Source organism: Panthera onca, chromosome B3, assembly GCF_046562875.1.
Source record: "Panthera onca isolate mPanOnc1 chromosome B3, mPanOnc1 haplotype 2, whole genome shotgun sequence".
Taxonomy (NCBI): Eukaryota; Metazoa; Chordata; class Mammalia; order Carnivora; family Felidae; genus Panthera; species Panthera onca.
Genome location: NC_138344.1, coordinates 108,426,517 through 108,968,227, shown reverse-complemented (window position 1 = coordinate 108,968,227; position 541,711 = coordinate 108,426,517). Strand labels below are relative to the sequence as shown.

At 37.5% G+C, this 541,711-nt stretch overlaps 1 protein-coding gene, 1 long non-coding RNA gene and 1 pseudogene across 2 annotated transcripts; 2 read left to right on the top strand and 1 right to left on the bottom strand.

Moving 5' to 3' along the window:
- The first annotated feature begins 88,523 nt into the window (after window positions 1–88,523).
- Window positions 88,524–383,916, top strand: KCNH5 (potassium voltage-gated channel subfamily H member 5). The gene is made up of 11 exons (XM_060620001.3): window positions 88,524–89,115; window positions 116,261–116,384; window positions 136,907–137,013; window positions 141,474–141,602; window positions 151,082–151,197; window positions 157,639–158,031; window positions 181,459–181,885; window positions 277,263–277,462; window positions 314,872–315,124; window positions 328,910–329,106; window positions 381,513–383,916. Exons 1-11 carry the CDS (start codon window positions 89,043–89,045, stop codon window positions 382,458–382,460), a joined length of 2,967 nt encoding a protein of 988 aa, XP_060475984.1. The 5' UTR covers window positions 88,524–89,042; the 3' UTR covers window positions 382,461–383,916.
- LOC132669967 (uncharacterized) lies at window positions 150,459–157,853 on the bottom strand. The gene is made up of 5 exons (XR_009606317.3): window positions 157,764–157,853; window positions 156,362–156,458; window positions 154,657–154,790; window positions 154,318–154,502; window positions 150,459–150,788 (listed from the first exon to the last, which is right to left on the bottom strand). It is a non-coding gene; the product is annotated as an uncharacterized LOC132669967 (long non-coding RNA).
- A 122,256-nt stretch (window positions 383,917–506,172) lies between the features above and the next one.
- LOC132669767 (protein tyrosine phosphatase type IVA 1 pseudogene) lies at window positions 506,173–541,322 on the top strand (annotated as a pseudogene).
- Window positions 541,323–541,711: the final 389 nt, after the last annotated feature.

Genomic DNA, 541,711 nt, shown 5'->3' with positions numbered 1-541,711 from the left:
ATCGTCACCTGAGCCAAATGCTTAACCGACTGAGCCATCCAGGCACCCCTATTGGATCAGATGTTCTGATTCTGGATTAGACTCTACGTAGGAGAATGTTTTGACTCCAGTCTCGGGAATGTGAGATGTGCTGTGGTTATGGTGATTCTGAGATGTCCAGCCCAGTCTCGAGTCACCCTCTGGTCCACAGGAAGCCCTCTCTAGGGCTAATGTGGAAATCAGGACTCTAGTGGTGGGCAGGTGGGAGACAGAAAGGGGCTGTGTAGTTCTTGGAGTTCTGACCCAAATCTCCCACAGGACCTAACCCTTAACATCAGTTGGAGCACTGCTAAAACTTAACAGATTGTCCTAGGACTGACCTGGACTGGAACAGCTGCTCCCAAGGAAGGTGAGTCATTATTATCAGGAACCCTCATGTAACTGTGCCTTTTTTTTTTTTTTTTGTCAGACCACCTGTACTCAGCCTCTGGCTATTGCCCGTTTTATAATCATATATCGTGTGATATGATATCATAATCATTTATCAGCCACATTTTCTTGGATATGATCTTTTTAGAGTTCTAGAAATGGCTTTCTTTTTTCTTGCTTGGAGGATTTTTATTTTTTTGCCAAATCTCTTAATTCTGATAGAAGTAGTTACTTGTGAATCTCAGGCAGGTAGAGACTTCTTTCTGTCCCAGAAGAGGCTGATTTGGCCAGTAACGGTATAGGTGTGTGTGTGTGTGTGTGTGTGTGTGTGTGTGTGTTCTGTATTTCAGTATTGCATACCCTAATTCTGAATACAAAGCTTTGTTCCAGGCTTATGGATGCTCTGATTATTAGAAAAAAAATTTGGCCTCCCTCCACGGAAGCCCAGAGGTTAGGAATCTTTCAAATTCCTACTAACTGGAAAATCTAGAGACAGTTAAGTTTGGAAAGAAATTTCCTTTTTGATTCCTGCTTTTCCAGATTGAAGAGTTATGTTTTGGAAGGTAGACAAGTTTAAGGTTGAGGTGGTGCTGAGTTGTCTCTCTGTTAAGGCTATGGAGCAGGAATAGCTTGTAGAAATAGCCATCTTGGAGCCAAACAAAGATCTTTTTTTTTTTAATTTCAATTAATTATTTTTTATTTATTTATTTTTTAATTTTTTTTAACGTTTATTTATTTTTGAGACAGAGAGAGACAGAGCATGAATAGGGGAGGGGCAGAGAGAGAGGGAGACACAGAATCTGAAACAGGCTCCAGGCTCTGAGCTGTCAGCACAGAGCCCAACGCGGGGCTCGAACTCACGGACTGTGAGATCATGACCTGAGCCGAAGTTGGATGCTTAACTCACTGAGCCACCCAGATGCCCCTCAATTAATTATTTTTTAAAATTTTTACTTAAATTCAAAGTAGTTAATATGTAGTGAAATAATAGTTTCAGGAATAGAATTCAGTGATTCATCACTTACATATAACACCTACTACTCATCCTAACAGGTGCCCTCCTTAATGCCCATCACCCACTTAGCCCATCCTCCCACCCAACACCCCTCTAGAAGCTCTCAATTTGTTCTCTGTATTTAAGAGTCTTTTATGGTTTGCCTCCCTCTGTGTTTTTCTTATTTTTCCTTCTCTTCCCCTATGTTCATCTGTTTTGTTTCTTAAATTCCACATGAGTGAAATCATATAATATTTATCTTTTTCTGACTGACTTATTTCACTTACCATAATACACTCTAGTTCCAACCTCACTGTTGCAAATGGCAAGATTTCATTCTTTTTGATCACCAAGTAATATTCCTTGTAAATATAGATACCACATCTTTATGCATTCATCAGTCGATGGACATTTGGGCTCTTTCCACAGTTTGGCTATTGTTGATAGCACTGCCATAAACATTGGGGTACACGTGCCCCTTTGGATCAGCATTTTTGTATCCTTTGGATAAATAACTAGTAGTGCAATTTCTGGGTCATAGGGTAGTTCTAGTTTTAATTTTTTGAGAACCTCCATACTGTTTTCCAGAGTGGCTGCACCAGCTCGCATTCCCACCAACAGTGCAAGAGGGTTCCCCTTTCTCTGCATCCTCACCAACATCTGTCGTTGCCTGAGTTGCTAATTTCAGCCATTCTGACATGTGTGAGGTGGTATCTCATTGTGGTTTTGATTTGGATTTCCTTGATGATGAGTGATGTTGAGCATTTTTTCATGTGTCTGTTAGCCATCTGGATGTCTTCTTTGAAAAAGTGGCTGTTTATGTCTTCTGCCCATTTCTTCACTGGATTATTTGTTTTTTGGGTGTTGAATTTGGTAAGTTCTTTATAGATTTTGGATACTAACCCATTGTCTGATATGTCATTTATAAATATCTTCTCTCATTCCGTCGTTTGCCTTTTAGTTTTGTTGAATGCTTCCTTTGCTGTGCAGAAGCTTTTTATCTTGATGAGGTTCCAATAGTTCATTTTTGCTTTTGTTCCCCTTGCCTGCGGAGACGCATTGAGTAAGAGCTGCTGCGGCCGAGGTGGAAGAGGTTGTTGCCTGTTTTCTCCTCTAGGATTTTGATGGTTTCCTGTCTCACAGTTAGGTCTTTCATCCATTTTGAGTTTATTTTTGTGCATGATGTAAGAAAGTGGTCCAGGTTCATTCTTCTGCATGTTGCTGTCCAGTTTTCTCAACACCATTTGCTGAAGAGACTGTCTTTTTTCCTTTGGATATTCCTTCCTGCTTTGTCAAAGATTAATTGGCCATACATTTGTGGGTCCATTTCTGGGCTCTCTATTCTGTTCCATTGATCTATGTGTCCATTTTTGTGCCAGTACCATCCTGTCTTGATGATTACAGCTTTGTAATACAGCTTGAAGTCTGGGATTGTGATGCCTCTGGCTTTGGTTTTCTTTTTTCTGGATTGCTTTTGCTATTTGGGGTCTTTTATGGTTTCATTCAAATTTTAGAATTGTTTGTTCTAGCTCTGTGAAGAATGCTGGTGTTATTTTGATAGGCATTGCACTGAATGTGTAGATTGTTCTGGGTAACGTTGACATTTTAAGAACACTTGTTCTTCCAATCCAGGAGCATGGAATGTTTTTCCATTTCTTTGTGTTTTCTTCAATTTCTTTCATAAGCTTTCTATAGTTTTCAAGCATACAGATCTTCTACCTCTTCAAAGATCTTTGAAGATTATTTCAATTTGTTAGTGATACAGGCCCAAGATGCCCAAGGTCATTGGATTGGTCATTGTCTGAGTGGGAAAGCATCGGTGTCACTGCCACAGGCTGAACTTTTGTGTGCTTAGGGCCCTGCCACATCTTATTGCCCTTTTACATGTGGGATCTATTGGGAAAAGTGAGAAAGATTCGTGTAAATCTTCACCCCTGCTAGAAAAACAACTCCAAATCCTCCTGAGAGCCTGCAGGTTACCGATCAACTCCTTGTGGATGAGACACTAAATGCAGAGGGAAATGTGATTCTACTCTGTGTATTTAATGTGTCTGATCACACTTCCTGAACAGCTCCTTTGCTAATTAATTTGCATCTAGAAATCACCTGCATCAATAAAGAGAGACAGAAAGACTACCAGTGCTTAAATGAGACCTCAGCTCAGATCTCAGATTTGGTGTTTGTGCATGATAGGGCCTGGGAGGAAAGATCTGGAAACCAAATCCCAGTAGGATAAGTGGAAGAGAGAGGAGAAAGAAGACAGCTTCAAACAAATCTGTGAAAACCCCCAGGACCAAGGAAGGAAGACAATGTCTTCTGTGATTGTTACCCCAGCAACCAGGGGCAGAAGAAGGTAGGCACAGTCATTATGTGAGAAGACACAGGGCTTTCAGGTTGAGTGCCCTGGAAAAGACTCCCTTCTTATTGTCAAGATGGAGAATTCTTGCAAAGTGTTTATCTTCTGGACAATTTTATGAAATTTTCTTTTTGTGAATTTTCTATTCACTATTGTGCTGACTTTATTAAAAGCACTGTGGGTATTTTCAACAATGTTAGTGGGTTTTAATTTGCTTCAATTGTTTTCGATCATATTATGTTTGGAAATTATTTTGTACTTTACCTCACTTTTGGGAAAATTAAAAAATTTTTAATCCATTTTGTGAGATGTATATCTCTTTTGTCTACTCTGAAAGTCTAAAGGTAACTTCTTTATACTGCAATTTTGATGATAAAATAATATAATCTTGACTGACTTTATAATGAGAAAATCGGTAATATGCTTAAAATGGTTTTGTTTTTGTAAATTTCACATATGCAAGCTTTTATCCAACCTTATTTTGTTCTTTTATATTGAAAAGAAGGTGATCCTTCAAAACTGCCCACATCTCTAAAGCATTCATGGCTAATTCCAATTAAAGCAAACGCTCAATACCGTCCTTTATTTGTTATCTCAAAAGTGGAGATTTTGTGATAATTGCTGCCCGTTCTGTAGATGCCTGAAGATTTATTTCTGTCTTACTTTTATTTTTTATTATGTCTCAAAATCTTTCAAGACCTCAATCTCGAGCCTGGAAGGGGCTTTTTATCATTATCAAATCCAACTTTTTCAACAATAAAGGAATTTTCTTCACAACATGGCTCAGAGGCTGTGCCCTTTTCATGAATGCTATTGTTCACTGTGTAAAACAGCAACTACTATTATTTACTATTTGAATACTTAGGGTGTAGCTGGCATTGTAGTGGACATTTGTTCCTTTTGCCAATCTAATGTCTCTTTCCTTTTTTGGTAATGGCACTCCAATTTTCCTTCTACCTTCTACCTTCAGTCCAAGTTGTTCAGCTCAGGCTAACCCCACCATCTAGTGTAGGAGTGGGTACACGATCCAGGTGTGGCAAATAAGAATGATCTCTGGGGCTTTCACTGATGGATGCTTTCTGGAAATAGGTGCTTTTCTCCTCTGGAATTTCTCTCACTAATCATCGCATAAGGATCACCAGGTGGAAAGATCCCACCTGATGCTGACAATAATGATGATGATAAAGTAGTTTATATTTTTAACTCATTTAATCCTCCTCCCAAATCTATGAGGTGAATATTATTATTTTCTCCATTTTTATTATAAAAAAGCAGAGGCAAAGTGAACTCAGCTGATTTGGTTAGTGGTGGATCCAGGATTCTAAATATGGCAGCCTGCTTCTAGAGCTCATGCTTTTTGCCATTATACTAAAGAAAAATATGGGCGAAAGAGAGAAAAACAGATTCCTGATCACATAACTTGAGCTCTTGGATGTAAACTATTCCTAGCATAGCTCTGAATTTCCCTTTTGAATGAGCCATTGCATTATCTTTTTGGTTTAAATTGACTTGGGATGGATTTCTATTACTTGCACTTGCAAGAGCCCTGACTAGGGCCTGAAAGCAGTGGGGAAGTCTTGGATAAACTGTCACATGATATTTCAGACAATGCATGTAGAGAAGACTTGTTTAACAAAGCTGTGAAATGCTGGAGTAGCATTCGGGGCACATGTGATTGTAATCTGAGTTAAAGTTGCTCTTCAAATTTGTGCCTTTTTACACGTTTACATTAAATACGGACTGAGTGTTTATTACCGACCCCCCCACCCCCAATTTACAGGTAGAAACTCAATGTGATGGTATTAAGAAGTGGGGCCTTTAAGAGGTGATTAGGTCATGAGGGTGGAGCCCTCATAAGTGAGATTAGCACCTTATAAAAGAGGCCCCGCAGAGTTCCCTTGACCCTTCTACCTTGTGAAGAGAGAAGACAGCAGTTCATGAACCAGGAAGCAGGTTTCCACCAGATACCAAATCTGCCGGTGCCTAAATCTTGGACTTCCCAATCTCCAGGACTGTGAGGAATACATTTCTGTTGTCCGTAACAGTCTATGGTATCCTGTAATAGCAGCCCAAATGGACTAAGATATATGGTTAAGAACTAGATGCAAGTCACGAAGCCCCCATTTGTGTAGACTCTGAGAGAATCCTCATCAAATAATAGCTCTTTGTCTTTTAAATGTCCCCCCTCCCCTCCCCAGAGAGACAGAGACAGAGCATGAGCAGGGGAGGGCAGAGAGAGAGGAAGACATAGAATCGGAAGCAGGCTCCAGACATTGAGCATGTCTGCACAGAGCCCGATGCAGGGCTTGAACCCACGGACCATGAGATCATGACCCGAGCCGAAGTCGGACGCTTAACCAACTGAGCCACCCAGGCGCCCCTAAATAAAGATGTATTAATAACATCTCTATAAATTTAATCATAGGTATATACAAGATCTAAGAAACAAAATGAGATCCAAATTAGTGTATGCTACAAAAGATTTACAGTTATGTAACCCAATATTCTAGGGAAGCTGGTTTTGGGTTTGGTTGACCTAGCACTTAGTGTTGCCACTAGGATTCATTCTTGGCTTCCTACTTCTGGTGGGCTCTATCCTCAGGGCCTGTAAGTTGGCCTCTAGCATCTCCAGGACACTCTCCAGCCACAAGGGATATGAATTTGACTTCTTCAGCTACCTAGCCTGGTAGGGAAGAGAGTGTATACCTTGGTATTTCCTATACAAGGGGCCAAGCTTCTCTCTGACTTGGGTTAAGTGAGGTATGATGATGGGCTTAAGCCAGTTGGGCTCCATACCTGGTTAGGAAGGAGAGTAAAAAAAATAGTAATAATAATATTACTACTTATAGTTGTAATGACAATAATCATAATGGCTAATAATCCAGTACATATTATATATTGGCATATGTTAGCATATTCCATCCTTAGCACAACTGTATGAGATAAGTACCATTAAATTCTCATCTTGCAGATGAGGCCACCAAGACACAGAGAGATAAAGTTGGCACAGCTGAGAAGTGACAGAACTGTGATTCACACTGGCACTCTGGCCATAGAACCCACACTGTTTACCTGGATGTGTTTAGAATCATGGTGAGTCACAAACAAGGAGTGTCCTACGCCCGATTTCCAACCTCCAGTGATAATCTCTGGCTTTTCATTTAAGAGCTTGTAAAGCCGTAGCGATGTTCAGTGCTCTGCCCTCCAATCCAAGCCTCCTTTAGGTTGTTTGTGGTGATCCTGTAAACCACGTGGAGTAGCCTATCAGTCTCTGAACTCTCGCACTTTAGGTCATTATCAATACTTCCTTGTTCTTACTGAAGGTATTGATAAAGCACCATACCTCTTGGTGTATCATCTCTGCAGCTGTTTTCAATGATTCCTGAATCCAGATGACTGTTAAATACCCTTCTCTCCTGTATGTGTTCATGCCTATTGTTTGTATAACCACAGCAGGACCGGGACTGTGGGTAAAACTGGAAAACCACTTGGGTGTTGTGATGATATCTTTAGCTACATGTTTCATGATTTGATATAGAACAGGAGCCATGTAACACTTTGTTTGGCTTAATTTTCGTTTTCTTTTTTCCAGTAGATAAATTTGGCACATAATAGGAAACATTTATTTCCTTCTACTCTGGATATAAAAGCTTATTGTCAGATAAGTTGCTGCCTTTGATACCAACTTAAAAAAAAAAAAAGAACTATGTACCGTTTTCCCCCTCTTTCTTTCCTCCAAAATATATTTTGGGCATAATACATATTTTAAAAAATTTAGATATCACATTCTCTATGCCATGAAAATGTAAGATACTGTTACTAGGCCAAGTCAACTTGATGAATAACCTAGTATCTTGGGAGAATAATTATATTCATTTCTAATGTTCTTTTCTTCAGTTAACATCTGTCTCCTGCACTTTTCTTAGTATTTCTTTTACCCAACTGGAACCAATACAATGCTTAATCCTAAATTATTCTGGATTGAAGATCTTTTTTAAAAAATGTTGAAATTTTCTCTATGTTGTTGGGAAAAGCTCCCTTAGAGTAAATGTAGGCCTTCAAAATCTGCTTGAGGAGATGGTATTTGTGAAGCCTGATTAGCTAACCTTCCATGGTTTTAGACCCTGAATATACTGAAATATGCTGAAAGAGGCAGACTCCATAAAATGGAGTGACAGCTCAATTGTCTTGATAAGCCTTTGTAGAAATATAGGTTTTCTGCTGTCTTTCCTTATGTCTTTCCTTAAGCTCAGAAATAATTCTACAATTGATGCTGGTATAACATAGCTCCTCTCACAGTTATGCTAGAAAAATCACACAAGCATTTTGAGAAATAGAGGGTTCTTCCATGAGGCAGTAGAGTAAGCCATTGAAACCAAGAAGGTAGGTTCTGCTCAGACACCACCATCCCCACCCAATGCCAGGGTAGATGTCATCATGGTGCAAGTTCTAGCTGACAACATGGCCATCAAAACCTTCTCAACCCAGTGCTCCAGCCATCTACCACAAACTGAGCAGCATGTGAAGTAAAATCCTTTTCCAGCCCTGCTCAACCTTTACCAGATTGAGCAAGTAACTCTTCCTGTGATCAAGGAGGAAGAAGAAAAGAGACATTGATCTTTTTATATGTTAGGCGCTGTGCTGAGAAATTTTGCACACTTGGAAGTGCCTGGGTGGCTCACAGTTGGTTAAACGTCCAACTTCAGCTCAGGTCATGATCTCGAGGTTTGCGGAGTTTGAGCCCCGCATTGGGCTCAGTGCTGACAGCTCAGAGCCTGGAGCCTGCTTTGGATTCTGTGTCTCCTTCTCTCTTTACCCCTCCCCTGCTCATTCTCTCTCTCTCTCTCTCTCTCTCTCTCTCTCTCTCTCTCTCTCTCAAAAGTAAATAAACATTACTGGACCTGACTGGAGAGGTTTCAAAGAGAAATCAGATTTTTGTCTTTGAAAGGAAGGAATACCAGCATAGTTTTTATGCTAATGTGAATGACCTAATAAAAAGGAGGAAAATGATACAGGAGATAGAGGGAGAATTGTTGGTGAGAAGGAAGGTGTTCACAAGCATTTGCAATGAGGGAAGAGATAAAAATATTTCTTCATGATGATCTGATAATGACAGCTTTATGTCATTGACATAAGTTTTCAAGTGGTTTGCTCAAATGGTACATATTACTGATAACAGAATCTTAAACAGTCTGATCCATTATTTGAAAGCTGGCATATCAAGATTTTAAATGTTGAAGGTAAAATGACAGAGTTTGCTCTAAGACTGACCTACAGTGAAAAGAGCTCTGTTGCTGAGAATTTGAATTTTTTCCCAGCACATGATAATATTCTTCACTAATCCCAGGAAAAACTAATTATGTATTATAGGGGTATATCTGAAAACCATATCTAAATGCTACCTGAAGAAATGCTGTTAGAATTGGATGCTGTCAGAGTTAGTTGAGAGAACTGGATCAAGTTGCTAACCTTTCTGCTTTTGCGTGTGCTGTGTTCCTTGACTCAGCATCTGACAGAGCTTTAAAGGAATCTTTGGTGAAAAATTCAGTTATGAGCCATCTGAAGATCCATCCTAGATTGCCATTCCTGATGTTTACACTTGTATTTTGGAATTTTAAAATTTATTAGAAATAGAAAATAGGAAAAAAAAACCCTCTTATTTCCATGTGGATAGAAACTGATGTAAGTTGACATAGAGCTAGATGCTTTGGTGAAAAATTGCAAACAATTATACTACCTCTTGCTTACGTGTAACCACTTTCATTTTTATTTTTAAACTGTATTTTTGTTTTTTAATATTGGATTGAGTCTTTGTTTTTTTATTTTTAATTTTTAAAAAATTTTAAATTTTTTTAATTTTAGAGAAAGAGCATGAGCAGGGGAGAGGGGCATAGGGAGAAAGGGACAGAATCTGAAGTAGACTCCATGCACAGCACAGAGCCCGATGCGGGGCTTGATCCCATGGGGATCATGACTAGGATCATGACCTGAGCTGAAATCAAGAGTCAGACCCTCAACCAACTGAACCAACCAGGTGCCCTCACTTCTTCTTCTTCTTCTTCTTTTTTTTTTTTTTGACCTAAAATTTGTAGCACTGTGTCAGCTGACTGCCCATTATGTGGTCTTCAGCTGTCAAAGGTTGGAGAAACCTTAGGCTATGTCATGCAGAAACATGTAGGCTTTGGAAAAATGTTTGAATTGTCTTCAAGGGCAATGGGAAGCTACTGGAACACATTAAACGGAGGAGTGAGATACTTACAAGTGTTTTTAATAAAGATCACCTAGTTCTTGTATTGGTTAGAGAGGTACAAATGTGGAATTAGGGAGATCGACAAAAGGCTGGTCTATGTGAGTGGTGATGGTGATTTAGACTGGAGTGGTGGCAAAGGAGACAGTAATACTTAATATTTATCGAGTACTTACTATAAGAATCATATGGAGTAGATACTATTATTTGTCGCAATTTTATAGATGAGGAAACTGAGGCACAATGAGGCAACGTAACGTGTTCAAGGCTATACAGTTATGAGTTTGGAACTTGGATTTCAATCCAAGTATTCTGATTCCATCATTCATGATCTTAATTAGTAAGCTAACTTGCCTCTCTTGGATAGACATGAGGAAGTAGATGAAGATATTTAGAGGTGAGAGCTAGCAGGACTTGATAACTGATTGGCTGTTGGTAGAAGGTGGAAGATAAGATGGAAGATGCAGAGGTGACAACCATGTTTCTCCCTGAGCCAACTGGAAGATTCAACATTTATTAAAATGGAGAAAGAATGGAGGATACATAGATTTGGAGGAGAATGTCAAGTGTGCTGTTTGGCAGGTACAGGTTAAGATGTCTGTGAGACATCCAAGTGAAGATGCACAGTAGGCTGTGCTCCATGTGGAATGGCAGCTCAGGGGAGGTCCGGGCTGGAGATATCCGAGGACTGGTGGTTCATTGGAAACTATGGTTGTGCTCTGAGTTGACCCACAAGCAACACAGTATCTGATGCATAACATGGGCCAGCAATGCTGAAGGAATGGATTTGTAGAGCAGCCATGGATCTTTGGATTTTGAACATACCATACATAGTACTGACTCACGAAGTCTGCTTTCTGGCTGTTAGATGGTTAAGAGTGTTCACTCAAAACATTCTCAGGTATTTCCCGTGAAGTGAGTGGGAAAGAAGGGGGCTCTGAAAAAATATCTTTTTGAACTTGTACATGAATACTTAAAACTATCTGTTTAATGAATAGCTCTAATGATCTACATTCTTAGTTTGTTAAGAGATAAACTTTTCTTTTTTAGTTCTAGAACTCACCAGCATGATTAACCAAGCTGGTGTGTATTGAAAACAATGACAAGTTTTCTCATCTTTCAAGTCTTAATAACCTCATATTTTAAGAGTTAAGTTTAAACATTCTAACATTTAAAATAACTATAAATTTAAAGAGAAGTTGCAAGAATAGTACAAAGATCTCCCACAAATCCTTAATCCAGAATCACCAATTAGTAACATTTTTGCCACATTTGCTTTATCATGACTTCTCCCTTTATACATATATAGTCTTTCCTGAATCTTTGAGACTATAGTGCAGACATCATACTCCTTTACTTCTAAATATTTAAACGTGTTTCCTGAGACTGAGCTCATTCTCATCGATAGCCACAGTATAATTATCAAATCCAGGAAATATATCATCTTTGTAATACCATTTTGTTATTTGCAGTCTGTATTCAAAGTTCTTCATAGCAATTTTCCCTCCAATAGAAGATCCAACCGAAGATCATGCATTTCTTTTAGTCATTATGTCTCTTTAAGTCTTCTTTAGTTTGGACAGTTACTCAGCCTTTGTCTTTCAAGATGGGATTTTTGAAGAATATACACTGATGTTTTGTAAAATACTCCTCACTTTGTGTTAATCTGATGTTCCCTAAGGATCAGATTCAGGTTATGTGTTTTTGGTAGGGATACTATAAAAGTTAGGGTTGTGTTCTGTGTACCATGTCAGGAGGCAAATGATGCCAGTTTACCTGATTATTGGTGGTGTTAACTTTGGTCTCTTGGTTAAAGTGGTATTTAACCACTTTAAAATTCCCTCATAATAAAATTATCAGTTGTTCCTTTATAATATCAAGTAATCTGAAAGAATTAAATGTTAAGGTGATAGTTACTAAATCCACAACTCAAAACTTGGTTTTCTAATTGCCACATCCCTAGGAGGGAGGTGCCTTTAGGAATCTGGGAGCCAGCTAACTGAATCTGCCATGGGGATCCGTGTGAATTTGTTTAGTTTCTAACATGCAGCTTCTAATATTGTTAGAAATTAGCCCTCCTAATCACACCATAGGGCTAAGTTAGAAAGGGGTTGGTATGTGATCATATTCGTCATGTGGTTCCAGCCCATTCTGGTAGATAGAAGAAAACATCTGGTCTCCTACCTCCTCCCTACTGTGAGGCAAAGTAAGTACTACTCTACTACCCAAAGTAGTACCTACTTTGCCTCACAACCCAGCACTAAAGAGAGGTTGCCAGACGATTATTCAAAATATACATCCGAATTATTTTACATAAACTACCATTGGATTATCTTCCCTCTTAAGGATTTCAATATTCCTAAATCCTGGAATTGGGTATTGGCTTTTTTCCTTGTCTTTTGTTTCCTGCACTTATCAACTTTAGGATGCCAAAACGAACCTTAAAACACTAAGAATCTACTCATATAAATATGAAGAAATGTACACTGAAATTATTTTCATTTTATTCTTAAATGGTTATTCTCTCAAGCCTGCAATCATTAGTTTTAACACAAATTCTGTAACAACCATGAAAACATGAAAAAACTACATACTTGTGTAAGGCTTTATGCACATTTTATCCATTTTTATTTTATAAACTTCTAATGAGTCATCCAGTATGAATTTTGGCAGACTAGTGTAAAATAGTACAATTCCGTGATTTTTCAGACCCTGGTAACATTGGGCCACATTTTGCCTTTGTTCCACATCTGCTCAAAGCTTGTAACAAATTTATCAAAATTCCTGCTGTATAAGGACTGTTCTAACTGAAAGAGATTTTAGAGAATAATTCCTTTCAATCATGAATATTTAAATAAGACATTTGTCTTTAATACCCTCCCATGAAAATTGGCTTCTTAGCCTTGTTTCCACTTATTTAACACACCAATAAGTTCCACTGGGTTAAAAACAATAAGGAAAAATTGGTTCTGTTCAATCATGTTGTTTCCATGATTGACCCCCTAGGTAATGGAGTGGACCACAAAATAGAAAGGAAAGCATGTCTCATGCTGTTAAGTAGTGTATCAAATCTGGTAAAAATCAATTTCCTCATTTACCATTAATAAATTTAAAACTATGAAAATCCAAGTTGAAACAGGAATCTCTCCTCATTTGGTCAGGTATTGAGATTGGATACTTCAAAAATATGCATTGCTAACATGAGCAACCTGTCTTAGCCCAATAAGAGACTGAATACTTTGAATGCACTCAGAATACTTTTCAACTAAAGTCAAAATTGCCAGAAAAGTTTTTTGTAGCCTTCAGTACATTGTGCTTTATAATAAGTCATAAGAAATTTTATTGAATAGCATTTTTCAGACTGTCTTACAGTGTATTCAATTGCAGCAAGACACTTTTCCTGTAAAGGAATATTGAAAGACCCTAATAATTTTATTATGACATTCCTATCATCTTTTCTCCATGAAAATAATACCAAACAATTTCAAATTGACCTCAAGCATTATTTAAAGCTAAGGCACAGAGGGTATATTAGGATAAAAGCTAAGATGCTATAATAAAGAAAGTGAAGAATACTGTAGCTTATAAGAGCATAGAAGCTTACTTCTCTTGTGCCGTAGTCTAATGAGTCTAGGCAGGGGGGCAGTGGGCTCCATGGAGTGATTCAGGGAACCACATTCCTTTCATCTTGTTTCTCCTCTACTTTCTCAGATGTTGTCTTTGTCTAGAAGTTAAAGCTAGGTTGTGGGCTAAGTCATGAAGCTAGGTTGCATTGGATCGAGGGGCGGGCAGTGGGGGAGAGGGAAAATGGGTGATGGGCATTGAGGAGGGCACTTGTTGGGATGAGCACTGGGTGTTGCATGTAAGCCAATTTGACAATAAGTTATATTTTTTTTAAAAAAAGGCAATGTTGTCTTTTGTTGAAGCTTGGTTGTGGGCACATGCATCTTCTGGTTCCTCAGGAAGGGAAGGGAGCATGTAGAAGTGCATTTCCAATGTCTTAAGATGAAGAAATGATATACAAATAGTTCATGTTCCTTAGTCACATGGTTACTAAGTGTAGGGGAGGCTGGGAAATGTAACCTAGCTGAGCAGTCATGTACCCAGTGAATATTGTGTTACTATGGAAGAACGGGTTGATAGTTAGCTCCACCAAGAGGCTGGATAATTTGCCGAGGGCCACATAGCTAGTAAGTGGAAGAGTAAGTGGGAGCCATACCCAGGCAATCTTGTTCTATAAATATTGCCCTTGAATATTATTTTAGTTTTTGTTGCCATCCCAAGCGTAGTTATTTTTTATGCTTCTGTGGGTTGGCTGAGTGGTTCTTCTGTTGCCTGGAGTCACTCATGTGAATACATTCAGCTGGCAGATTGGCTCAAGACTGGTTTCAACTGGAGCTGCAAGTGGGGCACCTTGCTTCTTCTTCTTGTAGCTTTTCCACATGACTAGCTTGGGCTTCCTGACAACACTGCATTCTCAAGGCAGCATTCCAACAGGGATTGTTCTAGGAACATAGAAATAGAAGCTACAAGGTCCCTGAAAGCCTAGCGTTAGAAACCACACATCCTTACTTCTACTGCATTCTTTTGGTAAAATCAAGTCAGAGGGCCAGTGTAGATTTAAGGAGAACCTCCATAGCTTTATGAAAATAGTGGGAAACTCTAACTGCAACGGGTGTATGGGATGAGAACTGTTGTGTCCATCTTTCTAAACAATTTACCACAAATACTAGGCAATTCTACTTCTAATAATCTAGATTGAAGAGCACCTGGGGAAATCTGAGAGATCCTCTGATCCAGGTCTGAAATTCATGTAAGAGATATAGATATACGGAATTTGTGGTCTCCTATTTTCATTCTTCCCTAAGGGACAATCAGGATAGGAAGCATACTAGGATGGAACTAAGAGATTATGAAAATATGTCTGGTTCTGAATGGGTGATACACATCATTAGCTTTCTATGGTGTAATGTATTACATTTTGGGGTGTGTTCAAGGAACTAGGAGGCTTGATGTGTGGATATACACAGAAGGCACTTGAGGTTGGGAATGACTTCATCTGGGGTAAAATCAGGAGATGTTCTCTGAATGAAAAGACCTGGATCCTGGGGCTATAATGTCTCTGAATTTAGAGGGACAGTCTGTGAGAAGTAGGGTATCTAAGCTCTGTAGGGCAAAGTAAAGGGGCCAGAGTTGCTTCAAGTAGGAGTCGGGGATCTATAAGGCAGTCGATAGTGGGAAATAAAGTTCACTGGGATGATGGGTGAGGGGATTAATTAGGGTTGGGAACATGGAAAAGAAGGAGATTGAACCAAACTAAAACTTCAGATGGAAACCTGAGATAATTAGTCCTGAAATCTTCAAGGGTAGTAAGTGCATCCCATTCATCCTCATATCCCTAGCCGGACTTGGTGTTAAACACGTGGTAGATACTCTTAAATGTATGTTTATTTATTTATTTATTTATTTATTTATTTAAAAAAAATTTTTTTTTAACGTTTATTTATTTTTGAGACCGAGAGAGACAGAGCATGAACGGGGGAGGGTCACAGAAAGAGGGAGACACAGAATCTGAAACAGGCTCCAGGCTCTGAGCTGTCAGCACAGAGCCCGACACGGGGCTCGAACCCACGGACCGTGAGATCATGACCTGAGCCGAAGTCGGCCGCTTAACTAACCGAGCCACCCAGGCGCCCCTTAAATGTATATTTAAATGAAAAAATTTTAGACCCAAGCAGAAGTGAGAAAATTCCTAATAAAGTCAAGCAGTAGTGGATGCCAACAAAAAGGCCAGTAGTAGATGCTCAGAATTTGTGATTTTGAAAATCGACATGGGATTTGTCTCTGCCCATTTTGTGGGAAGGTGTTCTTAAAAAAGCCATGGTACTTTTGTGCTCTGGCCTCTGATTTGATGGGAAATACAATCCCTATATGCCTATAGTTGTAGGACATACTTTGACTTGCAATAAAAAACAAATTCATGAAATAGTGGAGAATTTTAAAGAGGTTTTCCTAAATTGTACAGCTAAATTCCCAAATCTTGAAGATGGATGATCCTAATTGTGCTAAATTGTTGATTTCCAACTAGTTCAACATTTTAAAGTCTCTTTCATTATGGCAATATTAAAAAGGCTTTTTCTTAACATTAATTCCGTAGTTCTTTTCTGTCCTTGGTTTCAAGCATGAAATCAAATCTAACTTGTAAATTTCTTTTTTTTTGTCACTGAGGTTTATCATTCTAGGCAAAGTAAAAATTTCCATGGGTTTTAGTCAGTAGCAATGCCAGCAACTGTTAGTTGTCTCTTAACTATAATTGTTAGTGTTTAAGATTTGTTGATTATATCCAAAATTTCTGTATGTTTGAGCTGAATTTGGACACATAGCCAAGAATGCAGCTCCTGAGTTTTTGAAGAAAATATTTTTGGAGTTCCTATATGCTATCTTACAAGGGCATATGTCCAAATAAGAGTGAAAAACTTTCTACTTTTGGTTATGATATAGAAGACTAGGAAAAATATTTATTTATTCCCTTGATAACAACTAAAAACTCAGATACATTAAAATTATTCTTTTGTATGGGGCTAGGGAAGAAAGGTGAACACAGGAAGCCTTGAAGAACCTAATTCTATGTAAAAAGAAAGACATAGAGAAAGAAAGAATGAAAGTAAGCCAGCAGACAGCCTTTTGTGGGTAACAGAGAAGTGTGGCAGCTTCCATACGTGAGGCAGGTCCCCACGCCAGGTTTGGGCAGATGGAGTTGCAGACCTGGCGTAGATGTAGAAATCTTGTAGGATGAGGAGAAATTGGCCAAGCTTTGGACGACTGTGTGGGCTGGTGGGATGGACTGAAATCTGGAAAAGCTCTAGAGACAAAAGCAAATTGCATGATCCAAAAATCCTCCCTTTCCCACTCTCCTTGAAGATTGTTGAGAAAACTACATTGTGCAAGGAGCTAAAAAGCATAGAGAAATCATATTGTTTCACGTATTCTTATAGGAGTGGGTTCCATGGTTCTACGAGAGTTAAATACGAGATCTGTGCATTTCACTGTATGTAAATGATAATTCAGTTGAAGAACCCAGAATCATGATAAGGAATTGAATGTTCCAGAGAAAAAGGAAACGGCATTGTAGCCCATGTTCTATAATGCCATGGATAAAATTTCTTCAAAATTAACCTGGGCTGGTAATTATTTCATTCAATGAAACTGTATCGAGTACCTGCTGTGTATGAGGCATGTCCTGGGAATTGGTGAACAGGGCAAAGATGAGCCTGGCTTGCATATGCTTTACATTTTATGCAGGGTAAAAGGATGTGTTTGTGTGCAGGAGGGAGAAGAAAACTATAAATAAATGATTTAACGGATACAATTATTTCAGATATATGCCACAAGGAAAACTGGCTGGGAGAAGGGATAAGAGGAGAAATAGATCAGATCAGGGGGTGAAGGATGCCCTCCAAGTAGGTGATATTTGAGCTGAAAATTGAAATCACTATTTCCATGTCACTTAATACGTGTTATAGTATTATCTGGAAGGTTACATAGTAAACTGTTGCAATATTATAATCGTGTAATCTTGAATATTTAGGTTGTTTTCTATTCATCGTGATAAACAATTGTGCATCTTTGTACTTATCCCTAATTATTTTTAGGATAGATTTTTGGAATTGTTCCTTCTGATATACACTAATTGGCATTCCCAGTGTCAGTAACAATACAATAAACTACCTCAGTGTAACTTTTTCCTTTACAAAATCTACCTGGAAAAAATGATAGTCTTTCTATTGTTTTGTAGGCACATTCTGAACCAGGAAATGTGCTGTTTTCGTTTTTAGAAAATCAAATCCAAGACAAAAGTTTTTTTTTTGAAAAAAAAGAAGAAAGGTTATGGTCCAGTGGAAAAATCGTGGCTCACAGGTTGACCCATTATGCTTCCTTCTTCCTGTTTGGCCTATGTGTTACTGGAATCATTACGCGGTTGTATTATGAGGGGAAAGAATGAGAGTGAGGTGATGGGTAATAAGATGAAGGGAATAGATAAAGACAGAATCTAGGAACAGGGCAGGGGAGATAGAATGAGCCTGATATAGGAGGCAGAATAGCTCCCAAAAGACATCCACATCCTAATTCCCTAATAGGTGTGGCAAAGGGGACTTTGCAGATGTGATTAAGTTATGGGACTTGAGGTAGAGATTATCCTGGATTATCCAGTGGGTTTAAAATAATCATAGGGACCTTTATATGAAAGAAGAAGGCAGGAGAATCAGAGTCAGAGAAGAAGTGACAACAGAATTAGAAGTCAGATTGGTGTAGTTGCAGACCAGAAGGGGGGTAGCCCCTAGAAACTGGAAGAGGCAAGGAAACCGAGTCTCCCTTGGGGCCTCCAAACAGAATGCAGCACCTCCAACTCTCTGGTTTTAGCCAGGGGGGGATCCATTTTGAATTTCTTACCTCCAGAACTTTAAGGTAATAAATTATTTTAAGTCACAATTTTAAGATTGTGGTAATTAGTTACAGCAGCACTAGGAAAGTTAGGCAGGTGCTGAATGTAAGGGTGGAGTTAGAAAAATGAGTTTGATGTTTGGGTGGAGAGATGCTGATGGAGAAAGGTATGATATGTGAGAACTGCAGGGAGGGGCAGAGCAGAAAGAGAGTGACTCCAAGATGAGGTCATGGCCCCATACTAGGTTTTCTCAGCACTTTGTAATTTTCCGTCCTAGCACGGATTCATATATATGTGCAATTATTCATTTGATCCTGATCTTTCCCTCTAGAACGCAGACTGTATGAGGGCAAAAACTGCCTGTTTTGACCATCATAATCTCCTGAGCAGGGCTGCAATAACTAATAAGGAACAAATGAACATCATAAAGATTAACCTCCACGAGTGGATTGGGAGAAAGAGCCGCTGGGCAAATAGAAAATAGAAAATCCGATAAGGAGGGAGGCCTAACCGATAGTCAACTTCTTGTAGATGTAAACGGCATACTGACTGATGCAGATCTCCAGGCATACTGATTGATTAAGAGCAGGTGGGAAGGGGCCCCTGGGTGGCTTAGTTGGTTAAATGTCTGACTTTGGCTTAGGTCATGATCTCACGGTTTGTGAATTTGAGCCCACCCCCTCCCCCCCATCAGGCTCTGTGCTGACAGCTTGGAGCCTGGAACCTGCTGTGGATTCTGTCTCCTGCTCTCTCTGCCCCTCCCCCACTCACACTCTGTCTCTTTCAAAAATAAACATTAAAAGAAATTAAAAAGAGCAGGTGGGAAACTAGATTTCTTTGATTCAAATCCATGTAGCTATGCATACTGTCCCTAGCATATTTAAGTATGTCCCTAGGGTATTTAAATGTGATACTTGTTAGATAAGCTGGGCTAAATACAGCAAAAGACTCCATCTATGCATGTATTTATCCATGATCCATCTAACCATCCATCCATCCACCTGGTCCAGGTCAGTGGTTAGAAACACAAGTGGTGGAACCAGGGTTCAGTCTCAGCTCTGCCAGTTACTATATGACCTTGAGCAAGTTACTTAAAACTCAGTTTTTTGATCTGTAAAGTAGGGTCCCTAATAGGGTTATTGTGAGGATGAGATGTAAATCGATTAGAGTAATTGCTGGTACATGGTCACTGATAATATTATCTATTATTATTTGTTGAATAAGATAAATTTTGCTTTAATGGAAAGAAGCAGAGACCAGGTCTGCCACTATTTAGCTGTGTGACTGTGGACAAACTTTGCATCTCTGGTCAGGAAAAAGAATTGTCCTAAACCAGTGATTCTCCGTCTTTAATGTGCATATGAACTTCTTGTAAATCCTTTGAAAATGCTGACTGATTTCTTAGGTCTGGAGTGGAGGATGAGATTCTGCATTCCAACAGGCTCTCAGGAAATGCTGACTCAGGTGGTTCACGGACCACACTTCCAGTAGGAAGGAACCACACAACCTGTAAGCCTCCTTCTAGTTTCAGTATCTCTGCTGTTTCTATTACCAACCTTCTAGTTTCCCAGGCTCTCTATATATCTTGCAGTTCCCTTTAACTTTTTCTTCCTTCTCATTGCCTAGTCCAATCTTTTTTTTTACTGATTCTGTTCATCTTTTAAAATGTCTCTTCTGTGTTCACTGAGCCTAAATTAGGATAGAATGATTTAGAAAATTGATGTAACTATGTGATTAATGTAGCCACTAAAATTGTTAAGAATATTAACATGGCAAAATTTATATAATTTAATATTATGAATATAAAAACATACATCATGCATGATTAAATCTATCCCCCCCCCCCCACCGTGCCCCCAGCATTCTACATACAGAGGAAAAAGGGCACGAAGGAAATAACCCAAATGGGCTGAGTTTGGATGGTAGAAATATGGTTCTCTCTAGGTATGCATTATTTTTTTTCTATAGTTCCTTTAATGAACATGTAGTATTTGGAAAATGAAAACATTATTTTCAAAGAATTGCTGGACCAGAGCCCTTCCAATTCAAAGGTATTTCTGGAACCTTTAGGGACTACAACAATCCCTTTATAGCTTTTCTTTCTCCTCATTCTTTATCTTTGGGCTTCACTGACAGAAAAGGCCGCACCCTCCCCACTCTTCATTTCAGCTCCTCTGTGAGTGGAAATCCATCCCTCCTACTACCCCTACCCTCCACCCCAGGTTCTGCCGGAAGGAAGAGATTAGCCTCTTTCCTAAACCATAACATGGTACAGAGCACCAGTCCCCACACTGGGGCGTGAGCCAGGTCTCACTTCCAATGGCTACCAGGGCCCAGGGCCAGAGTGCAGACACCATCCAGAATCTCTTGCCCTGACTCCTTTGGCCTCTGCTCCACGTAAAAGGACAGGGGAGGACGTGGAAGGACAAAGCCACGTGTTGCCCATCTGTAGCCGATGTCAGAAGTGACTTGGGATGCAGTGCCACAGCTGTGAAGCAAGTCAAGCAGCCAGCCACGTCCACAGTCACTGAGTCTCCAAGGGGAAAAGAGCCATAGAGCCAGATGTTATTTCTAGAAAAAAAAATTGCTATGGAACTTGGCCCCTGAATGGTGCATCTGTCCAACTTATCTCCATTGGTCATAGATGATGAAAACTCTGCTAGGGAGCCTGGAAAAAAACAAGGAAGAAGCATAACTTGACTATGAAAAGAAAGTCATGAAATATGTTTTTGCCAAAACACTTATTTTGGAGTTTCTCCTATTTCTTAGCTTGAATTCATATTGAAATGTCCTCTCTGGCAGAAAAAAAGTCTGTCAATCAGTCGCTGATACACATTCTGCTTGATTCTACCTTTTATGTCCCAAGGGGTATGAGGAGGAGGCTTGGTTATACCTTAGAGGAGAGAAGGAAACCACTTGCATTGCCCTTGATTCTAGACTTTCTGGAAGAAACCTTCTATATTAAGCCACTGTGCTTTCCAGAACTGCTGGGTCTGGTTGGATGGGTTGTTTACTGCCCAAGGATGCCTGATTGAGGAACAAGCAGAGGCTAGAATGTAGCCTGTGCTCCACACACTAGGCTGTGCCCTGCACAGATCTGTGTCCAACTGGGAGGGGTATATTTTTATAGATAACACAAAGATGCTGTGCACTTCCCAAGCACTGTATCCGCATATTTACCTCTGCGCGGACAGGATACTGTTTCCTAGTTAGCATAAAGCGTTACATGGGCATAGAGCCCAACCTGACGCCACCTCAGACCTTCAAACTGAGACCACCACCCTCTCAGTTGCTGAGCCAGCAACATCCACATCTCTATCCTGACTGCAAACCAGAGAGCTTATAGGACTCTGCCCAGGAATCTGAATTTGTTTCTCCATTCTGGTCAGGGAGATTTTGTGCTGAGATCAAGGCTCTCCACTTAAGAGAAAGATTCTTGTCTTATTTTCTGAGCCAAGTTGATATCTCAGAGACATGCCTGGTGTCTTGGTTCCTTTGGAGTTAAGGAGCTGTTTTGGTCTGGCCATTCATAGGCCAGGGATTTGAGCAGAGCTCTGCTCCCCAGCCTGCTTGCTGCTCCCAGTTTCCCCAGGGGTCCTTTCTCCTTAGATCTTAGAATATGACCTGTTCCAGAGTGAATCTCTTTATTGTTCCACTTGCCTGTATGGATGCTTCTGCCACATTGTGTTATGTTCCTATAGTTGACAGCTTGCCTGGACCATTTCATTCCTCTTTTGCCCTCAATCTTCTGGATATCGTATTCTGTTTCTTGGGCTGAACTTGTCCTTGAGGCCTGGCTCTCTCTATTGGGTGGGTCTGGTCGAATGTCTATTCTTTCCTAAGCTACCTCATCCTGTTTCAGGATACTTAGCCACTCTGAGATGTGGTACTTAGCTCCCATGCAGGGCCAACAATGTATGAGCAAATAATCACTTAAATGTTAAAATGAATACAACTTCCTACCAGGTGTGCCTGTCTAAAGTTCTACTGAAAGCATTTTCCTCTCCAGGAGGGACAGGGTGAGGGACGGTGACCAGTCAGTCACAAATACTTATGGCCATTAGTTAGTAATATCACTATCTTTCTTAACTATAGGAATCCAGGGTAGCAGGCAGGCACTGGAGGTCCAAGGAGAGCAGAACAGGATATAGTGACACAGATAACAAGTCAGGGAGGCACTGAGGATAATTCTTCCCGTTTTTCTGCCCTTACCCGGTTCCAGTCCTGGGCTAGCAGATTACATCACTTTAGACTTTGATATAGTTTGGATGCTGAGAGAATATTGGGCAAAAATACTGTCCTTTAGCGTCAGTAGGAGAAAGAAACAGAAACAGGATTTGGCTATTATTTGGAAGTGGGAGGAAAAGCTAAGGAATGAGCCATAACTGCACCACGCGGCAATAGATTCTAATGTAAAATAAGGACCAGAAGTGATTAGTGTCAGAAATGAGTTAGGAATAAAGGTCAGGGAAAGGGTGCAGGATCACAGGTAAGACAAAGAGCAGTTAGACCTCTCATTGCTAACATTAAACTTTGAATGTAATGCACACAGATGCTCACGTGAACACTCACCTCTCTGAGACATGCTGGAGTACCTTACTTCCTCCATGTGAATAAGGGCAGTACAGGCTGATGGAAAGAGCCTAATATATAATTGATAGGTCACTAAGTGGGAATTGAACTTCTTGTGACTTTCTTAAAGCATATGGTTGCTTCATCGAAATTAACCACTCCTGGGAGGTGGTGATCCAGATGGCTGGAACGTAGCTTTGGTGTCAGCCAGAACGAGGCTTTCTCTAGTCCTAGTTCAATCATTTGCTAGTTGTCTATGCTTGAGCACTTAACCTAAGCCTCACTTTCCTCATCTGTGAAGTGGGTACAATAATAGTACCTGTGTTAGAAGGTACTGTGAAGATTGCATGGGATCATATGTTATTAAAAAGCATGATAGCTCCATCTAGAATGTCCATCAGGGAGTGTTTATGAATAGTACCTTCGTTTTGGAGGAATAGGAACTCCCTATTTCTCCATAAAACAATCTGCTATTCCTGTCAGCAGAGTTCTCAGATGTCTAAAGATGTCAGAGCACTTTTATTTTTGAATCTTCTGGTATATGAAGAGGTGAAATATAACAGTAGGTTTATAGTTTACATAACTGCATTTAACAAATCAATGCTGTTACACACACACACACACACGCACACGCACACACACACACACCCCGCATTATGCAACATGATTGTTTTTTTCATATGATCCTTGTGGGTCTAGAAGTAACCCAAGTTTAAAGTTATGTGGGGAATGTCTTTCAGTTCTGTTTGGATCTTTCTTTCTTTTCTTTCTTTTCTTCTCTTTCTTCTCTTTCTTTTCTTCTTTCTTCTCTTCTCTTTTCTTTCTTTCTTCTTATTTATTATTTTTTCACTATTTTATTTTATTATTATTATTTTTTAATATATAATTTATTGTCAAGTTGGCTAACATACAGTGTGCTCTTGGTTTTGTGGGTAGGTTCCTATGATTCATCGCTTACATACAACACCCAGCGCTCATCCCAACAAGTGCCCTCCTCAATGCCCATCACCCATTTTCCCTCTCCCCAATCACCCACTCATCAACCGTCAGTTTGTTCTCTGTATTTAAGAGCCTTTTATAAGTTTGCTTCCTTCTCTGAAACTATTTTTTCCCCTTCTTTTTTCCCATGGACTTCTGTTAAGCTTCTCAAGTTCCACATAGGAGCAAAAACATATGATATCTGTCTTTCTCTGCCTGACTTATTTCACTTAGCATAATACCCTCCAGTTTCATCCACATTTTTGCAAATGGCATGATTTCATTCTTTCTCATTGCCAAGTAGTATTCCATTGTATATATAAACCACATCTTCTTTATCCATTCATCAGTTGATGGACATTTCAGCTCTTTCCATGACTTGGCTATTGTTGAAAGCACTGCTATAAACATTGGGGTACATGTGCTCTTATGAATCAGCACTCCTGTACCCTTTGGATAAATTCCTAGTAGTGCTATTGCTGGGTCATAGGGTAGTTCTATTTTTAATTCTTTGAGGAACCTCCACACTGTTTTCCAGAGCGGCTGCACCAATTTGCATTTGTTTGGGTCTTTCTATACCTGAATGTTTAACCTTACTGGAGGATAAGGTGAAAAGTCTAAATTTGGGGCTCAGGCTAATGGCCCTCCTAATCCCTTATGTGATAAGCCCCAGTGAAAGAGAAATCTGAGCTATACAGACCACTGTTCTGTTTGTTTCTGCTGGTAGAAATCAGAGCGTCTGCTGTTCTCTATCAATTCAACAAATACATGCGTGGTTTAGGCTCAACTTGTCTTTATTTCAGGAAAATCATAATGTGGGCCAACCACTGGACCAGGGATGAGCAGAATCGTCTTAAGGTTTGAATCCATCTACCAGTATCAGGAGACGTGGAGGAAGGTGTTTCTCTTCTCCAGGCTCTGGTGCCCTGTCATTCAAATGACAGGGCTGGGATTCCATCTTCCAAGGGTCTAGGCTCTAAGTTTCTGCGATACTGTGTGTGCATGGAGTTTGCACATGTGCATGGGGCTCACTTTCTTAAAGGCTGAAAGAATCAGAGTAAAAGATTTGACCTCGTAATTTTCAGACCAAGTTAATTATACAAGGCGATGTTAGTAGTTAATTGCTAAGTTAATTATACTGATTTCTCCTTCAAATAATAAAAGTTAATGGTTATTTTTAGACCTATTGGTATCTTTACAAGATTTAACATCAGGAAAAACAGTGAATCTGAAGATGAGAGGAATAAGGCATCACAACCGAAAGGGACAATTCTAGGGTAAAAACCACCAGATGGCTAACAGACACATGAAAAGATGCTCAACATCACTCATCATCAGGGAAATACAAATCAAAACCATAATGAGATACCACCTCACACACGTCAGAATGTCTAAAATTAACAACTCAAGAGACAACAACTGTTGGCAAGGATGCGGAGAAAGGGGAACCCTCTTGTACTGTTGGTGGGAATGCAAACTGGAGCAGCCACTCTGGAGAACAGTATGGAGGTTCCTCAAAAAGTTAAAAATAGAACTACCCTATAATACAGTAATTGCACTACTAGGAATTTACCCAAAGTTTACAAAAATACAGATTCGAAGGCGTACCTGTACCCCGATGTTTATAGCAGCACTATCAACAATAGCCAAACTATGGAAAGAATCCAAGTGCCTATCAACTGATGAATGGATAAAGAAGATGTGGTATATATACAATAGAATATCAGAAAGAATGAAATCTTGTCATTTGCAATGCTGTGGATGGAGCTAGAGTATATTATCCTAAGTGAAATAAGTCAACCAGAGAAAGACAAATACCATATGATTTCACTCATATGTGGAATTAAGAAACCAAACAGATGAACATGTGGGAAGGGGGAAAAAGAGAGGGGAAACAAACCATAAGAGACCCTTAACTATAGAGAACAAACTGAGGATTGGTGGAGGGAAGTGGGTGGGGGATGGGCTAAATGGGTGATGGGTATTAAGGAGGGCACTTGTCATGTTGAGCACTGGGTGTTGTATGTAAACGAAGAATCATTAAATTCTACTCCTGAAAACAATATTACACTGTATGTTAGATAACTAGAATTTAAATAAAAATTTGAAAAACAAAAAACAAACATAAAAAAAAACAAAACAAAACAAAACCCCAACACCGTGTTCGTCAGATACAACTCCAGGACCCCATCAGATATTTTTTCATTCAGTTCTTACCTCATACATTTTCTCATTGGATTTCCTTTTACTTTATTATCTCCCTCTATAAGTATCTCTTGTCTGTCTACACTATTCCACTTTTATCTTTTAATTTTTTAAAATAAGTCCAGGCATTATGCTGTATACCTAAACTTACATACCACAATAAGTTTACTTAATATCCATCACCTCACCTCATACAGAGAAAAAAACATTTTTTCCTTGTGGTTGGAACTCCCAGGATCTACTCCTTTACATTAAAAAATTTTATAATGTAAGGTTTAAAGTAGCAGATGCTCGGGGCGCCTGGGTGGCGCAGTCGGTTAAGCGTCCGACTTCAGCCAGGTCACGATCTCGCGCTCCGTGAGTTCGAGCCCCGCGTCAGGCTCTGGGCTGATGGCTCGGAGCCTGGAGCCTGTTTCCGATTCTGTGTCTCCCTCTCTCTCTGCCCCTCCCCCGTTCATGCTATGTCTCTCTCTGTCCCAAAAATAAATTAAAAAAAAAAAAAAAAAATAAAGTAGCAGATGCTCAAATATTCTTGGGCAAAAAGAAAATCATATCTGTGAAGCAACTACGACTTCTTATTTTTTCTCTCTGCCAACAGTGATCAGTTGGAAAGTAGGAAAATATTTTCCAGTAAATAACTCACATATTTGGACATGCCTAACTGTTTAGATGAGGGATGAGAAAATAAATGTGTAACTTTATTTGAAGAGAAAGTTAAAAAATCTCTATCAGGTCTTTTGTGAAAGTGATTAAAGCATTTACAAATAGGAAAGATGTGTACTCAGAAGAAAACATAAAGAAAAAGAACAAAAATTTTGCTGTGATTTTAAAAGTTTGAGAGATAAAAGATATAGCAAAAGGCATTTAACAGAGTTCATTTACTTACTCGAATAAAAATATCTTTTGACTGGAGAAACAGATTTCTTTATAAAGTACTATTCACATAAGTTATTCAAAGACAATGGGAAATTTACTATAATTCCAGATCAAGACAGATCTTAGGGTGGGTTTTGGGTGTGCCAGTCATGGTTTTCAAATTTCACTCTTAAGAGTTATTCCTTTGGACTCTGAAGATCTTCTGTCCCTCCAAGTCCCCGAGGAAAAATACAAGTATTTCTGGAGGGTATGATTATTGTCCTTTATGTTGTTTTTGAAAGCAAGAGTAGTATCTGAGACTGGAGGAAGAGACGGAGGGGCTTAATATCTTCTATTTCACAGATAGAGCAAGGCTGTGTTACCCAGAGCTGTGTGGAAAGTTAAAGGCTGAGAATCAGAACAATGACTTGTTAATTCACATTCTGAGGATTATCTTGATCAGAAGGGCAGGGAACTCATTCTTGGAAAGTGAATGCATAGATTCCAGGGGAAAGAGTAATGACCTCTAAATGCGTGGAATACTTGGCATCACCATTCATAGAGATTGCTTTTGTTCACAACAGAATCCAACCTACTGTCTCGAGAAGTCACTAAATGAATCTCAGGAACTAAAAACTCAGTTGGTGCCTTTGTCTAGGGGGGTCACTGGGTATCTTTCTCCACCTAGTGGCCAGTGCCTCCGGACCACAAAACTAAAAGACAATTGGTTATTGTGGCAATGAAATAAGTGAGGTTTCTTGTTTTGCAAGAAAACAAGGCTATCAAATCCTAGAACGAAGAAGATATTTAAGCATATGTTTGGAAAAGCCAGTGGGCGTATTAATGATTAGGTTGGCTTGCGTCAGGTTGGCTCCCATTGTTCAGATGACGTGCTTTGCATTCCAATGGAGAAAGAGCAGTTGGGAAAAGTTGCTGATCAAATAATGCACCCAAGTGGAGTTAAAGCTTGAGGCCAATTTTATAATATGCAATGTTCACATTATAAAGCCCACTTTCCAAGGATAGAAAAAGATGAGATTTAAAGACTCTTTGATTGTTAATGTTATGTGACTTTTGGATACTCTGTCTCAGTTATGCTCTGGGCGTAGATAGGTACTCAGTAAAAGTCTTTTGTATCTAATTGAAATTGATAGATCCCTCTGTGCCTCAATTCTTAAATTGTTCTTGTCTCTACTTCTCCCACCTAAAATCATATTCCATTAAAAATAAATACATCTTTTAAAATATGCAACTAAGGAGCGTGTTTCAGTCGTTTTCATGTTGGTCTCTGCAGAATTTGACACTGTTGAGTGCTCCCTCCTGGAAACTTTGGTCTTCCTCTCTGCTCTGGTTTCCATGACAGCATCCTCTCCTGCTTGCCTCCTACTTCCCTGGCAGGATTATTTTTTTTTTGTTTGCTCTCCAGCATTACCCTCCTTTTGTGGTCTCTTAAATACTACTGTGGCCGAGGTTCTATTTTTAGCTCTCTTTTCTCCATCCCACTTGTCTGCCTCTGTGGTCACTCACCACTGTGTGAACTCTGATGCAGATGCTGGTGGTCTCCAGTCTCCATCTTCAGCTCCCCCCCTTCTCTCCTGAGCTCCGGACCAAAGTTCCTGTCTATCTGTTAGATATTTCCATCACCAAGTCCTGCAGGCACCTGGAAACCCTGGGAAGTCCTAACTGACCTCATTATTTTGTGCCCTTCTGCTATTTGCACTCTTGCCTACATTTTCCATCTGGATATATAACATTGCTATTTCAGTAGTCAGGATCCAGAGGGTGAATGGTGTTGTCTTCCTGACATCAAGCACTGACTTGATTCTGATTAAGAAAATTAATGTTAATAAAAAGAACTATAATTTATTAAGCAGTTAAGAATTTCTATACCCTGTTTAGTGTTTCATATATTGTACCAGATAAATTCTGAACCCACGACATATTGCCTATATCAGCTTTATTTTATTTATATATATATATATTTTAATTTTTTAAATGTTTATTTATTTTTGAGACACACAGAGAGAGAGACAGAGCATGAGTGGGGAGGGGCAGAGAGAGAGGGAGACACAGAATCTGAAGCAGACTCCAGGCTCTGAGCTGTCAGCACAGAGCCCGACACAGGGCTCAAACTCACAGAACGGTGAGATCATAACCTGAGCTGAAATCAGACGCTTAATCGACTGAGCCACCCAGGCACCCCTATATTACCTTGATGTTAGCGTGGCTATGGTGAAAAGTTCTGTGCTGGTTGCCATCACCCCACCTTAAGGACTTGCTCTAACTTTCCTGCCTCAGGGCTTCCTCTGAGACTGGGGAAGACTGTTAAGCCAGTGAATAAGACAGCCAGGATGTGAGGGGAAGATAAAGCTCCTTAGCAAGTGAGGAGTGGGAGTTAGTGGAGAAATTTCTCAGCTTCCTATCCTTCAGAAGCACAATTTTGAGGGCCATTCTGTAAGATTCCTCCAAAGGAATCTTGCAGGATTCCTCCAAAGACCCCTTGTAGGATTAAGCCCAGGTTGCCCAGAATGGGAACCAGTCCAACAATATATTCTTAGTTGGCTTGACATTCCTCCTTTTCTTGCCCCACTCTCCCTGCTCCCTGGGGAGCACCTCTTAAACAAGCTCTCTGAACCTAGGTCTTGTCTTAGGCTCCACTTTTGGGAGAACTCAAATTGAAACACACACATTTAATCCTCACAATAGGTCTTCCTGTGAGATAATGCTATCCTTAGCCCCATTGTATAGATGAGGAAACTGACACATAGAGGTTAGTCAATTTACCCGGGGTTAGTCAGCCTGTTAGTCGAACAGCTGGGATTTGAACATAGGCGCTCTGACTCCCAAACCTTCTGTCTGCCAAAACAACGATCTGATGGGCAAGTGGGAGAATACCTGAGCAATTATACTTGATTGGCTCTGATATCCATATGTCATTGTCCCTTCAATGTCAAGAGATTTTTTTTTTTTTCCTCAGCCTTTTCCAGTTTCGTGATGAGAATTCTCAGGAGATTTTTGGTTTGATGTTGAGTAGAATGGAAAGATTTGCAGTTAAAGACCTGTACATCTAAAAAGAAAACAAAGTAGACTTGTATTTTTGGATAACTCTGAAGGACATTAATGTTTTACAAGGGAACTATGTGTGATTTCTGAAACTTTTGACACTTTGTTCACTGGAGGTTAATGCTTGGATGTTCTTTTGAATCTCTTTGCTTTTTGTTTCCATAAAATGAGTATGCAGCTTCACTGATAAAAGGCATTTTTAAATGTAGATAAAAATGTGATAATTTATACTAATACATGGTAAGAATTTTGGAAACATTAGTGGCTTCTCAAATAATCTTACTGACTCAGACAAAAGGAGAAATAAAATGTGAGAATTCGCTTTAATTTAGAGTAGCAGATGGATTTTGAAACATTTTTTGAAATTGCGAATAGGACAAGGGAAAGGAACCGTGTGTTTCCCTACATGCCTTAGATACGTGATCTCCTTTCACTTGCCATGAACCCTGCCAATATTCTTGTCATTTTTCTTGTTTTACAGATGAGGGATTAAGTTCAAAGGATCTGACAAACTCCCTTCAAGTCACACAGTTATGAAGTGGGAAAGCTGGGATTTACACCCGGTCTGAGTAGCTCTCCAAACCACACTCTTATTACCTTGCCTGGGCAATAGAATATAAGTCCAGGATGCAAGGATTTTGTAGTTGCACATTTAAAAAATGCATGTCTTTCCAGGTTACATGACATGTCACCTATAGGCAGATGGTATGGTATACAGAATATGCACAAGTACTGTGGACCTTAGATCAATGTAATGACTTCCCTTGGAATAGCTACCTCCAAATTTCCTCAGTGTTCCCAGGAGCAATCGAGAATTTTACATATAATATAAACTCAAAAGTATTCTAATTTATAAAACTACAAGACTCGGCTAAATCACAACACCAAAAGGAATTAACTTGCATTGCTCTTTTACCAGAAAAATGTCCGACACGGAATGTTATCTTTTATACCAGGGATGGGCACACTGGCCAAATCCAGCCTGCCACCTGTTTTTGGTGTCTGTGAACTAAGAGTTTTTACATTATTAGATTTTTTTTTAAGTTTATTTATTTTGAGAGAAAAGAGACAGTACAAGTGGGGGAGGGACAGAGAGAGAGGGAGAGAGAGAGAGAATCCCAAGCAGGCTTCATGCTGCCAGCACAGAGCCTGACGTGGGGCTCGAACCCACGAAGCCATGAGATCATGACCTGAGCTGAAACCAAGAGTTGAACGCTTAAACTGACTGAGCCACCTAGGCACCCACATTATTAAATATTTTTTTTTAAAAAGTAAAGGGAAAAAAATACTCCATAACATAAAAGTTATATGAAATTTAAGATTTAGTGTGTATAAAATTTTATCAGAAAACAGCCATACTCATTCATTTGCATATTGTTTATAGCTGCTTTTGCACAACATCTGCGTTGAACAGTTGTGACAAAGACTATATGTCTCTCAAAGCCTAAAATATTTACTATCTGGTATTTTACAGAAAAAGTTTGCTGCCCCTTATTCTATACTATTTGGTGGCTAGAGGTGAAACTTTGAGCATTGGTTTTCTTTGGCTTTGTTTTTAAAAAATCATTAAAATCCAATGCAAATACAATATATGCTCAAATACTAATGTGCATGTATGCTTTGTTTATACATGCTAGATTTTCTTTGTTACTTTCAAGATAATGCTGTCATGAAACATTTATCTTCCAGTGTTGGTTCTAATAATAAAGAGACACAGGGATGTGAGAAGCAAATTCATACTGGGACTGAGCCATTCCTTAAAAAGCAATTTTGCTGGTAGGAGTCATATTACCAGTAGTAATAATGGTGACCTAGGGGCTGACAGTTTAGAAATCACTTTTGGACACCAACTCACATTTAATATTGATTTAACTTAATTTTGTGAGATATTATTACTTCTTCTTTTGTTTACACATAAGGAAAATGTGAGATTAGTTGACTTGTCCAAGATCCACAAATCAGTAAGTGTCAGAATCCACACCCAAACACAATGGTTACTTCTTTTTTGGGGGGGGGGGAAAGGAGGAGTAGCTTCATTATTAAAAGGAAATATTTATGATTTTACATCCATGAGCAATAAGAATATTTTGGTATCAGAAAAACGATGGGGCACTTGGGTGGCTCAGTTGGTTAAGCGTCAGACTCTTGAATTCAGCTCAGGTCAAGGTCCCAGGATTGTGGGATCGAGCTCTGAGCTGAGACTGGAGCCTGCTTAGGATTCTCTCTCTCTCTCTCTCTCTCTGCTCCCCCCACCCCCACTCATGCATGCCTGCTCTCTCTCTTTCCCTCAAATAAAAAAAAAAGTGATGAGAATTTACTTAAAATAACAGATTTTGGAATTTTGATTTTATTTTTGGATGGTTTTACTATTTACAGTGTTCTTTGAAGCAACATCCTTTTATCACCATAATTGCCCATATTTCTTTTATGCCAGTTAAATTGTCAGCACCGAAATAGATTTTGCAAGTAGTGACATATGTGAGTGCATACTGAAATTATTTTTACTTACATGAGGAAAATATGCTCATTTGATTATAGAAAAATGCCATTTCAGTATTTTTCTGAATGAAAACCAATATTTTAAATGAAAAAAATATATTAAAAAGAAAAAAAATCAAGTTCCCAAGACATACGATTGAATTTAACAGGGTCCTAATAAAATGGCTTATTTGGATTTGTAGTTTACATAAACTCATTTTATTTATTTTTTGCATATTCAGAAATATTAATACAGAACAGATGCAAGCACTATGTCAGGTTTTGGTGATGGGAGGTTATCCTATACCTTTATTAAGTTCATGATCTATGGAAAGATTAGCACATGAAGCGATAATTACGATGTAACTCAGTGTGATAGGTGCCATCATGGAAATCTGTATAAAAGTACTATGGGTACTAATTAATTCTTATTGGAAAATGGGAATATTGTCAGAGAGTAGGTGGAAGGATTGGGTGAATGGATGGTTCCATCTAAATAGAGAATATAGAAGAGAATATAGAAGGGAAGTTTGGGGTAATAGAAAGTGAAAGACTGGATGAGAGGATTGGGGTGAGGAGACGTAAGTGACTTTGGTTTGGATATGTTGAACCACTAACAGTTTAGTGAGAGCTAATATAAGAATACAAATGGTTGCAATATTTTGTGAAAAGGGCTGTGATCAACAGCATGGGGTACCAAAGGAGAACCAAAGATGGGCACTGATTTTGACCAAATGAGGAAGTACAGAAGAGCTTCCTGAAGGAAGTCACCTTTAAGCAGATACTTAAAGAGCAAGAATTATCTGGATAAGATTGGCAGGTCAGGGCCACCATAGGTGGCTGTGTAAATACTACACTACTCCAGGGGATGCTGGTCACATCGATTCAGATGTGAGTGGATTTCCCTGGAGTTTTTCAGTGCACAACCCATGCAACCATATATGCTGGTCCTATATAGCAATAGGTTTTGGATGTTCTAGGTAGAAAGGGATGAAAGAGGGACAGTGTTCTAGGAAGAGTAGGCCACAAGAGCTCTGAAGTAGGAGAAAACATGATATGGTCAAGGAGTAAAAAATGGATTTTAGTTTCTGTTGTAGACTGAAAGAATGGGGTGGAAAGGTAGGGGAGAAATGACCAGAAATAAAGTTACAGTGCTAAGTATGGACTAATCATCCAGATAGTTGAAATCAGATAGGATGTTGGCACTAGAGATGGAGAGAAATGAATATCTCAGGAACAGATTTAAGAAACAAGCTTGAAATGCTTATAGGAAATTCTAGAAAATGATGCCTAATAATAAAATAAGAATAGCAAACACATTGTGTTTATTATATTTCAGGTACTATTCTAAAAACTTTACATATATCACATATAAAAAACAAGCTTTACATATAATCTGAACAATAATCCTATGAAGTAGACATTATGATTTCTCCCCGACCCCCAATATTATAGCTAAAACTGTAGCAAAGAGAGACGTTAGGTGACTTCCCCAAGACCACACAGCCCAGGCATTCTGGCTCAAGTCCATACGCTTAACCGCCACACTCCTCTGCCATTCAATAAAAAGTGAAAATAATGGAATTGACTGGAAGTCAGACATGAGAGGGCAGTAGATGTACATTTGGAAATCATCAGCAGAGAGAAAGGGAAGACTCAGAGAGAGTGGTGCCCTGCAACTCAAGGGAAAAGTTTCACAGACAAGGACCAGTGGACAATGTCAAGGGCAGCAGAATGTTCTACTGAAGAAGTTACCAGTCTTCACAGGCTTTAGTAATAGAGGGTCATGAATGACCCCGGTAGAAGCAATTTTAGAAGAATGATAGGGGTAGAAGCTAGAAGATTCCAGGTTGAAAAGTGGATGGGTACTAGAAATAATGGAGGGAGCCACGACAGATGTTGATGGAAGTGGAGAGGGGGTATTAAGTAGAGGAAGAAGTTTGATCAAGGTGTGTGTGTGGGAATCTATTATCTATCAGTCATCTCTGTCTATCTATCATCTCTATCTATCTCTCTATCTATCTCTCTATCATCATCATCTATCTATCATCATCATCCACCAATCTATCAATCAACTATCTCATGTTAGGTTATTGGAAAGTAGGAACTTTTTCCCCATGAGTAGTCACTGATTTTTAGGAAATCTGTGTTTTTAGGAAAATGCTTTTGTTCCACAAATTTTAACTGTTGACATACGAAGAAAAGAGATTTATAAAACTAGAGCTGGTGATTCTGTTAGTCTAGAAAGGTCTATGTTAAGGTTTTAAAAATTCCCTCAATCTTTCCCAGTGACAATCAAAACCAAAGAGATACCTTCTGTGGCTGTGAAAGTGTTCAGTTGTGAAGTATCAATATTGAATATTTGTAAAAGTATCTATGAAGAAGAATTTACTTAGCAAAACTCCCTGAAGTCTTATTTATTTTTTAAATATATACTTTTAATGTGGCCCTTTCCTTCCTAGTTTGCATTTTATTTGATGCTCTTATTTCTATCCTCCGCATCCTTACTGTGCTCTTTATGGGGCCTGTTCTTCCCTGCGTTCCTTGTAATTTAGTCTTCATTTTTAAATGCCTTCGTCTTTTCTTTTCTTTCTTTATTTTCCTGTGTGCTGTCAGTTCCTGTTGCACATCCTCCTGTTATCTATTATCATTTCCTCTTGTCCGGCCACCATCTGTTCTCTGAGTTTTGGTATTTCTCCTTTAGAGTTTCAATTGCTGCATAGAAGTTTAAAACCCTCAGTTGGAATGTTAGATTGCACTTTTCATCTGCTTTGTGCCAGTATTTTCCTGGTGTTTTCAGGGTCTTACAGTGTCTCTAAGAAAGCTATTTTACTCTTTTTCATCTTTTAATTTTTCTCGTAGGACCTTGTGTGAATGTAGAGCATAGTACTTTGTTGTTACTCAGATTTCAATTTTTTTTTAAGTTTATGTATTTATACTGAGAGAGAGAGTGCAGGAGAGGGGCAGAGAGAGGGGGAGAGAACGAGTTCCAGACAGGCTGTGTAATGCCAGCCAGCACAGAGCCCGATGTGGGGCTCAAACTCACCAACTGAGAGATCATGACCTGAGCCGAAATCAAGAGTCGGCCATTTAACGGAGCCACACAGGGGCCCCTGTTACTTATATTTTAATGAGACATATTTTTGTGATGTTTATAGGAGGTTCTTATGGAGGCATATGGCCAGGTTAGGTCTCTGGGCTTCATGGCTCAAGGGCATCCTCTTCCACTCCCCTAGCGGAAAAACTTAAAGTATGGCCTTCCAGTGTGGTTCCCTCAATTAAAATTATTATTATTTTACTCAAGTGTAATTAACATTTATTTAGGTCTTTGACTTAATTTTTACTTCTTTGATCAGTGCACATATTTTGTTAATGTCGTACCTATTATAAATAGTTCCGTTTTTAGTTCGATTTCCAGGGGTGCCTGGGTGGCTCAGTTGGTTAAGCCTCTGACTCTTGATTTCTGCTCAGGTCATGATCTCACAGTTTGTGAGTTGGAGCCCCATTTCCAGCTCTGTGCTGACAGTGTGGAGCCTGCCTGGGATTCTCTTTCTCTCCCTCTCTCTGCCCCTCCCCTGCTTGCTCTCTATCTCTCACTCAAAATAAAGATAAACTTAAAAATTATTAAAAATTCAATTTCCAATTTTTAATTGTGAAGAGTGTGTTCAAATACAATTGACTTTTGAATATGGACCTTGTATCTTAAGATCTTGCTAAACTCACTCATTAGTTTTAGGCTTTTTTTTTTTTTTTTTTTTTTTGCAGATTCAGTGGGATTTTCCACAATGACTGTCACATTGTCTGAGAATAGACACAATCTGTATAGCTTTATTGCTTTCTTGCCTTATTGAATTGATTAGGAATTACTTCTTTTGTGTTCACACTTTGCATGTGAAGTTTAGGTGTTGATCCACACTTGAGGGGGATTTATATGCAGATCACGGGCTTCCTTTCCTCAAGGCTCCCTTCTCTTTGTGATTTTAATGTTAAAGTTTTAGCTCCTGTAGTGCCCAGACTCCAAACTCTTTTCTCCATAGTCCATTAAGACCCATATATTTCTTGTACGGGTCTAATCCTCTGCTTATGGGAAACTGAAAAGCAATCTCAGGAAAAGAGCTGGGTGAATTCGATAAAGCTCACTACCTGTACCTTCTTTCCCACATGCATCAAAACATGGCCTGTGCTTATTCCCCCTCAATCCCTGCAGTTACTTTAAAATATCTTGTCCAGGTTTTTTAATTTTTTTCGGTGGGATGATTAGTTTGATATCAGCTACTCCATTGTGACTGATATTGGAAGCTTTTAAGTGTACTTTTAAGTGAAAGAAAAAAAGGAAAATAGAAAAGCTGATATTAAGGATTTGTTTATACAGATGAATTGCAGCCTTTTCTCTTTCTATATGACTCGGGTTCATGTATAATTATTTAAAAGGGCTTGGGAATGCAGCCAGGTTGAGGAGTGGCTGCTTTGGTATCTGCAGCCTTGATATTGTTTGTTGCCATTGTGCAGTGGTTACCATTTCCAAAATGGAAACCCATAGTATGAATATGCACGTGAGATGCACCGAATGTTCCAACCTTCTCTTGCCATTTCCACTGTGCCAGCAAGTGTTTTCCTTCACCCTAACCAAGCTCCTTGAAATATGGATCCAGGCATATATAACACTTGCTGATTTGTTTCACACCTTCCTTTGATAGACTCAGCATTCACCCTCTCAATTTGATTTCAAACTAGTTTATACCTTTCTTTACTAAATTATAGTGTTACCTCCCATGCTCTGGGCCCCATGTGGACTATACATTTCTTAAAAAAAAAGGACTTTGTCATCTATATATTTTGTGCCGACCTCAGATCATGACAGAATCTGTTGGTTCACAGCTGTTCCATAAATATGCTTACCGGCTAAATTACAGTTTTATATAACATTATCTTTTAGTTGCTATAACTAGAGTTTCCCAAGGTTATTTTTTCAGATGTTATTGGTGTTCAATCTAAAATTAACTCCTTCAGTAAACAATATGAAGCATAAGAGCTGCTCCAAGGAAACCACAAATATCATCGATATCTATCGCCTATGTAGTGCTACAGAAGAGACATTACCAACATTTTTCTATGACCCTTAACTTCAAGGATTTATACAAAAGTGAAATAGGATGTACATTAAATTTCAGGAACTCACAATGCTAAGCTCTCTCAGAAACAGAGTTAGTGAAGGGTGCCTGGGTGGGTCAGTCGGTTAAGCATCCAACTTCAGCTCAGGTCATGATCTCACAGATGGTAGGTTTGAGCCCCATGTCAGGTTCTGTGCTGACAGCCTAGAGCCTGGAGCCAGTTTCGAATTCTATGTCTCCCTCTCTCTCTGCCCTTCACCTGCTCACACTCTGTCTCTGTCTGTCTGAAAAATAAATAAATATTAAAAAATTAAAACAACAAGAACAACAAAATGGTACAGTATGTGTGCTGTAAGTTCTTGCAGAATTGCTGGGCACTTGGGTTATGTTGTGTCATGGCTGAAAGAATGCGAGCGGTCATTCTGCTATGCCCAGGAGTCCTCATTTGTGATCCATTAATCTTTTGCCATCGGCCCTCTTGTGAGCAGATTAATTGTAGTAGAAAAGTATGGACATTTTATAACGAGACTCAATTTGTTCTAAAAATGAAGACCATGAATGAATGTTTCTCTTCTTGTGTTTCCTGATAGGACTTCAAATTGAGAGACAAAAATAAATGTTAGAAATATCTAGACGTTGGCCTTAGAAATTGAAAATGATCACAAGCTCTTTGAATTACATCTGTTAGCACCGAGGCCTGTTCCTTATTCTCACCACGCTGAGACTTCCTTTTTTGTCAGAGATTAATGTTCTCTCCTTATTCATACAAAAGATTAAAGAGGACATATAAATATGAAACATATGCTTTTCATTAATCAAAGTTTTAATTCATCTTCTTGATAGACATCAAAAGATATAAATTGCTGTGTGAGAGGTAGAATTATACAATGCAACTAATATGAAGTGGGTAGTTTTATTCGAATTATGTAAAAGTATTTAATGTATTTCTTTCTTCTCATGGTAGATGAGGACTTGAGTGATGGCTGATGATACTTGGCCAATAAGAATCATTTGCTTTCTTTTCATAGAAGCCTAACCTTTCCTTCTCTTGGGAACAAGGGTGTTTGGCTGGGAGTAAACAAGGGTGTTTAGCTGCGGGAGGGGAAGAAGGTATGCCAGGGGAAGGAAAATGGAGCTAATTGATTGTGATAATACAGTTAGAATTGCAGTGCTGGAAATGATATTAGAGATGATCTATTCACGATCCTTGTGTTACAGGTGAGAAAAACTGATATTTCAAGCAGAAGAGGACTTGCATGAGGTTGGCTGAACAGGAACATAGCCAGGAAAGGTGCTCTTTATCACGCCATAATGCTCACGACCCACACTCAGTACTCACACCGCTCTTCAAGAGTGGGGAGTCCCCCAGTCCCACAGAATATAAAGGATGGGTTAAAGGGGGTAATTCCTGCCTAGGGTGTTCCATGAGCCAGGGAAACAAGAACATTCATATTTAGTTTTTAAAGATCTTTATGACAAAGTAAAGTAGGGTCAAATGAGCACTGTAAAGGAGCTTCATTCTCACGCAGGCTGTCTGCAAGCTCCCTTCTTGCTCCCTGTTCTCACACCCGGTGAGCCAGATCCCTTCTGCTAAACCAGCAGCACAGCTCAGGGGAGACTGCTCAGAAGGGAAAGTGAAGGGAAATGCAACACCAGGTCTAACACTGCTGAATTTTGCTGACTAGCGTCGGGTGGTTTTGACCTTGTAAATAAAGGCAAAGTGGTTTAAATGTCGAAATGTCTCATATTTAAAAAATCTGTGGAAATTATAACAATGACACCAGGTCAAACCAGAAATGGTTGAAAAATATTTAAATAACACCAAAGAAATCTGTTCTTACTCCATCCTTCCTTTTTTGCCCCATGGTACCACTGGCATCCGATTAATGAGATTCCAACTCTTTTCTATGTGTATGCAAACAAAAGAATTAGGACTTTACTTTGTTTTTATAAACATGAAGCTGCATTTTGCACACCCGATTTTTTTTTTTAAGTAGGCTCCATGCCCACCGTAGGACTTGAACTCACGACTCTGAGATCAAGACCTGAGATGAGACAGTCAGTCACTTAACCAACTGAACCACTTAGGTGCCCCTGAACACTTGATTTTTAACCTCAGTAATATTTCTTGGATTGTACCACATATCAGTACCTAGTTACATACTATTCCGTAGTATGGTTATTCTATTATTCATTATAACATTTCTGTGTTGAAGAACGTAAAAGTCTATCAACCGATGAATGGATAAAGGAGATGTGGTATATGTATATAATTGAATATCACTCAGCCATCAAAAAGAATGAAATCTTGCCATTTGCAACAATGTGGATAGAGCCAGAATGTATTATGCTAAGCAAAAAAAAAAAAAAAAAAAAAAAAAAAAAATCAGAGAGAGACAGATACCATATGATTTCACTCCTATGTGGAATTTAAGAAACAAAACAGATGAACACATGGGAAGGGAGGGCAAGAGGAGAGAGGGAAACAAACCACAAAAGACTATTGACTATAGAGAACAAGCTGAGGGTTGATGGAGGGAAGTGGGTGGGAGATGGGCTTAATGGCTGATGGGTACTAGGGAGGGCACGTGTTGTGATGAGCACTGGGTGTTGAATGTAAGTGACGAATCACTGAGTTTTACTCCTGAAACCAATATTGCACTGTATGTTGACTAACTAAAATGAAAACAAAACAAAACATAAAAGTTGCCTCTGGTGTTTTACTTACCAGTAATACTGGAATGAATATTTTACACCCATCCATGTGAACATGTGTGATCATTGCCTTATGCCAAATCTATACAGGTTGTATTTTTTGTTAATGAATTTAGGCATTGAAAATTTTTTTAGGTTTAGTCAGTTCATCTTGAGGATTTAATATAGAGGTGAGAACCAAGGCAAAAGGATAGATCTATGTAGAAGTCCTGAGTGTTCTCAGTAGCAAAAATCTACAGGGATAAAGAAACTAAAGTAATTAGCTTCTCTTGCTCATTTTGGTGTTCACTCAAAGTGGCTCTGAACCAGAGGCATTCAAGATCACATTCAGACTTGCTGATCTGCTAGAAGGACTTACAGGATTCAGAAAAAGCTACTATGCTCACAGTTATGGTTTGTTTCAGTGAAAGGATACAGATTAAAATCAACAAAGGCAAAAGGTGACTGGGTGAAGTCCAGGAGAAACCAGATGTAAGCTTGCAGGTGTCCTCTCCAGTCGGGTCACATGGGTATGCCTAACTCTCCCAGCAATGATGTGTGACAACATGTATGAAGTGTTGCCAACCAGAGGGGCTTACCTGAGCCTTGGTGTCCAGGGTTTTTAGCTTTATAATGTTTCATATTGGTTTTATAGGCATGCAGCACCCATGTGATTAAACTTAGCTACCTAGTTCCAACTCCCCAGAGGTCAAACTGGCACAAATGGCTCAGGATCTCAGGCATACAAAAACAGGCATTTACTGTGAGTCACATCATTAGCTAGCATAAACCATCTGGTCAAACTGACACAGCCTGGCCCACGGCCTTGGGAATATAGGACACTTTTATCGAGCAGGGTATTCCAAGGGCTCAGAAGTTGTCTCCTAGGAGCTGGCTAAAGGCCAGTTCTCCTAGATCAGGCCTTTCTTTGGAATGTGCAGGGCTTGAGCAACCAGGCCTGAGTTAACCCTTTCCTGCATGGTCTCCTTGTACTTTATTGGGGGTGATTCTGTGGTCATATGTCTTGAGCCACTCAAAGAGAAGGAGGTATCAGGGCTACTTGGAATATATTTGATCATTTATGTGAGGACTGAGCAATTTCTCTTGCTTCATAAAATGGAGCCATAATGCATGTAGTGGAACCAGTATCTGACTAGGCTGACATGACTTGATTTGAGTCCTAGTCTAAGCAAGTCCTGAATTTGAGTCTGAGAGATTCATCATTCCAATAAAGATTAGGGGTTTATGTATGGAAGCAAAGTAAGAGATGAAATGGCAGTGATGGAAGTTTGAAAAAAAGATGTGCTTTGGGGGTATTAGTCTTGGTCTGGAGACAGAGAAATGACATTAACAAATGTTCAATGTCCGACACCAATAAATATTTATTCAAAAAACACAAACATTCGCTCTATACCCACTATACGCAGGTACCATGGTGTTCAAGTTAGGGACAAGACTAATAACTGGCAGAGTTTCAAGGGACCAGATATTTACCATTATAAAACTTTGGCAACTTTATCAGTGACCCAGTTCTGAAGAGAGTGAAGCCCAGGGATAAGAATACAATTTGTAGGTTACGTTGAGATAGCAGGCAGAGAATTCAGAAACTGTAAATCCTACTCTTAAAGGAAAAAAAAAAAAAAGAATCTAGCCATGAGGTGGTACACCATAAAGTAGGAACTTAGATAAGGAATAATAAGAAGACAGGGTAAGGATTCGATGACAGGGACCCTGGGTCACAAGTCATGAAATAAATTACTGGCAAACTGAAGTTTTCTGTTAGTATGGAACCAGAAGTAAAGCTTGAGGCCCCACTCTTATATTCCCTGTATAGGAAACAGATTGGTCTCAGAGTCTGGGAGGGACAGTGACTCCATTTGTAGATTGGAGCTATTCAGTGGCCAGATGTGAAGAGCTTTATACCACTCTGACATCCGTGGGTAGTGACTTTGCTTTTGTTTTATGAAAAAGAAACTAATGCTTTATTTATTAAGTGACTAAAAATTAAATGGTAGACAGGAAGATAAAGATTCGGTTGACTTATGGAAGAAAGGAGGCGGGTGATGTGAGCTGAGGGGTGATCAAACAAACCAACAGGAGGAGTTTCCTTAAGTGTGGTAATTTTGTTAAAGAGAGTACCATCACTCAGCAGACGGCAGGCACTGCCAATTCTATTCTGGTCCGTTCTCAGAAAGAGCCATTCCTTCTGTTACGGGTTGAGGTATGTCCCTCCTTCCCCCCACCGCCCCACCCCCATTGAAAAATGAAGAAAGATGTATTAGAGTCCTAACCCCTAGTGTCACAGAATGTGACCTTATTTGGAAATAGTGTCTTCACAGAGGTAATCAAGTTAAAATGAGGTCATTAGGGTGGGCCCTAACCCAATGTGACTGGTGTCCTTATACAAAGGGGAAATTTGACACAGAGCCAGACATGCACAGAAGATGAGGTGAAGACAGAGGGAGAAGACAGCCTTCCACAAGCCTTTGGATCCTTTCGGCCTGGAGTGGATCTGCCCTCACAGCCCTCAGAAGGAACCAACATTTCTGACACCTTGATTTTGAACTTCGGGATTCCAGAAATGTGAGACAATACACTTCTGCCCAGTCTTTGGTAGTTGTTTTGACAACCCTCCCAAACTAGTGTACCTCCCATATCTGCCTCTTACTGAATTTCTTGTCCTTGACCTCTAACTCCAAGGGGACAGATCTTTCTATCTTTAATCTTTTTCTTATCTATCAGGCCCCTTTAAAATAAATGTATTGCAATGGGTCAACAAGATGTCATATTAACTAAACAATTGGATAGGTGGCAGGTAGAATATAGCCTAGGGGTCAGTGAAGAAGAAAAATAAAGAATACATTAAGTAGACCAGAGACCATCACGAAAACACAGAACCATTCAAGCCTCTTCAATTTCAAGTAGATTGGTGGTGGGGATAATAACAAAGAGGGAGAGAGAGAAGTGATTTTAAAATCTTTGTCCTGGGGTAGTTTGTTCCTTCATTGAATAAATGACTAAAACAATCCTCTATTATATTAACACTACGTTACTGATAAGTTTTGACATGTAGTGATTTTATTTTTGTTGTCAATCTGAAATAATATTCATGAATAGTTTTCCTTCTTATTTACAGTAGTTATTGCTTTATATAGTTCACTTATAAAAATTTATGGTGGTTTGTTCTTTTTGTCAACATAATTCTCTCTCTTTGTGCTACTTAAGTCTTTGTGTGTAATTGGTATGGGTCCCTTGGTTACTTTTTGTTTCTGTATACCTGATAAATATACATCATTCTCTTGTTTTTGACATGAAGTGCTCCCAGTTCGATCTCTATAGAGTCTGGTAGGCGTTCATGTCTTGTGGCACTGCCTGGCTGACACAAGATCTCATTGTTTTCCCACTGCCTCTGGCTCTATGAATCATTGTGGCACATGAAAAATTATAATCACCAGCCTTGACTTCATCCAATGTTCTTCCTTCCTTCAAGGTTTTACACCGAGGACGGTACCTCTCCAGATGAAATACACTGTCTCAGGCTCCTTCCTCTACCTTCTTAGTTTGTTGTTCCCTTGAAGTTACGGCCTCCTGATATGTGTGGGTAGAAATGTAGTAGTGTTTGAGCAATCTGGGAAGTGATGGCTTAGAATGGATTACTGACAGAGGAGAGGGATTGTGGCTAGTTTTCCGTGAGCGTGGACTCTGAATTTCACACTTGATCTTAGCCAAAAGGCCGAGAAGCGATTGACTCTGAATTTCAGACCTGAGGGTAACAAAGGTACAATGGAGGTGATTTTTGCGCCCCCTCTATGCATTTTTCCTTTTCCAGGTATCCAATTCAATTTTTTTCCCCCGAAAAATATTCCTTCTCTAGTTGCCCAGAGCTGATATGGGGGTGGGGATAGGGAAGCAATTGGTTTACTGGAGCATATTTCCCCAAGGTGATGCCTTCTCAGAAACTTGAGAAAGTTTCCATTGAGAAAGTGGCTAAGGTGTAGCTTTGTATGTCCTTACTCTCCCTGCTGGTAGAACCTGGCAATAAGGGATGCTGTTTCGAAAAGGCTATGGTTTTGAAAAGGCTCCTGACCTAGTCCTAGTCCTGGCATGGCAAATCAGAGGATTGCATGCTCCCCCGGTAACAGTGATTCATTTAAGGATGGGAGGTGACCCAGGCAGAGCCAATGAGCCATAATGGTCCCAGACTGAGAAACATAAGAATGTTCTTTTGCCTTTGAACTCAGGGGAATATGACCCTGGAGCTGCTAGGGACTGTGCCATGAAGCCTGCGAGGTATTCAATTTAGCCAACATAAGAAAGGACAGACAAAACATGAAGGGGAGCTGAGTCTTAATCATAGTATACAAACTTCTACGTTAATCTCTGCCTGAACTTTTATGCTAATTTGAGTTGGACTTCTATCATTTGGAAACAATTAAGCATTGGCCAGTATGGTGGGAGAGATATGTATTGTCCCTCTACCTTCTTTTTGCTCTTGTTACCTATGCCTCTGGTAGCAAAGGGTAACCCACAGGCCAACAATCACTTCTCATTTCTACTTTTAACAGCTGGACAGTTAATTGAAATTCCTTCTTGATTCTTAGAATACATTCACAGTAAGCTCTGGTTTTCTCTTTCTGGTCCTTATAAATGTTTAGTGGGAGACTGAGAGAGAGTTAATGAAGGACTCTTAGATATACTTTCAACCAGAATGGTGATGCTGATGACTGAGGCCTATCATATTCTCATTTGGCACTCTTTCCCAATCGTCTCATGCTCATCCCTTTTTAATTAGGCTTTTTAAGTCTGGCTTCATGCAGCAGAGAATCCAGGTGAGAATAGTTTAATGTAATTTTATGTCTTAAAATTTTTCCTCATGAAATGAGGATTAGAGGTAGGCAGTGTAGAGATGGAAGGGTACTCTATGATGTCATCAGGGAACTGACTTCTATCTTTCCGTTCCAATATCTCAGGTATGGATCTCTAGTCTTAAGATCTCAGGGCCTTGACACGGAATTCCAGATCGGGAGTAAAAAGATGAAGGAACAAACATGTGCAGTTGAATGAATCCTTTAGGAAAGCCTTCTTGGAAGCCCTACCAAGTAACTTCCACCCACTTCTCATTGGCTAAAACTGCCACATGGCCACCTGTAGCTGCAAAGGAAGCTGGAAAGTATAAGTTTTTAACTGGGGACATAGGTGCTCCAAATCATAATGGCATTCTTTTAGTAAGAAGAAAGAGAAGAATGGGTATAGGGTAGATAGCTTTATAAGTTTCCTTTATAAGAATAGATATTGATTGGATAGTTACTGAAAGTCTCATCTATGGAACCCTTAAGGCAACAATCCTTTTCTTATATACTCACTGCTTTGTATCTCTTCCTGTAGTTTTTGGTTATTATAAATATTCTCTTTTTGTTGTTTTTGACAGCCTTGTGTCTCTTTCCTACAGTGCTCTGTTCTTTGAGGTCTCTGAGGCCACCAGTACTCATATGTTGAAGGACACTAGTAGATTGCATATTACTCTTGTTCAGGATAGTGTTTTACATATTTAAGCCATGGCTGGACCAGGGGTGTGCCGATCTATCTCTGGTGTCCCCAGGATGTTGAATTTTCAGGAATTTTCTAAGCCAGCTATTAAATACAGTCATCATTAAAAAGTAAATTATGAAAATTTACACTGAAATAAATTTTATTAAAATCAAAGGAAAAAGTACCCATACTCATCACTTCTTAATTATTTCACTCTGTAGTTATTATCTATGCTCTGAAGTTATTTATGTTTATTTTATCTGCATGGTAATTTAGATAAGAGTGTGCTACTGTGCATCTCTTCCCAATTCTGTAGCCGATGACATCATGTTGGTAGCTGGAAGGGGCCCTGGTGTAAGTATTTATACCATGGAAATCAGCAAACACTACAGCTTAGGGCTTGAGTTATTGTTTTGTTGCTTGTCTATCTAGACCTAAGAAAGGGATAGAGAAAATAATGCAGATTAGACCCAAGTGTGCAGTTTCTGGTTGTTTCATTATGAATGGCACAAAAAAGTGAGGAAATATCCTTCCGGTATTAGAAAATTATTATCTGATTCAGCAAAGAAGTTGTTCACATAAATGACAAACTAGTGAAGTTTCAAATATCTTAACTGTTTCACATCTGTCATACTCACTAAAAGTAACCAAAACATCAACCAACTTTCAAGCCAGAACTATACCCAGAGAGTCAGTTGCTAAACATTTACCAGCATATCCTGGCTGGAACCCAATGGGGAAGAAAGTCATGTTCTTGGTCTCTAGGCTAGAGTTGGTTTATGTTGGAAAGAAACACCCAAGAATTTGGTTTTCTTTCTTGTGGTGCAGGAGTCAACACAGCATCAGAAGAACCCATTCTCTAGCTTCTGCCTGCCTCTGGTGCTCGAATTGCCTAGGTTCACAGACTCACTTCAATAATATTCCTTACTTGGTGAGTGGTTTTCTTAAATCTAGTTATCCTTACTTACTGCTTTATATAATATATGCATGGCCAATTGCATATGACCTCCCATGCACTGTGCTGCAGGCTTTTTGGACAATCCCTAGTGCCCACACACTGTCCTGGGAGGAGGCTGGGACCTGCAGAACTTCTCCTCACTAAATTTAGAGATGCCCTAGAGAGCAAGCATGCAAATTTGTTTCACATTCACCATATCAAGCCGTATCCTTATTGCAGTGTACCTGGGTGCTCCAGCTTCTCCAAGATTTATCACTCTAGGGAAACGTATTCAAAATAAGCTGAAATTTGTAGTTAACTATTTTGAAGATAAGAGAGGCAACGGGAATCTTTAGAATACTGGGTAGAAAAAAACTGGACGTGGTCCATCAGCTCAGTAAAATAATTTTAATGAATCACTTTTTCTTGCCAGCCATGACATTGTTGGCTACTAAGCTGGCGATATTTTTCAAATAAGTAGAGAAAAATCTCATTAATTTACATGCTACTGGTGTGTAATTTGAACAAAGGCTGGTTTGGAGTTTTTCTTTATACTCTTTGTGATCAATAAAGACTACTAAATGGATAGTCAAACAAGAAGAGAGAAACAAGAGTACAAAAATTTTCAAGTACTTTCACAGAACACTTGTAAATGGTTTTGTTTGCTAGTGTTGCTAATTAACTAACCATTAATGCAGATCTTGTAGGATTTCACTTGGCAGAGCTCTGTCAGTCATCAGATATGTTCAACTTACTCAAAAAGAATGTAATTACATAAACTTAAAAATCACCCATGATTAGAATTTTTCACTGGTGCAGATTGACATTTTTTTTCAAGTAGACTCAATTAGATATCATGGTATAGATGTAGGCACAATTCTAAAATATTACACAATAACTTGCATATATGCCCATTGAAATATATTTCTTACTATTATCAAAATATTAGTATTTTTCTTCCTTTGAGAGTCATCATCCTCTCATATCTTTGTGTAGTTGTGAGTGTGTGCATGTGTGTATGTATGTATGTATGCTAGAAATCCTTGGATCTCCTCCTCTTTCCTTTGCTAGATCACTGCTTTTCTGGGTTTTGTCTTCCTACCTACCACTCTTCACTCTTCCCTGGACTGGCTGTCTTTGCTAAAAGTTACATACAGCAACAAATAGTCCACAGTTCCTTCGAGACAAATATTGTTTCTGTGTCAAGAGCCATCATGGAGAGGGTTGGTGGAGAACACAGCAGAGGTAGTAAACACATGGCAGCGTTCACTTCTCTTCTTTGTGCTTTTCCTCATTTTTCAGGACTTCACTAAGCAAAGTTGTCTAAACAACAAGAAATTAATTAAAGGAAGACTTTTACAACTTTCTTCAATGTGTTACCTTTCTCATGGCTCAATAGAAATGGATCCATGAAATTAAACCTTTGTCAAATAGGCACTTTGTGAGTCATCATCATTCCCCTATAACATTTTGTAACTTTATTCTTGGCTTCTCAGGTTTACCTTCTCTTCCTTTTTATGTTTATTTATCTATTTTGAGAAAAAGAGAAAAAGCATGAGTGGTGGAAGGGCAGAGGGAGGGAGAGAGAATCCCAAGCAGGCTCTGTGCTATCAGTGCAAAGCCTGACATGGGGCTCGACCTCATGGACTGCAAGATCATGACCTGAGCCAAAATCAAGAGTCTGACACTGAACCGACTGAGCCACCTAGGCACCCCTACCTTCTCTTCTAATTTCCTTGAGGTGAATCTCTATTCATCTTTTGGAAAACCTCTCCACAGGGCCAGGTACAGCCTCAGGATCCATTTCTTGGACCCAATAGTACATTTCTCAAAGTTTGAGCAATGTAGTCTAGAAATATGCCTTAAGGGTTCTGGGAGGACAGTGTAGGATGGCCTTTGAAAGTACTCCAGTCGTGGTGTGGGGGGGGGGGGGGGGACTTGAGTCCTCAGGGGTTTTTTCCCTTCAAATTTCTCCCCTAACATAAGCTGCAGATATGCCCTTTATGCTATTCTTTCTCTCACTGTCCACCCCCTTCCCACACACATATACTGCAACACATACCTTCTAAAGATACATATAAATTCTCGGATCAGAGCTGTATAGTGTAGTGTAGTGTAGTATAAACTCACAAGAGGGAAGAGTATTCCCAACTACATTGTAATTTGTGAGGCTACTTATCTCAAAGTATAGATTTCACCCTATTAGGCAGACATCATTCATTCATCTTCATACAGTCCTCTCCATTCCCTCTAAAGTGTGCCCTGTCAGTCCCACTGAGGATAAAAGACAACCAAATGATATATACTTCTTAAAAGAAAGCATTCAGTGACACAGAGCCCCAACTTGTAAGAGCTTCATTAAACTTTTGGATGACTTATCAACCACTTCTTTAGATTCTGGCTGTGCTGGAGAAGTTTAGTTTTTCCATTTGCCCCCTTCTTACCAATCAAGAAATTTCCTACTCATTCTTTGTGCCCACATCCTGGAAACTTCTCCCCAATTCCAAAAACAATTGGTCACTCACTCCTTTGCTCACATGTGACTTTATACATATGTCATCCACAGTCCTGGTCACCTGATAATTATTTCTTTATATATTGGTCTAGATTGTGCTGTCCAATATGGTAGTCACTAACCACATGTGGCTGTTTAAATTTAAATTGAGTCAAACTAAATACAATTAAATATTTATTTCATCAGTTGCAGGAATAATATTCCAAGTGCTCCATAGCCATATCTAGCCAAATGCTACAATATTGGTCAATGAAGGTATAGAGCACTTGCATAATCACAGAAAGTTCTATTGGATAGTGCTGGTCTGTGAACTTTCATATCACTGACCACTATATTCCCTGTCCTAGAGTAGTGCCTATAGTAGGTGCTCATCAAATGCTCTCTAGATGGATGAATGGATGGTTAAGAATTCCTTTATGTTGGCTCTGCAGTTTTAAACACATTCTTTTGCAAATCTTCAATTTCCTTTTTTCTTTATTGAAATGGAGAGTTAAGAGTTTGATTCTGAAGTTTTTTTTTTTTTTTAATTTTTTAACATTTATTTATTTTTGAGACAGAGAGAGACAGAGCATGAACGGGGGAGGGTCAGAGAGAGGGAGACACAGAATCCGAAACAGGCTCTGGGCTCTGAGCTGTCAGCACAGAGCCCGACTCAGGGCTCGAACTCACGGACCGTGAGATCATGACCTGAGCTGAAGTCGGCCGCTTAACCAACTGAGCCACCCAGGCGCCCCTGATTCTGAAGTTGTAAGAGTCCAGTATAAGTGACTTTTCAACGGGGAAGGTGATTTAAGGAAGATACATAGAAACAGGAACAAAAACATTAGGTTCAAAGAAGTCTGGAGTGGCTGGTACATGAGATAGTAACTACTATTGGGCACACACTTTACATACATTACCTCCATTAATTTTCAGGGAATATTATTATCTCCATTTTATGAATGGGAAAACAGAGGCACAGAGAGGTTAAATAACTTGATAAAGTAACTCAGTGAAAGACAGAGCCAAGATTCAAGCTCAGGCAGTCTGACTTCAAAGCCTGGGCTTTAAGTCAATAAGTAAGACCACCTCTTCTCACAAGTAGGAAAGGCTCAGGAATTAGATTGGAGAGGAAGGGAGCCAAATCATGACGGGGTTTTCAGGGCCCCCTGAGGAGTTAAACTTTATCCTGTAGCTCTGGAAAAAAAAATGTTAAGAAAGAAAATTGTTTCGGATGTTTGTTTTAGAAATATCATTGTAGTTAATAGGAGGGAGGATGGACTTAGGGGGAATATGTACCACCAAAAGACTTACTACAAAAAACTGGAAAAGAAACAGTGAGGGTAGTATGCAAGGGGGAGGGTGAAAAGGAGTTCGTTTGAAAGAGGTGTAGGAGTTAGAAGTGACAATATTGGAAATTTTTGATATGAGGCTGAGGAAAAGAAAGGGTTGGGCATGACTGGCCAGCTTTCTGGCCTGGTTCTTTTTTAAAGTTTATTTATGTATTTTGAGAGGGGTGGGGGCAAAGCGAGAGCACAAGCAGGGGCGGGGTGAAAGAAAGAGAGAGAATCCCAAGCAGGCTCTGTGCTGTCAGCACAGGACTCAAATGCATGAACCGTGAGATCATGATCTGACCTGAAAACAAGAGCCAGATGCTTAACTGATGGAGCCACCCACGTGTCCCCTGGCCTGGTTCTTCATGCATGGGGAGACATTTTATGGGCATTAGCAACACTTGAGGAAGAGCAAGTATGGGTGGGGAGTGAAGAGACATGAGGTGTTGGGTATAATTTTTAAATGCGTAGATTTGGAGGTGTTTGTGGGATATTTAGTCGGGGATGACCAGTGAGTGGTTGCAAATTCATATCTGGAGCTTGGGAGAGAAGTGTTCAGAAGAGAAATTGCTGTTTATCAGAGAAAACTTGGTAGTTGAAACTGAAGGAAAAACAACCTCGTGAGGCAAAAAAAAAAAAAAAAATATGGAAAGAGGAGTACGTGGTACATTAAGTTTTAAGGAGCATGTAGAAGAGATGGGGAAGGGATGTTAGAGAGAGGAGGAAAACCAAGAGTTGTAGGACAACTGGTGCGCGTCTCAACCCCCAAACACTCCCTCTGATAAGGTGTTACCTGTGCCTGGAAGCCCAGCACCATATCCAGTCTGTGACTTAAACAAATCATATAATCTCTCTGGAACTTAACTGCATGTTTGGAAAACATCAGATCAGTAATTCTCAAATTCCTTTTGTGGGCCACAGGACCCTTTTCTCAAATAAAATAGTTTGTGTAGCTTCACTCTCTTAAGCAGAAAGTAGGTATAGCTGCTTTGGTTGAAGTCAGGTCATACATCACCAGATCCTGTGCTCTCACATAGCATGGTCTCTACCTCAACAGCTGTTTGTAATTAAGCTTAAGTCTTTGCTTAGAGACCCAAGTCCTGAAAACTCACTTAAATAGAGGAAAAGAAATGTATTTTGGCCAACAGTATTGGTCAACTTTGATGATAGTGATGTTCTTCTGTGGCAGGCACTTTTGGTTGCCCATCTAATAGGCTTTTCCTTGCGAATTCCATTTCTTATTTCGCTCTGGCCCTCAACTTTTCATTGTTGATAGAGCTCTGATTTTGTGTTACTGTTTTCTTTGGATTGCTTACGAAAAGTAAACTGTATTCCAGCTCCAAGGGAAATTGATAATTGGTCTAATTGTGACGGTGTTATTCCCTTTTCCAGTGATTTGGTTAGAAATGGGTAGGGTGTGTATCTCAGTCTCAGCCTGTAGAACTGAGGGTGATTGAGCTGAGCACTTTCTTGGAAAGGTTTTTCTCATTAATAAAAAGAGCTGAATGAAGAAAACACCCCTATTGTTAGCTGGATGTTGTTACCTACCTGTGATGTCTGAAATGCTCTAGCCATCTTATGACCATAAGGGGATGGTCTGTTCATGCAGACTGAGCATGCAGAACAGAGAGGAGGAAAGAACCTGGAGGCTTAAAATATTCTAAGAGGATCTGGGGTGGCTCAGTCGGTTGAGCATTGGGCTCTTGATTTTGGCTCAGGCCATGATCTCACAGTTTGTGAGATCGAGTCCTGTATGGGGCTCTGTGCTAATAGCATGGAACTTGCTTAGGATTCTCTCCCTCTCTCTCTCTCTCTCTCTCTGCCCAACACCCTCTTGTACTCTCTTCATCTCTCTCTCTCTCTCTCAATATAAAAATAAATAAACATTTGAAAAAAATATTCTGAAACTGAGGTAATTGACCCAAAGCTGCCCAGTCCATGGTCTTCTAACTGTATGATATAATAAAAATTTTTATTGTTTACCTCCATTAGTTGGATCTTCCATTACTTGCAGCTAAAAGGATTATAATGGGTTCACTGGCCCTTCTGGCATAAAGGTGATAATCTTCAAAACGTATTCATTCTTTTACACATTCAATAAATATTAATTGAACAGACATATGCAAAGCATTGCTTAGGTGCTGAAGATACAGTAGAGAAGAGCACAGATATGGAACTGACATCATGGAAAGCTGTAAAAACAAAGAGAAACTTAGTGTGGCTGGAGCATAGTGACCAAATTATGCATGGTGTTATAAGCCAGGTTGAGGATTTATCATCTTATTCTAAGAGGGGTAGAAAGCATGAAAGAATTGAAAATGAAGGAAACATAATCAGATTTGCATTTTAAAAAGACATGCTGGCTTCTGTGTAGAAATTGCACTGAAGAAAGTCTAGAGTAGAAGCAGGAAGGATGGTTATTTGCAGAAGTCCCGTGAGAGATGAAGTTCACTTGAACTAGGGTTATAGCCTTAGAAATGGAGTTACATATGTGATTTCAGGAAATAACTTTTTGGTGGAATCATGAGGATGTGCTGATCAATTGGATCTGGGTAATAAGGAAGAGATCATTGCCAAAGTTGTCTCCCAAGTTTCTGTCATTGCCTGGATAATGGTACAACTTTTTGAGATGGGAACACTGGAGAAGGAAGAGACTGAGGTAGCATAAGAGATAAAAGTTCAATTAAAAAAAATGTTTATTTATTTTGAGAGAGAGAGAGAGAGCAGGAGAGGGACAGAGAGAGAGGAGAGAGGGCATCCCAAGCAGACTCTGCACTGTCAGTGCAGAGCCCGACATGACATGGGCAGGGCTCCAACTCACAAACCATGAGATCATGAGCTGAGCCAAAATCAAGAGCAAGACGCTTCACTGATTGAGCCACCCCGGTGCCCCAGGAGTTCAGTTTTGGACGTGTTGAGTATGAGACAGCTGTGAGACATTCAAGTGGAATTTTCAAGAAGGAAAGTGGAGATGTAAACCTGCATCCTCAAAAAGGTTGTGTCTCAGGAGAGAAAGAATGTAAATCATCTGATATTCCATTAGTCGTGATAGATTTGTGTAATCACACTCTCTGTGCCTGACAACCGAGCACATGCAACTACAACGTGTCTGCTCAAGGGGTCTTGAACCAGACGATCGTTAACCATAAAGAGGAGCAAAGTTAACAGGGAATTGAGTCCATGCTCTCAGTGTTATCGTGTTAGTCTTCTAATAATGTGAACTGACCTGCATTTGTATGTCACACACTCCTATTGACACAACTCCCAAAATATGTCCCAAACCGTTTCTTTTGCCCGCCTTCACCGATACAGACCTGATCTGGACCCCTATGGGTTATAGTGTTTCATCCGGACCAATGCCATAGGCTTCTAATATCTCCTTGTGAAGATAGATGTTCACAAGGCAGTTGGGTGGGTGGTTCTGGGGTCAGGAAAGAATCTGGGATTGATGATATAAATTTAGAGTCCTTGGAACGAGGTAGGAATCAGTAGACAAGCAATCAAGGCAGGGACTATTCTAAGGATGAAGAGAATATGCAAAAGTGCAAAAGCATAAGATAGTATTGGTTTAGGGAACTAAAAGTTAAAAAAAGGAAAGTAATGTGAATCAAGTATAATTAGTCACTGAGATAAACACTTATACTGTAGAGAGAATTAGTAATCTGTTTAAGGTTACTTAATTTGTTCCTTTAAAAGACTATGGTACATTGTTATTTAATCAGTGTGGCTTAAAATACATATGGCTTTGTCACATAGTTTGGGTGGATGGGAAAGATTCATGCTTAGAAGTGAGGCTGTTCTAGGGCAAGTATATGGTCAGTCTTGCGTGCTACACAAGGTATTGAGATTCAGTGCTGTAACTCAGTTTGGTCGAACTCAGGGCAGAGGAGGCTTGGATGATGATGAGAAAAGCACATTAGTTCAAATTCAACAAATAGTTATTCAGAACCTGTTGTATACGTTCTGGGTGATACAGAATGAGGTCAGACTTGGCTCTGACCTTTGAGACGATCATCTGGGAGAGAAATGAGATATACAAGCGAATAACTACATCACAAGGTAGAATGTGACACTAGAGGGCTTTAAAGTCAGGGAATGCAAAAGTCAGGGAATGGGGGGAGGGTGAGGGGGAAATGAGGGAGTTCCAGGGAAGGGGGGGGGAATGAAAGACAAAGCTTTTGCAAATTTGCAACTGAATTTGTTGCCTATACAAAAGTAGAGAAAAAGGCTGGTGCCACATGGCACGTGGTGAGATCAGGAATGGATGAGTGAGTGAGTCACTCCAAGAAATCCAACAAATAAAGATCCGGATTTAAAAACAGATAAATTAGAGTAAGGTTAACTATGTTACCAAATAGTATTTGGCCTTATAAAAGAATTCACCCTAGAAGACATAAGCAGCACTGTCCCCAAAGACAAGGGAGGGTTTTCTTTAAAACATTTTCTTTCTAGGGGTTCCTGGGGGTGCCTGGGTGGCTCAGTTGGTTAAGTGTCTGGCTTTGGCTCAGGTCAAGATGTCATAGTTTGTGAGTTCCAGCCTCGCGTCAGGCTCTGTGCTGACAGCTCAGAGCCTGGAGCCTGCTTTGGAGTCTGGGTCTCCCTGTCTCTCTGCCCCTCCCCACCTGTGCTTTGTCTCTCTCTTTGTCTCAAAAGTAAATAAACATTAAAAAAATTTTTTAAGACATTTTCTTTCTACAACTCTCCACTTTCTCCAGCTCTCCAGCTCTCACACAAAGCAAGGTTCTCCTGTTAACTCCACACTCAGCATACACCCACCAGCAAGTTTTCTTCTTTGGTGCACAGGGCTATGCTCCTATAGCTCATTTCCTGAACTTGTAACTGTATCAACCCAAAGGCAACTAGGGCGCACATAGAGCAGAATAAAATTGTAGGTAATAAAAAGAGATTAATAGCCTGAGCAGGTAGTTGGGCGGCTGCTTTGAGGGAAGCTGATCACTTTGCCTTATAGGATAAGGTCATTGTGATAATGTTGGTCAAAATCTGCCCTGGGGGAAGCAAACTGCTTTCATCTGCACTGCTGTTGGTTGGCAAACCATTAGACTGATTTTTGTGTTTGTTTGTCTGTTAATTCTCCATTAAATCTGGATAATACTATAAGCATAAAGCAGCAAGCTTAAAATTATAAAAAAAATTTGAATTTTGTCTGAAATCATGGTAATATAGTGCACAGGAGGAAAAAAAAAGCCAAATTGAGTTCGTCAAAGCTAGCCATTTTTGCTAGAAAAAATTTGGGAGATTCATCAGGTACAACAAAAAAGTTATATTTTGATAGTCTGAGATTCAGAACAAATGAGGGGAAAAGAAAGTCTAAAGATCTTAATACTCATTTAATAATCAGTTCAGTGTCTATTTAAAACATTTGCAGAATTAAGACTTCCATTGTGAAGTTGTGTGGTTTTGGGGAATATAGATTTCTGTCTCCTCCTGGCCCCTGTTCGCCGTGAACTTCCTTGATTGCAGGTACATTGTATGGTGTGTGGGTCTGTGTTTAAAGCTTTTGCTAAATTGGATTTTTTCGTACCAATCTTACAGGAGGATTTGTGGAATCCTTTCCAGATATGATATTACATTATTGTAAAAGCTTTATTCCTCTTATCTTTGTGGGCAGAAGGTCAGAATGGACTGCACATGAGGATTAAAATCAGCCTGCGCCAGAGCAGAATAAACCAGGATGGATTACCCAAAACACTTTAACAAATGCTGGAGGTCCTGGCTTGCCTTTATCTTTCACCTCTGAGATTTCAGAAAATGTTTCAAGAACATCATTTGGAGGAAAGCAGAAGTCAGAAGTATAAAATTCTAGCAGCAACGAAGGCTGAACTTAGGTAAAACATTGATTTCAGTTTTAGGAACCACTTAAATGCTTACAAAATAATAGTAGAAATAATCTTAGCTCTTTCTGCACTGAGGAGAGAGGGCACCCCAAGACTCTGCCTTATGCTCCTCTCCCCCACTCCTTAAAGGGGCTGATTTCCCTTCTCGAGTTTCCTTTGAAACCTGCAAGTGAGGGTCCGGGAAGTGTCCAGCTGCACTTGTGAACTTACCTCACATCCTGGGGCGGTCTGCCTGCCCGCCACGCTCTAATTGGAAGTTCTAGAACTGTCTCTCATCCCATGTGGCTGAAATATAGATCAATCCCTTTGTTACAAAATTGTTAATGCTAAAGCTCTTGTGGGAAAGTATTAACTTATTAACTCAAGAGTATATTAATAGCGTGGCCTAGGGTTAATATAATACCTTTTCCTCTGCAATATTACAACTTAAGAACTGTATTGGCCTGCCAGTGACCCTGGAGAATTAGCAAGAGCACCTCTTGCCACTTCCATTGGAAGAGACAGATGTTTTCTGTGCAATTAAAGTTATAATTAATTAAGGTGCTAGTTAGAGACTTTAAAAAAATGAAGCTGAAGTTACAATGAGCCGCGTCTTTAAAAAAATTTTTTTTAATCTTTATTTTTGAGAGAGAGAGAGAGAGAGAGACAGGCAGAACAGGAGTAGGGGAGGGGCAGAGAGAGAGGGAGACAGAAGCTGAAGCAGCCTCCAGGCTCTGAACTGTCAACACAGAGCCCAATGCGGGGCTTGAACCCACCACCCCTGAGGTCATGACCTGAGCTGAAGTTGGACGCTTAACCGTCTGAGTCACCCAGGCACCCCTAAACGCATCTTTTTAAAAATGTTTATTTTTTTATTTTGAGAGAGAGAGAGAGCGGGTGTGTGAGAGTGAGTGTGAGTGGGGGAGGAGTGGAGGGACAGGGAGAGAAAGAATCTTAAGCAGGCTCCACTCTCAGCATGGACCTGGGGCTCCATCTCACGGGCTATGAGATCGTGACTGTGAGATCATGACCTGAGCCAATACCAAGAGTTCAATGCTTAACCCACTGAGCCACCCAGGTGCCTTGAACAGCATCTGACTTTTACTGTGGTTAGAATAATTTACATAGGTGAGAGAAATAAACCTCTATGTGAGAGCTGTTGGGGGAGAGGGAAAGAAAAGAGAAGAAAATGGACATCTGTCCTGTTCTTCTGGACACATAAATCAGGAAAGCCAGAGAAACCGGTCCATTATTGAGCAAAGAACATTAACGAATCTTAGAACATCAATGAAAGGCCCAAGCCAAGCCACAGGGAGGAGAGAGCTAAAGTGTTCTGCAAATTAAAGATGGGATTGAATTTCCAGAGGATTCCAGAGGGAGGGGGCCTTGGGAAGCAGAGATGCATGAAGTCTTCAGGGAATATCTAATGTTCAAGATTTTTTTACTTTTTTTTGGTCATGCAATACATGCTATTATTCAACTTAATGCCTTGTGCTTTGGGTAGAAATCAAAGTGGCAAAGGGGTGGTGGTCTTTCTCTGACACAGAACTGGGAAGACAGAGTAAGTGTGACTAGAAGGGACAAAGGTAGCTTCTTTTCCATTTCCCCTCTCTCAGTCATGCCTCTTGTCAGGGGGAAGCCCCTGGGAGGATGGGTAAAGTGGCCTACTTCTCCCTGCATTGGGGATGGTGGTCGGAAAGCATCTTCCTAACTTCAGAGGGGATCTGCCTTACACCCAGCTGTAGCTGACTGCTTGCTAGGCATTTTCAAAGGGAATTCTAGAAATGGTAGGGAAGAACATTCTTAGAGAATAATCTTTGGAGCCAACCTGACCTGGATTTGACTATATATAAAATCTGATGAATATGGACAAATTTTAAGACTTTTTAAAAACGTTTGACTCCTCACCTATGAATTAGTGTTGTACTGAATTACATAATACTTGCCAAGCAAGTGACACTGAGCCTGGTACATGACAGATATGCAATACATGGTACGTTATATTCAGGTCAGCAGTTTGAGTTTCTATAATGAAACCTCAGGATGCATTAAAGCTGAGGCCAGAGGACTCACGGAGGAGGCTCACCTATTTCTCCTCTCCTCTCTTTTTTACCTTCCTTCTTGGAACGATCATCTATTCTGTGCTGAGATGGTGTAAGAATTAAGTCAGGAGGTAGTTCTAGGTGGGTAAGGAATTACCAGCAGAGAGAAAAGAGGAAAGAAAATGCAAAGGTGAGTGCTTAGCAGCAGAGAAGAATTTCCTTGGTTTTCCGGTCAAGGCAACACTTCCTGTGCTCACTTGGCTGACAGGGATGCTCTCCTCCTCTCCTCTACCTGACTGCATCCCAATCCCTCCGTACCCTCAGGGCACTTCTGGATAACTTTGTCTCCTGCATGGTGCTTTTCAAACAGATGTTTCCCATAGTTGTCATTACCAAGCTTTAGGGTTGGATGGAGGTGGGATGAGGGCCTGGCCCATCCTGGTTGTTGGGTCCCACTGCAGCTGGCTGATTATAGGTTGGCCTGGAATTTAATATACAGATCGTATCAGGAGGGAAAATGGCTTCCCATAGTCTTTTCTGTCTATGGTGCCTGGCTCTCTTCTGCTCTCAGCTGCCTTTTTTTTTTTTTTAACCACCTGTAGGTCCTGACTTCTATCTTCACAGGGGTTTCTCATGGATTTTGGTCTTCTGAGTTCTGTTAATTTCTTCCAGTGCATCTCCAAGGCTCAGTTCAAGGGTAAGAAAGACAACATCTTACATGTGTCATTCTTTCCCCTAACTCTTTTTGGAAATGTCTTTTTTTTACATTTTTAATTTTGCTCGGGTGTTAGCCTATTAGAAAATTTAATTTTGTAATAGGCCTTTTGAATCTGAATAAGTCTACTCAGTATTGTAGAACCTTGGTTATACTGATTAGGTAGGAAGGGAGGGTGACTTTGAATTCAGATAAGGAGAAACTCCATTAGGTGGTCATTCCATACTTTGGAGAGATATATTTTAACTTGTTAAATGAATAATTTAAAAAATGGTTGCAAATTGTCCCACAATCCAATTTGAGAAAATGGAAGTGTCCGGCTTATCACTAAACTCTGTAGGATGGGTATTATCAAAATCATACAATAGAGGTATTATGTCTTTTTATCCTAAGACCACAACAAAATATTCTAGACTCAAGATAGAATGAGAGCGAATTTGCAACATGCAAATAAGCTGTCTTGAGTAGTGGCAGAGGTGAAGAATGTTGGACATTTGGTTGATTTCCCTTCCTTTCTTGAAGGGAAGATTTGATCATCTGAAGGCACTGTGTGAAGGAAAACCTCGTAACCGCAAATCATGTCTTTACGAGAAACAATGAAAAACCTATTCAAACTGGCTTACTTGCTACATCAGCTTCTCTGGGCTGTGGAACTTCAAAATGTAATTACTGGCCAAGCAAAGACAATGAATTAAAAAAAAAATCCATACCACCAAGACAAGCACACTCCCCAGTGTTTCTTTGGTTGTGTGTAATCCCCATCACCGTCTCACTAGAAACAATCCTTTGGGTTTTCTAAAGCTTTATTAATATTATAGTAAATAAAATATCCCCAGGGAAGGATTATTTTCCCTTAATGAGTAATAATAATTGTTCTGTACTGACCTTTTGTGGCCACATTTCTCCAAAGAATTGATGATCCCTGTACTTCCGTCATACTTTTTTTGTTTATATTTGTGATTTTATTCTGAGTCTGGGATATTTTCAATTGAGATTATTACATATGCCATATCTATACCATTCCAGTGAATCTGTGAGACTAGAGAAAATAACATTAAATGTTAGCCTGGCAATAGCTGTGTTGTCTTGGTCAGGTTGATTGTATTTCCATTTCTTCATCTGTATAATGGGAATAATAACACTTAATGCATGGAGTTTTTAGAAGGCACAAAAGAGACTATAAATATAGAAGTAGTTTTTATAGCATGATGGAAAATATAGTTATAAGTTGCTTCAATTATTCATGAAAGGATAATCATTATCATTTGAGGAACATGTTACTATCATCTACTGAAAACTCTCAGTTTTAGAGCATTTCTGCCTGGACTCAATGGAATCATTGTATCAAAATACATATTGGTAAAAGTCCTTGTTTCTACTTTGAACTTCCAAGTCAGATTCCTTTTCATTGCTCAGAGGTATATCCCACCAATGCAGGGTCTGATTGAAGAGAAACTCTGATACCACCCCACATACCCCACATGCATCATTGTTATATCAGTCCTTTAGTATGTACAGATATGAGAAGATTTTTTGTCATAAGTACCAAAATTCATGCCAACAGTTTATTTACTTTTGTGAGATTTATCCAATCTAGTTGATTGATTAGTCATCAAGACTCCAACTTGGGCCTTAGATTTATGTCCACTAACCATTTGGTAAACTGTTATTTTATCACATCCTTGGGTTCTGCATTCATGGTTTGTGTGGTTCAAGTGGTCCCCTCATGTAGCATATTTGCCCTTATCTGTGGTCACTATATGAAGAAAGCACACCAAAGACTCAAGATAGTCATCTGCCTAGAAGGTTAAATTTGCTTCATTCCTTGAATTTGTTTTCAGGACAAATGGCCTTTCAAAGATGCCTATGCCAGTACCATTTGCTTTATTTTGTTTGATTGACCTCCCCCAAGTTCAAACAACTTTCAAGAAGTTTGTTTAATGAATTTTATTGCTATTACTTAGGTTTGTGAACCTCTAGAACTTATAACAATGCTCTTTTAAGGTTTATTTATTTATTTTGAGGGAGAGAGACAGATGGTGAGTGGGGGAAGGCAGAGGGAGGGAGAGAGAATCCCAAGGAGGGATTGCTGTCAGCGTGGAGTCCAACACCCGACTTGGTCTCATGAACCTTGAGATCATGACCTGAGCCAGAGTCAAGAAGCAGACACTTAACCAATTTGAGCCACCCAGGCACCCCAACAATGCTCTTTTAAAATGATATAGGACCCATCTTTCTGACATGGTGTAAGTCACTCTATACCTGAGTGCTGCAAGATTCACAATATCCTAGACATACTGCCTGGCCTAATAGTTATATGAACCTCTAAAGAAAGTCATAATTAACTGGAAAATGAGATATTTCATGGTGCCTTCATACCCTTCCATAGTTTTCTTTCTTCAGCATTGCAACTTTATACAACAGCTTCTCTCTTCGACCTACCTGTAGAAAGTGTTTACAGATAAATTCCATGTCTTCCCATTTGAATTAAACTTCAAGTTTCAAGTTGGTGAAGTATGAATGTTTAAAGTCTATTCCTTAAAGCAAAATATCTCAAAGAGATAATTTCCTAGAAAAGATACACCTCAAACAGACACTTACCATTCATTTTCATGTGAAGAGAGCCAGGAATTATTTCAATTTTAGGTAATCTTATTCTGAATCCCTAGAATTACATACGATTTTCCAGGCTCTTGTTATATGTTTTTGCCTCCACAGATTCTTCAGGATCATTTCAAATGTAAGTTGGTGGCCCACTTACCTTTGTGAAACCACACCTTTGTAAACTTAATATTTCCCTCCAGTCTTCTTAGACAAGAGAGCCTAACATTTGTTGAGTACTAGGTGCTAGGTACTGTGCTAGGTGCATTACCTACATTATCTAATTTAATCTGTAAAGAAATATTATGAGGAAATGCATTATTGTCTTTTTTATACAAATGAAAAACACACAGAAAAGGGAGGCTTAGCAACTTGTCCCAGAAGAGTAATAAACAAAATAGTATATGGCAGAACTTGGATTTGTATTTAGATATTTGACTCTGAAGTTTGTGATTTTTCTCTATACCAGGGAGTGGTAAGAATGTTTTAAAGAAATCATCAAGTTATAGTAAATTACTTCAGAGTCCATAAATCTAATATGTATGTTTGCATGTTTAATTATAGCCTGCCAGCTAGCAAGTAAAGATTTGAGGTATCTCAGAATCCCAGTGCATCTAGTGACCACAGCTGTAGAACCCAAACATGGACATAGTCTACCATTTGTCTATACTGCTTAGTCAACATGGATATGATCCCCTCACATGACTTTGGGAGCAAAGATCTCGCCCTGGGATTTTTCCCTCTGCTAACATCTAGTGCAAGGGTATCATTGCTAACAAATGCAAAATGAATTTGAAAAACTCTAAGTTACCATGAAATTCAGTGCTGTCCTGCTGGTATGACTTTAAATCCCCATGTGACCTAAACATATAATCGTGTAATCAGCATGAGATGAAGCCAGTGGTCTAGTTATAGACAGCTTTAGCAAGCAGCACCCAGGGCTGGATATTGGCAATGGCCCAGCCTTCCTTTCTCTTGGAAGGAATAAGAATCATGAAGGCTGAACAATGACAGGATTGGGTCTTTTCATGCTGACTCAGATTTTACCCAGAAGAGGATTTTAATTCCTCAGATGAACTGAGACTTGGGAAATGGAAGCTTTTCTTGTGGCTCTAAGTTAGTAAGATGGAATATAGATAAAATAACCCGGATAATATGTGGCTCTATAAATACTTCTACCTTTGCTTGAATGTGGAGGAAGTGGTCACATAAAGTGTAGTAACTTCTTTTATGCAGGGGAAATTGTATATGTGTATAGCTGGCAAAGAGGGAGATGCATCAATCCATAGATCCATTGATCCATCATTTATTCACTGATCAATTAATCGATTGACCCATCCATCCATCCATCTGTCCTTCTATGTGTAAAGTAGATAATGAGATTTAAGTTATTTTTCTTCTGTGGTCAATGTAACAACTATAATAGTAAAATGGAATCAGTGCTACTAATATCTGGGTTAAGACCTCAATACTTGCAATGACTCCAATAAGGAATTCTCCTGGTCTCAGTTTCTTTTGGGCTTATATATCTTCATCAGAGAATAATGGTATCTGTGTCCTCACAACTCTCAAAGAGTCAGGAATCAGAGTTTCTCTTTTAACTTTTATTATTTTTCCCACACGTAAAACCAAAGGGTGAATTGGATGGTTGTAATCCTTATAAACAGCAGAGGATCCTTGTAAACAGCAGAGGATAAGTGGAAAGAACTGAGTTTTATTTTTTAATTTTTCTTAACATTCGTTTATTTTTGAGACAGAGACAGAGCACGAGGAGGGTAGGGGCAGAAAGAGAGGGAGACACAGAATCAGAAGCAGGCTTCAGGCTCTCAGCTGTCAGCACAGAGCCTGACGCGGGGCTCGAACACACGAGCTGTGAGATCAAGACCTGAGCTGAAGTGGGACACTCAACTGACTGAGCCACCCAGGCGCCCCATGAAAGCACTGATTTTTAAATTTGACCTATGTTTGAATCCTGGCTTCATTCCTTTCTAGTTATGTAATTTCTCTGTGCCTTAGGGTTTTTTCCTGTAAAATGAGAGTGTAATATTATTTCATCTGGTTGATGGGAATATTAAATTAGAATAACAAAAGAGCTTAGCACATTGTAGATAAACAAGGGATTTTTTTTTGTTCTCTTTCTATGACTATAGGGACTAATTGAGATACTAAAAGTTAGCTATTATTCTTGCTCTTGATTTTAATGGTTCAGCTGAAACTGTTAAAGTTGTATAATATTACATGAACCAATAGACAATTGCACTGCAATAAGCCATGGTTAGGAGAGAAATATCTCACATAGCTGCTGTGGAAATTAAGTAAATTAAGACATTTTAAAGTGATTTGTTGATTCTTCTATTCAAAATATATTTCCTAAGAGGGGATATGCAAACTGGGTGTGCAAACCCAGATGAGTCTCCTATCCTCAGGAAGCTTACAGTCCAGAGTGGGGAGACCATTATTATTCAAAGAAACACACTGAAGAAAGAATTTTCTAGCCTTTTCCCTTGGGAGAATTTATCCACATTGGTTCCTAAGAGATACTGAATATGGTAGGCTGGGTGGTGAATTGGGGGTAGTCCATGTGAAGTGAAGTGCTTTTGATACAGGAAATTGAAGTTCAGTCAAGATCTTTAAAAAAAAAAATTTTTTTTAATGTTTATTTCTTTTTGAGACAGAGAGAGACAGAGTGTGAGTAGGGGAGGGGCAGAGAGAGAGGGAGACACAGAATCTGAAGCAGGCTTCAGGCTCTGAGCACATAGCCCGACGTGGGGCTTGAACCCACAAACCAGGAGACTGTGACCCGAGCTGAAGTCAGACGCTTAGCTGACTGAGCCAGCCAGGCGACCCTGAAGTTCAGTCAAGATCTTGTTCGCTCCAGTTTATCATGAAGGTAGATGCCTCTGAGCTGATAAAAGAAAGCAGCCAAGAACTGAGGCCACTTTACAGGCTTGAGGAGACTCTGCCTCCTTATCAGCTGCCATGGTCTCTTTGCTTATAGTGTCTTGCTTCTCTCTATGGGATTTTTGCCTTATAACATTTGCGTTCCATGACCTACCATGGTCCTGACAAGATATCACGGCCTGGTTCCAGCTTCTGCTCACTAGCCACCTCATTATCTTCATAACACCTAATTACAATTTCTAAGAGCAGCAACTTGGGTTATCTCTATTTTTTGGTCCAAGTCACCCCAGAGTCCCTGACCAGCATGTGGGTGCTGCTTTCAAGTCAGGTGCACATTTTTCGTCTTATCAGTTGTGGCCAGGGCTACTGGACTGACCCCCAGCAGGACTGGTGAGTAGGGGAGGCCCTGGGGTGTCCATTGTGCTTCATCAAGACTCACCATAAAGCCTGGGTTAAATATTTGTCCAGACTATCTGATCTGTATCCTCACTAAACAACCTTCTGTTAACTTACATGTCTTTTCAGGTACCTGGCCTTGGGAATACAAAGCTGTGAGTGAGTTATGAATGGAATGGTGGCTGGAATGTAATGGTCACTCCACTGGCAATCAGCACGTGGATATTTGATCTGTAGTTTCATCTCTTGATGGTCAGTGACCGCCAATCTGACCAGCTTTATGTGTAATGACAAAACTGAAGGTGTAACACCTGTTAAAATGGCTCGAATAAAAAATACAAGAAATAACAAGTGCTGGCAAGGATGTGGAGCAAAAGGAACCCTAGTGCACTGTTGGTGGAAATGCAAATTGGTGCAGCCACTCTGGAAAACAGTATGGGGGTTCAAAAAGGTAAATGCACCCCTATGTTTATTGCAGCTTTATTTGCAATTGCCAAGATGTGGAAGCAGCCCAAATGTGCACCGACAGATGAATGGATAGAGAAGATGTGGTGTGTCACACACACACACACACACACACACACACACACACACACGCACACACACACCCATCCACAATGGAATACTATTCAGCCATCAAAAAGAATGAAATCTTGCCATTTGTAACACATGGATGGACCTAGAGGGTGTCATGCTAAGTGAAATAAGTCAGAGAAAGACAAACACCATATGGCTTCACTCATATGTGGAATTTGAGAAACCAAACAAACTGAAAAAGAGACAAACAGACTTGTAAATACAGAGAGCAAACTGGTGGTTCCCAGAGGGGAGGTGGGAGAGGGGATGGATGAAGTAGGTGAGGGGGATTAAGAGTGCACTTATCTCGATGAGCACTGAGAAATGTATAGAAGTGTTGAATCACTATATTGTATACTTGAAACTATATCACACTGTATGTTAATTTTACCTGAATAAAATTTTTTTAAAAAGAAACACTTGAATGTATAAAGTGGAAGACAATGCATTGGGTGGTAACTTCTCCCAGAACCACATTTGTTGCTGGAATAGTAACTCTTAAACCTCACAGTATTGGAGTATGGTCACACAATTTCAGTTCAGATTTGAGAATTAATTCGTTGGGGTGTAATGTTTGAAATTACTTCTTTATAAATGGATAAAATATAGAAAATAAAAATAGTTATACCCCTGATGAGAAATAGCCAATATTTACATTTTATGTACATCCCTCCCAAAAGGGGATAAGAAAGTGTGCAACAGATATGTACTGCTACATTTGTAAAAATGGGATTATGCCGTTCATACTTTTGTAGTCTGTTCATGTTACAGTATTTCTCAAATTTATTTCTGTTTCTTTAAATGGTCTTCTCTATCTTTAATGGCTAATAGCATCCTTCTGTAGGAACAAAGCTTGTACCACCTAAGTTGTTGGAAAATTAAATGTAATTCTTGTTGTTACAAACAATATTGGAATGAACTATTTTATCTCAATATTTGACAGTTTCCACAAGGACTCCTTTGGGGTACCGAGTACATTTGGTTGATGCCCTGCCCAGACTCCCTTTACTAGACTAGTGCATCTTCCCCCCAGCTGCTGCATTTTGGCTGCTAATGACTCACAGCTGCTCCCTTTCACCAGCTAGGTAACAGCTCTCAGCTAACGGGAACCTGCTTGTCAAAAGGTTACAACTCCAGGGTTGGGAGCAGCTGCAGCCAAAACCTGACTAATATGAGGATCCGTAAGACCAGCCTTCTTGATTCAAAGTATGGGGCAATTTAGGTTCCAGAGCTAGACTTGATTCTTGCTTGACTCTTTTCTCTTCCAGAACTGCACTCCTCACTTCCTTAAGTGTTTCCCTGAAGAGTTCTTCCTCAATACATTATATGCGCTTGCATCTAAAACTCTGGCTCTGTTCCCAGGGAACATGACCTGAGAAAATGATGAATACCTACATGATGTGTATAAGAAAGAGGGCATACATAAAGGAGCACTGATTTTTAAAATTTTTTTTTCATGTTTATTTATATTTGAAAGAGAGAGAGAGAGACAGAGAGCGAGTTGGGGAGGGGCAGAGAGAGAGAGGGAGAGGGAGACAGAATTCCAAGCAGGCTCCATGCTGTCAGCACAGAGCCCTATGTGGGGCTCAAACTCATGAAATGTGAGATCATGACCTGAGCCCTAATTGAGAGTCAGACACTTAAACATCTGAGTCACCAAGGCTCCCCAAGGAGCACTGGTTTTTTAAATGACATCTTTATTGAGAATAAAATTCATACACACACACACACACACACACACACACACACACACACCATACAATCCATCCTTTTAAAAGGACCAAAGCAGGGATACCTGGGTGGCTTAGCTGGTTAAGTGTCTGACTCTTGATTTTGGCTCCAACACTTCCCAAGATGGAACCCTGAGTCAGACTCTGTGCTGAACATGGAGCCTCCTTGAGATTCTGTCTCCCTCCCCCGCTTGCATGCACACTTTCTCTAAAACAACAACAGCAACAACAAAATTATAAGGAAAAAAGGAACAAAGCAAGAGTGCACAAGTAGTCACAGATGTCTGTGCACATCAGCACAATTGGAGATTTCATCACCTCAGAAAGAAACCTCTTATACTTTAGCTGCACCCTCTACCCAATCGTCCTCTTCAGCCCCAAGCGAGCACTAATCTACTTTCAGCTCTGCAGATTTTCCGGATTTGGGTAGTTCATATAAATGGAATAATATGATAGGTGGTCTTCCGTGGCCAGCTTCTATCGCTTAACTTCATGTTTTCTGTTTTCAACGTTCGTCCATGTTCATATTAAAGTTTCATCAATTGCCCAGTATTGATCTTCATAGCTATGCTTTCCTCATTCTAATCCAGATTCATGCAGTGCATTTACACATTTGGGGTTGCTATGGCTTCTTGGCAAATCTGTTTTACATTATGGAATGCTCCTCAAAGTTATGTGTTTTTTAAAACAAATTTAAAAAAAAAATTTTAAATGTTTATTCTTGAGGAGGGGGAGCTGAGAGAGAGAGAGAGAGAGAGAGAAAGAGACAGAGAGAATCCAAAGCAGGCTCCAGGCTCTGAGCTGTCAGCACAGAGCCCGACGCAGGGCTCGAACTCACAAACAGGGAGATCATGACCTGAGCCGAAGTTGGATGCTTAACCAACTGAGCCACCCAGATGCCCCTCAGATTTACATACTTTAAAAGTTATGATATATTATTATTGAATTTAAAAGCTCTTATGTGTTCTGTGTATGTATTGCAAATATTGTTTTCTGGTATCTGGCTTGTCTATTTCATTTTCTTGATAATATCTTATTTTTAAAGTTTTTGTTTTAATTCCAGTTAACATACTTGATAGTATCTTTTGATGAGAAGTTTTAATATGATCAAGAAAAAGACTTTTGCTTGATCATATATATATTTTAGAAAGAGTTCATGAGTTTCTACAAAACACTTGCTGGGGTTATAAGTGAAATTGTGTTGCATTGCTATAATGGATATAATTGACATCTTAACGTTATTTCCAACACCTGCATATGATACATTGCTCCATTTATTTAGGTATTCTTTAATCTCAGCATTATTTTAAGTTCTCATTATAGTCCTCTCCTATGTCTTTTGTTAAATAGATTTTTAATTTCTTTTTTTGATGCCATTGTAAGTGATATTAAAACTTTTTTCCCCAATGGTTTGCTGCTAGTATATTCATCTTATTTTTGTGTATTGACTTTCAACCCAGAGAGCTTACTGAGTTTATTTAGGATTTTAGGACTTCCTACCTAAGCCGTCATATAATCTGTGAATAGAGACTGCTTTACTTCTTTCTTCCCAAACTTTATGATTTGTATTTACTATTTATGCCTTTTTGCTCTGGTTAGGACCTCCAGAAAATGTTGAATAGATGTGGTGAGAGTGGACATTCTTGTCTTGTTCTTGATCTTGGGAGAAACTATTCAATATTTCACAATTACACATGATGTTAGCTACTTTAGATTCCCTTTATTAAGTTAAAAAGACTCCTTTCTGTTTCTAGTTGCAGAAACTACACACATTTATTACACACATGGATGTTAAATGCTTTTTTTCTGATTGATTTAAATGGTCAAGTGGTTTTCCTCCTTATTCTTTTAGCATAATGAATCACATCAGTTGATTTTGAAACTTTAAAACAAACTTACATTTCTAGGGTAAATTTCACTTGGTCATGCAATATTTTCCTTTCTATGTTTTGCTGAATTTCATTTGCTAGTATTGTCTTATGGAGTTTTGTCATTGTGTTCCTAAAGAATTTTGGTATTGATAAAGCTTAAAAAAGACAAATTTGAGGTCACAAATATGTAATGCCTACAACTAATGATTTGAAAAGCCATGAGGAAAGTGTTGTAAGTTTTGAAAATTTGTATGTGTTTATACAAAACAAAGGCTACACATCCTCTATTGCAAATTGTCACATAGATTAAATTCACAAAGAATAAAACTAGTATTTGATGGTTTTTTTCTTTCTTTTATGTAGCAAAGTCATTCTCTGCCCAGATAACAGATTTCTTTTATTAATAAGTTGTTCTTACTCTGTGCTTTTTGAATATTCTTAAATTACTTTGAAAAAAGGATTACTTTTTTTAAGTTAAAAATAATAATAGTTATGTTTACTTATTTAAAAATATTGCATGTAACTATTTCTTGTCTTTGGGTAATAATGACTTATATGTTCTTATCTTTTCTGACAGGTCTGATTTTACCTTTCTCAAAATCAACCCTCAAATATGTAATAAAATTATTAGGATGGCCTTTATGTTCAAATAATCTTTGAGTTTCTTGGAGAGACCACTAGGAAACTCGAAGAGATCCTTCCCCTTTATCCATATAAAAGAAAGTGTATAGAAATAATTATTTCTTAGCTCTAAGTTTTAATTAATTAAAAATTGTTTTGAAAGAGGTTAGAGTGGGAGAGAGCCAAAGCATTAGAGACTGTTAAAAACTGAGAACAAACTGAGGGTTGATGGGGGGTGGGAGGGAGGGCAGGGTGGGAGGGAGGGCAGGGTGGGTGATGGGTATTGAGGAGGGCACTTTTTGGGATGAGCACTGGGTGTTGTATGGAAACCAATTTGACAGTAAATTTCATATATTAAAAAATAAAAAAAATAAAAAAAAAAAAATTGTTTTGAGAGTTCTTTTGTTTAGCAAACATAGGATAAAAGAATGATACATGGAATCAACTCCAAAGAGAATTTCAGCTTTCCTAGGGTATTTATGTTGATATAAATAGACTGTGTATCTTTCATACTAAAATAAACATCATCATGTTCATGTACAAAGGGTGACAATATCTACAGAAATATTTTGTTTCTAGGTTTTTAAAACTTTTTTTTAACGTTTATTTATTTTTCAGAGACAGAGTGTGAGTGGGGAAGGGGAGAGAGAAGGAGACATGGAATCCAAAGCAGGCTCCAGGCTCTGAGCTGTCAGCACAGAGCCTGATGCGGGGCTTAAACTCACGAACCACGAGATGAGCTGAAGTCAGACGCTTAACCGACTGAGCCACCCAGGTGCCCTTTTTCTAGGTTTTAATACTCTTGTCAATCAGAGACAGTCATAATACAGTTTTATGAGATAAATTAAAGACCGAAGGGGTTGTCAATTTTCACTTTTCTTAATATATAATCTTTCTCCCAGCACAATCAGTGACTAAATCTTTATAAAAACGATTATGTATTTTAGCTTAGTAGAAGGTCCCATTCACCTCCATTCTGATATTGTTGGTTATTATAATAAATTAACAGACCATTTGGTTTCATCCACAGGGGCTTCTACCGCTTCTTTATATTCACCTAACTGCCTCTGATATGGCTAAGAACTGGAAGGTGTCTTCTGGAAGGAACACTAAAAGAATCTGAGTAAGCCACTGTGTTCTTTCTCTCTCTCCTTCCCTTTCTCCCTCCCTGTGAGGATACTCGCTCTTGGAAAACTGTACCCATGTTGTGAGGAAGCTGGGCCATTGTATAGGTGTCCTGGCCAACATCTTCAGCTAAGATCTCAGGGCCTGGCCCACATTAACCATTGGGCAAGTGAATGAGCAAGCTTTCAGATGGTTCCAATCCCCCCTCCTTCAAGTTGTCCCAGTTAATGCCGGTAATGTGGAGATGAGCTGTCTTCACCAAGTCCTACTCAGATTTCAGATTCATGAGAAAACTAGATGTCATTCTGAAATTTGGGAATAATTTTTATGCTATCATAGTAACTGGAATTGATTATACAACTCGGTAATAGGAACAGATAAAATAGGGAATACATTTGTAGGTATCACTGAAATCACCACCACCGACAGGTAACCGAGTCAAGATTTCCAGAACTATTTGGGTTCAGAAACAGAAAACAACATAAACAGGTCGCTTCCCTCCCAGATCGTTGGCATAAGACTCCCAGATTCCAAGAGCCACTGCTTGCCATTAGTTTTTTTGAACATTTTTATTTTTTATCCTCTTTTTTAATTATCACACCTTTGTAGGAAACTCTCTTCTTTAGTTACAGTACTTCAAAACTTGTTACCCTTGACAATTGTCAGATATGTGAGCACTTCTTCAAATACTGCAGAGTTATCCTGGGATTGGCTATTTGCTACTGGGAATCCATAAAGTGAATCATCTATAAGTTGATTGCAAAATTGAACATCTAGGAGAAGAGGTGGGAATTAGAACTTCTGGATAGGTTTACCCTAATTATATCTTGTGGAGGAAATAGTGGGGAGGGGGTTCCTCTTGTTCACCAGTGTTTGAATATAGCATACACCTGCAATGCTGATTGACCTAAGCCAAGTAGACTCCTCTCCGGGAATTAGTGCATTGAGGTTAAGGCTATCTACACTATTTGATGGAGACTGAGAGATGGAGGCTGTCAAAGGAATTTTGGGTGCAATTGAGAAAAGAGAGGGAGCTCCAGGGGAATACATTTCAGAGAAGAAGCAAACAAATGTCCACTCTGTATCTACTGAGTATTTACCCTGTATCCGGCACTGTGGTGATAAATGCTGCTGTTCATTTGGCAGCCCTACTGGCTCTCTTCCTGTTTTATAGGTAGAATCTAGCACAAAAAAGAATGCAGGCAGGGTAGGAAGGGAATATTCTTTTTTTTTTTTTTCCTCCGAGTGTGCTGAAGAGGACATGTTGCCAGCATTATCCTGAATATTGAGAAGAAATAAGCTTGTTTGTAATTTAGAATAGAGTCTTTCACTTGATTTTTTGTTTCCATGGGCAGCTACCTTATGTTAGGTGTTTGTCCCTTGGGAAGCCACCTCTCCTCTAATTAAGCAGTGCTTTCTGTTTCCTTCCATATGGAATACAGTTTAAAGGAGAATGGGTTTTGAGCATTCCTGAACAAAGTGAGAGTTTTTGAACACGACATATAGAAAAATATTTTTTAAAACTTGTAGGTGATTCCAGCTTTTTAATCCCTGATTTTATTTGAGCCTGATTCACCTCACTGCACATAAGACAAAGTGATTTGAAAAGTTATTAATAGATTACAAGGCTCTATTGTATTAATAAATATAATCTCACTTCTCTGGAAAATTTATTTTAAATACTCTTTTCTAGGTTGCATAGGTCCTAAAATGAAAATATCGTAATTTCTTCGTTTTGGCCAATTTATCCGTATTTTGAATGTAAAGCATAAAAGTAAATGTCATATGGTATCTAATCATTTATAAGAAGAGTAATTTTCTTTACATGATTCTTATTAAGTATTTTGTAAGATACTTTCGAATACCTGCTGCATAGTTTACACAGAAAATTTAAGAGGCATCTATAGCAAATCACAAAATAAATAGGAATCTTACCACTGAAGTTTTAATTTTGTGGACCTTGTTACGGGCTGAATTGTGCCCCCTCAAAATGGGTATGTTGAAATCATAACATCCAGGACCTAAGACTATGACTGTATTTAGAGATAGGGCCTTGAAAAAGGTGATGAAGTTCAAGTGGGGTTTTTAAGGTGGGCTCTAACCCAGTCTGACTAGTATCTACACAGAGACACAAGGCACACAGGGCAAAAACCATGTGAAGATACAACAAGAAAATGGCCGTCTGCCAGCCAAGCATAGGGGCCTCAGAAGAAACCGAACCTGTTGACTGACACCTTGATCTTGGACTTCCAGCCTCCAGAATTATGAGCCAATAAAGTTCTGTTATGTAAGCCATTCAGTCTGTGGCATTTTATTATGACAGCCTGATCCAAGGAATATACTCTTCTATGAATGTGTATCTAGAGTCAGGTTACTTTCTTGTGAATTTACTGAGGTCAGGGAATAAGCTGGATTCATCTATGCTTCTTTATCATCTAACTAGACTCTGGCCCAGAGTAGCTGCATGAGGAGTGCTTGTTGAGTTGAATTGAATCGAATAAACACAAACTGTTTTGATCGTGGCAGTGGCAGAGCAGCTGGCTGCCAGCCTGGCTCTTTCTGGCCTCCACCTGAAGTCTTCCGACTGTTGTTTGCTTCTTCCTAAGTGAGAATGGCTGTTTTTGTTCTTTCTGATTATAAAGACAGGTGTAAAAACATATGCATATAGAAGTGTGTGTTCAGTGTAAAAATAGCCTGGTAATGCATTAAAGTATAAAAAAGAAAGTGAAATTCACTCAGAATTCCCCCTACCCAAAGCAACCACTAATTTAAACTTTGATGAATATATATTTCTCAAGGCTTTTTTTTTCCCTCAGGGGTAGGGATCATACCAATATGGTTATCAATTGATCTCTAACAAATAAATGATATGATTATATAGCACTTGTTGTTTTGCAAAATACTTTTTCCATATAATTTGAATATCTTTCATACTGGGAAATAAATATAGATTTAGAGCAGCAATTTCAAGTGGCTGACTTATATTTCACTTAAGGAATATGTAATAACGTAGTTAAGCCTAGTCCCTACTACGGAGAGTTAGAGTGTTTTAAGTGTTTTCCTCATATGAATAGTGCTGTAAGGCTTTAGTCTTTTTGTTGTGCCTCTTATCTCATTATCCCTCTTCCTACTTGCTGAAGATGGGAAAGATACAAAAGAGCATAGTCTGTAACCCATGTGGGCAATATAGACACAGAGGTAATGGAGATGACTTAAGAGGAAATCCTTGCAGAATTCCCTTGGTTGGGATGTCTCCATCTGCTCTCAGGAACCAAAGCCTCTCCTGTGAACTCCAGACTCAATGCATCAAATTGCCTCCCTGACATCTCCACTTTGGATATAACAACCTCAAAATGTCCACAACACAACTCTCGATTTTTCTCCTGGAATGTATCTTTCACTGACAGACCTTCCCCATTCCAGGCAATAGCACCATTGTTCACCAAGTTGCTGATGTCAGGAAGAGAGAAGTTAGTCCTGATTCCTCCCTTGGTCTTTACTTTCCACATCCATATCATCAATGAGTCTCTGTTGACTTTGTCTCCCAACTCCCCTCCATCCTGCCCTCTTCCTGTCTCCACTGTTCATTTTTTGGCACACTCTCACCTCTTGCCTGGATTATGAAAACAGCCTTCTTGCTGGTCTCATGCTCTTCTCTCCTGCTTCTTCCTGACACAGAATGATATTACCACACACCACGTATAAATGTCTCAGTGGCTATCCTTTATACTTTGTGATGAGAAGTTCTAACTCCGTGCCTTGGTCTACAAACTGAATGCAATTGCATTTATTTATGTCCAACTTCACTTTTCATTCCTCTCCTCCTTATCACTCCTTTCCAGCCCCACTTTCTTATGGTTTCTGTAAAGCCTCCAACTTGTCCTCACCTGAGGCCTGATACAAGGGTCATTCCTTCTGCATGGACTGCTCTTTCTTCTACCTTGTTGGGCTTAGCTCCTTTCTATCCCCTAATCTGCAGTTTAAATGTGATCTCTACAGACTTCTTCTGGGCATTTAATCTAAAGTGTGTTCCCCCTCCCCTTGACTTTTTTGTCTGGTTTCAGTCTCTTGCTTTTTCTTTTCTTAGATTTTTTTTTTGTTTGGCTTGCAAACAGTTTTTCTTGCTTGTTGTTTGTCTCCTCTACTGAAAGCCATGCTTGGGCACCAGTGCTAAAGACATTTGACCTGTAGGCTTAAGTCTACTCAGAGGTGGACACAGTCTTAGGACATAAGAATATAAGTATGTTCCCACCAGATGCGGTCCTGCTGCCCTAAGCCCAGTTGCAGTGAATCTGGAATGAGTAGTAGGGGCTTGCAGCCTAGAGAGCTGTAACTTTCATCCCATCCTCTGTCCCCCAGTGCCTATTCCAGCCTATTCCATATGATGGGGCTTCGGCTTCCAGTTTGGGTTTGAATTTTAGTTGCCAGCTCAGACTGATGGTACCTTGACGATAGCCATACCAGCCCCTCTCCCCGAAACTGGACTTGTTTCCAAATTCATCCCAAGCTATTGGCTGAGATGCTGCCTCTGATCAGTCAGAGTGTCCTTCTCTACTAGTCTTTCTACCACTCCCTCTTTGTTTCACCCACCTGACTAAAAATATTGCTACTGTCTAGAGCTTTTCCCAAGTTTCACTCCCAGGTATAAATGACAGCCTACACTGGAATCAAGCTCACCCCTGCCCCTTTAGATGTTGGGACTTGGACTGATTACTGTTCAGTTTCATTGAAGCCAACATATGGGGGATAAAGTTTTGGAGCCAAATAGCTCTGAGCTTTAATTCTGGTTCTGACACTTATTAACTGTGTGATGCGAGGCAAGTTATTGATTTCTCTGAGTGTCAGTTTCACCATCTTTAATGTGGGGATAAATAATATCTATCTTTAAAAGTTTTGAGGATTAGTGATTACCTATGACAAATAGCTGATGTAGAACCTAATATACAGTTGGCACTCAAGCCCATCCTGCCCTTTCCTAGTTTCTTCCTCCCATCCTCCTAGACCATGATGCAGATTGTGGCCTAGAGTTGCATGGCTATTTCAGGCTGTTCTTTCTCTCCTGATCTGAGCTGAGCTGACTTCTTTAACTTCCTGAGTTTCTGTTTTCTTTTTGGCCCATATCCTTTAAACAAAAAACTCTCTTTTAACTGTCTCTGGTTTACACATCTGAGCCACTTTGATCTATTTCTTTCTAGAATAAGGGACATTTGTTCACTTTGTAAGTAAGATGCATGCTATATATATATATATATATATATTTTTTTTTTTTTTTTTTTCCCCCCAAAGACTCCTATAGTCCTTTCCAGAGAAGATGCTGGCCTGATCTCCCCAAAGATGGTGTACAGGGTGGATGGCTTTTTATTACAGTCACATGCAAGGGATGTTCTTATAATAAGCGACATTTCTTGCCCAATTTTAAGGCTCTAACATTGCTTTATACTGCAAATGGAATATAATATAATGGCCCTCTATGATAAGAATCTTTTTTTGCAATGACTTTTTAAATGCACAGTCTATTTTTTCAAGGTTACAATTAGAATTACATGTCCATAGGACTTTTCTGGAAGGCATAAAGCTGTTCTCTGGAGCCCAGCCCCCTCAGACACCTTGGCATGAATAATTTGAAGAATGGCTGGGATCCCATATGTTTCTTCATTCCTTCTAGACAGCGCTGACATTTGGGAATGTATTCTTAGGGTTTGCTTCTTTGAACATGTTTGGTTCAATTAGCCTACTGGAGCTGAGGTGGCATAAACTGTTTTTTAAAGAAGTGATGCCATATTCAGAGCAGGATGTTTGAGACACAACAGATGGGCTTGTGATCAGGCTAGATTGCCATTTATCAAATTTAGAGTAAACTTAGTGGATCTACAGCACCTGACCCAGTTCCTTAAGAAGCAGAAGCTCAAGAAATGGTGATTAGAAGAAAGGACGAATGCTAAACAACTAATGGCTGGAACTCTATTGACGCCTTGGGGAAAGGAGAACATTTAAATGAGTTGGAGATTATTTAACCTTAGAATGTCAGATGTACTGCAGAGTGAGTAAACTGTCGCTAATTTTCTTTCCTGAGATTAAAAGGTCAGAACTGCTTTATGTGATAGTAACTGCCATTTACTGAGGACTTACTAAAATGGGTATCTATTTGTGCTTGTTTCTCCAGCATCTGTATTTCTTTTAAGGTACTGCGTCTGTCTCGATAGTCAGCGAGATGACCAAACATGGTCTTGCCCAGTGCACACCCCAGGCTGAGCCAGTTCCTATACTACATCGCCTCTGCAACCTTTCCTGGTGCGGGCACAGACATGTAGACAGGTGACACAGGTAGGGCCCGTTTAGGGGCTTCCTCTGGACTGGTATGTAGATATTGAGAAGAAAGGTTTCTGTTTGAACTGGGATTGCTAAACTCAGAATTGATGAATTTAGACACTAGCATGTGGGTAAATGTTTATGGCTGACTCTGGTTAACTTTAAAAAATGCATATATATATATATATATATATATATATGTATCCATATCCATATATATATGCACACATACTTAAATTTATTATACATCCTGTTGATGTAAAATGTGTGTAGCATGTAATTTGCAAGTAATATTAAAATATTCAGCACCAGCCCATTGATTCTTACAGGATACTCTCAAGGATTTTTGCCTAACTCTTGACTCTGTGGATGACCTGTAATGGTCATTGATGATAATGTAGTTCCAACATGAATATTGGTTGGTATTCTCATTTATCTTGATGATAAAGAAAAAAATAGATATAAGCTAGAATTTACATATTTGCCAATGATGCGAATGGCTATTTTGTGGAGGGTGGAGGAAGCCAATGGATACATTTTTTCCTGTTCTTTAGGTCAAAAGCTTAGTCACGTTATAGATACTGATCTATTTACTGCTAAGTAACCCTACATTTGCTGAGGATGCAGGCTGAGGAAGCAGCCTCACAGTCAGACAGAACTGGACTTGACTCCCACCTTGGAGCAAGAGCCTTTTAACATCCCACAGTTTATCAGAAAAATGAGAACAAAGAAAAACAGGCATCCAGACATCTTATGGATTATTCTGATGATTAAATGAGACAGCATTTAATAACCAAAATACTTCACCTGTAAAACAGAGGCGATACCCTCTGGGTGCAGCTATTTTAAGAAATGGAAGTAATAAAGCCCTGTAAATAAACAGGGCCTTTCACATTTCATAACTGTTTGGTGGCAACAAAAACTCAGCTCCATCTAGCTGGAGCAAAAAAAGAAAATTGAGAAAAATCCCTGGGCAGAATCCTTTCTGTTGGTCCCTCCCCGCAGGGCTTCCCCTGGGGAGTAACCTTCATTCTGTAGGCTGGCCTTCTCTATCCAGTCAGGGAAATGTCCAACCAGCGGCAGCCCTGTGTTCTGTGGGGCTGCTGGAACCAGCTTGCACCTGCTAGTGCAACTTTAAAATTTTCAAGGGTCTGGTGAGTGGGTTGTGAAACACAGTCAGTAATAAAGATTCAATTATATTAATTTGCAATGAAATAAATTACATTAAAAATGAGCACAATACACCAAATTCATCACTTCCTAAATTATGTTACTACATTTTACTGTTATCTGTATTCTTGACATTATTTATGACTGTAATATCTATAAGGTGGAAATTCTGTATCATGGTGTGCTATGCGCATCAATTTCCAACCTCGTGTTTGGTGATGTCACATTGGAAACTTGAAGTCAGCTATGGAAATCAGCTAATGCACAAATCAGGGTTTGATTTATCGTTTTGTTGATTATAGAAACTTAATAAAGTGATGGAGAAAGTGCAGATTATAAATAATTCAGATTAAACTTAAAAGTGTTTATGTCTGTAGCTATCACATTATAAATAGCAACAAAACATTTGAGGAATTATTCTTCTTGTAGTCATAATCACATGAATTATGAATAATTTTCCCCATTCCTTCAAATTCCTCTTCATCTACATTATGCTTTTTGTGTGTGTGCAGGTGATAGGTTTTTGATGTAATCAAACCTGCTTTACCTTGTTATTTATAATTCCCTGCGCTTCCAAAATAATTTAGAAGCCTATTTTGCATAATTGTTACATGCTTATCTTAGTAGCATATTTGGAATTTATGGTGGTGTATGGTGTGAAGTGTGGGTAGAAATTAAAATGTTTAATTCTACACTAAAATGTTCCCAACAACATTGAATAATTAACGAATCAATTTGTTCTGTAGCCTGCATGTTCTAGGCACTGAATCAGAGCTAAAGAAACATATATGCAGAAGACTTGATCTCTGACCTTAAGGAGTTCACGGTGTAGTGAGGGAGACAGGTAGATAAAACCAATAATATAAAGTGATTTAATTTCACTGAGTTTCACTTTCTCTGTTTCCTTGTGGACCTCTAGGGCATGTGAGAATCATTTCACTGTGTTCAAGTGCACACGCCCACCAAGGTCTGGGGAATTTCTCTATGCTAATTAAGATCACAGTTCTCTAGTCACTCAACTCAGCAATCTCTTCCCTAGGGTCCTGTTGCCTCCCTGGAATTCTACCCAGGAAATGGAGCAGATCTTCTCTGTCTGGACTCCCGTAAACTTATCGTTTATTTTTTAATTTTTTATTTCCCTTGGAAATCCAGGGCTCTGTCCACATTGTAGTAGAGAAAGGACTGTCTTACTCTTTGGTTTCTCTCCAGCTTGTTTCACTTCTCTTAGCACAGAGGAATTTTTCTCTTCTAGGCTGGAAGTGAGAATATATAAGAAAACTGATTCTTGTTAGTTATTTCCCAAATCTTTTGGGAGTCATATAGTACAGTGGATCAACAGAAGGGTTAAGAATTTGGGCTTTGAAAACAGAATACCTGGGTACATAATCCTGGCTGTATCACCTATCAGTTTTGAGACCTTGTGCAAGTGACTTAACTCCTCCGTGCCTCGGTTTCATTTTCGGTTCAATGGGAACAATGTAGACACCTACTGTAGTGCTTGGTACATAAATGCTCAACAAATATTCATTGGAGTCAATGAAATTCTAATTTATTCTATTAGAATTAAAGGAGATTAAATGAAAACTAAATACATGTACTTAGAACGGTACCTAGCACCTGGTAAGAATACACATAGCCTTATTTATAATGTTTTGCTTATTGCATTTCTGTTTTTCCAATGCCTACACTTTTGAAATTCAAAAGCCAGAACAGGTGAGCTGTTGTGAGGAGTGACAGTGTAATGGCAGCAAGAGACTATCGGTAAATATGGAGATTTGGGAAGAGAGCCCTTATTAATGTTTCAAAAATATGTCCTCATATGCAGGGGTTCCTCATCTGGTTTCTCCAATCCTGGTCTTGTTTTCTCTCCAGAGCATCTTTTTCAAAACAACTGCAGTATAACTGACATATAACATTATATTAGTTTCTGTTCATACAACATAACGATTCGAATTTGCGCATGTTGTGAAATGATCACCATAAGTCGTCTAGTTAACATCCAGCACCATATGGAGTTATAGACATTTTCTTTGGTGATGAGTGTCCAAAGCATCTTGCACACCCATTAAATACAGTTTCCTTTTCCTAGAATACCATGTCCCTTATTTACTCAAAACATGTCTTTTCTAGCTACAGAATAAGCCCAAGCTCCTTAAGCTGGTCCAGTGAGTCCCTAACTGTGCCTCCAATCCTATCTCCCATTTCTCTTTAAGTCTGAATTATCTACTTTTTGTCACACATCATAAGCTTTGCTATTATTATGCTTTTCCTTTTTTCTAGTTCTCTCTCCTAGAAAGCCTACCTCTTCTTTCCACCAAGGGACCCATCAAGGATGAAATCCAGCCCATAATCATCTCACCAACTGGTGTCCCCGCTTTAGTTCTGTGACTGTCCACAGGAGACATCTTTTCCTAATTCTCACCAAGATGCCAAAGTAGCTAGTAGCAGCCCTGGTGAGGACGTATCTAGGGTTTCAACTGTATTTGTAATCTTTTCTTTCCAACAGCGAGACATCCGCTGCAGTAAAGAAAGCATATGGTGGCATGAGGAGAAGACACAGAAAGGGCTCTTTTTCAAGTCTTGGAAGTCAAAGACACTTTTTGGAGGAAATGATGTCTAATCTGTGATCTGAAGGAATATGCCTGGTGACACAGGACATAGGTGAAGGAGGTAAGTACAAGGAATAGAAGGGGCTCTAGGGAACCAAGATGGATGAGGATGTGGGGTCGCAATAGGAAGTGATAAGTCGAGAATAACTATGCAAGCAGGAGTCAGACAGGGATGGCTAGAAAAAGTCCAGCTAAGGGCTTTGGACTTTCACCTGAGGGTAGAGGGGAACTTTGAAGGGTGACACAAATAGATTTATGCTTTAAGAAGTACAGGGTGAAAAATGGACTGGCGTAGAGTTCAGAGATGGATCTGGAGAGGCGTAGGACAGGAAAAGACCGGAAGAAGCGGGGCAAGTTCAGAGGACTGTCGTAGCAGTGCAATTGCAAGATGAATTCTGGCACCGTCTGTAACTGCACCATCACCTAGGCTTTCCTGACTAATGCACATTAGGAACTTGCTTTAGGTACAAGAAATTAAGGGTACAATAACTCTCAACCCTGGCTGCACCCTGACCTTAAGGAGTACCAGCAGTGATAATGGGTGCTGGATACTTTTTTTTTTTTTTTTTTTTTTTTATTTTATTTTATTTTTTTTTTTATTTTTGGGACAGAGAGAGACAGAGCATGAACGGGGGAGGAGCAGAGAGAGAGGGAGACACAGAATCGGAAGCAGGCTCCAGGCTCCGAGCCATCAGCCCAGAGCCTGACGCGGGGCTCGAACCCACGGACCGCGAGATCGTGACCTGGCTGAAGTCGGACGCTTAACCGACTGCGCCACCCAGGCGCCCCTGCTGGATACTTTTAAGAGATGCACAGGAGGAGAATGAGCAGCACTGAAGGTGGGGGATAAGGATAAAGAAGAATTCAAGTTAGTAACTTGGACAACTCGGGAGGGGTGGGGGAGGAGCTGGAGGTGGTATTCCTGAGACAGGAAACACTGGAGGGGGGGGGGGGGGACATTTTGGATATGTTGAATTAGGGATCCCTGTGGAATTGCCATGCAGAGAGAGTTAGCACATAGGTATACGTGTCTAGAGTTGCAGGAACGATATCTGTGTCTTGGAATTCAGAAATTTGTGGATTTCTATATATTTGTAGCTCCCTGATCAGAGTTAGGGGTGGCGATCCTTGTGATCAAACACATTAATATCTATGCAGCAAAACTTGTCAATATTCACAGTAAGTGGGATAGAGGAAGAATACAGATAGCCTCATGATAATTCATGTCAGGCTTTTCTGGCAAATACATTTGTGACAAGTTTGTGGGAAAAAAAAAGTCCAGGATTTCAAAGTTTTCAGTTTCAGAAATGTGGATACAAGACTATCCACCTCTACGATCTCATTTAATTCTTGAATCAACCAGATGAAGTAGGCCCTATTACTATTCTATTTTTACAGATAAAGAAATTCAGGCACAGATAGGTTAATTAAAATGCTGAGGTCACAAAATCAGTATTCAAACCAGTCAGTCTAAGGTAAGAGAATGTTTCAAGAACAGAGGAGTGGTAACAGGACCAAATGTTATAGGCAGGTACAGTAAAATTAAAAACAACATTGCCTCACTGGATTTGGCAATGTTAAAGATGGCCTTTGGGAAAGCAGTGTGAGGGAAATAGTGGGGTGGAGGCCAACCCACGGTGGGTAAAGGCGTGGAAAGGAGGCAAGGACGTGGAGACACTTATTACAGACCACTCTTCTGAGATACTGACATGAAGGGATGGGAGAGACAGAACAAAAGCTAGAGGGAACAGCAAGTTAAGAAAGCATTCTTAAAAATTTTTTAATGTTTATTTTTGAGAGAGACAGAGGCGGGGGGGGGGGGGTAGAGTGTGAGTGGGGGAGGGGCAGAGAGAGAAGGAGACACAGAATCCAAAGTAGGCTCCAGGCTCTGAGCTGTCAGCACAGAATCCTATGTGGGGCTCCATCTTATGGACCGTGAGATCATGGCCTGAGCTGAAGTCAGATGCTTAACGGACTAAGGCACCCACGTGCCCCAAGAAAGCATTCTTAAAGCATATGAAATATTGAAGAGCAAGGAATAAGAAGGCAATTAGTAACATGAGATCCTCCAGAGGCACTAGTGAGTAGGACGCAGAGCACTGGTAGAGGGATGGTGCAGGAAATCACTTCCTATTCACCTCGAAGAAAGAAGAAAAGGAAGAGAGAGAGGCAAAGCAGGAAGTCTAAGGATTGACAGCATGATATGTTCTTTGAGTCATCTGAGACTGTGAGGTGAGAGGGTGACATCTTAGGTGTGAAGACAGAGGAGAAGCTTTGAAAAAGCTACCGCAGAGAATGGAAGGGACGGTTGACAAGGAATGTGTAGAAGGACTGGGCTGCATTGAGAAAGTAAGGGGTTCGGAGGCCTTGAATTTATGATGCATCCGTTTTGGAGATTTTGAAATTGTCTCCTGAGACGTTCAGTAGGTACAAGTATGGAGAAACTCAAAGTTGGATATAGTAGAGCTGGGTCTTGGCTGGGTAGGTGTAACTGAAGGTCTGATCTTTGCGAGTTGACAATCTTGGCTTGACATCTAAATCCCAGAGATCCCTGCAGAGTGCAGCGTTGCTCTAGGACAGTGGTTCTCAACCTTGATGCACAGTGAAATCACCTCAGGAACTTTGAAACTGCTGATGTCTGAGCCTCATGCTCAGAAATTCTGATTTACTTGGTCTAAGGGCTGTGTCCTGAAAGTTGGGAATGTTTATAAACTCGCAGGTGATTCTAATTTGTAGTCAAGGAATTATTGTTTCCCTAATTTCCTGTACCTAAAGCAAGTTCATAACCTGTATCAGTCAGGATAGACTAGGTTAGGGTACAGTAACAAACAATGCCAGAATCTGTGGGTTTTAATTAACGAAAGCTTAAATTCCTGTTTGTAGGATGTCACCAAGGGTCTAAGTGACTCTTTTGGGCAGCTGTTTTCCTTGTGTTGCTTGGCATTCCATTGTTAGTGAGTCAGGGGAAGAGGAGCATTGAGGACTGAGTTCTGGCTCTTACTTGCTTTTACCAGGAAGTAACACACATCACCTCCATTCACATCTCATTGACCAGAAGTAGTTTATGGCCACAACAAACTTCAAGAAGGTGGCAAAGGCAACTGGATATTGGTGAACATTAGTAATGATCACCACCTAGAACTTTTACTATAAATGAAAGCAGAAGGAGAGAAAAACATTTATTTACTTTATAAACCCGATATGGCACTCGTTCCACGCTGGATATCATTTTAGTGGCTTTCAAATAGGAACTCATCTCACCCTTATAACAGCCCTATTAAGTAGATCAGTTTTATCCCCATTTTATAGAAGGGGAGATTGAGCCTACATAACTTTCCCAAGGTCATATAGCTAGCATGAGGCAAGATTAAATTCCAGGTAGTCTGGGTCCAGAGTCTAAGCAATGTCTCTCTATACAATATTCTGCTGTCTATTCTGCTTTATCTCAACTTAGATTGGGGAGGGGGCGGGAGAAAAGGAGAAGGAGGGAGGTTATAAGTGTAAGCACTTTGTGAATGCAAAGGAATCGAGTAGTAATGTGTGAATATTTAGAGCTGGAGCAGGGCTCTGAGGGCAAGCAGAGAGTGACGCTTGGGAAATGGGTCTGGGAGGAGGAAACAGTTCTGACAGATAACTCCTGATAATGAGACCAACCCTGGAGGCCAAGGTGGAAAGCAGGGTCTGGCCCCTTTCTTTCTTCTTTGCTCCTGTTCATCCATCAGAGGTACCCCTTCAGCATCCTCAGATTTCACCTTAAACCCATGCTGGGGTTATCTCGGAAACAAAAATTGGAGATGGGGAGAAAAATCATTCCCCTAGAGAGTAGTGGGTAGGTTATTTTCACATAAGGGATCCAACATTAAGTCAGACTGGACCTATTTCTAACACATTTCTGAGAGTTTACATGTAATTACACTACTGTGAAACTACATTAAAAAATCTTAAAGGAGGGGTGCTTGATCAAAGAATCCTTCAGTGAGCCAGTAGTAATTACAAACCATCACCTCCTAATACATCAGATTTCTAAGTCTTCACTTTCATGTTGGATGCTGTTACACTAGAATACACCTGCAGCTCAGCTGGCGTCCACTCGCTTCAGAGCTGTGACTTAGGTGTCAGCACACACCGCTGGGTATTGGAACCCCTGGTTCTCACAGACAACACCACTCTAATAACAGGGCCTCAAGAAAGAAGGACACATGATTCCCCTTGAAGATGGGATCTTTGCGATGAAACAAACAAAAAGAAGCCCTTTGTGTGACATTGAAGACTTTTGGTTCCTATTGCTCACCTGTTAAATCCTGCAGTTTGGTTACAACATATGGACGGTGTCTGCAAAACACTTTTAAAATGCTGTATTGGCACCTTGCTGCAATCTGCTGGCACATTCCTTAGGGCTAGTCAGTCCATACGGCGCCACTCCGCTTTGCTCAACTGTATTTTGATTAGGAGCTGTTGCAAGTTGTTGCCAGGGGTTTCTTCTCTCTCCAGTGTTGTGAAATCAGTGGTGGCAAGAGAGATCACTGGAAGTTGCCTGTTGTTACAGCTCTTAGCCAACACCAGATTATTTTCCATTATTTACAAGGAGCTCTTGCTATAGGGTCAGAAGGCTTGATTCTAGGCTCAGCGCAGCCTCTAAAGCACTGTGTCACCTTGGACCAGGCATTTCATCTCTCTGGGTCGTGGTTTCTTCCTCTGTAAAATAAAAACTTAAACTAGAAGATTAAGACAAGTGTGGAAACCAGAGGCTTGACACTTTCCCGAATTTTTTGTACAATGATTAAAATAATCCAGAAGTTATAATGCTATACACTTAAGGACAAAGAAGAAAAGATAAATGTCACTTTAATTAAGTCTGCAGATGGAAATAAACGGGGAAGTTCTACCAGTAATTGTGTGACTGCGTCTTAATGGAGTCCAAAAGAGTTTCCTCTTTGGGAAGTGTGAGCTAATACACCCACAGAGGAGTAATTAGGAACAGAGATATTTATACTAGATGGGAAATGCTGGGAAACAGAGATTTATATCAATACCCAGAGGCGAGATGTGGGCAGCTGATGATGTGCAAAAGAACATATAGATCTGAAGTCTTGAAGTATTTCCTGTTAATGATGTTGACGGATTTATCATATCATGTTAGAGTCTAGGATTGCAGTCTATGAATTATATATATAAAACATATATAAACTCTATATCTATATCTATATCTATATCTATATCTATATCTATATCTATATCTATATCTATATCTATATCTTAGCCTGTCTATTACCACCCCAGTCTGTGAATGGCTCATTAGTCTAGGACCATGCTGTGTCCCTACACCAGCTTAGCTTCCACAAACACGGGTTATGTAAGACCCATCAGGGGGGGAATCCAATTGTGTGTTTAAAAATGCCTTTCCACTTCTCCGCTCTTACACACTCCCAGTCAACTGCAGGGAGGGAGCTGTAACCTCAACCACAAATCTGAACCCTGCCGGTGGCAGGCGGATTAGAGGGATCCAGCGTGTGCCTGAGTTCCTTGCTATTTAACTAAATACACCCTAATGCATTTAGAAGACGTTCTAACTGTAGGGGAATTAACTTGCACCACCAGCAGTACTTGAGTAGAAAGCTAAAATAGCCCTGTGTTATTCCACAGAGTCTCTTGATTTTTTGCAGAAGGAATCCTAGCAGAGCAAACTGCTCTTTGCTTTGCGTCAACCTTCTGCGTTTGCTCAGCTGCCCCGCCCAAGCTTTGGGACATGGGTGAAAATTTCAGAGAGGACAGGGAAGAAAGGACCCGAGGCTAAAACCTGGATTCTGATTGTGTGTTTCTGCGTCTCTTGGCCAAAGGCAAAGGCCCTACACCGGGGTGCTCTGGAGAGAGAGTGGTCGTAACTCGAGGCCAGTGATTAACAATCTAGGGGTTTTCAAACAAAGTCAGACACCTTCCCTCTGTCCTCCCTGACCCAAGCCGAAGCTAAGCAGATCTCCCGGACCTCAGCCTGAGGATTCCTGCTGCTTCCGGGCAACTTAGCCTCCATCATTTCTAACAGCGGTTCTCTAACATACCATGACCCCAGCAAAAAGGGACGCCCCCACACAACTGTCCTTTTGCTGTCACTACTCAACGCTTCGCCTGGACACCAACTTCTCAGCGTGCTGCAGCCGCATTTTTGTCCCGTGTCCTTGACCCTGCTTAGCAATCTCCCTTTCTAGACAGGCCAGTGGAGCCTCTGGAAGGGAAGCCTTAGTGCTTCTGAAACTTGAGCGAGCGTGCATCACCTTACCCGGAGGGCTTGTTAAAACGGGTTGTTGGCCCCAAGTGTGCCTAGTTACCTAGCTTTGAGGTAGAGCCCGGTAATTTGCATTTCTAACGAGTTCTTAGGAGATGCTGCTAGTCTAGGACTCCTGTGAGAACCACTGCTTTAAATAAAAGAAGGTGCCACGGCGTGAGCTCCCCCTTTCCTTTCCATCCCTCCGCGCTCCATTCGCACTTATGCCATTTTCCCTTCTCCGTGGTAGCTTCCGGCTTTGGGACTGTGTATGCTAACGGTTCCACTTCTGTCCCCGGTTCTGAGCTGATGGGGGGTTGTTAAAAAAGATTCCTGCCTGCCTCTCCTGCACCCCCGCCCCCCGCGCTGTTTCCTTCCACCACCTTCATTGTTTTTCCACCACAAATCCTGTCCGCTGCGCTCCCCCTCTCTCGCGTGTGAATTTATCCACCCCCGTTTCCCACTCCTTGAATTAAGTGTAACCTTTCCCGCAACTTAGCCCTGGTGGCGGGCTCGCCGCTCGCCTCCTGCGCTCTGGGGCTCCCCGGCACGGAGGCTCCTCCGCGCGCCAGGTGCGGTGGGAGGCGCAGGGGCCATTCCCGCGCCCGCTCTGCGCTCAGACCCTGGCTGGCCCCGGCTCCTGGGCGTGGGGCAGGGCGGGTGCTGACAGCTCCTCCGCTGAGCTTCGGGCGCGGAAGCCCGGAGGGGGGCGGTAGCAGCGTCAGGTGGCTGCTCTGCGTCCCCGCGCGCCGCCCTGTCAGTCCCTGCTCCGCGCTCAGCCTCAGCTGGAGCGGGAGCTGATCTACACCTTCGCCCCGACAGCTGCGTCCTCGGGAGCAGCCGGGGCTCGGGACCCCGGCGGGAGAAGCTGAGATGTGACCCCCTCCGACTGCCCATTGCTCCTCTGGCATCCTGCCTGCTTCTTCCTTTCGCGCTCCACGGCCCCATTGGACAGCGAACGTGTGTCTGGATCTCTGGGGAGAGAGGAGCGGCTACCGGGCGCACAGCCCGGCAGAAGTTGGGCTCAGCTGGGCAGCCTTGATCCAGCTGCGCGCGAGGGGTGGGCCAGGGCGGGAGGAGAGGAAGGCTCAGTAAAGGGGTCCGCATCTGGGCTGAGAGGGACTGGGAGCCAGAGCTAGGGGTGACTCTTCCCGCTCCCCGGCCTCGGGGCGCGGGGCAGCGGGAGAAATGCTGAGTCCGCGCCCAGGCGACCGCCGCCGCGGCAGCAGCAGCCTCAGCAGCAGCTTCAGCATCAGCACCGGCGGGACAGCGACAGCGGGGGCGGCGCAGGCGCACTGTGCCCCGCGGAGCCTGCAGTTCCCGAGCCCCGTGTGCGGCACCGCCACAGTCTGGGCAGCGGCGGCCGGGGGAGCGCTACTACCATGAACTGCCTGGTCCTCCTCCCCAGAGCTGCTCATCCAGGTCGGGCTGGAGACACAGTCAGGGGACCCTGTCGCCGCCGCCGCGCCCCCTCTTCTTTCGGCTCGATCTTCTCCTCCACCTTTACCTCCTCTTCCTCCACCTTCTCTTCCTGCATCCCCCCCTCCCCCGCCGCGGATCCTGGCCGCTGCTCTCCAGACCCAGGATGCCGGGGGGCAAGAGAGGGCTGGTGGCACCGCAGAACACATTTTTGGAGAACATCGTCAGGCGCTCCAGTGGTAAGAAGAGTTGCAGTTCAGAACTCCCCCACCTCCATCCTGCCCACGCGCGCCCCCCATCCTCCCCATCCCATCCCTCTCCCAAGGGGGAGGGGGATGCAGACAGCCCTACCTGGTGGCTTCAGTTACTAGTTGGACCTGATTTGGGGTCGGGAGGGGAATAAGGCAGTGAAGGAAAGTTAGTTGCATCCCCTCCCCACGACAGACTCTCCTCCCTCCCACCTGTCCAGAGCCCAGAAGGGAAGGGGGAGCTGGGAGATTGTAGGTTCATCTGGAGAATAAAGTTGAGTTTTCCTTTGATGAGGGATATCTTTCTTGTTCATCCTTTCCCCACATTTTCTCCCCCTCAAGGAGGCTTCAGGGACTGATCAAATTCTTAGAGTTAATCTCAGTGGGAAGGTTTCCCTCGAGTTGGGAATGGCTGTGAAAGTGGCTACTTAATGAGGTTTAAGTCTCTGGAATGGCTTTTGGGTCCAATGAGCACTGCTGAAAGGAACCTTGTGCTAGGGAGAGGAGTTGGAGTTGAACCTAACAGAGTCAGTACTTGAAAAATGGGAAGCCAATTACTATGGTTAAGTTTGTGTTGAAAGTTTCTTTATTTTAATTTTTTTTTCCATTGTGCATTGCTCTTTATTAATCTATTTGATATATTTCACTTGACTTAAACAGGGGAAATGTGAAAGGGAAGCAATAGCTACTGTGCTTTTAAAGAACTGGAGTAAGAATCTTAAAAAATGCCATTCTACTTTGCTACTGATTGTAAGGTTTTCTTGCCTTAAAGTGTCTTTAAAATGCCATCCATTTATAAAGTCATTTCCTTCAAGATATTCTGAATGGAGATCAATATATAGTTCACATTTTAAGACCTTATAAACTTTGCATGTTACTGAAATATACATCTTTCATGTTGTTTTAATTCTTTTATATAATTTCCAATTTTATAAGCAAGATATGTAAAGTGTCCTTCAAAGTTTTTGTCCTTCGGAGGCTTGTTATTTTATTTTGAGATCATTTATTGGGAGACTTATGAGAAAGATATTGCTGCATATTGATTACAGTAGAGCTTGGGCCAAAGCAATGGAAATACTCTATGCAGTTCCAAAATTCATTGTTTATTCATTCATTGAAACAATATTTACTTGGGTGCCATATACAACAGACACTCTGTGGGGTCCTTTGGATAAAAGAAATGATTAAGACACTTCTGCTCCTAAGAAGCTCTCTGCCTAGTGTGTAAGACAGAGTCACACTAAAATAATAATAAATAATTAAATACAATTATGCTTTCCCTGAATTGGTTGACTAGATTATACTAATTCATAGATTAGGATCTCTTCAAAAACGAAGCTTGCAAATAGTTCCCCTGATTTTTGGGACCGTGTATATTTAAGTGTCCCGAGGTATTTTTCATAAATCTCTGATGTGGTATTTGGTTTTAATTTGAAGCTTGTGACTTTATTTCTTCCACATTGGTCAACATCTGATATTATACAAGTCTAGAGCAGACTTTTTGGGTTGAAAAAAAATAGCTAACAGTCTTGGTCTAATTTTTAAAAAAATCTATAATATTTTTGGCCATTCCAGTGTGATTTGAAATATGTTTTTTATTTTTTATGATAATATAAAATACAAATTCATAATGGTAGGCAACTTCCACGTTTATACATACCTTCATGTATTCCTGTTAAATGCAGACCTAGAATACAAGGGGATGTCACTATTAAAACAACCAGTTTGGGAACTTTAAAGTCTATTGGGATCAACTATTTCAGATACATACATTTTATTTCAGCTTTCTCATCCTCTTGGATTATTTCAATTCCATGCAATCTGGTCCGTGAGGGGACTTGTCAGAGAATGCCTGAAAAAATAAAACCCATAGGCTCTCTGTTCCTCTGCACGATGACCTGAAAGAAGATGAGAATTCCTTGACTGCAGTTTACTAGTATAGCATCTTTGGTTGAAAGTTCTTCTACAGAGTGGAGCGATGAGCCAGCTTTGAGAATATGTTTGATTTCAGATATAGTAGGAAATTAAGGCTTACCTTAATGTGGCTTGGAAATATCTGCTTCTGCCACCTCTATTTTATATCTACCATCCAAATCGATGAGTGTTTGATTGTTTTGACACTTTGTGTTCATAATTGCTTCATTGGCTTAATGTTTCTTTCAGTGGATAACAACCCCAAGCGCAAATGAAAATTTATCTGTTCTGGCATTTAAAATGCCACTTCTAATTGCTTATGGCTAGCTTTTAATACCACTGCTTGAAACCGCTGAGCTTTGTTTGCAATGTATTGGACTGGTGAGGTAGATATGTGCATGTGCAGGTAGTAAAAACTAGAAAGTCTCAGTACTACTTTTACAGGAAGAGCCCCAGAAATTGAGAATTACAGTATTCAATTGGTCTGCACATTCATGTGGGAGTAACCCACAGTTGTTGTCATTTCTATATGATTTGGCAGAGAAATAGAAAAATTCATTCTGAGAAATTGTTTAATTGAAACTAACAGAGGAAATTCCCTTCAGGATTCTCACAGATGGATGAAGTTTGTCACAGTGAAGATTTCATTATTCACTAACTTTTAACAACATTGAAAGTGAAGTGTTGGCAGAGCTTTAGTGGAACAGACAGAAATCGAAGAGAGTTGCCTACTTACCCTTACCCCACGAAATGCTTCTCTTTCTGATACATCACCATTTTCTTCTTATGAAAAGATCAGGTCTTTTACTGAGAGTTGGATGAGATAGACACGTATACAGAGAGATGTACACAGATACACCACAGACAGGCATCCATCCAGATACGAAGATGGATGTACAGGAAAAAAAACCCCAACCTCTCTCTCTTACACACAAAGAGCAAAAGAGAGATATACAGAAAGAGAGACACAGAGAGGGGGAATATCAGATTTGGAAGAGTAATGGACACAAAGAGAAAACATCAGGCACTAATTTGTCCACGGATATAACTAATGAACTGAAATTGCAGCCAATTAGACATCCATCAGAGAACTTCATGTTGTGGAACAAAAGAGCACAAAGTGTGGTCTATTTGGATGTAGCTTTTAAACCAGAGGACTTCCTAATAAAGTTCCTAAGTTCTCATTTGCAATTTCCCACAATAACAGTGCTTCATTCTGTGTCTTAGAGTAGCACTATCTCCTATTTGCTGTTACTTTACACCTCTTGAGATTGGATTTTTATTTTCCTTCTTTGGTTGACTCAGTCTGTTATGGGGAAGCATTTCAAAGTGTTACTGGTGATTCAAAGTCTATAAAATAAAATAATGAGGGCCACTGAGTAGGATGGATACAAACATGCTTTATGGCCAAATCCCACAATAGTAGAAGTAGGAAATTCCTCTTTTTAATTTTAAGATAAAAGACAAGATAAGTTTTAGATAAATAAAAGGAATTATAATAATAATTCTTAACATTTGATTCTAGCAGATATAGAGAACACATTATTAGTAGTCTGAGAAGTTGCAAAGGTCAGAAGTATAAGTGTAATAGCAAGGTTTAGATACAGTTTTGGCTAGGAGGTTCAAAATAAGTTGCTAGGAATGGAAAGTTTGGGAACTATGGGATGAGTTCATTACATGTATGACAGGTCTTGTAGACAGCCCCGGCCCAAAGTGCTTCTTGACTGAACTCGTGTCTGGCACATTATTAGGCTGTCTTTCCTTGTTTAAATTGTAATTATTTGTGCAAACTCTTCATCAGTATACATTGGGCTGTAGGGAGCAGAAAACTTGTGGGTAGGGGGTAAATACCTGAAAGAAAACAAGAGTATCTTAAGAATTATAGGTGAAATTTTAGATTCAAATGAAACAAAACATTTCCAAGACCTTCAATCTGATTATGTCTTTGGGCAGCACATTTTATTCATATGTTGTCTTTGGTTCCTTAGCAAATAGGCAGAAATGATTAGTTTCCATGACTGTGAACTAGGTTGCCATTTTGATATATTATATATACCAAATTTAATGTCTTTTTATTAGAATCTAATTATTGTTCTTTAATATTTTAAACATTATTAAAATCTATGAATGTTTTTCTCTTTAGAGGAAAAAAAAGGGGCTCAGGAAAGAAGAAAACAGGAAAGGTAGTATTTTATCAACCACTTCAATATACTCGATTTTCCATTATTGCTTGAGATATCAATGTTGTACAAGCACTTTCTTGGCTTAGTCATCTCATAGGAAAATCCAAAATTATTTTTTTTTTTGCTATAATTAATATTTGTGAAAACTGAGATCTTAAAGGAGAACCTATAGGAGAAAAAATAGAGAACTAGTGATTTAAAAATAAAACAGAAAAAGACATCATACCTTTTTAGTAGCATCCAATGTAAAATAAATGATGAAAAACATGATTTTTTGGGGGGGCATAAAGTTCCTGATATTTTTTCTTGAACGATTTTCTTTGACATCTAAACCGCTATTGAGGAAATACTGATAGAACTGTGTTGTCTTTGGTTTCCTCAGGTATTACAGTGTATCATTTTTACTTTGAAAATATCACTGAGGTTGAAATTATACTGACCACTCCCTAAATTATATTTATAAGTAAGCCAGTGGATTTGTCTCTTGCTCTAGAGCCCACAGTGTGTTATGTAATGAGTAGCAATGCTTTGCTGACCAGAACTTTGCTTATGCTAGGTCACTCTTGTCTTCACTAGAAATCGCCCTCTTTGTCTGTCTTTTGGGTGGTTCCAGAAGTAGGGTGTGTGAGAACTCCATGTACCTGGCCATCCTTTAACTGCCCTCCTGAAAGAACAATGTAAGACACTATTTTTTAATAAAAGACAGCAGCTAGGAATATTTTAATTGACGGTGACTGAGTTGACTTCCAACAAGAAATCCTTTAGCTTAGTCAATATTTGTCTTTTACTTTCATTGTTAATAACGGCTGTTTGCAAGCATGGAGGAAGAGTGCTTCTGTGTTCTCCAGTGTCCGACCTAGGAAAAAGGTTGTATTGTTCTCCAAAGCTCTGTAGATAGTATTTACCACAAGAGGTCACTATCGGTTCTGTCACAGGTGAACCAAGTAGTACATATCTTCCTTTTTCCATTTTTGTGATTTTTCCCTCCAGTTGGATTGGAGGTTAAAATCAACATAATTAATTGTTACTCTTGGAAGAAAAAAATCTAAAATATTAGACATATAGGGAAGCAAAATGAAGAAAGATACTCATTTCTTTTAATTATTGCAGTCTTATTTTAGTTGCTAAAATTAATTTATTTTATGACTAGATAAATTGGATATTAATAAAGAGTTTACGTAAAGAAATACATTTAAATACATTTGAGACTAATATAATACTTCAGCAGATGAACTAAATTTTATTGTAATAAACCATTTCACCATGGTGGTAATATATATGAGATACAAAGTTTTGCAGAAAAATGCCATATAAATAATGTCCATATATATTTCTATTTCAACAACATTTTTCCTCTGTGAGATATCTTGATATAATTCATATTAAATCAGTGAAGTAAGATCAGTTCTTGACAGCGCTTTGATTTTATTGAAAGGTAGTTCACAGATTTACAGTTATTTTCTTAGGATATTATATGATTCTAATATTTTCATGTTATCCAAACTTTTAAAATAAAACACAGAGCTAAAACAAACATTCTCTGAAATTTTCCAAACTTATTGAATTTTCCTCAGAATAGGGTTGGAGATAATATTACTTTAAGAGGTTTTGTTTCTTGTCAATCAGGAAGTCTGAATCTTGGTTTCAGGAATTTCTTTTTCTTTTTCATAGGATTAGAAACCAAATATTGGGAGATGCTTCAAAATGTCCCAAACAAAATTAGTTTTAAATGGAAAAATTAAAGATAGTAGTTTTGAGATACATTATGTTTTCATATGGAAAAGGTAGAAAAATTAATTAAAGAGCAATAAAAAAATTAGAAAGGAAGAGTGGTTGAAAGCTGTTTGAAATTTTATTGAAATGGATTTCTTTCTCGGGGTCTGTTCCCATTAGAGAAATATACATACTAAATATGAAGTCCTATTACTTGAGATATGAGCTTAGGTGCACAGTTATAGCAGTCCCTGGAGGTAATGACATATAACTAGAAAGTCATGAACATGTTGCTATATGAACTAAGCTCCTTAAAGATATGGGTCATACCTCACTCGTATTTCTATATCTTCCACTATGAAGAGTACATAGCACCAAGTACTAGTTGAATAAATGTCTTTTGATTTTGTCTCCTAAATTAAACAAGTCCATAATTGTTTTTCCCCCAAAAGAATGCTGATTAAATCTATTAAGTAAGCTTGTATAAGTAATTGCATAGTTTCAAGTGTCTAGTCAATGGGTAGATCTGAAAGCAGAAATGGCATCGTACAGGGCAACTCACACGGGACTCGTGCAAGCACAAGAGGCAAACATATAAGTGTTCTCATGCTCATCTCCTATTCCAGATAAAAATTTTTCTACTGCTCTTGTTCTACCCTCTAAGAGTTTAAAAGCTAGACTCTTTTATATAAGAAAGAACCATAGAGAAATTTGTAGATTCTGATTAATTTTGTTAAGAAACAATTTTGCAGTTAGGAGATGGCAAGTTTTATCCTTGGGAACCCATCCTTACCAGTTTAAGTATCTTCTGAGTGAGTTTTGCCCTGTGGTTCTGTGTAGTATCCCACAGAAGAGAGGAAATGGATTTTGGCTTTTTAGAGATGGCAGGGCCAGCCTCAGATCACCAAGTTTAACTGAAAATCAGACAACTCACTTGGATTGAGGGGAGGAGTTAACTTTTATCCTGATCTTTTCTGTAAGCCTTTTCTGTCTGCTGGCATATTTTTTATTTGGGGCAATTAAAGCACAATGAGTTTATTTTCATATATTTACAGCATTGAGAGAATAGAAGAATTCTTCAACCAGGGTTAAGTGGCTCCAGAATAAAGTCCCCTACAAACAGTTCCCATCCTTTTGCTTGACATTCATATTCTTTTTGGTTAATAATTCATTACTGAAACAAAAATTTATTGATTGTCTCCTACGTGCTAGGCATGGATCTAAGTTCTGGGGATACATAATACGCACAATGATAGAAATAATGATTCTTTTTTTTTTTTTTTTTTCTGTGAGGGGCTAGCATTATAACTTGCTTATTCTTCCCTAGTTTTCTCCTCTGTAACATACAATAATAAGAGTACCTAGCTCATGGTATTGGAGTGAGAATTAAATGAGGTAATATATACAAAGTACTGAGAACAGTATCTGGCACACAACAAATACTATGTCAGTATCCGTGCGTTTAGTTACTACTATCATTTGGATGTTTGAATCTTTGAATGCACCATCTGTAGTTGATGTCTTTAATTCTAGGTCACCATTTTCCTTTGCACTTCTTTCAAGTGATTTCTGTCTGTAATGTTGAAATGTCCTAGAAGATTACAAATGAGTCTTCTTGTGAATCCAAAGCCCTTTTATTTTTCTGTATTTTTCTGACTTTGCAGGGTTCGACACTATGCTCCGGTACCCTCTCTGACACTTGTTTCACTTTTGTCTTTCATGACTTTGCACTTTCTCCTGCCCTTTTTCCTGGATTCTCTTCCTAGTCCCTTTCTATTGCTTTCCTGTTCCCTCTCTCCTCTTTTCCCTGCCCTGTCCCTTGTCTTTCCCTCCCCTCTCCTGAAGACTGAAGAGTCTTCCAGGTTCAAACTTCAACCATCTTTCTTACACACATGCACCCTCCTTTTCAGAGCAAGCTTGTCCTCTGTCATAATTTAAACTTTATCCTCCCTGTGCCCCAGTCTTGTGTTTCTAGTGGCCTCTTCTTATACTTCTTGTACTTCTCACAAGTAATCTAAACCTCAAATGTCGCCAGAATTGAATTTATCATCAGTTTTAGCTTCAAACAGACTTACGTGCTTTGCTGTTTCCCCATCTCTGTCAAAGGTGTCTCTAATATTTTAGTCTTTAGGCAGGATCAGACCTATAAATTAATACAGAACAAACTGATGGTGGTCAGAGGGAAGGAGGATAGAAGGATGGTCAGAATGGGTAAAGGTGAGTGGGAGATACAGGCTTCTACTTATGGAATGAGTAAATCATGGGAATAAAAGTTACAACATAGGGAATATAGTCAATGACATTGTAATAGCATTACATGGTGACAGAATGTGGCCACACTTGTGATCATAGCATAACTTATAGAGAGGTTGAATCACTATGTTGTACACCTGAAACTAACACAACATTGTGTGTTGCAGCTAGACTCAAATAAAAACTTTTTTTTGTTGTTGTTAATTTTAGTCTTTTAGTCTAGAAACCCGAGGGTCTTCTTTGACTTCCAGGTCAGTATAATATTAGTCTTGCTTTCTAACCAGATTAGTTATTGTTTTTAGTTATTACTACTAAATTACTAAATATTGTTTTTAGTTATTATTACTACACAGCACTTGTGTGCAAAGTACGTAAATTCATGCCAGTTAACTATACTGATTTATCTCAGGGCATGAAACATGTCCACAACTGACATCATATGAAGCCAATGTATGTAGATATGATGAACCAAAGAAAGACTTACAGGTGGAAAGAAGAGTTGCTTCATTAACTGCGCTCAGGAACAAAATGTCTTATCTCTGTGTGAGGAATGAAAGGTATGATACATTCTCCTCATTCATTTCTAAAGCAGTCCTTCTCTCTACTAGAGCAACCATAATCAAAGTAACATGCAATCTTTCTGAGACTCTGTGGGGGTCTTTCTTTCTTTCTTTCTTTCTTTCTTTCTTTCTTTCTTTTCTTAATGTTTATTTTTGAGAGAGAGACAGAGCGCAAGTGAGGGAGGGGCAGAGAGGGAGGGAGACACAGAATCCGAAGCAGGCTCTAGGCTATGAGCTGTCAGCACAGAGCCCCGACGCGGGGCTCGAACTGACAGGCTATGAGATCATAACCTGAGCTGAAGTTGGAAGCTTAACCGACTGAGCCACCCAGGCATTATGGGGACATTTCTAAGGCTCAGGGAACAGTGCTTTCCACAGAGCAAAGGCATTCCATCTTGATGACAGAGACTCTTGTCCTGGTAACAGGAGCCCTTACCCATGGTGAAACACTGGGCCTCTCTAGGATTAGAAGTCTTACCTGGCAAGTTGGTGGAAAGACTCAGCAAAGCCATAAATGTAGCAGCTCTTGTACTGTACCTTGTCATGGTAAGGGCTTAATAAATATTCACCTTTTCCTATTTTCTTTAAATAAGGTAAGGCAGGGAAGATTTTCTTCCTTCCTTTTTTAACCTGAAGAAAACAAAATATTAAGTAGTTGAGATTTTAAGTCATAAATTGATGAGTCTAAGCTTAAAGCATTTGGACTCACTTGACCAAGGGCCTACTTCTTTGGGGGGAAAAAAAACCCAAAACCCCAAACAAACACTACTCTTCCCTCCAACAAAAACTACTATTGAGAGCCAAAAAAACATCAGTACTTTTTAGCTCAGTAACTGGCAGTGCTTGCAGAGGCCAAAGAAGAAGGCAGAAATGTCAGGCTTTTTGTAACTGGCCCAGTGAAATCTGGCCAAAGGAGAGAATTGAATTGAATTTGTGATCTGTATCTTTTCCTTGCACAATTAGCTCCTATTGCATAGATAGTAGGAAAGAAAATAGAATAAAGCTTTAGAAAATTAATTAGATTGTAAATGCATTCAGAAAAGCCTTGCTTCTGTATTTCTACCAGGTGTGCAGGTTACACTCATCTTTTAATTGGAATTCTTCATTAGTTATCTAGCCATTAGTGTTGATTGCCTTAAAAGGTTAACTTCAAAGAAAATATATAATCCCTTTAGAACAGATGCAGTTCGTTTGCAAAAACAAGGTTTGTTTATTTGCAGGATTTAAAAGTGATGCTTAACCATTAAATATGTAACACTTTTCCCCCCTGATAAATACATTTTGACTGATTTAGCTTTTGTCCAAGATTATGTAACTAGTGACTGTCTTATGGCTTTAGCTATTTTAAGAAATTTCATTGTAATAAACTTCCGTAAAAATTCATCATTATTTATATCAGGGTTAAGGTTTTCTGTTGTATTCTGAAATATGAGTCATACAGGTCATTACTGCAGTTACCTTTTGCTTCTAATAATTCTGACCAGTATACTTTTTAGAAACCCACCTTCTCATGAACAAAATACTGACTATTAAAAGTAGAAATTTTGAATTGTTGGGAATTCTTTCGTGTGTCAGTGTGTAGAAATATTTTCTATAACAAAATTGCTATTATTCCTGCCATTAAAATTTTAGAAATATGTGTTAAACAATCTCAAGTATTCTGAGCCACTTTGGCTAGATGGAAAAATGATGAAGTTAATGCCATCAAAGAAACATAGAAACCTAAAAATGTACCTTTGATCTTGAAGGAGATGAAAAGTGGAGGCATATTTTTATCTTTGATGACAGCTGAACAAGTTTGAATAAATTAACAGATATTTTTTGCATCTTTCAAACTCTCACAGTGATGGTCTGCTTAATGTTGCCAATATTATTATATAATAATTAGTCTCATTGTGGAAGGTACAAAGTGTATGTGTCTACACACACACATATGCACGCATTCCCTTGCTATAGAGCTGTAGGGTAAAGGTGTATTTGTAAGAACAGGAAAGAGACCAGCTTTATATTCTGTTATTACATAGTGGAAGTGAGCAATGCATCTCCCAGAAATCAATGTTGTGGATATGGATATGACATATAAGTTATTTATGCTTTTGTTTAGCCATCTGTGCCAGGATGGTATTTAATCCAAATAACATGTGCTGTATGTGCTTTGGGGATTGTTCTGCTGTTACTGTTCTATGAAACTTAAATGTATCTATAGATATCACTCATCCAGAAGACAAGTTTAAAAAGTAATATACACTCCATGATTTAAATTTTCAAGTTTCCAGGGTGCAGGGAAATCTGCTAGGAACCTCTGATTTTTTTTTTTTTTTTTTTTTTTCAGAATTGTCAGTTCTTTGAAGAAAAATACCCAGCACGGTCCTTATCTATATTCATGACAATGTCCAGCCTTGCTCTAATTATTGTTTGTTGATTATATGACTTAAAATTTTTTTAATGTTAATTTTTGAAAAAGAGAGAGAGAGAGACAGAGTGCAAGTGGGGGAGGGGCAGAGAGAGAGGGAGACACAGGATCCAAAGCAGGCTCCAGGCTCTGAGCGGTCAGCACAGACCCTGATATGTGTCTCGAACTCACAAACCATGAGATCTTGACCTGAGCCGAAGTAGGATGCTTAACTGACTGAGCCACCCAGGCGCTCCTGATTATATGACTTTAAATAGAAATCAGAATTTTTATATTTGATTTGATCATTCAACAAACACTTGTGGGGATTCAGTGATGAACAAACAGACATGGTCTCTGACTTCAGGGGACTTGAAGTCTGGTAGGGGAGAAAGGTGTTCGACAAACCCATGTCAAATATATAATTACAAATTGTGGTAAGCACTGTGAAGAAAAGGAAAGGATGCTGTGACTAAGTATACAGGGATTCATTTCAATTGGGAGACAGTGTCAGGGAAGGCCTTTCTAAGACAGTAGTGTAAAGTGGAGACCAAAGTAAGTGATAGCTAGATGATAAGTGGGCAGAAAAAATATTTCAGGTGAAGAGAAAACAGGTGAACAGTCCTAAGGAGAGACAGAGAAAATGTGGGGCCAAGTTTGTGAAGTTCAAAGGCTAGTGTGGTTGGATTGCAGTGAGCACAAAAAGCTCAAGTCAGGGCTTAGCTCTTCAGGGCAAGGTGTTTGCATTGTATTCCAACTGCAGTGGACAGATCTCCACTCAGGTCATAAGGATTATTTTTGTAACAACAAGTTAGGTCAGAAGGAGGAGGAGTCATAGGGGCGCCTGGGTGGCTCAGTCGGTTGTTAAGCATCCGACTTCAGGCTCAGGTCACGATCTCGCGATATGTGAGTTCGAGCCCCGCATCGGGCTCTGTGCTGACTGCTCAGAGCCTGGAGCCCGTTTCAGATTCTGTGTCTCCCTCTCTCTCTGACCCTCCCCCGTTCATGCTCTGTCTCTCTCTGTTTCAAAAATAAATAAATGTTAAAAAAAAAAAAATTAAAAAAAAAAAAAAGAAGAAGGAGGAGGAGTCATAGTAGGGGACCAGCTAGGAGACTGTTGGACTAGACCAGGCAAGAGATAATGGTGGCTTGGGCTGGTCTGGGAGCAGTAGAGACGGAGAGAAGTAGATGCATCGGACATGCATGTTTCACTGGTAGAATTATTAGGGTTTAGTGGTCAATTGGATGGCATAAATGAAGAGGTGTGAAGGATGCCTTTCTGGGTTTTGCCTTGAGCATGTGAGTATAGATAGAGGTAGGGAAGGTTTCCCTGAGAGCCAGCTTCGGAGTGAAACTCTGGACATCACCTGCATCATGGCTTTATCTAGCTCCCTTTCATTCCCTTGAAGTGAAGACAAATGAAGGCAAGGGGGGCTTAGTTCAGTGTGACCGTGTACGGAGGGGACTTCTGTACTCTACTTACAGAAGTTCAGAAAAGAATATCACAGGCTGGATAATTAGCTTGGTTGGTCTGGTTGTCCTTGTGGATTAGAAACAGGTAGCTTCAGATTTTCATAAGAGGCTGATTTAGACCAGAAACCAAGTACATTTTTGAATAAAACCAAAATCCCAAACTAAAACTTACATTTATAGTGAACATTTGACAAGAAGCATTGTTGAAATGCCCTCTTTAGCCAATCTCTTTTGGAAAACGTTAGCAATTACTACGTGGATTTTATTGTGTTGCTTTTAAGCTTCAAATTACCCTCTTTGGTCATTGATTTTCAGAATGTGCATTCTTTAGCTCTTTGATTCAGAAGATTTGGAGGGTGGAGTGGAAGTTGAAGCTATGAGCAGCTGTGATCAAGCCCTTCTCCACAGAGGCCCCTGGGATCTGGAGAGCAGCTTGAAATAGCTCTCAGCTAGCTTTCTGGGCTTCCACCTGCACAGAACCTCTGTCGGAGGGGTTCTGTCCTGGGTAGTAAGGCTTTCAGGATAACAGCCCCAGTTTCTGGATGGTGTGCTTCTCCAAAGTAAGGACTAAATGAATACAGTCAGAGGGAAAATCCTGTCGGTTGCCTTCAGAGGCAACCCTATACCTTGGAAAAACTATACCTTAGTGAAAGTGTTTTCTTCACTGTTTGTGGATTATTTTTGTGAAGTGCTTTTCCTTTCTCAGCCCCACTTGATGTCTTCGCTCTTCCTCAGTACTCTGGAATTCGTGTGTCTCCTCACTTCCTAAAATGTATGAAAACTTCTCAGTGCTAGGGCTCTGAGGGTCATCTTGCAAAGAAAGTTGAGGGGACGAGGAGGGAGGGAGAGAGAAACAGAAAGAGAGAGACCAAGAGGGAGAGATATTTAACCCCCCAAAAGGTTACACTTTTTGTAACACCCAAAAGGTGTTTCACTTTGTTAATGTCTGTGGAATTTGTGGACCACAGAAGGGTATAGTTTTCTTAAAAACAAAACAAACAAACAAACAAACAAACACCTGTATTATCATGTCAGATACAGGTAGTGATGGAGCAGCTCATAGGAAAACACTGCTTTTCTGGAATTGCTACAATTCTGGAATTGTAGAAAGGGAAGGAATATCTCCCATACTTTTATATTGTTGTTATTGATCAAATATAACTTCTTTTCTTTGGGAAATTTCTATCGGCCAAGACTGTTGACCTCATAGTTTGTATATGATCTCCTTTAGAAATGGCATTAATATGCAGTAACATAGAATGTGGTTATTTTCCTATTATCCGAAGAAATGGTGCTGTAACAAGGAAGTGCGTCCTTTATGTTCAAACAAAGCAAAACAAAAGCTTAGATAGCAGTTCAAAGATACACTGTGATAGGATAGAAAGCCTTAGTCAGCGAGGCCTGGCTGTGCGTTTGTCCCCCACCAGACACTTTTTTCCTGTGTGCACTGGGTCCTTTCACTTTCCTGGTCTGCTTTCCCACCCATGAAAGGAAGGAAAGCAAGTGTAAGATGAGTGTATTCGTGGGCTTGAAGATCACCTGATGATCTGGTTAGAATGCAGGTTCTGATTCATCAGATCTGTGGTGGGTCCTGGAGTCTGCATTGCTAGCAAACTTCCAGGTGGTTCTGGTCCACACTTTGAGTAGCAAAGTACTAGGTCAGTTTCCCAAAGCTAGCTGCGCATGGGACTTGCCTTCAGTGGCTGTATTTTTGTGTTTCATCTTTAGGGAGTCTATTCAGTGTGTCCACATTAGAACTTAGCAATCTTTATTTTTGATATTTTTGACACTCATGACAGGATTCTATGGTAGCCGCCAGTATTTGGGAATTATTGCAGTAGCCATTCTGGCTCCATTAGAACCACCTCAGAAGATTTAAAAACAAATACCAGTGCCTGGATCGCACCCAGACCTATTAAAACAGAATCTTTGAGGGGTGAGGCCTGGAAGGAGTAACTCCTGGGGCCCCTTCCAATTCTCCTCAATCTTCATCCCCACTAAATATGGAATCAAAATTGAGAGCAACTCATAATGATTCCTACTGGGCCATTGTGAATCAGGGTCTTGTGATTTATTTTTTGACCTCCTTCTAACCCTTCAGGGAAGAGTGCTTGTTTTATTTCATGTCTATCTCTGAGAAAACACTGAATGGTCTTTAAAAGAATAGGAGATGTTTCAAGGCTTAGCCTCTTGCAGAGATTCTCTTGAGAATCTGCTCATGTGTAGAATTACAGCTTCTGAAATGCTGTACGAGACTGCTACCACCCAGTAGAGATAATGACCTGATTCTTAGGCCCCTCATGCAGGAACATAGTGCGTATTTGAATCATTTGGACAAGAAATGCATGCAAACATCTTCAAGGACTGAAACAGTCCAGATCCCAAGAAGGTTGAATTTTCCAGAATTCATGGCTCTTGGTGTGCCAAGAGTTGTGAGGACAAATCAGAACTGGTTTCCCTAGCAAGATTGGTTGATAAATATCTTAATCTGTTTGAGCTACTCTAACAAGATGTCATAAATCTGCTGGCTTCTGAACAACAGAAATTTATTTCTCACAGTTCTGGAGGCTGGAAGTCCGAGATCAAGCATGGCTGGGTTCTAGTGAGAACTCTCTTCCTGGTGGCAGACAGCTGGCTTCTTATTGTATCCTCACAATGTGGAGAACAGCAGAGAAGGCAGACTATCTTGTGTCTCTTACAAGGGCACTAATCCCATTCATCAGAGACTTCACCCTCATGACCTTCTTGAATCCTAACCACATCCCTAGGGTTCTACCTCCTAATGCCTTCACATGAGGGCTAAGGTTTCGACATATGAATTGTGGAAGGACGCAAACATTCAGTCCAGAACAATGAGGATGGTGGTGGTCACCAAGAATTCTGGGCAATTAACTTAATAGCTTTGTGTTTCCAAAACTTCTTAACTGGTCTCACTTTCAAGATTTGCAACTCATCTCCTTTGCAGAGAAGTTATCTCTTGGTTGCCAGGTTGCTTTCCCCACCATTTAAAAAAAAAAAAAAAAATATATATATATATATATATTTTTTAATTTTTTTTAATGTTTATTTATTTTTGAGAGAGAGGGACAGAGACAGAATGTGAGCAGGGGAGGGGCGGAGAGAGAGGGAGACACAGAATCGGGAGCAGGCTCCAGGCTCCAAGCTGTCAGTGTGGAGCCCGACGCAGGGCTAGACCTCACAGACTGTGAGGTCATGACCTGAGCTGAAGTCGGACGCTCAACCGACTGAGCCACCCAGGCGCCTCCTAAAATATATATTTTTAAATGTTTATTTATTTTGAGGGAGAGAGAAACAGAGCATGAATGGGAGAGGAGCAGAGAAAGAGAGAGACAAAGCAGGTTCCAGGCTTTGAGCTGTCAACACAGAGCCTGATGCAGGGCTTGAACCCACAAACCGTGAGATCATGACCTGAGCCAAAGTCAGACGCTTAACCAACTGAGTCACCCAGGCACCCCACTCCACCGTGTTTTAAAGCCAAAAGAAATTAAAAATTTTCAGGAAACAATTTTAATTAATTTGCTATCCTGTTATTAATATTTGTTAATAATACTGGATTTCACATTCACTAAAACAATAATTTTTATGAGTATAGGAAATGGAACAGTTGTGTGAATGTTTCAGATTCACAAATTATATTTCAATTAACAAATAGACAAATATCCCAAGGAAGATCCTGGACAGTCTATTTAGTATTTATCAGTTTTCATCTAATTTAACCTTTGACATGAAAAGGAAATCTGTTTCCCCTTCTTTTGTCCCCACCCCTCTCCTCCTAATATTTTATTTTGTAGTTTAGTGTATTTAGTGTATTTCAGTGATAAATACAATTTTATAGGTTCTGGTTTGCAGGGTCACTATTTAAATATCTGTGTCCTTTTTCTAGTTCATTGCTTGTACACACATATGCAGAACTCACACATAGGATGCTCTGTCTGCATATATGACACAATTGTACAAGAATCTTGTACATAATAAATAATAACAATTATTAGTTAATAAAGACTTTTTGCTCCAATAGTTGGTTTATAAAGATTTTTCTTTCATTACTCTATTTCATCTCCATAAACTACCCAGAGTGGTAGGTATTGCTGTCTCCAGCTTGTGTGTGAGGAAACCAATAACCTAATAAAAACTCCCCAGGTTTTCTAGAGTAGCTCCCTTGGGAGTATTGAGAAGGGATCCGAGTGTTGGCAGAAAGTTTGGGAACAGGGCTCTTTGTGGTAATTTGATTGTTATGAATATTTACCAGTTGATAACCTGTTATATGAAGTACCTAGCACTGTGGCTATTTTCTCAATTACAGTTTTATAAAACATTCAGAAATGAGAAAAGCAGTTCTTATGCTTGTCCTCCATAAACCCAGAGCACATATCGCTAATGTGCAATTGTTAAGACCTTGGGGTAAGGGCTAGTGAACACAGAGTTACTTCACGCTCTGATGGTCTAAATGGATAATATCAAACTTGAAGCATAAAGATGAATGGACGCCATATTTCCTAGACTATTTGTTAATCTTTAAGTTGTTTAAAAAAACTCTTCTGAGTTGTTAGGTCTGATTGAATCTGTAAGTGAATACTCAAATGTGTAGCTGGTAAATATCTGAATAGTCCATATTCTATGTTTATTGGTTAAAATCAAGTATATATTATAAAAAATGGGATCGAATCCAATTTCTGTGGAGTTTTGTTTTTCCTCTGAACAACTCTGCTTTCAAGCTAATATGACAATTAATCCTCCCTCCTGTGAGTTGATTTAGGACTTCATTCTTAGACTTCCTACTTTTCTATTCCAGCAAAAGAAAAAAAAAGACACAATTCTACCTAAAAAAGTTTGAATCTGCAAATATCTCAGTCAAGAATTAGAATGTAGAGAACCTCTGTTGTAGTCGCTGCTCCTGAAGAATCTGGTCTTGATGAGTCTCTGACTCATCACAGAAAGGAGTTGTTTTCCAGATTAGAGAAAATGGGTACGATAATCTGTAGATAACAGGTTGATGATCTGTCCCAATGCCTAGCACAGAGTTTGGGCTCTGCTAAAGGTTGCTTTGATTTTGTTATTCCGTGGAGTTACTAGAGTATAAGTGAAGTAATATATCAACAATAAATGAATGATCATAGCTAGGCCATTCTGAGCTGGAGTCTTAATTTTCTCATTATTGAAAATGGTATGATGGGAGCAGTTTAATATTTTTAATAGCAGAGTTAACTAGGAACAGTTAGAGCTCCTAATCCAAAGCCTAACAAATGTCTTGAAAACAAGTCTGTTTATGACAGAGGGAGGTCTGCAAGACTTTGGGGCTGTTTAGGGTGTTGTGAAATAGAACTCTTACTTCAGGGTATAAAATTGATTTAATGGGCCCTGACTAGCACACCAAAAAATTGAGATAGAGTTAAAAAAGAGGACCTCTCGTGGTAAGTGTTTTCTGAGAAATTATTTTTTAGTTATGTGTTTGTGTAGGTGCATGTGTGCACCTGTGTAAACATGTTTTGAGATACTATGTAAAATTAATTCCTTACTATGAGCTTCAACTTAAAAAAAGTTTGAAAAACACTGGTTTGATTAGTTTCTTGGGGAGAGAAAGCCTCCCTCAGCAGGACTTTTCATGTTTATGGTAGTTCGTTTTTAGAACCTTTGGTTTCTGTTTCCTGGGATACAGGCAATTATTTCAATCAATAAATAATTACTATACTGAAACTTTTGTGGGCACAGTGGGCACAAAATTTAGAATCCTGAGGACTACATTATCCAAGAAGTTAAAAAGTAGCATATGTAAAGTATTTAGAGAGGCAGTGCATACTGAATTTCATGATATCAATTATATAAAGAGATCTCACATGAATACATTAATTCCTGTGTTTATTGATATAGTCAACCAACAAGCAAACATCTACTATGTGCCAGGCACCATGTTAGGTACAGGGGGATAAAATGGGACCAAAATGGATATAGGCTTTGTCCTTATAGAGCTTACAGCCCAACAGGCAGATATGCATTCATCGTATCATAACACAAATAGGTATAAAATTGTAACTGTGATAAGGGCTGTGAGGAAGAGGTGCATTATGTCTGCACTATTAGGGATGACGTGGTCAGAAGGTCAGGGAAAGATTTACTGAGGTCATGACAGTTGAATTAAGATCTAACTAACTGCAGGTATCAATCATATAAGTAAGGAAAAGACTGGTGTTTAGGCAAAGAGAATGACAAGTTAAAAGACCCTATGATGGGAGAGAACTTGAAGCTTACAAAAACATAAGAAAAATCAGTGTAGAGGACATGAATCAATTTGAATTTTGGAAAGACCTCTTTGGCTTCAGTATGGACAATCCATTGAAAAAATCTCAGAGAGGGTTGGTGTAAAACAATTAGGTAGCTGTTGGAGTGATCTAGGGGAGAGATAATGGAAGCTTGGATTTGGGAGATGATAGCGAGGATCCAGAGAAATGGAGAGATTTGAAAATTTGAAGACATAAAATTAATAGGATTTGGTCATGGATTAAGTACAAGGATAATGAGAAGGATGTTGAAAGATGGCTCCAAGATTTCTGGCTTACATAATTGCATGGATGGTGATCCCATTGTCTAAGATAGGAAACACTGGAAAAGCACCTGATTTGGGGGAATGAAAGGTCATGGACCTATTATATTGAGGTCCACTAAAGATATCTAAGAGGATATCTATGTCAACTTGGATATCAAGATCTAGAATTTATATAAAAGAGGTCTGGTTTGAAGATATAAACTAATGAGTTATGGAATCTATGGAGACAGGTGAAGTATAAGAGGAACTGATGTGGAGAAACTCTAGTATCTACTTACTGGATAAAGAATGTTGAGCCTGCAAAGGAAATGGAGGACTATTCAGAGAACCAGGGGACAGTCATTTTATGAAAGCTAAAGATTGAAAAATTTTAAGGAGTGAGTGGTTACCAGGGCTTCTGAATTGTCAAGTGAGATGAATAAAAAGCATCCTTTGGATTTGGTAACATGTAGAGGCTGTTGGTGATCTTGTTTGTCCTGAAGTGGTAAGGAAAGAACTAGATAGGAGTGAGTTGTATGAATAGGAGCTGAGAAGATGGAACCAATGGGAACACACAACTTTTTTGGGAAGTTTGTCCAGTGAGGGGTTGGAGACAGATATGGTGGTAGTCAGAGGGGGATGTAGGCTAAGTGGTACTCATAGAATTTGTCTGGTTCTGAAAGGTTTTGGTAGGTAAAGGGATGGGGGAAAAGTGTTTCAAGTGGAAAATAGGCATCATGAGTGAGTATATTTTGGGGCCATAATGAGAAAACTGACTTAATTGTAATAGTATAGACTTTAGGAGTAATGATAAATATGTTTGTATAGGTAGGGAGGGTATAGCTGGATTTTAGAAGGGTTTCTAAATCTGAGAGGCAATTTGATGATGTAAGCACTTGGGAGTCTATATTTGGATGAGGAGTAGTAGGATGATGGAGTCAGGAATTCAGGGGGGAGAGTGAACATTAGTGTGAAAAGTAAAATCGGTTGAGTCAGGGAGACCATGTAGCTGAATGGACTGCCACTGTTGCCTCATCATGAAGTGGACAGCATATGGATTAGCGAGAGTAAACTGATTAGACCCCAGCCTGGGCTAAGAGGAGAAAAGTTAATTTTTGGTGATCATATTGTATTTATTTATACTTGATGCTATACATAAATGAAAATGTCATATATTTATAGAAGAATTTATTTATACTTTATGAAGCATTTTTGTAGGAATAAGCTCATTTTAATCTCTACTATAACCACCCTATGTATCAAGGAAAGGTATTACGATTCTCATAGCTAAGGTTCATTTCAAATGCCACAGTTTCCCTAAAACTTCTGAATCTTTGGTCCTTCTTCTTCCATGTGTTTTCTTTTAAATTTTAGGGAATTAATTTATTAGTGGTAACACACACAAATTTTAAGTGTACAGTTCAATTAGTTTTGACAAATGTGTATACTTGTGTAGCTTATACCTCTATGAAGATAGAGAACAATGACCTCCCCCAGAAAGTTCTTTTTGACTCTTTCCTATCAGTCTCCTTCCCATCCCCTTTAGCAATCATTGTGCTGATCCCTATCACCATAGATTAGCCTTGCCTGTATTAAACTTCATATGAATGAAATGATAGCTTCTAGCTATCATTATAATGTTTATCAGACTCACCCATGCTGTTGCATGTGTGAGTAGTTTGTTCCATTTTAGACCTGAGTGGCTTTTCTTGTAGGACTATGTCACAATTTTTAATCCATTCTCTTGCTGATGGACATTTACCTTGTTTTCAATTTTTGACTGCTATGAATAAATCTGATGTGAACATTTTCCTTACAAGTCTTTTTGTTAACATATGTTTTTGTTTCACTTGAGGAAATACCTAAGAATGAAATTTCTTGGTCATGGTTAAATATTTAACTCTACAAGAAACTATTTTTCAAAGTGATTGTTCTATTTTCTATTCTCATTAGTATTTTATAAAGAGTTCCAGTTGTTTCACACTCTCATCAACATTTTGTCCTATTAGCCTTTACAGCCACTCTAGTGGTTGAGTGATGCATCATTGTGCTTTTAATTTGTATTTCCCTGCTGCCTGATGATGGTGAGCATCTTATTCTTGTGGTTATTGGTCATTGTTTATCTTCTTTAGTGAAATGTCTGTTCGAGCTATGTGCCCATGTTGTTCACTGGGTCATTTGTCCTTTTGTAGGATTTTTTTTGGTATGTCCTGGATAGGAGTTCTTTCTCAGATATCTGTATTGTAAATATTTTTTTTTTATTTTTATTTTTATTTTTGGGACAGAGAGAGTCAGAGCATGAACAGGGGAGGGGCAGAGAGAGAGGGAGACACAGAATCGGAAACAGGCTCCAGGCTCGTAAATATTTTCTTAGTCTATGGATTTCCTTTCCTTTTTTTTTTTTTTTTGAAAATGTCCTTGAATGAGCACTTGATTTTAATTTGATGGTGTCTAATGTATTTATTAACACTTTCTTTTACAGTGATTGCTATAGGAGTCTTATCTGAGAAATTCTTGTCTTCCTTAAAGTTGCAAATATTTTTTTCCTGTGTTTTCCTTTTAGTTTTCACCTTTGTATTTACGTCTATCACCCACCTTAAATTGGTGTGTGTGTGTGTGTGTGTGTGTGTGTGTGTGTGTGGTGTGACGTAGCAGTGATGGTTCAACTTTTGTTCATGTGGACATACAGTTGTTTTAGCCGAGTTCATTGAAGAGACTTTTCTTTACCCATTAAACTGCTTTGGCATCTATGCAAAAAACCAGTGGACCATTTTTGTGAGGGTCTATCTCTGAACTTTTTAATTTGCTTTATTGGTTGTATGTTTTCCCAGCTTGGTTCTTCCTTTTCAGATTTTATTTTGGATTATTTTTGGTAATTCATATTTTCATAATATTTTATGATTACTTTGTCAACTACTGTTTTCACTGGGATTATATTGAATCTATAGATCAATTTGCAGAGAGTTGATGTCTGAAAAAATATCCAGTCTTTCAATTCATGAACATGGCGTAGCTCTCCATTTGTTTAAGTGTCCTTTAATTTAGCTAAGGAGAATTTTTTTAGTGTTCATTCTAGAGGCCTTGCACATCTTTCGTTAAATTTATTTCTAAGTATTTGATATCCTTCTAAGTGAAATTGTTTTTCACTTTGCAATTGTCTAATACTAGTATATAGAAACAAAATTAACTGTTATATTAACTTGATTTCCTGCAACCTTACTAAATACACTTATTACTATTTTTTTAATGTTTATTTCTGAGGGGGGGTGGAGAGAGAGAATGAGAGCACAAGCAGAGAAGGGGCAGAGAGAGAGGAAGATACAGAATCCAAAGCAGGGTCCAGGCTCTGAGCTGTTAGCACAGAACCTGATACCAAGCTCGAACTCACAAACTATGAAATCATGACCTGAACTGAAGTTGGATGCTTAACCGACGAGCCACCCAGGAGCCTCACTGAATTCACTTATTAATTTTAGATGTTCCTTTAAATATTCCTTAGGACTTTCTCTAAACAATCATGCCACCTGCAAATAGTCATTATATCTTCCTTTCCAATATTTGTATCTTTTGTGTTTTTTCCCTTTTACTTTTTTTTTTTTTTTTTGCCTTATTTCACTAGTTGGGCCACCAATAAAATGTTGAGTGTAAGCATTGAGAATATACATCCCTGACATTTTCCTGATCTTAAGGGGGGAGTTATTCAGTATTCCACCCTTAAGAATAATGTTAGCTCTAGATTTTTTAGTAGGTATCATCTGTCAGTTTGAGGAAGTTTCCTTCTTTTCCAAGGTTGCTCAGAGATTTTAATCATGAATGAGTGTGAGTTTTGTCAAATGCTTTTTTTTTGCATCTATTGAGAAACAATCATATGATTGTTTCTTTTATTCTATTGATGTGATGGATTACATTGATTGATTTCATAATGATAAATCAGCCTTACATTCATGAGACAAACCCTACTTGGTTATTATATATATATTGCTGAATTCTATTTGCCAATATTTTCTTCTGGAGTTTTGCAACCACATTCCTAAGATCTGTTTGTCAGTAATCTTTTTTTAACAGCCATTGTCAGATTTTGGTGTTATGATAATGCTGACCTCATAAAACAAGTTAAGATACAGGATACAAGAGTGTTGATTCATAGGAGCACTTGTACCCCAATGTTTATAGCAGCACTTTCAACAATAGCCAAATTATGGAAAGAGCCTAAATGTCCACCAACTGACAAATGGATAAAGAGGATGTGGTTTGTATATACAATGGAATACTACTTGGCAATGAGAAAGAATGAAATCTGGCCATTTGTAGCAACGTGGGTGAAACTGGAGGGTGTTATGCTAAGTGAAATAAGTCAGGCAGAGAAAGACAGATACCATATATTTTTACTCATATGTGGATCCTGAGAAACTTAACAGAAGACCAGGGGGAGGTGAAGGGGAGAAAAAAGTTACAGAGAGACGGAGGCAAACCATAAGAGACTCTTAAATACTGAGAACAAACTGAAGGTTGATGGGAGGTGGGGGAGAGGGGAAAGTGGGTGATGGGCATTGAGGAGGGCACCTGTTGGGATGAGCACTGGGTGTTGTATGGAAACCAATTTGACAATAAACTATATTTAATAAAAAAATAAATTAAAAAAGTTAAGAAATATTTCCTCATATACTTTCTGACAGAGTGTGTAATATTTGTATTATGTCTTATTTAAATATTTGAAGGGGGCCCCTGTGGGGCTCAGTCAGTTAAACGTCCGACTTAAGCTCAGGTCATTGTCTCCCCGTTTGTGAGTTCGAGCCACACGTTGGGCTCTGTGCTGACAGCTCAAAGCCTCGAGCCTGCTTTAAATTCTGTGTCTCCTCTCTCTCTCTGCCCCTCCCCTGCTCACACTCTGTCTCTCTCTCAAAAATAAATAAAAAAATTAAATATTTGAAGGATTTCACTGAGTCTGGAGCCTTCTGGGCTAGTTTGTTTTTTTTTTAATAGCAAGTATTAAGATTTTCCATTTCTTTTTGTGCTTTTTAAGGTGTTTTTCTTATTCAGAAATTTTGTTCATCAAAGTTTTAAAATTAATTGGCAAAAAATTGTTTGCACTATACCTTTATTATCATTTCTATCTGTAATATATCCAGTGATGTCTTCTCTTTTATTCTTAATGTTGGTAACTTGTGTTTTCACTCTCTCGTTCTCTTTTTTTTTTAATTATCAGACTTGTTAGGGGCTTATCATTTTTACTAATGTTTCCAAAGAATTAATTTTGACTTTGTCAAGGTTCACTTTTCTTTTTAAAAAAATTTTTTTTTAACGTTTATTTATTTTTGAGACAGAGAGAGACAGAGCATGAACGGGGGAGGGTCAGAGAGAGAGGGAGACACGGAATCTGAAACAGGCCCCGGGCTCCGAGCTGTCAGCACAGAGCCCGACGTGGGGCTCGAACTCACAGACTGTGAGGTCATGGCCCGAGCTGAAGTCGGACGCTCAACCAACTGAGCCACCCAGGTGCCTCAAGTTTCACTTTTCTTTGAATACTTTCTATTTTATTGATCTGCATTCTGATCTTTGTTTCCTCATACTTAATTTGGGTGTAATAGCTTTTCTAATTTCTTCATATAAAAGTTTAGATAACTGATTTTAAAACTTTCATCTGTTAAAAATATAAACGTTTAAAATGAGAAATTTCTCCCTAAGTATTGCTTTAAGTGTATCCCACAAACTTTGATGTGTTGTTACTTCATTAACGTCCAGTTAAAAATATCCTCTAAATTTCTTTTGATTTCTTCTTTGACCCATTTCTTCTTCTAGACCCAGTCTAGAAAGGAATTGGGTAATATCCAATAGTGTAGATTTTTTTAGATAATTAAAAAAAACCCACCTCATTCCTAATTTAATTGCTTTGAGGTGAGACTATATACTCTGTGATTTCCATATTTTGAAATTTATTGACTTCATTTTTGTGACTCAAAATCAGATCTGTCTGGGTAAAAGTTACACGTGCACTAGAGAAAAATGTGTATTCTGTAGCATTCTGTAGAGTATTCTATGAATGTCAGTTAGCTAGAGTTAGTTGATAGTGTTTAAATATTCTATATCCTCAATCATTTTTACATCTGGTTGTTCTGCCAGTTGATGTGGGAGAGAGTAAACATTCCATTTTTATTGTGAAATTGTTGAATTCTCCTTTTTTGTTATGTCATTTTTATCCTTCATGTATTTTGAAGCTCTTTCATTACTTTTATATACATACTTTTATATACAATTGAGACTGTTATGTCTTCCTAATGAGTTGACCCTTTTGCTATTATTAATTGTTCCTTTTAATCTCTATTATTCTTGTCTTTTGCATTAATATAGCCACATTGGGTTTCTTATGCTTAGTGTTTGTGTAGTGTATGTTCCCCACACTTTCACTTTCAACTTGTCTATGTCTTTATTATTTATTTTTTTAAGTTTATTTTTTTTTTTTTGTTTTGAGAGAGAGCAAGAGAGAGAGAGAGATAGAGAGAGAGAGAGAGAGAGAGTGCATGTGGGGGAGGGACAGAGAGAGAGGGAGAAGAGAGAGAATCCCAAGCAGGCTCTGCACTGTCAGTGGGGAGCTCAGTGCAGGGCTTAAACACATACACTGTGAGATCATGTCCCAAGCTGAAGTCAATGTTTAACTGAGCCACCCAGGTGCCCCTAAGCTTAAAGTCTTAAAATCATAAGTTAATTTCTCTTTTTAGTATGCTATTTTGAATATGAGTTTGAAAGAGATTTCTTTGGTAGATATTTTGAATTTTTGAATTATAGTATTCCCTTAAAAATGTACTCTTTTTATTTTATTTATTTATTTTTAAATATTTATTTTTGAGAGAGAGAGAGAGAGAGAGAGAGAGAGCGTGAGCATGAGCTGGGGGGTGGGGAGGCAGAGAGAGAGAGGGAGAGAGAGACATAGAGAATCCCAAGCAGGCTCCACACAGTCAGCATAGAGACCAACGCAGGGCTCGATCTCACAAACCCTGAGATCATGACCTGAGCTGAAATCCAGAGTCAGATGCCTAACTGCCTGAGCCACCCACATGCCCCTAAAATTTACTCTTTTAAAATATTTATTTTAAAAATAATATTTTAGGGGTGCCTGGGTGGCTCAGTCGGTGAAGCATCCGACTTCAGCTCAGGTCATGATCTCACGGTTTGTGAGTTCTAGTTCCGTGTCAGTCTCTATGCTGACAGCTCGGAGCCTGGAGCTGCTTCGGATTCTGTGTTTCCCTCTCTCTCTCTGCTGCTCCCCTACTCTCACTCTGTGTCTTTCTCTCAAAAATGAATAATAAACATTAAAAAGTATTTTATTTCTATATTTTAATATTATTCTAATTTTGTTTCACTATAATGTTAACATATTTATCATCTGATTTACAAAATTGCTAAAGGTGCTGCCTAAAACTGTTAGATTTTCAATCAAGGTTGATACCAAAAGATATTATTTTTGTATTAATTTTTATACCTAATGCAAAACCACTTCTCTATGTAAAATAGATCAGAGATGTTCCTTTTATTTAGAATAATGATAGTTTCCAAATTCTGTGTAAAATGTGGTTGAAAAGAATATCTTTGAATAATTTTATTTAAAAAAAGACTCTTCTCTTATTTTAAATTAGACTTCTCAAGATCAATCTCATGGACAAAATTATATGTCAAAATTATAATAGAATTTTTGGAGGAGTCATACAAGTTTGCTTCAATATTATCAAGTTCATTTTCTTTGTCTGTGGAGAAGTGACTGTAGCCCTTGTCTTAAATTAATCTGTGTAATTATTATAGTCACTAACTTTTATTTAATATTAATCATACTTGTTCTTCATAGCTTAGAATATACTTGAATGCAAAGAGGTATTATAAACTGGCTTCTCTTCAATGGGGTTTTTGTTTGTATGCAAATCTTGTACTTATTGCAGATCTCATTTGATAATCACGCTGAACTGACTATGTCAATCTCCAGAATAGGTTTTGTTATTTGTACCATAACAAACCATTGTTGCGTTGGTCTATCTATGAATTTGTCTTTTCATTTCCTTGAAAGAAGTACATTGTTAAATGCAGATAAAAAACTTCCTTTTCCTTCTTTCTTCTTTAGAATCGAGTTTCTTACTGGGAAACGCCCAGATTGTGGATTGGCCAGTAGTTTATAGTAATGACGGTTTTTGCAAACTCTCTGGCTATCATCGAGCTGACGTCATGCAGAAAAGCAGCACTTGCAGGTAGGTCCTAGAAGAGCTCAGGAATCTTCTCTGAAGTGTAACTAAATGTTGACTGTGATTCATGGCTACACTTGCAGGAGTCCCCCGCTTGTCCCTGGTTTTCGTTCCTGAGGTTTTGTTTCCCGTGGTTTCGTGCTTCGCATGGTGTATTACCCCCAGTTAACTACTTTCAGAAGCAGATGCTCCTCCTTCTGATGCAATGTCACGTCCAGAGTAGCCTAACACTACCTCCAGATGCCAATGTCATTCTCCTCACTTCATCTCATTATATAGGCATTTTCTCATCTCACATCATCACAAGAAGGGTGAGTACAATATAATAAGGTGGTTTGGGAGAGAGATAGACCACGTTCACATAACTTTTATTACAGTATATTGTTATAATCATTCTATTCTATTATTACTGTTGTTGATCTCTCCCTGTGCCTAATTTATAAGTTAAACTTTATCATAGGTATGTATGTCTAGGGAAAAAACACTTTATACAGTGTTAGGTACTATCTGCAATTCCAGGCATCCACAGGGGTTGGGGGAGGGGTTTGGGAGAGGGTCTTGGAACATATCCTCCCCAGATAAGGGGAAGCTCCTGTCTTAGACTCACTGTGATGTTGTGGTTTATAATAGGAAATATATATTTGGTATCTGACACAGTTCCTGGCACAGGTCTCTTAAAACTCTTGGAATTTTCTGTGATCAGAGAAATAAAAGTGTCTTTTGTTATGTTAATGGCGACTTTCGGAAGGCCCTTAAGTAACCTTAGTGTGGAGGCTGTTGCCATGGGAACCATCTAGGTGCTAGGAGGGTGGAAACTTTCAGTACTCCTGCTCCTCAATTCTCAGCCTCTAGGGAAGGGATGGCCCGGAGGCTGAATTAATTGCCAATGGCCAGGGATGTAATCAGTCTGGACTGTGTAGTGTAGCAGCCACAAGCACACAAAAGGACAGGGTTGGTGAGCGTGTGGAGGGCCTGGGAGAGCATCGCACCTGGATGGCACTCTGTTTTTCCACCATACCTTGCCTGTGCATCTATCTCTTTGGTCCGGCTGTTCCTGAGTTATATCCTTTTATAGTAAACCAGTGATCTAGTAAAGAAAAGATTTCTCTGAGCTCTGTGTGGTGCTCTAGCAAATTAAACAAACCCACGAAGTTTGCGGAAACGTCCAGTCTGTAGCCGGTAGGTCAGAAATACAGGTACCAACCTGTGCTTTCAATTGGTGTCTGGAGTTGGGGGGTGGGGGGTGGTCTTGTAGAACTGAATCTTATGCTGTATCTCCAGGTAGTGTCGGAATTGAGTTGAATTGTGGGACAGCTGTAACTGAACCAACATGAGTTTGCTCCTTGGTGAGTCAGAAACTACCTGATGGAGTTGTCATGCAAACAAAACTTTATTCGCAGCAAATAAGGAGATACAGGGGAATGGCTTCCAAAGCCTCCCCAGAACAAGGGTGAATGGATTCCTTTTATTTAGGATTAGGATGAGTATTTAGACAGGGAAGCCTTGTCATTGTATGTAGGAGCGGGCATAACGTTGTGCATGCGTCTTAAGGAAACATGCCTGTCCACGCGTTGTATGTTATGTAGATGAGCCTTGTGGTCCTCCTTGGGTGGAGATTTTATACTATAATGAGCTAAATGTAGTTGTCGGACATTCTAGAGGTCACTTCATGGTCCATCTGTGCAGGTGTGAGTCTGAGGTTAAGCTCAAATGCTCTAGGCTGTCCCGGCTGTTGGAGGTCTTGTCAGGGCAGTGGCTGTCACTAGTAGGGTGGTTTCACTTTCCATTTGCCAGAGTTAAGAGATAAGCTGGAAAGAAAAGCTTAAGGAAAAATGGGGGACAAAGTTCGGTGCATATAAGCAGGTGGGCAGTAAAGGTCAGGTCTTGGTGTCCCAAGAATTGTTTGTTGGTGTGGAGACTTGTTGCCACCCATCCTCCCCCATTGGTGCTAGAATCTGTCTACACTCACAAACAAAAACTGTAGGACAGTACAAAAGCAGGAAACTGTATTAGAATATTAAGGAGACTAAATTGTTATTGCAAATATATAATTTAAGAGCCACTGGGGAGAACTTGTGCAAAGAAAAAGATGTTCCCATATCTGTAAATCTACTAATTCTTTCAAGAAATAGTTTTTGAATACTTACAATGAGCCATGAATTATTCTCAGGTGCTGAGTGATCAAAGGAGCGTCCTGTATCAGGCAACCACTGATGGCATCAGCACTTCTTGAGCTGCTAAAACTGTCTTGAACAGAGTAGAGTAAACGGCCCCCAACCCAGTAGGACAAAATTCAGGAACATTTAAAGAACATCGAGGGGCACCGAGCCTGGAACCCGCTTCGGATTCTGCGTCTCCCTCTTTCTCTGCCCTGCTCACTCTCTGTCTCTCAAAAATAAGTAAACATGAAAAAAAAATTAAAGAACGTCAAAATGAAGTTTTTACATCTTGAGTAAATCACATCTGCTTGGTAATGTTGATACATTGTAACTTGTTATTTTGTTTGGCTTATGTAAAACAGAATCTGGCATTTATATTATTTATTACAATTCTTTCTAAAACATGCCATATTTGTGAGTTTAAAGAGAGTATTATGAAAAAAAAAAGGTCGTATAAAAGAAAGGAAATTCTATAAAGGGAACCAATTTAGATCCTAAAACTTTTTCACAGTATTTCAGTAAGGCCAGATGGGATGTTTTTTACTGGAGATAATTTCTCTTCAAAGTTCTCACTTAACTAAGCACCGAAATCATGTTACTTTGGAACTGTAAGGGATTTGAATTATTGTCTACTCCACATCCTTTGTTTTTCACAAAAGAAAACTGAGGGAGGGTTATGTTAAGGGACTGGCCCCGGGGAAATACAGGGATTTCTTTATCTTTTTTTCCTGTATATTTGTGCTAAAAACATATACAATACACTATATATCTATCTATATCTATCTATCTATCTATCTATCTATCTATCTATCTATCTATCTATATTCTGCATCTTCAAGGAAGCCAGGGATTCATCTTATACCAGTGAGTGTAAACCTGACTGCATGTAGGAATCATTTGGAGGGATTTTGTGTAACATAGATTCCCAGACCTCACCTCTGGGAATCACCTACTGAATCAGCATCACCTGAGGTGGGAGGTAGGAACAGGTACCAGTACCTTTAACCATCGGCTCAGATGATTCTGAGTTTAGCCAGGTTTGAGAAATAATCTGTTCAAACTTCTTCCTTCACTTATCTTGTCCCTACAATCTTTTTTCTCTCTAAAGTTATTTTCACATTCGGTCTTCACTCCCAGGTCTGAAATTGGTAAGCAAGAGTGATGGAAAACTGTGCTCCCCTTCCCCCCCACTGAGAGACTGCCTTTGGTAGCACTGATGTCTTCATGCCTTTTTCATCCACTGGATGAGTATGAGCTCCTAGGCTGCCATTGCACTAAGGTGTGTGTTTTAAGTTCTGGGAGGTTGAGGTCTGTATTGAGCTTCTCTGTTCCCTTATGTCTCAGCAGGCTTGTTAGGAAAAGGTTAGTTTTATGGTAGACGTTACTTGTGGAACAGGCTCTATAGAGAGTTCCAGGGACTGTAGATGCTCTCATGCCCATTTCCTCTTTTTGGACTGTGGACATCCCATCATTATGTCATGCCTGTTTCAGATGCCATTTTCTACCTGAAGTTATTTATGATTCCCTCAGTGAGATGTGGTTTTGCTCCTCTGACTCCCTTTTGGTTCATTATTTGGCATCATCATCTGGCCTTCAACTAGCTTTCCTTATCCCTCGGGGTTTCATCGCTATTGCTTTTGTCATTTTAGAGACATATTGCTCTTCGTATCTGAATATATTGTAAAGTCCTGTACCCATCTGTCTTTGATTCCACGTATCTGCCTCCACTTTTATCCTGTTTTCTTTGGTATGTGAGGTCTGTCCTACAAAAGGGTTTATGAAAACAAATGCTTGCAGCATATTCTCTCCCGTAGAAGAATAGCTTTTTAACTCCTGCCACCAGTGTCAGATTATAAGTGCCTTTAAGGTAGGCATTTCATCTCCTTCACTTTTGTACGCACTAAGGACACAGCTCAGTGTTTTGCATTTGTCTTTGCTGAATTAGATAGCTCACTTTGCAATAAACCCTAACCCAGGTCTCATGTGCTTCTGTGCTCCCAAGAGTTATGGTATTCGAGGTGGTAAGAGAGCAGAGGGCTTTGGATTGGGTTATGCTTTTTCACTGTGGGAAGAAGTATGCAAACCTTCCCCCAGCTCTTCTTTCTTCACTGTTGTTAGAGATGGCATTTTCAAAATGATAATATTCTCTTTTAGAAAAGAACTTAAAAAAATTTTTTTTAATGTTTATTCACTTTTTTTTGAGAGAGAGAGAAAGGGAGAGCAACAGACACCCAGGCACCCCTTAAATAAATTTCTTTTTTAAAAAAAATTTGTTTTGAGAGATAGAGACCAAGCAGGGGACGGGCAGAGAGAGAATCCCAATCAGTCTTGTGCTGTCAGTGCAGAGCCTCAGGTGGGGCTCGATCCCACGAACCCTGAGATCATGACCTGAGCCGAGATTAAGACACGGATGCTTAATGGACTGAACCACCCAGGGGCCCCTCAAAGTAATATTCTTATGTAAACAATTATTACTTGATTGCATGAAACACCCCGTGTGTTTTGCTAACCTAGAAATCGCAACCAGTTTAATGCCTTCGTGGAACAATGAAGACTAGCATCTGATATATGAGCAGATGATATTTGAGCCTTATCAGGTTTTCTTATAGGCATAGTTGATTTTAATGTACTCTGCTTCTAAACCTCTTTGTCCCTTTAAAAAATTAAACTCTACTTTTTTTATGTTTACTGCAGCATTTTTTAGAAGAATGAAGTCCTGGAAATAGTTAAAATGTCCAGTCGTAGGTTTGTTAAAAAATATTATGGCAAAGCCAAACTTTCTAAATCATATGTTGGAAGGATAAGACACTGAAAGAAGCTAACAACATATTTTTTAAGTAAAAAAAAATGAACTGACCAGCCAATCAACCAACAACAACAACAAAAATGTTACAGAACAGTATCTGTATTATGACTCTGATTTTTTTTACATATGGCTTTTTTCTATTTCCAGTATAAATCTATAAAAGCCTTTGAATATTACACACAAGGACACAAGAAGGAAAGACAAAAATTATATACACATTTAGAAACACATTGTTAACGCTAAAAGTTATTATAGAGTTTGGAATCACTGAATTCCAGTTGGAGATAACTAACTTGATACTGAGGATAGCCTTGCAAATATTTCAAAGAATTTTACTGAGTTTCATAATGACAAATGTTAGGCAAATGTAACAGAATAAGAAACTACAAGTCCGTGGGCATCCGTTTGTGAAGAAAATATACGTCATTTTATATGCTGAAACAATAAATCATCTTTTTATACAGCTTTCATTAGATGGATTAAAGTATTTTAAAATAATCAAACATGAATTGTTTGAGAAAATAAAAAACTGTTCATTGTGATTTTGCAATATCAAGAAGCTAATATTTAGTTCTTCTGCTTTCTTGTTTCTCTTTGTCCTTCTCAGTCTCCCATTAGACCAGGTGCAACAAATTAACTACTAAACTAAACATACTCCTCAGTTTCTTCCCATAGTATTGTGATCCTTCTGGGCAAAGTCTCCCTTTTATTTTATTTCTTTTTCTTGTCTTTGATTTCCTTTCCCCTTCATTCCACCCCCTTCCTTTTCCATAGCTATTCATTGTAGCATGTTTATTGTGTGTCTTTCGGATCCATCTTCTGTTTGTTTATTAAATAAGTATGTTCTTGAAGTGATGTTACTTTGTGTGTGTTTGTTTTTAAAATCTACATAAGTCAGAGGCGCCTGGGTGGCTCAGTCGGTAAAGCGGCCGACTTCGGCTCAGGTCATGGCCGACTTCGGCTCAGGTCATGATCTCGCGGTCCGTGAGTTCGAGCCCCGCGTCGGGCTCTGTGCTGACAGCTCAGAGCCTGGAGCCTGTTTCAGATGCTGTGTCTCCCTCTCTCTGACCCTCCCCCGTTCATACTCTGTCTCTCTCTGTCTCAAAAATAAATAAACGTTAAAAAAAAATTAAAAAAAATCTACATAAGTCATACCATGCAGTAAGATTGATAGTTTCTTACTGTTTCACTCAACCTTTTGTTATTGAGAGGTTTTTATGTTGCCATATGACAATCTCTTTCATTATGTCTGATGCTGTATAGTGCCCAAATGTCTTCACAGCCTCCTGTTTTATTATCTATTCTAGCAGTCGTGAACTCGAACTTCTGACATTTTGCTACATTCAACAACAAATATCTTCCTACACATCTTCTTGTGGCCCCATGTGAGAAATTGTCTCCACACCCAGAAGTAGTGTTGCCGGAGAGTAGAATGTATGCTGAATTTGTAAATTAACTGCTGCCAGGTGGCTGTCCAGAGTACCTTTCTGTTTCCTCTCTCAGCAGCCATGAAGGAGTATTACCATTTTCCTAAATCCTTGTACTTCACAGTAGCATCTACATTTCTATTTTTAAACATGTGATGTGTGGTGGGGCGCCTGGATGGCTCAGTCTGTTAAGCGTCCAACTCTTGATTTCAACTCAGGTCATGATCTCACTGTTTGGGAGTTCGAGCCCCGAGTAGGGCTCCGCACTGACAGAGCAGAGCCTGCTTGGGATTCTCTCTTTCTCTCTCTCTCTGCCCCTCACCTGCTCACATTCTCTCTCTCTCTCTCTTTCTCTCAAAGTAAATAAATAAACTTTAAAAAAATGTGATATGTCCTATGTACCATCTCATTTTGTTTTGGCTAAAATTTCAAAAAACATTCTTATGATACTTGAGGATTACCAGGAATTTCAAATCTAGTCCATTTCATTGTCTAATAATTGCATTTCCAAGCCTTTGGGCTATTTTGCTATTTATTGAAGGACACAAAACATACTGCATATTTAAAGGTGATTGTAGGTTTTGGGGGAATGGCATTTAGTAGCTTCTGATCTTATCTCATGACCCCCAGGAAGCCCTGACATTGGTTGAAGGCATCAAAACATACTATCATAAGTAGGGTAGAAATCACTTTAGCATTTTACCTTTGATTAACTTGAGATTTTTTAAAAAAATCCCTCTGTTCTTGTTTGTTTTTATTTTTATTTTTTAAATGTTTATTTGAGTCGGGGGAGGGGGTGAGAGGGACAGAGAAGGAGAATGAGAATCCCAAGGGGGCTCTGCACTGTCAGCACAGAGCTTAATGTGGGGCTCAGACTTCCCAACCATGAGATCATGACCTGAGCTGAAATCAAGAGTCAGATGCTTAAGCGACGGAGCCACCCAGGCGCCCCAGAGCTGTGCTGTTTTTAGAGAGGTGAGAAGAGCAATCATACAGGTACGAAGGATTGGAGTAGATAGATACTTTCAAATACATTTTTTTTCTGGAAGGCTCATTAATAATCCATTACCCAAGCCATCAAATTAGACAATGAAACAATTAAGAGGCACTTTATTGGATGTACTTCACAAGGAGTTTCATTAGCACAGGGTTCTTTCAGCCAGCCAGAGCACAGTACGCATGAGGGATGCCACTCGGTGTGGTGACATTTGGCTGAGGGCTCTGATTCACACGGTGGCACTGAGGGAAAGTGTTGGAGAGCAGAGGTGCCTCAGGGACGTCACACTCCAAAGGTTAGATGTCCAGTGCCATCCCTAGTTTCCATTAGTTACACACCATGGATCTACCACTATGACTCTATCTAAATCTTCTTAAACTCCTATAAATTAATGGGTTGTGAAAACTTTTGGTTATGATTCACTGTATAAAGTAGCTCCTTGATTTATTTTAAAATTACCTCTTTCAGATTTTGAAAGCTGTGTTATTTGTTTCTAAAATTTCCTCCTTACTCCCTCTCTCTCAGGCTTCTTTTTGATTCTTTGACTATTTGAGCTCATTCTCCCATTAACTTTTGTGATAATTTTATTCTTGTGGCTGATTCCGAGCTAGAGACCACATTTACCCACTGCATTAAGTCAATCTGTGTGGTTTCTGTGATGAAGCTACCCTAGGTTGTGAATTACAGGCTATAAATAATATTATCCTTTTTGTGGTGACTGAATATGGCATTTTAGTCCAGGAACATCGTTGACCATTAGCAGATTAAGATAGATTGGCAGAACTCATGAATAGGTTATATATATTTTTTGTTTGTGAGGTTCCTGTCTCTCCTGGAAATTTGTCTTATAAGACATAAGGCTTAAAAGGCTTGTTGTGAACTTTTGCTGGTAGAATAAAGGACCCAAGAATAAGTAAATCCTGCTGTAAAGCAAACCTACCTGACCTTAGAAATTTGCTAGGGCAGGAAAGACATGAAAGGTATACTGCTGAATGCTCAGGCCTGCTGGATATAGCCTAGGCCAGACCTCAGGAAAACTTCTCCCTATCCTAAGACCAAATTTTATCACCGGTTTATCGTGTGGCAAGAAAAGTGGCAAGATTATTCAGGAGCAGGTCCTGAATGGATTTATATTTCACCCTCATCGGCTCACAAAGAAAGAAGACACACAAAATGATGTATGTATCCCTTTAAGATACAGTGACACTGCCCATTAGCAAGCATGGCCCAACCCCTGTTCTACAATTATAGAGGAGCTAGAGAGTAGTGGGGTTGGGGCTAGGGCTGGAGGAGCTTTCTTCTAACCCCACCCATAGGGAGCATTTCCAGTAATAATTCAGGCAGTGTATAGCACATTATAATTTGCAACTGCATGTGCATTATCCTTTTAAAGCCCTCACCCTCTGAGGTATATGAACATTATCATCATTTTACTGATGAGGAAACTGAGAGTCCAAGCAATTATATGATTTGCCCATGAATTATGCAGTTTGTAAATGGTGCAGTGGTCTTGTTATATCGTGATCACTCAATATTATAACGGAGACAGATAGCATCTGTGCATCTAATTTTCTTTTCAATAAGATAACAGTGCACTTGTAGTAGTCATGTATAATTACTGTAAGGGAAGCTTGGCATTCTGTCTGAGAGAGCAGCTTGAAGTTCTGAAATGTTTTTCTGTATTCCCATTATATATTCCTGGAGGATATACGCAAGAAATGTGTAAAATTATGATATAGGTATATAGTTTCAAAAGCCTGAGGATTACCATTTCTGAATCTTGGTTTCCTTCAGATTCCATTAACCATTCAAAGACTGCATTGAGCTTTAGTCATCCGGAGTCAGGCTGCTGGAAACCTTGATAAAGACACTCAACATTTACGTGTAAAATAGCCAAGCAAATAAACAAATGTGCCATATTCCTGTAGACTTTGTGGAAGCACTGATTTAGTCAGTTTGGGCAACTTCAGATGGAAATATGTCCTTTCATTGGAAGAATGGATAATACATTTCAGACATTCCTTATAGTTTGTTTTGAAATATTTTTTATTAGTTAATTGCTGAATTTTACCACTTCAAATATGTGTTCTGTCACTGGAAATATGTGGTTTAATAAACATAAAATGAAAAATGTGAGTGAAACAATATAACAAAATAGAAGACTAACTTTAAGAAAGTATTCAGAATGTAATAATCTAGGATTTTTTTTCTTCAAGTGCCTTTATTATGACAGGCAATTTTACCACTAAAAGGGCTAAATTAGTGAAGAATACATTATAGAGTTTTCTGACTTTATTTAGAAAGTTGTGGAGCGCCTGGGTGGCTCAGTTGGTTAAGCGTCCGACTTCGGCTCAGGTCATGATCTCGCGGTCCGTGGGTTCGAGCCCCACATCAGGCTCTGTGCTGACAGCTCAGAGCCTGGAGCCTGTTTCAGATTCTGTGTCTCCCTCTTTCTCTGACCCTCCCCTGTTCATGCTCTCTCTCTCTCTGTCTCAAAAATAAATAAATGTTAAAAAGTTGCTTGTTTTCATCTTTAGAATTTTCACTGAATCAGACTTGTGTTGTATTTGTTATTACGTGGTATTATCACATCAATTTCCAAGAATTTTGGAATTTTGAGTTGTCACTTATTTTTAAATCCTATTAGAGTTGATTTTTCAAAATTTTTATCTTAATTGCTTGTTATATTATAGACACTTTCTTTTTTAAATGTTTTTCTGTTGGCCAATTGCGGATATTGTGTTTTATTTTATTGAACCATAGAGCTCTGACATTTACTAACAAGAGTTAAATGGTTTTTCTTTCTTTATAAGACCATAAACATTTAGTTACCTTAATTATCTTAACTTTTTTTCTGTTTTTTAAATGTTTTCTTTCATTCTTTTTTTTAATGTTTATCTATTTATTTTGCATGTGCGTGTGCATAAGTGGGGGAGGGGCAGAAAGAAGGGGAGAGAGAGATTCCCAAGCAGGATCCCCAAGCCTGATGTAGGGCTTGATCTCATGACTGTGAGATCATGATATGAACCAAAGTCAGGAGTCAGACACTTAACTGACTGATCCACTCAGGCAACCCAATGTTGTTGTTGTTGTTGTTGTTGTTTTTTCTCTATTAAGGAGTTTTTAGATTAAAAATCACAGTCAATTAAAAAAAATCTGGTTGATTTAAAAAGTTCACCCTATAAAAAATATTAACAGTATTAAACTAGTGTCTTAATTTCTGGAGGGGAAGGAGGGTGTCTTTGTGCTCTTTAATTCTAGTTTCACAGTAATGCCTTCAAGAGATTTTCACAAAATTCTCATGAGGCAGAGTTTAGTCTTTGGTGGAAGCAATGGCTTTTCAATGCTGTCTTACAGGTAGGCTCTGAGAGCTTTCTATGTGAGTCTGACATCGAGATTATGGAGTTAGAATCTGCCATTTTATTCTGAGATTCTCTTGCTTAACTTACTTTTATGATGACAATGAAAATTCTTTTTTGAAAATGTAGAATGCAGACTGGGCAGTCTTTGGTAAACCTCATCCATTTCCTTTCATTTCTTAGTTTCTAGAATTCTAGTTGCCTAGGTTAGTATTATCATGAGATGGGCCATCACTCTGTAATTTCTGGTTCTGATACGGCATTCCTATAGGATCTTCTAGTTTTTCTGGATCTTGCTATCCAACTATGCTTTTCATGTTATAAATTTTCTAGATTGATACATTCAGGGCCAGATTTCCCATGAAGATCATGAATCTTAACCTTCAGGGGCCCTCACTTGAGTGGAAGTCTTTCAAAGCTCTGTACCTAATTTTGTTTTATAATTTTATGTTATTTTTTCTTTAAAGAGGGTCCCTAAAATTGTATAAGCTTTAGTCTCTATCACACTTGGATCAGCCTCTGGCCAATATGCTAAGTCATTGAAAATGGATGAAAAACAATAACAAAGATATACATGGACCTTCAAAAAACTTATTCAAGGTATCTGGAAGTGCCACATATTCTTTCCTGGTGGACTAAATGATCTGGACAACTATGCTAACTAGTAGGACTGTGTATCTAGAACCAGATGCACAGCTAAAGATCGTGAAAGCATCAGAGTAGAGTTTTAGAGGCTTGTAGTCCTTGACTGAGTTCTATTTTGTAGATTTTCAGACTTTTGGTGAAATTCGCTTAGAAAAGTGGATAATTTCAAACATTAGGAAATTTTTGTGGCATGTAAAATCTCACTTTTTAATTTATGTTTTGTATGTTCCCCATAACCATGGCAACAGTGTGTCTTCTTCAATTTCTCACCATTATTTTCCTCCCATGAGCCATACCTGCACCTATCTTTAAATTTTAACGTTTATTCATTTTTTGAGAGACAGAGAGAGACAGAGCGTGAGTGGGGGTGGAGCAGAGACAGAGGGAGACACAGAATCTAAAGCAATCTCCAGGCTCTGAACTGACAGCACAGAACCCGATGCAGGGTTCAAACTCCGTAAGATCATGACCTGAGCCAAAGTTGGACACTTAACTGACTGAGCCCCCAGGGGCCCCCATACCTGCACCTATCTTTTTTTTTTAATTAAATATAATTTATTGTCAGATTGGTTTCCATACAAAACCCAGTGCTCATCCCAACAGGTGCCCTCCTCAATGCACATCACCCACTTTCCCCTCTCCCCCACCTCCCATCAACCCTCAGTTTGTTCTCAGTACCTAAGAGTCTCTTATGGTTTGCCTCCCTCCCTCTCTGTAACTTTTTTTTCCCCTTTCCCTCCCCCCTGGTCTTCTGTTAAGTTTCTCAGGATCCACATATGAGTAAAAACATATGGTATCTGTCTTTCTCTGCCTGACTTATTTCACTTAGCATAATACCTTCCAGTTCCATCCATGTTGCTACAAATGACCAGATTTCATTCTTTCTCATTGCCAAGTAGTATTCCATTGTATATACAAGCCACATCTTTATCCATTTGTCAGTTGGTGGACATTTAGGCTCTTTCCATAATTTGGCTATTGTTGAAAGTGCTGCTATAAACATTGGGGTACATGTGCCCCTATGCATCAGCACTCCTGTATCCCTTGGGTAAATTCCTAGCAGTGCTATTGCTGGGTCATAGGGTAGATCTATTTTTAGTTTTTTGAGGAACCTCCACGCTTCTCCAGAGTGGCTTTACCAGTTTGCATTCCCACCAACATTGCAAGAGGGTTCCCGTTTCTCCACATCCTTGCCAGCATCTATGGTCTCCTGATTTGTTCATTTTATCCACTCTGACCAGCATGAGGTGGTATCTCAGTGTGGTTTTGATTTGGATTTCCCCAATGAGGAGTGATGTTGAGCATCTTTTCATGTGTCTGTTGACCATCTGGATGTTTTCTTTAGAAAAGTGTCTATTCATGTCTTCTGCCCATTTCTTCACTGGATTATTTGTTTTTTGGGTGTGGAGTTTGGTGAGTTCTTTATAGATTTTGGATACTAACCCTTTGTCTGTTATGTCATTTGCAAATATCTTTTCCCATTCCATCAGTTGCCTTTTAGTTTTGTTGATTGTTTCCTTTGCAGTGCAAAAAGTTTTTATCTTGATGAGGTCCCAACAGTTCATTTTTGCTTTTAATTCCCTTGCCTTTGGAGATGTGTTGAGTAAGAAATTGCTGTGCTGAGGTCAAAGGGTTTTTTTCCTGCTTTCTCCTCTAGGGTTTTGATGGTTTCCTGTCTTACATTCAGGTCCTTCATCCATTTAGAGTTTTATTTTTGTGTATGGTGTAAGAAAGTGTCTAGTTTAATTCTTCTGCATGTTGCCGTCCAGTTCGCTGAGCACCATTTGTTAAAGAGACTGTCTTTTTTCCATTGGATATTCTTTCCTGCTTTGTCAAAGATTAGTTGGCCATACATTTGTGGGTCCAATTCTGGGTTCTCTATTCTATTCCATTGGTCTATGTGTCTGTTTTTGTGCCAATACCATACTGTCTTGATGATTATAGCTTTGTAGTAGAGGCTAAAGTCTGGGATTGTGATGCCTCCCGCTTTGGTTTTCTTCTTCAATATTACTTTGGCTATTCGGGGTCTTTTTGTGGTTCCATAAAAATTTTAGGATTGTTTGTTCTATCTTTGAGAAGAATGCTGGTGCAATTTTGATTGGGATTGCATTGAATGTGTAGATTGCTTTGGGTAGTATTGACATTTTAACAATATTTATTCTTCCAATCCATGAGCAAGGAATGTTTTTCCATTTCTTTGTTTCTTCTTCAGTTTCCTTCATAAGCTTTCTATAGTTTTCAGCATACAGATCTTTTACATCTTTGGTTAGGTTTATGCCTAGGTATTTTATGATTCTTGGTGCAATTGTGAATAGGATCAGTTTCTTTATTTCTCTTTCTGTTGCTTCATTATTGGTATATAAAAATGCAACTAATTTCTGTACATTAATTTTGTATCCTGAGACTTTGCTGAAGTCATGTAACAGTTCTAGCAGACTTTTGGTGGAGTCTGTCAGGTTTTCCATGTAGAGTATCATGTCGTCTGTGAAAAGTGTAAGTTTGACTTCATCTTTGCCAATTTTAATGCCTTTAATTTCATTTTGTTGTTTGATTGCTGATGCTAGGACTTCCAACACTATGTTAAACAACAGCAGTGAAAGTGGACATTCCTGTCGTGTTCCTGATCTCAAGGGGAAAGCTCTCAGTTTCTCCCCATTGAGAATGATATTAGCTGTGTGCTTTTCATAAATGGCTTTTACGATGTTTAAGTATGTTCCGTCTATCCCAACTTTCTTGAAGGTTTTTATTAAGACAGGATGCTGTATTTTGTCAAATGTGTTTTCTGCATCTATTGACAGGATCATACGGTTCTTATCTTTTCTTTTATTAATGTGATGTATCACATTGATTGATTTGTGAATATCGAATCCACCCTGCAGCCCAGGAATGAATCCCACTTGATCATGGTGAATAATTCTTTTTATATGCTGATGAATTTGATTTGCTAGTATCGTGTTGAGAATTTTTACATCCATATTCATCAGGGACATTGGCCTGTAGTTTTCTTTTTTTGCTGGGTCTCTGTCCGGTTTGGGTATCAAAGTAATGCTGGCTCCATAGAATGCGTCTGGAAGGTTTCCTTCCCTTTCTATTTTTTGGAACAGCTTGAGAAGGATAGATATTAACTCTGTTTTAAATGTCTGGTAGAATTCCCCAGGGAAGCCATCTGGTCCTGGACTCTTATTTTTAATAACTGATTCAATTTCTTCACTAGTTATGGGTGTGTTCAAATTTTCTATTTCTTACTGTTTGAGTTTTGGTAGTGTGTGGGTGTTTAGGAATTTGTCCACTTCTTCCAGGTTGTCCAGTTTGTTGGCATATAATTTTTCATAGTATTCTCTGATAATTGCCTGTATTTCTGAGGGATTGGTTGTAATAATTCCATTTTTATTTGTGATTTTATCTATTTAGGTCCTCTCTCTTTCCTTTTTGAGAAGCCTGGTTAGTGGTTTATCAATTTTGTTTATTTTTTCAAAAAACCAACTCTTGGTTTCATTTATCTGTTTTACTGGTGTTTTTTTTTTTGGATTCTATATTTATTTCTGCTCTATTCTTTATTATTTCTCTTCTTCTGCTGGGTTTGGGGTATCTTTGCTGTTCTGTTTCTAGTTCCTTTAGGTGTGCTGTTAGATTGTATATTTGGGATTTTTCTTGTTTCTTGAGATAGGCCTGGATTGCAATGTATTTTCCTCTTAGGACATCCCAAAGGGTTTGCTGCATCCCAAAGGGTTTAGGTTGTTGTATGTTCATTTTCATTTGTTTCCATATATTTTTAAATTTCTTCTCTAATTGTCTGATTGACCCATTCATTCTTTAGCAGGATGTTCTTTAACCTCCATGCTTTCCTGTGGTTGATTTCAAGTTTCATAGCATTGTGATCTGAAAGTGTGCATGGTATGATCTCAATTCTTTTATATTTATTGAGGGCTGTTTTGTGATCCTGTATGTGATCTATCTTGGAGAATGTTACATGTGTATTTGAGAAGAAAGTATACTCTCTTGCATAATTCTAAATATATCTGTCAAGTCCATCTGGTCCAATGTATTGTTCAGGGCCATTGTTTCTTTACTGATTCTGTCTAGATGATCTATCCAGTTGTTGTAAGTGGAGTATTAAAGTGCCCTACAATTACCACATTCTTATCAGTAACGTTGCTTATGTTTGTGATTGTTTTATATATTTGAGTGCTTTCAAATTCAATGCATAGACATTTATAATTGTTAGCTCTTCCTGATGGATAGACCCTGTAATTATTATATAATTCCCTTTTTTATCTCTTGTTACAGCCTTTAATTTAAAGCCTAATTTGTCTGATATAAGTATGGCTACTCTAGCTTTCTTTTTACTTGCAGTAACATGATAGGTAGTTCTCCATCTCCTCACTTTCAATCTGAAGGTGTCCTCAGGTCTAAAGTGAGTCTCTTGTAGACAGCAAATAGATGAATCTTGTTTTTTGTTTTTTTTTTTTTGTTTTTGTTTTTGTCTTTGTTTTTTTTTTTTTTTTTTTTTTTTTTTTTTTTTTTTTTTTCCATTCTGATAACCTATGTCTTTTGGTTGGAGCATTTAGTCCATTTACATTCAGTGTTATTGTCAAAAGATATGGGTTTAGAGTCATTCTGTTATCTGTAGGTTTCATGCTTGTAGTGATGTCTCTGATACTTTGTGGTCCTTGCAACATTTCACTCACAGAGTCCCCCTTAGGATCTCTTGTAGGGTTGGTTTAGTGGTGATGAATTCCTTCAGTTTTTGTTTGTTTGGGAAAACCTTTATCTCTCCTTCTATTCTGAATGACAGACTTGCTGGATAAAGGATTCTTGGCTGCATATTTTTTCTGCTAATCATATTGAAGATTTCCTGCCATTCCTTTCTGGCCTGCCAAGTTTCAGTAGATAGGTCTGCTACTATCCTTATGTTTCTACCTTTGTATTAGTTAAGGCCCATTTATCCCTAGCTACTTTCAGAATTCCTCTTTATCCTTGTATTTTGCCAGTTTCACTATGATATGTTGTGCAGAAGATCAATTCAAATTATGTCTGAAAGGGGTTCTCTGTGCCTCTTGGATTTCAATGCCTGTTTACTTCCCCAGATCGGGGAAGTTCTCAGCTATGATTTGTTCAACTACACCTTCAGCCCCTTTCTCTCTCTCTTCTGGAATTCCTATGATGTGGATACTGTTCCGTTTGCATCACTTAGTTCTCTAATTTTCCCCTTCTAATCCTGGATTTTTGTATCTCTCTTTTTCTCAGCTTCCTCTTTTTCCATAATTTTATCCTTTAATTTACCTATTCACCTCTCTGCCTCTTCAATTCATGCTGTGACCCCCTCCATTTTATTTTGCACCTCATTTATAGCATTTTTTTTTAGCTCCTCATGACTATTTCTTAGTCCCTTGATCTCTGTAGCAATAGATTTTCTGCTGTCCTCTATGCTTTTTTCAAGCCCGGCGATTAATTTTATGACTATTATTCTAAATTCTTGTTCCATTATATTGCTTAAATCTGTTTTGATCAATTCTTTAGCTGTCACTTCTTCCTGGAATTTCTTTTGAGGAGAATTCTTCTGTTTCATCATTTTGGTTAGTTTTCTGTCCCTTAAGAGTTTTAAAAGTTTGTTGTGTGCTCTGCACCTGCGAGCACTGCTATATTAAAGGAGGGTCATACACCGTCCAGGGCCTGGCCCTTCAGGAGGTGTTTTTTGGAGAGTGTTACTTGCTCGCTGTTGTTGTGACTTTGGTTATTTTATTTCCCTACTCGTAGTGATGTTTTGGACCCTCCACCAGATGTGCTTTGATTTGTTCCTTGGAATAGCCCCGTAAAAGAAAACAGATAGACAAACAGGAAACAAAAGCATGCAAACACACAAACATAAAACAAATAAACAAAAATAAAAAAAAGCAAAAAACTAAAAACAATCAAAAGCAAAAAACCAGAAACACCGGCCACAAGTAAAGAACAGGGTGGAAGCGGTGCTGATGGAAGAACACATACAAAGAGAGAAATGGGGGGGGGGGGGGGGGAGGAAAAATAAACATTGGCCAGGCAGAGAGGCTAAAAGGCTTAATCCTGAGAGAGAGAAAGGAAAATGAGGAAGGAGGCGGGGGAAAAGAAATGAAGATAGAGTTATCCAGACAGAGAAACTATATGGCTTCATTATTCCAGAGAGAGAAAGGAAAGTAAAGAAGGAGGTGTAGAGCATGTATCAAGAGAATGGATGAAATATGTCTGTTTAGACAAACCAATAACCAGAGTAACCAGCCTAGAGGAGGGAAGAGATAAGGAGGAGAAATGGGGGGGGGGGGGGGTAGACTATATCTATATATCCAGAGTTGACCTAGAATTAATCCAGGCAATGCTGCAGCGCTCCTCTAGAGGAGCTGTCCGTCTGATTAAACAGGGTCCCTCTGGCTCCAGTGGATACTCAGTTACCCAGTGGTGAGGGGCGTGGTTTGGTGTAGGCTGGTCCCGCCTCACTGAGGGGCGTGGTTTGGTGTAGGCTGGTCCCGCCTCACTGAGGGGCGTGGTTTGGTGTAAGCTGGTCCCGCCTCACTGGGGGGCGTGGTTTGGTGTAGGCTGGTCCCGCCTCCATGGTGGGCCCCTGCAGACCCATCCCTGAGGCCCCGCCCTGGTGGTGGCGTTGGAGGGAAAATGGCGGTGGGCCCCCATTCTCTTCTCCACAGACCCGCTGGACTCCACTTGAGTCGTCCTCACTGTGCCGCGGGTACAGACGGCGCGGTCCTTTTCGCTCTGCCAACTCCCCTGACCCTGCGCTTGGCTAGGATTCAAAAGACCGGCTCCACGCACTCTGGCGCTGGGGAAACGCCTCTCAGCGTGGCGGAAGTGTGGCCCTGGCTCGTTTTGTCTGTGCCACCGCGCTTCAGGGAGGACCGCCTCTTCCTCTGCAGACTGTGCCACCGACCCCCTGGGGTGGCGGATGCAGGCCAGCTTTGTCTTTTCCCACAGCACTCCAGGAAGGGGGTTGCTCTTTCCTGCTGTGGACTGCGCCCTCGAGGCCACTGAGCCTGGGGGTGGCAGACGCAGGCAGACTTTGTCCTACGGCGCCGCCCTCCAGGGAGGGGACCGCTTTCTCCTACGGCAGACAGTGCCCCTGATCTACCACCAGCCCAGGGCTGGCTCCCCTCCTCCCCAGGTGCGTGAACAGGGAGCCGGCCCCAGTCTGAAGAAATCCCTGCAGTTAGAGATGGGCTCCCTCTCGGTCCCAGTCCGAGGTTTTTCTCTTGTCCAGATACAGTTCTGAACTTCCCAAGCCGCTCTTTCTCTTCGTCTCTGCAGAAGGGGACTCGCCCCCCCAGCCCCCCCTCCCCCCCCCTTCGTGCCTACGCGGCCGTTTTATCTCCCCCAGTTAGCAATCGCCTACCTATGGTCTCTCAAGTTGTGCTGGCTTCTTCCTGGTAGATTCAGTCTCTTTTCCTCCCAGACTCTTGGGGTTCAAAGTCCTTTGGCTTCAGCACTTCTTTGTTTTAGAGACGTGGGAAGTATGGATCCCCCTACTTCTCGGCCATGTTGGCCCCCTCCTACCTGCACCTGTCTTAACTGATGAGAAGAACTGATGAGAATGCTCGTGCATTATATTGTCACACGGAGTCTTCACGTTTCCTTGTTGTATGGGAGGATAAAAAAGACCATGCAAGTTGAAACTGGGTGATACGATCTTAAGACTCAGGGGAAAAATTTGTGATTATTCTGTGACCTTTAACAACGTCTGTCAAAACATTAAAAACTCTCTTACTGTTGATCATAAATGGAGGGAAATGCAAATAATAGTAAAACTAATATTTAGCACACTGATTTAGAATGTAAGAAACACTGAGAATTAAAGTGTTTCATTTCTTTGTAAAAAACGATCACAAGTCACTTGAATAATACTTACCTTCTCGTAATATAGCATGACATGAAGAGAGCTTTTTTTTTTCTCTCTCTTAGTAAAGGCTCATGCTCCTTTGTAAATCTATATCAGTCTCGACTATTTTATCCTTATACTCTCACTGTTGTGCACTCTCTCCTAGACCTCTTTTAATGTGATTTTTTTTTTTTTTTTTTTTTTTACTGGCATCACTTCCTCTGGGAAGCTTTGATCCTTTGTGTCACAACCACTGTCCTGACTTATGTTGATAAGTTCTCCCTCCCTCAATTCCTCTGTTTGCATATCTAGAGTCTCTCTCCATTTTTTTTAAAGTTTATTTATTTTGAGAGAGAGCAAGCATCAGTTGGGGAGGGGCAGAGAGAGGAGGAGAGAGAGAATCCCAAGCAGGCTCCATGCTGTTAGTGCAGGGCCTAATTGCAGGGCTTGATGTCACGTGCTATGAGATCATGACCTGAGCTGAAATCAAGAGTCAGATACTTAACTGACTGAGCCACCCAGGTGCCCTAGAATCTCTCAAGTGACAGCAGTGTCAACATTCCCACAGCTGTGTTTCATCTATACCTTCATGTGTGTTCAATTTGAATGTCACTTCCAGCATTATCATTTGCTGGTCAATCTGTGATAGCTAATTCCTGCTTTTGATGATCCATATTTGTAAAATGTCATGTGGGTTCATTGCTGAGAACCAAGGAGGCAACACAACTACATGCTTTGTGGGCATGAACTTAATAACAAATGCACCATGACCAATATTGAGGGGCTTGGAAAGAAGTAATGGGATTGGTTACTGATTATGATGTGTATCTTTCATTTACCAGTCATTTGTAGGCTGGGGAGCTAGCAGAAAAGTTTATATTTTATGCAGATGTTTACAGTTATTATAGTATGATAACTGAAATTTGAACCATGCTGTTTGATTTATTTAACTCAACTGTAGTAACTGAAATTTGTGCCTATAGAAACTATGTAAATTGATAACTCTCTTTCTCTCTCTCTGTACGTTTGAAATAACTTCTAAACCTAGCTGTTAGCAAGAAGTTTAAGTCATGATTAAAACATTGTTTCAGTAATTTATTTCCTCTTGTGAGAGCAACATTTTATTTTGTAACTAAATGTGAATACTTAACCCAAAAAGACAGCTATGTAATTTTATATAGCATTTGAAAAGCAAAAAAAACAAAAAAACAAAAAACAAAAACAAAAACAAAAAAAACCCAAAAAACCCCAAAACTGAAATGGATTGTTTTTTCCAGTTTTATGTATGGAGAATTGACTGACAAGAAGACCATTGAGAAAGTGAGGCAGACTTTTGACAACTACGAGTCAAATTGCTTTGAAGTTCTTCTGTACAAGAAAAACAGTATGTATCTAAATTATCAATAAGATGTGTCAACTCTGTTGAACGTTATGTTTTGGTTACTGGTAATTGAGCTGTAGTGTAGGGAGAATATAAAACTTTGTTTCTTTTCTTGGCAAAGGCAGGGGGTGCTGATAAAATTAGATAGCAAAACTAATAAATGATTCTACCTATGAAAAGCAACCTTTTGAGGAATAACAGAAAAATACGGTGCATTAATGTGATTTTGTGTGTGTGTGTGTGTGTGTGTGTCAGATGGCAAAATGTTTTATAATATTTATGGTAAAGATCCTGTAGTTATATGACAGCAACTAAAGATGACAGACAAATTCATTCATTTCTTCTTATGGTTAAAGGAAAAGGTGATTAGTATCACAGTATGTGTGATTACTTTTCTACATGTGCATCAATGACGTGTGATATCTCTTTGAGGTCAGTCTTTACCAATATGGCCTTTTGCTAGACTCTGACTCTTTTGTGTGGAAGGCTTACAAAAGTATTCATTACTTTCAGAATAGGCCATTCCCAGCTGGTAAATTTGTGTTGGTTATGGTGAGGTCTTCTCTGGGACAGAATTTGTGACTGAGAAATTGTGCATTGTATAATAAATTATATTATAAACATGAGACCCCATGATCTGGACTCTTTCAGAGTTTGAGGGAAAAGCCAGCCAAACAACAACCAACTAGTATACTCCACAACCAAGTTTTCTTTTTTTCTTTCTTTTCTTTCTTTCTTTCATGTTTATTCATTTTTGAGAGAGAAAGAGAATGAGCAGAGAGAAGTAGAGAGAGCAGGAGACACAGAATCCAAAGCCGGCTCCAGGCTCTGAGCTGTCAGCACAGAGCCCAACATGGGCCTTCAACTCACAAACTGCGAGATCATGACCTGAGTTGAAGTCAGATGCTTAACTGACTGAGCCACCCAGGCGCCCCCACCAACTTTCCTTTCTAATTTGTTTTCTTTGAGTAGTCTGGTTACTTTTATTTCTTTTTCCCAAATTGATCTTTTTTTTTTTTTTTAAGTGAATAGTCACTTCATACAATGCTTCAATTTATTTAGTGTTAATGATAAATGATAGCAAAACCAATTGTTACCTTAGTGGAAACTGATGGTCACTAAATCCTTCCCCAGTTTGGGAAGCATTTTAGCTTCAACAGGAAACACTTGTTCCATGTTCAGAGTGGGTTGGAGTGTTTGCAGCATAGTTCATTCTCTCCATCTTGCCTCAAACATTTATTCACTATAAGTTATTTAGAATTGAACTTAGGGGGCGCCTGGGTGGCTCAGTCGGTTAAGTGGCTGACTTCGGCTCAGGTCATGATCTCGCGGTCCGTGAGTTCGAGCCCCGCGTCGGGCTCTGGGCTGACAGCTCGGAGCCTGGAGCCTGTTTCAGATTCTGTGTCTCCCTCTCTCTGACCCTCCCCCGTTCATGCTCTGTCTCTCTCTGTCTCAAAAATAAATAAATGTTAAAAAAAATTAAAAAAAAAAAGAATTGAACTTAGTTTTCTCTTTTTATTAATGGGTCATCAAAGGGATAACAACAACCACGGGCATTGCTTTAAGATTAGTGTGCTTGGTAATGGGAATGTTGGTTTTTAATGGTTTTACCCATGGAATGTCTTATCATTTTATCTTTCATTTTAGAATCAAGGCCAGAGAGGTATTTCTCTTTAGTCATAGCCAAATGTCTGTTGGCTTGTCACCTAGAAAACAATCCATTCTGAATGATCTGCTCTGTCATCTACCAGAGAAAAGTCAAGCTCGAGGTGTTTTCTGGGTCTTTTTCACCGGGTCCTTATCTGTGTTGATAATTTGTAGTAGACCCATATGCCCCGTGCAATCATTTTCATATAGGGTTGTTTTCCTTTCAATGACTTAGATATATGCCCCAAGTTTAGCAAGTAATTCAAGGGTACTCCATATTACTAAAATCATTTCACTCTGACACTAAGAAGAGTAAACGAATCTTTGCCTGATTTTAAAGCATGAACGCCAAGTTCATAGTTTCTGAGTTTCTCAAAAATACCTTTGTGGAGATTCTGTTTTCCTTATATCCTTTAAATCATGTTAGAAACAACTTGAATTTTACATTCCCAAACGTTTCCTTCCAAGGTAGTATTTTGCTTTCTTTTAATGGTTTGAAATTCTTTGATCTTCATTGAGTTTTTTTTTCTTTAATATGAAGGATAGATATCATTTATGTATTTGAATAGAGTTCTCTTACACTTAAAGCAACTTTTAAAAAATCTTGCAAATTGTTACCTGAAGGATTGTGACCATCAACTGAAAAAAGTATGTTCTTGTAATTTAAAAAATGTTAGATAGCAAAATTCACATGTCTGTGGATAAATGTTTTGGGAATGCCTGAATGCCAAGTCTTCCCAATACTTCCATTAAGTAATTAGGTTAAACAGCATTTTGCAAATGAGGGGATTGAGGTATCTGATTTAACATGTGTCATCACTGACATTTCAGTTTGTAGGCTCTATTTTTAAAGCCCATTGCTCTGATCAGCAGGGGGCTGCTTCTACTGTTGAGAAGAAAACAGTAGCTCTGGGATGATGATTTAAAGGGGTCTGTCTGCACCAAGGCAGACCTGTGATAGCCTGGGCTACTCCAGATAATCAGTGCCAAGGCACTGCCCTGAGTTTCCGTCTACAACTGTCCTCTCTGTCTCACCCTCTTAGACTTCCTGCTCCCTTGAACCCCAAAACCAGAATATGGATATTTCACCAGCCACTCAGCAAATCTTCTGTCTACTTGGGCAGTCTGACCCTGTAGCTCAACTTGACAAAGAAAAAAATCTGCCTTCATATCTGAAAGCAATTTTAAAAACAGCCCTGACTCTATGCTAAAATTTGAAGAGTTGCTGTTTTTATAGGAAGATGGGAAATGTAACATCATCTCTTTCTGTTCAAATTTTTAACAGACCTTGGAAAATGACTTATTTTTAATGCCCTTTTCTCTCTGTTTATAACCCTGCTGTCTCAAGTTGACTGTGTTGGAACAGCCATAGGCCATGTATCTGTGAGCATGTGTGTCTGGTGATTTGTAAAACTGCGTACATCACTCACAGTTGTTGGGTACACAGTGTAGAATAAGAAGCAGAAAATAAAGAACAAGCCTGTCTGGGAGATGGTGTGATGGCTTTTGAGATCCCTGTGTCACCCGGTGATCATTTTGGAAAGGGCCATGTTTTTCAATAGGCCCCAGGTTGCAAGGACCCGAACTGAATATTCCATAAAAATTTCCTCTAATTCTCTGATTTCTTGAACCCGGTAGTTAAGCTGTCTCTTCTTGTCTAGATGACAAATTCCCCTTTGCGGTGACATTATTATGTGACATTTTTTGGCCAAAGGTATGAAGGTTTTTCCTATTTGGTTTTCATTGCAAGCCACTAATAGGCTATCAACTCTCACGTAGAGACTATTAATAGCTGCATATTTCATTCCCCAAATCCCAAAGCTAACAAAAGCCTCTATGTCTTTAAGATAGGAAATTTGGAGAGGCTTTGCTGCACGATGGCTTGGAAAGAATATGATGCAAACTGTGTCTTTGATTTTGATGGAACATTCCTTCAGTGTTTTATCGCTTAATGGATAATTACTCCTTTGAAGGCATTTCTTGTGTCTTCAAATATTTATTATTTGAACTAATGCCAGTTCCTGGTTTGTCCAAATCCTAAGCCTTAAGTGCTCTGAAACTCTTTGCTTCGTGGAGGTTGCAGGAGCCACTGTTTAAAGAACATAGCAGCAGAGTCAAGCCTCATTCTTTGAGTGAAGGAGATAGGAAGCAGTGGCTCATAAAGACACCTGAAGAATCTCAAGGGTTGGGGACACTTTTTTTTTTTTTTTTAAGATTGCCTTACAAGCTTCAGGTAGAGCTCTGTGTACAACGGGCATCAAGTATTTCTGACATCCTCTTTCTCTGATGTAGGGGTGCTGTCAAAGGCATAGAGCCATCGTATAACTCTGACTGATGAGAGAAGCTTGAGATAGGAATAGTGTTTCAAATGTTCCTCCGAGAGGACTGCTTATCAGAGCATCAGGGATTGCTGTTGAAGTCAATTGGAAACACTTCTCAAAGTGACAAGGAGAAGCATGGAGGAGTGGTCATGCATGGGGAAACTATGAAAAGGAATTTGGTGAGCGAAGCAGGGGTGTAGGGACCCAGACCTCAAGGGAATGCTGGTGTTACTTAAGTGGTGAGACTGCCATTGGGCTCCTGCATTGTGAAATGACACCCTCTGCTCTCCTTTCAAATTCTGGTATTTTGGGTTGAAAAATGTTTATTAATATTTGAGCAACTGGTAGTTGCTTGATTTGGAAAGCAATGAAAATATTGTTGTTTTGGTGCTGGTTCCTGGCATAGCAGTTGGCAGCTGAAGGCAGAGGGAAGGCAGGAGACCAAACCACTGCTGTGGATCTGTCACACTCTATTGTCCTTTCTCTCTCTTACAGGAACCCCTGTTTGGTTTTATATGCAAATTGCACCAATAAGAAATGAACATGAAAAGGTGGTATTGTTCCTATGTACTTTCAAGGATATTACATTGTTCAAACAGCCAATAGAGGATGATTCAACAAAAGGTAATTTCCAAAGGGATGGCCACACTTAAGAATTAGGCCATCAATTATTTATATTGTTATTATTATTATTGTTTAGAAAAATACATTGGTTGAACTGGAAAACACAATTTTACTATTAGTACTTCTTTTGCTTTACGTTCATGCAAGCAATTATCCAAAATCAGTTTTATCCAGTCATATCATTTGAATGGAAATAGCACGGCTATCCAAAGTTGAAATGAGAATTGGTTAACTTGAATTATAATAAGAGGAATTTAGATAAGATATAAGGAAGAAATTTCACAGGTCATTATTAATTTAGAATCAATATAATGGGAGTTTCAACAACTTCTACCAGGATGAGCTTTAGAAACACAAAATTTAACAACCTGTGAGATGGTTTAGGTGAAGTCCTTTTACAGCACAGTTGATCGGTTGATTGAATTTGGTTGAACTAATAAGTGATTGATTAGCTGATTTTTTTCAGGTTACTTTTCACCCTTTACCCATTCAGCTGTTGCAGATGGTCTTGGGTAGATGCTGTTAGCTTATGTGAAGAATAATTTTGTTATCAAGTGAGTGGCTGGCAAAATACAAACATCCTGACAATAGTCATACTGACTATAATATTCAGGGGGATGGCTATAGAAATCAGTAGTCAGTGGTGTGCATGTATCCCCCTTTCTAGGTAATATATTCTCATTTTATTCCCTCCAATTATGTTTAAATTAAAAACTGGTGTCATATAAATGAAGAATTTCAAATACTCTTAGAAGATTTTATGAAATGTTATTTTTAATAATCCCTCCAGAGACTAAAAAATGAGATCTTCCTCTTTGTATTTGGCAAACATTGTCTTCCTTTTCTTACCTCTCAAAAAAAAAAAAAAAAAAACTGGTACAGAAATTTAATCTTTCCATCCGTAATCCTAATTATAGAAAAATTTTGTAGTTTTATTCCTTGCATATGGATTCACATATATTATGTTATACGTGGTCGGTTTCTGGTTAGTATCAAATTGCAAGAGGAAAATTTTACAATGTGCAAACCATTTAAAGTATAACATAGGACAATTTATGTGCAAATGTTTCTGAAAATGTGTATATCAAATCATCTTCTGGACTATTGAATATTCACTTTTGGACTCATACTACCTATTCCTTTACTTTTACTCAGAGACTCAGTGTCTAAGAGGTTTAGGATAAATTTAAACATTATTTTTAAAAATAGAATAGTCTTCTAATAGTATTTAGGTTTAATGCTTATTTGTTTTAAAATTCGAAGGTGCTCCATCCAATAGCGATAGAATATGTGTTCTCAAGCTTACATGGAACATTCACTGGATAGATCACATTCTGGTCATAAAACACACCTTGACAAATTTAAAAGAATAGAAAGCTTAAAAAAGGCAGTTTCTTAGACCACAATGGAATTAAGCCAGAAATCCATAACAGAGAGAGCTAAGAAATCTCCAAAAATTAATACATTTGTAAATAGCCCACGGGTCAACGAAGAAGGCTTAAAGTAAGCTAGAAAAATATTTTGACTAAATGAAAATGAAAATACAACTTATCAAATTTATGGGATGCAGCAAAAGTAGTGGTTAGAAGGAAATGTATGTGACATTAAATGCATATATTAGAAAAGAAGAAAGACGTAAAATTAATAACCTAAGCTTCCACCTTGGGGAGACAAAAAAGAGCAATTTAAACCAAAGCAAACTGAAGACAAGAAATAAGGAACCTTGGAGCAGAAATCAATGAAGTAGAAAATAGGAAAACAGAGGAAATCACCACAACTCAAAGCTGGTTCTTTGAAAAGATCATCAAAGTTAATAAACCTCTAGCCAGGCTAAGTGAGAACAAAGGGAGAAGATGCAGGTGACCAGTATCAGAAATTAAAGAAGGGCCATCACAACTCATCCGAAGGACATTAAAGCATTACAAAAGAATACTTTGATCAACTGTGTAGCCACTGAATTGATACTTTAGGGGAAATGGACCATGTCTTTGAAAAACAAACTGCCAGAACTCACACTGGGAGAAACAGCTAACCTAAATCATTCTATATCTATTAAATAAATTTAATCAATAGTTAATAAACTGACAAAACAAAGGATGTTTTTGTTTTTTATCTTTTGTTTTTGGCAAATCTACAGTCTTTTCTAGAAAATGGAAGCAGAGAGAGCTCCCCTAACTCATTCTGTGAGGCCAGCACTACCCTCATACCAGAGCCAGAAAAAGACACTGCGAAAACAGAACATTACAGACCAATATTTCTCATGAATATAGATATAAAAACCCTCAATAAAAATTGAACCCACATGACAACCAAGTGGGATCTATTCCACATATGCAAAGCTGGTTCGACATGAAAAAAAATCAATCCCTGTAATCTTCGCTTCAACAGGCTGAAAAAGAAAGATTATACCATCATATCATTCAACATAGAACAAACATGACAAAACCCAGCACCCATTCATGGTAAAAACTCTTAGTAAAGTAGGAATAGAGAGGAACTTCCTCAACTTAATAAGGAACATTTATGGAAAACCTATAGCTAATAGCTGACTATATCTTAAAGTAATATGTTTTAAAATAAAAGATAAATAATTGGTATACGATTTGTGACCTAACATATTCTTCAGATGAACTTCTCTTGCCTTTGCACTGAATGACGATAATACAGAGTAAGAAGCCTTCATGTCACAGTCTTTTCCCTTAAATAATATTTATATTTATATTTATGTTTATATTCAATGAATATTATTTTCTCTCACTTTTTTTTAAAGTGATTTCATGACACAGCTGAAGTTAGGGAGAATATGGTACATTTGCAGTTTTGGCCTGCTGAACGTTGATGGTGTCAGTATATTTAGTCTATTTATAGAAACTGAAAGTTGACAGCATTCAAAGTGAGATTGGGGAAAAGGTGCTAATATTGAGAGTTGACTTTTCTCAAATTAATGCCCTTCCGTTTATCTACCTACTTCCATCTCTGTATCCTTACATCAGAATCGCAGAGTTCTTCCTGTGGCAGAATCTCTTAACTGCATCACGCATTCTTATAAAAAAAAATGGTATTTGAATAAATGCCAAACGACTTAGACCTTTTGATTTTGAACTATTTGCTGGATAGATATGTAAATTAGAATTTAGAGGGGAAATCAGACCCCACTGTGAAAAGCATTAGGGAAGACTGTCTCTTTCCAGGGCCTGAATTTGTAGAGGAAGAGCTTATTTTAAACAGACTTTTATTTTGAGACTCGTCCATACCTGTCAAATACATAACAGATTATTGAACAAGTAATGCACAATGTAACCATGAAGGCTGTATATGAGCTACTTTCCATTATTCATATGAGCTGTAAAATTAATATGAAAAATTCAATAGAAATAAAATATTTATGCCATTAAGTAATCATCCTGCTATCTCTATGAAGGTAGAAGCATAGGAAAGTATGTTTGGAAATCTTGGCGGAAAAATATGTCTCTCCAATTCTTAAGTTGAGTAAAAGGGTCAAAGGGAGTGTGGAACTTTTAAGAAAGTGCAGATAAGATTTCGTGATAACACCATAATATCAAAATGATTTGGGTGTAGAGCATTAAACGGGGAGATGGTAGATTTACTTTAATTCGGGCTTGGGCACCGGAAATACTTAACATGAGACTTTTGCATGACTCTTCTAGGAAAATTTTGTTCCCCTTGTTTATCTATTTTACCAATTTTTCCCCTTAACCAAAAATGTTGATTAAGCACACAGAATGGTGCAGGCCATTCTGCACCTGTGTCCTGAAGGTACATAGTTCCTTCCCTCATATGATAATGGGGGAGGGGAAGACAAACAAGTAAATATAGATTGGAAATTTTCTTCTGATTGCTCTTATTTTCTCAGTAATATAAAAAACATGGTTCTCACCTGAGAGTAAGCATGGTGCAGGAGATGAGGTATTGAAGGTTTGGGGAGAGAGGAGTAGGCATGAAATGGTGATCTAAGAGGGTGGAAAAGTGAGTGGGCAAGGGGAATTCAGCAGGTTTGCTGAACACGAAGGTCTGCTTGGGGCTAGTGATCATGAATTCACCAGCATCTATGAGCATGATTATATATTTTACTCTACCTATGTTTAGTCGGAGGTGTATAGATGCAGAAGTAATGAAGAGTTGGATTTATCCAGAGTTGGGATTTGATAAGGTGAGTAAGATGAAAAGAATCAGAGAGAAGGATCAGGGAGTTGTGGCTGTTGCAAGGGAGGACATGGAGGGTGTTTGCAAAATTCTGAGGAAGTACTTAGGTAGTAGAGTTCTACCTAGGACATAGGAAATAGTGTTTAAGATGCAGAATAGACAAGTGAGTCCATACATTAACAGGCCAGAATGTAACTTTTAATCCCAGAGCAAGGGCATTTTACCTTCTTAATGCGAAATGTCGAAAGTCCTTTGAAGATTTGCCAAGGTTGGGATTAACATTAATCTCCTACATGATTTGGTATTTTTACCAAGAAACCCAGACACATAGTTGAAAGACTTGAGTAAACTAATTCTGAATAAATACAATTGTTTCTAAATTGTATCTGGGATAGTAACTATAATGTGATAGCAATTTACGTGCACCTCTTCCTCATAATGAATCTCACGATATCAAAACTTCAATCTAGTTGATTTTTGCCTTTAAAATGAATGGCACTTACTGATGTCAATGATAACTTTGATGTACATCATGATGGATGGTAGTAAAAACCATTGAAGGGAAGGAAACCTGTTTTGATGGAGTAGTTATTATATGTCAGGAACTTTATATTCTTTATTGCTCTTACCTATAATTCTGAAAATTAGTATTGCTATCTCTGCTTTACTGTTGAAGATCCTGACATGCAAAGTGTGACTGATTTTCAATCCCATATTCTCTCTATTGCATCATGCTGTCTCATCCTTTCTAGTGGAAACTTACTATTGCATTTTTGTCACCTTAATCCCCTGCTCTCCTTTTTTCCTGCAACAATTGAGAACACTCTGATTCTGACAGTATTGTACTGTGTTAAACCAATGAAATTTACTGATAATAATCAAGGGGGCAAAGCATTTTTGTTATCTTTTGTTCCTGGTACTGAGGTCTTGGAACTGTTGCTCAGCTAATCAGTCAATGGTACCTGATTCATCATTTGTAATAATGCAAAGGGGAAAAATTACAGCCAAGAAATCCATTCTGTTGATTATCCATATGTGTTCTAAAAGAGATGACCAAAATCTCTGCCCATTTAGCTGTGCGGTATTTTCAAACAGATTCCAAAACTGCCAAGACACTCACAGTGTGAAATATCCTGTGCCAAATAGTTATGGCATCTTCATGCCAATAATTGAAGCAAAAAATTCCTATAGAATGAAACTAACAGCAAAAATAGCAACCTTCCCCTTGTGGGAAGCCAATGGTTTTCTTTAGAGAGGAAACAACAGATGAAATATGAGTAATTATACCGTGTAGTCTCTTTGGCCAAGTGTATAATTGTTTACCTAAGCTTTTTTCTTATAGATTAGAATCTTGTGTTGCAGTCTAGTAAGATTGATTTAACTGCCTCTGTGACTTCCTCTTATTTTTAAGATTAGGCAGTCCATGACAAAGAGGTTAATTGCAACCCAATAGAGCTAAACTAATGTTTTATTAAGAAGGAGTTGGCATCCTGAGCTTTTAGGAGAACAAATGTTCTCATAATTCCATGAACAACTCATAGAACAAGTTTTAGGCTCTTCATATTCAGCTGTCTGTTCACATTACCCCATATCGACCACATCTAAGTAACATCAGCGAACTGTGCTGAATAATCAGTTGTACCAGTTAGGTCTCTGTAAAGGTGAGACCAGTAAATGTATCGCTGGAAAAAGTTAGAACTGCTGATGTGCCTTTTTTCTGACCTAGACAGTATGGCTGCTCAATTTTTTCAAAGTTTGACTGTATAGTGGGAGTTGGTGACAGAGCAAATGAACTAATTTAGTTAATAACATAGGCAATTCCAGATGTGTCCAAGGGCACAAAAGGATAGGCATAGGAAATTCGCTGTCGTGTTGTTAATGATAGAGAAAAATCTAGAAACCACTTAAATGCCCATAAATAGAACATATGTATGATCAGAAAAGAGCAAATACCTACTTCTCTGAGATGATAAAGAGGCAGGCAAGATTCAGTGCCATGTGGGTGGGTCTAGAGATGGAGGGGACAGAAAGGAAATTGAAGGCTATCATGTTTCTTATGGCCTCTGCTTATTCAATAACATTTGACGAGGTAATTGGTTGAGAGTGAGGAGAGAGGGGTAGTATAAGGGTTTTGAGAAAAATGCTAATTGTTGAGAACTGAGAATTATAAGAAAGCCCTAACCCTAGCCATGGCTGTAGGAAATGAGAGAACGCATGCCATTTGATGATTTGTATTCTTCCATGTGTCAATGAATTTATTCTTTCAATATCTCTTTTAATTTTTTTCAAAATATTTTCTGGATAAACCTTATTACATTCTGGGAATAAAAATTGGCTTCTTTGTTAATCCAATCCTTAGATGTACTAAATGTGTAACATTACTTGTCTTAGAAATATGAAGCTTCAATTAGTATAACATTGCCTTGGAAGTTTCTAGAAATATTCAATGCAATTATAATATCAAGTTGAAGTAAGAAAGAAAACGATCACCTGAAATATTGTAATGTATCTATTGCCAACATGTCATCTGAAGACACCCTTGCCACTTTTACCGAACAAAGCAAAACCAAACCCAACCCCTGATGATAAAACAAAATGGGACTTATTTTAAATTTGATTTTTAAGTTACAAATAAGTCAATTAATTAATTAATGGCCTGTTTTATGCCAGGCCCTTATCAAGTGCTTGAATATGGAGAGATGAACAGTAGTTCAGTGGGAGTGACTAACATGTTAATCAACAACTGCCATTAGTGTTGCAAGTGCCATGTGAGGTATTTATCCTATGATGTGCAAACACAGAGGAGGATACCTCTCTTATGAGTGGATCTAAGAAGGTTCCAGAAGGACATAATGCTTTAACTGAGTCTAGAGGTTCCAGTCAGTGTTAGCCAGACATAAGGGGATGGGGGGAAGCATTTCAGGCAGGCAGAATGATTATAATGCTTGAAAACCTGGACACAATGAATATCATGGGGTGTACAGAGAATTCCTAGGAGATTTAATTTTAGTTTTGAATTTATTCTTCTTTTAATTTGCTGTTAATTTTGGTAGAGTTGTTGTACAGAGTATGTATAAAGAAGTAGAAGGAGATGAATGCAGAGCAGATCTTTGGGGCCAGAAACTAAATGACCTATATACCAAGAAAATGCAATGTTATTCTGAAGGCCTCCGGGGATCTTAAAGAGTTTGAAATAGGGAAAGGGGAAGCACTTTGGCAGCAATGTAGAGTTGCTTGGGAGTATATGGTCAGAGAGCAGATAGAGAGTATCGTGTTCAAGATACTGCCAACCTAACTCAGGTGGAAGATTGTCTGACATATAGGGATGGAGAGACGAGATTCAACTTGAGTGAATTTATTAATAAGTTATAGTCTATAAGTCTTGAAAGTGATTGGATATGTGGGTGTGGAGGTAATAGTGAAGGAGGATGGTAAATTTCAAGTTTCTGATTGGACAACTGGAAATATCATGGGACCATTCACCAAGTCCAGGAATACATGAAAGGTGAAGAGTTGGAGATGGAGGGAGACGATGATGAGATCAGTTTTGGATGTGCTGAGTGTCAGATGCCTATAGAACATCTTAGTAAAAGGTGGCTAATGGCTGATTAGATACAAGATAGGTCTAATGCTGAGAAGAAGAGTCTAGACTGGTGATACAGATTGCATGTTGGTCTTTTACATTGATGTTAAGTTCTTAGAGAGCTGGTGGCATATCTGGTGATGGTTGTTGTTGTTGTTGTTGTTGTTGTTGTTGTTCTTCTCCTTTTAGCACATTGCACAGGGTTAGCCTTAGGGTTGCATACAATCCCCAAAGCCTAACATTTTTGTTGTTGTTGTTGTTGTTGTTGTTGTTGTTGTTGTTGTTCTAGTCACTAGGGTAAAGTCCATTAGTGAAGAATTAAGGACATTCTATCAACTGATGCCAGATTACTTTTTTTTCTAAACCACTTATTGGATACCATAAAGGGAGCTGAACAGTTGGGGAAATACAAAGCTTAAATGAAGTCAGAATTGGCCTAAAAATGGTAGTAAAACATGATGTCATCTACCTAGTATAATTTGAAAGGCATTTGACGGGTGTCTGCTGAGGGTTTTTTCCTTCATCTTTTGTCACATTGTCTGAAATTTCATCCTTGCTGTTACCATCATTCCTTGAGACCATCAGAAGTTTTCCTTTTTTAAGGAGTTATTTGGCAAATAACCTAGTGAAGTGCAATATCATAGAAGTTATCAAATGGTCTTATTGGAATCTTTAATAAATTAGAGCTTTTGGAATATCCAGAAAAGGATAGAGACAGACTCAGAGTATGGTTAGTTTTGCTCTACTTACTCATGTCTCATTGATGTTTCCTTGAAATTAATTATTTAATAATGGGAATTTGAGGCGTTGGGAAGAAATTTCTTTCTCATTAAATTCACATCCCCTTCCCCACCAAAGTTAAAATTACTACTCTTTCAGAAAACAATGTTAGAGATTCTAGATATTTAAAGAATGATATTTAGATACCACTGTAATTAACAAGAGAGAAATAACATTTTGCTGTTACAAGAAAGATGGAAGTGTGATATGAACCATAATATGTGAGATTTGTTGAAATTGGGTTTCATTTTCTTATGTGTATATATCTACACACAAATGCACAGTAAAATTGTTTTTTATTAGGCTATAATAAATACCCCTCCCCCCCCATCTTCCAGCAGCTTAACACAGCAGAAGCATATTTCTTGCTCACGTTACAGTCGAAGGCAGGTGATCCTTGGCATATGGCAGCCTTCCGTGCACGGATTCAGTGCTTTACTATTCCCTAGGGGCTTGTTGTCACTTGTATCCAGCTGGCAGAAGGAGGGAGAACGTGTAGAGAAGTCTCACCTGCTTCATAAGTTGTGGCATGTGTGAGAGTGACACACATCATTTCTGCTTTCATTCCATTGATGAGAACTGGGAACATGGGGAGAGCTGGATGCAAGGAGTGCTGGGAAATACATTCCTGGCTGGACAGTTGTTTTCCAGTAACAAATCTATATAATGCAAGGGGGAACACAGAATTTTGTGGACAGGTGTACCTTGGGTACTGGGACTATGTAATAGATATGAGCAAAACACAAAGATCACACATAAAAATTAGTCATTACTTTATAGCTACACTTGAAATATGTGGTGATGTTTATGTAGAAATTAAGTGCTTTAGATTGATACTTTTTATTAGTTCTGTATGTTATGCTATTTCTGAGATCCCCTGAATATTAGCAAGAATGTTGCATTCCATATTCATTATATGTGAAAAACTGAGACTTTCTCTCCTTATTTTAAGGTTGGACAAAATTTGCCCGATTGACACGGGCTTTGACAAATAGCCGAAGTGTTTTGCAGCAGCTCACGCCAATGAATAAAACAGAGGTGGTCCACAAACATTCAAGATTAGCTGAAGTAAGTGGGAGACTAACTTTCCTTCCCAAGATGGTGGTGGTAGCACATTTTTCCCCCTGAAATGATTCAATATAGGTATCTGTGGTTATTATAAGTACTCATCCTCTAATTATTTTTCCTGTGTAGATTTATAGAAATTTCAAATATATCTTTTTATTCTCTTGTATTTTTGAAATGGGAAACAAGTTCATGATATCCCGTCATATCTGTAGATGTCTGTAGATGGTGAGATTTTCTTCGAGTAAGTGAGATAGGAAGTTCACTTATTTCATCCATAACCTGAGGGTTTTCTCTGTGCTTGGTACTCTATCAAGGATGGAAAGATGAATATGCAATGGGCTCTACCATCAAGGAACTGAAGATCCTTGCAAAAAAACCTGACAATAGAATGTGACAAGTAGGATGACACACATGCAAAAGCATTACCTAGACTTGGGGCTCTAGGGAAGCTTACCTGGGGTGAGTGAATCTTGAAGGAAAAATATGAGAAATTGGTAAAGAAGGGATGCAGGTCATTCCTACCAAGGAGACCAGCAGGTGCAAAGGCACAGAGGTGAGACAGTATGATGACTTTGAGTATGAATTCAGTGTGGGTGAGGTCAGGGGAAGGAAAGTTAAAGTGATGTGTAGTAAAACAGTGGTGGTTTGTGTCCCATGTGTTAGGGAAAAGATATGATCACATTTGTACTTCAGAGAAACCTCTCAAAGGGAGATTAGTCCCTACGGTTTTCTTTGCGATGCTATGTTTTTCTTGTATTAATTTAAAAACATGATTCTGAGAAGGGATCCATAGATTTCACCAGATTGTCAAAAGGGATCCATTGTACAAAAATGATTAAGACCCCCTGCTTGACCTAGTGGCTCTGTGTTGAATGGGAGGATAGGGAAACCAGTTAAGAGACTTAATGGTAAATCAGTTAGGTTGACCATGGCTTTAAGCAAGGAAACCAGAAGCAGAAGTGGGCAGAATGCAGACACGCCAAGATTAGAGTCAACACATTTGTTGACTAGTACTGTTGGCTAATAAAATAGCAAATATAAGAACAGGAAGAGAAGGTTTAGGGGCAATGGTTATGAGTTCAGTTTGGGGCATGTTAAGTTTGAAGTGCCTGACAGAAAAATCCAAGAGGGGATGCCTCAAAGGCAGAGGAATTTATGGGTCTGGCTCTGGAGGGATTTCTGGGTCTGAGTTGCAGACCTTGGTGCCATAGGATGAGATGATGTTGCCCAGAGAAAGTATAGTGACCCAGAGAGAAAAGGAATTGAGGACAGAACTCCAGGTAGAAGCTTTGGTGTTCACGTGTCTTCTATAATCATCACTTGTCTTCCCAGTGTTGCCAAAAGTTAATGAAGCTACCAAAGCTCTGCAGAGCAGTTAGTGGGCACTCAGAAAATGTTCTGAGGTGGCCTACCAAAGCAGAGAGAGATAAAATTAAATGTATATGTTCATCAGTTTGCTCTGCTGGAGAAAAGTGAGTTGAAGCACTCTAGAGTATCTTTCTGAACTGGTTGCAGATATTAAATTTGGCTTGGAGAGGGTTAGAAAGTAAAGTATGTTCCTTGAATTTGGAGTGTTCTGGAGTTTTTCTTGGACCATAGCTAACTGGGGGACTTGGAAGGCTTTCTGCTTTAAATGGCACTGTTATCTTGGGGAGAAACTAAAACTTTGATGTGCAAACACATTTTTAAAAGCCAAGGTAAGATCATGATTACAACTAAATATTAATAATAATGATAATCGCAATATTTTAAAAGACAATATGCAATTAGTACAGGATTTAATGTTCTTTTAAAAAAATTTAAGTGTTTATTTTTGGGAGAGAGACAGAGAGACAGAGACAGAGCATGAGCAAGGGAGGGGCAGAGAGAGATAGAGGGAGACACAGAATCCGAAGCAGGCTCCAGGCTCTAAGCTGTCAGCACAGAGCCCAACGCAGGGCTTGAACTCACGAACCGCAAGACCTGAGCTGAAGCTGGAAGGTTAACCAGCTGAGCCACCCAGGCGCCCCTCAACTAGCACAAGACTTAAAGCAGACTGTTAGATACAACTTTCTTTGTCAATAATTCTTGTTATGAAGTACTACTTGATTTTACAACTTTCTTTTCTGCCTTAATTGTCCATTTCCTTTTACAAAGCAAACTGGAGTGGAAGAGCTTGTTTCTGTGACTGCTGACTTTCATAGCTATGATTCCTTTCTGGTCTTAATGATATCTTATTCAGAATTTTTCTTTTCTCTGTTATACCACTGGGAAAGAACAAGAAGAAAGGGATCATAGAGAGGAAATTTTTTACCTTAGCACCTTGAATCATTCGTTGGTTTTTTCTTCTGCATCAACTGGGGAAGCTTCCCCTCAATGGCTCATGATTTTCTTTTACTTTTATTTTTTAGGAAATTTCATTCCTGTTTCTTCCCATCTGATTTTATTTTATTTTTATTTTTTTGCTTTGCCTTTTGATTATTGTTAGTTTCTTTGTTGACCATCCCTAATTCACAAACCTGACTCAGACACAAAATTGTTTTCTGTCAGGTTGTAGGTTTGATTTCGGAGAACATGAAGAGATAACAAGATTCTCGAAAGATATTTTGTTTGCATGTGCTCTGAATCCAAAGGCTGACCCACAAGAAGCATCAATTTAGCAAAGGGATATCATTTCAAAAATTTTACTCTGAGTCTTATAATGTGTTCAACCTGAGTATATGGATTTGCTGGTAAATTTCAGACTTTCACTTTTTCCAAGATAAAGTATAAATTTCCAAGATAAAAATATAAATTTTATCTCAGTTCCATCAGGACACCTACATTTGGAGCCGATTCCCAGTTTCAGAGATCCTGGTCTCTGTGTAGGCAGTTCACCTATTGTCCACGTGAACCCATATCCTGCTGACTGGCTTCAGCTTCTCACTTTTATACTGGTGGAGAGATAAACTTCCGTAATAATGCCATGTCCATGGTCCTGATTCTATTAGCGTCAATGCTCTCAGATATTCAGAGAGAAAGAATGTGTCTGTATTGGGATAAAAATACATCGGAAAATGTGTTTTCACCCCCTCCACCTCAGGCTCATCACTTATGAAAGTACAAGTGGAATAGCAATGAAAGTGAAGAATTGTTACTCACTGCTTTATAAAAGCGCCGGCGTCAGAGTGAAGATCAAAGTAGTGCTCTGCATCTGAGAGACATCAAAGCACAAGCATGTGTGTTCCTTTGTTGTTCATGCGTGCTCCTGCTCCTTGTCTTCTTGTAGCATTTCTGGATCCTTTTACATATGCAAGTCACTGTCTGAAGAACTAGGTCCTGGATGGCTAAAGAAATAAAAGACAAGGGTTTTACCTTGGACTGTGCATTATAATCACCCAAGAAAGGTTTTGAAAATATGGGCCTGAGAAAGAGTATACCATAGTTTAAAAAATTTCTCCACATGATTCTAGATTGTAACCAGATTTAAGGGATACTGACCTTAGGAGTGATCCCATTCCATCTCTAGAGAAGACATCTCATGTTCTGCTGAGGTGCTGAGCAGGGCAGGCTTGTCTATAAACACAGTGTGTGGGGCTACAGTGCTTTTAGGGGTCCATGGGATGTTTGAATTTCTATTAACAGTAAAAGGAAAAATTAAACTTTTAGGTTAAAAAATTGAATATATAATATTAATTTATTTTTTGCAACAATGCAGTTGTAAAATGCAATTTTTATCTATCTATCTATCTATTTATTTTTAATTTTTTTTTTTTTCAACGTTTTTTTATTTATTTGTGGGACAGAGAGAGACAGAGCATGAACGGGGGAGGGACAGAGAGAGAGGGAGACACAGAATCGGAAACAGGCTCTAGGCTCTGAGCCATCGGCCCAGAGCCTGACGCGGGGCTCGAACTCACGGACCGTGAGATCGTGACCTGGCTGAAGTCGGACGCTTAACCGACTGCGCCACCCAGGCGCCCCAACCTATCTATTTATTTTTAAATGTTTATTTTGAGAGAGAGAGGGAGAGTGAGAGAGAGAGCAGGGATGGGCAGAGAGAGAGAGAATACTAAGTAGCCTCCATGTCGTTAGTGCAGAGCCCAACACAGGACTTGATCCCATGAACCGTGAGATCAGGACCTGACCTGAAATCAAGAGTTGGATGCTTAACCAACTGAGCCACCCAGGTGTTCCTAGTTTATTTTATATTTTTTGGAGGAAGGGTCCAGGAAAGCAAAAATGCTCAGGGCCCATGAAGGTCATAATACACCCTGGCACTGAGTTTATTTTCTAAGTATACTTTCTTTGTGCTCAGTCTATGGTCTGTGTAGATATAGATGGTAAAATATTAACATTGACTTTGAAGAAAGTTTTCATGTCTAACACAGTGAAGTTGGAATGGATAGACCATTGGTTGTAAAGTGAGAGAGAAACCATGATTATATATATAAAGCTCTATCCCCAAATGAAGCTTTCATTCCTGGTAAGAAAATTTGCTGCCAAGTAATTTAAGACCTTATGGGACAAATATGGCTGGGCACTGATAATGAGGATAAATACATAAAAATCTTTAGAAATAGTTCTTATAGCCCCCAAATAATAACAATAATTTTAATACACAACTAAAGAGAATACAATTGATGTTTTTTATGTTTCAAAATATTAATGATGGGTATTATATACATAGTTTTCAGTTATGTAAGTTCTATGCATGAGAGAAACTTTTCAGGATAATTCTCTCTCAAGTTTCAAGAAGTGCTAGTATATTTGCTTTGCTTTGTGGCTTATGAGTTACATGCTAGTAGGTATTTTTGTTTATATCTATTTTTACATTCAAATATTGATGCATTTAGGGGCGCCTGGTTGGCTCAGTCGGTTAAGCATCTGACTTCGGCTCAGGTCGTGATCTCCTGCTCTGTGAGTTCCAGCCCCGCGTCGGGCTCTGTGCTGACAGCTCAGAGCCTGGAGCCTGCTTCAGATTCTGTGTCTCCCTCTCTCTCTGGCCCTCCCCCATTCATGCTCTGTCTCTCTCTGTCTCAAATAAACGTTAAAAAAACAAATATTGATGCACTTATGATTTTATGGTAACCCTTTGACTCCTACTGGACCCCATTAGCCCTGGAGACACTGAATAATTGGATATATAATATGACAAAGCTGCTGGAAATACTATTTATGAAAGTCACATTTATAAACTCCTTACATATAGGTTCACTCAGCCTTAGCTTCATTGATGGCATGGAGCAGAGCTCTCAGATCTATTCTTTCAACTCCTTTTCACAATTTCCAGGTTCCATGTTCTGCAAAACAATGCTAAGTCAGTGTTTGTTACTTTTGCCCAGTGCTGCCCAGCCTTCTGCTCTTGCTCTGTCATCTGCTTTTTGTTTTTGCCTCTTTAATTAGACCTGCTTAGAGTAAGTCAAGGTTCATATAACCTTGCAGTGAAAATTTTCCACTTGTCCAAAAAGGTATAGAGAAGCAAACCTGAATATTTAGCACTTTTTCCCGAAAGAGAACATTCATATGGGCAGAAAACACAGTTCTTCAAGTCCTGGTTGAAGGGAGAAAAGGAAAAAGTAGGCTAAATATTTACAACCCTGATATCACTATGCCAATCATTAGGGCCCTTGCTGAGTCCCACTCAACAGCAAGATCGCCAACAGTGTGGTCCTGGGGTTCAGCGAGGCCATCAGAATCGAAGTTATGCTCTCTGAGGTGCTAAATATGTGTGAAGAATGGATAACAGTGAGTCACCCAAATAAGTGCTGGATAATCAGTTAGAGATGTGATTTTAGGCAGGCTTGCAAGTGAGTGTACAGAATGCAGTCTCAGAAGTGGATTCCAGCAGTGCTGTGGATCAATGTTGGTGTTGGAGGAAGTCATCAAGAGGATGTGACTGCTGGTTGACTCTTGAGCTGAACCCAGGCAATTGAAGGCTTCTCATTCCTGTCCTTCGAATGTACATTCTACCCACCGTTCCCATTGTGGGAACCATTTTCAAGCACATAGCGCTGAAAGAGTAGGATGTTTTGGGGACCATTTGGATGATATATGTAACTGGACCAGGGCATCTCTTTAATCTTTTAAGATTCTGGTGGGTGGGTGGTAGTTATCTACTAGTCTCATGGCTTCCTGCCACAAGCCTCATAGGTATGTTCCCTAGCTTATTAAACCTTCCACCTAACAGTATGGTGTGGTCTGCCTTTTTCTTTGGTTTCTTCTTGCCCTTGGTGTTTGGGGGCCAGTTTGTGAACCAATATTTGGCCCCTGGAGAGAAAGCCAGGTGGAACAGCAGATTAACTTCCTTTGAACAAACTTTGGTACAACTCAGAAGTGGGAGACAGAACTATGGGGTGTGATTAGTCTGGAAACCAGGAGTCGTGAAAACTATGCTGTGGTTTGGGTTTTGGTGAGTTTGAATTCATTACTAACTGTACAGACATGTCCAAGTCACTTATATGCACATTGTCTCTCTTTTAGGTTCTTCAGCTGGGATCAGATATCCTTCCTCAGTATAAGCAAGAAGCGCCAAAGACGCCACCACACATTATTTTACACTATTGTGCTTTTAAAACTACTTGGGACTGGGTGATTTTAATTCTTACCTTCTACACCGCCATTATGGTTCCCTATAACGTTTCCTTCAAAACGAAGCAGAACAACATAGCCTGGCTGGTGCTGGACAGTGTGGTGGACGTTATATTTTTGGTTGACATTGTTTTAAATTTTCACACGACTTTTGTGGGACCTGGTGGAGAGGTCATTTCTGACCCCAAGCTGATAAGGATGAATTATCTGAAAACTTGGTTTGTGATCGATCTGTTGTCTTGTTTACCTTATGACATCATCAATGCCTTTGAAAATGTGGATGAGGTAAGTTTCTTTTTTTTTTTTTCTGAGTACTGTGGTTCATATGTTTTGAGAAAATTAAGATAAAAGTTTACAGATAATTGAAACTTCTTTTTAGCCACATGTTCAGCCTTCACCCTACTTGCCATAAATTGTAATATTCAATTACTTTATGTTAATTTTCATCTGCTTCCTTTTCTTGCTTTCTGGTTGATAATAGCAATTACTGGGACAGTGGTTGTGGTTGGAAATTGTGGTTTGAAAAGTGGAGGTTGTGGTTGGAGAAGGTGGAACAGAAGAAAAGTCGTAGCATTTGGGGCAAAACAGTTTATGAACTAGGTAATTGACTAAAAGATATGAAACAGATATATTTTCTTTGGAAAACTGTATTTTAGGGGCGCCTGGGTGGCTCAGTCGGTTGGGCGTCCGACTTCGGCTCAGGTCACGATCTCGCAGTCTGTGAGTTCGAGCCCCGCGTCGGGCTCTGGGCTGATGGCTCAGAGCCTGGAGCCTGCTTCCGATTCTGTGTCTCCCTCTCTCTCTGCCCCTCCCCCGTTCATGCTCTGTCTCTCTCTGTCTCAAAAATAAATAAAACGTTAAAAAAAAAAAATTAAAAAAAAAAAAAAAAAAAAAAAAAAAAAAAGAAAACTGTATTTTAAAATGCATTTTAAAATGCTATGCATCCATAGATCTTTTGTCTCCTCCTCTCCAGATATATATGGTAGCAGTGCTTGATTGAGATAATATAAAAAAAAGTTTATGGAAAAGTCTTAAATTTTTGCCTTTTTGGTTGCCTTTTTGCTTTAAATTTTGTCTAAGCACATTTGTGGCTAGAGACTATATTGGATGATTTCTGATGTCTGGTCTAGTTCAAGGTTCTGCTCATTCAGTGTGTTATCTATACAATTACAAATACTTAAAATATGTAATGTCTTAAAAGACCACTTTATCCAGAGCTTCCTAACTTCTAACTTAATAGTGGGTGATTTTCAACTTGCTACATCAAGCTAATAGGATGCAACCAATAATCTCAACTAATAACATAAAAATGAGTCAATATAGAATGCATCTATTATTAAAATATGTTCATAATGATAACATTACAAACTTAATTTCCCTAAAGATTCTACTCTGTCCTTGTCGGCTGCTCAGATGGAAAATTCTCCACTACATTGTTGTTGTTATTCTATGTATGTTGGGAGGTAGATAGAAACTATTCGGTGACTTTTTTCCATACAATTTCTATGCTCACTTAACTTTAATATTATTAAAAAAAACCCTATTTCCCTGAAAGTTAAGTGCATACATTGTGTTTTGATGCCATACACATTAGTTTAAAAATTACAGAAAAAAGAGCAATGATAGTAAATTATTTTATAATTTTAGATTCCATTTACATCAAGCTTTTAAAGGTACATTTATTTCTTTCCTATTTACCCTCTGGAAAGGGTTGAGAGGAGTTTATTTTGAAAATGTGAAATATGATAAGGAGATGATAGAAGTTATATTTCACTTACTATATGAATTTATATATTAAGATTTCAGTCATTTAGAACATAGACACCAATATTTTAATAACAAGAATCAAAAGATTGGCTCAGCTCATAAAGGGGAAGATACATTAAATGTGTTACAAAATAATAAATGTATTTGACATAATATATAAATATATCAAGAGATCCTCAGCCTCATGCATATTAAGTAAAATGCAAAGTAAAACTATACACTGACACACCATTTTCAGGTTGTTACAAACAAAGCTTAGTTTGGGTACCTGGGTGGCTCAGTTGGTTGAGTGTTGGACTCTTGATTTCTGCTCAGGTCATGATCTCATGGTCATGGGATCAAGCCCCACATCAGGCTACCTGCTGAGCTCAGAGCCTGCTTAAGATTCTCTCTCTCCTTTTGTCCTTCCCCCACATGCGATAGTTCTCTCTCTCTCTCTCTCTCTCTCTCTCTCACAAAAAACACAAAACAAAAGAAAACACCAAAAAAAAAACCCCCAAACAAAACCAAAAACCAAAAACCAAACAAGAACTTTGCTAACACACCAGGATGGTGAGTATGGTGGCTAAGAAGGTGCACTGCTCAGATCTTCCTTCATGAAAACCTGCCACCCAGAGCACAATTCATGGCTTCCTGGAACCAGCTCTTGGTTTGGGAAAGACAACTGTTAGCATGTTTTTCAAACTCAGCATTCATTTAGTGAGTTATCATACTGTCACACTAGTAGCTTGAAACTGGCCATGGCCGCAGTGGGAGTATTTACACTCAGAAAGACACAAATGGTATGAATAAAGGCTTTTTTTTTTTTTGACTGACAGCTGCTGCATTTTCTGGTCTGTTGCATTTCATACACTGACGCCATATTTCCCCAAGGCTACTCTTAGCCAATAATTAAGAATGGTGGTAAACAGTCTAGTTAGTCGACTCCTGCTCAATGGAGAACTCCTCTATTGAGTAGCATTTGCTCTGGGGCTCCCCATTTACCTGTACTGTGGTCTGAGACTGTTCTACCCAATACCTCTTCAGACATGTCAGACCTGCATTGTGGTCTGAAGCCTCCTCCCTCTTCCCTTTATCTTTCCCAGGTATTCATCTCAGTAAAACTCTTGCACATGTAACCCTGACTTGGCAGCACTCTGTAGCGGACGTGAACTAATAAAGTGAAGGTGTGGGTATTCTCATACATTGCCCAAGGGGAAGGTAAATTGGTAAAACTTCTATGCAGAATGATTGACATTACCTCATTTTGGAAAACAAAAAACAAAACACAACAACCCTAGAGCCAACCACTTTCGCATTGTTTAGGAGATTCTTTTATTATTGCTTGCATGTCAGCAAACAACAAGATCACCTACCTACCTCTTGGTTTTTCTTTTCTTTTTCTTTTTTTAATTTTTAATTGTTCTTTAAAGTATCGGAGCTTGAACTCATGACCCTGAGATCGAGACCCGAGCTGAGATCAAGAGTCAGATGTTTAACTGACTGAGCTCCCCCAGGCATCCCTGATTTTTCAGTTTGAGGCCTTGTCTTTGACTTCGCAAATGGCATTTTCTCCCTACTCTTACTATGTCCATGCACTTTTCCCATCACCTAGTTCTCACAATACAGGTATATCATCCTTTTGGTTCAATAAATATTAGGTGTTCACAACATTATTACTACAGATATGGAACCTTAAACATGCTATGATTGTTTTCCTGCACTTTGCATTTTCCCGAGCATTAATAAATGTCTGGGTTTATTGTTTGCTTGGTTTTATGTACTTACCACTAATTCAAACACTAAGCTCTCTGCCAATTGTTTAAATCTTCTCTCATTACATCGATGCAAGCAATATTCTATCAACATCATTTAAAAAAATTTTTTTTAATGTTTTATGTATTCTTGAGAGAGAGAGAGAGACAGAGCATGAATGAGGGAGGGGCACAGTGAGAGAGGGAGATACAGAATCTGAAGCAAACTCCAGGCTCTGAGCTGTCAGCACAGAGCCCGACGTGGGGCTTGAACTCACGAACTGTGAGATCATGACCTGAGCCGAAGTCAGAAGCTCAACCGACTGAGCCACCCAGGTGCCCCTATCAACATCATTTTCTTAAATCTTTTTGCTCCCACCTCCCACATGATCGACCATTTGGCTACTTATAACATTCTAGGCTAGAGAAAATTTCTCCTCAGAATTTTGAAAGACATAATGTCATTGTAGTCCATCTTCTAAAAACTGTTAAGAAACTTGTAACCACTAGGATTTTGGCCCTTTTACATGGCACCTGTTCTCTCTTTCTGGAAGTTTGGTGTGCTCTCTTTGTCTCTGGATTTTGAAACTTTCTGATGATATGCCTTAGTGTGGGGTCCATTTTCATCAGTTTTATTGGGCACTGATGGTGGCCCTTTTCAATTTGGAAAAGTGTGTCTTATGTCTTAATTTCTTTTTCCTGAAATTATTTTCTCCACCCTTCTCCTCACTTTTCTCTTGTTGGTATTCCTTTTATTCAGACATTATGTGGATTGGACTGGCCTTCTAGTTTTCTTTTTTTCTTCTCTCCAATTTTCCAACACTTTCTATTTTTGCTATACTGTCTGGGAGATTTCCTCAACATTATTGTCTAACTTTCTTTGTCCTTAATGATTGTTTTTGTTCAAGATCTATTTAACTTGATATCAATAAAGCTAAATTAGCTTTCATTTAGTATTGGCATATATAGATATATCTTTTAAATTTTATTATTATAGATTATTAAACTCTAGCTGTATCTTTATCTTATATAGATTCTGAGAGGCTTTTTAAAAAATGTATATTATTTTTTTGAGAGAGAGAGAGAGACAGAGACAGAGAGCAAGCAGGGGAGGGCAGACAGAGAGGGAGACACAGAATTGGAAGCAGTAAATTCTGAGAGTCTTAACTGACAAGCTTAATCTATGCATATATTTTGAGATTAATTGCATTTTTATTTACATAAAGCATTTTATTCTCTACTTTAAAATACCTTTGTTCTTTTCTCTCTGTTTTTATTCCTTTTTTCTTTTTTCTTCTATTTTTTGGATTGATTTTTTTCTCTCACCTACTGGATATCTTCCATTAGTTTGGAAGTTTTTCTGTTAATTGATTACTCTTAACATTTCTTTTTAAAAATATTTAAAAATTTTACTTATTTATTTTTAAATGTTTACTTTTGAGAGAGAGAAAGGGAGAGAGAGAGAGGGAGAGAGAATGAGTGGGGAAGGGGCAGAAGGAAAGGGGATAGAGGATCTGATGCAGGCTTTGCACTGACAGCAGACAGCCTAATATGGGGCTCGAAGTCCCGAACCATGAGATTATAATCTGAGCCAATGTTGGATGCTCAACCCACTGAGCCACCCAGGTGCCCCTGATTACTCTTAACATTTCTAGCATCACTATGTGGCTTATTAGTATCTTTACTCTTTTCCTAATTAATTCAAGGACCTTTGTTCATCTCATCTTTGAAATTACTGTCTTGTATTTTGGATCTATATTTTTTAACTTTCCCTTTTAATTATTATATTGTAGTTTTATTTATTTATTGAAAGTTTGTTTCTTAGAGAGAGATCGAGAGCAAGACAGCGAGAGCGAGAGCGAGAGCGAGAGAGAGAGAGAGAGAGAGAGAGCGTGAGCCGGGGAGGGGCAGAAAGAGAATCCCAAGCAGTCTCCGCATTGTCAGTGTGGAGCCCAATGCAGGACTCAAACTCATGAACCATGAGATCATGACCCGAATGGAAACCAAGAATTGGTTGCTTAATTGACTGAGCTACCCAGGTGCCCCAATTGTTGTCTTATTTAATTTCAATACTTATTTAGATGTACCCACATGTCCATCAGTTTCTTTGCTCACATTATTTTATCCATTTTTGGCTTCTTTCTGGTTTAGTTCCTGTGGATCAACTCTGTATTATCTATTATATGACATCCAACTTTCTGGAACATACTTCTTCAGGGAAACCTTATGTTAAAAAGCAAAATTCAGCCGAGTAAATTTTAAAGGCCATACTGGCTTTATTCAATGATTCATGAGTTGGGCAACTTCCCATCTAGCAAATAGAAAGGAGCTCTGAGGAGCTGTACAACACAGAAGACTTTTATAGGCAGAAGGGGGCAAGACAAGGACATATTAGCAAAGAATGGGTTATTTCAGGCAACGTCACCTTCATTTAGGGGAAGGCCAGGGGTCTAACAGGAAGGTTACTTCATTAGTGCTGACCAGGTAATTCCAGGTGGACTGGTTAAGATTACATTCCTGGGAGAGGCTGAAACTGCAATCAAGTTGATGTTAAGTCTCGGTTCCGTGACACGGGCGGGCTTAGCACAAGTGACTCCCATTTTGGGCCTTTTTTAAAAAAGTAATTATTCCAAAGCAACTCTAATGAATATCTTCATCGTATTTCATCTTCATTTATGTACATGAGTGCACATTAATGTAATTGAAGTTATTTTTCTTTTGTTGCTTTGTATGTGCTCATGAACACGTACCGTTTGTTGTGGGACCTGGGGTCTTATTCCTTCCTTAGGATATGTTTGTTGTGAGCCTTTGGGATGGTTACTCTGGCTCTCAGTTTCTGTGTCTGTAAGAAAAAGGAAGGAATACCTAATTACTTACACCACAGGGTGGTTATAAGGAATAAATGGGAATAGAGACATGAGTGAATTTTACTTGTAGAATTTTGCCTATCTGAGAGGATATTATTATTTCCTTTGTGTGTTTTTTTTCCCCTCAGCTTGATTCTAAGACCTGTGATAGGGAAGAATGTGGCCCATCTCCTTGGTAATCCTTTATTATTCTTCGTGCGTATCAGTGACTCACTGACCTGAAGCAATGACGTATTAGCAAGGTTTTAGTAAATTGTACAATGACGTAAAACTTATGATGAAGTGAGCTGGTGGTGGCTTGGGAATAGGAGAGTATGAATCTGAAAATAGCAGTTTAATCCTTTAATGTGATGCGGGTGCAGGACTTAATAACTCTTTATTTTCAACATTGTTTCAGTTGATATGCACTCTGAAGGTAATTTGATTTACTAGGAATTCACAAACTGAATATGTGATTCTGTAAGAGAGTTGTGAAGCATGGAAGACAGCGTCCATTAGAGGAAAATGTTCTGTTTGAGAAGACGTAATGCAGATTTCCTAGAAACCATAACCCAGGGTAAAAATGTAACGAGGAATCCAAGGAATAGAATCAAGCACTTTTTTTTTATTATTCTTTTTTAAGGGAGAAAGCGTGAGCAGGGGAAGGGCAGAGGGAGAGGGAGACAGGATTTCTGAGCTGAGGATGCAGGCGGGAACTCAGGAGCTCATGACCTGAGCTGAAGTCAGTTGCTCAACAGACTGTGCCCTCAGGTGCCCCAGAATCAAGCTCTTTTTGTCTTTTCTTTTTTTCTTTAAATTCAAGTTAATTAACATACCATATAGTCTCGGCTTCAAGAGTAGAACCCAGTGCTTTATCTTTTTTATATAGGACACCTAGTGCTTGTCCTGAAGAAAAGTGCCCACCTTAATGCCCATCACCCACTTAACCCATCTCTCCACCCACCTCCCCTCCAGCAACCCTTAGTTTATTTTCTGTATTTATGAATCTCTTAAGGTTTGCCTCCCTCTCTGTTTTTATCTTTATTTCAAGCTCTTTTGTATGTGTGTTTGAATGCCACTCTGGGTGGTCCACGGAACCTGATTTCTGGGAGGCCTGGAAATGAATTACAGGGCATTAGGGGAAAGATATGGCAGCTGCAGGTAACACCATTTGATAGTGTAAGTGGACATAGGAAACCTGATATACACAGGACAGAGAGTGGTATTAGTAAGTGCTAAACATGATAAACTAGGTCGTGACACATTGAAATTGGGAAAAAGATCACTAATGTATTGTTTCAGGGGGCAAAATGGATCGGTCAGCTACTGCTAAGTGGAAGTATATAAATATTTTAAATTTTCTGAAAAGCTTATGGAAAAACATTTCTACACTGTTATTATTATTATTATTATTATTGTTATTATTTGCAGTTTATGCTTATGAAGCTGTCACATGCATTATTATGTTTTGGCATACATATTTACATTGCATATTTTTTGCTTCTTATCTAGCCATCAAAACAAGAATTGGAAATTAAAGAGGCTAATTTTACTTATAGATTTTGGTGACTTTTTCAGCCTCTGATTTCTTTTTCTCACTTCTGTTGAATTTCAGACCCTCAACTAAATAGAGCATGTTAGAAATTGTTATTTAATACAATTTGGTTGCCATTACTTTTTCATTAAAGCCTACAGATAATTTGCAATAATGTTTGAGTGGTATAGGTAGAGATTACATAATCTTTTTTTTTTTTTTTTTTTTTTTTTAGTTTTCCTACATTTAATCTAATTAGATCCTTAGAAACACTGGCCAGTCCACCTTGGAATTTATTGATTTTTCTTATCAGTGTGTTTGCACAGATGATAATAGACTTTATTTTTAAGAGCAGTTTTAAATTCACAGCAAAATTGAGAGGACGGTACAGAGATTTTCCATGCAGAGATTGCCCCCACATACACTTAGCCTCTCCATTACCAACATCCCCCACCAGAGCGGTACATTTATTACCACTGATGAACCTACATTGACACACTATTATCAAAACCCATAGCTGTATGTTCTTTGGGTTTGGACAAATATATAATGACATGTATCCACCATTACAGTATCATACAGAATACTTTCACTGCCTTAAAAATCCTCTGTGCTCTGCCTATTTATCCCTTCCTCCCCTTCCCCTCTAGCAATCACTGATCCCTTTACTGTCTATATAGTTTTGCATTTTCCAGAATGTCATGTGGTTGGAGTCACACAGTAGATAGTCTTTTCAGATTGGCTTCTTTCAGGTTTTCATATGTATTTAAGGTTCCTTCATGTCTTTTTGTGGCTGATGGCTCATTTCTTTTTGGAGCTCAATAATGTTACATTGTCTAGATGTACCAGTTTATTATCTGTTCATCAGTTGAAGGGCATCTTGGTTGCTTCCAAGTTTTGGCAATTATCAATAAAGCTGCTGCAAACTTTGTGTGCAGGTTTTTGTGTAGGAGTAAGTTATCAACTCATTTGGGTTAATTCCAAGAAGCACAATTGCTGGATCATCTGGGGAGATTATGTTCAATTTTGCAAGAAATTGCTGAACTAGCTTCCAAAGTGGCTGTACCATTTTGCATTTTCATCAGCAATTAATGACAGTTCCTGTTGATCCACATCCTCACAAGCATTTGGTGTTGTCAGTGTTTTGGATTTGAGCCATCCTAATAGATGTGTAGTGGTAACTCGTTGTTTTAATTTGTAATTCCCTAATAACATAAGATGTTGAACAGCCTTTCATATGCTTATTTTCCATCTGAATGTCTCCCTTGGTTAGGTGTCTATTCAGGTCTTTTGCTCATGTTTTAAACAAGTTGTTTATTTTCTCCTTGTTGAAATTTAAGATTTCTTTGTATATTTTATATAATAGTCCTTTATCAGATATGTGTTTTGCAAATATTTTCTCTTCTCAGTCTGTGGCTTGTCTTCTTATTCTCTTGATAGTATCTTTCACAGAGCAGAGTTTTAATTTTACTGAAGTTCATTTTATTAATTATTTCTTTTATGGATCATGCCTTTGGTGTACCTAAAAAATTACCACCATACACAAGGTCACCTAGATTTTCTCCCATATTATCTTCTAGAAGTTTTATAGTTTTGCATTTTAAATTTAGGTCTATTATCCATTTTGAGTGAATTTTTGTGAAGGGTTTAAGGCCTGTGTCTAGATTCATTGTTTTTGCATTTGGATGTCTAGTTATAACATTTGTTGAAAAGAGAATCTTTGCTCCATTGTACTGCCTTTGCTCCTTTGTTAAGGATCAGTTGACTGTATTTATTTGGGTCTATTTCTGGCCTCTCTGTTTTGTCCCATGGACTTATGTGTCTCTACTTTCACCACACTGTCTTGATTACTAGAGACTCATAGCAGATGTTGAAGTTGAGTAGCATCTGCCCTCTGACTTTATTCTTCTTAATTGTGTTGGCTATTTTGCACAATTTTTGCCTCTACATACAAACTTTAGGATCAGCTTATTGATATCCACAAAATAACTTGGTGGGATTTTGATTGGGAATGTGTTGTAACTATAGATCTAATTGAGAAGAACTGACATCTTGACAATATTGAGTATCCCTGTTTATGAACATGGGATAGCACTCCATTTATTTAGTTCTTCTTTGATTTCTTTCATCAAAGTTTTGTGGTTTTCCTCATATATATACATCTTGTATGTATGTGATTATAATGTTAGCTGTAGGTTTTTTGTAAATGTTCTTTATCAAGTTGAAGAAGTTCTGTTCCCTGTTTTCTGGGAGGTTTCTTTTTCTTTTTTTATATCATGAGTGGCTATTATATTTTATTAAATGGTTTTTCTGCATCTATTCATGTAATCATGCGATTTTTATTGTTTAGTCTGTAATGTTATGTCTTACCTTAATTGATTTTTTAGTGTTGAACCAGCCGTGCATACTTAAGAAAAATCTTACTTGGTCATATTGTGTAATTATTTTATAGATTGCTTGATGTGATTTATAATATTTTGTTGCGGACTCTTTCATCTATGTTCATGAGAAATGTTGGTATGTAGTTTTCTTTTCTCATAATGTCTTTGTCTGATTTTGGCATTATGGTAATCCTGTATTACAAAAGATAATTTAGGAAGTATCATATCTAGTTCTATCTTCCAGAAAAGACTGTATAAAATTGTTATATTTCTTTCTGAAATATTTGGTAGAATTCACCCATGAACTTATCTGGGCCTTGTGCTGTCTTGGAAGGCTATTGTCTAATCAGTTTGTTTAGTAGACACAGTTCTCTTCAAATAGTCTATTTTTTCTTGTGTGAGTTTTGGCAGATTGAGTCTTTCAAGGAATTGGTCCTTTTCTTCTAGATTTATTCATAGTATTCTCTTATTATTGTTGTTATTAGCCTCTTAATGTCTATGATACCTATAGTGATGTTCTCTCTTTCATTTCTCATATTAGTAATTTGTGTTCTCTTTGTTTTTTCTTCTTAGTAAGTGTGGCTGGAATCTTAATAATTTTATCTATATTTTCAAAGAATAAGCTTTTGGTTTTGTTGATTTTCCCTTATGATTTCTTATTTTCAATTTCATTGATTTTTTTCGTTCTAATTTTCATTATGTCTTTTCTTTTTGTTTACTTTGTACTTAATTCTCTTTTCTTTTTTTCAGTTTACTAAGGTAGAAGTTTAGATTATTGATTTTAGATCTTTCTTCTTTTCTATTATTTGCATTCAAAGCTATACATTTCCCTCTAAGCACTACTTTCCTGTGCCACACAAATTTTGATATGTTGCATTTGCATTTTCATTTAGTTCAAAAACTTTTAAAATTTTTCTTGAGATTTATTTGTGACCATTTCTTATTAAAAAAAAATAACATTTATTTATTTCTGAGAGACAGAGAGAGACAGAGCATGAGCAGGGAAGGGGCAGAGAGAGAGAGGAAGACACAGAATCCAAAGCAGGCTCCAGGCTCTGAACTGTCAGCACAGAGTCCGATGTGGGGCTTGAACTCACAAGTGGTGAGATCATGACCTGAGCCAAAGTCAGACACTTAACTGACTGAGCCACCCAGACACCCCTAACCATTTCTTATTTAGAAGTGTGTTGTTGGGGCACCTGGGTGGCTCAGTTGGTTAAGTGTCCAACTTCAGCTCAGGTCATGATCTTACAGTGTGGGTTCAAGCCCCGTGTCAGGCTCTGTGACAGCTCAGAGCCTGGACCCTGCTTTGGATTCTGTGTCTCCCTCTTGCTCTGCTCCTCCTCCACTCATGCTCTCTCTCTCTCTCTCTCTCTCTCTCTCTCTCTCTGTCAAAAATAAATAAATATTAAAAAAAATAAAAAAAAGAAGTGTGTTATTTAGTCTTCAAGTATTTTGGGATTTTCTAACTCTTTCTGTTGATTTCTAGCTTAATTCCATTGTGATCTAAAAGTGAATACTGTATGATTTCTATTCTTTTGCATTTGTTAAGGTGTGTGTTAGTCTAGAATATGTTCTATCTTGGTAATGTTTTATGTGAGCTTAAGAAGAATGTGTTTTACTTGCTGTTTTTGTATAAAGTAGTTGACTGATGTCAATTATATCCAGTTGATTCATGGTACTGTTGAATTCTACTATGTCTTTACTGATGTTCTGCCTGGTAGATCTGACCATTTATGACAGAGAGGTGTTGAAGACTTCAACTATAACAGTGGATTTATCTATTTCTCCTAGAAGTTCTACTTGCTTTTGCCTCACATATTTTGATGTTCTTGTTATGTTCATATACATTAAGGCTTATTACATCTTGGAGAATTTACTTTTTCATCATTATGCAATGCCCCTCTTTATCCTGATAATTTTCTTTCCTCTGAAGAGCTTGAGACTCTTACTGTGATGAAATTTTCATGTATTACCTGTGGGGTGATTCTACCTTGTATTCAGGACTTAGGTTTTTTAGTAGCCTGCTTTAAAAAAATCTTAGCTACAGTTTTAAGACCTATATACCTCCCAGTCCTTCTCTGAGTGAGAAAGCACCTTTACAACCTAGTGATTCTAATAACAATAAAAAAATATCCATGTATATGTATATGTATATGTATATGTATATGTATATGTATATCTATATCTATATCTATATCTATATCTATATCTATATCTATATATACACTTTTTAAAGTTTATTATTTTGAGACAGAAAGAGAGCACAAGTGGGGAGGGGAGGAGAGAGAGGGAGAGACAATCCCAAGCAGACTCCGCACTGTCAGTGTGGATCCTGCTGCGGGGCTTGAACTCATTAGCCATGAGGTCATGACTTGAACTGAAGTCAAGAGATGGACACTCAACCAACTGAGCCACTCAAGTGCCCCAAAACATTTATTGAGGATTAGATTGGTAGTTTACTCACACTTGACTTTCACCTATCCACTCAGGGGTAAGTGTATGGATAACCGTATTTGGCATCCTTTAAAGCCTTTAAATCTTTCAAGTCAAGAATCAGGATTGAGTAAAGTTCAAGTATCAAGATATAATAATCCAGGATTTCTGGAGACAGCAAGATGAGGATTTTGAGGCAAAGAATTCAAAGAACCTTAGGGCATAAACTATTTATGCTTTCTGTTGAAGAGTTAATGGGTCTTTGGGAAGTTCCTATGGTGAAAAATCAAACCATTTGATTTTCTGGAGTCCTGGAAAAATAAAGTCATGCTAAGGAAGATAGAGGAATTACGTAAAAGTCATGTTAACATGGTTTCAGCTCTGAGTCTCCAGGCTGAGTGTGGGGTTATGCAGGGTCAGTTCTCTAGTTTTTAAGTCAGGATGGTTGTCTCCTTGGGAGAGGGTACAAAGCATAGTTTTCTGGACTGCTACATAGACTGCTATGAGGTCAAATCTATGGAAGAGGATGCCTGTTGCTGCCCTACTCATAACCAGTGATTTCTTCCCTGTATCCCTCTGAGATATCTAATGAGAACAAGCATGGCTTATGACAGTCTTGTGAGCGTGAATGCTTACTTGGTCAGCATTGCAGACAAAAATATGGACTTTACAATCAGATGCCTGGTGTGCATTTTTCCAGAAGATGCTAGTTTTCACTGTGATTTGTTTGTGCTTAGGTCATTGTGTTAGGCAAAATCAGCCATCTTAAGTTATATTCACATTTATACACAGGCTTATACTGAGTTGTGAATGGCCATACTCAAAATTTTTTGTTTGAGCTTTTGCAGATGTTGTAATTGTTTTGGCCACAATGAGTGAAGAAGCGTAGATGATAGAAGCTTGCGCAACAGTTATTTTATGATAGTTACAAATTGTTAGACTAGCAGAATTTTTAACTCAAATATAGTCCTGCTAGAATTTTAGAACCACTTGAACTTTTTGTGTTCAGTATTAAAATATAACTAAAGTTTAATAATAGCACATATGTTTAATGCCATTTTCACCTTTACTGACAAAGAAAGTAATCATATTTAGGGAATACAATTTCCACGTGTAGAAGCCTGTCAGTGTGTGTAATAAAGTTATATCACTAAGATTGATAATTTCTTCTCCTTAGTGTGATTAGTAAGCCATGTACTTAGATTGAATTTTGAGATGTGGCAGTATATTCAGAAATATAAAGGAATAGCCAAGAGGGATTTATTTTTCTCTCAAAGTTATCCTTTAAATGCAAAAAAAAAAATACCTTTTGTGATTTCATTCCTCCATTCATTCAACAGATATATATTGAGCTACTTCTTTATTCTAAATATTGGGAACCTCAACAGTGAACAAGCACACAAATCCTCCTTATCTTCATGGAACTGTCAAAGAGAAATTGTACTGAACACTTGTTAAAAATGGCAAGAAAGACTTCATTCAAGACTATTGTAATAGGAAAGAGAGATTGAACTCAACCATGCTGAAACAGAAGGCAGAGAAGTTGGTCAATGTGATTAAGCCATCTATGTTTGCTAATTGCTGTCATCAAAGTTAAACTCCTACCTGCCCACAGATGCTGAGAGATAGGGGTACTATTTTTCTTGATTATGTTTCAAAAGGGTGGCTCCCAAGTCCTTGAGAAAGACATTCCTGGCTTGTACAACTGTCAAAAGTCTGGGAGAAGATTTATATCTCAAAGGGGCAGAGAAAGAATTTATAATTGAAAGTTTTCTAAAGTAAAGTCTCTAATAAAACGGAGGTCAGGGCCTAGAGTCAGGAAAAAAGCCCGTCTAAAGTTTAATCAAGGTGCATTAAGGTTGTCTTGGTCAGAGTTTTTATTCTGGTGGATAAAAACAGCAAACATGTATGGAAAATTTAAGAAGTATATATGTAATTTCAGATAGTGATATGATCTATATACAGACATAATATAGGGCAATAAGATACAGCTAATAACTGGGATGATCAGGAGTTGAACCATGTGGGAAAACATGTACTGGGCTAAATGTAACTGTTAGGTTAAGGTTTTGTTGCTGTTGTTGTTGCAAAGAAAAGGGACTCAAGTAACCTGAAGTGATGGGAGATATAAGAGCAGGCATTTTTTAGAAAATTGGAAAAGAAACATGGGACCTTAGGAACTAATGTATGGTCCTGGACTATCAGAGCTGTGGAAGCCGTGGTCCAAGGCAGCCAAGTTGTAATATTAGGGGAGTGAGCCTGGAAGTGGATGTTGGGCCAAAGAATTGGGTAGGGAGGAAAAAGTTTACAAAAGGGGAGCTACTACTCTTTGACCACCTTCTTTGCCTGTCTCCCAGGTTTGCTTTGAGATTGCATCATCTTTTTAGAATAGCCTTAAAAACCACATTGTCACATATTATCATTACAATTGTTGGAAAAGGACCACTTTTAGAAAATGGTTTTGGAGGACATGACTGTTCACCCTCCTCTTCTATTTTTCCAGAATTTGTAGATCTGAGCGTTCTACTATTAGTAAGATTCACTTAGTCCTGTCAGTATCCTCTCCTGCCTTTTCTCTACTGACTGAATTTTTACCTTCTCTTCTCCTTTTCTTTATCTCTTGGATCTCATCCCTGAATCTTCTTAACTTTTACTACCTGGTCCATCATGGCCACTTCAGCCTTCCTTTGTTTCAACTCTCACTGCCTCCTCCATTATTCCCTCAGCATTTCCTGGACCAGGTACTTATGCTTTAAAACAAGGGCCTTAATCTATTTGAAGATGGGGATAGTTAAGGGAAGTCTCTGAAGAAGTGATAGACATTTAAGCCCAGACCTGAGAGATGAGTAGACGTTAACCAGGCACAAGGGGTGATTTGTAGGTTCAGGAGAGTGCTTTAAACATCATGTTTAGACACTCCCAGGTGAGAGAATATGACATTTTTGAAGAAAAGAATTAAGTTTTCTATGACTGGAGTACAGAGAGCAGAAGACAGAGATGCACAAGGCAAAACTATAGAGTTAGGCAGGTTGCATTAAGGCGTTTGGATTATTGTAAAGGCAGCAACAAGTTATTGAAGAATTTAAAGCATCCTTCAACTTAGTTTGCTTGTACATGTATCATAATGTGTGAAAAAAAATTGAAGCTTCAGGCAATATACCTCTTTTTAGGGTGTGTATTTTGGTCCTGCTTTATATTTATTATGATCCAATTAAAGAGAAAGTCTTTTCCACAACAAGAAGCACTTAAAAAATTAGTACATTATGGATATTACTGAAGATAGATGTCTGCTCTTCATCTATCTATCTATCTATCTATCTATCTATGCCACTGTGTTTTGATAAGAATATAAATTGGCTAAAACAGGTAGTATGTACAAGTTATCTAAATTGAGAACCTTCTCTGAAGCATGTTAACTAATGTATGGAGTAATTAGGATTATTTCCCCATGGATCTCTTGGTAGCAGGAATTGGACAAGTGAATTTTGAATAGAAAGGAGGCAATAGAATTTGTTATCTGGGTTAAAGGTTCAGATAATAAATGTACTTTGCAATTTTCTTTCAGTCTTTAGATTGTGTTCTACAATAGAAAATGGAAATGCACTATGTAGTCATTCATGTATATAATCTATTTAGAATAAGGACCCAATGCTTATGAAATGGAGCTTATTACTGTTTTGTGGTTTCTATTCAGTTGCTTGCTATGGTGCTATCCATGAAGATGAAATAACTATTAATTATTAATACAATATCAGTGGTGGAGGAGTCAGAAATTATTATGAGAGACTTATGTATTGGTTAGTTTATTCTTTAAATAACGTATTCATTCTTTCAATAAGTATTTGGCGCTTACTATTTGCAAGGGAGTGCTAAATAAAAGGATTAACAGAACATATACACTCACAACTAAGGCACATGTCCTGAAGGGAATGTACATGGTCCTTTGAGACTATATAATGGAACGACCTGATCTAGACTGGAGAAGAGTTTTCCTGGAGAAGCAGTGACTGAGCTGAGATCTGAAGTATGAAAAAAGCTAGCTAAGCTAAGGATAGAGAGCATGAAAGACTAGCAAGTGCCTAGGCCCTGTGTCGGAGGGAGCATGGCATATCCAAAACCTGAAATTTGGATGAAGAGTGAGCTGAAGAATGTTGAAGGATGAGGTTAGAGCGGTAGGCATGGGCCACACCATGCAAGTCTGTGTGAACCAAAACAGATTTAAGAACAATGGGAAGCCATCATATGATTTTAAACTGGGAGTGATTTTGTAAAGTAACTCTTTTTCTCATTAAAATTTTTTAATGTTTATTTATTTTTGAGAGAGAGAGAGAGAGAGAGAAAGAGAGAGAGAGAGAGATACACACAGCATGAGTGGGGAGGGACAGAGAGAGAGGGAGACATAGAATCTGAAACAGGCTCCAGGCTCTGAGCCGTCAGACACCCGGCTCAAACTCATAAGCCGTGAGATCATGACCTGAGCTGAAGTCGGATTCTTAACCAACTGAGCCACCCAGGTGCCCTGAAAAGTATAAGAGTTACATAGTGTTCAGAGCAAATTGGATGGGGACAAATAAAGGACTTGAAACTTATTAGGAAACATCTATAGATCCAGGAGACAGATGCTAGTAGCGTGGCCTTAGGTAGTGACAGTAGAGATGGAGAGAAATGGATACATCTGAGAGATACTTAGGAGCCGAAATTAACAGGGTTTTGAGATAGATTGGGTGTGAGGAATTTCAGAATACTTCTGACAAGAATACTTCTCAGTTTCTGGTTTGCTTAATCAAATGGCCAATGCTGACATTTGCTTAGATATTAAAAGAGGACCAGAGATATAGTATGGAATGGGAGAAGGGGGGAGGAGTTTCTTGTAAACTACCTTTCTTTACTTCTTTCTCTTTCTTTCTTTCTTTCTTTCTTTCTTTCTTTCTTTCTTTCTTTCTTTCTTTTCTGTCTTTCTTTCTTTCTTTTGAGTTTTCTATTCTCGTGGTATATTCATTGGCATGGATCTATTCAAAGCAGAATAGGGACACATTTCCAAATATAAAAGATAAATAATGTCTAACATTTATATGTTAAATTTTATTTTACATACCCATATCTTACCTATATTGGACAGTCTTATTAAAATGAGACCTTTGTATCTAGTGGCAATCTATATAGTCCCTAGTATTAAGTCATACCAAGTATGAAATTCTATGCACATAAACACATAACAGATATATTTTCCCCACATTTGTATCAGTTTTTTTTTAAGTTTATTTATTTTGAGGGAGAGGGTGGGGAGGGGTAGAGGGATGGAGGGAGGGAGAATCCCAAGTAGTCTCTGCCCTGTAAGTGCAAAGCTCAACGCAGGGCTTGAACCCAGGAACCTTGAGATCATGACGTGAGCCAAAGTCAAATGCTTAACCAACTGAGCCACCCAGGTGGCCCATTATCAGTTACCTTTTTTCCCTGCATCACAAACTACTCTAGAACTTGATGGATAGTAACAATCACCATTTCTTTAACTCACAAGTTTGGCTAAATTAGGTGGTTCTGCTAAGTTGGGCTAGGTTTAACTTATCTTGATAAGCTTGCCCATGCATTTGTGGTAAACTGCTGAGTTGCTTGGTAGCTGACTGATCTGGGATGGCTCAAATGGATGATTCAGAGGGTTGCTTCTGTGGTCTCTCATCATTCAAAAACCTCATAGGTATTTACATGGCAACTAAGCTGGGTTCCTAGACCTTGAGTGGAGGTGCTATGCCTCTTGAGGTGTAGGCTTAGCACGGGCACAGAGTCATTTACACCACATGCTGTTGGCCAAAGCAAACCATAGGGCCAGCTTGGATTCAAGGGTTGGAGAAATGACCTTATTTCCTGGAGGGAGGAGCTGCAAAGTCACACAGCCAAGCAGTGTGGATATAAGAAGGAAAATAACCACAGCTAAATTTTTTTTCCTTGCAAAAAATCTACCACAACATCCTGTGTGTGGGAATGTAAGATGTAGGTGAAACACCATGCACTGGATTTTACAAACCTGCATTCCTCCTCTGTCACTCCCACTTATTTGTCACGTATCTTTGTATAAAAAAGTTCTTGGAGCATCCCTTTTCTCTTTATAAAGCAAGAAGGGAAGAAGGTAGGAAAATATATTAGCTGATAGTAGCCATTTGCCTACTATCATTAGTTATGGTCCAATGAGAGCATTGATTTGTGTTTTAGGTGGCTTTATCATTGAAATATATGATTTTTATGCCAATAACATCCCACATCTCTTTAGTGTGGGAATCCATAAAAATATTGAGGAGTTAATACCTCAGCGATATGTGCTGGATATTGTTTGCTGTGCTCCTGTGGCCTGAGGGGCTTGTCAAGTAAGGAAATAAGCTGGAAAGGCAGAAGACTGATGACTGAAAGTTCTCCATTAACCCTGCTGTGTTCTATTATGCATTTCATGTGTTTGAAATTCTCTTCCACCTGTGGAACCCCAGGGATTTGTGTGCTAAGAGCTCAGAGGTTGGGATAGAGGCAGAAATCCTCTGGACTTCAGAGGAGGGCACAGAAGGTCTGGAAAATGTGGAGTGAAATGAAGCAGAAAATAAATGAGCACATAAAACTGGTGGAAAGTACAGAATCAAGAAATTGTTATTAAAAAGGTGTTGGTACAGAAGGAGGGCATTTTTGAGGACTGGTCTAAACAAGGAATTAAATACTATTTGTGGCCCAATCTAAAGGTTGTGAGAGTGAATCATAAGTAAGGAAAGTCTCTTATTTTAATACAATATTGAATATGACCCTCCCTCAAAAAAGTCACATGATGCTGAAGAAATCACGAATTTGAGTTGTGTACTATGGTGAGATATTAACAACACAGCAGTGACTGCTGGATTTTCCTTAACGTTATTTTTTATGTTTAAATATAACATGCTTAAAGAAAATTACAGTTTTAAGTGTAGAACTCAAAGAATTTTCACTAAGTGAGCACATGTAATGATTAGTAGCCATATTAAGAAACAGAATGTTGCCAGAATCCCACAATCCTCCTCATGCCCATCATAGTCACTACCCTTCCCCACCAACAAAGGGAGCCAGTATCTTGACTTCTAATTCCACAGAGGAATTACACCTGTTTTTACACTTTTTGTACATGAAAGCATGCAGTATACACTCTTTTGTATTTGGTCTTTTTGCTCAACATGATGTTTTTTAGATTTATTCTTGTTATTGTATATAGATAGTCTGTTCATGTTTATTTTTGGATAGTATTCCACTAAATGTATGAATGTTTATTTACCCATTATACTGGTGATGAACGTTTGCATGATTTCAAGTTTTAAGTATTTAATCGCATTTTATGTATTTATTTTTTTAATGTTTATTTGAGAGATAGAAAGGAGAGAGAGAGAGCACACGCGCATGTGCGTGCATGTGCGCACAAGTGGAGAGAGGCAGGGAGAGGGGGAGAGAGAGAATCCCAAGTAGTCTCTGTGCTGTCACACAGAGCCTGACGTGAGGCTCGAACCCACGAACATGAGGTCATGACCTGAGCTGAAATCAAGAGTCAGATGATTAACCAGCTAAGCCACCCAGGCACCCTTTCATCACATTTTAAAAGCAAGTTGTTTCAGTTTGAGTTTTGAGGATGATTGCATTAAATTCTCTTTAATACAAAACGATAGAGAATGAGAAAGTTAAAACAGCTTTCCAAATAAAGCAAGCTTGCTTATTTGCATATTAATACTTTTGAATAACAGTTCCTGATTTTACAAGTCCTTGAAGGGTACACTCCGGACAAACTCAAAGTGAACCTTGGGGATTATGTTTGGGAGCAAACAGGAGTTTGGTTTGATGGGAGCACTACTGAGACGCACAGGCATAGTGGAGATGACCTGGCGGTCCAGACAGAGGTGGGGCTGGGCACCTTGAAGGCCTGCCCTGAGATTGTGGTTGATGTAATGTCTGTGATGAGTCCCTGGAGGGTACTGTGTATTAGAAAGATGAATCTTGCAGGGTTCGTTGGGGGTAAGGACGGGAAGACTGCACAGTGGTTGGCTGTTGTGGAACAGGCACTAAGAATCTGAGGGACTAGGAGTATCAGGAGCTAATACTTAATCCTGTAGGTATGAAGTAACAGTGAAGGTTGGAGAGGTACATGAATAGATAGATGTGATTTAAGTATATACCAGACCGGTGGGCTGTATAGTGTCTGAATTAAAGGGAGTAGGAACAGAGCTAGGGTGGCTGATAGGCTCTTCCGGTGACACAAGGAAGAAAAAATATGAAGTCATGACCAAGACAAGGCCTTGGGAATAGGAGAGAAGGGAAATTTTTGAGAGGTTTATTAAGTAGATGTATTTTGAGCACTTGCTCGTGTCCTGTGATAACATTTGATAACCAGCTGGGGGTGGCAGGAAGCTCAGCCTCAGGTCTGAGGGACAGGGCAGGTAATGATGTCACTCATGACAGTTGGTGATGGAGAACTCATTCAAGTGGAACAAGGGATTCCCTGTGGGACCAATTACCTTGTGAACACCCATGACACATTTAAATGCAGATGTATAGTGAGTATTTGGCCTCTGTCAGGAACTCAGGAGACAGGACCAGTGAATCATCCATATAGAGAAGTCAGTAGAATCATGCATATGCAGTAGATCAGCCAGGAGAGGGCTGAGGAAAATCATGATGAGAACCCTAACACATCACAGAAGCATGGAGAGGGGTAGCCCTAGAAAACGATTTTGAAAGAGATATCGGTTGGGGAGTTGGCAAAACCCAGGAGAAAGTGGTGTCATAGAACCTGTGGCAGAGTTTGCATGCTTGCAAAATATGTTGTAATGTTTAAGTAGTGTTAATCATGGCCATAGAAAATGGTGCTTTTTGATTAAGTGGGGTCCAGAGCAGGTATCCTTTGGGGTGGACCATCTCCTTTTGGAGAGCTCTGCCTATGTCAGAGATCAGGAGGGTTTGCTCTGCCACTGTTTGGACCTAATTCTAGTAGGCCCTGATTTTCACATTCTGGTTGAGAGTTGTGACTTTTTTAGTTCGAATGAGGATAACGATTTCCTCTCTGTTTTTTCTTCTCTTCATTTTTAGAGAAAAAAACTCAGGTAGAAATACCTTTTCTGTGCAGTATTTTCACAGCAGTATCATAGTTCCTTTAAAATTTTAAGCTAGCTAGAGAAGTACGTCCATAGCAGCACTGTTTTAATTTTTTAATTTAATGCTGTTTTGAGTTTGTCATGCATTTGGACTATGGGTTTCTTCAGAGCAGAAGCAAGGCATATTTATGTTCATGTCCCCAGGGCCTAACTCAGAGGTTGGCCCATGGAAGTGCTTAAGAACTGCTTATTTTTGTCTTCATTGTTCGTGATTACACGGCTCCATTTCTGAAAGCCTCCAAGCTCTCTTGAATCTTCTTGCCTTTCTTTTTCTTTTTCTTTTTCTTTTTCTTTTTCTTCTTCTTTTTCTTTTTCTTTTCTCTTTTATTTTATTTTATTATTTATTTTTTAATATAATTTATTGTCAAATTGGTTTCCATACAACACCCAATGCTCTTGCCTTTCAGTATCTGTTGTCAGTAAATTATGCCAATTCATCTTTTGAATTTTCATAATTCTGCTTTTTTTTTAACTGCCTAAAGTTTGGTATCTGTTTTCCCCCCTCAAGTGTTCAAGCAAAATGAGAATTTATTTTAAGGCTGTACTGATACCACAGCATTTGAGAATAGGAACTGAAATAGAGCCCAAGGTATTGAGGTTGAGACAGAAAACTGTCAAAATGCTCCTGCTACTCTTTCATTTGTACAAGTTCTCTTGTTTCTACTTCTCTTTGTTCTCTCTATTTCAAATATTTATCTTGAAAAATTTAAATCATATGCTACCTACCATATGGGGTAGAACATAACCAAATACATTAGTAATCCTTTTACCTTAACTGTCAAGAACTTTACAATGCCCAAATTAGTCTTATTGCTGTCACATCTGTTCCACTATACCAACCAATTCTTCTGTGTTGGTCAGAAGGAAGCTCAGGGTAAGTTATGCTAGACTCCTTGTCTCCTCTCTGGGAGAAAAAATTAGCAATAAGGGAGTCATGGTCTTCATGAGTCTTGGAGGTGAGGGTCAGATGAGAGGCTTCCAGATCACAGCTCTATATTCCCTACCTGCATCAGGAGTGAATTTATCGTCTTTCCTCACATGGCTTATTATGTGCTTCCAAAAAGAATAATTATGGGGCTTTCATTGATTGAAGACAGTAGATGCTGTATTTCCATTTGGATAATGCTGTATTTGGATTTTAAGCTTCTGAGCAAAATATGAATTACCTTGTTGCTGTTCCCTTACGGTATTCTTTTCTGTAACTATTGCTAAAGGATGATCGGATTTTGTAGATTATGTACCCATTCTACGTTCAACTCTTAACTTTTTCAGAGCTCTACAAATTTAGTGCTTATCATGACTGTGACAGGAGGTAGTGGAAGCAACAATGGCATTTGCTCATTGTCCCCGTATGCACAGAAGTATTTCCTGTTTGCTTGCCAGTAAGATTGGGATTCCTTTTTCAGAAGTTTTACTGCTCATAGCTATTACAAAATGGGAAGTAAAAATAAATGTTTTTGAGTAGAGGAAAAGTTTTATAGGAAAGAAGTAATAAAAGGTCTGATTTCATCATCCCATTTCTATGCTCTGTATATATTGCATTTGAGCAATTTTCTCCTTTGTTTTTTTTTTCCTCTGTGCTATTTATACTTCACTTATGAAGATAAATTGGATCCTCCTCAGCTAATGAAAAGTTGTCTTATTTAATAATTCAGAAATATCTTATTTCTTGGTGGAAAAATAAATCTGCTTTTGAAAAAAGTTTCCTTAGCATTTTAGCTTTTTTGTGGACTTGAAGTCATAGCTATATTATGTGTATGTTCTTAGCATATAAATGGGCAATCAAGTTCATGAAGGTAAACCATTGAATTGTTTCCCAGCCTTTTCTTTTCTGAAAGTGTCCTGTCATTTCTTTTCTTTTATTTTCTTTAGGGAATCAGCAGTCTCTTCAGTTCTTTAAAAGTGGTGCGTCTCTTGCGACTGGGCCGTGTTGCTAGGAAATTGGACCATTACCTAGAGTATGGAGCCGCAGTCCTCGTGCTCCTGGTATGTGTGTTTGGACTAGTTGCCCACTGGCTGGCCTGCATATGGTACAGCATTGGGGACTATGAGGTCATCGATGAAGTGACGAACACGATCCAAATAGACAGTTGGCTCTACCAGCTGGCCTTGAGCATTGGGACTCCGTATCGATATAATACCAGTGCAGGGATATGGGAAGGAGGACCCAGCAAGGATTCTCTGTACGTGTCCTCTCTCTACTTTACCATGACAAGCCTTACAACCATAGGATTTGGAAACATAGCTCCTACCACCGATGTGGAGAAGATGTTTTCAGTGGCCATGATGATGGTTGGCTGTAAGTATCTCGTTTTTCTTTTTTAATTACCAAAAAATTATTGTTGGTGGTGGTTTTCCAGGCTCCAGTCTCTAACAAGATTAAAATGAAACTACTTTGTCTTCAGAAAGGTGTTTATTCCATATTATTTGCATTGGTTTAATTTTTATTCAGCCTTAGAAAATAAAATGCAAAATAATACATTTTACTTTTCAGAATGTATTGAGCACATGAAAAACAGTGTTGATAGAGTGGTACGAAAATCGGAATGGGAACTCTTTGATTTAATTCTGTTCACAGCCTTGTAACCAGCAGAGCTCTTTCCAAGGGAAACCAGCATCTAGAAAGGCAGCATCTGGCACATCCCATAGGTTTTGTTGGCAGTGTATTAAATTCCAAAAAAAGCAGCCAGGATATGATGGGTGATACATAGTTTAGAAAATACTTTAGTTAGTAATTGAATTCTTGACTAACGTTGATCTCAGGATAGTTTTCTGCAGGTTTTTACAATTAAGAAGAATAAAAGTTCCATAAATTTAGTCTCCGTAGCAAACACTCTAGGTTAATAAACACTCTAGTTTTAATATATGCTCCTTTGAGAGAATTAAAGGATTAGTAAATACGAGCTCATTTGGCAATGACAAAAGTATATGGGAATTAGCAGGCTTCCTGAGTACTAAATGCCTGGATGGTGTTCCTGGGACTAGAATGTTCTCTAAAGGAGTTGAGAGACCATGTGTTCTACACTCAGACTGAGACTGGATTGTGTCAGATCAGAAATTAAGGAAATATGTATCAAAGAAGCTATTTTAAAAGAAGATTATGGGGGAGACTTCACCATTATCTACCCCTTCAAGTTGACTTAGATGATTTATCCAAGCCTAATTCTAACCCCCCAGAGTAACCTTAAGATCATTGTACTGGAGGTATGATTAGTGTTATTAGTACTTGTTAAGCCTTTAGGTCATGGTCATTGGTTTGTGGTATAAGACCTCCTTTCTGAGATTCCACACTGGGGAGGTTTCCATTTTTTTAAAAGTTTATTTATTTTGAGAGAGAGAAAAAAAGCATGAGTGGGGCAGGGGCAGAGAGAGAGGCAGAGAGAATCACAAGCAGGCTCTGCACTGATAGTACAGAGCCCAACGCAGGACTTGAACTCATGACCTGAGAGATCAAGAGTCGGCCACTTAACTGACTGAGCCACCCAGGCACCTCTATATTTTGTGAATGATGGGAAAGATGTTAAGAGTCCAGGAGTATCAAGAGGCCTATGAAAAGTCAATGTCTTAGGTCAAAGTAAGGCAGTTTTCACATTTTCAGAGGTGAGAATATTTGATAGCTATCGGAGCACCAATGTTGGCAGTTTAGCTTCCGTCTCTGTGCTCCTCTGTGCAGGTACAGAAACAAGAAGGCACAGGTTCCACTCGCTGTTTAAAGAGGTAGACTGAGAATTCCAGGTGCTGTCTTCTTCAGAGGCTTGTAGGAAGAAATATGTTCCTTCATACAAAAAGATCCTGATGATTTCTTAAACTGTTGTCTATATACCCAACTTGGTAAGATGTATCAGTGCTTTATAAATTCAGAAGACATTTTGTCAGATGTGGTATTTATTACTATACTACTTTTTGTATTATATAATGCATTTTGCCTTACACTTGAGCGTAGTTAGATTAAAAAAATTTATTTTGAAGCAATTATTGATTCACTGGAAGTGGCAAAAATAGTACAGAGAGGGCCTTTGTGCCTTTTACCTGGTTTCCTCTAATAATGACATCCTGTGTAATCCAGCACAAGATCAACATTGGCACTGATACAACATGCGTGTATAGGTCTGTTTTTTTTTAATCACATGTGTAGCTTCCTGTAACTACCACTGAAATCAAGATACAGAATTGTCCCATCACCACAAAAACCTTTCTCATGTTACCCCTTTATAATCATACCCACCCCTTCTCCTAAAGCATCCCTAAACCCTGGCAACTACTGATTTGCTCTTCACCTATATAATATTGTGATTTTGAGAATGTTATGTAAGTGGAATCATGAAAAATGTGACCTTTTGAAATTGGCTTTTTTCAGTCATCATAACCCCTTGAAATCCAACAATACTTTATTCGGTTCACTTGGGCCCATCCTTTCTCTACTTCATGTGTGGCCAATTATATTGCTGTATCTAAATGTCTTTCTCCTTCTTTTCTTTCTCTTTAGTTCTTGTCTTGATTTCAAGATGAACACCTAGTCTCAAACTTTGTCCTTTTCTTTTCTGAGTTTCTGCTATTTCCTTTTAACACCTGAGCAGTAGTTTTCTGTTCATAAACTAGCTTCTGACATTTTTTTTGTCTGTTGACTTTAGCTTTTTGTTTGTTTGTTTGTTTTTGGTTTTGTTTTTGTTCTTTTTTTATGCCTCAAAGTCCAGTTTCTATTGCCAAGATCATCCCAGGGAGATGCCTTTTAATTTCCTTCTTAGTCCTTGGGTCCTTAGTAATTTAATGATATGTTTCCTTTGAAACAACCCAAGAAGTTGATAGAAAACTGTCAAGACCCATGAAGTATAACAGTAACTTCTCACAATTCCAAAATTTATTAGACACACAAGCTCAAAATATCAACCAAATGTACCTACTGAAGCTATTTGTAGTCTTAGTATCACTTTTTCCCCCTACAATAACACCAAGGAAAACAAAACAAACTACTACTGTTCCCAATATGTGTTATCAGCCATAGATACAGCCAGGGATTTAGCGTCCATCCCATTCTCTCTCTCTCTCTCTCTCTCTCTCTCTCTCTCTCTCTCTCTCTTTCTCTCTCTCTCTCTCTCTCTCTCTGTGTGTGTGTGTGTGTGTGTGTGTGTGTGTGTGTATGTGTGTGTGATGGGGAAGGAGAGTAGGAGAGTAAGAGAAGAGGGAGATAGAAAACAGAAAGGTTCATGCTTTTAGTTGTGTTAAGATTCTAGTCAATCCATGCTGGCTGTTTGAGAAGCACCACTTACAACCTTTTAACACAGTAACTAAGAAAAGTATTTTATCAAAACGTTGATGGAGATACCAGCTGCCTATATTCTGTTGTGAAAAATGCCTATATTCTGTGGAAGAAGTAATCACTACTTGTAAATCATAGCTTCTTTTTCTGGAGAAAGTCATCTGAAATTTCCATGCCTTCTAGCAAAATTGAGAAATTTTAATGGCAACAGTTCCAGTTCCTAGGTCCTTTCTGAGCCCTCTTCTTTCTTTAATGGGCTTTCCTCTCTGACCTGTAGGTCCTTCCCCCCCCGATGCTGAATTGCATGCGGACTTCATCCAGGAACACAGTCCCAAGGTTCTCCTTGTTGCTATCAGACAAATCTTCAGACAAAATTTATGACTGTGGCCTCCCTTCAATTCCAGTCACTCTGTGTTCCCTTTTTATCCCTTCTGCATCAGCCGGATCCCAGGGTATTTCTTCTTCCTGCTACCCGGAGATTTACTAGACTTAAATCCTTTGTTCCATCATTTGCCCAAGATGGAGAATCACCTTGCTCAGATTATAGAACTGGAAAAGTTTTTTTGGATCTTCTCAACATATATCTACCACCATGCATTCTTTATCTCAATTTTGTCTCTTCTCAGCTTTGGCATGCTCTATGCCTTGGGTAGAACTCCATGGCTCTGGTAGCAGCCATTACACTACCGCAGGGTAGTTAACTCTCTCTCATTCCTCTGCATTTGTCCATTCATGAATGAACCTGACAGCTCTGCTGACATTCATCAAATTCACTGCCAGAGGACATTTGCGAAAAGATATTTTTGTGTTGAGTTCTACAGCAGTTGTGGAAAATAGCATACTTTAAAAAAATGTTATATTTATTTATTTTTGAGAGAGAGAGAGAGTGAGCAAGGGAGGGACAGAGACAGGGAGGAGACAGGAGACCGAAAATTGCAAGCAAGCCCTGCACTGTCAGTGCAGAACTTGATGCAGGGCTTAAACTCACAAACACCGAGATCATGACCTGAGCCGAAATTAAGACTCGGAAGTTCAACTGCATACTGCATACCCTGCATACTTTTTTTTTTAAAGATCAAGATGTGGGTAATGTCTTTGCTTATTTGCAGAGTAAATATGTCATGATGCCTTCATGAAATGTTCTCTAATCCATTTCATTTGTATAATCTTATTGAGCCCCTAATTATTTTCTTTTTTACAAAGATTAGCAGACTGACTAATTTTGCTTCTATTCAGAAAGCACCTTAGTGCACTGATGATTTGTTTTGGTGACTATAAAACAAAGCAATATGAGAATGGAATGTTTCTGATATGATTATCCTTTTGTCTTAATGTATTTTTATGAATCCACTTTTAAAGATTTATCAGAGAAGCAATTGCTTACTTAGTTTCTTCTTCATTACTAAATGATCATATAAATTATATTTTTCTTTAATCCAACCATTATAAAAATATATACACTTACATCTTTCACTATAATTTTTTTTAAGAAAGAAACATATAAAATAAAATATAAGTTATAAATAACTTTATGCCATGAATAATCTATGTCCAACCATAAATTTTCTCTTTCTCTTTTTCTCTCTCACTTTTTCTCTATTTTTTGTTCATATGCTTGCTTTATTTTGTTTAAAATTTTCTTTTTTAATTTTGTTTTAATGTTTACTTATTTTTGACAGAGACAGAGCATGAGCCGGGGAGGGGCAGAGAGAGAGGGAGACACAGAATCCGAAGCAGGCTCCAGTATCTGAGCTGTCAGCACAGAGCCTGACGCAGAGCTGGAACTCACAAACCGCAAGATCATGACCTGAGCCGAAGTAGAACGCTCAACTGACTGAGCCACCCAGGCTCCCCTATTTTGTTTTAATACACTGTTAAATACATTAGTAAACATGTACACAGCATATTTCAAAGGACTATAAGATTTGACTTTGCAGGGGTGCGCCTGGGTGGCTCAGTCGGTTAAGCATCCGACTCTTGATTTTTGGCTCAGGTCATGATCTCAAGGTCATTGAATGGAGCCCTGTTGGGCTCCATGCTGGAAGTGGAGCCTGCTTAAGGTTATTTCTCTCTCTTTCTCTCTCCCTCTGCCCCTCCCCTGCTTGCACTCTCTTTCTCTCTCTCTCTCTCTCAAAAATAAGTAAGTAAATAAATAAATAAAAATGAAAATAAATTAAAATAAGATTAGACTTGGGGTACTTATTGTATTTAAAAGCATTTTTTTCCCTATTTTTGCCTGCTTAGTTGCTAGATGGAAGCAGCCTGACTCATGTGGTATATGGCAATCAGAATCTGTCCTGGTGGGATGTCATGCAAATTAAATCTTTAAAAGTAAAACAAAGAAAGACTAAAAACTATAAATATGAAAACTGCTGAGATTAATTGGTAGGCAGGTAGTCATAAAAACGCTAATCTGCAATTTTCAAACAGGGTGTAATAGATGATAGCCCAAACAGTCTAAGAACTCTTGTGTAATTGACTGATACGGTTTACAATGCATCAGGCAAATGGTTTAGCATATTTAGAAGTACAGCAGGACCATCTGCTAGTGAGATGTGCATGAAGAGAAATTCGAATCTTCATGTGGGTGGTTAAGCCACCAGGGAGCCCTTGGTTACACACTGGTCACTCAACATCACGCAGAGGAGGCTGATGCCATGCACCATATTCTCCAGTTGATGATCTAATTTAGCATTCTCTGTGGAGTTCAGATAAAAGCCAAGCTGAGATTATAGGCATTGCTTTTATCTCTCTCCATAGGAAAAGGAAATAAATAGAAAATGGTGAGACCCAGAGATTGGGAGAATATAGAATAAGGTGAGGGTGAAGGCCTGTGTGACCTTAGAGAGTCTTTGAATCTCTCTGGTTTTAGTTTTTCATTTGTGTAATGCAGGAGTTGAAATAAATGACTTTTAATATTCCTGTCTGTGCTAACAAATATTTCAGATTCTGTTAGTGCAGTTATGCCACTGTTCTTAGAGTTGGGTTGGCTGTTGGTAATGAGGTTAATAATGAAATGGAAGATGTTCCACTTACCAGTTTTAGGGTTTTTCATGTATATTACATATCTTGCCAATTTTATTGAGAGTAAGGTGCATCTTTTATGGAATATATTCAGTAATGAGGGGACACTGTCAGGAAATCTTGTAGAGAAAAGAAAATATTGGTTTTGGAAAGAAGAGTGTTTTTTGAATAGAAATTAGGCAGCTAGATAGACTGAAAGACATTTGCTTCAGGACATAAGAGTAGGGAGAAGCGTGTACACCAGACCAGTGGGAACTCTGAAGGATATTTGGCCTACACGGATGTCCAGGCAGGTTTCAAAGTGGACTGGAATTTAAATAAAAACTTGGAAGAAAAAAAGCATAAGAGACTGTTAAAAACTGAGAACAAACTGAGGGTTGATGGGGGGTGGGAGGGAGGAGAGGGTGGGTGATGGGTATTGAGGAGGGCACCTTTTGGGATGAGCACTGGGTGTTGTATGGAAACCAATTTGACAATAAATTTCATATATTAAAAAAAAAACTTGGAAGAAAAAAAGTAGAATGAAATAAAATAAATATTAAAGAAATGCTGCTTTAAAAAAATAAAAGTGAACTGTTGCCCTTTTCCAATATTAAAAAACTATTCTTCAGATCTTAACATGAGATTTTAGATAACTGAGATACAATCCTAAGTTACATGTTGAATTTTTTCTTGCCCTTGCTGTTGTGGTGTAGGTAGGAAGTGGAGTGTGAACATGCTGATTTTAATTTCTGGTTTTAGATTCAGCCAGATGGAGAGACTTTTAAGCTTAATGTTTATTTTGGAAACTGGGTCAATTCTTTGTGTCTGCTTTACTTCTGCTTGTAAAAAAGATTTTCTTTCTTTCTTTTTTTTTAAATCTCTTTTCTTTAATAAGCTGAGTATCCTATGAGGAAAAACATTTTGTGGAACACAAAGTTCAGGGTTATAAGTACCTTTATTCATGGTTTAGTAGTTGCAGATGTATAGCCTGGTAGTTAGGAAAAGGCTATGTGGTGTGTTCTTTATTCCATTTCTTAATCACAATAGAACTTGTATCTTTTGCAGGAATGTTCTTTTATACTCATGTTTCTTTTTATGCCTAGTCACATTTTCACAAAGCCTCTCAGATTCTATAAAGATTGAGTTTTCCCAGAAAACAGGAAATTTTCTCAGTGGCTCAGTAATTAGTCTGGTCTCTTTGAAAGAGCTGGTCTCTGGAACTACCTTGTGTCTCAGTATCACTCAAAATTATTTAATTCATTCATCATTGTCCCAGACAGTTATTAAGCAGACAACCTGGATACTTTGTGGCTCTCAGTAAGTTAGTAGTATGGTGAGTGTCAGACAAGAGAATCACTGAATCATCTTTCTTTCTCTCCCATTCCCTCCATCTCTATCCCCGTCCCCATGTCCATGTCCATGTCCATGTCCATCCGCCTTCTCTCTCCATCTCCATCCTCATTTCTATTCCCATCTCTATCCCCATCCCAGTCTCCAGCCCCATCTCCATCATCATGCCCATCCCTGTTTCCATGTCCATATCCATCTGCATGTCCATCCCCCTTTCATCCCATTCCTATCCTCATCTCTATCCCCTTCTCCAACCTCATCCCCATCCCATATCCATCCCTTCCCCATCCCCATCTCTGTTCCCATTTCCACATGCAACTATTTCCCCATCCCCATCCGCATCCCCATCTCCATCCCCATCTCCATCCCCATCCCTATCCCCATCCCCATCCCCATCTCCATCCCATCCCCATCCCCATCTCCATCCCATCCCCATCTCCATCCCATCCCTATCTCCATCCCCATCTCTGTCCCCATTTTCACATGCAACTGTTTCCCCATTCCCATCCCCATCTGCATCCCCATCCCCATCTCCATCTCTGTGCCTATTTCCATGTGCAACTCTTTCCCCATCTTCATTACTTCTCCATCGTCATCTCCTTCTTATTTGTCTTTATACGGTGAGCTAAAAGCTAAGACTTTGAACAGATGAACAAAGAAGTTGGGCTGAACTACAGAGCAGGTAAGAACAGGGTCTGTGTTTGTCCTATTTGTCATTACATATTTAGCACAAAGTATTGTGCCTAGTTGAAAGTTATGCTCATTAAACATGTTGAATGAATGAAAAAAGTTTACCTAACTTATCCTGAGGAATGCAGGAAGATTTCTGGGAGGAAGTGACTCATGAGATTAGAATAGAAAAACATACTGGACTTCGGTACTTTTTGAAATAAAGAGAACATATGTGAAAAAAACAGGAATGAAATGGCTTGGCCCTTTTGTAGAACTCCATGTATTTCACTTGCATAGCTTGGCAAGGAGTTTATCATTTATCCTAAAGGTTGTGAGATAAAGAAGAATTTCATTCTTCTGTGTGGAGGATGAATTGGAGCAGAGAAAAGCTGCAGGTAGAGAAACCAGTTTGGAGGCTGTTGCAATGATTCAGGAAGTCATAAATTGAGGTGGTAGGGATATGGAAGGTGGCAGTTTCAGAACCAGCAAATTGTTTTTTCTGTAAAAGGACAGTTAACAACTATCTTAGGCTTCATGGTCAAGTCTCTGTTGCAACCACTCATGTCTGGTATTGTAGTGTTTTTTTTTTTAATGTTTATTTATTTTGAGAGAGAGAGATAGAGGAGAGAGAGCATGGGCAGAGGAGGGGCAGAGAGAGAAAGGGAGAGAGAGAATCCCAAGCAGGCTCTGCACTATCAGTACAGAGCTTGATGCAGGGCTCAAACCCACGAAATGTGAGATCATGACCTGAGCCAAAACCAAGAGTTAGATGCTTAACTGACTGAGCCACCCAGGTGCCCCTCTGCTGTTGCAGTGTTAGAAGAGGCAAAGACATAAATAAATGGGCATGCCTATGTTCCAATAAAACTTTAAGCAGGTGGCAGGCCAGGTGCGGCATATTCATACTTTCCCACAGTCTAGGGAGACAACATGGTTTATGAAAAGACCATGGACTTTAGAGTCAGACAAACCTATGTTCAATTATTAAGAATTTACACCAGTTATCTAGACTTTCATCTGTAAAATGGAGATCACTACATTGCAGAGTTTTTTTGGAATACTCAAAAATAGATTGTATATAAAATTCCTGAAATGCTTTTTTAAGTTGTTATTGGTGAGTGGACAAATGTGTCAAATATGATAGAGAGAATAATCCAAAAGGACTGGAAGGTTTCTGGCTAATTCAGCTGTGTGAATGACCACGTTCTTTTCTGAGATAGGAAAAAAGAAGCAACTATTCCTGGGGGAAGAGAATGGTTCTATTTTGAACGTGTTTGAGTGTGAGGTGCCTGAGGTCATTTAGGTGGTAATGTACATTAGGTTAGACAGTTAAAAGTGTGATTTTGGGGTTCCAGAGATGTAAAACATGGTGAGATCTCTTTGTGAATCACAGGGTAGAGAAAGTAACCGATGTCAAGAGAGTGGCAGGGTAGATTCAGAATGAAGCTGGTGAAGGATGACACGAGGGAGGAGAGCCACAGAAGGATAAAGAAGAGAGCCCAGAAGGATAAAAAGAAAGCATGGCTCCAGAAGAAGTTTCTTGCAACTTCAAGAAGGAAGGGAGAACAACAAGAGAAATGGGACAGTGACTCAGGAGGTCTGGTTAGCATTATGAGGTCATTGGTGACCTTCTATGAGTAGCTTCATTAGATAGTTGAGGGGAGAGAATCACATGGGGGAATTTGCCTTTTTGGGATCTAAACCTTTTTTTTTTTCTTTTTTTTTTTTTTTAATTTTTTTTTCAACGTTTATTTATTTTTGGGACAGAGAGAGACAGAGCATGAACGGGGGAGGGACAGAGAGAGAGGGAGACACAGAATCGGAAACAGGCTCCAGGCTCTGAGCCATCAGCCCAGAGCCTGACGCGGGGCTCGAACTCACGGACCGTGAGATCGTGACCTGGCTGAAGTCGGACGCTTAACCGACTGCGCCACCCAGGCGCCCCTTTTTTTTTCTAATATGAAGGAAAATATGAAGAAAAATTTAACTTAATGCAGACAGATAACGCTTACACAATATTTTTCACTGCCAATGTTGCCTTTTTTTTTTTTCTAAATCACCATTCAAGTTCAATAAAATATATATACATTAGACTATTAGGTAGGGACATACACTTGGAGTTTTCTTTCCATGTTACAAGATAGAAAAGGAAATTGACTTGCAAAGACGTTTTTATGAAATCCCATATTCTAAGAACAGGGATTTCAGCCAGGGAAAATTTTACTTATGAAATTATATGGTAACCTTCTAATAAATTTGTGTTGATTCCTATGAACGTGTCTATTGCCCAAGGCGGGTGGTTGCCTGGTGGGTGAAATTGTGCTCTGCTAGAGAGAAAGCACTGGGGACTTACAGGATCCCTATGTATGTGGCATCAAGGGTCAACTGGTTTATACTTTTAATTTTGCTGGAAACAAAATACTTACAAAATTTTTCAAAGGTTGAAAGACTAACAAGTCCACATATGAATATATTTAGAATTTGCTAAAATAAATGTTATACCCAGAAGGCTTTATGTATGGATTTAAGAATTGCTTTGGTATGCTCAGACAGGGGATTTTCTTTGGAGCAATTTCTAAGCCAGTTCCTAAGTGACTGCTTCTTACATCTTTACATAATATTTACATAAATTGCAATGACTGCATCAGGCCTCCCTGGGAGTAGAGGTGCCAGGTACATGGTTGTAGTTTTGGGCTTTGTGTGTGTAGATAGGAAGATTTTTATGGGATGAGAGTTATGTTCTGGTTGACTGTCAGGAAATACTGGAGGCTTTAAAAGATTCTCTCTGAAGCTAGTTCTGAGCTAGCCCTTTAGACACTCTCTTCTTTAAAGCTGAATTTATGTTTAACAACCCCCCAAAAGTCTTAATCTGTGAAAATCTAATTTGGGAGCCTTACTGATTTAAAATGAATGTAAGGGAAGGACACTTAAACTCCTACCTCTAGTTAAGACTTGGCAAAAGAGATGGGTGTTGATTTTTCTTTTTAAAAAAATTTTTTTTACATTTATTTATTTTTTGAGAGACATAGAGAGACAGAACACAAGTTGGGGAGGGGCAGAGAGAAAAGGAGACACAGAATTCGCAGCAGGCTCCAGGCTGTCAGCACAGAGCCCAACGCGGGGCTTGAACTCACAAACCATGAAATCGTGACCTCAGCCGAAGTCAGATGCTTAACTGACTGAGTCACCCAGGCACTCCAGGCGACTCTTCTAATGAGACTTTGGGATGGGTGGTGTTGATCTCAGGAGTTTTTCTTATGCTAAGCTGCCTATGACTTTGCCTTTTCAGTTTTCTTAGAAAAGGCCTCAAAAGAACCCCATAGTAGGTGTATTTTCTAACTCTCTTCTCTTAGGGGGAGCTAGCCAGAGAGCACTCTTCCTTCCCCCCATCCCCGCCCCCCCCCAATCCCAGACACACACCAGAATTCTAGATTCCATCATCCCTTGTCCTGTCACTGCACTGTGTCCTAAAAAATTCCAATCTGGATCTACCTACCTGCCTCTTTTGCTCCTGTTTCGGGATTGCTGAGAACTGGCTGGAGTAAACCACAGCTATGTGAACAGGTGCCACTACAATACATTGTTCATAATCTTACAAATCTTTGCTTATTTTAGGTCATCTCCCTCTCACATTTTGCTGAGTAGCTATTCTTGTGCAATTCTAATGTTTTCTTCTCAGCTCTCCTGAATCTCTGACTGCCCTTTCCTATTTCAGCAGATGGCCTTTCTTTTATTTCTCTGAAAAGGAAAGGGTGGCTGTAGCAGACATGCGTCCCTGTACCTTCTTGACCCTCTTACAAAGACTGGCTGGAAGAGGGAAGCAGGTTGGGAGTGAGGGGGCAGCCAAACCACACAGGACCTGATAGGTCAAATTAGTGACTTTTTTTCCAAGTCAGATGGGAAGGCTTTTGAGGGTTTGGGGCCAAAGAGTGGCATGATTTGTCTTATGTTTTATAAAGATCAATCTGATGGCTGTGTGGAAAACAGACTGCAAGAGATAAAGGATGGAAGAGGGCAGATAGGGTAATAGTCAAGGTGCAAGATGATGGCAGTGGTAGTTAGAATCGGTTAGACTCTGGACAAATGTTAAGACCCACAACATATGAGAGAAAGCAAGAGTCTGGATTTAATTTAAGGCTTTTGGTGCAAGCAACTGCTAAATTGCTCAAAGGACCATTTGTGCTTTTGTGATGTTGAGTGAGCAGTTAATGTATATGAGTCTAGAATTGTGTGGATGGTCCAGGGTATGGTCATGTTATCTGTTTCATCCTTTAATGTTTATTTCCTCCAGTTATTTGCTCTTGTTTCTGCTGTGTTTTCCATCTCTCTAGCTCTCTACTGGCTTTATCATCAGCCAGTAAACGTGCTCATTGTTTCTTCAACCCCCAAAAAATACACATATGTGAATAGAACACTCGAGTTCACACTCTCTTTGCCTGTGATCTAACTACCAGTTCTTTTTTTTTTTTTTTTTAAGCAAGCTTCCAGAAGTATGAGTCTTTACTTTCTTATCTTATTTTACTACCTAAAAAGTGGACTTCTTTCCCCTACCACCACTTGAAATACATTTGCTAAATTTCATAGATACTTTTTCATCCATGCAGAAACATCTCTGGCTTCTTGATGTTTATCTCTCCCTGGTTTCTCTCCCATTTCTCTTGCTATTTCTTCTATTTCTTTTGCTGGATCATTATATTCTGTCTCTTAAATATTGGAAAGTGTGATTTTGGGAACAGATTTTTGAAAGATTGAGGGCAGCTCTTGATCTGAGGCTGAGAACTGTCCCCCACCAAGGAGTGATTTAGGGGAGCTAGACAACTTCTAGATATCTCCCTGATCATTTTGTCTGATGGTCCCTATTTTGTGTATCTTTCCCTCCAAAAGTCCCCTGTACAACTGCCACTTTGTTCTCTGAAAGATGTAAGTCTCTTGTCAGCACACCAGCATGGACTGAGCTTCAAACTAGCTCACTGTCACAGTGAAGAAGAAAGAGAGGCTGAGATTTCAGAGCAGAGTATAGAAAACATTTGGAGCGTGGGGAGCTGCTTGGTAGGCCGGGGTGGGAAGGGGCTAAGGTGATGATGCCATGAGGGAAGAGACTCTTCAAGATAAACTCTTATTCTTCCTAGCTCTGTGGTGGGAAAAGTAATCAGAGATTAATAAGATACGCCCCTTTTCTCAGATTTCTTGCCATGAGAAGTTTCCTCCCTAATCTGTCTAAAGTGTCTCTGTCCTCCGTATCATTATCTTTCTATTATGGGCTATAATTATGTTCTTTAATTCTTTCTTTACATATTTGCTGCTTGTCTTCCCAGCTCAAGTGGGAGCCGTGAAGGCAGGGAACTTGTCTGTCTGATTCACCTCTATATATCTGGTATAATGAGAGCATAGTAGGTGCTCAGTAAATTCTTTTTGAACAAGTGACTGGGTTTTGATACTCCATATTCAAAAGGTTGTGTATTCAGAGCAAAGCAAAACTATACCAGCTCTCCAGATCTAAGTATTTTAATGGGGAGTTTAAATTTTTATACAGTAGAACTTAGATACGTGAATATGTGGCTGACTTCATTTTTCTATACAGAGCTCAATTAGTTTGTGACCTACCACCTCACTCTTTTCCATATTTCAAAAGGTATCTTTCTTTTTTTTTTTTAAATATTTTTTAAAGTTTATTAATTTATTTTGAGAGACAGAGCAGGCTCTGCACCAGCAGCGCTGAGCTTGATGCCGGGCTGGAACTCACGAACCATGAAATTATGATCTGAGTCAAAACCAAGAGTCAGACACTTAACCAACTGAGCCACCCCGGTGCCCTTCAGAAGGTGTCTTTCATGCTGTATCTGTCCTATGGTTGCACTCCTTACTCTTTGCCATGTACCAGAGAGTTCTGGATGGGAAGCAGGATACACTTCTCTGTTGCTCTTGGATTTCCCCTTACCCTATTTCAAGTTTCTTTTTTCATCTATATTTCTTGCTATTCTGCCCACTTATGTTTCATTGCCTTTCCCCCTGCCTCCAATATTTTCTGGGAAAAGAGCTAAGATTTTAACAGTAAAAATAAAACACAACAAGAACAACAATAACAAAAAAGCCATTTGCTGTCTCAAGGGCCTGGCACTTGCAAAGGAAATCTATGCTTTCAAGATTATTGTTTTGGCTAAGGGCTTAAAAAAAGGTCTAATTTGAAACTCAAAGCTATGCTGCTTTCTTTGTTCCTAGCTATGTGCATACTCCCCTTGATAAGTGACTGACACTGTTTCAGTGGGAGGGCAGCAGAGCGGCCATTAGGAAGAACCAGGGGTTAAAGGCACTGAAAATACTTCTGTGTGTGTTCCTCACCCACAATCATGGGTAGGTCCTGGAATAAAGGGATTCACTGCAACCTCCCAATCCCTTTTTGTTCATTGGGTATAGAAGAGAACCAAATGGGATTCAAATGGTTTGGAAGTAACTGTACCACATGTAGAATTTAATGATAAAGTTTGGATATTCTATTCTTAGAGGCCAGACAAGGTTAGAACTACTTCAGCCTAAATCAGAAGTATAAATATCCATGTCATTGCTGTTATTACTGTTTACTAAAGAAACAAAATCATATACCTGTATTTTGGAGAAATTTGCATCTTGAAACAAGTGTGTTCAAGTAAGTCCATTTACCCAAAGGGAACTTTCATTGGCTGCTGATGTTTGGTGAAAGACTTTCTATAGCTATGTGACTTTAACTGCTAATTTAGTCATTGGAGAGATTCCCAGAGATAGGAAGGTGATTTGGTTAGAAAAGAATGGGATTTGGTTAATATGACAACCCCAGTGATGACAGAGCTGAAATAAACAGGAAAGGACCCAGGACCCACAAAGACAAGGAAGGAAATCAAGAATTTTCCAGACCTCTGGTTTTCCTGACTTGTTTTTAATTTATTCTGTGTGCCAATTCAGATTGTCTGCCTATTTTTTTAATTTAATTTTTAGATCAAAGTAATATATGTACATAAAGAACTAAATAGTGCTATAAGGTTTATTTTTGAAAAATAGAAGTTTTCTAATCCCTATGCACTTTTCCATTTCCCAGCAATCACTTTAAAATTGTTTCAGTTTCTTGAAAATATCTATCTTTTTATCTATAAATAGCATGATTATTGGAGAGGATTTTCAATTTTAGTCATTATAAATTGACTTCCATCTTTGGAAGATTAAAATATAATTCTCTTTTAATTATATTTGGCTCTGTCCCCATCCCTTACCCACCACTACGTACCCATATATACATTTTTCAATTTTCTAGCCTCTAAAAATATATAGATCACAAATTTGATGAAATCAATAGTGTGTTTTCATAATCATGACTACACAAACGCTGTTTGTAATTGAATTATGTGGTTTACTATGATTATTTTCCTGTATAACTTTTGGTTTTATGTCATTTTCCTTTTTAGTTTTTTTTTTTTTTTTACTGTTTATATATTTTCGAGAGAGAGTTTGGAAACAGGGGAAGTGCAGAGGGAGGAGGAGGACAGAGGATCCAAAGCAGGCTCTGTACTGACAGCAGAGAGCCTGGTGGGGGGCTTGAACTCACGAACTGAGATCATGACCTGAGCCAAAGTTGGATGCTCAACTGGATGAGCTACCCAGGTGCCCCTCCTTCTTAGTTTTCCATGTACTTCTCCTCTATCATATAACACTCATCTAAATATGCTTTTATTAGGTAGTTACCAACTTCCTGTCTTTGGAGGCTATTTCCTTGGAATCTTCTGAATTTCCCCAGTCTGGTCTGGTCTCTATAGACTTGACCAACAGCTCTCACTCAGCCTGATTTTTCCCTTCATCTTTGAACCTCAGAGTTTCCTTTTCCTTTCTCTTTTGTGGACCTTCTGTTTACTACATCTGTTTTGATAGAACAACTCTTACAATAGTTTACAGAGAAAGGATGCATAGAAGGTAATATTTTGAGGTTGTGTATGTCTTAAAATGTCTTTCATTTACCCTTTTGCTTAACTGATAGCTCATCTGGGTAAAGATATGAAGGTTAGAAATAATTTTATGACAGAATTTTTAGATATCCTTCCTTTGTTTTTGAGTTTTCAGTGGAATTATTTAAAAGACTGATTCTAGGGGCGCCTGGGTGCCTTAGTTGGTTAAGCGTCGGACTCTGGCTCGGGTCATGATCTCGCAGTTTGTGAGTTCAAGCTCCCGGTCAGGCTCTGTGCTGACAGCTCAGAGCCTGCAGCCTGCTTCAGATTCTGTATCTCCATCTCTTTCAGTACCCTCCCGCCCCGCACACACACAGTCTCACCCCTGTCCGTGTCTCTCTCTCTCTCTGTCAAAAAATAAACAAACATTAAAAAAATTTTTTTTAAAAGACTGATTCTATTCAAGTCTTGATTCTTATAAATATGTTTTCTTCTCTCTTTATTTCTGCAAAACTTTAGAATCTTCTTTAGGTACCCAGTATTATGAAATACTATGGCAAAAGTCTCTTTTTATGGGTCTGTTGTCATCTACTCTTTTAGATTCTACAATCTCTTCTAGATTCTCAGTGGGTCTGCTTCGTCATTTGGAAATATTTATTCTTCACTTCTGGGACATTTTCTTGAGTTATTTTTTTGATAAATTCCTTTTTCCCCCTTTATTAAAATGCCGATTATTTGGATATTGGATCTCCTGGATTGATTTTCTAATTTTCTTATTCTCTTTCTATAATTTTCTGGGTTTTTTCGTCTGCAGTCTGGAAGTTTCTGCCAAGCTCATCTTCTTTTTTCTTTTCTTTTTTTTAATGTTTATTTATTTATTTAGAGAGAGAGCATGCACGAGCAGGGAGTAGGGTGGTGGCAGAGAGAGAGGGACAGAGAGAATCCCAGTCAGGCTCTGAACTCTCAGCACAAAGCCTGACAGGGTGTGGGAAGGAAGGCTAGACTTGGTCAGGGGGCTTGATCCCAGGAAATGTGAGATCATGGCCTGAGCTGAAGTCAAGAGTTGGATGCTCAACAGATGAGCCACTCAGGTGCTCCTGTCCAGCTCATTTTCTATCCTTTCTATCCTTCTACTAAGTTTTCATTTCTGCTAATTTCTAAGAGCTCTAGAGTTTTCTCTGTGTTCCTTCTTATAACATCCTGTTTTTGCTTTATCAGTTCAAAAATCTTCTCTATTGTCTCTGAGGATGTAGGATAGTTTAGGTACAGTTTTCAGATTCCCACATAGTCTTTGTGTCCTTCAAATTGATTTTTGGTTTGTTGGCTTTGGTCTCTGTTGCTTATGTTGGAGGCTTTATGCAGATGATGTGGGAATTGTGGTTGTTTTATTATGGCTGGACTTATGACCATGGCCTTGATGTAGAGAGATCTGTTGGCTTATTTTGTGGAGAATAATCAACATCAATATTTTTACATCATTTCTGTTCAATTTCCCCAGAGAAAATTTTTTCCAAATTCCAGGATGCAGAATATAAGCCTTGCTCCAGATTTTGGGAAGCTGAATGGAGAATAGAGCTGAGAGTGTGATGTTTAGAGCATAAACTTTCACACAATCCCCTTGGTTTCAATATGGTATTTTTATTTGCTCTTCCCTCAGTCCAGAGACCCTCTTCAGTCTGCAATGGGTGGAAAGGGAACTGCCTGATTTTGGAATTAGACAGGGCATATAGGAGATGGATATCTATCTGCTTCTTAAATATTTTCTATTTTTTATTTATTGAAATTTTTTTAATGTTAATTTTATTTTTATTTTTGAGAGAGAGAGAGAGAGAGAGATAGGGAGAGGGGTCAGAGAGGGAGGGAGACCCAGAATCCAAAGCAGGTTCCAGGCTCTGAGCTGTCAGCACAGAGCCTGACGCAGGGCTTGAACTCACAAACCATGAGATCATGACCTTGAGCCAAAGTCGGATGCCTAACTGACTAAGCCACCCAGGCACCCCTTAAATAGATTTGCAATAAATCCTCCAGTTTCAACTCCACCGTTGCCCCCGCACTTCGGGGGTAGTAGCAGCAGCCATTCCCGGGATATATGCCGGTTCTATAGTGCACACCAGCGTGAACCTTGGCTTTCTCTTTTGCTGACTTGAGATTCAGCTTTCTTGAATCTGCTAAGTCAGCTAGTACCTGTTCTATTTTTTCCAGATTTCAAAATTTTGTTGTTTCTGTATGTTCTCCCATTTTCTGCATCCCTATGGTTTTACGGCTTTAAACCCATTTACTGTTATTTTATGGAGTTTTGAGAGAAAGCAGAGGCACCTACATGTGGTCAATCCTCTATCTTTCGTTGAGCCTCTCTTTCCCTTTGGCCTGGTTCTGTCAGTTCTCCTGGTTCTTGTTTCTCTTTCATTTGTTTATTATCCAGTTTTATATAACTCTTGATCTAAAAGTTCCCCCTGCTATTTATCATTTGTCTGAAGCTACTAGGTTAGTCTCAAGTTTAATATATCAATCTTGCTAACTCCACACTGCTATAATATCTGTCTACTGAATCTATACATCTCTTCCACTGTCTGCTTGCCTTCTCAGCTATGCTGCATGGTCCCTGTTCCTTGGAAGTCCTGTGCTATTATTACAACCTCTGCTCAATCATTCTCTGTGATATTCTTCCCTCTGTATTCATGAGAGTCAGGCTCTCTCTGATACCACATTCATCCTCAAGCCCAATCTCCAGTAGAGCATCTGTCCCCAATCCCTTAAATATACAGACTAACCTTGTATAAATAGTCTATTTTGTTAGCCAGATTGAGTCGGAAGTTTAACTTTTCACATAGGCTTCCACTTTAAAATTAAAGGAAAGCATGCAATTTACAAGCATCATGGGTTCATGGGTGAAGCCGGGATTAGGTATCTTGAATTTCTTAAAGTCGAGATTCTGTTGTAGTCTTAGGACTAGACATGGTCAACAATGAAGGGGTGAGAGGAAAAACCACTCTCAGTACTATGGGCGAAATTTAAAGCAGTGGCTAAAATTCCTCTTCTGTCAGCCTTAAATAAATAGCATTCTATAGTCCACAGTGAGTCAGCACAGTGATGCTTGGATTTTGTTGATAAACCTGTTATAGGTGTTTCTCAGTTTGTGTTTCAGCTGGAATACTGTCAGCTGGAACACTTCACTGAGGCAGTCAGTGTAGGAGGGGAACATATGTGCCTTTGATGAAAGCTGCTTTGCAGTGAAAATCACAGGGATTCCTGTGAAGCTCTATTATGAACATTGTTATATAAGCACTGCCTTTAAAATCTTTGGCTTGGGTCTCAAGTAAATGGGTTTATACAGGATGGCCCTACTGGCTCTGCAGGAGTGAAAATAAAATGTCTCACTATTGTGGTATTTGGGACTTTTCTGTTGTCAGATAGAACTTTGCCTATGTAAATTTAAAGCAAGGGAAGAGCAACTAATAAAAATTCGTGATTAGTGGCTAAAAGGCAGGCTTAAAAGTATCATGATTAAAGGCTCTGTCCCCATTATAAATTGAGTAACCATAGAGTTTAGGAGAGAGTGAAGTAGGGAGAAAATGGTGTGGGATGAGGCCAGAAAGGTAATGGGCACCAGATCCTGCAGGGCCCTAGAGATCATGTTAGTCTGAGGATGGGAATTTCTGGAGGATTCTGAGCAGAAAACAACATGATATGGCATTTTAACAGGGTCACTCTGAGTAACAGGGGAAGGAAAGACAACTGAAGGAGGCTTTGGAATAATATTCCTAAGGGATAATGGTAGCTTGGACTTAGGTAGCAATAGAGGAAAAGGTGCACAGTGGTTAGATTCTACTTATATTTTGAAGCTGGAACCAACAGGATTTGCTGACAGATCAGATGTGGGTGCTAAAGGAAGGGAGAAATTAAGCATGATTCAAAGTTGTTTTGGTTTGGTCTATGCATCTCTAGGAATGGAAATGATTATGGAGAAGGCAGAGGGATTTTTTAGGGGGAAGATGTCATAGAATTAGGAGTTAAATTCTGATGGGTCATGTTAAGTTGGATATGCTCATTGGACATACAAGTGCAGATATCTAATGGGCAGTTGGGTAGAGAGGATTCCAGGGCAGAGATTTTGGCTAAAAGCGTACGTTTGGGAATTGTTGGTATAGAGCTGATATTTAAAATGTGGCTGAGACTGGTTGAACCCTCCATAGGATTGAGATGGGGAAGATGTCTAAGAATAAAGCCTTGGGCATTCCAATATTGAATGGTCAGTAAGACAAGGCAAAACCAGCAAAGAGACTGAGAAAAGGCACTTAGCGAGGTAGGAAGAAGTCTAGGAGTGAAGTGTCCTGTAGGCCAGGTGAGGAAAGTGTTTTTAAGGAGGAGTGAGTGAAGCCATGGGAGGTGCCACTTATAGATCAAGCAGAATGGGACCTGGAAACTGGCTGTTGGATTTTTTCAGTCAGGGTGATCCGATTATCTTGAGAAGATTTGATGGAATCTTGGGAAGAGAAGCTCTTACTCTAGCCCTCTAAGCCTCAGTTTCTCATCTGTAAAATGGTATAACATTACCCATTTCAGAGAGTTGTGAGAACAAAATCAATGGACTCATATAAAGTACTCAGAACAGTGCCTGGCACATTGTATATGCTAAATAACTAGTTTTGTTCTTACTGGAAACCTCTGTTAATTGTCCGTCACCGTCTCGTGGAGAGGTCATGCAACGAATCCACCTATCTGAATGAGCACTCAATCCATACAACTCCCTTCCAGGCTATCATAGAAAACCTTGTTTACTGTCTCACTAAAGTATAGGTAAATATTCAAGGCACAGTGGCTGTGAGGCAAGAAGTGAGGCTATCTTGTGACTACTGCAGGATCACTGATGGGTCTTAGAGACCATTCCTCTCATTTCAGGGTTCTTATTCATTCCAAACATTGTCAAAGGATAATACCTTGTACACCAGTTTGCTCTTAGAACCCAGGATATTTTGTTATTCTTATTTGAAAACTACAATCGGGTTTGCCTTATTTCTAGTGTTTTGCTGATTAAATTCCTCATACATGGGTGGCAGGGGCACAGCTATCTCTTGGGCAGACTCTCCAGTGTCTTGGGATGAATTCTGATGGGCCCAGAACACATAAACCCTTTTACAGCTATTCATGTTTTGCTTTCTTTTTAAATCAGTTTGTCTTCTGTTGGGTTTATTTCCTCTCACACAAGTGCTCATTATAATCTATGCTCTGGCCTGAGTAGTATTCTGCTTGAAGTAGAGAACAGGCAGAACAGGAGTCAAAGACTTGTATTTCCTTTGGGTCATCCATAAACATTGACTCACAGCTCAAGAAGCAGGTGCTATGGACTGAGTTGTGTTTCCTCCAAATATTTCTGAGCGCTACTACCCCCTGCCATGTGACTGTGTCAGAGATAGGGCCTCTATTATGTATTTATTTATGTATTTATGTATGTATGTATGTATGTATTTATTTATTTATTTACTTATTTATTTCTTAATGTTTATTAGTTTTGAGAGAGAGAGAGACAGAGAGAGCATGTGCTTGAGTTGGGGAGGGGCAGAGAAAGAGAGGGAGGGAGAGAATTCCAAGAAGGCTCTGTGTTATCAGTGCAGAGCCTGGCCTGGAGCTCGAGCTCACAAACCATGAGATCATGACCTGAGCTGAAATCAAGAGTCCAACGCTTAACCACTTAACCAACTGAGCCACTCAGGTACCCTGGGCTGGGGCCTTTAAGGAGATGATTAAGGATAAGTGAAGTCATAAGAGTGAAGCCCTGATCTGATAGAACTGGTGCTCTAAGAAAGTGATAAAAGCAAGTGATAAGAGAAAGTGATAAAAGGGTTCTCTCTCCACCATGTGAAAACATGGCAAGAAGGCAGCTTTCAGCAAGCCAAGAAGAGAGCTCTCAGCAGCACTCGACCATGTAGGAACTCTAGTTCCAGCATCCAGACTTGTGAGCAAATAAAATAAACTTTTATTGTGTAAGTCACCCAGTCTGTGGCATTTTGTTCAGGCAATCTGGATGGACTAAAACAGTGGAGGCTCTTCTTTCTACTATTTGTTGTCCTAGCATTTTTTCAAACATTAGTTCTTTGGGGACTTTAGATTTCCTGATAATCTAGATAACCATCTGCATTAAAAAAATTCCTATTTAAGCTTTGAAATACCGGCAGCTTCTTTAATCATGTCCAACATAGTGCTTTATGTTGTAGACCATCTAAAATTTTCATGAACTTCTCACAGTGACTATAAACATGCACCTCTAGTTTATCTCAGGCTCCTTAGCATTAAATAAACTTTGATTTCTTGGAATTAAAGAGCAAGGTAGCTGATGCAAGCCTACCCTCCTTACCTTCTTTGCATCCTTTTCTTTCCTCTCCCCCCTCACTCCCCGGATATTCCTCCTGTATTAACCACCTGCAATATTTTCTGCCTGAAACATTTAGAAATGTTTACTATACGGTATTTCAAGATACATGAGCATTCATCTGGCATTGATCAGTAGGTAGCTGTTGTCATTTTTAACGCCTGTGCAAGCCTATAGTGGCGAGAAGAAACACTTACCTATTTTCCTGCTTTCTACATTAACAACAAAAATGCCAGTACCTGCAAGGTCTTCTCTCTGAATGTTCCAGATCTTATTTTTCTTAATGTAGGCACTTCTTTCTTCTTTAATATCATGTCAGAAAGCACTAAAACATTACACTATTATTTGTAGTCTCTGGAAATCCATAATTGGAAATCTAACTTCCGATTCCAGAATTGAGCCTACATGAGCTGATTAGAAGCTGCCTTGTGGCCACAAGATCCAGACTTTGGACCATCCTGAAAGAGGATGGCTACTTTTTGGGAATTTAAGGCTTTAAAGACACCAGGTATATGTGCCAAGGGCAGTGGGAAGGAGTTGGTTGATACTAGAATTTTCTAACTTCTACCTGTGAGATGCAGAATGAATATGTATCTGTACGTTACCTGTATATATGCCTATATCTCTATATAACATTGTATATCTTATTATATATACAAATGTATATTTTAGGCTGGCACAAATCTGATGTTGAAGAATATTCATTATGGTACTCAAGGAGAAAAATATAACAGTGTACTTTTGGAGAATTTTCAAGGAGGAGGAGGAAACATTTAGAAGAGCAGTTAAGTAGGCAAGCTGCAGTTGCACAAAAGAAAGCCCATATGGTTTAATGCCATACATTAGTTTGTTTTAAACCTTTGTGGTTTATTTTCAATTTAAAATGAATATGTGCTTTAATTAGTTCTGGAGTGCGATAGGGAGGCATATGTCTTTTAGTTAAACACAGAGTAATTTACATGGTATTCTCTCCCTTGTTTTTCATGATAGATCTGAGTTCCAGTTAGCCAACAAAATGTGGTCCATAGAGACACAGGGCAGACAATCCTTAATGTGTTTGGAATCTGTTATTTTTTCTTTTTCCTTATCACACTTTGCTTAACTGAAAAGAAAGAACGTTTAAATCTTTATTCATTTATTAATAAAACACTTAACTGACATATTTCATATGTATAGCCACTTTATGATACAAATTTATGTGCATGTACATACTTATGTCCTCAGTGCTTTTATATCTTTCTCTGTCTCTGAAAGGTAGAGAGAGATATAGATACAGGTATAGATATAAATATAGGTATTGAAACCTAGGGATTCAAGTAAAATCTTTTCCCTGGTCTCAAAACTTCAGGGATACTGAAGGAAAACTACCTTATATAGTTGAATCTGGAAGTACAATTTCGATACCTAAATGCACTCTACAAAGTGAAACCCAGAATATATATCCTCTGCATCACTCTGTCCTGGAATAAGCCAATATAAGAGTGTTGGTCATAGATACCATCGGGCAGTCTTATGTATGTCACAGGGTTGCTACAAGGCCAGATAAAAGAAAGCATAAGGAGCATGTTTTAAGCTTTTAAGCATAAAAAATGGTGGTTGGTATTCTCAGAATATTCAAAATTCAGCCACCAATGTGTCTGTCACTGTCAAAAGGGGCAAAATAAGATGTATTTTATTCATTATATCTTGGCCTTTAAGGCTGGCAGGTGAAAGGACCTGTCCTTGTCCGTTCTGAAATCAGGTCATAACTGGTGGGCCCTGAGAGACAGGTCAGTCTTGATTCATCCGAGGCCTTGAGCACAGCCAGGGGGGATGTGTGGAAAGCTACACAAGTGTACTTCTCTGGTGTGATGCTTTTCCCCAGGATGATTGTCTGCTCTTCCCAGGTCCAGAGGTGTGGACCTCTAGCCAGTCATTTATGGTCATGAGAAATTGTACGACTTATTTGAGATTTCCCAGAATGTTGATGACTCAAAACTAGATCACACCAGGCTGGCGTTGTCTCCAAACCTTTTCTCCATCATGCTCAATTTCTAGGCATTTTCTTCTCATCACAAATGGCCTATTAGACACTTCATATTCAATTAGGGTTTTGAGATTCTACCCACAAAGTCATGAAAACACAAACCACTTCCCTGTATTTTAAAGAACAAGCATAATTTATCTTCTTTTTATTTAGAGAAGTGATAGGTTTTGAGCTCCTATTTTTACTTGGCGGTAGGTTTTTTGTAGCAGGAGAATGAAAATGGAGCCTGTGTCCCTGCAACTGTGTTTAATTAGAGAACATGCTGAGCCACATTTGGCCATTTTTTGTTTCTGAACTAATGTCAGCTTCTCCAGTCTGCCATGGAACATGTTTTGCAGCTCTGCAACAAAGGATTAAAATAAAATAAATGTTTGGAAAAGTGCTTTGAAATAGCTAAAGATAGAGAACCATACAAAAGCTCACGGGCTTTGGTAGGAATGACAAATTAATTATGCCGTCTTTAAGTGATAACACAGAACAATTAATGCACTTAATTGCTTAATTGAAACAAAAAGCTCTTTTGCAGTTTGCATAATTTCTTTGTGTAAGAAGAAGTTTTCATAAATTTATAAATTGATGCATGACCTCTGATTTAGGGAATTTTGGTAACATATCTCTTTCTGTACTTTTTACTTGGTTTTTATTTTCAGACAGTATTTTTCTTTCTTATTGTGTAAATCCAGAACTGAGTTCATAATGAGATAAATTATTAGTAGTAGTTAGGGAAGGGAAGGAAAACAAAATCATTTTAGAATATCTAGCATCTTTGAATAATTTATTGGTATTTCTTTCTTTCTTGCTTATTATTTTTTGCCTAAGTATAGTTGACACACATTGTTACATTAGATCCAGGTGTACAACTTAGTGAATTGACAAGTTTATACATTATGCTATTCTCACCATAAGTGTACCTAACATCTGTCCCATTATATCACTATTACAATACCATTGGCAGTATTCCTTATGCTCTGCTTTTTATTCCCTTGACTCACTCTTTCCATTTAATGAATCTTATTTTCAAGATTATATATATATTTTTTTTGCTTGATGGGAACACACCCTAAGTTTATTTTGAGGATTTCTTTTCAACATAGAACAAACCCAAGTTCAGTGGTTTTTAAGTTGCCCTGGAGGGCTGAAGATTTGTGAAGGGTCACCTTGGAACTGGTAAGGTGGGTGAGCAGATAGGGTACCACACTGTGAGCTACATGAGGGTTTTTGTACCTAATTGTATATCTAGCCCTTAGCACACTCAGTACATTGGAGTGAATGAATAAACAAACTGACCCTATCCCTCCACCCTGCTTTAACTAGAGAAGTTCTGTTTTTCCTGTTTTCTTTGTTGCACTCAGAATGAGTTTTCAGGGGGAGCCTGGGTGGCTCAGTTGGCTAAGTGTCTGACTTTTGATTTCGGCTCAGGTCATGATCTCATGGTTGTGAGATTCAGCCCTTATTGGAGTCCTCTGTGCTGAGGGTGGAGCCTACTTAAGTTTCTCTCTCTCCCTCTTCCTCTGCCCTTTCCCCCACCTCAAGAAAAAAAAAAAAAAAAGGAACAAGTTTTCAGCATCCTGGCTCCTCTCCCTATCATCTGCCTTCTCTTCCGCATTTCTCTCCACCAGTCTTCCTAGGCCTCCAGCTCCCCTGTATCACTTGCCCCAGTGGGAGTCGGTATCTTAAAGTGATGGCCAAACACCAGTCTCCATTCACCATTGGACCGTCACAGTGATCAGAAACACTGCCAACCTGTTATGGAGATGGGCAAGCTCCCTGAAAACTGTCATGCACTGTATAAATGTAAGGCATTAGTAATAGTTTTATATAGGAGTTTATTGATTTGTCAAAGTAATTGATATCACCTTGCTGAGATTGGACAACCTCAGATATCCTGGGACTTGGGCTGTTTGGCATGCCTTCCAAGCCTTCATTGACCTCTCTTTCTACCCTTGGTTTGGAAATGCTATATATTTATTCATGTTCCATAGACTGTTTGACCCTCCTTATTCTGAGACAGAGAAAATGATTCATCTTCTCAGTGTCCTTAGGTGACATTTGATGAGCAGGTAGGTTATAAAAATAGTAAATATTTATTGTACTTCCATGCTGGGCAAGGATGATTCTATACATGATCTCATTTTACAATGAACAGCTAGCATTTTTTCTAGGATGTCAGGTATGAATGGAAGTGCTTTACATAAAATTGACTCATGTCATCCTCATTGTAACTTTATGAGTTAAATGATATTATTGCTCACATTTTACAAAAGAGAGAAAATTGAGCACAGAGAGATTCAGTAACTTACGCCCAGCTAGTAAGACGGGAAACTTGGTGAGGTAGTATTACTCTAGGCCAGAATGTGTGATGCTCACTGCCTTATCATCTCAACAATGCTGTAATTTCCTTTTATGTTTTTCTTTTTATCCCTGTGGACCCTAGAATGCTCTTCTAACTTTATAAAACATATTAAAAAAAAGACCTGAGGCACTTATATCATTATTAAAATATCATCTCTAGGGAAGTAGCTATGGTATTTGTTTTCTAATATGAAAATAGCTTCAGTTTTTATCTGATTATAAAAATAATTCATACTTGTGAAGATAAATGAAACAATCCAGAAAATACAAATGAGAAATCATAACTACCTACCGGTACTTGGGTGGATATGCTTTCTGACATATCTCTATGCACATGCATGTATGTGTATATAGCATTTTTACAAATGTGACTATATTATACCTGTTGTTTTTTAACCTATTCCTAGGCTCACAGTGCAGAGGAATTGGGGATGTCTTTTCTGTGGCAGTGACTATAAGTATATGCCATGCTTTTGAATATGGTGCTGCTCTGTATGGCTGCGACAGACTTCATTTAAGCATATTCATGAACATCTAAACCACTTCCAATATTTACATGATAAGAAAATTTATGGTAAACATGATTTCTACAAATATTTTGGTTCATGGACATTTTATTACTTGGGAGCAAATTCCTGAAGGTGGGATTGTTGGCACAAAGGACATTCACATTTTTTATTGGGTATATAGTGCCAAACAAGAAAGACTGTAACAACTTCATCCTCTACGAATATATTTCGAGTGTGCCCACCTCTTTTACTTCTTGCCATTGCTGATTTTGTCAATGTAAAGATGTCTGATAGTTGAAAAAATGTTTAATTTTTATTTCTGACACTCAACATTTAGTGGGGTTGAATATATATATTTATTATGATCATTGGCCATTTGTATATGCTTTGCAAATTACCTTGGAATATGCTATATCCACTATTTTTGTTAGTGACAGTTTATTTTATACTGATTTTTTATTATCTTTTTCTTTTCTTACTTTTTTTTGCATATTAAGGATATGAGTCTTGTTTATTTTATGTGTTGCAGATATTTTTCCCAGATGGTAGTTAGTTCTTCAGCCTTGTTTTAGTAGTTTATTTACTTCTTTATCTATTTATTATTTGCCACATAGGGTTTTTGAATTTTTATGTGGTCAAACAAACCTCTTCTCTAATAGTTTCTTCTGGCTTATGAGCCATTTTTAATAAAACTGTCTTTACCCCAACATTGTGGAAATGGCTTCATCTTAATAGGACACGGAACCAGACCATGTAACTGTCATTTATGTGTCTATCACTTTAAAGTTTACTGAGTTTTCAAAAACACTTCCTCATTTAATTCAGTTCACAATATAATATTATTATTAATATTTCTCAGATGAAAATGAGACAAAGAGAATAAATACTCCAAATCACACATCTACTAAAGATTAGACTATAGGTTGGTCTGATGCCAAAGCCATGCTTTTAGCCCTGGAGTACACTATGATCCCTTAGGTAGATGGGAAAGCAGAGGAATAGAAAGGTTAAATGGCCTGTCTCATGCTGAAAATTATCCCCCCCCTTTTTGATAGAAAGATTAGGAATGGAATCCTTAACTGTTAATATGTGTAATCGAGTTCCAGTTCAGACTTTTGAAAGGAGTTTCAGTGCAAAAGCAATCAGATGTTGAAAGGAAAAAAGACATAGGAACGTTAAGGTATTAAATAATATGGGGTGTGCTTCGGATTTTAAGAATTAAGAGGATGATGTTCAAGTAGTTAAATGAATTTGTAAAAATGGGTCAGTGAGAGAGCACTATATCAGAATGCTTGGTCCATTTTCAGGCAGGCATATTGAGCAAATTCTTCCCTCATCTCATTTCCAGTAAGTAGTCAGAGCAAATATTAAGCAGGATTTTACATGTACAATTAGAAAGGATTTCATGCCTGGTATTATACTGGATTTTGATGCAGATAAATTTCTCATTCGCAGAACACTTCCAGTCTTCAGGGCAGAATTTACCATTAGAATAAAAAGGCATATAGATTTCAGTTGATATCACTTCATTAATTATCAGCACTTGCGTGAATGCACTATTTTTGGTAAGCACTGTATTTGAGACAACACAAAAAGTAAAAGGTGTTTTGTGGGTTTTTTTGCCCTTTTTTCCCACTGTAAGGGTAAATCTGAGTAAGGAGCAGAAAGTGCTTGACTCCTGGTCTTGCAGTGAAATGAACAGAGCTCAGTCTCATCAAAAATAATTAGGAAATTCAATACAGAGCAAGAGAAACTATATAACAACGCAAAGCTATATAACAGGAGTAACGCAACGCACGTTTTGCACAGACTGGAGCAAAACATGGGTCATCGCTTTCTAATTTACCATATTTCGTAAAAGTTAAACATAATTTAAACTGTAGTGTAAGCTCCAATTTTTATGTTAGTTTGTATTCCTATTTCATTGGTGTGGATCCTCAAACCCTAATTTCTTGCATTTCTAGAAAACAAACCACTGTACCTCCCACATGAATTGCTTCTGGATCTTTAAGGACTCTTCCTGGTGATCAAGTTAATAGAAAATGGCCTAGATGTACCCTGTGAGCTCTGCTATTCTTACCTTACTTAGCCTTGACCTCTCCTCTTACAGTTGAATTAAAGTTTATTTTATTTATTTTTGAGGGCGTGGGCAGAGACAGAGGGAGAGAGAATCCCAAGCAAGTCTTGCACCGGCAGTGTGGAGCCAGACATGGGGCTCAAACCCACGAACTAGGAGATCATGACCTGAGCCAAAATCGAGAGTTGAAGAGTCAGACACTTAACTGACTGAGACACCCAGGTGCGCCCCCCCATCCCCCCATCCCACCCTTAGAGTTTAGTTAAATCAATCATTTGTTAGGATTCAGAGCTGGAAAGAATAAGACCGTGTCCTGAGTCTCAGCGTTTCTTTGCCCGTGTCGCACTGTGCAGCATACTGACACCACTCTCTGTTGAGTCATGCTTCTCTCCTCTCCAAGCAAACCTTTCGTTTCCAGAGCTTCTCTGTGTTCTCAAATCCTATCAGTAGTGTTTTCTGGCCTGCAGGTTTTCAGAACAGAATCCAGGGTTTCTATGGCAGTGGGGAAAGATTTTTTTCTCATCAGAAAATCAGAAAAGGCACCTCAGTGATACAGCAAACTTAATCGTTTCGGTGTTCTAACTTAAATCTTTTCCCCAAAGTTAATTACTTCTCACATCAGGGTTGTTCTTTCTAATAAAATGAAGTAATGACCATAAGAAGAAGCCGATATTTTTTTGACACGTTATAAGGAATAACGTTCAGGAATTTGGATGCTCAAGAAATTAATTGACCTTTATAGCAGTGTGTTCTCCAATCCACCAATTATTCTGGATATGGTTGTTAAGAATATGAACATCAGCCACACTTGGATTCAAATCCTGGCTGTGCCATGTACTGTGTGGGTGTCTCTGGGCAAGTCGCTTATTTTTAAACCACAGTTTACTCATATGTCAAATGGGAATTAATGCCTTTCTCTCCTCAAATTTACATTGAAGGCTAAATTAGGTAAGGCACATAAAATGCTTTCACAGTACCTGCCATCAAGTGAGTTCAATAAAAAGAATTCAGTTGTATCATTTAGCACTGTTACCAAACGGTTGGTACTTCCATAAACAGCTGACCTTTAGAAAAGCTTTTTTGGAATAACATTTTCCCCCACTTCCTTATACCTTCGCTTCATCGTAAACGAGGGCCAATGTGTTCAAGATTGGGATACTAAGAAAAAATAACTCTATGGCTCTTGTTCCAAAGGACTTCAGGAGATAAACAATTCCACTTTCACTTTTACTGCCTTCACTTGTTTAAATATCATGTGTGCATTTTCATGGCATTTGCAATCCTAGAAAAGTCTACAGGCAAGAAAATAAGTGTACCACCCATAAGTATTCCACTTTTTGCTCTGGTATTTATTCATCAGATTTCTTCTACAAGTGACAGTAGTTTGGGAAACTTGCAAGCCTTAAATATTGTATTCAATGTGATGCATGCCAAACATATGGTCTCCTCTTTCAAGAAATAGAGAAGGAAGGACTTGGAAGAATATACAAATTTATACAGTGGGTTGATGACATTAACTGCATGCAGAAAAGATAACAAAAAAGCACAATTAGTTCTACCCACATAATTAGTATGAACCTCACAAGACTTTTGGCTGGTTGTAAAGTCAGATAGCCAATTAAATAAAAAGATTGCCACTTCTCATATATTGTTTAATTGGAGCAGGTGATCTCTGGCTGAGACCTGTGGTGTATTGATCTGATTCCATAAACATTTATTGAATGTCTGTTCTGTGCCAGGCACTGGCTCAGCTTTGAAATTACAAAGGTGAATAAGACAAAGACCCTGTTTTCAAGGAAGGTAGAATGCAAAATTCATAATTTATGCTTGAGGATTTACTTCCTGACTATTCTCACTGCTCAAATGGCAAGGCATGCACATTTGAAATGTGAATATCCTCATGAGTAATTTATCAAATATGTTCCCTTTTCGTAATATCTCATATGGCAGTATTGCATAGAGTTAATTGCCAGATTACAAGGGGCCCTTGTGTATTTCTGCATATAAACACTTCTACATTTAGTGGTAGTGTATTCATGTGTGGCTGGGTATGAAATATAATTTAACCTTGTTCCTGATTCCTTAAGTAGTAAGAGAAGGGAATGCACAGGAAATATCAAAAAACCTAGCTTCATGATAATTTCTAATAAACACTTTTTCTAGGGCAATGATACTTTATACTCAAGCTGAAAAATGACATAAAGAAAGTTTGAGTAAATTCATGGCATTGGTTTCTAGACTGTCATACTTTAAAAGTGTTATTTTATTAATTTCAAGTCAGTTTCTAGACTAGTACAGACTGGAATAAGAATGTAAGATATCATTCTTCTAAAGAAAAATTAAGGGAACTGGGAATGTGTAGGCTCTTAGGACAGGTGAGTTCTACTTGACTTTCTTAAGGATGTTGGGGCCAGAAAATGGACAATTAATTTGCATTGCCGTTTTCCCCTGTATAGCTTGTTTTCTGAAAATTGGAACTGCTAATGATACATGATGATTATGACCTCTTCCTCCTTCCCTTCCCTCTTATGTTTATTGAGCATCCAAACTCCTTAATGTTATTCTTTATAACACGTCAAAAAACAGATTCTTAGGGTCACTGCTTCATTTTATTAGAGTACTCCTGTGTTTATTGAACACAAGACACTGTGCTGGTCAGGAAAATGAGGCCCTGCATAGAACTAATGTCACTTTTGAGGTCAAAGTAGTAGATCCAATAATGTAGGTGCTCTAGAGCAGTGCAGTAGTCATTCTGCTCCTATTTTCTGGTTGTGTCACTTTGGACCATTTACTGATCTCTTTAAGTTTTTGTTTCTTATTTTAAATGAAAAGTATTACCTGTCTAATGGGTTGATGTGAGGTTTAGAGACAGGTGTTCATTTGTTCAATCATCAAATATTTGTTGAACACCTACTATTCTGCCTGATACTGTTCTGAATTCTTGGAAAACAATGGTGAACTAAAAAAGATTCCTGGGTGGCTGGATGGGCTCAGTCGGTTAATCATTCAACCCTTGGTTTCAGCTCAGGTCATGACCTCACTGTTTTGTGAGTTCAAGCCCTGCATTGGGCTCTGGTCTGGCAGTGCAGAGGCTGCTTGGGATTCTCTGTCTCCCTCTCTCTCTGCTCCTCCCCCACTCATGCTGTATCTGTCTCTCTCAAAATAAACACACTTAAAGAAATTTTTTAAAAGATGGGATTGTGCCTGCAATGTTAACATCTGAGGAATAGTAAGAAGGAAGCCAATGTGGCTACAACACTGTGAAGAAGGGTGAGGGAAAATTATATATATTAACATACGCTGGAAGTGTCTGACCAATAACAGGTACTATTGAATTATATGATTACAGCAGGAGAAGATGAATGGGCTGAGGTAGGCATCAAACTGTTTTTGTGGAACCCATGGTATTTGAGGTGTGCCTTAAGGGGCAGGTAAGAAATAGACAGTGCCTGCTAGCTAGCCCAAATTTTGTTATTTTGTCTTTGTACTATAAAGAGGCTAGAACCCAAACTGTTTTGCCATCATAGTGACCTGATCTAACCAAGCCTCTTGTTTTATTGCCAAAGACTGAATGTTGTAATATCCTTCCCCCACCAATATTCTGCACATCCCTTACATATCGCCAAAGAAACATGCATATGTAGCATGTGTAAATGTACATACAATATGTTGTATGTACAGGTAAGATGTATGTAAACGTGAGAAGAGAGAAACGATGAGATTTCCTTTTCTTCCAATGGAAAATTCCTAGGAAATGAACAGTTTGGGTCACTTACAAAGCTACATTGTAATGCCCATTTTAAAATGAAATTTAATATAAAATCATGATTTTAATGATCTGTTTTCAACCATCTTTCTGTTAGTGGCCAGTTATACTTAATTTATTCAGCAATTGGAGTTCCTTGGTGGTACAGAATCCCTGTGGCATTTTCTACCTCTATTTCCTTATTGTTGCTCTCTTTTTTGTATCTCTTTCAATTTAAAGGGGTTGTTTGGGGGCCTTCTGAAAATATAAACATGAGTGAGACTTTCCCAGACCACATTAGGCCAACATAAATGATGACTCACCATGAGTAACTCAATTGAGATGGTGATTAACAATTTCTATTTTTGTGGAAGAAATACGGTTAACATCTTAGAGTTCTTTATATATCATTAGCAAATCTAATTTTTTTACAATAATCTTTGATATATTTTCCTATTTTAAGAAAACACATTAGAGTGGTGTTTACACCTAAAAATCCAGCCTTTTTCACTCGGCTTATATCTTATTACTGGAATTTCTGTGAATGTGTTTCATTATTGATATTCTCTCAGACTTGAAGATGAAGTGACAAATAATCTTTGACTTTTGTACACAAGGTAGAGTTTTTAGTTGGGGAGGTTTGAGGCTAAAATTGTTGCTCCTCTCTCCAAGACTCCAAGAGCATATTACGGGAAGAAAGCCAAGAGAAAAATTTTCTTTTAAACCTCAGGGATGTATTACTGCTTTACAATTACTTGAAAGATGAATAAAATTCTTTGACAAACTATGTTATTTTAGGTGATGATTATGAATCATTAAGAAACCGAAGCTTCTTCTAGTATGCATTAAAAACCATTTTGCCTTGGATTTTATAGTGTTATTACTCTTCAACTTCTCCTGAGCACTATAATTATTCTAGGTGGTTATATAAATTGAATTTAGAAAGTCCCTATTAATTAGACAAACCATTGCTATCTTGTCTGCAATTCTGAATCACTTGCCCACCACTGCTCTCCAAATAAAGAAATTTCAAATTTATTTTAACGTGTGGTCTGTTCTTGATTTATGTGACTATTGATTATTCATGGCTCATTTTATATCCTAAGCCAAGAAGATGCATTAGATTTATCCTGTGGCTTCATTTGTCTTGACAAATCGCTGCCCCAACCTCTCCTTAGGAATGAAATTTTAACTTAGTACCAGTTCAGAAGCCATTTTCAAGTAGATGTTATTAGAAAAAATAATATATAATAAATATGTATTTTTTAGGTAATTTTTTACAATTAAACAAAGAAAATGACTTTTTTCTTTACGTAGCAATTTAAGTAGACAGATACACCAATCCATGAAACTTGAAGGGAAAGACACCTTGCTATGTGTAAATTACTTCAGTGTTAAAAAATGTAGTTGGGGCACCTGGGTGGCTCAGTCGTTTGGGCGTCCGACTTTGATTTTGGCTCGGATCATGATCTGGTTGGTAAGATGGAGTCCTGCCTCAGGCTCTGCACTGACAGCACAGACCCTGCTTGGGATTTTCTCTCTCCCTCTCTTTCTGCCTCTCCACCGCTCATGTTTTCTCTTTCAAAAATAAATAAATATGCTTTAAAAAATGTAGCTGAGGGGTGCCTGGGTGGCTCAGTCAGTTAAATGTCTGACTTCGGCTCAGGTCATGATCTTGCGGTTCATGAGTTCAAGCCATGTGTCGGGCTCTGTGCTGACAGCTCAGAGCCTGGAGCCTGCTTCACGTTCTGTGTCTGCCTCTCTCTCTGCCCCTCCCCTGTTCACGCTCTGTCTCTCAATAATAAATAAACGTTAAAAAATTTAAAAAAAATGTAGTTGAGGCTTTCTGTTCCATCTCATTTTTACACTCAAAATGGCTTATAAAGATGATTAATTGTATATTTAATTATGTTGTACTTGTGCATGGCAGATTGCTCCTTGAGGCAATGATTAAAACACAATAAGATCTAAGGGAAACTAAGAGCTAATAGGGCAAGGCAAGGCAATGGAAGACTAGAATCTGGTATGACTCAGCAAACATTTAAGGGCTAAAAGATAAAGAAGATTGAGATTTGATTGCTGTCATCAGTTAATTTTCAATTTATTATTATAAAGTGGTAACATAATTATTCATGAGAAATTATTCATGATAAACATATTGTTATGTTAGGGCATTTTAATACATTTTATTGTTCTTTAACATGTACCAGCCCCTTTAATCCTCAAGACAAACCTGAGATAGGCAGCCTTAGGTAAAAGTAATCTTTGGTCATAATATATATATTTTTCAGTATCTTCCCTCCCCCAGCTTTATTGAGATATAACTGACATATAATATTGTGTAAGTTTAAGGTGTACAATGTCATGAATTGAAATATAAATATCATGTGAAACAGAGGAGTATGTAAAGCACTTTATATTTCTTGAGCTTTCAAAAGTTACACTTGTTGAGATGAGCACTGGGTGTTTTCTGGAGACCAACTTGACAATAAATTATATTTTTAAAAAATTAAAAGAGAAAAAGGATGGGGAAAAAAAAGAGAAAAAGGATGGGGAAAAAAAGTTAACTAGTTAAAAGCCTTATTCCACCAACTTGAAATGCTGATTCTCATTTACAAAATGTTCATATGCTATGGGCTCAGTTCTTCTTCTATTCTATTTTATTGATCAAGATGTCTATTTGTGAACCAATGTCATGTTTTATTAATTTATACATCTTTGTAATATATTTTGATATCTTATGGGACCCAATTCTAGGCTTTAGCTATTCCTGAGCATTGTGTCTTCTATATGAATTTCATAATTATCTTGTCAAGTTCCATGAAAACATTCTATTGGACTCTTGACTAATATTGCATTGAATTTATAGGCTAACTTTAGATCATTAGCTTATTTATAGCTTTCCCTTCGTGCACATGCATATCTCCATTTATTCGGGTATTCTTCACTCAACAAATATGTCCTTCACTCAACAAATATGTTTTAAACACATACTATTCTTAGGTCACTGTTATACGTGTTGGGGATAGAACATTGATTAAAATGTCCCTACTTTTAAGTAGCTTATATTTTAGTGGGGGGAAAAGAGAAAAATAGGATTCAAATATATAATATACAGTTGTCTCCATAAAGATCTTGAGTATTTCTTGTTAGGTTTATTTATGGGTATTTCACAGTCTTTCCTATGGTTATCTTTTTTATGTTCTTTCTAAAATTATCCTTTTATTTGGTTATTGCTGGTATATAGGAGAATTACTGATGCTTGTATGTTGATTTTATATCCTGTTACACTATGAACTTAGTCCTAGTATTTTAACAGTTGATTCCATTTGGTTTTCTATTAAGTAACAATCCTGCATAATGACTATTTATCTCCTCAATCCTAGCCTACATGTTTTATTTCATTTTTCCTTGTCTTACTACATTTCTAGGATGATTAGTAAAATATGTAATAGTAGCTATGAAAGTGAACATCTTTTTTCCTCTATCTACTTTTAATGGAATACTTCTCATTTCATAATAAAGCATGATGTTTACTATTTCTTTCTTCAATGGAGCAGGGCAATTTTTCTCCTATTTATAATTTTTAAAGTACTTTTTTAAAGTAAAAAAATTTTCAACATTTATTAAGAAGTTCATGTGTGTGTGTGTGTGTGTGTGTGTGTGTGTGTGTAAAACGTGTTAATGTAGTGAATTGTGTTGATCTCTCTCCCTATTTTTCAATTCTCAGATATATAGTGATTATAAAAGTATTAAGTGTCTACAGGTACAGGCAATGTTCTAGGCACTTGAGTTGCATCAGTGAACAAACACTCCAAAATTCCTGACTTCAAGAAGCTTACATTCTAATAATGGAAGGCATAAAATACTAAATATGGCAAATGAGAAAATTATATTTTTATTTTTTATTTAGTTTTAAATATTTATTTATTTTGAGAGGGAGAGTGTGAGTGGGGAGGTGTGGAGAGAGAAGGAGAGAGAAAATCCTAAGCAGGCTCCATGCTGTCAGTGTAGAAACGTGAGCCGAAATCAAGGGTTGGATGCTTAACCAAAGAGCCACCCAGGCGCCCAGAAAATGGTATTTTTAGTAGGAAGGGATAAGTGTAATGTAAAACAGAGACAGCAGAGCTGGTAAGGGGAATCGGGTGTAGGGAGGGAGTTTGTAATGGATTTGGATGGGCTGACATTGCTGATTCTGAGCGGGGGAGCGGCCTGGCCTGCCTTGTGGCTGTGCGGATTCACTCTGCACTAACAGACATATGGGAGGGACGAGAAAGAGAGGAAGGAGATGTGTATAAAAGCTCCTTATAGTAAAACAGGAGGGAGTTGATAGAGACAGAACAGACCTGTGAGTGGTAGTGGAAGTGATGAAAATCTACTTCTAATTTAAGTAGAGCTAACAGAGTTTTCTGGATTTTTTATTGCATTTAGGTTATGAGAGGAAGAGAGGGGTTAAATTTTTTGGCCTCAGCAACCTGATCATGATGCTTTTTTTCTTTTAGTAAATGGCTAGATTTGATTTGCTAACAATTTGTTCAGGACTTTTGCAATGGTATTCTAAAGTTGTGCTAGGTTTGCTAGGTTTGTCTGTTCTTCCATAAGCCATGCCTTTGAAAATACATAGGGTAGCTTTTTGTATGTTTAAGAGCAGTTTGTAGAAAATGAATGTTCTCTTACTTAAAAGTTTGGTTAGGCTTGCTCAAAAAGTCATTTAGACCTTTACTTTTTTTTTTTTTTTTGGATAGTGAAGGGATATGTCGGGGGTCTCTAAAGACCAAGTTTGGTGATTTGCTAGAAGGACTCACAGGATTCAGTGTTTAGTTTAACTCATGGCTAAGATTTATTACAGCAAAAGGGTACAAGGCAAAATTAAGAAAGGGCAAAGTTTCATGGGACAAAGTCTGGAGGAAACCAGGTGGAAGCTTCCAAGAGTCCTTGCCCAGTGTGATCTTGTGGGGTATGCTTAATTCTACTAGCAACAAGATGAACACGTGAAGTGAAGTGCACCAAAGAAGCACATTGGAGACTCAGCACCCACAGTTTTTTATCAGGGGCTGGTTACATAAGCACCCTCTGTATAATAAGCACCCAAATTCCAGACTCCCAGAAGGAATGCAGGTTTTTAGCATAAACCATATTTTTGTTTTGTTTTTTTGTTTTTGTTTTTTTTTAAGTTTTTTTTTTAATGTTTATTTATTTTTGAGACAGAGAGAGACAGAGCATGAATGGGGGAGGGGCAGAGAGAGAGGGAGACACAGAATCGGAAGCAGGCTCCAGGCTCTGAGCCATCAGCCCAGAGCCCGACGCGGGGCTCGAATCCACGGACCGTGAGATGGTGACCTGAGCTGAAGTCGGACGCTTAACCGACTGAGCCACCCAGGCGCCCCAAACCATATTCTTTGTACAATTTAGGCACAGTGAGCCACTCGTTTAGAGAAAGTTTTATTTTATTATTATTTTTTAAGCTTATTTACTTATTTTGAGAGAGACAGAGAGTGAATGTGAGTGGGGCAGAGACAGAGAGAGAGAGAGGTGAGAAAGAGAATCCCAGACAGGCTCCATGCTCTCAGTGCAAGCCCAGTAAGGGGCTGGAATCGATGAACCATGAGACCATGACCTGAGCTGAAACCAAGAGTCGGATGCTCAACCGACTGAGCTATCCAGGCGCCCCTAAGAAAGTTTTATATTAATGTAAGGAAGCATTTGCTGGTCACTAGCCAAGAGCCAGCTTGGAAAACTGACCTAATGATAGCAGTCTCAGTTCTGTTATAACTTTTTTGCATGGAGGAATTGGGTGTCATAGAGATAGGAGGTAGATTGGATTGATTGCTGTTTGAATCTCTTCTGTATTATTGATTCATTCAGACTTTTAACTTTGTCATGAGATAATTTACTTTTTCCTAGAAAACTTGTCATTTTAACTAGGTTTCATATTTATTGACAGTTGTTCATACTATTGCCTTATAATACTATTTTTCAGTTTTTTTTCTTTTTTTTATTGTTGACTTATGCCTTGTCTCAGATTATACTTGCCAAAAGTTTGTCTCTGTTAATTTTTAAAATCTTGATAATTATAGGTTAACATGAAGTCATATGAAATAATACAAAGAGATCCCATATGTCCTTTACTCAGCTTCTCCGATGGTTGTACTATTTTGCAAAGCTTGAGTATAATACCACAACCAGTATTCTGACATTGATGCAATCCACTCATCTTACTCAAGTTTCCTCAGTTTTGCTTGTACTCATTTGTGTGTGTGTGTGTGTGTGTGTGTGTGTGTGTGTATTCTATACAATTTTATCACATGGCCAGATTTGTGTTTACAATGCCGCAGTCAAGATACTGAAGAGTTCCATCACCACAGTAATCTCTCCTATTGCCCTTTCATATGTACACGTGCCTCCCTCCAACTCCCTCCTATACACACACACTTCCCCATTCTAATCCACTGGAAATCACTAATCTGCTTTCCATTTCTAAGAATTTTTCATTTCAAAAAGGTGTATAAATGGAAACATACACTATATAATCTTTTGGCATTGACATTTCATGGAGCGTAATTTCCTGGAGATTCACCCAAATTGTTGTGTGTGTCAATAATCCCTTCCTTTTAATTGCTGAGCAGTAGTAAATAGTATGTATATAAACAGACATCTGGAATGTTTTCAGTTTTTTGGCAAATGTGAATAAACTGCTATGAACACTTGTTGACAACGTTTTGTGTGAACATACATTTTCATTTCTTTAGGATAAATGCACCAGAGTGCAGTTTCTGGGTCTTATGGTAATTGTGTGTTTAGTTTTATAAGAAACTACCAAACTATTTTCTGGAGAGGTGTATGATTTTATTTTATTTATTTGTATATTAAAACAATTTTTTTAAAGTTTATTTATTTATTTGAGAGAGAGACAGAGAGATGGAGCAGGGGAGGAGCAGATAGAGAGGGAGAGAGAGAATTCCAAGCGGGTTCTGTGCTGTCAGTGCAGAGCTCAATGTGGGCTCAATCCCACAAACCATGAGATCATGCCCTGAGCCAAAATCAAGTGTTGGATGCTTAACCGACTGAGTCACCCAGGCACCCCCTGACATCAAACTTTTCATTTAGTTTATTATTTAATTTCACTTATTAATTTAGTTTATTAATTTAAAATTTTACTCTTTGCCTTTTCTTTGAATTTTTTTTGTTTTTATCTTTTATGGAAAATTGAGATTGGAGGTAGATCATACTGATTACTATTTCAGTTTAATTTAATTTATTTTAATATTTTTATTTTCTATTAAACATACCTGTTGCTGAAAATTCCCTCTGAGAATATCCTTGGGCATCCCCCACAGATTTTGATATTCAGTACTTTCATTATTGTTATATTTCCTGTTTCCAATTTGTCTGGAAATTTATTCCTTAATGTGTGAGTTATTTAAAATTGTTTTATTTCCCAGTTAAAATTTTTGCTTTGCTTTTTGAACTTAATATAGTTATATTTAATTTGAATTTTGCTTTGTAGGAATTAATGTATGTTTACCATGCTTCTTCTCTTTCCCCACCTCCTTTTCTGCCTCTCATGGAATTGACTATCTTGTTGTGTTCAGTGGTATTGTTATAGTTGTTTATTTACTTCCCCTTTAATGATTTGGAAGTGAAACAATCCTTCGGTTGGCATTCTAAATCTTAATGCACATACTTGACCCTTTACAAATGGTTTTATTGAACATTGGCACACCATAAATTACGTACATTTTAAATCTAAAATTTTGTATTTTGAAAGAGTACATTTCAAATATATATATATATATATATATATATATATATATATATATATGTTTGATACACATATTTTAATATATATGTATATTTTTTTTAACATGGCTAAAAATTACTGTTATTCCATCTTGTCCAAGGAAAGAACTCCAGAATTCTTTCACTTTTCTCTTTTTCTTCCCTGCCCTGTCGATTATCATGTTGTCATCATCTAGAATTTGTCTCATGCTGTTGTTGCCATTATTAGCAATCACTTCTTATTTATAGCTGTTGAGTTCCAATCCATTTGTCTGGATGTTAGAGCTTTGTTTTCCTTCTTTGTATATATGCTGTGTCCCATCTTGCAGAGTTCCTAAGAATTTCCTTGAATCTAGGGTTTGCTGAGGGTTCCTCATTTAAGTTTCAGTAAGCCATTTTGTAATTTCTAGGAATTTGGAGTGAGAAGGAGAGACCACAGCATGTTCTAAGGCCACCATCTTGACCAGGAACTCAGGAGACAGGTGTGTGAACAGGAGGCAGGCAGATAATTTGGAGGTGAAACTTGTCTGTTAAATCTCTGTTTATCTCTGCTCCCCTAACTACTAACTGAGTAGTTGACCTCACTGAGCTTCAGTTTCGTAACCTGTGAAATGGATGTCATAGCAGTCTTGTGAAGGTGAAATGAACTGAAGACTGACAAACAACCCTGTATTACTACATACTTGATGCTTATGGTTTCTTTTCTCTTTTTAGGTCAGACAAAATGAAATACGATACTTTTATATAAACTAAGTTACGAACATATTGAATATATTACCCCCAAGAGTTTGTTTAGTTTGTATACATAACTATGTTTGAAAATTGTTTATATAAAGGTCTTGGGTGATATTTTCATAATGGAGTATTGAGAATATCCTTGGGATTTCTAAGAACATATCTCCAGTACTTTGAAGATAGCATTGTGGTAGACGACTTCCATCTTGCACAATGCCCTCATGGAAATTTAATAGCAGGAGAGCATTGATTATGAGTTGATTGCTGAGTTATTTATGTGCTATTAAGTAGGGCACGGGCCCAGAGCAAGTTTCAGATGCCTCTACTTTGTGCCTGTCATTTGACACTCCAGCCAGGAAACCCAAGCTTGGGAACCGCTCCCTGTTTTACAGAAAATAAACAAATGATCAGGAAATGACAAAAAGATGTCCCTTAGTATTAAGGTTCTATTTGCTTTTAATTTCTGATAATTGTTACTCAAACTCTTAGTTTAGGTATGGTTCCCAGTTTTTCAACCCTGCAGGTGTTCCCGGATTGCAGCTTCTTGATTTCGTGTCCTGGATATGAATCCCCTTGGACTCCAGGCCCCTTTTTATATAACCTTGGGAGTTGCCCTTTCCTTAAGACTGGCACGAAACTGTCAACGAGACTATCATGTGGGAGTGAATAAAAAATGTATGATAAACTAGGAAACAGTCAGCCTGGCACTGTGAAGACAAATCATGGCAGACTTATTTCATTTTCTTCTCTGATAGAATGACAGGCCTCATAAACAAGGGGGAGTAATGGACAAGATCTATGTTGCTTCCCTATAATCACTCCTGAAACACTCCAGGTATGACTGGGCCATATTTTATGTTTTCATATAGATGAGAAACATAGGATCTTTGTCACTAAGCCTGATTAATCTTCCCAGTTTCCCTGAGACAGTGTATCCAAACCAACATGCTGGAGGTTATGCTAACAAAAAGCAGGGCAGCAGAATTAAATAATTAAAGAGAAAACTCTTTTTATCCAGGATGACCCTGAGAGGCTTTATACATGTGGGAAATTGTAGTCAGAATTACAGGAAGGGGTTTGGATTGTAAGATTAAGAAAAAACATTGGGGCTTGAAGATGCCAAGCAGTATCTTCACAAAATATCCAGGAAGAATTGAGATGATATTGTAAGTTGTCCAATGAAGGACATAGTTTTTGTTTTTGAGACCCCTTAGGTAAGGCGTTAGAAAATAATTTGAACTGAGTTGGATTCTCATTCCCTGTTCAATCCAGTAAACTGTCTTTGCAAACATGTACCTTTCATGTGCTTTCATGGGGAAAATGGAATGAGAAACTACATGGATGTCACAGAAAATGAGACCAGAAAAAGAAGTCTTGTCATTAAAGAAAAAAAACCCCAGACTTTCTCATTTGTATCCTACAAATTAGATGGTGGGTGAACAACATGCCTTTGCCATTTTTTTTTTTTGAGAGAGAGAGAGAGAGCACAAACAGGGGAGGGGCAGAGAGAGAGAGAGAGAGAGAGAGCAAGACACAGAATCTGAAGCAGGCTCCAGGCTCTGAGGTGTCAGCACAAGCCCAATGCAGGGCTCGAACCCATGAACTGTGAGATCATGACCTCAGCTGAAGTCAGCTGCTTAATTGACTGAGACACCCAGGTGCCCCAAAACATGACTTTTATATGTGAATGGTGGTCTGTTTATTTAAACTTTATGAGTTTAACAATTTCAATTGGAAAGCAAAGGGGAAAAGACTAGCGGTGTTCTGTTAATTATTCAACAGAGAGCTAGACACGTCTTATATTTTCAGTATCCAATCTTTTCTTTAAAAGAGAGGATGGGGGAGCCTGGGTGGCTCAGCTGGTTAAGTGTCTCACTTCAGCTTAGGTCATGATCTCACAGTTGGTGGGTTCGAGCCCTGCATCAGGCTCTGTGCTGACAGCTCAGAGCCTGGAGCCTGCTTCGGATTCTGTGTCTCCTTCTCTCTCTGCCCCTCCCCCGCTCATGCTTGTGCGCGCTCTCTCTCTCTCTCTCAAAAATAAATAAAACATTATTCTCATTCTTAATAGAAATTATGAACAATGTTGACTCAAGTGAAATATATATTTGTGTAAAAGAGAAGAAAGTGGCTTTGTTATAGAATGAGCTTCTCTGTTTCCTCTACATTGCAGCTTGATCACTGTTTCACTAGAAGTCTTCTCTGACCTTCCAATGTAGGTAATCTCAGCCTTTAATAAACTCCCAACACCAAGTATGTGTCTGTCTGTCTGTCTGTGTGACACACCTCCCCATACAAAGGCCGTTTGTAATTTTTTAATTTAATCTTTTCCACTAGATAGACTGTAAGCTTCCCTGAACACAGGGAATGTGCACATTTGCTCCCCGTTTCCTAACAAGAACCAGTATGATGTCTGACACTTATTAGATACTCAGTAAATGAATGAGACAATGAATGAATGAATGAATGAATGTCGTCAAGATATTAAAATACTGGGAAAAATTTGGAAAAAAAAAAGCAAACACACCGTGAAGTTGAATAAAACTGTAGCTGTTGTCTGTGAAGGGATTTTTCACGTAGAAGTTTTATAGTAGGTGTGTTACCTTTTTGAGTAAGGAAGGCAACCTTCCAACCATATGGAAGAGGCAGAACAATGGGTAGGTGGCAACACCATCACATTCTGGGTGGGTGGCAGATGGATGAGAAATGGGCCTGGCTCCAGCCTTGGTTTAGGCCCATCTCAGTGACTGTTAGTGAACACATTTCTCTTTTAGTACGCCATTGAAAGCCTATTTAAAAGCACTCTGAAAAAAAAAGAAAGGAAGGAAGAAAGAAAGGCATTCTGTGGGGGCCTTGTGATATGGCGAGTGGGTATGAGGTGAAAGACCTAAGGGAACTAGATGTCTTGGCTCACCCTGGAGGGTGTGCTGGCTGCACAACACTTCTTCACTCCCCTCCGTGGACATTGGGTTCGCTGAGGAAGTTGGCATTCATTTACTGGAGAGCAGTAAGGGTGATGGGGATTTTCACAGCCCATGAACACACATCACAGAATAATTTTCTATCCTTTGGCAACTTCATGATTTCACGACTTCCTCTTTGTTGGGAAAATCCAGGACTCTTACCTAACATCTGTCATCTTTTGTTTTTCCTCCAAAATGCAGGGGAAGGGAGGAAAAGAGATCTTAGCAAGGAAGGGGAAAATAAGATAGAAAGATTCAAACTTTCATTGTGCAGTCATTGTGAAATCAAGTCCAGGATGGTGGGGACTTTCACGGCAGACGTTTGTAATTCTTACCTTCTATAGACTTATTCTCTATACCTCTTTATTTTCTATATTCATGAATAATTTTTGGTACTAGGGTTATTATGCAAATGTTACCAAAGCTAAAACAAAACAAAAGAGACTTAATTGTATCCAGAAAGATCTGAGAAACGGGTGAGGTTTTGAGATTTGATGATAGGGTAATTGGAAGTTGTGGTTACTTATTGGGACCTCACCAGAAAGGAGATAGATTTTTTTTTTTCTTAACCTAGTTTGGGTACAGTTCCATCTGAACCCCACTGATTGGCTTGATGACTTCTCAGTGACTCCTCCAGCTCTTTGATTCTGTGAACGAAGAAATATACTGATACTCAGAAACACATCTAGATCAGTGGTGGGGTAAACCTTAAACTTTATAAATGAATGTTCTTTACATCACAATCTAAGCTCTGTTTTCTTTGGACCTTCTTTTTCTTTTTTCCTGGAAAGCAAAGCTTGAACATGTCAGCTGATGATTACTATTGATGGTAGGCTTGGTGGAAGTCAATCAAATTTCAGATGTAAGACCTCCATTTGGCTTGTGGTGGGAGAAAATGAATTGAGAAGTATATCCAAGTTGGAATTCAGCACTTTTAATTTTATCAAAGGCTGGTGGTTATCTTTAGCAACCACTTAAGCTTCAGGATATCATTGGTGAAAACTATGAGAAGTTATAAACATGTCTAAAAGAAAAAATGATTTTGCACCTTTGATGAGGGCTTAATTTCTGTGAAGTATGTATGTATATGTGTGTATACGTGTGTGTGTGAAGTGACCCAAGGCAGCATCTCTAGATCAGAGAAGGTGTGGTTTATGAGGAAACCATGGAGGACCATGGGGGTTAGGGGTGGGGATATATGTGTGAATGACATTTTGCTGAAGATGTGAGGATCTCTCTGGTTGGATGGGAAGAATCAAACATAATACACCCTCCAGATGAATTAAGTAGGCTGCTTCTAAGTTGGTTTCATCTGCTTTTGTGTCTATAATAATAGCATAAGAGTGAGGTAATATGACTGAATTCAGTGTGGAGACCCTTCAGTTGTATAAAACAGCAGATTCATGCCAATGAAGGAAAAACATATATAGCAATTAAGAGAAAATATTCTGGTAATTTCACTCTTGATGTATAAAGAGATTACTTAGACTAAAATTATTTGGATGCCAATGTGGAAATAATTACTTTTTGATTTACTTGCATTATTGATGAATACGATGTGCATTTCTGAGGGAGTTGTATTTGTAATGAACTCATCAGGGAGCAGTCTTGGGGCACTTTTGTAGGGATGCCCTCGTTTCTGACATGTTGCAAAACCATGCTCTATGCCCTCTTAATTTCACAAAACTGTGTTCTTGTTCATTAAGAAACTGATAAAAGAATGATATTTTTCATTTGATCTATGATCTCACAATCAACATTTTCTGAAAAATAAACAAACATGATTGATAACATAATGAAATTATTTACATATGATATCAGATCAACTTTTAGTATTAAAGTATTTACAATAGCATTAGTAATCAGACATTCTGTGTAACTTTGGTAGCCTCAACAATGAAGCCAACCATCCATCAATTTATTCATTATTTTTCTAGCTGCTTCCTCGGGCCATTTGAATGATGCAGTCTAGTTTCATCTTTGTCATTGTGGAATAATCTTCTTATTTATTTATCACTGAACCCCTGGCACAATCCCTACCACTTCCTTTTTTTTTTTTTTTCCTAAGCTTGCTGTGACACATCATCCTACACGGGCTGATAGAGTGCTAGCACTGAATAGGACCATACGTGTTGTCTGACCCAACTTTTTTTCAATGAAACTGAGGTCTAGAGATACTAAGTAACAAGCTTGATGGTACCCAGACTTCCATATTCACTTTAACTGTCTGCCTTTCAGCCCATCTTTTCCCCAATTTTAGAAGAGTGCTCCCTCCTCATTTCTAAAGGGACAGACTCTGAGTTGGGTCCCCTTCCTTCCCCCTCCAGGAGAAACCTAATCTTTATAATAAATACTTGCCACATTCTCATCCTGACAAGAGTTTTAGCAGAATGGAGACCAGGGTCTGCCTAAGCTCTGGTAGTGTAGGAGTGTGTGGGTGTGGGAGGTGCTGGTGGTGGTTCGAGGACTCCATCTTTCAACAGGAACACGAGGGTGGTATGAAGAAGAAGAAGGGAGGTCTATTCGTTCATTAGGAATATAATCAGAGGACTACAATATCCTGCTCTTACCCACAACTATTTATTATGCCCTAATTATGGGTCTGACACTGTTTGTAATTTTCAAAATTTATGAAAAATCATACAATTTTCATAAATGTATTTATAACAGTCTTATGAGATAGATATTATTACCCACAATTTTTCAGATGAGAAAATTGGAGCAAGGACAAAATGACATGATTTGTCTGAAGTCCTACAGCTAAATGGTGGCAGAGTCAGGATTTAAAGCCAGATTTCTCTGACTACAAAATTGGTGGATTTTTTTTTTAAAATTTAAGGCTGAATTTTATTTCCTGGACATGAGAAAGATTGGTTTTGTTTAATCATAGCATCTATAAAATAATATGTTTAAAAATGAAGACTACCATAATATGTATAGAAATACACACACACACACATATATACATACACATATGTATATATATGTGTATATATATGAAGAGAGAGACCAAAATATACCAACTTATAGAGACAAATGTTTTTATTTATATCATGAATCTTGCCTGAAAAATATTTATTGAAGTAAGATAAAACTAATGGGAATGAGAGACTTAATGTGGTTTTAGTTTTTACGTGGCTGGAGCTCTAGACTTAGACTATTATTTATACATACATATTTATGCATATATATGCATACAAAATTGAGTTCTGAAAAAACATACCATACTCCCTCTGTCAGAGCCAACCTACTTTGCTGCTAAGTCAAAGTTTCCAAGAGTGGGGAGATAAATGTGCAAGTAAAAAAAGTGTCATGAAACTTTATACCCATTTTGTTGGGCAAGATTCAGTTACGCAAAATGAACATTCTGTAGATATGCTGCACAGCTTTGTGCTAAAGATGACAGTACTATGTTTTATACTTAAAAATCTGTCAAGAGCGGGGCGCCTGGGTGGCTCAGTCGGTTGAACGTCCGACTTCGGCTCAGGTCATGATCTCGCGGTCCATGAGTTCAAAACCCGCGTCGGGCTCTGTGCTGACAGCTCAGAGCCTGGATCCTGCTTCGGATTCTGTCTCCCTCTCTTTCTGCCCCTCCCCCACTCATGCTCTGTCTCTCTGTCAAAAATAAATAAACATTAAAAAAAATTTTTTTTAATCTGTCAAGAGGGTAGATTGTGTGTTAAGTGTTCTTCCCACAATAAAAAAAAGTTGCATGTGGATTATAAAATAAACACCTATTTATATATATTTCAAAAGTATACATTTTGATGAGGGCAGGAATTACAAGTATCTTTTATTTGTTAAAATTGTTTTTGTCATGTGATACATCATACATGTAAAGAGCGTCTATCAAATATATGTACAGTTTCAATACAGCAAAATATACATACCACTCAGTTTAAAGAAAAAAAGGAAAAATTCTACCAATACTTGAGATATCACCGTGGTCCTTTACAATCCAAAACTCTTACTGAGAATTTTGCATCTATACTCATAAGTGAGATGGCAGTGGGTATCACGATAAACTAGCTTCAGAAGGAATAGCACTTTTCTGAATTTTTCCGAATTCTGAAGGAGTTGATGTAAGACTGAATCAATCTTTCTTGACTGTTTCATAGAACATCCCTGGAAAACCATCTATACTTAGTGATACTGTGCGAAGGTTTTAATTCTGATTCTATTTTTCAATATTTACAGTGTCATTTATAATATTTATAGTATCAAGAGAAAAGTTTCCTTTTTTCTTTTTGAGTCGGTTTTGATACATTGGTAAGTTTTGTTAAATTACATTTTGTAGAAATTTGTTCATCTCACATAAATTATCAAATTTATTAGCATACATTTTTCATCTCTGACACAAAGTTGTTAACGTCTGCTGTGCCATCATTTATGTTTATTCTTTATTATTATTTATTTCTGCTTTTTTCTTTGATCAATGTTGCTAGGCACTTTTATACTTGTTTTTTAAAACAGAACCAATTTTTGTTTTTTTTGACCCTCTCCATCATATTTTTGTTTCCTTCTTTATTATTTTTGCTCTTAGCTGTTTCCTTCATTTAAATTTTTTTTCTTTTATTTTCTTAAACATCTTTACTTGGATGCTGAGCTCATTTATTTTCAGGCTTTCATCTTTTTTATTGTAATTATTCAATACTTTCTCTTAGCTTTATCACACAATTGTCACTTGTGGTACCATAGTTCATCGTTTATTCTAAACATTATTTTATATAACACTTAAAAAAATACAATTGTAGCATAATGGTTTCTCATCATTTTTAATTTTTATTTATACTTGCAGATGATTCTGTAAACTTTTGAAAACATATAATTATGCCATGTTGCTCTTGTGCATATATATGAAAGAATATATAAAACTAGATTGGTTAAGATAGTTATTAAACTCTTTCACATTCAGAATCCAGCTCTTCTGAATCATTCATTGGTTCAGTCATAGACTTTTATTTTTGTCTGTATTATGTCATCCTCTGTGCCATCAAAGGCATTCCTTAAAGAGTGATTTACTATTTTCCCTGAGATCTTCCTCCAAAATGTTGACAGCTATTACGTGGGTTTTGATATTGGTGCTTTCCTGATGTTACCATAAATATGTCACTGGATCATTTTTGGTGAACAGACAAAATTTGTATTTTTTTCCTCAAATGATCCTCAATGTTTTGTGCACTGAAAGATGAAGGATGCAATTTTCTTGTTAAATCACCAGGAATAATAATCCATTATGTGCAGGTAATGTCAATTATGTCATCTAGCGAAGTATAATGGAAAGTCATCATTGATCATAAGATACATTCTAATTTCAGAGATATTAAAATTTGAAAAACTGCATGCTTTAGATTAGATACAAGATGGTGTTCAGTTCTAAATATTTTCTAATTTCGATTTCAATATCTCCTTTCTCCTCTAACCTATAGGTTATTTAAAAGCTTACTTTAACATTTCTAAATGCATGAGTGTTTCTGTTTTCTTTTTGCTATTGACTGCAACATTTTTTTCTATTTTTATTTATTAATTAAAAAATTAAATTTCAGTATAGTTGACACACAATGTTACATTAGTTTCAGGTGTACAACATAGTGACTCAACCTCTCTATACATGATGTTGTGCTCACCACAAGTGTAGCTACCATCTGTCACCCTGCAACACTATTACAGTATCATTGATTATATTCTCTATGCTGTACCTTTTACTCTCATGACTTCTTCACTCAATAACTGGAAGCCTGTATCTCCCACTCCCCTTCACCCATTCTGTCCCATTCCCCCTTCTCCCTCCCTTCCAGCAACCCTCAGTTTGTTCTCTGTATTTATAGATATTGAGTGCTAACTGCTGTGTTTTTAGTTGGAAAATATATTCTGCATTGTACCAGTGTTTTTGAAATTTGTCAAGACTTGTTTTACTGTCTTGATATGGTTGATTTTTGTTCATCTCCTTTTAATGTCTGAGAAGAATTAAATCTCCAGTGTTTGTGGCTCATGAATTGTGTTGTTCAACATCTTGAATGATTTTTTCATCTGCTTGATGAATCAGTTTTTAAGAGAGATGTGTTAAATCTCCATTCATCTTTGTGAATTTTTCTAACTCCAGTCTATTGGCAATTTCTGCTTTATATATTTTGAAACTATGTTACGAGGTATATTCAAGTTTAAAATTATATCTTCCTGGGTAGTTGAAATTTTGACCAATACGTAGTTATTCTACAAATCACTGTTATGCATCTAATGTCTATTATATAACTATTATATTTTGTATCTCTGTTTCTTTTTTAAATTTAATTTAATTTTAAATTCAAGTATAGTTAACATTATTATATAACTAGTATATCTCTAGCAATAACTTAGAATATCTCTAGTGATAATTTTCATATTATTTGATCTTTAGTAGTATTTGTATTTATCTCTAACAATGATTTTTGAATGGGGCCTATTGTCTATTATTAATATCAGATTTATTTTGATTAATATTTGCCTGATTTATAATTTTTAGCCTTTAACTTTCAACCGTATAGTGTTCTAATTCTCTTTTGAATCTCATATAAATAGTTCATAGTTGTATTTTTTAAAAATCCACTTTGGCATTCTTAACTAAAAATTTTAGTCCATTTACATTTGGTTTAGTTACCAGTACTTTAAAATTCCTATCTATAATCTTACTTTGTGCTTTCAATTTCTAATTTTTCTACTTCTTTTTCTTTCTCTTTTTTTTTCTGTTTCTTTTGGATTGAATTTTCCCCCATCAGCTATTTTGGAAGTTATAATCTCCGTGTCTACTCTTCTAGTGATTTCTCTAGAAATCTTAATATGTATGTTTAACAAAGTCTACTATTGATGAGTAGCTTTTCCTTCTTTTAGTGCAATAGAAAGGATTTTAAATCAAATCCACTAATTCCCCTCTGTACTTTTTACTATTGTCATTGTTTCTTAGTTCTATTTTTAATACCAGAAATTAGATATCATAGTGACTAAAACATACATTATACAATTTTTCTCTTACTTTCTAAAATGTAATCTTAGAAATTAACCCCTTATTAAATTATATAATATAATATCTTACATAATATTCTCTAGTCTGTGTCCCTAACATATTCTATGCTCTTGAGGATGAAGCATCTGGTTTTATTTATTTTTTAATTAATCCGCAGTGTCTGCGACAATGCTGTGTACTTTGCAGGTGCTTAATAAATACTTGCTGGCTCATTGACTCGGCATCCAATTATTCTCATGAGTTTTCATTAAATGAGAAAATTCAACACCCAAGTTAAAATGTTTAGAGATTTTTTTTTTTTTCTGTTGTAGTTAGTTTTGGTTTTCTATGCTCCATTTCCATGGGACTGATTCAACTGGAAGTTTCAGTTACTAGGCCAAGTTGGCATGGGAAGTGGTGGGTGGGAAGGGAGATGAAGAGAAACAATTGGGAATGTAAAAAGTGTTACTACATTTTGTGACTATGTGAAAAGCAGGAAAACTACTATGGTTTAATTTCTCTTTTCTTTCTTCCTTTTTTTGAGAGAGAGAGAAAGAGAGAGAGTGTACGCAAGTGAGGGAGGGGCAGAGGGAGAGGGAGAGAGAGAGAGAATCTTAAGCAGGCTCCAGGCCCAGTGTGGAGCCCATTGCAGGGCTCAGTCTCACGACCGTGAGATACTGACCTGAGCCAAAATTAAGAGTCGGACTCTTAACTGACTGCCATTTTTCATATGCTGCTCTTCTACCTAACTAGATTCTTTCTTTTTTTTATGTACTGACATCTATCAGTACTCATAATAGTCCCATGCTAGATGGGATAGTGATTCATTTTATTCCTGGGCTTCATTCTGTGTCAGGTAAGGCCATTGTATATCCAAGACAAAATTTACATCTCTTTTATTGTTAGCCAGGCTGTTTTTTCCCAATATTTCAGTGTCTTTAAGATAAAAAGAAAAGAAAAGAAAAAACCCTCTTTCTTTAGTATGTGATGAAGATAACGCCTTTCTTAATTTTTTAGTCTTATCTTTTCCACTTGGTTCATCTAGAAAAACATTTCTTTCCCACTAATAAAAACACTTTTCTTGCCTTATAGTATCTGATCCAAGAGAGCTTAAAAATAAACCTGAATTTCACTTAAGATAATGTAATAAAAGGACTCTGGATCAGACATCTGTTACTCATTATTTATAACCTCTGGTTAAAAGTCATGCTAATCTAGAGTTACTGCTATTTATTTCTCGGACTGTTTTCTCAAAAGACTCATGTGTTGTCTTTAGTCATTTTCACTTTGATTGTGATGTCAGTGAGGCAGAGGTAAAATTTGAAACACTGGGTGTTATTAGGGAACAAAGGACCACCACCATAAAGCAAGTTAGTGATCAAAATTTGTCAGTTCTGACCACTGTCTCACAATGACTTGTCACCATACTCAATTGCTGAAGAATAATTTGGAATTTTTAGCTTTCAATGATTGTTTTTTGGTGTACAATATAGTAATTTAACACTACATGTTGTACACCTGAAACTAATATAACACTGTATGTTAACTAATTAGAATTAAAATAAAAATGCAAAATAAATAAAGGTTATTTTACCAGCAGAAAAATAATAATAATTTTCTTCTAAAGAAAGGCAAGGTGTTTTTTATGTATATTCTTCATATGTGGCCATGTGATATTATTTATATGATCTTCAACAATTTTTAAATCTTTCACTGAGATTATTTACTGTGTTTACATACAGTTGCTGGGATCCAAAAGGATCAAGAGAGGGCTTCCTATAACCTCATGAAAATCTTTGTTTCTGAAAATCTTTGAATTCTGATCAGAATGCATTTAAAGAAACAAGAATTCACTTCATAGTCTGTAATGAGTTAAATAGCAGTTTATTGTGTAAATTCTGTTGATGGCTAGACAACACATGCTATATTAATCATAAAATTGAACTCTGAATCTACCTCGGAAAGACTTTTGAAGCATATGGATCAACATACCTTCTGCTTTTCCTTTGAGGACACTCCCCATCACAAGAGAAAGGTGGTGGGAGATTTTCTCTCAATTCTCAATATTCATTGGCTGAATAAAATGAAGAATTGAAGCAGCTATACCAATAGTAGGTCTCCATCTTGCACTCTAAAGCATTTTTATCCAAGTTTTCTGCTAGTGGCTGACACAAGTGAATCAAACCGTTTCACTGTATTACTATAGATGCCCTTATGCAGTTGAACAGAATGTAATTCTGGTTGATTCATAGCATGTAGCTTCAGTGACCTAACTGACAATTCAGATGGAAAGGATTTACTTGGAGTTACTGGTAAATATTGCTTATACCCTTCCTCTCCTCATCTAAGAGTATTGCCATTAGTGAAAGCAGTATTCTTGGGACTGTGCTGTAGGATCCTTGTTTCTGGACATACCTATGGATTATTGGGTTGAAGATGCAGCATAGATTTCCATCATTTCTGCCCACTGGAAGGGCTTATGGGGTGAAAGCAATTTCTTCCTTCTACGCACCCACCCTTGGTCATTATTTTCCCTACGTAAGAGTAAATTAAGTATTTACACAAATGGAGTTAGGGTTATACCTCCTAAAGGAATTCATAGAAAGGAGGGTTTAATGTAGGGTATCCATGAATACCAAAAAGAGGTATTCCTCAGTAGTGCTGAGGAACCTTTACAAGATATCTCTTTGGAGTAAAAGTTTTATGAGAAAAGGACATAAATCCTCTTGTTGTCTTACATTTCAATATCATATCTCTGAACTAAAAGATTGTGATGGTAGATGCTGTATATGGAGCATTTCAATTTGTCCTTTGCCCCCCTCCTGACTCAGAAAGTGATTGCTTTATTCAAATCATGATGCTGAATGAATTATTATTGACTAATGAGTTCCTTAATCTATATGGGTAGGACAGGGGATAAATTTGTGGGGAACCAGGTTATCAGAATCTTTCTGCAATTTCCTAGGAGCCTGAAGAAAATAGAACAATAAAGGATATTATAATTAATATTCATACTCTAAAATATCTCAAAATAGATGTAGGAAAAACCCCCATCTCACATTTCCAAAGCCTAACCACTTATTTTTTTATTTTTTATTTTTTTATTATTTTTTAAAATATAATTTACTGTCAAATTGGTTTCCATACAACACCCAGTGCTCATCCCAACAAGTGCCCTCCTCCATGCCCATCACCCACTTTCCCCTCTCTCCCACCCACCATCAACCCTCAGTTTGTTCTCAGTATTTAAGAGTCTCTTATGGTTTTCCTCCCTCCCTCTCTGCAACTTTTTTTCCCCCCTTCCCTTCCCGCATGGTCTTCTGGCCTAAACACTTATTTAAGAGTTAATTGAGCACATGGGAATTGTATATTTTTTAAAATAATTTATTAACTGAGTCTAAAACTAAAGAAAAGCTGAAAGTCAAGTTTTCTTCCATTACTGAGTTCAGTGTTATGGATTTAAGGCCTTTTACTCTCTTTCTGAGTTATCATTAGAGTAGATTATAGGCTTGGTTATCTACAGATTCCCAGCTTTAGAAAAGAGGGGAACATATTCACTCAAAGTTTTAGAAATTAAATTAAGAGGAGTTATCTTTGAAATGTCTAAAAAATTTATTGAGCTTTGGTGAGTTTAATTTCAGTGTGTTTAATAAATATCAAAAGTGGATTCATTTAGTTAAGGCCATCAGATGAAGGAAGGTGTTCTTCCATGCAGACACTCAAGTAAGAGTGGAGGGTGACTTACACTTCACCTTTGGCCTCTGATTTAGCAAATAGTCAAGCAAAAGCTATCTAGAATTGGTTGGATGTTAACTAATGTTAGGTCATTTTTATTCTGGTATAGTGGAAATCGTCAGTAACCTTGACTTCCAGGTATTCTAAGGGATGAAGTTTGAAGATAGTGATAAAAGTGAAGACAAAATAACTTGATGGAATAAGAAACTTGGATTAGTTCAGTATTGTTGCCGCTTGAGAGGGAGGAAATCTATATGAAGTGCTTGAACACAAATGGAATTACCAAATACATAAGAGGACAAAAAAGGGAAACACTCATATCTCTTAGTTGATGGCAGATTTTATTACTTACCCCATGAACTCTTCTCTTCCCACTGCCACCCTCACCCCCACCCCAGGAAATAGACCCTTTCTCTTTAATACTTAGATTCTGTGTGCATGTGTATTTTGTAGTGTTTGTATGTATATATGTGTCCTCAGTATAGGGTTATTGGATTAGGGGCATATTGTTTATGTTTAGTTTCAAGTCCTGATGACTCATATTGATTTGATGACTAGTTGATCCATGGCATCTTCATGACCTTCAATTTCTAATTTTTCTACTTAGCCTAATGCCTTTCTGAGCAACTGTCTTCCATACTCTTGGATTCCTCGCTTATCTCTTATGTAGTTACGTATTCATTTGAAATACACAGACACCATGTAGGATAATTTATTACCACACAGAATTGTTATTGTGTGCAGAATTTCATACTTAATGAGCCAGTTTTGTCTCATATCCAAAACATGGCAGGTACTAAAATAGTCTGGGTGTTAGAATCTGCCCTGGCTCCCTGCCTAGTAGAGATTTGCTTCTCAAGAATCAGAGTGGCAAAGCAATGGGAACTAGGCCAGCACTAAAAACCTAGCCAGGCCCTAAAAGTTGATGTGATCACTGGCTGTTCTCTAGACTACTGTATCACTTTTCTCCTTGATTCTGGGCATCTGACTCTTAGTTCTTGACTTTCCCTTTGTTTCCTGCCACTGGGCTATGCTATTCTTGATATTCTCCCCTGCAGTTGAGCATCTTTTGGTACAGTGGGCTTCTGAGTGATGTTCTACTAGAATTTGAGCTGTCAAGGGGAGGATATCTGTTTATTTTGTTCAATGCTATGCCTTGGTGACTAGAACAATGCTTGGTGGGTGTCAAATCCTCAATTAATAAATACATGTTGAATAAAATTTATTGACTTGTTTCTAGCATTTTGTTTTCCTCTAACTCTCTTATCTTTGCACTTCCATGAGTAGTATTTGTCAGTGGGTATTTAACTTGTGTTACCAACAGGGTGATAGAGGAACTCCAGAAAGAGCATTCTTTTCCTCAGTGCTCATGCACATCTAGCCACATCTAGCCCATGGCAGTCCACTGGATGGTATGCTCAAGGATGTTAATATTATAAGGTGTTACCACCTATATCAGGTTTTTTTAAACATTTATTTTTGAGAGAGAGAGAGAGAGCAAGAAGGGGAGGGACAGAGAGAGAAAGAGGGAGACACAGAATCTGAAGCGGGCTCCAGGCTCCATGCTGTCAGCACAGAGCCCTACATAGGCTCAAACTCATGAACCATGAGATCATGACCTGAGCCAAAGTTGGAGGCTTAACTGATTGTGCCCTCCCAGGCACCCCTGACCTATATTAGTGTATAAACCATCTGGCAGTAAGGATAAATGAGAGTCTCCATGTGACTTTTGTCTCTCCCAAATTAGATATTTTTATGACTAAAAAGTTCTTAGGTTTTAGCAGAGAATAATTTCAGGAAATTCTTAGATAAACAGACCAATTTCTCTATATTGTCTAACTGGGTTAGGGTCAGTGATCTTTTCTGCAGCATGACAAATATTCTTTGGGGAGAAGGACATAGTTCCAAATGGATTAATGCAGATGGGTGACAGGCATTCTGCATTCTTAGGAAGTCTACAAGTAATAATGATACTACTGTGTAGGTGAAGATGTACACACTTACCTGCTTCTAATGTCTAGCAGCACTATTTGTGCTATTGAGAATTAATCTAATACATTTCTCTGAGGGAAGTCTTAAAATTCTATAAGACTGAGTTTTATAGGAATGTATTTCAAATTAGTTTCCCATTTAAAGCCACAGAAATATAGATTGTAGAGCTCAAGACACCTTGAGAGATCATCTGTTTCAGACACCTACCTATGGGCAGGTTATGTATAATTCGAATTTCACGCAAAGCATCCATCTGAGACCCAAAGAGGTTGGATGGCTTTCCTGCCAAGGGTGACATAGCACAGCTTTTGAAGAAAATAAATTTCATCTTTTGAGATACAGTACAAAAGGGAATACCTGTTCTCATAATTTTTGTTTAAATTTTTCTTTCATAGAAAGCTTCTACAAATAATTGGCAGTGTCCTAAGTGCATCTTCTTATAACATGTGTAGAGTTCGGTCTGTAGTTTCAACTGAATAGGATTACAGGCTAAAATCAGAAGCTTTTCCCTTTCTTTAAGGCAGAGGGTTTATGCTCTTGGTAAGACAAATCACAGTACATCTAATAAAATATAGCAGGCCCATAAGTCATCTTCAGAGCCTCAGACTCTTGATTGAGAATCAGCATACCATCATTTTTCACCATTCTTAGGTAAAAGAACTGTAAAATGCTCTTAGAAATACATGCATTAGAATTAACTGAAAGATTCATAAGACTTTAGAATTAGCTGAGGCTAAAAATCATTTCAACTGCCATTTTCATTTTAAAGAAAAAGTGGGTCCTAAAAATTGATGATATTATGTATTTGACCACAATTAAAGAAAAAGTGATGGGGCTCCAAAGTTTCATGTTAGACTACTCAATAGCAAAGCCGACTCTAGAACACTCTTGTTTTGACCCCAAGGCCACGGCTTTTTCCATTTTAATGAAGTGAGTCTCCATCTATGAACCTCAAACCTTCTATCATGCTCAGTAATATTCTATCTGATGTGTTCAGCACTGTGGTTCAAATTGAAAGTTTATTCACATACTTCTTTTTTTAAAAAAATATACTCAAATAATTTTTGTAACATTGATAAGAAACAGATTTTGTCTTGCTCTTTTCTTATACTTTTGTATTTTTCTCTTCCTGCTTCTGGAAATATTCACTATATAGCCTCCAAATAATGATGTTGAATTGGGACGTGAAATCTTGGGCAGTCCTTACAGTTTGTGGTAGCACCAGAGTATCTAACTAATGCTATTTTGCCCCATCCTCAACCAAGAGCTTGCATTTGGGTTACATTTCTTTCCTCCTGTGGCCAAGGCATCATATAAGCAGAGTGGTATAGTTCTCAAGTTTACCTGATGAGTAGACCTGTATTTTGTCAAATTTATGCAGTGATAATAGTAAAATTAACATTTTATTTAAAATAAGATAGCATAATAATTTATATAAGGGAAACCAGGAGGGAATTTATAACATATATAATATATGTGTTATATATAAAATATAATTTATACAAGGAAAATTTATATAAAGGGGCTAATCATGTACTCTCTCTTGAAATGCCCTTTCGGCCATTGTCAGAGATACAGGATTAGGTAAACCAAATGTGGCATTTTGTGCAGTATTTTATTTCTTTTTTTTTGTTAAATGTTTGCTTATTTATTTGGAGAGAGAGAGAGAGCAAGGAGGGGCAAAGATAGAATGAGGGAGAGAATCCCAAGCAGACTCCATGCTCAGCATGAAACCCAATGCGGGACTCAATCTCATGACTGCGAGATCACAAATTGAGCTAATATCAAGAGTTGGACCCTTAATTGACTGAGCCACCCAGGTGCCCCACGTTTGGTATTTTCTTATGTCTAGAAATATTATTTTAACACTCCCAAAAAGTACAACTTTCCCTATCCTCATCCTACCAATTCTACTCATATCTAACATTCTTTTCAACTGTCTCAACTGACGGTCTTAACTGGTATTATTCCTTAGTTTATCATTATTATTGTTCATACAGAGTTGTAGTAATTTCACACATTTTGTGCCTGTTTCAAAATGCTCCCCATAAGTGCAAACCTATTCTGTTTCATGGCCACGTGTGTGGAAGGAAATACACATCCAACCATGTGTGTATATTAGCACAATGCTCATGTTGACAAGAACCATATTTTTCCTGAAAAGCATGATTGATAAAGCCAGTTTTGCAGACAGAGAGCTTATGACCAATTTCTTTCAAGGTTCAGTTCAAGTTTGACTTCATGAAGAATTTCATGTAGGAAATGAGAAAATACTCTTAAAATTTTCAACTAACTTCACAATCATTATGGGCCCAGTCCTGGTTAAAGCCATGGGTAGCTCTCTTGTGCCACAGCTTTGGTGCAGCACAGCCATTGAAGACAGCGTGTGGCTGGTTGTGTTCTTGAAAATATGCACCCTGCAGGATTCCACTTTCTGTTAGTTTTAAGTGCAGACCATATGGCATAATACAAAAATGAAAGCAGAAATTTTTGCATGCTTCAAGTATTGTAGTCTTTGACCAAACAGCCAAGCGACTTGGCTGTTATCTTTTGAGTTGATAGGTTCCAGAGGAAGTCAGCTGTGCAATTAGAGATGTTTTGGCACATCTGTACCAAAGTTGCAACCTGAACATGCCCAGAAGAGTGATATTCTTGTGTGTGTGTGTGTGTGTTTTCTCTGCAGGTGCTAAATTTTCAAGGAGAGAAATGTTCAGCTTGAGCAAACATGACTACTAATTGTGAGATGTTTATTTGCAAACAGACAAGCGTTGGCAGCACAGAATCCAAAGCAGAAATTATTACCTTAGAGAAGTGCTATGGGATTTGGGGCTTCATAATTTCCTTACAGGTCTAGCCCTTTCTTCTGAGGTTCATTGTTTGGAATTTCAACATTTTGTTTATCTGTAAAAAAAAGAAAAAAGCACTACATTCATATGCTACCATAGTGATGTTTTGGAAGGCTCTACACAAATCGGCTTTGGAGGGAAAGAGAAAATTCCTTGTGTTTCTTACAGGAACTGACAGAATTCAAGTAAAAGGTTTAAAAAACATGAAAATAACACTTTGCTGTCCTGAAAATGTGAATGAAAAAGATCCCATAAGAGCACAGACATGTAATAGTGTCCTCTATTTTTCTAAATATTCTATGATGGAAAGAGTGGAAGAAGCATTTCAAGTAGTCATCAACCACAGCAGGGGATTTGCCGGACTCCGCCTCACATTCTGTACCCCTTTTTGGAAATACTTTCAAAAGTAAAATTAAGAACTCAAAAATTAACATAAAAACACTATGTAACTTAGTGTTTCTGTCTAACTTTGTATTTAATTGTGCTTCTTCAGTCTACTTTGAGTCGATAAATAACTCTGAAACATAAAAGGGTGTTTAGGGAATGGTCTTCACCATTGTTTCAAATTTCTCTCCTTATAACCATAATATTTTTAAAGCATTTTTTTAGTTTATTCATTTATTTTGAGAGAGAGCGAGCAAGCAGGGTAAGGAGCAGAGAGAGAGGGAGAGAGAGAATCCCAAGCAGGCTCTGTGTTCAGTGCAGAGCCTGATGCAGGGCTTGATCCCACCAACCATGAGATCATGACCTGAGCCGAAACCGAGTTAGACACTTAACCGACAGCCACCCAGGTGCCCCATACCCATAATATTTTTGAATACTTACTTGTTTAACTGTCTGCTACTTCTACTGGAGTCCAACTCTCCTGAAGGAAGGCACAGGCTGTGTTATTTTGTCATTGTCTCCCCACTGTCTGACATAGTACTAGGCACATAATAGATGTTTGGAAAATGTATAATGAATGAATTATTCTATCATTTTTAGTACTTGCTCAATATATTTTTGTTCTTTAAATATTTGAAAGTTTTGTTTTCGAGTGTGCTATGTAGGATAATTCTCCATTAGCCCATCCTCACCTTAACCAATCATGCAGAAAACATGTTTTCCTATAAGAATATTTTTCACTATAATTTTTTAATGCTTATTTACAAGAATGGTCATTAGTGAAAATTAATAATCTTAGTTATAAACCTTTATCTTTTCGTCATAGTTTTGGAAAATACTTTTTTCCTTTTATAACATTTTATACTTACTATAGTCTCAGAAAATGGGATATAATAATAATTACAACTAACGTAATTGTCTTAGAGCTAAAAAGAACTTTAGATATCATGTAATCCAAAGGAAATATAATTAAGTTAGGATTCAGAGAGATGACATGGCTTGTCTAGTACCATATTGGTACATCAATTTTGGGTTGTTTTTGGTTATATATGGTATTTAGAGAATTTTTTCCTGAGCCCTAAGATCAAACATAGATTATAATTACTATCATTATCCAACCCATTCTTCGAGAACTGGCCTTTATTTTCATTTATTAAAGTAGGATACTTGTTTTTTAGGGATTTGAGATCATCTTTGTTTTTTGTATACTGGCATCCTATAAAGTTCTACAAATAATTCGTAAGTTGGTTACGTGACTTTGTTTTCAATGCATTTTTAAAAAGCGTCTAGTTTGTATCTGAATTCATTTTTCATATTGGAAGTGATATAACTTTGTATCACAGAATTCAGGTGAAAATTTTCTGGATTGAGGTTTAGATTTGTAATGTTTTCATCATCAGTACTTTATATTTACTAACATCATCTAGTTTCCTTCCTTTGTGTTTGTTATTTGCCTTTTTAAAAAGCTGGCATATGCATGGATCCTTATATCCCCTACACATACATGCCTCAAAGCTGTGTAAATGGCGTGCCAAGTGTAGTAATTTTTCATTTCTAACTCCGTTGCTTGGAATGCAAATCACAGACCTAGGGAAATCAGGTTAGAAATGTGGGCTGTCTACATACCGAAAGCTATTAGTATCACATCAGAGGTACATTACACATTAAATGGAGTTCTGTGTTGTTTTCCAGTTTTATTATAATTTCAACTAGAAAAATATTTTTAATTCTAATACAAATCTTGAACAAAATATGCTCTTTCTGCAGAACTAAGGATTCTCTAAGTTGCAAAAAGGGCTTTGGCTATCAGGTTAGATACTTCTGGGTTTAGAATGTTAAATTTCCATATCTTAATAAGAGAAAGCAACTGGCTATGTTTCTGTATCCAGATATACCAAATTGGGAGCAAAGGACATTTGTCTCTATGTCTTAAAGATTCTTAACTCACACTCCTCCAACTTTCCTCTTTCTACTTACTATGAGCCATTAATCATGATTATTTATTATTATTATATCATTGTTATTATTATTGCTGTAATACATATCCATGGTGGAAAACAAGAACAGTGGTATTAAAGTGAAAAGTTTATCTTCCTTCATCCTAACGACCCCATTATTCCACCAGAGGTGATTAGTGTTATGAATAGTGTCTTATGTATTCTAACAAAAATTTTATGTATCTGTAGGTATATGTTTTATTTAGACTCTCAATCTCAGTTTTCCTCTTTGTATATTTCATTTACAAGTCTAAACTTAATGCACATTGGATCACCAGCATCCCAGATTTAATGTGCCCTAGAATTTTAATTTACATTAAATTTAATTTACATTGCATAAGCAGTAGCAGAGGTATCACTGTCCAGAACTTAGAAGCAGTCCCTGGTTAGTCATAATTACTCTAGATTGAGAAAAAAAAAATTTATTTTTCAGGTGAAATCATTGCATTTCTTGAGTACCTAAGGTACAAATTCATTTACTAGCTTTCAAAACAGGGCAGCCAATTTTTTTTACACACATCTTAGGTAATTGAATTCTACTGAGCTTGCAGATTCATCCAATTCTTACTCACAGAGTTGTCCCAATTGGATCAAAGAGTTAAATGGACAGTAAGGGCATGGGAAAAGAATGATACTTCAGAGAGCAGAAAGCAAGCATCTGCTGTGTATCTCCCAGATTAATGAGTGCAGTTCTGTTGGAAGAGTGAGTACTAATTAACTCATTAAACTGTTCCCACTGTGATTCCTCTATGTAATTTCAGGCTAAACTCATGTTTAGAGACTCAACACCTAACTGCAGAAGATTATCATTATAAGCCATTGATAGAGCTTTCAAGGATATTAGAAAATTTCTTGGGCCATACTGTAGAAAGGAAGTAATACAAAGCTAAAGGCTCTTGTACAGAAAATACTTTAAGGGGCGCCTGGGGGGCTCAGTCAGTTGAGCAGCTGACTTCGGCTCAGGTCATGATCTCGCTGTTCCTGGGTTCCAGCCTCATGTCGGGCTCTGTGCTGACAGCTCAGAACCTGGAGCCTGCTTCAGATTCTGTGTCTCCCTCTCTTTCTCTGTCCCTCCCCTGCCCACACTCTGTCTCTCTCAAAAAATAAATAAACATTAAAAGAATTAAAAAAAAAAAAAAAGAAAATACTTTACAACTTTTTTTTAGCTTAGTTTTCCAAATGGTAATGATGTTGGTTGACCAAGATGAGCTAAAGTCGTATGCTTTATTAATAAGAACTTTGGTTGTGAATTTGCATCTGTGTCTAATTCTGGAATCATGCTGCTCAATTAACACCCACCCAGGAAGCATGTTCATCAGGTATTGTAATGCTAAAACAAATTTAGTCAACTGCATTAAAAAAGAAAAGGTGAGAAAATGAACAATTCCAAACTTAGTTTTTAAATGACCATTGTGGGACTCAGAATGGTGGCATTATTACTCCAGGACACATGTTCCATCTAGTTTAGAACCACAAAGGCGTGCAGTCCTACTCTACATTAGCACTGTGGACACTGTCAAGTTGTAAGTGTCATGTATTATTAATTGTGAGTCTGATTACTGAGTGTGTAGCACATTGCTTGTGAGACCTGGCTAAAGTTCCATGGTTGTGCATGTTACAGAGCATAGAAATTACAGCATGCAGCTCAGTACCGATTCTATAATTCACATTCTCTCTTCCTAGAGAGAATTAGTATTTTCCTGAGAAAGACTCTTAACCTGTCGTCCTCCCCCAGTGACCAGGAGGAGAACGACATTGAAAAGTTTTCAGCAGATTCCAGAAAGACCCTAAAAGATCATTAAATGTTTTAAATAAAAGGTTTCCAAGAATGATAGAAATGGAGTGGACTATCAAAGTTATTTTAGGAGACAGTGTATATATCTGATCAGGAGGTGGGGCTTTGAAAGTAGATAGTCTGAAATGAGAACCTAGACCTCATCACTCACCAGCATCCAATAACTTTGGGAAATTATTTAACCTACTGAATCTTCATCTAGATCTATAAAATATGGATACTTATATCAATCTCAAAGAGTATTGTGATAGAAAGTGGTCATTAAATGGCACCTATTACTAGTAATATACACAGTAATAATTAACTATTTTCCATTTATTACAGCATTAGGGATTTCAGGGATCTCAGATGAGAGACATTCTTGTGATAGGGGTTTATAAATGGTGGAATTAATGGAATCTTCCATGGAAATCTTTATGCAAGTGACATGCATTTGTTTTCTTTCTGTTCTTATGTACCTCGAAGTTCCTTATTTTAGAATCTAAGCTCTTGGAAGTTAGAGTATCATTGACTACCTGTAATGCCAAATAGGGGTAGAAAAATGTTATCTATTATGTACCTAAATGTTCCCTAATGCATATACATTTTACTGAAGGCTTAAAGGTGTTTCTATACAATGTCAGTACAACTGATTGAAAAGTGACACATTTAGATAAATTCCGCTCTTACAAAATGGCTGCAGCTTTGCACCAATTTTTTTCTCTCTGTGTCAATGAAAGGAAGGACTTAGCCATATATCAGTGGCTGGCTGGCACTGTATGTGGAAGCTTAGTTAGTTCCAAGTTCAGCTTGGCAACAAACACATACAAGACTTACTTTTCATCTTTTCTAAAAATAGTCCATGTTTCTGAGATGTTTTCAAATGAATACATCCTATACTAAATTTATACTCACTGTTCATTATTTTAAAAAGAGAAAAATGTAAAAATTTGGCACAGTTTTTAAAGTTGCCACTAATGATGAAATTCTTCACAATCTTCTCTGCTCCCCTACAATCTATTTCTTTTATCTCTTACTCTTGTCCCCAAAGCATCTACGTGTCCTAATATCAGTATTTTAATATCATCAGAAAAATTTACGATCACATGTACTTTCTTGAACATAGTTGGTAGGCAATACTGTTTCTTGTGTGAGGCTCTCCTTTTGGCTCTTGAATGTCCTAACTGAGTGCCTAATGAGATCAAATTGTTCTTCCCCCAGCATTGGCCATCAGGTCCTGCTTTCTATCTTTTTTACATTGTAACAGGATTTTTGAAACTCAGTGCTGGGTTTGCTTTTTGGACAATTTTTTCTCCTAGTTTCTTTTGAGATTTTTTTCCCTTTAATTTTGATAATTTTGAGTGGTATGCATAACTGCATGAGTGTGAATGTGTATGCATTTTAAAAAGGATGTTTATAGCTCTAATATATATTCTCACCACTAATGAACTGTTTTCCAGGTGCTATAGTCTATTCCAAAGAAAACAGAATTACATGTGGGATGATCTCCTTATAAAGAATCTGTTGTAATGCCTTGATTGTGAAAGCATGAGTAGAAATTGAGATGATACATTTTAGTTCAGTGTGTCTCACACAAATTGCTACCAAAATTTCACTGAACACAAATCTTGATCAGTAAATTTCTGATAGAAAAATATAAAATGCAGCTTGTTGTGAAGCAGCTATGTAATAAACACATTGCTTAGTATGCTTAATGAAATATTCTGTAAAAAAGATGTTCTTATGTAGCAGAAAGTGGACACAAAGTTCTGTCCTGGCTCTGTGAATTTAAAAAGTATTATATGGGCTCTATTATGATTAAAAGACATGGGAGGCATTTGCTTTTGAATAGCACTAAAAGCAAAACTATAAAAAGAAGACTTTTTAGAATATACGAAGGAGAAGCACAAATACATTTAATGGAAGAAGATCAACACTTCTGATAATTAATGAAATGCAGACTAAAAAAAAAGTAAATTCCAAATTAGATTGGCAAAGGTGCAGTACATTTTAATGCCTGACACTGGGTTGAGAGTAGAATTCGGAAACTGTAGCACCTTACAGGCAGGAATATTAATTGCTGCAAGTTTTCTGGAGAGTATTTGGGAATGTGCTTCAGGACGCTTAAGATGTGCCTAAGCTCCCAGAGATGTGGTTGAAAGTTTACCTTTATATTGGAAATAGGCTAAATGTGAAATACTAATGGCCTGGTTAAAGAAATCCATTCATGAATTTGATATTTTGTCTATGCTCATTACATACCACACACTGTTTCAGGCTCTGGGGATAAGGCTGGGAGCAGATGACATGTACATGATTTGATACATATTATAGATTACATCATTAGAGTATAATCATGGAGATTACATGGGGTTTTGGTCATATGGTTAAGTATAAGTAATTTTGTAAAACGAACCATTTTCCAAAGTGGTTGTACCACTCTGTATTCCCACTGGCTATGTACAAGAGTTTGGGTTGTTCTATGTCCTTTCTAGCATATTCTATGATTAGTCTGTATAACTTTATTCTGGTGGATGTGTAGTAGTATCTCCTTGTGATCTTAATTTGCATTAACATATTATTAATGGTTTTGAGAATTGTTTTTGCTCTTGATGATCTTTTTTCCTTCCTCCCTTCCTCCCTTCCTTCTTCCTCTTGCCCTCCCCCTCTTTCTTTTTCTTTCCTCCCTTTTCTCTCTCTCTCCCTTTTTCTTTCTTTCTTTCTTTCTTTCTTTCTTTCTTTCTTTCTCTCTCTTTTCTTTCCAGTTCACCTATTCCCCATCCCCTTGCCCCCTGCTGCCTCCTTGCTTCTGGAAACCACCAATTTTTTTTTTTTTTAAAGATTCCACATATAAGAGAGACCATATGGTATTTCTCTTTCTCTATCTGACTTACTTCACTTAGTGAGATGCCCTTGAGGTCCCATGTTGTTGCAAATGGAAAGATTCCATACGTATTTATGGCTGAATAATATTCCATCACATATATATCGTAATTTCTTTATCCATTCATTCTCAATGGATACTTAGGATGTTTCCATATCTTGGCTATTGTAAATAATGCTGCAATGAACATAGGGGTGCATATTATCTTTTTGCATTAGTTTTTTTCATTTTCTTCAGATAAAACCCAGAAGTGGAATTGATGCATCAAATGGTAGTTCTATTTTAATTTTTTGAGAAACCCCCATATCGTTTTCCACAGTGGCTGTACCAATTTATATTCCCACCAACAGTGCAGGAGGGTTTTCTTTTCTCTACGTTCTCATCCACTCTTATTACTTGTCTTTTTGATAATAACTATTCTGACAGATGTAAGGTGATATCTCATTGTAGTTTTGATTTGCATTTTCTTGATGATGAGTAATGTTAAGCATCTTTTCATGTACCTCTTGGCCATCTGTACATCGTCTTTGGAAAAATGTTTATTTAGATCAAAATTTTTAATTTGAGTGTTTGTTTTTTGCTATTGAATTGTATGAGTTCTTTATATATTTTGAATATTAGCCCCTTATCAGATATAAGATAGGCAAATATTTTCTCCAATTCTATAGGTGGCTTTTTGTTTTGTGGCTTGTTTCCTTTGCTGTGCAGAAGCTTTTTAATTTGATGTAGTCCCACTTGTTTGTTTTTGCTTTTGTTGCTTTTGCTTTTGGTGTAAGATGAAAAAAATAATCACCAAGACCTATGTCAAAGAGCTTACCATCTATGTTTTCTTCTAGGAGTTTCATGGTTTCAGGTCTTACCTCCATGTCTTTAATCCATTTTGAGTTATTTCCTGTGTATGGTGTGAAATAGCAGTTGAATTTTATTCCTTTGGATGTTGCTGTCAGTTTTCCCAGCATCATTTATCAAAGAGACTGTCCTTTGCCCATTATATATTTTTGTCCCCTTTGTCATAAATTAACTGACCACATATGCATGGGTTTCTTTCTGGGCTCACTATTCTGTTCCACTGATTAATGTTTCTGGTTTTTTAATGCCAATACCATTATGTTTTAATAACCAAAGGGGTTATGGGATGAATTGTGTCTTCAAAATTAAAATTAGTATGTTGAAGTCCTTAGTACCTCAGAATGTAACTTTATTTGAATATAAGGTCTTTATTTAAAGAAATAATTTAAAGAAATAATTAATTTAAGATCAGATCATTATGGTAGGCTCTTATTCAGCATGACTGGTGTCCTTATAAGAATAGGAAATTTAGACACAGGCATGCACAGAGGGAAACCCATGTGAAGATAAGTCTAGAACAACCATCTACACACCAAGAAGAGAGACCTCAGAAGGCAGACCTTCCATCTCAGACCTCTAGTTTCCAGAATTGTGAGACAATAAATTTCTGTTATTTAAACCACCTAGTTTGTGGCACTTGGTTGTGCATGTGTGTATAATTATAATATAATATAATATAATATAATATAATATAATATAATATAAATAATATCACTAATTTTACTAATTTAACTTTTTTGTATATTTTGAATTTTTAAAAAATATGTGATGTAAGGTAAGAATCAAGGTTCATTTTGTTTCATGTGGAGATACTGTTGTTGTTCCTCCATTTATTGTGGACTACTACATTTTCTCCCATTTCTCCCGAGCAGACATCAGTTAACCAAATGTGTGGTTTTATTTCTGGACTCTTTATTATGTTTCAGAATATTCTTCCCTATCTTACATATCTTACCCTCATGGCAATACCATATTAACTTGATGAAGATCACTATAGAATATGTAGTATATAGTATGTTCCCTGGATTTTATTGTTCAGAGTTTATAAATATCTAAATTTATCCTTAAGTATTTCATGGTATTTGACTTTTAAAATGTCATTGTTTTTCTAGTAACTTTTAAAATTATTAGTTGGTAGTATATAGAAATAAAATTACATTTTTGTTTATTCTCTTTGTGTCTTGTAACATGACTATATTCACTTTTTTGTTCTAATAGTATTGGTGATTTCTTAAGATTTTCTGTTTGTACAATCATGTCATTTGCAAATCCACCCTACTTCACTTTTCAAATTTCTTTTCCCTTCATTTATTCAGCTGGTTAGGATCTTACCATAATATAAAATAGAAGTGGTGAGAGTGAGTTTGTTTTACTTCCCATCTTAGGGGAAATTCTTAAGTTTTTCACTATTAATATGGTATCACTTATTCACTTTAAAGATATTTCCATCAATTTCTAGTACCTGAGAATTTTTTAAAATTTAAATTCAAGTCAATTAACATACAGTGCAGTCTTGGTTTCAGGAGTAGGTAGAACCCAGTGATTCATCACTTACATGTAACACCAAGTGCTCATCCCAACAAGTGTCCTCCTTAATGCCCATCACCCATTTTCTCCACCCCCATCAACCCATAGTTTGTTCTGTGTATTTAAAAGTCTCTTATGGTTTGCCTTCCTCTCTGTTTTTATTTTATTTTTCCTTCCCTTATCCTATGTTCATCTGTTGTGGATGTTTCCGAAATTCCACATGAGTGAAATCATACAATATTTGTCTTTCTCTGACTGACTTATTTAGCTTATTATAAAACCCTCTAGTTCCACCCACATTGTTGTAAATGGCAAGATTTCATTCTTTTTCATTGCCCAGTATTCCATTGTATATATATTCTGCTTCTTCTTTATCCATTCATCAGTTGGTAGACATCTGGGCTCTTTCCATAATTTGGATATTGTTGATTTTGCTGCTATAAACAATTGGGGTACATGTGCCCCTTTGATTCAACATTTTTTTATTCTTTGGATAAATAGCTAGTAGTGCAATTGCTGGGTCATAGGGTAGTTCTAATTTAAATATTTTGAGGAACCTCCATACTCTTCTCCAGAGTGGCTACACCAGTTTGCATTCCCAATCACAGTACAAAAGGGTTTCCTTTCTCTGCATCCTTGCCAACATCTGTTGTTTCCTGAGTTGTTAATTTTAGCCATTCTGACAGGTGTGAGGTGGTATCTCATTGTGGTTTTGAATTGTGTTTCCCTGATGATGAGTGATGTTGAGCATCTTTTCATGTGTCTGTTAGTTATCTGGATAACTTCTTTGGAAAAGTGTCTGTTCATGTCTTCTGCCCATTTCGTCACTGGACTGTTTGTTTTTGGGTGTTGAGTTTGATAAGTTCTTTATAGACTGTGGATACTAACCCTTTATCCGATATGTCATTTGCAAATATCTGTCCCCATTCAGTCGGTTGCCTTTTAGTTTTGTTGTTTCCTTCAGTGTGCAGAATTACCTTGATTCTAAAACCAGAGAAAGACCCCACTAAAAAGGGAAATTACAGACCAATATCCCTGATGAAGCTGGATACAAAAATTCTCAATAATACACTAGCAAATCAAATTTGACAGTACATTAAAAGAATTATTCACCATGATCAAGTGGGATTTATTCCTGGGCTGCAGGGCTGGTTCAATATTTGCAAATCAATCAATGTGATACACCACATTAATAAAAGAAAAGATAAGAACCATATGATCCTTTCAATAGATTCAGAAAGAGCATTTAACAAAATACAGCATCAGGAAATTGGGGATAGAAAGAACATACTTTAACATCATAAAAACCATATATGATAGGCTGACAACTAATATCATCCTCAAAGAGGAAAAGCTGAGAGCTTTCCCCCTGAGGTCAAAAACATGACAGGGCTGTCTACTCTCACCACTGTTGTTCAACATCGTATTGGAAGTGCTAGCCTCAGCAATCACACAGCAAAAATAAATAAAAGGCATCCAAATTAGCAAGGAAGAAGTCAAACTTTCACTCTTCACAGATGACATGATACTCTACATGGAAAACCAGAAAGACTCCACCAAAAAACTGCTAGAGCTGATACATGAATTCAGCAAAGTTGCAGGATATAAAATCAGCATATAGAAACTGGTTGCATTTTTATACACCAATAACGAAGGAACAGAAACAGATATCAACAAATCGATCTCATTTACAATTTCACAAAAAAAGATACCTTGGAGTAAACCCAACAAACGAGGTAAAAGATCTACATGCTGAAAACTATAGAAAGCTTATGAAAGAAATTGAAGAAGACACAAAGAAATGGAAAAACATTCCATGCTCATGGATTAGAGGAACAAATATTGTTAAAATGTCAATACCAGCCAAAGCAATCTACACATTCAAAGCAATCCTTATGAAAATAACACCAGCATTCCTCACAGAGCTAGAACATAGAATCCTAAAATCTGTATGGAAACAGAAATGACCCCAAATAGACAAAGTAATGTTGAAAAAAGAAAACTGAAGTTGGAGGCATCACAATTCTGGACTTTAAGCTGTATTACAAAGCTGTAAACATCAAGACAGTATGGTACTGGCACAAAAACAGATACATAGATCAGTAGAATAGAATAGAGAACCCAGAAATGGACCCACAAGTGTCTGGCCTACTAATTTTTGACAAAGCAGGGAAAAAGTATCCAATGGAAAAAAAGATAAGTCTCTTCAGCAAACAGTGTGGGGAAAACTGGACAGAGACAGGCAGAAGAATGAAACTGGTCCACTTTCTTACACCACACAAAAATAAATTCAAAATGGATGAAAGGTCTAAATATGAGACAGGAGACCATCAAAATCCTAAAGGAGAAAGCAAGTAGCAACCTTTTTGACATTGGCCGCAGCAACTTCTTACTTTACATGTCTACAGGGCAAAGGAAATAAAAGCAAAAATGAACTATTGGGACCTCATCAAGATAAAAAATCTGCACAGCAAAGGGAACAATCAATAAAACCAAAAGTACCTGAGAATTTTTATCATTAATGGGCATTAAATTTTGTAAAGCTCTTTCTTGGATTTTATTGAGATGATTTTATGATATTTCTGTCTTAGTCTGTCATTTTAGTAAATTACATTGATTTTCCAAATGTTAAACCAACCATACATTCCTAGGATGTATCACACTTGGTCATGATATTTATTGTCTTTAAATATTACTGAATTTGGTTTACTAATATTTTAAAGCATTTTTGTGTTAACGTTTATGAGAATTATTGGTTTCTAATATTCTTGTGTACATTTGACTAGTTTTTGCATAAGAGTAATGCTACCTTCTTCAAATGACTTGAGAATTGTTTCCTTTTTATCTATTTTCTGAAAACTTGCTTAACATTGCTATATTTTTATCCTTAAATATTTGAGAGATTCCCTATTAAAGCCATCTGAGTGTAGAGTTTCATTTGTGGGAGGATTTTTAATTGCAAATTTCATGTCTTTAATAAATATTGTGCTATTCAACTTTTCTGTTTATTCTCGTGGCAGTTTGGCAAACTGTGTCATTCAAGACTTGATCCATTTTACCTAAATCATTGAAATTATTGACATAGAGATTTTTATATTATTTCTTTATTATTAATGAAAGTATCCACTTCCATTCCCGATATTGATAATTTTTGTCTTTTATCTTTTATTCTTGATCAATCTAGTTAGAGATTTGTTAATTTTGTTGCTTATATTCAAATAACCGTCTTTCAGGGCTCCTGGATGGCTCCATCAGTAAAGTGTTCGACTCTTGATTTCTGCCAGGTCATGGTCTTGTGGTTTGCAGGATGAGCCCTGGATGTAGGGCTCTGTGCTGCCAGCACAGAGCCTGCTTGGGATTCTCTCTCTCCCTCTCTCTTTCTGCTCCTCCTCTGCTCATGTGCACCTGCACTGGCTCTCTCTCAAATAAATAAACAAGCATTAAAAAAATTAAAAATTAACAACCATGTTTGTGTTTCACTGCTTTTTCTTTTTTTTCTTTTTAAATTTTGTTGTCTTCTACTTTTACCTCTTTATTCCCTTCCTTCTACTTACTTGGGTTTTAATTTAGACGTCTTTTTCTAAATTCTTGAGGTGCATCTTTTCCTTTATAATATAAATATTTAAAATGATAGATTTCCAATCAAATACTGCTTTCATTTCATATAAAAATTTTGTTATTTTTCATTTTCTCATTCAGCTTAAGCTATTTTCTAGTTTTCTTTGATTTCTTCTGTAACCTATAGACATTTAAAAGCATGTTATTTAATTTCAAATATTTGAAGATGTTTTTCCAGATATTAGTATCTGTTGTTTATTCCTGGTTTAAGTTTCTTTCTTTCTTTCTTTCTTTTTCTTTCTTTCTTTCTTTCTTTCTTTCTTTCTTTCTTTCTTTCTCCATAGACCTTCAATCCTTTTTTAAATTCAGTGACACCTGTTTCATTGTATGGCATATGGTCTATCCAAGTGAATGTTCCATGTACATCTGAAAATAATGTGTATTCTACCATTGTTAGGAGTAATTTTCTATAGTCAGTTAGTTAACATTGGTTGATATAGTCAATTAGGTAACATTGGTTGATAATTGAGTTCAGATTTTATATGTTCTTTTTGATTTTCTGGTAGTGTTCAACTTATTCCTGAGGAAAGAGAATTAAAGTCTTCAACTCTGTTTGTGAAATTGAGTATTTCCACTTTTGGTTCTTTCAATTTTTACTTTTTATTTTGAGCATTTTTAATTAGGTGGATATCATTTAGGATTTTTGTGTGTTCTTATTGAATTCACTAACTTATTATCATGAAATATTCCTTTTATTTTCTGGTAGTATTCCTTATATTGAAGCACACTTTGATAAATGTACCCCATTCACCTTTCTTATGTTTCCTGTATGTATGACCATTTTTAAATTTCAAACTATTCATATCCTTATACTAAAAGTATATAGCTTATAGTTAGATCTTGTGTTTTTATCCAATATGACATTCTCTACTTTTTAATTGGAATGTTTAGGCTATTTACTTTTAATGTATTGTTGCTATGGTTGGATCTATGTCCACTATTTTGCTATTTGTTTTTGTTGTTTTTCTTTTTCCCCTTATTTCTGTTTTGATATTTAGTGAATACTTTTCACATTCAATTTTATTGCCTCTATTGATTTATTCACTACACTTCTTTGTTCTAATTTTTAATAGTTGTTCTAGGGCCTTAAATATATACCTTTAGTTTATCATCATATTTTACTTTCACACAATGCTGTACCACTTCACATATAATGTAAAAACCTTATAGGGGTGCCTGGGTGGCTCAGTCAGTTAAGCATCTGACTTCAGTTCAGGTCATGATCTCACGGTTCATGAGTTCGAGCCCTGCCTCAGGCTCTGTGCTGACAACTCAGAACCTGGAGCACACTTTGGATTCTGTGTCTCCCTCTCTCCCTGTCCATCCCCAACTTGTGCTATATCTCTGTCTCTCAAAAATAAATAAATGTTAAAAAAATTTTAAAAAAACCTTGCAAAGCATGTGTTTATATGCTATCCTGTTTGTGCTATAGCTAATCATATACTTTATTTTTATGTATGTTATGTACTCTACAATATAAAATTGTTTTTACTTTAAGGCAAATTTCCTTTTAAATAAATTTAAAAATGGGAAAATATCCTTTATATTTACTCATATTTTTTTTCTTTCCAGTGTTCTTCATTCTTATACAATCTAATCTGCTATAAATCTTATTCAGTAAATTTTTTATTCTAGATTTTATATATTTCATCTCTATAAATTTCATCTGGTTATTTATGTACCTTCTCTTTCTGTCCACTGTATAATCATATTTTTATTTAAATCCTTAAGCATATTTATAAAAGCTGTTTTAAGTCCGTGTATGCTAATTTTATCCCTGTTAATTCTTGATCTGTTTATTTTGACTAATTATTTTTATGTCTATGGTCACATTTTCTTCCTCACGTATCTAATAATTTTTTATCAGATGTTGGATATTGTCAGTGTTATATTGTTGATGGATTTCATTCAAAGGGTTTTGAATATTCTTTTGATATATGGCTCAGTAATTTGCATATAAACTTATTCTCTTAAGGCTTGTTTTTAAAACTTTGTTAGTAGAGTCTAAAATAGCCTTTACTCTTTTACTAGTTTAGCCCTACTCCTAAGACATGACTTCCGGGTTTTCTAGTGAATATCTTATATATTCAACGAGGTCTCTTCACTCTGGCTGGTTGGAAGATATATATGTAGAATAGCCTGCTGGCTATTTCTAGCTTGGCCTCAAGGAGTTCACCCTATCTATACATTGTAGTATGCAGAAAAAGACTCAAGGGGACCTATGTAGGTTTTTAGAACCTCTTTCTTTGCTTATCGTATTTGTTTATGATACTTTGTCGCAAAAACTTTAGCCTCCATAGCTTTCCCAAATTCCAGTCTCAGTCTCACCAGGTCAGCATGATCACCTTGATCAACCTGATTTCCCTCCCATCCTTGTTCTGTGGCCTCCAGAAAGATAGCCAGGGCATTTGCTGGGCTTATTTCCTGCCTCTCAGGAAAACACGGTTATGTCCTGTTTGCTTCCCAACTTTAAAAAAGTTCTTGTTTCATATATTTTGTCCAGTTTTCTCATTATTTATAATGGAAGGATATGGCTCTTATCAGTTACTACATTGCTGTTGGAAGCAGAAGCCCCGATATCGTTTTTGGGAAGACACTTGATGTTCCCTAAATATATGTACCATAATTTCAAGTTGTTCGAAGATGAACTTAGTGGGAAATAAGAATTACAGAAAATAAACCTTTCTAGTCTAAATTAGCCTTTTTCTTTTTTTTGGCCTTTCATCTAGCAATAAGTTAAAAAGCATATTTGATACTTTGTCATCTTAGGGTTACTTGCTTTATAAAGTTTTTTTATAGTCTATTTTTAAGAATGGTGCATCCAAAATGCATTTCAGATAGAAGGAAATCTTGCTAAAGTTTTAGAATTTGAGATTTGGCCGATCACCTGCAGCCATGTTCTTGCCATAAAAAATGCTTACAAAGTATTTTTCTGACTTCCAAAACCTTTATAGAAGACGATATAATATTGAAGTCAGATTTAAGTTTTCACATATGACAACGTATGGACAACTGGCAAGATTTCAATATTGATTATAGAACTATATATCTTACTTTAATTTTTTTAAGTTGAAGTATAGTTGATGTACAATGTTATATTAGTTTCAGGTATACCACACAGGGATTCAGCAATTCTATACCTTATGCTATGTTCAACATGATAAATATAGTCACCATCTGCCAGCATACAACATGGTTACAAACATTATTAACTGTAGTCTCTCTGCTGTCCTTTTTGTCTGCATGACTTATTTATTTAATAACTGGAAATTTGTATCTCTTTATCCTATTCACTTATTTTCCCTCTCTCCCCTCTAGCAACCATCAGTGTGTTCTCTGTATTTACAGGTCCGTTTCTATTTGTTTATTCATTTGTTCTGGTTTTTTTAGATTCCATGTATAAGTGAAATCATATGGTATTTGTATTTCTCTGTCTGACTTACTCTACTTAGGATAATACACTCTAGGTCCATCCCTGTTGTGGCAAATGGCAAGATTGTGTTCTTTCTTATGACTACTTTTCCATTCCATATATATGTTTATATACACACGTGATCTTTATGCATTCATCTATGGATGCACATTTAAGAACATATCCATATCCATATCTTGGCCATAGCTTCCTTTTATTGAGTGCTTTGTATGTGGCAAACTCCGTGTAAACCATTTTATATGACTCATGTCATTTAATTACTCCAAAAACCATATAGGCCAAGGTTTATTATTATTATTATTATTATTATTATTATAGATTTTTTTTTATTTAGCTGAGAAGACAGAAACTCAGAAGGATTAAAAACGGTTCCAAAGTTACAGGCTATGGTGTGGGTGCTTTTGGGATTTGAATTCAGATTCTGAATGCAGAAATCCCATGCTGTTAATCTTACCAGCCATTTAAAAGGAAAAAGCACATTTATACACACAAAACTCAGTTGCTTTTATCATGAGCTTTCTTGTGAAGTTCGAATCTTCTGTGGTAACAGACACACAAGCACAGTCTCTAGCAAAAACCTCACTTCTTCAGGAATAAAGTTCTAGGAGATAAACTTTAGTCTATGCTTTGTTCTTTATTCTATGGGAGGATTTTTAAGTTTGTTTTATTTTATTTATTTTTTGTTTATTTATTTGTTTTTGAGAGAGAGAGAGAGAGAGAGAGAGAATACCAAGCAGGCTCCGAGCTACCAGCAGGTAGGCCAATGCAGGGCTCGATCTCACGAACTGTGAGTGAAATCATGACCTGAGCCAAAATTAATAGTTGGACATCCAACTGACTGAGCCACCAAGGGGCCCCTTAAGTTTGTTTTAAATACAAATTTGTTTTAGGACACCTGCATGACTTATTAGTTCATTAAATGTTTGACTCTTGATTTTGGCTCAGGTCATGATCTCATGGTTTGGTTTGTGGGATCTAACCCTGCATCAGGCTCTGCACTGACAGTGTGGAGCCTGCTTGGGATGCTCTCTCCCTCTCTCTCTGCCCCTGCCCCATTTGTGCACAGGCACTTTTTCTCTCAAAATAAATAATCTTAAAAACATAAGTAAAAACTAAATACAAATTTGTCTTAAATACAAATTATTTTCAGGCCTCCTGCATGCTTAAGGGTTGGTGGGCATTAAACCTCCTAAAATACATTGTTATGTTAGAAGTCTGGGTTCCTAATTAAAAATAAAAAGCTAGGACCAGATCAGCCCTTGGAACATGAACCATCACTATGCATACACAGAAATCATTTTCTGTCTGTCAGCAGCAGACTGGTGATAGTCCCTCCATGTGACTTGCAAAGTCTAAGTACTGCTCTCATTTCCAGCTTCTTTTATACCCTACTACCTGATTATTTCATTTGGAGAAAATATTGAGGAGTGTTATTTTCCTTTACTCCAGACCTTTTCAGAAAAGTAAAAATAAGTGACTGATTTCTTAGGTGCCTGCAAACAATAATTAACGCAATTCAAAGCACTAGATCATTAAACAATCATCTTCCCAAATGGACAGTTAGTTGTTACAACTCACTTTTACTGAGTGCCCAAGGGTGTATGACATATTGACATGTGCTTGAATCTCTGATTTGTGTATAGTTCTCATTTTCAGATAAACCATATGAGTTTTCCTAATGACTACAACAATTGCAAAAATCATTTATTTCACTCATCAAGAGTCACATTATAGATCTATAAATTAGTGACAACCTAATGACCTGTGTAATCCACATCCACCCTACAGTTGTGAACTGCAAGAAAAAAGTGGTTACTGTTAAGCAACTGAGTTTTCAGGTTCATCTGTTCCCCCGGAAACTCAGTTCTTATAGTTGGAAAATGCTCATTGGCAAGGTTTTCAGCCAGGAGGCTACTGCAGTAATTCAGCTGAGAGATGATGAGCACCTAAATCAGGGCAGTGGTGCTATGGATGGGGAGAAGAGACATATTTCTTACCCGTAAGTGGGGAATAATGCCCAACTCCATGTTTGTTACAAGGATTAAATGGGAATGTGAAAGCACCTGTAAACTGTGAAAGCTGGGAAATCTTAGGTGGCATACTTCTGTTTCTTCACACTGTTAATGACAGCTGTCAGGCTCAGTCACCCAGCCTCTTCATGTAAATGTTCAATTTTAACCCGCTGTCAGGTTATGTACTACCTGACAGGAGCCCTGAAGATCTTTTTCATCACATGCTTATTATAGTCGACATTTCTGCCACAGTGATGTGCCCAGTAAAGTGAACTTGGTATGGCTTTATTCCATATACGTCAGACCTTGGCAGTAATGATTTATTGAAAAGGTGAACATTTGGTACCGAGTGTTATTAGAAAAGAATGAAGCCTAGTAATGTGGGAGATAGAGAAGACATTTAGTAATATATCATGCTGTGTTTCATAGGATACACAGTCTTGCAAATTAGAAAGATGAGAATAATTTTATCAAATCAAGAATTAAAGCCTTTGAAACTACTAAACCAGTGTCATTTCTGCTGACCTACTGGGTTGGCATTGGCTCCGTTCCTTTAGGCAATTTAGTAAGTTTTGCTTTTCAGCCAGCAACTAATGAATAGGCTGACAGTGGAAAGTTTCTGTAACCAGAATACTCAGAGTTTCTACAAATCATTGCTCCCAAGAATTGTAAGTGGAGTAATATATTCTGCTATTTCATGATGGATTATTTTCATGTCTTCATATTTCATCACATGGATTTTTTCCTTTAACTGGATGATTATATGATTGTCTTATACATCATTGTCCCCTGGTGATTAATCTTTAAATAATCTTGTTTAAACACAGGATGGGAACTTATCTTTAAAAGAAGTCAGTGAGGTGCTTTACTGTATATAAAATGCATGTTTACAATGCATGCTTAACATCAGTTATCCTTTTACATCGTTTAATTTATTGTTCCAAGCAATGCACAAGATTCTCCTAGGAAATGCACAATTCATGGAAAATATGGTATGTTTTTCTTTGTCTATAATAAAATTTACGCTTTATATAGAGAAGCTAAAGAGACACAAGTAGAACAATTTATAAAAAAATACTTGAGAAGGTACAGTTTGACATAAAGGAAGATTGTACACACTGAATATACAGAGTGCCACGGTGTGGGAGACTTTTCCCAGACCCTCCAAGACTGCAAGAATATAAATGTGTTTGAGTCCATTGGCTTAAGTTAAGTTACCCTGTCTTGCTGATTCTTCCTTATGTCTTTGGTTGGTTTATTTCTCTCCTCATATGCTAGCCCCTGCTTTATTTCAGATCCTCATAATTTCCTTCTTCACAGAGATGGCTACCAATGTGGTAGCTTGTTCACCTGTCTTTAGTCTCTTTCATGCTGCAGTGTAAGCTGTCCAAACCTACAAGAGTAAGCTTTTTCATATTTGAAAAAATATGAAAAATTTCATTCATTCATTTTTCATATTTGAAAAAAATACTATTGTATTTTACTCTTTATTTATCAAACATTGACTTCAGACTCAATTAGAGGGGCACCTGGGTGGCTTAGTTGGTTAAGCGTCTGACTTCAGCTCAGGTCATGATCTTGTGGTTTGTGAGTTTGAGCCCCGCATCAGGCTCTGTGCTGACAACTCAGAGCCTGGAGCCTGCTTCAGATTCTGTCTGTCTGTCTGTCTTTTTCTTTCTTTCTCTCGGCTCCTCCCTCTCTACCTTGTACTCTGTCTCTCCCTCTCTAAGATAAACAAACATTAACAAAATTTAAGGAGAAAGACTCAGACAACTCCACTTTAATACCCACAAAACAGTGGCAGGGGAACACAGTGTCTGCCTAAAAATCCAGCAAACTCTGCCAACTCACATATACAGCCCCTCACCTTGCTCTCTGCCACTGCCTGGTTTATTTTTTGATCAAATTCAAGTTTGGTCTCACCTAGCACTCCTTCTCTTGCTTTTCCTATAGGTAGGCATTACCTTTCATAACTAGTTCCTTCTCTATGTCCATCTGTGACACTGGTTGATGTAGCACCACCAGTTTTGAGATTTGCTAAAATGGGTTCCTCACTGGTGGCCTGCATTAGCATCCTGGGACTGTGGCAACAGTCTCTCATATGCTCCAGTGCCTGTACCTGCTCCCTCCTGCCTGCTGCAGTGATTGTAAAAGGATTTTCCATGGAGATCTGCAAAATGTTTGTAAGGTTTTAATGAATAAAAAGGGTTCCAAGAACAAACAACTATGAAAAATGGTGTCTTTACTGCAAGGCTTCTCAGAGCTTTTGATATGTTAATAAGCATTGTGATATGCTAATGTGAATTGGGACTCTCAGAGAGAGAGAGCTAATGGAAAACTTATTTGATCCAGAAACTTTTTTTTTTTTTTAGACCAACATCTGTTAAAGTCATAGAGAAGTATAGTGTTTGAAAAGATGACAGTTTGCAAATTCTGGACTGCTCCATCAAATCAAATTCCTTACAACTTATAAGTCATTTTGCCTTCTCTAGACATAGTTTTCTCATTTCACTTATATCTTTTCCAACATTTACTGTTCCTTCTAAGCTCTCAGGGTCAGCTAAATTAGTTCATATACAGTCCCAGCAAAAGAAGAATGTAGGGGTTTCACCTTCTAGAGCATTGGTTTTATACTTTATACCCATTCCAATGACTATAAAAAGAGATTTGGGGAATATGCTAGGCTGGGAGGGAATGACATGATTCCTTTTAGGCACCACATGAGGCAGCTTATGAGGTACAGTCATCCAAATAAAGGCACTTGCAACATGAGATGGTAGGGTATGTAAGCAAAGTAGTTTTCAGGGCCAGATACTAGTTGATCCCATGAATGGCCAGTCTTCCTCCAGGAGTGAGTTCTGATGCAAATGGCAATCAGAAGCCCATAAACCACATCTCTTACAATGAGGGACAGGATCCTAGGAAGAGGAATTGGAATAAGGTGGGATGACCCATGGTGTCCCTGATTTACCTGAAACAGATCAACTAATTCCTGTTGTCCCGACGTAACCATTAAGAATGCCCTCTTTTCCTCTCAGAAAGGTGTTGGTTTGAACGATTAATTGGACAGCCACCTTAGATAAGAGAGGAGACAAGAGCCAGGAGAGGAACAGTGTGTCCTAAAAGTGAAGGAGATTGCACTGTTTAAAAGGAAGAGGGAAATGAGAGTTGTCAAGGGCAGTGTTAAGTCAGTGATGATGAGGCTAACCTTAATGTAGAACAGTCTCAGTAGGAAAGTAAAGTCAACCTGTTCGGTTTTGACCTTATTCACTCTTCCAGTGCGTTTTGCAAATGTACAATTATTTAATGATCAGGATTCATACTGTGTTGATATTTTGTCAGATTTCTGACACATTATTTAGCACAGTTTTAAGGAAGATGAGAAAGTTCATAATCATTCCTAAGCCTAGAGTTTTATAACCAAATTAAAAATTTTAAATATGTATATAAAATTGCACATCTCCATATCTCCCACAGGGCCTACCATTGTGTTTACACACAGTAAGCACTTGATACATGTGTGCTTCATGTGATCACAAGCCCTGACTATTGGCCAATGCAAAGGGGGCCCATTATATTTATAAAATGGCTAAAATACCATTTTTTAAAGTGTCAAATTGTGCATAAAATTTAATGTCTCTATGCTCACACAAACTAGCTTTATAATTTCACCAAACAAGGGACAGAGTCCCTATCACTGTTGTAATTGTTTCATTTTTGCCAGCAACTTTTGTCAGTGACACACTTTGTTGAAGAATATCTAGTTATTCTTGAGGATTATGAAGGAGATAGATAATACTGGCCCTGGCTTAAAAAGCTTAAAGAATACATTCATTCAATGATATAATGCCTTTCCTTTGATGAAGTGTTTGCTATGCATTACATGAAATTCTAATAGGTAGTAAGATTGTTCATACCCTGTATAGGCAGCTGGAGAGATACAGTCATGCTAATGTTGTTATACTCAGAGTCAGAGAAAGCCTCACATCCCTTTATTTATAGAAAGCTGAATTAACTTTGATTCCCTGGGCAAAACTCTGACTTGGTTTAAAAAAAAGAGTCAAGAATATAGTTACTTACTCATAGTAGCTCAGAATAAAAGTGGGGAAGTGATAAAATAACTTATGGGGGGAAAATGTACTGAATCAGGCAGATAGATACATTTTACCATTGTATACATCCTATAGTTTCTTTCAGAATGCCTTTACCTTATAGGCTATGTGCATATACTGAATATTTTTAAAAAATGTTTATTTATCTTGAGAGAGAGAGAGAGCATATGTGCTCAAGTAGGAAAGGGAGAGAGAGAGAGAGAGAGAGAGAGAGAGAGAGAGAGAGAATACCAAGCAGGTTCTGTGCTGTTAGCACAGAGCCCAACAAGGGGCTTGATCTCACAAGCCATGAGATCATGACCTGAGCCAAAATCAAGAGCCAGACGCTCAACTGACTGAGACACCCAGGTGCCTCTATACTCAAGGAGAAGAATAAAATCATAAAATTTTAGTATTTTAGGAAATTTTGCCTAGTGTCATGTGCACATTGCATTATAATGGAGAATGGAAATAAAGGGAACAGCTGGGAAGTTGTTATGGTCACACTAGCCATGGGATGATAAGACGAGATTCCGAGATGTTAATAGAAAGGAAGCTGTAAGAGTTCATCTGAAGGCAGAATGAAAAACTCTTAGTAAACCATTTCATAAAGGGGTCTTACAGAGAGAGAGAGCCAGCAATGGACCAGAGAACAGCAGCCATGCTCTTGATCAAAATGTTTCCTTGATCAAAATATTTCCTTCATAAAATTGTTCGGTTTTGCCTTTGGAAGTTGTTACTTTGTCTGCATCTCCACCACATAAAGGATCTCTAGATAATGTATGTTGAGACAATGGTCACAGAAAGAAATGCACAGTATCTCATCTCCCTTCCCAGCACCAGACTGAAAGGCTTCCCCCCCCCCCCCCCCGCCCCCACCACCCAAAATGCTGTTTATCTGGTTTGGAAACTTGGTGTTTAGTGTATTTCCAGATAGAAGGGAAACAGGAGAATACTGACAAGCAGATAGATCTCTAGACTGGACAAGATACTCTGCCCAGTTATTTAAAGAAAGGATTCAGAGATGGCTGAGAACATATTTATTTGTTGCTGAGTTCAGTGGGTTGATCCTAATAATTGAGAAAAATAGAAGGAGGAGCCCAAGTGAAGGCCATTACAATCATTTCAAAGTGATGACACGGCATCTAAACTAGATTATAATGGGGAGTCACAGGACGCAGCAATAATTTAAGAATGTACAATGTAAGGAGGGGGATGGGGAGACTATAAATGTTAGATTTGTATTTCTCATGTCCCCTGGATATTTTGCCTTCTAAGATTCAAAAATTAGGAATTCCATTCCATCAGTTAAGTACATATCCAAATTTTTGAATTTTTAAGTCAGTCAAAATAATGATTAATGCTTGATTAGTATTGACATGTATCATAGTATATAATAGTGTATCATAGTGACTAAGCTGTTAACAAAGTGAACTAGAATTTTCTTTTTGTGTTACAAAGATATTAACAAATTTTATTTTCTACTGCATTAAATGACATTTGAGTAATGTGGCATAGCAGATTTAAGGACTTCTCATCTGTATTCATGTAAGCACATCCTAGTTTAGTGATGGGGCCATAAAACAGTTCTTGGCACCTTTCACTTAAGGGGTGTATCCTGTTTCTATTTGACCTATAATCTAGGCCCTGAGAGTATTTGATTCTTTGGGATCCACTGTTGATACTTAAGAACATTTGGTCAGATCAACGTTTAGTAAACAGCTAACATTGGCTATAAGAGGTCTTCTATGGGACAGGATGATTATTATTTGCAATATCAATCTTAAAGTTGATAATGGTGTTAAGCTGAGTAGTTACTGAGACTGAAGCTCTGACCTGACTTTGGGCAGATTAATTTCCTGAATTTGTTTTCTTATGTTTACAATAAGGATAAAATAGTAACTTAGAGTGATTTTGTGAGTTTGATGAGATAACATATGTAAGGCTCATAATAAGCACTAAGTAAAGTTTACAATTACCATTAATATCTTGGATTTTTTTTAAGTTTTACTTATTTTTGAGAGAAAGAGGAAACAGAGCATGAGTGGGAGAAGAGCAGAGAAAGAGGGAGACACAGAGTCAGAAGCAGGCTCCAGGCTCTGAGCTGTCAGCACAGAGCCCGACGTGGGGCTCAAACCCGCAAACCATGAGATCATGACCTGGCCAAAGTCGGATGCTTAACTGACTGAGTAACCCAGACGCCCCAATGTCTTCGATTTTTAATGGCCTTTCATGAATATCTCACCTGGGAACTGACCTAATTGTCCTTTAAGGAGATTTATAGCTTCTTCCTTTCTAAAAATGCAAATAACTTATGCTTTTTCTAAAAAGGTACATGCTTATTGTAAAAATTTAAATACAGACTAGCTTAAGCAACACAAAAATCCCCACAAATTCCATTTTCCAAATATAGCCAACTAACATTTTATAAACATCCTTGTAGCCCTGTTTCTGTATATATCTATAAATCAAAAGCAAACTTGCTTAATATCATCTCTGCCACATTCTGTTGGAGGTCATGAATTCAGCCCAGATGGAAAGAAATAGATTCCACCTATGGTAGGAAAAGCAATGATGTCTCAATGCAAAGACATGTGCATACCAACATGGAAAAAAAATTGTGGCCATATTTTGAAATCCACGATGAGGAAATTACACAAAGATTCAGAAGTCAGAATGAATTGTACTGAAGATGAGCAGGAAGTTAGGCTGCAGAGGACACAGGAAGCTCTTGGCTGTATGCTCCACAGGTACTGTTCTTGGAAGGCTTCAGGTTGTTGGAAGTTCCACTGCAGTCCTTGGATCTTGGATCAGTAATACTTGTGTTTTGGCAAAAAGGTATCTTATTTCAAATATTATATCTGGTGCTTCCATAATTAAGCACAATAGTAACACTTTTGTAATAGTACAAAATAAACAGAAAAGAACCATAAACAAAAGAAATTTTATTTTCACCTTAATTATACCATTCTGGACTCACTTTATTTTCTCTTTTTTTTCCTGCAGCTGATAAAGCTGGACTTTTAAGTAGGTAGAGCAGGTTGATTTGCATTTTATAACTTGAGCAGAGGAAAATCCCTGTATCAAAAATCATTGTACTGTTGTATTCTGAATCTCACCATTATAGTTTCCTTGTTTTGTTTTTAAAGTTTTTTAAATAAAAAGATACAATATAAGAATTTATAAATATCCTGAAAAGTACAACTTATATATATCATTATCATCTGTTCATCAGATTAGATCATAATTGAACTCTGTGTGTGTGTGTGTGTGTGTGTGTGTGTGTGTGTGTGTCAGAGAGAGAGAGAGAGAGAGAGAGAGAGAGAGAGAGAGAGAGAAAACTAGCCTTTGTATCAGCTGGGCAATGCATCAACCAGGAGGTTGTGATATCCTGAGCAATGAGGTAGGCCCCGGTAAGAAGGGGGCTCAGGGTAATGGTAGGTATATTAAAGAAAGGGAAGATGTAGCACTAAAAGGAGCTGGGGGCCTCTCAAGATAACACACCATTTTAATCTTTGATTATCTTTGGTTACCTGATATATTTTGATGCACTTTAGGAAACATTGTTTGATTTATAATAAATGAATTAGAAATGATGAGGTCAGTATTCATTGGGTGTCTATTGTTATTGATCTATTATCATTCCTCTTATTTCAGGATCATTGTTCTATATTTTGCAGCTAGTCTTTATTAAAGTTACAAAAACTTCTTTAGCTATATAATCAAAGTAAGTATGCTAATTTTACTAGAAGTCTGAATGAACTGTGCTGGATTAGAAAGAAAAGAAGAAAATAGATTTACTTAGCATAAAAAAATAGAATAACTGTCACAGAAGGATCATGTGAAGATCAAGCTATTTTGATCCTTTGACTGTTTTTTTATATTAAATATAATTTATTGTCAAATTTGTTTCCATTGATTCTTTGTTCTTACTTTAATTTCTTGGAGTTCTTTTGAATGAACAAAACTTTTACATCTTTTCAGTCATCTCCTTCCCTCCCTTTCCTTCCATCTTTGATGTTACATTAGTAACTTATTAACATTGGATTATGTTTTTTATTATATGTATTAATTTGTATTATTATATATATTAATTTTATAAAATTAAGTGATTCTTTAGGACACATAAGAAATAATATCAATAATCACTGCCATTCAATTATTGAGACAATTTTGATATAGTCAGTTGTTATGGCATTCATGGATTGTCCATAAGCTGATGCAATCTGTCCAATATTATGCTATAACTCGCTAAATTCTGAAAATTGTCCCTCTGTGTCCCAACTCATCTCACTAGTTGACACTTAATTCAAATAATGATTTAATTAACTTGGAATTCCCCCATTCAAAATTCTTACATCCCTTAGAGAGAGTATATTAAATAGTTTTCAGTATTTAATATAAAGTAGTAAGATTCATCTCTAACTGGATAATTGGCACATTTCACATACTAGCTGAAATGGGGCACAGATTGAGTGAGGTTGGGAAAGAGAAAATATCTGCTCATAAATGGATACCTGGAGGGTGCCTACATATATGGGTCATTGCAAAAAAGGAGCATCCAGGAAAGCCAGGAGCCATTATGAGAGAGCTGGAAAGAGACTAAGACTTTGAAACTGCAGGTTCCTGAAGATCAGCTTCTTCACTTTGTTCTAAGACCAACAGGAATCATTTCATGTGTCTTAACAGGCTGGGAGCTACACATATAATCACAGATTGATGGAACATTTTCCTTCTATATCTTAAATATCATTGTTAAAGGTGGATGTTAGTGAATATAAATAGAAAGGGAAATGATGGTTAAACCACCTGCAAGGCTGTAAGGTTACCAGAAATTCATTCTCATAGCAACATTTTAAATCGCTCAGTCTACAGCCAATGTTTACTTGCCAAGGTTTATAAGAAGATAATTAGGAAAAGTAAATGTTGGATGTCATCATGAATGGGCACAAAAAGTCTAAAAAGTAAAAAATCATTAACGAAATGAATAGATGCAGCTTGACCTAAGGAGCAAACAAAATGAAGTGACTAGAGAACATAATTCCTTCAGAGACCCAGGTAGCATCATCTTCTCTGTTTTTTGTGAGCAACTCATAAGAGTGGAAGCTGAGTTACAATTAATTCGCTGAACATAGATTTTTTTGTTTGACTCTGCAAATTATTTAACCATGAGAAATAAACCATATTTAGTTTTTATGTTTGGGCTGGCTATAAGTTTATTTGTGAATTTCTATAAACCATGAAAAGGAAAAAATCATTAACCTTCTTTCAAAGAATGTGTTTGGGAGAATTAAAGACTATATTTTCTAGAGAAAGTAGTGGCCACTACTTGAGAGCAGGAATTCTATCTCTCTTTTTATCATCATATCCCTAGTGGCTAGGGTAGTGGCTGGTATAAAATAGATGTTCAATAAATATCTACTGATATCTACAATGTTGAATGAATAAGGAAATCTATGACTCGTTATAATGGCATTATTCAATCTTTTAATCTATGCCTCCTTTTAAATACATTAAACATTCATGACCTTAATGTTTATATTATAAAAAAATAGGTGTTTTGGATTTGAAAATATAAAGTATATTAAATATTTTAAAAGTATTTCCTAAAATATACTCTTGGGCTCTGATGTACATCATGAGGAGCTCACTCCCCTCCTCCCCCAGTTCTCTCTCCTGTTGAGAATCCATTTATTTTATTAGGGTTTAAATTATTTTAGTTGTATAACTAATCAAACTTAGCAGCTTAAAATAAGAACAGCCATTTATTTTTGCCTTGAGTCTAATTTATGTATAGATAAGAATGCATGACTTATTTCTGGTCCATGTGGTATCAGCTTGGGTGGCTAGAATGGGTCTGTAAGATCCACTTCTTAGTTGGCTCAGCTACCAACATGGCTTGTTAGCTTATGTTGTCAAGCCATGTACTGCACACATAGTTATAGATTGATGGAACATTTTCCATCATATCTTAACTATCAGTATTAAATATAAATATGAATGGAAAGAAACGTTTTATTGAACCACCTGTATAGCCTTAAGTGTTACCAGAATATTCTTCTCATATCAACATTTCAAGTTGTTCAATTTAAGGCCGGTGATTAGTTGGGAGCTTAGCTAAGCTATTGGCTAGGTGCCTTGATTCCCCTTCATGTGGGTCTTTCTAGAAGAATGCATGGGCTTCCTTACAACATGGAAACTACATTCCAAGGGCAGATGTTGAAAAAGCAAGAAATCAGAGGTTTCCAGTTTCCTAAGGCCTGGGCCCAGCTAATGGCATATGAGTACAGTAACCATATTCGATACCTAGATTCAAAGGGAAGGGATATAGACCCTGTCTGTGAATGGAAGAGGTGTCAGAGGTTTGTGGCTATCTTTAATCTACCATCATTATCTTCAAAATAATCCCTTTGTGTGAATTAGAAAATAAAAGACTTTTAGGTAAGGCATTTACAGATCTGTATGCCAGAATTACCAAGACTTTAAATATGATAAGCTTGCAAAAGTAGCTTGTCTAAAGTTGTCCTAAGCCTAAAAGGCTACAGGAGTGCATGTAAAAAGAGGTTTATCAAATGTTAATAAATTAGCCTAATTATTATTAGTAAAGTAGGTGAGTTGATTATATCGCATTGCATTCAAAGGGTAAAATTATATAACAGGCCTCTATAAAACTAGCCAGGCCAACCATGGGCATTCATGTTTGGTGAATGATAATGGGTCTTCCCGATTTATTTATTATCTTAATATAGCCAAAGCATACGTCACCTTAACTTCTAAACATTTTATTCTTCTACTCACATTAATGATGTGTATTCCTTCCATGTTTTTGTATCACCAATAATAAGACTTTGATTAGAAAGAAGGATGTTTCTGAAAAATTGCTTCTTAGGTTTTTGGTGTGTGAAAATACTAGAAAAAATATTTGAATACTCAGGATGTTCCAGAATCTGGTGTGTGTTCTAGAAATATAGTAGGGAGTACAAAGAACAAGGTCTGAAATGTAGCAGTAAGCAAAAAGGACAAGACCTATGCCTGTACTCATGGAATTTGCATTTCTAATGGGGAAGATAGAGAAGTAAGTAGATAAGCAAGTAAGTAAATAAATAAAAATAAAGTGGTGATAAATAAAATTAAGATCTCAGGTGTAGAAAGTTAATGGAGAGTGGTCTTGGAGAAAGGCGATGTTTAGAAAGGTGATCACAGAAGCCCTCTGTGGTGAGCTGGGCTTTGAACAGAGACCTGAATGAGGAGAGAAAATGGATCAGGTAAAGATCTTGGAGAAGAGTGTTCTAGGTAGAAGGAACAGTTAGTGAAAGGGTGCTGATGCATTAATGACTGGATATTAGAGTAGCAGCAAGAGGGGTAGTATGACTGGAACAGAAGGAATGAGGGAAGGCTGGTAGAAGTTAGGATTAGGGAGGGAGGCAGTGCTCTGATTATAGTGTCCTTGGGACATCACCAGGTTGGATTTAAGTCTAAGAGTGATAGGAAAGGGTTGAGGTAGAGAGGCCCAAGATAATTTCATTCTTTTTTTAAAAAAAGATTATTCTTTCTGCTGTGTGAAAAATTGTTTGCTAGCTATTTCAATGACGATGATGATGAAGACGATGATGATGATAGTGGTGGTGATGATGGTGGAATAGAACATTTCATGGAGGCTTACTCCCTATTGGATTCTCTTTTTAAAACTGTTTTATTTGAATCATCTCATTTAACATGATTAAACCCCTTTGTGAAGATTCTATTGTAATTTTAAAGCTGTAAGTGAAGAAATAGAAGCTCAGAAAGTAATTGGCCCATGGAAACACAGCTAGCTAGTGGAAAAGCACAAAGAGTATGCAAGGGTGCTGGTAAAGGTGGCGAGCTGTGACTGAACTGAGGCTATATTCTGAAGGTAGAGCCAACAGGAATTGCTGATGCATTAGGGATAGGAAACGAACCAAAGAGTGAATTGAAGGATGACTTTGTAGCTTTTGGTCCGAGCTACTAGCTGTGGTTTTACAAATTTCTGAGATAAAGGTACATGTGGTTGTTGGAGAGAGGGTGTTGTAAATTAAGAGTTCTTTTTTGGGTATGTTTAACTTGAATGGCTATTAGATATCCAACAAGGTAAGCATGTCTATAATTCGGGAGACAGGTCTTACTTTGGGAATTAGCAGCAGAAAGATAGTTTTTACTGAGATCTGTTTACCTCATTATTGTGTGTTATGCCTCAGGGCCTCTCTCCTTAGACGTGTGCCCATTTACTGGAATGAAAAAGACAAGAAATAACAAGTGTTGGAAAGGATGTAGAGAAAAAGGAACTCTTGTGCACTGTTGGTGGGAATTGGTATAGCCACTGTGGAAAAAAGTACGGAGGTTCCTCAAAAAATTAAAAACAGAATTACCCTATGACTATAATTCCACTACTGAGTGTTTACCCAAAGAAAGTGAAAACACTAATTCAAAAAGTATATGCTCCCCTATGTTTATTGCATTATTTACAATAGCCAAGATATGGAAGCAACCCAACTGTCCATCTGTAGATGAATGTATAAAGATGATGTGTATTGGGGCCCCTTGGTGGCCCAGTCGGTTAAGTGTCCAACTTCAGCTCAGGTCATGATCTTGTGGTTTGTGGGTTCAAGCCCTGCATTGAACTCTGTGCTGACAGTTCAGAGCCTGGAGCCTGCTTCAGATTCTGTGTCTCCCCTCTCTCTGCCCCTCCCCTGCTCCCCAAAAATGAATACACATTACAAAATTTGAAAAAAAAGATGATGTGTATGTATATATAATGAAAAATGACTCAGCCCTAAGAAAGGATAAGATCTTACCATTTGTGGTAGCACAGATGGATTTAGAAGATATTATGCTAAGTGAAATAAGTCAGAGAAAGATAGATACCATATGGTTTTACTTATATGTGGAATCTCAGAAAACAAAACAAATGAACAAACAAACAAACAAACAGCAGAAACAGACCCATAAATACGAAGAGCAAATTGATGATTGCCAGAGGGGACGGGGTAGAGGGACAGGCAAAATGGGTGAAGGGGAATGGGAGATATAGGCTTCCTGTTTAGGAATGAATAAGTCATGGGGATAAAAGGCACAGCATAGGAAATATAGTCAATGGTATTGTAATGGCATTGAATGCTGACAGATGGAGTGAAGCATAACTTATAGACTTGTAGAATCACTGCGTTGTACACCTGAAACTAATGTAACATGTGTCAACTATACTTCAATTTATAAAAAAGAAAATTAGGGGAAATCCATAGAAGCAGAAATGGTATTCCCACTGGTATTAAATTCTGCTCCACCTCCCCCCCTCCAACCCAGTTAAGACCCAAACAGATTTTGAAGTTTCAGAGTTATTAAAACTTTTTGGAGTGATCTGTTGTGTCCTAATCAAGGGAGAATGAGAGGGAGGACCAAAAGTTCTCCAAGGGACTGGAAAAGTACTAATGAATAAAAAAGATATTGGGGTGCTTTGGTGGCTCAGTCAGTTAAGTTGAGCTGCTGACTTTGGCTCATGCCATGATCTCACGGTTCTGAGTTCAAGCCCCACCTGGGGCTCTGTGCTGACAGCCTAGAGCCTGGAGACTGCTTTGGATTCTCTGTCTCCCTCTCTCTCTCTGCCTCTCCCCCACTTGTGCTCTCTCTCTTAAAAATAAACATTAAAAAAATAAAAAAAGATAAGATTAGTTGATGATGGCCACATTGCTGCCAAATATAAATGCTATTAAAAATGGACATTTTGGCGAACACACACAAAGATGTGCCCCTTTATCCTGGGAACACAGACTGTGGTGGGAAGTGGTGTTATTGCTTGCTATGAAATATCGTACTTGTTGTTACTCTAGTTTTGAAATGTATGCTAGTGCTAAACACTGAAAATATTTTTAAGGAAGAGGACCTGCACATGTGATAAAATTTTATAAAATTATACACCAAAAAATGAGTGCATGTAAAACAATAGTGAAACATGGATAAGGTCTACAGTCTTGTTAATTGTTTTGTACCATTTTCAATTCCTGGTTTTGATAAAATTACTTTAGTTGTGTAAGATGTCATCAAGAGAATCTGCATGTGGGTACATGTGAACTCTCTGCATGATTTTTACAACTTATGTCAAAGTAAAAAAAATTTTAATATAAGTACATATAATTGAATAGGTCTTACCTTTAATTATGACCTTGTTTAGTCCTACCCACCACACTCACATGAAAATGGGGGGCAGAAGTGGATATATTTGTAATATGCTTAACTTAATGGGACGTTGATTATATCCTTCATTTATTAATGCTGTACACTTTTAATACTTTGGCAGTTTTATTCATGCTTTAGTGCTTAAAATGTTTATATGAGCAGAATGTGTGCATATTTAGTGTACCCAAAAGGATGAAATGTGTGGTAATTTGTTAAACTAAAAGGCAGTAGAAAGACACTTTGGCAAATATAGCATATTGCAAGCATTCTAGGGAGCCAAACAAGCTAAACATGTCAAAATAATAGGTAGTCCTCTGATATTTATTGACAACTTATAATAGCAAAACACTATTCAAAAAAATGATTGTAGAATTATTTTATTAACCTCTGAAATGCTCATTATTTTAAAAATATAAATTCTCTTTATTTCTCTTTTCTGAAAATGAAAAACTTCCATATTTGTTACATGACTCATCTACTCTAATTTGTTCACATTATTTCTGTATTTGTCTTTCCTAATACCAACAACGACAAAATACAGATGTTAAATCTTTGATAACCTATTTTTTGTTTTGGTTTTTAAATATATATATTCAAAGATTTAAAGACCATCTTGCCATTGGCAACAACATGGATAGAGCTAGATAATATAATGCTGAATGAAATAAGTCAGTTGGAGAAAGACAAATACCATATGATCTCACTCATATGTGGAATTTAAGAAACAAAACAAACAAGTAAAGGGACGGGGGAGAGAGAGGTAACCGAAGAAACAGACTCTTAACTATAGTGAACAAGATGATGGTTACCAGAGGTTACCAGAGGTGGGTGCGAGGATGGATGAAATGGGTGAAGGGGATGAAGTACACTTATGATGAGTACTGAGTAATATATAGAATTGTCAAATCACTATACTGTATACCTGAAACAAATGTAACACTGTATGTTAACTCTACTGGGAATGAATGAATGAATGAACAAGTAAATTAATAAATAAACACCCAGTTGAGACATGTCAGCACTATATTGTTTCTATTAAGTTTTAACAAAACATCTTCTGCCTTAAAAATTGTTTTGTACTGGGGCGCCTGGGTGGCTCAGTCAGTAAAGCGTCCAACTTGAGCTCAGGTCATGATCTCTCACTCCATGAGTTCAAGCCCTGCGTCTTGCTCTGTACTGACAGCTTGGAGCTTGGACCCTGCTTCAGATTCTGTGTCTCCCTCTCTCTGCTCCTCCCCCGCTCATGCTCTGTCTCTCTCACTCTCAAAAATGAATAAATGTTAAAAAAATTAAAAAAAAAATTGTTCTGTCCTGGTATCAAAATCTCTAAATGACAGAAAAGAAAGAAACAACTGAGTAAATGCTTATAAAATCATGGCTTTCTGTTGTAAAATTGTAATTTGTTGTACTCAAACAACTGTTCTTAAAAAACCAAATGATTTTCTGAAAATAGATTAAGGTTTTGAAGTTGCTTCACTAGCTTGATTTTATACCACTTTCTTCAGATGGGATTTGGCTGATGAAATTGCAAAATGAAACAGACCATACTTTGTTTGGAGGAGTCATTTTTCAGATGGTTTTGAGGATATAGAATGGAAGTGACCATTGTCTGAAACTCCACTTATTTGTGAATTGCTTATGGAACATATGTGGTTGCTAAACATTGTGTTTATGAATATCAAGGGGAATAAAGTACTGCCCCTTTTCAAAAGAGTGTACTGTCAATCAAGGGCTGGAACCAAAGAGACAGGATAGGGTAGGGTAGGGTTAGATTGGAGGTATGTTGAATTTGGGCTGACTTCAACTGCTTTTAAAGATGAGGTTAATATTAGTAGCCTGACCACATCTGGAGAGAGAAGAGTTGGTGAATTATGGGTTGAGGGAGGGCATAGCAGTCAGGGGAATTAAAAAACTGTATTGCATTCATAGGGCCCTACAGGTAAATAACAGTGGTTTGCAAGTTGGCCTTTCTCTTAATTAAAACGATGGAATAAAAAAACTTGCAATGCTAGGATTAAACATGAGTTTAATAACTGGAATTTTCAGGCAATTCCAAAATTTTAATTTAGCTGTTAATTCTAATCCTGTTTCTCTCCAGAACCTCCTTTAAAAAGTAGAATTCTTTAATTTGTCTTCACTCCTTATATTTCTGATGTTCTGTTAAAAATATTTACAAGCAGGGAAGTATTACAGAAGCTGAAAGAAGCAAGCAATGATAAAGAGCATACATTTCTAAACTGGATCATCAATCCCTGGAAAACTTAAATTGATTAGGCTTCATTCAGGAGGACAAGGCTGCCAGATATCTTTAGTCATAAGGCTAGAATTCCTTAGGCAAATTTTAACGTTGGATCATCTAATTCTTTACAAAATTCATTAGCCACTCTCATGTTTTGCCATGTTAACTAGGATAGCACATGCTCATAAAGCCATGTTTGTCATACTGAAGAACATTTCCTGAATGAATACCTAATTCCAGGTACTCTTCTCAGGGCTTAACATGAGTTAATCTCAAAAAGTTTGTAAAGACATCGCTGTCAAATGATTCATTGACTTGGCCAATATTCATATTTATTTTTACTTGGGATATTTGTTTTATTTTCATTATTTCTTCTCTTTCAGCTCTTCTTTATGCAACCATTTTTGGAAACGTTACCACAATTTTCCAGCAAATGTATGCCAACACCAACCGATACCATGAGATGCTGAATAATGTACGGGACTTTCTGAAACTGTATCAGGTCCCCAAAGGGCTTAGTGAACGAGTCATGGATTATATCGTCTCAACATGGTCCATGTCAAAAGGCATTGACACAGAGAAGGTATGCGTTATTATTGTTGTTATTTATTTTCCATTTCAATGGGATCTTCTGATGCCTATAGCTTTCCCACTGTATACTGCTTCCTAAGTGACATATCAGTCAATCATAGTATCTATTGAGTGCTGAGAAGGTGAAAAGCACTCAACCATTAATCATCAGTGTAGAAATTATGGTTTCTGTAAACAACTGATTACTCCATTTCCCTAAAACACTTGTTACGACTCAGAGTAATTTGCTGCATTCCTCTAGAATTAACAGTGCTGCCGTCTCTTTGGGTTGATTTTATTTTTAATTTCTCCTTTGACTTTTTGCCCATCTAAAATTTAGAAAGAAATGGTTTTGCTTATAAACTAAAAAGTTCTATGTCTTCTATGCTGTCCTCTACTTAAATCTCTCCCCTTTCTCACACATATTTACAAAGCAACTTACAATTATTTATTTTCCTCTTCTCCTTACACAAATCTGTAAAGTGGATACCACCTCATTCATCTGACATCTCTATTTTCTTATTTCTCACTTGTCTCTTCATGAAACCTCTTCTAATTCTTCCCATCTATTTCCTACCAGGGGCAAAGAAGGACCCAAAGTCCTCCTTAAAAAAAAACAAATAAAAAAAAATAAATTCTGATTTCCTACACCCAGCTGATTCACATCAAATATGGGGAATGGATAGTAGGGCTTGAACACGAGTTTTAGAAAAAACTGATCTTGAACTGTTTTACTTTATAAGAATCAGTGGAGACCATTATTTTTAGGTACTGAATTTTTGACATGCTAATCAGATAGTACATTACCTTCCTTGCCATTTCCCACAAATTTGATTTGTTCTTTTCATCATATGATGTTGACTTGGAGTTTTTCTTTAAGATCTGCTCAGTAAGCACCTTTCAATGTCAAAGGGAAAGAGCAAATGAACCAAGCAATGTTCAGTCAGAGGAGTTTCATTTAGGTAGTTCTAAGTCAGAGCAGCTGTTGTTAGGAGCAGATGGTTGAGGGAATATTTAGGGACCAGACATGGAAGTGTTGAGGGAGGGAAGCCTTCAGAGGGAGTAGAGATGAGATACTTGGGGGTAATTATGTGAGGAATCATGAAAGAGGGTGAGATTTCCCCCTTCCAACAAGATGCAGTATTAATTTTCTAGTTAAACAGCCATTAAAGTGGAAGGTATGACCACAAACAGGAAAAAGACAAACCACCTTCTGTGGAATTTGATTAATGTATGTCCAAGCCAGACAATATGTGGTTAAAAGGAGGGTGTCCAAAAAAAGGAAGAAAATCTTTCTCAGGGACACAGGTGAGGGTCAGTGTTTAGGACATCAGAAGCATGATGTCCTTGGAGGTCCACATTCAGTGAAACTGAGATCAAGAGACAACTGTCTACCTTGTCAATCACCATCTCAGTCAGAAGCTTTTCTTTTCAGAAAATTCAGTGGAGTCACATGGCAGCTGGCAGAAAACATCAGTAAGATGATGGAATAATGGCCTTTTACATTTGAAAAGAGACTGACCTATACTTTAAGCCCAGATCTAGTAAGGGGCAGATTTTTGAGTCCCAGATGCTGGGGTAGTTCAGGAAGGGAGCTGAATAGATTCTCACAAACTTTAAGGACCTGCTCACCTGTCTGCTTCTTGATGGAGTTGGGGTATAGTGCAATGGCATGGGGAATGTCTGAAAGTGGACGTACCATGCAGGAGGAAACAATTTCTGGGTTCCTATTATTTACCACTTTCTTTTTGTTTGGTTTGCCTGTTCATCATTTGTGGCAACAGAAATGTACTTCTGATTAGTAGAGTATCCAAAGAGAGTAGAATAATAGGGAAAAAAAGATTGGGAAGCTAATATTAAAGGTAAAATAAACCTTTAGTTCAAATGAAAAGATTCTTAAAGAAATAAGTCAAAGTATTAAAGTGGGTTAGCTTTTGGATAAGAAAAAATCATGGGGGCGCCTGGGTGGCTCAGTTGGTTAAGCATCTGATTCTTGACTTTGGCTCATGGTTTGTGGGATCTAGCCCTGTGTCAGGCTCTGTGCTGACAGTGCAGAGCCTTCTTGAGATTCTCTTTCTCCCTCTCCTCCCCCACTTGTGTGAGCGCACTATCTCTCTCAACATAAATAAACATTAAAAAAAAAAAAAAAGAAAAAAGAAAAAATCATGCCTCTAACTGAATGGGAAGCCAGAAAGAGTAGTTTTTGACTAATGGGAGAAGCAGAGTTAAATAACTGTGGCAAATACGAAAGCTTTGTTATGCATGTATAAAACATATCTAAAGTTTAATTTGATGTGGCAGCGAACTCTCCATGCCTGTATTGATTTCTCCCAGCCTATTAAGAAAATCCCCGCCCAAAGACATGAGAGGTAAGCCGTGACAGAACTATAAATAAAGGGATATATGCTAAAGTCTGGGCCTGGGAAGGAGGTATATGAGATTCTCACTAATTTCAGAGTCAATGAGGCTGAATTTTAAAATGTATCCTTACAGAAACAGACTCTTAACCCTGAGAACAAACTGATGGTTACCAAAGGGGATGGGTGAAACAGGTGGTGGGGATGAAGGAGGGCACTTGTGATGAGCATCAGGTGTTGCATGGAAGTGATGAATCACTATCTTGTACATCTGAAACTAATGTTATACTGCATGGGAACTAACTGGAATTTAAATAAAGACTTTAAAACAATGTATTCCTGGGGCTCCTGGGTGGCTCAGTCGGTTGGGCGTCTGACTTCGGCTCGGGTCATGGTCTTGCAGTTCATGGGTTCGGGCCCCACGTTGGGCTCTGTGCTGAATGCTTGCTTGGAGCCTGGAGCTCGGATTCTGTGTCCCTTTCTCTCTCTGCCCCTCCCCCTGCTTGTGCTCTGTCTCACTCTGTCTCTCAAAAATAAATAAATGTAAAAATAAATAAATAAATAAGTACATACATAAATAATGCATTCTTACCACACCATAGCCTATACTGAACCAAAAGAAAAAAAAATTGTCATTCTACTTTGGTTTAGTAGAGAAACTCACAACCACAGCAGAAAACCCACATGCCTGTTAGGTAGGCATTCAGTAATTTGACAAATAAATAGTATATATAACATATAATTTTAAAATATGATAATAAAATATCCACATATAGACACAAGAATTAGTAGCCAAAGCAAAAAATGGGAATAAATATCTCAGAACTAGAGTTTACTATGGATAAGAACTGAATGTAAGTTAAAGGACATATCACAAAGAAGGAATTGATATATTATTTAGTGTAATTATAAAATGAGCTAAAGATCTAAGAAAATATTTAATGAGGGTTTCCCATATGGCCTAACATAAATATCAGATGGACTGAGTTAAATGCAAAAAATAAGAAACCATAAACTAGTAAAAAGAAACTATGTGAACATGTTTAATTTATCTTTGTACATATTAAAGCAATGGAATACATAACAAAGTAACTGGTGAATAGATTTGGCTAGAAAATATAAAATCTTTCACACCAAAGACTATGAAAATGAAAATAAGATAGAATATTTGGAACAAATATCACAAATGAAAGGTTAATTACCTTAATATGTAAAATGATTTTGTAAATCAATAAGAATTAAGATGCCTGAGGAGAAAAATTAGCTGAGTACATAGTTTATATAAATATACAAAAATACAAATTATTAATAAACACACAAAAATACTATTTTAACTTGTAATAAATACTGAAACAGCAAGAGACCATTTTTAGTATTTCAAATTGCCAAAGATAATGGCCACTCTTGGCAAATGCTGTAGTGACTGACACTATCATATAATTCTGGTTTATATGTAATTTGGTATAGCATTTCCTTTTTTGTTTATTTTTGAGAGAGAGAGAGAAAGAGAGAGCCTGAGTGAGGGTGGGGGATGGGCAGAGAGAGGGAGAGAGAGCATGCCAAGCAGGCTCCATGCTGTCATCTCAGAGCCCAATGTGGTTCAAACCCACAAATCATGAGATTATGATCTGAGCTGAAATCAAGAGTCAGTCACTTAACTGACTGACCCACCCAGGTGCTCTGGTATGGTATGGTATTTCTTGAAAGCAGTTTGATTAAAATAATATCTTAAGTTAGGGGGATATTCTAGAGCTCAGTCCTTGTGCCTCTTCTCTTTCCTATCCATATTCTCTTCTTCAGTGATATCTTGCAATCTTATGACTTTAAAATGTGTGTTAACCCTTCCCAAATCTATATACTCGTCTTGGACCTGTTCTGGAACTGTGGACTCTCCTATCCAACTGCCTACTCACATCCGGTGAGACGATCCAGAACTGAACTTCTCATCATCTCCCATAAACCTGCTCCACTGAACATTCTTCCCTAATGCAATTAATGGAAACTCCACTCATCAGTTGCTTAGACAAACGTCCCCGTATTAAAACCTCCACCAAATCCTGCTAGCTCCACCTCTAGTTCTAACCCCCTTCATCTCTGGTCCAAGTCACCATTATGCCCTACCTGGGTTATTGTATAGGATACAGTAAATATTGTATTGCAGATATTGTATTGCAGATAACAGTAGATATTGTATTGCAGTATACTTTCAGCAGAGCAGCCAGTGAGTTTATATGGCTTTCATAATAAAGCTTTCTTCCTATCTATCTACCTATCTATCTTCTATTAATCACATATTCATCTCTATTGCAGGATCTTTTGATAATAATGAAGTTGACTGAGCTTGTTAAAATACAAGGGTGAAAAAAAAGGAAATGAAAGATTGATGATAGTAATCAAATAAATTCTGTAATTCACAATCTCAGAACTATGAACATAGTTGAGGTTGTAGCTTTAGTAAACAGCATCTGAGTTTTAACAATTATCCCGTATTTGACATGAGAGACCTCCATTCAACTTTCTGTTCCTCAGTGAGCCAAATACTTTGTCTTACTATATGTTTCTTGTCTCACGTTTTTTTGATGGTCTCTTTCAGATATTTTATTAATGTTGGTTGTTATCAGATTTAACTATGAGTATATACTGGAAAAGACTGAAATGTATGAAGTTAAATGTCTTTGTTCCAATGCTTCTCTTCTCTCATTTGTTCTAAAACAGCGATGTTTTTTTTTCAGTTGCTAGTACAATAGAACTTAATGATGCATTGCAGCTAATTAGAGACGAACCTTCGCCCCAATTACTGAGATTTCCTTCTATCGTTTCCACATATGTAGTTTTATAGATTTTTTTGAAGTCAGCTTTACCCCCACAAGCAAATTAATCACTGTGATTTAACCCAGTCTTGCCTTATGTGAATAATGTTTTCTCTAATACAAATTGTGGCATTCAAGTCAGGACTTACATGGAGATTGTAGTATTTCTATCAGGAAAGGTTGCCTTAGGCAAGATATTCTATATGGAACAGTACCTAGATTAATTTTATTTGGTTGAAAATATTTTGTTGACACCTAATTGTTACAATTGCTTTAGATTCTTTTTAATTTTAATAACCAAAATCCATCCTCTGGGCTGTGCTACTCGCTAACATTCTGTGCACTTAAAAGACTGAGAAATGGGTGGAATAAGTGAGGATTTAAAAAGGAAAAAGGAGATTATGGGAAAAAATAGAAAGGATGATGAAGCTTAAAACCTTATCATTTTTTATTTCTCACTGTCTCACTTTTTTTTCTAACATGCAATTTGAAAAAGAACAGTAGAAAAAAGCTCTTTGGTCTTCATTTCTTGTTTCATGTGTTTTATAATAAGCATAAAGTATCAGTAGGAAGATATCATTATATGAAAAGTTCTGGCAGAATTATGCAAAACATTCAGGCAGAAATATGCCTTTAGAATTTAAAACAATTGAGATTTGAATATTTTCATATCTTGGATCATTTTTTTAACCAAATCTATCAAAGAAGTACTCTACCTCTTCCAAATATGGTGGGCAATATATTTTTTCCTATAAGTTAAAATAATGTCCTTTTTAGTCAATTTACTTCTATATGTTATTTTTTAATTTAGAAAAGCACGTCTACATATTTTTCTTTGTATTCCTAAATGTGAAAAACAGCAATGACATTTTCATACCTGGCATCATTTCCTTGGTTCAATATTCAAATACTCCCAGAGGTTCCTATGACAATGGCACAGTTGGTTAAGCATCTGACTCTTGATCTCAGCTCAGGTCTTGATCTCAGAGTCTTGAGTTCAAGCCCTGTGTTGGGCTGTGTGCCGGACGTGGAGCCTACTTCAAAAAAAGATTTAAAAAAAAAGGGAGAGAAGACATCAGCCTTCCAAGAAAATTTCTGCAGACAAATGTGCTATGTTAAACATATCATGTAGGGGCGCCTGGGTGGCGCAGTCGGTTAAGCGTCCGACTTCAGCCAGGTCACGATCTCGCGGTCCGTGAGTTCGAGCCCCGCGTCAGGCTCTGGGCTGATGGCTCGGAGCCTGGAGCCTGTTTCCGATTCTGTGTCTCCCTCTCTCTCTGTCCCTCCCCCGTTCATGCTCTGTCTCTCTCTGTCCCAAAAATAAAAAAAAAAGTTGAAAAAAAAAATTAAAAAAAAAAACATATCATGTAAATACATACATGTGAACATATTAAAATGAAACTGAATTGATCTTAACATGCATTACAAAAGCACTCTTGTCTTTACTAGAGAGGTAATAATCATTCCAGTCCATATTAATCAGATCATAGATAAAATATTATGCTAGTAATTCTAGCTGGATATTTTATTTTATTTTTTAAAATTTATTTTTTAAATATATGAAATTTATTGTCAAATTGGTTTCCGTACAACACCCAGTTCTCCTCCCAACAGGTGCCCTCCTCAATACCCATCACCCACCCACCCCTCCCTCCCACCCCCCATCAACCCTCAGTTTGTTCTCAGTTTTTAAGTGTCTCTTATGCTTTGGCTCTCCCACTCTAACCTCTTTTTTTTTTTTTTCCCTTCCCCTCCCTCATGGGTTCCTGTTAAGTTTCTCAGGATCCACATAAGAGTGAACACATATGGTATCTGTCTTTCTCTGTATGGCTTATTTCACTTAGCATAACATCTAGCTGGATATTTTAAAAGAAATACTATCAAATGACAGCACTCTTACCAGAAAGTAACCATGACAGCATGAAGTTCTGGGAATCTTGTTATGTGGTGGATAATTAAAGGAAATATGAATATTTAGTTTGGCTAATTGAAGGCTTGGGGAGAGGTATGACAGGTGACTTAAAGTATTTTAAATTGCAGTGATCTAACTGCTTCAGGAAAAAATTAACTCCCTGCTGGTAAAGGATACAGGCAGAATGTAGTACACAATGAACTTGCAGGTCCTGACACTAATTTAATAATATTAAATATATTACATGATAATTGTGTCTGAATGATTTGGAGTACCATTACGTATCATATCTTATTTAAAATTCAGACACATATATTCAAGATATCCTATACCAAAAATGATAGAATAAGATTCTATAAGTCAGTAATTATTTCCCAACAATTTTTTTATTAGTAGAGCTATGTACTCTGGTTTCACAAATGCAACTAATTGTTTTTTTTTTTTTCCTATGGCTATAGAACAAATGCCATTTTTAAAAAATTCTGAGGAACACAAAATCCCTGATCGGGATAAGCTAGGCCTTGCCCAAGAAACAAGTGACATATTATTTTTCTGTGGTTGTTAAGTAATCTGTTTGTTGAAAGGGACTGCGTAGTCTATCCTTGTAAGGAACTATTCTATAGCCTGTTGTGGGAAAGCATCATGCCTCGAATTTCTGAAAACTCTGACTTTCTACCTATATATAAACATGGTCAGGGAACTTGACTATTGTCATGGCCACATGTCTGGCTCATTTGTTACCCACAAAAATATTTTGAAGTATTCAGAATTATTATTAACATTTCTCCTTTCTAGCTGGCCTACAGGCTTTCTCTGAAAATGTGGACTTTATCTGAAGCTTCGATTTTATTTTTCCTTCCATTTATCAGAAATTAAAATAATACTCAAGGGTTTATTAGAAACATTACAAATAAGGAGAACTTTTTAATATTTCTCTGATCATATTTCAGAACATTCAAGTGCATATGTAGTTTGTCAGGGCTTTTGGCATAGTTTAAGAGTGCTCCAATGCAAGATTTATATTATTGTCAGCTGATATGATTATTCATAAACTTCCTGCGTGTCAGGTAGCAGGTGGTATTATTTTTCTATAATAATGATAGGGAGGCATTGTATGACTAAAATAAATCCTGAGTGACCCACGCCTCTTGCTAGGAATATTAAATGTGTTCTTTTTATGTACCATGTTGAAATTACTTCAGTGTATTTCATTTTCTTACCAATATGCCACTGGTCTCTGAGGTAGGGACTAAGCAATTATTTGATAGTGTAGTCTAGGAATGAGAAGAAGGACTTGTTTATATAGGGCAATGGGTGAGTTGCCCAGTAGCATGACTTTATACAGACCATGAGAACTGGGTTTCATTCTCCTGTGTTCACATCCACATTGGAGATAACCACCCTACTTATTTGGCTGGAAGATGAAAAGTACCCATGTAGTGCCTGCGTACGAGAAGCAGCCACAAGTGCTAACAAATAATTTAGTCTGTTGTGCTTATAATTTATTTCTTCCTTTACCAGTTATAAATTATGAGAACTTGCTCATGTTTGGCATCATTTTTAATCTTCGTCTTTGCTGGTATTCTGTGTCATCTTTAAATTATAGATGAAAATAGAACCTCAATTGGAGAGACAGTTGGATGAATAAAATATTTCTATATGCACACCCACTGAACACAAATACAAAACATATTTTAGACTTAGAGGAAAAGTTAAATCATGAATGAATCCACATACTGCAGACAGTTTGATAGTATGAGTAGGTGTGTGTATCCAACCTGCTATTTTGTTCTGAGCTGCCTTGATTGATCTGTTTTCAAACTCTCACTAGAGGAAATCTTCAGAAATGTCTATTGAAAAACCCATTTTTGAATGAGATCATAGTGTTACCTACAACTTTTGCGGTTTACTAGACAAAAGTAGAATTATGCAGATGGTTGGATTTTATAAACTGAACTTTTTAAAAAAGATGTCTCCATTCCTGTGATTTCTGTCTTTGTTACTCTTTGACCGTGTTTGTTATATTTGATTTTTCTTCCAGGGCTCTGTGGCTTTCTATTCCTTACTCATTTTCCCATTTCTTTCCTGGTTCTTTTGATAATGCCTAAAAGATGCCTGTATTTTGGCTTAGGCTGATTGCTTTTTTTGATTTTGGATTCATTTATAGTCTATGAAGTACCGAAAAGCTACTTTTAGCTCCTTTACTAGTTGCCAAATAACCATAGGCATCTCTGTCTGGCACAGCAGAAGGCAGCAAGAGGCGGAGAAAATAAATACATTTAAAGAAAAAGAAAAATTGTTATGTATGAAAGATATTCCTCTAGTTGTTCACGGCCAATTTCCTGAGGTGCCACTTCATGCCCTCCTCCTGGGCATGGTCCTGGACAAGGAGAGGAACACATGGCTATGCAATCTGGTGGCATGAGTGTTGACCTGTCTTGAGACTGAGACCTTCAGGCATCTCTTGGCACATTAGCATTCTTTTTGATTTCTTTATTTCTGGAATTTTCTTGAGAAAGTCTTCACTTCCTTCATTTCTGAGATACAGGGTATTGCTGAGATACAGGAGACATCAGTTAAAGAAGGATCTATACGATGGTAGAATTTATAAATAGGAAAACAGCCGTCCTTTAAAATTTACATCCACGTCAAAGGGAACCTTGGTTTTGTAGGATATTGTAGTAATTGCTATGGAGTGGAAAATAAAGATAAACACAATCTCTGCTCTTGTGTTGCTCAGAGTCTAATGGGGGAGGAGACGTAAATAATCATAGAGATAAATGTGTAATTCCAAATTGTGATGATGCTTGAAATACAATAAATGGAGCTATATAAGATTTTTTTAAAAGGAGAGGGCGTGAATCTTATTTAGATGTGGGTCGAAGAAGGCAATAGAGAAAGCAATAGAGTTTGGACATAAAATCTTATTAGAAACTGAAACTCTTCATGCATCTTATAATAACACACAAATTCCCTATGAGCTAATCATTAAGTAACTGGTTTGAAGGTGGAAAAGAGTAGAAAGGAAAAATCTAGTTCGTCCATTAGGTACTAATAAATTATCAATTAACCAGCATTAAGCAACTGTGAATTGCCTGTACTTTCCACATGTCATAGAATAACTTCAACTGCTCATTCACATTGGTTAAAAATCTTACTGTAAAGCCAGTAACAATATATAAATTGACACAGGGCACGTGGATTCCATTGGTACCTTCATTTGATTAAACCAATCAGCATGTATCTGTTTCGAAGCAGTTCTGCTCCCTTTGTGGGCAAGTGTCAGAGAATAATACATTTATCACCAGAGTATAGCTTTCTGCATTCTGTTATTATCACCTCTACCAAGGATGAATAAATGTTAGAAGAATATTTTATAATCATCTTGTTTCTAAAATTTTTACTTAATAGAAATATGTAACTGTTACGTACAATTAGAAATATGACAGAAAAAGAAGAAAAGAGAATAAATCGTCCACAATCCCACCACTCACAGAAATATAGCTTGCCACACTGATTCTGTGGTTTTGTGAACATATATTTATGCCATAAATATATACCACATAAACATTTATGTTATATTTAAAGGATATAGTATATATTTTAAATCTTCTATTATTAGATATTGAGATGTCTCAATATTGAGATGTCTTTATATTAAGATAGACACTGAGCATCTGGTTTGCCAGATCAAAGGGTACGTACATTTTATAGTTTATATTATTTATATAGTTTATTTCTTCTAAAAGATCAAATGAGCTATCACCAACATAGGTTCACATGTATCCTTTTTCAGAATAGCATTGTTAATATTGGGCATTAATCTTCTTTTAATTTTTATGAATTTAATAGGCCATTAATTTTAGTGTTTAATTTTTACTCTTTCCAACACGTAAGTACTATGATGATTTTTATTTACTAGTATAGAAATAGTTTGAGAGAGATGAAATGACTTATTTTATGTCACATATGATGAAATTGGGTTTGGACTAGGTCTGCATTATAGAGGAACATTCTGTTACTTGTTGCATATTATTATCAACTAATATGCTATGTATTAGTAGACAAATATCTCCTTATCACACCTTAATTTTTCCTGTTTTTTAAAAAAGTTTATTTATTTATTTATTTATTTATTTATTTATTTATTTAGAGCATGCACAGAAGTGGGGGGAGGGCAAAGAGAGAGAAGGAGAGAGAAAATCCCAAGCAGACACTGCACTGACAGCATGACTCAGGGCTCGAACTCAGGAGCCGTGAGAGCATGACCTGCGCCGAAACCAAGAGTCAGATGCTTAAGTGATTGAGTGCCCCAAGTTTTTCCAGTTTTTTTCCCTATGTGTTTATTTTTCCAAATAAAGTTTCTCTACTCTCCCTACTTATCATTTTCCTATACCCCCAAAAGGAATCCATGAACATTTGACTGGAATTGTATTGTTATCATCTCAGAGTTAAGCCACACAGGAGAGACCATCTGAAAACTTGTGCAGGTTGGTCAGGATTAGATATGGTGGGCTCATGAGAAGGAATTATAGAGCTTGGGCATAGCTCTTCTAATGCAGAGTTAGAAGTTCCACTTGTAGAAGTCAAGGTGAAGATCAAAGGATTGCACAGTTTGGATTGGAGGTAGTGTAGGTAGGGTATGATGGGCAAAATGCTAGACCAGCAATAAGGAGACTTGAGTTCTAGTTAGCTAGTCTTCCAGTCTAGTTGTCACGTGCCAGCAGGATGGATGAACAGTCACTTAAACTCACACAGATTCAGGATATATATTCTTTAATGATATTTCCATTTCTAGGATTAAAATTTAAACATATAATCTGGGAAGTTTTTGTTAGAAATAGTATTTTCCTTTTAGCACCCAGGAAAAATCAGAAGACCGTCTAGATTAAAGAGTTTAATATTGTAACCTTGTATCAAACTTTATCTTGGGACACTGAATGAGAAATTAATGGGAAACAGCCTTTTTAGGGGAAACCAGTCACCATTAGAAGAGAAACAACCCAATCCAACCACCCAGTTGTTTCAGTTAAGATTCCTCTTGTCTAGGGCACAATTTAAAATGCTAGTACATCCAAGGGTGGGGGGGCGCTTGGGTAGCTCAGTTGGTTAAGTGTTCGACTTTGGCTCAGGTCGTGATCTAACAGGTCATGAGTTCAAGCCCCACTTCAGGCTCTCTGCTGTCAGCACAGAGACCTTTTCAGATCCTGTGTCCCCCTCTCTTTCTGCCTCTGCCCTGCTCACACGCTCCCTCTGTCTGTCTCTCAAAAATAAATAAACATTAAAAAAAAATGCTAGTACCTCCAAAGAGAATTTCCCCCATTTAATCTGACAGTTAGTACTTGGCTTCAGAGTGTATTGTAAAAGTAATAAAATCAATGGTCACATAATTTTACATGTGTTTAATGATTCATACACTTCAATAAATAACAGAGCACAATATGATTAGAAGCAATTCATTTATCCAACCATTCTCAAGACAGTTGAGAACCATCCTTCCATATAGTAAGAACACAAACAAAACCTAAACCCCAAACCCCAAATCCTCTTTATTGTTAATGGTAACACTTCATTATCATCTTAATTTTCTGTTACAAGGACTTTGATTTAATAATGGCTTATTAACTTTGTAATAAAGTTTTGTATGGTTAGAAGGAAGATGAAAAATTTTTTCTAAAAGAAAGTAAAATTCCCTATGCTGGGAGCTGAAGCTTGACAAGAAGTGTTGTCAAGAATTCATAAATATTTAGGTAAATATTGATGCATAGGTTGATGTTTACTTTAAAGATCTGTTTCCTATTCCAATCTTGAATATCACGTGTTGATTAAGCCTCTGTTTAGACTCAAGACATTGTTCCAGCCTCTACAATGCACGAGTGAATGAGACAGCCCTGCCACCTTGGGCTTGCATTCTCACAGGGCTGATCAAATCATTCTGCTTTCATTGACCTACTGATACTATTTTATGGTTACACCAAGAGGTACTTGGCCTCTGGGCCTGGGACACCTGGAAGAATGTAAACCAAGGATCAGAGGTAATGGAATACACATTTAGTGAATGTAATGGCAGAGAAAATGTTTGCTTCTAATTCCTAGGGTTCTGACTCTAAAGTCAATGCTTTTTGCCCTACATCAGTCAGTTATTCCATACATACTGTGTTCTAGATGCTATGCTACACACTGGAGATGAAACTGAGCAAGATAGGCGGGGTCTTTGACACATGAAACTTACAGTTTAGGGGGCAGACAGAGAAGACTAATTATGTGAATAATTAACATTTTCTAATTCCTTAATAAAAATTTAAATGATTGTGAAGTGTTAGCATTCAAGGTAAATAAATATATATATATACATATACATATATATTTATATATATTTATAGATGCTTATATATAAATGCTTTAATATATAGGTATATATTAAATATATATATTAAATCTATCTATGTATAGATATATTAAATACACACACACACACACACACACACACATATATATATTTAACTTTGGTTTTCTTCTTTAATATAGAGAAGGATGGTTCTCACCTGCATCGAGAATGGTGGAGTAAATTCACTATTCCTAAACATAATGTACTCTGTGATATATCAAAATCTCTGAATCTTTATAGACATATTACAATTATGTGATCTTTGTTACTCTGTAATAATAGCCAGATGATAACAGGATTGTGACAATTCTTGCTTCTGTTTTTATTAATCAGTAAGAGGTATATAATTTTACTAAACTGCATTGGTATAATTATAATCAGGAACAATGAAACTTGGAATTTTAATGAGCTTGTGCTGCCTAACTTGGTGTGAATATTAGATTAATGTTAAGGTTTTCCAATATTGGAAAAATGTTCTTGTATTCTTAATGGTGTTGGGGTTGGGAAAACTGCTTTCATTTGTACAGTCATTTACTATGTAACATTGCAAAAATGTACACAAATTTTATTTTCTTAAGTCCCTTGTAAGAACCCAAGTTCCCTTAAGAGCTCAATATTTTAATGAACAGATATCAGAAAGCCATCAAACTAATTACTTACATAAGACACATATACAACAGAAATGCCTGGTTGTATAGTCTAAACTTGGTGGGTGCTAGAGCTAATATTCTTGATATTCAATTTACCTGTAATTGGTTTTAAGAAAATTCTTATATTGAAATCTTTCTACACATGCACAGAATTTCATTTATTTGGCTTTTTGAGGGCTGTTGTAAAAATTTCAAAAATAAGACAAAAGATTCAAAAACAAAACAAAACAAACAAGCAAATAAAACCAACAGTCTGATTTTCTTTCTTCACACTTCATTTTTAAAGTATTTTATATAAGATTCGAAAAGAGTTGAGAGAAAAGTTGTTATGACCTTTACTTTCTAACTAATGAAACATGTGACATGAGATCGTCACTTTATCTTAATATACCTCACTGTTGGCAACAGTGCATAAGAATGTTAGTGGCAAAGCATGAATTGGGTCACAGAAGTAAATTTTCCAGTTGACTGGGACTTGTACTTTCCTGCACAGTTATTTAAGGATCTCGAAAAAAAGCCTTTCAAATATTAGTATTTTCCTCGAGTTATATATGAAAATATTACATATTCCATAAGTTAGGGCCATATTTTTGTCACAGGGAACACTATAACTTCTCACAAATTTAGACATGTGCTTGTTTCATTCCATAATTCCAAATCCTGTAACAGAGAAAGACAGTTTGGTCATTATGATTTCATGGATAACCTCTTAAAATAGCTATACCAAACACAACTTATCCTTATGTTTGTTCATATTTGTATTGGCTTTCACACAAAATTATATACTTCTCATAAATTAAAATCAAGAGAGAACAAGACCATACATCAACCTACATAAACATATACACATACACATGTAGGTAAAGGATTAAACACAATAGAGGTGTCTGGCCACCTGGAGTGTCATTGTTACTGAAGTTGGTCATACTGAGCTTTTGGTTTTCCTGGCAGCTGAATTAAAAGAGATATGTTTTTTTCTATTAAAGGAAGCAAACACATTTGTCTAAAGACTTACATATTTTCTTCTGGCATTGAATCCAAAGAGAACTTTGCCATGTGAGACTTTTTGTTTGCAAGCAATAGAGCATATTGATCAAGTTCAGGGATCCACAAACTTTTTGTATAAAGGACCAGATAGTACATATGTAGTTTAGGCTTTGTGGGCCATGTGGTCTCTGTCTCATCTCCTTAACTTTGCCCTTGGAGCATGAAAAGAGCCATAGATAATAAGAAGTAAATACATGAATATTTCTGTGTGCCAATGAAACGTTGTTTATGGACACATTAATTTGAACTTCATATATTTTCAAATGTAATGGAATGTATTTTTCTTTTGATTTTTTTCAATCATTTAAAAAAGTAAAAACCATTCTGTGGGGTGCCTGGGTGGCTCAGTCAGTTGAGTGTCTGACTTCAGCTCAGGTCATGATCTCGTGGTCCGTGAGTTCAACCCCTGCATCAGGCTCTGTGCTGACAGCTCAAAGCCTGGGTCCTGCTTTGGATTCTGTGTCACTGGCTCTCTCTGCCCCTCACCTGCTTGCACTCTGTCATCCTCAAAAATAAATAAACATTAAAAATGTAAAAACCATTCTGAACTCAGTGGCTGTACAAATGCAGGTAGTGGGCCAGATTTGGCCTTCAGGCTGTACTTTGTTAACCTCTGCTTAAGATCTCTAGGGGTGCCTGGGTGGCTCAGTCGGTTAAGCATCCAACTCTTGATTTTGGCTCAGATCCAGATCATGATCCCAGGGTTGTGGGATGGAGCCCTGCATCCAGCTCCACATTGGGCATGCAGCATGCTTGAGATTCTCTCTCTCTCTCTCTCTCTCTCTCTCCACACCCCCTCTCCCTCTGCCCCCTCCCCCACTCACACACACACTCTCTCTCTTAAAAGTATAAATAAATAAATAAGATTATTGGATCTCTAGTCCGATTTCTATCATAGTCAAAATTGCAGCATCTCCATTGCTGAAGTCTTTAGGTATCTTCCTTGATTTAGGTTTCTTCACAGAAGTTAATACAACCTGAAGTATTATATATATAGTTCACTCCTTTGTTAAAGAATTAGAATAATTCTTAGAATTATTAGAATAAACATTTCATGCAGACAGGCAATTTTGCCTCTTTTATTCTTAATAATTAGCATTTTGATAGTGATTGGTACATGGTGGATGCTCAATAAATATTTTATCAATGGATATAATTCTGGGGTCATAAGGGCATATAAATTTGGAAGCCATTAATATATAAAAGACCATCAACACCTAGCTGTGATCATGCAAAATGACATTATGGCTAAGAAAGAGAAAAGGGTATAAGATCAAGCTTTGAGAAACCTCCTGCAGTTAGATGTCAAGCAGACAAGAAAGGTCTAGAAAGAACACTGAGCAGTAGCTGCTCACATTATAGGAAAAATGGAAATATTTGATTTTATGTAAGCCAAGAGAGAAAATGAACAAACGTCTTGAAGTCTTCTAAAAGACGCATAAAATAAAATGTGAAAAATTCCACTTATATTTTGCAACATGGAGCTTACTGGTGGACTTGATGAAAACAGATTTACTAGAGTATTGGAGACAGATGCAACATTGGAGTGAAGAGGAGTAATGTGTAATAATTAAGACCGTGTGATTTTGGCATAGGGACAGGCAAATTGACATATGGTAATGGCATAAGATAATGACCCTAATTATTGTCCCAGACATATGGGGAGATTTTATATAATTCAGAGAGAGGCAAATGTGGATCTGTGGGTAAGGTAGGACCATTCAATAATTATGTCATTGGTATTAAAGGTTACCTGTATGGGAAAAAAAATCCAATTTAATTGCTCCATACCACACCAATCAATTCTAACTTTAAAGATTTAAATATTAAAAACTGTGATTTTTTACAGAAGTAGGAAAAAAAATCCTAAAATTCATATGGAACCACAGAGGACCCCCAATAGCCCAAACAGTCTTCAGAAAGAACACGCCCAGAAGTATCACACTTCCTTATTATAAAATATATTATAAATCTATAGTGATTAAACCGGGATTGTACTGACATAAAGACTTATAGACCATACAGAGCCCAGAAATAAACCCAAGCATATATGGTTGACCAACTTGACAAGGGCACCAAAGAATACACAATAGGGAAAGGATAGTCTTGTCAACAAATGGGGCTGGGAAAACTGGCTATTAACCTGCAAAAGAATTAAATTGGATCTTTATCTCACACCATACACAAAAATCAACTCAAAATTGAAGACTTAAACTTAAGACCTGAAGTTATAAAACTCCTAGAAGAAAATATAGGGGAAGCTTCATGACATTGGTCTTGGCAATGATTTCTTGAATATGACACCAAAAAAATGGGCAACAAAATTGGTAACAGACAAGTGTAACTATATCAAACTAAAAAGCCTCTGCATAACAAAGGAAAGCACTAAAAAAGTAAAATGCTGCCCATGAATGGGAAAAAATATTTGTAAGCACTACATTTGATAATGGGTTAATATCCAAAATATATAAGGAACTCATACAACTCAATAGTGAAAATACACCAATTCAATTAAAAAATTGGCCAAGGACTTGAATTAGACATTCTTCGTAGAAGACATACAAATGACCAGCAGGTATATGAAAAGATGCCCAGCATCCCCAATCATCAGGGAAATACAAATCAAAATTACACTGAGATGTCACCTTACATTTATTAAAATTACTACTACCAAAAAACCCCCCAAAAAACCACCACCAACAAAAAAACAATATGAGAGAGAGAGAGAGAGAGAGAGAGAGAGACAACTGTCAGCAAAGATGTGAAGAAAATGGAACTCTTGTACGTTATTGGTGGGAATGTAAAATAGCACACCTGCTATAGGAAACAGAATGGAAGTTTTTAAAAAATTAAAAATAGAACTACCAGATGATAGAGCAATTCCAATTCAAAATAATTGAAATTGGTGTATCAAACAGATATTTGCCCTCCCATGTTCACTACAGCATTATTCACAATAGCCAAGATGTGCAAATAATTTAAATCTATCAGTGAACAAATGGATAAGGAAAATGTGCTGTACACATACAATAGGGTATTATTCAGCCATAAAAAGAGGGGAATCCTGCTATATGAAACGATATGTATGAAATGAGAGGACATTATGCTAAGTGAAATAAACCAGTCACAGAAGGATAAATACTGCATGATCCTGTTTATGTAAGTTATTTAAATAGTTGACTCCTAGAAACAGAAAATAGTGTTTGAATGGTGGTTCCCAGAGTCTGAGAGAAGGGACAATGGGGAGTTGCTTTCAATGGGTATAAAGTTTCAGTTTTGCAAGATAAATAAGTTCTAGAGATCTGCTGTGCAACATCACACCTAAGGTCAACAGTACTATATTTCACACTTAAACATTTGTTAAGAGGGTAAATCTCATGTTAAGTGTTCCTACCACAATAAAAAAAATAATATATAGAAAATCTTTCTGATTAAATATATGTTTAAATTCTTAATCTCTTAAACATGACATATTTTGACTTAATAACAAAGATACTAAAAATTTGACTTTAGCAATATTAGCACTTTCTGTACATCAAAATACACCACAGGAAAAGTGAAAAAATAATCTATGAATTAGGAGAAAATGTTGAAATATAAGTAATCAGTAAAAGATTAACTTCCAGAATATATAAAGAGTTCCTATAAATTAATAAAAAAAGATAACTCAATAGAAAGAGAACAGACACAAATAGGCATTTCTCAAAAGAGGAAATACAAATTAAAAACATAATGCTGACCTCTGGATTCCCATAATATAATCGTGGCGGCCAAACTTTGCTCACAAATGTTCTCCCCAAATCTCTAGACTAAAACGGAGAGCAAATGAAGTCACCTTAAGAGTATGCCTAAAGCTCAGGTAAGAGACAGAGAATATTGTAAATTTTTATACTGAATTGAACAGTGGGAAATAAATCACGAAACCAACAGAGTTGACTCTGGGACCCGCAACAGAGCTGAGAGTCAGAAGGGATATATACAGAACAGAGGAAGAGGCAAGTGGTCTTAGTCATGATGGAGGACAGACAACAGTGATCAGGGTTCACCATCCACAACGCAAAATACTGAGGACAGGGGCACCTGGGTGGCTCAGTTGGTTAGCGTCCCACTTTGGCTCAGGTCATGATCTCACAGTTTGTGAGTTCCAGCCCCACATTGGGCTCTGTGCTGACAGCTTGGAACTTAGAGCCTGCTTTGTATTCTCCCTCCCTCTCTGCCCCTCCCCTACTCATGCTCTGTCTCTCTGTCTCTGTCTCTCTCTGTCTCTGTCTCTCTCTCTGTCTCAAAAATAAATAAACATTAAAAGAAATTCTAAGTTTGAGGGCATGAGTGAGACATAGTGAACCAGAGTACATGCTTATGTGGAGTCAGGAAGCTTGGAGCGTGCTTAGGATGAGAAGAAATAGTTTAGGGAAGGCCATACTTCTATGGGAAAGGAAAGCCTTGGAAGACTGCTATTTTTCTTGGAAGCTTAGTGGTAAAGGGATGAAAGGAAGTGTCTTAAGATAAGAGGACTAAGAACAGGATATAAGAAGTTAAAACCAAATTATTTATGGATATATATATATATATATATATATAGTATATAATAAAATATGTATATTTTAATGTTATTTATTTATTTATTGAGAGAGAGAGAGAGAGAGAGAGAGAGAGAAAGAGAAAGAGAGAGGGGAAAGGGCAGAGAGAGAGAATCCCAAGCAAGCTTCATGCTATCAGCACAGAGCGTAATGTGGGGCTCGATCCCACAAACCATGAGATTATGACCTGAGCCGAAATCAAGAGTTGGATGCTTAACCAACTGAGCTACCCAGGTGCCTCCAAAATTGTATTATTTATGAAACAAAAAGACAACCTACAGACTGGGAGAAGATATCTGCAAATGACATATCTGATAAAAGATAAGTATCCACAATCTATAAAGAACTTGTCAAACTCAGCACCCCCAAAATAAATAATCCAGTAAAGAAATGGGCAGAAGACATGAACATTTTTTCAAAGAAGACACACGTACGGATGGCCAACAGACACTTGAAAAGATGCTCAACCTCACTCATCATCAAGGAAATGCAAATCAAAACCACAATGAGATACCACTTCATGCCTGTCAGGATAATTAACAACTGAGGAAACAACAGGTATTGATGAGGATATGGAGATAGAAGAACCCTCTTGCACTGTTGGTGGGAATGCAAACTGGTGCAGCCACTCTGGAGAACAATATGGAGGTTCCTCGAAAAACTAAAATTGGAACTACTCAATGATACAGCAATCACAGTACTGAGTATTTACCCAAACAATACAAAAACAATAATTCGAAGATATATGCACCCCTCATGTTCATTGCGGCATTATTTACAATAGCCAAGATATGGTAGCAGCCATATGAACTACCCTATGACCCAGCAATTGTATTACTAGGTATTTACCCAAAGGACACAAAACTACGGATTCAAAGGGGCACAGGTACCCCGATGTTTATAGCAGCATTATCAACAATAGCCAAATTATGGAAAAAGCCCAATGTCCATTAACTGATGAATGGATAAAGAAGATGTGGTTTACATATATACAATGGAATATTATTCAGCCATCAAAAAATGAAATCTTGCCATTTGTGATGACGTGGCAAATGTGTATTATGCTAAGCAAAATAAGTCAGTCAGAGAAAGACAAATACCATACGATTTCACTCATATGTGGAATTGAGGAAACAAAACAGATGACCATATGGGAAGGGGGGGGAGCGGAAAGAAAGAGAAAGGGAGACAAACCATAAGAGACTCTTAACTATAGAGAACAAACTGAGGGTTGCCAGAGGGGTGTTGGGTGAGTTGATGGGCTAAATGGGTGATGGGTATTAAGGAGGGCACTTGTGATGAGCCCTGGGTGTTATATGTAAGTCATGAATCACTAAATTCTACAGCTGAAACCAATTTATGTTATTGGTTGTTAACTAACTAGAATTTAAATAAAAAATTGAAAAAAAACCACAGAGAAAAACAAAAAGCAAATTGTATAGTTTACAAAGAAATTGCACTTAACTGCTGTAACAGTAAAGGGTACCTTTGAACTAAGGAATCTGGTAAGATACAGAAGAAAACCTGCCCCCCACACTCTTCCCTTACCTCCTCCTTCCCTTATACACACAAGACTGCCTACTTTTGCTGGTTAGGAAAAATACAACACAAATAATAATAAGCAGGAAAAAAAAAGATAATTTATATATAGATATATAAAGACACTGGAAAAGAAATAAGAAAATAAAACTTCAACATGAAAACACACTTTTACAAAAAGCCATGGTACAGAAGAAAATTGATACAACTAAACTAAATTAAATGTAGTGAACAACAAACTTAAGAAAGAAGTTCGTAAGTCATAAATAAAAAAAAATGGATATAGAAAAAGAAATATAGGGAGCTGATCAAAGTCAGAAAATAAATGAAAGCAAAGAGATAAAATAATATTACAAGTGAAGACTAAATTGCAAGGTGCCCACATTCTATCTTTTATTATGTAATAATAGTTACAAGAATATATAATTAAAGAGAATTAAATAAAAAGAGCAAAAAAAATTAATGAAACTAAAATAAAGAGGTACATGTATGCAAACATGTAATAGAGAACACAGGCATAAAGACCCAGTATACATATAATTCATGCCTACCAAAACATGAAATCAAACAAAAAGAACAGAACTGATGTTTAAACCATAATTTAGGAAAGCATCCTGAAACAAACAAAAAAAACCTAAACCACATGCCTGGCCTACTTCATACTGGGGAATATGGACCCTGTTATCATAAACTTCAGGTATATCCTACATGCTTTATAAATGTCAGAGAACTGTAGTTGACATGGTAGGTATGGACGAGTGCCCATTTTAAGTGTGTTCATTGTTTTAAAATAAAAGCATTCATCAGAATTGTGTGATGTAGCTAGCCAAGGTGAAATAAATCAGGATGGGGTTTTCATAGGTGATATCATGGGGAAGAGTAATACAAAATGTTTGTAATAAGAAACAGTAGTAATCTATGCTAGACATTTAAAAGGTGAAAACAGAAGGGGTCAAATTTGTAGGGAAGGTCAATGACGTGGAGATCTTAATACAGTTAATGAACTGTGGCTGACTGTGTGTCCGAATCTGCCTGTTGGGTGTTTAGAGGCATGTACTCCCACAGTGACTGAATGGTCCACACCCCCAGTCTCTAAATGTGCTAATAAGGTGCTTCATGATAGTCTGTACCCTAGATCAGGGATATGTGTGAGCTCTCTGAGTCAGTCACTCTGAAATGGAGAAACTTTTGAGAGGATGTGAGCTAAACGCAGATGGTTACATTTACTGTGGGAGCAAGTGGCATAAGAGTAAGGGTCAGTTTGAGAAGGAGCGAGAATATAAAAAAGATTAGGAAAGTCCGAGCAGGGGACAGATGGTCATGTTGCTAGCAGTTGATGGGAGTGTTGTCAGGTAGTTGGGCTCCACATAAGGCACCGGAGTCCTAATCCAAGGATCTTTCAGGAAATGTTTCCAAAAGGGCCACATGTTGTCATGAGAGCCATAATAGATAGCATTCAAATCAGGCTTAGATTGTATAGTCAAATGTGCCTCCAACTGTTACAAGTTGACCTGGGATAAATTTCTGTTGATTATCTCTGTATCCAGTAGCAATTCTGTGTTATAGATAGAGCAAAAGGGCTTTAAAATCATCCAAACTATGGATCTGTTAATAACTATTGTAATATGGAAATAATAATACCTGCACTGTATAGTTTTGGTAAGGATTAAATGGTTGGTGTCATTTTCTCTTTCAAAGTCTGAACCAATTGAATCTAAGAAAACAATATTGAAATCTCTGCTAAGCTGTGTTTAAGCCTTAGGAGAGAGATTCGGCTTGCCACTCTGTTAAAATATTAGACACTGTGATTTCACAAAAAGGCATAAATCTGTTCACCATCCTAGGAAGGATATCTTTTAAGTCATTTCATGCTTTCCCAGAATGTCACTCACATCTCATTGATAAAATAGTATCGGCTTTTTGTTTGTTTGTTTTTTGGTTAAAATATCTCACTCAACCACCATATTAGAAGCTTCTGAAGATAATGGCTGCGTGTTGTGGCTGTTGTTTGCGTATATCCAAAGACATAGCATGTTTCCAACATTCATTGGTGACCATCAATCAGTGAGCAAATGAAATAGCAAACAATGGCAGAACAGTGTTAGAGTGCTTTGAAAACCTCCATGAACTTCGGGAAGGAATGATTCCCTTTCCTTTGACACTGCTTCCTCAGTGTATTAGATTAGATAAAATTTGCAAACCTAATATAAATAAAGGATTCCTTAAAGGGAAAATAATAGTGTAAAGATTTTGTTCAGGTATAAACATCACCAAGGGCCAAACAAACTCTTTGTCTAAATGAAATTTTCAGGACATTTTTGAAGTGTTTTGGGCATTTAAGAGGATGAAGCTAGAATATTTTACAGAGAGCTCTGTTATAAAATGCAAGGTTGCACACTGATTCCCAAAGCAAACGTGTCTTTTGTTTTTGTTTTGTTTGTTTCTTTCTGGGGTGGGGGGGGGCAGGTAAAACCCTTGGTTTTGTGCTAGAGGCTAATGCCCTCAGGTCAGAAGTTTGGTATTCGGTCTACTACCCTGGAGCTGAAGGACAAACTAAAATTGTCCCTGGTGAGATTCAGGTCATCTTCTTGCCAGGCTGGGACATGTAAACTCAAGGCTACAGACACTTCTCCTACTGAGGGGCTTCCTCAAGTATTTTTGGCTTTATGAAAAGTCGCACTTGATAAAAGCGTGTTAATGGAGATGACTGCTATGCCCTATTATTAGTTGGTATTCCAGGGGTTCTGGTTTATGGGAGGGCTGTTTGTCTCTTTGTCAAAAGAGAGGGACAAAACTTTTATCTTTTCAAAAACACTTTTTATTTTGAGATAATTGTAGATTCACATGCTTGTAGGAAATCATAGAGATTCTATATACCCTTCACCCAGTTTCCCTCATAACCAGAAAGTTGACATTGGTACCATTCATCAACCTTATTCAGATTTCATCTCTTTTACACACACGAATGTGTGTGCTGTGTGTGTGTGCATGTGTGTGCGTGTGCGTGTGTGTGTGTGTGTGTGTGTGTGGTCTTATGCCAAACAATTTTATCACAAGTGTAGTTTCATGCAATCACTACCATTGTCAGGATGGAAGAGTTCCATCACCGGGATCTCTTGTGCTACCCTTTACGGCAACAGTCACCTGTCTCCCCACCACTTTCCTGAATCCTGGCAATGGCCAATCTAGTCTCTCTTTAATATGGTCATTTCAAGAATGTTGTATAAGTAGAATCATGTAGACGTTTGAGATTAGCTTTATTTCATTGAGCATAATTTCCTTGAGATCCATCCAAATTATTGCATGTATCAATAGTTTGTTCCTTTTTATTGCTGAGTAGGATGCACAACAGTTTGTCCAGCTATTCACCTGCTGAAGGAAATCTGTAGTGTTTTTAGTTTGGGGCTATTGCAAAATAGAGTTCCTGTGAACAGTCATGTACAGGTTTTTGTGTGAATTTAAAATTTCATTTCTTTGGGATAAACACCCAAGACTGTAATTACAGGTCATGTGGTGAGCACATGTGTAGTTTTGTATGAAACCATTCTCCTTTACAGAGTAGATGCACAATTTTGTATACCTAGAAGTATAAGTACAATCTAGCTTCTTTGTATCCTCACATCATTTGGGACTATCACTATTTTATTTTAGATAGGTAATGCTATCACATTGAATTTACTATGTTGGGTCTTCTAATTCTTCAACACGATTTCTCTCTCCATTGACTTAGGGATTTTTTTTGTTGTTGTTGTTCATTCATCAGTATTTTGTAATTTTCAGAATATACATCCTGCTCATGTTTTGTTAACTTTGTACCTAAATAATTCATTTTATAAGTTACAAGTGGTGTTATGTTTTTAATTTTGGTTTCCATATATTCATCCTTATGTTTTACTTTTTTGGAATATTTGTTTGGCATTAGCCTCTCTATTGTTTTTCCTTATAGTCAATACATTTACCTCTCAGTCTGCTCTCTTTGATCTGCCCTGGGCTGAAATCAGATCACGTCTGCGGTATCTGGGACTCTGGTGGTTTCCTTGAGGCATTAAGTGACGTTCAAGGGCATCTAGTACATGTACATCCTACACACTCTGTGGCTGTCTTTTCTCCTATTTGTGGACATTTTTACTTACTCTGGCTATTTTACTTATTCATGGCTATTTTCTGGATGATGAGAATTGTAATAAGTTTGATTACTGACATGTCTTGTTTCCCAGCAATGAAGGTATTGGTGACAAATATCAGTATAAGTAATACATAAACCAACATTCATTTAGGGCCTATTTCCCCAAAGTCCTTTTCATAATGTCAACATAACATGCTGTATCAAAAAGATGATAATTTGGTTTCTAGCGTATGTAGAATACTAATTAAGTTTTAAAGGAATTTCTTAAACTTAAAAAACACATACATTCCCCCTGTGCTACTAAATAGGCTCATGCAAATAAGAAAAGTCTGTTTAATTAACGTTGTAAAATTTTAGTCACCATGACAACATACATACTATTAAGTAAATAAATAACTAGCAATGTTCACTGTCGTGTTTTCAACTCTTATCAATAGCACTGATACAAACTTAATTAAGATAGTAGAGACTACATTTAGTGATAGAATTCACTATGATGTACCAATCATTTAAGAAAAGCTGCTTCTGTTATATGAAATGAAAATAGAGGTTGATTAGCTCTAATCACAAAGTTGATTAGCTGTAAAATGGCCAACATTTCACTTTGCCTGTGCCTATGGCAACTTTTCCCCAAACATTCCTTACTTATACCCTCCTCTGACCTGCTGCATATTATTTCCTCCAAAGTTGGCTTCCTTTTGCAACAGGGTAGCCTTTCCCTCTAGCTTTGACTGACCTAGTAAATTTGTCTTGTCTTCCTGATAAGATTGGCAAGCAAACTGCATGCAGGAACTGTTTGGAACTGTTTTTAATGCCACCTTCTATATGTGTTTCACATATAATAGACACCATATACCAGTACTATGTAATTATTGAACATAAGTAGGTAGTCCTGTGCCTTGCAGTGGTTTATCCCATAGATATTGCAACTTAATTTTTACCAAATTTGCCTATTGCCAATATTTTTAGTGGTTGGGAATGGTGACAGTTATGATTTTCCATATTGCATTTTATCATATAAAGGCGCATACACACATACATCCACACATAACATATACAAATGTTAGGCAAGCAGATGGATAGATTTCCATATATGTAAATACCATGTAATGGCTACTCAGATGAAGATAAAATTTTTATCACCCTAGAATGCTATCCCATTCTAATTTTGTCAAAGCAATTACTGTGCCCTTCTGAAGTAACCACTATTTAAAAAATTGAGATATAATTCACGTTATCATAAACTTCATCATTTAAAATCGTATAGTTCAGTGGTTTTTAGTGAATTCACAATGTTGTGAAACCATCATCACTATCCAGAACATCATCATCACCTCAAAAAAAAAAAAAAAAAAACACCATTCCATCAGCAATTACTTTCTATTCTCCCCTTCCTCTAAGCCCTTGGAAAGGACTAATCTACTTTCTGTCTCTATAGATTTGCTAATTCTGGGCATTTCATATAAGTGGAGTCATAAGATATGATGTGGTCTTTTGTGACTGGCTTCCTTCACTTAGCATGCTTTCAAGATTCCTCCTGTTGTAGTGTATATTGGTACTTCATTTCTTTTTATGACTGCATAGTATTCTTTTGTATGGATTTACCACATTTTCTTTTTTCCATTCATTAGTTGATGTGCATTGGGCTGTTTCCTGTAACTGGTATTTTGATGCCGAACTTCATAGAAGTGGAATTATACAGTATATATAAAGTATTCAATTTCATGGATATTGTTCATTCTATAGCTAATGGGCATTAACTTAGGGTTTGTTCTAAGTTTTGGCTATTATGAATAAAGATATAAAATTCTTGTACATGTCTTTTTATGAATATCTTTATACATTTCTCTAGTGTATATACATAAGAGTGAAATTGATGGGTTATGGTATTGATAGCAGTTTAGTTTTATTAGAAGTTGTCAAGGAGTTTAGAAAAGTGGTGACAACTCCACTAGAATATGTGAGAGTTCCAACTGCTCCACACGTTCTCCGAGTCTTGGCATGTTGTTGGCCTTTTACATTTAGCCATTATGGTGCAGGTGTAGTTGTATCTAATTGTGGTTCCAATTGACATTTTCCCATACTTAATGGTTTTGAGCACCTTTTAAAATCAGTGGCCATTTAGATAATCTATCTTGTAAATTGTTCACATCTTGTTAGTATTTTATAAAAAATTGGGTTTCTACCTTTATCCTATTGACTTGTGGGAGTTTTTCATATATCTTGGATAGGACTCCTTTGTAGGATATATGTATTATAAATATTTTCTTTCAATCTAAGGCCAATCTTTTCATTTTCTTAACTTTTAAAATTGTATTTATTATACATGTTATGTTTTTATTATATTTATTATAGTCTGTACATTGTTTCTTACCTTTTGCTTGTGTATGAATTACTGCCATAAAAAACTCTAGAAAGCATACTTGTGCATATAAATATTCAAATAACTGTACCCTTTTATCTATTCCAGTGGTCCCAGAGAGCTAAATTCCTGAGGCACTTTACTTACAGTGAAGGACTTAATTTACCAGAAAGCTTAGTCTGATATTGCTATCCTATTTCAACTACATATAATAACATAACAGGATTTATTCAATAAGAACACATTGATCGAGGTCTAGTCTGATGAATGTCAGCATATTGGGAGAGTGACTGGAAGAGCTTAGTGTTCTCTGAAAGATTCCTGATTTTATAGTAAAGCTATTTTACATATAAATACACCAATAGCTATATCTAGGCACCACATCTGTAATCTATATATGAGTGTTAGAGCTGTGAAAAAATGTTGCAGTGTGATCCCAATTGTTCAAACATTGATACTCTGTCTTACTTTACTGTTTTTCTTCCAGTTAATAATCTCCCAACCTTTTTAAGCAACGTAAATTTTTAGCTATTATTTTATATATAATTGATTTAATCTATCTGTATATACACATCTATATATAGACATAAATGTGTATTGGCACTTATATATTCTTTTATACAATCAAATAATCAGATCTCAAATTCTTTTTAGAATTAAATGCAATATAAATGACCGACCCACATATCTTTTGCTTTATTTACTACTCTGACTTCTTTGGACTACCTTTACTTTCTATAGTTGGTATAAGTATATATATGTACACACACATATATGGGTAGATATATTAAATTGCATAAGTAATTTGAAAGAATACTGATGCACATCTTCTGGAATTTTAGTTTGCTCTATTGGAAGAAAAGTAGGTTGAGACACAAGCTTTCACAATCATAATCATTCTAGAAATAGCTGTCACTATTGGTTTAACAGCTCGATTTTTGTTTCATTCATTCTCTTTAGACAATACCTATTTGTTTAAAAATAACTTTTTAAAAATAAAAATGTATATATTTAAAGTGTAAAACATGATTTGATTACATATACATAGTGAAATTATTTACTACAATCAAACTAATTAACATATCTATCTTCACATTATTAACGTGTGTGTGTGTGTGTGTGTGTGTGTGTGTGTGTGTGATTTTTTAAGTAATCTTTTAAAATTAAAATATAATACTAGGGCATCTGTTGGTTAAGTGCCTGACTTTTTGATCTTGGCTCGGATCATGATCTCATGGTTCATGGGATTGAGCCCCACATGGGGTTCAGCGCTGACAGTGTGGAGCCTGCTTGAGATTCTCTCTCTCTCTCTCTCTCTCTCTCTCTCTCTCTCTCCCTCCCTCTCCCTCTCCCTCTCCCTCTCCCTCTCCCTCTCCCTCTCCCCATCTCACACATGCACATATGCACATGCTCTCTCTCAAAAATAAATAAATGTTAAAAAAATTAAAATATATTACTGAAGTGTGGGAAAATTATATTATAAATGAACAGCTTAATAAATTTTCACAAAGTGAACAAATGTGTTTAGCCAGCACCCCAACACCTCATTACTGGAAGTCCTTCCATGTTTTCTCCAGACATTAGCCAGCTTTGCCCCTCCACAGTAACCCATGTCTTGACTTCTACAACCATATATTGATTTTGCCAGTTGTTGAACTTTATATAAGTGGAATTATGTAGAATATACTCTTTTGTGTTAGGCTCTTTTCAATCAACATTGTGTTGTTGAAATTGATCTATGTTATGTGTAGTTCTTTCTTTTTCCATTTTTTTTTTTTTTGCTGATAACAGTCCATTGTGTGAATATATCACAATGTATTTATTTATTCTAATATTTATGGATCTTTGTTTAATTTTCTTTTTTAAAAATATTTTTTAAATTTTATTTATTTTTGAGAGACAGAGAAAGACAGAGCATGAATGGGGGAGGAGCAGAAAGAAAGGGAGACACAGAATCCAAAGCAGGCTCCAGGATCTGAGCTATTAGCACAGAGCCTGACACGGGCTTTAACCCACCAACCATGAGATCATGACCTGAACCAAAGTCGGACACCTAACCAACTGAGCCACCCAGGGGCCCCTTTTTGTTTAATTTTCAACTTGGAGCTATTATGAATAGTGCTCCTACAAATGCTCTTATGTGGTTTGGTGCATATATACAGACATTTCTGTTAGGCATATACCCAAAGTGGAATGGAATTGTTGGGTCTTAAGGTATATATATAAACTTTTGTCAGTATAGTCAGGTAATGGAACTACAAATTCACTTCTACCACAGTATATGAGTGGGCCATTCTTTTAAAGAAGCTGGAACATTATTTATCATAGGTGACTTTAAAAGGATCACTGCCAGATTGTTTCCAGAATTGTTTCCATTCTTCTGGATAATTCAGTCAAATATATTTTAAAATATATTTCTAAGTTTAGAAAATACTTTAACATGTGGAAAAGCATTCTCTTTTTCACTTTTTAAAAATTTTGAATATAGTTGACATACAATGTAGAATATATTTTCAGGTATACAGGTTAGTGATTTGACAGGTTTATACATTATGCTATATTCACCACAAGTATAGCTACCAATCTGTCCCATTACATTGCCATTACAATATTGTTGACTGTATTCCTTATGCTCTGCTTTTTATTCCCATGACTTACTCATTCCATAACTGGAGATCTGTATCCCTCTCTCCCTTTCATCCTTTTTGCCCAACTCCCCACCCTCCTTCCCTCTGACAACCATCAGTTTGTTCTCTGCATTTATAGTTCTGATTCTGCTTTTTGTTTATTTCTTTAGATTCCACTTGTGAGTGGAGTCATATATTTGTCTTTATCAGGTTGACCTATTTCACTTAGCATAATACCCTCCATGTCCATCCATGTTGTGACAAATAGCATGACCTCATCCTTCTCATGGCTGTGTAATATTCCATTGTGTGTGTGTGTGTGTGTGTGTGTGTGTGTGCATGTGCGCATGCCATATTTTCCTTATCTATTCATTTATTGATGGACACTTGGGTTGCTTCCATGTCTTGGCTACTGCGAATAATGCTGCAGTAAACACAGGGATGAATATGTCTTTTTGAATTAGTGTTTTCATTTACCCTGGGTAAATACCCAATAGTAGAATTATTGAATCATATGCTATTTCTATTTTTAATTTTTTGAGGAATCTCCATAATGTTTTCCACAGTGGCTATACCAACTTACATTCCTAGCAACACTGTACAAAGTTTCCTTTTTCTCCCCATCCTCATCAACACATATTGTTTCTTGTCTTCTTCATTTTAGCCATTCTCAGAGGTGTGAGGTGGTATCTCATCGTGGTTTTGATTTGCATTTCCCTGATGATGAGTGATGTTGAGCATCTTTTCACATGTCTGTTGACCATCTGTATGTCTTCTTTGGAAAAATGTCTATTCAAAAGTATTCTTATTTAGTCAAATACATGCACATGAAAAAGTACACACATGAGATTAAGAATAGAGAACAATAGAAAATCTAAATTTTATCAGAGCCCTAAATTTGGAAAGTTAGTGGTCTAGAACATTGCACCTTTAACAAGCTAAAAAATCGTAACAATTGCTATTTGTTTCTTTTTATTGCTCACTTTACTGCAGAACCAAAACTATGAAGAATTTGGTAGAATGGGTTCACTACATTTTTTAAACAAAATCTTAAGTCTCACTTTTGTATATGTGGTCTATTTGCAGAAAATTTGTCTCTAAAGTGAAACCTATGAATTTTAACCTATAATCTCTCACTGATCATATCAGTCTTCTGTTGCTAAATATGACCTTTTACTTTTGAATAATGGAAGTTAATTTGCTTTGGTTTTATTTCATTACATTGTTCCTGAGTTAATTCCTTGGAGGTTTGGATACCCCAGAAATTGGCAGACTAACCTCCAGACAGCTGCTCTGCCTTGGTCCTCATGGCTGCCTGGTTATACTTGAAAAAAAAAATAAGGTGAACCTTTTTTCTTCCCATAAAATGAATGAGAATTGAATTTCTGTAGCGAACTTTACTTCATTTGTTGGCAGTCTTAAAGCTCCTCATTCCCAAGAAGGATTGTAAAAATGTTTTATGTGCAAATGTCACTTGCCTTACTCTCTCCACTGGTTTTCTCTAATTTAATACCAATTCGGTTGGATCCGTGAGGGGAGATTAATTAGCAATGCATAACTTAATTGCATCAAAGGAAGCAGGGATTTTGAAGAATGTCAGTGGTAACTTCATTGCCTATCAAAATGTCATTAATGCATTTATTCCTTTGTCCTAAGAAAGAGAACGGTGGTGGGGGGGATCATCTTCACTTATCAATTATTATTAAAAATAGCCGTCACTATATTACCCCGATATAAGATTTTGTAGATAATAAAAAAAAACAATTTATTTTAGAGCAGTGAGAAATGTCAAAAGGGGCCCTTGTTTTGTTCACTACTTTCAGAAGCTTAAAATGGAAGTATCACGATTATCCTCATTTTCACATTAGAAATTTGTTGTAGATTGAATAAAAGCAGTCAGTCTGTTGTCACTAAACTAGGGAGTAGTGGTAGGAGACCACCTTCACTAAGATTAAATAAAGCTCAACATTCTGTCTCATTACAGTTCCATATACAATTCCATACAAGCCATGTACAATTCCATTTTTTGTTTCAGGTAAAATTGCCTTTTCTTTTTCAAATGCAAATGAATGAAAAATTGAGGGGAGGGTGATTATTAAAAAGATGTAAGATAGTCTCATACACTTCTGGCTTAAAGAGTAATTTACTCTGCCTTTTCTGGGAAATAAGTTGGCAAGATCCTTGAAAATGTTTTTATATTTTGCCCACTGACTTTTCTTCTAAAAGAATCTGTCCTCAGACAATCTGACAAAAGTACAGAGTATTTGTTGTACCTTGATTTATGAAAGGGAAAACTACAAATCTTGATATCCAATAATAATGCAGTGGTTAATTGTGTTATAATTGTATGATGGAGTATTATGCAATGATTCAAATTATGTTTTTAAATCAGTATTTCATGGCATGGGAAGTGATTATAATGAGATATAAACACAGCAAGAAATAAAGGTTTGCAGAGTCAGGTTTCACGAAAATGGTATGTATGTATATAGATATGTAAGTAATGGAGAAATCTTATTTTCTTCTTTATAGGTTTGATTTACTACATTTTATATAAGGATTGTTAAAATGCATGTTTAAGTGTATTCAAAGAATTAATAATAGAGAGGATAAAACCTTGTTCTTTGGGCTTTGTATAGTCAACCATTTCCTTAGAGAATCTTGATTTAACTCTTTGGCTTCTAATTCAAGTTTTTAGGCTTGCTTTTCTAAGCTTTTGCAACATTACTAGTATCATAATGGATAAAAGTGATGGGGAAAATGACATTTATCAAATATGTTTACTCCATGCTAATATATAGCTCATGTCCTTTTCATCTATACACTGAAACTTATATTTCAAATAAGATTACTTCCTTTTGGCAAATAGTAATGAGATAAATAATTTGTCAGTGCATCCTTATGTCTTCACCCACACACTAAAATATGGCAATACATTTATCTGAAGCTGAAATTAAAGTGTTTAGAAATGGAAGCAAATCTGCAAGGAAATCTAGGCTGCTCTTTGGTGGTGGTGGTGGTATGCACATCAGTGATTTCTTAATAAAAAAAGGTATATTTTGATTAATTGGACATTAAATGATTTTCAGAAATCAGCATCTATATTTTTGTAGTATTCAAAGACCCAGCAAACATAAAAGAGTGCCAGATGTCACATTTTGTTCCTGGTTGAGCTTCGTTGAGGAGCATGGCTTAAAAACTGGAACCCAAAGAGTTTTGGGTTTTGCTAGTAACTTATTGAGAGGCCTTGAGCAAATCACATAAACTTTATGTTATACATTTGCCTTATCTGTAAAATGGGGCACTGGACTAAGAATAGTCATTTTTTAAGCTATTCGTGACTGGAAGCTCTAGGGATACAGGCACTGAAAGTTTTGCTCTTGGATCTGGAGGGCGTGCATAGTAGCCCACATGTTAACAAGTGTATAACCAATTCTTACTAACTACGAGTTAAATGAATGACTATATGTGTCCTTGGTATCATAAGTCAATGAATTTCAAAAAGTTTCCTCCTTCAGACCATGGCATTTTTTTTTCTTTTTCCAGGGTTGGTTGCAGAATTCTAAGAATGACTCCTTGTATATGGCTATAGCTCTTCCAAAGAGAAAATTTATCCATTGTCCTAATTAAGAATCTAATTTATAACTATCCTGACATGAAGAGGGGATACTCATTTTAATATGAATATTTTCTACTGAAATGTAATTTCATTTGTTTATAACTATAAGATACCCAGTAAGGACCTTATCCACAAGAGATTGCATATGACATTCAAGGCAGAGTACATTGAAATTAGGACTAATGGACCAGGTGTTAGAGTCATCTTGAATGATAATTTTATCACTTAAAACTAAGTTTTGTCTTGCCTAAGACACTTGTCAGTGCCTTCATTTACAGAAAAAATAATCTATACTCATATTTCAATGACAGACACAGCATGTAAGGCACATGCTCTATCTAAGGATAGGGAATGAGCTTGCCACTGGGTGTGACTTTGGTCTATTTTAACTTAGTTTTAACTTGTCACTTTATGACATTTGAACTTTAGTATATGGCACCTATAAAAATAATAAATGAATTAGTGTCATAAGTGAAGTGAAACAAAAAAGGGAAGATGCAATTAATATGTAATAAAAATCCTCTTTTGATATGCCACTGAACAGAGAATATTGCTTACATTGGAGGATTTCATTTGAAGCATGCATCCTGAAAGACATAATTAAAAGGACATAAAATGACTGCTAACCAAAATGAATCCAAAACATTAAAAATCCTGTAAGGTAAATGGAATAGAAACAGAATGGTTCATTTTCCCATTAAGCCATTCAGTATAATGTTTATGCATGTGTGTATATATTTTAAAATTATTTTTACTTTTTGGCTTTTCTAGCACTAATTTCATTTTCAACTTGAGAAAAATATTAATATTAGCTAGTGCTTGAAATATCTTCAGGGTCATGCTGAGATATTTCCTTAATTTTGCCTAGAATCTCAACAGCCAAGATACAGAATTCAGAACAGGGTGGAAAATAAAAAAAAGAAAAAGAAAAAAAGTATATTGTTTTTCCAGAGTGCTAAAGCAACAATAAACTTTGTAAGAATATTCATGTTCAAGGGGCGCCTGGGTGGCTCAGTTGGTTAAGCATCTGACTTCGGCTCAGGTCATGATCTCATGGTTCATGAGTTTGAGCCCCACATTGGCTGTCTGCTCTCAGCACGGAGCTCTCTTTGGATCCTCTATCCCCCTTTCTCTCTGCTCCTCTCCCACTTGAGCTCTCTCTGTCTCTCTTAAAATAAGTAAAGTTGAAAAAAAAAGTACTCATGTTTGATAGGGGTAATAAAAGCCAACATTTCTTTAGTCCTGGCCATGTGCAAGGCTAAACTGTGCTAAACTCAAGCCCTTTCATTTAATTCCTGCAATAGGACTATGAAATGAGTGCCATTATCCCATTTCACAGGTGAGGTTTCTAGAGATAAGACAACTTAGGCTACAGAGGTAGTAAGTGATAGATATGCACCCAGATCTAAGTGTTCTCGAGCCTTATCTTTTTCCTACCTCTAAGCCATAAGTAATGACTCCTAGGCAACATGGGCTCCCATGTCACCCTGTCCATGTCCTGTCCTAGCACTTTTCTCATTGTATTTTAACTTTTTGTACATGTCTTCCTCCTGCTACTTTGTGGCTAGCTCCTCCAAGGCAAAGACAGTGTCTTATTAATCCTTCTAGTTCCAGGGGCTTACTGCAGGGGTGCACCCCATCATTGGAGTTGAATAAGTGCCTATTGAACCAGTAATATCAGAAGTCATTAAAGATTAATATAATAAAGAAAACATTACATTACTATGGAAAACAACTGATGTGGAAGGGAAAGTGCTAATTGCTTCTAAAGCTGTGTTAGGCATTCCTTTCTTCAAAGATGAGATTTTTCAGGATAGGTGAGTTGATCCCTACTCCCTTAGGAATTATAAGGAGCATTAAAAAAGCCACAGAGTTGCTTAAGTGGTACAAAATAATATGTACGGTATTAGGAAAGATTAAGGGAAAGGATACTGGAAGTATAATTTAATTAATGGTCTTTACATTTATGATGGACTCATCTTCTACACAGGGAGGCAACCAACTTTTCATTGATCATGAGTCCCGAGTGAAAGGAATATCCAGGATATTTCAAGCCTTAGGTAATTTTTTTAAAGGTTAAAATGTATGTAGTACAGGAAAGACACACATTTCATATTAAAACTTTATTCAGTATAATTTAATGGGGAAAGGTCAGCTTAAGACTTCTATTTGAAGGGCTGAAAGCCTATCAGAGAAAAAAATTTCTGACAAGGAAACTTACCCAAGGGGGCTGGGAGAGGATTCTAAGTGAGTTTTTACACACATCTTTCAAATAGGTGGTACTGACTTCTGTAATTACATCTTGCTTTATGATGCTCTGATTAGATGTGGTGATGGTGTCCATTTTATTCTGGGTCATTAATTGCCCTGTCTGAAAGCTACAGGCAATAAGAACCTTCTAACCCTTTGGTAGAGAGCTATCTAAGCATGTTTCTGCCAGTTGTGCCCTCTTCTGAAGGCTGCCTGTAGCTTGAATTTTCCTGTTTCCCTTGGCAGTCTGGAGTCAAAGACCAGTACAAGCAAGGTTGCCAGGCAGTAATGTGCTCACCTTGTGGGCGCCGCCACTCCCAATTGCATAAACCCTACAGAAGGCTAGTGAATACCTTTTTCACTCCTTGAGCATAAAGCTATTTGTAAAATGAAAATTTTTAGGAGTGAAAATAGACACATCAAGGGTAGAGTTTTATCAGCCAGTGCCCGCATGTCAAGTTACAAGGGTACTTTTGTTGATTTTGTTTTCTTATAATTGATTAATATGAATCCACTTCCCATGTGGAGTAAAGTACATCAGACTAAATTTGGTTTTAGTTATGAAAAAATTCTAAAACAGAGACTAGACTAAGATGAAAGGTAATACCCTATTTTAGTTGGCTCTTTGATGAAATTATATTAAGGTTTTTTTCTGAGACTCTTCCTAACCACCTAAGACTCTGTTCTTTCTTAATGTTTTATTTATTTTTGAGAGAGAGAGAGAGAGCACAAGCCAGGGAGGGGAAGAGAAAGAGTGGGACAGAGGATCTGAAGTGGGCTCTGTGCTGACAGCAGTGAGCCCCATGTGGGGCTTGAACCCATGAACTGTGAGACCATGACCTGAACCGAAGTCAGATGCTCAACCAACTGAGCCACCCAGGCGCTCCAAGACTCTGTTCTTTCTATGGAGAGATCCATACCACTCTCAAAGTTTTACTGTGTGATGCTGCATTGTAACACTCCATATGCTCATCAGCCCATCTCCCTGGATAATTAGGTCCTTGAGAACAGAGGTGTGACTTTTAACTTTGCATTCCCAGCATCTAGTACAGTATGTTGCCGACTTTGTCGCAGCTAAACATTTGTTGGATGACTTTTTTACTGAAATAGCCTTTTTTCTTTTCTTCTCACTTCTTCATTTCTCACTTTCTTCAGGTTCTCTCCATCTGTCCCAAGGACATGAGAGCTGATATCTGTGTTCATCTAAATCGGAAGGTTTTCAATGAACACCCTGCTTTTCGATTGGCCAGTGATGGGTGTCTGCGCGCCTTGGCGGTAGAGTTCCAAACGATTCACTGTGCTCCTGGGGACCTCATTTACCATGCTGGAGAAAGTGTGGATGCCCTCTGCTTTGTGGTGTCAGGATCCTTGGAAGTCATCCAGGATGATGAGGTGGTGGCTATTTTAGGTACTGTGAACTTTCCTAATGTAGTAGCAAATTTGTAACAGTTTTAGAGATTTTGCTTCTCAGGTTTCTTAAGAGAAATTTCCTCTGCTTGGTGACTTTGGAAATTGGGTCACTAATGAGACAATGAATCTTAGTAAAAACTAGTAATGCTCTTTCAGCAAAGAACATTCGTATTGGTCACAGCTTAATGGGCTGCACAAGGGTTTGATTAAACTTTCTTTGGCAATAGTAGGACAATACCTTTTAGACTAGAGTTGGTCATAGCCTAAGGTGTCTGTACCTCCATGTTGGTAAGTGTGAAAATGGCTTGTGGAACTATTTTCAGGTTGCTAACCTAGAATGATAGTCTCAGAGGGGCAACAGAACCTGTCTAACTCAATACTTTCTTTTAGATATGAGCAAAATGAGGACCAGAAAAGTTTAGTGACTTTCCCAGCTAGTTAGTAAATGAGTTAGGACTTGAGTACAGATCATCTTATTCTAAATATTTATGCCTCATTCATCCACAGCAGACCTAAGTAATGAGCTGAAAGTGATGAGGAGGTAAATGAATTTAACCCATTATGTTAGAGTAATCATAGTGCAAGTAAATTTCGGTTTATAAAGCTTGTTCCATCCATTCGTGAACCAAGAAAAAATATTTGGCTAATAATAAAATTAAATAAAAAATTCAGAGACCCAGTAGATTGTTATACTAACAAAAAGGAGTCAGAGATAGAGTATGTAAATAACAACATTTTAAGAAATTACATGTTTGGGGCATTGTAATGTGTATATTGGTTAAAATATGCTAAATGATATTTTATTTTATTTTATTTGATCTTATTTTATTTTATTTTTTTTGAGAGAGAGAAAGAGAGCATGCACATGTGCAGGGGAGAGGCAGAAGGAGAGAGAGAGAATCCTCAACAGGCTCCACTCCTAGTGTGGAGCCTGATATGGGGCTCAATCTCAGGACCTCATGACCTGAGCCGAAATCAAGAGTTGGTCGCTTAACCGACTGAGCCACCCAGTGCCCCTAAATATTTTAGATTATTTCTACTCATAAATCTGTAGCAGTTTCATGAAGTCCACATAGGTATAAAAAGAAGCCGTAATGAGGTCAGAGAGAATCAGCCCTTGTTTTTCTCTCAAGTAAAATAAGTTAAAATTGCAGGATGTCAACTCCATTTTCATATTTTTCATGGCTTGTGTCTCATGAAAAACGAGCTCAATTTTTAAACTATTGGATTTTTTTTTTTTTTTTTTAGCTACTGAGGTCAATCTACCATAGCTTGAATGCCACTTACTCTTCTAAGTAAAAGATTGGACTTTTGTGTTTTAGAAGCTACAAAAGTAAAGTCCAGCACAAAAATGAATAACTGATTTCAAAAAGCACAATTACCTGAAATAAGACAGAATTTAGTATTGAGAAGCAGTGAGCCTTCATAGGAAAATAGGTTCAGTAAAATTAGTAAGAGTTAGAGAAAATGGTTCCGGGTTGCAAATGACGGAACACTATTGAGAAATAGCATTACAGTTAAGGTGAGATTTCTTTTAGGAAATATTTTTATTTTTTATTTTTGCAAGAGAAATTCGTATAGCACTTTAGAGTCAGCACCGTGTTTAATGCTACTTAGTGGTTGTTCTGCTTTGTTCCCCGGAGTATAAAGGCGTTCTATGTAATCCTTCATAAAAAGTGTGTATTTTGCCAGAACAATCCTTTGTGGTAAAATGAAGCATATACACACCACATCCATTCTTGTTTGCTTAAAGAAGAGGATAAAACAGGTGTATTTTCTTTTCCTGCATGTTCATGTCAATGGTGGGTGGGAGAACAGGCATCGGATATATTACAGTGAAGCGTGTGCCTTGTGATAAGTTACCTCAGCTGTGTACTCATTGTCATTTACTTTGCCCCATTTTCTTCATTACAGCTTCACCTTGGTAACTTATTTTCTAAAAAGAAGGGTGGAGAAAGCCCTGGGTGCAGTGCCGCTGGGTTGGGTTTGTTAAGCTGGAATCATTTGCTCAGTGAGACAGACAAAATGCATTTTCTTTTCATTTTAAAATAAAATGGTAGCTGGTTTTGCACAGTGACACAGTGAAAATGAACACAGGGCCCCTGAGTATTGGACCAGTCTCATTATATATCTGTCACATTTTATTTCTTTGTGTGCTTTTGTTTATCTTCTTCAAAAAAGTCTTGGGATTCAGAGACTTTTCATCTTTTGGTTTAATGAGTCAAATTATATGTACATCCCTCTTCCCTGGAAACTTTTCTTTCCTTTTTTTCCATGGGCCTCTCACAAAGATTAATTCAGCCAAAGGGCAGTAAGAGGATTTTTATTTAAAAAAACAAAAACAAAAAACAAAGTTTGACCCGGAAGTGATCTCTCAGGGTGGAAGTAGGTGGGCCAGGCTGGGAAGTGCCATAGTGGCAGAGGCTACATGGGCTGGCCAGCTGCCTTGGCACCATGGGGCCAGACAAAAATACTGTCTTACAGGAGTCTGTGGTTTGGATCAGTGATGACAGGACAGATGTGGTGATTAGCTTTGGGAACTCTGTCCTGGTACCTTCTGCCAATCTGGGTTTATTGGAGAGACAGTCTGAAGACATTGTGGACTGGGAAGGTGGACTCCTAGAGAACTTCTGCAGGAGAGGGAGCACGAGGGCATTGTCGGATTGCCCTTGTATTCACACCATGTGCAGGTTCCACCCTGGAGGCCTCTGAAGCCCTGCCTGGAAACTACCCTGGAACCTGCCAGGAAGGTTTTTCCTAATAGCCAGCCTCTTGATTTGTAGATCCCCACTCTGGCTCCATTTTGTGACTTCTTAGTGTGGTTTCCATTGAGTACGCATGTTTTTAGACTTTTCTAAAGTATTTTTATGATTAAAAGAAGGGTGGCGGGCGCCTGGTGCCTCAGTCAGTTAAGTGTCCCACTCTTGGTTTCGGTTCAGGTCATGATATCATGGTTGGTAGGTTGGAGCCCCATGTGGGGGTCTGCATGGGTTTGGGATACTCTCTCTCCCTCTGTTCCTCCCCCTTCCCCCTCTCTCCCAAAAATAAATAAATAAACTTAAAAAAAAAGGAAGGGTGGGAGGGTTATTTAACACTCAACATACCTTAACAATGTTTTTTTTTTTTTTTAATGTTTATTTATTTTTGAGACACAGAGAGACAGAGCATGAATGGGGGAGGGTCAGAGAGAGAGGGAGACACAGAATCTGAAACAGGCTCCAGGCCCTGAGCTGTCAGCACAGAGCCCAACGTGGGGCTTGAACTCATGGACCGTGAGATCATGACCTGAGCCGAAGTCAGATGCCCAACCAACTGAGCCACCCAAGCGCCCCGCCTTAACAATGTTTTAAGAGAGGGAGAGGAAAAGAGAAACTCAATAGTGTCACTCCTAACATTTTGGTGACTATCCTTTCCTTTTCTGCTCTTTCTGTTTCTCTTCTCCTTCTTCTCATTTTTTGATAGCTTAATTTTGACATAATTACAAACTTAGTGAAAAGTTGCAAAAATTATCAGGGAGTGAAGTTTGATAAATATCTTTGGGTTTTCTGCCTTTTTAGTAAGTTGGTTAGGTCTTCTGCTGGCATACTTGGGTAGTTATTACAGGTTTGGTCTCAGACCACCACAAAAAATCAAGTATCTCAATAAAGTGAGTCAAGTGAATTTTCTGGTTTACCAGTTCATATAAAATTTATGTTTACACTATACTGTAATCCATAAAGTGTGCAACATTATGTCTAAGAAAAAAGTATATATCTCAGTTGAAAGGTATTTTATTGCTAAAAAAATTGCTAACCATCATCTGAGCTTTCAGTGGGTCGCAATCACTGGTAGCAAGTCACTATAACATATAATAATAAGGAAAAAGTTTGAAGTATTGTGAGAATTATTAACGTTTGAGTCAGAGAAACAGAGTGAGCAAATAGGGGTGCCTGGGTGGCTCAGTCAGTTAAGCATCAGACTCTTGGTTTCGGCTCAGGTCATAATCTCATGGTTTGTGAGTTTGAGCCTGGCATTGGGCTCTGTGCAGACAGCGCAGAGCCTGACTGGGATACTCTCTCTTCCTCTCTCTCTGCCCCTCTCCCACTTGCATATTCTCTCTCTCTCTCTGTCTCTCTCAAAAAATAGATAAATAGATACAACCTAAAAAAAACCACAAAGTGAGTAAATGCTGTTGGAAAAATGATGGTAAATAGATCTGCTTAACATGGTGTTGGCACAAATCTAAATTTGTGAAAAACACGATATATGCATGTTAAAGTGTCTTATTATTAATGTGTTTTATCTGTGCCTTCTTGTATCTCCTGTAGTTTGTGCTGTCTCATGGTTGCTGCTGTGTTATTTGGTGCACAGATATTCATAACTGTTGTATCTTCATTGTGAATTGTGGCTTTTAGCATTGAAATGTGTCCTTTTTCATCAGGTCTAATGACTTTTTGCCTTATGTAAGAGACAGAAAGAAAAAAACATGTCTCACATCCGAGCATAGCTCAGAAAAATGAAGATTTACCTCAGTTGGTCTGATAGGAGAAATAAACAGGATTTTCTCTCTTTTACATTGATTCGTTTGCCAGTTGAAAGGTAGAGAAGGGAGGTCATTTTAAAATTAATTAAAATTGCTGAATCCAAAGAACAGGTGCAGTTTCATTCTTTTGGATCTTTGCCTCTCAACAGTCCCTTGGTAGGTACATAATTCTTTAGTGTGTCAAAAATGCTAAGTGTTTAATGAATACGTTCTGAACCATAACTAATTAGTGGAAAGATTAAAAATGTAGTCAACAAAGTGCTTTCTTTTTTTAACGTTGAAGGATGGCTTCAAGATGTTTTTCTAAATAGGGCAGGTGAAGATAATTGCTTTTCATGTCTTTTTCCAAGTTGAAGCTCTTTCAGTTCTTACACCTCCACCTTTTTCTTTTTGACCTTCCCACTTTTTATGAGACACAAAAAATTCCAAATTAAGTTCATGATGCATATGTAATATTTTATATTCTTTAGTATCTTCTTGCTTTTTAGTTCCTACCCTATAATTACCTAATGTGAACAGATTTACTGGTGTGGCCAAAACAGCCAGGTTACTTTTAAGTGTCTCAGCGAGGTATATTGCATCTTTAAGGGCTATATAAATGACATTTCCCTGTGAACGATAGACCTGGCTCCCAAGATATTTGTTTTGCTGCATTCACATTTTGTCTTTTCTGGGTCTGTTGATGATGAGAATCATAGAGCTGGAGTTCTTAATCTAAAACAATCTGTATCTAAGTCTTCTAATTGTAAATTCAAATTCCCGAGAGAGTTATGCTTATTTATGTAGTTTGGATGGAGGGGTTAGATATTGTTATGGGGTTAGGGCAGAGAGCAGAAGTGAGGCAGAGAATGACAGTATTAAATAACCTTAATAATAAAAAAATAATTTCTAGTACCTGAGTTAAGAGTTTTGTGTTATCAAATAAAACTTACAAATTATGGTGCTCAAAATTCAAAATCTGCTTATTTTTACTCCAAAAAGAAAAAAAATTCTAAGATGTGAATGAATAATATTTTGCTATTTTGAGAACCTGCGAAAATGTGACTTTCATGCTACAGTTAAGATTTCTTCCCGTACTTGCTATTAGAAGTCAAGTGTTTCACACTTTAAATCCTTAAAAGGGCTTTTCCTAAGCCCCCAAAGTTATTTTCTTTTGCATCCATGTTTCTGTTTCGAGATGTTGAACTATGAACCAGGTAGGTTTGCTATACATTATTATGATGATGAACATGGTGAATTCAGACATTTTTATAAAGGTCAAGCCAGTTATTTGCTTTAAAAAAATTACATGCTTGTCTTGTTTTAAACTTTCAAAGTAGTGATTCCGACATCATTTGTATGGTTCAAATTATATACTTAGAGTTCTTCAGCCTGTAGATTTTTTGGATAAAATGCAAGTCTTTACAGTCTAGTAGTTTAGACTCAATTTCAAATTCTTTCCCAATCATCCTTCAAAACTAAGTCTTGTTGATTCTATCACCTTGTTATCTCTTTATCTTATCCTTAATACCCCTTCACATGGTGACTGCTTTTAAAAGCTTGGTCCTGGGCTGTGACTGCCATCTGAAAGGCCTGGAGAGCTCACAATCTGTCATCAGCTTCAACCTCCAATTCTTTGTTATGTGGCCACCAAAATATTCATTCTAAAACATAATTTACCATGTGGTCTTCTCATTAAGATTGACTTTTTAGCAACTTGAGGATAAAATGTAACTTTTAGCATGGCCTCTGAGGCCATTTTGTTCTTGTTTCCTTTCCAGCCTGACTTGAGCCATTACTTTGCCCTACTGTGTTTTCACACCATGTTGAATTGCAGGAAGTTTCCTACCATTTGGGCATTTTGAACAAGGAGAATACAGCAGGCCAAATGTTAAATATCTCAGGTCACTTAAAACTCTTTAATAAAACACTCCTTCCTTGTTATACATCAGGAATTCCCAGTATCAAGAAAGAATCTAATTTATACCATGGTGATTGGCCATGGTAGGAAAAGTTGAAATTATTTCTTTGGAAGGGGACTTAGCTTTGATTCCTAAAAGTAGCATTACTTTCCCTATCAACTGGAATAAATAGTCTGCAAGTCAGAATTAATTTTACTGAAAATAAACACTTAAGGAGCACCTGGGTGGCTCAGTTGGTTAAGCATCCGACTTTGTCTCAGGTCATGATCTCACAGTTCATGAGTTCGAGTCCCACATTGGGCTCTGTGCTGACAGCTTGGAGCCTGGCACCTGCTTAGGATTCTGTGTCTCCTTCTCTCTCTGCCCCTCCCCCACTCATGCTCTGTCTCTCTGTCTCTCTCTCTCTTTCAAAAATAAGTAAACATTAAAACAAAATTTTAAGAAAATGAACACTCAAGAGTTAAAAGGGGCTTAAAGAAATAAAAACCATATTTGTGGTTAGTAAATAAGAAACCCCTCCCCATGCTTAAGTAAAATTTAAAATCTACACATACATTTTGCTTTTAATATTTCTTATCAAAAGTATATTTTTGAAAAATGCACTTCAGCCCCTTTGAGAGGCTGATACAAATACCAATAGTCATTGAGTACTCATTATTTTATATGCATTATTATATCAAATCATTTAATCGACTCTGTGAATCAAGTATTTACTATAGTCATTTTAAAGATGAAGAAACAGAGGCTGTGCAGTATGGTATCAGGTGATTCACCCCAGGTCATACCTATTTTTTTTATTTTTTATTTTTTATTTATTTTTTATTTTTTAAAATTTATTTAACTTCAAATAAGTTTTTTTTCAATATATGAAATTTATTGTCAAATTGGTTTCCATACAACACCCAGTGCTCCTCCCAACAGGTGCCCTCCTCAATGCCCATCAGCCACCCTCCCCTCCCTCCCACCCCCCATCAGCCCTCAGTTTGTTCTCAGTTTTTAAGAGTCTCTTATGCCTTTGGCTCTCTCCCACTCTAACCTTTTTGTTTTTCCCTTCCCCTCCCCCATGGGTTCCTGTTAACTATTCTTAAATAGAATTTTGAAATTATACAATTATTTGGTTTAATATTGACAGAAAATATAGTGCTTATGTTATTGTCACCAATTTGTTTCCTTTTATTAAAAAAAGATTTTTCTAACAACACTGTTAAATACCACACCAGTGTAACAAAAATCCTGCACCAAATATGACATGACTATGAGGTGGTTAATCATCTACTTATCTAAAAATATGGTCCTCATAGTGACTGGTTCACCGCCAGGCAGGTGTTTAGGACCAGGGATAACTGGCTCAGGGTGTCTCTCGGGAGCCCTCAGAACACAAGATGGGGATCTTAAATGCTGCTTGCCAGTCTTTCCTCTGGGCCCTGGAAGAGTTCAGAGTCTACCTAGTTGGGAGGTATGAAATTGGAAACGAAGCTTTCAAGAATGCCTCAGGATTGCAAGAATGGCCACAAATCTTTGCAGTTCCTTCCTAGAAGAGGTAGAGTTTACTTCTCCATCCCTGACTCTGTTCTGACCTTGGGACTTGTCTCAGTTCTTAGGCTGAATCCTCTACCCTTCCCTTAAGTGCTGCTGTTCTCTTGACAGGGTGGGGCCATGAAGCCTCCTTTCTTACTGCTCTTTTCTTTTCCTGAGGTTGAGACATCCACTTACAGAAAGCTTCATCTGCATTTTCCCAGCTTTCTTACACCCACCTATACATCACTGTCTTGTTCCCACTCTCCTTCCCTGCCTTCATTGCTTATTGATACGGGATACTCTAGTTTTACATCTGCGTAACAGGAGCTATTTGACTCTTTCTTTGTATAAATAAAAATTTACAAGCTACATCAGTGGGTTTTTTTTAGTATATAAGAATTATTTGCTTCTCTAAAAGTGTCTTCAGGTTTTTATCCATTATAATTTTTGAACAGAATGACCTTGGGCATCAATCACCAAAGATTGGCAGGCATCAATTCTAAATGTTTTAAAAGATTCTATTCTACTACACCTATATAATTTCTTAATTTTAACACTCATCATCTTGTTGTTTCTGTTCTATGCCTTTAAAACATTAGTGGATGACACTAGGTGTTGTTATAGTCAAAGTCCATTAAAAATCACATAATTCTAAAACTCCTAGTGTTGTTCATGTATAAATGAATATTTTTATGCATATGTATTCATAATAAAGTTTATGAGCCTACTGCAATAATCAGAGTGAAGGGCTGACTAATGATAAAAGTGAATACAGGGATTAGGTCCATTCTATAGAAGAATCATCATATAGAGCCATGACTACACCAGACAGGGAATGACCTACGTTTCAAATGCTGTATTTTTAGGGATTCATTGGCTATATTAGATAGCTATACTCACTGATGAATAACTGAAATAACTTTAATGCATTTGTTTTATCCATTTCATTAACCCACCAAATAATGTGTTTCAAATTTTTTAAAAAGCTCTGACTATAAAACCAGCACCTCAGGGGATCATACTCCCTAAATATACCATGGTCTGTACTACTCCTTTAATTATATTGTTACTTGTCATCTCTGTTTTGTCTTTACATTTTCCAGTTTCATAGTCTCTGAATCTTTAATTCGCTCCTGTTTTACTGTCCTGTTTCCTGTGGTTTAGAAGTGAAATACTTCATAAGACTTGATGCAAAGAACTGAGAATATATAAATAGGCCAAACAACAACTTTCATGTTGAGTGTGAGCTTTTCTACTAATTTTAGGGCTTTGGGGGAAGGTTAGTTTTCTCAAGCCCTGAAATGTTTATAGCTGAGACTACTTGCACCCAGTGAGAGCTGACCTAAAAACTAGCATCAAATATCCTATAGCCACGAAGACGAACAGAAGGACCCAGATCTGAACTTGTGCAGCTACTGGATATTCCATGCACGATCCCATGTCTCTACAATCTGTGATTTCTGATTACTCAGTGTAGATATGCATAATATTCCTTGGAGAAGAACGTTAGTCAGCTCTACTGTGAATGGTAAATTAATTAATTGATTTACAAGACACATCTTCCAGAAGTGCCATAAAAGTTTATTGTGAATTAAGTGACTATAAATTGGTATAGATAACTGGATAAAGCAAACACACTTTAAAATGATTGATTATATCAATGTGTATCCTAATGGAAATTCTATGTTATACAGCAATTAGTATTGCTTATTATGCAATGTGAGTTCCAATGCTGAGGGCTGAATTATCCACATTTATTAACTTTGCTATGCTTCTCTAAACTTCTTTTAAGAGGAGGAGCAGGGGTAAATTTTACTTTGCTTGAATCAGTTGGGATTCAAGTTGAGGATTTGGAGTTGAGGCCCTAGATTTTAGTCTTTTTTTTTTTTTTTTGGCCAATTTGACATAGAAAAAATATTATCTTGAAAATACAAATTGATGATTTTTAGTTGAATTACCATAGAGTTATAGATGTAGAGACACCTTAAACATTAGTTTTTGTTCATCTTGTTCGCTTTAGGGTCAAAGCAACAGGTGTTGATTCAGGTAGTTGAATAACTTGATCTAGGCCACACTATTACAGGTAGAGCCTCACATCTAACTTGAACGTCTTATTTCCCAATTTGTTCTTCTGTGTCTTTCTTCTCTCCCCTTTTTTCATTCACATTTTTCTTTCCAAAAAATATCTGTTTAGCTCTTGCTTGAACTGTTCTAGGAATTGGGGAATAACAAGAGTGGATGAACCAGAGAAAATTCCCTGCCCTTATGAGTTCATGTTCTAGCTTAATGCTATTCTTTCCACATCACAGGCTTTTTATTTATCCATGATATGAAAAAAATAAATAATTTAAAATTTTTGATAGAAATATGTATCAGACATATTTAACTTCAGCAGTTAGGTAAAATATGTAACAGACATTTGAGTGCCTCCATAATTAAAAATGGTCTGGGGGCACCTGGGTGGCTTAAGTCAGTTAAGTGTCCGACTTCAGCTAGGTCATGATCTCACGGTTGGTGAGTTTGAGCCCTGTATCAGGCTTTGTGCTGTCAGCACAGAGCCCACTTCAGATACTCTGTCTCCCTCTCTTTCTGCCCCTACCTCACTCTCTGTCTCAAAAATAAATAAAAATATTTAAAAAATGGTCTATGTTGGCAATGGGAAATTCATTTATATATGGGGTATATTTTACTCATTGATGATACACTAATCAATCAATGAATATTCATCTATTATTCTGTAGATCTATTTACATATTTTATTAATTCAGTTTTATTAAAATAGGTAAGGAAATACATCTGTGAAAGGAGCTTGCTATTTTTAAATGAAAATTAGGCAGATTCATTACAGAAAAATTTGGAAAACATAAAGTAGAAAGAAGAAAAAATAAACACATTACCTGAAGCCAGTTGCTATAATTATTTAAATGCACTTTCTTCTAGTCTTGTATCCCTTTGGCTTTATTTTAATGTTTATTTATATTTATTTTTGAGAGAGACAGAGAGAGTATAAGTGGAGAAGGGGCAGAGAGAGAGAGAGGGAGAGAGAGAATCCCAAGCAGACACTGAGCTGTCAGTGCAGAGCCCGATGTGGGGTTCATTCTCACGAACCATGAGATCATGACCTGAGCCAAAATCAAGAGTCAGACGTTTAACTGACTGAGCCACCCAGGCACTCCCCCTTTGGCTTTTAACACAATTTTAATTTCAGCAGTTAATTAATTTATCAATTAATAATAACATGTCCTCTATAGAATAACATAGAATAATGAAATACAGTATATTTGGTTTTGTCATGAATATTTTATTTTAAGAAAATAAGAAAAAGTACTTTTAATTGATAATTACTTTAGTCTGGGAGTTTTGGTTTCATTTTTATGTACTTTATTGTAGTTGTAACCAAAATTATATTATACTTTGTATCTTTATTTTTTCATTTAGTATTATAAGGTAAGCATTTTTGCACATTATTCCAAAAGACAGTTTTAATTCTATGTGAACTGATGCTTGATATGTAGATAGCTTTCCATAGTTGGATATTTTATTCATTTATTTGTTTGTTTGTCTTACCAATCTGGGGTTGTGACTGAATATTCCATGTATTGGTCCTAAATCTTGATTGATTCCTGGAAGTGAAATTACTTAGTCAAAAACATTGATTATCATTGTAGTTACTGCACATGAAAATCAGATAGCTGAAGTGTACTGAGCACTTATAAATAGGTCAGAGGCTGTATTATAAGTGATAGTTTGAGAAACGGTCACAGAAATGAATCAGAAAGAAGTAGAATCCTTCTTCTGTCTTTTCAAGGAAAAACCTAGTATAGAGAGTATAGCAGTGACGATAGAGTAAAAGGAACAAGAGGTACATGAAAGCAGCCCTTTAGAAGCCCTGTTACTTTCATAGCACCAGGGACTATGATAATATAACAGTTGTTGATGTCTTCTGATTAAAAAATAATAAATGGAAATAATAAGACCATAAAACCCATCCAGAATCCATAAGGCAGAGAGAACCTACCATTTTGGTGCACTTGCTTTGTAGAGTGCATAAAATGAGATCATACTATGTGTATGATTTGATATTCTGCCTTTGTTATTTTACATAATGTGAACATCTTTTTGTCACTATTTTCCAATTTATGATACTTGGGTGCTGCATAATATTCTTTCATTTATTTATTTTAAATTGAAGTATAATTAACATACAGCATTATATTAATTTCAAGTGTACGAGATAATGATTCCACATTTCCATACATTACTCAGTGCTCAGTCAATGAACATTTTTATAATTAAATGTGGTACTTCTGATCATGCAATTAGAATAAATATGTGTTTCTTTACAATTGGAATTACTTGTTTAAAATTTAGATAATGCCACTTACAGATATCTAAAATTCATCTGTGTAAGTGGAGGTAGGGCTTATTTTTAAAATTTCTATACCTAAAGTCTCCCTTAGGTTATCTATGATGCTGTATAACCCCAGAGACTTACCTTGGGTCACAGGTCTCTAATTAACCTTCCTTGGACAAATGTAAGACTATCAGACCGTTGAATTGTCACTGTCACTAACTAAAAGAAGATTTTGGAGTGTCTGGAAACAAATGCTCAAGATTAATTAAATATCCATTATGGTTACCTTATGCTGATCATATGATCACATGGTAGTTTTAACCACTTTCTCAATATATGCATGTTTTCTCTTTCTATCCTGGAGTGCCTCATGGTTCTTTAAGGATTTCCAAACTGTCTATGTGGGCAAGAATGTGTAATCTCACTCAACCTCAATCTCTGTCTCTCTGTCTCTCTCTCTCTCTCTCCCTCGTTTCTCTGGTTACATGTTGCCTTTTCTCTCTGATAATCTTGCTGGCCTGAAGTGTTATAAGATGTTCCCTTCTTCTTCTTCCTTTTTTCTTGTCCCTTCTGACTTCAATCTTTGTGATGAAAGCAGATATTTACTCATTTCTGTGGTTAGAGTATAGAAAGCATGTCTTTGGCACAGTGCCTTAATTTCTGAGTCTTCCTTATCCCCATCTTGTTTGGGCAACTGAGTACTCTTGGTTTGGAATGAACTGTGGAGTTCAGCTCACCAGTGGATGCTGCTCTGAAGTGAAGAGTTGATTTCTGTGTGATTTCCAGAATTTCAAAAAGATATCCACATTTCACTACAGTATAGCACTCTTTAGGGAACTGTTGATAGCATAACAAATCTGAGTCTCCATGTTTTCCCCAACTCAGCTTCTTAGGCTCTGTAGTTGTGGATGGGGAGCCCCCGGGGCTGGGCCCTGAGGCCTTGCATAAAGGTTGGCTCAGGAGAGATGGAAAGGCATCCCTGGGGAATAAGTCATGGCCAGTATTAGTCTGCCTGGAGCATAAGACTTAGTTGCTGAATAATGTATGTTTAATATATGTGCAATCAGTTCCAGATTTATAAATACTGTAACAGCAGATCCTTCTATATTGCATTCTACTGTCATCTCTACAGAAGAAGCAGAAGAGAGGATGAAACTAAAAAGTCACCTTTGCTCCTTCTAGTCAGATGGAAAAAGTGATGATGGCAGAAGATAATGAAACTATTTGTTAAAATACGATTTTTGTCTTTGTTGTATTTCATTTATTCATACCACTCCAGATTTTCCATCAAGAACTGCATTCAGGGTGATGTTACTTTACATATTATATGACAGTGTTGTACATTGTTATATGTATCTGGATGGGGTTATATACTCAGGCTCTAAATTATGCTAGTATATCAATACCATATATGAAACTGAATAAAAATAGTGATTAGGATAAGAACTAGTATAGGTACTTGAATACATATCTTATACCATTTTCCAGGGAAAGGTGACGTATTTGGAGACATCTTCTGGAAGGAAACCACCCTCGCTCACGCATGTGCCAATGTCCGAGCACTAACATACTGTGACCTCCACATCATCAAGCGAGAAGCCTTGCTCAAAGTCCTGGACTTTTATACAGCTTTTGCAAACTCATTCTCAAGGAATCTCACTCTTACTTGTAATCTAAGGAAACGGGTATGTTGCATGTATCCACTTCCCCTTATTAGTATCAATAGAGTTAATATGTCATGCTCTATTAGCTGAGGTGTGAAAGGTATTTCATTTTGCACTCATACATTCTCATTGATTTGAAGTGACATAATTCTTTTCCTTTCTTTATATTTTGTTTCCTTTTTAAGAGGGGGGAAGAAGCCCTGAGTATGTGGTTAAAGACTTGAATCTTTATAATTTAAAAGTAAAATGAAAGGCAGAGTTGAGAAACAAGCATACTGTACTATAATATAATTAGTTCTTGGGGTTTATGATAACTGCCGTAAAAATAACATCAGCGTCCCTTACTTTATTATGTGGATTTTTTAAGTTGGTAAGGTTAATCAGACTGAATGTTTATTTTATATTCCTGACTCTATTTAAATATCCTTTCTCATTTAATGATCAATTCATAAAGCCTATTACCTGTGAATTCTTTCAAAGCATACTATCTTAAAAAATAATTAGCCACACTGACATGTCCTACAAATTGGTATAGCAATCCTTAACTTTGCACTGCTGTTGCAAATACAATCTTTGTGGACGTTTTCTTTTTTTATTGATGACTATGACACAAATTTAATTTGCATAAAGACATCCCCTAGCTATGATTTATGGGTCATTGGACATTGGCTAGGGCCCTTTTATTGCCAAGAATGAAATACACATTTGGACAACTGCACTTAAGGAATTTCATCTAAAATAATTGCCTGTCTATGGTGAAGTATTTTGAAATAGCAAGCTTCATTCCCATTGCCCCCTTAAATAGAACTTTCCCTTTAGTTAACATGGAGGAGAAAAATCAAGCCATGAGACAAATCAGCATCTCTACTGCAGCAGCAGAGAAATGAACATAAGCAAATCAATATAGCTCCCTACTTGGGGTTCTAAGAGAGGATAGGACCGCAGGAGTCATATTCCTCCCAGCTGTGTCACAACATTGGATCTACATTTGAGTAACATTTTCAGGTTATATTTTTGTTAACAAATGTTTATTGAGCACTCACAACCTGCATGACAAAACGTAAGGAGTTGTTGCGAGCACGAGGACTAGAGCCGCAATGCTTAAGGAGCTTACAGCCAAGTGTGACTGGTATATGAAACACAAATATGTGAAACATAGATTTGGACATGTAATTGAAAGTGAAGATAGTGATGAATGGGGAAGAGGGGTACCGAATATGAACTAAACGTGGAATTTTCTTGTTTATTCATCAGTGAGTGTAGAGTCCCTTTTAAGCAGAAATAAGTCTCCTTTAGTCCATGCTCTACTTTCCCCAGTGCCAAATTCCTCTTCTGCAAGGCAGCCCGTTAGATATTTGAAACTCTTACATCTTATTAAGTCTTCTCCAGTATAAATTTTGCCAGTTTTGGAGTCTTCCCACACACCGCGAGATCACCGAAACCCCTATCCATCATCGTTACGGTCCTCAGGACAGATCCTATTTATCACTGTCCTCCTCAAAGCATGTTGTTTACACAGTACCTCATCTGATGTTTGTAATATTCCTGTGGGAAAAAAAGGACAGTTATTTTCCCTTCAAAACACATGGGGAAACTCAGGCCCAGAGGGATTAATATCAAATAACCAACTGATATATTTGCAGTGCAAGGTCTCAAAGAGGGATAATTACCAGTAGAAAATAAATTCTGGTTCTTCAGAATGAGTCCATCACAGAGCTCTATTGCCTCTTTTTTTTTTTTCTCTTTCACACATCTGAGCATATGTACACCACACCCACCCACCCACACACTGTTGTGAATGCTGAGTGCACACACCTGCATGATTACCTCTGCTAGGAAGAGAGCTAGAGACAGGAAACTGTGTGTTTTTTAATGGAACCCGGGGGTGGTGCACCCACGTCTACAGGTACTGGTGCCCAAGTTACATCAAATGGCTTCTTCCCTATATATACTCTGTTCCCTGTTACAACCTGTGTCCGTTTTTTAAAATTTTTTTAAATAAATTCCAGCCCTTCTTCAATTGATGGATGGTCTCAATAACTTGGCAAAATGTGGGGACAGGTGTGCTGTCGGTCAGTGTCACTTTGTTCTCAGAAAAAAAAAATTCTCTGGCTGGGTGGCTCAGTCGGTCAAGTATTCGACTCTTGATTTTAGCTCAGGTCATGATCTCACGATTTGGTTCTTGGGGTCCAGTCCCGCGATGGGCTCTGTGCTTACAGGGTGGAGGCTGTTTGGGATTCTCTCATTCCCTCTGTCTCTGCCCCTCCTTGCCTTGTGCTCTCTCTCTGAAATAAATAACCATTAAAAAAATTTTAAGGGGCGCCTGGGTGGCTTGGTCAGTTAAGCATCTGACTTCAGCTCAGGTCATGATCTCACACTCCGTGAGTTCGAGCCCCGCGTCGGGCTCTGTGCTGACAGCTCAGAGCCTGGAGCCTGTTTCAGATTCTGTGTCTCCCTCTCTCTCTGCCCCTCCCCTGTTCATGCTCTGTCTCTCTCCATCTCAAAAATAAATAAACGTTAAAAAAAATTTAAAAAAAAATTTTTTAAAGTATTCTCATAAAAATAACAGAAAATATCCTCTAGTGACTCATGAGAATATCATTTTCAGAGCCTATTTTAAAACTGTGCACTTCAACACATTTTTTATTTAATAAGTGATCTTATGAAATTTTAATAACCCACAGATGAGGCACTATGATTTCCACTTCATTGAAGAAAAAGCTGAGGTTCTGGGAAGGGGACAGCTAGTTACCAAATCAATTATGGGTCAGGGTCTGCCTTCGAATCCATCCCTGTCTGATTCTAAAACCTAACTCTTTAGGTGATACCATGTTGCTTTGGCTTGTCACATACTTGATATATTTTTTTCCACAACAATATTCCACAGACACATAAGTTTCTCATTCCCTCAGTCACTTTCACTTCATGCCCCACAGAGCTATTAATAAAAGGATATATATTTTTAAGTAGGCTCCACACCCAGCTTGGAGCCCAACGTGGGGTTTGAACTCACAACCCTGAGATCAAGACCCGAGCTGAGATCAAGAGTCAAAGCTTAACTGACTGAGCCACTCAGGTGAACCTAATAAAAGGATATTTTGTTCTTATTGCTATTATTGCAAGCATTCTTGCATTGAATATTTTTTGTGAATTGCACATTTGTTGTGAATTGCATAATCAAAACTACATCCGTAGTATGCTATTGATATCCATAGCTATCATAACCATCATTTAAGGGCATGTCCCTAGTGAGTTGGGGGGAGTGGATTTGGAACCCAGATTTTCAGCCATCACGGATTACAGCTCTGGTTTCATGAGCGCATGAGGTGGCTCAGTGGAGAGGTCTGTAAAGTGTGTGGTTCCTGGTGGTCACAATAATGGGGGGTGTGTCAGTGCTTTAGCTGCTTGCCCCATCTCCATTACGGGAAGATAAGATATTTGTTATGCCAACATAGATCCCGCTAACCATCCTTAAGTTCCTCTCTATACAAATTCTAGAACTAGAACTGGTAATTCCATCCATCAACTAGAGCAGGGGTTGGCAAACTTTCTCTGATAAGGATCAGTCAGTAGATATTTTAGGATTTGAAGGCCACAGAATCTCTGTGTCAATGACTCAGGCTTGCCACTGTAGTGTGAAAGCAGCTGTCTTAGCTCAGGGAGCCATAACAAAATACTGTACACTTAAACAACAGGAATTTACTTCACACAGCTCTGGAGGCCAAGAAGTTCAAGATCAAGGTGCGGGACCCAGCTGGGTACCCCAGTAAGGGCTCTTTTCTTCCTGGCTTGTAGACCTCTGCCTTTTCTCTATGTCCCCACATGGCTGTGAATAAGGGAGACAGAAAGAGAGGAAGGGAGAAAGAGAGAGAAAAAGAGAGAGAGAGAAAGTTCTCTCTCTAGTGCCTCTTTTTAGGGCAGAATTCTTATCACAAGGACCTCACCTTCATGACCTCATCTAAACCGAATTAGCTCCCCAAAACCTCTTTGTCAAATATCATATTAGGGGATTAGGACTTCAAGATCCGAAGTTTGGGGAGATACAGTTCAGTTCACAGCAGCAGCCAAAGATAATATGTAAATAAGTGAGCATAGTTGTGCTTTAGCAAAATTTTATCTACACAAACAGGTAGCTTCCATGGGCCTTAGTGTGTCAATTACTGGGAAGGACAATGAGGATGCAAATACAATTCTCTTCCCCTTATATTAGAAAACATCTCTATTACTTGCCGCTCAGGGGTTATCATGCAATGGAAAATACCATACACGAGAGGTGGCTGCAGAAATAGGTCAATGAAATGCATGAGTGAGGCAAGGCTCCCGTGGCTGTTGAAGACCAGCGTTCACACCATACATAAGAGGGGCAGGGGCTCCTTGGTCTAGTTGCACACTGCCTTGGAATGCCAGCCCAGTGTTGCTTGGTCTGCATATTTTTTCCCCCAGAGAATCCAGAGGTGCAAATTTTTACACAAAACCACACTAGTTTTGTAACTAATTTGCTTTGGCTTTTTTAAAGATAACATGGTCAAACAATGCAAGTTTGATGAATGCCAGACTGATGAATCCAAGTGTGCTTGCTCTTGGTCCAAATGTTTGTGAACTAAATGGAATGAGTTTATGAACTCTTGATCTCATGATAGTAGAAGCCTGAAATTTTTACCTAAAGCCTGTAAATTTGGATAAGAAAAATTATTACATCTTAATTTTCTTTATTTTCTAAGTGAAATTTAGCTTTTCCTTCAATCATGAAGGTTGCTAACATACTACAGTATTATTAGTATTATTAAATAGTATTATTTATAATTATTAGTATATATTAGTATTATTAAATAGTATTATTTACAGTTATTAGTATATATTAGTATTATTAAATAGTATTATTTCTTTACCAAAAGAACTCATAGATATTTTCTTATTATATTGTACTTGTTGAAGTGTTTAGGCTCATCACTGCTTAATAATTATGGAAATTATTATAGACCTGCTACTAAGATGAGGTTATTGCATTAAAAAAGCGCAGATGACTATTTTTTGTGAATTCTTTTTAAATATTTTGATAACTGGACTTCAACATAATGGTTTTTTTTTTCCATTTGCAATACTATATATTTTATTTTGTGCATTTAAAGCAACACAGGCTTCCCTAGACTGCTGGAGATCAAGAACCCCCACACGACAGTCAGAAGCTGAACTAAGTTGAACAAAAGGACGGGTTGGTGTATTTTTCTCAATAATAGGAACACAATTCCATAGTTTTCAGTAAGTTTAAACACATTCAGAAAAGGCATGGAGAGCAACAGCGGAAGGTTGGCTCACTCGCTGACTTGGGTTATGTATTTATGTACTTAATTAAGTGAAGCTACAATTTCCTGGAATGGCAGAATGGTGTTTATTAATTTCTTTTTTAATGTTTATTTATTTTTGAGAGAGAGAGAGAGAGAGCGCACAAGTGAGACAGGGGCAGGAAGAGGGGGACAGAGGATCCAAAGTGAGCTCCGTGCTGACAGCAGCGAGTCTGATGTAGGGCTCGAACTCGCGAACTGATGACCTGAGCTAAAGTCGGATGCTCAACTGACTGAGCCACCCAGGTGCCCCAGACAAAATGGTGCTTATTAACTTGAGGACCAACCCTCAGGTCCAGGTCTGAAAAGGCAAGCGGCACAGCCAGCACAGGTGATCTCTAAACTGTAAAGGATTTTAATCAGACTGTTGAAGCAATTCGTGCACTTCTGCTCATTCTGCCTAATTGTGATGCAATGAAGTTTACTGTCTGTGTAAAAAGAGTTAACGAGCAGGTGTGACTGCTGTGCTTTAAAAGACCTGCTTCTAGAGCAGGCTCTTGGCTGGCATCTGGGAACTCGGTTTCAGGAGGGTTCCCGTCAGGTTAATGGGTGAGAGTGGCTCACTGTGCCTACTCTGTTTATTCAAACAGTGTGGTCTCTGCTAAACATTTACTTATGGCCACATTAAGTGTGGTTGGGATTTTGAGTTGTTTCTAAATATTTCCTTCACTTTCAAGCTAGCATGAACATATTTTCCTCCAGACTGACTATTTGGATGAGTGAGGAGTTTTATTTGCTATTTTTGGTACCTTTTCTGACAAGACCCTTTGACAAAGTGTGGCACAGAGAGTATTGGCTGGCTCAGTGTATATCAGTATGCATCCATCACAGCCCTACTACATACCTAGGTGGTCATGGAGATAAAAGGCCCAGTGCCTGCTCTCTAGGGGCCTGCCGTCTAGCAAGAGTCAAATAAATCCTAACAGAGCCCGATAAATGCTATGAGAGGATTACATTCAGGGTAGAGAGTGTAGGTGGGGGTCATAGAGGAGATGAATCCAACTCATCCCAGAGGAAGACACAGGGAGGGATTCCAGGAGGTGATGATGACATGACTGGCATTAGGATTTTATTTTATTTTATTTTATTTTATTTTATTTTATTTTATTTTATTTTATTTTATTTTATTTTATTTTATTTTATTTCATTTCATTATTTTATATTTTATTTTAATTGTGACTGTTCATTTCTATTTATTTGTATATTTATTTAGAGAGCATGAGCAGGGGAGGGGCAGAAGAGAATCTCAAGTAGGCTCCATAGCTCAGCACAGAGCCCGACTTGGGGGCTCAGTCTCACCACCGTGAGATCATGATCTGAGCCAAAATCAAGAGTTGGATGCTTACTGACTGAGCCACCCAGGCACCCCAGGATTTCATTTTAAACAGAATAATATTCAAGAGGAAGGAATGATCTTGCAGACCCCCTAGTCCAATTTATTTTCTTTATAGATGAGAAAACTGAGACCCAGTGAATTAAGTGACTTGCTCAGGTTTGCTTAGCAAATAAGCATCAGGGCTGGGATGGGAATCCAAGTCCTTTGAATTCCATGCTGGTGGTATTTTTACTAGCTAGCCTAGTTTAAAAGCCTTGTGTCGAAGACTGTGAGTAAGATGCAATACTTGGCTGTGTTCATTTTTAACAGGGAAAAAGGAAGGTAGATGGCATGAGTTTGCCTGTGATTCATAGACTGATTTTAGTGTTTTTTACATCATGATTAGGGATAAAACTAACAGCAGAGCAGAAAAACCAGGCTATCGACAGTGCTCAGAGTTGTGAACAGGATTCCCAGTCTCAGTGCGAGCCAATGTGTGTGGTGTGGCCGTGCCACTTGTGTTGTGAAGGGTCTCATTTTTAGTAAAAGCATGGAACTTCCGACATATCAGTGTGGTTCAAGAAGTGTTACTGAACACGGTAAAATACTGCTTTGCTGATAATACTATGTTTCTAATATACTGTCTGCTATCTTGTCAATACTTTTAAGAACTATACTGGCTGCCACCCCGTTAGTATAAACATGTGTAAAAAAGGAAATTTCTCACATTAAACAAAACTCCTATTTTTTACACCTTTGTATTTTAAGTTACTTTCTTAAGAATTGAGTACTTTCACATTAGAAGTTATGAAAAAAAAATACTGACAAGTTTCCTGCCAGAAGTGACATTTATTAGTACTAAAAATGTTTGTTGATTAAAAAGGGGGAAGAGGGGGAGGAAGGAAGAAAGATTGGAAGAAAGAAATAAAAGGAAAATAAGTATTTTCATACAGAATTGGGAAAATCTGAGACCTGACTGACAGCAGGAAACAGACAGGGAATGAGCTGATACCGAGAACGATTCTTTGTTAGGAATGAGAACTAAGAAAACCATGTGGTCAGTTCCAAAAAAACCAACTGGGAAGAGATCGCTAACTGAAATTTGAAAAGAAAGAAAAATAGTTAAGACCGAACAGTGTGAATATAGTCCTAAAATTGTGCAGTAAACTGGGCTTCCCTTTTAAAGGCCATGTCTATGGGACATCTGGGTGGTTCAGTGGTTAAGCAACCAACTCTCGATTTTGGCTCAGGTCATGATCTCACGATTCGTGAGCTTGAGCCCCACATCGGGCTCCACACTGTAACAGTGTGGAGTCTGCTTGAGGTTCTTTCTCTCTCTCTGCTCCTCCCATGTGCTCTCTCTCAAAATAAATAAATAAACTTAATAAAATAATGTTTTTAAATACCATATCTATTATGTTAATGAGTAGAAACCCCTCTTGTGGTTCCAGATTGAGTGGTCATGGACAGAGAACTAATGTGTCTTTTCATTCCATGGCTCTGCTGACTTTATTGCTGGTGTCATGAAAATTTCTAAGCCAAACGATTCTAGAGAAATGTTTCCAGTATATCTACTATTATGATGGAGTGGATCTCCTTGGACCTTGATCAAAAGTGATGCCAAATTGGGGCGCCTGGGTGGCTCAGTTGGTTAAGCCACTCTGTCCCTCCCTTGCTTGCTCTGTCTCTCTCTCAAAAATAGATAAATAAACTTTAAAAAACTTAAAAAAAAAAGTGATGCCAAACTGACACTTGCCCTTAGTTGTGGTCTCAAAGAAACACCTCTATGGTTGCCTTGGAGACCCACCTTGCTCCTAGTTTATGCTCCTTTTTACTGAACATCTGTATACCCCTTAGTTCAGACACAAGCTAATCCAAGACCTATTAACAGTATTAATTTATCCCTTGTATTAATCTGTTCAGAATGCCATAACAAAATAACACAGACTGGATGGTTAAACTGAAAGGTATTGTCTGACAGCCTTCAGGCTAGAAGTTCAAGACCAAAGTGCCAGCGAGGTTGGTGTCTGCTGAGAGTTCTGTCCTTGGGTTGTAGATGGCTGCCTTCTGGCTGTGTGCTCATATGGTCTTTCCTCTGTGAAGGAAGTCTCTGGTGTCTCTTCTTAATCCTGTTGGATCAGAGCCCCAACCTTATGACTTCATTTAACTATGTTTCTTTAGAGGCCCCATCTTCAGAGACAGCCACACTGGCGGTTAGAGCTTAGACATATAATTTGGGAGGAGGACACAACAACCCCTTTTTTTTTTTAAATTAAATGTGAAGGAGTAACTTTGAGAAGTTTTCTAAAATCAAAACTTACAACTGAAATAGGTCTGGATTACTGGGGATATGCATCAGCATCAACATTCAGTACTGGCTGCTGTAACTTCTCGGCAATGCATAATTATCATTACTAGCAAAACGTTCTTGCCCTCCTACAGTGATTTAAGAAAGGATCCCATTTAAACTTAGAAAAATTTCCCCCCAAGAATGATGAATGCAAATTGTAAATTGGAAAAACAGAACATAAAAGTAGTTATCCCTTTCCTCCCATAAAACCAGGATCCTTTTCCTCAAATGGCAGTATTCTTAAGTAGAGAGTAACAGAAGCCAGCTGGCCATTTATGGGTGGCTAAAGCACCAATCCTGTATTTTAATATCACAGTGGAAAGAAATCGTGGGTTAGGGTCACTCATGCATTAGCACAGGCTCAGAACTCAGTAACTGTTTTTCTTTCCAAAAAGCATTCTTATCCTGGTGAATCCAGTGACACGGAATGTATTTTTTTTCTTTGAGCAGTGAAGCATCTCTATAACAATTACCTTTTATAGATGGAAGACAGACTGGAATTGGATACTGAACAGGTTTTGAGTACTTGCTTGGTGTACATGTGTTGCAGCCTACATGTATTTCAGGGGTCAGTACTGGCATCTTTGAAGAAGTAGTCTAGGATTCTGATAAGGGGAGTTCCAACTCCACTATTTCCCCCGCTTTCTCCCACCCTGGTACATCAGCTGAACAAAATACAGGAGTATATTCATTCCATATCCCTGCAAGCTCGTATCCAATTAAAAAGACATCACTAAAACACTGTCCACACTTGGAACAAAAGCTAATATGGTCTCCATAAAACTATGAAGTATTCCAGAGAATCTGTGCTTCTCTCATAGCACTGACTGTGGTACTTGGGTTTCCTATTTGCATGTTTGTTTTTTCAATTAAACAACGAGCTCCTTAAAGTAGGTATTTTTCTGTAATCTCTTTGCCATTGCCAATGACCAGAATAGTGCCTGCTGTGTAACTGAATGAATGAATCAGTGAATGAATGCAAAGTGAATCTGACATACTGGCCAGCATAGTTTTTATCATCACTGACTACAATAATCACTGTCATCCAGAAAAACAAATGATGCCCTTGACGATTTTGGCAGAGAGCCTTATGAAATAGGATTATGAAAAGGACCATTACGAATTAGTGTTAAATCACAATTAGAGCTAACTTCCAGCTGCAGTTTCTAACCATTTCTGCCTGCGGAGTCCACACAATGCCCGTCTCTCTAGCACTTTCAGAAGACAGCAACGTTGACATCACTATTGCGTGAATTTAGATCACCTGATGCCAGGGGCTGTGCTTGTCAGAACAGTGTTTTCATCTCATTCGAAAGGACTTTAAAGAACAAACTTTTTTTCTCATCGTTTCCCTTGTAGAATCTGCATACACCCTTGAGTGTGAGCAGAGAGCTACTATCTTAGCTGATCATCAGGATCACAAAGGCATGTGAACTACTAGAAACACTGGCCATAGCCTGTACCCTGCGGCTTGTAGAAGTTTCACCTCCAAACTCATGTAGCTCTGTACCTTGCAGTTCACACACCGCGGGCCTTGTCTCATTTGGGCTTCAAATCAACACTGGAGGGAAGTGAGCCAAGAGAGGTGAGGCGACTTGCTCGAGGCCACACAGCCAATCGCTGTTCTGAAGTTCCAGCCTCCAGTGTCTCAGCTTCAGGCTGGCGCTCACCCCGCTGATGGTGGTTGAAAGAGGCAGACTTTCAGCAATTCCAGAAGTTTATCATGTGCATTTAGAGGAAGCAGAGACTTAATTATGCAGTCTTTTGATTCCTTAAGGTGGTTCTATTTAGGGCTGTCTTGATCTGCTTCCAGACAGAATAAAAACTTTTCCACATTTAGCTTTCAGGACATAGGTTCACAGATCCCTCACTCTTCAGTAATACCTCCAAAGCAGCTATATAAGGACAGTGTTTCTCAAGTTTCAGAGTGGGGCTGAATTCTGTAAGTTACCAACATACTTGAAGGGAGATCATACTGTTTGATAGCTCCCCTTTTCAAAACTAGAGTTTATTTTTATTGCAAGAAAATATGTCTTCTAGTAATAAATGAGGGAATAAGCATTTAGTATAGTCAGAAGAGTATTTAACCTAAGAAATGATAAAATTATAATTTTATAAATTATTTTTCTTGGGAATCCTCAAAGTAGCCAACAGTCCACTTGAAACATTTGATTTTATTTTAGGGCTGAATCCTGCCTTACAATAGTGCCTTTTTAGGGGTGTCATAGCTGGATACCAGACTATTCATTTCCATGTGTCAACAACCACTTCTTAATTCTCAATAATTAATATTTGATGAAGGGGCCTCTGGAAGTACAGTGCTATATCACGCCATCTTCATTTGTAGGAAACCCCTCCTTTTGAATGAAAAAAAGCAAGGGTTTCTATTAAGACCGAGGGGCGCCTGGGTGGCTCAGTTGGTTAAGTGTCCCACTTCAGCTCAAGTAATGGTCTCACAGCTCTTGGGTTCGAGTCTCATGTCAAGCTCTGTGCTGACAGCTCAGAGCCCAGAGCCTGTTTCAGATTCTGTGTCTCCCTCCCTGCCCCTCCCCTGCTCACATTCTGTCTCTGCCTCTCTCTCTCTCTCTCAAAAATAAACATTAAAACAAATTTAAAAAATATATTAAAACAGAAATGTACATAATATTTGCTTCCCTAATTTCTTTAGGTATTGATTTGAATTTTGAATATACACAATTTTTCCTATATTTGTTTCTTATGTATCTTTTTCCTTCTCTGTTATGGAAAAAGAAGTCAATGGATCACCTATGATTGTACCTATAATATGTATATAATATAAAATATATACTATATAATAACAGGTATTTTTTTACGTGTGTGTGTGTATATATATATATATATTTTACATGTGTGTGTGTGTATATATATATATATTTACGTGTGTGTGTGTATATATATATATATATATATATATATATTGTTAACTTTGGATCTATTCGTGGATCAGTACTTTAGTATATTTTTAGGTAGAGCTCTTTGGGGGGGGGGGGTTCCTCCCATCTAACCTCCAAGTTAACATCTAAATTTGATGATATAGTTTGTCCTTGTAGGAATTTCTTCCCATCAGTTTTTGAGCTTAATCCACTGACTCAGCTTCTTCTATTCTCTGAGGAACCTCAGAAAATATCGAGATCAATAGACGTGTATTCAAAAGGTTTCTGTGTTGATTCTAAGTAGTTTGTAACACTTTACAACAGATTTTGAAAGGCTTTTGGTTATTCAAAGGGGCGTTTTCAAGATGTTTACAGTGCCAAAAAAGTGAAATAAATATTATATTTAAAACATATCAATGTATGTAGAATAGGAAGCATTTTAGAGCATTATATACATTTTGCAAACAAACAAAAAAATAGAGATCTGCTCTGTGGTCAGATTGAATTCTTAATAGTTAACGATTATGACCAAAATAGTATCTGTCTTCCTGGAATGTCCATTTTTTTCCCCATTTGAAAGGTGCATTTAATAGATTTTGACATTCTAATCAAGTGATCTTTCCCCCAAGGAGTCAAATCAAGTCATTCTACTAAATAATCAGAGACACTCAGATGACCCAGCGAGGCTACAGTAATTTCTCCCAGAGAAAGTCACTCATTTTCTGCCTCTTCTTTCTGAATCAGGTTATACTTGATTTAACCCAACACTTTCAGAAGTTGACATTTGATGTCACTGGGGTTTGCGCTGTGTCCACAGTTTCATCCTTTAGAGAGCGTTGTCAATCTGCAGCGGTTCAGCAGAGGCTCCATCCCTCAGGAAACTCACAATCTGGAATGCAAATTGCAGGCTAAACATGGGAACTGCTCATTTTGCGTGCAGGAAGCAGCCAGGTTCCCCTAACAGCAGGGCACAGAGGTGATGCTGGGCACTGGACCCTGGCCAGGGATTTGCTTCCCTCTCTTACAGGTATTTTAGCAACTACTTTAAAGGTGGCTGTGAATGGCATCATAATCCCAGCATGTGAAATGGGTAATATGTAACACAGGTCCTTTGAAAGTTAGTTTCCTGTGGCAGGAAGATACATACCTCCTCCTGAGTGAGAAAATTAGTGTTTCCTAATGTTCGGAAATTCGGAGACTGGATGTCAGATGGCCTACTTAGCCATTATAGAGTGCACTGTTGCGTGGGGAAGGGTCTGTTGCACCAGAAAAAAGCAAGCACGAGAGATCAGATCCAGCCTTCTGGATTTATGATTCCATAAAGTGAGGCTGACTGCCGGCTTATGAATAGTAACATTTTCACACCTGATGGTCACCAAGTGGCTTGTTAGAGAAATCCACTGGGAAGACTTTCTCCACAGACTGTTTGGGAGTGGGAGTGGTGGTGTGGAGCAAAGAACAATGGCTGGCAGGCCCTCATTCCCTTTACTCTAAGGCAGCTGACTTCTCCCAAGAAGTCCGCAAAGAAGGTCTTAACATGGATGTTCGCCCTGGTGAGAAAACTAGGAAAGCAGATTTGGATTTGGTAGCTTTGCCAGTCCGAAAAATCTGTCTTGTGGGGCTCCTAGGCCATTCTACTTGGTACATTCCTTTTAGAAGGGTGTTTTTAATTGTGAACGAGCAACTCTATGGAGGTTGACAACATTAATGAAGCTCAAACAATGAAAAAGAGACAGAGAGAGAGAGAGAGAGAGAGAGAAATCTTTAAAAATTCAAAGACCCATCAAGACAAGTCTGTCAGAAGAAAAGATTTGCAACACATGTAATTATATGAAAATGTATCGATGCTCGAGGGTAAGCTGGCTTTTACTATATACCAAACAGCATATAAGACATTTGAATTTAGAGTTTTGGAGTATATTTTATTTTATTTTATTTTTTTAATTTTTTTTTCAACGTTTTTTATTTATTTTTGGGACAGAGAGAAACAGAGCATGAACGGGGGAGGGGCAGAGAGAGAGGGAGACACAGAATCGGAAACAGGCTCCAGGCTCCGAGCCATCAGCCCAGAGCCCGACGCGGGGCTCGAACTCACAGACCGCGAGATCGTGACCTGGCTGAAGTCGGACGCTTAACCGACTGCGCCACCCAGGCGCCCCTGGAGTATATTTTATAAAACAAACATATCAATCTCCTTCTGGAAGCACAGGTGCCTCATGGTCTAATATCCATAGCCCAGAAATAAATTTGCCATTGATGCCATAGAACTTCAAACTATCCAAGCATTTTTTTCATTTTTTCCAAACTCTTTTCAGGAAAATGTGAGCAACTTAGAAAACTGCTGCTTTCGATTTCAGAGAGTGGCAGGATTCAATAGCCAGGTGTGCTCCAGTGTGTCAAAGATGTAGCTGCTTAATTTTGGTTAAAGAAGATCAGAGATGTATTTAAAATCTCACCAAAATAAAATCTATCTACTGTGAGTGACCTGGACTAGAATAAAGAAAAACTCTAACCATTTGTAGAGCAACAAAAGTGGTTATTTTAAATGGAGAGCAAGGGCAAAGATACTCCTTTGGTGAGATATAAAAAGACTCCTGGTCTCCAAACATTGTGAAAATATAGCACAGAAAAATCATCAAGATTTGGACAAATGGAAGACAAGTTGGGAAAAACTATATTATGAAACTTGAATTGCTATTTTATAAAAGAAACCAATCAATCACCTTATCCTGTGACTTCAGCTCCTTCCTCAAGGATCAGCTTTGCCCCTACTTTCTCCATTCACCTCCTGCTCTCCAGCTGTATGGGATCGCTACTTTCCCTGTATCATTTTTTCAATTTTACCGTATGTTGCTTTGCAGGGTTACATGTACTGAATAGACGCCCTGTCTTCACACATTGACTGTTAAGCTGTTAAAGATAGAGAAATGGCTACTATCCCATATTTCCACCTGCTCTTTGTACTCTAGCACTCCAGTGACATTTTGTTGATTGAATAAGTAACAATATTGCAGAGTTCACTGATTTAAAGCAAGGTGTGCTGCTTCCCTTTCTAGTAGTAGAGCCTGACACCCATGGAGGAGTATGTCTGGAGAGGAAAGTAGCAGGAAAAGAGGTATTGGCTTTATATATTTTTTTAATTCTGATAACTACTGGGCTCCTTTTGAATGTAGATTTCATAAGAATTTGCAAAAGTTACACTTTAGAGACATTAGAAAATTCTTTGGGGCATTAAACATAAAACATGTAGACTTGCCATTGGGTTACTGTGAGCAAATACATCTTAATTGGTTAAAATTTGTCCCAAAATAGTAAAGAGAAATGGCAATGTTTGGGATTCTCCAGGAGGTACTTGAATTACTTCTTTGCTAGAAGTAGATGTTCAACTTAGAATAAATCTTTAGTTGTTTTGGTGAAGGAAAAAGGGGAAAGCATGTCCTAAACACATGGCTCCTTTGCTCTTAAACAACTGGAGGTGGGAGAAGTGGGCCATAGCTTTCACCCAATTCAGAAATAAAAGTGATCTTATTGACACCCATAGGCAAAGGGCATCTATATTCTTTCCCAGGGAATGTTCTGACATCTCTCTTTGTAAGGACTAGAAAGCCAGCTTTGGGTTCAAGTGTATGATCTTGTGCACTCGGGTTTACTCACTATGCCTCTGTTTATGCATCTGTAAAATGAGATTAATGGTAGCCAATGAAGAGCCATGGAGTGCTTAAGTGCTAGGCACTTTTCTAAATGCAGAATATCTAGGAGTGAATAAACCAGATATGTTCCCTGTCCTCATGGGGTTCAGGATCTAGTGCCTGCCTCACAGAGTTGTTGGACTAAATGCATACAGACTATCCCACATGAGGTTTTAGTGGAAGTTAGCAGTGATGATGGCAGTGGTAACGGTGATGAAGACAGTGATAAGGATGCGTTTCATAAATGGCAATGCCAGACTGGTGCCCAAGATTCTCTCCCAAAATTCTAATGGGAAGAGAAGTTCAGTTTTGTCTCAGTATTGGGTCTGTCACTGGTGCTAAGAAAGTAAGAGAGATGATAACAAAGTACCTGGATCTAATCATCTCTGTAGAAGATAGAACCCTCCTCTTATAAACAAAATCCAATAGGTAACGACAAGGAATTCCATATGCAACAGTGAAATAGGCTGAGAATTGCAGAAATAAACATTTCTACACTTGCCCAGAATAATGTTGATTTTTCCCAAAGGAAAGGCCTACTTTCTTCTGTTAACACAAAACAATATCTCCCTCCACCTCTTTCTAAACTCCACACATTCAGCATAACTTCTGTTACAAGTAAACTCCCCACTGTGGTCTCTAACATTTGATGAAATTATTTGGTGAACGATACATATTAAGAAAACAGACAGGGGTTGAATGTCAAGTCCAGATCTTGCCACTTTTTGCTCATGGATTGCATTTCTCTAACCTAGGTTAATAAGCAGCGTCCATGCTCCCCTTTGTTGTGCATGCTAAGATTAGCGTTAGCCAATTTAATTTGATCTAAAAACTTGCACTTTAACTATAGGTTCTAAACTTATCCTAAATGACATCTATCGAGTTTGTCTGAGTATTCTGCTTTCCATTGAAATAGTCCTCCCCATCTTGCCCCCCGTGGCTATAGAAACAGTTATTTACATAAATGTGTTTGCCTTAATGGGTGACACTCAGGGGACGCATTGGGGAAAATGGAAAAAAAAGCTTTCCAATCTGTGCCTACTATTAACCCAGTAGTTTTGTAAACCAAGAGCTCGGTTCATTCTTCTATTTAGAATCTGAAGCTAAATTTGCATTGAACTTTTAGAAGTGAAAGGCAACTACATTTCCTTTCATAAAATTTTCATTTCACCTGCTCTTAACATTAGGACATCTCTGAAGGACTGACTTAAAAAACAATACTAGTTGTATCCATTCATCTGCTCAGGAGAGAACACAATAAAGAAAGGCCACTGGTAATGTGAAGAAAGAGAAATATTGCTTGAACAAGCTCATTCCACTAGTCAAATTTGTCAAAGAAAAGGTGAGCTAATATCATTCCTTTTTATAATATTCTCTGCAAGAAAAAGTTGCTCATTTTATTCATGCTTGACATTTCATAGTAAAGGTAACATTCATTTTTAATGAAAAATATTCCACAGGATTATTAATTAAAGGGAATGCAGGAAGAGAGATCTGTCATTTAAAAAGAGAGCAACTCATGAACGAGAGAAAGTCTCCAGTCAAAAATGCAGCTCAGTGAACTTCTCTCAGGATTGCTGCCTGGCTGGGCACCAGTGTGACCCTCACCCTCTATCCTGGATGGCACCCATGTCATCTGGGCATGGGTTCTTTTGCATCAGAGCTTTGGTAAACTTGGAGTTCTAGCCCCTTTAGCTTATTGCTTGAATCTTTGATTATACTTCTTATTTTGGGCCCATTGTTCTCACCAAATTATAAACTACTTGAGGTCAAAGATTGTGAATAATGTAATCATAGCACTTAGAGGAGAATTTTGTGCTGTACAGTTCAAAAAACGTTTGGCAGGAGAGTGCATCAATATTTGAGTGCCTCCTATTTACAAGAGGACTGAATATAGTTATTATTACATGGATTTATGTTCCCCTGGCATAAATAATATCTGTAAGAAGGGGTTAAAGAGGTTGGAGTTGTTTAATTTGTTGAAGAGAAGTTAATGCTATAAAAAAAATCTGGAACATAGCAAGGTCGTGAGAAATTGTAACACATATTTTCCCTTTGATGAGGTCATACTTCCTTCCCACCTCCTGAAACTTCCAGTCTTTCTTCTCTCCCCACTCCCTACACCTTCTTCTCCACACAGCTCTCTGGAGCTTAGAAATAGCCACTCTTTGGCCAAGTCTGATATCTCTCTTTTGAGGCATTGTGGAAGTGCAAGGGATCATAGAGAGTATCCTTATATTCAGCCCATATTTGGAACCAACTGAGAGATCAAAATATGACGATTATTACTAAGGAAGCTGATGGGAGGATATGGGTTTAGGGCTTTATCAAGTGGATTTTATGCCATGTTAGCCCTGAGCCAGGCATATTTACTGTCTAGGCACTGGTCTGGTTGGGAAACCAAAGCTCTTTCCTAACCAGGGAACCTGCTCTGATACACTCATGCCTCTGTCCATAGGCCAAAATGCCCCCACTTTGCAGGAAGGACTCCTTAAAAGGGGAGAGGAAATGGACAGGCTCCACTTCTTTTTCCAACCTCACGAAGCAGAGACATCACTCCTTTTCTGGGGAGAAGGAAGTGAAAGATGGAGGAAAATGTTAGGAATATTTGCCTTGTAGAAGTCCCTTCATTTGGATACATACCTATTCTCCCCTAGTGAGTGCAAGTGGAATCACAGTACTTATGAATCATTTATAACATACAGGCATAACATACAAATGCATAAAATGTATAACATTTGTAACATGTATGACATTTATATATGTTTGTAACATATAAAATTTATAGCAGATACATATAAATATAAAAATCATGTATGGGTATATAACAAGTATTTTATAGTATAATACATATATTACATATTACATATGTGTATTTACACTCTAAAAGATCATTCAATTTCTACCAGTGGAATTTCAGGCAAAGGGATTATGACATGAAGGATTGCAGGTAACGCGGAGGAGATGCCACGGGGGCATGATCATTTTGGGGGATGATTTAGATCAGACCATACAGGAAAGTGAGGATTGTGGATTAAGTACACCAGAATCACTTGGATGTTTAATCAAGTTGCAGGTTCTTGGGTCCCACTTCAGACACTAAACCATAGTTAGCAGGTTTGGGGGTTAAGGATTCACTCCAGGTGATTCATGTGGACAGCAGGATTGGGAAGCTATTGCCAAAGCAGAAACTGTCTGACCTTAAAGTGTGTAGGGGATTGAGATCCGCTTTTGTGGTCACCTATTCTCCCCTGAAGGAGAGAATGCCTCAGCTACAAGCAGAATTATTTAGATTATGGATGAAGCTATCTTGGCAATAAGGGTGACCAAGGAAATAGCTGCTCTGTATGGAAATTGTGAATAGTCTGAGACGTGTAGCATTTTCTACCTAGAGATTCCCGACATTTACATCCATGCTGTGACATATGATCCATATAGGAGGCAGGGCTGGTATTATCCAGCCAGCCTGTCTTCTTATGGACCTCCGTAATGAATATCCTCGCCCCTCACCAACATTCAACTCCCAATCAGCCTTTATTCTGAGGGTCTCTCTGGCCCCTTGCCTCTAATCAAAGTCTCTCTTCCAAGGATTGTTTAAATAAAAATAAATAAAATATATGTGATTGGTTCTCTGAATGTTTTAAACCATATATCACATAAATATTGAATTTATACTTGTTTAGAGAGCTGATGAACTCGGTACTTTTGAACACCCCATACGGTGTTAGATATTCTAAGGAAATACTGCTTTTGTTGGAAAGCCAGTTTCAACTTAACATTGATTATAGGTTAAAGTTCCCTTTACTAGGATGACAACCTCTTGTAATGTGAGGACAGCATGTTATTCTTTAGAAGTAATGTGGCTGCTGTTCTGTCTGGGACCAGACCGGCCTGAAGATGGGGGGACAGGTGACATTTTGAGAGTTTCCACTTCATGAGCTTGTGATCTACATAGACAAGGTGAATAACCTGCCACTGACTTCATTTGCTGCACAAGATAACGTCTGTGCATTAAAAGCCTGGAGCTTTGACCTTCACTCTTGCGGGCAACTTGTGTGATGTCAGTGTCTTACAGGGCAGCGAAATGGTGAAGAACTCCCTCTGCTAGACTCCAGTCAAAACAACATGTAGAGGCAAAGCCTAAATTGTAGAAGGCTGCGGATATGTTCTTAGAAGGACATATCCTTTACATTCTCCCTGGTTTCTCTTCCCACTTTCCTTCTTTGTCCCTTTCTTATACCTTTTGGATTAGAGGGTGTTCTGAAAGTTATGTTTTACTTGAAGTTTTTCAAAGCTTCTGATTCTCCAGCTCATGGAAATAAGCATATGGTGTGGAATGAAAGTTCCTGCTGTTTTAGCCATTTCAAATCAGAGAAGCTTTTCTCAGAGGCCTCTGAATGATTGATTTGGTGAGTGATTGGCCATGGTTCCTGACCATAGTGTGAAGCTTGGTGCCAATTGTCAAGAAGTGAGTTTTTGTTTCGCTATTCTTAACTTGTTATTTCAGAGTATATTAACTCATGTGGTTATGCGTCCTTTCCCAAAGATCTGGTCAAGATATGAAAAGCTCTTTTTGTCATTATTTAATATCTCAAACCATAATAAGTACCCCCCCACTCTTTCTTTCTCTCATTTTTTAAAATTGATTTGATGTCTGGAAGCCCACTGGCAGTATTCTGAACCTATTTGTGATAATATGGGAAAAATTATTGAGTAGGAATTAGAAAATCTAGATGTAAGTAACATTTCTTACTTCTTTCCTTGGGTGACCACCTTAATCTCTTGTGCCTCAATTTGATTATCTTTAAAATTGGAATAATTATAACCTCTGACACTTCCACAATTACAGGTTAGGAAACTATTGAAAATACAGTTTCGTACATTACTTCTTCAGGAAACATATCATTGTCTGCATCTTATAGACGAGGAAACCAAGTCCTGGAGGAGCAAGTAACCTGCTAAGATCCCTCAATGTTAAATGGTAAAATAATAGTCTTGGAAACCAAACCCAAATATTCAGAAAGTTACTAATTTTGCTTTAACAAATATGTCCCTTACAGAGCTCATGGCATTATTGGGAGTAGTAAGGATAGTAATAGCAAAGGGCTTTTTAAAAAAATTAATACAAATGTGTATTAATATGTAATAAAGGAGAATTCTCTTTACCAAAGAAATCCTTCACTATTCTTACTTTTCTCTTTAGTTCCTTGAAGTTAGAGAGTTTAAAGTTGATACAGAATAAATAAATTAATATCGAGGCAAACCTTTGGATGGCAGTTCAAGAAGTTAACTTAATTCCTTATTGCTTTAGTGTCTAGCCATTCCAAACCAGGTCAGGGCTGTTTCTTTCCTCTTACATGGCGGGGGGAAGATTGCACCGACAACTCCTGATTATACATGGTACTATGCAAACAGCTTTCTCTATCTGGGTAAGAGAGCTTTCTTTCAAAACCTACACCATTCAGCAAATCTCTAGTGACTTCCACAGCTGTGCTCAGGAGAAACATTATTGTTAAAATAAACAAATACCTGTTATTGTTCACCATGAAGCCACCAAGAATTATCCATGTGAGGAAACAATTTCTTTGCAGATCGAGCCCTGCTGTTCACAGCTTCTGTCCTTGTGATTTTTGATGACGGCCTCATATTTGAGCCACTCTGTTTTCTTTGACTGCAATGTCCCAATGCATATATCCTATTCCTCCTGAGTGGCAATCACTCAAGCTTTTCATTGCATCTTATCTACTGTGGAGGATGGCTGCTTAGCTCCTCAAGATGCTCCCCAATATGTGAATTTCATGTATATCAGATATACATGAAGTATACCCTCCAAATCTGTTGGGGATTAGCATGTTTTTGCATGATGTGGTGGTAGATGGAAACAGATACGTTGATTTATATAAAGTAAAAAAAGAACTGCAAGTTTGGATGTTGTAAGTTCTATGTTCAGCTTGGGTGGTGTTGTGCTCCTGCTACCAGCATGGTGTTGCAATGGAATATAGAGCTTTCTGAAGACAAAGAGACTGCTATAGATTAAATGTTTGTGTCCGCCAGCCCCTAAAATTCATATGTTGAAATCCCAACCCTAAGGTGATGGTATGAGGAGGTAGGTCTTTGGGGAGGTAAACAGGTTATAAGAACACAGCCGTAATGAACAGGATTAGTGCCCTTATAAAAGAGGCCTGGAAAGATCCCTTTGCCTTGTGCTTTGTGAGGGCATAGAGAGAAGGCACCCTCTATGAACTGGAAAACAGCTCTTCACCAGACACTGAATCTGCTGTGCATGGTTTTGGTCTCCTCAGCCTCCAGAATGGGGAGAAATAAATTTCTGCTACTGAGAAGCCACTCAGTTGATAATATTTTTGTCATACCAGTCGCAGCAGACTAAGAGATCCACATCTAACCAACAGATATGTATTGAGTGACTGCTAGGTGACAAAAAGTTGAAATAGAATAAAAAAAAAAACAATAATGAAGTGAAAACCCTGTTCTTGGCATCAGTTTCATTCTGCGAATTAAATTGCCGAGATACAGGGTGGAGTATTTACATAGAACGCATTCAGAGATTTGATCCTCTGTGGACACAGGCAACATAGCAAATACAGGTTAAGGGGCTATCCCAGCCTCCAGCTGGAGGTCTGCTGTAAAGGCAAGTTTGTGTTTTGGTACTGATTTCTAACTTTCACCTTGAAAGATGAAGCAGGGAATCTTGGAGTGCTGCAAGCAGTATTTTTCCACCCAGGCTGCACAGTAGAATCATTCCGGGAGCTTTGGAAAAAAAGTCTGATGCTAAGCCTCATCCTGGAGATTCTAATTTAAATTGGTTTGGGACAAGGCATAGGTATCCTTTCTTTCTTTCTTTTTTTTTAAATGTTCTCTGAGTGATTTTAATGTGCAGCCAGGGTTGAAAATTATTGTACTAGATCAGTGATTCTAAAATGGTGTACAAAATCACCCAGGGAGGGGTGGGTGGACATTGGTTAAAATTTAGATTCCTGGGACTGACCTTCAAAAATTCTGATTTGGTTTGTTTGAAGTGGGACCCAGGAATCTACCCTAAATGATTATAATTTGGATGCTTCTTGGAAAACACTTTGAAAAACACCACTTGTGAGCTTTAAGTATTTGTAATGTCATTGGCTGTTTTATGGGAACCAGACTAGAGATTTCAATTCACTAAAAATGAGTATCTACACTCATCCCTCTCAGCTCAAGGAAATGAATGTAGCATTTATTCCTTCTTATTTTTAAAAAATCTTCCCTTCTCCTTCGTCTATAAAATTAGATATTTTTTGTATAAGAGCTTCTCACCTTTTCAGCACAGACTCAGTCTATGAAATTATTAAGAGTTCTGCTTGCAGTTTTCATAAAAAATTAATTGAATTATTTTTATTAACTTTATTTAGAATTTTTACTTAACTCATTTAATGTTAACTTAGTTTTATTAAAGTCGATAATAAAATCTAAGAGAAATGAAGATCATTCAGAAATCTCAAATAAGTTGAATCATACTATAAGATACTTTGTGCTTTTTTGCCAGTTGTGACTAGCTATTTTAAAGCTTCTAAAATATGTTGTACACTTTTCATGACACCAGTTTCAATATATTATTTCATTTAATCCTACAAAGCCTTTAGGAAGATGCTACCATTCCATTTTATTAGCCAGAAAACTGAGATCCATAGAGGGTAAGACAAGGTTGATCCTCTAATAAGCAGCAGAAATGGAATTTATACCCCAGGGTCTTTGAGGCCAGTGGTCTTTTCTTATAGTAAACTGTCTTTAGCTACAGAAAGTTTTTGCAGAATTGGCAACTTACAGTGATTTTCATTGAAACCACTGGTGCTATTCTTTCTTTGCATAGATATTTATTAAAACACAGTTGTAGAGGCTATTGTAAAATAAAAGCAAAAACCAAAGCTGTATTACTGCCTAAAAGTTTTAGCCAAAAGTTTTACTCACTTTCTCCTTCTCTGTCTGTCTCTGACAATACATTAAAAAAATAATAATCATTCTAAGTAAGCTATAAATACCACTCATGTGGGTGTATCCTCTCTGTGCCTTATGTTATCACTGGGTGAGAACTCAGGTCCTACAAGACACCAGAGGAGATACAAGAGCTTTTACAATCCAAAATCTGGATAACTCAATCTTATTTTAACAGAAAGTTGTCTTGGTATGTTCAGTTCATTAAAAGAATTGATTCATGGTGTGCCAGCATTTCTCTATCTACAGAGCCTGTACCATATTAGAGGGTCACTCCATCTGCACTATCATGAGTTTTCCCTAAAAGCTTTTCTCCCGCCCAATCTCGCCTATTAGAACAGGTCCTTGTATCCTCAGTCAGCCTCTCCTCTGAAAATATAATACAGGTTTGTTTGTTTTTTTCCTCCTACATCTGAAGCATTAAGTACCGTAGGAAACTTCTTAAGGAATAGATGCAAACCGCTTCATCTATCAGGACATTTTTTTTTTTTTTTTTTTTTGCTGGGAGAGCTCTATCATGAGTCCTCCTCATCTAGCAGTCGATATAATAGTGTAAGGTTATATATAATGCCCTTAAAAATGTAAGAGGTGTGTCATTTATAAGCATTTTCCTCTTTTTTTTTATACTCAAAGAAATCTAGGCATATGTTTCAATGACGTCCACTTGTCCACTTAAAAATAAGATGTTTCTGGAAATTAGCACATTAAGTTTAGTGAAGTAAGTAATGGAAGCCAGAAATAAGAATAGTGACAGCTTCCCAAGAGTTCTTTGTTTTAAGAGCTCATCAGTCTGTTTTGCTGTAAAGAGAGACGGGAAAGGAATTATATATTAGTGCATATTAATTCCATTTGTAGCCAGTATTATCCAAAAGTGATTCCTTGACACTAAACAACCAGCTGTGTAACGTAGAGTTGACTAAACTTCATATCCACCTCCCTATTAAATATCTTTTATGCATAACTTGTCAGAATACATGAATAACAAAATAAGCTTAATAAAAATAAACAAAGGAAGAAAATCAAATGAAGTGCAAACATAGGGATGTTATCCTTTTGGGATTACATCTGTTAATTGTCATGTTCTTCTCTGAACTAGCTTCACAGACCAGGAAGGCTTTTTCAGAGAGGGGGAGAGCAAGGGGCAAACCTAGGTACCATGTTAGAAAGTCAGCAGGGGAACAAAATGGGCTGGTGGCTGTGAGCAAGAGAGCAATAGATTAAATAGTAGGGATCTCCCTCTATCTGACCAGTGAGGCAAGAGATCCAATAGTATTCTCGTTATTGAGTTTCTGAGATTAAGTAAAACAAATAAACACATACACACCCAAAGATGGACAATGGACAGATAGTAGATAATGATAAGTATTGTGTGTTTCTATACTCAAGTATATTCTTACAGTCCCCATACACACCTTTTGTTATTGTGGCCCCACGGTCATTTAACAAAGGTATGTTGATATCTTAGGCCATTCAATCACAGATTGCTGCTTGATCTTTACTCTCCTGTTGGTTTAATCAGATCTGATGTGTTTAAATGTGTGATCTCTAGGAATGGAAAGAAGCTTAACTATCTACATGGTATGTTTGTCTGTCAAAAGATTCTTAATGCTGCTGATTCAGGTGTTAAAACATCCCCATCGCACCCCTCCAAAAACACCATCTTACTTGCCTAAAAGGTTTACAGTTAATTATGTTCTGTGTTTGGAGGCTATTATAAAATACCATTAAACTGTTGTTGTAAATCAAAGATAATGTTCTATTGGCAATCCTTGAGATACACAGCAAACTTTTCCTTCAATTCTTCAAGCTACCTGCAGGTTTATATGACAAAGAGTAACACTCGAATCTGATGCCCTGGGTCTATAGGAGCATAAATCTTTGTTGAGTTGTAATGTTTGTGCAGGACTTTCTCATATAAATATTTCAGTCTGTACAACAGTGCTGTGATTGCAGCTGGCAAGACTTTGGGATTTATAGTTTCAGTGGGTCACAGAACTCTCTATCAAAAGTTTTCTCTATTAAGTTGGCAAATGTTGATATTCAGTAGAGAGTATCTTAGACATTCTCCAACACATTGACATATAATTTCTTGTTTTTCAAATGCTGTGTTATATTAGCACCACCCTCAAAACTTTCCCTCTAAGAACTGCTAAATGCCCTGGCACAAAAAAAGAAAAAATTCTCTGCACAAGTAGTCTCATCATTTTGACTAGAGAGTCTGCAGGCTTTGAAGAATTCTATTAAACTTGAAAACGATTAAAAGTTCTTCATGTCCTGGACAATGTGTACTATAGAGGACAATGTGTACTATAAAAAAAACTATTTTTTTTATCAAAATCCTCCCCTCCCCAAATCTGTAATTCTCAAAAAATTGGAACACTTCTTCAGATTTAATAAGGAAAGCCACATACCACTGTCTTTGTGCACCATACTACAATTGTATCAGAGGGAAAGTTTACCAGTGACATTATTAATTTCCACAGATTAAGGATGACTCCTGAGGGGCGCCTGGGTGGCTCAGTCGGTTAAGCGTCTGACTTCGGCTCAGGTCATGATCTCGCGGTCCGTGAGTTCGAGCCCCGCCTTGGTCTCTGTGCTGACAGCTCAGAGCCTAGAGCCTGCTTCGGATTCTGTCTCCCTCTCTCTGTGCCCCTCCCCTGTTCATGCTCTGTCTCTCTCTGTCTCAAAAATAAATACAACATTAAAAAAAAAAAAAGAAAAAGGATGACTCCTGAATAACCATGTTGCCCTTAAAACCTACTTAACAGATAAAGTCATCGCCAATCTGTCTAAATTCTTTTCGAAACTTTTGCTGCTCTTGTCCCATTATTCCCTCTGCCTTGCACGCCCCAACGTCCTCTTCACACTTGTCTTCCTGCTGAAGTCTTTTAAGACCTAATTAAAATAGCACCATTTCTAAAAAATTTTTCAGATGACCTCAGTTTCCCTCCTTCATAATGTATTTTTTAATTTTTATTTGTTTTTGAGAGAAAGTGTGTGAGCAAGGGAGGAGCAGACAGAGGGTGGGACAGAGGATCCGACTCTGCGCTGACAGCAGTGAGCCTGACGTGGGGCTTGAATGACGAACTGCAAGATCATAATATTGGACGCTCAACCGACTGAACCACCCGGGTGCCCCTGCAATGTACTTTTTTATGTGTGCATTCCTTTTATTGAAGAGCCTCTTATAGTTTGATTTGTATTGAGGTTCTAAATGGCTGTATGTTCCTAACTAGACTGCAAATTACTTTAAAAGAGAGAGACCAGGTTTCATTTATCATTGCTCATTCCATTAGGCACTGTGCTTGGCCCTCAGTATATATTTGAGAAATGCTTCCTATTTAACTGTTTGATAGATGGTAAGTTGATTCCGGATGTCTTAAGTATGATCGTAGGATCCAATAGGGAGATGGACACAAACTGCACATTATTCATGGAATACTTACTTGGCAGGGGCATTGTTAGCATGTATACATCATAGTGGGCAAGGTAAATTAAAGGAACCACAATATGATACTTTAAAATATTTTCTCTGCTCTTTTTAAATGAAGTGATACACTCTCAGTCAATAATGCTGAGTCTCATTCACTTTATAATGAGCTCTTTGTGGCACCAAGAAAGCTTAAATGTCCTGGGCTCTTAAGTATTTTGCTATATTTGCAAGCATGTTTAGTAACTCTTAGCAAGTAATAGCTGTTAGTAATGAACGTTGCACTTTGCAGCTCCCACTTTTTAAAAATCTTTAAGCAGTGCTTGACAAGGATTCCTTTTCTTGTTCTTTTCTTAGAACCTATTTTCAGTAAGTCTGACTTCTCAACAATTAAGAATGTCATCTTTTATTAATTACCTCTTAACACACGGAATCACTTCCATTCTATAAAACTTTGAATAGATTTATTTTAATAATAGCTAATATTTATATAACAGTGTAAAGATTACAGATGTAATTTTATATGCATCATCCAAGCCGACCCTCAGAACAACACTGTGAGATAGATAAAAGAGATTTTATTCTCTTCATTTTCACAGATGAATAAATAGACTCAGAAGGAACTAACCCCAGGCCATTTACCCCTAGTAAGTGATTCAGTGGGGGTACAGGCCCCAGGAATTCCTTCTTCAGTGGCAGTCAGTATTCATTCTACTACTTTGTGCTATCTTTAAGGTATAAGGGATAATTTATTCACTCAACAGATGAACCTTATGCATTTTTTATGTTCCAGATTCTGTGTGTCCCAAGCACTCAGCATACCTCAGTGAGCAAACAAATGTATCAAGTCTTTTTGTTAAGATTAAATTCATGTTGGGAAAGCAATGGCAAAAGTAAATACTATATACAGTATATTAGATGGTGGTGATCACTGTGCAGGAAAATCAAGCAAGGGAAGGGAGTAGGGCATTTGCAGGGAGCTGCAAAGCAATTGTCTACAGGATAATCAGGCCTCATCACAAAAGGGATGCTTGAGCACAGACCTAAGAGAGATGAAGAAGCCGGGCTTATGGATATCTAAGGGATACGTGCAGAGGAAACAGCAAGTGCAAAGGCCCTGAGACAGGAGTTTTCTTGGCATGTGTGAGGGAAGAAAGCAGGCCAGTGGGGCTGGACTGGGGTAAGCAAGGGGAGACTAGCAGGAGATAAAGTCAGAAGGTGAAGAGTTGTAGAGTCCACTGTAAGGACTTTGGTTTCTATTCTGAATAAGATGGGAAGACACTGGAGGATTTTAGTGGAAGACTAATATGGCACCATGTGCATTCTGAAGGCTTCACTCTTGCTTCCACCTTCTATTTTGAGAACGGATAACTAAAGTGGAGTGGGGTGGAGAGGGAGAAGTGCAGAGTAAGAGACTAGCGGGGAGGCTTTGCAACCCCCGGGTGCTGGTGGCTACAGTGCCATGTTAGGGCTGCTTTAACAAAGCACCAAAAACCTTACAACAGGAATGTATTGTCTCACAGCTCTGGAGGCCTAAAGTCTTAAATCAAGGCGTCAGCAGGGCTCAAGTGTGTCTGACAGCTCTGATGAGAATCCCTCCCTGCCTCTTCCAGCTTCTGTTGTTGGCCAGCAACCACTGGTGCTCCTTGGCCTGCAGATGCGGCCCTCCAGGCACATGGCCATCTCCTCCCTGCAGTTTTTCACATCTTTCCACTGTGCACGTCTGTCTCTGTCTAAATTTCCCCTTTTTATAAGGACACCAGTCATACTGGATTAATGTCCATCCTAAAGACCTCATTTTAACTTGATTACTTCTGTAAAGACTCTCCTCCCAAATGAAGTCACATTCTGAGGTACTGGGGCTTAGAGCATCAGCATATCTTTTTGATGGACACAAACCTGTAACAGTGGCTTAGACTACAGTGGTGTGAGCAGAAATAATGAGCAATAGTATTTACTGACTAATTGGAATATATATAGATATATGGATATATACATATATAAATATGTATATATCCATATATCTATATTTCTGTATCTATATCTATATATAGATATATAGATATATGGATATATACATATATAAATATGTATATATCCATATATCTATATTTCTGTATCTATATCTATAGCTATCTGTATCTATATCATCTATATCTATATACACAGAGACAGAGAAAGAGAGAGTATAGAGTATAGCACAATGATTCCTACGAGTGCTAATTAGTAACTATGATTTTGTTGTTAATATTGTTATTATGGTTAGATGTTCATAGTACCAACAATACTTGTCTGAATGAGACAAGTATATCCCTCTCCTCAGTTCAAGGGGTCTCTAGGGTAACACCTACAGTCCTGAGCCGTCTTGCCTCACTGTTGTCCACGGTCTGTTCTGCCCTGTAACCTGGGTCACTGTCATTCCCATGCCCACCCAAGTCACTTCCTGATTACAACTGTAGTTACATCATTCTTGTCACCTCTTTATGTCACCAACATAGATTTGATTATACCAACGCTTCTTCTCCTTTTTTTTTTAAAGTTTATTTATTTATTATGAGACAGAGAGAGAGAGAGAGAGAGAGAGCACAAACAGGAGAGGGGCAGAGAAAGGAGGAGAGAGAGGGAATCCCAAGCAGGCTCCACACTGTAAGTGCAGAGCCTGACGCAGGGCTCGAACTCACAAACCGTGAGATCATGACCTGAGCCAAAATCAAGAGTCGGACGCTTATCCAACTGAGGCACCCCCAACTCTTCCTTTTGATCCCACAGGAAACTGTGGTCTACAATTGTTAGAAGGTGACCAAGTCATCTTCCCTGCCTTAGAGCACTTTAGGTTTAATGAGGTAGAGAGAGATGCAAACAGATACTTTCAATACTCTATCTTAAATTCTCTGAGAGACTTGAAGGTATTCTGGGAGCCCAAGCGTGGACACTTACAAGTAGGAGGATAGTGGGGAAGGCACGATGCTAGCAGAAGAGGGGGGTGGGGTAGGAGGGGCAAGAGGACAGGCTTCCTGGGAAAGAATGGTGCTACACTAAAGCACTGAGGACACAGTCAAATTACATGATCAAGAGCATTTTGGTAAGAAAGACAGAGTTCAAAATGCATGGAAGCATAGCATGCAATGACTTGAACTAGGACAGATAAGCAGTTTGGCATTAATAAAACATAACAGGCCTGATAGTTTCAGCTGCTGAGACTAAAGATATAGGTAGGGAACAGGGCAGGAAGAAAGCACCCATGTGCCTTGAAAGAGCTCAAACTAGAGCTATTAAAGGGTATTAAGCAGTGGAATGACATGATCATATTTTCACTTTAGAAATATCTCTCTGGTGCAAGTATGAATGATAATCTTCAATGACTCGTGACTGGAAGCTGATATGGTGGGGTGTGGGGAAGAGAGATGAGTCTAGGATGACTCTTATGATTGAATAAATGGAGTCATTAGCCTAGCGGAAAACAGAAGTAGGCGTAGTTCTGAGGCATAGTATAAGTATAACGATTTGAGTATCGGCCATGCTGAGTTTGAAGTGTCATCAGATAGTTGTGTCAACATGTAGATAGCTAGATTCAGACAGTGTCGGGTATGCTTGATGTCTTGAGAGTGGAAGAATTCACTTAGGAAAAGCATATAATGTTAAAAGAGCATTGGGCCAAGGACTGAAATAGGGGGAGCATCAGTGTTAAAGACTTAATAGTAAGAGGAAACCATTAGTGACATAAAAAGGGAATTACTAGAAGAATGGAGTGTCCAGCAGTGTAAAATGTAGAAAAAAATGTTCAGTAAAGTATCAACTGAAGAATGACTACTAGATTTGTATATGTGTGGGTTAATAATAGTGGCCAGAGAGAAAGAAAATAGTTTTAGTGTAGGGATGATGGAACAAAAGCTAAAATGTGTGGGTTGGTGACTGAATAAGAGGTGTGCAAGTATTATCTACATAAACTATGTTTTCAAGAAAATTGTATCAGACCAGGACCCAGCAGGAAATAAATGGCAGACTTTTACTGGGTAATTTGAGGAGGCTAAATAAAAGGTTTATATATAAAGTGAGCAACTGCTCACAGTTTCTAAATATAAGGGATAATGCTACCCATCGGTTGTTTATATCACACCATTACCATCCATTGGCCAAAAGAGATAAGATGAAGGAGAGAGAGGAGGGTAAGAAGGTGGTGGTGGGGAGAAAGAGAGAGACTGTATCAAGAAGACTGCCTGACAGGAGATATGACCTTGAATTAAGTTTAGTTCAAGGAATTAAGCCAGCCCATGGTGACACCTCAAGGAGGAGCTTTAGTAAAAAGACCCTGATTCCTCACTCTCCTTCTTCACTTATATCTCATTCTAATGCTGCTCATTGGCCAAACCCAACTGGAAGCAAGGCAGCAAGTAAGCCCATTGATGTAGTCATACAGGCCAGCATCCAAGGCAGGTAGGGAAGGGTGGGTATGGGTCTAGAGGGGTAAATGGGGTAAATGTTCAGTACAAAATTAGTTTGAGTACAGCAGTAAGAAGATACAATATTAGTTAAAGTGGTTGCAAAGTAAAGTGACGGAGCTGAGTTTTGTGAAGATTCTCTCTCTGCACCAGGATGGGAGAGATGGGTAAAAGCTGAGATAAAAAGTCAGTAGAAAAGAAGTTAACGCTATTGGAGGATATAAGGATAATTGATGGAGAAAAGTCCTGGAGGATTCAGGTGACAAATAAAGAGAGTGAAGGGGTTGGCTTTAAATAGAAGTAAGAACATTTCATCTTCTCAAATTGGAAAGGAGAAGCAGAGGCACAGTTGTATGGAATCTGTAGGTGGTGAGTGGACCAGAGGGAAAGGCAAGAAATTGAGAGCTGATCTCTTTGCCTCAATTTTCCTCATAAAGAAGGCATGGATCATCTGTTGAGGGTGAGAGGGTGGGATGTGGGAAGATTGTGGGGAGAGTTATATTTCTCTGAAACTCACCAGGGCAGGAGCAGGGGTGGCAGAAGGAGAAATGGACCAAGACAAGAATTGTCCACTGAAAGCCCAGTTGATGTTGGAGATCCTGAACTATCACGCATGACTGAGGGATTTTCTCATTCAGTTTTGGATGCTCAGCAACCTGACTGTGTAACTCAAGAAGGCCAGTTGAAGGGATGATTCAGGATCATGGCTTTATCAGATTAGTCTGGTAGTAGGACATACTCAATGGAAATGAGGCCACTGATGTTCACCCCTCAAAATCCATCTTATATAACTGAGATCATTTTATTTTCCTCCTCTTCTTTTGGGTACTGTTTTTTAAATAGTATATTTGTAACATACTTAAATGCATAATAGTGGTGGCATTTTCAGAATTATTTCATAAGGTCTAGATAAAATTCCTGCAAGTATTATAATTAGCATTTTCATGCTCAGTACAACACATTCTTTTCCGAAGATTAAACCAAGTATCACGTAAGGCAGAAATAGTCGAGGTTTAAATTTTAGTAAAAAATTGTACCACATTAATAACCTACATTCCATGTAGAAACCATCTATTTGCTGAATCCACATGGTTTATAACAAATTCATATTATGTTTCAAAAGAAGAGAATGAATTGAATATTTTCAATGACATTTTGTCTTCATTTCTTTTGCTTTTTTTCTCATCAATATGATTAGTGGGGTTTTTTATGTTTGTTTATTTATTTTAAGAGAGAAAGAAAGAGAGAGAGACAGAGAAAGTCAGAGAGAGACGGACAGAGAGTCCCAAGCAGGCTCCATGCTGTCAGCACAGAGCCTGATGTGAGACTCAGTCTCATCAACCCTGAGATCGTGACCTGAGCTGAAACCAAGAGTTGGATGCATAACTGACTGAGCCACTCAGGCACCCTATGATTAGTGTTTTTTTTAATGGACAATAATTATATTTTTAAACTTCTAAAATTTAGTTTACAAATAAAACCAATGGAAAAATAGTATTGTTAGAAAAGAGTGTCACATGCTATAGCTACTACCCACCCTCCAAATCTATACTTATTGTTTGGAACATAGTTCAGTATCACCTAATTGAAATTGGGTCTTTGTAGTTTTACTCTACCAGCTTTTGGTATGTGTGTCCTTGTGTGGGGGATGAAGTCTGCCTTCTAGTAAAGACAGATTTTAATTGTACATAATGCTTTCCCAGTAGAAATGAAGGTTTATTTTTCTATATTATTATTATTATCTTCTTAGAGTCATTTAACAAATAAGCACTCCCATATTGTTGTTCTTAATTAGATGTAGAAATAGGTTTCTTGATTCTGTTAATAGTAAACAAGAAATAACAATTTGGAGAGATTTGTCTCCATATAGTGAAGAACAACAAAAGGAAAATAAACGGAAGGGATGTGTCATGTAAATTGATTACCGTGCCCCTGATTGCACTAATTGATCCATGGTGGATATTACTGCTGTAAAGTTATTGGTTTTGCCTCTCTTGGTTATGCCTCCCCATAACCATTGAAAGAGGTCCGATGGACTTATCTACAGGAATCACTAATTCTAAGGCAATGCTTGAAATTAAATAACTATACCCTAGCAGCTACTTTATTTTGGCTTTATTAGTAAAATAAGGATCAGAAAACAATACTTTATCCACACATTTCTTGTCCATGCATACAATCCATGAAGTCCAAATGAAGAGTATATTTTCATTTCAAACTATAAAAGTAAATGTTTACAATGTATTCTTTCAGAGTCTGAAAAGAAAAAAATAAAGACCCAGATTGCATGTAAAGTGCAGATTATTTTAATTTACTCTTTGACTTCAAATCAATAAAATGATATTTATTGGCAAAAAAGTAGAAATGGTGACCGCTGTCACGGAAGTCATAGTCTTTTGAGGAAGAAGAGAAATTTTAAAAGTAAATGTAAAAATTACCTTTCCAGATTAACTTTCCATCTCTTACTCCCAGAGACCTTTGACTCCAAGAATATAGAAAAAAATGAAAGGTTCTTCAAATGCGCCGTGATCTTAGTCTTCTGCATCTTTCTGCCGTCTGCATTGCTCTGCTCACAATTCTTTCCAGGCTTTATTTCTTTGGTGAATTGCTATTCATGATTTAAGATCCAGGTCAAAGTTTTGTGAAGCTTTTCCCAAATTCCCACACCAGGCAATGTTAGTGGCTTCATGTAATGGACTATCATTAGTTACTTCTTTCTCTCAAGATTCATCCTATTTGTCCTATACCTTCTAATACTAAGCTCTCTTATCTGATGTGATAGGACCAAAACTATTAACAGCTAACATTGACCAAGAAAATCCGTATGATATGCTAGGCATTCTTCAAAGTTCTTTAGATACAGCAATGTATTTATTCCCAACAATGACCATTTACAAATGAAGTAAGTGAGGCACAAAAAGGTTAAATAACTTGTCTAGAATCACATAGCTAATGAATATATTGACCACAATTTGAACCACATTGAACTGGCACTAGAGCTTATACTCTTACCAAAGCATTGTGCATCGCTTGGTAATTAGTAGTTTAATAAAAACTTTTGGTTAGATATTTTGACTTAAAACCTTACAAAATTTTCATTCAATTACTAAAGTTTTGAGGCATGAGTAGTGTCTGTTAGGTAAAGCATAGCATAATAAAGCCTCTGAGATTTTCAATTTTGGTTTCTTTAAGGGAAGCAAGAGACTCTACTGATAAACATACATACAACTATTAATAACTAACTATTAATGAGCATACAGTTCAACTGTTGGTTGTAGAGGTTTACAGGCCCAGCAGTCTAGAGCATCTGGTGTGCTATGGGCATCAGTCAGTGTGTTCTACAAAGAGGATGGAAAGTGATGGTCAGGCTAGTCATGTTGATTAAGTGGAGGTAAATTAAAGAGGTCCTGGTCTTTATTTAGCATTGTGCACATTCCTCTGCTTCTACATTTACATATTGTGTTGAAATTACCTGTTTTGAAATTACCCTTGTTCTTTATGGAGCTGTAATCAGCATGCTTATTTTATTCATTTTATCCTCAACACCTACAAACCTGTCCTGCACATAATAAGGGCTCCTAAAAATCTTTAATGAATTCTAATAGACCAAATTGTCCCACTGCATTGTTGTGACATGGTAATGAGAGGGTCTACTGCTACCACACTGCGAATCTCCGGGGATGGGACATGTTCTTATTTATTTTGTAAGTAACATTTCAGTTGAAATATAACTCATTTATAGAAAACCGTATAAACTATTAGAATACTGCTTGATGGATTTTTACAAACTGAACGTATCCATGTAACCAGCATCTAGCCCAAGAAATGGAACAGGAAGCATGTCAGAAGCCTATTTCCTGCTCCACTGCTTTCATGACACCCAATCCCCCCCACCAAGATTTAACTACTGTTCTGACTTTCAACACTTTAGATTAATTTTACCTCTTTTTTTATTTTTAGAGTTATATAAATGAAATGATACAGTATGTGCTGATTTGTATCTGGCTTCTTTCACTCAATATTGTTTTGTAGGAGTCATTCATGTTGTACATAGCTGGAGTTCATTAACATTCCTTGTAGAGTTTTCTACTGAATGAATATACTTCAACTAATCCATTCTGCTCTTGATATATACATCTGGGTTTCCAGTTGGAACCATTATGACTGGTGTTGTTATCAGCATCCTTATACATGTCCTTTTATTTACATTTGTACAATATTTTTTGGAGGGAGTATATACATAAGAGTAAAATTTCCAAATCAAGAGTATGTTTAGCTTTAGTAGACACTCATAAAACAGTTTTCCAAATGGTTGTATGAATTTGTACACCTACTGGCAGTTTATGAGAATTCAAAAATTTTTTTTATATGTTTTTATTTATTTTTGAGAGAGAGAGAGAGAGAGAGAGAGAGAGAGAGAGAGAATGAGTGGGGGAGGAGCAGAGAGGGAGACACAGAATCAGAACCAGGGTCCAGGCTCTGAGGTGTCAGCACAGAGCCCACTCGATGTGGGCCTGGAACTCAGGAGGTATCATGACCTGAGCCAAAGATCATGAGTGAGATCATGACCTGAGCCAAAGTCAGATGCACAACCAACTGAACCACCCAGGTGCCCAGTTTATGAGAATTTAATTTTGCTACATTCTCATTAACACTACTTTTTAAAATCTTTTTAGCCATTCTGGTAAGTGTGTAAGGGTAATGCATTATGGTTTTAAATTGCACTCCCTTGATGTCTAATTAAGATGAGCACTATTCCATATATTTAATGGCTGTTTATATTTTGTAAAATGTTAATTTTTCTGTAAGAGTTGTCTGTTTTTGTTTTTAATGATTTGTAACAATTGGGATAGAATAGAGATGGTCTAAAGATTCAGGACAAAGTCATTTGCATGTCTAATTTTGCTTGTATGGAAAATTGAAATATGTAAGTGGTGAATGAAAGAGGAGAGATCTGCACCACAATTTGATTGTTTTGCAATCAACAAATACTTAGAGACTGTATTCTCAGTTTATCTGGGGGAACACATGCTATACTTATGCCACTCATCAGATTCAATATAAGCAATTGATCTTTATTTTACATGGAATGCCTGTATCATTCTGGTAAAATAGAGAACCATTGACCTTAAATAGGTTTGAGGTACACCTGATGTTTAGAAAGGGTAAGTGGCTTGGCCAAATTTATGCATGCAAACTCTTGCCTCCTGACTCATACGAGACGTTTTGAGAAAAAAAAAATTTTCTTGCCACACAATTCTGATCTAGAAATAAGGGATACCCCATGGAGGAAATGGAAAATGGACTGAGAAATCAGGAAAAGTAACTTCTAGGTCCAACTGTCAATGGCTGGCTGTAAATCCAAGTGCCTAATCATTTTGGCTCCTTTGAGTTTCAGCTTGCAGATTCCCCCAAATTAAGAAATACCCAAGAATATTACATTTCAGGTAAATTTGATTCCAACTATAGAAGATTGAAACAGTAATATGTCATCTAGACTAGATATACATTTCTAAATATTTCTAGAAGATAATACTCCAATAGAAAAAACTATTTACCTACTTCGTCTGTATTTCCCAACAGTGAGAATTTGTGTGTGATATTGAGTAAAAGCTGTGTTAGTCTTTTAGGAATCAAATGTAAAAATTAACACATACTTAAATAAATGTACTAGAATTGGTTTCCCAGACAAAAGCTGTAGAAATTTTCTTTCATTATGAAAAAATATCTTTGAAGGTATTGCAACTGCCCTACTTTAGTAATTGTTCCCTCTGAGGCACAGCAATTATCTTACAAGGCAATAACTAAAGCCACATATTAGATGTGTTCCTTGGGACAAAGGAATAGTATCAAATGAGATCTAGTAGGATTTACAGTGGAAAGTGCATTATAAACTATGAAACAAAATTATATACAGCATTAGGAATGTCAGCATGTAATAGTGGAGGGAACACTGGAGTTAGCTTTAGGAAACAGATTTCAGTCCCAGCTTGGCCATTTACCAGCTCAGTGAGCTTAGGCAAGTCACATAACTTCTCTGACCCTCATCTGTCAAATAGGGGTAATAATAATTGTCCTGCTTGATTTATAAAGTTTCAGGGAGAAATTAGCTAACATAAGCTGAAGTGCACTGTAAAGTGTATCACATTTGCCAAATATTAAATAGTGTTGTTTTCTACTTAGATACTGGAGACTCTCCTTCCATATTCCTATGTATACACCTCCCTCTGTGTGTTAAACTGCCAGCCCAGGGTCATGCCTTTTGTTGTCCGCCATTATTAAAGTGATTCAACCTACTTTATCATATAATTGCTTTCTCCTCAGGCCTTTGATCTTTTGGATCCTTTGCATCTTTCTTAAATTTAGACCAGGAATTCTTAAGTCAGTGTAGCCTGCTTTTTGAGTCCACTACACCTGGGTTGGAAACTGTGCCTTGTCACTTATTAGCTAGGTAGACTTGGGGACGATCTTTAAATGTCTCTAAGCCTCAGGGTTTTTTCATCTTTAAAATGGATTATTGTGAAAATTAAATAAGCAAATACTCCATGAAAAATACTTAGTACAAGTCTCCTGATCCTGGTATTTTTATTGCAAAGATTCTAAAGTGAAAACATGTGGAAGCAACCACTACTGTGACCAGAATAACTACATTGTCAAAGACAGGGTGGTCTAATGGTTCATCTACAAGACTCAGGCAATGGTGATGGCTGCATTTTTGCATTCCCAGCAAAGCATAACAGTAATGGTTTTTCTTTATCAATTTTTTCTTTTGAACTTGAGTGTGCTAAAAATTCTATGCTGAGAACTTAGAAGTAAAACAATTTTATTCTTCTGAGTTTTCTTCTGAATTTTCAAATGCTAACAAATAGATGGTAGTTGCAATGCTACTTGGACATGAGCTTAAATCGATACCAATAGTGGGGCTCTGCCATTGCTTATTCCAAAATGTGTGGCATTGACTTAGCAGGGCTGGAAAGAAGTAAGGGAATGGATATTTGAGACTTGGAAGGATGAAGACAAATATTTTTCGGCAGCAAAGCGTTTGGTAAAGTTGCTAATTGTGACTGCCTTTCAATATTGTACCTTTTTTTGGAAGAGGTTGGAAAATGATATTAGTAGTGAGTGGGTGTTGTGACTGGTTACTTTTAGTAAGGCATGGGAAGAAAGAAGTGATCCCACACAAGGGTTACCTGGCTTATAAGCAAATATGGAAAGGAATTGAGAACAGGAAGAAGTAGAAATAAGATTCAAAAGTCGCTGTACAAAAAAGTCCATTAAGACTCAATTTTGTAGCAAAGGCCAGAGAATGGATGTGACCTCCCAGCAAGCCTGATGCTTTCAATGTAGCAGCTATTATGGCAGGAGGGGTGGGGGAGAGAAAGGGAGAGAGACATGGGGCCAAGAAAGCAAAGAATTGAATCAGGCTTGAAAATGATATTTACGAAAAAACTTTTTATGAGGCTGTAGACACACGGAATTGACTGTAAACAGATCAGAAACTTATTCAAATTTTTAGAATGGGGTGCTTACAAGGCTCAGTTGATTGAGCATCTGACTCTTGACTTTGGCTCAGGTCATGATCTCACAGTTTGTGAGCCCGAGCCCCACATTGGGCTCAGTGCTGACAGTGAGGAGCCTTCTTGGGATTCTCTCTCCTTCTCTCTCTGCCCCTCCCCCGCTTGCTCTCTCTCAAAATAAATAAATAAACAAACATAAAAATTTGGGGGTGGGGGGAAGACATATATTGCCAAAGAAACCACAAGCTCGGTCTTAAAATATCCTTTTACTGTATGAGCCCCAAACCGCAACTCAGGCCCCCCAAATTTTCACAGGCAGCAAAGAGCCAAGGAAGCTCTTCAATCCTTGCACCAACTCTCCAAGGCCCATATCAGGTCTGACTATGGAGGACTGTGGACAAAGAAGAACCTCGGAAAAGATGGAATCGGGAGCCACAGAGACCACTGGGTGGGAGAGCTTATCCCACAGAGCTAATCCTATAGAGCAGGCTCAGAGGCTAATTAAGGAACTCACCACACTGCCAGGGCCTTATAATGCCTGCCTGGCAGACTTCATCATTGCTGTGGACCAGTGACTGCGGAGTCTCTGAGCCACTTTTCCTGTCCCCTTTTAACAGGAGTGTTTAGTCAGTTAGCCTGTTCCTGCTCCACCTTTGTCTGATGGCATATGTGTTTGTATGCATGCATATTCACGTGTGTATGTGTGTGGCTGGGCTGAGGCAGGGAGGGGATGGGCAGCTTGCCTTTCTAGTTTACAGGCCACTCCATTCTAGGCTTTCCCATCTCAGAAAATGGCGTTACCATTTAAGCATGGGCTTAGACTAAAGAGAGAGAAATTTTTTTTTTTTCTCTCAGATTGTTCATCTGCTTATCTGCAAACCTGTCAGTTTTGCTGGCAAAATAAATCCAGAATCTCACCACCTCTCACTACCTCCATTTCTACTTCCCATGCTGATGTCTCACTTGTATTACTCAAAGAGGCTTCTAATTGATACCCTTCTACCCTCCCCACTTTCTAGTTTATTTTCCCCACGGAAACCTGAGCGATCATCTTGAAATAGAAGTGAGATCATGTGACTCCTCTCCCATGACTTCCTTCACATCTAAAACTCAAAGTCCCTGGCCTCCCGGTTTACCAAATGCTGCCTCCTTTGTCCTTCTTTGTTCACATCGTTCCTCCAATGTGTAAGGTGCTCTCTCACCTTGGGGTCCCCCTCCCCCCATGGCTATCTGCATGGCCCACGTCTTCATTTCATGACTACCTCTGCTCAGATAGCACTTTCTCAAAGAGACCCAACTACTCTTTATTTTTCGTTGTAGCCCACATCACCACCTGACATTTTATAGAATATTTAAGGAGCTTTTCTTTGCTTACTGCTATATACCTAACTCCAAAACACAGCCTGGAACAAGGTGGGTGTTTGACAAATACTTGTAATGTGAATGAATATCTTGTTTGCTGCTGCCTGCATTAAGTGTTAACAAGTATAACAAGTGTAACAACTATGCAGAATAGGATGGACCCTTTTCTTCCTGGGCAGTAAATGAAAGCCTCATAGCAGGGCTAGCTTCACAGATGGTTCGCCTGTGTCATACAGAACTTTGCACTTAGAAGGGCCCTGTTCTTGGGCCCTGAAACGGAAGGGCTTCTGTTTCATGTTCTGCTGTCGCTCTCTCTAAATTCTTAATAGTTTTGAATAGGGAGCCCTGCATCCTTTTTTATTGTGCTATAATTCACACACCATACAGTTCACCATCTTAAAGTGTACAATTTAGTGTTTTTTAGTATATTTACAAAGTTGTGCAACCATCACCACTGTCTACTTCCAGGACATTCTCATCACCCCAGAAAGAAACCTCATACCCATTAGTAGTCATTCCCCATTTCCCACTCCTTCCCTGGCCATGGGTATATACCCCCTGGTTAATTTTGCCTATTCCAGATGTTTCATATAAGTGAAGTAAAAAAAAAAAGTGACCTTTTGTGTCAGGTTTCTTTTGCTTAGTATGTTTTCAAGGTTCATCCATGCTGTAGCATGTATCAGAATATCATTCCTTTTACTGGCTGAGTAATATTCCTTTGTATCCATATATACCACTTTTTGTTTGTTGACTCACCAGTTACTGGATTTTGGGGTTGTTTCTACTTTTTGGCTATCATGAATAACATTGCTACAAATATTCGTGTACTAGTGCTTTCATTTTTCTTGGATATATACCAAAGAGTGGAATTGCTGGGTCATATTGTTAGTCTGTGTTTAACTCTTTGAGGAACTGCCAAGCTGTTTGCCACAGAGGCTGCACCATTTTATATTCCTTCCAGCAGTGTATGGGGGTTCCAGTTTCTCCACCTCTTCACAACACTTGTTATTTTCTGTTATTAATATGTTATTTTTCGATTATAGCCATCCTGGAGGATGTGAAGTACATTGTATTGTGGTTTTGCATTGCCCTAATGATGTATCTTTTTGTGTACCTATTGGCCATTTGTATATCCTCTTTGGAAAATGTCTATTCAAGTCCCTTGATTATCTAAAAATATTTTTTTTCTTTTGTCTTTTAATTTTTGAGTCATAAAAGTTCTTTATATATTTTGGATATTAGAGCCATATCAAATATGTGATTTGCAAATACTTCTTCTCATTTTGTAGGTTGTCATTTTGCTTTCTTGAAAGTGTCCTTTGACACTTCTGTTTTGAATTTTGATGAATTCCAGTTCGTTAATTTAATTATTTTTGGTGGCTCGAGATATAGGTGTCTAAGAAACCTTTCCCTGATTCAAGGCCACTAAATTTATGCCTTTGTTTCCTTCTAAGAATTTTATAGCTTTAGTTCTTACATTTATGTCTTTGATCCATTTTGAATTAAGTTTTGTATATGGTGTGAGGCTGGTGTCCATATTCATTTTTTGTTCGTGGATGTGCAATTATTCCAGCACCATTTGTTGAAAACATTAATCTTTCTTCATTGAGTTGCCTCATCATCCTTGTCAAAAAAACAATTGAGCATAGATGCATGGGTTTACTTTTGGAAACCTAGTTCCATTCCATTGTTGTATATGTCTGTTCTTATAGCAGTATCTTGATTATGGTATAGCTTTATAAAACTGGGAGTTTTAAAACTGGGAAGTATGAGTCTTCCAATTACATTCTTGTATCTTGGTATTGTTTTGGCTATTCTGGGTCCCTTATGTTTCCATCTGAATTTTAGGGTCAGCTTATCAATTTCTGAAAAATTGGCAGTTAGAATTTTGATAGGAATTGACTCTATAGGTAAATTTAAGGAATATTGTCTTGTTAACAATATATCTTCCAATCCATAAACACGTAATGTCTATTTAAGTCTTCTTAATTTATTTAAATAATGTTTCGTAGTTTTGTGTATGAGTCATACACTTTTGTTATATTTTTCCCTAAATATTTTATTTTCTTTGATGCTGTTGTTGATGGAATTATTTTCTTGGTTTCATTTTCAGATGGCTCATAGATAGTATATAGAAATACAACTAATTTTATATTGATTTTATGTCCTGCATCCTTCTGAACTCCTTTATTAGCTATAACAGCTCTGTGTGTGTGTGTGTGTGTGTGTGTGTGTGTGTGTGTGTGTGTGTGTTGTGAGGATTTCTCAGGAATTTCTATATACATGACATGTCACCCTCAAATGGAGATAGTTTTCATTCTTTTTCATTCTGGATGTCTTTTATTTCATTTTCTCGACAGTTTCCCTGGCTGGAACCTTCACTGCAATGTTGAATAGAAGTGGCAAGATGGTACATATTTATCTCTTCCCTGATCTTAGGGGGATAGCTTTCAGTATTTTACCATTAAGCATGTTATAGGCTCTGATTTTTTATGTTGTATTGGGCCCTACAAATGATGTAGCTGGTCTTGCCTCATAAAGGAGAGCACAGCTGAGCTGAGTATTAAAGGATAAGTAGGAGTTCCCCAGCATGTGAAGAGGAGAGAGAATACTAATTTGCAACATCACCAATGGGGAATGATTCTTAATATCAAAGTGATTGAGCATGGCAGGTATGTGGAGGTCAAACAAGGAGTGAAGGAAACAGATTGGAGAGGTAGGTGGAACTGAGCCATAGTTAGCCATAACAAGGCTTGCTGACTTGTTAAAGAGCTTTAATTTTATTGTGATTTTTTTTTTTTTTTGCCTTGGATGCTATCCTATTTGATACACAATAGCAAAAAATGGAATAAGGGGAAATGGGACTAGAAATTGAGGCAGGGAGGGCAATTCCTGGATTACTGCAATATTTGAGACAATGAATCTAATCTTGTCAGCCTTACCTGCGAACAGCCATTTTCTTGGTTTTGAAGACTTTATCTTCCTTCTTTCATTATTTTTCTTCAATGAAAAAACCTTTAGTAATAGAAACATAAACACTAAGTATCCGTATTTCAGAGTTATGCTAACATCAGTAATGGGGTTTACAATATATGTTTTGTTACTTATGGAAAATACATTTTTATATTTATGATCACCTGGAAAATTGAGATAAATGATTTTTATATGGTAAAGAAAAATGGGGCGTAGAACATTTCATTAGTCAATTTGGTAATAGTATTAATGATTCTAGGATATTTTGCATTTGCATTTTCTTAACCACCCTTATCCACATTAGACATTACCTGACACATTAACAAAATCAAAAGATATTCCTTTTCTCCCTCCCTCCCTCCTTTCTTTACTTTTCCCTCTCTACTCATCTCTTTTTTTAAATTATCAATTAATTAATTAATTCCTCAAAATTTATTTAGGACATTAGAGGCTGAACTAGATCTCTAACACATTCCTTGTCCTTTAAGAGCTTACAGACTTATGAGTGGCCCAAGTAAAGCAAGGCAGCCATATTTCAAAATGGAGTGTGATGTGTCATTGTTACCCTTCCTTTACACTTCTGAATTTGTTGGATGACCATCTGACACAGCCTTGTCACTGTGGCCTTCGTTAAGATGAGCTTCTAGCCTCTGGTATGCCCATGAGAGTTTTAATAAATACTCTTGGAATGGATTGAAAGAACTAGAGTTAGAATTAGTAACTGAGTTTATGGAAACAATAAAAGGAACCAAAGAACAAAACCAACCAGATCCCCTAAGAGTCAGATGAACTGGAGTTTCTGCCTGATCACATATAGCTATAAATTCCTAGTCAATTCCCTAGATTCACAGATTTGGAAAGTGATGGGCCATTTGAGGGGAAACTCCTCTATCTTCCTTCAAATTATATAACACTAAATCCATGTCATTGAACAAATGATTCTAACCCTTTTTTTCCTTGCCTTTATTGGATTTCAAAGTTCAGTACACATTCAAATTATTCAATTTTGATATCACTTTTATGATCAAATGTCCTACTTTTGAAATGGAAAGCTCAGTTGGCCATGTTCCCTGTTAAGTTTAAGAAGCTTTTATCATTTAAATAAATTAAACCTTCCAGCATGGGCTCCACAGAACATAATGAAGCACAGAGAAGAAAAGCTTAAATGAAATAAACCTCTTTGCTGATAGAAACAGTACAGGCTATTGTGACTACCAATAAATGTGTGGCTGGAATCATAGTCTGATTCATGATTTTTCTTTTTCTTTTTCTTTTTTTTTTTGTCCTTAATTTTTGTGGTGTCCATCAGCAATTTGATTTGCCATTGCACAAAAAGATTGACACAGAGTGCATCAAGTGCAAGGGTTCTAGGTTATTAATACTGAGAAAAAACACAAATAAAAAATTTTAAAAGCTGATTTAATACCATGTTAAGAATCATGTATATTTTTTTTCTTTTACATTAATCCATACGTTGTTCTATGAACACTCAGATCCTTTTACATTTTCTAAAATAATTTCTTTGGGGGAATTAAAATGTTTTTTTCCTAGAGAAAAATCATTGTCATTTCTATGTAATAATTGGTTAAAATTAATCTATATAACTTACATATTTATTTAGGAGGAAATATTTTACTTTCTATAGGACACACTGCCCATATAGGAATCAACTGAATTATGAAATGCTTATTGTTTGTAGATTCTTTCAACTGCCAAAGACTAGTAAGCAAAAGTTTTAAAAATCTTAATGACAACATGCTTTTTAAAAAGGGCTTAACTAAATAAAATTTACCCATCTTTCCATTCAGTTATAAAGTGAAACCATTTTATCATATGCATAATTAAAAACTTAAAGGTAAAAAGCACTTCTTAAAAGGAAAGATTCTGGGCACCTGGGTGGCTCGGTTAAGTCAGTTAAGTGGCTGACTTTGGCTCAGGTCATGATCTCACAGTCTGTGAGTTTGAGCCCTGCGTCAGGCTCTATGCTGACAGCTCAGAGCCTAGAGCCTGCTTTGGATTCTGTGTGTCTCTCTCTCTGCCCCTCCCCCACTCGTGCTCTGCCTGTGTCTGTCTCTCAAAAATAAATAAATGTTAAAAAAAAAAAAGGAAAGATTCAATGGAATATATTTGAAAATGCTCATGCTTGTAATGGTAATGTAGAATAATTACCATGCTATGTTTATTATAAAATGTAGTCTCCTTGGTAATAAAAATACATTGTTATTTAAATTTGGAGTTTAGGGTCATAAAGTTATCTTTAAAACTATGAGAACTTATAGAGAGGGTCTATTACATTTAATGTTTGTGAAAAACAGTGAGTTACTTCCATTAGGCACTCCTGCTCTTGTATTTTCTTGGTCTATAATGCATCCTTCATAACTTAAGACAAAACAAAAAGCTATCATACTTTACACATACAACATGGTTCAACCAGTGATGGTACCTCAGTAGATTATTAGTCTTGAAACCTTGTAAACATGACAAAATCATCTCTTCATTTTTTATTTCTCTGTTTTTAATTTTAGTGCCAAATACATTGTATTAAGAAAGTATGGCATTGGGGTGCTTGGGTGGCTCAGTCGGTAAAGCATCTGACTTCAGTTCAGGTCATGATCTCATGGCTCATGGGTTTAAACCCCGCATAGGGCTCTGTGCTAACAGCTCAGAGCCTGGAGCCTGCTTCAGATTTTGTACCTCCCTCTCTTTCTGACCCTGCCCCACTCATGCTCTGTGCTCACTCTCTCTCCCTTAAAAATGGATAAACATTAAAAAATTATAAAAAAAAGAAAGAAAGAAAGCAAGCACTGCATTGTCACCAGCTGGGAAATAAGTTCTTTTTTTTTTTTCAAATTTTTATTTAAATTTTAGTTAGTGAACATGCAGTGCGATATTGGTTTCAAGAGTAGAATTCAGTGATTCATCACTTACATACAACACCCAGTGCTCACCACAAGTGCCCCCCTTAGTACCCATCACCCATCTAACCCATCTCCCACCCACATCCCTCCATCAACCCTCAATTTGTTCTCTGTAAGAGTCTCTCATGGTTTATTTCCCTCTCTCTCTTTTTTGGAAAATAAGTTCTTAATGGATGTTATTGCATCCTTACAATGGAATCAAAGATAGGTTCTCATTCAAGTTCTTTAAAGATTGATTTGTGGGTCAAAGATTTGAATATGATTACAGTCAGCCAGCATTTGTTAACTATCTACTTGTGCCCAGTAGTGGGCTAGGTGCTGAGGATGCCAGGAGGTAGATGATGTAGTGTTTGCCTCCAAATGAGGAAATAAGAATAGACATTAATGATCAATTACAATAATACAAATAACATTGATTCATTGTGTAGAGAGTGAAAAATAATTTTAAAAGTAGGAAACCTTCCTATTTGTAGTATTTTCTATTCATAGACCTTCACAAACATACATTTACTGAGTGTATGAAGAGATTATTGAATTAACGAATAACATGTACTTATTGAGGACTTTCAATATGACAGACACTGTCATAAAGTCTGGAGATACAGCATGTAACAAAAGAGACAAAAATCTCTGCCCTCATAACCAAATGAATCCAGGTAGTAGTGGGATCAAGAATGGCATTTAAGTCCAGGGAAAATTACGTCCTTTGACTTGCCACCCCCTGTTTTTGGTAAAGATACTATATTTAATATAAGTAGAAGTTAGAAGAAAATACAAGAGCTGCCTTGAAGAGAGCAAGACGATACAAAATGACAGCATGTATTTTATTTTATTTATTTTTTTAATGTTTGAGAGAGAGTGCAAATGGGGAAGGGGCAGAGAGAGAGGGAGACAGAATCTGAAGCAGGCTCTGTGCTGACTTGGGGCTTGAACCCATGAAACATGAGATCATGACCTGAGCTGAAGTCGGACACTCAACTGACTGAGCCCCCAGGCACCCCGACAGCATGTATTTTAAAGGGAAGTAGAGTGAAGCAAGCCTGCTGGCTTTGCCTTTGAGAATGAGGAGCGCTTTGAGGTTGCCTCCCCTAACACCCTCCTGCCCAGCTGTCAGTTACTCAGCGAGCACAGAGCCCAATAGACTGCCTTCAGGGATGGTTCTCCATGGCAAATGCTCGGTGAGGGTTATCTGTTGGGTGTGAAACTGCTGTACCACCCACTGCTTTACCCACTCAACTATCCACATCTCTGTGTCAAAATGACCTTACAGACCTGCAGTAGAGTGTAATGGTTAGGACTGCTTGCAATCTGACTTCTTGGATTAGTATCCCGGCCACTTACTCCTTGTGACCTGGAAGGCAAACCACATCACTCTCTATGTCTTAGTTTGCTTTTCTGTAACATGAGAATACTAGGCCCTATATCAAATAGTAGTATGACAGTAGTTAATGAGATAATACATGTGTGAAAGTGACTTCTTTGCTATATGCGAACTTTTAATAATTATTTTTTTCAGTAAGTCATAATTTCCATTCTGAAGCCAAAAGAAATAAAAGAAACTTAATCTATTCAGTAACCTCTGTCTAACTCAGTAATTTTGTTTAAAGTTACCTCTGGCTTGTGGTGCTTGGGTGGCTGAGTCGGTTAAGTGTCTGACTCTTGATCTTGGCTCAGGTCACGATCTCACGGTTGGTGAGCTCAAGCCCTGTGTCAGGCTCTGCACTATAGCGCGGTCTCTAGACCCTCTGACATTCTCTCTGCACTATCAGAGAATTCCTGCTTGGAATTCTCACTCCTTCTCCTTCTGCCCCTACCCCACTCGTGATCTGTCTCTCCCTCTCAAAATAAAGAAATAAACTTAAGGAAAACGAAGTTACCTCTGGCTTAAAAGCCTGGTTATGGTTAAGTAGTTGATCAAATCCAAGTATTACTGTTTTGAGTTTGATTCCAGCTCAAATTCTGTAGCTTGGGTAAGAAATTTCCTCATGACCCTCTCTTCCCAGCCCTCCTTCTGCACCTGCTTCTACTTTCCCTGGGCTCATGATTGCCTGTGGGCCTGATGCAAAGGGTAGGGGGCTCCACTTCAGCATCCAGGGCTTGTCTGTGAGATCTGGCGGGCTTGTGGTCACTCCTCAGAGCGTTGGCCTTTTCAGCTGGCCACACCCAACTACTGGGCACTATTTATTGTGTGGCATATTTAATGGTCTGAAAGTTCCTGGCAGCAAGTGTTCTACAGAGTGCTGTAACTTCTCCCACCTCATGGAGTATCTTCACCTCATCTGGCTTCCATGGGGCTGAGATAACAGTCGTCTACCTACTCTAGTTCCCGGGCCCACCGGGATCCTAGCCATGCCCATCCAGGCACACAGAAGTATGGGCAGAAACAAAGAGGGTGTATGCTTTTTTCCAGCATGTTGGTTGGCTCCAGAGAGCGAACGTGTGGGTCCTGCTGCTCTGCAAACTCCAGCAGAGAAGTTAGGGCCTATCTCAATGTTTCCAAGTGCCCCTAAAGCTCAAGGGCCTATGTCTAGTTCCTTGTCCTCTCCTATCCCCCTGGAGTGGTGGGGGGGTGGGGGTTGGAGGGAAAGGAGCAACGTGCAGCACTTCAGATGCTAATATCCCAAACCTCTATTCTTTCTCTTTCTCAGTTGCTTTTATATGTTCATAGTGGCAAAATCCACAACCTTGTTCTATCTCATTTGTCCCCTGATGCAGACCAGCAGCCTGGCTCTGTGACAGGACTCCCTTTGTACAACGTAGTTTGGCATTTAGAGTCTCTGTTCTCAGCTTAACAGTAGGAGTCCAGACACTTTATCCTCGGTTTGTGTGGAGGGGCCAGCTGGTGGTCAGGGAAGCCGCAAAAGGCTTATTTTGTTGATGTTTTACATGGGCTTAAATCACTAAGCATTCTAAACTTGCTAAGCACACAATAATCGTAAGCAATCATTAGCCATCATATTGAAATTTTAAAACATACAGCCAACAAATAAGATGCCACCAGATTCTCAGTTCCAGGGACACCAAATATTTCATTGTAATTTCTAAAAACTGTGAATTTCACACAGCAGTACACATGGACACTACAGAGATAGTAATGTTTTTGTCTATTACATATCAGTAGCGTTGCTGAATTCAGCAAACAAAAGCACAGGGCATGCAGTTAAATTTAAATTTCAGGTAAACAATGAGTATGTTTTAAAATGTCAATATGTCCCATTCAGATAAATGATGTATGACTTTTCAGTATTAGTGTGTCCCAAATACTGCATGGAGGCCCTGTATTTCATCTAACATCCTCATGTGCGATTTACCTCCCTTCCCTCATTGAGAGTCTGAAATAGATCTTTTTATTGCAAATGTGAAGGTGACTCTCAGTTATTACATTGCACGAAGGCTATGGCTAAAGGCTAAGGAATTACCTTTATAAAAACAAACCAAAAGATCCGAGTTGAGTGGGAAGGAGGATGTGGTCAGTCATTTACATTTGTCCCCTCATGTCAGTTCCTGAAATGAAATTCAGCACATTTTCAATGAAATGGGATGAAATCAGAATGTGGTATTTGTGTTTCCATGTTTGGATCTATCTTGTCCTAAAGAGTGTTAGTATCTTGAAGGGTCAGCATAAGCTCTGTTTACTTAGGGAGCATAAGAAATATGTCAACCCTTTGAAAAGCTTTCAATTAAACTGCAAGAGCTTTGATGTCAGGCTTTCAGATTAGTATTACATCATTCAAAAAGACCCAATTTCATGTGCCACTAGGGAGGGAAAAATATACTGGTCTTTATAGACAGTTATTGAATTTAGAGAATATTTACTTTAAAATACAGATTATTACCACTTGATAAGCTGTATCTAGTGCATCAATTTCAATTTAGAAAGTATGCTCTTAGAGAATTCTATCTCCCTGACTTTTCTGTTCACAGTGACCATCAGTAGTATTGGTTTCTAGTATAAATCAATGTTTGTATGTTACTCTGGAAGCTTCAAGTGGTAATGGAAATGGTTTCAAATATACAGGATTTTATGAGAGTTCAATGGATATAACCAGAATATTTTGAGTGTCTACTATATGCCGTGTACTTCATATAGATCTCTAATCTAACCAATAAGTTAATGAGAGAGGGTGATGAGGTAAGTAATTTTGCCAGCCCCATAAAATTGTCTGATTCTGAGAGCACTGTATCTACTATAACTCCTTTCTGGATTTTTCTTACAGACCTCATCTGCAGTTATTTTGTTCTTCAGACGGAACCTGAGCAAAAAATCTCACACTCATTAAATTCACTTCTAATTCTGATAATATAAGTGGTAATTTCTTACAGGTGACCATTTTTACTTCTCTTGATGGAGTTACACATTCTTCCCAGTATTATTTTCAGAAGACATTTTTTTTTTAATGTTTATTTATTTTTGAGACCGAGAGAGACACAGCATGAGCAGGGAAGGGGCAGAGAGAGAGGGAGACACAGAATCTGAAGCAGGCTCCAGGCTCTGAGCTGTCAGCACAGAGCCCGATGCGGGGCTTGAACTCATGAACTGTGAGATCATGACCTGAGCCGAAGTCGGACGCCCAACCGACTGAGCCACCCAGGCGCCCCTCAGAAGACATTTTAAATGAAATTTATGCTAACTTATTTGTGGTTACCTATCAAATAGCACATTAACTATGTATTTAATTCTATATTTAAAATTTACCTCAAAATACAAAAAAAACTAATTCAAAGGATACATGCACCCCTGTTTATTGCAGCATTATTTACAATAGCCAAATTATGAAAGCAGCTCAAGTGTCCATCGACTGATGAATGGATAAAGAAGATGTGATATATCTATAGAGTAAAATATTATTCTGCCATAAAAAAAAAGCATGAAATCTTGCCATTTGCAACAACATGGATGGAGCTAGAGAGTATAAAGCAAAATAAGTCAGTCAGAGAAAGACAAATACCATATGGTTTCACTCATATGTGGAATTTAAGAAACAAAACAAACAAAGGAAAGGAGAGAGACAGAGAGAGACAAACCTAGAAACCGACTTTAACTACAGAGAACAAACAGATAGTTCCCAGAGGGGAGGTGGGTAGGGGATGGAGGAAATAAGTGATGGGGATTAAGGAGGGCACTAGTCATGATGACTGAGCAATGTATACAATTGCCGAGTCACTACATTGTACACCTGAAACTAACAGAACATTTTACATGAACTATACCGGAATTTAAAAACTTAATAAAAAAAAACCTTCTGGAAATATGCACAGAAAAAGGTTAATGATACTTAGGTCTGAGGCAACCAACTGAAGTCTGAGTGGGAGAAACACTTTACGCTAAAATTGTTTATAATATTTCAAAAGGTAAGAAGATCCTGTATGTAGGTTGGAATAATGATAAGGGAAAAATGAATACTAACAATGAAAAACAAATTTTAAGAATATTGAAATCTGAAGAGTCCAGTCTCCCACCCGTGACAGTATTACATGGACAACATCCTTACTTCTGTTTGGATATTTTAGTGGTGTTGAGGTTCACGAGTGTTCAAGGCAGTTTATTCTGTGAATAGATAGCAGTTTGAAATGAAGTCTGTATTGAATTGGTATTTGTCTCTCAGGAACTTTACTTACAGATCCTAGTTCTGCCCTCTGGAGCCACATAAATAAATTTAATCCCTCCTCTCACCCCACATAGGTGCTATGCTAGTAAACTAATGTTTTGGTACTTTTATATAGCCTAGAACTCATAATTTGACCCCCTAAGCAGAGGATGTTATTAAAAATGGTCTTGAATATATTCACATATGAAAAGAAACATACAAAAAATAATGATGCATTGTAAGGAAATTTAATATAGTTCCTTACACGCGTATGCATACACACATATAATAGACTAACATATATATTTACCTATTTTCTATTAAATGGGAGTATAAACTAAACAGCAGGCATCTCTATTCAGCTATTACATTCCCCCTTCCGTATGCAAGGGAGTAGGACTAAATAAGCTAAGTAAGCTTAGTCAGTGCTCCCATGTTGAGTCTTAAGTGTATCGCATCTGTTAAAGAAATGGCATTGGGGTATTTTTTTTTCCCTTCAGAAATGACCTTATCTTGTGTTCGAGGGTTTCCTCAGTAAAAGAAAGTTCATCCAGCATCCTGGCACGCAACTGTAAGCTCGTCTATCTTCATAATCATGTTCTGAACATCTCTCCCCCTCTACAGATCATTTTCCGAAAAATCAGTGACGTGAAGAAAGAGGAAGAGGAGCGCCTCCGGCAGAAGAATGAGGTCACCCTCAGCATTCCCGTGGACCACCCCGTCCGAAAGCTCTTCCAGAAGTTCAAGCAACAGAAGGAGCTGCGGAATCAGGGGTCAACACAGAGCGACCCCGAGCGCAACCAGCTCCAGGTAGAAAGCCGCTCCTTACAGAACGGAGCTTCCATCACGGGCACCAGTGTGGTCACCGTGTCACAGATCACACCCATCCAGACATCGCTGGCCTACGTGAAAACCAGTGAGTCCCTCAAGCAAAACAACCGCGACGCCATGGAACTCAAGCCCAACGGCGGTGCTGACCCCAAATGTCTCAAAGTCAACAGCCCCATAAGGATGAAGAACGGAAATGGGAAAGGATGGCTGCGACTCAAGAATAACATGGGCGCCCATGAGGAGAAAAAGGAAGACTGGAATAACGTCACGAAAGCGGAGTCCATGGGGCTATTGTCAGAGGACCCCAAGGGCAGCGATTCAGAGAACAGCGTTACCAAAAACCCATTAAGGAAAACAGATTCTTGTGACAGTGGGATTACAAAAAGTGACCTTCGTTTGGATAAGGCCGGGGAGGCCCGAAGTCCGCTGGAGCACAGCCCTATTCAGGCTGATGCCAAGCACCCCTTTTATCCCATCCCAGAGCAGGCCTTACAAACCACACTGCAGGAAGTCAAACATGAACTCAAAGAGGACATCCAGCTGCTAAGCTGCAGAATGACTGCCCTGGAAAAGCAGGTGGCAGAAATTTTAAAAATACTCTCAGAAAAAAGTGCGCCCCAGACCTCTTCTCCCAAATCCCAGATGCCACTCCAAGTACCTTCCCAGATACCATGTCAGGATATTTTTAGTGTTTCAAGGCCTGAGTCACCTGAATCTGACAAAGATGAAATCCACTTTTAATATATATACATATATATTTGTTAATATATTAAAAACAGTATATACATCTATATACATACATGTGTATATACAGTATATACATATATATATTTTCACTTGCTTTCAATATGATGAAACCATATGGATTTTGATATGTAAATACTGCATGTCCAGCTGGATTCTGGCCTGCCAAAGAAGATGATTATTTAAAACATAGATATTGCTTGTATATTATGCAGTTGACTGCATGCACACTTTACATTTATTTATAATCTCTATTCTAATACAAAAAAAAAGTATGATTTTTGCTAACCAAGGCAATGTAATATTTGAAGAATCAGGGTCCAACCTGCCAATGTTGCCATGACAAATTTGATCTCAGGCTGAGTATATCGAGCTGTCATTTTCTCACTGTTCTGTTAAGTTAAAATTCTGGATTAATGCCAAGGGAGAGTTCGCCCTTTTAGACCGTCGGTACCGTTTTATAATCTCTTTTCATAGGATATTTTTCTGTAACTTAGTGTTAGGTTATTTTCCCCAACAGGCAGTGTCTGCTCCATCAAAATGACTGTTTTGTTGCCTAAATCAGATAGCAGTGGGGGACGCTGAGAACGTATTGCTATGAGTTTTGTGCATGAATTGCATTTCTGCTCAACTATACCTCTCCTTTTTTAACACTATACTTAGATAGTAATCATTAACGCTTATGTAAGGAAATCCCTCCTCCCTCTGTCTTGGAGAACAGCTGCCATCTTGTAAGCTGATTTTACCAACCCCATAAATACGAAACTATTAATATAGTGTATATTATTATAGAAAAACTGCACCACAGGGTAAAAGGGCCTTTTAACAATTCATGTTAGCGATGCTGGTTTTCCAAATGTGATGAGTGTTCTAAATTTGTACTTCTAAAACTTGTTCAAAGGTGAAGTTGAAAGGCTCTTAGCAAAGAAACAAACAAAACACATCTAAGTACTCATATCAAAATTTTAACTATAATGACATAAAATAAAAAAGAATGTAAGCAGATAGACAATATTTTGTAACATATCTGTAACTTAAGATGAAACACAGGTACAGAATTGTTCACACAGGATTCTTAATGTTTATAGGGATAACACATGAAACATGGTGACAAAAAAACACTAACAAGTAGATGTTAAGTTGCTCAGTTCAGATAACTGCTTTTCTATAATTTTATTCTGGTTACAATTTTCTAAAGCTTTTTTGCACACAGTTCTACTGCAGGACTTCTGCTGAGTTGATACAGTAGACTGCTGTGGCTCAGGCAGATCCATTTATGAAAGGGGGTTACTAAAGACTGAATTTCAGAGTCTTATGAGTTATAAATCCTCTTCCTAGAAAGTGCCTATTATCAACTAAAAAAAAAAAGTCACAAACAGTTGTGTATAGCCAGTCCCTTAAGTGGTATGTATTGAGAATAAAATACATGTTCATTTATAAGAACCCAGAAGAATTTTTTCTTTTGACTAAAGTCTATGTTATGAAGTTGATCAAAGAGGCATACTTTTAAATTGGTGCATGCATGACATCTAATTGTGGGAACAGGGAAGTTATTGTTTGCATCACGTTGAAAATATATTCCAGGAATCTGTACATTATTGGACCATCTGTACATATTCATTCACAATATACACCAGATGACAGCAAAATCAAAGGACATATTTTGACCTATTGTTGCCATTTTTATGAGCTTTTCTAACGATCTCTCAGCATCCCCAAACAAAACCACCAGAACTGAAAGACAGGTTATCACAATCAGACTGGAGAAGTGCAGAACCAAATAACTTATAAAAACAAGGGATATTTTAGAACATCTATTAGAGCTTCTTCACATGCCCACAAGATGTGCCTCTTTAATCCAGGAGTCTCAGAACAGATGTGATGTGCCAGGGGCTCCATTTCCCCTTCTCTGTGCCCACGACTTCCATTACTCATCATGGAAGTTTGCAGGGGAGCATGTCTCCAGGCAATGCTACGACATCTACCTACCACAGGCACAAGAAAATGAGGTAATCACAGTAAAAGGAATCAACCTTGAAATTGAGACTTAGTTGCTTTCATGGCGAGGAGGGTCCTTTTTCTTGACCTCTGACATTTATTGAATTGCAGGGTAATTTTCTATTTAACCATGTACGACACAAGCCTGGTTAAGCTTTTAGAGGTGAATGAATAGTAAGCATAACCTAAGTACAGAAATGGTCAAGCTTTAGCCACGTGCTTCAAAAATAACCATTGGTGTAAAACTATATCAGAATGACTAAAACAGCAGGGTAGTTTGAAGCTGCAATCCACGCCTTTGCCTATTAGTGGTGCAAATATTTGCTGTGTTCTGCCATTGACTCAGTCGACGAACAATATTATTGTTTGTATCCGTGGGAAAGAAACGTGGTTTTGACCTATTCGAGGTTGTCACAAAGGGGTAAAATGTGTCAGTTGCTTGTTTATGGTGCAGTTATCACGCATTCTTCTCCAGTCCCCTCTGTCCCTATGTGCATGACATGATGAGGTGCTGAATGCACTCTGCTGTTTCCAGCAGAAATGCATGTGTTCAGCAAACACTGTATATAGAGTAGTCTTTTCGGTTCCCAGATTCTGCAATTCTTACCAGGTGAACTTACTCAGACTTGAATGAAGGGTGAACACTTGCTTTAATAAGTGCAATCGTGACATAGTCATGTTCTGTGTTGCCTCAGCCAGCACATAGACAGGAGATTCTCTTTTGGGGGACCAGACGACTGCATGTTTTATTCTTACACTGTATAGATGCTTTCGGTGCATCCAGAATAAAATTTTTATTATTATATTTCTGAACAATGTATTAATAGGAGTAAATAGATACGTATTGAAAATCCAAACATTTTTCAAAGCAACTTACATACCTTCAATATTTTTCTATGATAATATATAAGATCAGATGCTGTACCCTGGACAGGTGGTTGTAATGCAATAGCAAAAGCCAAACAAAAATAGAAATGTGAGCTGTGCATCATAAGGACAAGTTTTGTCAGTCTGTATTAGGATATTATTGCATTATGGTCTAGTAGATACAAGAGCTTATGATAAAAAGAAAATAGGCACACGAAAGGCAGATGACAATACCAACTAGTGTCCCACAATGACATGAATAGTACTTCGAATGGTTTGGGCATAGATGTCGAAGAGAGACATATACTTCATTGTTAAAATGGAAGATTTTTATTATGACACCAGTTTCATCTCACTTGAAGTACAGGTACCTGTACTTACATTGTACAGATACGTACAATTGTCCTACGTGCTCAGTGAAAAAAACTGTATGTAGACCAGAGCAAGAGAGTTCGAAAATTTGGGATTTTAAGCCGCTTTTAAGAACAAATATATACTCCTGGAGTTCCTAGAGCTCTAACAGGAATATTAATTATGACCAATAACAAAAACGCCATTTTGCAAATTCATCCTATTGGAGCCCAAATGCAAATCACAATTTTCTAAGAATTTAAGGAGATTTTGTTCTCCTGAGATCTGGCCCATTTACTGTTCCATTTTAAATTACTAAATTCTTTTAGAAAACTTAAAAAAAATAGTCTTCAGAGCAGTGACTGTTTTTAAAAGTGTGCAGTGGTTGGTACTGGTGAAATTATGTGTCATATTCCTAATGAATTCTACTATCTTGTATAATTTTTATCTTTTAAGCTATTTTATCTGTCTCTTTTCCAAAATTTTATGTAGGTAATGAGACAATTTATCTAGAATGTACATAACATACATGGATAACTTTATGGATATTTTATAATTATGTGAATGTTGTGTTTTCATATTTTGTTACATATAAGAATATTTCTCTTGCGGTCTTGATGGCAAGGGAGAGAAGAAAGAACAATCTTTTGGAAAACATCCTAGGATTAGTATCTGAGCTCCATCTTGGATTCTGAATCTAGCTTTGCCACAATTGTAGTGTCACTTTGGGCCAATTAACTGTTCTCTGGTGTATCTGGGCTTCAATTTCCCCACCAATAAATAATAAAATGAAGATAAGAACTGCTCCGTTCTTATATCAAGATGATGTTAGGTCGGTGGCAAATCATCTTCCTCTCAAACGAAAATCACATTAAGATAAATTATTAATTGCTTCTTTCTTTCATAGAAGATCAGCTGAGGTGGACTCTCTAAATCTTTTTCTAGGGTTTAGAAGAGGTGTCTCTTGTTAGAAGTCGGTGGGGAAATACACTGATGGCTAAATAATTATCAGTCGTTGGCATGTGAGCAAAAGACTTGAGAATTATCTGGGAATTTAGAACTATTAAATAAACATGGAAGGAGTGAATGTCTTGTGAGAAGAGAGAAAGAAGAGAAAAATACATGTAAATATTATGATTTTGTTTATTCTATTTAATCATACTGCTCAGCAGAAATTCTCATTCTTGTGAGAAAAAGTAAAAAAAAAATTGTTGAGTATTCAAGATACAGAGCAGTTCATCTTTCGGTTTTGTATAAAAACAATCATGACTTACTTAAGACACATGGCTCCACGTGGGCAGATATTCTTACAATGAAATTCTTAATTGTGAAAGAATCCTTTCCAATGACCAATTGATTTTTCAATGTGTATCTTGAACTGGAAAAAAAAAAAGGTCAAAAAAAAAAAAAAGGAAAATCATTTTAATTACACTTAAAAATACTCATGTTATTGTGACCTAAATTAGTGTTCTAACTTAAAAAGTTATAATACATGATTAGTAATAATGGTAACTCTAGGAAGCCACTTACAACATGTAAACATTTTATTTTTGAGAATGAGATTCATTTTGTTAACATTTGTTCATTCTACAAAGATAGTCTTGTATCCTAAAGAATACACTCAAGCCTGAAGTCACTCCATTGGTGGTGACCCTTTGGGTAAAGAAAATACCAAGAGCACATAGTAACAAAGGGGAAACATCTTACACACTGAGACATTTAGATCTCTTACAGGGTTTTTTAATTTTTCTGTTACATCAGAATTTAAAAACTGTTATAACAAAATGGGATTTGGGCATTCTTTTGAAAGCAGACACAATTTCTCAAGTTAAAGAAAGGTTCATTATAAATGCCCAATATATTTAAGAAATATTAAAAGAGATTTATGTGGAACATTCATTATTAACCATGACTTTTTACTATCCATTCAAATGTTTTTTATTTATTTGCTAAATAGTTGATAACACTTATATTTGTATCCACTCTGTGATAGGCCCATGGCATTCCAAATCACAGTTGCATTACATATGTATTCTACACATATGTAAATAAATATTTTCAATCCACTTTCTCTCAGTGTAAACTTTGTACTTACAACTTACATGTTGTTAGCAGCTCAGATAATAAAAACTCTTCAAAATGGGGAATGACATATATGATTTTTTTAGAGGGTTGATATAGATTGAGTTGACATTATAAGAAAAGTTCTTCTTATTGGTTCAGGAAAACAAACCAAGAGGTGATGTATGTGGGACTACACAATCCAAACAAAAACAGAGTCAGGTTTTAAATAGGTTAGTAGTGTCAGGCTACATAAGCTCACGGGATTTGCACTTGCATCTCTGGAACAAATCTACAAAGAGGAAAACAGAGTTATTTGAACAGAAACAAAACTATAACCTACACCTTCCTATAGTTACAGCTTGTTTTTCTCACTGGCACATCACTAGACAAGCAAAAGGAGACATGTGGATGTCAAAAGCTCTTTAAACAATAAATAATGTGACTTATAAAACCTAATGCAATCCTAGGACTTGAGCAAGTAATAAATTCAAACATACTGTGTTGCATACATTCTCCTTTAATATCAGGTTTTCTCATCCTTAAGTAAAACAGTGCTTATATGAGATGTTTCTAGTACCCATACATGAATTATGGAAAATACAGTTTTAACAGGAAAGCTACAGACCTATTCTCATTAAAAGAGACACATTTTTGGGCTTTTCATACCTCTTTTCTGTGAAATTTAGATCTTCAATAAAATATTTTCCTTAATGGGGTGCCTGGGTGGCTCAGTCAGTTGAGCGTCTGATTTCGGCTCAGGTCATGATCTCCCAGTTCATGACTTAGAGTCCTGCATTAGGCTCTGTGCTGACAGCTCAGAGCCTGAAGCCTGCTTCTGATTCTGTGTCTCCCTCTCTCTCTGTCCCTCCCCTGCTCATGCTCTCTCTTACTCTCAAAAATGAATAAATGTTTAAAAAAATACTGAGATTCAAAAAAAAATATTTTCCTTAAACTTTATTTTCACACAATCATTACTCACAAGCTTAATTAATATTTGTACTACTTTGGCATTTGCCCTTCACCACCACCCCCCCTCTTTATTTTCTCTGCAAAGGTATCTATTCACTTTTCCACAAATTTACAAGTGTTTTACCTCCTGGGTCTTATCCAACTTTTCTCATTTAGAATATTTCTAGAACTGGAGATTTAGATGCTAAAAATAATGACATTGCTAGTGATTCTCTTCCTGGCAATATGAGTTATTCAGTATGTTTAAGATTACAAACCAATATACTTTTCTTATGTTAGGATAAAATGCTTACTCTGTATTTTGCTGGTTTTATTTTCCATTCTTGATACTTTTCTCCCCAAAACTACTTAAAAAAATCAGACTTAAAAATAAAATTTCTTCTTTGACCCTAGGTCTTTTTCTACATTGGAAATAATGAAGATAAACATTTATATAATTATAAATTTGTTCTTTGTTTTCATGATGGAGGAATTTAACTTATAATGATCACAATTTAATTTATAATTCTCACATGTGGTAATATAATATTTCCAAAAGTTATAGTGAAAATCTGTTTGGGGTCATAAAGTATGTGAAGATGAGAAGCACTAAAAAAATGAACATTCTTTATTAACAAAATTATATCACACAAATCAAGTTGCTAAACAGTGTCAATGTTCAGTATTACTAATGAGTTTAATCTTCAAAGTATTTTCTGTAAAATAATTGGTTCTCAGCCATCCACTGAGGGCAGAAAATATCTCCTATCCAAGTCCAAAGGCCAGTGACAAAGTATGGAGTTTTATTACCATGTCTTTCTTGTCCTTCAAAACACTTGAGGGTATGCACAAACACACAGAACCAAACAAATCATCTTCTTCTATAGAGCAAGGTAGTTAATTCATTCTTTGTAGAGTATTTAAATTTATTAAACAGCACGGTGAAGTTTGAGAATGTTTGAGAAATTAAGAGAAAATAGGTAAACATTTATGTTGACTTATTTATTTAGATAGTACTAAAATTTGTAATTGGCCCTACATTATAATTAAAATTTTGAGTCATGTGATGTAGGGAAATGAGACGTGAGCTGGAATTTGGATCATGACCTGAATCAAAATCAAGACTTATCCAAGTCTTATCCAATTCTGGCTCAACCGACCCAGAATTTTTTAATTCCTATTGTATGCCAGATGTTGTAAGAGTGTTAGTCTGTATTCTAACTTGAGATTTTCTATCTCTTGATTTTCATGATGAGAATATGTTTGCATGCTTCATGAAGGTCAAGACCATTGAGATTTGGACTGGGAATCAGGAAAATGATGAAGGCAAAGGATGAGAGAAGACTGAGTAGAATCTATCTGTTTCTTTACCTTCAGGCTTAGAAGTTAAATAAGTTAATTTGGCTCATATTTATTGAGTGTTCATTCCCTGTTTATGCTGTGCTAAACATTTTATTTCGAATCTCACATTTAATTTTTGCAACAACCCTAAGAAGTAACAGATAAGGAACTTGTCAGGATAGCCTAGCTATTAAGTGGTAAAGGTGAAATTCTTTTTTATTTTTAAAGTTTTTTTAAATTTCCTTAATGTTTATTCATTTTCGAGAGACAGAGAGAGACAGAGTGCAAGCAGGGGTGGGGCAGAGAGAGAGGGAAACACAGAATCCGAAGCAGGCTCCAGGCTCTGAGCTGTCAGCACAGAGCCTGATGCGGGGCTCAAACTTACAAACTGTGAGATCATGACCTGAGCTGAAGTCAGATGCTTATCTGACTGAGCCACCCAGGGGCCCCGGTAAGTGATAAAGGTGAAATTCTAAAACAGGCAAGAAGACTTTAGAGAGAAAAATTCATTTTATAGACTACTGACATTGCAAGGGGCATCTGGTCCAACCACAAATTCCAAGTTTTTCAAGACATGCACTTTTATTTTATTTTTTATTTTTTTGTTAAATTTTTTTCTAACTTTTTAATTCAGTATTGACAAAGAGACAGAGCGTGAGCAGGGGAGGGGCAGAAAGAGTGGGAGACACAGAATCCGAAGCAGGCTCCAGGCTCTGAGCTGTCAGCAGAGCCCAACACGGGGCTCGAATCCACAAATGGTGAAATCATGACCTGAGCCAAAGTCGGCACCTTAACCGACTGAGCCACCCAGGCACCCCAAGACATGTACTTTTAAAGGCTCCTGAGATTAAAATAACTTCCAGAAATGTCACTCTGTAACATAAAAGTAAATACCTGATTTTTCATGGTAGGTCAAAGTAAATGACAGCGGTTGAAGTCCTAATTGTTATAAGCACAAGGTGCCCCATCACAAGTGGAATTTTCCTTTACTTCTTCAGCAATCGAAAGGCATCTGTAAAGGTAAATTGCCAAATGCAGTAACAAGTAAGAGGCAAGTTGTGGTCACTGGTACTAACACTTTCTTTTCCAACTGAATTTTAACCTAAAGAGGTAATGCATGATAGTCAAGGAAAGCAAGAGACATTCAGGATTTTTTCTATTATTTTTTCTCCATTTTAATATTGGACTTTAGATGAAACTCCAGAAAGATTTTATTTTTAAAATTTATTTTTTGATCCACTAAGTTTTAAGTGGATTATGCAGATCTTTTTATTGATTACACTGATGTTGCCTTCTTGGCCAAACCACTATTAAATGCATTATCCAAATGAACTATTTCTGTTTAGAATGGCAATTTGTATTACTTCCAAATTTAATAGGCCTCTTGTATGTATATTTGCTTTAGAAAGTATAAATAATTTTCTCTAATGAAAAAAATGTTAATTTTCTGAAGGTGATTTATTTGTCCTACCTTCTGAGATTTTTTTTTTTTTTTGAAGCTAATGTGTTGAGATAAGAAGAAACAAGGTATTACAGCATTACATTCTGGGGATCCTTAGCTCAAACCATCTTATTTCTCTTTGATGATAACAGAGCTAGAGGTAACCATGGAAAAGACCATTTTACTTGTTTCATAACAATTGTAGAGGACCCCAGTGATAGTATCCAAAGCCTTTTATAGTTAGCTCACTTTCACCCTTGACTTTTATATTATCACTATATTATTGTTTAAATGAGGTCATGACTTGTACTACATCTGAATGAAGGTACTTGGTCAAAGAACAACTGAGGAAAAGAAATAGAAAAGTAGGGTTAGTAGTTGCTTCCTCATCATGGGTTTTCTGTGTGCGTGTGATGCTTTTTAATAGTATCTATCTATCTATCTATCTATCTATCTATCTATCTATCTATCTAGATAACACATTGTTATAACCACTATTAAGATTTTAATGAAACATTAGGAAGCATTTTGAAAGCTCATCAAATATTTGGCTTTAAAAAAAATGTAATTGAGGGCTCCCCTACCAACCAAGTTTACCTCTGGTTCTGACCTAGAAGCCCAGTCTCATAAACACTTGGCATAGTTAATCTATATGTCGTGGGATAAAGCCAAGAGAGTCTGACCACTCTTTCCTTCATGCAGAATCACTGACTGTTGAATGACCAGACAAGTCAAGGCCAAAATAGCCACACTGTGCCTGAATAAGCCAGAGTTAGTATTCACAATAACTAATTTAAGTAATTCATTGTCAAATATTTTGTCCTCCTTCTCTGCTAAGTCATCTTTGATAACATGAAGCTGAACCCTCTCCTCCTCTACTGAATTCGGGAGATTGGACTCTGTGACTAAAGCAACAAAGATTATTGTTGATCACAGAGCTCTTGGTGTCAAGGATCCCTCATTGGCTCCTCAATTTTTTTCAGAGTATGATGGGAACTATTCCTGATGAGGCCAAGAATGAGCAAACAAGAAGCATAGCTAGCAAACTATGCAAAATCACAATATAGATTCATTTTGAATTCCATGTCAAAGAAAGTTTGATAGACTTGAGTCTTTAATATTGGTATGCTATGTCATAAGCATGCATTGTCAGTTCATACAAAAGCCAAATGTAGTTTCATTTAAAATCAAGATTACTTAATATATTTCATATTTAGAAAAATAGTGGCAAGAATTGTTTTTTGATGTCTGTGGGAAGGTTTTCATGTGATTCTTGAGATTCTTTTTCAGAGGTTATAAATACAGTATTCACTTACATCTTGTTTTGGTTGGCAGCATGGACATCTTCCACCCTAGAACCCGTTCACAGTTAAAGCAAGACAGAACATGCATTTCATATGAGGAACAATATGATTGTTACAACATTGAAGTTGGAAACCAATTTAGCACCATTTCTACCCTGAAACATTCACTGAAATTTATTGAAAAAGCAGAGACTCTTAGAATTGGTTGGTACTCACAGAACACAAATCAAAATGTACATACTTATGATATATTGAAAACCATAGATTTCTTTTTATTCTATGTTCTAGTGACTTTGTTGACTCCAGTTGCAGCATTGTATATGTTATAATGCAAATTACTCACTATAACACTAATGTTTCTATTGGAAATTATTTTTGAAAATTCATAAATGTCTTTGCCACTGCAACCATATTGATGGGAGTTGGGTATTAAAAATGCCTCTACCTATAAGGGTTAATTTACTGGAAACAACTGATTCGTGTATTGGCCAAGAAAACAATGCAAAAACTTCATGTGATATTTTTAACATCATTATGCTAAGTAGTACTTGTTTGCTCTTTTAAAAATCTAATCCATGCCTAGCAGATCATTTCTTTCTACTTAAAGAAAGGTATTGCAATATGTAATATAGAAATTTTGTAAGTCCTGTTGACCTATTACCTGATCGCTGAGAGAATGTGTGAAAATATTTTAACTTTGATTTTAGGGTCAATTCTGGAACACTTGGGATCAAAATTTGATTGCTTCTGGGAGATTTGTGATGATTATCACTTTATTTAAAATTTGTTCACAAGAAATAATCATTTTAAAAAGTGAATTGGCAGGTGGAAGATTCTAACCCAAAGGAATTCTGGGTTTCAGCACAATAAACTGTATTTCATCAGGGAGGATTATTTTGGTTTTTTTTCACACTTTATTTAAATGTGAATATTTTTTCATGATACAGAATAAAATGTGCATTTTATGGAACTTGTTTGAATTGTGTCTTTGTTGAAAATAATTGTTTTGAATTTGGTTTAATAAATGAGAAGCTCTCCATTACAAAAATATGAAGCAATGGATTCAGAGAAAATAATTTTGATATATTAACTTTGATAATATTACTTTAAACATCTATAATATTTTTCCTGTAATAAGTTGTACTGTAATGCTATAAGCAATAAAATTAGTGTCACATAAGAAGTTAAAATTGTAACCCCCTGCAGTATATTTGTTTAAAGTAAAAGATTTCTCTTTTCTGTTAAAGATAGTGATAAAAACTAGATAGAATTTTGAAGAAATTTTTATTTTAAAATGGGATTTCTTTTTATATTTCTAAATTCTTTTAATTTATCAAAAACATAATTATTTTCCTAATATTATGGGTTTGTCCCAGTCTTTGAAATTAAGAAGGTTAGAATGTCCATGGAAAAATTGAATGCTTCCATATTTTAGAAAATCCATAGTTTGCCACTAGCCCTTGAAGCATTAAAAGGCGAGAGCGAGATACGTAATATAGGAAGGCTGTTACATGAGGCCTGCAGATTTTTTCTAATTAAAGAAACACAGGCTTAAGGGATGGATTTTTGGACATCACTGAAGAGTTATTTATATCTATTGTTTCTCTGTGCAATATAGCATTTTGATTAGAGGACAACTAAATAAAACTTTGTCTTTGTTATGCATATATGAAAGTGTATTTATAGAGGATAGATTCTAGAGTGAGCTGTTGTTTATAAAGAAGTCAGGGATATGAAGATCACACATAATTAAATGGATCAATACACAAATTATTGGTAATTAACACCTCTGTTTTGCCTTTTTTCCCCTCTTCTTTCCTTACACACACACACACACACACACACACACACACACATACACATACACACAGCAATCAATTACAATCCCTTCTTGTAAATTCTGTGATAATACATCTACTGAAAAAGATACCAACTTTCAAACATGATAAAATATATTACAGATTTGGATAAGTAAACACTCAAGTGCCAAATACCATTAAAAGGAGGAGGAGACAGACATTTCTGTGCCATGGGCTATTCTCTCCTGAGAGTGTGATGCAGAATGGATGCAAATGGATGCTTGAGACCCCAACTTTTGGTCAAGAATTCTTGCATCAAAATGCTTCTATTCTCAACCATGAGGGAAGGTTTGCTTTCTTTAAGATCACTGGAAACACCCAGTTTCCCTATATCAGCTCGGATCCATTTTTTTTTTTTTAAATCTAAGCAAGTTAGCACAATGTGCTTTAACTGGATTAAATAACGACGTACCCTGTGTGAACAATCTAGAACTGACGCATTTTACAGATGGCAGAGACTTTGGAAATGAATCAGCAGCACACCTAATTTGGGAAATGAAGAAACTAAGAACTGGAGAGGGTAAGTGATTCTCCAAAATTCTATGTACAGTTGGTAGAGGAGCTGGACTAAGATTCAGTTGTCTTGATTCCAGGTCCAGTGTTTCTTCCTCTATATTACATTGCTGTAGGCGGTTTCCACAGAGCAACACGTGTACACACACGTATTTCAGCTACTGCTACTGAAGATGTTGCTGGACTCATCTCTGGGTGTTTCTGAAAGGACAGCTTTATGTCCAACTATGCTATTTACATAAAGGTCTTTGCCCTTTATTTCATTTTTTTAAAACCTGAAACAACGGAATCTCACAAAAAGTGTACTCTCCATATGATACTAAGATTGTTATTTAGGGGGCTCCTGAGTGGCTCAGTCAGTTAAGCATCCAACTTCAGCTCAGGTCATGGTCTCATGGTTGGTGGGTTCGAACCCCGCAATGGGCTCTGTGCTGACAGCTTGGAGCCTGGAGCCTGCTTCGGATTCTGTGTCTTCCTCTCTCTCTGCCCCTCCCCTGCTCGTGCTCTGTCTCTCTCTCAAAAATAAACATTTAAAAAAATTTTTTTAAAATATTGTTATTTAGTATAATGTAGTCACAATACTCTGTACACCTAAAGTTTTGGAATCATATTTAAATACATCATCAGTTTGTTGTATCTGGCTAAAGCTGCACAATTATGTCAGAGGTCAAGAAGACTGAAAAAAAGATTGGCTGGATGCAGACCACCCCAGATCACTATGTGAGGAACAGAAACTGGAACTTCTGGGTGTCTTTTCTCCTGTGGGCCCATGTGGGTGCATCAATCACTGCTTTCCATCTCATCTGATTCTACTGTCTTCTAGTGTCCAACCTTAAGTCTGTGTGTGTGTGTGTGTGTGTGTGTGTGTGTGTGTGTGTGCGCATGTCTTTGGGGAAGACAGTCCTCTTGGTTCTTAGAATCCACTGGGACTATTCCCATAAAAAGGGAAAATAAATGTCTATGGTCACGGTTTACAAATAACAACGTTTAGTCTGGTGAGTGGTGGGTGGAGAAGTGCTAACATTTCCTCACCTGGAGTCATTCAACCCATTAACAGATATTGCTTCATTGTATGATATGGTGATCACACTGACCATGACAGAGGATGTCTGCAGCAAATTCAGCTGCACCCAAATTGTGGACCTTTGGATTGTCTTCCATAGCTGTGAATATCCTGTTTTAAAACCAACACGATTCTCTTGAAATTCTTCATATTAATGACATTTGAGCTATTTAATTTATTGCCTAGCAGGAATTCCAGGAACAATATCCAGGATTAGACAGGGAAGGATTTCAGCTCTCTCATGCCTTCTTTAAATTTCCATGATCTCCACTTTTTTTTTTTGAGAGAGATTGGGCACATGTGAGTGAGGGCAGAGAAAGAGATGGGGAGGGGGGAGAGTGAGAGAAGCAGGGCTCACCCCAAGTGGGTTCATGTTTTTACGATGTGGGGTTTGTGTTCACCCAAAGCGGGGCTCATGCTCACCCGAAGCGGGGCGAACTCACCTGATGTGGGACTTGAACTCACAAACCATGAGATCATGACCTGATGCTTAATGTCTGAGCCACCTAGGCACCACCACGGTCTCCATTCTTAACACCCTCCCCCCAACTCTTAACAACACGGGCAAGGAGAGAAGGGAAGAGATTTTCAGTCCTTATTCTTTTACTGCTGTACACATAGCCTGTCTTCTGCTCCCTATAGTTTGTCACTGGGCCCGAAGCAGGAGGAGGAGAAGAAACACCCTGCAGGTGACCTGAAACTGCTGGGGCTCCCTGCCTGACTATGGAAAAAAAGGGAGGACTAGAGCAAGTTATCCAGCAATCACCACTGAGTCCTCTGAAAGGTAGTCTTAGAGGAGGGAGGGCAGGGAGGGGTTCTGCCTTTCAGCACAGGAGCAGCAAATAAGACACTTCTGTGCTGGTGGAGTTGCCAGGAGCCCCTCCCTCCTTCCTTTCCTCTGCTGGTGGAGACTTTATTCTTTGTGTAGCCTAAAGTAGGTTGGGACCAGATCAAATGAGATAATAGCAGTGAAAGTTCTTTGAAAAACATAATGGCTTACACAAAACTTGAGGCTCTTTTTATTTGCCATTGATTTTCCCAGGAGTCAAGAATAGATTCCAGAACTTACTGAGGAGTCATAAATATTAATAACACACATTGACACCAGCTCCCAGTGAGGTTCCAAATTTTTCTCACTTATATATAGAGAAAATTGGACATGATTATAGTATGTTCAGCCATGGCTAGCAGCTGGAGTGTTTTTATTTCCTTGTCAACCATAAAGGCAAGCACAAACACTACATATACCCACTCCTGTGCCTCACCCCACTTCTAGAAACAAAATATTTAAAAAGGACTCTTTAACATGTAGGCTATATCGTAAGTATAGCCCTAGCTTCATTAACCTGAAATTCTTAAGAAAGCAGTACTATTTGAATTTTTCACTTTCAGAATCAGTTATCGATATCTTATGAGATTTCTGGTACACAGATAGGAATTAAGTACTGTTTCAGAGTTCTTCCTGATTTATGACTTAGAGCTGTAAGATAAATTCTCAAAGTTAATGTTAAAGCAATAAAGAGGTTTCTAGATGTTGAATTAGTTTAGCACTCTCACCCAACTTATTTAGATACAGGTGAGAAAATAATGCCGGAGTTGACAATTTAAAGTGTTTATGCTAAACATAACACAAGACCAAAATTCAATACCAACAATTTTATCATCCCCATCAAGCCTCCCATCTAAACTCTGACAGGATGTTTATACTTTTTATAGAACTCCAATTGTTGTGTTTCTGCTGCTGTTGTTACTGATATAGAACCAAGATTCTTACTAATTTGTACATTGTATGTATATGGATAGATGGATGGATGGATGGTTGGATGGATGAATACACAGGTAAGTAGAATTATCTGTCAGATAGAGTTCTAGTTACTTTCACATAAGATGCTGCCAATAAGCCCATCGACAGACAAGGCCACAGGCTCTGGGTGACTAAGAGCCTTTTCTAAGCTTGCATAACCAGAATGTCAGAAAAAGTTTTCAAACCCAGATTTCTGACTCCAAGTCCTGTTTTCTTTGCCTCAAAGTAACTGCTGGACATGCATTAGATACCTGGTTTTCATATCAGCATTTGTAGAAATGAAACATATTAAAATTATTTTGGGGAGGACTCTTGAGTGGTTCAAACTATCACCTGATCACAGAATTTCAAGGTTTGGTCTTATGTTAGTCCTTAGGCAGGAGAAAATTCTAAGATTCACCTTCATGTATGTCCGCCTATTCACAGATATGAAATATTGCAATTCATGGCATCACCTTGGTTTTTTCCCTTTGCACAATGATATTTGTGGAAAAGCCCCACAGGAGCACTGAGATAAGTGTAGGACACTCTGGTCATATAGACATGAACCACTTAAAGGAAAGGGTTGTGTTTTCTTTTTCCTTTATAGCTCCTTAGAGTGTTTAGAAGGACACACCATGCCCAGCACAGTTGCTACAATTAAAAGTCTTGAAAGAATGCTTGGAGTAGTTCAGATCTATTCTTTTAAGACTTCTGTTCTGAAAAGTTTTAACACAGCTAACTCATGTAGGAAAGATATGCCTACTACTTGGTGTTATCTTTGTGTTCAGGATGACTGAGACATCATAAATCACTTCTAACTGTCTGAGAATGTGAACTGTAAGTCCTAAAACTCCCAGTGCTGCCTTAATAACTCTGCCTCACAGGGCCCCAATGATCTAATCATGAATTCCCTTGTTCTTGGCAGATATGCAGCACTCCCCTACCCCACCTCATCACTAGCAGGAAAATCTTTTCCTGAACCTGGCTAATTTGCCATCAGCCACAACAGCTGAATTCCACCCAGTGTTCAACCTAACAGGATCCTGACAGCCCATAAGTTTTTTCAAAGAAGCCAAGCACATCCACATGTGAGAGCCAAGGGTCACCTTACCCTTTTGCTATCTGAAGACTTCCCCAGACAGCCCGTCTGTTCTCTTCCTGAATGTAACTTCAGTGTGGCCCTGCATGGTATGCGAAGTGCTTCTCCGCCAGACCATGAGTATATGTGACTAGTGGATTGCTCTCTATTTCATTTGTCCAGTGTTTAGTGTTTTGCATTTAACCTTCTTGCCAACAAGGTGAATAGGATGTAATTAGAACAAAATGTTAATTCACTTTATTAAAGAGAATTTTAACGTCTATCAACTCACAGTGTTCATCAAAATAAGCACATTATATGTCTTCTCGCTTTGATATTTAAATAAATGATGATCTGTGGGGCTTTGTAGTCAAATACGTTGATAAAATTTTATTGGGTATAAATTTTGGATTTTTCTTTTGACGTGTTGCTAATATTTCATAATAAAGGCAAATTGTTTAGCATAGAAATCATCCGATGTGGTATGTAACAGTCCCTTTTTATTTAGTTAGAATGCTTAGAACAAATTCATTTCCCTCATTCAGTGTTTGAGATGTTGAAGTTTATTGATGCAATAAAACTGGAAAAATGATATTTTCCCTCTTGCAAATGCTTTCACTTGCCAACTCACTTTGCATTTTCTAGTTATCAACAAATTATACTTACCTGGACAATTCAATGGTGAGAGAAATTCTACTTTTTAAGTTCCTACATGATCTTTCCACTACTCTAATGAATTTGGACTGATCATTTAGACCACTGGTTCTCCACTGAGGGCAATTTTACCCCAGGGGAAATCTGTCAATTTCTGGAGACTTTTTTGGTTGTCTATCTGGGGCAGAAACACTATAGGTGTTTACTAGGTAGAGACCAAGGATGCTGCTAAATTACATCCTACATTACAAAGGATGACCCCCACAATAAGGAATTATCCAACTCAATACATCCATAGTGCTGAGGTTGAGTATGATATTGTGATTTATAATAAAAAACATATATTTAGCTTTTGTCCCCATTTCTAGCACACAGGTTCTAAAAGTCTTGGAATTTTTTTAAGTGATGAGAGTAATGGCTGTGTCTTTTGTTATGTTAATGAGGTGACTTTTGGACCACACCTAAGGATAGGGGCTGTTTACCAGTGGAAACCATGTGATTAGAGGGCTGGAACTTTTAGTCTCAGCCCCAACCTCCAGAGAGGGGAGAGAGGCTGGAGATTGAGTTCTATCACCAGTGGTCAATGACTTAATCAAGCATGCATTGGTAATGAAGCTTCCCTAAAAAACCAAAAGGATTACATTTAGGAAAAACAAAAGGATTACTGTGTTGGTGAACGTGGGGAGAATGGCAAGTCTTGAGAGGGAATGGAAGGAAAGTCCACTCTCCTTCCTCATACCTTGCCCTATGCATCTCTTCCATCTGACTGTTTCTGAGTTATATCCTTCCATAAAAAAGAACAGTAATGTAATAAGTAAATATTTCTCTGAGTTCTATGGGCCACTCTAGCAAATTAATTGAATCTGAGGGGGAGGTCATGGGAACTGCTGATTTATAGCTAGTCAACCAGACGTACAGGCAACAATTGGCACCTACAGTGGACAACAGTCTTGTGAGACTGAGCCCTTAAGCTGTGGAATCTGATGCAGTCTCTAGGTAGATAGTGTTGGAATCGAGTTGAATTGTAGGACACCCAGCTGGTGTCGGAGAATTGTTGGATGCGTGGGGAAGCCCTGTCCCTGACACACACACACATACTCACATGGTATTTGGTGATCATAACCCTTTTATTGAGAAACACTGGTTTAGAATATATGGTGTGCTGCTTGAGCTTTTCAAATTACAAAAACCATAATAGGAGTAATTTGATCTATAATAGGGTCAGAAGTTGGCATATTTGGAAAGCAACCCTTGAGAACATTTCTAAAAATAGTTCCAAGTGCCACAACAGAGGCTACAGTGTGGCTTAGCCAAGGTTTAAAGGGTTAAAAACCCTTTCAGTCTGTATATAATCTCTACACCCATCTGTCTGAACAGAGAAGAATCATATTCTACCATGATGAAATGGCAATTCTCTGTCCAATGTTGTAATTTTCAGCTCAGTATAACCATCACAGAATACTTGTATCTTTCATTTGATATTTAAGTTTCATATATTTATAGTGGTTTCTTTCTGTTGAAATTTGTAAATTAAAAAAAATGATGAATTCCTAACTTTATTTTTAAAGAAGAGTTTTCTTACCAGTCAAAAGACTCTTTTAAGTATCTCTCAAATTACAAATTAGCCTTTTAGGATACTGCCCAGTGCATTATAGTTTTAAATTATAGGGGGGGAGAATAAATGTTGGCAAAAATGTGTGAACATTTTTGTGAATGAGTGATTCCTAGAAATATTTGACTCCAGGAATTTTGCTACCCTCATCCCTGCTAATGATTCACAATTTGTTCACAAATAAGTTTTGCCTGCTATTAGAACATTGCTGCCAGATGCAGATCTATTGGAGAAGCTTTCATTGAAGAAGGTTTATTGCCTCTTTACAAATAACTTTTTGGGGTCAGTTTAAATGGCATAAACTTCACTCATTATAAGTATATAATTCAATGATTGTTTAGTAAATTTATATAGTTGCACAATCATCACTGTGATCCAGATATAAAACATTCCCAGAATCCTCAAAATGTTTCTCATGGCCACTTACAGTCATTCTCACTAACACCCAAACTCTAGGCAATCATTGATCTGCTGTTTCCATAGATTTGTCTTTGTTAGAAATTTTATTTAAATGGAATCATATAATATGTAAGCTTTTGTGCCTAACTTCTTTCAGACAAAATGTTATTTTAATTAAAGTTTATTTATTTATTTTGAGAGAAAGAGAGGGAGATAAAGTGCATGCACACGTGAGTGGGAGAGGGGCAGAGAGAGAGGGAGAGGGAGAGAATCTCAAGTAGGCTCTGCACCATTAATGCAGAGCCCAACACAGGGCTTGAACCCACCAGCCACGAAATCATGACCTGAGAATAAATCAAGAGTTGGCACTCAACCAAATGAGCCACCCATGTGCCCCTAAAAAAATGTTTTATGGTTAATCCGTGTTGTTGCATGTATCAGCAGTTCATTTTTATTGCTGAGTAGTATTTCAATGCACAGTTATACCCCACTTTGTTTATCCATTCACCAGTTTATAGACATTTGGATTGTTCCATTTTTTTTTTTGTTATTATGAATACTGCTACTCTAAACATTTACAAACAAGTCTTTGTGTGGATATACTTTTTCACTTGTTCGGGGTAGATGCCCAGGAGTGAAATTACTGGGCCATGTGGTAGGTGTATGTTTAACTTTTTTAAAGAAAATACCAAACAGTTTCCATAGTTACTGTACCATTTTACATTCCTGCCAGCAATGTATGTTCTGGTCCAGTTTCTCTACATCCTGCCAGTGCCTAGTATTTCCAGTCTTTTTGATTATAGCCATTCTAGTGGGTCTAAGTGGTATCTCTTTGTGGTTTAAATGTGCACTTCCCTAAAGACTAATGAAGTTAAACATATGTAAAATGGCCTTCTTACATCTTCTTTGGTGAAATGTCTATTTGAATATATTGCATTAAGAAAACATTCATATCTCTTACCTTCCTTTTGCCTTTTGGTGCCACTATTTTCCAGTTACATGAAATGACAATTAATTGATTGATGATCTATAAGAGTATACCCTGTTCAGATATTTCAGTTCAGATTACCTGAGAGGAGGTAAGAGACACTAGCACTTGTGGGAGGTATTAACTTGAAATTACAAAACTACCTTAATGCTTTATGTGTCTGAAGCCACTTAGACTATCTTCTAAATGCAGCTAATAGATACTGGACATCGATTCTGATGCCAAAGGTTTTTAATCGCAACAGATCTTATTTACCTCAAAAGCTGATTTTGAAAAGGCATTCAGAAGAAATTTATTTCAATTCACTCTAGATTAAAACTATCAGAAATGTCAAAGGTGAACCACCTTAAGAACTAAAGATGGAATGGTCCAGACAATGGAATAGTATTGAGTGAAACAATAAGCAAGGAGTTAACAGCCAAGAAAAGACTTAGGAAACTTAGATGCACGCTATTAAGTAAAAGAAGCCAAACTGACAATGCTACCTACTCTATGATATTCTGGAAGAAGCAAAACTTTGGAGATAGGGAAAAAAGATCAGTAGCCAGGGGTTCATGGGGAGCAAGGGCTGAAAAGGTGGAGCTAAGACAATTTTTTAGGGCAATGAAATTACTATGTATGATACTATAATGTTGGATATGTGTCACTTGTCTACACCCACAGAGAGTATAACACCAAGAATAAACTCTAATGTAAGCTATGGAATTTGGGTGATAATGTGTAAATGTAGGTTTATCAATTGAAATAAACGTGCCACTCAGATGAGGGATGTTGATAATGGAGGAGGTTATGCGTGTATGAGGGCAGGGGTAATGGGAAATCTCTGCACTGTCTGCTCAGTTTTAATGTGAATCTGAAACTGCCCTAAAATAGGGGCACCTGGGTGGCTCAGCAGGTTGGGCATCTGACTCTTGATTTCAGCTCAGGTCATGATCTCATGGTTTGTGAGTTCAAGCCCCATGTGGGGCTCTACACTGGCAGTGTGGAATAAATAAATACACTTTAAAAAATAAAATAAAACTGCCTTAAAAATAAAGTCTACTCAAAAAATTAAGGACATATATCCAGGGAGGATGTAGTCCTTGCAATCCAAGCAGGTTAGTGTCTGGGCCGACTCATGTTTATTTTTCACACTCTTCTCTGTCAAAGCCTTTATTTTGTAGAAAGAATGGTCAATCAGTTGTTCTATTAACTAATTTCTTCAGCAGCCTGCACATTTATTTTTCTTAGACTTGCTGGTCACTACGACAACCACTTTCAAAGTTGTAAAACTCATGTTTGGAGACCTGTGCTTTTTATTGCTGTGGGTTGTTGTTTATTCGTTTTCAGTTCAACTAAAATAAAAAGAGTCTTCTTGTTCTGTGAAATAGGAGATTGGCTATATAACAGCACTATAGCAATATTTTGTTTAGAAAAGTCACAATTTGGTTCACAAGCTTAAGAACTTACCAGTTTACCTTTACTGGTCTGTATTGCAAACTCATTCCTAGAAAGCTATGAGGGAAAGATTTTTTTTTTTTTGACTAGTTGGCTAAAGTTCATTTTTCCAGATTAACCTAATGAGAAAGAAGCTGAAAGATTCTGAGAACAGACTAGCTTGCAGTTAGACAGATTCAGTCTTGCTCCAAACTAAGTCTTCTGGCTCACTCTTGCCTGCTACCTCTCAAGCCACAGTGAAGCTGTGACAAAAATGCCTATTAAAAAGTGCTTCACAATTCTGAGACCCCAGACTGTGCTGTTTCTAAATATATTTGTTCTGTGCTTGTAAAGTGCAGACTAGGCTCCCACCAATTTACAAAAATAAATCCCATTCCCATTGGATTGACTCTGTGACCTGATTCTGTGAAGGCTAAGGGCACATCTCCTGGATACCCTTATTTCTTCAGGACTCAGCAGAGAGACATGTGTATGGAATATATTCAGTAATCATTTGTTGACTAAACAAACATTGAATGTTATCTTAACATTGTTAAGTGTCAACTGTGCGAAATATTGAATGAATATCTAAATACCTCACCTGCTCACTCCCAGATAGACTATCTTTTAGCTCAGTATTTTCAGGTTTCTTTAAATTTATTCCTTTTTGTACAATATGGTTTAAATGAAGAAACCAGCACTGTATATTCTGGAATGGTGCTAACAACATTATAGAATATACAGAATTACTAATACTTAACTGTGCACTTTAATTCTCTTGCAATTACTCAAATGTGTCTTGTTTTACAAACATACACTAGATTTGTTATAAAATGGCTATGTGTAGCAAGGAAGGGTTACAAAGGTAAAGAAGGAGGAGAGCTTACTTTCAAAGGAGCTTAGAATTCAGCATTGGAGGGAGAGAGTTAAACCGATAATATTGTATTATTGAATACAGGTGGGAGGAATGGGATGGGGAAGCAGAGAAAATATTGATTGATTGTCAACAGAATCATCCTGAAACTTCCAAATGGGAGCATCAGTGATAGGGTCCAGCTTGCACTCCCAGGGATATAGAGCTGTGAGCAGGAACAGGTGGACAGAAGGCACTGCTCCTGAGCCCCAGTGATATGGCCAATGGTCAGGAGTACATACACCCTGATCCAGTTTGAGGGAACTAAAGGCTGTTAGAATGATGTATACAATCCTCTAAATCTGTCACATTAAATTTTCTGAGTACAGGTATGTGTATTAATTTATCATAATGTCTAAGTTTTTTCCAGAATCTATTATTCATTGGATTAAGATTTGAAGTTTATGGAAACCATGTTATTTTATCAGATAGAAATTAAATTGAAAAGGTGTAACCTACAGAAATAAAGGGATATACAAGTTTATTTTTCGACTGTTTGGAGTGCTGCGCTCTTCTAGAGGTTCTCAAGTATTGCAGATGACAACCTCCCTGCCCATTTTTATTGTCTTTTAGTAAATAAAACCCACCATCCTTTAGTACGACCCTTTCAGGAAAAATGCTGCATAGGCTTTGATACCTTTTTAATTTAAACCACAGAGGAAGTTTTACCAATATTTTCCGATACTAATATTTTTTAAATTAAACCTTTTATTTTGTAAGGATTATAGAGTCACAGGCAGTTAGAAGGTATTACACAGAGGTCCTATGTATCCTTCACCTACTTTCCCCTACTGGTTGCATCTTACCTAATTACAGTTGCATGTCCAAACTAGGAATCGGACACCGCACAGCCTATATTTCTAAGGCATCTTATCTCCTGGGTAGTTTTGGGTAAACCGCAATCAAATTACAGAACCATCCCATCACTACAAAGATCTCCCTTGTGTCACCACCTTACAGTCACATCCTCCTCCCTGCCATCCCAGACTCTCCCCAGTTGCTGGCAATCGCTACTCTGCTTTCCATTCCTATAATTTTATTTTAAAATGTTTTGTGAATGAAGTCACCTAGTATGAAACCTTATGAGGTTGGCAATTTTCATTCAGCATAATGCCGCTGAGATCCATCCAAGTCACTGTGTGCGTTAATAGCGTATCCCCTTTTATTTTTGTAGAGTGTTACATGATACGAATTACTGCAGTGTGTTTTCCCATTGAGGGGCATTTCAGTTGTTTCCAGTTGTAGGTTACTACAGATAAGATGGCTAGGAACAATTGTGTCCCGGCTTTTGTGGGAACATCAGTTTCATTTGTTTGAGATAAACCATCAAGAGTAGAAATTGCCAAGTCATACAGTAAAGATATGTTTAATATTTTAAGAAACTGCCAAATGTTTTTCAGAGTGACTGTATGATTTGACATTCCTACTAGCAATGCATGAGAGATCCAGTGTCTCTGAATCCTTACCAGCATTTGGTATTGTCACTGTTTTCACTTGAGCTAATATAATAAGTGTATAATGATATCTCATGATGGGCTTAATTTGCATTTCCCTAATGGCCAGTGATGTTGAACATGTTTTCATGTGTTCATTTGTCACCAGTATATCATTTCCAAGGAAATGTATCTTCGTGTATTTGTCATTTATTTTATTGAATTGTTTGTTTTCTTAATGTTGAGTTCTAAGAATTAGTTATATGCTCTAAATATGCATCCTTTGGAGGATGTGTGGCTTTCAAAGATTTTCTCCCAGTCCATAACATGTATTTTTAGCCTCTTAATGGGATCTTTTGTAAGGCAAAATTATTTAATTGTGATTAAGTCCAATTTAGAGGGTGTTTTTGTTTGTTTATTTTGTTTTGTTTTTAAGATAATGATTTTGGAATCATGTCTAAAAACTCCTCATGAAATTCCAGGTTCTGAAGATTTTCTTCTATCTTCTAAAAGATAGAAGTTTTAGATTTTTGTGTTTTATATTTAACTCTACAGTTCAATGAATTAGTTTTTGTAGGAGGTATGAGACTTAGGTTGACATTTACTTTTTTTGCCAATTGTTCCAGAACTATTTGTGGAAAAGTGTGTTCTTCCTCCATTGAATTGCATCAGCATCATTGTAAAAAATCAGCTAGCTATATTAATGTGTCCCATTTATTTATGTGTCTGCTGCTCTACCAATACCATATGATCTTGATTACTGGAGCTACATAATAAGTCTTGAAATTGGGTAGAATAATTCCTCCCAACTTATTCTCATTTTCCAAAATTACTCATAGCTATACTAGTTCCTTTGCTTTCCCATATAAATTTTAGAATCCTTTTGTCAATATGTATAGGAAATCTCATTAGATTTTGATGGAAATTGCATTAAACCTGTATATAAATTTGGGGAGAATTAACATCCTTATTATATTGAGTCTTCCAATCCATGATTATAGTCTATTTATTTAGAGATTTTTTTTTATATAGTTAATTAGCATTTTGTAGATTTCAGCATACAAGTATGTTTTATTGAAGATATATATGTATATATAGTGATTGTAAGTAGTATTACATTCTTAATTTGGTTTCTTCAAGTGTGTTGCTATTATGCAGAAATGTAATTTATTTTTGTATGTTTATCTTGTGTTCTGTGACCTTGCTGAACTTACTAGTTCTAGGAGTGGTTTTTATTGTTCTTGGGGTTTTCTATGTAGACTATAATATCATCTGCAAATAGAGATAGCCTTGCTTCTTTCTTTCTGATCTATATACCTTTTATTCCTTTTCTTGCCTCGTAGCGCTGGCTAAAACAGAGATGAAAGAAGACACTGGGTGGTTAAGGCCATCTTTGGGGAACAATGAGAAGTGTAACTTGAGAATATCAAAGGGTATATCTAGGTTATCAAACTCCTATATTAAATTTTTAATACAGGTGGAAGAAGAGACTGAAGAGATCATTTACAAGCACAATGAGAAGACCTCAAAAGCCAGTGTAAATGGTACATTCTTATTTAAGAAGAAATTAAGAAAGTAATATGACACATTGGATAAGAAGGCTACTAACCAAAATTTTTCTTAGTTTCTTTTTCTTACTTTTCCCCCAAATTGGAAGGTATCACTTATATTTTACATTTTGAAATTACTTATAATTTTATTCCCATTTTAGAGTCTAGATTCTAAGATTAAAAAAAAAAGTCGGATAGCAGAAAGTTTTCTTTTTGGGCACTGGTTTTGAGGTTATTTTTCAAAACAAAAACAATTACGTTTTGTTTGAAATTATTTTTACTTTTTTGCTTGTTATTTTCTCATTTTGTTAAACAACAAATCTATACTTTTTTGTAAATTCACCTTTCCCAGAGTTATCAAACGGTTCCTTTATAGAGAAATCTATTAGAGAATGTTTAAAGGAGCTTTTTCAAACCAAATAAAAGATGAGTGACCATGGAAAAGATTTCTAAATAACTTCTAAGTTTTGACAAATTTTAGTAATCCCCTTTCTTACTATAGGTAATAGTTGGTAAGAGAAAGATGAAAATAACTGCTATTTTAGCATATTTATTAAAGTGCTATGTAGGATGGAAATTTCGTTAAGTGTTAAAAAATATAAGCAAACAACAGAAAAGCTGAAAAACGAGGGTTTGGTGGGTGGTTGAAGCACCTTTGTGTTAAATCATGTCATGAATGCTTCCTTCACATGTGGAGTTGCATCATTTCTTAAGGGATTTTGTTGTCATGACAACAAGTTTTACGGAGCATTTTCAGCTTCCATAGTTAGAATTACACACAAAAAAAGAGTTTGATACAATGAACACAGGTGAGCTTTCCTTATTACATTTGGATAAAGGCCCCCTGATTTATCATAGTCATATTCTTGAAACAATTAAAAATATGACCCTTCTTTCATTTTCAAAGGAAGGTCATTTTACTAAAAAGTTTTTTTCCCCCCAAGCAAATGAATTTAAAAGACTCTAAATTGTCTCAGTTTAAATACTATTAGATTGCAAGGTAATTTATAACGAATAAGACATGATGACATCTAATGCACGAAAGGACTTGAAGTTACAGTCTATTTCTTGCAGAGATGAATTTCGATAAGTACTAGTAAGCCAAATATAGTTGAAAATATAGGTTGAACATGAAATACTATTAAGAATATGATAGTAATCTGCAGTGGGCATTATTTTATATCACTTGAAAATCTCCTTTATTAAAACGCATCTCTCTGGTAGTTCTATTTCTCTTTTGTAAATAGCTTCAAGATAAATGGCAACTCTTTGTGTTAATTTCAAATGTGTACTCCTATTATATTGTTTTGTAGCTATGCATTTATAGATAATTATCTTCAAAATAATCAACACATCAAGTTTTATCTTGGAATGTTCATAATACTCTTATTTCTAAATAGAGAGGTGGACAACAAATCAAGATTTTGTGCCTTTAAACATCATTGTTTTCTATTTTTTAAATAGATGACTACTGGAGCCCCATCCATTTAATCTGCATTACAAATGCTTCAAACTTGTAAGGAAACTTCAAGAAATATTACAAAACACTCATGATTACCTTTCATGGGCCAAGACTTAATTATAGATCCTACTTAGTTGTAAGAATGACTGTTGTGTTTTAGCAGGATGACAATATGGCCGGCTATGTATACCAGATTGCCTTTGCTAAATAGAAGTAGCAGAATGAATTTTGGGAGATAATTTCCAACACAAATTCCTAGTAAAATTTTTATGATTCTGTTTTACACTTAATATTCCAAAGTAGTATGTGAAATAACTCAGTGCTTCAATTAAGAAACTACTTGATAAAAACTACCTTTTTTTTTTTCAATGTGCAAGACACATAACTAATTCACTTAATGGGTTTTACAGAACTGTGCTAAAGGAAAGGTCTTCACTAAATTAGCTGTTAGTCTGAAGATAAAATTTTGCCAATCTCCTCATAAATCTATCCCTGAATCTCAAACATATTTATTCAAAATCTATTATTTGTGAAACACTAAGCATGATTCTGCTAGGGCTACAACAGTAAGATACTCAGCATGTTTCAGTGGGGGAGTTTTAAATAATGATCCATTATTTAAGGCATGATATGGTAACTATAAAAGAGCTATAAAGTATGTTTGAAGCTCAAGAGAAAGAGAGGTGGCCCTGGAATTGGGTGGTTAGAACTCCGATGGATATGGTGTTGAAGGATAGCGTTGGGGGAAAGTGCAGACAGATAATATGGCATAAACAAAGGTCCACAGGGGAAACAATGGCATGAGTTGAGGGGAATGGCTTGACCACATCATGCATATATTAGAGAGGAGGACATGAAGCTTAGAGAGACTAGAATTAAGAGGGCCTTACAGGTTTTACTAAATGACAAATGCATTCTGAATTTATTAAGAAAATGGTGAGCCACTGAAAGTGCAAGCAAGAGAGGGACATGATTATAGTTGTGTCATGGGACAACAAATTTCACTATATGTGTAAAGGGACTCAGAGGCAATGAGAAATGGAGGCAAAGAAAATTAGTATACAGTTACTTTAATAGGAATGTACAGGTGAAAAGCAAACAGGACTTGGATGAGAGGTTCTTTGAAGTCAAAGAGTTTGGACTTGGTGAGTAAAATAACTGCATCACTATTACATCAAAGTTAGGAAGAGAAACTGTCAAGGACTATGTGTGTGAATATAAAAAAGTTCATTTTTTTCTTACCTAGTTTTTATTTTTTCTTCCAAGTTTTTATTTAAATCCTAGTTAACATATAGTGTAGTATTGGTTTCAGGAGCAGAATTTAGTGATTCATCACTTACATATAATACCTAGTGCTCATCACAACAATTGCTATCCTTAATGCCCATTTAGCCCATCTCCCACCCACCTCCCCTCCAGCGACTCTCAGTTTGTTCTCTATAATTAAGACTCTTATGGTTGCCCCCCCACCTTTTCCCCGCTTCCCCTATGTTCATCTCTTTTGTTTCCTAAATTCCACACGAGTGAAATCATATGGTATATGTCTCTAACTTATTCTGCTTAGCACAGTACTCTTTAGCTCCATCCACGTCATTGCAAATGGCAAGATTTCATTCTTTTTGATGTCTGAGTTATATTCATATATATATACATACCACATCTTCTTTATCCATTAATCAGTCCATGCACATTTGAACTTTTTAAATAATTGGGCTATTTGCTGATAGTGCATGTGCCCCTTTGAATCAGTATTTTTGTATCCTTTGGGTAAATACCTAGTAGTGCAGTTGCTGGGTTGTAGGGTAGTTCCATTTTTAATTTTAAAAAGTTCATTTTTTGATAAGCTAAATTAAAAACTTTATGGGGCAACTGGCTGGCTCAGTGGGTAGAGTATAAGACTCTTAATCTTGGGGTTGTGAGTTCAAGCCCCATGCTGGGCATAGAGCCTACTTAAAATCAAATAAATAAATAAATAAATAAATAAATAAATAAATAAATAAATAACACTTTACAAGTGAGATTATTTGAAAGGGGCCAGAAATGATCCTCCAGACTGGGTTTATGGGTATTTACACGGCCACTCAGTTGGTTAAGCCTACGACTTTGGCTCAGGTCATGATCTCACAGTTTTTGGGTTTGAACCCCACGTTGGACTCTGTACTGACAGCTCAGAGCCTGGAGCCTGCTTTGGATTCTGTGTCTCCTTCTCTTTCTCTGCCCCTTCCCCCACTCATGCTCGCTCTCTCTCGCTCTCTTTCTCTCTCAAAAATAAATAAATGTTAATATATTATATATACATACATATATATATATATATATATATATATATATATATATATATATAAATATGTATATGTGTGTGTACACACACACACACACACACACACACACACACGGGACCAACCTCTGTGGGTTCAAATCCTCATTGGTCAGTTACTAATAGTGTCAACAGGTTAATTAAGCTCATTGTGTCTCAGTTTTATCATGGGCACAACACTAGCCCCTGCCTCATTGGGTTGTTATGAAGATAAAATGATTGGATAACCGTCCCTATCTTGTGGTAAGGAATTTGCACTAGTCATTACTATAGTGACCATCATCATTATTTGTCAAGTAGTCTCATAACGACTTTAGGGGTCAAGAAGAAAATGAGGAGCTAGCAACGAAGACAGAAGAAGAAGGACAAGAGAAGGAATGCAACGGGCTAGCGCCCACAGGCAGATGGCAACTTGGTTTCCAGTGTCATAACATTCCTAGAGAAAGAAGACATTGGAACTGCCAACAGATTTGGAAAGTAGAACCTTTGAGATAGCAGTTTCAGTAGAGAAGTAATGGCAGAACACAGACTGCAAAGGGTTAAGAGGTAAAAAGATAGTGAGAAAGCAGAGGCAAGGCTATTTATCTTAGTTGTTTAAAAACAATCAGAAAAAAAAAAACAACTGGTGCTGAAGGGAAAGAAAAGAATGAGGTAAAGTGGCTGAATCTGACAGCAGAGGAAAGAGAAATGTATTTGAAATCAGTCTATTTGTTTCTATGCGTTATAAAAAGTGAACAGGTTATTGAGAGATTGTTTTATAGTAAGCATCTTTTTTCAAGACTTCCCAGGAAAATTTTACAAGAGAACCTGGGTGTACACAGTTTCATTTCTAATGATTCATAGATGTAACATCATTGCTTACAAATGGAGAGTTGTGGGAATCTTTTGAAGTTTTTATACACTTGACAGTTGTTAAATCTTTATTTTCTAATAAAAGGTGGATGATAAGCTAGTAGTGTTCTGTTTCATTTTTCATTCTGCTTCTTTTCATGTTCTGTTATTTTTAATTCATCAACCAATAAATGTTTATTGGTCCTTACACTGTGCAGGCAATGCTAACTACAGTGGGAGACACAACGAAGTAAAGGATTTCTGTTTCATTGTGTGCATGAGACAGTTGGAATCTAGATAATGTAAACACACTTTCTAAGACACTGGAGAAAATACTTATACTTTTTTTTAAAAAAGCAAAACTTGTCTTGTTATTAATTAATTTTTATGGGAAGTTCATGTAGTTTTCTTAAAGTCTTAAAATTATTTCAGCTGTGTTTTGTATTTTCAAATGATTAATTTATTCCAGAAAATTTAAGAACGCTACAGACAGACACACATATATGCACTCTAGTAATGTGACTCAGAATTATGGACTATTGTAAAAACTATATTATTTTATTTTAAATAAGTATGATTGCAATTCACTGTTAAAAACATTTATAAGTACAGTAGATAAAATACCAGACTACATTTTTAAAATGTGACTTTGTAATTCTTATTTACCTACAAATAGTTCAGGCTGAATCATAGAGCTAAAAATATGGAATTATCCTAAATGACAGTGTTGCTGCATGTTGAAATGTGGAAGAGAGGTGCTGTGGCCCTTTCTTTGCCAGTATGACTGATGGTACTTATCATCTGTGTATGGGGCTGTGACTCAATACCAAGTGGCAGGCCTCACCACACTGCACCCATGTGACATTGATCTTTGATTTGTGGTTTAAACCATTGTCCACTGTAATTCTGCATCAGGTAAATTACCTATACACTTTTGTGGTTGAGGGTTACTGATATCTCTTATTCAGATCCATATTCTCAATATTTATGATGAAGAAGTTAGGTTGCAACAAAAACAGTCTTTTGCCAAATATTCCTTACACCTTGATGAGCAATGAGGCCATTAGGAAACTTGAAGATGCAGGCTTTATTGATCACACAATTTCTTACCACCACAACTCTTACATGCTTGCTCAAGACCAAAAAGTAAGACCATTTGCCACTTTCTGTCTGCTCAGTTGGCTACCTGTGCAGCCTCTTGACCAGACCTGTGCCCAGTAACAACTGTTAAATCAGCAAAGTATGTCTTTGGTTCTCCCAGAAGCCCCTCCTCCTCTTCAGTTCCCCTCTCCTACCATCAGCCAAAGCCTTAGTTTCCATGTAGAAATTCACGTCAACATCAGAAATGTATGCCTTCTTAACATAGAACATCTCACACCCCTTCTGAAAACTAAATCAAACCAAACCAAATCAAACCAAACAAAGCAGTTTTGCTTATTTCAAGCAGGGTGTAGTTTTCCACAGCTACAGATTTGTTGCAGTGTCTTAGTAATGTGTGTGTGTGTGTGTGTGTGTGTGCGTTACTATATTTCTTCTTAAGCTGAAATACCAAAGTTCAATTGATCAAATCTCTGTGTATCTGTAGAGAGACATCTGAGTATGTTCTGACTCCTTTCCCAGCTATTTTATTCTATGAATTTCCTACTTTCTCCATCAATGACCTTTGCATACTTCAGAGTAGTTGTTTATAAGTTGTAATTGATAACTTTGTTTCTCCATCTCCATTTTCACTTGAACCCCTCTATTATGGATCATCAAAAAATGTAGAAACATCCTTCTCTTCAAATTCTTCAGTTCCTCTTCAGGACTTTAAGGTAATAAAACTTCTCCTATTTTCCAGATTCTTCATTCTTCTGTCCTTCTTAGTTGATCTCCTACATTATGATGATGACTTCCTAGCATCTAGGATAAATCTTGGCTTTTGGCAAGAGAGATTTGGAAAGCTCTAATCTAATGCCCCAGGAGACAGGTGGAGGTCACCTAAGATTCTTCCCTGACTTTGTGTCCTAGTTAGTATTCCTTGACCATGACCTTCCTTGGTTCAACTTTCTCATTCCTTAAACCTGAGTCCTGGACTTGGTTACCTGCCTACATCCCTGCCTTGATCTTGGCATTCTCCTCCCAATTACATGTCCCTGCCCTCAAATTCCAGGCTGTTGTAATGGTTTTGCTGTTTGCTGACAAATTTCCCAGTGTTTCATTACCCAGTCCAAAGTGTCAAGTGCCCCAAATGCTCTGTGAACTTAAGAGATACTCGTTCTCTCAGATGTTGAGGCCAATATCTTGTTACTGTCAATTCCTCCTGCTCTCTCACTTCACCTATTCGGTCAATTGCCACATTCTGTAGATTCTTTCTTCACCATGTCTTAAAGTTGTTCCTAATTTGACCCCATGGCTATTACTCTGAGTCAGGCTCCCATTTTCTCTTATATGAAGTATTACAATATAATTGGTCTTATGCACACTGATGCTCTCTCATTCTAATTGTTCTGGGTCCATTCCTCTGTGATAATGACCATGATTCTCACTGAAGAAGTAGTAACTTCTCCTTTGCTGTCTATCTACCTAGTGACTTTATGAGAATAAGATTCACACTATATCAAAGCAGTATTTGTATATATGCCTGGTGTGATTTTAAGTGCTTTACAAATATTAACCAATTTAATGCTACAACAACCCTATAATCCTACTTTTATAGAAGAGAAAACCAAGGTACAGAAATGGTAGGTCACTTGTCTGAGGTTACCTAGCTAGTACAATGACAGAGTCATAATTTGACCTTGTCAGTCTAACTTCAGAGTCTTATATAACTTCTCTAAGATTATTTATTATCTCCTCTTCAGGGATATTCATAAATATTCAACAAGTTGTACATAAAATAGCAGTAATTACCTGGGTTTACTTCTTGCTTTAAAGAAACTTTCCATTTTCCATTTTGAATACCTAATGGTTAGACAGGTTGTTTTCTCTGCTTCAGTAGAGATGAAGCATCTTTGGGTATTAGTCCTACTAGTGATTTTTGCACCCAATCTATGGAAGTTATTATCACAATCTAATAGTTTAGGATATACTACCTCAAAATCATGAGTCTTCAAGGAGAAACTAGAATGAGGAATATGAGGGGCAGCTGTGAAATACCAGAGGGCTTTGAAAATAAGCACCGCATTTGATGTATATATATTAGGAAAACAGGCAGAAGGTATCTGAGGTCAGACAAGGAGAGGCAGTAGGAGGAGAGAGAGAAGGAGGAGCAGAGGGAAGGATCATTGCAGCTTGCTCAGGGGAAAGCATTGGATGGTAAACTGTGAACTCTGCATGTGTCCTTTTGGCATGGGAATGCCATTACTATTAATTGGACACTAGCACTCCATAAGAAATCCTATGTAATTTAGTTGGATGCATCCCCTGGCAAGCTGGCATAATGTCAAGAGACAAGACAAAAATGAGAGAAATGCAAGAAAATACACAGGGAAAGACATTTCTAAGTGAAAAAACTTTTAAGTAATCTCAAATTTTTTCTCATAATATTTGCTCTTGCGATGATGAGAAGCAACAAGGTTGAAACCTTGTCTAAAGACAGATTAATAGTGAAACTCTTTCCATTGTCATTAAGGGAGACATTACTATACAAATAGCAACTATTAAAAAATGTGCTAGACTGTGGGTAGAAAGTGTCATTCTCCTTGCTGTGTTTTTAATATCTGTAAATATGATCTCTGTGGCATATTATCCACCAGGAGAGTGCTATTTCACCTTTGGTGAGGTACTTCTTTACCTCCTATTGATTTACTTGATGAGTAAAAAATGAAGGTTAAGGATAGCATTTGCTATAAACACTACGTCAATAACCAAGAAGACTTGAGATACTTTCTGAACCTTAGGTGGCACATGAGAAAAGATCCTTTTTAAAAAGCCTTTTCATCATCTTTCTACTTCTACTTGTGTGTAGAAACATGGAGACTAGAAGCACAGAAAATGAAAGAAAGGGACAAAATAACATAGTTTGTTCTACTCAACTATGATCATGACTCGCATTTGAACTTTGTCTTTTCCTAGAATATCACACACTCCAATATAGAAATGTACATGTAAATATAAAATGAAATGCTTTAGGATTATCCTAGTAGCCATGCCTATTAATAAGGCAATCAATAGTGGCTGTATTTGCAGATTACTTATCATTAAATAAAGCAACATCAAAAACAAACTGAAAAACTCCTGAATCTTGTATTGGCTCTAGTTTTATATCCTTTGTGTGGCAGGAATGCCCAGCATTTTTATACCCTCATTCAAGGCTGATAATTAATTTCTAATAAAAGAACACAAGTGTTTTTCAAAGATCAGTTCTTATTAGTTGCTTAGTATATATTCTGCTCCAGAAAAAAAATGAAAACACATCAAGCTGAGATGGAGATGAAAACTAAAGAGGGCATAACTCATTTGGATTCCTTGGTACCACTCAATCAGCATTCAAACAAGGGTTTTGGCAAGTAGGTAACTCTTCGCCTTTTTCTCTGGGCTGCAGAGCATCTTTGAACCACACTACATGGCCTTCACAAAGCAGCCATGCAAATTTCCCTCAACCAGAATCCCAGCCAGGGTTTTTCAGGGTGATATAATTCTGATTTGTTCCCTACCATGAAATGCAGTGAGCAAAGATTATTATTTCAAGCAATCTTAGATCTTCCCTATACAAAGATCAAAATATTGATCATTTGGGACAGGCTAACTATTAAACATGATAACTTACTCATGACATATACAGAACTGATCACATTTATGCCTCTGAGGGCCCTTTCCAAGCTGGTTCAATTTTATTTCTCTGGAGTGACTGACACACTTTACAAACCAGTCCCAGAACCTTGCCTACTTTAGTCAGTATTTGAGCCCCAGAGCAGACCACACATGTGTGTGTGTGTGTGTGTGTGTGTGTGTGTGTGTGTGTGTGTGTGTTTAACACCTTCTTCCTCTGTTGTACAAAAATATTTATGATAATATTAATGCGATGATCAAAAAAATAATTATTTACAGATTTTCTTTAGCTTTATAACCATTAAAAATTAAAAGTGAAAGATAAAAAACTAATTGAAAATAATTATTCAAATTCAGTAAACCAGTTTAGCTATGAACTAAAATTTGCACTTACCAAAGAAAAACATATCTCACAGTTCATACTTTGTTTTACTGTTTTAAATTGTAAACAAATAAAAACAATTATAATATATTCTTTATATTTATATATATAATTAAAACAATAATAATGTAGAATATATTTAAACTTAGATGAACAAAAAAATGTTTTGAGATATATAATTATCATCAACGTTTTAGGAATTGTCCATTAATGGTGCTAATAAAACATAGATTTGTTTTTAGTTGGTTTCTTTGTAATTCTTGAGGGTCAAAGATTCCCCTTATTGCTCCACCAGGAGAGACCTCTCCCATCACTGGCCTTGGCAGTGATCTGCTTGTTGAATATCCCTAGTAGCTCAAATTAGCATCTCCTCTGCCCTTGCACATAACTGAAAATAATTTAGGTCAAATGAGTACTTTTTGGTGCATAGCACCCAGTCACACACACCCCACGCCCACACATATCTCTTTAAAATAGCAATATAAATCATCTTCACGGGATCAGAACTTTTACTATAAATGTTTCTTTCTGAAGCTCCCTGTGAGAACAATAGTTTCTTCGATCTACCAGTGAGCCTGAGGATAATGGATAATGCTGGCCATGATGTGATTCATCCCCACATTCCCTCTGGAAATCAGCTTACTCCAATTCTCTATTGTTACACCAAGCTTCAGGACTGAGAAACATAAAAATACTTCTCTGCTTGTAGCTCGACAAGAGGACAGGTTTTTCTGGTCCATATTAAATGGATTACAATTATACATAGATGAAAGTATAATGATCTAATATTCATTTTAAAACTGTTACCTCCAGTGAAGGAGAACAGAAAATAGAATATCTAGAGACAGGAACATGCATGAATATCATGTTAATAGCTTTCTTGCTGGTTAGGACACAGTGAGCAAATAAAAGTGTAATAATTCAGCAAGACAGAGGATATTAAAATGAATCATTACCAAATTGGGACCTAAGCCAATATTGCTGATGTCAATTCCTTTTGCAAACTTTATCACGTTGTGGCAGTGGGAGTTTTTATTTGCTGAGTTTTGAAGATCTGTATTTACAGAAGTTTTTAGTGTTAAGAAAGGGATCTAATAATCTAATGGCAGTCAGAAAACTGTCATTACTGCTTTTTAAACATTTCCTTTCTGGCTATAAATAGCAGGTGTGAGAGTCCTCTCATACTTCTCTCTCTCTCTCTCTCTCTCTTTCTATATTACATATTATATATAATATATAATATATAATATATAATATATAATATATAATATATAATATATAATATATAATATATAATATATAATATAATAAACCTAAATCTCAATATCAGACATGGGCTTAGATCACGCTCCACTGAGAATGGCTCTTAGCTCAACCAGAAGCTAAGACCTCGAGAAAAGACCATTTCCTGAATCTGTCTTCCTGAACATTCTTCCTTTTCCTTTAGTCCCTGCAGTCTGATATTCTCTCTCTCTCTCTGTCTCTGTCTCTCTCTCTCTCTCTCTCTCTCTCTCTCTCTATATATATATATATATATATATATATATATATAAGTTTGTGCATGGGAAGAGGGTGGTAGCAGCCATATACACATTTGTGGACTCATTAGCTTTGCATTTCCATTGTGTGAATTCCAGAAGTACTAGAATCCCAAGGCCAATTAAAAAAATATTTTTTAATGTTTATTTTTTTTGGGGGGGAGGGTAAGAGAGAGGGGGGAACACAGAATCTGAAGCAGGGTCCAGGCTCTGAGCTGTCAGCACAGAGCCCAACGCGGGGCTTGAACTCATGAGTTATGAGATCATGATCTGAGCCAAAGTCGGACGCTTAACCAACTGAGCCATCTGGGTGCCCCAGAACCCCAAAATCACATTTAATCAATGTAATTGCCTATCTACATGTTTGTGGCAAAAAATATGAAGTTTTAAGAAATTGGAAAAACACAACTTAATGTGAGATAATTGATCTTTGTGACTACTGAAAGGAAAAATAGTACTTATGTAAATAATGTGTATAAATTATCTTTACCCCAGTGTAATCAGTTTAGGAAGAACAAATAGTTCTCTGAATTGAGAACATTCAGTTACTCACTGAATAGAGTTTAACCTATACTCAACTCTACTAAATATAATTGTCATGAAAATGGGGTCAACCTAGCTTCCTTACATGTATAGAGAGTATATATATTCTCCCTGTTATGTATGCCATATATCATATATACAAATATTACATATAACAATCATATAAATAAAACTCAGATAAATCTTTAATTATCAAATTTGAGTTTTAGGATTTACTTATAGTTATACACCTACTCACATACAGTTGTTTTTCAAGCTTCACAGTTCGTCACCCCTTATGGTTACCTGGCTCTTCCTAGCTGATGAATCTCTTGACCTCAGTATGCAGTACTGATGGCACCAAACTGACTCCTGGCAAGAAGGGGCAGACCCTCAAGGCAAATGCTTCGTTGTTCAACCCTGTGCCACCCTAACTTGCCTCCAGTCTGGCTTTGAGCTTGAATCCTCATGACTGACTGGATTTCCATTTTGCTCTTTGTACCCAAATCTCAATATCAGGCATGGGCTTAGATCAAGCTCCACTGAGAATGGCTCTTAGCTCAACCAGAAGCTAAGACCTCACAGAAAAGACCATTTCCTGAATCTGTCTTCCTGAACATTCTTCCTTTACCTTCAGTCCCTGCAGTCTGGTTCTCAACAATGGGTTTACTTTTTGACTTGGCTCTGTTTTTTGCATTACATGGCATCCAAATTTACCTTTACTAAAACAGGTGCTCACAAAATGTTTGATATCCTAGTTTCCAAACTTCTAGACCTTCTACCTTGGTTGACCTTGGCATCTTCTGGTCCTTTTCTGGTTTATTACTTGCCCCAATCTTAGCTCTTCCTCTACATTGTCTTCCTGGAACCTTACTGTGAATCTTTGGTACCCAAAAAGTGAGACCTTATTCCAGACCCTTACTTTTGATGTTTACTATCTGCTTCTCAGCTCTGCCCTAATCTAGTTAATTTATTTCCTTCTGGCCCTATCATTCTAGCCTGCTTCTTTGTTTTGAATCTTTACCTTGTCACCGAAATTCTTACGATCAATGTTTAATGTGCTCCGAATGGGAGGAAGGAAACTTCATCAAGCTGTATGACACAGAAAATAACATAAATCTTGAATTTAGTGCCATGGAAACTTCTGTGGCTTTAGGCACTTCACTTTTTTTTCCTTCTCATTCACTTAAAAATTAAGTTGTGTGAGGGTTTGATTGGACAATGTATAGCAACACACCTGTCACAGGGCCTTGAATCCCTTCTGTGTCACTCAGGATTTGGTCACAACAGCAAAACCATCAGGAATGAGGCAGAACAGCAATTTATTAGAAGGACTTGACATTGTGCAAATGGGGAGGTTAAATAATTTATGGACCACTATTGCTTTTGCATCTGGTGCTGGCCTGAAGGGAGTGGGGAGCTAGAAAGGAGAGATGGGTATGAAGGGGAGGAAAGGAAGGGCAAACAAAAATCCAGGAAGATAAGCTGGAAACTGAGTTGGTCTTTCAATCACCCCCAATCCAGTCCTATAATTTTGATGACACAGGTGACCTACAGGAGAAGCTGACACTCGTTTAGAATCCTAACAATGCACTTGACCAAGGAGTTGGAGAAGCCCAGGGAGGAAATCAGACATAAGCCAACAAGGTGAACCAGCATATCTGCAACAACAAACGTGAGCTGCAGTAGCCTCCGACACTGCACTGACCTGCCAAGGTAAACAAGACTCCTGACTCACTTTTGGAGTCTATTTCTCTCATACATTTTCCTTGTGGTCAGCCCTGGCCCAGAATCACACAGAGAAGAGAAGCTGGCATAGTGCAGATACCAAACCCCTTTCTTTCTTCCCATCTGTGCTTCAAGTCTATAGCTAACAAGGTGTGTTGAAAAATTACATATACATTCTTTAGGTCTTGTTTAAATGACCTAATTGAATTGGCAATCTCTGATTTAGTCAGTTGAATCACTTTATTCCATTCATCAGGAAATTGGACATCTGGTCAACTCTATTTTAGTCTTTGTGCCTTAAGCTGGATCAAGTTATTTCACTTCTCTTTGCCACAGTTACTGTATGTCTAGGATTTAACACCACCTCTGAGGCCATGGCTACAGCAATTTTGTACTTCTTTCAAGCATGATGGGAGGATAATTGGTTTATGACATACGAGGCCCTTTTAAGCCTCTTGAATGAGTGGGAGGGGCATCACACCACCAAATTTCATAAAATTGTTTATTTAGTTGTTTTACTTATCCAGGCCCACTGCTGATAATCCTGATATGAACACTGTGTATCTTTCTTCCAAGGGCAGGGTTATTTTAGTTTTAGAAAGGTTTCCGGAGCTTTTTAAACCTATTTGAGCTCTGAAGGTTTGGAAGAGCAATGCATTTTTCACCACGTTAAATAATACATTCAAGTATAAGTGGCTTTCAAAGTGAAGAACTAAAGAAAAGGGCACTGGATGGAGCTGCTCTTGCTGTGTCTCCAAGGTGACTGTTTGTCATGTAGCAATAGGTCTGCCCCCTGACAAGGCTGCTAACAGTGGCCTTGGTGGAGAGGGACAGTGTAATCAATAGGGCCCCCATCAAAGCTAGATCTGAGTAAATTCTTCAAAACATTGAGTTCGTGTTTTGTGAGGAACAATTTGTTTCTATGGCAGAAAAGGAAATAGCTCACTGCCCATATCAACTTCCAAATTGAAAATCAAAGATGATATATTAATTTTCTGAAAATAAATCTCTTAAGAACTCAGATTTCCAACATTTGCAAATGCATACTGGGAGATGAATCTAGGACATGTCTGTAAACAATAGGAGAGGAGAATCCTTGTATCCTCTGCTAGCCACTTAAGTATTTCAGTATACTTTTCAATATGAAATTAGTATTTTGTGAAATATTTGGAATATTTCATTAAAAACTTATACAACAGCCCTACGAATATTGAATCTGAATTTAAGCACCAAATTGAAATGATTCTAATTGCTAATTTTATTTCTAACTTCTAAATGTATAGTTTTTTTAACGTTTATTTATTTTTTGAGAAAGACAGAGCATGAGCAGGGGAGGGGTGGAGAGGGAGACACAGAATCCAAAGCAGGCTCCAGGCTCTGAGCTGTCAGCACAGAGCCCGTTGCAGGGTTTGAACTCACCGACCACTAGATCGTGACCTGAGCTGAAGTCGGATGCTCAACCAATGAAGCCACCCACTCCAGTGCCCCCTAAATTAATACTTTTTAAATCTTCTAGCAACAAGTCTGCAATGTGCCATCTAATCATTTATTAAATATAGAATCCTCTATTAGCAATTAATTATATGGCCAAACATAAGCCTGATCAAGTCCTCTGGTAATAATCCAGAGGGAAATGGGAAGGCATGAGTCATGGAAAGGACAGAACCAAGCTTTTCTGACTTTGGATTTGGGGAATGTAGAGAAAAAAGCCAATTTGGAGGTTTCTAGCTTGGACCATTGGGTAGATGGTAATGTAATGATCTGAGAAAGAAAATTCAGGAAGAGAAGCAGGTGGGGGATGAAACGATCAGTTTGTAACTAATATCTGGAACTAACTGCTGCATCACTGCATCACTGCGTACATCTGTGGAAGTTAGTGGCTTTCCCATCAGGACCCATCCTTCTGAGCACCAACGAAACCAGTCTAACTCCTCACCATCTGCATGTAGTGAGGGAAGTCACAGCTGCTTCCCACATCCCCAGCCCCTACCGCTGGAAAGCCCCGGGATGCCGTCAGCATTTCAGAATGGCTGGTTGGCACTGGTTCGATTTGTGGGTGGATTTCATTGTTAATAATCGCGGTGTTGGCTGTTTTCAGGGCTAGTGATTTGTCCGCTACTTGGCATATGAAGCAAAATTGCTGAAATCAGGACACCTGGGGAAGCATCTTAAAATCGTGTCCTTTTAAAATGTTAACTAATGAACTTCAGTTTGATATTTTACCAGAGCCTGTGGGATTATGGGTAATAAAAACTCAAAATGTAGGGTTGATGTGCTGCAAGCAATGATAAAATTTGCTTTTTATGCACTTTTAGAAAATTCATAAATGTTTCAGGTCAGGCAGCACAGGAGCTGTCATAATGTGTTGGCGTCTTGTCACTCTTACACTTTATCCTCTGCGTAGGATTGTGTTTGTTCGGACTCTGAATTGTATTAAGCTGCTTCTTATTAGAATAAAATATACTCCGCTCTGTAAATACCAAACTGAATTCACTTGGGTATTTTAATGCTGGTTTTTAGTCCAGCCTCTTGCTTTTTATGCTCAATCTTAATAGACTCAGGTAGATGTACAGATGCACTAAGTGACAATTGAGATGTTCCTTCCGTTCTTATGTAATGAGTAGAGAATGGGGTTTCATGACTATTGACTTCTTGTGTGGGTGTGTGACAATGTACATTTGATTTTTTTTCCTGTCTATACAGGAAAAGTATAACTTTTAATAGAGCAGCCCTGTCCTCGCATACTTACTTTTGTATTATTCAGAATATCTGCCTACATATAGGATGCATGCTGAATATCAATTATAGATGTTGTTCTCTATTTGAAGAAAGATGGAGTGAGAAGGAAAATCAGGCTTTCTAAAACTTCACTTTGGAAAAATTAAATGGAGGTGTATCTTTTAAAAAAATATCTGAACATGTCATCTTTTAAAACCTTATATCAACTCCCCACTTCTTGCCAAAATTGTCTTATTGTAAATAAAATTTTGATATACTTATCTTTAATGTTCTCTTTACTTTGGTACTATGAGCATTCCTAGGCTTCACCTCTGGACACTGTATCATTTAATTCCTGCTTCAAATATTCCCTCTGATCCACCCCTTCCTTTCCAACCTCCACACCAGTTCGGTCTTCACCACATCATCTCTGGGGCTACTGACCAGCTTTTTAGCAGGACTTCCTGTTAGTAGTCTATCCACCCCTCATTTTCTTGTAACAGTTTAATCTTCTTTAAAATAAATGTCTTCATATTCTTCCTCTTCTCAAAAACCATCAGTGGGTTTCTATTTCTTACTATGCAGATATGAAACTGAACTTTTAGCACTCAAAGATTTTCGCAATTCAGAACTATCTCCCTAATCCAATACTGTAGCACTCATCTGTTACTATTATAAACCGTTCAACGATAGATCTCCTCTTTTCCTTTCCTCATTGCTTTCACTTGCCTAAAATGCCCTCCCAACTCCTCGGCCTATCCAAAGTGTGCCCACCCTTCAACATCCTGCCTCTGGTCCCATCCTCTCTGACTTAGTATTCTCTACCATGTAGTTTAGTGCCTAATAAAATGCTCTCTTAACATACAGTGCTCTGAGGCAGACACAAAGTTTCACTTTTTAACAACTTTTAATTGTGGAAAAACATTTCAATGGATGCAAAAGTAGACAATTTAGTAAAATCAGCATCTACATATCCATCACCTGGCTTCAAAAATGATCAACTCATAGCTAGCTAGTTTTATTTGATCTATGCCTCACCTATTTTCTCCCCCATAATATTTTAGAATAAATCTCAGGAATCAGGTCATTTTATCTGTAAATATTCATAATGTGAAGTAGACATTTTGACAGTACTATGTACCTGTTTTTAAGTGCCCTTAGGCACCTGAATCCATTCTGCGATAGTCAGGAGGTAACTCCCTAGTTCAAACATGTATCTCTACCTCCATATTCATAGCCGTATCTATCATGTAGCCATATCTACATCCGTATCTATACTGATACCAATACTATATTAATATTTATAAATGTCTCTCTCTCTCTCTCCATCTGTATCTGTAACTAAATTTCGATATCATCTCCATAGTCTATGTACTGGGAAGGATTCACAATCAAAAGATATGTTAACAAAATGGACCCTCGTTATGGGTTGAGAAGACTTCACATTCCACTATTCATTTAGCACAAGCAAAATTAAATATTATAAATAATATATTTTCCACAATAGATTTCTCACATTAGTTTCCTTCCTCATTAGAGGAGCAAGCTAATTTCCCAATTATGGAATTAGTGAAACTCTTTACCCGAGGGCTTCCTCTGCTCTGGCAGTGTCTAGCTTCCTTTCTTCTTACATTACATAAATCCTATAGATCCTCACTGAGCGTTGTTCCATGCCACACTTGTCACACATAAGTCCTCCCTGGGATGCTTAGTTATTTTATCAGGGCCCTTGCTAGGGTTTCCTGATACATCAGTAAACACTCCAAGCTCACTTTTACACCTTTAATCAGCCAGTGTACTAATGAAGCTTCAGGTCCCTGTCAGATGCTCTGCAAAATGCCTGCCACTGATTACACCACAGCCACTGATCACTCACTCTGGTAATGGGCGTTCTACATGTGTCTCACTGGAATCTAAAATCTATGAGATCTTTGGTTAGTTGCTTCTTTGTTCCACCCTTTTGCTTTCTCTAACTTTATTTTCTTTTCTAATTGGCCAGATAAGAAATGCTCCTTTAGGGTAGATGAATCACTTCCTGATTGTTCTCTCAGCTGACAATAGTTCTCCCCATTTATTGGCTGGTAGAAATATGGTACTAGGACTGTCTCAGCTCAGGATATGCGTATTAATTCACTGATAGGTAGACTCCACTTAGGGATTCTATTGGATGGTATTATATCCCCAACTCCTTCCCTGGCAGCAAATGTGTTTTATATTTCAATCCAAAGAAGACTTCTGAGTATCTACCATGTACCAGGTATTTTATTAGATGCTGGGTAGTTTGGGGTTTTAAAAGGCATTGTTTCTTCTATTGAGGGTCTTATAGACAATGAAAGAAACTTTAATATTGTATTGACCATGCCATTTTTCTTCAATTTCTCTCTACCCTACTGTTCTGTGTTACCATTTTCCCCTGGTTCCTCCAACCTCTCTGATCAATCCTCTTCTGTTCCTACTGCAGATTCCTCTTTTTCTGTCAACTCTTCAAATGTTGATGTGGTGTGGCTTCTCTGTTCTTTATTTCGTCTTCTTCTGTCTTTAATGTACATATTCTCCCAGAGTGATCTCATATACTCTACCCTGGAGATTAACAGGGATCCTTCTAACTAAAATATCTCTCTTATACTACAAATCTGTACACATACAATTTATTGGATGCCCATTCTTTTTCCACCAAATCTTCTACTCTTTTTCCACTGGCACCCTGCACCTGTTGTCAAAGCCTGGCTGTTAGCCCAGCATCCTCCTCCTCCCTACCCCTCACTCCCTACGTGCAGTTAGTGGTAAAGCCCTGCCAATTCTTTATTCTTTTTCATTTCTCAAATCCTCCCATTTTCCATTAATAATTCAATTGCACTAGCTTTGGCTCTTTTCTTCTTTTCCCTGGGATATTACCAAACTCTATCAGATCTTCTTGTCTCACTTTGCATTCTCCAATGCATTGTTCACAGCAGAACAACCTTTATAAAATATTCCATAAAACATAAAGCACAAAAGCAAAATAATACATTCTTCTGATTAAAACCCCTTAATGGTTCTTTATTACACACATGATAAATTCAAATTCCCTATTTGGGAAGGCTCTGTATTCTGACTCTACTTCTCAGTCTTATTTCATGATTCCATTGCTCCCTGCTCTCACCTCCCATAGCCACCCACATACACAACTTTCACCCATTTCCAAATAACACGCAACTACTTCCACTTTTCTTTTCCTTGGGCATCCGTTCTACTTTCCCAGGAGAACACATATTCATTTTCCTAGACTTGTTTCATTTATTTTTTATTTTTTGTTTTTTACCTGAAGTCTACCTTTATACTTGGGTAGATTTCAACCCTCGCTTATTTGTACCTTCACTGTGCTGTGTACATGAATTCATGAAGCATCCAATCTACACTATTGCATTGTCTGTTTACACATACATCTACTTCTATTATAAGTTCACTGAGGACAAGAACAGAGTTATATTGACTTCTGAGTTCCCAGGACCTATCAAAGTGCCTGGTCTAGATAAAACATTAAAAAAATGCTTATTGACAGTTTGGATGGAAGAATGATGGCAATATTCATTTTTATTTAATGTTATTCAATTATATATTTATATATTTATAAACTGTCTTTCTGGGCATGAACATCTGATCTTCTGAAGAAGCTCTACCAGTTAACCTTCCTCAAAATATGGACTCGGTATTAATTAATTTTACTTTTTCAGATGTGGGATAGCCCATGTTAAACATTAGCCATTTTGAGCCAAAAGCCTCTGAATGAAACACAACTCAAGCTCCATGTTGGGTCTTACCACTAAATGTAGAGGACACAAGAGTTTTTTTGACTACCCGCCATCTGAATCCCCTCCTATGTTTCTAATATATATCTTGGTGGAAGGCAGGCCCTGAATCCTACTAAAGCTCCAGGAAGCCCAACTAATTCAGATTCAGGCTTCTCTCATGAATGACATCCAGACTTGGCCAACAAGATACAAGTCCTCCTGGTGCTTCAAATTTAGAGTGACACAAAAATCAGAGACAGTGGGATGCATCCACTTGTGCCACGGCTGCGCCCATTTCCCAGTTTGGTAGTAGTAGCCATGTCTGTTTCCTCTCCCGGGCAGAGAAGCAATATCTTCACATAACAGTTCCTGGGACCTACCCGATATTTCCTTGTTCCTGCTCATTTTCCAAGCCTCATGCTCTAGCCTCCTGAGGAGTTTCCTGAGTTACTTCAATCTTTTTTTGTAAAAATCCTTTAGCTTCAAAATTCTTTAGCAGTTCCTGCTTATTTCTACTAACAAAACTGACTAATAACTATGGATGAATTTTACTTATGCAGAATTGTTTAAGTGGAAAACTATATGCTAGTGTGCCTCTAATTTAAAAATGGTTGTATTTAAATCACTAAATACATTGGGCACAGCTATCCTAAGTAATGAATACAGAAGCAAAATGTTCTTCTAACACAACACCAGGGAGCAGACTCTGTGGGCAAATGACATAAGTAATTTATGGACAATAACTATTGCTTTGCCTTCAGATATTTCTTTATCTCTTTTGCATGCCTTTCCCCAGGTGCCATCTGAAAGGGGAATAGTAGGCGGCTAATGAAGGTGTACTCAGTGGTATTTTACGCAGCCTCAAGAATAAGGAATGGAGCAATTGTCTGCAATCATAACCAGATGTTGCAAAGCTCTATAAGCCTTAATGGCTGTTGTTTCAATGCAGCTTTTTAGGAGGAAAAAAAAATCAATATACTAAAATAAATGATCTATGGGAAGCATTTACTGGCCATTTTTCATGAGAAAATTACTATACAGAGACTTAATTGTGCTCTTTGGATATAGTTTGAAAGTTGAAAAGCTAAAGAATTGTGTTTGTATTTGCATGTTTGGCTTTTGTAAGAAGTTTTATGAATTATCATTGGGACATCTATAGAGGCTTTGCTACTTACTGACAACTATGCATGATGTTGGACTTTAAGCAACTTAAAATACTTGAAAGAAAAACTGCATCTTGTTCAGCTGAAAACATGTAGTACTAAATGGAACAGATGTGGGGCCTTGCGACTTCAGTATGTCAAAATAATACTTCTTTCCTCTCTCTTAAATTGGACCTCTGGTAGCTACAAGAATAGTGAGCAATCTGTGCAGGTAGCTAGCCAGATATTCTCCTCCTACTCAAACACCAGATTCATGGACAGGCCAATCTGCAAATTAACTAGGTGATGTTGGCATCTTTGCCATATTTGGACAGTGAACCTTATGGTTTCTCCCAGTGTTTCCCAAAGGATGGCGCTTAGACCACATGTATGAGTCGGTTGGGACACTTATTAAAAGCGCAGACTTCTTGGCCCCACCCTTCACACTTGAATTAGAACCTCTGTGGATATAGTCTGTACATCTGTCCATGATGTGTCCTAGGTGATCGATGAAAACTCTCTGAGTATCGATCATTCATGATGTCTCTGTCCTCTTAAACCTCCTCATTAGGACCAGAGTTAATTCTAGTCAAATGTGAAGAAATACAGAATTATATTATATGCAGAGACTTCTCTATTCTTCCCCAACTGCCCTCCCTTCCCAATTCATTTGACAGCATCTCACTCCCTTACCCTTTCCTATACAATCCATCATCTGGGGACCTTGTTCTCTCACTGCTTTCTCCTAACACCTTCCGCTTCCTGTGATCCAACTCAGAATTTGGCCATCCCATTCCTCAAACTCTACTCTTCCCTTAAAACACCTCTCCTGGATTTTATCCCCATAGCCAAATCAGCTACGAAATAAGAGCCGCGGACAAGCTATTCTGTAATTATTGTGGGAGGGCTGGAGAAAATTCCCCAAATAATCCTTCATTATTGAATGACACTAAAGCATTTAACAGAACCCCCTCTGTGCAAAACACTTGGTTGACTGTCTCTTCCAAGAGAGTTAACCAAATTAGATTTTGCAGCTAATACACTCTAATACATATTTGCTAAAATAATGGTGGGAATCTCAATTCAGGTTTCAGGTAATGGTAACATGATGGTGGTGGTGGTGAGAAATCTATGAAAGAAATAGTCTCTAGTTCAGGAATAGAGAGTGGAAAAGGCTGACTAGTGGGAGGTACATGATTTCATACCAGTGAAGTCAGTACCAGTGCGCTGTACTGAATGCTCCAAAAAAGTCATTAGCCCGGAAAAACAGAGAGATATTTACTGTCTGAGTGAGGGGGTGCATGGTGTGCATATGTGAATGATACAGCAGGCCAGCATGCTTTTTAAGCATATCTTAAAGGAAATTAGGTAGGATCTGACCAGACATGGCAGGAGGAGTTCTGTATGGAGGAAACAGCATGAATAAAGACAGAAGCAGGAAAGGTCTGACCTTGGATATCTAGAGATGTAAACTGGAGATGGCAGCAGGGGATCCCGGGGAGAGAAAGTTTCCACTGGAAACACTGAGGAAGAAGAATGTGGAGGAAATTGACTACAGCTGTCCCTGAGTATGTAGGAGGGGAGGCTGACTCTGCTTTTAAGCCTGCTTGATACTAAATATATTCATAGTTTCAGTGTGAGAATAAGCCTCATCTTTCTACAAGTCTTAAAACTGTTTTCTCCGAAAGTCCTGTCCATGAAGTTTTGTTCTTTTATAGTCCCCATCCCATGCATTAGTGAAAACACAGCTTCTATTTTCCATCTTTTAGTTATTTGCTATAAGTACCCATGTGGTGACTGCCTTATTATTGGAATGTCCAAGTAAGATTTTCAGGAAATGCAGAAAGGGTGTTTGTAAATTATAGCCCGTTTTTCCTTCGAAATGTGAACCATAACACTCTTGGTGATACTAGAAACCAAAGGCCCTTAATTTGATTTCATTGCACCACAGATAAAGAACATCAGGATTGTTTTGTTGTTTTAGTGAAGTAGAAAACATCGCCCACAGGCAAGAAACTATAGGAGAAAAAGGCAAGAGAAACTTGAGTTATTTTATAGAAGAAGAAAGAAAGAAGGAGCCCACATTTGGTAGGACCCTGTCCTTATCCAGGGGACATTTCGTGTTAAGTGGCAGAGTCTATTAATCCAGTAACAAGATTTATGAAGAAAGTCTACTATCTTTTGAATTTAAATAGATCTCCCTATCATTCATTTAGCACTTTATATATTGTTGAGATTTGGATTTTTAAAAATCTATCTTCAAACAAATTCTTTGTTTATATTAAACTTACTGTTTTGATCTCTAAGAAAAATTTTCATATCTATGTATCTATTTGGATTCAGTGACATTTCCTTCCAGAATTAGATTTTTTTTTGTTTTCTGAAGAGTCTGGGAAGAACTCAACCACACGTGGATATCCTGGTCAAAAGTGAAGTGAATCCACCCTACCAGTCACTTGTCTGTCCTCATTTTAATTTAAATACACCTTCCATATCCTCTGCCAGCTTGTCTCACTATTTCTCCAGGTCCATATAAAGAAACAAATTTTAACATTGCTTATAAAATTCAAAAAAAAAAAAAAGAAAGAAATTTTATTCTCAAATAGAGGAGAGATTAAGTACTAAATTGCCTATGAAATAAGAAATTAGATATTGTTTTCCTGTAACACAGGAAACTATTCTTTTTTTTCTTTTAGAGACCCAACTCTAGTTTTATTTATTATTAATTAATTAATTTTTAAATAGAAATTATTATCAAGTTGGATAACATACAGTGTATACAGTGTGCTCTTGGTTTTGGGGGTAGATTCCTGTGATACATCACTTACATACAACACCCAGTGCTCATCCCAACAAGTGCCCTCCTCACTGTCCATCACCCATTTTCCCCTCTCCCCCGCTCCCCCCCATCAACCCTAGGTTTATTCTCTGTATTTCTAAACTATGTGTTTACAAACTGGGTCTTATAAGCTTAGTGAGAACTCATAGTAGAAATGAGATAGCAAATAATCTCCATAGAATGTAAGACACTTGTAACCTGCAAGGCTTTCAGCTGCCACAAAAGTAAATATTTTAGTAATATTTATAATTCTTATTATATTTAAAGTGAATAAAAGGAGAAGGAAACATATCTAATAATTAAATAGTGATATTAATAGGTTAAGCTTCCATAACACTTCGGAATGTCAGGTTTTTTTATGATTTTCACCTTGTTTAATCTTCATGACACAAAATCTAGATAAGGCAGGGAAGATGGTATTATTATTATTATTATTATTACTATTATTATGCATGTTAAAGTTGAGCTGGCAAATGGCTAGGCTTAGTTCTAATGGCTAGTAAGTAGCAAAGCCAGGACTTAAATCCTGGTGCACTTTTTTTTTCATATATTTATTTGAGAGAGAGACAGAGAGAGACAGAGAGACAGAGCATGCAAGCCAGGGAGGGGCAGAGAGACAGGGAGAGAGAGAGAATCCCAAGCAGGCTCTGCACTGGCAGTGGGGGCTCAAATAGACATGGGGCTCAAATCCACGAACCGTGAGATCATGACCTGAGCTGTAGTCAAGAGGCAGACACTTAACCAACTGAGCCACCCAGGTACCCCCAATCCTGGTGGACTTTGACTTCAATGCAGTGTGTCAAAAGGGTAAACGAAGTAAAGTGTCTTTGATTTTTATCCAGAAATTTGGAATAAAGCTATCACTTTTGTAAAAAGGGACAAGCATATTTCAGCAGTGGATCTTTTTAATATATTCTTTTATGAAATACTTTACAAGATAGTAAATAGGCTTTTTTTATAATAAAAATACAGCTTAAATAGCAAAGCAATAATGTTAGGCAATTTCTTTTCAAACTTTATCATGAAAGGCTTTGCAAATTTAGAAACTAGAAATCACGATAAAAGCTTAATGACTAAGACACTCATTTTGTTATCATATCTTTTAGAAGCAAATACTGCCATTAGTATAAAACTTCATTATAACTTTTTAAAGTTTCTAGCAATTTAAAATTTCAATCATTTGAAATATCCTAAATTTAAAAATCAGCCCAAAGCCAGCTATTCATGAAAAGCTTGAACAAAGTTTTCAATTATAAAAATTATGATATATTTTAGCACTTCTTAGTATAGGCAAAGAAAATTACCACCATAACAGATAACTTTCTTAAAGCCACTTGTATCTTGCCATTGGAGCTTTTGAGCCTTGTATTTATTTATTTATTGTTTATTCATTTTTGAGAGAGAGAGAGAGAAAGAGAACGCAAGCAGGGAAGGGGCAGAGAGAGAAACACACACACACAGAATCCGAAGCAGTCTCCAGGCTCTGAGCTGTCAACACAGAGCCAGATGTGGGATTTGAACCCATGAACTGTGAGATCATGACCTGAACCAAAGTTGGAAGTCGGACACTTAATCCACTGAGCCACCCAGGAGTCCTGGAACTTTTGAGTTTTTAACTGAATGAATATAAACTATGGATTGAGGGGTGCCTGGGTGGCTCAGTCCATTAAGCGTCCAACTTTGGCTCAGGTCATGATCTTGCAGTTGGTGAGTTCAAGCCCCACATTAGGCTCTCTGCTGTCAACCCAGAGCCTCCTTTAGATCCTCTGTGCCCCTCTCTCTCTGCCTCTCCCCTGCTCGTTCCTCTTTCTCTCTCTAAATAAATAAATGAACTTAAAAATAAAAGAAACTATGAATTGATAATATGCTAGTATTTTATTAGAACACTGGCAGAAAAAGATCAGATATGAGACTTCTTGAAGTCTATTAAAAAATGTTTCACGATTGGGTGCTTGGGTGGCTCAGTCAGTGAAGCATCAGACTTCAGCTCAGATCATGATCTCACAGTTCCTGAGTTTGAGCCTCGCATCCGGTTCTGTGGAGCCTGGAGCCTGCTTCAGATTCTGTGTCCCTCCCTTTCTCCCCCTCCCCAGCTTGCACTCTGTCTTTATTCCTCTCAAATATAAATAAACTTTTAAAAAATTAAAAAAAAATAAAAAACATAAAAGTTTCAAGATCAAAGACACAAAAGCACCTTGTTAATATAAGAAAGCACATTCATGTATAAAGCAAATACTATACAGCATGATTTTGGTATCAATCTCCACTTCTCTCTAAGTGTGCTTAGGAGACGTGTGTCTTCAAATCTCATCACTCAGTTCTTCTTTATTGGTTATAGTTCTGAATTTCAGTACTCCAAATTGACCTTCACTAGAATGGTCAATTGCTTGGCTGGGCTTAGCTTAGCAATTTCAAGGAAATTCTCAGTTTCTCATTGTATTTTTGTAAAATTCACAGTTTAAATGCATCATCTAATTCTTACTTTGCTTTTTAAATTAAACAATTCTAAGAAATATTATAACTTAAGGGATGGATGTGTAACTTAGCTCCCTCACAGTGTATTATTTGTAAAAATGTCTCCAGAGGTTCTATGCCAGGAAATATATGCAGATTGTCCTGCCTTTCAGTAAAAAGAGCCTCTGAATCCCTATCCCCCCGATGTGACCACATCCCACCCTGCAATCCAGAAACCTCTGCTAGCACAGTCAGCCTGGAGGTACACTACTTAATTGTTTGATCCTCACGTCATGAATGTTTTTCATGTCCATCTTGAAGAGCGCCCTCCCATCATCTCTTGATGGTAGAAAGTTAGTGTCCTTTTAGGCAAGGCATTGATTAGTCTAAAGAAGGGAAGAATGAAAATTACAGGCATTGTGCTATGATGAGGGTAAGACAGTTATGAACAAAAATAAAGAGAGTTGCCACATGTAGGTAACTACCCATTCTTTCTTTAAATTTCATCTTTAGAAAATGGGCCTGGCCTCCATGTCTTGCCTTACTGGGTATATTTTCCCATAAGGCTGTGAAGAGGGGTAGGGTAGCCATTGGTTTCTTCCAAGCATTCAAGTTGTTCTTTCTAGACACAGAGCCAGATTCAACTTCCTACCTTGTCTTGAAGTTAGGAGGGATCACATGACTTGCTTTGGTTCATATCTTCTGACCAGAAGTATCACAAGTCACTTTCTAGCAGATACTTTAAGAGTCAATACATCATTCACCATGACCCCTTTTCTCCATTTTTGCAGTCAGGAAGGCACAGAGATAGAGCTCCCTTAGCCTAGGATCCTGAGTGTGAATGATATAGAGCAAGACTCCCCCTCCAGATGACCCATGATAAACAAGTAGCATGAGCAACAAATATGCCTTTGTTGTTTTCAGTCAATGATATTCTAGAGTGGTCTGTCATTACAACAAAAGCTATCCTGTCTTGACTGATGTAAGAATCAAGTTGAATAAAATGTAAATTGCTTCAAAGAGTTTAAGGCCCACTTAAATAGAAGCTCTCATTTCCATGTGAGATGCTTCATATTCATAAGAAAGTCTTTAAGTTTATTGATTCATTGAAAGAAATTTGAATTGTTCAGTCTTAATATTTGCACTTTCTCAATCAACAAGAGTTTTGCTAGCAAATATATTGACGAACAGAAGATTTTGGAAGCTGCATAGGTAGCTTCCTTTCAAAGTGAGACATTTATCATAGAGAAACAGAACAAGTTACTAGTGGACAATAAATACTTCTAGAATAGGAATCCTTATTTTCCATGCCAGAAATCCATCAAGATTCATTAATGGAGCAACAAATTGTGCAAAGCTTTGCCGGCCATTCCCAAAGCGGAGCCCAAGGCAATTTGGTACTCATGGGTCTTTGTGTCCCTTCTCATTGCCTTCAGGATTTTTGCTTGGTCATCCAATGTGGGTCTTGATTAGATTGCAACATGAATAGCAGGACTACAGTTCTAAGCTATATTTGAATTCACAAGTAAAAGATTTTGGGGGGCCAAGAATAGGTAAAGATTGTGTAACTTAATACAATGACTGAGAATCTAACAATTAGAAAACCCCTAAAATACATGTCAAAATGATAAGACCATCAGATGTTATTCCAATAAATACATTTTTTCCTTTCTTCTCTCTTCATTATATTTCTATGTAATTGAATTCCATCTTTTTGCTCCATTAGCCTTCAAAGAAACTATTACCAGGTGCTAGGCACAGGTAATATCAAGGCCCTGCAACAATGCATTAAGTAATTTGCAAACATACAAAATATGTTAACAATCTATCAATGCATTAAATGGTTTTAAAAAGGGCTGTTAGTAATCAGTGGTGGCAAATGTCCAGTGTGTAAGGAAAATAGGGAAATGATGGTTGTAACTCTTAATACTACCTTGAAAATAAGCAATATATTTATTGATCTGATCTTTCAAAGTAAACTTCTCTGATCTAGTTAGAGCAACTGTTTTGACTCAGTTTATAATGTTTTTGTACCATTATTTGATACTTTAAGCTATGGGACTTCTTATATCTTAATGTTTAGTGGCAAAGAAACTGTAAATAGACACTTCTTTCCTCTAAAACTGATCCCAAATATATAGATGTTTTAATTTCTACAGTAGCTACAATATGGGCAGAATAAGGTAGTCAAAGAAAGTCTCCAAGTTCTGGTCAGAATAGCAGTCACTATTTTTTCCTTAACCCTACTCTGCTTGATTTGGGGGAAAAAAAAGCATTTGATGTGTTCTTTTTTTTTTCTCCAAGGGAGATCAGGAGAGCAAATGTGATGTAGGGTGTCCTATTTCAGGGCTTTTTAAGGACAATATTCTGATCTCTTAGGCTTAATAAGCAGATTTTTTTAAAGCTTGTGCAAGAAATAAAAGCATTCCTTCACTGGGGTGACCTGGGAGTCTGAGGAGTTCAGCTGTCTTCACCTCAGAGGCATTCTGCCCCACTTGAGGTAGAGGTAAAATGCAGGCTTGAAAAAAGAAATCTATTGAGCTGAGTGAGGAGCAAACATACACATGAGATGCTCAGCTAATAAAATCAGTAGGAGTAAATCGTTATACATTTTAATATGCTTAGTGGTTTTTTTCTTTTTCTCACTGAGCCACTGTGGGTGTGGAAAGTATCTGATCAAACATGAACATCTTGAAAAATTTCTTTAAAATAAGGGTAAAAGGCACAATGAGTGTGTATACACACACACACACACACACACACGCACACGCACACGCACATGCAGAGGAAGACTGCTTTAATTTTATTTTATCTTGTGAAGTTTAAATTGCTACAGCTTTCTGATCCAACAAGCTGATAGTTTAGGACTCCACACTTCCAGTTGACTGCCCTTCCTGAAATATCCTTTGTGCTTCTTTAATCTTTAAACAGCCCGTGTTTTGCTTAGCTAGTCATCCCAAGTTTTTCCTTTCTTCCTTTTTTTTTCTGAAAGAAAAAATTGGGATGTGGCCAAGCTCAATGATTCAGGGGACTCAGAGAGAAATGTTGTCCACACAAATAGTCATTCTACTTCTGAGAAATCACTGGTGGATTATTTCATTATATTTCAAGTTTCCGTTGTCTTGCTTGTCAAATTTCAAAATTGGTTTTATTTTGAGATGGAAAAGTGTCTAAGTTGAGCCCACAGAAAACTAGTTTAGTTAAGAAATGAAAGTGAAGCAGATCACAACAGCAAAAGTGTAAGAATATCATGAGAAAGGAATTATAATTATCAACTGAATAGTTAAAATATCTGAGCTAAAGAGGTTGCAGGTAGTAAGTCTTATAACTTAATCCCACTGGTGAGATTTTACTTGCCGATTTGCTGATTTTCCCCCCAAATGCTTTTTACCACTCCAATAGTGAGAATACTGTAAGCTTTGAACAGTAAAGTATCAACATGAATAAGATCTGTAACAGATTCACTACACTGGAACAAAAAAGACCAAATCATTATTAAAGTCATCAAATTGTAAATGCTATCACAAACATTATTTGTATTGTAACTGTAATTGTAGGGCATATTGTATTTTTATTGCCTACTGACATAAGTAGGTATGAAAAACACATCAGATTAAGGGCATTGTTTGACTGCAGTAATTAAGTATCTGCTGTAACCTAAGATAATATGTAAGCTATTGTATGCTCCATTATATACACACACAGAAAAAGCCTTACAGAAACAAGATAGAAGTTGGTTATGTTTACCATGACCTTCACAGCCAGCATTGATTCAGTAATAGTATTAACTCAAATTCTTAGTCAAAATTCACTTTTCAAATAATTCTTGAAAGGAGAACCAGAAAATAATCTTAAATGAGAGTATAAGAAACTCTGTAAAGCAAATCTATAAAACTTCATTCAATGTAATGGTTCAGAAAAGTACTTTGATCATGTTTGGACTTGACTTAATCACAATCATTGCACCAACAGTAGACCATAGAAACACCCACTGTTTACACTGATGTATAACAATTGTTACTTTGTAGATAGTAGTTGTGCATTCACTTTCTGAGTTTCATTTTCCTCATCTGTGAAGTGGGGAAAGTATTAATCACTGCTCCATAGGATGAACATGAAGACTGATTGAAATAACGCATGTCAAGCAGCAATTCAAGTGTCACGGCCATAGAAAGTTCTTTCAAAAACAGTCCAGATAATTCCTCTCCTGTGTCCTCCTAATTATGCTGAGAATAAAACCCACTGTATCATGGCCTTTCATGGCCCTGAACGTCTGGCACTTGCCTACATCTCTTTCCTTACTTTATTTTATTTTATTTTATTTTATTTTTTTTAAATTTTTTTAACGTTTATTTATTTTTGAGACAGAAAGAGACAGAGCATGAATGGGGGAGGGTCAGAGAGAGAAGGAGACACAGAATCTGAAACAGGCTCCAGGCTCTGAGCTGTCAGCACAGAGCCCGACACGGGGCTCGAACTCACGGACCGCGAGATCATGACCTGAGCCGAAGTCAGATGCTTAACCAACTGAGCCACCCAGGCGCCCCTCTTTCCTTACTTTATACCATGCTTCCTTTGCCCAATTGGTCAGGCAGGAGGAGTTAGTTCCTTTTTGCTCATAGGAGGGTCAGCCTGTTTGTTCTATTCAGGCCTTCAATTGAGTAGAAGAGGGTCACTCGCATTAATGAGGGCAATCCAGTTCACTCAGTCTACCAATTCAAGTGCTAATCTCATCCAAAAACATCCTCGCAGACACCTAGAATAATTTTTTACCAAATACCTGCACAGTTGAGTTGATATATAAAATTGACCAACACAATTTGTAAATGGCCATAAAAAGTAAAATATAATTGCTATACAGATTTAAAAGGTTTGAAAGAAGACTTCACATCAAAAAAAAGGCTACGAGCTCCCTCATTTATTCTTCAATTCTTCTGTTTACTCAATGGATATTTATTGGGCATTTACATGGGAAAGATGCTATTTTAAAGGTTGGGATTATAGCACAAAGCCCCACCCCCAAGGAGAACAAATGTGTTGGCCATCTGGACATCACCTAGACCACAGATTCATGCAACATTACTCCTTGCTCTCCTGCTAAGATGATGGCCATGGTGACCCAATTCCCACACTTTCTATGGCTCCCTACCTGTCATCTCTCTTGCTTGCCAAGGCTTCAGGCAAATTGGCCACTACATTTCTCTTCTGTATTCACCCAGATCCACATTACTCATTAAGAGAGCTGCTGATTAGGGGTTCAGTCTGAGTCTGTGGTTTGATTAAGCCTTTTGATCTTCTCCTCTCCTCTCCTTTCAATTGTGTCTGCTGGGCCAGGCCCACATCTTCTGTCAACCACTGCACCTGGACTGCAAAAGACTCTCCCAGCCACTGCAGAAGCCATCTCACATAAGGAATGTATGCCTTCAGTGTCCTACTGTACCCTCTGTACTGTTCTATAGCTACATCTAGTTAGCACAGGTCCTGTGCTTCACAGCTTGGCAACCTTCAAGGATGGAAATCATCATGATCCCCATTCTGCAGATAAAAAAACAAAGGTCAAGAGATTTAAAAAAAAATCTCCAAGGTCACACATCTCATAAACGATGGACCTGGGATTTAAAGTCACACAGCCTAGTTCTGGATACCAAATTCTCCCAGCTGTGTTATTCTGTCTTCATCGTCATTATTCTCCTCCCAGGACACCTTCTATCTCCCTGCGTTTCTGCTTCCACCTTCTGTCTCCTTTTTTCTATCTGCCTTCAGTTTGCTTTCTATTAACTCTTTTCTAATTCCAAGCCTGCTCAGCTGTCTCTATCTTGAAGGGGGAAAAAAGACCTCAGTTAAACAAACATACACACATCTATTTGTTCACTACACCTTACAGTAAGGCAACTAAACCCTGCCAAATATCAGCCTGCATGTCTCCCTTCATGCCAACTTGCAGAAAAGCAATTTCTACTTTAAAAAAATCATGTCTCTCTCTTTCTCTCAAGCCCTGTAGTCTACATTCCTCTCTCTCTGCCAGAATTATGCCTCTTCATCCCCCATCTGTCAAACAGAATGGCTTTTTCTGAGCTCTTGTTCTACATGACTCTTGTGTTCTATGTGATATTGTGGACCAACCCCTGAGTCATTTGGAATATTTCAGCATAGGTTGAATCTCTGAATAGAACGATGGTTCTCAACTGGGAAGACGTGAAGGGAGGGCAATTTTATCTCTAGGGGACATCTAGCAGTATCGGTGAACAGTTTTGATTGGCAGGACTGGGGAGTGCTACTTGCTTCAAGTGAGTAGAGGCCAGGGATGCCAGTAAACACCCTACAGTGCACACACAGTCCCCTCCACAAAGAATTGTTACCAAATGTTAACAGTGCCAAGGTTGAGAAACGTCTAGATAGAGCAAAGAGAAATGAGAATTCTTTAAATTTTCTGGAGCTTGCACTCCAAGCAGATCCACTAGTTTAAACTATCGTAATGGGATTACAGAAATGCCTGTTCCATCTCTGTTTTCCTCTTTGACATCTGGCACAGACTCCAGGGATTTGACAAAATGGAAAAGGCAGCAGAGGAGCACATCCCGACCAGGTCTGAGTGTGTGTCAGCATATAACACCAAGTGCTAATTCCCAGCTCCAAATTCCTAAGAGGTTTTCAGTTTGGATGCCTTTCAAAATCTACCTGTGTGCTGTGATATTCAGGTCAGCAATGGTGCTCCTATTAGCAGTGCTCAAGATCCAGTTTCATGAAACTAATGACAGGGAATTTTCCACAGAGAGCCTTGCTCACCCTACTTCTCATTTTGGACTTGATTTGGGAGAACAGAGCTTCAGTTTCTGGTCTTCACTGCTCACGTATAGGGGATTTTTAGGAGTTGGTTGCAGACTTACTAAAAACAAGATTTTAGTCACACTCAGTAAGGTATGGGACACTTAAGCTTAATTCCTCATATAAAAAATGTAAATGTCTGATACAGCTGTATATTTTCAACAAATATTTGTTGAATAAGCTACAAATCTTTCCATTTTTGTTCCAGAGACTGACATCACCAAATCCCCACCCTGAACTCCATGGTCCTCTTCAACTCTAGGACCTCTTCAGTTAGACCAATTAGACCACAGGCTGGTCCCAACTGACCTTCAAGTTTTATTTCTCACTAATTTTGTTTATGAACCCCTGTTCTATTCAAATCAGTATAATTAAAGTTTCAAAAACACTAAGTCTGTTCCCATGAGTATCTCTGAAGTACAAGACTTGTGCAATAGAAAAAAAGCCTCTTCTGAAAATGTAAATTCTAGCAATGAGGCCCAATAGTTTAATTATTTTTCAGGGGTAGTACTATAGTGTTAAATGTTTACTAATCCTGTTTATGGTAAGAAAAAACTCTTGGCACAAAATGGGAAAAAATGAAAACAAAACGATCTTTATCCAAGAAAAAAACAATGTATAAAACAGGCTCCTATCCAGGGATCTAATGCTAGGACATTTGAAATTTTACTTTTCAGACAAGTAGAAGAAGCTTGCCAAAATGTCAAAATATGTTAACAATCCATTTCTTTACCTACCTCACTGCCTTCCAACAAATGCTGCAGTACACAGAGCATTGAACAATCTCCATTTTTATTACACCTTCACCAACAATTTGAATCAATTCTACAAAGTTGATTTATGTGTGATCATAACTAATATTAAAGATGCTGCATCAAAACACCCTACTTCCTGGGGACATCAGTTCCTTTTTCCGCTCTGTGCTGTGGAGATTCCTTATTCTCCTGAAATCTTATTGCCTTACCTAGTTTACCATTTTTAACTCTCCATTGCTATGTGGTTTGTTTGTTTTTTTTCCTTTCATCTAAAATCCTCTCCCTCCCATGAATTTCATTTCATCCCAGCTATGGTGAGTGGCATACCACAGGGGTTGGAGCATTTTGGTTTGAGAATCAGACATTTCTGGACCTTGGTCCCCATTTTCTCACTTACTAGTTGGTACTTGAAGACTCTCAGCCTCAGGCAAGATGGCTACTGCTCCTTCAAGCATTGCTTTCGTGTTCCAAGCTGAAATAAAAGGAAAGACCAAAAGTGAAAGTCCTTCCAGCAAGGCGTTACCTTGGAATGAATACTTTCTGCAGGGACACTGGGATATATCTCACTGGTTAGAACAGTGTCACATGGCCACCCTAGAAAAAGAAGGATATTAGGATTGATTTATCTTGCTCCCCCTATCTATATTAGAGGAAATTGAAGGGTTGAGGGAAAAGGGAGGTTGTAATAATGCCTGTTGAATCACCTTTCATTCTTTGCCATGGAGGTACCTCTCAGAAGGTATGGGAGTCCCACCAATGCAGAAGGCTTTTATGGCACTTCTATTCATTTGTTCAATTTCAGTGTATTGCTTGCATTTAAACTTACATGTTCTTGGTCATGTAGATTTATGGGTTATATTATCTAATTATAACTTAATGAAACCTCACATAAAACACAAGTGCTTTAAAAACAATTCTTGTGAAATGGAAACAAACCACAAGAGACTCTAATGACAGAAAACAAACTATGGGTTGACAGAGGGAGGTGGGTGGGTGATGAGTTTGATAGGTGATGAGTACAAAGGAGGGCATTTGGTCTGATGAGCACTCAGTGTTGTATGTACATGATGAATCACTGAATTCCACTCTTGAAACCAGTATTACACTGTATGTTAACTAACTAAAATTGAAATAAAAAAAGAAAAAAAAATGATTCTTGCAAGGAAACCATGATATGAAAATATTAGTAATAATTAAACACAAACTACACAAATTCATTATCACATACATTCTGTGATTGAAATGATCACAATCCAAGAAGATTAAAGTTCAGGCAAAACATCTTGAAATTATCTAAAAGACTCAAGGATGACCTCATCTGAAGTATATATGGGATCTTGAGATGCTAACATGAAACCATCATGGTTTGCCTGAAAACACCCAGAATTTAAAATATATAAGTGCCAAGGATCCAGAATGTGAAAACACACCTCTATAACTTTTTCTTTATTACCATTTAAGTTCATGAGATTCTCAGTCCATGACTTTAAATTTTTCAGTAAATCTGATAAATATTCAGAACTTTATTTTGAAGTTTTCTCATCCAGACAAAGAGATCTCAAAAGGAAAATGTATTTCGTTGCCATAGTAATGTTGGCTGAAATGACGTGAAAGATAATACAGTGATAAACCAAAATGCATGCCTCTGTCATCAAGTACTATTGGAAGATTCATGGAGGGATACATTGCTGATATAGATTTGGAGGAGATATTATTTGAATAAATTATTCAGTGTGGGAGAATGGCTATAGCGTTGGATAAAAGTAAAAGTATTTTTTTAAACATCTCTGAGCTTAAGGCATTTTTTAAAGATTCTTTTTCACTAATGACTATACAAATAAATGTATGCTCATGAACTACTGAAGGGAAAAAGGTACAGGAGATTATACAGTCTTGCCATAAAATGGATTATTTAATGTGCTTATGAGGAGAAGTTGTGCTATAATTTGGTAACAGATTAATTCAAAATTACAATGTCCTAATATATCAACAGTCTTGGTCACACTAGGTCTTTTATGGATCTATTGGCCTTTTCCCCAGGGAGCTATCTCCTAAGCAATGGCCTAGAGATCCAAGGTGCTTCCATTTTTATGCCCCATCACAAGACAAGGCTGCCAGGTCACTGTTGCAGGTAAAGAATGGGCTGGATCTTCATGCATGGACTTTTTACTGCCTTGGGCAGGAAATTACTCTGGTCACTTCCACTTGCAATCCATTGGCCAGAATTAGTTGATGGCTTCACTAATTGCAAGATGGTAAGAAGTATAGTTTCCTGTGTGCCCAAGAAACAGGGAAGAAATGAATGCTGACAACCACTACTACTGTTTTCTACATCTAATAAACACATTTTTTTTGAATGGAGGAGTGTGTAAAAGTAAACATTATGGAGCACTTTCTTTGATGGAGTAAGAAAAGGATTCCAGGGCAAGCACTATGGAGATAGAACTATATGTAAAATTCATTTGTTGCATGTTTTACAAATAATGTATGTTACCAGTGAGGTTGAGGCCAGGATGTCACAGATGAGGTTAATTTTAAAATTCAAAGATTTCTCAACTCATCAGAATCTTTAAAATATTTATATGAGTTGGAGAATAACCAGGAGAATCATTTGTATTTCACAGAAATTTTCTAGCAATCTAATGGCAATGTATGATACAGTTATGGAACTCAAAGATGAATTATGTGTTTCAAAAAGTAAAACAGCAAGGGTTCTAAATTTTTTTTATTATTTCTGTGAGGACAAATGGCTGTTAGTTTTAAGTTGCCTGACATATATTTTTGGGAAAAAAGTATTCAAAACTTCAAGATAAATCACCAATTTGATGTTTAAGCAATAAATGGAAAAATAATTACCTTTCAAAAAATCATACTATCAAGAGAGTATTTTGAAAACAAGTATACAGAATGTAGAGATACTTCACTCATTATTATTATTTTTATAAATTTTTCTTGTATTTACTTTTGGGAGAGTGCAAGCAGGAGAGGGGCAGAAAGGGGGACAGAGGATCCAATGTGGGCTCTGCACTCACAGGCTGACAACAGTGAGCCCACTGTGCAGCTCGGACTCATGAGCCGTGAGATCATGACCTGAGCCGAAGAGGGACGCTCAGCTGACTAATCCACCCAGGTTCCTCGATACTTCACTCATTATTAAAAGCATCATAGGAGTTGTGTGTACATAATCACTATTATCTATATACTAAAAACAGGATTTTGAAAGTGCTCAAGAATTAAAACAATCATTGAATAATTAATGGATAGGATTTACAATAAATAAATTATACACACATATAATTTGGTAACCACTAAAATCCAAATCTAAATAAGTTGAATCTAGAACAGCTTAGTGCCTATGTAAAAAGCCCTCAGTAAAGGTGAGTGGTGAGGGTAGTGATATACAATAGAACCACCTATTTATGTGTTAGGGGCCCATCTGAGCAAGTCGGGTTGCAAGATCAGAACCAGAAGACTAGTTCCTAGAAAGATCAGTCTAGTAAACTGTAAAGTCACAATCATGACAAAAAAAATTTCATTGAAACACTCAACAAGAATTGAATACTAAACTTTATTTTAGGAATTTCTTTAGGAACTGGGAATACAAAAATAAATAACCATAGTAACAGTAATAATACCACCAGCATTCTTGAACACTTACGTGGTTAGCAACTTTCATGTGTATGAACTTATTTATGACTCACAATCCAATGACTTAACATGTGGCGTTTGCTACATGTTCTTGTATCAAGTTTGCAAAATAGCTTCTTCAGTTCCAACATAATTTTTCTAATTAAATGTATGTAAAGGGTCAATGGCACTCCTATTATATATGAACATAACACTAGTTTTATGCAGCAGAGAAACACTGGTTCTATGCAGCTTCATGGTGGTAAGATGATTAAGTAAAATATTCCCCTCTCCCCAAGGAGAGTTATGGGGACATGATATCCAGTTCCAGCCAAAGAGATCGAAGTCAAAAATTTAGAGTTAAGCTTTTGGGTAAGCCCATTAAAGGGCATCTCTATTTGCCTGTTTTTTTAAATTAGGTTGGGTGTCTTTTTTTTTTTTTGTCCTTATTCTTAAGCTTTGAGAGTGCTTTATGTATTCTAGATACAAATCCTTTGTCAAAATATGTGATTTGTAAGTATTTTCTCTCTGTGATAGCTTAATTTTTTCATTCTCTTCCAGTGTCATTCTCTCTGTGGTAGCTTTTTTTTTTTTTTCATTCTCTTCCAGTGTCCGCAGAGCAACATTTTGAAATTTGATAAAGTCTAATATATCACTGTTTCCTTTTATGGATCATACTTTTGTTGTCATGTCCAAGACCTATTTGCCTAATCCAAGGTTATAAAAGTTTTATTCTAAAGGTTTTATAGAGTTATATTTACATTTGGATCTGTGATTCATTTTAAGTTAATTTTTGTATCAGTTGGAGGTTTGTTTGAAGTTTGTTTGGTTTTATTACTGCTGTTTATGGATTTACAGTTATTTCAGCACCATTTGTTGAAATGATTCTCTGTTTTCCATTGACCTGCCTTAGCACCTTTATAGAAAATCAGTTGGCCATACTTGTGTGGGTCCATTTCTTGAATCTGTATGCTATCTCATTGGTTTGTGTGTCTATTCTTTCACCAGTATCTAATAATTTCAACAAAGGAATAAAGAAAACAAGCCATGGAAACAGGGATACACACACATACACACACATATGTGTTTATATATGTATGTATTAATATAAACATTATATACGTATATGTGTGTGTGTGTGTGTGTGTGTGTATTTTAGTAGTCCAGGCAAGAAATGGTGTCTTGAAACAGGTGGTAGCAGCATAATTAAAAATAACTGATCAGGGGCATCTGGGTGGCTCAGTTGGTTAAGTGTCCGACTATGGCTCAGGTCACGATCTCATAGCTCATGGGTTCAAGCCTCTCATTGGGCTCTGTGCTGACAGCTCAGAGGCTGGAGCTTGCTTCAGATTCTGGGTCTCTGTCTCTCTCTGCCCCTTCCTCACTCATGCTCTGTCTCTCTCTCTCAAAAATAAATGAACAATAAAAAAATAATAACTGATAAGATTCTGGAAATATTTAGAAAGAAGAGCACATGTGATTTGCTTAAAGGTGCAATATAGAGTGTGAATCAATGTGACAATAGTAGAGTAAAGTCAATGATGTGGGCCTGAATGACTAGAAGAAAGTGATTTCCATTTTCTGAGACTGGAAATTCTGGGGGAGAGGCGGGTTTGAGATGAATACAGAGTTCAGTTGAAGGCATATCAAGTTTGAGAGCAGAGTGGAGTGAAGATGTCATCTAGCCATCAAATATATAAAACTCGAGTTTTATATATTTGAGACTAAAGTTTAGGATAGAAATTGGTACTCAAGATACATATTCAGTATCATCAAGGTGATACTGTTAAAATCCCTGGGGCTAAATGATGGGGCCCCTGGGTGGCTCAGTCCATTGAGCATCCAAATCTTGGTTTAGTCTCAGGTCATGATCTCACAGTTTGGTGAGTTTGAGCCCGATGTCTGGATCTGCTCTGGCAGCATGGATCTGCTCTAGATCTCTCTCTCTCCCTGGATCTCTCTCTCTCTCCCTCTCTGTCTGTCTCTCATGCTGTCTCTCTCTCAAAATAAATAAATACACTTAAAAATAAAATAAAATAAAATTCACGGGACTAAATGAAACAATCTAAAATACTTACACAGAAGAGGTATGTGAGACCAAGACCTAAGTCACACAAATGTTTAGAAGTCTAGGAGATGGGTTAGTATTAGGAAAGGTGACTAACAAAAAACAGGAAATGATATGAAAAGGTAAAGCAAATGGTATTCTGGAGGCCAAATATTGAGTCAGTCATTATATATATGAATGGTTGCTCATAGACTGAAGAAAATGAGGCATAAGAAGCCATAGTGAAATTGATATAACATCTTTTCGGTGTGCTGGTGGTGATGAAAGCCTTCTTGTGGTTGATTCAAAAAATAATGGGAGGGGAAGAAGTTGAGATAGTAACTCTAGAGTTTTGCTGTAATAGGAATCAGGGAAATGTGTAGTAGCTGGGGTAGAATGTGGGGTCAAGACAATTTTCTATTAGGATGGGACAGATAACAGAGCATTATATAACTTTGGGAATGATTCAGCAGATAGGTAAAAATTGGTGGTGCAGGTGAAAAGTGACAATTGCAAGAGGAGATGAGGCTGAGTGCTGAAATGGAGGTGTTGACATTATGCCTTATAAAAGAAGGAAAGGCATGGTGCATGCAGGTGGGTTGGTAGGTCTGGCAGTGCAAGCATGGTCACATTCTCTTCTGGTTGCTTTCATTTTCTCAGTGAAATAACAAGGAATTTATACCAACGGAGCTTGAAATAGGGAGCAAAGGTGTTGAAAGTCAGGGAAAGAGGAGAAAATATGAAACCACCTATTGGGAGTGGTGGAGTGGATTGATGGAGAAATGCAGGAAGGTTTCTGGGCTTGATAGATCATTTGGCATGGTTGTGGGATTTCTCCTGTCATATTCATCTACTAAAGTGTGGGTGTGGAGTAAGTGAAGAGTTGGATTTAACCACCTGTGACAACTTTGATGACAAGAAAGAAGTACTAATAGAAGGGGATGCCAGGAGGTGGTTAGAAAGATACATGCCATAATCAAAGAGAAAAGTGAAGACATGGGGTTCATGAATGAAAATGTAATAGGATTTGTGAAGATGCAGACCAGTAGTTTGAAAAATGTTTCATTACTGGATTATGAAGGCATTTGAAAAGGTCATGGTCAGCATTTTTGAGAATAAACAGAATGGATGGGATGGGTTAGAATACAAAATACCAGATAGCATCACAGGTAATAAGTGTATATATGGTTTCACTAAACATTTGTTTTAGTTATGTACATGAATATGTGTGCTGGGTTGCAATATAAAATGTATTTTTTAATGCAGGTCCTGGTCAAAACTCTGCCCTCTAAGTTATTTAAAGGAGGTACATGGGAAAGGCCTGGGGCATCAAGCCTCATCTATTACTACACATGCAGCTTTGCTGCTATAGTTTAGAACTCTTCTGTTTGCAAGAAAACAAAACAAAACAAAACCCTACAATTGACTTTTTAAAATCTATTACATTCCAAATTATGACACTCTCATTTAATCTAGCTTGTGGGCAGGGTCAGAAAACATCTCTCTTAGCAGTGCCATATGTCTTTCCATCTTAACTTTCTGACTAGTGAGGTCCAGTTTGAGTTCATAGGTCTTTATCAAAGCATTCTTGCAGAAACTGACAAGAAATAATCAGCATACACCAAAAAATATAGAATTCCTGCCATGTCCCCTAACACTGCAGCCTTAATAGGAACACGACTTGTGTTTCAAGGTACAACAGGCAAAAAATTGCCAAATGTTTTACCACCACATAGCAAAGGTCATCAGTTTTTTAGTCTACAATAGTTATGTCCTCCATCACAAGGTCCTGCTAAGTTAATTCCATGTGATGGCATCCTACTTCCTCCTACCAAATTCTGTGTTAGGGAGGGGTAGTAATCAGCTGAATGCAGCAGAGAATACAAATAGTTGTTTAAACAAATCAGAATTTTATTTCATTTTTCATGAAATAGAATAGCTAAGAGTTGTTAAAGCAACTCCTCAATGCCACCAACATCCCAGGATCTATCTTTCTACCTAGTTATCTTTGGCTATTTATCTATTATCTACCAGTTTTATGCCTGTTTTTCTCTCCTCTGCTTCAAACTCCTGGCCCTGGGTCTCTGCAACCTATGTTTTCTGACTCTTTGGCAGCTGGATTCTTATTAAATTCTGCCAAAAAGGAGTCACTGATAGAAGATTTTAAAGTGTGAGAAAGAAAGAATAATTCTGACTCTGCCTCTGAAAGCATTGGCAGTTGCCCTAGTAGCTGTTGATTTTAAGAATAGTGTAGACCAGAAGGCTGTGCACTTACTCCAGCAGGCCAGTTCTCCCTGGATGCTAGCTCTGGCAGGAGTAGCACTCTTTAAAAATGCTAGGAAGCACATGAAAATGGGTTCCATTACAGAAGTGGCAGCAGTTTACTGATTTCAGGGTGATATCTTTTCTTCCTTCTGCTCCTCCAGTCCTTTTCACACATTTTAATAGTTTCCCTCTATTCAATTCTCTCTGCTTTAAATACCTAATACAAATGTTTTTGCTACCTGAGTAGATACTGTTATTTTGCTCTTGGGGAAAAATATTTTTTTAATTAAAAAAATTTTTTTTAATGTTTATTTACTCTCGAAGGAGAGAGACAATGTGAGCGGGGAGGGGCAGAGAGAGAGGGAGACACAGAATCTGAGGCAGGCTCCAGGCTCTGAGCTATCAGCACAGAGCCCGATGCGGGGCTTGAACTCACGATCTGTGAGATCATGACCTGAGTGAAGTTGGTTGCCCAACCGACTGAGCCACCCAGGCACCCCTCTTGGGGAAAAAATATCAAAAATAAGAATCTGAATGAACTTGAGCAAATCACCACTCATTACCAGTGGAAAATAAAATACTGATAGCCCATGACATGGTTAATTTTCACAATATTTTATTTTATTATTTTACTTTATTTTAATTTTTTAAATGTTTATTTATTCAGGAGCACCTGGGTGGCTCAGTCTGTTAAGTATCCAACTGTTGATCTCGGCTCTGGTCATGATGATGATTTGGTTAGTTTTGATTGTATCAGAGAGCTTAAATAATAAGGCTTAAAATTAAAACTCAAGCTCAAGGCTTAAAATTTTCACCATCGGCAGGACTGAGAGCTGAAATTCTGAAAAACTTAGAATTTGCTTCTAGTTTGCAAATTACAATATAAGTAGCATTCATACACGTTCTAAGTCTCTTATGTGAAAGTTAGGGCCTTAACTGGAATGAAGGGAGATCCTTTGAATTGGAATGGTGCACTTGGGTACAATCTGAGAACCACACCCCCCTCCCCCCCAATTTCCTGAGCATCCTGTGCCAATAGAAGAAACTCTCCTGTCCCTATTAAGGATATTAAGTTGCTCGAAGCAGGTGCCTTATAAGAAGATTCTCATTCTCCTCTAGACTCGCTTCATTACCCCTAATCATCCATAACTAGACAAATAACTAGAGACATAGTACAGAAAGCTCTAGAAGGAAAATTAAAAACTCTAACTGGGATAGAGCTGAGTTTGAACTAAATAGTAGAAAAATGTTAATTTATAATAGTAGAGATTTGGAAAATATGTGTCGAGATGAATTCAATGGGTCTTAGTGAGAGTTTATGGAGATCAGCTGTTGAATGGGGTTGGAGTCTTTCTCACAGTAGGCCCAATGGATTTAACCATCCTGTGGTTACTTCTGCAGTTCCTAAATACAGAATTGGGACACACTCAACAATGCAAAACCATGACATTGTTTCTGGAACTTCCGCTTCCTATAAGCATGTAAACAGAGCCAACACTTTCTGTATGGAAGTACTACAGAAATTAGTGCCCTCATCAAAAAACTTCAGAGTGGCAGGGATGATGCTTCCTATCACAACGTCATTTAACTGCCCTGTTTGGCAAGTGGATTATAGAGAATGACTCTGTTGGATCACAAATCCAATTAGGTGATTGCCTTTTACAGCTGCTGCTCCAGATGTGTATATTTATTGAAGCAGATTAACACAGTCCTTGACAGCTGATATGCATATTGATCAATTAAGTGCTTTTTTTCTCCATGTTAACATCAAGGACCACCAGAAACAGTTTGTTTCACCTGGCAGGGAGAGGGCCATGGTAACCCTTCTCCCCTTAATCATAATAGAGTGTGGAGAATCTTAATGCGCCTGACACTCCATAGATCATTCATTATATTAACTAAATCTGAGGATCAGTTCATGACAAGTATCATAAAAGCCTAAATAAGACAAATTTGTGCTAGAATGTAGGACATAAACACCATGAAAATTCAAGAGTCTCTTTAGAAAAGTTTCTAAGGATTCAGGTGTCTGGGGCTTGCTGGGATATCCCTTCCAAAGTGAAGGGGATGTTTCATACCATTAAGAAAGAGGCAGAATCATCTCTTTGAATTCTGAAAACAGTATATACCAATGTGAGTATGTTGCCTTCTCTCATTTGCTGAGTAACTGACAGCTGGGTAAGGCCTGGAGCAAAACAAAGTTTGCCAACAGGACCAGGATGCAGTGCAAGCTACTGTATCACCAAGGCCTTTTGACCCAGCTGATGCAATGGTACTGAAGTCTGTGGCAAACAGGGACACTGTATAGACCTCTGGCTCCTGCTTGCTTCTGGGTCTCAATAAAGACTTAACTTCTGACCATGGAATACCAGGCTGTCGGACAACCTGAACTACATATAATGAACTTAATGATATCTAATTAAAAATGGTATTTAAAAAATATTTATTTGGAGAGAGAGAAAGAGAGAGAGAGAAAGAGAGGGAGAGAGAAAATGAGAATGGCAAGCAGGCTCTGCACTGTCAACACGGAGCCTGATATGGGGCTTGAATTTATGAACCGTGTGATCATGACCTGAGCCGAAACCAAGAGTTGGATGCTCAACCAACTGAGCCACCCAGGTACCCTTAAAAAAATGTTACTTTTTAAATCCTATAGCCAAAATACTACAAGTGCAGGAATAAAAGGGTAGAAGTGGAAGGGGGTTCCCCCAATATTACTTTTAATAACTCACTCCCCAATGCGTTGCTCCCTGTCTCTGAAAATTTGACCTCTATTGATTCAGAGATCTTAGTTCCTAAGAGTGTATGCCAGCTTATATTAAGCACTTCAACAGCTATCAGTCCCCACAACAGCTTAGTGAGGTAGATAAAATTATCTCCTTCTTATAATGAAGTTCAGTAATTAGCCAGAGGTCAACCTGCTAGTAGTACAAGGCAGTGCTGGGAACTGAACCCAGGTTCTTCTGCTTTCAAAGCCTGTATTCTTTCCCATTATGTAGTTTTAGCTTCAGGGGTTAACTGAAAAAATGCTGCAACTCAATACTGTCAATACAAAAGTGCTAAGTACTCATCCCTAGCACAATGGAAACCAGGTCTTGTTGGCAACAAGCCCATTCATTCTAATTGACATTGCTGTCTAACAGTCACTCTAAAACAATCACAGCTTTTAGTTTGCTCCTGAATCTGCAATTTGGGCAAGACACAGTGGAAATAGCTCTGTTCCACTAATGTCAGCCTGAAGGTTGAGGACTAGAATCATCTGAAGGTTTGTTCATTCACATCTTCCAGTTGACTATTACTGCTATCACCTGGAAACTTAGCTGGACCACAGGGTGGAACATCTATGCATGGCCTCTCCTGGAGCCTGAGCTACCTGACAACATGACGAATTGTTCTCAAAGGTGAACATAATAAAGCAGAGAGAGCCTGGTGGAAGTCGTGTGACCTTTTCTGACCCAGCTTCAGAAGTCACATAGAGTTACTTCTGCTGCCTTCTATTTATCCCACAAGGGCTGGCTCAGTTTCAAGACGTAGGAAAAGGCTGGCTCAGTTTCAAGACGTCTCTTGGTGGGAGAGTAGCATATGAGGTCAGAAATATTGCCGTGGCCATTTTTGGACAGTGCAATCTGCCACACCATTACTAAGGCTATTGAACAGTAGAACCAAAACTTATTGGTATATATTCAGACTTAGCCAAGGTGAAATCAGGAACAGTGGTGGTCTTAAGTCTATGGATGGGATCCACAGTATATTCAGCTATAGAAAGTTGAGAACATGAGTCAATTGCTTAAACTTGGAGAGGAGGGTAGGCCTTTATTTATTTATTTATTTTTAGTGGTAAGAAATTCCTTCTTGCCTCACTGTCCACCCACATAAAAAAGAGCCCACTCCACTCAATTTATCATGTCTGTTGAGTATTCTGCACAAGCGTCTTTGAGTGCAGCAATGAATTTTTACTGCCGTCTTTGAGAGGGATAATACCAAATGTCATGAGAATGATTTTTATGAGGAAATAGCAGCACCTTGTTCCTACTCTGTCATAATTTAAAAAATAAAGCCATTATTAATTACCAAACCATTTTATAACAAAAGTTAAGAAGAAAATATATGAGGAAGTCATGTTATGTACAGAGGGTAAAAGCCAGTGTTATCATCTATCTTTATTTCCTCACAGAAGATGAAGGAGAAATGTAATAGTTTGATATATGGCATGCCACATGAGCACTGCCACACTAAACAAGGAATAGGGATAGAATAGCAGTAAAAATTGGAGAATGACACTCAAAGACTACCTGAGTAATTCCTTATCTGGTAAAGCCAGGTTTCTCTGGGTGATCTGCCAGTGCGAAGACTTAACCCCTGTGCTATCACTATGCTAAGTGTCATGGGTGGTCCCCAGGAGTGAGGGTGGCAGGTAGAATGTTCCATGGGTATGCAGACAGTTCTCTCAGGGTCTACCTGCTTCCTGTGAGCACTCTCATTTCCATACCAATATTGTTAATTACCAATGCTCCCCAAAGAACAAGACCCCTTACAGGGCCTGTGCCACGTGATATGTGAAGAACAGGGGGAGGATTTCTCTGCTAACCACCCTGTCACATGTAACCAACCACTCTGTACCTCTCATGAGAACCCCATGATATAAGTTTATTCAGCCCCCCCCCCCTCCATTAACCTGGCACAGATCAAAGAGGCTGGACTAGAGATTGATGACACAGACTAGTGTTTCCAGACAATTCGTTCCCCTAGGCAATCCACAGGCATCACCCACATTCACCTAGATGGGGTTGAATCCCAGTCTGGGCTCAGTGTTGGGTCTTTATTACAATACTTTCATTTTTCAGCCTCTTTAACTCTTTCCAGCATTTCCAAATTGTCATGCTGGGTCATGGGTAGTAATGAGATTTGGTGAGTAAGGCAGAACTCATGGACTGGAAGAAGAGTCTGAACTGTGGACTCAGACATTATTCTAGGGGTAAAAAACAGAAACAAGGTAAAGGCAGAGATGGAATTGTCAGAAAGCATAGTTTGAAGCCTGATCAGATGTGTAGGAACCAGTCACTGACTAATTACCTCCATTCTCCCCTCAGTCCCATTTACTTTCATCATGGAAGAGTTAGATGGGGACAGAAGTGGAAAACAGGGAGTACAAAAGTTAAACATTTCTAAAACATGAATTTTGCTATACTTCTTGATTTAAATCTTTTGCTAGCTCCCCATTACCTTCTGAATAAAAGCATAAACCCCTATATATGTCACACAGGGCCTCCCTAATTAACTCCTTGCCTGTTCTTTCTGTCTCACCTCCTGTGTTAGTTTGCCAGGGCTGCCATTACAGAGTAACACAGCCTGGGTGGCTTAAATAACAGAAATGTAGTTTCTCATAATTCTGGAGGCTAGAAGTCCAAGATCAAAATGTCATCATGATTGATTCCTTCTGAAGCCTCTGCTCTTGGCTTGTAGATGGCCTTCTTCCTGTGTCTTAATATAGTCTTTCCTGTCTGTATCCTAATTTCTTTTTATGATAGAGACACCAGTCACCTTGGATTAGGGCCCAACCTAATGACCTCATTCATCCTTAATTTCTTTGAATTCTTTTTGCACATGTTGTTACTGAGCTGGAACACTCAATAAGTCCTTTAGGCTCAGCTTCCTCAAAAGTCTTCACTACAACTCTGTCCATCAGATTATGTTTCCATAGAGCCTTCTATAAAGCTCCATCATGTTGTATGTCACATAGAATTGTATGAGTCTATCTCCTTGCTCTCCTCCACAAACCCATGGAGGCAACAAAAGCATGTGTGACCTCCACCTACACATAATAAATGCCCCACAAATTTTTAGAGACTAAATGAAAAGTCTACTATTACTTTATGTCTAATAACTAGGGACAGCAATGATTAAGTTAGGGAGAGAGGCCATGAGCAGTATCCTAACCCATAATATTCCCCCTAGGATAAGTACTGTAAGGAAAAGAGGTAAAGTCTGCCACTAGATGCAGTCTGGTGCCTGAGAGTAGGGTGAGAGCCAAAGAAACAGAGGCTGGAGCCACCTGGGCCCAGAGTAAGGCAAGTCTGGATCTTAATGCCAGCTACTAGCTTTGTGCTTGCAGCTAAGTTTCTTGACTACTATGAACTTAGTTTCCTCATCTATAAAACTGTGAAAAGTATTAATAATGCCTATTTTGAATTTATATGAGAATTCCATGAGATAAGATACACAAGGATGTAAGATAATTGTTAGTCAGCATTTGAAAAGATACTGAAAAGTTTTAATGACATTCTAATATTTAACATGAAGATAAATAAACATTTTTTAAAAATGGGGGGGGGCCCTGGTGGCTCAGTCAGTTAAGTATTTGACTCTTGGTTTAAGCTCAGGTCATGATTTCAAAGTTCAATTGTAAGATTGAGCACCAGAGCTTGCTTGGGATTCTCTCTCTCTCTCCCTCTGCCCCCTCCCCTGCTTGTGTGCTCTCTCTCTCTCAAAATAAATAAACATTTGTTAAAAAAAAACATGAAGACAATGGAAAACAGAATGGAGGTTCCTCAAAAAACTAAAAATAGAACTACCCTACGACCCAGCAATTGCACTACTAGGTATTTATCCAAGGGGCACAGGTATGCTCTTTCAAAGGGACACATGCACCCCAATGTTTATAGCAGCACTATCAACAATAGCCAAAGTATGGAAAGAGCCCAAATGTCCATTGGTGTACGAATGGATAAAGAAGATGTGGTCGGTCTGTCTATCTATCTATCTATCTATCTATCTATCTATCTATCTATCTACCATGGAGTATTTACTCGGCAATCAAAAAGAATGAAATCTTGCCATTTGCAACTATGTGGATGGAACCGGAGGGTATTATGCTAAGCGAAATTAGTCAGAGAAAGACAAATATCATATGACTTCTTCATTCATATAAGGACTTTAAGAGACAAAACAGATGAACATAAGGGAAGGGAAACAAAAATAATATAAAAACAGGGCAGGGGACAAAACAGAAGAGACTCATAAATATGGAGAACAAACTGAGGGTTATGGGAGGGGTTGTGGGAGGGGGGATAGGCTAAATGAGTAAGGGGCACTAAGGAATCTACTACTGAAATCATTGCTGCACTATATGCTAACTAATTTGGATATAAATTTAAAAAAATAAATAAAAGAGTATCTACTTCAAAAAAAATGAAGACAAAACAATTTTATGAAATTAAGTGTATAATGTGAGTTTAGTGTTGTAACAAAAATTATACATATGCATATACAGAAATACAGATTTTTAGAAAAAAAGAGCAAAGATATCTTCATGTTAGGCAGGTTTTGCAGGCAGCAGATGACATGATTAGGAGTGTAAGTGTTTGTTTGGAGGAGTGTTTTGGGGGAATAATATATGCAAAAGATGAAAGGGGAGGAAACAAGGTTGGGCAGAAATAGCCTTCAGACCACTGATACCTGTCAGAGGAAAAAGTAGAGAAAGCAATCTTCACAAAACAGATTGGAAGGTCTATGCCAATCCAAAGGGGAGCTCTGCAGCAAAGGCGACCATTAGGGGAGTTCCATATTGGGCAGAATTGGCCAGGCTCTGGTACTTCCACCATGCTCAGTTATTGGCTGGGAAAAGCATGCCCTCCATTCTAGAACTCAGTTCCAAGGTGTTAATGGCTACAGGCTGTCAGCTAACTACATTCCTTGAAGCTGCACTGAGAATTCATTCTTGATAGGAGATCTAAGTGGCTTATCTCCATAGCCACCCACCAGTTATTATTATTTTTTCCCAAGTATGTAATATACTTTTGCACTATAATCATTATGTGATTACACTACATTATGCTGTACATGAGATGCCTAGAACTTATTCATCTTATAACTGGAAGTTTATACTCCTTGACCAATAGCTCTGTTCTCTCTACCCCTGAACACCAGCAACCACCATTCTAATTTCTCTTTCTGTGGGTTTGGCTTTTTTATATCCCACATATAAGTGATATCATACAGCATTTGTCTTTCTCTGTTTGACTTATCTCGCTAAGCATAATGTCCTCAAGATCCATTCATGTTGTGACAAATGACAGGATGTCCTTCTTTCCCATGGTTGAATAATATTCTTTCACACACACACACACACACACACACACACACACACACACACCTCTTTACCCATTTATTTGTATGCTTTTAAAAAAATATTTATTTTCGAGAGAGAGAGCATGAGTGGGGGAGAAGCAGAGAGAAAGGGAGACAGAAGATCTGAAGCAGGCTCTGTACTGAGAACAGAGACCCCGATGCTGGGCTTGAACCCATGAACCATGAGATCATGACCTAAGACAAAGTTGGACACCTGCCACGCAGGAACCCCTATCTGTATGCCTTTTTAACAAGAGTAAGAACTGTTTACATTTCCTTCTTCATAATTTTCAATATTTTAAACATTCTTTATACTGTATCATTCATTCTCTTTTAATTAGGAACATATTTTAATCTGGGTGGCTCAGTCAGTTAAGTGTCCGACTTCAGGTCAGGTCATGATCTCACGGCTCATGAGTTCAAACCCTGAGTCAGGCTCTGGGCTGATAGCTCAAAGCCTGGAGCCTGCTTCAGATTCTGTGTCTCCCTTTCTCTCTGCCCCTCCCCTGCTCATGCTTGCCCTCCATCTCTCTCTCTCTCTCTCTCTCTCTCTCTCTCTCTCTCTCTCAAAAATAAATATTAAAAAAAGAAACATATTTTAATCTGTATCCAGAAAAAAACCCTTTAAATTTCTTTCATAAGCAATAAGATAACCCATAATGTTAGACCAGTAATAGTTTTAGTATGCCAGTCAGTATATTAAGTGCTTAACTTATACTTTCCCATTTAGTCCTTGCAAGTGTATTATTTTTCCCATTTCATTGGTCAGAGTTCTTAGAGAAAAACAATAGAACATGACTTGCATTAATTTAGGGAAGGAGTATACTGGATAGATATGGGAAAGCCCACAGGGTCTGCAGGAAGGCTGAAGGATGCACCAGGGAGCTGGAACCCCAGGGCTGGCATGAGTGTCACCAGGTCAGATGGTGCCTGTGGACTCCACTGCTCCTGTGTGCTCCTGGCCACCTCTGCTGTGCTCTGAGTTTTATCTATTCTCATCTCTCCTTTCTGTGTCTGCCTCTCCCTCCAGAGACAAAGTCTCAGCAGGAAGAATTGTTGACTGAGATGAGGTGACATTCTAGAGCATTCATCAACAGCCTGGGAAGTTGAGAAGATATCTGGTGGGGGAACCCTTCCAAGTGGTGGATTCCTCAAGAAGAAGCAAAGGAAGGTTGGGTAATGCTAGGTAGGTAGAAGGAAGGAAGGTGGGAAGAAAGAGAGGAGGAGAAAGAAGAGAGAAGAGACAAGCAAAGAAAAAAAATAAGAGAAAAAAATTCTCCATTCTCATTTTATAGGTGAAGTAACAGAAGTTAAATACTGTCTTCTTAGACTTTCAAATAACAACTAGTAAAGGTAAGATTCAAAACCAGGGAGGCTGATTTCAGATTTGTATTTTTAATCGTGTTACTGTTCTTGCACCACAGACTCTGACAGGCCAGAAACACAGAATAAAGTGCACTAAATATACATTTCTGCTCTTCCATGGTTACCTTACTTCCTAGACTCTAGAATTCTAGACTGAATAATTGCATACTGGTTTGATTTGAGCACTATCTCTGCTCCTTAAAAAAGCATGTAGTAACTGAGAAAATGAAGCACCCTACACATATGATGCAAGCCAGAAAGGAAAAAAAAGGTTGATCCCAACTGGGATATTTTGAGGAACAGCACTTGTTGGTAATCAGCTTTTCCCAGGTCTCACTCATGGCCCTTCTTGCTGTACCCCAGTGAAGCAGGAGCAAAAGCTGGCTACAAATGTTGGCTGTGGCTTTGATACCTCAACACTGGTCCTTGTGTGAGCTCCAAAAAAAGAAAAAAGAAAAAAAAGAAAGCTTCTGTTTTTCCTCAAAAGAGTATGCCTTTCTCTGGGATTTTGTTTTCACATCAATAAATAATACACATTTGTTGAATGTTTAAATGCTCAATTTTCTAAAATGAGATCCACCACTAGGAGGGTGACTTGCTTGGCTTAACAAAAGTATTCCTCATATCTTCTGCTTTCTCAACTTATTGTTACCTATAGATTTTTCATTCATGATCTTATTTGTCATGCTCTATTTCTCAGTTGCCTCAACTTTCATCTCATAAAGAGATTACACCGGCCATTTGAATTTTCTTCTCCTAAGAGACACTTTTACCATATCCATTCTATGTAGCTCACAATGAAGTTCCAGAACGACTAGAATTGTTTCTGAGGTGATCAAAAATCAGATAGCAAGTAAAACAAGGATCTAAACAACGATCCCAGGAATTGGGGTGATGAAAGCCTTGGAGGAATGAGCACGAGAGCATGGTAGAAAGAGCTCCTGCTTTGGTTTCATTAGAACTAGGTCTGGACCCCAGCACCATAATGTATTAAACTGCATGACCTGGGGCAGGTCATGTATCCTTTGTGAGCTTTGATTTCCTTGTAAATGAGAATATACTAATGCTTCCCTGGGTGGATGTGAAGTTCAAGATAGAGAATGTGTGTGGATGAATCTGAAACTGGCAAGTGATTTATGATAGATGCTACTTTTTTTTGTTGCTGTAGACAGTCTGGAAAGAGTCTTAGAGGCTGGAAGAACAGGTTTCAAGTTTTTCTGTCTTGCAACACAAACATTGTTTTCTTTTTACAGAACTGAAACAGAACTTCCCAGTCACTGGTCCCAGTCATAGACCATTCTGGCCACGGCAGGGGGTCATCCATGGCTGTTAGACAGCAGGGTGTCCTCCAGTTGGTACTTAGCCAACACACCAATGGATCTTGACTCAAGCAAAACAGTGGGCTGCAATACCTACAGTGAGGCTGAGAATTGTTCTTCCACCCCGTTACTGGGAACACTGCTCTGTATATCGGTGCTGGGGCCAAAGGTGGGGAAGAGGAGGCTGCTCAAACTTTATGTTCTCATATCCTGCTCTTTACTTTTACTTTATACCTCTTATCACAAATTATCATATTTGTTGATGTAAGAAAAATATTTAATGCTGATCTCTATGACTACACTGTGAGTTCATTGAAGATATGGAAGATGTCTATACTTAAGCCCGGGTTCTTAGCACCACAAAAAATGTCTGTCATAAAGTAGTCACATTAGGCAAATTTACTGAAGAAATTTGTGAATAGTAAATAACATATTCAAGGGAAATTTACTAATCAAATGCAGTTTCACAGGGTCTATCATCTTTTGTAGGAATATTTTCCTTTCCTTCTAATTTCCTATAAAAGTTGAATCATAGGACAGGGAGTTAAGATTTGGTATGGATACAAAGGTCAATGGAAAGACTGTATTCTATTTCATATTTAATCAATTATTTGAGTAGCTAATATTGACTGAGATAATGTACGAAAAATACATTTTGTTTTTTCTTTTGTCTGTTCTTTTTTAATTTCTAAAGCATAATACAGCAATTAAGTGTTTAAGCTTTGGTTGACTCTTAAGAGATCCTTTGGGAACACTACTTTGAGACTAGACCCCAGAATCTCAGGAACACTGTTGCATAAGTACACGACGGACAATCACCAAGTTGGTGAGGAAAGAGACCAACATAAAAACAGGGGGGAATGACTTATGGGGCATGCGTAGACATGCTTCACTTTTCTTTTTCCATGCATAGACAATTCATGCAGCTAATGACAGACATAAATTTTGGAGAATTGTTTTGTGAAAACATTTCTAGAGAGTATCTACAATTTATCTCATCAGGCAAGAAACCATTTTTTTTCTCTTTTTTTGTGTTTAAGAACAAAAAAAAATGCTTTCTCAAATTCACTCTGGCTTTGGGGGAAAAAAAAAGAATTTTTGTAGCTCTGAGACACATTCTCCCCTGACCATCCTATTAAAACCCCATCAAAAATTTACAATTATGGTTGTTGCATGAATTGGATTTATCATACTATCATGGCACAGTGCTTGGCAGCCCTCCGGCAAGCCCAGTAACTCATGGTTTACAGCTGTCATGGGCACTCTAGTGGGGGCTAATAAAAAAAGCTCTAGGATGTCTATTAAAGCAACTGGAATGCAAAGTAAGAAAACCAAGTTGAATATTCTGTCAGAGATAAGGACCTTATTTCATAGAAAAGCTGGGGCTTTCATGCCACTCAGCCAAGGCATGTATTGAGAGGAGGCATTACATAAATAATGCCTGAATATAGCTTGGGCTTCTGCCAAAATGCAAAAGGATGTGAGGAGAAGGGTGATAGGGCACATAGGGAGGAGGAGGGAGATAGAGCATGTTAGGAAGAATTTTTACCACCAATATATAGATAAAATCTCTGTCCATTTATAAATAAGCATGATTATTTTAAAATGCTACAAATTTTTAAGGCCCCTGAAATCATCACGTATGGTTAAACCTGAAGCTATTCATGTACATGTTTACTGAGCACACAGAGTGTGCCACATACTATGCTTAACAGTAAAGGCCAAAATTTCCTGGCCTCCAGAAGCTCATAGTGTATTGAAGGAGGAAGTAAACAAACAAGAGACAGTGTGAAAAGAGAGCTAGACTAGACCCAGGGCTTCACAGAGGGAAGACTTGTGTCTTCATCTGTGTCTCTAGCTCTTAGCCCAGTGCCTGGCTTATGTATTTAGTTCTTAATAAATACTAAAATTGGTGAGAACTGAAATGTTATTATAGGGCCTCATCATATAGGAGCTCAGAGGAAGGGCACCTAATGTAGTCTAAATAGTGGGAAAAAAGAGAGAGAGTCAGAGACAACTTTGCAGGGGAAGTGACATTTGAACAGAATTGTTAATGACAGGGGCTAAATAAGCCAAGAAAGAGGTCAGGGCAGTGAGAAAAGTTTGTTCAAGAGAGGGGAATGATTGAGAGGGGGGCAATTTCCTCGAATTGCAAATATACTATTTTGTTATATCTGCTGAGAATAGTCAGACATGGGGCTGGACAGACAGACAGGGACTAGATTTTAGAGAATGTGATGCTAATTAGTTTGAATTTTAACCTTAAGGCACTTGAAAGACAACTGAAAAATTTTAAGCAGGAAACTGACATTACTGGATTTATAGTGTTAAAAGACCAGATGATAGCTTTGTGGAAGACCACTTAGAGGGGTCATAAAATTGTGCGCAGAGCATGATAGAGAGACTTTGAAATAATCCAGACAAAAAAAAATTGATGGGGACTAGATGTCAGGCAGTGGCTGTGAGGATGGAGATATGTGGACTAATTTGAGAGATATATAGGAGGTAGAATTGGCAAATGTGGTGAATCTGTAGGGGTGAGCAAGAAAAAGGCATCAAGAAAATCGCTCAGGGTTTTGACGTGGCATGTGAGAGAAAGGGAACGCCATTCACTGAGGGGGAACACTGGAAGGGAGGGGTTTGGTGTAGCTGGAAAATAATAGGTTCTCTTATGTGATGAGTGAGGGTCTGGAGAAGTTTACACTAAGATACCCAATAGGCTGCTGAATACTTAGGGATGTAGATTATAGCTCATAAGAGAGCTCTAGACTAATGATGTAACTCTCAAGAGTCAGTGGCTTGTACAACTTGTAATTGTAGCACCAGAGACTAGATGAGATCATGCAGAGGAGCAAGTACAGTGAGAGGAGGGCCTGAGACAGAGCCTTGAATGATCAGCAGAGGGAAGAGAAAAGCTCCTGAGTAGCTTGCCTGAAAATAAAAGTTGAATAAACAGGGAAAGAAATAAGCAAAATGTGACCATCTGGAGCATATGTGTATCCATTAAAGGAGTAGCACTACCAAGAAAAAAGAAAAAAAAAAAGATAAAGAATGGGTCAACATCTGGTTTTAGTTATATTGCTTAATTTTACATTTATTGCCTCTAATATTCAGTATGCCCCAATCATAGATCAAAATATCAGAATTGCATATTGTTTTTCTTTCTCCAGTGCAAATGGCATCAAAGTGTATGTGTTAAATGGTAATAGCATGACAGGAGAGCCCCCAAGAAAAGTATCTACTTGGGACTCAGGGTATAATTACACCTCAGTTCTATTTTCCTGATAAAGCTCCTGCTGATTATTTTGTGATACGTGTTGTTATGACAATGAGGGTGGGGTGCAGGATCTAAGAGGAGAAAATTGTAAAGGATGCTATAAAATGTAGAAAGATTTATTAAACTATGTATATGTTTAAAAAATTGTATTCCTAAGGATATATTGAGATTTGTTTCAACAATGCCTGGGGTAGTGATAGGCACCACATGAACAATAAGGTTTCTGTCATCACCCCAGACAGTGGGGGTTTTATGGCTTTCCTCTAAATGCATTTTCTGAGACTCTGCTTTTATAATGCTCTTTCTCTAATTAAGTTGGATATTTTGATGATGTAAAGTCCACTTTTATTTGTCAGCCTTGGCACTTACTTTGATGCCTATATTCCCATTTTCAGGGACATTGGCAATCATCTTTAAAATGGAAATCACCAAAATGAAATTTATAGTTATCCACCTATTGTATGCTGCTAAGAAGCCTAAAATGGCCTCGCTTATGACAGATTGGTATTAATTAAAAAAATTATGATGCCTGTCTGATTCTATTAAGAAGTGAAATACTAATTTAGAGTTATTTCTGAATATTACATATAATTAGAACAGTATAGGGTAGATATGCACCAGGATAGAACAGTGAGGTCTTGAAAACAAAAAGGAAACAAACCTACAAACCTTGCTTCAATAAATATACTTGAATAAAAGCAAAAATAAAAGTAAAAAAAAGCTTCCATTTTCAAACAAAGCTACATTTTTTGAAAACATAATTTATTGTCTAGTTGGCTAACAGACAGTATATACAGTGTGCTCTTGGTTTGGGGGGTAGAGTCCCATGATTCATCGCTTACATACAACACCCAGCGCTCATCCCAACAAGTGCCCTCCTTGATGCCCATCACCCATTTCCCCCTCTCCCCTGCCCACCCCCATCAACCCTCAGTTTGTTCTCAGTATTTAAGAGTCTCTTATGTTTTGCCTCCCTCCTCTGTTTGTAATTATTTTTTTTCCCTTCCTTTCCCCCATGGTCTCCTGTTAAGTTTCTCAAGTTCCACATATGAGTGAAAACATATGCTATCTCTCTTTCTCTGACTGACTTATTTCACTTAGCATAATACCCTCCAGTTCCATCAATGTTGCTGCAAATTGCATGATTTCATTCTTTCTCATTGCCAAGTAGTATTCCATTGTATATATAAACTGCATCTTCTTTATCCATTCATCAGTTGATGGACATTTAGGCTCTTTCCATAATTGGGCTATTGTTGAAAGTGCTGCTATAAACATTGCCGTACATGTGCCCCTATAAATCACCACTACTATATCCTTTAGATAAATTCCTAGTAGTGGACAAAGCCACATTTTAAAAGTCCTTTCACATTTTATTATTTTGTTGCCTCCTATCAACCCTTCCAAGGCAAGAGTATTACTTATCCCCATTTTACAGATGAAGAACCTAAAACAGGGAGACTGAGTGACTTGCCCAAGGTTAAAGTTGAAAAGAGATGAGAACTGAAACCTAGGTTTTCCATATTCACCTGCCAGAAGTCATTCTTTAATTCCATGGAAATGAAGAACTGGTGATTTGCAATTCTGTTGTTTAAGAAATGCTGGGAAATTATAGACTTCCAAAGCGCATTGAAAACCTGTGAATCACCATCCTGAGAAAAAAAATCTTGTCCAAATAAAGACACATTTCATTTTATCCCTTTTTAAAATTTTTTTGCATTTGGCGTCCATTAATTAAAAATTTCTTAACAATAAATATATTTCCTAGGTAAAATTCAACTATCCTATCCAAAAGAATATTTAGTAAGTAATGTAACAGGAGTCCTAGTTTAATTTTTTTTCTTTCAAACAAGTGGTAAGTCAAATTTATAATCCCAGTATATTAGTATTGATTTTATGATCATATCTGATGTAGATATTCCAGGACAAGCAATTCATTGAGTTCAGAGTGAACTAACTTCCACTGGTGCGTATTTTAATGAACATCTTTTGGCAAGTGACAACATGTTTTTCTAGCTAGATATGAAGGTTCTCTGTTCATGTATATGTGATTCATACATATACACATTCTTTACCTATCATATATATTGATAAACAAATATGTGCATATATATATATATATATATACATGATCTCATGTAGTCTCTATGCTACAACTACAAATTATAAACTTGCTGTACGAGTTGAATATTTAATGCATCCTGAGAGAGAAAGAGAGAGAGGGAGGAGGGGGGGAGAGAGAGAGACAGAAAGAGAGGGAAAGAGAGAGAACAAAGACTGAGACTCAAAGGGTGGAAGATCTTGAAATTTTCTCTCTTTAATCCTGAATAATTTCTTATTCTTCTAACAGATCAGTCAGATCTATTCTGGACCAATACTTACAGAAGAAAGTCCAGTCAGGTTCTATACTGTACTGAAGATTGAGATATTTATTCAGTTCCATGTGAGATGAGGTGTTTGATACATTATAGAACAGGCCTTGTAACAAGCCTCTGTAAGAGTTTAATATTTAATGAATACTGTTAGTTTAATAACTGCACTAAGTTTAATTGCATTATGTTCACTGCTCATTTAATAATCAACTAAAATTTCTGCTCATTAGATCAGTAGATTCATAGCTGACCATTTTCACATTAACTTGTCTCCCAGGCCATTCTATAATCCAGGAAAATGTTTTAAATTTAACTTAAACACATTTGTGCCACTGTGGTATTAGAACATTTTAGTTAAATTAGCAATTCAAGCATAAAATAGATATTGCTAACATTTTAAGGATAGGAATATTCAAATGCTAAAATATTTCACTTAACATATTTTATATTGAAACTTTATCAGCCCTGTTTCCTCAGAAACATAATATTTGGCTTAAGAAAATATAATAAATATTATTGTAGAATGTGGACTTCATGTATTTCAATTCTTAGAAATTTGGAGACAACTGCTTTGCCAAGGCATTGTTATTCTTATATTTCAGAATTTTTCTGGATATTCTTATTTTTTGCATATGAATTATAAAATCAGCTCGTAAATCTCCACCCCCACTAAAAATTCATTATAGTGTTTTTTACAGTCAATTTTAGGACAATTTACATAGAGTACACTCATTTTAAGTGAAGTTTAGTGACTTTTGATAAATATGTATAACTGTACATTTCCTTTAACCCACAGAGTTCTTAATGGTTCTTTGCAGCAATTTCCATACCTTGGCCCCAAGCAACCACTGATATACTTTCTGTCATTCTAGATTAAAATTTCATGTAAATGGAATCATAATATATGTACTCCTGTGTGTAACTTACTTTATTCAGCATAATGTTTTTGGTAGTCATTGATATTTTTGTATATAGTTTGTTCCTTTTTCTTGCTGAACATCATTCCATTGTATAGGAATACCACTTCTTTTTCTTCTTCTTTACTTTGAGAGAGAGAGAGAGAGAGAGAGCGAGCAGGGCAGAGAAAGAGGGAGAGAGAGAATACCAAGCAGGCTCTGCACTGTCAGCACAGAGCCCGATGTGGGGCTCTAACTCATGAACTGTGAGATCATGACCTGAGCTGAAACCAAGAGTTGGACACTTAACTGATTGAGCCACCCAGGTGCTCCAGGAATACCACTTCTTTTTATCCATTTCAGAAGCACAAAGAAATTTTTTTCTGATCTTCCCAGTGAGAACCTGGTGGGGTTCCAGGAGGTAAAACTCACAAAAGTGTGGGGACCTGCCTGGCAAATTTATACTCTCAAGCTAGTATAGACTCAAGCTAGTGTGCTCTCAGGCTAGCATAGACTGAGCCTCCAGCTATTTGTCAATTACGGCTGAAACTGTTCTCAGGATACTAGCTCCAGCTGTGGGCTTCCGCTCTCTGCACTCTGTGATTCTCTGTGTCTGCCTGTCTGTCTCTAAATTCCAGAGCAGCAGTTTGCCCTGCGACATTGCTTCTCTGATGGATAAGAAAAGTTGTTGATCTTCAGTCTGTTCAGCATTTTCTTGTCGTGAGGATGAGAATGATGATTTTTAAGGTCTTTACACATAAGCTTGGAAACTGGACATTTTCTTACTACCCATTTTTTATTTAGTAATTTGTCTCCTTAATATTATGAATTCTCTATATATTCTGGATAAAGATCCTTTGTCAGATACATTCATTTCAACTAGTTTCTCTGTTAGTTTCCTTTTTCAATTGTTCATTGCTAGTATACACAAAAACTTAAAAAAATTGTATATTAACCTTGTATCCTAAAAACTTGCTAAATGGCATTTATGTAGATACTTTAGGATTTTTTATATAAACAAATCATGTTATCTGCGTATAGACTACCTTACTCATTTTTCACTATCTGTAAGTCTTTTATTTCTTCTTCTTCACTTATTGCACTATCTGGAACCTCATGTACAACACTTAATATAGTGGTAAGGGTGCACATCCTTGCCCAAATCTCAATGTGAAGGGGCAGGTTTTTATTATTATTTTTATTTGAGTATAGTTAACACACAATAGTGCATTAGTTTCAAGTGTACAACTTAGTGATTTGACAAATTTATATATTATGTACTCCACTGAGTTCATAATACAGTACTTTTACTGTTAATATGGTGATTTACACTGATATTTTTTGAATAAGCTAATCCCATATTCTTGAAATAAATCTACCTTGATCATAACAAATTCTCTTTTTTATATAGTGCTAGAATCAATTTGTTAAAATCTGTTAAGGGTTTTTGCGTCTATAATTATGAGTGGTATTTATAACTTTCTTTTAATGTATTTGTCTGGTTTTGATATCAGGGTATTGCTCACCTCAATAAACTTGTTGAAAATTTTCCTTATTAAAATATTGAGTTTATGTATGACTGTCATTATTTATTCTTAAGTGTTAACAGAATTAACCAGTAAAACCACGTGAGGTTAGAGTTTTCTTGTGGAAATTTTTAAAGTCTTTTTTTGAGAGCTGTGGGTTATTAATATTTTCTATTTTTTCTGGTGTCAATATTAATAAAATGTGTCATTTGAGGATTCCATCAGTTTTATCTAGGTTGCCAAACTTATTGGGAAAATTTGAGCAAAACTGTCCTTACTATCCTTTTAATGTCTATAGTATCTATAGTGATGCCCATTCTCTCAATCCTAATATTTCTGCTTCTAGTTCACTTGTATGTCTTCTCTTTCTTCTTTTTACTCTATAGATAATTTTCAAAGACATATTTTGGTTCCATTGATTCATTTTTCTTATTGAAAAAAATTTTTAATGTTTATTTATTTTTGCAAGAGAGAGACAGAGACAGAGCATGAGTGGGGCAGGGGCAGAGAGAGAGGGAGACACAGAATTTGAAGCAGGCTCCAGGCTCTGAGCGGTCAGCACAGAGCCTGATGTGGGCTTGAACCCACAAATTGTGAGATGATGACCCAAGCTGAAGTTGGATGCTTAACCGATTGGGCCACCCAGAGCCCCCTTTTTTTTTCTTATTTTATATATTCTTAAAATATATTCATTTCTTCCCTTCTCCTTACTTTTGGTTTAATTTTCTCTTCTTTTTCAAAGGTTTTAAAGTGGAATTTTAAATAATTTATTTAGCCTTATCTTTTCTAATATGAGAATTTTAATTTACACATTTCCCTCTAATTCTTGCTTTAGTAGCATTCCACAAATTTTGATTTAATGTATTTTATCATCATTCTTCCTATATTTTTAAAATTTCCTTATTACTTCTTATTTGATCCATAGGCTGTTTAGAATTTTGTCATTTATTGTCCACGTATTAGGAGATTTTTGGGAAATATTTTGCTATTTATTTCTGGTTTGAGTCTTTTAGGATGAGAGAATATACTCTGTATTATTTCTATTTATTTATTTATTGAAAGAGAGTGAGAGAGTGAGCAAGCATTCACGAGAGCAGAAGGACAGAGAGGGAGTAGAGAGAGAATCCCAAGCAGTCTCCATGCTGTCAGCACAGAGCCCAACCAGGACTTGAACTCACAAACCGTGAGGTCATGACCTGTCTCTCTCTATCCCTCAAAAATAAATAAATGTTAAAAAAAATTAATCCTGTTTTACAGCACAGCACCTGGTCTGTTTTGGTGATTTTTTTTTTTTTTTTTTGCATTCGAAAAGACCACTTATTCTGTAGGTGTTGGGTGGACCGTCTTATAAATATCAGTTAGTTCAAATTTGTTAACATGGTTTTTCATTTCTCCTATTGCCTTTTGGATTTTCTGTCTATTAATTACTGAATAAGGGATATTAATTACTGAAGTATCCAAATATAATTTTGGAATTATACCTTTCTCCCTTCGGTTGTGTTTTTGCTTCATTGTACTTTGAAGCTTCATATATGTGGATCTTTTTACATACACATTTAGTAATTTTATGTTGCTTTGATGAATTAACCCTTTATCATTATGAAATGTCACCCATTTTGTACTGTAATACCCTATGTTCTACAGTTCTCTTTGGTATTAACATAGTGACTCCAATTTTCTTATGTGTTTCATGAAATATCTTTTTTTAATCCTTTAAAGTTATATATTTATTTATATTTAAAATGTGTTTCTGGTAGACAGCATATTTAGGTCTTGTTTATCCTGTAGGGCAACCTCTGCCTTTCAAGTGTTCAGGATGTTTATAATTAATGCAATTATTTATATGGCTAAGTTTAAGTCCACAACTTTATATTTGTTTTCTTTTTGTCCCATATTGTTTATTCTACTTTTCCTATTTTCCTGTATTTTATTGAAGTAAGTTAGTATCTATTAGCATTCCACTTATCTCTTTGGGCTTTGTTATACCTCTTCACATTAAATAAGTGGTTGCTTTCGAGAATTAAAATATTCAACTTATCATGATGTACCTTCAAAGAATAATATAGTATTTCTCAAATACTACAAGAAACTCAGGGCAGTATGTTTCCACGTACCCCTCTTATTTTTTGTAGTATTATTTTAAATATCTTTTATTTCTATCTGTGATGATATAGCCAAAATACATTGATACTATTTTTGCTTTGAACAATTACCTTTAAAAAAATTTAGAAAAGTGAAAAAAGCCGTTTATGTTTTCTAACACATTTAACATTTTACGGTACATATTATTATTTCGTATGGATCCAAGTTTTCACTTGAAATAATTTTCCTTCCCTGGATGATTTTATGATTTTTCTCTTTATCACTAGTTCAGTAATTTGATAAAAATATCTCTGGGTGTGATTTTAAAATATGTTTTTCTTATCTGGAGTTCATTGAGCTTCTGGGATACTTAGGATTAATTAGATTTGAAAAATTTCAGCCATTTTTTTCAATTTTTTTTTTCCTATTGGACACTGTCCCTTTTTAGGACTCCAATTAATCTATATAAGGCAATTTTATATTGTCTCACAGGTCACTGAAGCACTGTTTTTCCCCATATTTTTCTCACTGTGCTACATGAGCTATATAACTTATCCTAAAAATGTCTAGAAGCAAAAGTGCCTCTGTTACTCTTTTAATTCTGTGTACTTAAATTTTAAGTTATTTACCCAAAATATGTGTTCAATATCTATCTATCTATCTATCTATTTATTTATATTTGAATTTTTTTAATGTGAAATTTATTGTCACATTGGTTTCCATACAACACCCAGTGCTCATCCTAACAGGTGCCCTCCTCAACACCCATCACCCCCCCACCCCTCCCTCCCATCCCCCATCAACCCTCAGTTTGTTCTCAGTTTTTAAGGGTCTCTTATGCTTTGGCTCCCTCCCTAAATTTTTTTTTCCTTCCCTTCCCCCATGGTATTGTTAAGTTTCTCAGGATCCACATAAGAATGAAAACATATGGTATCTGTCTTTCTCTGTATGACTTATTTCACTTAGCATAACACTCTCCAGTTCCATCCACGTTGCTACAAAAGGCCGTATTTCATTCTTTCTCATTGCCATGTAGTATTCCATTGTGTATATAAACCACAATTTCTTTACCATTCATCAGTTTATGGACATTTAGGCTCTTTCCATAATTTGGCTATTGTTGAAAATGCTGCTATAAACATTGGGGTACAGGTGCCCCTCTGCATCAGCACTCCTGTATCCCTTGGGTAAATTCCTAGCAGTGCTATTGCTGGGTCAAAGGGTAGATCTGTTTTTAATTTTAATTCACACTAGAAAGTAAAAATATAAATGGGGAAAAACATATTGTGTAACCTATATGAAAACAGGAGTTCTATGTATCATCATAGTTATATTTATTTGTTTAAAAAAATTTTTGTATTATGTAGATGTCAGTTACCTTTCATTATTAAATGGAAAACCAAATATCACCAAATACTTAAAATAAATAAGCAAAACAAAAGAAGTCCAATATGAAGTAACAGAAAAAATGCTCCCAAAAAAATTAGAGGTAACTATGGGAAAGAAAAATAATTCTAACTGGTATGTTCATAAAGATTGGAAAGGATAGATACTGCACTTTTTTTAAAATTCTTTTTAACGTTTATTCATTTTTGAGAGACAGAGAAAACAGAGTGTGAGCTGGGGAGGGGCAGAGAGAGAGGGAGACAGAATCCAAAGCAGGCTCCAGGCTCTGGGCTGTCAGTACAGAGCCTGACACGGGGCTCAAACTCACTGACCTCGAGATCATGACCTGAGCCAAAGTCAGATTCTTAACCGACTGAGCCACCCAGGTGCCCTGATACTGCACTCTTAAAGTAACAACTGACTACTCTGAAAAAGTTGTCAGAAAAAATAATTTTGAAATTAAAACATTAAGAAAATTAAAAATTCAACACATGGAATTAAATACTACAGATACACTGCTATAGGGTTTATTTCAGTATTCTAGTTAATGCCAGCCACCTTGCAAATATGGCAAAACAGTCACAACAGGAAAGAGATTAAGTGGTCAGCTCAGCTCAATTAAAATTTTTTTTACTGTGAAAATAACTCCAAAACTTTTTTGGTTGTGTCCAAAGCACCATTTTGGTACAGTAAGGACAACATATTGCAAAGTATTATGAATAACCAGATTTCCTTCCTAAATCCATGCATATGCTATATTTCCTATCTATGCATTCTTTGTTATTTCATTTTTAAAAATTTATTTATTCATTTTGAAAGAGAGATAGAACATATGCACAAGTGGGGGAGGGGGAGAGAGGGAGAGAGAGAATCCCAAGCAGGCTCCATGCTCAGTGTGGGAATCCACTGCAGGGCTCTATTTCATGAATGACTGTGAGATTATGACCTGAGCCAAAATCAAGAGTCAGACGCTTAACTGAGTGAGCCACCCAGGTGCCCCTCTTTGTTTTCTCTAATTTCATCGTCCTTAGTCATAAAGAAACCTTCCAACATTTAATTTATACAAGAAAGTTTTAGGATCCATTTTTTAGAAGCCAGAATTTAACCTTACCTGGACCTGCCTTGCTACATCATAAGTAATTCAGATTCTTATTTAATTGCCTGTACTTTTGTGAGTAGATTTTAACAAAATTGAATAGCAGAATTGGAATTTTGCTTGTATATGACACAACTATAAAATTAGAGTCAGCCCATTCATAATTAATTGTTTAGAAGTTGACAATAGAAGCAATAGATAAATTTGATTGCCTGGACCAAATATTGAGCATGGAAAGTTTGCTTTGCATAAAATTAAATTACATGTATAAAACACTGTTGAATGATTAATACTAAGCCAGTGTTTACATGAAATCAAGTTAATTGTGCTACTATAGACACAAGATAATAAACTAGACTGGACTTTGTTTAGGGTGATTAGTATAAGAATGTCTTTCATGTGAAGTATGACTAATACTTTTTATGAATTACAGTAATCACCTTACACCATCAAAATGTCTAAGATAATCATTATTAGCATCTAGAATTTTATATATCTACGATACACTTTGAGGTCAACATGTTTTTTCTTCAAATTACTGTCAAAGGTATTCTTGTGTCTTAGGCCAATCTAGTTATTATTGGCTCCCAACAAAGAAATTATTTTTCACAAATTTGCTTACAAGTCAAGGGTTTTAAAATGATAATCAGTGTTTTAAATGGTCATTTTGCTAAAATTTTTCTCATCATCATTATGAAAATAATATGGCTGAATACTAAAAATGTTATTGTCTGTCTCTGGGACATTCAAAACTCTGGTACTGAGTTCTTATAGAAAGAATAGCAGTGATGTATTCTTTTGTTTCTACTGATTCCAACTATAAGGTTATTTTTATAACTTTTCATTTTTTAACACTTATTTAATGTTTATTTAATTATTTTTTAGAGAGAAGAGAGGGATCACATGTGCAGGAGTAGGGAAGGAGCAGAGAGAGAGATTCCCAAGCAGGCTATGTGCTGTCAGCATGGTGGAGCTCTATCTCATGAACCATGAGATCATGACCTGAACTGAAATCAAGAGTTGGGCACTTGACCGAATGAACCACCAAGATGCCCATAAAGGTATTTTTATTAAAAAATGTTCTAATTTGGCTTTTTATGCCAACAATGGAATATTTGGCATCAATGGTCGGATTGAATATATGTTTGGGAAGCAATAGTCCTTATCTTGAAACATGCACATAGACATTTGTAATGTCATTAAAAGAAGCTTGCTTTTTTTACTTTAATTCTTTGGAGAATGGAGAAAAGAAATTGAAAGACCTGGTCCATGTGCAGAGAAGTAAACCAGCAACTGCTGAGAGTAATCTCTTCAAGCCACAGCCTAGGACACAGCCTGGCTGCTGGCCAGGGTCTCACCTCTCAGTCCTATCTACAAAACTTCATTTCCCTACCCTGATCTGCTTCCTATTTTTCTTGTCCTCAACCCCTGCTCATTTTCTTTCCCTTCCAAGTTATGTTAAATGAGATCAAATAAGTTAAGACCATCACGATACCAGCAAGTTGTGTAAGTTTATAAATTAAATAAGTTAATTTATTTCATTTTGAAGCAAAAACCTGAAAGCATAAATCCCCTCTTCTAGGATTTTCATTTTCTACTTTGCTTTGTTCTCTAAGTCTTTTAAATGTCATGTACACTGAACTGATTCTCTCTGTGTCCCTTTTCTTTTCATTCCCTCTACTTCTCTCAAATTAAGTGTATGTATGTATATCAAGTCTCTCCCTAGTTGTACAGTACAATACTCATGTAACCTTTGGAAGGAGTGAAAATTGGACTAATAACCCATTGATACTAACCAAATTACTTTTACTACCTCAGGAGTTCCCAGTTGGTACATATTGTTGCTGACCAGTCACAACAGAGGGTCTGAGGCAGTCAAGGACCTCTACCTGGGAATAGTCAGCAGGCAGGCTGGGAGGCACTAGGGGCTTAAGTCCAAATCTATACTGGGAAAGAGCTAGGGTGGGAGAGACTACTGTGAATTCAGGCTTTTAAGGAGATAGGTCCAGATTTTTACCCTGTAAGTATGTGAGCTGGCAGGTCTGTGTCATTTCAAATACCTAGAGTGTTTTTATGCACAACACCAAACTAGATGCTATGGAGGACAAGAGAAGAAAAGGTATATGGAATCTTTATCTATGGAGAGCATGTCATCTAGTTGAAACACTGAGTCATTTAGCCACACAGTACACCGCAATATAAGGAAATGTCAAACAACATGCTACTAATTTCATATGATTTAAGTAAGAAGAGAGTTTTATCTGGATAGTAACTGTTTTATAAGTCTCCACTGACTACAGAATAAGAGAAAATGGACATAAACTTAAGTTAATGGGCTTAATTATAAGGAGCATCTCATGAAATAGAAGAAAGACAGTGACTTTTTTTTCTTAAGCCAAATAGCAATGGCTCTGCTTTCAATATGGAAATTGGAAAATACTATTTATGGTCTCATTTAGCCCTATGTTTTAGCTAATAATAATATCTATGAATTATTTTTACTTATAGAAACATTTTATCACTGTATTTCAATGGTGACAAATATAGTGGACAACTGAAATGCATTAGTCAACTATGTCATCCTTCTTTAATATTATTAACTTATAAAGGCATGACTAGGCCACAAAACAAGAAACTGTGGAGAGTAAGAATTATATATAAGCAAAGGTTATAGACAATATATGAATTATAATTAGTATAATAAAAATGATCAGCCAATATTGCATATTTAATGATATAAATAATCACACTATAAATGAAAAAAAAAACCATAGATGATACACAGTCCCTACAAATGGAAAATTAATATATTTAAGTGACCAAATTGTTAAGTAATCCATGATACCCCCATCTCTCTGTGTGTGTCTGTCTCTCACATATACACATATACACACACACTTGCAAGCAAAAATCTCAAAAGCTAGTAACAATAAGCAGTTTGCTGTAATTTGTTTAGATAGACATATCTATATTATCCCATAGTGCATTTTTATATATAGGTTTCATGTCTTTATATTTATGTCACTTTCTAGGAGGTTGATGTTGAAATCTAATAGACAAAAAATAAAAACAAAATAAAACAAATTACAAAAAAACCCTTTCTGTAAATTGCAGTGGATAATTAGACAAAAATTAATATTTCTGTGTATTTATTTGAGCATTGAATTCTGAATTTGAAAAAATAGCTAGAAGTAAAAATGATTTAATTTTAACATTATATTCTAATGGCATAAATTTAGGCCAATATGAAGAAAACCTAGATTTTGGTCTGATTATCTATGTTTCTTAATAAATTCAAGTAATCCCAATGTTTATCTAAACTCTCGCCTCTCCTAAGTGTGAATATCCAGTTCAATCTAAAAGTCAAAATAGAGAAACATATAGTCATAATGAGGCACAGAATATTTTTAAAAATGATTGGAACACAGTTACTATTATTAGAGACCTAATGCTAAGACTAAGCCTTTTTTAGAGCAAAACTCTGAATCAAAGTCAAGGAAACAGGCTTGGTCAGGAAAGGTAAGAAGAGTGAGAGTAAGCCCAGTGTGATGCTAGATGCAATGAAGACACAGAAATATCAGAAAAACACATATCAGAGAAAGAATGTGTCATGGTGACTGGGGAGAGCAATTATCTGATAACCAAATAAATTGTATGTAATAAAATAAGCAAACCTAGCCAGAGAACTGACTCAAGTAACAATATCAAGATAAGATATTCAAATTAGGAGTTGTTCTGGTGCAGGTTAAGTACTTCTATGCCTCTTACTTAGAAATGTATTGTCCAATATAGTAGTCACTAGCCTCATGTGACTATTTAAACTTAAATAACACTTAAAAATTCAGTTCTTCAGTTACACTGGCCATGTTCTAAGTGCTCAATAAATGCAGGCAACTAGTAGCTCCTTTATTGGGCAGCACAAGTATAAAACATTTTCATCATTCAAAAAGTTCTATTAAATAGTACTGACCTAGAAATATGAATTGATCTCATCCTCAAGCCTAAACTAGCTTTTTCAGCCATAAATAAAAAAACTCTACTACTCTCCTCTAGTCCTTTTCTTATAAATAATCAAAAAATTGAATATATATATGTGTGTGTATATATGTGTGTGTGTGTGTGTGTGTGTGTGTGTGTGTGTATATATATATATATATATATATATATATATATATATATAAAACAACTATATTCAGGCACTGTACAACAGGCAGTAAAAGAATGTACTACTTAAGGGCTGAGAAACTGAAGGTGAGATCTATAATTAGACAATGACCTGCCTGGGTGTAATATTCTGACCACAGCACAATGAGCCAGAGTCCAACTATAGCATGGCAGTCAGGCTGAGTTGAAGAGTCAGATGTCCAGACTTCCTGGAGGCTCAAGTCCCTGGAATATATGGGAAAGACACTGGAGGTGCTCCTGGGTGGCTTAGTGGGTTAAGTGTTTGACTTTGGCTCAGGTCATGATCTTGCATTTTGTGAGTTTGAGCCTCACCTCAGGCTCTGTGCTGACAGCTGAGAGCCTGGAGCCTGCTTCAGATTCTGTGTCTCCCTCTCTCTCTGCCCCTCCCTCGCTCACACTCTGTCTTTCTCTATCTCAAAAATAAATACACATTAATAAAATTAAAAAAAAGACATTGGAGATAAAGCAACTGGACAAAGTGTTTCCTGTTGGGTTCTCAGCAATGCAGTGGATTCTGCATGGGCAGGGCAAGACGACACTGGGCTTGCCAGAATGTAGCTGCTGTGGAATTGAACCCAGCAAGTGTAGAAAACTTGTAAACATTATTTTTAAATGATGGGCATTCAGTTGAGACATCAGAAAATGCCCACCTTAAGCAGCAACATCAAGAATAATGGAAAACAAAACAATACGTACTCTACATCTGCCCTAATAAAGGCTAAACCATGTCCTGGCCAGACATACAGGGGAGACAGAGTTTAAATGTTGAATCCTATTAAGTTAGAAGGGCTTGGGAAAAGGAGTGAGCTTCTCAGAAGCTCCAATAGCAAAATATAAGATACAGCATACACAAATTCAAAGTGCTCATCTGGAAACTGAACAGTGTACTAGAACACTAATCAACACTTTCTAGGAGAAGATAACAGATTCCATAACTTCTGAAATGTATCATTTACAATGTCACTTACAAAGTAAAAAATTAGTAGACATTTAAGGAATTGAAAACTGTGAGGCGCCTGAGTGGCTCAGTCAGTTAAGCTTCTACTTTGGCTCAAGTCATGATCTCACCGTTCCTGGGTTCAAGCCCCTTGTCAGTCTCTGTGCTGAAGCTCAGAGCCTGGGGCCTGCTTCAGATTCTGTGTTTCCCTCTCTCTCTGCCCCTCCCCTGCTTGATCTATGTCTCTCTTTCTCTCTCTCTCAAAAATAAAAATTAAACAAATAAAATAAATTGAAAACTGATTTACAGTCAAGAAAATAAAAGGCAATCAATGAAACTGACTCTAGTGACCCAGATGTTGGATTAATCAAAGACTTTAAAACAACTATTATAAATAAATATGTTCAAGGAATGAAAGGCAAATAGATTCAAAGAATTAAGGGGAAATACAGTTTAATATAGTTTAATGCACATATTTTCATGATTTAGAAATTAAAATTGACTGGAACAACCAAAATAATTTTTAAAAAGAAAAGCAAAGTTCACTTAAGACTTACCATAAAACTATAATAGTCAATACAATGTGGTATCAGTGTAAGAGTAGACATATAAATCGACAAAACAGAATAGATTGTCCAGAAATAAACCTACATATACATGATCAATGGAATGGAAAATGTGCACATTCATGTAAATCCATGGGGAATGTATTTATTTTTTCCACAAAATATTTTGAACTGGTGATCTATGTTTAAAAAATTAACCTCAATGCTTTCCTCAAACTGCATAAAAATTTATCTGAAATGGATCACAGAGCTACATAAAAAGGCTATGGCTATAAGAATTCTTGGGAAAAAATAGAAGATTGTTGTAGAACAAAACAAACAAACCATGAAGAAAAAAACTATAAATTGCACTTCAGTCTAAAACTTTCTTTTTAAAAGACACCATTAATAAAATGAAAAGGAAAACGACAAAATAGTAAAATATTCACAATACTCATATCTTCAGGAGAGAACTATTTTCTAAAATTTATAAAAATTCTTAAACAGTAATGAATTGACAAACAGTCCATAAAAAATGTGGGCCTGAAATTTTAATGGAGAATTCACAAAGGAAAATGGATAAATGGTCATTAAGCACATGAAAAGATAATTAGTCATCATGGAAATGTAAATTAAAGCCACAATGAGAAACCTATGCAGAACCACGAAAACAGTTTTAAAAAATGACAATATCTTGTTTCATTGGGGTGTAGGACAATGAAAAAGTCTAGTACATTGCTGGTGGGATTAGAAAAGGGTACAGCCACTTTGAAAAAAAATGGGCTTTTTTTTTTGAGAGAGAGAGAGCTGAGGAGGGGCAGAGAGGGGGTAGGGGATAGAGGATCTGAAGTGGGTTCTGCACTGACACAGCGAGCCTGATGTGGGGCTCAAACTTATGAACCATGAGATCATGACCTGAGCAGAAGTCGGATGCTCAACTGACTGAGCCACCCAGGTGCCCCTTGGGCAATTTTTAATAAAAGTCAGCACATACATACTCTGTGACCCAGCAATTTCACTTTAGATAGTTATCCAAGTGAAATAAAAGCATGTCAAAGAAAGGAAGGAAGGAAGGAAGGAAGGAAGGAAGGAAGGAAGGAAGACCACCAAGCAAAATAAACAACAGAACATCAGTACACAAATATTTATAGCAGTTTTATTTATTCCTAACAGTCAAAGGGAGGAATTAACCCAACTGCCATCAACATGTGGACAGATTTGTTGGTTTGGTGGAAACATTTGTTACACATAAAGATGCAAGGGAATAGAACAGTAGAAAATTCCTAAGATCATGATGCACATCTCAAATCTGTGAACAGCAAAGCGAAAGGAAGGAAGATTTGGTTGAAGAGTCTCAAAGTATAGTGCAACTCTGAGAAAGTCTTGGATTACCCACTAGGAAGTATTGGCACAAAGATTGCCCATTGAGTAGGTCTTCATCAGAGCACAAACAGGCCCTAAAATATGAAGTGTGCCCAGTCATTGCTGGGACAGCCTGAGGAAAGCATGACTTCTCTCAAACAGTGGGGCACTAATGGCACCGCAGCTAGAGGCTGGCAGTTAACCGCACTCCTTATGCTGTTTGTCTCTTAAGGGAATGCTGAGAAGCATACCTCTTAGCTTCCATGGTGGATACATGATGATATAAAATAGATTACCCTTCAGCGAAAAAAATGTGCTTGTATATGCAACATGGAGGTAACTTTGGAAAACAGAAACAAAGAAATGCATGGTTACTATTGCTAATTACGAAAGTATCAAATAACTACATGAAATGTTAGTGGATTTCTCATTTGTATATATTATACATAATTACTACCTATGCATTATTTCATTTGCCCATTTTAGCAACACTACAAGCATTTCTCCACAAAATTCATCTATGTTATTTTAATGTCTTCATAATTTATTTATGCAATAATGTGTACCTAATATGCTCCAAAACTCAAAATAAAGGGTAAAAAATGTTCTTTACTATAAAAAGGATTAGAAACTAGTGGGGACATATTATTGGGCATTTAGTTCCCCAACTTTTTGAAATTATAATTAAGGTTATAAGGAACCTTTATGCTTATATCTTCGTTGCTTGTAATTGCTTCCATAGGATAGGTCTAGAAGTGTAATCCCAGATATAGACATTTTTAAGTCTGGATATATATTTTTGAAATTGCTTTAAATTATACTAGAATAACTGGGTCTGTATTGTTATATATTCTGAACTTGGAGAAATCAACAATATTTTTTAAAAATTTTTGCTAATTTGTTAAAATAAAGAGCATTAGATATGGAAATTTTATTAACTTAAGATTTTAACTTTTGCCAAAATTAATTTCAAATGTTCACTAACTATATTTCATTTTGTATGAAATATCTGCTTAAACTTTCACCTATTAGACTTCTTTGCTCTCTTAGAGTCTTACAGTTTTAATATCTTTATAATTTTATAGATTTTTATATATTATACTTCAATGTTTTTATCATATACACTTCACTGTAGGACTTTCTTAAAACTATATTTTGTGTAGTTCATGTCCTTTGGGCATGAAAACAAACATGCATTTATTTCCTGACTCATAATTTAGTCATTACTTGGAATTGCTGTTTTTACAACAATTTACCCATAATTTTATCTAAATGCTTGTGCTTGCCATCATTTCAAATCTCTGGGGGTATTTTTATTGTACAGATCCCTGAATTTATGACTGCCACTTGAATCCCACTGGCACTTCAAACTTCATTTAATTAAAACTGTACTTATTTACTCATTTTCCCACATTCTTCTCTTTCTGAAAATCCCGTATTCCCTATCATCTCATATCCAATCAATCTCTGTAATATCCCTGAAAATTGTTCTGTCCTCTCTTGTTCTGCTACATTAATTCTGGCCTCCATTACTTTCTATGTAGACCTTAACTACCATAATGTTTCTACTTCTAATCTATACTTTTTCATACTGTTCTACTTATTTCTTTTTGGACTCATCCTCCTAATACAAACCTTAAATCATTACAGAAGGTGACGATCTCTTTGACTAGGTATTCACTGAAACTGGGAATACAGATACTGCAGCTTTGGAATCCAGGTGACAAGGTGTAGGGAAACAGGTTGTTACCATTTCTCCAAGGTACGTGGTACGGCTCCAGAGTTTTGAATGGTGCATGAAATGTTTTGTCATTTTGTCAAGTCAAAGATTTTTGAAGGCTTAGAAAGAACCAGCAGACAACACCCCAGTGGAAAAGGAAATTGAATTTCCCAGTGAATGTGCTGGTAGTTAGGCAGCAGTGAGTTACTGTCTTCAAGTGGCTTTTTAGGTGGTAAACATTTAGGATTCTCCCTGCCAAACACATATACTACTGCCATTTTTCCACTCACCAGGCCCCTCATTCAATGGAACTATCTTCCAAAGTTTACCAGACTATGCTCTAAAGTTGTTGGGGCCTAAAATTAATTAATCTTGTAATGATGTTGGTAGTTATTATAATGAAGTGTTGAATAAAGTATCAGTGTATAGAAATGAACCCATAAATAAAAACATTAAGAAAAAACAGCCTCATCAAAGAGGTATAGTCAAAATGCAAATACACGTATCTGTTTAAGACAAAGTGTTAACAAGGTACAATGGAAAGGGGTTGTCTAGTTTCTGTAGTGCAAAGAAATAAAAAATTGAAGAAGCCAGAAGTATACGCAAATTTGTTGGCAGGACAGAGAGCACTGTAGAACCATGGCATGTGAGGTTTTGGTAAAGAACCTGGGTAGAGTAGATGAAGAAATCAGGAAGAGGAAGCTTTTGATCTAAATTTAATGTGCAAATCCAAATCTGTATGTGTGAGAACTTTTGGGGTACTTAAGAACCTGACATTTCTCAAGTAGACTATAGTTGGCTATATATAGGACATAAATCACAGAGTTGCCAAAGCGACATTGCCTCATTTATTATTAGGCATCATTGCATGAAATAAATAGATTTTAAAATGAAAATGCACTTCTTTGGTGCTCTGGGTAATACAGTCTTTAATATTAGTGGTCTAGACCAGTGCTGCCTAAAGTGTGGTCTGTGAATTGATAAAGGCCACTCTGTAACAGATAAGCAAAAAGATAAGTTACATGACTGAGTATAAGCATTTAGCCATTTTTATAGTAATTTGACATTACTGTGACATACAAGAACATGATCAGTGGATTTGACTTTTTGACTATCACCTAGACTAGTTCAGGTGTCGAATTCATGGTACGAAATTACATATGGTATAAGCTGCATACTACATGCCTCATAAGACAGTGTTGTGAGACAGAATGTTTTAAGTTAGCCTGTCATCTTTAATTCAAAAGATATAAGAGTCTGCAAAAATATAAATATTTATGTTTACAAAAATATTTTTACATTATATAAATTTTTGATCAATCACATTTTTTCTAAATTTAGTGTTTAGAACTACTGACTAAATTAAGGAAGTGAGTTTTTAATTATTTATTTTATTTTATTTTAATTTTTTTAACATTTATTTATTTTGAGACAGAGAGAGACAGAGCATGAACGGGGGAGGGCAGAGAGAGAGGGAGACACAGAACCGGAAGCAGGCTCCAGGCTCTGAGCCATCAGCCCAGAGCCTGACGCGGGGCTCGAACTCACGGAACGTGAGATTGTGACCTGAGCTGAAGTTGGACGCTTAACCGACTGAGCCACCCAGGCGCCCCTTAATTATTTATTTTAAAACATAATTTATACATGGCAAACAACCTTCAGTGGACTCTGTCAAATAAAAAATATCCTTTTCCTAAAGTGGAAAAGTTACCAAAAAAATAATAAAAATGGAAATGATTCTGAAGAAATAAAGACAGAAAGAGTTCATCCAGTTATATTTAATAGGTTTTGTAAACATATCTGATGATTAAGTGAGAAAACCACAGTGTATTATTTGCAGGGATATACTGGCTAAATGAAGCAATAAAACCATCAAAACCTAAGTGGAATTTTCATACATACCATTACAAATAAATTCCCACAAAAATAATTGGAAAGGAAGAATATTGAATTATAAAGTCAACAGAAGATATTTATGTTGTATGTGAATATTAATAATCTAAAATATACTCTTTCAATGAACACATACAGTTTTTATAATTATTTTCATTTTTTATAATTTATATATGTTCTGATTATTTGAAAATGTAATTCTATGTGTGCTGAATCTAATAAAAATCAGGATTTTATATCATATGTTATTTTATTTTTATAGTAATACATTTTTATTATATGTTGCAGTTGTATGGGTCTACAATGAATATGAACAATAAAAAACCCAAAAACTTGAAAACATCCAGAGATTGTTTAAGAAGCTCTTCTCTAGACAGCCTGTATTTAGTGTTTCTTGGACTTTATTGTATATAAGAATCATCTAGAGAATCTTGTTAAAATGTACATTCTGATTCAATGGATGTATAAAACCTGGTATTCTGCATTTCTAAAAAGTTCCTAGATGATGTTAATGCTCCTTGTCTATGTATTACATTTTGAGTATCAAGCCATTATACTTCTCTTATATACTATCTCATTTTACTAACACAGAAAAGTTTGGGTATGCATTGATAAAAGAGTAGAACAGGAAGCCAACAAGAACACTAAACCCCCAGTAGATACAGTAGAAACAGAGATATCAGATATAAAATCTAGGACACATATGTAAAGTCACCCTACTATACAAAGGCGCTGGGTAGTGATCAAAAGCAGGCAGAAACTGGAGAGGAGTCTTTCTTTAAGAGACAAGAAAGATAAGAACCTGGTTAGACTTATAAATTTAAAGCTTTTTGTCTGACTTATTTCTCAATTTCCCAATGGCTTGAGGCATCAGAAAACTATTCAGGGCAGCAGAAAACTGCAGGTTTGCAAGCTTCATATGTCTGAGGACAGCATTTGAGATTGGTAGAACAGATAAAAATTAGGAGGCTGACCATCATGAAAGGAAGGAGTCACATAGGTGGAAACTTCTGCATGTAAAATATAAAAGTCACCCAAATCCTCAGCTAATGACTAAACTGCAATTGCAGAGGAGACACCAGGGTCTGCTGAAAGCCAGTGACTTGAAGCAAAAAGAAGTGAACAGAGATTTCAATTGCTGCTATAAACAGGGAAGCCTGAGTTTGAAGTTTGAACCTAGCTAAGTTAATTGTCTGGTAGAATAAGAATTAATCTTAAGGGGAAAGTAACCAGATTCAGTTTCTACAGTATATCTATCATGATCATTAGTATCAACATAAAATATATTAAACATGTGAGAGAACAGGAAAATTTGACTTATATGGAAATAAAACAGGCAGGATATCCAGTGTTAGACAAGATATAATAACCACAATGCACCGTATTTATCCCACAAATTAAAACTAACACCTTAGGGAAAAGTAATAAAATAACTATCAGAAGACTTTGACAGTGGGAAAAAGAAGTCAGATTGGCTGGGACCTTGAGACTCAGTGGATGACCTTATAAGTGAGGAATTTCTTTCTTTCCTTCACACACACACACACACACACACACACACACACACACGACCATACCAGACCTACCGCAGGCAAGCACTACAAAAGGCGTTGCATTCTACTCCCACAACATTGGGATTTTCAAAGATTATGGATATTAACCCTTTATCAGATATGTCATTTGCAAATACCTTCTCCCTTTCCGTAGGCTGCCTTTTAGTTTTGCTGATTGTTTCCTTCACTATGCAGCTTTTTATTTCACTCATATGCAGGATTTAAGAAACAAAATCAAATCCGAGAAAGACAGATACCATATGATTCCGCTCATATGTGGAATTTAAGAAACAAAACAGATGAACATATGGGAAGAGAGAGAGAGAAGCCGCAAGAGACTCTTAAAAATAAGAGAACAAACTGAGGGCTCATGAGGGGAGGTATGTGGGTGAATGGGCTAGATGGGTGATGGGTAATAAGGCTAGCACTTGTGATGAGCATTGGGTATTGTATGTAAGTAATGAATCATTAAATTCTACTCCTAAAACTAATATTGCATTGTATATTAACTAACTAGAATTTAAATAAAAGTTTAAAAAGAGAAAAAAAAGAAAAACAAATGAACATAGGAGGAAAAAAAAGAGAGAGAGGCAAACCAAGAAACATACTCCTAAACTAGAGAATAAACTGAGGGTTATTGGAGGAGTGTTGGGTGAGGTTATGGGTTAAATGGGCGATGGGGATTAGGGATGGCACTTGTTGTGATGAGTACTACATGTTGTACGTAAGGAATGAATCACTAAATTTTATACCTGAAACTAACATTACACTGTATGTTAATTAACTGGAATTTAAATAAAAACTTGAAGAAAATAAAAACCCAGAACAAAAATACCCAAAGACTGTGGGACAGAGTCTTGTCAATCATGAAATTCATTTTTAAATATAATGCTATAGATAGGTTAAAAGGAAAGCATTAGAAAAAACTTACTATGTAAATACTAATCAAAAGAAAGCTTCAGTGGCTTTATTAATATCAGATTAATGGACTTCAGGGCAAAGCAAATTATCAGGGTTAAACTTGTAAATTCACCAAGAAGACAAAATAATCCTAAATGATCATGTACCAGATAAAGATATTCAAAATACATAAAATACACATATTTATGCAAAATACATAAAAAGTGATGTAACTGAAAGCAGAAATTAAAAATCCATCATAATTGGGGACTTGAATACTCTCTCTCAGTTATCAATAGAACCAGTAGACAGAAAATCAAAAGATATAAAAACCTGAATATCATCTACCAACTGGGTCTAAAAGACACTTAGAGAATATTCTGTACAATGTCAGTGCACATGGTTCATTCATTAAGTTGCACATGGAGCATTCATCAAGACTGGGTCCCAAGTCATTAAATTAAATAATTTAAAAGCATAGAAATCACATGTAAGTATTTTCTCTGACTATAATAAAATAGAAATAACAAAACAATGACAAGAAAAATCTCCCCTCTCTTGTAATTTAAGCAACATATATCTAAATAATCCCTGGGTAAAAGAGGCAGTCTCAAGAGAAATTCTAATATGTATTGAAATCAGTGAAAATGAACATCCAGCATATAAAAATATATGAAGTGCTGCTAACTCAATACTGAGAGGAAAAATTATAGCCTTAAATACTTATATTAGAAAAGAAAAGGGAAACATTTCAAATTAATGACCAAAGCCAGGGTTTGGTAAACATTTTCTATAAAGGACCAGATAGAGAATGTATTTTTGCATTTCCAGCTACATAAAGTCTCAATCAAAAATTATTTTTACTCGACACATCTCCAAAGGTAAGGGAATTAAAAGCAAAAATGAACTATTGGGACCTCATCAAGATAAAAAGCTTCTGCACTGCAAAGGAAACAATCAAAACTAAAAGGCAACTGACGGAATGGGAAAAGATATTTGCAAATGACATACCAGCTAAAGGGTTAGTATCCAAAACCTATAAATAACTTTCCAAACTCAACAGCCAAAAAACAAATAATCCAGTAAAGAAATGGGCAGAAGACATGGATAGACATTTTTCTAAAGAAGACATCCAGATGGCCAACAGACACATGAAAAGATGCTCAACGTCACTCATCAGGGAAATACAAATCAAAACCACACTAACATACCACCTCACACCTGTCAGATTAGCTAAAATGAACAAATCAGAAGACTACAGATGCTGGTGAGGATGTGGAGAAACGAGAACACTCTTGCACTGTTGGTGGGAATGCAAATTGGTGAGGCTGCTCTGGAAAACAGTGTGGAGGATCCTCAAGAAATTAAAAATAGAACTACCCTATGACCCAGTAATAGCACTGCTAGGAATTTACCCAAGGGATACAGGAATGCTGATGCAGAGGGGCATATGTACCCCAATGTTTATAGCAGCACTTTCAACAATAGCCAAATTATGGAAAGAGCCTAAATGTCTATCAACTGACAAATGGATAAATAAGATGTGGTTTATATATACAATGGAATACTACTTGGCAATGAGAAATAATGAAATCCTGCCATTTGCAGCAATGTGAATGGAACTGGAGGGTATTATGCTATGTGTAATAAGTCAGTCATAGAAAGACAGATGCCATATGTTTTCACTCATATGTGGATCTTGAGAAACTTAAGAGAAGATCATGGGGGAGTGGAAGGGGGAAAAAGTTACAGAGAGGGAGGGAGGCAAACCGTAAGACAATACTGAGAACAGTATTAAATACTGAGAGCAAACTGAAGGTTGATGGGGAGAGGGGACAGTGGGTGATGGGTTTTGAGGAGGGCACTTGCTGGGATGAGCACTGGGTGTTGACATAAATTATATTTAAAAAATTCTTTTTTAACAATTCTAAAATGCAAAAAAAGTCCTGCAGATCATATAAGATATCTGTTTCTTGTTTAAGGATAGAAAAAAAGAAGAGCAAAATAAATTCACAGTAAGCAGAAAGACAGGAAGAATAAATATAAGGCCAGAGATTATGAAATGGAAAATATAAAACATTAGAAAGAATCACTCAAACCAAACGCTGGTTCTTTTGTAAGACTGACAAAGGGAAAATAAAAGGGAGAGAAGACCCAAATATCTCCACTGTCAGGAATGAAATGAGGTATCACTACACTTGTCACAGACATTAAAAGGGTGAAAAGTTATTAAGAAATATTCCACATACATAAATTTGAAATGTAAATGAATTGGATCAATTCCACAAAAATTCCAAAAGCTAAATTCAAAATGATTTCAGGTTGAAATAGATAATCTGTGTAGTCCTACAGTTATTTAATCAGTAGCTAAAATCCTTCCAAAGAAAGAAATCACCTGGGCCCAGATGTTTTGGCTGGCAAATTCTACTAACATTTTAAAAAGTAAATTGTTTCAACTCCAATTCTACACAGCTTTTTCAGAAAGTAGAAGAGCATAAGAGTTCCTAACCAATTTTATGAAGCTATCATTACCCTCATACCAAAAGCAAAGACAATACAATACAAAGGAGACCGTAATCCAATATCTCTCATGAACATAATCAAACATTTTTTTTCACAAAATTTTAGGAAACAGAATCCAGCAATTAAAAGAAAAATTTGAGATCTATTCCAGGAACGCATGTCTGGCTCAATATTCAAACTTCAGTCAAAGTGATGTTGCCAAGACGGTAGAGTAGCAGATTCCAGCTTCCATTCTCCACCACCTGCCCCCTGACAAAGATCAACAATTAGACAGCTATCCACGAATAAAAACAGTTTTGGGAGACTCAGGAGTTCACTTAGGAAACTCTGGAAACATACTTGAACAACAACATCGATAAAATCAGAATAACCGTACAAAAAGAAAAGGGAAAGCTTACTTGGGCATCATTCTATCCCCCATAGTCCAGCACTTCTTCAGTGCCAAGAGGGAATGCCCCAGCTAGTAGGAATTTCCACGGTACACCGTGGGAAGAGTCATGGTTCCCAGTCGCTGGATCTGCCAAGGACTCCAGCAGCTTTTGCTATTAGAGAAACCAACAGCCAGTACAGCCAATGCAGACCCCCTGTAGATTTCACTGACTTTGGTTCCACAGGTTTTTATGTTCCCAGATGCCATCCACCTGAGTCCTACCCTGCCCCCCTCCTCTATAACCCCACTGGAGCCTGGGATCTGCACCAGCAACCAGCCATAAATGTAAAGATGCAGCCTAGACTCCTGCAGCTGACCCCCACCACCATGTGCATACTCAGCTAGCCTCGTCAGCTGTGCACCTGCAAACCCCCATCTTGACTCCTGTCACCAGCCTCCACTGCTGTGCATGTGCTCATGGTGAGACTATGCAGCCACAGTAGTGCACATCAACAGCCAGGACCCCTGCAATTGCTTTATGGGCCTGGATCCAGCCCTGTATCCTCTCAGTGGCCTGTACCACTGGGCTCACCTGCAGCTAGCCACTCCAGCTGTACATCTCACATCTCCAAGCTGTAAATGGAAACCAAAAGAGAACAGGGGTAGCTATAATTCATACCAGACAAAATAGACTATAAGTCAAAAACTGTAACAAGAGACAAAGAAAGATCATATATAAATACAAAGTGATCAATTCATCAAGAGGATATATACACATAGTAATTGTAAATACATATGTACCCAACATCAGAGTTCCTAAATATATTAAGTACTAACAGATCTGAAGGGAGTAATAAACAACAATACAGTAATGGTAGGAGACTTCAATACTTTCAACAATGGATAGATTATCAAGGCAGAAAATCAGGAAGAAAATGTTGGATCTGAACGATATTTAAACCAAATCGGCTTCACAGATGTATATAGAGCATTCCACCCAATGTCAGCAGAATCCATATTCTTCTCAAGTACAAATGGAATGTTCTCCAGGATAGATCATAAATGAGGTCATAAAACCAGTCTTAACAAATTTAACAAGACTGAAATAATATCAAGAATCTCTTCTGAACACAAAGGTATGAAACTAGAGATCAATAACAAGAAGAAAACCAGAAAATTCTCAAGTATGTGGAAATGAAACAACATACTCCTGAACAACCAAATTGTCAAAGACGAAATTAAAGTGAAATCAAAAAGTGTCAAATCAAATGAAAATGGAAACAAAATACCAAAACTTATGAGCTATAGCAAAATCAGTTTTAAGAGGGAAGTTTATACTGATAAATGGGCACACTTCAAAAAAAAAGAAGAAAAGAAAAAAGGAGATCTCAACAACCTAAGTTCATACCTCATGGATCTATAGGAAAACATAAGCCAAATTAGCAGAAGGAAGAAAATAACGTAGAAAGCAACTTCTTTTTGCCCAATTTTTAAAATTTTAGAGTTTTGAAGAAGTTTACAAATTTAATTACATAACTAAAAGATTTTACTTATGTATAGAACTTTTATTTATAATTATTTCATGTCAATGCATAAATATACACAATAGTTAAGTAAGATGAGACCTTTTTATGTTCTACATTACTTTGCAATCATCTTGAATATTTGAACTTGGGTTCAAATGAAAGTATATATTTGATGCATTATTGGATCAGTAGTTTTAGACATATTTGTAATCTTTCAGGAAAAATGAATCCTCAAATTGATAATGGCATGTCTCTGTATGCTTGTTGACAGGATTTCTATTCACTGCTTTATTTGTTAGATGTAAGGACATGCATGTACCTTCAGACTCAAAAGGATGCACCAAACAACTTTTTGGGCCCCTTTCATGAATTATACATTAACAGGCTTTCAGAAGTTTATAGGCATCTCTTCCACTTAAAAGTGAACAGGGGAGAGGATGAGCTAATTTGTAGAAGGCAGTATTTCTGGGTTCTCTACTGACTCCCTTTATGAAGTCATCCCTCCAAGCCTCTCTTTGGTTACACAATGTAATGGTATATACTACACACAGTACTACTGAATACAAAGCTTAAAACCAAGAATTTTGTTTAAAAGATGTTTTTTGACTTCAGGGAAACTTAAGTCTGTTGTAGAAAATGAAAAGTTTTTAAAGATATATATCATTATTTCTATTTACTGCAAGGTAGGGTGTAAGTGGTAGAGCCCTGCTTAATGTACAAACAAATAATTCACAGGAAAGAGCAACAGAGCACATTTACAGAACTTTACACATACAGGGTAATACATAAATATAAATCTGTATAGAAAAATATATAACATTGCTTTTTAAAAAAATTGTATTTTCCTTGTCCCCATTCCAAACACCGAGTTTGACGCTAAGTGGTCTGTAGAGAGGGCCAGTTGCAGCTAAAAAAAAAAAAAAAAAAAGCCTCACCAAGCCTGGTCTCTGCATGACTGATTATACCATAAGGGAGCAGACTCATGGATGAAAGGGCATGAAGCACAGTGGGAAGGAAAGGAAAATCTATGAGGCAAAATGAACAAAGATTAGGAGCATGAAGTGGAGGTCTTCTTCTTAGTACTGTACATTAACTCAAGTTTCAAAAAAATCGTACAATCATCAGGGAAATACAAATCAAAACCATGATGAGATATCATGTCACACCTGTCAGAATGGCTAAAATTTACACAGGAAACAGCAGATGTTGGTGAGGATGCAGAGAAAGGGGATCCCCCTTACACTTTTGGTGGGAATGCAAACTGGTACATCCACTCTGGAAAACAGTATGGAGGTTCCTCAAAAAGTTAAAAATAGAACTACCCTATGATCCAGCAATTACACTACTATGTATTTACCCAAAGGATACACAAATGCTGATTTGAAGGGGCACATGTACCTCAATGTTTATAGCAGCACTATCCACAATAGCCAAATTATGGAAAAAGCCCAAACATCCATCAACTGATGAATGGATAAAAGAGATGTGGTATATATGTACAATGGAATATTACCTAGCCATCAAAAAAAATAAAATATTGCCATTTGCAATGATGTGGATGGCACTAGAGTATATTAAGCTAAGCGAAATGAGTCGGTCAGAAAAAGACAAATACCATATGATTTCACTCATATGTGGGGCTTAAGAAACAAAACAGATGGAAATAGGGCAATGGAAAAAAAAAGAGAAGGCGGCAAACCATAAGAGACTCTTAACTGTAGAGAACAAACAAGGTTGCTGAAGGGGAGGTTGGGGGGAATGGGCTAAATGGGTGATGGGCATTAAGCATCATTTTGCCTCATAGATTTTCCTTTCCTTCCCACTGTGCTTCATGTCCTTTTGTCCATGAGTCTGCTCCCTTCTGGTGTAATTAGTCACATAGAGGCCAGGCTTGGTGAGATTTTTTTTTTTTTTTTTTTTTTTAAGTTGCAACTGGCTCTTAGCAGACCACTTAGCATATTATGATGAGCACTGGGTGTTATATGTAAGTGATGAATAACTAAATTCTACTCACTAAATTAACTATAGTTAACTATAATTTAAATTAAAACTTCAAAAAATAATAAAAAATAATAAAAGAAAATCCTATAATCCAGGATGAAGTCTCTGAATTCTGTGAATAGGCAACCATAGATTCAATCAGGAAACTGCATGAGAAAGTGACCAGTGCTGTATTACTTATTGCCTTGGAAGTTACAGATGCTTAAATTTTCAGCATAATACAGAGACCAATGATCTCAGCCTAATCCAGAAAACTTTCACAAAGGCATAATAGTTCAGTAGTATTTTATCTTCTCTGGTCTCTTCCCTAGTCCCTGTCCCATCATATCACCATCTTATTCAGAGTTTTATTTATTAAAAACAAATATTAAATCCTCCTATATACTATGAACTTGACTAAGTGGTGGGGACACAGTTGTGAGCAAAAAAATTGTGAGCTCCATGCTTTCATGGAGCTTACAGGAGAAAGAGAGGGGTTTATTTTATTTATTTATTTTTTAAATATATGAAATTTATTGTCAAATTGGTTTCCATACAACACCCAGTGCTCATCCCAAAAGGTGCCCTCCTCAATACCCATCACCCACCCTCCCCGAGAGGGGCTTATTTTAAAAATATTTTTAATAAATAAATAATTGCAACTTAAAATTGTTTAGAAGAAAGAACATTATTCTATGGGGATGAAATACATGGACCCTGGTCTAGACTGTAGACCCTGGTCTAGATAGGTGACTAGAGGCTCTGAGATCTGTGGATGAATAAGAAATGATGAGGTGGGAACTGATGGAGGAAGGTTTAAGTAAAATATGTTAAGGTTCTGTGGGAGGAGGGAATATGGTTCACTGAAGACCTGAGAAAGACCAATCAGGTTGGAGAAAAGAGATATGAACTAAAACTGGCAGGTGCACCTGAGTGATTCAGTCAGTTAAGCATCAAGACTCTTGATTTTGGCTCAGGTCATGATCTCACAGTTCATGAGATTGAGCCTGGCAGTATGCTTTGCACTGGGCATGGAGCCTACTTAAGACTCTCTCTTCCCCTCTCCCTCTGCTCCTCCTCTGCTCACATACACTCTCTCTCTCAAAAAAGCCAAAAACCAAAAACCAAAACCAAACCAAAAACAAAAAACTGGCACAAGATGAGAAATAGCCACTTGCTAGATCATCAGACCATTTTGACCTTTGCTAAGGAGTTAGGTTCTTAAGATCAGTAAGCAGTTGTTGGAGCGCACCTGGGTGGCTCAGTTAAGCATCTGACTCTTGATTTCAGCCCAGTCACGATCTCACAGTTTGTGAGATGGAGACTTACATTGGGCTCCACGCTAGGTGTACGAAGCCTGTTTGTGATTCTCTCTATCCCTCTCTCTCTGCCCCTTCCCTGCTTGTGCTCTTCTCTCTCAAAATAAATAAATAAACATTTTTAAAAAAGACCAATGGGCAGTTCATGAGATGTTTTCTATAGGTAAGTTATGCAACACAATTATGATTTCTGTTCTGAAAAGATCACGTCTGTTATAATTCAGAATGAATCGTGATGGAGAGGGTTGTCAGAATGAAAAATTAAATACCAGTTTGGCTCTTGCAATAGTCCCAGCAAGAGATGATAAGTTCAGGACTAGGTAGGCAGTAGAAGGAACCAAGTGAAATGGATTTGGAGTTATTTGGGAGATTAGACTTGACATGTTTTAGTATTAGGTTGGTTGATTATAGCTGATGAGGGAGAGAGAAATAGTATAAATTCCCTCCAGATTTCTGATTTTTACTGGGATAGATGGTAGAGTCACTAATATAAAGAACACTAAGATTTGGGGTGGAGGAAAATCATGACATCTATATTAGGTAATTTGAATTTGAGGTACTTATATGACATTCAGTAAGAGATATTAGAGAGCAACATGGGAACTTAATATAATGAAGGTGTTTCTTTTTTTAAAATTTTTTTAAATGTTTATTTATTTTTTTGAGACAGAGAGAGACAGAGCATGAACAGGGGAGGGTCAGAGAGAGAGGGAGACACAGAATCTGAAACAGGCTCCAGGCTCTGAGCGGTCAGCACAGAGCCCGACGCGGGGCTCGAACTCACGGACCGCGAGATCATGACCTGGGCCGAAGTCGGACGCTTAACCGACTGAGCCACCCAGGCGCCCCTAATGAAGGTGTTTCGAACCATGGAGAACATCGCTAAGGAGACTGGATTGAATGAGACAAGAAGGCAGACAAGTACCATCTTTGAGGCACTCCAGCATTTGACGCCTAGGTAGAGGAGGACAGGCCTGCAAAGAAAACTACAAAGGTCGGGGGGTTATGAAATAAAGAAGGGAATCTAGGACAATGTGGGGTCATGAAAGTCAAGAGAAGAGAAGAGAGAGTTTCAGAAAGGAAAGAGCAATCAGCAGTGTCAAATACCCTGGACAAAAGAGGTACAATGAGGAATTCTTTAAACTAGCCTTTTGAGGAGTATGGAAGCCATCAGGGGCCTACTGAAAGAACTGCTTTGGTGGACTGATAGAAGGGTGGGTTGGCAATGAGTATAAAATAAGAAAATGAGAGAAAATATGTTCATCTGTCTCTTTTAGAGTCTGTGAAGGGAAGATTACTGAGGCGCTACTAGGAGAAAGATTTGCGCTCAAAGGAAGGTTTGTCTGTGAGAACTGAACATTTTAAAAGTGGCCATCAAAAGTATCAATACAAAAGAGAGAAGGAAGAGTGAGGCCAAGTTCCTGAGGAGTTCAGAAGGGGTCAGAACCAAAGCACCAGGGGAACAAATGGATTCAGAGAGAAGGAGTGACACTCAATTGACGAAATAGGAAAAAGGGAAGAGATGATGTGCACAGATGTGGGCAATCTGTTGGTTTGGAGGCAGTAAGCTGACAAAGTTTCCATTTGATACCTTCAATTTTTCATGTAATGTATGAGCTGAGGCCATCCTCCAGGAATGAGGAAGGAGTAGGGAAAGGGTACATAATTTTGAAAAGAATCAAGAAGGGCACCATTGTAGAGAGTGGGACAGTGAGTTGGTACAGACAACATGGTAGAGTCGCATGGCATTACCAAGCGTTTGTCTGAGACCAACAACTGTGACTTTAAAGAGATGCCAGTCACTCTGTTTTGAGGATTTCCTAAGAGAGAACTAATCTCATTCTCTGATAGACCATTGGTATACCCTCCAAACACTAGGCCAAAGGCATACTACGCTTTGGTCTTGCCCTTATCTCTTCTCACACATCTTTATTCTCTCCTTTTCCAGTTTTAGTTGCTTTCCATGGCCATTCTCCTGTCTCCTCACTCCTAAAAGAAACAATAGGAATGCCATTGGGCAAAATGTCATTTTGAGAAGGGTATTTTCATTTAACGAGATAACATCAGAGCAGACAAGAGAGGCAGGGAGGAGGACCCAAATGTCTTCCCATCTGATTTTAACCAAGTTCAGTTTAAAAGTTAGGTCTCTCTATGCTTAATATCCAGTTTCTGCAGCACCACAGCTCTGCAGCATTTGAAAAGTAAGCTTGTAAAAAATCCTGCAACAAAACAGGGAAAATGCAAAACCAAAACCAAAACAAAACAAAACAAAAAAAACAACAAAAACAACCAAACAAAAAATATTTAGAATTATATAAAATTCCCATTTGATTCTAAGTTATAAAATATAGTCAATTGGCCACAACCAAGCATTCTGGTCCGTATCTTTGGCCTTTGAAAAGATTTTAGGGAGTGTTTGATTTTGCATCTCTTCTCTTAAGTGCCACAATCAGAGAAAAGCAAAGGGAATGGAAAGAAGGTTCTTACTTCTGAGATTCACATCACTTTTAAAAAACTTTTTAAAAATGCACTTAAAATTAAGGCTTTAAAATAAGTTACTTCTATATATGAAAGATTATATGCAACACATATAGTACAAGGAATTTAATAACTCAACATTTGTGAATCTACCACCAGCTAAAAGACCATATTGTTCTGACTTTTCCACTACCATCTCTGAAGATGTCTTCAGAGAAAAAGAAAAGATTAAAAAAAAACACGGAAATTATCTCAGACTAGCTACTACCCACATGAAGGTGACCTCAATTACCAAGGAAGCACTCAGCTTAACCTCCAAAATAATATGGCAGCCTTCTTAAATTATATGCCTGAGACATAGCCATGGGAGAAGAACCAGCTTCAAAAAATGGGCCCCCTAAACCTCCAGAAAGCACTTAGGTGCTTAGCCCCACCATTTTTCAGACCTTAAACAACTTGGTAAAATATAAATTTCACGTGAGACCCAACAGAAACTGTCCCTTGATACTGGTCCTGCTGAAAGAGGCCAGAATGAAAACGCTGGGTTAGTGACTTTAACATCCATTCTGTAAGAATGCCGTTTTTACTTCTCCCCAACCAATGACATATCCTCTTGCATATAAAATGAGAAAAAAAACCATGTCAGAATTTAATAAAAATTTATCTTTCTCTACCTATACACAATTCTAAATGGAATAAAACAACAAGCTTACTCTGGCGAATGGTACTTAAGCCCTTCAGAGATGTTAACCCCAAAGTCTTTATATGCCAACTTCCAAAAGAAAAGTGTGTATTTTGGCTGCCCATGTAGGGCTGAGTCATTGAGCCCCAAATTAAAACATGCCTCAGGCAACAAGAACATTTCTATGTTGCTACTTTCTCTTCAGTGCTTCACTGTAATGTGGGATATGTCAAAAGCTTCCTGAATATCCAGTCTGCAAGTTTCAACTAAATAATTAATACCATCAAAGTGAGGTTTATTTTCTCTCCAGTAATTCTTCTACAGTCTGACTTTTTGCCAGTCTGCAGCGTTCCTCACAGCTTGAGGAAGCTGGAAGGTGAGATAATGGTCATGTTCATGCAATACAAGATTGTCTTGGAATTCCAAGGAGCACGTAGTGGACACTAAGATTTTATCAAGATTCCCTGTGAACAGTAAATCAATGTATAAATGTTAGATATTAATCCTGTTTACAAAAACTTGAACACTGAAAAGAGTACATCTCTTCCATATTTTACTCCTTTGAAAAAAATTTAAACCTTTGTCTGAATAGAAAAACAAATATAATGTGATGATTGCCATAGAAAATGCTCTGGGTGAGAATTTAGAAGATGAAGATTCATGTGAGAAAAGCAGTTTTCTTCACTGGTAGAATGGGGATAATAACTCCTGTTTGAGTGATTCTAGGGTCATGCTGTATACCTCAAAAAAGATCACATGGTATCTTAGATCACAAAATAATAAGTTGAAAACAATTTTTTCAAATGTAATCACATTTATGAAAAAATAAACAGGAACCAGGAATTAATATTAAATATTTATACGTAGAAAAAATATGTGCATATGTGTTTATATGTATCTGTACACACACACACACACACACACACACACATACTATAAATATTCTGGTAGAGGCAGTGTATTAGTGTTCTCCAAAGAGAAAGGTAATAATAGATAGATAGATAGATAGATAGATGACAGACAGATGAGCCTGAGAAGTCATGATCTGCCAATGAGCAAGCTGGAGATTTGGGAAAGCTGGTGGTATAATGCCAGTTCAACAGAGGAGCCAATGGCCATCTGGACTGATGTTCCAGATCAAGCAGGCAGGCAGAATGGGAACAAGTCATCCTTTCCCCTTCTTTTTGTTCCATTCAGGCCCTCAGCAGATTGGATGATACTCACCCACAGTGGAGGCAGGGCAGTCTACTTTACTGAATCCACCAATTCAGATGAGCGGGGAACACCTTCACGGACATACCTGGAAATAATGTTTTATATGAGAACATATTCTCTTGTTCTCATCTGCTCCTTCCCTCATTTTTGGTGACTTTAACAACCAGATCTCTTTACTTAAACTTTGTTTGGTTTCACTTCCAATCCTTTCTGTCTGCTTGCAACTAAGTTAGGGGTTGGCCATCACCTCAAACAATTGTACTTCCCAGTTACTGAATGTTGCAGGCTTCCCTTTCACCCACCTCAAAATGTCTGCATTTAAAAAAATTTTTTTGACTACCAAATCAGCTTTTATTTAATAACATTTAAAGTTTTTATTTAAATTCTAGTTAACATATAGTATAATATTAGCTTCAAGTGTATAATATAATGATTCAACACTTATATTCAACACCTGGTGTTCATCACAAGTGCACTCCTTAATTCTCATTAGTTATTTAATCCATCCCCCCACCAACCTCCCCTCTGGTAACCATCAGTTTGTTCTCTATAGTTTAGTCTGTTTCTTGGTTTGCATTTTTGTACACTCTCTCGTCCTTGCCAAGGCAAACTAAATAATTATGGGATTATACAATTATATAATTATGGGATTATAATTTATGGGATTAACTTTAGTCTTCTTAGACTCTATTACAACTTCATTCCCTCCTTCTCCAGATTTCCTTGACTTTCATGGACATTCTCTTTTGTCTCACTCCTAAAAAATGTCCCCTTTGACTCTGCTTCCCACTCAAAATACTCTTATCCTAAATTCCAGATGCCACAAAAAGTTATCTCTGTTCACTTTTCTCCTTCTTTTGTTTTTTACTCCCCAACCCACAGAAGTTTGAATTTGGTTGTCATATTGTCTATGAATCTTCTTTGCCAATGGTCACCAGTGCCTATGAATCACCAGGACCAAGTCCTCCACCTGACTTGGTTTCACGACAGCCTGGACCACGGCCTAGTGATTGTTTTATTTTCTTTCTTTGGACAACCTCATCCACTCCTACAATGTCAACACTTAAATTCTATGCAGGGGACTCTCATATCTAAATCTCAAACTACTAACCACTGATACTATTTCTTCAGTGTTACTGACATCTGGTTCTTCCCTCATCCCTATTGCCACTGTACTCAGTTGAGGTTCCATCAGTTCTTGTCAGGACTACTGCAGTAGCCTCTAAACAGATCTCTCTGTTCCCAATAGAGTCAACAAGCATTATCTTTCTAAATCTGTGATTATGACACCCCTCTTCCCAAAACATTACTAATATTTCCTAAAAATTTATTTAAAATTTCCATAAAATTAAAGTCCAGATTATTTTACATGCTACTTAAGGCCACCCCCTTCATTTGTATCATACACCTATTAAAATATCCCCTTCTCGGGGCGCCTGGGTGGCTTGGTCGGTTAAGCGTCCGACTTCAGCTCAGGTCATCATCTCACGGTCCGTGAGTTCGAGCCCCCGCGTCGGGCTCTGTGCTGACAGCTCAGAGCCTGGAGCCTGTTTCGGATTCTGTGTCTCCCTCTCTCTCTGCTCCTCCCCTGTTCATGCTCTGTCTCTCTCTGTCTCAAAAAAATAAATAAACGTTAAAAAAAATTAAAAAAAATATCCCCTTCTCCCACTCCCACCTCCACCCTCAAACCAGAATACTATTTGTCATTTCCCAAATTTTCTAGTCTCTGGGCCTTTCATCGCTTCTATCGTTCCTTCTGTTGGAATATGCCTGCCTGATTTATTCTTTACGTCCAGATCCAAGTTTGACTATGATCCCCTTAAATGGTCCTCTCATTGCCCCAACTGAGTTTTATTTCTGTTCTGTGTTTGTAGGACACTTTTACCAAGTAGGCAAAATTATGATTTGAATTTTATATTGTGTATATGTTGGCTTTCTTCACCAGATTCTCATCTCCCTAAAAGAATATCTTAGTGAACATTAAATTCCTCTCTAGTATACATATTTTGTACAAAATAGGAGTTTGTGAAATATATTTGGATTTGAAACGTTATTCATGGGAAGATTTTTGGTATCCCTAAGTAGCACCACCAAATGACCTTGGTTACAGTAATGGTCTGTTCATATGTATATAGAAATGCTAAAAGCTGAATTAAAACTCTTTGTGGTCATGGTACATCAAAATACCCTTAATTTATAAAGTCATTTAGTTTTTCAGGTGCACATTAGCAATGCCGTTATTTTAGTAATTGCTCAAGAATATTTGTTGACCAAATGTCAAATGAACATACTGCCAGAGAGATTATTTTTTGAAAGTGAAAAATTATATTGCCTAAGAGAGGATTAAAAGGAAACTTTTCAGCTCAAGTTCTAGAACAGGCAACTCTCCTTTGACACCTGACTAATAAAGTGCCTCAGGGCTGGCTTCCAAGAGCAGTTTCCCTTATCCCACAAGGCAGCTACTCTCCAGAGAATAGCTTCATTTTCTCACAGCTGTCATCTTTTAACCTTATTTTTAAAATCAGATCTATGAAAACAAAAACAAAACAAAACAAAACAAAACAAAACAAAACAACACACCTGCCTTTCTCACAGGTGCATAGGGGCAGGCTTTACTCAGAGCCAACAGAAATGGCTTCCCTAGCGCCATCGTTTCACATAGATTAGCCAAGACCGCCGAGTGGTGCCCTCACCATTCAGGTACCATTTAATCCAGAGTTGCATTTAAGAGCCAGGCCATTGTAACAATCACTGTTTGTGACATCTCACATCAGCCCAATTACCAGATTGGAAATGCACCATATTTTGAATTTCTGGTTAAGTCCAAGTTGTTTTCTTCCAACCACATACTGCTTGACATCAAGAAAACATTTCATTAGCAGTAATAATGAATTTCATTTTTTCTTCTATTTTCATCTTTTTGAAGAATTCTTCTTTGAATGAAAATGCTAGCAAACTTGACTTTTACTTCAACTCATTGTCACTTTATTTCTCTAAGTATCCAGTGAATAGGAACAGAGAGCAAGCAATAAAAATGGCATCCACTTTTTGTTTTTGAAGAACACTCTCATTTTGGCTTCCAGGAAACTTCTTCTCCAATAACCCAAAGTATTGGCCTACATGGGTAGATATGAAATCACCAAAGTCACCCATGACAAGATTTACCTATTTTACAACTAAGAGGCTTTTTTTTCTTTCTCTCAAGAATCTGTATATGTGTAGTTTTATATACATGTATAGGTACACCCACATTAAAACACATTCACACTATTTCATATTAAATTTCAAATAAACTACATTAAAATAAGACAAAATTATTGATCTAATCTACTCTATTTTTAATTCTTCTCACAGCCCTCATTATTCACTGAAGATCTTTATAAATCAGAGAGGAGGCAGTACAAAACAGTATTTAAAAACAGACTCGGGGGCACCTGGGTGGCTCACTTGGTTGAATGTCTGACTTCAGCTCAGATCATGATCTTAAGGTTCGTAAGTTTGAGCCCCACATCAGGCTCACTGCTGTCAGTGCAGAGCCCACTTCAGATCCTCTGTCCTCCTCTCTCTGCACTTCCCCGACTTGCACTCTCTCAAAAATAAATAGACATTAAAAAAACAAGTCTTAAAAGTTAGATTTAGGTTAAAACTGTGGTTATGACACTCTTTATCTCTAAGGTCTTGGACATTTTACTGCCTTTTCAGAATCAATTGACTGATTTGTACGAAAAGGATAATTTTACTTACTGTGTGGCATTTTTGTGAACATTATGTGGTAACACATGTAAAACGTTTAACATTAAGACTAGAACACAGGAGGCGGGGTGCCTGGGTGACCCAGTCGGTTAAGCCTCAGACTCGATTTCAGCTCAGGCCATGATCCCAGGATCGTAGGATTCAGCCCTGCGTCGGGCTCCACACTGAGCAGGGAGCCTGCTTAAGATTCATTCATTCTCATTCTCTCCCTCTCTCTCTCACTCTCTCCCCCTCTGTCTCTCTCCCTCCTTCCCTCCCTCCCTTTCCCTCTCCCCCTGCCCCTCTCCCCTCCTTGAGCACAGTCTCTCTCTCTCTAAAAAAAAAAAAAAAAAAAAAAAAGAAAAGAAATGAAAAAGAAAAAAAAAAAAGATTAGAACCCAGGGGCAGCCAGAAAATGTAAATGACGGTGATTAAGCAAAGTGTTGTCATGGGGAATTGAAAAACTCATGTATAACATGCATCCAGTATGGATGGAATCTCCATCCTAGTCCCAACTATGTTCTCACTTCATGGGATCCTCAATTCCTGGAGTGGACTGACCAATAGCAGAATAGCAGCTTTGCTTTGATCATTAGGATCATTGACACTCAAGGTTGTAAAAGACCTTAATGATCATCTAGCTCAAACACCTACTAATCCTCTTCTATATAAACATCAAGTAAACTCCTCTTAATTAAAGAACTGTCATGCAATCAATATAGTTTGGTTTTATTTTGTGACAGACCATGAAGCAACCTACGAATCACTTCTGATTTATTATTTTCCAGCACCTCTGTCTTCCATACAACAGCTAGTCCTATTAGCTATACCTCCAAAATAAACTAATAACCTATACTTTTCTCATCACTTCTGCTGCCATCACCCTAAACAAAGCCCAAACCATCTCTTGTCTGTGTTCTGGCAACAGCCCTCTAAATAATCTTTCTGCTTTTAGACTCCCTACAGTTTCTTTACCATACAGAAGCCAGCGTGATATTTTTAGAAAATAATTCAGAACATGGCAAACTCTGAACTGCAAACTCCTTATGACTGTCTGTGGTGCTTAGAATAAAATCCATACCCTGTCTATAGTTTATAGGCTCTATGAGATCAAACACCTGCTCCTCTCCTTCTCATTACTCTCATCCATTGCTTCAGTCACCTGATCTAAATACACACTTTCTTGCTGCTTCTTAAAGAGACCTGATTTATTTCTGACTGACCTTTCTTGACCAATCAACTTAAACTTTCCTCAGAATTTCAGTCACTATCTTATTACTTTGTTTTATATTCTTTCTCCTGTTTGTATCTTTTTATTTATCTTTCTCCCTTGCAGAATGTAAGCTCTCATTCTGCACTGTGACATCAGAATTGATAGCAGTACCTGGAATATATACTACTTAATATTTGTTCAATTAATGAATATATAAATGCTTCACAAATTATATAATTACAAATTATATACTTTAAGTCCTTCAAGGATAAAAATTATATTTCATCCATCTATGAATCCCTAGCACCCAGAACAGTGCTGTGGATATTTTACTCTTATGAAATATTCTGTGGAGAAGAAAGAATGTAAATGCATAAATAAAAAAAGTGACTTTCAGACGGTGAGAAGTATTATAGAGAACACAGTTGTAGTAGTTTTCTAGGGCTGCTTAACTATGTACCAAAAACTGGGCTGCAAAGAAAAACCAGGGCCACAGGAATTCACTGCCTCACATTTTTGGAGGCCAGAAGCTCAAGTGAAGGTGTGGCCATGCTCCCCCTGGAGTATCCATTTCAGCTCTCTAACCCTAGCTTCTGTTGTTCCTTGGCTATGGCAGCATAACTCCAGTCTTTGCATGGTCTTCACCATGTGTACACATCATAGTTTAACTCTCTTGATGTAACTGCACTTTCTTCTCAGTTGTAAATATTTCAAGATCAAAGACCATGTTGATATCTCTCAAATCATGCTGTGGGCCCTTGGTACATTTCTTTTAACAACAATGACAACAGCAACCATGCTTTTAGAGTTGAGTTTAAGCATTTTAGAAAAGTGGACATATTTTTTTTCTTCTCTCAACCTTACCATACCATAACTGTCTCATGTTGTCCTTTATTCCTATGTCAATATGCCAAATACTGTGTTCTTCATAGTGCTTGCCTTACATCCCTGGTCTCACCATACCCCATGTTTCATTAACCTCACATCCCATGATGTTAATGAATATATAGCTAGAATTAAATAGGCCCACTTTATTAAAGAGAGCAGTCAGGAATGGTAGGAATGAACATGTTACTCTTATTACAGCAGAAAGATAATATGGAAATATCGTGTATTACTATGACTCCAGAGGAACTGGAAATAAATTGTTTTTTAGGAAAAATGACATTTTAAGGCCCAAAAATCATCTTTAAACATATATTAACATATAAGTTTAGACTTAGGGATAGTTACAGTGGGGTACAGGGAAGAACAGACCCATCAAACAGAGCTATAGTGCAGAGATCAACAAATAAAAACTCATCAAAAGGACATTGTGTACCTTCCACCTTTCTTTTACCTCTTAGTTAACTAACCTGATAATGGGGTTCTGCTGTGTCATTAATTTGAACTATATTGGAGTAATCAGCCTGCCGTATGTTTACCCACCATGTTCACTGGACTTAGTATGCTACTGCTGACATTTGGATTTACAACTCTTTGAAATGACCTTTACCAGAGGAGAAAGACTGAGAGGATAGAGCAGGGAGATTTTTAAGTTCAGAAACTCAGCCCTATGTGTATGAGAGTAGAATTCCAGAGACAGTTTTATTTTTTCAGGCTCTCCTGTGACAGTCTTCAGGGGACAAGCACATTAGGCACAGAGTTGTGCTGTGCTATGGAGCAGCTGTTCCTGTACATGCTAACGGAGGTACTTGAACTCTGAACTCAAACAGCACTGTCAGTTGAACTTCTGGGGAAGATGGCAGAGTACGAGGATCTTAAGCTCACCTCATTCCACATAAACAACTACATAACCACATTAATGTAAATAACACAGAAAACAACCCAAAGACTGGCAGAACAGACTCTACACAGCTAAATGTAGAGAAAAGGCCTCATTGAAGTGGATAGGAAGGGTGAAGACGGGTTGGAAGACAAATGGACCCATGGACTGCTTAGAAGAGGTAGGGATACTGCTGGTGCAGAGAAGGGAGAAGAGAAGACCTCCCCCCACCCCCCACCACAGGCACTCCAAGCATGAGGGACTCACATTGGGAAGACCAATCCTTATAACATCTGGCTTTAAAAATCAGAGGGGCTTAACTGCATGAGTTCTTACAATCAGTGGGCCTAACACCTGGAACTTTAAAAATCAGTACACTTGGTTCTTGGAGAGAGCCCAGGAAACTGAGTCCCCACCCTTAAAGGCCCTTAAAGAGACAGCACAACAAAGAGCCCTGCTGAGATACAGCATAGAAGCAGCAATTTAAAAAATGCTTGGGGTTTGTGGGAAGGATATTTATTTAATAATCTCAGAGTTTGTCCTGTAGGGGCAGGGATATTTGGGAAGTTTCTCTAACAACAAAAAAGCTGGCAGGTGCCATTTTGCTTTCCCTGCGCTCCAGCCTAGATATGTGGACACCTGTGGGAACCAGCCATAGCACCAACACTCTCCATCTAGCTTGCTAACAGCACACTGCACCCCGACAAGCTTCTGCAAATCTGCCCCTTTCCAACCTCGCCTGCCTTAGCAGAGTTTTCCCAGACTTCTGCAGGTCCTTTCCCACAGCTGACCTGCATGGACCTTGTCGGCAGTATGCACCCCATCTCCATGTTCTCCTGTGGACCTGCCCCCTCCAATATGTCCTTGGCCAGAGACCATCCAAAGCAGTACCATAAAACTGGCAGTGTGCAAGCAACAATGACAGGAGCTGGCATCATTCCAAAGTGACTCCTGCCCCAGGGAGAAGGGAGGATAACCACCTACACTAGTCCCACTGGGGCCCCAGCAGTGTCCTGGTGGCAGATATCAAGTCTGACTACAGTCCCCACCGACTAGTGAAAGCTTCTCAGGGAACAACACAGAGAAAGCACCCTGTAGTTGGTCCTACTGCATCTCTGGAAATTGCCTGGTCTGACTCAACTTAAGTCCAAAGCAGCCCCAGATTGCCCCACTAACAACACAACTATCAAAGCCTTCCCCCCAATAGGCAAAGGCATACATTGCATACAGCTAGAATGAAAGCAAATGTGGCTTAGCTATAACAGTAGGGCACACACAACACACATAGGAGACACCTCTAAACTGCCAGGTCTGGTGCACAGGGTACATTGCACTGCCAGGGCACACCAGGGCCTCTTCTTCATAAGGCTATCACTTTCAAGAGTAGGAGACATAGCTGACTTTCTTAACACATAGAAATAGACACAGAGAATTAGACAAAATGAGGAGACAGAGGAATATGTCCCAAATTAAATAATCATCACAGCAAGAGAGTTAAACAGAATAAAGCCAAGTAACATGTCTGGCAGAAAATTTAAAGTAATGGTCATAAAGATACTCATTGGACTGGAGAAAAGAGTGGAGGACCCCAGTGAGAACCTTGACAAAGAGATAGAAAACAGAAAAGAACTAATCAGAGATGATGAACTCAATAACTGAAATTAAAAATACACTAAAGGGAATAAATAGTAGACTAGAGGAAGCAGAAGAACAGATCAGTGACCTGAAGGACAGAGTAAGGGAGAGCAGTCAAGCTGAACAGGAGAGAGAAAAAATAATAATAAAAAAGGAAAACAGACTTAGGGAACTCAGTGACATCAAGCATAATGACATTTGTATTATAGGAATCCCAGAAGGAGGAGAAAAAGGGAAACTAGCAGAAAATTTATTTGAAGAAATAATAGCTGAAAAATTCCCAAGTCTGTGGAGGAAACAGAAATCCAGATCCAGAAGGCATAGAGAACTCCCCCAAAAAGTCAACCCAAGGAGGTCCACACCAAGACACATAGTAATTAAACAGGCAAAAAGCAGTGGTAAAGAGAGAATATTAAAAGCATCAAGAGAAAAGAAAATAGTTACATACAAAAGAAATCCCCATAAGGCTATCAGCTGATTTTTTTTTTTTTTTTTTTTTAAAAACTTTTTATTTATTTATTTATTTTTGGGACAGAGAGAGACAGAGCATGAACGGGGGAGGGGCAGAGAGAGAGGGAGACACAGAATCGGAAACAGGCTCCAGGCTCCGAGCCATCAGCCCAGAGCCTGATGCGGGGCTCGAACTCACGGACCGCGAGATCGTGACCTGGCTGAAGTCGGACGCTTAACCGACTACGCCACCCAGGCGCCCCTATCAGCTGATTTTTTAGCAGAAACTCTGCAGGCCAGAAAGGAATGGTATGATGTATTCAAAATACTGAATGAAAAAAAACAACCCTGCAACGAAGAATAAATACTCTATCCAGAAAGGCTATCATTCAGAAGAAGAGAAATAAAGAGTTTCCCAGACAAACAAAAGTTAAAGGAATTCATGATCACTAAACCAGCCTTATAAGAAATGTCAAAGGGTGTTTTTGAGTGGAAAGAAAAGACCATAAGCAGAAGTAAGAAAGGTAGGAAGTACAAAAGCAGTAAAATTAAGTATATCTTAATTCACAAAATAAAAGGTTGTAAAGTATGACACCATAATACCTAAAACATGGCGGGGGAATAAAAACTTAGTGCCTTTAAAATAGGTTCAAACTTAAGTGACCATCAACTTAATATAAACCTAATGGCAACCACAAATCAAAAACTGGTAATAGATATTCAAAAAATAAAGAGAAAGGAATCCAAATATATTACTAAAGAAAGCCAGGAAATGATGAGAGAAGAGAGCAAGAAACAGATAAGAACTAGAAAAACAACTATAAAATAAATAACAAAATGGCAGTAAGTGCATACCTATCAATAATTACTTTGAATACAAATGTACTAAATGCTCCAACCAAAAGATATAAGGTAATGGAATGGATAAAAAAAAGCAAGACCCATGTATATGATTCCTAGAAGAGACTCATTTCAGACCTAAAGACACACACAGATTGCAAATAAAGGGATGGAAAAGCATTTATTATGCAAATGGAAGTGAAAAGAAAATCAGGGTAGCAAAACTTACATCAAACAAAATACATTTTAAAACAAAGACTGTGCCAAGACACAAAGAAGGACACCATATGATCATAAAAGGAACACCCTAAAAAGAAGATATCACACTTGTAAATATTTATGCACCCAACATGAAAGCATACAAATATATAAGCTGCTAATAACAAACATGAAAGAAGTAATTGATAGCAATAAAGTAATAGTAGGAGAACTGTTACATCAATGGATAGATCATCCAAACAGAAAATCAACAAGGAAACGATGTCTTTAAATGACACACTGGATGTCATGAATCTAACGGATATATTTGGAAAGTTCTATTCTAAAACAGGAGAATATTCATTCTTTTCAAGTGCAAATGGAACATTCTCCAGAATAGATCACATATTAGGTCACACACAAAAAAAAGACTCAACAAATACAAAAAGATTGAAGTCATATTATGTACCTTTTTTTTTAATCACAAAGCTATGGAACTAGGAATCAGTAACAAGAAAAACTCTGGAAATAACACAAATACATGGAGGTTAAGTAATATGCTACTACACAATGAATGGGTCAATCAATAAGTTAGAGTAAATTAAAAAATATATGGACCAACGAAAATGAAAACACAATGATCCCAAAAATTTGGGATGCAGCAAAAGCGTTCTAAGAGGGAAGTTTATAGCAATACAGTCCTACCTCAAGAAGAATAATATCAAATAAACAACCTAACCTTATACCTAAAGGAGCTAGAAAAAGAATAAACAGAACTCAAAACAGGTAGAAGAAACAATAAAGATTAGAGCAGAAATAAATGAAATAGAAACAAACAAACAAACAACAACAACAACAACAACAACCCACCATAACAGATCAATAATACCAGGAACTGGTTCTTTGAAAGATCAACAAAATTGATAAACCTTTAGCCGGACTCATCAAAAGAGAGAGGAAGACAGAACTCAAGTAAACAAAATCAAAAGTAAAAGAGGAGAAATGACAACCAATACCACAGAAATACAAACAATTATATGGAAATATTATGAAAAATTATATGAAAACAAATTAGATAACCCAGAGAAGAAGAAATGGATTAATTCCTAGAAATATATAATTTCCCAAACCGAATGAGCAAGAAATAGAAAATAATTGAACAGACTGTTTACCAGCAATGATTGAACACTAATCAAAAAACTTCCAACAAATAAAAGTCCAGGAGCAGATGGCATTGCAGGTGAATTCTACCAATACTTAAAGACAAGTTAATACCTATTCTTCGCAAACTACTCAAAAAATAGAAGACAAAGGAGAGCTTCCATTTCATTCTATGAAGCGTGCATTACCCTGATACCAAAACTAGACACTACAGAGAGGGAGAGAGAGACAGAGAATGAGAGAGGACAAATTGAGACCAATAAGTCTGATGAATATAAATGCAAAAATCTTCAATAAAATATTAGCAAACATAATCAAACAATACATTAAAATATCATTCACCAGAATCAAGTGGCATTTAAACGGTGGCTCAGTATGTGCAAACCAATCAACCTAATACATCACATAAGAGGATAAAAACCATATGATGATTTCAATAGATGCAGAAAAAGCATCTGACAAAGTCAAACATCTATTTATGCTAAAAACCCCCAACAAAGGAGGTTTAGAGAGAACATACCTCAACATAATAAAGGTCTTACATGAAAAAACCCACAGCTAACGTCATACTTAATGGTGAAAAACTGGCAGTCTTTCCTCTAAGATCAAGAGCAAGAGAAGGATGTCAACTCTCACCGCTTTCATGCAACACAATACTGGAAGTCCTAGCCACAGCAATTGGACAACAAAAAGAAATAAAAGGCATCTAAATTGGTGAGGAAGAAGTAAAACTTCTGCCATTTGCAGATGACATAATAATATATATAGAAAACTCTAAAGACTTCACCAAAACCTACTAGAACTGATAAATGAATTCAGTAAGGTTGCAGGATACAAAATCAATATACAGAAATCTATTGCATTTCTATGCACTACTGATGAAGTAGCAGAATGAGAAATTAAAAAAAAAACAGTCCCAACAGACTGCACCAAAAATAATAAAACTGAACCACTCTCTTATATCATGCACACACAAAAACCCTTCAAATGGATTAAAGATCTAACTGTGAGACCTGAATAGCCATATAGGTTCTAGAAGAGAACACAGGCAGTAATTTTTCAGACATCAGCAATAGAAACATTTTTCTAGATATGTCTCCTGAAGCAAGGGAAACAAAAGCAAAAATAAACTATTGGGACTACATCAAAATTAAAAGCTTTTGCACAGCAGAGGAAATAATCAACAAAACTAAAGGACAACCTATTGAATGAGAGAAGATATTTGCAAATGGAATACCCTATAAAGGGTTAGCATCCAAAATATATAAAGAACTTATACAACTCAATACCAAAAAAAACAAATAATCCAATTAAAAATGGGCAGAAGACATGAAAAGACATTTCTCCAAAGAAGACATACAGATGGCCAAAAGACACATGAAAAGATGCTCACCATCACTCACCATCAAGGAAATGCAAATCAAAACTACAATGAGAGGGGCACCTGGGTGGCTCAGTCAGTTGAGCAACCAGCTCTTGATTTCAGCTCATGTCATGATTCCTAGGTTATGGGATTAAGCCCCACATTGGACTCTGCACTGGACAAGGAGCCTGCCTGAGATTCTCTCTCCATCCCCCTCTGTCCCTCTCCCCAGCTCATGTGTGCTCTCTTTCTAAAAAACAAAACAAAACAAACCTACAATAAGCTATCACCTCATACCTGTCAAAATGGCTAAAATAAAAAAACACAAGAACAACAGGTGTTGGCAAGGATGTGGAGAAAAAGGAATTCTCATGCACTGTTGGGGGAGTGCATACTGTTGCAGCCATTGTGGAAAACAGTATGGAGGTTCCTCAAAAAGTTGAAGATAAAATTACCATATGATCCAGTAATTCCACTATTGGATATTTACCCCCCACCACGAAAACACTAATTTGAAAAGATATATTCACTCCTATGTTTATACCAGCATTATTTATAATAGCCAAATTATGGAAGAAACACATGTATCCATTGATAGATGAATGGATATAGAAGATGTGGTATATATGTACAATAGAATATTACTCAGCCATAAAAAGAATGAAACCTTGCCATTTGCAACAATATGGTAGGTTAGTCTAGAGGGTATACTGCTAAGTGAAATGAGTCATTCAGAGAAAGACAAATACCATATGATTTCACTCATATGTGGAATTTAAGAAACAAACAAATGCGATGAAACAAAGATACAGACCCCCCCAAAAAAAAAAAAAAAAAACCAGACTACTAACTACAGAGAACATTTTTAAAGGAGTTATTAGAAGGGAGGTCGGTGGGGAGATGGGAGATTAAGAGTACACTTACCATGATGAACACTGAAACTAATATAACACTATATGTTAACTATACCGGAATAAAGAAAAATACAACAGCATTGTCAGTTGATAGTTCTACCTGGTATCCACAAGTGTGGAGGTTAGAAGATTTCTTTATGTATGTATGCATTTACAGATTGAAGATGTCCTTCACAACATTATACATATTTGATTATGTATTACAGACTTTATGGACCCCCTGTTTTCTTTTAGAATTTTGCTGGACTTTCCAGGAAGTTTTAGAGGTATAGGTTCTTTTTCAGGAAGATTAACTTTTTTATTTGGTAAAATTTCATTTTTAAAAGAGTTTCTATAATGTTTACTGAATCCTCACTTTTTACTGTCTTGAGGGTACTTGGTAATATATAGCAAAAGCCTTAATGTTTTGCATTTTCTATAAATTAATAATTTTATCTTTAGGAATTCATCATGAAGACATAATCATAGATTATGTATGTAAATGTTCATCAAAGCTCTCTGTTTATAAAAGGGAAATATTTGAAACATCATAGGTTATACTTAGCTGCAAGACACAGAAAACCATATTCATAGTCTGGAGATAGTCTATTCCTAGTTTATTTCTGTGATCTTATGGAGGAACAGGCTATTTCTATCCTTGTCTGCCATCCTCATTTGACAGCATTATCTCAGTCTTATTTTCACTTGGCCGTAAAGTTAGGACCACAGATTCAAGCAACATGTCTGGAGAAAAAGAAGTAAATGGTAGATGAAACTTTCAATTCAGCATAGAGTGAGGGCAATATTTCCCAGAAGTCTCCTTATCTCAGCAGATTTGCCCTTAGTTCTTGTTTGCCACAAGTGGCCACATGGCAAATTTTAGCTGCAAGGAGGCTGGGAAAGTGAGTACCTGGAAAAACAGACAGAATTTTCATTATTAATTTGGAACAATCTTGAATCATTTCCTAGGGGCTAAACACACAGCAACCCCAATCAAAATCAGGGTTAAATTGTCAGGAAAAGGAGAGAGAGTAGCCTTTGGGTAGGTACTAACAATGTTTGTCTCTCATGTGTCCAATAATTAGGTACAAACAGAAACTTTTAAAATTATGTTATGAAATATATTTAACATGTAAAACAATTGCTAAATTATAAATATTAAAAATATATACTTTGGAAGATTACATTGTAAAAAAAAAAAACAACTTCCTGGACTCATATCATAGAAGGAAGACAGAAAGGTCATGCATTAAGGTATTCTAGTAATTATCTCTGGGTACAGAGAATTGTGAGGAATCAGAGTGAAAGTATGGTGCTAGTGGATAAAATGTGACCAAGTAATCAAGTAATACTGGACTTTCACTGATATTTCAGCCATTCTCTAAACAAGTCCTCCAAGGAACAAATTTGTTATCTGGTAGTAAATCTCAAATCCCAATGGGCTGGTACCCAGGACAGAGATCTAAACTATCTCTCCAAACCTAATGCCCATTGAATCCCTATTTCCCTCCACTCCCAAGTCCAATCTGCATCTTAGGACCTTTCGGGTTCTGGTGAAGAACAGGAGAGAGGTGAACATGTTAGTTCTTATAAAAGGCCTGGATTCAATTACAACTGCTGTCTCCTTTTTGGAGGTGTAAGGAAAAAAGAAAAGCCACATCCTGTGTTTACCTTATTTTTATTTATTTTAAAACGTTTATTTATTTTGAGAGAGACAGCATGAGCAAGGGAGGGGCAGAGAGAGAGGTGGAGAGAAAATCCCAAGCAGGCTCCATGCTCAGCGTGCAGAGCCCAATGTGGGGCTCAATCCCACAACCAGAAGATCATGACCTGAGCAGAAATCAAGTCCAAAGTTTAACCACCTGAGCCACTCAGGCACCCCCTGTTTTGAACTTTTTAATATACAGTGATTCTGACCACTAGAAACTATGCCCTAGCAGCATTCCAGACCATATAGCTTATAATATTAACCCTCTGTTTCAAAAAGTGAAAGGAGAGGAAGGGAGAAGAGTCTAAAAAAACATTTTCCCTCCTTAGCCCACAGGATGATTCATATTTCATTTGAATTCTAAATTTTCTACAAATACATTTTAATTCTGTAATAAGAAACAATTATAATAGCATGAAATTTTTGACAAATGTTTAATGAGATGTTTAATATTTAATGAGATGTTATCTCCTGAAAGGAGATTTTTATATTTCCTTAGTCAAAATTTTTACTGTAGTAAATACCATGCAGTAGTAGACACAGACATAGTGATAAATCTTACAATTGATATTTACAACAAAGAGAAATCAATGAAATTTCTATAACTAAAAGGAATAGAATCAGGAAAAGCAATATAAACAAAGGAAATTAACATGATAAAAAATAATACCTTGCATTTAAAATGAACCCCTGGGAGGCCCAGTTGGTTAAGCATCAAACTCCTGATTTCGGCTCAGGTCATGATCTCACAGCTCATGAGTTCAAGCCCCACATTGGGCTCTCTGCTATCAGCACAGAGGTGGCTTCAGAACCTCTGTGTCTCTCTTGCTGTCCCTCCCCTGCTCATGCTCTCTCTCTCTCTCTCTCTCAAAAACAAAACAAACATTAAACAAATAAAAATAAAGTGAACCTTAGAAATCACGTACTTATTCTAATTTTTCAGTCTCCACAGCACTCCTGACATACAGTCACTTAAGTTCTGCTTAAGTTCTGTTTGAACGCTTTTAGTAACACAGCATTCACTGTTATTTATGTTGGTATAACTTATGCTACCACTATTTATTACCAGTCATTTCTTGAGTTGTGAAGCTTTTGCCTCCTTTCCATCTCATAGTCTAAATTTGAAAATCCCTTCCGAATATGGGTCTGGTGAAAAGATTGCAGATGCATGATGTTCCTTCTAAAAGTATCACATTATTTCATTTTGCTCAAAAGATCAAAATTTCTACCTCTGACCCTAATATAGTATTTAAACACCCATATTTTCAATGCTAGATGCAATTCTAATATTTCCTACCCTTTATTACCAGATAATTTTCTTGATTTTTTCTTATATGAAGAACTTATTTCCTTTTTTTGCCTCTTGTAAGTTCTGTCTCCACCCAAACACACCCCCACCCTTTTTTTAAGAGTTCAACTTTTTATTGAACATGTTACAAAAGAGGTGTGGTCAAAAAGATCAAAGCCATGTCATTATCAGACTCCTTAGATTCTTCTTTCTTTGCTTCCACTTTCTTCTACTCAGCTGGAGCAGCAGTGAACAGGACCTTTTGCTGGAGCAGATCCATCAGCCCCAATGTTGCAGATGAGGCTCCTGATGTTGACTTTGGCCAGGGACTTTGCAGACAACCCTGGTCAGAAAGGGTCAACATTCACACTAGGAACTTTATTATTTTTTTTAAATGAAAAAAATTTTTAATGTTTATTTATTATTTTTGAGGGAGAGAGACAGAGTACATGGGGGAGGGGCAGAGAGAGAGGGAGACACAGAATCTGAAGCAGGCTCCAGGATCTGAGCTGTCAGCACAGAGCCCAATGCAGGGCTCAAACTTGTGAACCATGAGATCATGACCTAAGCCAAAGTTGAACGCTTAACCAACTGAGCCACTCAGGTATCCCTACACCAGGAACTTTAATGAAGGCATTCATCTTATTCTCCCTGAAACCACCTCGTTATCATGCAGGATGAGGGTGAAGAGACGCAGACCTCTGAGACAGAGTCCATTGTGTAGGCAGGTGCTGGGCAGGTACTGTTGGCAATGAATGCTGGTATTGGATGAAGTGAGGGCCTCATCCCAACATGGCCTTAGGTTCTTTACAAGGACCAAGCACCTTAGTGGCAGCTGACAAAAGCCTGTCTCCCTTTTATTTTTTTAACATAATTTGTTGACAAATTAGTTTCCATACAACACCCAGTGCTCATCCCAACAAGTGCCCTCCTCAATGCCCATCACCCACTTTCCCTTCTCCCCAACCTCCATCAACCCTCAGTTTATTCTTAGTATCCAAGAGTCTCTTATGGTTTCCTTCACTCCTTCTCTGTAACTTTTTCCCTCCTCCCCCTCCCCCATGATCTTCTGTTAAATTTCTCAAGGTCCACACATGACTGAAAACATACAGTACCAGGGCCAACATGAAACAATTCTGTCTCCCTTTTAAAAGTTGACTTTTGGGATGCATGGGTGGCTCACTCGGCTGAGCGTTGGACTTCGGCTCAGGTCATGATCTCACGGTTCGTGGGTTCCAGCCCCACATTGGGCTCTGTGCTGACAGCTCGGAGCCTGGAGCCTCCTTCCGATTCTGTGTCTCCCTCTCTCTCTCTCTGCCCCTCCCCTGCTCACACTCTCTCTCTCTTTCAAAAATAAATAAACATTAAAAAAATAAAAAAAATAAAAAAGATCCCCTTATTGGGGACATAGTTTAAAAAAATTTTTTTAAAGTTGATTTTTGTCAGGGAAATACAAATCAAAACCACAATGAGATACCACCTCACACCTGTCAGAATGACTAAAATGAACAACACAAGAAACAACAGGTGTTGGTGAGGATATGGTGGGAAAGCAAACTGGTGCAGCCACTCTGGGAACAGTATGGAGGTTCCTCAAAATACTAAAAAATAGAACTACCCTACAATCCAGCAATTAGACTATTAGGTATTTACCCAAAGGATGCAAAAATACAGACTCAAAGGAGTACATGTACCCCAATGTTTATAGCAACATTATCAACAACAGTCAAACTATGTAGAGAGCCCAAATGTCCACTGACTGATGAATGGATAAATAAGATGTGGTGTATATACACAATGGAATATTACTTAGCCATCAAAAAGAATGAAATCTTGACATTTGCAACAATGTGGATAGAGATAATACGTATTATACAAAGTGAAATAAATCAGAGGAAGACAAATACCATATGATTTCACTCATATGTGGAATTTAAGAAACAAAACAGAGGAACATATGGGAAGGAGGAAAAAAAGAGAAGAAAGGGAAACAAACCACAAGAGACTCTTAATGATAGAGAATAAACTGAGGGTTGATGGAGGGATGTGGGTGGGAGATGGGCTAGATGGGTGATGGGTAGTAAAGAGGGCACTCGTTATGATGAGCCCTGGGTGTTGTATGTAAATGATGAATCACTGAATTCTACTCCTGAAACCAATATTGCACTGTATGTTAACTAAAATTTATGAATAAATAAATAGTTGAATTTCTTAATTCTCTAATTTCTTAATTCTCTTTGTGCCACTTTATTCTCCTTGATGACTTTAGCTTCAACTTTCTTTATTCTGTTATTGTAGCTATATCACAATACAAGGCAAAAGTATGGTATTTCAGTTTTTCTTTCTATAGAATTCTGAATTATTCTGGTAGCCCTTATGTTACAGAGCTAGTTCTTTGTTTTAATAATTTTTATTTTATTATATTACATTTATTTTATAGAGAGAGACAGATTGTGTGAGTGGGGAGATGGGCAGAGAGAGAGAGAGAGAGAGAGAGAGAGAATCTTAAGCAGGCTCTCTTCTGTCAGTGCAGAGCTAGACTTGGGACTTGATCCCATGACTCTGGGATCACGACCTGAGCCAAAATCAAGAATCAGACATTCAACTGACTGAGTCACCCAGGCGCCCCTAACAGAACTAGTTCTGTTATGTTTCATCTACTCTTAAAGTGTAGTTGGAAGGCTCTAAGTCTTATACAAATTTATAACAGCTAGTGTTTCACAGAAAGCCTTCTAACTGTAAGTTCTGTCTCTACATAGGGTATGCAGGGAAGCATACTGTAGCCTTAATCTGTATCATATATATGAAATATTCATTCATATATATGAAATAAAAATACTATATGTGATAATCAGAAATATACACTGAATCTAGCAGATTACAACTGTGTATTTTCTTGAACCTTTAAAAAGCCTCACTGTAAGCAAGACCATGACTTCTGCTGTTGTCTTTTTCATCAGCTAACTCTTAAACTAGGTAATACTTTTTCCAGAAGTGAGATTTTGCTGCTGCTGCTAATGTCTTAGAAGTATTGAAAAAGTGTTGAATGAAAAAAGCAAGTATTTTAGAAAAGAATGTTAAGTGAAAGAGTGACTACAAAACTATGGAAAGAATAAGGAAATTTGAGTCACAGTAATACACCAAAGTACAGGATTGCTCTTCTTGCCAGACCAATGCTCTGTACATCTTGTGCAATTATAGTTCTTTCATATAAATAGGGTAATTTTTGGAAATATTCCAAGAAGGATGCTAATCTATGCTTTTTCATATAATGGTGTATTTGCTCTCAAAAAACAAATACAAAATTACTTATCTTCATTTTTCATGCATCATCACACAAATATAAGCACTCTGTCTGGTTTTAATTACTAATTCAGATAAGATACAAGTTGAGGCTAAAGAATCTTTTGGATTTTCTGTGTAGCTGATTTGTCACTTATGATGCAAACTCCAAAAGTCACCCATGACTTCTCCTGATAGATTTGATCATAGTTTTGGGAAAATAGAGCATTCATCTGCTTTAATTAAAGATTTTACATCCAGCCTTTTTCTACACAGCAAATATTTAAAATTTCAAATAGCCACAAAAATGTAAATTTTGGTTAGACAAGTCTTTCTTTGGAATAAATCAGTGAGAAAAAAAGATGCCTAAGTGGATATTACATAGCACATGAAAAATACATAAATTTGGAAAGTGCTTGTATAACTGACTTATAAAGGCAAAGTATACAGGACAATATACAGTTTTTGAAGTCGCTCACATCTGATTCAAACTCCAGGTCTGTCATTTTCTAGATGTATGATCTTGGCAACTTATTTAGTTTCTGCTTGATTATCCTTATCTCTAGGATGGGGATGATAATCTATTTTTTAGCACTGTAAATAGGAACATAATATAAAATACTTAGCTTATTGCCTGACATATGTAATTTTATCATTATTAATAGTGTCAAATATGGTTTGTCTCCAATTCAACTCCTATTGTAAGTTCTAGCCAGAGCAATTAGGCAAGTAAACAAACATCCAAATTGGAAAGGAAGAAGTAAAATGATTTCTGTTCATAGAGGACATGAATTTTATACTTAGAAACCCTAAATATTCCACAAAAATGTTAGAGTTATTAAACATATTCTGAAAAATTGTAAGACATAAAATCAACTTGCAAAAAGCAGTGGCATTTATACATTGATGATGAGAAATCTGAAGAGGAAATTAAGAAAAAAATGTCATTTAAAATAGCACTGAAAAGACTCATACACTGCAAAGCATAAAACATTCCTGTAATGTATTAAAGAAGTTATAAATAAATGAAAGACACCCCACATTCATTGACTGTAAGACTTAATATTGTTAAGATGACAATACTACCCAAAGCCATCTACAGATTCAGTGTAATCCCTATCAAAACCCCAATGATTTTGCATAAATAGAAAAATATATACTTAAATATAGATGGAATTTCAAGAGATCCCAAATAGGCTAAATAATTTGAAAAAGAAGAATAAAGATGGAAGATTCACACTTCTTGATTTCGGATCTTTTTTTTTTTTAACGTTTATTTATTTTTGAGACAGAGAGAGACAGAGCATGAACAGGGGAGGGGCAGAGAGAGAGGGAGACACAGAATCGGAAGCAGGCTCCAGGCTCTGAGCTGTCAGCACAGAGCCCGACGCGGGGCTTGAACTCACGGATGGTGAGATCATGACCTGAGCTGAAGTCGGACGCTTAACCGACCAAGCCACCCAGGCGCCCCGATTTCGGATATTTTTACAAAGCTACAAAAATCAAAACAGTGTGGTACAAGCATGGGAATATAAATATAGACAAATGGAATAAAACAGAACCCAGAAATAAATTATCACCTATATGGTCAATTGATTTTTGACACTCTTGTCAAATCTTGTCAATCTTGAAAAGATTGTCAACAGATGGTGCTGGGAAAACTGGATATCAACATGTAAAAGAATGAAATTGGGCCCTTACACCATATACAAAAATTAACTCAAAATAGATAACATATCTCAATGTAAGAACTAAAAGTATAAGAATTTAGAGAAAAATATTAATAACATTTGATTTGTCAATGGATTGAATATAACACCAAATATATGCAAATATATGCAATATGCAAATGACCAATGAGCACATAGAAATATCTCAGCATCACTAGCCATTAGGTAAATCAAAATTACAATCACAAGGAGATACCACTTCTTCACATCCATTAGAATACTAAAAAATAGGAAAATAACAAGTGTTGGTGAGCATGTTGGAGAAATTGGAACCCTTGTGCATCGCTGGTGGGAATATAAGATGGTATGGCCACTATGTAAAAAAGTTTGGTGGTTCATTATAAAGCTAAACATAAAATTACTATACAATACAGCAATTCTACTTCTCATTATATACTAAAAGCATCATTCAAATAGATACCTGTATACCAATGTGCATAGCAGCATTATTCACAATAGCCAATAGATTGGAAACAACCTAAATGTCCACAACAGATGAATAAACAAACTTGGCACATACATATAACAGGATGTTATTCAACTCTAAAAGGAATGAAATTCTGATACATGATGCAACTTGGATGAGCCTTGAAAGCATTTTTCTAAGTGAAATAAGCCAGACATAAATATTGTATAACCCTATGTACGTGAGGTACCTAGAATAAGCAAATTCTTAGAAAATAAAATAGATGTTACCAGAGGCTGTGGGGATGGAAGAATGGGGAGTTAATACCCAATAGGTACAGATTCTGTTTGGAATGATGAAAAAGTTTTGGAGATATATGGTGGTGATTGCTACATAACAATGTGAATGTACTCAATCTTAGTAAATTGTATACTTAAAATTAGTTAAAATGGTAAATTTTATGTTATGTATATTTTATTACAACAAAGGTTTTTTTAAGTAAAAGTGTGCAAAAAGATGTTGCACATATAGACTAATCAATAGAAAACTGGAGTGGATATATTCTGAGAAAAAAATTTGTATCAGATCAAGTAAAGTTACCAGGGATAAAGAGGGAATTGTATACAATCAAAAGGTCAAGTCAGCAAGAAGACACAACAAACTTAAATGTGTTTGCTTATATATAGCACATGCCAGTAGAATTTCAAACCAAATGAAGCAAAAACTGATAGAACTGAAAGGCAAAATGAATAAATGCATAATTATAATTGGAGAATTCAAAACCCCTTTCTCAGTGATCAATAGAAAGTCAGTAAGTACATAGAAAAATTAAATAACACCAGTAACCAACTACCATACTTTTTGAAAATACTGCCACCCAACAACAGGATATACAGTATTTTCAAATCCTATGGATCACTCACCAAAATAGGCTGTATCTTGTATCTTCTTCAAACTATATCTTAAAACAAAACTACTATATCATGAAAAATTACCAAATCAAAATTATGAAATCATACAATTTATGTTCTCTGACCATAATGGATTTCAACAAGGACTATATCTTAAAACTATATCTTAAAACAAAACTACTATATCATGAAAAATTACCAAATCAAAATTATGAAATCATACAATTTATGTTCTCTGACCATAATGGATTTCAACAAGGACTCAATAACAGAAAGATAAAAACTCTACAAGTACTTGGAAATTAAACAACACACTTCTAAATAGCACATGGATCAAAAAGGAAGCCACAAGGAAAATTAGAAAATATTTTGAACTGAATGAAAATGAAAGTCCAAATAAATAAAAGTTTGTGGGATGTAACTAAGGCAGTGCTTAGTGGTAAATTTACACCTTTAAACGGTTATATGAGTAAAGAAGAAAGATCTCAAATAAATGATCTACATTTTCACCTCAACAACTAAAAAAAAAGGCAAAGTAACTCAAACTAGAAAAAGGAAAATAATAATGAGAACTAATCAATAAAACTGAAAACAGAAAAAATACAGATCTATGAAACTCAAGATAATGCTTTGAAAACAATAATATTGACAAACTTCTACTAAGACACACAAGTCAATAATAGACAAGTATTTCTCTTCAACTCAAACACAGAAATATTCAATAATATACTAGCAAATCTAAGCTAATAACATATAGAAAAAAATAGTACAACATAACCAAGTGATGTTTACACCAGGAATGAAAGGTTGGTGGAATACTGAAAATCAGTCAATGTAATCCTCCATATTAACATAATGAAAAAAATCATATGATTATATCAATTGATGCAGGAAAAGATTTTGACAAAATTCAACATCCATTCATCATAAAAACATATCATGTAGGAATAGAAAGGCATGTCCTTAATCTGATAAACAGCATCCACAAAAACCTACCTCAAATATCACTTAATGGTAGGAAATTGAATGTGTTCACTCTAGTGTTGTGAATAAGGCAAACTATCTACCTCCATTACTATTCAACATCATACTATAAGCCACTTTCAGTACATTAAGGCAAAGGAAAGAAATGAAAGGCATTTCTGACCTCAGAAGGCAAGAGATCTAACTGTCCCTATTCACAGATTATAGATTTTATGAGTGAAAATGACCATGGAATCTACCAAAAAGTTCCTAGAACTAATAAATGACTTTAAGAAGGTTAGAAGGCACAAGGTTGGCACACAAATATCAGTCTTATCTCTATAGATTAGCAACGAATAATTAGAAACTGAAATTTTAAAACTATCATTTAGAATAGCACTCAAAATTAAAATATTTAGGTATACATTTAAGAAAACAAGTTCAGGCTCTCTATGCATAATTTTACAAATCACTAATGAAACAATTCAAAGAAGATCTAAGTATGAGTAAGGTATACCTTGTGTTGGAGTGAAATACTCCAAATATTTAATACGATGTTAAAATTTTCTTTGTCAACATAAGCTCAATAAAACTGCATTACAGAGTAACCTTTGTTTTTTCCACCTTCTTGCTAATGGCCTTTGTCCCCTTTGTATCCTCAGACCCTGCCCCTGTCCTTAGCTCATATAAGCTTCATGCTGACTCATTGTTTTTGGACTTTCATGACTCCGATTAATCTGTCTCATGTTAATTTGATTCTAACTCCAGCTAGAAGGACCTGGAAGGGCAGAGGAAGGTCTTCCTCCCCGATACTACCCTTGGTTTGGGAATTGGAATACAGTCTCCTTTAGGCCAGTAAGAATAAACCTTCTTCTCTTGGTTCACCGCCACCATCTAGCAGGGGAATCAGAGTGCTGCCTGCTTCTGCTGGGCTGGTGAAAGATCAATTTCCCATTTGGCCTTCCTCAAACCATAAGGGATGGGCCTAAAGTTTTTCTACTGGTGTTTTATTGGAATGAAGTGGGCATTTCAAATAAGTTTACTCTTATTGGGCCACCCTTTTGCTAGCCCTTAGCCTAGAGGGAAGGCTTTAATTGAAATCTTCCTTCCGTTCTTCCTTCCTTTCTTTTTCTTTCTTTATTAACTTCTTAATTTCTTTCTTTTTAACCGTGCTTTTTGGCTTCAGAGTTGGAGGTTTCTGCAGCATGCTATCTTGTTTTCACCCTTGTTTCCACCCTTCGGTCTTCCTTCACTTGTTGTTGTGTTATCCTGTCTATATTTCAGTTGTCCTAATTGTTTTTGATATAGTGATCAATTCAATGGAACAATAAAAATTCAGTCATTTTCTACAAATGGGTTTTGAATAACCTAATATACATTTAAACACAAAGTATTTTCAACTCTTATGCCTCACCATGTAAAAAAAATTTGAGAAAGATTATACACCTAAAAATAAAAGTTAAAATTATATAGCTTCTCAATGAAAACATGAGAATATCTTTGTGACCTGAGGTTAGGCAAACATATCTACAGAAGACACAGAAAGCAAGAACCATGAAAGAAAAAAAATTATAAAATACACTTAAGACCTTGCATCAAAATACAACTTTAAGAAAATGAACAAGCAACAGATATATGTCATAAAATATATATCTGAAAAAAACTTATATTCAGAATATACAAAGAAGTCCTACAACTCAAGAACAGACAACAATGTAGTTTTAAAAACATAAAAAGGACTTGGATAGACATACTGCAAAAGATGATACATGAATGCCCAACACACAGATAAAAGCATATTAACACCATTAGTTTTCAGAAAATAAGATATCAAAACAATAATGAGATGCCATTTAAAATTACTAGAATGGCTAAAATTAAAGAGGCTGTCAGTACCAAACTTTGGTGAGACTGGAAAACAACTTAAATTCTTATATGTTATTAGTGGGAGAGTCAAAAGTTAAAAGAAATTCGGCAGTTTGGAAGTGCCTTATAAAGTTAATTAAATACCTATCCCATAATTCAACAATTTCACTTCTGGGTACTTACCGAAATAAAATATGTCAGGATAGATACTTATATACAAGAATGTTCCATCAGCTTTATTCACAGTAGCAATAAAATTGGAAACCATGTAAACATTCATCAGTAGTAAAATAATGGAACTTTTGTATTATCCCAATAACAACAAAAATACACACAACATTCAAGAAACTCATAAGCATTATGCAAAAGGAAGTAAGATTGTGTACTGTGTGATTCCATTTATATGAAATCCTAGGACAGGCAGAACAAATCAGAAGAGTAGTTGCTTTTGGTGAAGACAAATCAGATGGGAAAGCATGAAAAAATATTCTGAGGTAATGAAAATGTTCTATATTTTGATAATGAGTATGAGTTACCCAGGTGTCTGCCTTCTTCAAAATTTCAAGATTTGTATATTTAGACAAGGGCATTTACTGTATATACATTTTATTTCCAAAGAAAAAAGACTAAATTTTGAAATAGAAGACTTAAAAACTGCCAGGACAATGGGTTGGAAGCTCCTATTTAAACTTCTTGAGGTAAGCCTAGGGCAAAAGAAGAATATTTCACTAATTTTGACAATGGGAAACATATCTATCAACCTCATTCCTTCAAAAAGTGGTATGGGAAGAAAATGTGAATATATTAAAAGGGATACACGTGAAGAGAAATAGGCATTTACGTCTCAGATTGGTGGAAGATGGTCCTATCCTGAACAGGGTCCCCTACTCTGGCAATTCTGTTGCCAATGAGATCAAAGTGCTGTCAAAGCTTAGAAAAGAACCATGGATTAGATGTGGAGGGTGGTCCAAAAAAAGACTGAAAAGTCCTGGCACATTTCCTCTGAGCCACTTTCAAATATACTTCATGTATTCATTTTCATTTGGAGATAGAAAAGCCATATGCTGTTCATGGTCTATGTCAAAAATCCTCTCTTCGGTGCACTAAATAACAATGAAATAAGAAAAGGACTTTTACTTAGACCTGCAGTTTTTTGATTAGATAAAAGAATTTCCTACATCTAAAAGCTGTTGAATACTTCTTTGGGATAATAAGAAATTCATTGGAATCTCCATTGTCACAAATAGGGTAATTATCTAGCTGCGACGCTATCTTATGCTTCGGGATAGGCTAGACAATCTCCTGAAGGACATTTGAGCACTGAAATTCTCAAGCACTGAAGTTTTTATGTTTCTGATGCTCATAAATATTTGTTGTGATACCCAGAATTTCAACTTCTCCCCAAGATACAATTCAGCAGAATTTTTTGTACTTTGGAGCATAAGTGCAAAGATTCATTGGCAGAGTGTCACTTAAGACCAAATAGCACACTATGAAGGCCATGGCATAATATTTCAAGGACTAGTCTATTTTGTGATATTACTTTTAGCTGTTCTGGTTATACACATTTCCCCTTAGTCCAAATCAAGTACTGAATTTTGAGTAGATATTTGAAATAACTATCAAAATGTGGTACATGGAGCAGTTTTACTCTCTAAAGGTACAACTAGTGAATTTTACCCTCTGAATATTCTACTAGAGAGTTGAAGATAAGTGGGGGCTGTCCCTGGAGGTTTTTTGTTTGTTATGTTTTGCATTTTTTTTTTTTTGTTCTTACATAGAACTAGAGCTTATTAATGATAATAATACTGCATTAGATGATACTGAAATTCAACTTTCTATCATATTCCCATTAAAAGTGACAGTTCTAATCAATTCTTTATTTTTATGAAACATGCAGTTTTTATAAGGATGAGCTTAACTGGAATCATTATAACACTGCTAATAATCATAATGGCAACTGCCATAACTTCTTATAATTGTTACATTATAGCTAACATGCTGAACCACATTCATCTGATACATCATGAGTAATAAAAATTAAATGGTAGGTATAGCCATTACTATTATTATTATTATTATCATTATTTTGCGTTTGGGAGAATCTATTCTGCAATATACAAAGTTTATTAGAATTTTGGCTTCCAGTGGCAATGTACTATGCCAGGGGCTTAAAATGCTATCATCTCAAGAATGTTCAAAAATGTAAATTCTAGAACATTCTTAAAAATATTTTATTTTTTAATATATGAAAGAAAACTTTTTGTAATAGAGCATTTTTGCTTAGAAGGATCTAAATTAGAGCAGCAGATTTCATGTCAAGATTGTAGCCTGGCCCACAGCCTAAGACTTTGCTTCAGAAAGTGCTGGAGGGAGTGAGAGAAAGACGTGAAAACCAGGCTTCACTAAGTCCTAAAACTGACATTCCCTTCACCTGCCAGGAGCTTCAATTTCTCCCTAGGGTGACTTTGGTTTTCAGCATGAATAAAAGCAGAGTGCTTCTTGTCAGTAATAGAAGAACACTGTTTACAGGATTTCTTCCATTTCTTATTTATTTTGTTTTGAACGCCAGAAGATGAATTAAGTTGTGTATTATTCTATGTTTTAGGCATGAAAGTAGCTACAAGAGGAAACTACTAATATAAGATTTCTTTCCTATGCAGAAAACCCAGAATTATATTAATCTATATTTAAATTAGTGATAGGATAGTCAACGGATGATAATTCTTTAAATGATTGCAAGTAGCTAAACTTTTTTCAAGTTGTAATGCATGTAAATGTATAATAATTACGGCAGTGACACAAGGTAAATACAGTAGGAATAACATAATAAACTATGTTATAATCACCTCAAAGTTCTAACTAGAATAAGAATGATGGAATGTAAAACCTAAATTTACTCTTGCAGCTTTAACTTTGTAGGACAGAACTCTGAGCTCTCACCCAAAGGGTAAACCCACCTGATGTGAGGTGCTTTTAATTAGATCTAGTCACAGAGTGTGTCATTACCAAAGAGGGTCTCTGCAAAAAAAAAAAAAAAAAAAAAAAAAAAAAAAGGAAAAAAGCTTCCTCAGAGCTTATCATCTACCATTGTTCTTCTGAAGAGGCCTTGAACATAGTCCAAACTTTCTCCTCTGGGACAAAAACAAGGCATATTGTGTTTGGGAAAACAGCATGGTCTTAACATGAGTTTCAACTCCATTAAGCACTCATTGAGTACTATTCTCTGTCAGGCACAATGCCAAAATCTGGGTCCCAAATATGAATATAGCATAATTCTTGGGCTTAAAAATTTCAGTCAATTATGGGAGACAAAATCTTTAGCACTAACTTTAAAGTAAAGTGGTGATCATGCTTGAAGAAAGCAAAAATGCATATTTATGGTATCCCAAATGACCTCATCAGCCATCATTCATTTAAAGCCTTTCTCCTTTGTTGTATTGTTTTTATGTTAATGGAAGGATTTGTGAGGCTCTGCTAGAGAAAAAAATATTAAAGGCATACTTACACAAAGCTAGCAACATCTCCTGTGCCAATAACAAATCTAGGTAATTTTAGTTCCTGATCAATTATGCAAAAGGAAATTGATAGAAAACAGTATGAAGCATATGTGAATAATACAAAGTAACTCCAGGAGATGGTAATGGAGCAGATTATTCAGACTTCAAATGGAACTGTTCGCAAAGATGGCTCTGGTCTCTTGCCATTTCCTTTAGAGCTAGAAAGAACATGATGATTTTAAGAATTGGAAGAATAAATTGCTTGTATATAGATTTCTTCTTTTCATCCTCAGACTGGATGAAAGGAAAACTATGCCAACTGAAAGCAGGTTTTAGAATCTCAGACTTCCTGTTATCTTTAATCTGATCTTATCATGTGTGACTTTACTAACCACTATTCTTCCAAACACTTAATTCAGGCAGTTTCTCTGGGCCCTTATTCTGAAATCTGATATGACCTTTATTTTTCATTTTTTAACAAACTGACTTATCAGGAGTCTTCCTAAATTAAGCATACCAAAAATGGAATTCCACATAAAAGACATTCTGGATTTCTGAACGGGCACCAGGAGAATGTCATTTGAAATAATTGTAAAATTTCCTACAATAAATCTGTCTTGTAGATCAGAGTATGAAGACGCCTTTTGCTGGTTTTTGTTACAACTGTGACTTGACACAGACATTTATTCCCTCTGAGGACTCAGGGTTGCTGATCAAGTTAGGAGTTTAAATGTATAAATATCCTGACAGAAGACAAAAGTCACTCTTCATATTACCCAGATGATGGACTCTAAATTCAACTTTATTTGGAAACAGAATTTTTGCAGATGTTATCAGATAAGATGACATCATACAGGATTAGAGTGGACCCTAAATGCAATGATTAGTGCCCTTATACTGACAATAGAGGACACAGAAATTTACAAAGAGGAACACCACGTGAAGACTGAAGCAGAGATGGGAGGGATATTTCTACAAGCCAGAACAAATGTTGAGGATTCCCAGCAACCACCAGAAGCTGGTAGAAAGGCCAGGAACAGATTCTCCCTCAGAGGCTTCAGAGAGAACTAATCCTACTGACACATTAATTTTAGACTTCTAGCCTCCAGAGTTGTGAAAGAAGAAATTTATGTTGTTTTAAGTCACCCAGCTTGTAGTATTTTGTTATATCAGCCCTAAAAAACTAACACGGTTCCCAATTATTTTTATAACCCAAATCCCCCACACCTCATTAACATCTGGGTAGGTAAAGAGTCACACATGTAGTTGGGATTTGCTCACACATTCTGAAGCAAGATCCCCAAGCCCTTTGAAAGTACTTCTTTCTCCTCAAAATTAAAGCCCCATAGTTCTGAGTATCTCCAGGGAGAGTTTCTCAGGTATGCACAAGTCTGCTCCTAGTAGATCTTTCCATGGCCTGTGTGGATATCACCCTCTGCCTGGTATGGTCACTGAAAAACTAAAGAACACAAGATGCCAAATTCTCAGGGGGTCTGTGATACAGGAGGAAGGTGAGCCTTTTAAAAACGTCTGTGTTGCATTGAAATAAAGGGGTCCTAACATATTAGAGTTTAGTAGAACAGCTTTTAAAAATTTTAATTGTGCTTTTCTATCTCCCTAGAAACTAGGCAAGTGCTATGAAGAAAATGAAGACATTCAAGTAATAACCATCACAATGAACCTATCACTGCCTGTCCATCAGTTAAGGAACTGAACCAGGTCAGCACATCATTCTTCTCTTGAGATGAGCTCCCTTAGATTTTTCATCTCCCAGCAAATGGACCTGGGTCAGTCCATCTGCCAGCTCAGGCCTGTCTGGATTCTAAAGGTGGATAAAAGGAGATGAAATTCCCACTGCATATTTGGGTGATGCTAGAGTAAATTAAAATTTTCCTTTTCTCAAAAGCAAATGTTTTCTGGAACTCTATTTCCATGTTTTCTCTCATGAGCTTCCATAGAGGTTCTGATATAATATTGTGACAGTTTTTTTTGTACATGCCCTTCTCTCCCTTCTAAAAAGTAAAAAGCTGAGCAAACAGAGAAGAAAGTAGGTCTGTTCTAAAAAAAAAAAAAGCAGCAGCCATTATTATAAAATCAAATATTACCCCAGCTACAAGCCCAGGCGCTAACATTTGCTCACATCAGCTGTTCCTCTGCTCCTCCACAGCAAGCATGAGAACTATTGTTACTGACCAGGAAACATTTCCTGTGTAATCAACATTTCTTGCTGATTTGTTCTCTTACTGGGTGGTACTAGACATGGTGGAAAAGATGCTAAAGAAATCACAGTTCTGTTTTGATCAAGTACTTCATAATTTTAACAAACCCTCTCAGCATTATAGCAGTTGGGAAGAATGGACCGTATGTAGTCATGGTGGGCAACTGTGGGATAAGCCTCAAGGCTTACATGTGCTCTGGAGGAAGTTCCAAGGCTTTGATCCTTCTTTTCAGTTCCTGCAATATTTTTTAAGGCTTATTTATTTTTGAGAGACAGAGAGATAGAGATGGACAGAGAGAGAGAGAGAGAGAGAATGAGCAGGGAAGAGGCAGAGATGGATGCAGACACAGATTCTGAAGGAGGCTCCAAGTTCTGAGCTGTCAGCACAGAGCCCAATGTGGTGCTTGAACTCACGAACTGCGAGATCATGACCTGAACTGAAGTTGGACACTTAACTGACTGAGCCATCCAGATGCCCCAGTTCCTACAATATCTGATTCTGACCCTCTCTCATCTTAACTTCAGACTCTAAGCTCTCTATAATAATGACCACCTTTGTACTTGGTGTAGTTCTCTGCAGGGTTTGAATCTCATTTCTCCCTAATGGGCCCACGGAGTTCTTCTAAAAGTTAATGGCACAAAGACTCTTCTTGTCCACACTTGAAAACAAAGTTTGCTTGAAAGGTACATACCTTTCATTTCTACCTTCATGCACATTCCTCATCTTGTTTTTTCCCTATTTCTGTATGCCTGAATTCTCATTTTCTTTCTAACCCCTTGAACTCATTGAGAAGAATTGCCTGACTGGTTTTCTTTTTTCTTTTTTTTTTGCCAGTACAGGCTGTCTTTCATAGTTCTGGTGGCTCCATAAACTACAGACAAGAGACAATGGAATACACAACGTTTAGGCTTACCCATGGTTTCTAAGACCCAGGTTCCTCTTAAGTGGGAGGTGGAGAAATACCAGGAGAAATGGTGCTTTGGAAGTGAGAAGAGGACATTTTTATAATATATTGTTTCCTATAGATTTATATTTGCCATTTACTAGGTCTTGCTGATTGGCTAGGCAAACACAAATGTAGGGAATAAAGGTCTGCATATTTAATTGTACCTTGTTCGCTGGCCAAGCACTGGCTTGTCTTATGTTTGGGGATCTGATGGCTCAGCCCAGGGACATAATTACTCTCACTGAAGCAAAGTAAATGATGACAATTAGACAATTACTCTAATCATCACAACTATTTCCATGATTATATTTACTTACTAAGAACTGCCTAAAGAGAGTAGTTTATTAAAACAGGAGCATAAATGATGAAAGGTAGGTAGGATCAAAGCAAAGGTTGGCTTTCTATTGAAATGTGCCTGGTGTATAAACCAAAATATATGATTCATCTTCCACTTTGTTGAGCAAGGGTGGTTGATTTTATTATAGCACTATAGAAGTCATCACATATCAGTGGATCAGATTTTTTTTTTTTTGTCCTTTGTCTTCCAGGTTCTGCTTCCTTTATGGCCAATGCTGAACATGAGCTTAATGTTGGACATTAGCCTTGGAAAATACAATGGGAAAAGACTTAATTCAGATGACCCAGATTTTGTAATAACTCTCTACAGTGACTCTGTACTGGGTCAACTTAGCTACGCTAAAACATGTTTTTAGAACTTCTCTACATGCTTCTGGTTTTGCATGGCCCTCAGGAGATATTATGCACAAGATCTGGAAGATGTAAATAAGGTAGTTCTGAGAATTACTGCAAGACATCAGGCAATTTGGCTCATGCACAACTGCATGTGCACCTACATGACGACCCCATTTTCTCCTGCATATACATGGCACTGAGTTTGGATGTAGTAAGAGACAGACATGAGTTCCAGCTTGTCATCTTAAGGTCCATTTGCCGTTCTGTGTCTTCTTCCAGCCTTTTAGGTTGCAGTAATCTTTCTTCTCATCCACATCCAGTTTTCCAGATGCTCATCTGGATGACCTATAGTGACTTGAGGCTCAACATTAGACACAGAAACAATGGCTTATATAGGCTGCTCCAACAGCTCCAAAAATTGTATCGCATCCAACCCTAAAATAAATTCTTCATTCTAAATCATTCATAGCAGTTCTGCTTCTATAATATAACCCTGATTTGTATACTCTCTAATTAGGTAAACTTAGGTATGATTTAATTTTTTAAATAAGGATACATACTTGATTTGTATTCATCCCAATTCCTTTGTGAGAAAAGAGAAAACTCACATGAAAAAATTTTAGAGTATATAGCATACAGATGGAAGATATTGTATGTGTGAGTGAACAGACACACGTGAGCCCACTTCTACATACTAATTGGTGTATTGTCAGTGAGCTTTGCTTTATCTAGGAATAGAATAATTATTGCTTTAATTGAAGATTTTAACGGCTCAAAGTAATATTAAAACTTCCAAACAAACTCCATGAACAATTTCCTTGACACATGCAAATAATATTGAAGAAAATTTAAGAAGATAGTGAAAAGTCATGGGGGTGTCTGGAAATGCAAAATATTCAATTGAAGGATGTTTTTCTTCTTATATTAAATTTGACTCTTTAAACCAATTACATTCAGGTTTTGATTTCTGATGTTAAAAGACAGCTATTCTTAAGTGATGAGTCACTAAATCCTATTCCTGCAACCAATATTACACTATAAGTTAACTAACTAGAATTTAAATAAAAACTTGGGGGGGGGGGGAGAGCACTCATTCTTCATGAGTTTTTATTCCAGTATTTTCTGCAAGTCAATCAAAATCCACAGCTTGTCCAATCTCTCATTTGCCCTGAATAAAGGAAATAAGTAAGATCTTTGTACTTGTTACCAGTTAGGATAACCATATAGAGAAGGTCCTCTCTGTAAGACACATGATTTATAATATGTAATGTTTGTTGAATGAATGAATGAATGAAAGAATGAATGAATGAATAAGATCATAGTCTGTATATATTGGTCCCTTTTTACGTTGTAGAAGAAGCACCTAACTTCTGTTAAGTTTCTGCCTCATTTTCTAGGTAGAAACTGCCTCTTTTCACAGACTTACTTTAGTTAACCTGGGTTTAGGGTAAAGAGGAAAGACAACTGTGCCAAGTGGTGCTCTGGTTAACAAAATAGGACATAAAGCTAAGAGAAGCTGGTAATAGCAATGTATTTTCTTATGTTTTATCCTTTATGTAATTAACTATTCCTATTAAGATTCATCAATAGCTTTTATTTGCTAATATAAAATACTGAGATAAGAGGCTAGGCTATACAACCTTGTGCATCTGATGAGGATGCACAGAATCTGAAGCTGTCAGCACAGAGCCCAATGCAGGGCTCGAACTCACAAATCGCGAGATCATGACCTGAGACGAAGTCGGATGCTTAACCGACTGAGCCACCCAGGCCCCCCAAGAATTTTCACTTTAAATTCGTAGTCTGTGCACCTGTTATGATACCAAAATGATTGTGATGGATGAAAGGCAGTAAAATTAAGTTGAAATACCCATTTATCCCAAGAATTTTATGTAATGACATGTCATTTAAAAACTATTTTTTAAAACTAAGTACTTCAACTATTTAAGTGCTTTATTTTCATATAAAAACTTGAAACCCTGGGGTGCCTGGGTGGCTCAGTCGGTTAAGCGTCCGACTTCAGCTCAGGTCATAATCTCATGGTTCACGAGTTTGAGCCCCACATTGGGCTCTGTGCTGACAGCTCAGAGCCTGGAGCTTGCTTCAGATTCTGTGTCTCCCTCTCTCTCTGCTCCTCCTTTGCTCACACTTTGTCTCTCTCTCTCAAAAACAAATAAACATTAAAAAAATAAAAAAAACCACAAAACCTTAAAACCCTGGTCAGCTTTTCAAATAAGAATGAGTGGAATTAAAAAACACAAAGTTTTGTCTTAATGACAAAAGTGTTGTGATAAACCCTTTTATTTGTATGTTGATGTTTTGTATTTCCATAGCAGATATAAGACCAAGATTATGGGAATTTCATGGTCATCAGGATTGCATTTATAGCCTGTCAAGCAGCCATAATGTCCCCTTTCACCTGTTATAATGAAAAGATTACTCCAATGAGTTTTTGCACTGAATGACAGATATAATGAGAGGTCTTCAATTTTAGGTCCTTCATAGGGGCAAGGAAGTCAATTGTGTAATGAAAACACTCTTCAGAGCAGGTCAGGTTGCTCAAAGATCATATCATTTAGTGTAATTGATTTAAAATATCTCATTTTAAGAGGCAATGGCCAGAAATAGGGACTAACTGAGAAGAAAAGAAAGATTTCATGTACAGGGAAGCTGGATGTTTAGAGTCTATCTGACCCAAGCCGTTGTTTTAGGAGAGCAGGAAGGCCAAAAAGGAGGTGGTTAAGATACCCTACTACTATGTTATCTGGTAGTTAATAACTCCACAATATGACTATTCAAATTAGTACCACAGTACTTTCATCCCCAGGTGAACTGGGTTCCTGAAAAATTTTTGTGGGAGACATAGACTTCATCGTTAAGAAGCTTAAGACCTTATTTTAAAAGTATGACTAAAATAAGCCAAAGTCATAATGGCAGTTTTAAAACAGTCCCAAATTCATAGAGAGGGAGGGTCCATCTATGTCCTCTTCCCTTAATTTGGGAGAATTTGCTACTACAGGGAAATGATATTAAGTGACTTCTGAGGCTAGGTCACAAAAGGAAATACAGATATTTATTGTGTTGTTCACTGGAGTGCTTGTACGAGAGCCTTGAGGCTGCCATGCTCTGAGGAGAACTAATCGCCCATATGTGAAACCATAGGGACAAGACCTGAGAGTGCATGAGAGAGGCCTGGCAGGCTGCCAGCTGCCCCAGCTCCCTGCTCTTCCGGCTCCAGCCACCAGCCAAATGCACCTTCCTGAAGACACCATGGCAGAACTGTTCTGCACATCCTATGAGAATTCCTGACCCACAGAAATGGTGAGAGATGACACAATGATTGCTGTATTAAGCCATTAAGTTTTGAGTTAATTTTTTGCACAGTAACAGAATCAGAACAAAATCTGGAATCCTGAAGTGGACTGAATCTGTATCACAAACCTAAAATGGATTGGAGTTATGGAATGAACAAGGCACAGGGATAAAAGGCAGAGCACAGGAATATAGTCATTGGTATTGGAATAGCTTTGCATGGTGGCAGACGGTAGCTACACCTGTGATGAGCATAACATGTAGGAAAGTTGAATCACTATGTTGCACACCCAAAACTAATGTAACATTGTGCCTCAACTACCCTTAAAAATTGTTTTCAAATTATTTTCCTTAACATGAAAGAGTTCCAATACACACACGCAAAATAAAAATAAAACAGCTGACATTGGCTTTGGCTTAAGTAATAGGCAGAGGATGAGGAGACTTGAGATTGTAAATATGGAAGTTGGACAGCCCTCAAGGAGGTTGTTCATGAGGGCTGAACGGGAATTGAGAAAATTGTTTTTTGAAGCTGGAGGAAAAGAGATTCATTTCATGAAATGGTAGAATGCTTAACAGCTCTTAATTGTGGTAACATTGAAAACAGAAAATGTACCTTATGAACTGATGGAACTGGCTAAGGTTTGGGGGCAAAACACTGGAAGTACAAGCTCTTTTAACAATGTATGGTTGGTCAGAGGCATAGACATATGAAATACAAAAGGGAACTGTTTGATTTTCTAGTAAAATTTGGAGAAAACATAAAGGATCCAGGGCTTGCTGGGTTCTAAAATAAGGTCATTTCATACTCCCAGTTTCTTCAAATCGCAAAAATAACAAAATAAAATAAAAAATAAAATAAAATAAAATAAAATAAAATAAAATAAAATATTCTAATTAAGAAACGGCATCAGGGTAAAGACCAAATCCAGGGTGGGCCTATAAGATTCCTTGCTAAGACCTCAGAAAAACATAACTTTGTGCTGCATAGATCCTTTCAAACAGACAAAAAAAAAAAAAAAAAAAAAAAAAAAAAAAGACTTCTGAAGATTTTAAGAGTATGCCTGGCAGATACCCCACCCCCTCCCTCCTGTTAAACAATAGGTCCCCATGAATCTTAGGAGCATTTCCCATAAAAGCTGCAAAGGGAACACAAGGTAAAAGAGGTTATCTCAAAAAGATTTGTGGGTTTGATCTCTGTCTAATGAGATCGATAATCAATTGATACACAGAAAGCCCATATCATTTTTAAAGTAATTGTATCAGTGCGGACAGAATAGAACAAAGACAATGCAAAATAGTATTTGGATCTCTGCATCCCTACAGGCAGGAGAGAGTCTGAGAAAATGCCTCAGTTGCATACACAGTCTCCTTTTTTTATGGGAAAGGAAGGATAACTTAGTGATGGAACCATGATCCCACAAGATGGAAGAACTCTGGAGACTAAATCCAGTGAGAACTGGCTCCTCATGAAGGAACGGGAAACATGTGCCTGCAACTGAAACATTGCAGTGTTTCAGATGGTAGCTACACTTGTGGTGACCATAGCACAACATAGAGACTTGTTAAATTACTTTGTTGTACATCTGAAATTAATGTATGTAACACTGTGTGTCAACTATACTTCAATTAGAAAAAAATTGGGCTATATATCAGTAACCTTTGTGCCTCCCATTTCCACCACCAACTCTTTTGAATGGTTGTGCTCCTTCCCCTTTTGAATAGGTATATACCTATCCTATTCCTACCCTGCCATTGTATATTGAGTGCATGGAAGGCAAATATTTTTTAATCTTAATTTGCACATCTTAAAATGGAGAGGGATGATGCTTGAGGAGATGTGATCCAAGGAAACTAGCCCAGGGAACCTCATGCCCATCTGTAATGAGTTGCTGGGCTTCAAGCCTGAGCCTGATGCTATAACGAGATCAAATTTGTGGGAATTATTAGGAGAAAGTGACTATAGTTTGAATGTGGGATTAATGCAAATAATTTTTGGCCAAAGTACAGAAGTAGAGATTTTAAAATATGATCCTATATTATTTAACACTGCTCCCACTGAGAAATGGGGTCTATAATCCTTTCCTTTAAATCTTGGAAGCGGAGTGATAGGAAAGAAGTAATGTTATGTAACTACCATGGCTAGTTCATAGAAGGCTTCTGCTTGTTCACCAGTACTTTCACACCGGATCCTGCGGCTACCATGTGAGCAGTCCAACTGCCCTGAGCTTACCAAAGCTGTGAGGAAGCTTCAATTAACTCACACAACCAGACAACATGGACAAGGTCTGGGACCACACCGCTGATGGAGAGACACCTTGCCAAGTCTCTAGATGTTCTAACTCTCCACCGTTCCATTTCCAACCTTGATCTGACAGCTACTACATGAGAGACCCTGTACTGGCATCCAGTCCAGTTTCTCCCAAAGTTCTAAACCCAGAGACCATGAGAGATGATGATGACATGATTGCTGATGTTTAAAACCACAAAGTCTTGGGATGATTTGTTGCATGGCAATAAATACAGTCACAGATCAAATAATGTCCATTTATTTCTTGCCTACTAAAGCACAGTATAACAGCCCATTAAGTGACTATCAATTACATAATATATATTTTAAATTAGAAATGCTAAATTTAGGGGTTTCTGGGTGGCTCAGTCGGTTGAATGTCTGACTTTGGCTCAGGTCATGATCTCGCAGTTGGTGAGTTCGAGCCCTGTGTCAGGCTCTGTGCTGACAGCTTGGAGCCTGGAGCCTGCTTCAGATTCTGTGTCTCCCTCTCTCTCTGCCCCTCCCATGCTCATGCTCTGTCTCTCTCTGTCTCTCAATAATAAATAAATGTTAATAAAAAAAATTAAGAAAAAATAAATGCTAATTTTATCTAATTATTTTTTATTTATCATTGCTCACTGAAACTTTATGCGATTTCCCCCTACTGTGTTTTCATGAGATGCTGTAAGTTCTTTTCATACCTCTGTAGAAATATTCAGACCATATATATTTTTAAATGCATGTAATTCTTCATGAAAACAGTGAATTTCTTTTTGACCTCTTCATTTGAATATGTTAATATCTGACTCAGTTTCCAGGTCTTAGAGATAGTAATTTGGAGGTTTTTAATGGAAAAGACATTAAAATATTTACCAGTGGTATCCCAACAGCAGTGCCCTGAGTTTTAATTACACTAGAACTGAAATCCTGAGAAGTGAAAAATAGTCATACAGAAGTGGTTTTGCTTGTCTGTTTGTTTGCAAAATTTCCAGTTTATCGATTGTGAAGACTAGGATCCCCAAACCTCAATAGTTCCAAATGGCCCCTATCTCTCCATCCTCCTCCCTAGAACAAAAGATATCAGACAGGTGTCTCAGAGCCTGAAGAGATAAAGGAGATACAGCTCTGGAGAGGTTGTGGAGAGAGTGGCCACGATCTCCCTGGGGAAGTGGAATATATATGCTTCTAGGCTACAATGGTGTGGTAACCGTATTTCCTAAAACATACCTACCTCATTTTTAAATGGAGTGATAGATAGGAGCAGTGATGTTGGTCTGTGTCCCTGAGGGACAAATGGGACGAGGCAAGAGAGAAGCATTCCTGATGGCATTGCTTTAGCAAGAGCTACAAAGACTCGGTGTACTGAATTTAACGGAAAAGTGGAGGAAGTGTGTAGCCCACAAAATGAGGGTAAGGGTGACATTTGTGAGGTTAGTCTGAGGCAGCAGGAAGGAGGAGGATTTCCAGAACCCTTCCCACCTTAGTTGTTTACCCTTGGGCAGAAAGGGTATCTGGAGTGGGATGAGAGTGAAGCAGGGCCCTTGAATTCTACCAGAGAATCTAAATATTACTTGAAGAAGAGGAAGATAAGGAGAGAAGGAGGAAGAAAAAAAAAGTTGTGAAAGAAGAAGGTTTATTTATAATCCCTTGACTTTCTTGCTAGTTTAGAAAACTCTATGACACTAACACATAGAAAAACTTAGTTTTTCCTTCTTCTTCTCTTTATTTTTTAAAATTTATGTATTTAGTTTGAGAGAGGGGGGAACACGCAGAGAGAGGCAGAGACAGAATCCCAAGCAGGTTCTGCACCATCAGTGCAGAGTCCCACACTGGGCTCAAACTCACGGACCGTGAGATCACGGCCTGAACTGAAATCAAGACTCAGACGTTTTACCAACTGAGCCACCCAGGTACCACCACCCCCAACCCAGTCTTCTTTTCTTAATTAAACTTACAGAATAGACAGAAAGTCCATGGAAAAAACAACAAAGGGAAAAGCGTGGGAAACATTCATCCAGATCATGGGTCCTTTAACATCAAAATTCATAGCTGTCTCTTACCAACCTGACCGTAAGCTAGTGAGGATACTTGCCTTCCTGTTTGACTGGTAGTTCTCTCCATTTTTTTCTACTATCATTCTACTGTGCCTTAGATGTATATAGCAGGTTATGTCCACAGAGCACAAAATATTATACAAGTCATCTCATTCATCTTCAATCTCTGGAATTTTATACCCATGTGAAAATTTCCTAGCCAGATCCTATAAATTCAAAGATGTACATCTGGGTTAATTTATCCAAGGGGCTTTTAGATGATGAGAACCATCAGGAGCTATTTTTAGAATAGAGGGAATGCAGCATTTTTAAAAATACAGATTCCATCGACTTGAGGCCTCTGAGTTGCTAAAAGCAGCCTTTGGAGCAGAAGTCATCAGCAGGAACTCGATAATCCCTGAATTGGAAAGGCCACACAGTGGCATGGGAACTGACATTCTCTCTTGGGAGTCAGTAAGTGAGGCAGATGGCTCCCAAGTTAAAGGCATATTCTACCCTATTTTTCTGTACTGATGGTACAAAGAGGTGGATATATCACTTTAAGATGGCCTCTAAAGCTACCCATATACTGTAATCAAATTTCAATTAGCAAGAAGGAAGCTAGATAAGTTGGAAAGAGTTTGGACTCTCAAGAGAATCTAGGCTTTAACTCTTACCATTTTTTTTTTTTTTTTTTTTTTTTTAAGTAAAGAAGTAGGAAAGCACGTATCTTGGAATTGCTAGAAGACAGAATGAATTTGGAGAGGATGAATGGCAGACGAAGATGGAAAGACAGGCAGTAGCCAGGCCATGTAAGACACGGTCAAAATTCTGAATTTTATTCTGAAAGTAAGGGAAGTTAGTGAAGAGGTCATAGCCAAGAAATTCTGGTCTACCCCTTGGAAACAGAGACTATAGTAGTCCTGAAAAATCATGAAAAAGACACCCCTGTCCAACTGCACGTATATCCATATACTTCTCCCTCCAAAAACACACATAAAAATTCTGCCTCTCTCTATAAGTCTTTTTTTTTTTTTTTTAGTTAAGTAGGTTCCTTTCATAAAATCTTTCTCCATTAATGTGGTTTACAATTCCTTAATTTTCCCTATTTTCCTTCTTTGAAAACAAGATAACCATTGGGCCTTGGCATACGTATTGGCTCTCTATGCTATGGGCCAACTGTCACCAAGCTCTCCTTGGAGACACTCACTGCCTGGTGGAGCCTGGTGCCCTGCCACCACCTGTGTCCCTGTCACCCAGGGTCCAGCTATATGATTAGACCACAGTCTTCAATGAGTAACATATTCCTTTCTTGGTCACACTTATGGAGTTTCTGAAGGGCAGTAGAGATTACTGTCAGGCACACATGACCTCCATGTAGACAAGGGAACTGAAGAAATTTATCACTACTCCACTAAGATGCCCCCATAAGAGCAGTTAACCTGGACTCAGAGTGTTGAATTGAAATCTGTAGAACATTTGCCAAGAGTTGTGACCTAGGGGGGCTAAACCTATCTAAATGCTTCCTATCTATTGCTTCAGTTTTACGGGACTGAAGGATTGCTGTTTCTTGTTAGGAAGTTCATTTCAGTCCCTATTACTTCCAGCTTCACACTCAAAGCACTGAGAATTTCAAGTGGCGTATATTCAAACAGACAAGTGTCCTTACATCATTTCTGTATTCACTTCTTAAAATTCTTCCATAATGCTATTGGTTGTTTTTAACTAAATTCACATGGTTCAAGGAAACTGCCCAGACCTGTGGAAGTCACATACCAGAAAGGGAGATTTCTTATACAACCTAACCAGTGCAACCTTAAACAAATTTATAGACAAACTTAAGAAGTAAGGAGTACAGCACCATTCTTGTGGAAAATAGAAGGCATTCATTTTCACAATTGGCCTTTTGATGCCAGTGCACCACCATCCAAACAGATTGTTGATTACTGGTTAAGTCTTGTGAAAAAAAAATTTGTTTTGTAGAAAACCTGGTTGTTATGTAAGTTACTACTGAGTTGTAGGTCTTGGCAGAGTTCCAGTGCTTGTCTTTCTAACACTAACTGAAGGTGGAATGAAACATGAAAATGCAGTACAGTTCATAAGACAGAAGTGGTGTGGAGCTTTTCAATAGCAAGCAACTTTTGTATTTTGAGAAGCATTGTCTTAAAATGTGGATGTGTTTCCAAATTCCAGTGGCTAGAGAAACTGTTGTTGTATTCATTAAAACTGGAATTCCTGATGCTATTGTCCTAGAAGTGGAATTTGAGACCAGACCTAATTGGTTGTTGTGTTAGCAAACATGGCGGCTTGGTGAGTGTAATGAAGTGTCCACAGGAGTACTGAAAAGCAGTTTTACCAGGTCACAAGCTTGACATAACTATCATTTCTATGTCTCAGTTATAGTCCACCTATTTGGTTACTTACCAAAAGATGCTTACTGTTTAGCATTTGAAATATACTTATCATTTGTACCAGTTGAATATGCCTTTCCTTAAACAAACAAACAAACAAACTTAAAAAAAAAAATTTGTTAGGTTGGACCCACAGCACTGAGGCAAGACACTTCTGATTACCCAAAGCCCTGTGACATGTGGGAGCTAATTTGGCAGATGGGAAGGGTCACTATTCCTGGCCCGTGTGAGTGGCACATACTATTCCCTGCAATCCTTTCAGTTGATTCTTT

Bases quoted from the DNA above. Each gene is read 5' to 3' on its own strand.
- KCNH5 (XM_060620001.3), top strand. From the start codon at position 89,043: ATGCCGGGGGGCAAGAGAGGGCTGGTGGCACCGCAGAACACATTTTTG. The intron at 137,014-141,473 runs GTATGTATCTAA...TCTCTCTTACAG, and splicing joins TCTTCTGTACAAGAAAAACA to GAACCCCTGTTTGGTTTTAT. The intron at 151,198-157,638 runs GTAAGTGGGAGA...TCTCTCTTTTAG, and splicing joins AACATTCAAGATTAGCTGAA to GTTCTTCAGCTGGGATCAGA.